We start from the raw sequence: 512,951 nt of genomic DNA, 5'->3' as shown, positions 1-512,951 counted from the left end.
GTCATACATTGCTAGTAGAAATGTAAAATGGTACAGATACTCTAGAAAACAGTTTAGCAGTTTCTTATAAAACTAAACAAACAACTACTATAAGACCAGCAATTGCACTCTTGGGTACATATCCCAGAAATAAGGAAAGCTTATGTTCACACAAAACCCTATACATGGATGTTCATAACAGTTCTATTCCTAATAGCCAGAAAGGGAAACAACCCAGATGTCCTTTAATGGGCAAATGATTAAACAAGCTGTGGTACCTCCACACGACAAAATAATACTTTGCAATAAAAAGTAACAAACTATTGATTTGGCAACAAAATATCCAGGGAATTATGTTGACTAAAAAGAGCCATCCCAAAATGTTTCATACTGTATGATTCCATTTATAGAACTTTCTTGAAATGGCAAAATTATAGAAATAGAGAACAGGTTGCCAGGAAGGAGGGGGAAAATTGTGCCTATAAAAGAGCAACACAAGAAATCCTGTGGTGATGGAACTGTTCTGTACCTTGACTGCATTGATGTCAACATACTGGTTTTGATATTAGATTCTAGTTTCGCACAGTGGTCCCATTATGTAAAAATGGGTAAAAGTGATTATGGGATCTGTTTTATTTTTTACAACTGTGTGTGAATCTATAATCATTTTTTAAATAAGAAGTTTAATTTTTTTTAAAAGTTACATATCTACAATTTAGTATAATTCGTCCCAATACCTAAAACCAAGTTGGGCCAGGATTCAACATAGATCTGTGCCTTCATGGCTACACTCAACCGTGTCATGACTCCCGGCTCACTGTAGGAAGCCAAGGAACATCTGGTAGGTGTTGGGGAGGACTTCAAAAGGCGACAGGAGCACAGAGACCCAGGTCGGTGAGTGAAGGCTAAATTAACGCTCCTGCTTGGTATGAGCCCTTAGTGGTCTAGAGAAATGACACTCTAAAAGTAACAATAGGACAGTCCTATTTTATTCTTTCTCTAATCCAGAAGAATCGGAAGATTTGAAATAAGGAAGGAAAAGTGGAAGCGACCGGGAAGAGGGTAGAAATTGAGAGTATCCTCGCTCTCTCTATCAGCAATAAGCTGACTTTTCTTCTCTACGAACCTTTATTCTCCATGACATCCAGACTAAAGTCTGAAGAAATAGGCCCTAGAACAAATGATCTAATTAACAATGCTGCTCAGAAATAGTGGCCACATGCCACCAACTAATACCCTAGACTAAGGTTGCCCTCTGCTCCTAGGGGCTTCCTACCTGGCCTTGGGGTTAGGACACCTGGAATCTAGTCCTGGTTACCCAAATGATCTATAAAATATTGGTTATATCCCTTATCCTCCTAGCTTACTATTTTCATCATCACCACCACCCTCATTCCCTCTAGTATAGGAGATTTAACCAGAGGATCTAAAAGTTTCCTTCTGGGATCTGCCACCATCCTTCCCTGTATGTCCTGACTCTCACTAACTGGTTTTGGAATTTTGCTAAGTGATAGCAGCCCCAGTGGGCCTGGCTTAGAGACTCATCTTTTTCTTCCATTGCCCTTGCATGTCTAGTGGACTGAAGCAGCAACTTGGAGGGACCCACCCACTTGCTCACTGCTTGGATTTCACTGGCCAGGGCAGGCTGAGAGAGACATTCTTTGGCTTGCCCTTTTAGTCCAAACATCATGTGATTTCATGGCATCCTCCAGCTCAGAGCTGAAACCAGTCCAAAAGCCTCTGGCTCCCACAGTCACAGCTTGCTCCAGGCAGATCCAGTGGGGGAGCCTTCTCCACAGTCCCTGGGGTCCATGGGAAAAGAATGCAGCCTGAAAGCAGATCTTCTGAGTAGAAACCCCCAAGTGCCCTAAGGCACATTCATGAGCACTAGCAACATGGAATTTCTTTTCAAATGTCAAAAATGCAAAACAAGCCCACTTATTTGTACATCTGGATCACTGGGCATAGGAAACAAAACAAAACAAAACAAAACAAAAAGAAAATAAACCTTGAATTCCATTCCTGTCATTGTGTTTACAGAGCTAAGCCCAGAAATATGAAAATGACAGTCGTCAAAGTCAATGTGATGCAAGACTGGTGTGTGTGTGTGTGAAGGGGAGAAGGGGCTGGTAGAAAGAACCTAGGCTCTTCAGCTAGGCAGAATGTGAATCCTAGCTCTGCCACTTACCAACTTGCCCAGCTTCTCTAAGTCTCAGCTTCCCCATCTGTAAGATGGAGACAGCAAACAGCACCTACCTCAGAGGGTTGCACTGTTTTATTATTACATGTAATGGACCCAACAGGCAAAATAAATGGTAATTTATTATAATACTGTGTCCATTTAGAGAGTCAATGACAGATTTTAAAACAATGGCATCTTTTTTTTTTTTTGCAATGAATAAATGTTGTGTGTATGTATCTACAGAGAGAAATGGAAAGGTCTTGTTGCCCATCCTCCCTCACAGAAAGCTCCAGCATATCAATGAAACTGCCTAACCTAAAGGCATCTCAGGTGTCTTTGGAACCATTAGAATTAATGGTGGTGTTTCTCTTTACCCTAGTGGCAATGCTAATAGGACTATTATTAGTGTAGAAAACAAGGGCAGTCTCCACTTAAAACTTATTTTTCAAATCTAAAATTCTCCAAGTATACAGCATTATGATTATAGTCAAGATTTAAGGAGCAATACCTACATAAAGCCTCCCAACCATGACATTTTGGGACCTTGTGTGAGAGGAGGAGAAACTACTCGTGTAAAATGTTTTCAGGGTTTCTAAGAAATTAGTTTCAATTATCTTTTGCTGCATAACAAACCACCCCAAAACTTAATGGCTTAAAAGAACAATAATCATTTATTTTGCAATTTGGGCAGAGCTCAAAGGGGACAGCTCATTTCTGTTCCACATGATGTCATCTGGGGTTGTTCAGGGCTTGAAGGTCAGCTTCTCAGGTGGCTCACCCACATAGCTAACAAGATAGTGCTGGCTGTCAGCTGGGTGCTCAGCCAAGAGCCTCGATTTTTCTCCACATGGTTGCTTGGACTTCCTCACAAGACAGTGGCTGAGTTCCAAAAGGGAGGAAGCTGAAATTGCTGGGCTTCTCTCAAAGACTTGGCTGAAAAGTCTCCAGATGCCTTGGCACAAATGTTCCCAAAAAGTACTTCCTGCACATTCTATTAGTCAAATCAGTCACAGGCTCAGCTGTTCTAGACAGGAGCCATAAGCTCTAGCTCTTAATGGGAGGACCTGGCATGCCTGTACAAGGAGGGCAGAGGTATTTGAGGTCATCTTCAGGGACAAGCTAGCCTGGCCCCCACCTGCCAAAGAATAACCCCAACCAGCAGGTGAATGCCCAGGGTCTCCTAATTAGCAATCAGCTTACCCTCAGGAATGGGGTTCTGCAAGAGGCCCATGAAATGGGGAAATGGGCACAGATAGAGGTAATCATTCAAGGGCAAAACTATAATATCACAGATTAAAACCATAAGAAACCTTTTTTGAGCACCTTCAGTGCTCAAACTAAATCTTCTGTTTTTCTTTCCCACTGAGTAATATGAAAAGAGCACCAGGCTTGGACTCAAAGACCTGGACTGAGTCTAGTTTACTTGACATTTTAGTGCTCTTACAAAAGTCATGTAATTCGTCTGAGCCTCACTTTCATCATCTGTAAATTGAGGATAATATTTGCTTTATCCTGTTCATAACAGGGTAATTCCAATTATCCTGGAATGTGGAGATCCCATGAAAACATGTGTGAAAGTACTCTGTCTATAATAATCTACTAAGTCACTTTCAAGTGTTTTATTAACAAATGGTGCACTGACTTTCAGTATATCAGAACTTTAAAGGGAACAAAACCTCTGGACTTCACTTTCTGCCAGATCTGTGCCTGGATGAGGGTGGATTGAATCGATCATCTGAGATGCAGACTTTCATGGCAGATGGCGGGTGCAAAGATGGGGTGAGGTGGGAGGTTAAAAAGTAGAAAGTCCAGAATGGAGTTTGTGTGCCTACCTCGTGCAATAGAATGTTACTATAATGCATCTTGTTAGAGTACTAATTCAGCCCTTCAAAAATGCTGATTCATTTTTAAATTGACCTAAAAATATAAATGATGTCTACTAAGAGAGGTGTATGGCATGGCTATCAAAAGCAACGACTCTGGTACCACACTATCCTGCCTCTACAGTTTAGTGGCAGAGTGATGTTAGCAATGTGCACTAACATCTCTGCACTTCATTTCCTTATCCGTAAATGGAGATAATAGGGCCCACCTCCCAGGTATGTTGTGAGGACTGAGTTATTATATATAAACACTCAGAACTGCACCTGGCAATAAATAAGTGTGAGCTATTGTTTTGATAATACTCCATGCTGGGTACAGTGCTAAGAACTTTACAAACGTGACTTATTTATTTACAGAACTCTATAAGCATCAGCTAATCACCTACTGTATTTCAGATACTATTCTAGGCTTTTAGGATTCATAAGGAATGAATCAGATAATGATTCCTCTTCTATGGAGCTTACATTCTACTGGGGGATGGGAAAGACAGATAATAAACAATAGGCAAAATAAATAAGTAAGCTTTGAAGTTTGACCAAAGATATAAGTGTATGGATAAAAGAAAAAATAGAGCAGGGGGTAGGGGACTAGGAATGTTGGTTGGGGAAGGAGGAACAGGAGTGGGTTGCAGTTTTGGGGAGTTTTGTTTGTTTGTTTTTTAAATAGGCTCCACACCCAGCATGGAACCCCACATGGGGCCTGAACTCACAATCCTGAGATCAAGACCTGAGCTGAAATCAAGAGTCGAACACTTAAGGGACTGAGTCACCCAGGCACCCCAGGCTGCAGTTTTAAATAGAGTAATCATGGTAGACCTGGTTGAGAGAGAAAGTTTGAGCAAAGACCTGAAGGAGGAGAAAGAAGTCAACTAAGCAGGTATCTGAAGGAAGAGCATTCCAGGAAGAAGGAACAGAGGAGTAAAGGCCTTGCATTGGGACTGAGCCTGGTAGGTTTGAGGAAGAACAGGAGATAGGAGCAGATGGAGTGGAGAGAGCAAGGAAGGCTGCTGTAGAAGAGTAGGTTGGGAGCTGGCAGGTGTGGGGAATCGGGTAGTCTGGTTACTACTAGGTTATCACTTTCCCTCTTGAGTAAAATGGAGCAAATGGCCAATGACAGGAATGATTACTATTGTGTTCATTATTGAAGAAACTGGGGCAGAGAAGGTTTAAGTAACTACACACAGTTCTACAGCTAGGAAATGGATAGTTGGGATTCTTATCCTACAGATTCTTATCCTTTCTATGGGGCATAGATGGATGCTGCGAATGGGGCAGGGAGATCATGGCTTGCATGTCGTTCTCTGTAAGAGGAAGGGATTGAATCAATGATCTTGAAGGTCTAGACACAATGGTTTATTGTTCACTGGCCTCCAGAGAACAGATGGACTACAAGTCACAGAAGACGTAGGTATGACAGCCGTTATTCTTGCTTGGCCAGTTGACCCTGATCTTGTGTACCCATAAGACCTCATGCATAGCTCTGTGGCTCTTTCCATGTTGTATTGAAAAAAATGTGCTTGGGGGGCACCTGGGTGGCTCAGTCGTTAAGCGTCTGCCTTCGGCTCAGGTCGTGATCCCCGGGTCCCGGGATCGAGCCCCGCATCGGGCTCCCTGCTCCGCGGGAAGCCTGCTTCCCCCTCTCCCACTCCTCCTGCTTGTGTTCCCTCTCCCGCTGTGTCTCTCTCTGTCAAATAAATAAATGAAACTTAAAAAAAAAAAAGAAAGAAAGAAAGAAAAAAATATGCTTAAAGATCTGTCTTTCCTGCATAGACTAAGCTCCCTGTTTTTGCATCTGACAATTGCTTATTGTTTATGAGATTCTCTGCCCTCAGCACCAGACTTGGAAAGGAGGGCATTCTCAATAAAGATATATTAATTCTGGTTTCATTTTACATCAGAACGAAGGGATGACACTGGAGGGGAGTGGTGAGCATGATGAAGTCCTGAGAATAGCAGCCGTACAAAGTCACTACCTCTCGAGGCTGGAAGGGCAGGGCGGGAGAGATGTTACACGTATGCAGGGGCTGGGCTTACCGGGCAGAAGCCAGAATCGAAGTGATGCCTTGGATAAGAAACATCCTCTGCCAGAGATGATCAAGAAATGTTTTCTAACCTGTGACTTAATATGCAGCACAACCTAGTCCAGAAAACTCCCCATTTCCAAGGAGCTTTTCCAGAAATCCTCCTTCCCTATCTTCCCCATCATGTCTGGAGCTTAAGGGCAGTGGAGGAAGAGTGATCAAAGGAACAGAATGGATCACTTCTAGGTAACTCTGGGTGACTTGCTAGCCTCTCTGTGTCTTAGTTTTCTATAAAATTGGGAAAATAATATCTGTCTCAGGGGCTACTTTGAAGATAAAATGTGAAATTACCTTTATAAAGCATCTAGACTTGTCTGACATAAAGCATGTTTCAGAGTATGCTAATCCTCACCTTCCTCTTTTGAGTGGCACAAACATGCTGTAACAAAAGGTTTTTGTACTCGACTCTCTTCTGTTAGAGAAGAGCTTTTGTGTAGAGACTGGAAAATCTATCAAAGGGCAAAGGACCTTTGAAAATTTTTGCTCCATAGCTCAGAGTTTAAATGTATGTCTTAGTGGATGGGAAATGAAGTACGGGTTGAGTGGTTACCTACAGACTTGCAGTTGGGAAGCTCTCAACGTGGAGAAAGACAGGGCCATGGGAATGGTTGACAGGGCCTGAGGGAAGGTGATTTGGGGGTCCCCCCTTCTTTCTTCAATCTCCTTGTTAGAAGCCTTTTTGAAAATGACAACCCAGTTGTGTGAAAGTCTCCCTAAGAAAATGACATTAACTTTGAAACTTGCAGAATGACCAGTTGTCCAGGGGAAAAATATTTAAGGTATCGGAAACAAACACTAACATTCATGTCTTTCTATTTCTTTTATTTTTTTCAAGGTTCCTTTGAATGACATAAGAAAGAAAAATATAATAATATAATATAAAAAATATAATAAGAAAAAAGAAAAAAATTGTATCAAGTGTTAGGCCCACTGCAAAAAGAAGACTTTGTTAGAGCAACTTTAAAATGGGTGGTGATAGGGGCGCCTGGGTGGCTCAGTGGGTTGAGCATCCGAATCTTGACTTCTGCTCAGGTCATGATCTCAGGGTTGTGGGGCTGAGCACTGTGCAGAGACCTGCACCAAGTCCCACCCTCAGCAAGGAGTCGGCTTGTCCCTCTCCCTCCCACTCTGTCCCTCACCTTGCTCAGGCACGCACTTGCTCTCTTTCTCCCTCTAAAATAAATAAATTCTTAAAAATGGGTGGTGAAAGGTGAATGGGAATAAGGTGGGCTTCACTAGGGACTCAGCTGCCACTCATGGATAGCAGTGTCATCCGCTGGGCTTACAATCTTCACCTCTTCTGCTGGAGAGTGCCTTTGCAAGTTAGGATCTTGGCGTGATTCCTTCAGGAAAAGCCTGTATGCTTTTAAAGCTTAAAATGCGTACATGCTGCCTTTTTTTTGGTTGAAGTAAATTAAAGTTAAAATCGGAGTTCTTAACCCCACTCTATTGGCTGTGTGTTGTTGTTATCATATTAATTTACTTTTGTGCCAGATATGGCTGGTCCTCACCAATGCCCACACTTCCCTCCTTCCTGGGCAAGCAGGTAAACTACTTTCCCAGCCTAACTTGCAGTTGATCATGGCCATGTGATGAGTCTGGCTAAGGGAATGGGGGAGAAATGATCCACCACTTTGAGGCCTGGCCTCTGAAACCTTTTCAAGCTCTCTTCCTTCAAACATAGGCTGGTTGGAGTCAGAGGATCCAGTAGCTGACTTTGAAGTTCTGAATGTTGGTAGAGCTGCCATTTGGAGGCAGCCTGGGCTCCTGAACGAGTGCACGAAACAAATCCCTCCCCTTCTCCATCAGTCACATTGGCCTGCGATGGGAGCAAGAAGCACCTTTGCCATGTCCAGCCATTGAGACCTGCAGATGTTTGTTAGAGCAGTTAGAATCCCCTTACTAATGCACCTTTTACAGAGGCTGTACATACACAGAGAGAGAAACATCGGACTCCGAGGGGTATCCCTGGCAGCATGGTGCCAGGTGGATACTTCCAAGGGAAGATTAGCTGGAGCTGTAGATCAACATCTCCCAAAGGGGCCACAGAAAAACAAATAAGATTATTTGATGTAACCTCTGAAAACAAATTTCCCTGATTTACATTAGCTGGTTTATGTTTCCCTCTTTTATGAATAACTTCCTCTGCTTCTTACTATAACCTGTGGGTTGTTAATGATGATAGAGAAAACTGAACTGGGTGAATAGAGTGAAAGGTGTTGCAAAGTGGAGGAGGGTCCTGACAATATGAATATTCGAGAGAGCTTGTTTCTATGAGCTTGACTTAAAATGTTGGGTTGCCTTCTATGATACTAACATGCCTCCATGAATTCTTCCTTTCTTTAAACAACTACCTTGAACAGATACTGCAGTAGGCCCCCTGGACACAACGCTGAACCACTGAACAAGTATGGTTCTTTTACTCAAGAACTTTGCAGTCCAAAAGAGGAGAAAGACATTAAACAATCCATCACCCAAACAGATAATCATGTGAGTGGAACATGTGCTGGGAAAGAAAAGCCCAGCATACTAGCACTGCTAGAACGTATAATTGGGGGTGGGGGGAGTGATAATTAAAACTCACCAAGAGGGAGAGTCTCCCTAAGAAAATGAAATTAGCTTTGAAACTTGCAGAATGACCAGTTGTCCAGGGGAAAAATATTTAAGGTATCGGAAACAAACACTAACATAGGAAGACGACAGTTATGACTAGTAATAACCAACACTTCATCATATTTATTATGTGTCAGGTAGTGAGATAAACACTTTGCATATTCGTGCATTTAATCCTTCTAGCAACCTTATGAGTTAAGTACTATTATTATTTTCACTTTACAAATGAAGAAACTGGGCCACAGAAATGTTAATTCCTCGCTAATGAGTGGCAAAGGAAGGCTCTGAATTCCAGCTGTCTGGCTACAGAGTTTATACTCTTAATCACAGTGGTTACTGGGACTTGGTGCAGTCTAGGCAGGAACAGAGAAGACCTGGAATGGCTAAAGCTTGGTGAGAAATACAGAAGGTGGTACAAGGTGAAGTAGGAAAGATATGGATTTGGGACTCCTTTTATGGACCGGGTTGGGGGGAAGCTATGGCATGCACTAAGGAGTCAATAAAATATCCTAAAATTCCATAAGCCTTCCTGGTCTTTGTTTTTTCCACATGAATTTGGTGACCGTGAACTTTGGGAGTCATGACAACTGAGTGACTGGGGAAGTGGTCCTGTCCCGTTAGAAGCTCACACAGCCTTCTAGCCATGACTTCTTCCCTGAGGAGTTGCCCTCTGGCCGATCTGCTTGGGGGTACCTGGGCATGCTACTGATGGGATCAAAGTTCCTACTGCCCTGAGAAGTAAGTTTTCCTGATGCTGCCTCTGATCCCTCAACCAGCCCACCCAGGTGAGCCCAGGGTAAACAGACTGCATCTGTCAGCACAACTGTTATCCTGTGTGCCCTCCAGTTCACAAGGCTTGTGCCCTTCTTGCAGTCATGGGCAGAGATGCAAGGGAAATCAAAGCTTCTCGAGCTACATTGTCCAATACAGTATCACTAGATATATGTGACTATTTAAATTTAATTAATAAAATTAAATAACTTAAAAATCAGTTCCGATGTTGAACTAGCCATATTTCAAGTGCTCAATAGCCACATGTGGCTAGTGGCTACTGTAATGGACAAGGAGAGTTACAGAAAGTTCTATTGGATAGTGCTACTCCAGAAACATGCTTCGTGCCCATCAGGCTCATCTCAAGATCTCTAACCATGGCAGATGCTGTGTGTATTTTATTCTGAAGCCTATTCTTTTTTTTTTTTCCCCAGTACCTATTCCTATTACATTATGTTTCATGCCCATTTATGATGATTCTTTCTCATTCAGCTAATGTACACTGAACATTTACTATTGTTAAACTCTATGCTGGATATTCAAATAAGCTGAACTATTATTTTGCTAAGAAATTTTAATGATGAGAGCAAAAAGTGTTTGAAATATAGACATACTGGACTATCCCTTCTTTTGTGGGTTTGTGGGGTGGGCACTAAAATCTCAGGCAATTTACTTAACCTCTCTGAGCCTCATTGCACTGTTGTGAAGATTAAATGAGATCATGTGTGAAAAACAGTAAATAACAAATAGTAACCATTATTGTTCACATTATCATCATCATCATCCCAGTTGGCAGGGAACACAGTGGGAACTCAGCCCTATCCATAATGGGATACTTGTAACTGTTATAGGCCTTCCTTGTTTAGATTTCTCTTCATTTATAGCATTTAGTCACATGCCTTAGTTCTGTGTTGGGCTGCTCATCACAGCTCTTTGGTATCTGAAGAATCTGCACTCTTGTCCCCTCCCCACACCCAGCCCTTCACCTTCACACCCTCCTTCTCTTTCTATGCCCTTTTCAATCTCTGAATATTTTCTTCTTTCACAACATCTTTATAAAAAGTAGAGCCCAGAATTTTCCCAAGTATTTCAGATACTGCCCAAATACTGCATATTCAATGTCTACAAAGATACATGGCCATGAAAAGGGATCCATTAAAAATTTTTTTAAATATTTTTAAAGTGCATTAAAAAAACACTTATGGGGGCGCCTGGGTGGCTCAGTCATTAAGCATCTGCCTTCTGCTCAGGTCATGATCCCAAGGTCCTGGGATCCCTGCTTGGCGAGAAGCCTGCTTCTCCCTCTCCCTCTCCAACTCCCGCTGCTTTTGTTCCTACTCTCGCTATCTCTCTGTCAAATAAATAGATAAAATCTTTAAAAAAAAAACACACACTTATGAAGGTTTTACTTCTGCAACTAAATTTTGAAATGTAAATATAAGACTAAGTTCATATCTACTACACACATGCACATTTTTAACATAAATGGCATTATAATCTACATATTCATATTTTTCACTAATGTTATATCTGGAAATATTTCCAATGCTGAGTACAATGATATGCTGACCTCCATTAATCTGAACACAATACTACATTTCTATTATAGGAGCTAAGATTATTTCAGTTGTTTTTGGGGGAGTGGGAGATTTTTTAACACTAGGCTAGGGTAGAGTCTAGTGTAGAGTCATCTAAAATCTCACTTTTTTTTATAACAGTTGTGATCAAGCCAAGTTCCTCCAATTCTATACTTCTGCAAATGAATTTTTTTAAACTTAAATGTGGGACTTGGCATTCATTTCCATTAAATTGCATTTTACTGTTTTGATCTAGACTCAAGGTCTTTTGAAATCTTGATTCTTTTATCCAGACAGTGATCTCTCCCAGCTGTAAATGTAAATACGATTTTACTTCCACCTAAGTCACTGAAGCATCCAAGGCCAAGAAGAGAGGCCTGTGTATGATGAAAAAAGTGTGACCTTGCTCCACATACATGAATCTGCTTCCCCTTCCACCGATTTTTGCCAAGAGTCTCATTCTGGAACTACATGTTATATTGGATCCTGACCCTTTGCTCTTCCCCTTCCTTCATGTTAGGTCTCCCTGTTTAGACTGGACCCAAAAGACAGTCAAGCATGGTGAAAGAGAGAATGTACTAGTATACTTTACTACTCTCTGACAGCTTTGGTGACAAAACAAAATTCAATACAGGAGGAGTTTGAAACAGAGATAAAATAGGGTTTGGGGTCCACTGAAGAATCCAATTGAAAATGAAATATATATAGATCAGAAACTCATATGATGAATCTATCACTTATTAATCATAGCCCTGGCCTGGAGGAGATGAAAGAGAAGTGACACCCACTCTCTTTATAAAGAATCAGCAAGCAAGGAAGAAAAGGAAGAGTCTCTGTTGGCTCTTTTTTTTTTTTTTTTTTAAGTAGGCTCTATATCCAGAGTGGAGCCCAACACTCAGCTTAAACTCATGACCCTGAGACCAAGACCTGAGCTGAAATCAAGAGTTGAACGCTTAACCAACTGAGCCACCCAGGCACCCCAGGAGGAGCCTGTCTTGTACATGTCACTTTTTCCAAACCTCTAGTTTGGAGTTGTGCAGAGTCATTAATGGGGTTCACAAATGTCAAGCTCTGTCTCCTTCCAGGCACATGGTAGGGTTGAAGCTCCCCACATTCCACAGCCTTCCCCAGAGGCAACCACTGTTAACTATTCAACATATACCTTCCCAGACTTTCTTCTATATTTCCACATATGAATAAATACAAGTAAAAAATATCACAAGAAAATGTCTAGAAATATTAACCAAATTCCTTCCTTGCCATAACTCTCCAATTAACACCTTGGCTCTTTTGTGCTCACTGCCATGGTGAGAGAAGGAAGAGAAAAAACAAGTATATGAGTTGTGAGGGTCTTTCTCTGGCTTTGCTTTTTCAAAGGTCTAAAACCCTTGGAATGAGGATGAATCCCAATATATACAAAGCCTTTGGAAAAACATAATAAGAAAAGTAGATTTGAGGACAGAGGAATGGCCCACGAGTCACTCTCCCACCTTGGGTATTACTCCCCTGGGAGACTGAAAGAAAATGGTGACTATAGATATTAGAGGCTCCTGAAATGAAGGGCTCGATGACCTGTCTCTGAGGCAGTATCCTGAGAAGTTGCCTATAGACGGTTTCTCAGACGCTCCAGTGCCCTGGTAGGAAGCAAAAACAGCAAAATGAGTCCTGGGCCTGAAGAATGATTTCTGTGCCCATGGGCAGGGTGAAGTAGAAGGGAGACAGGACAGGAACACCTGTGTGAACTGGATGACCAAGCATCAGACAGGAAGATGAATAGCTCATCAGATGCCTGTGCTGACAAATGACCTCAAATACCAGATATGGACTGATTGCTCTCCCTTTGAAAGGAATGAGAAACTTCAAATTCACTGAGAGTGTATCTACAAAACTGATAAGGTGGGGATTCAAAACAGAAATTAGACTGAATTATACAATAAAAAAGGGTCTATTTCTCTCTCTCTCTCTCTTTTTAAAGATCTTATTTATTTGGGAGAGAGAGAGCATGAGTTGGGGAGGCAAGGAAGGGCAGAGGAAGAGGGAGAAGCAGCCTCCCCACTGAGGGATGAGCCTGACAAAGGACTTGATCCCAGGAAGAGCCTGGGAGCCTGGCAAGGGGCTTAATCCCAGGACCCCAGGATCATGACCTGAGCCAAAGGCAGATGCTTCACGGGCTGAGCCACGCAGGTGCCCCAAGAAGTTCTATTTCTTATACACCTGAGTTATGGACCTACTATCCACGACATGCACACACAGTATTTTTTACATACATGACATTGTAATTACATATTCATATTTTTCATTAACAATATATCTGAAGATTTTTCCAATGCCTAATAATCCATAAGGTATAGATTATGGTTTATTATTTATTAACCATATCCTTACTGTAAGATATGTAGGTTGTTTTCAGTTTTTGTTCTTCCAATCAAGACTTCAGTGGATATCCTTCATATATAACTTTGTGCACATATGTATTTCTATAGGATAGACTCCTTGAAATGAGATAATAGAGTCAACGGAATATGAATTTTTAATTTTGATACATCCTGGCAATTTGCCCTGCAAAATGGTTCTATCAGTTTATATATCTTGTGACAGCATATGAGTTTACCTTTACATTATAACCTCACAATCCTGAATCTTATTAGTATTTTTAATTTTGAGAGTTTGATAGTTAAAAATGGTTTACATTGTTCTCCTTATTTCTCTAAGTGAGAGGTTTAAACAACTTTCATATGTTTATTTACCATTTGTGTTTCTTTTGTGTATTATCTGTTCATACCTTTCACCCATTTTTCTATTGAGTTTCTCTCTTACTGATTTGTAGGAGCTCTTTATACATTAGGATACCAATATTCTCTCTGTTATACATACTGTAAAATTTTCCTCCACATTAGTCACTTTTCTTTTAATTCTTTAAGATTTATTTATTTATTTTAGAGAGAGGGAGAGAGCACATGAGTGGGAGGGGCAAGAGGGAGAAGGAGAGAAAATCCCAAGCAGGCTCCAAGCTGAGTGTGGAGCCCAACATGGGGCTTGATCTCACGGCTCTGAGATGACAACCTGAGCCAAAACCAAGAGTCAGATGCTTAAGTGACTGTGCCACCCAGGCATCCCTTCTTTTAGTTCTTTATTTTCCTGTACATAAAAACTAAGTCTTTATTATAGTCAAGGCTCTTGATGTTGTATTTTATAAATGTTAATTATGAATGGCTTTACACTTCAGTATTATAAAACTAAATCTTTTATATTTTCTCTTAATGCTATTACAGATTTAAATGGTTAGGTCAACTTAAAGGATACTTTTCAAAATTTCCAGTGGACTCTGTTTACCAACTTTTTCCCTCATATCAGTCCCTGTGGCAGGCTGGCCCCACCCTGCTTGAGTATTTGCTCAGAATGTGTGGTGTGATAAGGGCAAAAGTAGAAGTAAGTACAAAGTGGTACAGGAATATTCACAGGAGGAGTTTAGAGAAGTCTGCATGGACAAGGTGATGTGAGCTGGACCATGAAAGGTAAAGAAAAGTTTGACACCCAGAGAAGAGAAGAAAAAACATCTCGGGAGAGTGGAATAGCGTATACAAAGACACAGAAGCCCAAAAGAGCAAGGCATGTTTTAAGAATGATGTGGCCATATCTTAGTTTGAAATAGCTTGGGTATAGGGCTAATTGGGATGTGGCAAGAGACGCAACTGGAAAGTTAGTCAGGACCAGATTGCAAAGTGCCTTGAAAAATGTGCACTACTTCATGAAGTTCTGAGTCATCATTGAGCCTGGAATTCAACGAATTACCACAGATAATCTGAGAGTGGGGAAATGGGTGAGGATATAAATGAAGCAAGATTGCCCAAGAGTTAATGAGTGTTGAAGATGGATAGTAGTTACATGGGATGCACTGAACCATTCTCTCTCTTTGCCAATATATATGTTTGGAAATTTGAAACAAAAAAATTGTCATCCTACACAAGGTCATTTTTTGGCATAAAATAAGATTGGAGGGTTTTTGTTGTCATTGTCATTGTTAACAGCATTGCTGAGTTTAAAAAAAAATAAGTTATAGACTAGCAAACTGATTGCATTTACGATAAGTAGGGAGATACCCAGAAAACTGGGAACCAAGATATTAGTAGAGTTCACCCTCTAGGTGAAAGAATTAAGGGCACTATTTTTTATTTTTCTGTACTATGTGAATGTTATATATCAATTTGTATTGTTCATACATTAGAACAGATTTTCATTTAGCAAAAAAGTTAAAAATCCAATTATAGAAGAATAGATATGTCCACGTGAAGCTACTAAAAACAGTATTTAGGAAGAGAATACGTTAATATATGGAAATTCTTTCCCTATAATGCTAGGGCTATAAATCCATAATAATTATTATTATAACTATATGTAAGGAAAATATATACACAGGTGAAAAGAAATTGGAATGACATTAACCAAACTATCAACAATGGCTATACTTGGGCAAGGGGACTATTATTAATTTATACCCCACCCAATTTTTTCTTAGTAAGGACATATCATTTCTATAATTTTTTAAAATGTAAAAACAAAAGCAAAAACAAAACTTCACATACCTCTTTGAACTGTCTTTTTGACTCTAAAAAAATATATAACCAAGGAATAAACAGCAGAGCATAAAAAAGAATAATTTAGGATAATTGTAAAATCTGAAATTTTCTTCCTTTTTCCAGTTTTAGCTAACTGGTACATCCATCTTAGGAGTTTGAGAAGTACAGACTTCTAACAGACAAAAGTAATCAACCAAACTTGATTTCTAGTAGATCTAAAAAGTTATTAGATAATCTTATGTTAATATATTACAATGTAATCCTGATTAATGGTCTCATTTTTCTCAGACATAATACTTAATAAATATAATTAAACTTTTATAGTTGTTCATAACTTAAATGCAGATGTGCAATAACAGAAAACACCTTCTTTTCAAGTATTCATGGAAAGTCACAAAACTTGACAAAAAAGTTCAAAAGTTCCAAAAAGTAGAAATAATACCAAAAAAAACATTTTACCACAATGGAGTAATGCTAGAAATATCAAAATTTTAAGAATCAAAAGCCCTCTCACATAGAAATTTAAAAAGAAAAACTATGAAACAGCTTTTGTATAAAAGAACTACACAAAATGAAACTGAAGAATTTCTAAGGCTGTTAATAAAGAAAAAATGTTACAGTTGGGAATTTGTGATATATAATAATCACATGAAAATTCATAGCCTTAAATTCACATAAAAATGATACAATGAATATAAATTAATTAAATTCTCAACTCAAAAGGCTAGAAAAAGCCAAACTGACTCAAAAGAAAGCACAAAGAAGCAAATAATAAAGATAAAAACAGAAATCAACAGAATATAATATAGTCATGTAATTAAAACTTCTTAGGAAAAAATCAATGGAAAAGATATACCCAACTTCTGAAACAGGAAATTTAAGAATTTCTATTTAATGGAGAAACATGAGAGGCATTCCTTCTAAGGTCAGGAACAAGGTAAGGGTGCCATTGTCTCCACTACTATTTAACAGTGTGTTGAAAATATTAGCCAATTCAGTCAGGCAAGAGAAAACAATTAGAATTAAGAAGTGTAAAATGAGTAAAATTATGTGCAGATATTATATGCATAAGGCCCATTAGAATCAATGTTAAACAAAGAAATAATAAAAGAATTCCTTAACATAGTAGAATAAACTGGCATATAAAAATCAATAGCCAGCTGCCAGTCAGCCAACTGGTACCCATGGTCAAGATGATAAGGAGCTAGCACTAGACTGTAAATCAACTAGATCACCAAGCACACTATTTAACTGGCAATTCTTTACAAAGAAAAACATTCTAGCTTCTGAAGAACACAATGAATTGATTTACATGACACTGGGAGTAGCACCTGGATAAAGCTAATAACTAAATATGTTATTAATAAAAACCCAGATTTTCAGTGTAAGAAGAAAGATATAAAATAAGAGAGAGTATGGAAAAATTTTGTAATCCTTAAGTTTGAATTAGAACTAGTGGTATGAACATTTAACTTAAATGTATATTTAATATATATTTAATTTATATTAATTTAAACATTTTAATGTATGTTAAATGTTATATACATAAATATAAAAATATAATAAGTGTTAAATATGTTAAAACCATTTAAACATATATATGTTTCCTTTTTTTTTTAAGATTTTATTTATTTATTTGACAGAGAGAGACACAGCAAGAGAGGGAACACAAGCAGGGGGAGTGGGAGAGAGAGAAGCAGGCTTCCCGCTGCGCAGGGAGCCCAATGCGGGGCTCGATCCCAGGACCTTGGGATCATGACCTGAGCAGAAGGCAGACACTTAATGACTGAGCCACCCAGGCACCCCCATATATATGTTTTTTAACATGTCACCGCAATAACAATGAGCACACCTGGTGCTAAAATCTTAGTAGTTTTTGCAAAAGAATGAAACTGGATGACTTTTTAATACCATAAACAATAAATAAACTCATAATGGATTAAAGATCTAAATGTGAGACCTGAAACCATAAAACTCCTAGAAGAAAACATAGGCAGTAATTTCTTTTCATTGGCCATAGAAACATTTTTCTTTTTTCTTTTTTCCATAGAAACATTTTTCTAGGGTGCCTGGGTGGCTCAGTTGGTTAAGCATCTGCCTTCGGCTCAGGTCACGATATCAGGGTCCTGGGATCAAGCCCCACATCAGGCTCCCTGTAGGGAGCCTGCTTCTGCCTCTCCCTCTGCCACTCACCCTGCTTGTGCTCTCTCTCTGTCAAATAAATTAAAAAATCTAAAAAAAAAACCAAACAAACATTTTTCTAGATAGATCTCCTGAGGCAAGGGAAACAAAAGTGAAATCAAACTCTTGGGACTACGGGCACCTGGGTGGCTCAGTTGGTTAAGCGACTGCCTTCGGCTCAGGTCATGATCCCAGACTCCCGGGATCGAGTCCCGCATCAGGCTCCCTGCTCAGCGAGGAGCCTGCTTCTCCCTCTGACCCTCCCCCGCCCATGTACTCTCTCTCTCTCTCATTCTCGCTCTTTCAAATAAATACATATTTAAAAAAAAAAACAACTCTTGGGACTACACCAAAATAAAAAGCTTTTGAACAATGAAGAAACCTATCAACAAAACAAAAAGACTGAATGGGAGAAGATATTTGCAAATGATATATCTAATGAGGGGTTAATATCCAAAATATATAAAGAACTTACACAAATTAACAACAAAACCCCCTAAATAATCCAATTAAAAATAGGCAGAGGTCCTGAATAGACATTTTTCTAAAGAAAACAGAGTTTTCATGTTTTCACACACATGAAAAGATGCTCAATATCACTCATCAGGGAAATGCAAATCAAAACCACAAAGAGATATCACCTCACATCTCTCAGAATGGCTAAAATCAAAAACACAAGAAATAACAAGTGTTAGGATGTGGAGAAAAAGGAATCCTCGAGCACTGCTGGTGGGAATGCAAATTGGTGAAGCCACTGTGGAAATGGAGGTTCCTCAAAAAATTAAAAATGGAATTACCATATGATCCAGTAATTTTACTATTGGATATTTACCTGAGGAAAACAAAAACATTAATTTGAAACAATATGTGCACCCCTATGTTTATTGCAGCATTATTTACAATAGCCAACATATGGAAGCAATCCAAGTGTCCATCGATAGATTATTGATACACACACACACACACACACACACACACACAGGAATATTACTCAGTCATAAAAAAGAATAGATCTTGCCATTTCTTAGAGGGTATAATGCTAAGTGAAATAAGTCAGATGGAGAGAGACAGATACCATATGATTTCACTCATATGTGGAACTTAAGAAACAAACAAATGAACAAAGAAAAAAGAAACAAAAAACCCAGACTCTTAAATACAGAGAACAAACTGGTGGTTGCCAGAGAGGGGAGGTGGTTGGAGGCATGGGTGAAGTAGTAAAGGGGATTAAGAGTACACTTATTATAATGAGCACTAAGTAATGTACAGAACTGTTAAATCATTATATTGTACACTTACACTAATATAACACTATGTTAATTATACTTCAATATAAAAAATAATAAAAAATAAAAAGCAGAAAAAAAAATATATATATTTCTTAATCCTGTCTAATGTCACTAGAATAACAATGAGCACACTTGGTACCAAGATCTTTGTGGTTTCTAAATATCATACCCCACTAAAGAAACTAGAGCTCTGCGGAGAAATGGCTAATACCAGGTCTTAGAAGGGAAATTTCAAGATGTCTCTGAGATCTGATGTCAAAAATCAAGTAAGTGTTCAAACATTGATGGGGCCATATCAAAAAGAAATGAGGACAACTTGAAGACATCCTACTTGCCAAATTTGGGACAATTTGAGAATGAGAAAGAATAATTATTAGAGTTAAAAAAGAATTTCAGCAAGGTGTCAGGATACAAAATCAATATACAAAAATCAATTGTATATCTATACACTAGCAATGAACAATCTGAAAATATTAAGGAAACAATTCCATTTACAATTGCATCAAAAGAACAAAATACTGAGGAATAAAAATTTTAAAAAGTGTACAAGACTTACACAGTAAAAATCACAAAATATCAGGATGCCCGGGTGTCTTGGTCAGTTGAGCAACCCACTCTTGTTCTCAGCTCAGGTCATGATCTCAGAGTCACGAGATGGAGCCCTGCATCGGGCTCCACACTCAGCGGGGAGTCTGCTTGAGATTCTCTCTTTCCCTCTACCCCTCCCCTCACTCATGCTCTCTCTCTCGCTCCTCTCTCAAAATAATAAATAATCTTTCTTAAAAATCACAAAATATCACTGAAAGAAACTGAAGAAGAATTAAATAAATAAAAACACATCACATGTTCATGAATTGGAAGACTATATATTAAGATGGCAGTATTCCCCAAATGTATCTACACATCAAACCACAACCCCTATCAAAATCCCACCTGTCTTTTTTGCAGAAACGGACAAGGACAAGCTGATTCTAAAATACATATGGAGGGTGCCTGGGTGGCTCAGTTGGTTGAGCGTCCGACTCTTGATTTTGGCTCAGGTCATGATCTCAGAGTCCTGGGATAGAGCCCTAGGCCAGGCTTCATGCTGGGCGTGGAGCCTGCTTGAGATTCCCTCTCTTCCTCCCCCTCTGCCCCTCCCCCCATTCTCTCTCTCTTGCTCTCAAATAAATCTATAATAATAAATAAAATTAAATATAAAATACATATGGAAATGCAAGGAACCTAGAGAGTGAAAACATTCTTGAAAGAGAACAAATTTGAAGAACTCACATTTTCTATTTCAAAAGGTACGACAAAGCTATAGTAAACAAGACTGTGTAGTACTAGCATAAGGATAGATGTATAGATCTATGGGATAGAATTAAGAATCCAGAAATAAAACCATATATGTATGGCCAGTTGATTTTCAACCAAATAATGAAGACAATTCAATGGAGAAAGAATAGTCATTCCAACTAATGGTGCTGGGACATCTGTATATCATTCAAAAGAATTATTGGACCTCCTGCCTCACACCATATACAAAAATTAACTCAAATTAGATTAAAGACTTAAATGTAAGAACTATAAAATTCTTATAAGACAATATAGATGTAAATCTTTGTGACTATGGATTAAGTAATGGTTTCTTAAATGACACCAAAAATACAAAAGCAAAAGTAGGTAAGTTGGACTTCATCAAAATAAAAAAAATTGGGGGTACCTGGATGGATCAGTCAGTTAAGCATCTGACATCAGCTCAGGTAATGATCTCAGGGTCCTGGGATCGAACCCTGTGCTGGGCTCCCTGCTCAGCAGGAAGTCTGCTTCTCCTCTCCCTCTGCCCCTCTCCCTGCTCATACCCTCTCTCTCTAATAAATAAAATCTTTTAAAAAAAATTAAAATCTTTTGTGTTTCAAAGGACACTATCACAAAAGTGAAACACCCACATAATGGGAGAAAATATTGCAAATCTTAGATCTGAAAAGAGTCTAGTATACAGTATAAAGAATGCTTAAAACACAACAATAAAAAGATAACCCAATTTTAAAATGGACAAAGGATTTAAATAGATGTTTCTCCAAAAAAGATATACAAATGGCCAATAATGAATATGAAAAAATGCTTGACATCACTAGGAAAATATAAATCAAAATCATAATGGGATAGTACTTCACATCCACAAGGATGGCTATAATCAAAAGGACACCGTAGCAAGTGTTGACAAGGATGTGAAAAAACTGAAACTCACATTCATTGCTGATGGGAATGTAAAGTAGTACAACCACTTTGGAAAATAGTTTGGCTGTTCTTCAAAAAGTTAAACATAGGGTTACCAGATGACCCAGTAAGTTGACTCTTAGCTATATACTCAAAAGAATTAAGAACATATGTGCCCACAAAAACTTGTACACAAATGTTCATAGCAGCATTATTCATAATGGCCAAAAAGTGGGAAAAAACACAAGTGTTCATCAGTTGGTGAATGAATAAACAAAATGTTGTATATCCACACAATAGAATATTACTCAGCTACAAAAAGGAATGAAGTATTGATCTATGCTACAAAATGGATGAACCTTGAAAACATTATACTAAGTGAAAAAGCCAATCACAAAAGTCCACTTATATGATTCCATTTATATGAAATGTCCAGAATTGGCAAATCCATGGATAGAATGTATTTAAGTGGTTGCCAGAGGCTGGGGAAAGGAATTAAGAGAGAGATCAATAAATAGTCAATAATTGTTTAAACTTGAGATATTTCCCCCAACTTAGTATTTAGAAAAGTTTCTATCTACAGAAAAGTTAATACTACCCTTGGTCCCTTTCACCCAGAATCAGCAACTGTAAACATTTTTTGCCACATTTGCTTGATAATTGAAAATCAGCTTGGCTGGATATAATATCCTTAGTTCACACTTTCTTTCCTTGACAATGTGGCTCCATTGTTGTTTTGCTTTATATTTGAATCACTTGGTCTTTTTACCCAGAGGCAGAGAGGTATTTTCCTAGATACAGTAGAATGTCTTAAAGTTCACTATACTGAGTCAGTTCTCACAGTTCCACAGTGTACGTTTTTAATATGTAGATTCAGGGTTTCTTTATTTACCTTTTGCTAAGTTTTTACTAGATTATAGCTTTAAACATTGGTTTTCATTTATTGTTTTGTTTCTTCCTTAGGTAATTCAATTATAGGTGTGTTAGATCTTCTTTGTCTTCTATAACTATTATTTTCTTAGCTTTTCACTTTTTCTTATTTTAATTCTCTTGGAAATTTTCATTTCATGTTCCTGTGTCTCCTTTGTATGCTTGTTGAATCTTTTCTTCTTTGTGCACCTTGTAGTTTAGTCTTAATTTGGGGGATCATTGTCTTTTTCTTCACTCACTTTTTGTTCAGGCAATTCTTATTTCACAAATTTTTGTTTTGTGTCCACTTTTCTTCTGCATTTGTGAATTTCTGATTTGTGGTGTTTTTTCACATCTGTTATTGTTTGACCATATTTGACTCTTATTGGAGAGTTGTGGTACAGTTTCTTCTGCCTCAAGTTTGGGTCTTGAGTACTTTCATCTGCTGAAGAGTTTTTATTCTAATTTATTCCTTTTGAAAGTTACTTCGTGTGGATGTTGTCTGCCTTTTCATCTTCATTTTTAAGACTTTGGATTTTGCTGGATCAGGTATTTCTACAGATGGGGTTGAAGGATTTGAGTGGCTTACCAGTTTTCTTAGTTCAAGAGTGCCCTCTTCAGTTGGTACAGTGAAATGCAACTTTAATGAAGAGCATCTTTTTGGGGGTGGGGGACAGTGAGATGCAATTTCTTTAATGAAGAGCATCTTTTTGGGGGTGGGGGAGGAGCTCTCATGAAATTCTTATTTCTGTAGAACCCTTAATTTCCACCAACTTCTTTATTCTTCCCTCTTCATCACCAGATCTCTAAGAAGTGCCACCACCTCCTTTCAAGGTCCTTTGTTGTCTCCCAGAAGCTGTGCCCTCTCAATACTTTTCCCAAATATTTCCTGCCTACTTCTCCACTTCCACATGGGCTACACAGCTGGTGCTACTGATTTCGGATACGTATTTTCCCACTCAAATGAAATAGGACTTTGCAGTCTTCTATTTCCTGGCTATGTGGTAGATATAATTGTGTTGTGTGGTGAGTTAATTGTGATTTTATTTGCTGTCCTTGGTCTCTGTGGTTTTTGTAAGATGTGTAGAAAGATTAAGGTTTAGACATGCCATTTATCTTCAAAGAGTTTAGCTATCTAACCTCAATTGATAAATGCCGACATTTATAAATTTTTAGGTGAGACTTTCATATGAGCATTAGATTATTGCGCTGGTTTTTTGTTTTTTGGTTTTGTTGTTTTTTTGGCTTCAGATGGGAGAAATGCAGCAAAAGTTTTTATACAGATAACACATAGAAGATGGTTCATTCAAGTCTCTAAGCAATTTTAGCCTGCACTCCCTTCTCTCTGACCCTGTCACGCTGGTAAGTTTCCATAATGTGGTGGGTGCATATGATCAGTGTCCAGGATAGTTGATATGTCTGGTGGCCAACATGTCCAGAGTAATCTGATATGGTAAGTGCACCCAGGATGGTTGATGTATATGACATAGTGGATCTAGAGTGGTCAGTGTATGTGGGCCATTCCTGTGACAAGAGCGGCTGATCTGTCCTGATTTAGAGATGAACTATTCATTTTTGTATCACCAATTTTTCCTTGTCAGGAAACCTTTTTCTTTTCTCAGGGTACATGGCTCTGAAACGGGGGAATGAGAAGTGTCAGCTCCTGATGGACTATGAGATCTAATCTTTCCATGGGAGGCCTTCTAGGCTTGTTAAAGAACCCATAGGATTCTGGCTAGGAAAAAAGCTGGCCACTGGAGACCCAACACGGCTCAAGTCCTAGTCACCTCCATGTGGCAGGGCTCTCCACCCCGACTCCTGGAATTCCTGCCCAAAGCCAAAGGTGCCTTGGTCACAGAGTCCTTAATGTGGCCCCTCGGTGTCTTTGGGCAGTGAGAGTCAGAATGAGGAAGAACAGCTGAATAATCCCAAGTGAAGTGGAGTTGAAGTCTTCATTCTATCACTTACTGGGTGAGTGGTCTTGAGCAAATAACTTCATTTCTCTGAACCTCAGCTCCATTACTTGTAGCTGGTATACAATGCTTGACCTGTTGCCTGGCACCACAGAGCAAACCCTCAATAAATTTTAGCACCTTCTATTACATATGCATATATGTACACATATATATAATTCTATTACACACATGTATTATATATACACACATACACACACATTTAATTACTGGATGCTTAAACATTCACTGGCTGAAAGGAATAAGGGGAAAATCACACTCAGGGGAACTCTAGGGGTAAAAAAAACTCCAGTGATTCATTGGAATAGGTGGTGTCCTGACAAAGCAGAATTCTAGAAAACTACACAATTTTTTTGTTAATCAAAGGTAGAAAATCCTCACCTTCATAATCTTGCCTTTACCTACCTCCTTACTTCATAGACATCTATCCAGCCACTAAGATCGTCATTCCTAACCTCCTATGTGTCTCTAAGCCAGAAGTCCCAAATTGACTTAATATGCTGTTTGGCCTGTGGAATGTTGTTTTGTTTTGTTTTTTAATTTAAATGGTAAGCATTTAAAACATTTCACATGAAAACATTGATTTCTGGCTTCTCTTAACAAACTGAATGATTGGGTAGCACTGGGTCAGCAAGCCCAAGGTGGTGACAATTGGTCAGAGCTGAGCAGCAGCCACTCACCTTTGAGAAAAAGCAGTGCACTGCAGTCTTCACAGCATCCGCCACTCCTCATAGCCTTATACTCACCCACATTTCATTGTTATCCCCAACCCCTCCCCTGGAGATATTTAATTCTTCTTTACTCTTGTTACAATCCAGCTTCCCTTTTTGTAGAGCTCTACCATATCTTAGTTCAGACCTGTAGTACAATTTTATCATGTAAATGTGATGAGTCACTTTCTGGTATAGTCTACGGTCTACAGCAAAACAAAGTTAAGACCAGGTCAGTACAACTTCCCAATACAACTCAATCTTATCTTTATCTCCCCACTGCTGCCTCATACCTTTCTGGCCTCCACTTGGCATAGGTGCTTATACTTCGGCCCACATACCATTCCCTCAGCTTGGGTTCCCTCTTTCCGGCATCATTCAGCTCAAATATTCTCTCTTACTTGGTCTAGTTGGCCAGCCAAGAAAGTCACTACCCTCTGTATTCTTTCAGTTATAATCCAGTGATTAATTCTAACAGTTATGTGTAGTTATCTAAATATATTTCCATTTCCTCCAGGTGACCGAGGAAGTCAAGGGCAAAAACTGGGTCTTACTCATCTTTGCATCCCCAGAGCCTAATAGTGCTTGGTAAGAGATCAAAGGTATAACTAGATGACATGATATACTCGTCTTAGGCCCATTTTCTATCAGTCAGCTTGGACTAAATTATGTTGTACCAAACTCTACCCAAATCCCAGTGGATGATAAAAACAAAGGTTTCTTTTTCTTGTACACTACTAATCCATCATGGATTAATTCTGCTCCACATCCATTTTAGGATCCCAGCTGAAAGACAGCCCTAGGAGACTGACAGTCTCACTGGAGAGGGCAAGATTAGTGACCATGCTCTGGCTCCTAAGGCTTCTTTCTGCTCAGAAGCAGCACACTTCCTCTTTGCTCACATTTCACTGGCTAAAGCAAATCAGTATGCCCAAGCATAAAGCCAATGGGGCAGAAATGTAAAATTCTCCTAAAGGGTGAATGGCTTTAACTTTAATACAATCTACCACATTGCCATCATATCCAGTTTGCCTTCCAGGGGCATGGAACCCTGTGGAACACAGAGACAGGAGAATGTGAGGTTGGGAGAAGCCAAGGCTCCCCCAGTTGTAGGGAGTCTTCTGCAGAAGCTCTATTTCCTCCATGACTCCAGCTCCCACTAGCCAGGCCTGTGGACTTTTCTGTTTCTGCTGAGTGGCCCTGGACACTATGACCTTGAACTCACATACTCTGATCTGGTCTCCTGATCTGCAAAAATAGAGAGAGAATCAACTCACATTGCTCTGTTGTTTCAAGAACAAAACTAAAGAATGTTTATGAAAATATGTAAAGAATAAAGTGCTAGACAAATAAGGTGCTTGAGTATACACAGTGAGGCAACATGGTGTTGCAGAAAAGAAAATGAGACTGAGGATCAGAATGCTTATGTTCATGATCTTGCTCTGCCACCAACTGTCACCTCATCCAGGCGACACTGTGTTTTCTATTCTCTTCATCTGCAAATTGGAGATAACAGTTGATAATGAAGTGGTTGCAGAATGGCATAAATGAGAAGATCTATGAAGATGTATACTCTCAAGTGTAAAAAGCTACACAAATGTTAAATTAATTCACTAGTTATAAGCAGAAAAAAAACCTTTATTTCTACCAAATTAAAAAGTAGGAATCAATCTTCAAGCAAGATAATCAAAATAGTCAATAACACAATTAACAGTTAGGAGAGCATGTACAGATTAGACTACAGGTCTAGATACTTTGAATTAAGCACATACACCCAAATCAAGAGGGCTGACAACTTTCGCACTGAGGAGAAGCAATGACTCATCGTAAACACACAACTTCTGGGAAACTGGAGCTGACACTTCACAGGACAGTAAACCGAAGTGACAAGTTGTCATTGGCTTAGAGAACAGATTTGAGCTTAAGAGGAGTCACAGTGAAATGCCATTGTAATGCAACAATTTCCCGAGATCTGTTCATCTCAAAAACAGGAATATATAAAAATCAGTAGTACAAATTCTCATAAAACTAGAAAAGCCCTCTAAGCCCTAACACCTTGAAGCTTACATAAACACTGAGGTTTTTTTCTCCCCTTTACTCTTCTCTAAATTAAATACAAAACAGTTTGTTTTTATTTAGTACATTTCTGACTTTACAGCCAAAGCTTCAGAACGAAGAAAGGTTTCATGAAATGCAATTAGACACACGCCAACCCCCAGGAGAATCTCAAGGTGCGCTGCTCCTTGGCAAAGTTTTAAACAGGAAACCTTTATTTCCACAGAATGATGCTGTTTCCTGGAATAGCCTAATTATTACCAGGAAGGAATGCATACCCATCCCATTCAAGGGTTCTCATCCTTTTGGAGGTGTTTACCATCTCTCCCTCTCTCCCTACCTCTCCCTCCCCCACACACAGACCTACATAGACACACACACTGATCAAATGTGGGGAGGGGATTCCCTGAAGCACACAGATAATGGCATTTATTTTGGCAAGACTTGTGCAATTTGTTAAAAGACAGGTGTGGCGTGTATGAACAACTGTAATCATAGTGTGTCTCAACAGATGCAGGAAGCAGATTTTTCTTCATAGTTGAAATATGGCCTCATAGTTTCCCCACATCTGGGTCTTGCACACTTTTCATCTAGAAACCAAACTGGATCAGTTATAGGTGGAAAGGGATGGTAACTTATGACCAGACCACACTCCTGTTTTTAAAAAAAGTCTCCATTGCTAGGTTCTTCTTTTGAGACACTAAGTAAGACAAGGGAGTTACTAAAAATGCAGGGGAACTGAAAAGAAAGCAATTCAGACTAAGAACATGACTTGGCCTTACGAATTGCGTCTTTGGCAAAATTCACCGCAGCAAGAAAAAATACTTTTAAATAAAAGGTAATAAATGAAATTCATCAGGTAGATACGAATGTCTCCCGAGATCCTGCAACCCAGCAGAGTGCGGATGAGATGTATGCCCTCTGCATATACAGTGTGCAACTACCACCAGGACCCAATGAGCGCTCATTTCTTGCCTCAGCACCAGAGCGCCAAAAGCAAAGATTCCAGGTACAAATAACACTGTTCTACCCATTAATTAGAATGGGGAGCTCAAAGGAGAAAAGGGTACACAAAAGGCCCCTCTGAATTTCCTGATTCATCGCTATAGGTACATGAAAACACAAGTCTAAGTAAACAGGATGACTTCAGTTTTTACACAAAGAGGCAGGATAACTGAAATATGTTTTGTAGGGTAACTGTTGAGGATTTAATTAGACAATGCATATAACGTGCTTAGCATGAAGTACTAATCAACAATAACTACTAAGAATGCCTATGTCTTCACACATTTGGAAATTTGCGGTCTTTATGATTTATGCCAGACCTCCAGCAGAGGCTGATAAGCTGTTTATGCAAGCTAAACAGCTAAAGTCAAATACTGAAATCAGTTGACAGTTTTCTAAATCAGTTGAATTTTCTAAAAGTCCTATTTATGATCGTGCACAGGCATCCTTCCATCTACAACCATCCTGTCTCAACATTTTAAGTGGTGGGAGAAGCCACAGCAGTACCTCCTGCCAAGAATCCCCCTCACCCATGGCGCTTACCTTTTTCCTTCCCTACCAAAGAGAGCGGCACAGCCTGGGTAAGGCTGGAGCTCATATGAGCGTGGCCGCTGGTGGGTGGCAGGGAGGGCCCCTAGGGAAGGCAGGAAGCCAGTCTCCCCTGGTTATTGCCAGAATCGTGCACGCCAAGCAGAGCCAGCACAGCAGATGGCAGGCAAAGGTGTGAATTTGGCATTCAGCATCAGGTTGGTGAGTCATGTGACATAGGGAAGATGGTACAAAAATCAAGGGCTGCCCTGTGTTAGCGGCTCAGCCACCTCTGTTCCCCTGCCAGCACTTCAGGCAGTAACAGTTTATTATCAGGGCCTTACTTGGGGGTGCGAGTAAGGGAGTGATTTGTTCTGGTATCAGGGAAAGTGAGTAGCATCTGGAGAGCTTTCAGCAGCCCAGGTCTACAGAGAGCACGACAGCTGGGGGTGGCTCAACGGTAAAGGTCCCTTCCGGGGTACACCACCATGGACACCAAAAGGGTAGGTGAGGAACACGAACCTGACTCCTCCACAGATTAGCTTGGACCCAAGCCAAGCCTATTTCAACAGCCGTTCATAAAAATGAGTAGTTATAAAAAAGATCAAGGGCTCAGACCTTCCTCTAGCAGCTCCCTTTGCTTCAGCAAATGGAAAAAAAAAGGAACAGTCCCATACAGAGCTGAATGTCACTTTTGCTACTTTTGATATGAGGCCACTAGCAAAATCAAGCAGGCTCAGTACCGTGGGTTGGGTGGGATAGGGCACAGTAAACATCCAGGAGCCAACTCAGGCTTCAGAGTCGGGGAAGCCTGTGTGTGAGTCCTAGCTGCTCTAGTCATCGGCAGCAAGAGCCCAGGCAAGATGCTTCACATCTCTGACCCTTGCCTTCTTCATGCCTATCTCAAAGGACGCTTGAAAGATTAAATGTTTGCAAATGTCCTAAAACTGCACCTAGCACCCAAAAGGCCTTCAATAAATGGTACTTATTTTATGTCTGCCTTAGTGTTAAGAGGATATTAAACATGGCAATGTTTCCAAATTCTAAAGTTAAGTGGGAAGCCTGTTCAGATCATGGAAAGCAAAATGAATTCACAACTGACTACAATCACAGGCTATGATGACAGGTAGGAATCTGAGAGACACCCAGACTACATTCTTTGCGTAACTCTGAAGGAACCGTAGGGTGGCAGTAGAAGGAAAACCAAGGAAAGATGTCCCCTTTGCTTTTGTCAAAATATTTGCAAGAGGATGTAATTTTTTACAAAATTATTGGAGGAATAACTAGAGAGCCTGTTGAAGAAAATGAGAAATAGACTTTTTAGGCCACTAAGCATGAAATAAGTATCATCTTTCAAAGACCATGGAAAAGGTGTTTGTCTTTTTTTGGTCTCACCAAGCACAGGACCCTCAATTGCTGTGCTGCCTCAGAAACAGCAAATGCCACTGACACACTGAGGGGCTCCAATGCTGACTAGAACTATCTATTTTTCTGGAAGAGAGGAGGGAAGGATGGAGGACTAGAGCATGGCATCAGGGACCAGCGATTTCCCATTTCCCACATCTCTCTCGAAAACTCCAAAGGGAGTCTGTTAAACAAAAAGGGAATAAAGGAAGAGCTGAGAAGATGTGTCTGCTTCTAGAAGGGCGCACACTTTTCTTTCTTGAATTATCCACATAATAACCGTAACTCTCTACTTTTCCTAGTGTGTGGAAATGGTCTCCATGGCAGTACTAGTCTACATTGTGCAGTTTTCCTCATTTCAGACTTGCTTTCTCTATACCTGGTTCCCCCCGATACCTGAGCCTTACCCCACGTCTTTTCACCCCAATCCCACCAACTGGCATTCACACATGGATCTTCTAAAGCACTTAGAAGTCTGTATCATGCACTGATGTGTCACAGACCTGAACTGGGCATTTCCACTGCATAAACCTAAAAAGTAACACAGTGAGGTGATTTAGAGAATGAGGAGGAGACCAGTCTATGTTTCCACTAAGATAGTCAAAGAATACTCACATGAAGGAATAGAGGGAGAGGAACTGGCAAGAGTGGGGCAGTATTTGTAAGGAAGATGCAATCATTACCATACAGAACACATGCGCCAGGGAACAGACTAGAGATTTGCTGGGACATCTTCAGAAAATAAATAACATGTCGCAACACAAGTGGCATGCTGAAATAGGCTTTTTTTTCTTCTTCTCCAGTATGAAGAGCTAGACAGAAGTCACTTCCAGGAATAGCAAAGGACCTTCTTTAGGGACAACCACGATGCATGAAGAGGGGTATTTCTTTTTAAGGCAATAGGAATAAATTTCATTGCCCTTCCCAGAGAAGAGCAAAAATTACATTAGGTGGCCACCAAGTCTGGAAACCAGGCAAATCTTTAATAAATGGTTTACTGTACATTACAAAGAATGACAAAATTGTATTATCTTTATTTCTAGACTTAATGGCCACCCCAGAGAATGCATCTTTGGAATAGAAAAAAAGTTTTAAGAATTTGTTTTCCCATAATCATAAAGCTGTCATACTCAGTCTGGGCACAGCTGGTACAACATTTTCCTCAACCCACAGGCTCCAGTCCCTCTATCAACTATTTATAATATGCTTGGGTCACTCACAGGAGAAAAACACTGTCAGCATCAATATTTAGCAGCATTTCAAAATACATTTTTTTTTGTCTTGAATAAAAAGCTAAACTATATTTTAGTGCAGTAATTTCATATGGTCTTATGATTTCTATACACAAGATATGATCCTTTAACATTTATGTAGGTAAGTATCTCCCATTTTTTTGGAGACTCCCTAAGACTTTGAGGATTTTTTCACAATAAAAGAAAAGGGCAGTGTCAGCCCATGAAGAGTCAGCCCAGCAGCGTAAGAAGACCCTCTGCAGAGCCCAGTTCCTGGTGCAGGAAGCGATTTGACAGCCTCCCCTTGCTCTCAGTTCTTAGAAAGGGATCTGAGAGGGATCAAAGCAGTAACTATTGTATTACTTCATAGCCTAGGGAGGGAGAAAACAGATGTAAAAAAAGTACAGTCTAATAAAAACAGTGGAAGCCAAATCCGTTCATTCCAGGATGTCTGCAAAGGAGAGATTCTATGGAGCATGGATGCAGAAAAGGTTATCACTCCTAACACAAAAAAGAAATTGTGGACAGTCACTCACAGCGAGAGGAGCAACCACAAAGAGCAACTGGCTTCAATCGCATGGTCACCAGGAAGGGCACATACCAGAGAACTTGGGGCAAGGCCTCCCGGTGCTCTGATTCAACAGCCTTCAGGGGACGGAGGGGACCAGACACCAACACTGTCACATGTGAAAATGCTACTATGGCAACAACATGACGGTCAGCAATCAGCTAGAGTTTGGGTTAGACGCCGTTCAAAGTCCAGCCTGTACTTGTTTTCTTGGGAAGGGCTTGAGACATGCAGAGGCATCTTAGACAGGTGTAGGTGACCCTTCTTGTGAAAGGCAGAGAGGAGCCTCTTCAGGAATGCTTTCTACTCATTCGTTTTCATTTCAGTTCACCATTTAACTAGAAAAGATGCTGCAAGCTATCCCCACTAGCTTCTAACTTGGACACGGCACCAAAATACTACACATACAACTGAATGAACGACATTTTCCTGGTTCTTCCACTGGGCAGGCTCAGTATGCTTCTTTGGACTGAATAGGCGTGATCTTGTTCGAGAAAAGCGTGTAAACATAGGGCCAGATTTTGTTAGTCTCTGTCCCAGAAAATTGGTGAAGCACTCCTCGGCTCCTGAAAAACAAAATCCAACACATGAAGGCATTTTAGGCTTCCTTTTAACATGCTATTAGGGCGAGGGAAGATCCTGGGTATAAAACAAGCACAATCTCGTGGTCTATCACACACACTGCTAAGTGCCGACACCCACACTGGGTGTACCTAAATAAGACCGGCATGCTTGTCACGATGCCACCTGTTCGTCTCCTGTTTAAAACATATCAAAGAGGGGCGCCTGGGTGGCTCAGTCAGTTAAGCATCTGCCCTCAGCTCAGGTCATGATCCAGGAGTCCTGGGATCGAGCCCCGCACTCGGCTCCCTGCTCAATGAGGAGCCTGCTTCTCCCTCTCCCTCTGCTCTCCCCCAGTGTTTGTGCTCTCCTCTCGCTCTCTCTCAAATATATAAAATCTTTAAAAAGCTAAAAAATAAAACATACCAAATAACATTATATGGACAATCCCAAATCTACCTCAGTATACACTTTCAAAAAATAAATCACTGACAAACTTTGGTACCGTAAAACCCATATTACTTGCAACAGATCATGAAACACAGGATATATCATAATGACATGATCAGGAACTTCTAATCTAAAGGGCTGCTAAATTGGGTGCTAAAAGGTCAGAAATTGATTCCAGCAGTGGCTGTTAAGACAGCTGTCCTGAATGCAGTCTGCAAATGGGTTTTATTCAGTGTGCATGCTGTTAAGAATGTTATTTGTTGGGGCACCTGGGTGGCTCAGTCGTTAAGCGTCCGCCCAGGATCCTGGGATCGAGCCCTGCATCAGGCTCCCTGCTCAGTGGGAAGCCTGCCATTCCCCCTGCTTGTGTTCCCTCTCTCGCTGTCAATTAAATAAATAAAATCTTAAAAAAAAAAAAAGAACGTTATTTGTTGCCAATATAAAAATTGGGATTTTTTCCCCCACTCACAGACAGCCAGATTTCTGCTTCTCTTGAAAAGCAGGGATCACTGGCCACTCTGGGCCTGAGTGCCCCCGTGGAAATAACTGGCTGGAGCAACACAGAAGCTGTCACTCAACTGCCCAGATGAACACATCCCCCACCAGGTTTGACACTCATTTCCAACAGCTGCTTGGCTCCCGAAGCCATCTGTAGCTTATAGTTTTCACTCTTTTTGGTTAAATTCCCTCTAGACATAGCTAGGTGAAAGGTCCCTTCTAATCTTCTATCCAAAGGAGATATTTACATGTGGGAGTGTCAAAATACAAACCATTATTTCAGCTCCTTGAAAAGAAAGATGAAAATAACTCTAGACATACTTTTACAACCAGACAGAGAAGATCAGGTTTTGGTCCTTGTATTACAAGAATTTCAGCATAAAAGAACTGGACTCTATCTCCCACGTACAACCCCAGCATTTCACCTGACTCTCAGGGAGGTACTGGGCCTTTAGGGTTTGTCTAGCTTAAAGAAACACAATTCCACCTCAGCCTGATATCCTTCCCACTGGAAGCCACACGGTTCTAACTGACCATCTGCCATGAAAACGGTAAAGCACACTCACTTGTATAATTCAATGACTGGCTTTGCCACATCCTTGTACTGTCTTAGCCTGGCAGCCACGGCTTCGGGTTTATCATCCTCCTGCTGGACTAACGGTTCACCCGTGATGTCATCGATCCCCTACAAATACCAGAGAAACCAGTTAATATGGCCAACACCTGAGCCATTCCAAAGATTAGAAACTTTCCTGTGCAAAATCCGTGTATTCACCTTGGACTCCCACCGAATGACCAATTAGGCCTGAGTGACAATGGTAACAGTGAAAGTAATTGAAAAAGAAATAACACTCCTAACAGTCATGTTAGCCTTATTTCGTGAGAGCTGACATGGAATCCTTATTAAATTCTCAGATCTTTCCAAACACGTTTCAGTGCTATTGAGAAATGATACTTTCAATTTACAGTTTAAAACTCCATGCTGCCTCCCACAACAACAAACAACCTTTAGACAATGACACTCTGGTCCTCTATAAACATTCCTAAAACTGCCCTGCTTTCTAAAGTTTGAGTTGTTAATACGGAAAATAAATATGTCTAGGGGCGCCCGGGTGACTCAGTCGGTTAAGCATCCGACTCTTGATTTTGGCTCAGGTCATGATCTTAGGGTTGTGAGATGGAGCCCCACATCAGGCCCCGTGCTTGGTGGGGAGTCTGCTTCAGATTCTCTCTCTCCCTCTGCTCCTCCCCCTGCTTGAATGTTTTCTCTCTTTCTCTAAAATAAATAAACAAAATCTTAAAAAAAAAAAAAGAAAAGAAAAGAAAACGTCTCAAAGAACCAACTGGTTTTCCTTAGGAGAACACTGATCTAGGAGAAGGTATCTCGGTCCTGCCTTTGCTAGCTTTCAAATTCTTTCCTGAGATTTAATCTTACTCAGGTTATTTTCCTAGATCACATAATGACTTACTTAAAGGTAGATTAAAATAGGCATGGATTATATGCCTATGACAATCAGGAACAAACATTCTGAGAAAAAATGGCAATTTAGAAAACCTGATTTTTGATGTATTTTAACCTCCTTGGGAAACATACCTACTTACAAATAGCAACAGGGACATGAGGATCTTGCCTCCCATGTCCATGGCTATTACCTGCCAGGGGAGAGAGTCACAAGGAATAAATCCGTCAAAAGGCAGGCTAGAGCAGAACCGAGGCTCAGGCAACTCAACTGGATAATCAGAAACCAGCTATAAATTTGAAACACACTAAAATTCCGTTATAGCTCAGGGCCTTGGGTCCATAACCTGCACTTATGATTTATTGGTGAGCCCCATAATCATCACATGTGTATCCCATGGTTGTTAACCTGACACAACAGGCGAGATGGGGGTGGGAGACGGCTGTACATCACCTTTATTCTCTTCTCCTTTATTTTACTTAGACCTGCAAAGCTCCGAAGTCATTTCCAGGACCTCAGAGCACCAATAAATACAACAACTGCTTCTACAAGGAAGAGAGTGATGCTAGGGTGACAGCATTCCTCCTTCTGGGAGAGCTTGGCCACAGTGGCCACAGAAAGGTGGCCCAGACTAGCACCTTCCCTGCTGTCTTTGGAGGCAGCACTGTAACTGTGGGTGTTCGTTTAGGGTACCCAGTCTTTGGAAAGCAACTCAGTGTTAAAGGTTCTCCAACTTTATGAGAATCTTTGCTTCAGCAGGCCTAGGCAAAGCTAAAATGTGAAGCATCCGTGTTGGACATCAGGGCATATGCAGAATCCTCTTTTCCTCTCCAACCATTTTTTTTCCCTTATACCAGTTTCTTGAGAGGGAAAGGAGGAAGGGATTCCAGAATTACATTTTAAAAAGAAGATTTTGGGGCGCATCAAGCATCGCCGAGTTTAACCGAGTCGGTTAACCGAGTCGGTTAAGGATCTGCCTTCAGCTCAGGTCATGATCCCAGGAGCCTGGGGTCGGGCTCCCTGCTCAGCGGGGAGCCTGCTTCTCCCTCTCCCCTGCACTCTGCCTACTTGTGCTCTCTGTCAGATAAATAAATAAAATCTTTAAAAAAAATAAAAATTAAAAATAAATAAAAAGGAGACTTCAAAAGGCAACTAGTACTTTGTCCAAATGAACAAGACTCACTGGAACTTTACCAAATCTATGGCACTCAGGAGCTGGGAAGGCATCCTCACCCTCTTGAAGCTGGTGTTCTGTGGTTGATTATTGACTCCATCCATATTCAGATCTACCTATCCCATACACATTAATCCATTAAGATGCAACTGTCACCCCTTCCACATTTGGATGATTACAAGTAATTCTATCTAACATCCAATAACTAGAGGTAAGAATCACATTGAACTAATTCATGTCTTTACCAGAAAGAACAATAATTCTTTTGAATTTGTTAATTTAAAAAGGTTCTTTAAACATATACCTTTATATATGTTTATTTCATGTAAACACACGTTATTTTTGGACCTGTTTATTCCTCCAGTCCTCCCAGACCCGTCACACCCTCCCTGCCATCACTCCCATGACCCCAGCCACTCTGACCCCAAGTCTTTATTCAGTCCCAGCCCTAACCACTTATCCCTGTTCTTATGAAGCTAGAGAGCATATTTACACACACAAACAGATAATGTGTAAAGAAGGAGGGTCACTATTTTACAAAAATGGAATCATTGTGCTATTTGCTTTTGATATTCAACAATACCTAGAGGAAGTATTTCTTCAGGTCAAAGGCGATAGCACGAAGTCATTCTTTTTACTGAGTACATAATATTGCACGATGTACATAATTTCTAATTCATTTAGTCACCCCCTGGAAATGAACATTCATTTGTTTTCAGATTTTGTTTTTCTCTAAAATCAACACTGAAATAAGCATCACTGTGTACATGACCGTACCTGCTAGTGCTTTCATTTCCATAACCTATACTCCCAGCGGTGGGTTGAATGAAATATATATACTTTAAAATGTTAATGTACATTGCTAGGTTGCTTTTTAAAAACACTATTAATACTTCATATGCCTAATAAAGATGAGTACTATTTTTTTCAGATCCCCACCAGCAACAGATGTTATAAACTTTAATTTGCATTCCCTGACCACTAGTGAATGAGAAATTTCAAATACTTTTGGCCATGAAGATTTGCTCTTTTTTGAATAATCTATTCATATCCTTCCTACATTTTACAGCTGGAGTGTTTTGCCTCTTTCTTGTCAATCTGTAAAAATGCTTTGTATATTCTTACATGTACATGAGGTGGATTGAAGTCCAGGTTATATACCCTTCCACTATGGGGGTGAATCCAACGTCGGCTGAGACGATCTTTGAGTGTTTCAAATGGAATGTTCAAAGTGATCACTAGATCCAGCTCACAGATTTTGTCCAGGGCTTCAGCCTGAACTAATGTCCTAGGAAAACCTAAATGCCAAAAACAAAACATATCAAATGCAAGACATTTCCCAATTCCAATGAGTCAATGAAATACTTTCAGTTGACAGAATAATCAAATCTATACATATACCACTCAGAAAGAAACTTCTATCAGGAATTTATGTCTACCTCCAAAAATTTTAAAATTAGAAGAAAATATGTCACTTTATAACCCAGCTTTAGCATTTGGAATACTCAAAGATTAAGGAGTCACATGACCCAAGTAGAGAGTGCACTAAACTAAAAATCACTAGACTAGTCCTCACTTTGCTCTTAACTACTCATGTAACCTAAGCAAGTTATATCACCTCCATTTCCTCTTCTGTTCCTCTAAAATTGTATTTGTGTTCTTTTATAGCTTGAACAGCTGACGAGTATATTATTCTTAGGCTACCCCCCAAATTATATTTTTACCCGTACGCTACATCTTATAAAACTCAACATGTGGTCTGCAATCTAGCAGAGCAACAACAGAAATGAGAAAATGCAGTTAGGAATTTTATAGTAATTTCACAGTCATTTTAGCCTAGTGAATCTAAAATTTATGCTTGAATTTGTGTTTTTCTTTTAATTCTTCTTCTGGTAATTTGCTCTTAATTGTATTTGATAAAAGGGTTGCTCTGCAGTGGACTGGGGGAAAAAAAAGAAACGCAACTTCCACTACTGAGTTTGTTCTAGGCTTCCCTTGGAGCTTATTTTCTAATTTCTCCAATAAGGGAAATTATCCAGTGGCCCCCAAAGTATCTAACTGCTGTTGTTTATTACAGAAGGGATATAGATTAAGTTACATCTCTTCCCAAAAAGACACAAGAATGGAGAGAACCCAAGCTAGGGCATGTTTCAATTCTATTGTTATGACAGGGAAAGAAAAAGCAAGTTTAAACAGAGGTGAGGAAAAGCTGATCTTGCAGGGCAGATCTCAGATTCGTTGGCTATCATGTGCTGAACCCAAGGTACTCACATGTTCCCACTGGGCAAAAGGGTTACTCCAACATTGCAGGTAACACCATAAGAAATCTGTCATGGGCACGCTATGAAGGCACACGCATGAGCTATGTCCTTCCACAATGTCAGCCTTATGCAATCACAGAGCAAAGTTAAATCACGATGATAAAGCAGGTTCAGGATTCCCAAACTCAATGACAATTCACCATGTGATTAAACCTGGCTTCTGACACAGCACACAAAGGAAAGAAGACAAGCCATACAACAAATAAAGTAACAGAAGGGTGTAGGAAGTGAACGGACCCACACACGAAGTCAGTCTGTGGGCTCCGTTGGGTCCGGGTCCACTCTCGGCACTTACTGCTTCTTATGTTCAAGCAGGGAAGGATCTCGCTTCTGTTCGGAGATCCACTGGGCAGAGCGCCTTCAGAAGCAGCTGCCTTTTCTAAGTGGTCAGACGTAGAGGGGTCAGGTCTGAAGAGTCTGACAGTGTGCTGCCCAAATCCTTCCCTTTTGAAGGGATTTAATCGGTTTTGGGTCTCTAGAGACCTCCTCTGGTTCTACTCATTATCAGTTCTGTGGTGTCAGCTGACGCTGGTCTGGTGATATCTCCTAGCTGCAGTACCTTAACTGCTTGTGTCACTGCTTGACACAGGCCCCTGCTTGACATGAGAGACTCCATTTTGTTCTCTACAAAACTGCTTTCACATTCTTATATGCTGTTCTCTTGTGACCCATCATGCATTTGATATGGTTTTGGAATACAGATGAGGGCCAGTGGGATGAGGTCCAGAACCGACGACCAAGAAAGGATTCTTGAGATGTCTTTGGTGCAAAATGGTGGTTTATTAAAGCACTAGGAGACAGGGCCCGTGTGCAGAAAGAGCTGCTGCACCTGGATCTTGAGGAGTGGGGGATTATATGCTCTCAGGAATTGGGGGGAAAAAGGAAAAGGGAGGTTTCAAAACAACTTTCATATGCTAAAGAGGACCCACCTACAAGATACCAGAGGCCTTGCCATTGTCAAGTTAAGGTTGTTTTCCCCTCCAGCAAAGTATTAACATGAAGACAGTTGGGAGATTCCTGGAAGAATGTCACACATGTCCCACCCAGGAGTGGCAGGTGGGGAGGGGAGGTTGCAGGGTGTCAGCTTGTGCTTTGTCTTCAGCCAGCCCTCATCAAAGTGGGACTGGCTTCAACAGAGAAGGAGGTATTTCTGATGTCGCAGCCCAGGTGCTGCCTCCTGTACCAAGTCACCCACCTGTATGGTCTCCTTCCTCCCACAGGGACTCTCTGGCTAAGCATCCTCTTCACAAAAAAGGCACCCAAAGGTTGGGAAATTATGTGGGAAGTATATTCATGGTGGTTTTCTTTGCGGTGGGAAGATGGGTGACTCCTTTCTACTCTTCTAATTTCTAATAAACTGAGCATATAGTACTTTCGGAATGGAAAAAAAAATACTGCCCTTAAATAAAGAACTGCTGACTAGGTATTTTTCAAATCTCAACATAATTTGTTACATGAAGTTACGACTGCTTGACATTTAGGGAAGTGAAAGCTCAAGCTTTATCTGCCTAAGATCAAGTGCACTATGGACACTTGGCCTTAGCACTGGAAGACAGCAATGCCTGGCACACAGTGGGCAAACACTTACGTGTAATACTACAGTAGTTTTCTAGTCTTCCATTCAGTGGCCATACTTAGGTGACCAGCTGCCTATTTTTCCGAATTTAATTCTATGAAATTATAGGACTCTGTCAAGCCCTGTAAACTCAGTATGTCATTTTTTCTTTCTACTATGGAATGGTTTGACTGCTTGCATATTAATTTATTAAGCAACTTCTTTTTTGATTAAGTTCAAAAACAATTTTAGAACTGGGGCTTCACAGCACCTGGGTGTATCCCGGAGCTTCAAATACATGATAGCTAAGTAGGTAACAAAGTGATATTATCTGGGTCGCCAAGGAGCAAGATTTGGCCCCAGGTGGGACCTCATGACTCAATTCAATCTACGGCGCATAGGCTGGGTGATAAGCAAGGAGTTTCAAATTCCTTATTGAATACTAGACACACCCTCAACCAGGTCCTTTTCTCCACCTCCCTCCGCACAAAAACTCACCGTAGGTCAGACAGGGGAGGCTGTGGAGAAGTTCGGTGGCAAGTCCAGGACCTATGCTAAATCTATTAGTCAACTTTGGCCTAACTTCCCCTACACTGTGCACCACAGTGTGCTTTAGAAGATGAACTTCCTGAAATGGGATTTAAGACACACCTTACTCCCTGTTATCCTCTGGTACTGTGCCTGGCACATTCTACACTGAAATTCCAGCAGAGTGAGAGCAGTGAGCCTTTTACAGAAAGGCACTCTCCTTCGCTGACTGCCAGGTCCTGCTTTTTCCCTGTATAACCTACTCGTCACGAAGGTTTCAAATTGACAACTGGAGTTAGATGCCTGCAGCCAAAACAACCCCAAGATCAATCTCTATGCTCTTCCCCCAAATCCCTTTATAAAGAAAAACCATTTTCTAAAAAAACAGTGGCTTCCAGGGACGCCTGGGTGGCTCAGTCAGTTAAGCGTCTGCCTTGGGCTCGGGTCATGATCCCGGGTCCTGGGATTGAGTCCTGCATGGGGCTCCTTGCTCTTTTTAGCTTCTATTTTGGAGGGTACATTTTATAACGTATATATTAACAAAATCGGTAATTCACACATATCCATTATTTTGAAGATGTAATCAACATTTTTACTGCTAAGTGTGCACAAAGAATTTAAGGGTTCACTCCTCTAAAGACCCAAGTTCCCAGCCTCAGGCCCTGGCCTTGGGTTCTAGCATCACTAGCCACTACCTAGACAAGTAAACATTGTTCTTTATACTTTGGACAGAGGCTGGAAGGTGAATAAAGCACTAGGAAAGAATAGGAAGCTCTGAACAAGAATATAACAGTTCCTCCAACAAATAAAAGCTCAAAACTTATTGGCTGAAGTTTCCTAGTCTGACGGGTAGAAGCCCGTCTGCCCATCTGCTCAACAACCCCACAACTGTTTCTGAACTCTGGAGCCCTCTGGAGGAATGGGTGGAAAATGCAACTGTCTACAAAATAGGCTGAACTCAGAAGGAACAGATTTCAAAACTGTTGGGTAGTGTCTACCTTTGGGGCTCTCACATTCAGACCTGCTAATGACCAGAGAATAATTAATTCTGGTGGCTTAGAGGTCGTCTGTTAAGACAGTGGTTCTCATATCCTCCCAACCTCAAAACAGGCTAAAGTTGAAAGAACCAAGGAAAATACAGAAGCCTACGATGAAAGCTAAAATGAAGAGTTATGTTTTAAGATGTTTATGTTGCTGGAATGCAGCCATTTCAATGGTTTAGAAGAAGTACCAACAAGAGAAAGAAGTCATTCCTCAACTTCAAGGGTTCTCCAACTGATGGGGCACATCAACATGATCAGGGAAGACTTAAAGGGTGGGGGAAGGGAGAAGAGCTTATTAACCGCCCAGATTCCATACCATTCTTCCTAGAAGGAAACATCTAGGAGCAGGAGCAGGACTTAGGTGTTTTTTAAAAAGTTATCCAGGTGACTGTGGCTGGTTAAGAACCACCGAACTTCTCAGTGACAACAACACTGCCAAGGGCAATATTAACTATGTGTATCTATCCCATCGGGGAAAGGTTTAACAACACTTGTAAGCAGGTCCAAACCACTCTGAAGAAGAGTCTTCTTTACCTCGGTTTCATGGCAAGAGAACTGGGAAGGAAACTCCCAAACAGAAGCCAATCTTTCCAGATTCACTAAGCCCCTATCTCAAGCCACCTGTTTAATGCCATTCCTGGCCAGGATCTTACCTCTACAGAAAGTGGTATGGCAGGCAAGAAAGTATAGCAGGATAGTTAGAACTGTGGCCCAGTCAAAGATCCAGGTGCCAGCCACGTTTTCACAAGTGAGGAGAAGCCACGGTAAGCCAGGAACCTCAGGGCTCAGTGGAACGTGTCAGTTATGGGCACGAGCTCTGGAACCAGACACAACTGGGTTTCAATCCCAGCTCTACCCAGCCATGACTGCAAGAACTTCCACTAGCTTTGTAATCTCTCTCTGGTCCTTAGTTTTCAAGGAGATAAAACAAGGATGTATTAATTTGCTAGGGGCTACCATAACAAAGTACCAGAGAACAGGTGGCTCAAACAGAAATTTATTTTCTCAGAATCCTGGAGGCCAGAAGTCTTGAGATCGACGAGTCAGGACGGTTGGTCTCTTCTGAGGCCCCCTCTCCTTGGCTTGTGGACAGCTGCCTTCTTCCTGTGTCTTCCAGGTGTCTGTATCCAAATCCTCTTCTTGTAAGGACACTACAGTACTCGTAGTACATGAGGGCCCACCCTCAAGACCTCCTTTAACTTAATTACCTCTTTAGTGACCTTGTCGCCAAGAAAGAGCCCAACTGTGAGGTACTAGAGGTTAGGACTGGAACAGATGAATTGGGGAGGGGGGGGGGGACACACAACTCAGCCCATATCGAAAGGTAATGCCCACTGCATGGGACTGTTTTGAGGATTAAAAGAGGCAATCTTTGTAAAATGTTTAGGAGATAAAGTGTCAGGCACACAGTGAGCACTCAATGAACGGTGGCTGTCACTCTTGGTAGTGCTCTCCCGGGAGCCCTGCTGCTTCCCCAGTCAGTCACGAGGTGGCACGAGGGAAAGGCCCTCACCCCCAACCTGCCTCTATTTAATTCCTTTTCCGAGATTTGCTAGTCTGGGGAGTCCCTGGGGCCCTGTGCTCTCCACCACAATAACAGCTTAGCCCTTCCACTGACTGGCCACACAGACTGCACATTCCAGTCCCCACCCACTCAAAAGGAAGCTCGACCCAGGCCAGCTTCTGCCACAAGCTTCCCATTCTCCCGTTTGCCCCCCACCACACCCCATCGCCTACTCATGTGTGACAGTAAAGCACCGGAAGTCGGACTTCCCTGATCCCGTTCCATACCTTATCGTGACGAGCTTTACTCGGCGTCAAAACAGACTGGTCAGTTCAGCACAAAGGCTCAGCCTTAAGCTGCTGACAGTACAAGTGTACCTTGAGGCAGTCGCCGGAGGTATGTTCTGAGCAACGAACCCATGTGCAGGCTGCATTAACTGTCACACAGAATCCAAGTCAAGAAAGGGGACAGCCGTGCAGACTTTCCCATCAAGTGAGCACCTCCTTTTGGGAAACATTCCCAGACGAGGCAACTGTGCTTGGGGAGAACCTGGATTCAGTGGCTTCTCAGTGCACATCCCAACAGTAACTCCGCACACATAGCTTTGTGTTGCAGTCTACTGTTTACAAAGCATTTACAGACATGTATGTATCTCTTATTCTTGACATCAACCCCGTGAGGTGGGCAGAGCAGGAACAAGCACCCGCGGTGTAACCGACGAGGGAGCCTGCATTCAGCGAGGGTCAGCAGCAGAACAGGACTCAGGCCTCCGGTCTTGCCAAGTGCTCACTCTACTCGCTGCTCTTCCACGGGTATAAAAAAGAATTATTACGAGGATCCTAAAGGTCACTCCATCTACCTCGCTTCAACCAAAAGAGCAGAGCATCCTGGTAACATCCTCACCACCACAGTTTACATTTGCCGAGCATCCCTGATGTGCCAGATCTACTTTATTCTCACATCCATCAGCTGCCAAAGAAAAGCCAAAACTCTGCAGGGACCTAAAAGGCCTACTCTTGCTCCTGTCACCTGTCTCACCTCACATCCCCGTCCATCGCTCTGTGCCCGCCACGCTGACATCCTTGCTGTTCTCGAACCGGCAGGTCCGTTCCCACCTTGAACACTTAGTTTATGGTCTCCTGGCCTGACCCACTCTTGCTTCAGGTATCTACGCGTACCCTCAGCTCCTGCAAGTCTTGGCTCACAAGGTGCCTCGTCGGTGAGGACTTCTCTAACCATCCTGTTAAAAGTGTGCCTTCATCCCACCCAGGGCACCTGTATCCACCCTCCCTTCGGTTTCTTTTTTTTTCCTCTTCATAGATTTCAACATCATTTCCTGTATATGATTTACTTTATTTTGTTAGTGTTTCTATTCCCACCAGAACGTTAGCTAAATGAGGGCAGAACCTTTATAGTTGTTTCCTGCTAAATCCTTAGGGCCTGGAACAGTGCCTAGCACATAGTGATGATGAATAAATATTTGTTGAATGAGTCAATAAATATTATCTGAAAAGTCACAAGAATTCCACCAGGTGGGTATCATTCCCATTTTTAAAGTTATAAAAACTGAGGCTCAGAGAGGTTAAGTGACTTGCCCCAAACCACACATGGAAGAATCGAGAAACCTAGACTAGAACCAAGTGCTGACCCCCAGAATCGCACACCTGTACCACTTGATGCGGTCTTCCTTCCACGCAGAAAACCACAACCTCGGAGAAATGCCTGCTCAGTGACTGCAGTAGTCCGCGTACGAGGCAGCTTGAGAAATCCAACTCCTGCGCAGCGAGCGGGGCACTGCCCGGCCCGATGCCACAGGCACAGCCACACCTGATTCTCTCCGCACGTACACCAAATGAATGTGCGGCACCTGGCTTTTTTCTTTTAATGTATCTCAGAGGTTTCTTCCTACACAGTACATACTGCTCTCTCACTCTCCCTGAGAACTGCAGAATACTCCAGGGTGTGGATGTACCATCACTGAACCGACTGCTTACTGATGGGCATCTAAGCTGCACATGACTTGAGGCACACTAGGGGAAAACGAGCTGCTTTAGCAGAGAGGAATATAGGCTCCAGAGACAAACTGCCTGGGTTTGACCCACAGTTATGCCACCTACGCACGTTCTGACCCTGGTTACCCACTTCTCTGCACTATAAAATGAGCCTGGTAATGTCCAGTTCAGAAAGTTGTGAGGAATAAGCAAATTAGTGTATGTAAATCCCAGCACAGTGGCTGGCACGTGGTATAAACGGCTGGGGGGGAGGAGTGGTAAATGGGGCGAAGAGCCAACACTGGGGAAAAATGAGGCAATGTGGGACTGGAGGTTAAAGGACAGAAAGCAAGTTTGATAACAAGAAAGACATGAAGGATAAAGACAAGCCTGAGCTTTTATGAAAGGATGGAAGGAGCAGTGGGGAGACAGACTAGTCCCCTCACCATCGCCCAACACTCTGCGTTCACGTTGGGAGAACAGGACTCCTCTGTAACAGAAGGGACAAGAAGGTCGCATCCCTAAGGGAGACCCAGGTTTTCTTTAAGGCAGAAGGTAGAGAGAGTATTCTGCAAGGAGTCAGAGAAGTGTAGTGGGGAGGGTGGAGAAGGTTATAAGGAAAGAGGATCGCAGAGGGTACAGCGGAAAAGTAAAGAATTCGGGGGAAGGAAGAGGGGAATCAGTAACAGAGAAAGAGAAGAGGATAAAGAAGGAAAAAGGACACCGAGCGATGACTTACCTTTCCCTTGATAGCCGAGCATCACAGACACAAAAGGCACAGCTAGAAGTTACGAGCTTCAAATAGTGTAATTTCCAGGGCAGGTGTGGTGTCCTAGTCTCTGAAGGTGTCACAAAGACCTCCCAAAGGCCCCGGCAATGGGCTGGGGCTCTCACTGAAGTCTGGGGTGCAGAGTCCCAGGCCTGGGGGGAATCACAGGTACTGGAGAGGGGCTCTCTCCCACCCTGGTCAGGCATAAAGCAAAGGCTCCAGCTCTATCTACAAGACTCTCAAAATATGAACATGCTTCAGCCTACATACCCTAATTTAGGACTTCAGGGCATCCAATATGAAATGGTGTCCTAAAAGGCAGCATCCTTTGAAGTGATTTACAACAGCGTCTCAAGTTGGGCTGAGCAAATCAAAGTAATTCAGATGTAATTCTCACATCCATCAGCTGCCAAGAACAGACTGCCAGATAAGGTGCAGTCTGACCAGCACATTTTCAACCATTTTTAGCAGAGTGTCATTATCCAGCCACACATATTTTTTAAATGTCAAAGGAGCACAATATGAAGCCTAGTGGAAACTGATTATCAGCCAAGAATGTCCCTGTATCAGGGCATGAGATGTTCATTTTGACTCTGGTGAGGGAAAATGTGGGTATTTTGCTCTTTAATACATTTAGTTAACATTTGATACCCACTGATCTGCCTTCTCTTCTAAGATCTACTCACAGTATGAGATTCAATTCCTTGGTACCTCAAACTGCTAGGAGACTGGGATTTGAAAGGAAATAAATAATTAGCAGGTGTATGGAACTTAAAAGCATGATCCACGGAAATCTTGTAATGGAAGAGCTGTATCTTTTTTTTTTTTAAGAGAGAAAGCACGTGGGTGGGGGGTGGGGGGATCAGATAGAGAGGGAGAGAGAGATCGAATGTGGGGCTCAATCTCACAACCCTGAAATCATGAACTGAGCTGAAATCATGAGATCATGAGATCATGGCCTGAACCGAAATCAGGAGTCAGACGCTTAACCAACCGAGCCACCCAGGCGCCCTGAAAATCTGCATCTAAATAAGAATAGCCATTCTCAACATGAAAGTACTTAGATGACATACATATTTAAGTACATTCTGACTAAGTGATTTAGACTAGACAAGCTATGGTTACACTGGTGGGCCATTCTAGCTGTGGGTGTGTATTCCTCTTTAAACATGCTTGCTTGTAGCCCCTATTAAAAATTACGAGCTCCTTGAGGGCTGGGGCTGTGTTTATTCCCTAAGTGCCCCGGATACAGTCAGATTTCACGTGGATATGGTATTCCTGGTAGGCAGGGGTTACTGACCAAGTGGACTAGATGCACACTCAAGTTCTGTCAACAGGTGGCAGCATGAATGATTCTTCGATTTAGAGAGAGCTGCAGTAAATTTTTGGTCTGCTTTTATTTTTACTAAAAGTAATCCTCAAAGACATGCTTTCTAAATGACTAAAGTGGAATTCCAGCTTCCTTAGATAACCCAATCCAAGTGAATAGATTCCACTAATTGTTGAGGAAACCAGAAAATCCAATCAGTAAAGTAAAATAAAGAACCCACTTATGCACGGAGTTTGCTCTCCTCCCTTTAACTACACATGAGACTGCTCATCACACAGCTTCTCACCAGGAGTATAGAAAACCTACTTCGTGCTTCCAGACTAAGCTATCCCTCTCCCTCGTCTCTTAACCCAGCCTAGAAAAGCTGCTATGCCCTGCTGAATCAAATAGCCAATCCATGTTGAAAGCTTAAATTCTATGTAGTTAAATTTCTCCCAAAATTCGTCATGCTATATATTACTAATTATGGTGCCTACAGGTTATTTTTTAGACACCCCCCACCCCCATCCAAAAAAAGATTCACCATGCGCAGGAAGATGTCGCTAAATCCCTGACCCGGTACGTTCCCAGCAGTGCCGGCCACTGGGCCTTGGCACCTGCTCCTCTGAGCCATGCCAAGAGCCTGAGGGAGGGCAGCCGAAGCAGGAGGTGCCACAGCAACAAGGAAAGAAAGAACTGGGACACTTCTGTTTTTCTAATTTGGAGTGCCTTTACTCCAGAGGACGGGCGCAGAGCCAGAGTCCACCACCACATTCCCAGGAAGAAAAGCAAGCCCTCTCCGTGTGATGAAAATAAAAGGGCAGTTTTGCAGGGCAACTTCCAACATCCGCCTGGGATTGGCAGCTTGTGAAAAGGCCACCCAACACCAGGCCCCCTGCCTACATCTATTAAGATCTGGAGCCAACATGGTTGCTTCTGAGCACCCATCTCTTCCTGGTTGTTGGGAAAGCAAGAACCAAGTAACAAATATGCAAGCCATTGTCCATCACAATTAATCACTGGATGATTAAAGTTGAAAGCAGGCAGTTATTCTTCCATAGTCTTCCCTAACCCAGGGGCACTCAAACTATTCATACCACCAACCAGAAGCCTCAGTAGCAACTTAAAATTAGTCACCGTCGAAACCTTGTTTATGAAGGCCTTTTCTGTCTTACATCTTATAATTACCTTATCTGTTTGCACAATATTTGTACGTGTATCCAAGACCTCCATATTCCACTTCATCCAGTTTTTATTAACAGATGGTGAGAAGAATAAGACACAGCTGTGCTCCAGATGTTCGCAAACAGAGCTTAAGCTTCATCATATCACTTTGTGAGTCCCACATTTCCCACTGAGCTGAGAGCTTGGGACCTCCTGCCTGCTCACTGAAAACTTCCAGGGACACTTGGAACTCTTCTATTATATATCCTAGAGTTTATCCTAGATTGGCAATAAGTAGGTCCTGCTCTCCAGGAGTAGTAGATGATTTAAAAACCTAGATATGCTATCATCACTACTTAGGGATCCATTGATGGAAGATAGATACTACAGAAAATCTGGTTTTAAACCATAAATTGGGATCTTCAAAGTGGCTTAGTGAAATAAAAGATGAATTCTATTAGGTAGGGATTCTTGGGGAAATCTCCAAGTGGTGTTGAGATCCTCTGGCATCAGTGTAATGATTTTTCCTGTCTAAGGATATAGATGAAACTCATGGCTTATAACCTCTGTTCTTAAACAAATTATACTAGAACTATGGAGCCCTTTTCCCAGTAAAGGAAGATATATACTACCTTGCGGAAGAAGCAGTTCACTGTAAATCCTTTGCTTAAAGGCCCTTCTACTTAAGAATTCTGTTTACTACAATGGAATATTATGCAGCCATCAAAAGGAATGAGATCTTGCCATTTGCAATGACGTGGATGGAACTGGAGGGTGTTATGCTGAGTGAAATAAGTCAATCAGAGAAAGACATGTATCATATGACCTCACTGATATGAGGAATTCTTAATCTCAGGAAACAAACTGAGTGTTGCTGGAGTGGTGGGGGGTGGGAGGGATGGGGTGGCTGGGTGATAGACATTGGGGAGGGTATGTGCTATGGCGAGCGCTGTGAATTGTGCAAGACTTTTGAATCACAGATCTGTACTTCTGAAACAAATAATGCAACATATGTTAAGAAAAAAGAAAAAGAAGATGAAAAAAAAAAGAATTCTGTTTACTTGTTCTTTGAACCTAAGTCTCTATATAAATTAGGGGAAAACAGGCCCCACTATATCCCAATTGAGACAAAAGGAATTTGTAAACGATTGCACCATAGGCCCGTATTTTTACCCCAAATAAAAAAACGAGTCCCAGTATCCCCTATGGAGACTCAGCTACTGGCTGCAGGTGAGACCCCTCTATCATCAGACATGTATTTATAAGCTTTTTCTATGTGTCAAACACAACTGTGCATATAGGAAGGTACAAAATATCAAATATGCAGATAAATCCGTTAAGTCACATTATAAGGTAAGAAGAAAGAATGAAATGGGTAGACAGGATGGTAGAGCAAGGACCCAGCAAGGAAGTGATATCTGAGTAGAGATCTGAATGAAGCAATCCTCATGACAGTCTAGAGGCACAGCATTGCAGGCAGAGGGAACAGTAAGTGCAAAGGCCCTGCATCATTAGCACACCCAGCACATAAAAGTAAAGAGATTCTGAAGTGGTTATGAAATAGAAACACAGTTTGGCTCTCCCCTACCCTCAAGAAGAGAGATCTGAACATATATGGAGAAAGGAAACATAAAAGAACGAAAAATTTAAACAAAATATGATAAGGACAAAGACGATTCAATATAACATCTGATATAACTGGTGTTCTTGAAATAGAAAAACTGAGCTGAAGGACAAAAAAGATGTAACACAGGAGTACCTCCCTGAAAGGTAGGAACTGGGGATCAAAAGGACACACTACATACAGGAGGGAGGACGAAAGACAACACGGAGATACTCTATTTACTTCAAGTATGAGGAAACTATTTCTCAGGAAGTCTATACAGGAAGAAAAAAAAATCATCTTCAAAAAAGGGGAAAAGTCAGGGGCGCCTGGGTGGCTCAGTCGGTTAAGCATCTGCTTTCGGCTCAGGTCATGATCCCAGGGGTCCTGGGATGGAGCCCCGTGTCGGGCTCCCTGCTCCGCGGGAGCCTGCTTCTCCCTCTGCTCCCTGACTGTGCTCTCTCTAGCTATCTCTGTCACTATCTGTCTCTCTCTCAAATAAATAAATAAAATCTTAAAAAAAAAAGGGGGGGGGGGGACATCAGACTGGCCTTAGGGCTTTCCAGGGCAATAACCTGGGCCAGAAGAAGATGGAACAATGGCTGCAAGGTTCTGAAGGACACAGGACCGCCCGGGAATATCACGGCCAGCTGAGCTGCGGACAGAGGAGCAGACATTCTCACAGGAGAACTCAGGGAGCACAGCACCTCGCGAGCCTTCTGCTGTGAGGGAGGGAGAGGAGAGAGAGGGGACAATATCCAACAATCCAGCCAAGGTAATGACCAAGGGAAAAGCCGTGGTTAAAAGCAGTGCAGCTTTATTCAGATAAAATTCGCATGCCGAACAATTCACTCATTTAAAGTGTGTAATTTGATGGTTTCTAGTCTATTCAGAGATATAACCAAAAGATTAATCAAAATAAAAGGAACAGAGACGTGGCAATGGGTAACAAAATCAGAGCCCAGAATCCATTTACATCTTTTAGATGTATGACAAGAAAAAAAAAAAAGCAACAACAACAACTAGGAAATTCAAGTTACAGAAGAAAATTTATAATAGATTTTCCCAACAAAAACTGATGAAAATTGAGACAGAGGGAGGGGAGAAGAGGTGGGAGGAAGTATAAGTACATGAATCCTCTTACTGTTCACTGCAGAAAGACAGTATCTCTCTGTCTCAATCTGAAACATGAAATAAAAAAACAAATATGTCAATCTCTTAATGGCTTTCATAATCTTAAAGAGCTCCCAGAAGAATTAATATCCCTGGTGATGAAGAAAGATTTCTCAAATTCAGTACTAATTCCTTCAGGTTCACTTTAGCTTTGCTATTGTGAAATTTTGAGGAAAATTAAATACTTTTAAAAAGTACATGAAGTATGGTGCCATTCTTACACATTTCTAGGTGCATTATGTGCATGAGGTGGTCTCTAGAATGATGGGTTTTCACCTGTTAACCCTGATTAGTTCTGGCTAGGGGGATTTTAGGTGACTAGTTGCTTTTCTTCATATTTTTCCATATGGCTTGAATGTTTACAGTAATCATGTATCATTTTTATAAGGACAGTTTAAAAAGATAAAATTCCCTGTATTTTTCCACATCTTATTCTCCTTTTTACCCTAATCAACTTTTTCATCTTTCCAAAATCTGGGTTTCTCTTATTAGTGATAGGACAATTAATAGAGTTTTAGATGATGATCTTTACTTATTAAAATGACATTTTTAAGTTTCTCAGCCATTTATTAATGAAATTCTAAGTTCTATGTCAGTGTCGGTATGTGTTTGTATGTCTATACAACATCGATAATAACACATAACTACCATCTGACCACCTACTATGTTTCAGGATTCTGCTAAGAGTTTTACATTTGTTAGCCAATCCTCGCAAACCTACGCCATATGTACTATTTTACGGATGAGGAGAAAGAATCCAAAAAAGGTAAGTCTGCTTGCTCAAGACTACACAGTTAATAAATTACATAACAATATTCAGGTAGGAGTTTTAAGTCCGTGCTTTTTCTACCACATTACTGTTTTCTCAGTATGGTGCTTTGTGTATACTAAATGCCCAGTAATTGCTTCATTATTAAACTAGCAAAGTGTGCCTCAGACGCTTTGGATGAAGCTTTGCAATGAATATTCACGGTTCATCCAATTCCCAAGATACCTGTTTCATAAATTAGGGAAGCAGGCTCTCCTACCATCTAAAATTAGGAGACCGTTTCATCCCTGTGCCTTACTTTATAGACTTCTAATTAAGTGGCAATAGCAAATGGGCTAAGTGTACCTCAAAGTGTACGAGACATGCCCAAATGGAGAGAAATCCTAGTTTAATATCTAAAGTAGATCTAAATTTAAGGCAAATTAAATTTTACTAATTTAAGTAAAATCTACTTAATTTTAGGGGTGCCTGGGTGGCTCAGTCAGTAGCGCATTGACTCGATCTCAGGGTCATGAGTTCAAGCCCCCACACTGGGCGTAGAACCCCCTTAAAAACAAAGCAAAACAAACAAAAAACAAACAAAAGTCTAGCTAATTTTAAATTGTTGGTTAGAAAGTTAAAAAATAAGTTATTCTTTCAAACTTGAAGTTTTAAATTTTAAACTTCCTTCTAACTCATTTCTAATATTAACTTTGATGTTCATTCAATGCCCTCCTTTTGAATTTCGTGAAGTGTTTAACTTTTGCCCTCACCCACTTTTCTGATCTTGTATGCTATTTTCAAGCTCTAGGACTATCCAATTACCCGTGGTTTCCAGAACACATCCCGTTGTTTAAAGCCTCTATACCTTTTGCAGATGATGCTCCCTCCATCTAGAAGGTGCTTTTATTCTCACTTTCAAAATTTAGCTCTTGGTGTCACCTTCTCCAGGAAGCCTTCCTAACAGCTGCCCCCCTCACCCCTAAGATAGGGTCAGTTCCTTTCTCCTCGGTGCTACCTCTCACCTTTCACCCTCTCCACTGGGACTCCCAGGGTCCTAGACTGCAAGTGCTTATGCTGCATTTGCCCCTCCTGGACTGAGCTCAGAAAGTATGCCATCCCCGCCTCAGACAGACCAACGCCAAGCTCACAGGGACACACAAAAACTGTATACTCAATCTGTGTTTTGATCTCTGAACCATGTTCTTCTAGGGTGTGTTCAAATATCTGTATACATATGTTTTCCATATGGCCCTTATTAAAATCTAGTCATTCTCCAAAATCACAGAGCGAATAAACAAAGTCAGGGCTGCCTACTATATTAAAATTGTTCCCCATCCCAAAGCAGCAGTCAGATCAATCAGAAGAAAGCCACCAGAAATGGACACGGGGAAAGAGTCTCAGGAAAGAATCCAACCAAATGAACAAGAGAAGAGACCCAAGGCTTTACCATCTTCAGTCAGATCCTCTGAGCTCATACAGACACCAATGACACTGAATGTAGGAAAGTCATAGGATAAAAAACGAGGTTCTTTAAAGTTTGGATTTAAATCACAGAAATCAAAGACAATCCTCGCTGCCAGGGAAGTGAAGAGGCTGAATCACCACTAGATCCTCAATGCCACAGGGGCTGGTCCCACCCACTATGCCCCTTGCTCTACTGTGGTGTCTTGGTAGTGCCCAGCACAGAGATGGTGCTCAGTTATAGGAAAAATTATGAATACTTAGAACCAAAAGCAATTTGCACAATCGCCTGGGACCATTAACAAAGAGGATGCAGCAGCTTTAATGGAATCAATAGCTAGATATAAAGTCTGAACGGGCTCCACACTTTGGATAAGGTATATCACAAGATTAGAGTGTGCTCAGTTTCAAGTCAGGTGTTTCCAACATGACTCTTCATAACCTAACCCTGCTGGGCAATGGTCTTTTCCTCTGCAACTCAACCAATATTATTACTGTTTAGTTGTATTTAAAGCAGATACAGACACCGTTTCTTCTTTTTGCCTACCTTCCCCTGATGAAGTCATGTGCTCTCCCCCGGTACACTATTCAACCTGAAATTAATGGTATGACTACAAATCCTTTAAGAATATCTGAATATTTAATAAGCATGATAGAAAGTTTAGTCAAACATAGGTCTCAGGGATTATAATTCCTTCTTCCAAGGAGATGATAAAAAAGGTCAAGTTTGTCTTACAACAGAACCTTAGAGATGCTCATTTTGGAAAAGGTTATTAGGGCTACATGGCTACCACACATAGTTCGGTTTCCTAGCATCCACCTTTTACTTGCTTACCCAAGGCTCTGCGTAAGGACGTACCTTGGAAATAGCGCAGGTCTGAGATCATTTAACTCTCAGGGAAAACAAACACACACACAAATACTACACACATTCAAGCAGCTCTGACTTCTGCTAAAATACATACATACATACATACATAAAATATAAAAATCCCAGAATTATCTACAGAAAGCAGCAGTGTTCAACACTGTACCAAACCACAAATGGAACATACCACCATGGACCAAAGGATGACTCTCGTTCCAAAGGGATCTTTATTCCAATGAAAGGTTTAAATTATATCCACTCATAATGCCAACACTGAATGCTTCTTTTTATGAAACCAAACTCCGACAGCAAATTGAAATATTTTGATACCTCACCTAAAATCATATGGCAGACAACTCTGTTACATCTTGTTACCCGGAGATAAATTAGGACTGAGTTTGAGAACTTGCAGGTTTACTATTTAAATACACAGGTTGGCAGTCAAATTTAGAAATGAAAAACTCTATTACTAACACCTCTCCCCACTGGCCCCATCCAACTGCCTGTCCTTTTTTTAAAAGTGAAGAATTCATATTTGTTTTAAAGAGATGGTTACTGTTCCCTACCTACGATTTCACTTCAAGATCACCTAGTAAGCAGTAAAGACTCTCTTTATAGCAAACTAAAAACAAAAACAAAAACAAAAAACAAAAAAACCATGGTTTTATAATAAAATTAGAAGGCTTATAGTACATTCCATTCCTCTAGTGGAATATTTGTCTTAAAAATTAAAGTAAACTATTTTTTAAAACTGTTCTCACACGTTAAACTTCCAAGGAAATTAAAGAGGAAGAGAAAGAGAAAAAAAACCCATACACACACACACACACACACACACACACACACACACACACACACACACACACACACACACTCAACACATAAAACAGTGTTTCTTACCCAACTGGAAGGTGCACTGCAAAGGTAAGGTACTGCGGAACTATTTTTAGCAAGGATATAGCTGACCAAGCCACTGAGCACTCGGCCACCCCATCCACCAACCCCCCTTGGGCTTCCCTTGGCTTGCATCCACTCTGTTTGTTTCCACCCACCATTTGCAGTTGCCTCTCTACAGACATATGGACCAAGATGATGAGTCATCTGTCATCCAGAATTCTTTTCGTGACCTTTTCACATTCAATCACCTTTAGCACACTCAACAGGCAATGTCCTCCGCAGAGCATGTGGCCTGTAACATAAGGAGTTAAAGGCTGAACACAGACGAGGCATTCCTAACACTCCTCACTTTGCCAAGTGGATTTATTCCAGAGCTTTAAAGGAAAATCACAACTGAAAAAGTGACCAGATGGGTCTTCAAGGAGAAAGATACAAACGACATCAGCAAGGATACTGACGCACTTCACTAAAAACGGGCCTGTGATGTCAAAGAACTTCACTTATTCGCCCTGAGAAGGAAAGTTATGGAAAAAGCAAACACAGGAAGCATTCCATAACCACAACTGACTTCCAACTTCACATGGCTAAATATTTTTTAAACTATTTCTGAACTTAACACTTCATGTAGTCACCAAAAAAAAAAAAAAAAAAAAAAACCCACAGAACAAATAATAACAACAAAATATCCTATCTATAGAGCTCTTATTATATGGCAAGCATTCTTCTAAGGACATTACATTATATTCACTTACTTCATCCTTACAGACCCTTTTCTAACCACGGTTAGAAAATGAGGAATGAAATGCCCACAGAGGTAAGGTAATCTGCCCAAGCTCACAGATCGGCAGTAAATGGCAGAGCTGGGATTCCAGCGGGTATTCTGGCACCCAACTGGGCTTTGTGGTTCTTACACTTAACCACCTTTCCAAAGGAGTTTATCCTAGATGATCCTTTTTTAAAACAGATTTTTAAGTTTACTAAAACTACACAAAGTTTGCTTAACAAGGTGACAAGCTTTACAATGAAAGAATTTAAAACAGTCAAGTGGTGGCAACGTCAAAGCTTCTCCGTCATGGTAGATAACTACACAAGTATTACAAGGACTACCTTGCGTGAGTCAATGTGTGGCACCTAGAGAAATTAACGTGGCCTAGAGAAGTGCAGGGAAGGTGATGACAGCCAAGACACAAAAAGTTCAAAGCTCGGAAGGCAATAAAAGAAAACACCAGGGCTGCAGCAGCTAACCTCAATCATTACAGCTCCTGTCAGTTCTCGCCCTTTGATCCATTCTCTCCTTTCCATTCCACTGCCATGGCTCAAATTCAGGCTTTGAACCTCCCTTGGTCCAAATATTCCAACAGTCTCTTATTTGGCTTCTAGCCTCCAGCTCCTCTCTACCCCAGCACCTACTCCCTCCTCTGCTGCTAACAGAATAGCCTTTCATCAACTCTCAACAACTTTTCAATGGTCCCTTTAACCAACAGTGTCCAGTTCTACCATCTTTGTACTGAATCAAACACCATCCACTCGAGGACTTCCCCTGCTGGCCTCTGCTTATAGGGCCCAGGAAAATACTAAGCTATGTCATCCTTCTCTTCCCCAGTCCACCTGCCCCTCGGTGGAGAATATCGACCTTCCAAGCCCCATTCATCAACCTGGGGAACCTGTGGAACCTCTTCTACTTATTCTCCTTTTCCATAAATCCCTCCCCAACCACTAAAATATAATTTTCTTCTCTGTGTCTGCAGCCTACCACATATATATGCTTCTATTACGCCATCAGTAACTAATATTTTACACACCTGATATAAGCCCCTTAAGGAACAGGGACAGTGTTCTAGCATTTTATCAACAATTTCTGACACATAACAGGAGCTTCATTCATTACTGTCTAATGACAAAGAACACGCCCTCCATAAGCCGTAATAGCCTTTCTCTTCCGGTTCCCTCTAGTCCCATGAGAAAAAAGTTCCAAATTTCTAAATCCAAATTCTAGAAAGATATGATCCAATTTATATTCAACTATTCAGAACACCTATAAAGTGAGGAATATATGTTAAACAACAGTTCACAAAGAATGCTCCACAGAACAAATCCTGCAGGGTCTCAGTGGGTGTTGGGAATAAGGTGGGGGACTCCCAAGATCAAACAAATGCAGAAGACGTCTCATGACGTCTCCTTCTGTGAAGAGTTAAATTGCATTGTGAAGGGGCGCCTGGGTGGCTCAGTCGTTAAGCATCTGCCTTCAGCTCAGGTCATGATCCCGGGGTCCTGGGATCGAGCCCCGCAACGGGCTCCCTGCTCCGCGGGGAAGCCTGCTTCTCCCTCTCCCACTCCCCCTGCTTGTGTTCCCTCTCTCGCTGTGTCTCTCTCTGTCAAATAAATAAAATCTTAAAAAAAAAAAAATTGCATTGTGAAGAGCTAAATTGCTTTCTCATATTAAAGTTGAGAAAACTTGTTTAACTTTGACACTATCTTTGCACAGTTACCTAAAGCCTCTGTTTTCTCATCTATGAAATAGGGATAACGGTGTATACCTCATACGGTTATTGTAGGGATTGAATGAAATAATAAATATCAGGTGTTCAGAACAATGCTTGCACACGGTAAGTACTCAATAAATGCTAGCCATTTTTAATATTTAACTTGACACAAGGTCTGTTTCCTTGTCTAGCTATTACTAACACTGCACACTACATACTTTCAGAAACACTGATATAGAATAAAGACCCCACCATATTAGTCATTTTGGACATTCATGGCTCCAGACTTCAAGAGAAATAGAGGCGGGCGCCTGGGTGGCTCAGTTGGTTAAGCGACTGCCTTCGGCTCAGGTCATGATCCTGGAGTCCCGGGATCGAGTCCCGTATCGGGCTCCCTGCTCAGCAGGGAGTCTGCTTCTCCCTCTGACCCTCTTCCCTCTTGTGCTCTCTGTCTCTCATTCTCTCTCTCTCAAATAAATAAATAAAATCTTTAAAAAAAAAAAAAGAGAGAAATAGAGGCAATCCAATAGTTTAAAGGTAGGACAATGCCCCGGGCTTCTCTGTGGCTGGCAAACATCAAGGTTTCACCTGTCCCAAATTGCTGAAACTTCAGTTTCACCAAATTAAGATAGGATTGAGTGCCTTGTGTGGACTAAACACAGCTGCTCTGCAATGCAAAGAGGTTTCCGACAGACAAATCTCATTATCTGTCATTTTGTGATCCTAGAAAGTAGCATGTTCATCAAGTTTCTATTCTCATTATATCAAGGAATCTTGCTATTTAAGAATAAGACAAATAATCCACCCAGTCCATTTTTTTTTCCCCTTTAATAATGGGCACACTTAAAGTAGAAGATTCTTAATTTCAGCTTCGTGGAGAATAAAAATTGTGCAATATGTTATGTGTGAGCATCTGCATGCATTTCCTAGGTGAAATAGCACAACTGTCATCAAAGGGCCCACACGCCTAAAAAGTTTAGGAACCACTAACTGAGTCTTTAAATCAGGCCCAGGTATTACTTAAATACATATTAAAAAAATCAAACAGTATCAAAGGGTATAGCAGTTTTCTTTAATATCCTTTCAAAGAGAGGTTAGGCATGTATTTCTATGTGTATATAGTAATACCATACCATCCTTCCATGTTTACATAAATAAGAGTATATGACATATACTCTCCTGCAGCTAGCTTTCTTCATGTGACACTGTATCTTAGAGATCTATCCATGCCAACACAGAAGTAAACATTATTTGGTTAACAGACATACCAATGTTTAAGGCATCCCTATGACAGATACTTAGGTTGTTATCAGTGTCTTGCTATTTATAAATAATGCTGAAAAAAGACAACCTTGATGATGCATCTTTAGGAAGAAAGACGGCAGGAACTGCTGAGTCAAGAAGTATAAAGATTGCTCAACTGCCCTCCAAAGGTTGCCCGTTTTATACTCTCAACAGTATTTATTTCCTACACACTCAATAAAAGACTTTCAAATTTTCTTTGTTAACCTGACGAGTGAAAAATGGTAACTCATGGTTTTCATTTGTGTGGCCTATTATGAATGAAGGAACCTCGGATTTAAGGTGAGTTAATACTTATGACAACTTAGTCATGGAAACAGCACCATCGGAACTGGCACAATAACGGGAATTCAGTACGGTTTGCTTCAAGTCAATGGCTCCAGGAATGGCAGTCTGGAGACAGGGAAATGAAATGGCGTCACCACGGTGGGTTTCTGTCATGTTGCCAAATTGGAATATGCTTAAGTAAATGACTGAAAGTTGAGAAGAAAAAGTATTCTGCAATGTGTAAGAAGATAAGGGAGTGGGCATAACCAGCTATTCACAGAAGTCCAGCTTACCAGTGGGTTCAACTCACCATCTAGCAGCCAGGGCTCGCTGCGCCTGTTCTCCAGCTCCGACATCATGAGGCGTGTGATCACATGATCTGGAACCAAAAGACCTTTCTCTATGTACTGCTTTGCCATATCACCAACTCCTAGTAAAACAAAACAAAACAAAACAAAACAAAAAAACAGGAAAAAGAAACACTCAAAAAAGCTTTCAAAAAAAAAAAAAAAGCTTACAAACTCCTTTCTGACGGTTTTGCCTCCTCTCCCGTTCCTCCCTGTGGGAATGCAGGGAAAGTTACAGGTAGATGTTTTTGGGGTAATTTTTAAAATACTGGTTTCAAAAATAGTGGCCCTGGGGTGCCTGGGTGGCTCAGTCATTAAGGGTCTGCCTTCGGCTCAGGTCATGATCCTGGGGTCCTGGGATCGCGCCCCGCATTGGGCTCCCTGCTCCATGGGGAAGGCTGCTTCTCCCTCTCCCCCTCCCCCTGCTTGTGTTCCCTCTCTCGCTGTGTCTCTCTCTGTCAAATAAAGAAATAAAATCTTAAAAAAAAAAAATAGTGGCCCTGTCTCCCAAAGAATTATAAAAACACCTTTTGAAGATATACACAGACAGAAATAAAAATAAAAGAGTATAAATGGGGCAGAGAAGGGGTGCCTGGGTGGCTCAGTCGTTAAGCATCTGCCTTCAGCTCAGGTCATGGTCCCAGGGTCCTGGGATGGAGCCCCGCATCGGGCTCCCTGCTCAGCCAGGAAGCCTGCTTCTCTCTCTCCCACTCCCCCTGCTTGTGTTCCCTTTCTCGCTGTGTCTCTGTCAAATAAATAAATAAAATCTTTTTTAAAGAAAAAAAGAAAAAGAAAGAAAGAAAGAAAGAAAGAAAGAAAGAAAGAAAGAAAGAAAGAAAGAAAAGAAAGAAAGAAAGAAAGAAAGAAAGAAAGAAAGAAAGAAAGAAAGAAAGAAAGAAAGAAAGAAAAAGAAAGAAAGAAAGAAAGAAAGAAAGAAAGAAAGAAAGAAAGAAAGAAAGAAAGAAAGAAAGAAAGAAAGAAAGAAAGAAAGAAAGAAAAAGATAAAAGCAAGAAACAAAGAGTCCAGAAGGAGGGTGGTGCACAAAAAGCCGGGAGATCCTGGTACTTCCCAGAGGAAGGCCACAAAGTAGACACTGAGTCTCCCAACAGTTTCTGACAACAAGGAAATGTGATCAATGACATGGTTCATGGTTTACAGAAGACTAAAGGAAGCTGGGAAACACAACCATTCCTTACAGACCAAAGGAAAACATTTCCAGTGGTCTTCTAGAAAGAATGCTGGATAATATAAACAGGTTTACTTCTTTTCATGAACCTCAATATAAATAAATGGCACCTTGCTGACACGGTTGTAAAAGCAACTCATTGTTATTAGTGGAATGCCAAGTTCATAAAAGGATATGAATTTTAAAAACTTAAGAGAAAAAAATGCTTCTATCTTATTTTAAAATAACCATTTCTTATACGTGGAACTCTTGAGTCGGTTCAGGAGAACAATTTGTCAGTTGAAATTTGTTAAATTTCTAGGAACTGATTTTTTTTTTTTTAAACCAAGATGAAGTCCTCCACTCTCCAGAGAACTGGAGAGGAGAATGAACGACTAAGAACGACATTCTTATAAAAACATAAAGCAGAATTATGTTACTGGAAAAAAGCTCAAAAATCACTTCATCCCCACCTTCACTGTGAATTTAAGGTAGAACCTTTCCTTCCCCAGGCTGAGTCCACACTCCTAACTCCAACTTCAACACTGAAATATGCCCTGTGAAGCGCTTCATATCATTTGATGACTACTACTGGACAAGAAGCTCAAAGTTAGATCCAATGATGCTGATTCAGTTACATGCTGAAGGAAACAGCAAAAGGCAACTACACTGGCGAATGTGGCTAAACAGGCATATGAACAAAATACATCCATTCAACAAGTATTTATTGACTCTATATTGGGTAATAGGTAATAACCTACAAAGGGAGCAGTGAATAAAAGTTGCAGCTTACTGATAATTTAAGCAGTGTTACTTTCATGAAGAGTAACAGTAACAATCATTAACAAAGTAATACTATGTTAGCATCCTAGGTAAGGTACTATACCAGGCACTGTACTTTAAGCACTTTGTAAAGTGTTAGTGCATTGAATCCTCATTAAGATTCTCACCTTCAGATAGGAAGTAATACCCATAATTTTTATGACAGCTTTATTGAGATACAATTCACAAACCATAATACCATCTTAAAGTGTACAACTCAGTGATGTGTAATACATTCTCAATGTGCAAGCATCACCCCTACCTAATTTCAGAACATTTTTATCACCCCAGAAAGAAACCCTGTACCCATGAGCAGTCGCTCCCCATCCCCCTACCTAGCCCCTGCAGCTACTAATCTACTTTCTGCCTTCACAGATTTGCCTATTCTGCACATTTCATATAAATGGAATCATATAATACGTGGTATTTTGTGTCTGGTTTCTTTCACTTAGCATAATGTTCTCAAGGAGTACTTCATTTCCATGATTGAATATTATCATTCCATTGTATGGATATACCATATTTTGTTTATACACATTAGTTAATGGGCATCTGCATTATTCCCGCTTTTTGGTTAATATGCATAATGAACGCAACAAGAATGTTCATGTGCAGGTTTATGTGCGAACATATGTTTTCAGTTTTCTTGGTTATACCTATATGGTATGTATGTTTTATATCTGAAAAATCACTGTCAGTACACTTGGAGCAACTGGCAAGTTTGGTGCTGTCCTACTCTGCAATGGGCAGGCCAGCCCCAGAGCCCTGCTCTTAGTCCCATCTGCCAAACTTTAAGATAGATTTAAACAAAAAATATACATCTTCCGGGCACCTGAGTGGCTCAGTTGGTTAAGCAACTGCCCTTGGCTCAGGTCATGATCCTGGAGTCCTGGGATCGAGTCCCGCCCGCATTGGGCTCCCTGCTCAGCGGGGAGTCCGCTTCTCCCTCTCCCGCTCTCCCCTCTTATGTACTCTCTCTCTCATATTCTCTCTCTCAAATAAATAAAAATCTTAAAAAAAAAATATACATCTTCCAAGGTGAGAGACCAAGATGTGGACTGGGTCCAAACATCCCATGAGGAGACAGTGAAAGAGTAGGAAATGTCTTAATCGGAAAAGACTCAGAAGGACATAACACCAATTTACCCAAAATGTTCCCATCATCCTCTGGTCTCTTATTCTACCGTGCACCATTTTCTAGAACTCCAGATTGTATATATTATTAGATTATAGATTATAGGTTATTATTATTATAGATTGATGTATTTTTAAATTCACTTTCTATCTCCCCCAACCAGAATATTAGCTCATTCAGAAAAAATGAAATACTTTGTTCAATGCCATATCCTCAGTACTTAGTATATAGTTTGGCATGTATGAGATACTTCATAACAATTTGTTGCATGAATGAATGAATTAATGAATGAACGAACGAATAAATGAACACTTTGAAGATGACGGATACCCCCCTCAACACACACACATATAAATCAATCTTGTCTTTCTGTATATCTATTATGGAACCATGATCCCAAGATCAAATATGGCTGTACCCTGCCAAGTATCAATTTTTTCAAGGGAGATAGGAGACAAAGTATGATTCAGTACTACCTGAGGTGGCCATGTCAGGTTTCACAGTTCAGTCTTATTTCATCAGTATTTTAAACCATGTATAGCAATGAACCAGGTCAAGTAGGTGAAATGAGGAGAAGGAAATACCATGAGCCAATGATGCAGAAGCAAGGGGCTGCTTGGAACTTCAGCATACCACGAGAAAGAGAGAGCTAGACACATAGGATAAGGAGTATGGACTTTGAAAGATTTTTTTTTTTAACACATAGCTTCAGAAATGCCATTCCCACAGCCAATACCAGCTACTTCATTTACAGGGCCCAGTGCAAAATGAAAATATGGAGCCTCCCTGCTAAAGCATTTAAAATCTCTAAATGGCAACAGCAGAGCATTAAACTAAGTGCGAGTCCTTCTGTCAGTACACAGGTCACATGCCCACAACGGTGTGACATTTGGATTGGGTTGGCATGGTGAAAGCAAAGGAGCCTGTGACAACAATCCAAGCAGGAGACAAGGGACTGCACTAAAGCAGAAGTGATGTTCGAAGGCATTCTGGCCCTTGAGAGAGTACCTTAGAGATAGGGAAACTGAAGGGACCCCAGGAAGGACTGCTTTTTTGCTACCTCTATTCTTCCTAGGACCTCCAGAGACCCCTGCCTTACACATGCCTTAAGGTATGTCCTCCTTGTAAAGGTCGAGGAGTTAATTACTTCTTTGGAGTCATCCAGCACAACAGGTGACTGGGCAGGATTGTCATGAAGGCTCTCCAAGATCACTGACTCCAGAACCCTTGACACCAAGACTCCTGGCTCCAGGGCAAAAGCGACTTATAGAGGACACCTGAGCACTCATCCTTGTTTTATCCAGTTCCCGGATGCCCGAGAGGACATGTACACAACACCACCATCCTCAATAAAAACCCCAGGCCCCAAGCAAAAATGAGACTTATTCTCCTTTTCCTTTCTGAGTCTCCCAGACACTCTGTATCTGTACTCTCTATATCCTCAATAAACTCTGCTCTCACTTTCTACCAGCTCCCCTCTGATTTCTATCCTGCACAAAGCCAAAGACCCTCTTGGCTGTTCCTGCAGGACCCCCTTTGGGTCCTCAGACCCAACCTACCCACATCACCTTGAGTTAACCCAACATAGACAAGTTTAAAATAACTATGTGGGAAACTTCCAGAATCATCTTAATCCAATCTACTAAGTAAGAGAAAGATCTAAGTGCAACATACTTTTTCCAACTATTTTTGGCAACCTTGGATCTTTTCTGGAGCAGGACAGATAACATTTCATCTAATCTGATACAAAATCAAATTTCTACCCTATCCCCCTCAATCCCCATCTGAATGAAAACGTGGAAAGGTCAAAAGCCAGAGCAAAACAGACTTAACAGCATATCTGCATCTGAACGAAAACCTTACTAAAATAGCAAACTGAGATAAAACACTGGTCAGAAGGCAGGGGCCCATTCCAAAAACCAGGACCTTCATCTGCCCTTGTCAGTTTGCTTGGAAGAGAAAGTAGTATCATTAAATGCTAATGCTAGCTAACACACATACCCGCTCCAATTTCTCAAGTAGTGTTCCAAAGAAAGGCTGTGGGTACACATAGTCTTACAGAGCTTTTGAATCCTTACTGTGTATAAACACGTGCATGTGCACATGCGCACATGCACAAGTCATAAACCACCAGGAAGTTTTCCAAGAATAAACAATACATCTAGAGTGCCAAAAATAGGCCAAAAGCTTTGCATTTTTTAAGCTTCCTAACAACCAAAAAGAAAATCCATCATGTGTTTGTAAGACTGAAAAGAACACGAATAATTAAGTCCACACTTGGAAAAACTTTCCTCAGAAAGAAAAAGACGCGTCAGATTACAAAATGATACATATTACAAAATTATGTGTATATGTATAGATATATATTATCATCTATGTTAAATATATTAGAAAAAAAGCAATATTCCACCTATTGTACAACAATATAAATTTTGTGCATCTTAACCTATTTCATTCAATTACTACCAAAAATTAAAGTAAGATAATCTTGGTAACTTTGAGAAATATATATTTTCAATTTCTTTGTTTTTTAGATTTTATTTATTTATTTGAGAAAGAGAGCATGGGGGGAGGGGGCAGAGGCAGAGGGACAAGCAGACTCTGTGCTGAGTGGGAAGCCTGATGCGGGGCTCACTCCGAGATCATGACCTGAGCTAAAGGCAGACGCTTAACCCACTAAGCCACCCAGGCACCCCTGTATTTTCAATTTCTAACTAGATCAGATAATATACAAATTGTTAGAATTTAAGGCTAACTAGTAAGTTATCTATTTAATACCAAGCTTAAAAATTTATGATAATACAGAACTTAAGACTACCTGTTAAGTCAGTCATCTCTAAATTTTATGCTTCCAGGATACAGAAAAGTTATTTTTTATTGGCTTAATTTCTTTCACATTAAAGTTTACCACTTTCATATTAACTGCCTGACATAGATTATTGCTTTTGTTTGGGTTTTTTTTTTTTTTTAAAGATTTTATTGTATTCAGGGCAGTAAATATGACAAAACATTGTCAGCCGCTCAATGGGGAGGATGTTAGACTCATATTATGAATTAAGACTGGTTAAAAAGAAAGTTATCTTTTTTCTAAATAACTAGGAGAGCCAGTTTGGCAAATGACATTTCTTTAGAAAAATCCACAAGAACACACACACATACACAGACACAGATATTTAGGTAGTACAAAATCCATTCATTAGTCCCTTACTCAGGACAGCTTAAACATTCCAGAAACTGAATGACCTCCAAACAACACAGGAAAAACAGATTACTGCCGTGAAAGAGGAGGAAAATTGGTCCACTGCTCACTGAGGGGGTTAACTTGAGAACATGAGGTCTGGTTGGTTTTGTAGTTCACATACTCTCTGAATCCACTATGTATTCATTCAGCTGATACTGATTAAGTATCTACTATACGGCAGGCCCTTTACCAACCTGATAGGAGCTTAGAGCCTAAACACCGGGATTGGGTGCGAATCCAATGAAAGCTTTCAACAGCCAAGTTTTATAGAATATCACTCGGTCGGGCAGAAAAAATTAAACAACAGGGGCACCTGAGTGGCTCAGTCAGTTGGGCACCTGCCTTCAGCTTGGGTCGTGATCCCAGGGTCCTAGGATCAAGCCCCGCGTTGGGCTCCCTGCTCAGTGGGGAGCCTGCTTCTCCCTTTCTCTCTGCTGCTCCCCCTGCTTGTTCTCTCTTGCTCTCTGTCAAATAAATAAAATCTTAAAAAAAAAAAGAAAAATTAAACAACAGTTATCACAATTAAGTTATACAACCTCTTACACTGCCAGTAAAGTTCCACATTAATATATTATGAAACAGAAATAGGTGTTTGGTCACAAACTACATGAACTTGGTAAAATGCTGAATCTGCCAGCTAATTCACCACTGACCACTGAAAAGTTATCCCTGAAAATACTAGTCCAGAATTGCAGAAAGTCAACTAGACTCCCTTAGTTCTGGACACTGGAGACAAAAAGATTTGTTTTAACAAAGGCAAGGATTAAAATTTCAAGATAATCAATTTTAGTCCAATAAAATCCACCACTGGAATGAAGCCTTATGGGACCAAACCTCAACTGCTATTACTACTTTAAGCAAAAGCAAATGAGGTCTTTTATTTCATTTGAAAACATCTTTTCTCTCTTTAGCACATACTTTTTTCAATAACCAACCCAGAAAGTGCCAGCATAAGGACAACTATGTCACATGTTTGGTGGCAAGGACATCCAATCAGCTGTGCAATGAGCCTGCCAGCATCCTGTAAGAGACCCCTCATTTTACCCCAAGTCCACCCTAGTCACTCTAATCACTCAGAACCACAAGCGAAGATTCTCTTCCTCAGGAACACACCCCTTATCAACCAAAATTTTCTGTGCACCTACTACATGCCAGGCACCACGTAAGGCACTACAGATACAGATAGAAGAATAACCTCAAGAAGCTTATTAATTCGGAGAGAAGTGGAACAGAATCATGGACAAATCATTATTTAAAAAGTGTGTGCACTGGTGTGCATGTAAGGAGGTTGGAAACAGCCACTCTGTCCTTACAGGAAGAAAAAGTTGAACAGACTGAGAAACAAACCAGTCTTCTTGCATCAGGATCAATGAGAGAAGGGAGGACACAGGGCAAACCACTGCCCCCCACATCAGAGGGACAGACAGGCAAGTACAGGGGTCACATGGTCACTGAGCAGAGACACAAATGGGAACCACCTAGGCAAAAAAACCTGAACTATAACAACTCCAGGACACCCAGGCGTAGGGCCCCTGCCCCGATATTGTGAAATTTGCTTCCAGGAGCTCGACCAGCGTCCCACAGTAATAAATACTGGAGAAAAATCCCCTCCAGCTTCCACAGCGGGAGGGGAAAAGGAACCATTCTGAAATAGCCAGCGCACTCTGTTCTTAGCAATCCCTGGTCCATGTGGAGATGGAAGGCAGAGGTTTAACCAAAGGACTCCACGTTTAACCTTGGAAAATAAAAAGCCACAAAGAAAGGGCTCGTAATTAGGCAACCGAAATTCTAAATGTCACTTTGCCTCTGGTATAAATCTCAAACTGATCTTATTTCCATACCTTTAAGGATAGGCTTTGATCAAAAGATATGATTTAATCATCAGTAGCTTCCTCCTAATACTACGTTCCCCCATATCCCACGACCTCATGCCATGGGTTTTCCACCCTGCAGCCAGAGTGGACCAACGTGCACATTTGATCATGTTGCATCCCTTCCTAGCTGGCATCAGTGGGGTTCCATCTACTGCCCGTTTGGTGGCTTCTAAGTCCTTCCAAGACCTGGCCCGTGCCTACATCTGTAGCCTGGTAGCTTTTCTCCCTTCACCCATGTGCTCCATCTCTACTCTCCAGCCCCAAGCCTCTCTTCCCTCTTCAACTTCTCCAAATGAGGGTAGGTTCCCTCCCCACCCCCCGCCGCCAAATCATATATAATTTCCTGTCCTCCCACTCTGCAGCACTCATCAGGTTTGTATTTCATTTCTCATGCCAGTCTTCCCCACCATACAATAGGGGGGATCATGTCTGTCTGGTATACCACTGTCTCTGCACACTGATTCAAAACAGACATTCATTCAATATGCACTTGAAGACTAACTGGTCCTTCCAACTCCATTCATCCCCCAGAGGGCCAGGGCTAACTCAATCTCTTGTAACAGAGGTAGCTACTCCTGACAGAACAATCAGATCTAGGTACAAATACTTCAACTACTTATCTGCATTCAAGATTAAGAATTTACACTGGAATCTTTCCCAGTGAGGACTTACACATTCAGTTCAGTTGCACAAAGAGGTATCAAAAACAACTACATGGAAGTTATCGTTAAGTGAAGTTCACTGACCTTGCTATTCTAAGTCAGCCATTCACTCAAAAATATTTAATGAAGCAACTATAGTCTGTGCCATGCTATAGCACATTTCCCTACCATGTCAGGGAAACAATGGGGCATCAGAAGTTATTTCTTGTATGCTTCTAATGGCTTGGCCAGGCATCAAACAGCTGACAACTTGGCCTATTTCAAAACAAAGTCAAGCTCTAGGAATGGTGTCCTATCTTTTACCGGCACAACCAGAAATAAAAATAAACAAAGTTTAATTTTCTTGCCTAAAGAATCTGCCCATTTTTATAAAAGTCTAAAACTCACAAAATTAAACTTGTGTATTCCCCAAAGTACTGCTGAGGGATACATGCATATATGGCAAAAAATATATGGTAAAGCAAACCAGTTGGGAGAATGGAGAAAGGGCATATGGGGGCATTCTTATCCCTCAGGCTGAGTGGTAGATACACAATTGTTATCCTTTGAAACATATACGCACTACATACCCTCTTTTTTTTTAAAGATTTTATTTATTTATTTGAGACAGAGAGAATGAGAGAGAGAGAGAGAGCACATGAGAGGGGGGAGGGTCAGAGGGAGAAGCAGACTCCCCACTGAGCAGGGAGCCCGATGTGGGACTTGATCCTGGAACTCCAGGATCATGACCTGAGCCGAAGGCAGTTGCTTAACCAACTGAGCCACCCAGGTGCCCACTACATACATACCCTCTTTTTGTTCTGCCTATAAAGTGAAGGCAAACTGGATACAGAGGACAAAGCTGGACAAACATCCACAAAGCAGCAAATTCCCAAGATGCCTGGCTAAAGCACCAGAACCAGATAACTACTCAATGTACTTTTAATTGTTCAAGCTAGAAAATGCTGACTGACAAGCCCCTGTAGGAGAGCTTGATTTCCTCATAATGCTACCTAGAACCAGTAGAAACCACTGCCCACTTCCAGTATCATCCCCTCTCCAAAACTTTTGTCACTGAGAATGCCAACACACACACACATCCCTAAAGGCATGGTCAGAAATAAACTGTAGTTTTGTGATTCTGCAAACTACAAGTTCTATAGTCCCCCTCCCCACCCCCACTCATAAGAACATTTTAGCACTCAAGTCGTTACAAAATGAAGAAAATCTTCATTCTATAAACTGTTTATCATTGATACCACTTTGATGACTCTCTTTGAGTAAGAAAACAAGCTTTACAAAAAATCATTGTTAATAGATATCAAAGTCCTTTAAAGGCAGAAATTATGGAAGAAAGGCATTTTGGCACCTGACTCAAGTGACTCATTTCAGATATCCGGTATCCACCCTTCAACTGGCCTTGTTCAAAGCCAGGCTTTCTTTTCCTTCACAACAAAAAAACATAGTTTTTTAATCACACTCTGACACATTATTGGTAGCTATGAAAAAACGTCTGAACCTCGCGTCATGGTCAAGAGCTTACACTTTAGAGCCAGACTGCCTAGGTTCAAATCCTGACACTGCCACTTCCAGGCTCTAAGCCTGGGTCTGTGCTCCACGCCCCGTGCACGTCACAGTCTGCACGACCAGATGTGGTTATTCTATCTACATTTCACTCTTCTTGTTAAGTGAGGTTATTTACAAATCCTCCACACCATATTATAATGCCTTTGAGGATAGAGACCATCTTACTTTTAAAAATAAGTACCACTTTACTTGAGATGACAATCTATCCCATCTTTAAACTCTCCATCCTCCAGTCTCCAAGGTCCTACAGATTATTAGATGAACTTTCATCTTACTACACCCCTGCCTTATCTTATCTGTATTATATTGTATAATCCCAGTAACCAGAGTCATGACTTCAAGGCATTAAGACTCAGAAAAACCTTCTCAATCACACAGTAAGAATTACAGGCAGCAATGTTTCCTTTAAATGTTATATTAATTCTTTGGCACTGAATAACTGCATAAAATAAATTACTAAATTAAGCAAAACATTGTTATCTGATTTAACTACATAAATGGACATTTCATCCCTTTTGTCAGTGGTTCTCACACCTATTGCTTCAGTCTATTCAAGCTGGTGCAGAAAGATCCTTACCACAGGGTGCACTTGGATCCCAAGCCTGACCTCTTAACAAGAAAGGATCTGTTCCTACAAGTGAATATTTGCTCCTCCTAAAGCTATCTGACATTCTTAAACACCCACAAAATGTGAATGAGTCAACTCTTACAGATTTCTGAGATGAAGACTCTAAGATATTCTCTAACAGAAGAGGCAGAAAGTTTGACATGAAGGAAACAACTTATTTTCACACTAACAGGTATGTACATGGAAGTCACCCCAAGTGAGAGGTTATACGAGGCTACACTGCCAAAAATCTGCTACCTCTTTTTGAGCTGAATCTTCTGGGTGTCTGTGTGACAAAGATAAGCTTTACCTAAAAAGCTTCTTGATAAATCACAAGACATTAAGGACTGTAAACTATTTCTAAAGAAGGTAACAAAGATAGCTTTATACTTCATTTTACATAAAATAATACAAAACTTTGAAACTATAAAGTAAGCCTTTCATCCTATTTGTACTTTGTTCCTTTAGACCAAGACCCCCCTACCCCCCAAGGGGATCAAGTCATTGACCACATGTCTCTCCTGAGGAGCAGTGACTTTACATGGAGCGCCTGCCCTTTGGCATTTAGCCTTAGGGTACAATATCTAGCTCATCATGGGGACAATTATTTTTGGTGTTTTAACCACAGCAAATTGTAGCTAACATTATCTGAATCTGTGAACTATATAATCAATCATTCCCTAAGTCAAAATAAGGGTTAATAGTAAAAAGATCTTTCTTTTAAATTCGAACTCAAATTTATGTAAAGTATAAATGTGTACCTCTTTACCTCTAATTGTGCAATTAGAAATGAAAAAATCTGTAATGTGATTTTTTTTTATTGAGATAAAATAGACATATATTAGTTTGAGTACAACATAATAACTTGGTATCTGTAGATACTACAGAATGATGACCACAGTAAGTCTAGTTAACTTCTGTCACGGGACACAGTTACAAACTTTCTTCCTCCTGATAACTTTTAAGATCTATTCTGTTAGCAACTTTCAAATATGCAGTACAGTATTAACTATAGTCACCATTTTGAACATTACACCTCTGTGACTTATATTTCATAACTTTTGACTGCATTCGCCCATTCTGCACCTCCTCCCCATCCCTACTTCTGGCACCCGCCAATTTGTTCTCTGTATCTATGAGCTCAGAATCATTTTGTTGTGTTTTGCTTTTATATTCCACATATATGTGAGATCATACAGTTGATTTTTTTTCTTGCTATCTACATTTTTATCACAGGACGATACCCTTTCAAACACACCGGAATGGCTCCAAAATGAGTCAAAGAGCCAAGATGATTCAAGGAATTACTAGCAGGCTGAAAATCAGGCGTCTTGGCTCTTAAGAGTTCTGCTTCCAAGTCACTTTCCACAGAACCGAACACATCAATATACCTCACTTATCATGGCCTCAAGTATCCTCACTTGCATGAAGGCACAGGACCCTTCCAGCTCTGTCATCTCCAATGTGGAATTTCAATTTCCTTTACCTGGTTTTGTGGCCATATGTGCGGGCCAGAGGACCAGCTTCCCCAGTATGTGTCGAACCCCACCAGTATGCTTCCAATCACCAAGATTCCACTGGAGTTGAGGAAAGGGACCTCAGAGACTAAGGAGCATCTCCCTGCTTTCAGGGGCAGCCACGGCATAGGTCCTCACATCCATTCTAGATGTGAGGAGTGCAGTCCCGAACCAGAAAGCAGGCCTGCACCATCTTAGTGCTCCATCACACTTTGCCTGCAAGACCTCCTGCAAATAAGGGTCAGTGCTTTGCTTGGCCTCTTTGCTCTTTTCTCTCTAGTCAGGCGGCATATACATACATTCACTTAGTCTAATTTTGTACCCTGGGTCCAGAGAGTGTGTTGCTATAATAGCCAAGATTAAAAATAAAAATATGTATGGACAAAAGCCATGACTTCATGTAGGGGAGGGGCTCACATTACTGAGAGAGAAGGTGATCCAATATCTAAGTACAAGGGAAATCCAGCAGATTCTTTATCTTTAAGCTTTCTGCCCACACCAGCAGATCAGTTATTATTTGACACTCCATACGGATTCAAATAAAATAGTGCAGTAACCTCATTTTAAGAATTTAAATAGATCATGAAAGAAAAAGATACTGGAGTCCTAGAAGCCAAAAAATTTTGGATGTCCTATGTCAGGAGCATTTTTTTGGCCCCAAATGGGAACACATGCATTTATAAACATACCATGAACATCTGGCCCAGTACCACATGCTGCCTTATATAAGCAGCAGAGGAAACAAAGCAGATTGGGGTGGAAGCAACAGAAGTTGGGCAAGGGAACAAATGGGAAAAGGCAAGTAATCTGAAAAGCTTGCCAAAATCATAAATGAGTTTTAGACCCACAGCATTTCACAGTCTCCTCAAGCTCCCGTTCTGCAAGACGGCCTCGGTTGCCAGCATACCAGGCACCTGCAGCCCTGAGGAGCAGGAGTGTCCTTCAAATTCTCCTGTGACCTCCCCTGTGACCTTCTCACAACTCCATTACTAGGCGCATTGGGAGGACAGGGAGGAATTCCACTTTTAAAGCTACATAAAAAGGAATTCCTTCGTCTTGCAAAAGGCCCAGGGTGTGGATCGCGCTGTGCCAGGCACCTTGTCAGCTGCCTCTCTGGGCAGGATCCTGGCGGTGGATCAGCATAAGGGAAGACGCTGTTTCCTCCGGTGCCATCTGCTCCAACAGGCTGGTGGCTAGTCCTGCCCATGACGGGTTCTTCCCTCCTTCCCTCCCTTTCTCCCTCTCCCCCACCCTCCACCCCCCTTCTATCTCGAGCCCCTGGCAATGCTCTGGAGAACTACAGCAAAACACCGAAGATGTGCCATGCTCAGCAGCCTCTGAGGGCGGACAGCACACAGTTGGACAAAGAGAGAGGGGAGGGGGAGCAACTCGATGCTCACACTCTCATTACGACAGGGCTCCCAGTGGGGTCCTAAGGGCCGCTGAGTGGGCTGACATGCAATCACTCTTCGGCACCCAGCGAGAACAGCACCGAGAGCAACAGAGGGCAGCTACTATGAAGGACAGTATGCAGGTTCCTCAATAAATTAAAAGTAGAATTACCACATAATCCAGCAATGTCACTTCTGGGTGTTTATCTGAAGAAAATGAAAACTAACTTAAAAAGGTATCTGCACCCCCATGTTCATTGCAGCATTGTCTACTATGGCCAAAATATGGAAACAATCTAGGTGTCCAGCACTGGATGAAGGGATAAAGAACACAGAGTATTAAAAATATATAATATATATGGTAACTGTATATATATATATATATGTATACACACACACACACACACACACACACATACACACACAGGAATATTACTCAGCCATAAAAAAGAATGAAATCTTGCCATTTACGACAACATGGATGGAGCTAGTACTACGCTAAGTGAAATTAAGTCAGTCAGAGAAAAACAAATACCATTATGATTTCACTCATAGGTGGAATTTAAAAAACAAAACAAATGAGCAAAAGAAAAAAAAAGAGACAAACCAAGAAAGAGACTCTACAGAGAGCAAAGGGACAGTTACCAGGGGGGAGGTGGCGGGGGATGGGGAAATTGGTGATGGGGACTAAGGAAAGCACTTGTATGGGAGTGCTCAATCACTATATTGTACACCTGAAACCACAGTATGCTAGCTAACTGGAATTTGAATAAAACCAATAAAACCAATGACTGACTGACTAACTAGAGTGTAACAAGAAAATAATACCTGAAGCATCAGCCATTAACACCTATGAAATACTGGAACAGTGGCTGCCAAACTGCTGTCAAGATCACCATTTTGTTATCTTGAAACTAAAAAAGTATTTTGTGGGGGCGCCTGGGTGGCTCAGTCGTTAAGCATCTGCCTTCGGCTCAGGTCATGGTCCCAGGGTCCTGGGATTGAGCCCCGCATCGGGCTCTCTGCTTGGCGGGAAGCCTGCTTCTCCCTCTCCCACTCCCCCTGCTTGTGTTCCCTCTCTCGTTGTGTCTCTCCCTGTCAAATAAATAAATAAATAAAGCTTGTTTATATAACCTAAATCGTCTTCCTTAATCATTTTTTTAAACAGTAGGAATTTGTTTAAGCTTGCAATTGAGTATACTTTTTTTTTATATATATATTTTAACACTACAAGTGGACAGTTTCCTTTCAGAGAACTACAAAATGAGGCAGAAGGGAGAAAGGTTTTATAGGGTAAAGGACAAAGAACAAGAAAAAATGGAAACTATCTGACTGAGTGGGGCCACAGAGTTGACCTTCTTTCCGGTGAGAAGCCCAGAGCTGGCCTGGCCTTTTTGGGGACTGGCTGACGGGATACACTGCCTTTCTGGTCACATGGAGCGTTTTTACAGGGGCACACAAGTTACCTAAGTTTCGGTTTGCTGACATAGCACACTGGGAAGGAGCGGTTCCATCTTGGGCCTAGAAAGTTACATCAACACTATTATGGTGCACATTTTTTTCTTTTTAAGATTTTACTTATTTAACAGAGAGAGAGTGCGCACAAGCGGGGGGAGGGGGAGAGGCAAGCAGAGGGAGAGGGAGAAGCAGACTCCCCAATGAGCAAGGAGTCCGACTCGGGGCTCCATCCCAGGACCTTGGGCTCGTGACCTGAGCTGAAGGCAGACGCTCAACCCACTGAGGCACCCAGGCGCCTAAGAGGCACATTTTTAAAAATTAAATATTGGACCAAACCTTATTCTAATCCCATATATGCATTATCTCATTTAATTCTTACAATATTCGGAGGCAGTACCATTATCATTCTTGGTTTGCAGTTGAAGAAATGGAGCTATAAAGTGATTGAGCCACTTGCGGGCTGGCTTCCCATGGAAGTGGGATCCCAGAGCCTGTACTCAACGCAGGTCCAATAAATGCGCGGCTTCCCACCCTTCCAAAGCCCACTTCCACTTCCTCAAGCAATTGGTCTCTTCCAATTCCTTCCACCCTTGAATCCTCTGTTCAACCACCTACCCTCCCCTTCTGACGGAGAACACCTCAAGGGCAGGTCTTGTTCAGCTGAGTGACTTAAACTAAGCCTCAGGGAGCAAAGGATTCCTTCAGTAGTTTTAAGTTGAATAAGTAAATAAAGATGGGATTTTTTAAAAAGAAAAAGAAGCAAAATAAAATGTAGCAAAAAAAAAAAAATATATATATATATAAACCCTGACTTGGGGGCCTGTCCCAGGCAAAGGGGAACTAAAGTCTTAGTAACACTTAGAGCTACTACAGGAAGAATAAGAAACTTCATCTAAAACTTAAATCGGATTTAAAAAAAACATTCACACTAAAGTTTTAAAGCATGCTTTGTTCCAGGTTCTTTGTTCAGGGAAAACAATTTAATGAGTTTTTAGCTCAACAAAGGTGGGACTGGGAATGATTTTGGGAGTTGATGGTGAAATGGTAAACTGTCCTGGATAAGAAAGTTCAGAGGACTGAAAGCTGGGAGATTAAAAAATAAATAAATAAGTAAAAAAAGCAAATTCTCCAGAAAGGAAAAGAGCAAGAAAGTAACTAATTAAACTAGAGGATGGGCAGGCAGAGCTAGGGGTGTGTGTGAAGACTGGCTGACAGGTTTTATGAGAGTTGCTTGTGCCTGTCTCCAATCATCATGCCCAAAACTTCAAAATGACCACCTCATGTGAGGGGTCCTTTGGGAGAGGAAAATACAGGTAGTGGCCAACAGGGGATGAAAGAATGTAGAAAAGGGTGGCCCTTACAAGACTGAAAAGCAGAAGTGAAGATCCCTAGAGAAGCATGAAATCTGAGAAAAAGGTAATAAGGGAGTGGCCAGCACTGTAAATGGTAGAGTGCCGTGTGCCCACCAAGTAGGTGGTGAGGGCCCAGGTCTTTCTGATTCAATGGATAATGCTGGAGGACCAGTCAAGCACCATGGACCATGCCCCAGTGTTACTGATCAGCCCCACAGCGAGAGAACGCCTGTCCCATGCAGTGCAGTCACTCCCATGTCACACATCGTGATGCAACACCAACAACCAGGATTTGTGGTTGACAAATCACTTTAAAACTGAGTGCAAGCTGGCCCAGAAGCAGAAAAGAAACAGTGAGGAGGAAGAGAAGAAAGCATTGCCCTTCATCTTGGGCCTAACTAATCCAAATATGAGCTGGTAATGAGACAGAGAACCTGAAGGGACCTCATGAAAAAATTTGCTCATTTTCCTGCTTCTATTCTTGCTAGGACCTGCACCCTCTCCCTACACACGGCTTATGGTACTGATGATAACGTATGTCCTCCTTATAAAGGTCAAAGAGTTAATAATTTCTTTGGAAACATCCAGCACAATAGATAACATCTAAGGGGCTATTATGAAGGTTTCCTAAGACCACGGCCTCCAGACCCCTTGACACCAAGACCCCTGGATCCACGGCACATCCCCTGGATGCCTGAGAGGGCACATACACCAGACCTCCGTCCTCAATAAAACCCCCAGGCCACACGCAAAGACAAGACTCTCTCTCCTTTCTGAGTCTCCCAGATGCTCTGTCTGTATCTGCCCTCTCTCTGTATCTTCAATAAACTCCGCTCTCACTTCCTCTTGGCTCGTGCTTGATTTCCATCCTGCGCAAAGTCAAAGGACCCTCAGACCCTGCCAGCCTGCATCAGTAAATTACCCAACAGGAAACATTAAACCCTGCCCATTAAACCAAGGGATCACTGTCAGCATAGGATGACTGACTCCCACAGCTGCCTCTATTCCAAGTATAAGTTCCTAGACATCTGAGGATGTTTGCCTCATAAATCAAATGGCCACCAATGTAGTGGCCGCTCGGATTCAACCCCTAAGTCTACTGTCAAGTCTCTACATCTTCTTCCACGCAGCATATACATGAAAGTGAACGCCCCACCAGACATACTAATTTTAGAACTCAATTTAAAACTTTCCCACTTTCTCCACCTGCCAAATGAAAAGGACAACAAAGCAGCTACCACAGCTGTTCTCTAAGAATTGGCACAAAGGTGACATACATTCTTTTGAGACAAGAATTTTCTAAGTCTTTTTTTTTTTTTTTTTTTTTTAATGCAAAGCCAGAAGATACCTGGCGTCTCTGAAAATGACCAGACTCCCGCGGCAGAACGGCTCCACCACAGCAAGGCAGCAATGTCTGGCTGGAAATAAAGTTTGAAACTCCATCCCCGACTCAAGTATATCACTGGATTCCACTGCTTTGCAAACTCAAATCAAAATGATAAAATCTTCAGGTAAATTTAAACTTAGCCAAAGCCAGGGGTAACTGCTATAGTGATAGTAATCAAAACTATTATTATCGTAATAATAAAAACTATTATTTAATTCCACATATTTTATGCAAAATATCGGCCAGATCCAGTTTATGCGACCTTTTAAGAGCAACTACTTCTACTCTGTGTAAAAAGCAACATGGGATGAATCTGTATCAAAAAGAAAAAAGACAGGGGCGCCTGGGTGGCTCAGTCGTTAAGCGTCTGCCTTCAGCTCAGGTCATGATCCTGGCGTCCTGGGATCGAGCCCCCCATTGGGCTCCCTGCTCTGCGGGAAGCCTGCTTCTCCCTCTCCCACTCCCCCTGCTTGTGTTCCTGCTCTCACTCTCTGTCAAATAAATAAATAAAATCTTAAAAAAAAAAGAAAAGACAAAAGAAAGGAAGGAAGATATGAAGTAAAAAACCAAGCAAGTAGGCAGGCACTTTAATAGGGATCATGTCCTAACATACAGCTGCCTTGCCTTGTGTAACACTTCAACTGTCAAGAACAAAGCTTTACAAATTGATCCTGCAACTTCTTTTTGCCTTTAATGGTCAATAACTATGAAACAGATTTCCAAAACATGTTTATAATCAGGTCTATATAACCAAAGGCAAATTAGAGCAGAACCAGGATTTCAGAAAGATTCTATCATCTTAATTTAACTTCTAGAAACACCACTTCCCACCCTGCAATGGGTTCCTGGCTTCTGCCACTTAGAACATCTCGCGCCGCCTAACAGCAGTTCCAGCTATGGCGCAGCCAGCCATCTGTGGCTGTCTTTCACAATCCTGGCCATTAAGGAAATGCAATGTTTCAATGCTGTTTGGCTTGGCTAGATTCCTCTAGACATAAGCTAAGTGCACGCATTTTTTATTCTCCAGAGTTTGAGCTCCAGCAGTGTTTGTAACATGACATTCAAAACCTAAACTGACCTTGACCGGGAGATTTGAACTGGCATTCTGAGACAACCTAACAGAATTATCTAAACTGGGGGGAAAAAAAATCCTTCCATAAGGCTCTTAAATGCATTTCCTCTACAAACTAACATCACTGCAATCAACTATTAACAACAAATATCACACACAGGCCTGCAACTAGGATCAGATGGGTGAGGCACTCACCTTGGGGAAAACAACTGAAGAGGGCAACAAAAAACCAAACTCTGGTAATCAAGATAACTAATATTTTAGTGCCATATTTTAAAGTATCAAAAGTAGTGCAAAAAAAAATCCACCATGAAAATCAATCCAACTCATTTATACAACTCACTCTCACCCATTTCAATCCTGCCTCAATCTGTCAGGTCTGGTCTTTATTTAAAAATTTTGTATTTTGTTTCTTTTATTGCATTAAACTACTACTTCTCTTACGTACTGAATTTTGGGGGGCATCCCCTTAAATTTTTTACTCGAGGACAGTGCTTCACTCACCTCACCATAGCTTCAGTCCTGCCAACACATATTAACTTAATACTCACGAGGAAATCCTGTGAGGTAGCCCCACCATTACTCTCATTTATAAATGAGCAAACACAAAAAGTTAGCTACTTTGTCCAAGATCGCGGAGCAAGGGTCGCCAAGTCAGATTCCAAACCCAGCCAGCTATGTAGCTCAGAGCCCACCCTCTTAAAGACAAACACCACCTCTCAGGGTTTTGCATCAACAAAGGCATTTGGCATAAAATCATATAGTCCTAGGATTTTAGGAAAGAAATAATATGTGAAAACTATTCAAATAAACTCTAATTAATGACAACCTGGGCAAAATTAGTCATGATTTGTTCATCACATTGATCGATGTCCTACAATATTTAGGCTAAGTGGTCATTCCACCACACACCCAGAATTTTTCTAATTTGTCCCTAATACCTTAAGCCCTCCTAATCCTCAGAATGAACCAAGGGGGAGACGGAAGATCAGACCCCTCACTCAAAGGACATGACTACAGATTTGAGTAGCCTAGAGTAGCTGGCGTCTATGCTTAGGTTCAGAGATAGCCTCACATACTGCAGGCTTTACAAGGCTAATTGAGCTACAGTGTGCATCGCAGGACGATGTCCAGAAATACTCCCGAATAATGTGTTCAGTTAATAAGAGAGTAGAATTTAGAAGGAAAGCCATGACAGTTAACAATGGTCCTACCGTGTTTGGCCAGTTATAGTGACGGAGGCCATCATGGTTTAAAAGGGTCACAATGAAACCAGGCTGAAAAGAAACTAGAAAAGTTATCATGGAAAGAACGGTTGAAGGAACCAGGGCTATTCTTTTGAGGGTGGTGAAAAAGACAACTTCAGTTAGGGAAGTGGCGCCTAGCAACTATTTTCAATTATCAGCAGAGTTAGTGGATTTAATATGTGTGACACCAAAAGACTGAAGTTGGACAAGTGGACGACAGTTTATGGATGGCAGTTTCAAGGACTGGCTTTCATCTCAGTATAAAGAAAAAAATCTTCCAACAATTAGACCTGTCCAGCAATGAAAAGGCTTGCCTCCAGAGGAGGTAAGTTGGCTGTCAGCTGCTGTAGAAGGGACCCAGCACCGAATGGCCAGTTGGACAGAAGGATTCAAATCCCTTCCAATTCTAAGACATTAAGAAATGGAACAAATAATTAAACTTAACACATTCATTGTTATGCATAGTGTTTAGTTCCTAAAAACCCTAGAAAACTAAAACAAAACTCTGAGCTCAATGGGAAGCAGGTGTTGCACTTTCATTGTATTCCAAGCTAGATTCTTGATTTTTTTTTAAAACTAAGCCACTGAAATAACTCAAGTTAAAAATCAATCTCCCTCATGGAAAAACTAAATTGTGTCCTGAGAAAGTATTTATAGTTACCATTTAAGAAAATTAGGAAGCTGTATTCATATATGCAATCAATATTTTATCATCCTCCCACAAACTACATCGGCTATTCTTACCAAGATCTACAGAAATCCTGCAGAAGAAAAAATACAGAAGCAGGTGAGTTAGAATTTAGGAAAACAAAGCAAACCAAAAGTTAAATCAAATGCATCAGCAGCCCAGAACATTAAAAGACTGAGCCACCCAGGTGTGCCCAATGATGACAGAATTTCTAAAAATCAATTTTGGGAGTCTTCCAAAAGTACACACGTAACTTTAATGTAAGTATTTTTGTTTGGGCAAGAATGGGAACAAGACAAGTTAAAAACAGGAGGAGGACACAATTAATAGTTTAAAAACAGTGAGTTTTGGGGGCACCTGGGTGGCTCAGTCAGCTGGGCATCTGCCTTTGGCTCGGGTCATGATCCCAGAGTCCCAGGATGGAGCCCCACATCAGGCTCCCTGCTCAGTGGGGAGTCTGCTTCTCCCTCTGCCCCTCACCCCACTTGTGCTCTCTCTCTCCCACTCTCTCAAGTAAATAAAACCTTTTAAATAAAATAAATAAAATAAAAACTGAGTCTTTTAAAAACTCACTGTAACTTCTTGTAGTTTCTGCTGCGTGGTTGAGTGGGTACACATACGCACACATACATGTGTACACACACACACACACACACACACACACACACACACACACACACACACACCCTATATATTGCCTAAACCCCACTGGATTATACTAGTGATTCCATTCAAAACACCACATTTACTGAGGAAGATTTTCAATGAAATCAAAGTATTATGACTCCAGGGAAGAAGGAAACAAACCAGAAAACCTTCCTACTTGCCAGACATTTTACACAGATGACCCCGTCTGATCCTCCCAATAGCCCTGTGAAGTGGGGGTTCTTACAAAGGAGGAAATCAAGTTAATTAACTTCCCCCAAAGTCGACCAAGCCAGTAAGAGGTGGAGCCCCAGGTATGACTGACTCCAAAGCCCAACTTTATTTCCTCCGCCTCACAGCCAACTGCTGGTGCCGGTCACTTACTACACCAAAACCCACTAGAGAACTTCCACCTGGAACTTCCTGCAGATATGTTAAACTTGTCATCATCCCCAACCCTGGACTGCCCTCCTTCGTTAACCCTTCGAAGGGTTGCCTTTGGCTCTGTCCTTCCTACCATTCGCACTTACAATCAATCCTATTAGGTGCTACTGTCACTACCTCAGCTTCTCCCAAATCCCCCCGTTTCCATTACTTTTACCCTATACCTGATCTAAACTGTTGTGACACCATCTTAGGTATGCTCCACTACCATCCACACCACCCTTCGATATGAAAAACAATAATCATGCCACTAAAGGATTTTGAGGAAGGCACCAACTCCCCACCACCTTCCTATTTATAAACTCAATCTGGAATTATATGTAAGCCCCAAAGGACAATTCTAATTCCCCCGCCTATATAATTCTTCCACCTCTAGGTTTCAATCAAAACACCCTTAATTTTAATCACCTCCTCCTAGAGATGATCCCTCCAACAACACCCTGCACCCACTTTTCTACCCGCCAGTACCTTCCCCATCCTTCAAGGCTCGGTTCTAATGCCATCTCTCCCTCAGCTTTCACTGATTTGTTTATCCAGAAGTATATCAAACAACTATTAAGCATTAACTGTATGTGAAACATTGGAGATACAAAAAGAATTCAGTAACTTCATAACAAGTAACTTCAGTGTTCCTATTTAAAAAAAAATTCATTCTTTTTTTAATAGCACTCAGTATAATCTGCCTTATAAAACAACTGGGTGTATGTTTTACCTTATCAATTCCTTAAAGGTAGAGACCACTTTTTATTCCTATTAACAGGATGCTATTGGAATACACTGATTTAACAAGTACTTACTGAAGTTAAGTCTGTTTTTCCTACTTTCACTCCAGAACCTTCCAATCCAGTTTCTTTTTTTCTTTTTTTTTTAAGATTTTATTTATTTGACAGAGAGAGACACAGTGAGAGAGGGAACACAAGCAGGGGGAGTGGGAGAGGGAGAAGCAGGCTTCCTGCGGAGCAGGGAGCCCAATGCGGGGCTCGATCCCAGGATCCTGGGATCATGACCTGAGCCGAAGGCAGACGCTTTACGATTGAGCCACCCAGGCACCCCTCCAATCCAGTTTCTGAATAGCCTGAATGATCTATTTAAATGTGAATCAGAGTGTCAGTCCCATATTTAAGAACAAGGGCTTTACCCTGGATGAGGCAATGACACCAAAAACCCCAAGCAACAAAGGGGGAAAAAAAAAAACAGATAAACTGGACTTCATCAAATTTAAAAACTTGTGTGCTTTTTATTTTTTTGAAGATTTTATTTATTTATTTGACAGAGAAAGACACAGCAAGAGAAGAAACACAAGCAGAGGGAGTGGAAGAAGCAGGCTCCCCACTGTGCAGAGAGCCTGATGCAGGGCTCGATCCCAGGACTCTGGGATCATGACCTGAGCCGTAGGTGGACGCTTAATGACTGAGCCACCCAGGCGCTCCAAAACTTGTGTGCTTCTAAGGATAACATCAAGAAAGGTAAAAAGACAACCCAGATAGTGGAAGAAAATGTCTGAAAATCATTATCTAATTAAGGAACCTGTATCTAGAATACATAAAGAACTCAACAATGAAGGAACAAATGAGCCCACCTGCAAATGGGCAAAAGATCTGAATAGACATTCTCCAAAGAAGATACACAAATGGTCAAGAGCACATGAGAACATGTTCACTATCGTTAGTCCTTAGGGAAATGTAAATCAAAATCACAATGAGATACCACTTCACGCCCAATAGGGTGGTGAAAATTGAAAAGACATAATGTAAAGACACGGGAACCCTCATTCATTGTTGGAATATAAAACGGTTGAGCTGCTTTGGACGACAGCTGGCAGTTCCTCGAGATGTGAGACATGGCGTTACCTTGTGATTCAGAAACTCCACTCCTAGGTATGTATCTATACCTGAGAAAGAGGAAAACATATGCACACAAAAACATTAAAAAGTTGTATACTTGGGGCACCTGGGTGGCTCAGTTGGTTGGACGACTGCCTTCAGCTCAGGTCATGATCCTGGAGTCCCAGGATCGAGTCCCACATCGGGCTCCCTGCTCGGCGGGGAGTCTGCTTCTCCCTCTGACCCTCCCCCCTCTCATGTGCTCGCTCGCTCTCTCAAATAAATAAAATCTGAAAAAAAAAAAAAACTTGTATACTAATGTTCATAGCAGTTAACAACCCAAGTGTCCATCAACTAATGAATGAAAAAACAAAATGTGGTATATCCATATAATAGGATATTATCTGGTGATAAAAAGGAATGAAGTACTGATACATAACAACACAGCTGAACAGTTTAATCTTGAAAACGTGCTTAGTGAAAGAAGCCAGATACAAAGTCACATCTTGGATGAGCCCATTTACATGGAATATCCAGAGTAGGCAAATCCATACAAAGAGAAAGTAAATTAGTGATTACCAGGGGCTGGGGGGGGGTGGGTAGAAGGGAGAGCAACTACTAATGGGTGCAGGGTTTCTTTCTGGGGTAATGAAAATGTTCTCCAATTAGACAGTGGTGATGTGATGACTGCAGGATTCTGTAAGTATATGAAAAACCACTGGTTTATATGCTTTATAAGGAGAGATGTTCCTGTATACAAGTTATGTCTCAGTAGAGCTGTTATACATAAAAACTAGTAACAGTAACAACAAAACCCCAGTCACTTCTCATCCAGTTGCCCCAGAAGCCCAAACTCCTGATCATGCCTCAAGGCCTATGCAACCCTTGCAATCTCCCTTCTACCATCTCCTCCTCACTCACAATGCTCCAGAAACACCTACCTCCTGTCCTCCATGAAAAAGTCTCACCCCTGCATGAGGTCTCTCCATGTGCCATTCCGTCTGCCCCCAAACCTTCACATACCTGGCTCCTACCCATTCTCAGGGCTCAGCTTAAATATCATCTCCTCAGAGAGGCCTTCTCCGACCTCACAGGCTAAAGTGGTCTTCCAACACAGTCACTCTCCATCACTGCACTACCCTAACTTTTCGGTAGTACTTATACAGGATATAAGGCACAACGTATATAAGGTTACCTTGATTATCTTTCCCTTGTTTATAGTACATCTTCCCTCCTGCCTTAATAGGCTATCAAAACATCTGTTGAGCTGAACTGACATAAAGGAGTTTACTATTCAGGTGCTGAGAGACTACAACTGATGTTACAAAATAGATCACCTGACAGGGAGGTGATAATGAATGCTGTATTAGAGGTACAGATGGGTATAAGAGAAATTTCAGGGAAGAAAACGATGTATAGCTGTAACAGCTGTGGAAGATCTTCATGGAAGCAATGAGATTGAAAACTGAGAGATTAAGGGAAGTGTGAAAGGCATTCCAGGAGAAAGGCACACCTGAACAATACCCTCCCCACCTTGTCCATGACCTCAACTCTTCACCCACACACACATCCCACCATGACTCATGGGAACATCATGTGAAACCTAGAACTTGAACCCAAGTCGGTAAGTGCCTCAAGGGTACTTCTGCAAGCCTCCTCATACTTAATGCAGGCATAGAAACATCTGCCAAGTGACTAATGAAATAGCAGGTTCAGGTATGATTCCAGAAGTCTTGACAATTACAATGAAAGGCAATTTCTACCTCCTCACAATTGCGTCAAGTTTCTATTTTAGACCTTTTGGAGTTCTTTTGGGGGGAGGGAGGAAGTCAGTGTTTCCTTATTTAGGTTTTAAATAAAAATGTTTGAGGAACAGAACAACAACAAACCACATACCTCTAGCCTCCCCTTAAAGAACCTTCTGAATCTCGGTGTACTTGTGGACAGCTATAGCTGCAATCCGCTGCCCCAGTGTGCTGTTTATAAGGCAGGAAGGGACTATTTCACTAGGTACTGGAGCACCTGCATGACCTAATGGGAACTTCAACCCTACCTATGGAGTCCCAAGTTTGAATACTAGCTTTTCTATTTAACTAGCTATTTGACCTAAGGCAAGTAAAGCAACCTCTCTGAGGCCATTTCTTCATTTGTAAAATGATGGAGTAACAAGTGCTCTGTGCATCTCTGTGTAAACTAGAGGACAATATAGTGGGCAAATCCATACAAAGAGAGCACATGCTTGACCCACTGCAAATGTTAGTTACGATGACCAAGTCATTGTAATCAAAATTACAAAGTGCCAAAGTCACAGGCTGCTGGTCAATAAGTGCTGAAGAACAGAAAATAATTAATTTCTAGCCTCTTGGGAATTTGATGAGCAGGAGTGACTCTGCATTATTTCAATACTATCAGCCTCTCCGGCTAAATAAGGGATGCTTGCTGCCAGGCCTGTCGTCTAACTAGGACAAGAACTCTTGGAACTTGGACATGAGACTGTTAAAATATAACATCAGCCACCTAATTGCTCTTCATGATCATGAAACTGTACAAATGAGACCTTTTGTACCATGTCTTAAAGGCCAACTTGAGAACTAAACACTAAAGTGAGGAGGGTGGGGTGGGGAGAGGCACGGAGTAATTCAAAGCCTCTACTACCTGCTCATGCTTTAAAAAACAACCTAGTTTGCTGAAAGACAGTACATGGTCAAGCTATCTGACCCATTGTAAAAGAATACTAAGAAAAACAATTTCCAAGTCCTTAAATCTTCTTACAACATGGATCACAGAGAGTGTTAAAGAGCACACTAGCCTAATACAATACCATTTAACAATTTACTTGGTAGATTTTAAGGGAACTAGGCAATTCAGTATGTCCGTTATAACAGATGGATTTGTAGTTAATAGTCTGGTACCCAATTTACTAGTTTCATGATCAGGTGCCATCACTTGAGTTCTATGAAGTTTGAGCCAGAAGTTTAAAAGTTTCATAAACTATGATGTGGCTACATGCGTGTGTATCTTAAAGGTAAGCCCAAGTAATGAAAGCTGGAAAAGGTAATATGGAGCAGGTATAAAAACCCTTTCCTTCGACAGGATAATAAGAGGTGAATAAAGACTAAAATGATACCATAAAAGATGTGATCAAGCCACAAAAGCAATGATCTCTTGTGGACCACAAACAAGCTCTAGAAGGCGTTCAGTTATGTGGTGGCAATGACCATCCCATCTCTTCACCGGGTAGTCGGACTCATCTGTCAAAGCTCAGCTCAGCAGTCATCTCTAGGAAGGCTTCCCTAATCCCACCACCTCTTCAGTGCTGGGTTGGCCACACTTCCCCATGTGCTACAGGACCTACACATGCACATCTTTCAGACTCCATTACTTTCTCCTGGTTTGCCTGCCTCTACCTATCAACTCAGAAGCTCCTTCAGGAAATAGACCTAGTCTCACTTCTTTGTATTCCACAAGCCAACACTGCTTAGCACTTAACACATCTGTTGAAAAGACCTATTTACTAGGATGTGCAGGGAAGCATGCTTTGTATACCAAAAGACCGTAAATAGGGGCACCTGGGTGGCTCAGATTGTTAAGCGTCTGCATTCAGCTCAGGTCATGATCCCAGGGTCCTGGAATCGAGCCCCACATCGGGCTCCTGAATCAGCGAGGAGCCTGCTTCTCCCTTCTCCCTCTACTGTTCCCCCTGCTTGTGCTCTCTCTCTCCATCAAATAAATAAATAAAATCTTTAAAAAAAAAACTGTAAATAACCTAAATACTATCAACAGAAGACTAGTTAAATCAGCAGTTCTCTAAGTGTGGTCCAAGGACCCCAAGGGTCCACACCCTTTCAGGGGTGAGTTCCCTCTTTCTCTAACTACACATCTGTGTGAAGCCAAATATTCTTTCAATACTTTAACTGAAACAACATAGCATATGAACTGAATTAAGAAGCAGATATAAGAATCCAGCTTTCAGAACACCTGGGCGGCTCAGTCAATTGAGCAACCGACTCTTGGTTTCAGCTCGGGTCGTGATCTCAGGGTTTTGAGATCGAGCGCCATGTGGGGGCTCACGCTCAACGGGGAGTCTGCTTGAGATTTTCTCCCTCCCCCTCGCTCACACTCTCTCTCTGTCTCTCAAAATAAAGCTTAAAAAAAAAAATCCAGCTTTCTTTTACAAAGCAAGACACTGAAGAGATTTCTGAATATGTGAAAACATTACTCTTCTCAGATTTTGTTTTAGAAAAGTTATTTTTCATACAAATATGCTAATAAGTAATGGGCTTATTATTGTAATTTTCAATGAATTCATAAATATTTTTTAAATTTCTCAGTTTTAACTTCTAATATAGTTAGTATCTATAAGTATAACCCATATCAAAGGCTCTATGGAGTTCTCAATGAGTTTTAAATGTGAGACCAAAATGACTAGAGAATAGCTGTTTAGAAAAACTATGGTACAGCTGTACAATAAGAGTATGTGGCAATTTTCCAAAAGAGTGAGGTACACTGACACCTGCTAGTAGAAACTAACATCTAAGCTATACTGCTAAGTTTAAACAAAGACGTGAAAAACAAAGTATAAATTTGTACCTTTTAAAAAAGAGGCTACTGCTATGCCTATATATACTATATATATGTATGCAAATTCTCTGGATGAACATCCAGGAAAAGTAACTAGTAGGTATCCCTGTACAGAGTAACTGGGGAAAGAGGATCAAGGAAGGGGAAGAAACTTTCCACACCATTCCTAGTGTATTAATTTGAGAATTTTACCCTCGGGGTGCCTGGATGACTCAGTCAGTTAAGCGTCTGACTCTCGATCTCAGCTCAGGTCATGATCTCAGGGTCTTGGGATCCAGCCCCATGTTGGACTCAATGTTCAACGGGACGTCTGCTTGAGGATTCTCTCCCTCCCCCTATATTCCTTCCCCCTCCCCGAGCTTGTGTGTGTGCGCTCTCTCAAATAAATAAATCTTTAGAAAAAAAGAAAATTTTACCATTTACATGTATTACCTTCTTGAAAAATCAAAGATGGGTAAAAATTATACTGAAATGGCACCAGGGCATTAAACTCACATTAAAGAACAGACTGTAATGGCACTGGAAAATATCAAATGATATGTTGTAAAAGTAAAGCAAGCAATTTTCAAAACAGTAATACACAGTTATCTTTTTTTTTTTTGAGACAGAGAGAGTAGAGGAGATGGGGGGGGAAGGAAGAGAGAAAATCTTAAGCAGGCTGCACTCTCTCTCAGTGCAGAGCCAACACGGGGCTCAATCTCATGACCCTGAGATCATGACCTGAACCAAATCAAGAGTCAGGCGCTTAACCGACTGAGCCACCCAGGCGCCCCATTAGTATATCCTTGAAAATCGGCCTGGGAGGATATACTGTATATAAAAGTATTAACAGTATTTTTTCCTTCCAGTTAGTGGAATTACAAGTGTTTGTCTTATTTATTTTTCTTGGTTTTCTAAACATCTGATAACTTACCTATGATATTTTTATAATCAGAAAAACAAGGAAAAGAATTTAAATACATATGTATCAATGTACGCATATCTGTCTATACTTAGACATAAAACATTTAGTAAGCAAAAAAGTACATGAACAAATTAGAATCTATTATCAACTTTTATACCAAGACTTTGGATATTCGTAAGCTAAGTTTAAAATTCCCTTCTTCTTCTACAGTTTAAAAACTACTCTGGCCCAGTCGTTTTATTTCTAGTAACCTATGCCATGTAAAGTATTATTTGCCCCATGATTTACCTACAGTGACAGTCATAAGATCATTACTAAACAACAAGTAACCCAATGTTTCACACCAGACTGGTTAGGCATGCTCCAGAGTTCAACCCTTAAGGCACATTCACCTAAGGGGCTCAGGCCAAAATCCTAGGACTGATTCTCTCCATCACCCCTCACAACCAACACATTCTGTCCAGTCGACTTGGCCTTCATACGCATCCTAAAGCCCTTCATTTCTCTACCTTCGCCACTACTGCCCAACCCAAGCCATGGTCCACTCTCCTCATCTATATTGGTCTTACTGGTACCACTCTTGCTTAACTGGAGTCACTTCACACAGCATCCCAAAGGTCAACTTTTAGAATGTAAATCCATTCATGTCAGTATCCTAATTAAAACCTTCAATAGCTTTCCAGTGCCCTTTGGATAAAATCCAATCCAATTCACATTTTCCAAATTTTCTACAAGGCAAGACTCCAATCTAGGCTAGAAAAAGCTCCTTTTAAAAAAAATGACCACACTGGGGGCACCCGGGTGGCTTAGTTGGTTAAGTTCTGGGATCAAGCCCTGGTGCTTCTCCTTCTCCCCCACCCCCCGTTATGCTCCTGCACTCTCTCCTCTCAAATAATCTTAAAAAAAAAAAAAAAGACCACACTGGAAGAATGCTCAGATTCAGCTGTGCATGTGGCCAAAGCAGACATACTGTTAGGGGACACCTTATTCAAGTCACAAATAGTTCCTGGGGCGCCTGGGTGGCTCAGCTGGTTAAGCGGCTGCCTTCGGCTCAGGTTCCAATCCCAGGGTCCTAGGATGGAGCCCCCAAGTCCAGTCGGGCTCCCTGCCCAGCGGGAGTCTGTTTCTCCCTCTGCCCCTCTTCCCTGCTCATGCTCTCAAATAAAAAAAAAAGTCAAATAGTTCTCTTCCAACACCCATGAAAACCCTCAGACAAAGAAACCAGAAAAAGTAAAATGTTGTAGAGTAGACCTGTGGAATCGAGAGATGCCCCAAACTGGTCAGACAGAGCCTTTGATGTGGTTTTGGAATGTAAGTGAGGTTTGGGAGGCGGGGGTAAGGTCTGGAGCTGAAGACCAAGAAAGGAGTCGTCTTTGGTGCAAAATGGTGGTTTATTAAAGCACTGGGAGACAGGGCCCGTGCGCAGAAAGAGCTGCTACACCTGGATCTTGAGGAGTGAGGATTATATACTCTCAGGAGTTGGGGGAAGTAAGGAAAAGGGAGGTTTCAAAAGAACTTTCATATGCTAAAGAGGACCCACCTACAAGACACCTACAAGATACCAGAGGCCATGCCATTGTCAAGTTAAGGTTGTTTTCCCCTCTAGCAAGGTATTAACATGAAGACAGCTGGGAGATTCCTGGAAGAATGTCACACATGTCCCACCCAGGAGTGGGGGTATGTGGGGGAGGTTGCAGGGTGTCAGGTTATGCTTTGTCTTCAGCCAGCCTTCCGCTCCCTCATCACCTTGACCTGGGCTATACCCAGAGTCTTACCAAGCTAGGAAAAAAACAAAAAAAACAGAATATTCTAGAAATCCTATAATAAGCCAAGACTCTCTATGATCTACACAAAGGTTAACTATTAAAAGTTGTTTTAGATACCTTGTTCAACTCTGTCAAGTCTCTCAAATACAACCTTTCTATCCTCCAAGGCTCAGAAGTTTTCACTCTTACATAAGACACACATTTATACTTAAAGAATACAAAAACAAAAGCCTGAGCCCTCTGAACTAGGTCATCTTTTCAGAGAAAAGAGGCTCAAGCCATAGTCTAATTTGAAATGCTGGTCCCATCTGCAAACCCCAAAAAGAGCTGCAGTTAATATTAATTAAGAGCAGAAACAGGTTTGTTCTTGAACATGGTTTCTCCCAATCAAGTCCAGGATGCCAATTTTCCTGCACTTGAGATCCAGTACAGAATAATGCGATTTTTTTTTAATTCCACTATTTGTCCAACCCTTAAAGCAGGATTCTCACATCCTTTCAGAAGGAGGTTTCAGTCACCATCACTCCACAGAAGAGATAAGGAGTTTTAATAGGACTCACTACTAAGTGCCAGCCATGTATGTGCGTGCACAGGCTTATACACATGTATGCAAACACACAGAAAAGCTAATAGTCCTTATGACGGAGTGTAGGACCCCCTCCCGGCAATCTATGAGAACTCTCCCTTCTATTTACTCATGCAAAGTACTAAAGAAAACCAAAGAGAACCAAAGATTCGGTTTCTGATTTGGTCTTCATTTTTTTTTTTAAAGATTTATTTGAGAGAGAGCAAGCAAGCACAGAGGGAGAGTGAAGGGGAGAAGCAGACTCCCCGCTGAGCAGGGAGCCCAATGTGGGGCTTGATCGCCAAAGGTAGACACTTAACGGACTGAGCCACCCAGACGCCTGGGTGTGGGTCTTCATATAAAGTCTTTGATTAAGTCTCAGCCTGCACTGCTCCAGGCTGATGAGGCAGTGCCAATGGGTGACAGCTATCTTGAGGCTAATCTGGTCCATAGTAAACACAAATTTTTACCATAAATCGAAGCTAATTAAACAGAATGGACTCAATTACTGGAGGTTATCTGACTTCTGAGTAGCAGACAGAATTCGTGACCCATGCCTCCAAAACAGACTTGAATTCTTTTTATGCACAAGGTATTTCACCATTAATATCCCTTACCCTGAAGTCTCTTCATCGAGAACTGGAACATGGTGAAGGTAGAAGGCACAAGGAGCACATGACTATCTTAAATAGTGCTACAGCCCCCAGTACCTTGAACACTGTCTGACACATAACAGGTACTCGGTAAGTATCTACCAGATGAATCAGACATTTGCTGCACTGCATGTGACAGCATCAGCAAGTTATGTGCAGAGTAAAGAAATGAATTCTGCCAGGGCAGATGAGGGAAGGCTTCCTTAGAAGCAGTGAGGAGCCCTTCCCAGGACGAGCAGCTTTTCAGCAGGCAGTGACTGCAGGAAAGCCATGTGGACAGGAGTATGCCGGAAGCAAGGCTGGAGCAGATGGCCTGAGATACTTTCCAACTCAAACTCCCACCAACATTTTATGTCCTGGGGTTTTGTCATGCTTCATCATCTCCTTCAAACCTTCAACTTTAATAAAGCAGATACATACAGAGGGGCTGCTGTGTTTCTCTACCAGAAAATTAGCTAAAAGCAAACAGCAGGTAACAGAAAAATAAATACTGTGGAATGTTTTCTTATTTACCAGGCACTGAGCCTGTAAGGCTCTTAGAACCTTCTGTGAGAAAATCTGAGAACACCCTCCAAGTCCACCAGAAACAAGCCACTCTGAAAACAAATCGCTGCCCTCCATTTTTCTTCTCTTTCGCTGATAAACAGTTTTTAAATTGGTTTATGCAAAAACTACTTGGTTCCCAAGAGAAAAAGAAAATCTAAACACTTCATAGTCACAGTCTTACAGCAGAGAGAAACTCTGGGAGAAAATGAAGGCACGCGAAAGAGAACAGAAACTAAAATCCAAAATCCAAGGAAAGTTAAAAAGTGAGAGTAAGGGAAAACAGCAACTGGAAAGTTTTCAAAACCTCTATGAAAGTTCAGAAGTAAGCTACTTCCCATCACATTCTCTTTAAAAATGGAAAGGGCACTAATCCAGTCTGGGATGGACAGGGTGCAGTCCCTCATGCCAGAATGAAACCAGCCCCCGAGTTAGGAATAGAGAATGCTAAGAAATGGGCTCAAAGCCACCGCACCCTTTCCTCCCCTCACCAAGCCTCCTGGCTCCCTACCTAAGAGAAACCAGAGCCAATTACAGTCCCTCTCACACAGCTATTCCCCCAAACTGCATTCCAAAACAGAAAGACTAAAATGCAGCTAAATGTGGTATTAAAATGAAAAGACTGAACTGAGGTGAGAGAAAATTCAAGGTGCAACCGGATACACAGAACTTTTCCTTATGAGAGATGGGGGGTGGGGGGGAAGGAGGCCGAGTCTTTTTGAGAATCAAAATAAAAGCTTGCTTTTCCAATAGCTGAAGAGATGAATAAACTCTGTCTTGGAGATGTTTCTTAATTCCTAGCTTTTACGCTGTTTTTCAACACGGTACTCCGCCCACCTATTCAAACTGATCTGTGCTTCTGTAATGAAGATCTCCGGATAATTAGCCCACCTATGGGCAAATAACCACCCTGGACACCGCTGAGGGCAGCAGCGAAGGTAAAGCACCCCGTTTGCAATAATGACAAGTTTTCATGAAGGAGTTGCTAATTATGAGCATATATACGCATCCCAGAAGGGTGATGTACCAGCAGCGCAAACTGCCACCTCGCGCCTTTCAATGCCAATTCATCGGGAACTGGGGTGGACGCGGAGCGGAAGGAGAGGGGTGAAGGGCCCTACTGAAAGACTAAGAGATCAGGCGGGCGATCTGCATCCCCAAATCCACGACGCCAGCCAAGGGAGGCTTTCTCAAGAAGCCATTTCCAGGGAAGCTAGATTTAAAATGTAATTTATCAGATCGAGTCTCCTACTACGTAGTCTCCTAACGGCCAGGCCCCGGCTTGGGAAAGAGGGCCTGGGAAGGAGGGGGAGTTCGTGGTGAGTTTACCTTAGAAGGCGGCCGCGGACAGACAGGCCTTTCAAAGCCACCCGGGCTCTGCCCGAAGGCCCGGGGCGGCGCGGAGGGGCAGGAATAGCGCGCGGCTGCGAGCCCTGGGGAGCCACAGGTTCCCCAGCGCTCAGCGGGACCCGACTCCCACAGGTGGGGGGCGAGAGCAGGGGGCGCCCCAGTTCCCCGGGGGTGCGGGGGAGGTGTGGGCAGAGAGGGCTTTGCCTTAAAGAACCAGGGCGAGAGGGAAGCTCGGGGTTTTTCTAGGCTGTCTGGGTGGTTACCCTTAGCTGGATGGTTACCGGCTCTTCCCCAAGACAGGAGGAGCCCGGGCGGGGAGAGAAGCCCCATGCACCTCCCACCCTCCTCCCTGCGAGCCTCGGCCTCCTCCAGGGGCGCGGTTAAGCCGCACGGCCGCGGGCCACCGTTTGCATGCTCCCAGGCACGTAGGAGCCTGCACAACCGCACGCGGGCGGGGGAAGGGCGCCCGGGGGCCGAGGAGACCCGACCCAACCCGATCCCGCTACGGCTCACCCCCGCACCCCGCACCCCTCACCGGTGTTGGCTTTGATGTTCTCCCGCAAGAAGTGGCCGCTGGAGAGATGCTGGAGGCCAAAGCTCTGAGCGATCCTCTGGCACACGGTGCCCTTGCCCGAGCCGGGCGGCCCAAGGATGACCGCGCGCAGGAGTTTGGAAGCCATTGCCTTCGCCAGGCAGGGAAGGGGCGGCCAAACAGGCAACCCGGACAGCAGGCTCGGAGAAGCCCCGGGAACTTTGTTGCTGCTGCTTCTGCCTCTGACACTCTCCGCTCGCGCGGGGACTCGCCGGGCGCCCCTGCAGGGGGAAGGAGTGACTTTTGAGACAACCCCTCCCTTCAGCCCCGCGCCGGGGCCGGCTCGAAGGCGGAGAAAGGCGCCACGCTACCCATCCCCGCCCTCGTCGCCCCCACGCCGCGATTCAGTACGAGTCCCGAATCCCCTGGTCGACCTCGGGGGCTCTGAGGGCCGCCCGGCCAGGCCCACCTCGGTCCCTTCCTCTTTCGCTCCCCACGGCGTTCGAGGAAGGGGCCAGGCTCCACCGAGGGGGAAGCCGGGAGGGGCGGCGACTCCACGCGCGCACCCAGTCGCCCCACGCACCCGGCTGCCTGGGGGCTGAGCTCCTGCCCCCGCCCTCGCACGTGGGCAGCGCTGAGTCTGCGCCGCGGCCCCTCCCCAGCGGCTGTCAATCCCCTGGAGTCACCGCCGCCCGCCGCCCGCCGCCCGCGCGGACCGCCCAGCGCCCACCTCCGCCGAGGGTGAACCAATGCGCTCCCCGGCGCAGGGAGCCCGAGTCCGGTCGCTTCTCCACCCCAAGCAGTCAAGTAAACACACACCTCGGTTGGGACGCGGCGCTCCGCGAGGCTTCCAACCCGGATCCCGCTGGGCGGCACCGCCTCCGCCCGCCCCCACTCCGAGCCCCAGCCGGCCGCGCGGGACTCGCGCCTTACGTAAGCCTGGGAGACCGGCTCCGCGCGAGTCGCCGGCCGGCGCCCCCTCCGCTTCCCACCGCTCAGCTCCCACCCCACCCTCCCGGCCCACGTGCTCCCCACCACCCAGCGGGAGCTGTGGGGGCGCAGGGACACACCCTTCTCTTTGCCGTCGCCTGGGGACCCCGTCTACTGTTGAGGGGAAGGAAAAATACAACTTGTTGATCGCCTACTGTGCGTCAAGTTCAGGGCTAGGCGATTTCCTTACGCAACTGTTCCAGATAGAGTATTCACAGATAAGGAAAGGAGGCTTGGCGTATCGCCATTCATTCAGCAGATGTTTATTGAGCTTATACCATGTTCCAGACACTGTTTTAGGCGCTTGGCATATAGCTGTGAACCAAAGTGATGGATGGAGGTTTGAACCCTCAGCTGCCTGACTCCAAAGCCCAGGCTCCTTAGGGAAGAGGGAAGAAGGGGATGATCTCCCACCTGTGCTCAGGTTCTTAGAGCGAACTGATTTCAGGACTTCAGGGCCCAGGATGTTGGCACACCAGTTACAACCTACCAAGTCCAAAAGGTGCTATCTCCTCCCTCCCCTCCCCTGCGTATCCCCCTCCATATTCTCTTAAATCTGTCCCTACCCACCCAGCCACCGCCCCCCCCCACAGCCTTCATTTCCCACTCGCGCTAGTGTGATAACTGCCAGCCCTTAAGTCTCTAGCTTCCGCCGGTCCATCCTCAGTGCAGTCGCCAGAGAAGTTGCTAACATGCAAATCAATTTCTGTTATTTCCCCACAGATAAAAATCGTCCCTTCAGGAGAAGAGCCTCCTCTAGAGTCTTGGCTGCACTGTTGGAGGGCGGGGGGCGGCGAGTAAGTAAGAGCCTGGCAGAGTATTTCTTTCTCTCTGCCCCTGACACCCCCAGCCCCTCTCCTCCAGTACCTCCTCCAAAGACAGACAGCCAGACAACGCCTAGTCTCCATCTGCCTGAGAGCACATCCAGGCCACCAACCTCAGCTCAGCATTTGTTCAATAGGCTCCTTCCCTTGTCTAAAATATCTCGGAGTTTGCTGTAGACATCAGGAGGTTGTTACACTGAGCCCCTTCAGCCCTTCAACTGGGAACAAAGAGGAGAGCTTCCGGGAATGTGGGGGTGACTTAAATCTCCCCTCCCTTTCCCTCCATATGCTGTATAATATATAGTGGATACTTTGCAGTCCTCCTCAGACCTGAGCATGCATCAGAATAACTCAGAGGGCTTGTTAAAAAAGATTTGCTGAGCCTCTCCCCAACAGTTTCTGAATCTGTGGGTCTGAGGTGGGCATTTTTTTTTTTTAAGATTTTTTTTTTCCCCACAAAGAGAGATAGCGAGAGAGGGAACACAAGCAGGGAGAGTGTGAGAGGGTGATCCCAGGACCCCAGGATCATGACCTGAGCCGAAGGCAGACACTTAACGACTGAGCCACCCAGGCACCCCGAGGTGGGCATTTCTAACAAGTTCCCAGGTAATGCTGAGGCTGCCAATCTGGAAATCAGCCCTTGAAAAGTGTGGTTTCCACACTCTGAAAACCTGCAGCTCTGCTGCATTGAGCACTGAGACATGGGAGATGTGTGGCCTTATGGTTCCTCTGCCTGCTCTGGGAACTTTGGCCCTTAACCTCTTCTTTTTCTAAAATGAGGACATTGGATTTAGGACTCCCAAAGGTCCCTTTGTATCCATCAAGCATTGATTCTGTGAGTTCCCACAGGAAATAGTTCCTAGCCCTCACAAACTAGACGAACTATATCCCATCTTCCCTATCACCCAGTTCTTTTGCCTGCTTTTTGGAAATGTGTTTACCAACATCACCTTATAATTTCTTGGAGCAGCATTAGCCACTCATGCGGTCGTAGGACTTAGTGCTTTAGGAGTTTAGGAGCTTATATTATGAAACGAAGAGTTGTGACATAGGTAAACTCAATAAAGAAACCCAGCCGAGATTGGAAGGAACCCTCCATGAACCTTCGCCATGCACAGCTCAGGCTTCTACAGTCCAGCAGCTGATTGGAAGCAGTAGAACTGGAAGAAATGGGTTTTGGAGTCTAACACCCCTGGGATTAAATTGCAACAGCACCATTCACCACCTCTGCAAGTCTCTTCATCTCTGTGAGCCTTGGTTTGCTGATCTGTAAAAGGGAGCTAATACTTATTGCTTAGACTAGTAGGGAGGCTTAAATGAGCTGAGGTACATATTGGATTCAGCACAGTGCTGGGCATATAATAAGTACTCAGTGGTGAACATCATCACTATTATTAACCATGGGACAATTATTTAGTTTCTCTGATCTAACTTCCCTAATTGTGAGGAATAAATGAGCTAATGTGACAAATTATTTCGCTGACTCCCTGGCCCTTGGAAGATACTCCACAAATGGTAGCTATTTTTATCACACATACACTCATATAATCAACGTCTTCCTATTTCCTTTGCCTGGGGTTTTATTTTTTTTAAGATTGTATTTATTTATTTGACAGAGAGAGAGACAGTAAGAGAGGTAACACAAGAAGGGGGGGGTGGGAGAGGGAGAAGCAGGCTCCTCGCTGAGCAGGGAGCCCAATGTGGGGCTCGATCCCAGGACTCTGGGATCATGACCTGAGCTGAAGGCAGACGCTTAATGACTGAGCCACCCAGGCACCCCTGCCTGGGGTTTTAAATCTGTTTATAATATTTATCACAGTGTACAAAGTAATATATATCAATGTGTTTGTCTCCCCTAGAGACAAACTGTAAACTCACTCTAAGAGGAGGGGCCAAGTTTTATTCATCTTTCTGTCCTCAAAAATATACAGCACTTTGCAGTAATAAGTGCGCTGTTAGTGTTGGCTATTCTTCCTCCCCCTCCTACCACATTTGACATCAAGCCCTGGCATCTCTGGGCAACTTCACTGGATGGTAATGCAAAGTCTACATTTGATCTCACTTTACACATCCCTTACATCAGATTCTCTTAGCTGGACTGCAGTGCTCCTGTTTAGTAAGCATTTGTCATCTCCGTATTACTGTCACAGTTTTGCCATAACCTTGTACCACCTTGGTTCTTATCCACTTATCATGTTTCTTGAAATATTGACTCAGTTTGTTTAAATAATTTATTTAAAAACTGAATGTAACTCACCATAAATAAGAGGACACACTAAAATAAATATGAGAAAAATAAAAAAAGGTTACCAAATTCTAGCTGGAATCTACTAAAGTCACTCATGTGCAGACCAGGTTGTCTCCCTCAACAGCCAGATACCTATGAAAGGCTCTTCCCACTAGGACTTACCTCAGGAATCTCCACAGGTTTTAACTTAGAGCTTCCCTTCCTGAACCTGCCAGTTCATCTGTCGGTATCCTGCTGCCAACCAACAGCCACATCATTGCTGTGTCCCAGGGTTTGGTCTTGCCGGCAGACCCATTTGATCTGACACTTGGCTCGCTGTTGATCTGGCTCCCAAATGGCATTCCCTCTGTTCTTCACCATGGCCACAGGCCAACCTGCCAACTCTAGGGTCAAGTTCCAACTGTCCTCACCTGCCACCACCACCTCTTTACCACAAACGTGGCTAGTCCCAAACTGGCAAGTCCCAAACGTGGCTCTCAGATCCCCAACCCAGATCATAGGCCCCACTTGTCTGAGAGGTCACCAGGGACAAATCATTCTAAGGAACAAACCAGAAAGGTAGAAAGGGAGTATCATTTAAAAGATGTGTCTTGTAGGAGAGCTGTACAGAAGACCCAGAGGAGAAACAAAGGTCAGAAATGCGCTCACCAGTTTAAGAGAAACTGATTCAGCAAAATCCTAAGCAAGGAAGGGTAAGTTAGCAAAAGGGTTAAGAGGATGGACCCTAGAGACAGATTGACAAGTTCAGTCTTCAGCTCAACCGCTTACCAGACGTGTGACATGTTCCTTAATCTGTGCTTCAATTTTCCACCTGAAAAATGGGAATAGGAGCAGTTTCAATCTCATAGGGTTGTTGTGCCTGCATGAATTAGTATATGCAAAGGCTTGGAACAACGCTTGGTGTGTGGTACGCATTATATAAGTGTAAGTTTCATTATTATTGGTTCTTCAACCCCCACAAAGCGCAACGTGTTTCATGGCACTAGAGGCAGGTTCTTGGAAGAATTAAGCCTTGCCAAATTTATTCTACTACCAGGGCTACCCTCATGTATTTTGTGTGTGTAATTTGTTTTCTCATAGACTTTTATATATTAAAAAACAGCTGTCTTGGGGCACCTGGGTGGCTCAGTCGGTTAAGCATCTGCCTTTGGCTCAGGTCATGATCTCTGGGTCCTGGGATCCAGCCCCGTGTTGGGCTCCCAGCTTGGCAGGGAGTCTTCTTCTCTGTCTCACACACACACACACACACTCTCTCTCTCTCTCTCTCTCGCAAATGAATAAATAAAATCTTTTAAAAAAATTAAAAAAAACAGCTGTCTTGTCCTATCTGAAGCTTCTCTCTTTTTTTATTTATTTTTTAAGATTTTATTTTATTTTTTATCTCTTTGACAGAGAGAGACACAGCGAGAAAGGGAACACAAGCAGGGGGAGTGGGAGAGGGAGAAGCAGGCTCCCCGCCGAGCAGGGATCCCAATGTGGGGCAGGGAGCCCAACGTGGGGCTCGATCCCAGGACCCTGGGACCATGACCTGAGCTGAAGGCAGACACTTAATGACTGAGACACCCAGGTGCTCCCCCTTTTTTTAGCTTCTCTCTTTTTTTTAAAGAGTTTTTTTAAGTTTATTTATTTAAGCGATCTCTACACCCAACGTGGGACTCGAACTCATGATCCTGAGATCAAGAGCCACATGCTCTACTGGCTGAGCCAGCCAGGCACCCGGAAGCTTCTCGCTAAATATTCTGAATTACTCAGCCATTCCTTAAGTAATGTGGTATCCTGCTAGAAACTAGCACACCAGTGTGTCTTTTGCTGTTTAAGTAAGAAATACCAGAAAGCTCTCCTGTTCAGTCTCAAAAGATTTATAGATAGGTAACATATGGAAGGAATTTTACCTTCTTAATGGAATATAATAATAATAATAGCTAATATGTATTGAATATTACTGTGCCATCTACTAGATCTCATTTTGTACTATGCAAATTCCTGGGAGTTAGATGAGCCACAGAGGATCCCCAAAGAGGATGACACGGGACTTTCCACATAGTAGACTCTATTTCTGTCCTTGAAATGTTCTGATTTCCCTTCATGAAACAGCGCCCCCCCAATCCTATTATCTCAGGAGTGGCCACGTGACTTACTTTTGCAAATGAGAGCAGAAACTTTAAGAGCTGGGGTTCCCATTGTCCCCTTTTTCTTTGCACAATGGCCAGCAAAATGGCTTAGGTCCCACAGTAAGGATGACCTCACCTCCCTACAAAAGACTGAACCATAATGGACGTGTAATGTGAGCAAAAAATAAATTTTCATTGTTGTAAGCCACCAAGATTTTTGAGGTCAGTTATTATCCCAGCATAAGTTAGCCTATCTTGACTCTTACATTCTCAGTCTTCGATGCTGAATGTTGTACAGAAGTCTTATTGATTATATTCATATAATATGATTCAGAATCCCTTCCCACACTGGTTATTCTTTGGATGAATATGTTCCTTCTAAGGAGCCATACACAGCAACACCTAAAGCATTCCAGATGTAGTCTGATAAGCAGTCTCTTCTTCTGGACACTATTTCTTCTGTAACAGGATAGTATATATATATTTTTTTCTTTTAGCTTTATTGAGGTATAACAGACATATAGCACTATGTAAGTGTAAGGTATATACAGAGCATATTGACTTGACTTACATATATTGTAAAATGATTACCACAGTAAGTTTAGCTGACATCCATCATTTCATACAGGTGCAAAAAATGTATTTTTCCTTGTGATGAGAACTTTTAGGATCTACTGCTTTGACAACTTTCAAATATACTACATGGCAGTGTTAGTTAATAGAGCAAGATAATATTTTCCCATATTTCAACCCATGATCCTTCTCCCTCTTCATGGAATAGCTAAGGAATTTTATGTCCATCACCTTAGAAAGAAATAATGCAGCAGAAGAGAGAAACCAAGCTTTGAGTTTTGGCCTAAGCCCCCAGAAATGGAAAAAATGCTTGTGCTTGTATAATACAATTGATTTGGGAGCCTGCAAATGGTTGAAGTCTTCCTACTCTCCATACCCTGGACTAGGAAAAATCTCCTAGGGGTGCAGCTGGGTGGCTCCGTTGGTTAAGGGTCTGACTCTTGGTTCCACCTTGGGTCACGATCTCAGGGTCGTGGAATTGAGCCCCATGTTCAGCGCAGAGGCTGCTTGGGATTCTTTCCCTCTTCCTCTCCCATCCCCTCTTCCCCTCCTCCCCCTGCCCCCACCCCACACTCCTGTGCTCACCTGTGCTCATGCTCTCACTCTCTCTGAGAAAGAAAGAAGGGAAGGGAAGGAAAGGGAAGGCAAGGGAAGGGGAAGGGAAGGGGAAGGGGGGGAAAGGAAGGGAAGGGGGGGAAAGGAAGGGAAGGGAATCTACTGTCCTGGAGAGAGGGGAGAGTCAGAGGAGAATTTATTTATTTTTTATTTTTTAAAGATTGTATTTATTTGTCAGAAAGTGAGTGCACAAGCAGGGGGAGCGGCAGGCAGAGGGAGAAGCAGGCTCCCCACTGAGCAAGGAGCCCAATGTAGGACTCAATCCGAGAACCCTGGGATCATGACCTGAGTTGAAGGCAGATGCTTAACTGACTAAGCCACCCAGGTGCCTTCAGAGGAGAATTTAAGTGGAAATGATTCCTTGGAAAAAAAGGACATGCACACCTGTTTACTTCCCAGGACTGAGCCCCAGCATGGAGAATAAAAGCAGATAGGCTGGGAAGATCCAAATCCAGAGGTTTGTATCCCCTTTCCCAGGCAGGACCTAGAGAAGGGGCAAGACTCCAGAGCGAAGTGTATCACGTAATGAATCTGGTCTACAAGCAGGTCTTGTTTGGCAAGCACAGAATTTTTAAACAATTTGGTTTTGAATGACTTTGAAGAACTCTCCAGGTTCTTCCATCCTTACTCCCTGTTATCTGACACCTGGTCCACTATACCGACTTGCCTCTAAAGGCATTTGAGTTTAAAATCCCAGATGGACATGAAAAAAATCTCACATGATGCCCCACGTGCCTCAGCAGAGTAATTCCATTTACTCAAGAGGGTGGCATGAGAAGGAGAGAGAGAGGGACAGGTCTCCTGTGACTCAAAACCGGATGTAAACAATGGTGTCTCAGTGAATGCTGATGAGGATGGGTGACAACCAGACCAGGACGCTTCCTCAAAGTTATGCACTTCCAAAATCCCAGTCTCCACCAAAACTGGGGCAAAACATAGAGACACAGATGTGACCGAAATGAAGTTTTTACCATCTGCCAAAACTTTTGAGTTTGACATTGTGGTTGGCTCCTCAGCATCTCTTCCTTTTCTCTCACTGAGTACCAGCAATGAAGCTTGAGGAACTGACCTTGACTCCAGTGATGTACCTGATTAGTCCAAGAGAATTTCAATTACCACTTGCTATGAATTATAATTCGGGAATGGATAAGTGACCCATATCTGAGCATTTCTGAGGAAGCAATTGCGTGGAACTTTCTGGGAAGGTTCACAGTAACCAATGGGAATCAGTCGTTTGTTCTTTCAAACAAGATGTCTTTGTAGCCCAATTGTTTTTGACAGCCACCCTATAGTCATGAGGGGGACTAGCATTAGTTTGAGGTCAACAGTGTGGATGGCAGAACAGAAAGATGAAAAGAACTTGGTCCTTGATGACATAATTTAGCCTCTATACTAACCCTGAATTCTTCCCTACTTTTTTGACTTCCTCTTACATTAGCAAATAAATTCTTTATTATTTAAGCCAGAATGAGTTGGATTTTCTATTGCCTGCAGTTAAGGCATCCTGACATAGGCTCATAATAAATATTAATTTTAGTCATAGAAAAATTTTAAGACCAGTCTTATTTTTTAAAAAGATTTATTTATTTATTTATTTGAGAAAGAAAGTGTGCACACATACACATGCATGGGGGGATGCAGAGGGAAAGAATCTCAAGCAGACTCCCCATTGAGTGCAGAGCCCATTGTGGGGCTCCATCTTACAATCATGACCTGAGCTGAAATCAAGACTCAGAAGCTTAACAGACTGAGCCACCCAGGCACCCCAGTCACAGAAAAATTTTAAAGTTACAATTTTTCACATTGTGGTTGAAAGACCATGATTCTTTTTGCTAAAATTTCCTATAATCTAAAATTGAAATTGTTGCTTTTTTTGGCAAACCCAGTAAGAATTACTTCCTACTGACATAAAACTCTGAAGATATTTTTCATAATTGTTTATGGATAATCACAGGAAACTAGACAGTTCCTACTCTCTAATTCTGCCTTATTCATTCATGTAACAGTATTTATTGAGTGCCTACTGCATGCCAGGCACTGAATAAGCTCTGATAACACAATGGTACTTAAAAGAATCCCTATTTTCATTGATTTATAGAGTATCAGATACAAGGAATTCAGATTCAGAAGGTTTAAATGCTTCTGTCAGGAACCATTTATTTTTTTTAAAGATTTTATTTATTTATTTGACAGAGAGCAAGCACAAGTGGGGGTGGGTGGCAGAGGGAGAGGGAGAAGCAGGCTTCCCGCTGAGCAGGGAGCCCAATGCAGGGCTCAATCCTAGGACCCCTGGATCATGACCCAAGCCGAAGGCAGACGCTTAAGGACTGAGCCACCCAGGCACCCTGTCAGGAACCATTTAAATGAAAGAAAGAGATTGGGTTATATTCTCAGATGAAGGAGAATTGTGAGAAAAGGAATTCGATGCAAGTCGTTTCTTTGAGGGGTGATTCTCAAAAGCATGGTGAGGGAGAGGAAAAGTGAAAAAGGAAAGGATGGAAAGCCAACAGAGTATATATGGATGAGTGGGTCACCTCTATGGGCAAATGACGCTCATTCTGAATGACTGCGTGGAACACACCTCAGAATTGTCCTGGAACATTAGTCCACCAACTTGTTTTTCACTGTTAGAAGGTTGCTCTGGAGGCGGAAAGACACGGAGCTATCTGCACACATAGGGATTGTCTGCAGGTGATCTCACAGAAGGGTTAAGGGGCTATGGGTGAGGAACCAACAGCTCTGCTACACTAGCAGAGGGCCAGGCATGTGGTAAACACTGGATAGATACATAAAAGAAAAGAAAGGGGGAAATCATTAAGTCTTGTCTAAGAGAGACAAGGGAACCTATCCAGAGAGACTAATAATTCATCTTTTTATTAAAGATTTTTATTTATTTGGGGCTCCTGGGTGGCTCAGTCATTGAGCGTCTGCCTTCGGCTCAGGTCATGACCCCAGGGTACTGGGATCGAGTCCCGCATTGGGCTCCCTGCTCAGCGGGAAGCCTGCTTCTCCCTCTCCCACTCCCCCTGCTTGTGTTCCCTCTCTCGCTGTGTCTCTCTCTGTCAAATAAATAAATAAAAATCTTAAAGAAAAAAAAATGTTTTCAAATTTGTAGGAAGGAAAGCACATCCTGGGTGTGTGAAGAGATAAATGTAGAGCCAGGAATAACGGTTAAGAAAGTAGGCAAATGGGGCGCCTGGGTGTCTCAGTCGGTTAAGCGTCTTGCCTTCGGCTCAGGTCATGGTCCCAGGGTCCTGGGATCGAGCCCCGCATCGGGCTCCCTGCTCCGCGGGAAGCCTGCTTCTCCCTCTCCCACTCCCCCTGCTTGTGTTCCCTCTCTCGCTGTCTCTCTCTCCGTCAAATAAATAAATAAATAAATTTTTTTTTAAAAAGATGAATTAGAGAGACTAATAATTTATCTTTTTTTAAGATTTTTATTTATTTAAGAGAGAGAGCATGAGCAGGGCTGGGGGGGGAGAGAAGGCTCCCCACTGAGCGTGGGGCCTGAGGTGGGGCTCGACCCCAGGACCCTGAGATTATAACCTGAGCTGAAGTCAGATGCTTAGCCACCTGAGCCACCCAGGTGCCCTGAGGCTTATAATTCTTGAGGTTAGGTTTGGAGGATGCACCATCTAAGAGAACAAAAGCACACAAGTATCCTAGGCAAAGAGGATGACATCAAGGGTATGAGATATAGAGGGAGAAGACCCAGAATCACTACAGGTTAGGGAATGAAGGCGTAAGGATAGAAAAGGCAAGAAAGGTGGCAGGAGTCAGATCACAGAAGATTTCCATATGGCCCTAAGGAGTTACATTTTATTTTAAGGGAATGGAAAGCCGCTGAGTTATACAAGAGTGACATAATTGATTTTGAATTTTAGTAAGATAAATTTGTCCTGCTTGCAGACACCCTGGTAGAATGGATTGAGTCTAATGTCAGGCAAACTAATTAAGAAGATGTTAACAATATTCTAGGAGAGACAGTGGCAGGGGAGATAGAAGAGATGAGTCTGAGAATTATCTAAGAAATAGCATAAATTGTTCAGATGTAAGGGAAGAGAGAAAAGTAAGGATGCTACTCAGGTTTCTGGCTTTTATGACCAAGGGAAAGTGGCACCCCCCCCACCAGGCCAGGAAACAGGAGGAAGAGGAACGGGTGAGGGGTGAGGGATTCTTTTCACATATATCAAGGGCCCTTGAACCTTTGTGCCCCAATATCTCCTAAAATAAATTTGAAACATGTAATCCTAATACACTTTGACACCGACTATTAAAATTGTACATCATAAATGCAGAAGCGGTAAGGGGTGTCATTTCCAGCCATATTATAAAAATACTGAAATTTTAAAATAAAACATATCATTCTTTTAAGTATATTGGAATTTAAATACCATAGCAAATCAGTAACCACCATCATCCTCTTGAAAATTCCATGAACAAGCTCTTCTACTCAGTCAAATTTTTACATCAGTTCTTTTGCACCTTGAACCAACATCCCCATCCCACTTTCCCTCCATTTTATTGTAAGGTGATATATTTTCATTTTTGGAAGTCTTTTCTCGATTACCGTAATATATTTGGCAACAAAAAATATACAGATGGAATTTAATTTTGATAATTTCCTGTGATTTCAAACTCTTTTTTAAAGAACTCGATTATAATAAAATCTTTAAAAAAATAAAGAACTAAATTATAGGAATTAAGTTATCATTATAATTAGTCATATACCACTAATAATTTTGATCAAAATTGCGAAATAAAAATTTTATTATAAATGTCTCTTTTACTAAGATGAGCTATAATTTAAAAAAGTAGTTCATATAAATATTATTGCTAGACTGAAGTGGTATTCAGCCTTAATTTCGCTTGTTTTCCATTTTTATAGATGTTAAGCATTGAGAAAACTTGTTCACAAAAATCGGAGGATGAGAATTGAAGGAGTTTTGCTGCAGCAACATCTTTCATTTATTTGAACTCCTTCCAAGTTATATTCCAAAAACCACAGAGTGATCTATCATTAAAATGCATTTTTTAGTCACCTGTTAGTTGAAACTTGATTTTTCCCTCAATTCTGTTGTAAGCAAAGAATTAGAAAGCACCTGACTTGCAAAAGTGTTATCCCGGACATGACACCCATTCACTTTCTGGATTTCTGAAGTCTATCAAAAAGGCTTTCTCAAGAATTATCAAATGATTATTAAAATCATACCTATTACTTTTCCATCTAGAGGCATTTTAATTAACCTGACATGTACAGAAAGGATTAGAAGATGAAGATACTATTAATTTCAAAATACCTTGAGTAATAAAAATTTTGACAAGGAATTCTTCTGTCTTAAATCATGTGATTTATATATATTTTATTCAAAAACCTTGGTGCAGTATTTTTAGCTCATTCGATTTATGGAAAATACCCATCTATCATCTAACTAGCAAAGTCACCCTTCACTGTCAAACCAACCGGCCAAATCAGATTTTTTCTCTGTCACAAAAGATCTAACTACATGTTTTCTATTCAAATAAACATGTTAAGACACATCCCCATGACAACCAGCTCATTTCTGAATTCAAAGAGTGAGAGAGAAGAACCTTGTTGAGAATTTGTTCCTGAATGAAATAAAGTGCCATTCGGTTTGATACTTTTTTTTTTTTATCAACATGCCCCCTTCTTTTGTTTGTTTGTTCTCACAAGACTCTCAGTCAGAAGTGGTAGATTCTTTGACAGTCGTCAGAGGATGGAAAGGCTTAGGTGGTTAAAGTGAAAATTGTCATCATGCCCTACTTATTCTGCAGTGGAATTAGATTCAAAACATCCCAACAGGGGCCAAAAGAGTCCACCCCAAATGCCACCTTTCATTCTTCATAGGATGTGGCTAAGTCAAGGAAAAACACGAGCCCTGCTTTGGGAGCACACTGGATTAGAAGAGTCTAGCCTACCCCAGTACTTTGAAAGTTCTCGTGGGGGCCGGGGCGGGGGGGATTACACCCAGTATGAGGTATGTAAGATGGGGCAAGTGTATCTTTTTAGTTCATCAAAGGAGTTAAGGAGGATTATGAAAGGGAGTTGAGAAAGGAAAACTAGCGTAACACCTCAACACTCAGCATTTCCTCAGAGAAATCCCTTCTAGCAGAATCACATAAGGAAATCAAGATCCAGAAACTGGTTCCCTTAAAATTATCTCAGCCACCATATCTCTTGGAAAGTCTCTGTATCTGCCTTTGAAAACCATTTGATTTATACCATTTATACCATTTGATCCTCACAACAGCTCTGTGAGTTTGGTACTTAAAATCGCTGTTCATGTGACTTATTTAACAATGAGGAATCTAAGGTGTAGAGACATCACACCAATTACCCAAGGTCACTTGAACCCAATTGAACCGACATCCTGGGCTCTTCCAGCAGAGCCCTCTGCTTCTGTTTCAGCCAAGAAGACCAACACACCCACCCGGCACCATTTCCTTTACTACCTGCAAGGCCTCGGCTTCTCTTCTCTGCCTCCTCATAGAATGCTGGACTAACGACGCTCAGGTTTCTAACAATTTCTCATTGAGCCTCAATTAGCATGCTTTATCTCTGGCTCAAGTGAATTTTTTTCAACATTTTATTAAGAAAAAAATTGAAATGTATCTAAATTGAAAAAAAAGTTTTATACCCACCTACATACCCATCACCTAGATTCTACTATTAATTTTACCATACCTGCCAAGGCTTTTTTTTTTTTAATCTTTGGCAGCCTACATTTCTCCCTTCTATAAAACAGGAAAGTACCATAGCACCTTCATCCAAGCTGCTTTCAAAGAGTATGGCTTCTGACCCACAGAAAACTATACATTTTCTCATCAGGTCATTCATTTAGTACGGTGGTACCAAACCTGGAAGCACATTAGAATCTTGTGAAGAGTTTTTGTTTTGGGTTTTTGTTTGTTTGTTTTTTAGAGAGAGAAAGGAGGAGGAAGAGAGGGAAAGGGACAAGCCGACCCCACCCTGAGTGCAGAGCCCAATGCGGGGCTCCATCCCACAACCCTGAGGTCATGACCTGCGTGGAAACCAAGGGTCAGATGCTTAACCAACTGAGCCACACAGGCGCCCCAGCTGAGGCTTTTTTGAAACCTACCAGGGCACGGGCCTTTCCCAGATCAACTGAGTCAGAATCTCTCGGAGTAGATAACAGGATTTTAGCATTCAGTTAGCCAACAAGTAATTAATGAGTACCGCTAAGTGTCGGGCACCTTTTTAGGCATCAGAGTGGATAAGGGAAGTCCCTGCCCTCACGGAGCTCCACCCTCTCGCCTCACCACAGAATCCTTCCTGAACAGTGTGTTCCAGACTTTTCCCTCTCAGACTTCCAGAACCCGGCCCAGGCCCCAGGCGTATTCTCACCTGGCCCTTCTAGTCAGTTAATGGCTTCCTTCTGAGCAGTCCTACTGCTGGTTTTTCTCCTCCTCCTCATCGCACCTTGTGCTAGGGTTTCTGGTTTCCTGTGTGGGACTCCACTAACTGAAGGGTCAGAAACTGTTGTATTTGACCTGGTATCCTCATCATGCAGGAAAGTGTCTGGAACGTGGCACCATTTCAAAATGTAAACCAAACAAACGGCCTGCTGATATTATATTGAATATAAGACCATCACCACCTCTATGCAATGTGTTTCCTGAGTCTCCTTCTGAGTTCCTTCCAGATGACTTGTTGGATGGATTGAGGGATGCTCTTTTTTACCCAAAGGGACTGAAGCTAGGCTTTGCAGCCAATGGACCCAAAATAATGAAGGGCTTGGGAGGCTTATAACTTATGTTCTTGGATTTTTCTAAGTCCTCTAATTGGAAACTCAAATTCCTTCCCCCACCAGTAGAATTTTGTAGCAGGGAATGTCCTAGAGAAGACACATCATGAAAGAGTCCGCCAGGCTTGACAGAAATTGTGTAGGCTTTGAAGTCAAATGGAACAGAGGACGAAGTCTCACCTCCACCCCGACTGTCTATTTGACTTAGATGGTTTACTTAACCTTTCTGAACCTCAGTGTTTTACCTGCAAAATACAGACATTCTCCCCCCCTTCTCCACATCAGACCCCGAGCTTCATGAAGAATGACATTACTAGCTAACATTTACTGAGGGCTTACCATGTGCCAGGCACATTCCTAACTCCTTTACAATTCAATACGTGGGCCCTTCAAGGTACTATTATCCCTGTTTTACAGATCATGAAACAGAGACACATTAAGTAAGTTGTCAATGATCAGACAGCTAGCAAAGGTCAGATTCAAATCCAGACCATCTGGCTCCGAGAGCTCACTCTTATCCATGTCCTAGAGCTCTTGTTTGCCTTATTCACCCTGTATCTCCAGGTCCTAGAATAGTAACTGATCCATGGGTGCTAAAAATAACTTTTGAATGAATCAATCAATACCTTCTTGCAGCACTGATGTGAGGAACAGAGAAGTAATCTTTATTGAGTACCTACCTGCCATGTGTCAGGCTCTTTTATGTGTCTTATCTGGCTTAATCCTCCCTGGGATTATTAGTTAATATTATAAATATTAATAAATGATTAATTATTAAATCCATTTTATTGACAGCCTGCACAGAGGAGGAAACCGAACTAAGAGAGAGAAAGTCACTTGCCCAAGGACACACACCTGACATTCCCAAAGCCCGCAGTCTTTCCTCTCTACCTGTGGTCTTTCAAAGTGTTTGCTCACCTTGTAACTTTTATGTCGACAGCTAGAACTTTTTATTTTTAGTTTAAGTAATTGCAAAGGCTATAATTTCCCAGGTATTATAAATACTGACATCTTAAACAGATGGCATCATCTTTGGGGAGAGGTTACTTAAAAATTCCTTAATTTTTTATTCCTCTATGATTAGCACAATTTACAAGTAAGGGCACTATGCATGATGCAATTTAAAAAATAGGAAAATCTACGACATATAAAAAAAAACTCAGGAAGATACATCTAATTGACTGATAGCATGTTAATCATTAATTGTACTTTTTTGCAAACTGTGGCTATGACCGACCCAATAAAAAGCTTCTTATTTAAGCTGCTATTAAGTTTAAGTTTCCTATCTAAGTAACTTCTGGCTATGGGTGGTCATCCTTCCTTTCATGGCAGATTTTTGTAGTTCCCCTAAAGCATCTGGGACAACTGACTCAAAGTAACCTGGAACTTTCCTGACAGCTCCTCATCCTTTCTCTTGCTAAGCACTGTAGCCCTTTTCGGCAGAGTTTTTAGAACCTTACTACCATATGCACCACTCCTACCACCATATCCATAACCACCACCCTGGCGACTGCTTGAGCTTCCTCACCAACTGCCCCCCTTTGCTGGCCCACACTTTAATAGCTGTTGTCCACTGTAATTTCCAAAACCATTATAGTTCCCACCACCCCCATGGTTATCGCTGCCAAAATTTTCTCCTTCACCATGGCCATTATATCCTCCACCACTGCCACCGTATCCTTGACCTTGGTTTGCACAACCTGGTTCATCACCCCCTCGGCTACTATAACCAGGACCCCATCTGCCATCATTGCCACCCTCACCTCCAAATCCACTATATCCACCTCTATGCCATCCATAATTACCTCTGCTACCATCACCTCCAGCACCATAGACCCCTCTTCCACGGAAGTTACCACCAGGGGCAAATTGCCCTCCACCATGGCAGACGTTCCCCATGACACATAAAGTTGCCAGATCTCCCCCATGACCTCCTTGTGATCCAGCGGACTGCACTTGTTATTTCGAAAGAGACTTTTTCAGTGACTAGAAAAGTCATGGGAACTGCTTGAGTCTTCATGGAGGGCATGTGAGTCTTCACCTCACAATTAGGCCCATGTATAATGTAATCTTTATGAACAACAATTTTATCAACTATATAATCAAAAATTGCAAAAGCAAATCCTCCTTTCCTTCCACTCTGCTTGTCTTCCATAACTTCTGTGGTTTCAATCTTACCAAACTTTTCAAAGTAGTCCCTCAAATTATAGTCTTCCGTATCTTCTTTCATACCACCAATACAAATTTTTCATCACCGTTAGATGGGCACCAGCCTCTAGGGAGTCCTCTCTAAAAACAATCTCTTTGGCTCCACTACTTGCCCATCAACCTGGTCTAGATACTGTAGCATTCATCTCTTTAAGAGAAGAGTGAGTCACAAAACCAGAGCCCTGAACATTTTGGTTGCATATCTCATCACACAATGTGTGTGCCTCATCACTCTAAATGTTCTCTCAAACTATCAGCTGTAGTTTCAAACTTCATACCACCAACAGAGAGTTTTCACAGCTGCTCTGGTTCCTTGTGCTCCGGTGGCAACTGGAGTCTGGCTGGGGGCCAGCAGGTAGAGGTTTTACCTCCATTTTGAGACCAGACGAGCATCTAATCACTTCAATCTGGGTTCGATCTGGGACTGAAAAAAAGACCTGCATCACTTTTTAAGATGTATCCAGTGGAATTTAAAATTAAAACTGAGTGTATATCTATGTTATCTACTTTAAAAACACATGAACAGGTCTGTAATGGATGGAACTTTTACCTTTTCTTTTTGGACTCCTATTTCTCTTTCATTTCTTTCTCAAAATTGTTTTCTACTGTGATTTGTTTTATGCATGAAAGTCATCTGTTGATCATCCTTGCACATACCTCTTTTAAAAATACATATATTGAAATTGTGATAAATAATTATTACATATTAAAAGCAAATTTTCTTGGAACTCCATTTTTCAATGAACTGCTTGTTTTGTTTTTGTGTTCTGTTTTCGTCTTTCTTTCTTTCTTTTTTTTTTTTTTTGCTTTTTCAATTAGTTCATGAATCCATGGATCAGTATAAACTACTGTTAGAATGGAGAAGATTGCATTTCAATCCTATTCCTATTTTTTTGTTTTTATGGAAGTAAGACTGAGAAACCTGTTTATATAATTAAGTAGATGGGAAAGGACACTTTCTTATAGCAGTGTCACTCAGTTCTTTGAACTACTTCTGAGTGGTATGTCAAAACACACAGTTACATGTCATCAAAAATAATTTTAGTGATCTATTAACTATCAACTTGATTAGGTTTTCCTTCAGTTTTCTTAAAAACAAAAAATCAGAAGCCATCTGACTGGAAAAAGGAATTGATATCCAGTCATTAGAGTCATTCAGTTCCCAGTACTATCACCAATATTTTGAATTGCCTCTTTGTTTGGATATTTTTACAAATATTCTGAGAGTAATGCACCAAAAAATTTGAGATGAGTTGGATGCACACCTTTATTTTCTTGAAGTGGGAAGAGGACTGACTGAGAAAAGCGGTATGGGAAAAGAGGACGTGTACCTTTTCCAGGTCACTTTCTCAGGCAGATTAATTTGAGACCAGCATGTGGAAGCTCAGGATCTGAAAATTGATTTCTTTAAAACTATACGTGCCTATGTCCCCCTTGGAAGTCTTTCTGATTTGTAGGGTACACATACCCCAGTTGGAAGATCATTGTCTCTCTATACTCTACCTGGAGTTGTCCTGATTAGAAATAATAGAGGTTTAGTGCATAAAGTAGACACACTATAAAATCAAGCTATTATTATTTTCAAAAATAATCTAATTTATTCAGAGCAGTGAGGAGTTGGAAGCTGGAACTAGATCCATCCAGTGGGGAGGACCACACCTTGGGGGAATTAGTGCAAATGCAGATTCAGAAGGAAGAATTGAGGTCTGAACATAAAGATGGTGTCCACAAGAATGAAAAAAAGTAGGGACACAGTCAAAACTAGATAAAAAAAAAAAAAATCTCAGGACAAAAAGGCAGATGTCCCAATGGGTGAGAAGGGAATAAAGAAGACGACTCTGGAGTGATGGTAGTTAACTTTGGAAAGGTTTACCAAAGGCATGGTGAACATGAAATAAAATCTTAACCAGAAGACTGCCGTTTGAGGGGCGCCTGGGGGGCTCAGTCGGTTAAGCATCTGCCTTCAGCTCAGGTCATGATCCCAGAGTCCTGGGATCAAGTTCCACATCGGGTTCCCAGCTCAGTGGGGAGCCTGCTTCTCCCTCTTCCTTTGCCCCTCCCCCCACTCATGCACACTCTCTCTCTCTCTCTCTCTCTTTCTCTCAAATAAATAAAATCTTTTTTTTTTTTTTAAGAAAAGAAAGAGAGGATGAGAGAGAGAGCAGGAGCAGGGGAGAGAGGCAGAGGGAGAGAGAGAAGCAGGGAGACCAATGAGGGACTTGATCCCAGGACCCTGGGATCGTGACCTAAGCTGAAGGCAGATGCTTAACCAACTGAGCCACCCAGGTGCCCTACCTAACTAAAATCTTAAAGAAGAAGAAGAAGAAGACTGCAATTTGAGTCACATCTCTGCAACATACTTACTGACTGCATAAACTGATTCCTCACCCCCAGTTTTCTGGAAGGTAAAATGGCAATCTTGCATAGCTGTAGTTTGGGTTAAATAAGATGGCAGCAAAGTGCCTGACATATAAGTGATCAATAAATGGTCGCCATTTGAATAGGAAATTCCAGAACTACCCATGTCTCCCACACTCACCTTTGTATCATTCTTCCTCTTCTTGCTGGAAGAGAAGTCCCTCCACCCACACAAAATGAACTGGTCCACCACTGCTCTGAATCTCATCCTCTCACAATCTCCTCTTTTGTATGTTCCACTTCTCTCTCATTACCATTTTCCCATTCTCATTATTTATGCCAGCTCAAGTCTTTCATATCTTGAGCTCTCTCTCCTTCCCTTCTAGAAAGAATTGTGTTCACTCCATGGTTCCTTTTCCTTATCTGTCATTCATGCCTTCGCCTATTACAGTCTGACTTCTGCCCAACCACCCACTGAAATTCTTATCAAGACAACCATTCAGTCCCTCAGCTCTCCGAACCATATCTGTTGAAGGCCTGCTCTGTGCCAGACACTGGGAATGCAGCCATAAACAAAACAAAATCCCTGTACTTAGACTTTCCATTCTAGTAGGGATGACAGACAATTAAATAAAAAATACAATGTCAAGTGGAGATAGGCACCATGATGAGAAATTCTCCTGGATAAAGGGCTAGAAAGAGATTGGGGAGCTATTTCACATAAAGTGGTCAAGGAAGTCCTCTTTGAGAAGATGGCATTTGAGCAGAGATTTGACCAAAATTAGGGTGTAAGACATGCAACTATCTGGGGGGGCGGGTAAGAGGAATTTAAGAAGAGGGAACAGCAAGTACAAAGATCTTAAGGCAAATAGCCAAATGAGAAGGGAGAATGGACTCCTTTAATCCAACCAAAGGCCACTTAATCTGTATTAACTTACAATATTTCCCAGCTGTTGACTACTTCCACCATCTTGAAAATTCTCTCTATTGTTTTTACCATGTCATTCTCCTCTAGTGTTTCCTGCTTTTTTTCTGCCCGTCCCACCTCACTTTTGTTCTTCAGCTCCTCATCCTCTACCTAATTCTTTTTTTCAACTTTATTGAGGAATAGCTGACAAATATAGTTATATATATTTAAAATGTATAAAGTGTGGGGCGCCTGGGTGGCTCAGTCGTTAAGCGTCTGCCTTCGGCTCAGGTCATGATCCCCGGGTCCTGGGATCGAGCCCCACATCGGGCTCCCTGCTCCGCAGGAAGCCTGCTTCTCCCTCTCCCCCTCCCCCTGCTTGTGTTCCCTCTCTCGCTGTGTCTCTCTCTGTCAAATAAATAAATAAAATCTTTAAAAAAATAATAATAATAAATAAAATGTATAAAGTGATTACCAAGATCAAGATAATTAATACAATCATCACCTCACATAGTTAACTTTTTTTGTGGTAAGAATCCTTAAAGTCTACTCTTGGCAACTTTCAAGTATTATTAACTATAGTTACCATGCTGTACGTTCGATACTCAGAACTTCTTCTTCTTCTTTTTAAGACTTTATTAAATCTTAAAGGGAGAAGCAGGCTTCCCGCGGAGCAGGGAGCCCGATGCAGGGCTCGATCCCAGGACCCTTGCACCATGACCTGAGCCCAAGGCAGACGCCTAATAACTGAGCCACCCAGGCGCCCCACTTATTCTTCTTATAACTGAAAATTTGTACCCTTTGACCCACATCATCCCATTTCCCCCTCCGCCTAGCCTCTGGCAACCACCATTCTATTCTTTGTTTCTATGAAATCTGCCTTTTTTTTTTTTAAGATTCCACATATAAGTGATACCATACATTATTTATCTTTTTCTGTCTGGCTTATTTCACTTAGTATAATGCCCTCCAGTTTCATCCTGTTATAGCAAATGGCACCTAATTCTTAAACAGGGGCATTATTTTCCTACGGCTTTATCTCTGATCTGCTTTTCAAGTCACTCTCTATTCTTTCATTAAGGGATTTCAGCCCTGATTTTGGCTTTAGCAACCACTCACATGTTGATGAAGCCAAGGTTCATATTTCTAACCCATACTTCTTTTCTGAACTCTGGACTCATGTATCCAACCGTTATGCACACCTCTACCAGGATATATCCTAGGAACCTCAAACTCAGTATGTCCACAGATGAGCTCATCACCTTTCCACTTAAAGAATCTTCTTGTATAGTATTCCCTAACTAAATTGGTGGGAAGTGCCATCCACCTAGTTGCCTCAGCCAGAAACCTAAATGTCTCCAAAATTTGTCCTACTTCCTTTCCCTCCATTTTTGAAGAGTCATAGGACCAGTCTATTCTATCTACTATCAAGCTCTCCATGCCCAGTGCCACTGCCGAATGCAGATCCTCCCCCATTTCTTGCCATTTCTTACCCGCTTGCCAGCTCCCCAAATGGTCCCCTTGCTTCCACTCTCTTAATCCCTGACCTTATTTTCTGCACTGGCTGTAGAATGATCTTTATGAAATGTATATCCAGTCTTGTCACTTCTACACTTAAAATTCTCCTCATTTCCATTAGAATAAAACCCACACTTCTTAGCCAGGAACATACGGTCCTTCAAGATTAGGCCCTCCCTACCTCCCCAACCTCATAGTCCATTACTCCACGCGTGCATAGTATATTTCTGCTACTCTAAATCACAATCACAACTTTAATCTGTCATGGTCTCACCAATCTCTATGCCTTTGTATATGCTTCACATTCTGTATGGTCAATGCTGGCAAAATTCTAGTCAGTCTTAAAGTCACAGCTTAAACTTACCAACCTCTTCTCACTACCCATACCCCCAGCTGCAGCTATGTCAGGTGTTCGTTCTCTGTGTTTCATGTTGCCTTAATACTTGCATGCATCTTGGTCATTCCCTTGTAATTTTATTTATTTTGTTTTATGTTATTTTATTTATTTTAGAGAGGGAGAAAGAGAGAAGAGGAGGAGAGGAGCAGGAGAAGAGAAAGAAAAAAATTTTTTAAGATTTTATTTATTTATTTGACAGAGAGATAGAGAGCACAAGTAGGCAGAGCGGCAGGCAGAGAGAGAGGGAGAAGCAGGCTCTCTGCTGAGCAGGGAGCCCGATGTGGGGCTTGATCCCAGGACCCTGGGATCAGAACCTGAGCTGAAGGCAGATGCTTAACCGACTGAGCCACCCAGGTGCCCCAAGAGAGACAATCCTTTTTTTTTTTTTTAGGATTTTATTTATTTATTTGACAGAGAGATAGAGAGCACAAGTAGGCAGAGCTCTGCAGCAGGCAGAGAGAGAGGGAGAAGCAGCCTCTCTGCTGAGCAGGGAGCCCGATGTGGGGCTCGATTCTGGGACTATGGGATCATGACTGAGCTGAAGGCAGATGCTTAACCGACTGAGCCACCCAGGCGCCCCAAGAGAGAGACAATCTTAAATAGGTTTCATGCCCAGCATGGAGCCCGACGGGGGGCTCGATCTCACAACCTTGAGATCATGACTGGAGCTGAAATCAAGAGTCAGAGGCTTAACCGACTGAGCCACCCAGGGCCCCCTCCCTTGTAATTTGAAGTCTACTGATTTTTCTTCCCCTTATTTGTAAGCTCTTTGAAGCCAGGATCTGTGTCTTTCCTCTTTGTCCCCAGAGTCTACCTTGGGATCTTACAATAAATGTTCTCTTGAAGGCAAAGAGGGCAGAAAGAAATAACCAAATGCAAGTGTGTTAAGGAAGAATGCAGGAACGAGGAGGAGGAGGAGGCCGGACACAATGGCGAAAATAGACCAGATGTCCTAGGGCCCCTTCCAAACTTGAACTCTGATTAGTCTCTAGGATGAGGAAACTGAAAATTAATAATGAAAGAAGACTTATGTTGTGATTCATCTCATTCATTTTGCTCCCTCTTTTCTCTGTTCTACAAAGAGAAGGAAGATATATTCAGAGCCTGTAAGCCAATGGTGTTAGATGTGCCATCATTTAATTATTTGCCTATTAAAGCCCAGCAATGCCCGCTTCGTCCTTCTGTGCATCTCTTCCCTGTTACCTGCCTTCTCACGAAGGGGTGAGGGGGAAGAAAAGACGCACTGGAGGAATATGTGTTTGTTTCATTTGGGCCTCTCTTGTATCCTCTAATAACCCAGCAAACTGGTAATTCTTATTCCTTGCTGAATTACAAAGGATATATTATCCCTGCCCATTCTACTGCCGGAGAATAATGGTTTGGGGAAGGAAGAGAAAAGAACATTATTTTTCCAGGCCTCTTTTCCAACAAAGAGGAAAAAGCTATCACCAAAGGGCTATGTGTTTTGCTAGGCACGGATTCTTTCTCTTTGGCAATATCTAAAATCCCCAGGTGAACCCAGAAATTCAACTTTTAGAAATATCTTCTACTGAACAAAAAGTATGAATAAATGAGAACATCGATATGTGACACTTTTATGCAATATTATTTGAAGGGGAAAAAGACGAAAACACCAGAAACCGCTTGGATACGTATTATAGGGGAATATGGAAATAAAATATGGCATATCCTAAACTATGGATATTATGCATAAAAATAATCAGTTAAATATAGATATATTTACCCAGAGAAATGTTAATGAAATATAGGTGAAAAACAGCAAGTTAGTTTATGAGTTTATACAGTTTCATGTCAAAAGAGCATGACAAGGGGCACCTGGGTGGTTCAGTCTATTAAGCATCTGTCTTCGGCTCGGGTCACGATCCCAGGGTCCTGCTCAGCGGGAAGCCTGCTTCTCCCTCTCCCACTCCCCCTGCTTGTGTTCCCTCTCTCACTTTGTCTCTCTCTGTCAAATAAATAAATAAAATCTTTAGGGACACCTGGGTGGCTCAGTCGGTTAAGCAGCTGCCTTCGGCCTGGGTCATGATCCCAGGGTCCTGGGATCGAGTCCCACATTGGGCTCCTTGCTCAGCAGGGAGCCTGCTTCTCCCTCTCTCTCCCTCTGCTTGTGCTCTCTCTGTCAAATCAATAAAATCTTAAAAATAAATAAATAAAAAGTAAAATCTTTTAAAAAAGAGTATGACAAAAATCTCTAAATATGTGAAAATATATATATGTGTACCTATATCTGGTGTATGTGTACTAGATATATTTAAACACACACACAGAGATAAGGTTGTGAAAAGATATAAAAAGATATAGAGAAATGTTCACATTTGTTAGGGTGGGGGGTGGCAGATTAAGTAGAAGAGAATATTGTTGACTGTGTCACACAATGGTACTGTTTGGTTTGTTGCCTCAAGCTAGCATTACATTTGTACTTCAAAGTAAAATCCCCAATTTAAAAGTGCACACACACACACACACACACACACACACACACACTTGAAAGGATAAAAGTCTTCACCTGATGCTTTCAGTCTAAAAACCATTCTAATAAGGAGAAATCCTTTCACTCCTCTGAGAGGCTCCCTGGGTTCACTTGTTACAGCAATAGACCTGGAAAAAGAAGGGAGACCCAGAGGCTAACACCCTCAGGCCGGACTGCATAATCTTCCCTTAAATTGACCAACCTGTGGAGTAACAGCCTGGAGGGCTGGGGAAGCCCAGACTCCGGAATGGTCCATCAGAACTCGGTGCTCTCAGGGAAGGATAAAAGTAGAGAAAAGGCTGCCTGATTGCCTCTTGGCTCTTCCCCAAAGGAGTTGCTCATGGTGGGAGTGGGGTTTTTCCATGGCAGAGGAAGAGGAAAAATCAGATCACATTTCCTACAGGCAGAGCCCTATTTATTCAGGGAGATCTTGGGGCCCTTGCTGCTCATAACAGGAGCATGCTCCCTGGGTCCTGGCCTTGATGTACACCGTGAGAAATCTTTTCTCTCTTTCCTCCTCTCCTTTCTTTCTTTCTTTGCTTTTTTTTTCCCCCCTGGTCTTAAGTTTGTAGGTGTTGCTCCCTAAAATGCAAAGGTTCTAGAGAAGTGCCATGTGTGGCCATTATTAGACCAAGTGCAAAATGTGTTCTGTCATTTCATATAATCCTCATGACATCCCTAGGAAAGATTTACTGGCTGCATCACCTTTGATCAATCACTTAGCCCCTCTGAACCTCCATTTTCAGCCTCTGGAAAATGGGGATAACAACACCTCTTTCACAGAAGGTTTTTTTTTTTAAGATTTTATTTATTTATTTATTTGACACAAAGAAAGAGAGAACACAGGCAGGGGGAGCAGCAGGGGGAGAGGGAGAAGCAGTCTCCCCCCTGAGCTCATGGAAGATTTGTGAGGATTAAATGAGATGAGGGATGCAAAGTATATAGCACACAACAAATGCTTGATAAATTGTTAATTTACTCAAAATACATTTCTATCTTAAGTCCTTACACTATATATGCAGCTTAACCACACAAGGATATTGCATTCCATCTGAAAATCCGTGACAAAGAAGAATCTATGAAACTCCTGGTGCTTATATGAAGAAAACAAGACCCAGGAACTAAAATAACTGGAGAAGATCAAGGCTGCTCTGCAGAAGACCACTGAGCCAGATATCTCCCTGGCACAGCGCCAGGCCCGGAACCAGCAACACACAGCCAGTGGTCATGAAACTTTGATGAGACAGCCAGCCATCCGGTAGTGCAGGTGATGCCTCCAGAGCAGGCTTCCACAGCATCAGAAAGATAAATCCAAAGCACCAGCAGTCAGGAAAGAACGAGGGTGGGTTTTGAGCATTTAATCCATTCCCTTATTCAATAAACATTATAGAACACTTAGCATGTAACAGATGCGGCGCTCAGCCACTGCCCATAGAGAAAAGAGGAAGACATGATCACTGCCCAGCGGCAGCTCGCAGTCCAGCAGGGAAGACAAGAACAAGTCTTTGCAGGACAGTGGGGTGGGTGCGCAGATGGTGCGGGCCAGGTTTAGTGGAGGCACAAAGGACCAGAGAAGACGTCAGAAAATGACCCTCTTGTTTCTCAAATCGTACACTTGAGCAAGGCGCAAGATGTTCTGTTTAAAAAGGACTGGGCTGAGACTCAGGCTACAGCCTTTCTAAACCCTTCCTGCTTCTCTTCGGCTTTACACAAATATTTTCAACTCTCTGGGCCTTCATGTCTCAACTGAACTACATGTTTCTTAAGGTTTAGGCAGTGATCTAAGCTCTCTGTACATCTAAGCTTCCTTATCTGTAAAATGGGGATAGTAACAATACTTCCCTCCGAGGATGAAATGGCTTCGTATTGGTAAAAGTATCCAGAACAATGCCTGAGTCACATAAGCTTAAATAAAACAAATGTAACTATCCTAATGGTGGGTCACCAGGTCCGTATTGTAAACTTCTTAGCGAAAGTCTCTTCTCTTAGGAGACACTTCCAGGACCCTTACAAGCCCCAGCGGTGGGTCTTGTATCATCAGACCATGCAGCCCACCACCCTCCTTGTTGCTACCATCTACCAACCCTTGGGCCCCTGTAGTAGCTTCTGCTCATAGGGGACTATGCCCATCACAATCCCTGTGATCTCTTCAGCCACCAGTCTTCCAGGATCCTGCTCTCTCTTCATCCACTGACTTGTCATATTCTCTATCCTACCTGGGGAGCTCCTGCCCATGGGTCACACTCTCAACGCTGCCATTTTGACTTTTGACAATACGGTTTATTTTTACGTTTACTTGGAGCGTTCCCATTCATCCCTAGTTTGTACAGAGCTCTGTATAAAACATAGAGTGTTAAAGAGGTCTCTAGTTTTTCTGATGAAGGGACTAAATGAGTCATAAAGTAATGGGCTGGAATAATACTGTTAATGGCAAATTAAGTAAATCAATCCCATTCCTAAAACAGACAGATTTTTATTTTAGACATTTCTTAGTCGAAAGTCATAGTCCTAGGAGATGGAACAGGTAGTCTCTAACATTCAATAAATGGATGGAGTTGGGGAGAGCCTTTGTATTGAGTCGTTCAGAAAAAAAAGAATCTATGTATGTCAAGATTTTATTACTGCAAGAGACAGAAAATCTGTTAAAATTTAAGTAAGTCCCTGTCTTCGTTTCTAAAATATTCTAAATAAATTCTATTCTAATTTTTTTCTGAATAAAATATTCCTCTACTCCCTCTTCCTGTCTTCACCAGCCTTCCTTACTCTTCATCGTGGGCTTCTTCTCCCGTGGGTATCACCTGGAGAGGACAGAAGGGACTCCTCTATCTTCGGCCTTCGCTTTATGGGATTGGGCTCCTCCCTGAATCAGCTAGGAGCCTTGGGACCCTGCTGCAGCCCACCCTCAGATTCCAGCCTTCCAGAATCCTGATCTACTGACCCAGCCTCTACAAATGCATGAGGACTCCAAATTTCTCATTTATACTTGAATTCCTCACTGCGACTGAGAGCTCTTCTCTGAACCTCCGTCTATCTATTTGGGTCTTCACGCCCTGCTTACCCCTTGCTGGAGTCCCAGCTGTCACTAGTTGTGAGACCTGGGACAAGTAACCCTAGCTTTCTGAATCTCCATCTTATTCTTTTTTTTTTTAGTTCAATATATTTTATTCATTTTCAAGTACTTACGATTTATGTTTCTCTTTCTCTGTGATCAAAGGCATAAATTGAGATGCCAAAACCATATTTTTCTGTGTGGCTTTCAACAGAGATAGAACCTGTAACCTATGCCACATTGAAAGAATGCTACCATAGTGAACTAACCAACTTAAAAAAAAAAAAAAAAAGGAAGGAGGGAGGGACAGAAGGAAAGAGGGAAGGAAGGCCGGAAGGACGGAAGGAAAAAGGATCTCTATTTTCTGCACCTCTTCAGAGCTGTTGAGAGGATATGATGTAGCGTGATGGGTAGACACCGGTGTGGATATAGATTAGGATATAAATAGAGATACCTAAATATTTAAGAAACATTAGTTCTCTTCTCTGCCTGCCGTTCACTCATCTCTGCCATGTCCATTGCTTCAAGCTTCCTTGAGTCTCCATAAAAACCTGGGTTTCCCATTCTTCAAAGACAGTCCTATGTGTCTTCCAGGCCCTCTCCCTTCATCTTCCTTCCCAGGCTGCACCACAGAGGCCCATAACAGGATTGCTGGGTGATTCCTGAGTGCACTGCAGTTTGAAAAGCACTTCACTAGATTATTCGTTGGGCTTCAACGCAAAGTCGTCACCTCTCTGCAAGTGCCACTCATCGTTCTATCCAACTTGTCCACTTACTTGCATCTGCGCACTGTTATTTACTTTCTCCTGGCTTCTGTCTACCCAGCCACCCACCCATCCATCCATCCATGCCTCCACCCACCCATGCCTCCATCCATCCTTGAATCTGCAAGCACAGTGAGGACTTATTATGGCAAGATACTCTCCTTCCTGATGAAGATAAAAAGACAAATCAACCCCACACATTCCTTTCCCTCGGAGAGCTCCAGTCTTGTGGAGAAGGTAGCTAGTTCATAGACAATTACAAGATAATGATGCATGCTATTTGTTCAGCAGTCACAAACATTTACTTCTTGCTAGGATAACAGTTTGGACAGGAAGCTAGGGAGCACAAAGTGGGGGGGCACCCCACTCAGCCAAGGAGATCAGCATTGACATCCAAGCTGCACTAACCCTTTAAGTCTCAGCCTACACATTCCTCCTCCAGGAAGCCTTCTCTGATAACCCCTTATCAGGTGCTCTATGCTCTATCCCACAGGAATCAGCCTGCCAAAATGCCAAGGAGATACAGCCCCAGTCTTGGAACAGCATGTGCAAAAGTCTGCAGGCCAATAAGATCATGGAGCATGTGGTATGTATATTAATATATCCCCTACATTGCCATGATTTCTGTACATATCTGTCTCCCCTACTCATCTGTGAGTTCCATAAGCACAGGAGCTATGACTTGTTGACCTCTATATTTCCAGCACCTACCATAGTGCCTGGCATATAGTAGGTGCTCAATAAATATATGGACAGGACAACAACAGGAAGATAGGTTTGGAGACGAATTTCTTCTGGAGTTAGTTCGTTGTTCATCATCTTGGACTCCCTTCTAGAGCAGTAGGATAAGATCACACAGAGAAAATTGGTTTTGGTTTAAAATTAAAAAAACAGATTTTTTTAATCAAAGGGGAAAATTATGAATTATAGCAGGTATCTGAGTCCTCTGTGAGCTAAAATTATCATTTAAAAAAAAATCTATCTCATTTATTGGTAACAGTCAAAAGGGTGGAGAGGATAAAGTTCAAGTGTGGCCAAATAGTAAAACATGAGCATATATTTTTGGTTTCATTGCCTCTCCAGTTTCAAGTCCAAGGGCACATATGTTCTTCACTAGAGACTCATATACATGACTGAGTCACAGCCCCTGTGTTACATTTCTTCTGTAGATAGCACAGAGTAGGGTGCCTCTTCTGCTCATTGCTGAGAAGGGAGCCTGAGGTCGGCTGGTTTGTTCTGGTTAGGTGAGCTAAATTTGAGAGGCCTTAACTCCCACTCCCTTTTAAAAATTCTACCAGGATTATGAACTTTAGAGTCAAACAGACATTACAAATCTTCTAGCTCACCAGTTTCCAACTTGCAGTCCTTGGCTCCCTTAGAGTTATTGCAAGAGGTCCATGAATCTATATGGGCACCCCGCACTGGGTGTAGACTGAATTATGGTTACACCTTGCCCAAATAGGTTATATTTTACAAATCATTGTATAGTGGTTTAGAACACTGACTCTGGAGCCAGACTGCCTGGGTTGGAATCTCAGCTCTACCATTACAAGCCCATGTGCCTTCAGGCAAGACATGTTTTGTGCCTCAGTTTTCCCATCTGTAAAATGGGTGTAATAACCATACCTCTCTCATAAGATTAAATGAGCTAATATTTATACAATGCTTAGCATAGCATCTGGAACATAACAAGCACTATATAAATGTTTGTTTAATTAAAGCAAAAAATTAAACTGGTTGTGGCATATTATAGCTGTAATAATAATTGTTTGTACACATACTTAAAATTGTCTATAAGGACATAGGAAAGCCATGTTGGCCTTTTTCTTAACGACATTGACAGTGCTGGGACAGCACCTAGGACAGGGTACTTGATGGACACTATTATGTGGGGTAGGCTCTCCACCTCTTTCCTCACTGCATCCCTCTGCTCAAGAAGCTATTATGGCTCCCTGTTGCTTACTGCACCAAATCCAGGAGCTTCACAGCCTCAGCAACCTGTCCACATTTGCCCTCTCTGTCCCATGCATTCTCAACAAGGGCAATATCGCCCCCAAGGGAGCAAATATTGGTTCTTTGTTGGGGATTGAAAAAAAATCTTCCTCTTTTTATGTCTATAGCACACAAACAGATCCACAGTACATAACTGATATACAATGTATCTGCGGTATTAAGATTTCACTCGAGAGAAGTAATTAAGAAAAAATTCTAAAAAGGTTTCTGGGCAATAATGAATAAAACTTTAAGAAACACTGATCTAGACTTATTTCCCTCAACAGAAAGAACACTCACAGCATAAAGAGTTGAGGAAATCATTTTGTCTTGTCTTCGGTTCTAGGCTTCCAGAGGAGTAAAGGAAAGGAGATTGACCCCTGACCTCTGAGGCCATTTTCAGCCCTGACAGTAGATGCCCCCAAGAATCAGGTGTTCACAAGGTGACTTACATACCCAGAGACTTTGCCCCTGCACAGGTGAATTTCCTTCCCACCCACTGGCCTTTATTTACTCTTGTCGTTCCCCTCCCCTACATTCCCAGAACTTCTGTCTTCTCCTCCTCCCCTTTTGAGGCCACACCTCCTCTAGGCACCGCCTCCTGTTATAACAGTGCTGGCAGGGCTGTGTGAGCTGGGATTTGAGTGATGGATGGTTTCTGAAAGCCCTAGGAAATGAGATTTCTCACTGCCCCCCAGCACGGTGCTCGGCATGAAATAGACAATAAGTATTTACTGAGTGAAAAATGTATGAATGCATGAGTGAATGAATTATATTTCTGCATCTTTCTCTTTTCTCCTCCCCATCCTTATGCATAATGTTCAAAGCGGCAAAAAACCAAAACAAAATGAAACAACACACACACACACACACACACACACCCCAAAACCACTGGACAGGGAAGGTTGCTGTAGTTTGGGTTTCTCCAGAGGCAAACCATGAGACAAGAATCTGACTGTGAATGGTGTATTTGGGAGGTGATTCTGGGAAACACTGGTAGAGGAGTGGAGAAGTGAGATCAGGAAGGAACAGATACCAAAAAAAAGTTGTGATATTAAGCAAGTCACCACTATAGACAGCCAGAGCTTAATTTGACTGGAGAATTCTGGGAAGCAATGTAGTTACCCTCACAAGAGAGGAAGGGGTACTGATCCACCAAGTTCCATTAAACAATGTTTGAGAGCTGTGCCCAGGGGGCACTAACTCCCTGGTAGTTCCAGCCTACAGCAGTTGAGGGCATATGGTCACTGGCATCTAGAGAATGCCCTCTAGCAAAGAGACCTGGGCACTGAGAGTTCTCTTCAGGCCAGAGACCAAGGAAACAATTAAGGCCCAGGGATATGGGGGGACCTTCAGCATCTGCTACAGGGGTACAGTGAGGAGGGAGAGAGAAGGTCTGCTTGAAACTTTCCTTTCTCCCCTTCTCCAGGTCTTAAGCACAATCCATCCCAAACTGATAGACTCTCTTACTTACATAAGACACCTTGCATTTTTAAATTTTTCTTTCACTTTTCTGAGGCATCAACCCAAAGAGGATACCCCTGCAATGTTGCACAGCTCCAGAAGGGGGCGCAATGTCCATCCCTGGATAGGGTTCCTGGAATTAGGAGGTGTCCTGCATGAGAGGCAGGGAGGGCCCCAGTGCTGGTTGTGGAGGCGTATTACTCTGTCTCCATTTGACAGCTAAAGACCTGTAGCACCCTGTAATCAGGGACAGAATGGGTGAGGAGATAAGCACTTCCGCAGAGGCCTGAACTCTTTTCCAGGAGGTGCTGTGTTTAGGATGTTGTGGTCTTGTTATGCGTGGGGCTCTATTCCTCCAGGTCCTTCCTGTCCAGTAGGACCCACCAAACCTAAGCCACTCCTGCCCCCATACTGCCCCCTGTGCAGCTCTGAGCAAGGTCAGAGGCAAAGAAACACAGCCCCCGACACTCGATCCCACGCAGAATTGGGCAGGAAAGGCCCTGAGCGTTAGACACTAACTTCCTGTAAGGCTGCGGACAAACCATGTAGCTTCTCGACCCTCATTTGCCTCGTGTATGGAATGGTTCAACCCTCCTGCTGACACTGACAGATAAGGCACAAGAAGGTGTTTTGTCAGACTGTAAAGGGCTATACAAAATATTATCACTTGTCGTGACTAACCTCTCCTTCCTGTAGCCCCTGGTGTGCTTGTGTCAGAGCCACACAACAGCACTTCCGCTTTCTCCATCACTGCTTTTCAGATGCCTCGCCCACGGTGGGCGCCATGTTCTCTCCCGTCTCCGCGCCTGCCGGCGAGCTAGTCCTCCGCTCTGTCTCTGTCCTCCTAGTTCCTCCCTACTCAACTCTCAGGACTCCTCCCATGACACTGCTTCAAGGCGTTCTTCTTTTAAGTAGGCTGCACATCCACCGCGGAGCCCAACGCGGGTCTTGAACTCATGCCCCTAAGATCAAGACCTGAGCTGAGGTCGAGAATCAGACCGTTAACCGACTGGGCCACCCAGGCGCCCCTGGGCGTTCTTTCCTGACGCCGTCCTCTTCCGTGGGAGTCGGATGTCCCACCTCTGCGTGCCCAATGTTCCCTGAACTCCCCTTTGTTGTTTGTTGCCTTCTTTGTCTCCTCCACCAAAATGGAAACTCCTGCAAAGCAACAGGACCCGATTAGTCTGCTAGGGCTGCTGTAACAAAATACCACAGACCGGTGGGCTTAAACAACAGAAATGTATTTTCTCACAGTTCTGGAGGCTGGAAGCCCAAGATCAAAGGTGTCAGCGGGGCTGGTTTCTCTGAGGCTTCTCTCCTTGGCTTGCAGATGGCTGCCTTCTGGCTGGGTCCTCATACGGTCCCGCCTTTGTGCAGGCCCTTGCTATCTCTTGGTGCATCCAAATTTCCTCTTCTAATGAGGACACAAGTCAGATTGGATTATAGCCCACTCTGTTGGCCTATTTTAACTTAATCACTTCTTTCAAGGCCTTATTTCCAATTATAGTCACATTCTGAGATACTAGGGGCTAGGGCTTCAATAGATTTGGGAGGATATAATATGGCCCATAACAATGTGTGCACATGTTCTCTTTTCAGCAACCTCAGCCAACAACTAAGCAGGGTGGGGGTACTAGGGCCTCACTGTTTTTGCCCAATGGGGGACTCTTCTAATGGGCAATCTTTGTTCCAAAGATTCCCTGTAGGTTGTCCCAGACTTTCTCAGATCTAAATCATGGCCTGAGCCTCTCCTAGCACAAGCCTGCTCTTCCCTCCTTGTGTCTTCTACAGGCATTATCCCCAGCAAACCTCTTGCACCAGTAACTCTGGTTCAGTGGACCTTACTGACAGAGTTTTACACACACACACACACACACACACACACACACACACACACACACAGGTAACGAACCCATGGGTATGACTAACACCTAAGCCCTCCATGCAGCATGGAAAGACCTACTCAGTTAGCTAACTAACAGAGGCTAAGCGCCTACTCTGTGCAGGAACATTGTTCCTCTCCCTCAGCAAAGCCCTGTGTAATGAGGAAGACAGAGAGGAAAATAAGCCAGCAAAATACAGTGTGATATCTTTGTGTATACATGCATGCTTCTAATTGTTTAAGTAAATAGAAACTTCTAATGAGTTCCCAATGTTCTCATCCTACTGTTTTCTTTAGTTGGGTGAACATCCTCCTGCAATCTTGTTCTTGTTTATTATTTTGCTTTGCAAAGTCTTCTACTTCTGACACAACAAATTTAAACTTGAATGCACATCCAGTTGGGGAATTCTGATAAATTCTAAGTTGGGGATTTGAATTAATGAGTTCCTGAATAACAGAGTTGATTATATTGTCCATAGTGTTCCAGTTGCTGGTGTTTTGCTGGTTTTGGCCCTGGAATGACTGATAAGCAGCAGATCTAATGATGACAGTAATGACTGAGGTCCAGAAATAATAAGACTTAAGCCATAGTCATATTAAAGCCAATAACAATAATAAGCATCTACCCATACATTAAGGCCTTAGCTCACTAATTTGTACCTGTAACCTAAGAAACCACAGCAAGAGACTGCTGAGAGAAGAACAAAGAACACCACAGAGAAGCCAATATTCTGTAGCATCACAGTTGGATTTTAGAGCTCTGTTCTAAAAAACTCTAGAAGGATTTGTTGCCACACTTGGGGAGTTCACAGCAAGGTAGAAGTTGAGCCACGTATTAGGTGTCTGAATCACTTATGAAAGGGCCTGAATTGTATCTTTGACACAGAAGTATCTATGTATGCCAGAGCTCCTGGCATTTTATGTACATTTGCATATTATATTATACATTATAGTTTTATATATTATCTGTTATGTATCACCTACTGTGAATATAGATATCCACTTGTAAAAAATCTGGGTCCCTGTTCTCAGGCCTGTGTGAGAAGTCCAGCACCTCCCTGAGACTTCTGGGGGCTTGCTCTGCCTAAGAGGATGGCTGGAAGTCTCCTTCTATAGCTCACTTGGCCTCCCTGACACTTGCTTGATTCCTCTTGTCCATCCTGCACACCATCAAGCCTCAGCGGTTGTTGTCCCTTCTGACCCTTTGCATCCCTGCATCCCCATATTCTTTTTCCCCTTCACTCTTCGTAGCAGTACCAACACTTCCTGACTGTATAAGAATAACCAAAGCAGGTAAAGGGCAGCCTAAGTCAACTAAAGAATTCCTCTAAATCAACAATAAAAGGCAACCAGTTTTTTTTAAAAGTGGAGAAAAGAACCAGCCCAGAAATGAGAGTGAAGACTTCACTTACTAAATCTCTCCGAAAGAAATGGAAAAAAGGCTCAAAGTGAAATGGTTTACCCAAGGCCACAGAAAGGGTTGATGGCAGAGGAAGGAGAATTACTCAAGCTTTCCTAATTCCTGCTTGAGCCCTTCACCCTATCCCCCACCCCAACCACCAAATACCTGCCCAAGTCAGGTTGCTTCAGGACCACTAAGCCTTCCAGAATTTCCACACTGATTAGTCAACAGTGGAAAATCTGAAGAGATGCAAGTAAGAAAAAGAAACTAAACCAGGCCAGAAGAGCAATGCAACATGCATGGTGGGGGTCAAGTCCTCCTATTCCATCTTCATTTCCTGTGACAGGAAACACAGTCCCTGACATCCAGGCAGACTCTGAGCCTGTGAGCATGAGGAAGCTGGCCAAAGACATGGGTCAGCTGGCACTCGAGGGGGCAGAAGGACAGGCAGAGGTAGGCACCCCAGACAGGGAAGCTAGCAACCAGCCCGAGGGCAACGATGGGGCCCCCTCGTCTTGAGTCTGACCATGCCCACGGAGGGTTATTAAAGAGACCTGCTGTCCCCACCTGGTCAGGGAGCCCTGGCACCGGTCCAGCAGCCTCTTCTCCAAGCCCCTGTCCCAGGCAGGCCAGGCCAGAGTGAAAAGGCACCCCCAGAGGCCCGTGTGGTCCCCTACCCTGGGAAAGCTCTCCAACTGGACCCTCAGGCTCCACTCGCCCACCACCTCCTCACCTTGCCCTGGGTACACTTTCAAGACCCTGTAGCTGCAGGATGTTATTGATTCAGAGGGCACCTGGGTGAACAGCCTCCACAAGAATGCGCCTCCCCCAGTGGCCTGGGCAGGAACCACATCCCAGCTCTGCCCTGACTTCTCCCTAAGCCCAACCTTCTGGGTCAAAAACTTGTATCCCCCTTTAAAAAACAAAACAAAACAAAACAAAACAAAACAAAAACACACTTCTAACCTTTTTAAAAACTTTAAACCTTTTATCAGCAGAGAGGGAGGGAACTGATTTTTTTTTTTTTTTTGGAAGGCATTGTAAACTAACCTGACCATCTATGCAGCTCTGCATTTTCCTCATGCAGCTCCACAGACCCACTTCTAGGGAAGGGGTTTTGTGCTCAAAACTGTCTGATCAACTTTCAGTCCTTTCCAGCAAGATAAGTGACACCTAGGACCCAGGAAATAAGTGCTGATGATTTGTGGGGGAAAAAATAAGTAAAAATAAAAATGGAGAAGACTTGACTTCAAAATAGACATTTCAAAAAAGAGGACATACCAATCTCTAGTAAGCACATGAAACAGTATCCATAGGTGTTCATGTAAATACCCTGTAAATTTCTTTGGCTACCTCATCATTCATCAGGGAAACACAAAACCAAAGAAGATGTGATATATATACACAATAGAATATTACTCAGCCATCAGAAAGGATGAAATCTTACCATTTACACTGATGTGGATGGAACTGGAGGGTATTATGCTGGGTGAAATAAGTCAATCAGAAAAAGGCAATTATCATATGGTTTCACCCATATGAGGAACATAAGAAACCAGGGGAGGGAGGGAAAAACGGAATAGGAAGAAATCAGAGAGGGAGACAAACCATGAGAGACTCTTGGCTATGGGAAAGAAACTGAGTGTTGCTGGAGGGGAGGTGGGTGGGGGGATGGGGTAGCTGGGTGATGGGCATTAAGGAGGGCACATGTTGTGATGAGCACTGGGTGTTATATGCAACTGATGAAAGACTGAACTCTACATCTGAAACTAATGATGGTCTATGTGTTGGCTAATTGAATTTAAATTAAAAAAAAAATCAAACCAGGGGAGGTGCCTGGCTGGCTCAGTCAGTAGGCCATGTGACTCTTGATCTCAGGGTGGTGAGTTCAAGCTCCATGTTGGGTGTAGAGATTACTTAAAATAAATCAATAAAATTAACGACAATAACAACAACAAACATGGGATGCCATTTCAAAGCAACCAGAATGGCTAAATTTTAAAGGGATGACAAAATAGCAAGTGTTAGCAATGATGCAGAGCACCTAGAACTTGCATACGTTGCTAGTGGGAGTATATGATGGTACAGTCCGTTTGATAAACTGTCTGGCAGTTTACTGTAAAGAAATATACGCACACTAAACCCCAGGAATTCCAGTTCTAAGCATACCCGAGAGAGAGAAAATGTATGTCCACAGAAGACTTGTGCAAGAACATTCATAGCATCTTTATTCCTAACAGTGAAACCTGTAAACAAACCAAATGTCAGTCCAGAGGAGAATGGTTAAGCCAATTATGGTATTTTTGTACATTGAAACATAATGAGAAGAAGAAGAACTACTGATATACATATGGACATTGATGAATCTCAAAAATATTATATTGAGCAAGACACAGATGAGTACATACTGTTTGATTCCATTTGCAAATTTCCATGTGAAATTCAAAAACAGAACTAATCTATGCTGACAGAAATCAGAATATCTGTTACCTAGGGTGGAGGTGGGACAAAGTGACAAGAAAGGGACACTTTCTGGGTAATGGGCAAGTTCTCCATCTTAATTAGGATGGTGGTTAAAAGAGGATAAACAGGGGCGCCTGGGTGGCTCAGCCGTTAAGCGTCTGCCTTCAGCTCAGGTCATGATCCCAGGGTCCTGGGACCGAGCCCCACATCAAGCCCCGCATCGGGCTCCCTGCTCCACGGGAAGCCTGCTTCTCCCTCCCCCTGCTTGTGTTCCCTCTCTCGCTGTGTCTCTCTCTGTCAAATAAATAAATAAAATCTTAAAAAAAAAAGAAGATAAACAATTGTCAAAACTGATTGAACAGTACACCTAAGATCTGTGCAATTTATGGCATTAATTTATACTTTAAAAATCCTCATGCCTAGGCTACATCCTGGTCTAATTAATCAGAGTTTCTGGGGACAGAATGTAGGCGCCAGTATTTTTTAAAATCTTCCCCAACAAGGGCCTCACCTTCCATGACTGAAAATTCCACCATGGCATTTCCATTAAAAAACAAAATAAAACACTCTCGGGGCACCTGAGTGGCTCAGATGGTTAAGCGTCTGCCTTCCGCTCAGGTCATGATCCCAGGGTCCTGGGATGGAGCCCCGCATTGGGATTCCTGCTCAGCAGGGAGCCTGCTTCTATCCCTCCCTCTGCTTCTCCCCCTGCTCATGTTCTCTCTCTCTCTGTATCTCTGTGTCTCGAATGAATAAATAAAGAAATCTTAAAAAAAAAATAAAATAAGATAAAACACTCTCTTTGTATTTTTTAAAGGAGCCAAGTCAAACCAGAACCAAGTTAAAAAAATACTTTTTTTTCCCCTATTCCATTCATATTTTTTAATGGATCACCACCGAGAATGAAAAGGAAAGGAACTAACACTTACTGAGCATCTACCATGTGCCAGGCACTGTACTCTGTGCTTTATACTCATCATCTAATCTTTGGAACAATCCTTTTGGTAATTATTACCTACATTTTGGAAAAGAAATCCTGAGAGTCCATAAAGATAGGTAATGTGCCCAAAATTTAAAAAAAGGGGGGGGGGGCAGGGCACCTGGGTGGCTTAGTCAGTTAAGTGTCTGCTCTTGATTTCAGCTCAGGTCATGATCTCAGGGTCATGGGATTGAGCATTAAGGAGGGCATGTGACATAATGAGCACTGGGTATTATATAAGACTGATGAATCACTGAACTCCACCTCTGAAACTAATAATACACCGTATGTTAATTAATGGAATTTAAAATAAAGAAATAAAGAATTTTAGAGGGTTTTTTTCTTTTTTCTTTTTTTTTCAATTTTTTTTTTCATTTAGAGGGGTTTTAAAAGACGATTTAAATGAGCCATACTCTGTAAACTAGTCACTTAATTTCCAAATAGTTTGATCAGGGGAATGCTATAGACATAATGTGTCTGAGTGTCTTCAAGCTTTTAGAGACATCTTGGTAGGAGGTTAGAGGGAGATTGTCTAAGATGAATGTCAATAAGAAACATTGCAACAAATATTTATTGAGTGTCATGCACTGCATTAAACACTCTATGTTACTTCATTAATCCTTCAGCTTTATAAAAAAGGCACAGTTCTCACAACTATTTTACGATGAGGAAATTGAGCTTCAGAGAAGTTAAATAATGTCTAGGGATGCACAGCTAGGAAATGACAAGATGAAGATAAAGACCAAGCTGTTGACTATAAAACCCTGGCCTCTGCAAGGAGAATGGCTCACCTTCTTGAGCATATATACTATGTGGGCACTGTTCTAAGCATATTGCAAGTGTTTAATCATTTGATCCTTGCAATAGTCCTATGAGTTGGGTACTAAAATTATCCTCATTTTATAGCAGAGGAAAAGGAAGCACAGATTAATCACCACGTAACTAGTTGAGCAACCATTCCTAAAGAGTGCTAATTGCTGACTGCAAGAAAGTAGGGGGAAGAGCTCCAAGGCCACAGTGAACTGTCCCCACTCTGACCTTTTCATTCAAAATTTACTCGGATAAAGACCGTGATCTACTGCCCAAATACGGGAAAGCATGAATGTGGTGGGGTAAGTTATACCGGATGGCAGAAAAATCCGGATGCAAAAAGATCTCAGTGGTCTGCAATAATGACCTCAATCTAACAAGATGTAACTGTGAGAGAATTAATCAAGTCCTAAACAGGTCCAAAAAATAGATCAATCAGAGGCAAAATGAATAAATAGTGATACACGTAAAAGAATTGTGTAGAGTTTAGGTGACTGAAAGTGTGGCTTGAGTAATGGATGATAGCCAAAAGCTACCACTAGGTATCCATTCCCACCCCTGTGCGTGTGCACACACACACAGCATTTGGAAATTAAAAATAAGAACACCCTTTCAGAGTTACTACAAAATAACTAATAGATCAGGGCAGACAAAGACAGCATCACTAGAGAGGCTTTACTTTAATCTGGTTAAATGTATTATCATATCTGGGAAGAAGATTAGGGACACCAGTAGGGGGTTTGGTCAACAGTTGGAGCGAAGATATAGGCAAATCACATGAGCAAAGGGGAAAAGAATCCTAGATTCGTGAACACAAGCACTTAGTTCTTGCGACAGGTTTATCTTTGTAGAGTGCATGAATGTGGAATATTACTACAGATGAGGGGCAACACAACTGTTAGGACAACATTCTGGTCTTGAGAAGGAATTTAAGGACACTCTACCCTACCCTCATCGGAGGAATGTGTGACATTATCAAGAGTAAGGGTATTTTAGGACTATGGTGTTGGGTGTTAGAGGAAGTGAGAGGGTTGACTGAGATGCAGTGAGCAAAGAATTTAAGAGCTATTGTGATCCTCAAGCAACATGATCATGTATATAAAAAGTTACAAAAGGAACTTTTGTACACTGTTAGTGGGAATGTAAACTGGTATAGCCATTATGGAAAACAGTACATTATACAACTGTATAATTTAATTTCTTGCCTCGGGGTGCCTGGGTGGCTCAGTTGGTTAAGCGACTGCCTTCAGCTCGCGTCATGATCCTGGAGTCCTGGGATCGAGTCCCGCATCGGGCTCCCTGCTCAGCAGGGAGTCCACTTCTCCCTCTGACCCTCTTCCCTCTCGCGCTATCTCTCATTCTCTCTCTCTCAAATAAATAAATAAAATCTTTAAAAAAAATTTAATTTCTTGCCTCAAGAAATTAAAAATAGAACCACCATATCCAGAGACAAGAAAATCTCTATTTCAAAGAGAGATTTCTACTCCCATGTTCACTGCAGCATTATTCACAATAGCTAAGACATGGAAACAACCTGTTTGTCAATGATGACTGGATAAAGAAAATGTGAGATAGGGGTGCCTGGGTGGCTCAGTCGGTTAAGCGTCTGCCTTTGGCTCAGGTCAAGATCCCAGGGTCCTTGGATCGAGCCCCACATTGGGCTCCTTGCTCAGCGGAGAGCCTGCTTCTCCTTCTCCCTCTGCCTCCCTCTTCCTGCGGCTCCCCCTGCTTGTGCTCTCTCTCTCTGTCAAATAAATAAATAAAATCTTTAAAAAAGAAAAAAAGAAAATGTGAGATATACACACATACACACACACACACAAAGTGGAATATTACTCCACCTTAAAAAGGGAGGAAGTCCTGCTTTGTGATAACATGGATGAAACTGGAGAGCATTAGGCTAAGTGAAATAAACCAGGCAGAGAAAGACAAATAATGCATGGTATCATTTATATCTGGAACTTTAAAATAAAATGTGAAACAGAGGGCACAATGGCGGTTCCAGGGCTAGAGGATGGGGGAAATTAGGGAGATGCTGATAAAGGGGTACGAACTTTCAGTTATAAGAGGAACAAGGGGTGAGGATTTAATTTATAGCATGGTGACTACTATTGAAAATATTGTAATGTATAATTGAAATGTGCTGAGACAATAAAACTGAAGTGTTCTTACCAAAAAAAAGGAAGAAAAAAGGTATATTTATGCAAGGTGATGGGTGTGTTAGTTAACTCATTGGCAGGAATTCTTTCATAATGTATATGTATATCAAATCATCACATTGTATATTTTAAATATTAGAGTTGATTTTAATTAACTTATTTGTTAATTTACTAAATATTGTTTAATTAATATTAAGTAACAAAATATATTAAATTTTTCTTTATTATACTTCAACATGGCTAAAAGTTTTTTTAATTGCAAAGAATCTACAAAAAAACTAGAACTAAAAAGTGTGTTTAACAAAGTTGTAGGACACAAGATCAATATACAGAAACCAATTATATTTCTATAAACTACCAGTAAGCAATTTTAAAATGAATTAATTCCATTTATAATAGCACTACAGGAATATAGTACCTAGAGATAAATTTAACAAGAGAAGCACAAATCTGTGTATTGAAAACTACACACCATTGCTAAGTGAAATTAAAGAGGACATAAAAATGGGGAGATATATAAAATCCATGAGTTGGAAATTCAATATTGGTAAGATGGCAATTTTCCCAAATTGCTATATAGATTCAATGTAATACCTATCAAAATCCCAGTAGGTTTTTTTTTTTTTTTTGGTGGATGCTGAAAAGCTGTTTCTAAAATTTATATAAAAGTGCAAAGAACCTAGAATAGTAAGACAATTTTGAAAAAGAAATACAAAGTCAGAGGACTTTATTTGGTTCTGAAACTTACTACAAAGCTATGATAATGAAGAAACAATAAACATTTAGGTGGATGGAAGAGAATGGAGAATCTAGGAACAGATCTTCATGTATATGGTCAATTGATTTTTGAGAAAGATGCCAAGTAAATAAATGGGAAAGGATAGTTCTTTCAACAATAGATGCTGGGACCATCAGACAAACATCTGTAAAAAAATGAAACTCAACCTTTACCTTACACCATACATAACGACTTAAAAGAAAACACAGGATGAAATCTTCACAGCCTTGAATTAGGCAAAGAGTTCTTTATATATAACACAAATAAAAACAATCAAAGACAAAATCCAACCAATTGGGCTTTATCAAAATGCAAATTTTTGCTCTTCAAAAGACACAAGAAAATGGAAATATTTGCAAAACATATATCTGATAAAGGACTTGAATCCAGAATATATAAAGAACTCTTATAATTCAGCAGCAAGAGGACAAACAACCCAATAAGAAATGAACAAAATATTTGAATAATCACCTCACCAAAGAAGATATATAAATGGCAGGTGGGTACGTGAAAAGATATTTAACATCATTAGTTATCAGAGAAATGCAAGTTAAAACCAAAATGATGTACCACACCACACCTACTAGAACGGATAAAACAAAAAAGACTAACCGAGTGTTTGTGAAGATGCGGAGAAACACATTCATTGCTAGTGGGAACATAAAATGAGACAGCCACTTTGGCAAAACTTCAGCACTTTTTAAAAATCCAAACATACCCTTATCAATTGACTTAGCAACCCAACTCCTAGGTATCTAGCCAAAAGAAATGAAAATGTATGTCCACACAAAAACCTGTACACAAATATTCACTGCAGTATTATTCATAATAGTCCCCAAACTGCAAACAGCATCTTTTAACTGGTAAATTGATAGACAAAATGTTGTATGTCTATAGAGGGGAATATTATTCACAATGAAAGCATTATACTAAATGGAACGAGGCAGGCACAAAAGGCTACATATTATATGATTCCATTTATATGAAAATTTTAGAAAAGGCAAAATTGTAGACAGATCGGTGGTTGCCTAGGGCTGGGGTGGGAGCAGAGATGGATTGCAAACAGGCACAAGGGAACTTTTTGTGGTCATGAAAGTGCTCTAAAACTGAATTGTGGTGATGGCTGCCTAATTGTATAAACTCACTAAAATTCAATGAAGTGTACACTTAAGATGGGTGATTTTTATGGTATCTAAATTAAACCTCAATAAGGATGTTTTAAACAAAACAGAAAGCTATTGTGACTTCATAGCACCCTTTCTGGCTCACCTTAGAAATATCTGGTGCCTGTATAACTCTGGTAAAATTGTCCTTGAACTTTCCTTTCCATACCCTCTGAAGACCTGACATGGATGGTTTAGCAAGCAGCTCTAACCCTGGTGGACAGATTTTCTTTCTCTTGGAGGAGGTTAGGAGAAAACCGAGAAAATCTTGACTGTATTTCCCAGGAGCACGTAAAGAAGAGCATGATTAGGATGGAAAAGACCTTACAAATCATACCGTAGTCTCTATCATTCTTCTATCAAATACCTTTTGGAGTTTTCCTGTTCAGATAAGTGCTGTGTCTATAAAATAGTGAACAATATGGACAAGGTCCTTGTCCTCCCAGAGCTTATCTTCTAGTAGTTGTGAAATTGAGGAGGGATGGATAGACAGGCAAAGTAAAAGGAAAGTACCTTAAGTACTCAGGAGAGAGTTAAAACCATGATATTAGAAAATGACTGGACCACAAGAGGGAGCCAGTCTTGCAAAGATGAGAAGGAGGAGCATTTTAGGCACTTTTTTTTTTTTTTTAGTGTACTTTGTCCCTTGAGGCTGTCTATTCCCTCTTTGCTCAGATTAAAATTCAGAGTCAGTAAATATAATCACTCCCTCAACTTCCTTAATCACATTAATTTCTCACACTGGTTGGCAAAATCACAACACTGTTAAAAATCCAACTGTCCACCTAGACTGGTCTCACCTCAAACTTGTCACCAGGAACTTAAGAAGGCCCTTGCCGTTTCCCAGCTAACGTCCCACATCTGCTTCATCCAGTCACTTTCCTACATTCTACATTACTACAGTCACTTTCTGCTTTTCTCTCCTCTCCCCCATTCTCACTCCCAGTTGATGACTGTGCTACTTACCTCATTGAGAAAACTGAACAGTCAGAAGACAATTTCCACGGATTCTTACCACATCTACATGTCCATATGGGTGTATCCCCTTAGACCCTGCCTTATCTGCTATCAGTCAGGATGCACTCTCAGGGCTCCCATATAAAACCTCATGCACTAGTGCATGAGATGCCATCCTCTTGTAGACTTAGGAACACCAAGCCAGCAAACCCTCCCACTCTATTCTACATCATGAATTTTTCCTCTACTGGATCATCTCCATTGGTAGACAAACAAATCATTTCAAGCATATTAAAGACAAACAAATAAAAATCTCCCCTTGACTGTATTTCCCTCATTTGGTTACCATCTTATTTCTCTGTAATCTTTTGTAGCAGAACAATTGTCTATACTGTATTAGCTGCCTCTAATTCCTTTTCTCCTGTTCTCGTTTAAATTCTCTCCAGTCCAGATTTTGTGCCACCATTGTTCTGAAACTGGTCTTTTCAAGGCCAAGAAAACAAATGCAATTAAAACCCTACCATAAAGAAAAATGAATGAAGCAGCTCTGAGTGAGAGAGGAATGTAGGGAGTGTGTGTGTGTGTGTGTGTGTGTGTGTGTGTGTGTGTGTGAAGATCCTGAATTATAGCAGCTGGGTTGACCACCTGTATCATAAAAATTATTTAGATAATTAGTCTTCTTTCCACTCCATTTGAGCCATATTTCCTTTCCATATATTTCCCTGACTGTCTTTGGAATCTACTGTTGCCCAGCTTCTTCAAGCAGTCTAAATATTAGATGAACCTGCTCACCATTCAGGGAGAAGAGAGTAAAACAAAATCATAGCAGTGAATGAGAGAGTCTTCATTTATGTTTTGTATCTGAAATTAATGTGAAACCTCAGAAACCTAAAAGTCTCTTTAACCTAACCAGGAATAATTTTAAAATTCTGAGAAAGATGGGGCGTGTGGGTGGTGCAGTCAGTTAAGCTTCTGACTCTGGGTTTGGCTCAGGTCATAATCTTGCAGTTGTGGGCTCCAGCCCTGCATTGGGCTCCGTGCTCAGTGCAGAGTCTGCTTGAGATTCTCACTCCTTCCCCCTCTGCTCTTCCACCTCTCTCTCTCTCTCAAATAAATAAATAAAATCTTAAAAGAAAAAAGTCTAAGAATTGCTCCCAAACAATATCCCTCTATGCTAAGATAAATGTAGTTGCCAGGTGTGATGATTTTGCAGCTCTCCATCTCTGTAAATGGCCTCGCCAGGAATTATATATACTAACCTCAGGCAGCTTAGAAAGTCTGGCTGCAGTACTTGGCTTGCTGATGTTATCAGCAGGAACAACTGTGACTTACTTCAGTGAGGTGGCCTCAACTCCTTTTGTGGACAAGGTGGTTCCTACTGGAGACAGCACCAAATGAGGTAGACTTTTCACAACTGTGCTGGTCAGTTGGTTAATACAGAAATAGCAAGTGGATAGTGCAGATCAGTGTTTAGCAAAATGCAAGTCACAATCCATTATCAGATTATGAAATTAACTTGGTGGGTTGCCCAATTTTTAAAAGGTGAAATCAAATAGAAAATATCAGAGTTCATTACACATACTCAGGGCATGACATAGTTCATGAGACTCTGGTTGGAGTTGTGAAGAAGTGTGTCCTGGATCATAAAATTAAAATTTAAAAAATTAAAGCCACCAGTCTAAATCCATTCCTAATAAAATAGCCAGTGTAGTTCAACACACGAATCCAAATTAGAGGAACTTTGGAAAAAATATCCCCATCATTCTCAGCATCATATATCACTAAGCATGAGCAGAAACAAGGGAAATCCAGAGCACCTTAAAGAGGGGCTTTCATACACATGACTAGGTGAAGAGCTTGAAATTAGTCTCTAAAAACTAAATTGCCATCGCGGAGGCTTTATAGTTTACAAACCACACTCACAAACTTGATCTCATTTGAGTATCTTGTCTATCTTTTCTAGTAAGTAAGACAGGAAGGCAGTGGCATCTGAGGCAGGTTTCAGTGATCCGTGCAGTTTAGGTCAGGAGCCCAACCAGCAGCTGGGAGAAAGGATCTATCCCCACAAGCCTCAGGGAGAAAGTTGGCAAGGGTAAAGAACTGTGTGTGGGTCCCAGCCAAATTAACTAGGGTTCAGGGCAGAACTCCAGTTCCAGGAGGGAGAAAGGGAAGGATGAACAGGAACTGGGGCAGAAGCCCAGATATTAAACAAAGCACACAGATAGCCAGGTCCATCTCCAGCACGTGGGATTCCATGCTCACACCTGCAGGCTTCCAGAAGCCCATGACTGGCTTTTGAAGAAGAAACAGAAACACACCATGTGGATGAGGGGGCAGAATGGAGAGGTTATCAAGCACTTACAAAGACATGAAGAGACTAGTGGGGAATGGCAAGTTAATCAATCAGACTAGCATGAGTAGAGTTGCCAGATAAAATGGAGGATGCTTATTTAAATTTGGAATTCAGATAAATAATGAAAGCCTTTTAGTGTAAGTATGTTCCATGCAATATTGGGGACACATTTATACCAAAAAATGTTGCTTATCTGAAATTTAAATGTAACTGGGCATCCTGTATTTTTATTTACAGAATCTGACAACCCTTACCTGTGGGTGTTATGAAGGATGAGGTGGGAAGGCTTTGGCAGAGCAAGATCAGAAACGATCTTGTGCGCCATGCTTGGCAGATAATGGGGAGCCATGAAAGTTTTTAAGCAGGAGCATAATATAATCAGATTTGCATTTTAGAATCAACTTTTGGAGAACAAAACAAGAGTTGAGAAAGTCAGGAACTGAGACCAGAAAGCTGTTTCAATAGCCTAGACTCTAGGAGTATTGAATTTAATTTCTTTCACTTCACAATTCGGCCGAGTGCTAGGGAGATTCCAAGGTTCAATCAAGCTGAAGAGACCAATCTTTTCCTTTTTCAAGAGCTGTTCTTTGTTTTGAGGAACAAAGAATGTTCTGAAGGTGGGGTATATTTTTTGCCTTGCCCAAACCCTGTGTCAATCAAATCCTTCTTGAGGGTGCTGTAAAGATAAGGTGTGTATATCAATCCCCTGCTAGTAAGCTCAATGTCTTTTTCACCATTGCATCCCCAGTAGGTAATCAATAAACATTTGTTGAATGAGTCCCTTAAGGACAAAGTCTACGTCTTCCTCATCTTTGTTTCTTTAGCACCTGACCCAGGGCTGGGAATAAGTTTCTCAGAAAATAGTTCTTGATTAAAGTGGTCTAATTAATTAACAACCAGAAGTGCTTCCTATTAACTACACTTCTCCAACATTATTTCAAAGGTACAATCCAGCATAGTTTTCACTCGAATGCAAAAGAAGCCTGCCTCTTACATTGGACCAGAAAACTGTTTTCAAAAGCTGCAGAATCATAGATTGGATGGAGTTTTAAGGGTAATCTTCCTTGTGTATGTGAAAATGTGAGGGTTTAGGATTGTGTGTGTGTGTGTGTGTGTGCGTGCGTGCGCGCGTGTGTGTGGCATTTTCCTAATTGCTTCCAGAAGCTTTGTCTTTGCTTGGGTATTAGTGAAGCTAGATCTTAAGTAAATGCTTCTCAGGTAGATCATCATAAAGTGGTATGAATTAAGTGTTTGTCTTCCATCTACCAGTATCAGTACAGTTACTTCTGCATGTATTTTTCCAAGGCTGAAGTGTGAACTTCTTGAAGGCAGGACTTCATAGTCACAGAACTTTCACTAATACTAGGTTTGTTGAATTTTCAAGAGCAGGAAGCCAAAAGGGAAAGAATAATTCTAGGAAGCACATGGGATTAATAAAAATACAATTAAAAAATTATTACAGTCCTCCATTAGTGGAGATTATATTCCAAGCATCATACCAGGGTGGGGGCTTTACATGTATTTTTAAAATTCTGATGAAATTTCAATCCTAAAACCTTCTCTTTGAGGTAGGTGACATTATGCTTGTTTTCTATTTCTTTATACAGAATCAGAACTGATAAGAAACTTGCCCAGCTAATAGATTAGCAGGGCTGAGATCAGAACCTAATTCCAAAGTCCAGGCTCTCACACATCGGGAGTTGTCATTGTTTTAAGTGTGTATGGGAGAGATGAAGAATATTGTTAGAGTGCCTATAAGAGCTCTACTTTAATCAGCAACCATGTAGTACTCCAGAGGACTAAAGTTTGATCTTCTTTGTAATGATGTGTGAGTATACATGTGTGGAAGAAATATGGAAGTATTTTTTGTATTTTTTATTTATGTTCCTTTTTTCTCTGTTCACCTTTGTACTTAAGGGAGCACATGCTTTTAAATATAATTAGGCGGCATCTCCATCTTGTTGGAAGGTGATATGGTTACATTTAAAATTATTACCACACTCTTACTATCCAGGATGAAACATATGGACTTTAGATGTTACCATCAGTAATAACAACTTCATTTGCCCCATCCAAAGGAATACTTGTAGTTCATGTTCATATATGTGATCGAACCTCATTGATCCAGATGTGTATGAACTCATCTGTGGGACAATCCAGACCCTCCGCTGAGCTGTCAATATGATTGCATGCATCAGTTATTCTCCAGTCTTTTAAAGCTGAGAATGTGCACTCTTTGTCCAGATGCTGAGATCTTTTCAGCAACCCTCTTCATACTGCTCAACTGCCTGTGTTCCTCGCTGAGGAGGGTTAGTTAAATCGAAGTTTAAACTTTGCCAACCTTTTGGAGCCTAAGAAAGCAAAAGTCAAAAGGCAAGCAATGGCATAACTAATCACACGAATTAGAAGGAATTTGAAGAGGAACCAAACAAGGTAAAAAGAGGGGAGAAAGCAGTTGGTTACAAAAACAACAACAACAATGGAATAAACAAATTATGTTTTGCTTGGCCTCTGTAAAGTAGAAGGCTGCCAAAAATGGTCTGCAAAGGTGTAAGAATTGAAAAGCATCTTCAGTGTTCTGCCTTCACCAGAAATATGGAAGGAATTTCCTAGAGATGGTTAGGAAGGAATTTCGGGGGAAGAAAAATCCTCATCAGGCCTTAATTTGCTTATTCATTGCCAAGCAGGGTGGGAGATACAAAATGAATATGGCATGGCCCTGCCCTCCAAGCTTACCCTCCAGTTCAGGGAGATACATCAACTGTTACATATGCTGAAGTGTGAAAGGCACCATGAAATAAATATAAAAAGGAAACAGTAGGTGGACAAACGGGCAGTGATCTACTCTGTGAGTCTAATAAAAACAATTCATTACAATCATATAGGGCTGTTCAGTGAGATGACCAACTCTCATTGGGAAGAGTGAAATGGAATCTGAATTAACAGGTATAGTTGAGTCAAAAACACAAGAAAGGGGGTTTTGAAGAAGCAATCAATTCACACCAGTCCCAAGAAGGTAATGATCTGGTAAGTGTTCTCCATCTTTAATTTCTAGGATATCAATCTTACAAAGCAGAGTTGCTGCCAGACGTTACCATCCCCCACCCTCCATCTCCACCCCTCCAGCAGAGCTATCAGGTGAGCTGCGCTCAATCCAAGCTCCGCCCTAATTAAATGTGTGACCTGGAGCAACTTGCATCACTACTCACGGTCTCGTTTTCTGCGCCTGTAAATCGAGGAACCCTGGTCGATTGTAAAGTCCATTTCGGCAGTGAATTGTGAAATTGAGACAAGAACCCAAAAAGGAAACTCAAGAGAAACAAAAGTGAAAGTGCCCAAAGGAAATGCAGTAGTAAACAAAAGTACAAAATTTTATATCTCACTGAAAAACGTGGCAGAGTTCCCAAATACTTTGTTTTCTTCAGCAACCGTGAACACGAGACTTGGGAAAGAATGAAATGTCTATCACGCCCTCCAAATATGAATACGATCAGTGTAACGCGAATCCACCTTGCTGCATGCAACTGTCTTCTTAAACAATGCACCCTGGCCCTGAACCACCACTTATTAAAGACTTCTTACAAAGTAAATCAAGCTATGATGAATGGTCCGTCGCCACATAACCCCCCCCCCCCGGAACACCACACAAGGGTGTGTCTCGCTTTGGGAAGAGAGAGAAAAGGGTATAGAGAAAGGAAGAATTCGAACCAAGATTCTGCCTAGCGTTGCCACGCGGTTGTCATAAACAACAGCATGGAAACAAACTATCTTAAAACACAGGAAATTCGGTAGCCTTTGAACTTTATTATTTCCTCCGTTTATGGTGAGACTTCCCTGAACGTAACCCAGAACCTTACACCCGCTTAAGAGCGAGGGTGCGAACTCCGGGGTGAAGAGCAAGTGGAGGGGCCAGAAGGGACCAAGCTGACAGCTTCGCGGAGCGTTTGCAGCCAGTGTGGGACCAGGACGGGCGACGCCAAGGCTAGAAGAGGGGGCGTCCACTGGGCTCTCTGGATGGGAGGATGCTCCCTGTCCGCTGTGGGAGCCTCCCTTCTTGGAGCCGAGGCGGGAGGGGGAAGCGCGTGCGCGCGCGCGTGCACACACACACGCACACATCCTTCCCCTGGAGTTGTGTCTCGTCTCCCTTTTGTTTTTCTCCCTTCCCGGTCATGAGACCCGGAAGTTTTTTTTTTTTTTAAACCTGTCTCTCTCCCTTTTCCAACACCCCCCCCCAATCTATCACATGGCAGAGATAGAATAAAAACAGAAAAATGGCGACGGTCACGTTGTGGCGAGCCTTGCTGCGTCATTAGATAATCCTCATGCAAATAGCGGGAAGAACAAAGGAAGGGGGGGCCAGGACCCCCCGGGGGCGCAGGTGGGCGTGGGGGCGGCGGGCCGGGCGCGGGGGCGGCCGGGCGCGCGCGGGACCGGGAGCCTGCGGGCGGCGAGCGGCCGCGCGGGGCTTCGTGCCGCCGAGTGTCTGTTTGTGTGCGCGCCCGTGCGCCGCCGCGGAGCAGTGGCCGCGGCGCTCCTGGCACGGTGTGGCGGCGCGCCGGAGCCGGCCGGGGGCGCGGGAAGCGGCGGGGGCGACGAGAGCCGTTCCGGCGAGGCTGGTCGCGGCGCGCGCGCACACGCACACGCAGCCGCGGGGCTCGGCCGCCTGGGCGCCCGCGCGGGGGGCGGGCCGAGGGCGGGCCGGGTGGCGGCGGGGGCCGAGGGCGCGCCGCTGTCCGGCGCTGGGCGCCTGCCCTCAGCCGCCTCCCCGAACCGCAAGCAGTTCGCCGCCGCGGGATAGGCAGCGGGCGCTGGGGCGGTGGCACGGGGCGGGCCTGGGGCTCCGCACTCCCTCACGGACTTCGAGCGTGTGTTACCCGGCTGGGTTTGTTGTGGAGGTGTGTGTGTTTTTCCGGTGGGGTGGGGGGGGGCGGCCTCGCCCGGGGCATCTCCGCGGTTGCCCTCGGGCCCTCGCCAGGGTGTGAGGAGCGGCGCAGTTTGGACCAGGGCGCGGGTGGCCCTCGGCGCCCGGCTCCGGCCCCTTGGAGGGGGAGCGGCGCGGAGGGGCGGGGTGCGTGTGTAAATGTTGCGCACTCGCTTTTCCCCCCACCCCCGCCTTCTTCCAGGGTGCTGGCGTGGGTCCCTCGCCGTCCGGCGGCGACTGTAAATAGAGCCTGGATGTTGTTTACATGAAGGATCCGGCGGGAGGAGTCTGCGAGGAGGAGGCGGAGGAGGAGGGAGGGAGGAGAGAGGAAGAGCGGAGTCCCCGCGGCGGCGGCGGTCCGGGGTGAGGGGGAGCCCCGCGCGGCGTCCGGGGACCGGGAGCTACCACGAGGCCGGGACGCTGGACCCTGGGGTAGGAGGGAGAATGGGCGGAGGGGGGGGGGGGGTCTGTCAGTGTGGCATTTTTAGCTTGCAACCTGCCACACGCACATTCTGTGGGGCTCTCGGAGGGGAGGGGGTGTGCGGGGAGGGCGAGGAAGCCTCGATTTCTCTGTACGTTCTTTCTCCCGTCCCCAATCTTTTCCCGCTTTACAACGGGCTCACCTGTTTATTTCCATCATCCCGAGTGTGCAGTTTTTTATGTAGGCATGAGAGGCTGTTTCTTTTATTAGAAACATTATTGGGGGGGGGGGTGCGTTGTTGTAATTTCTGCCGGTCCTGTTCGGTTTTCAAGAAGGGGGAAGGGACTTGGCGGAGATCGCCTGCTCCTGGTCGCAGCTGAACCCGCGGCTTCTTCCTGCCTTCCCGGGCCAAGGAATCTTTTCACTCACTCAGCCACCCGCGCGCGAGCTGCCACCTTCTTGGAGAAGGACCACACCTGTGCTTATTCTCGCTTTGGAGGAGAGGTAAGCTGAAAAACCAGAGAATCTTGTGTTCCCCAGGGTTCTTAGCTAATCCCCCATCCCAGAATTGACCAGAAAGTGTTGCTTTCACCTGCCAATTGCACCAGGCACATCCATCCCGGATCCAGGCAAGTTGTGGTCTACAGATGTGCTGGGATTTTCTCTTCCCTCTGGACCTGCACCCTGCCAACCAGCAACTAACTGCTGGATTTAGATTGAGAGAGGTGATCTCTTTAGGTCAGTGCCGTTATTTGTTCCTTACCAGGTATTCTAATGGAATTGTCTGCTGTCTCCTGACAGCCCCCTTTTTTTCTTTCCCTAAGAGCTTAGCCCAGAACCCGGCCTAAAGCAGCCTGTCTCTGGCTCTCTTTTCCTGGGCCCCACCCTGGCCCCTCTTGGTTCTACAGAGCCAAACACGTCTCCCAAGCAGAAGACACACCCAGCCCCAAATCCAACCATTCCAAAAGGGAGGAGAAAACAGTGGACCCAAGGGTCCCCTTTCTGTCCTTAATATCCCCAACAGCATTTTCCTCTTCAAACCTAGATTTATAATCCCTTGATTCTTCTCACCAGCTGTCCTTCTTACCTTTTTGTCCATAGACCTTTGATAGATATTTGGGAAGGTGGGGACGAAGAGTGGAGAAGGAGGTTGTCACCTTTCTTCCCTAGAGTGAGGCATTTTCCATCTTCTCAGTCTTTGCGTTTTTGAGTAAAATACGTTTGCATGCTTATTTGAACTTGTTTTCTTGCTGGTTAAATAATAGCTGGGACTCACAAGGAAGGGAAGGGAAAGGAAAGAGATGAAAAATGAACATCACCCCCCTCTCGGGTTCCACCATATGAGCATCCCCAGAGTTGCTGAAGACCCTTCTGTAAAAGCCAACAGCCTGTCTTTCATGACATCACCACCTAAACCTTTCCAACTTTAGCTTCAGAACAGGAAGAACGCTCAAAATAGAACTATCTTAGGAATCCAGCTCCTTTAGAAGATCAACTTTTAAATCAGCTGCAGGAGAAACACTGAACTTTGACATAGGGAAAACTGAAGTGTTTGTTATTGGTTCCTTTGGGGAGGAGTAGAGGGGATACTTTCCATGCATGTTCAGAAAAGCTTTTCTCAAGGTAACTTGGGTACCTAGACCAATGAATGATTAATAGGATGGTTGGGGATTCATTTATTGAATTATTCATATGTTTCGGTATGTCAACAATAACCAGCATTTTTCAGAATGAAGAGGGGCTCCTGGAATCTGCTCTAAAGAGTATAAAGGAGGTTGTGGAGGGAGGCTGGGAGGGAGCGCTTGAGGAAGGTGAAGAATCAGGATGCAGGGACAGCTGCTGTGAGTGTGAAGTTCAGAGGCTCATCATAAACAATGTGGGTAAGTTTTGCGGGGTGACTAAGATCCTGGACAAAGAAGTAACGATGTCAGGATTTTCCACCTTTACTTTGGAACCGAACTGCGTATCTGAATTTCAGTGTCTCCATTCTTTTCTTGAGTTGAGGTGTACCTTTCTCTCTGAGCAAAAAGCATTGTTCAGTCTCTGGGAAGGGCTGCTTAATTAGTGATCATCACTAAAGTATTGACAACTTAAGGATTAGCAGTGGGGCAGAAAATACTTGGCATCATTTGTGCACCTGGTGGGTGTTGTAGAAGGACTTGCTGGTTGAAGAGGGTAATATCTTTCAGTCTGGTTCAGGTTTAAAAGAATCCAGGTGACAGGATTGTCTGTAACCTCATTAATACGGTAGCCTACGTGTTGCTGTCAAGCACCTGAAATCTGGCTACGATAATGAGCTGAATTTCAAATTTTAGTAAATTCTTAAAATTGATATTTGATGCAGTTATTGGAAAACTTAAATATGTTTGGAAACAATTTGGACATATGCATCTACTTTTTAAACTGTAAAACGGGTGAAATCTAAATATAGGTTAAGTATTTCTGATGAAAATCTAGAGTTTGAATTGAGTGAGATGTGTTGTAAGTATAAATTATACCCCAGTTTTCAAAGATTTGGTATAAAGAAAGTAAAATATCCCGAGTTATTTTTATATTGATTACATGTTCAGATGATACTATTTTAGGTATATGGACCTAAATGAAAATATGTTAAGGTTGATTTAATCTGTTTTAAATTTCTTTTTAAATATGGCTGCTAAAGTATTTAAAAACATATGCATGGCTTGCATTTTACTTCTCTTGGACAGCACTGGCCTGTAACATCGCTCCTTTTGGTCGATGGATTAATTTCAGAAGAGGTGACTGTGTAAAATCTCTGCTTTCCTTTGCTGTTTTTCATGTGGAAGTTTGGGGATCCCAAGAGTCATTATTTTAGAACATGAGACCTAATAGTGAATGCTTTGCATATTTCTCTGTGAGAGGCATGCCGTACTCAGGAAGGTCGATAAAAGTTTGTAGGGAACTAGAAAGGTTAGTAGGGGTGTCATGGGAAAACTTAAGATACCCACACATCTAGCTGTAGCTGCTTTTGTAAAAGGCTCCTGGGCATGCCAAGCTCTATCAGAGAACAGTAGGTGACACAGTAACTATTGTGACACCTGGTGGCATATTAGTGATACCACTCATGTTTGTTTTCTCTTACTCCATTTACTTTCTCTTCTCCACCCCCCCATGCCCCCACCCCCACATCATAGCTCCACTGGTGGTAATTGGGCCCCCAAGGCTGCTGACCCCTTGTCTCCAAAAAAAAAAAAAAGGAAATGCTGACCTGAATGGAGATAGTGCCATCTTTGGGGTTTGGTTTTGTCTAATGAGATTGACTAATGGCACTGGAAGGGACTTAGGGGTCATTTAAATACAATATCCTCATTTTATAGATGACAGACTGTCATATATGTTGCTTAAGACCAAACAGACAGAGGCTGGAATTAAACGTACACTTTGGTTGATAACCTATTTAGAGAAGCCATAGGAAATGACAAGGTTTGTCAGTTAATCAAATACCTGTTGAGCTTGCACGTTGTGGAAAGGACTGTGATTAGTGAGGTGAAGTGCCGTGAAGAAAACAGTCTCTGACTTTAGGAACAATACTGCTGATTTGAAGAAGTAATTATTAGCAGTGTCAAATTACAGTACAGTACAGGCATACCTTGTTTTATGGTGCTTCACAAATATGGTGGTTTTTGTTTTTGTGTGTTTTTTTTACACATTGAAGGTTTGTGGCAACTTTGTGTTGGGCAAGTCCATTGGCACCATTTTTCCAACAGCATTTGCTCACTTTGTGTCTTTGTGTCACTTTTTGGTAATTCTCAGAATACTTCAAACTTTTCATTATTATACTTGTTTTGGTGATCTGTAGTCAGTGAATATGATTTGCTAAAAGCTCAGATGATAAGCATTTTTTGGGTAAGGTATTTTTTTTAAAGATTTTATTTTTTTAATTAAAGTATGTACATTGTTTCTTTTTTGAGAGAGAGAGCCTGGGCAGAGGGAGAGAGAGACAGACTCTTAAGCAGGCTCCGTGTACCTGAGCCAAAAACAAGAGTCGGAAGCTTAACCAACTGAGCCACCCAGGTGCCCCTCTACATTGTTTTTTTTTTTTTTTAAAGATTTTATTTATTTATTTGAGAGAGTGAGAGAGAGAGCACATGAGAGGGGGGAGGGTCAGAGGGAGAGGCAGACTCCCCGCCGAGCAGGGAGCCCGATGCGGGACCCGATCCCGGGACTCCAGGACCATGACCTGAGCCGAAGGCAGTCGCCCAACCAACTGAGCCACCCAGGCGCCCTACATTGTTTCTTTAGACATAATACCATTGCACGCTTAATAGGCTATGGTGTAGTATGAACATAACTTACATATGCACTGGGAAACCAAAAAATCTTTTGACTGGTTTTATCGTGATACTTTATTGCAGTGGTCTAGAACTGGACCCACAATAGCTCTGAGGTATGCCTGTATAAGAAATAGCACCTAATAATGAGTGCACTACCGCTGTAGCATATGGTACAAATAGAAGTGTGTTTATTTTACAGATGTAGGAATAAAAGCTCTGAGAATGGTGGACTCTGCGGAAAAGAGGAGTTTGTTTCTGGAGCAGCTCATGGCTCTAGAACTTGAGGATGGTGAGAATCTTTGGTGTTGCCCTCTTCAGTTGTCCATGCAGGGCATCGGAGAATCTAAGACCCAGAATCTTTAAATGGCAGTGCTGCAATAATGAGGAAGTCATAGATTAATTAGAGACCGTTAGGGTGTTTAGAGGTGGTTAGCCAGGGGTAGATCATTTTGACTAGTTATCTTAAAAGGTTTAATACAGAGGTGAAATCAGAATAAAACTGACTTGTGAGTAGACTTATAAAATCCAAAATCTGGGGGGAAATGGAGCCTAGAACAAAATCAGAAAGCAAAATAACTGTGGAACAGACAGCTGGACTACAATACGTATGCTGAGTGTGTGTATATAAGAGGAAAAGGTTAATAATAGAATTTATGGGCTGACCCATTTATTTGTAAATTTTTAGTCTTCTGTAGCCTTTTTGGACTAAAATCCCTGTTAGCATAAGGAGAATGCTTGTTCTTTCTCCCTCTACTTTATTGTGTCCATATTTTTTTTGATAGGGCTTTTCCTCGAGATGGATCTGTTAGGGATATGCAGTAGGAGATGACTTAGGGGCCACTGCTGGGAGTGGGTAAAACATGATACTCCTTTCTAATTACTCCCAGTTAATGCTTCACGAGAATTGGGGTGGACGGTGCACAGGGCAGCGGTCCTTGGCTTCTCCTTGCCTTTTGAGCCAGTTTTTTCTTAAGAAAAAAATACGTGTAACCCCCCCACACTCCAGGTCTCCTAATAATCTCTGGCACAAGTTAGTTTTTAAAAACTCTTAATGTAGCAGAGCTTTGCAACAATATGCAAAGCAGTAATTGATACTTGAGCATCTTTTGTGGAAGTACATTTTTATAGCTTCCCAATTTGGTCAGATATGCACATTTTATAGTATCAGTGAATTGGATTACAGTTTTGATTTGGAAAAAATCACACTTTAGTAAAAGGCTGGTAGGTTGAAATTTAGTATATGTGCTGCTGAAGCGAGCACAGGTGGGTTGAAATTTAGACCTAGTTAAACTATTTTAGTTTAAAAGTACTTTTTAAATACTTTGCATTGCTTATTTTCAGTGGCTCCAGTGACTGACTCAGGTATTTAGACGTTCAAAATCATTGTATTTTCATTTTTAGTCCAGAGATAAGAGGAATGGGACATCTTCTTTGTGCATTTGTACTCCACAAGATTTAAAAGCAAGTTCTTTAGTATACCAGTTTGCCACAGGTACTTGACTTATTGGTAATATTTGGTGCCTGCATCATGAAGAAATTGTTCTCAGTTTGTATCGTTTTTATCATAGGAGAACTTTAAAATCAATTTGCTCTCTGGAGGAAAGCATTTTACATCACTATTTTTTTTTCTTCTCCTTTAACTGTGCAGTATATTTTGATAGTGTAGCATGAGTACCTGCAGTCCCTTGTTTTAATATTAAAAAAATTCAATTTTTATAAAAAATCTTTTGAGAAAGAAATGTCTCTTATTCGCGGAATAATGACAGTTTGCTTTTTATCACTTGGTCTCTGCGTTGATTTATTTTTTAAATCCCAGTTTAGATAGGAAAAAAATGAAGTGTGAGAGAAATAAGGAAAGATCCTTTATTTGCTGTAGCAGAAATGTTTAGTTGTATGGGTTTTGGTCATGGCTAAATAAGGTGAATTTCAACTTTGCAGTACATGACAGACAGGAAGTTCATCTTTGTATACTTCGTATTTAGACATTCAGTTACATTAATGCTCAGTCTTAGTGAGGAACAGTCTAATAACTCCTAAGAACATCAGGGTTACTTAGTTGTGCCCATACTTGTCCACTCTTCAGTGTCTCCGAGGAAGTATTCATCTTTTCCAGAGCTGATGGAATCTGTGGCCAGAAAAAATGTTAGGTGGTGATCTTTTTATTCTTTTTGACAGATCAGCTATCTAAAATTTTATTCTCAAGTAATCACGGTATCTTTCTTTTCATGTAACAGATGTTTATAATTTGAATGAAAATGTGCAGCTGTTTCCAGGAACCTTGGGTTATGGGATCCAACTTTTTTTTTAAATCTTCGTTGCCCTCTCGTGTTTCAACGCTGTATTACATCAGTTGGCTAAGACCTAGCCATTGTGACCTCCTTAAGTATTAGATATTTTTACATGTTAGAGAATGTTGTTTTAATTTGTATGGAGGTGGATTATTTCACTGGATGTTACTTTTCTGAAGATTAGGTCAGTTTCATAGTGCAGAAAGTCACTGTATTGCTGTGTTCTGACTTCTGATCTAAAGAATTGACTCATCTATCTCTCTGTCTTATTTGAAGTACAGTGCTAATATTTAATTTGCATATAATGAATCATTGAAACTGAGAAAATGCCTAATTGAAAACATAATTATTTTTCAAATATCTGTCAAGTTCCATTCATATTGAAATAACTTGAGATCTTATGACTGACATGGAAAAAAACCGAGTGAATCATGGTTTTAATAAGTTGATATTCTGAAGCCTGAATTCCAATTTCAGAATCGTTTTATACTTCTTATTAAAACTAAGAATCATCCCTGAAATGACTTCAGGGTGTATCTCAAAGGTACAGATAATTTCAAAGCAAGTGATTTTTTTTTTTTTTTAAGGCATTCCAAAGGTCAGAGGTTCTTGCCCCACTGTAACTGTAGAATTGACATTAACTGTAGTGGAAAATACCATGCAGGTATGCTTAAATATGTAATTATCATCAGTATCATCAATTTGAGTACATCCTTAGCACTCAGAGCAAGAACAATAAAAGTCTCTCTTTTTTTTTTTTTTTGCTAATGTGTGTATCTCCTTAAAGCATAAAATCCCCACTAGTTTCTGCTTCATGATCGGAGATACTGAGAAAACTAAAAATCTTAAGCCAAAATTAAATATTTTCAGAAATCCTTTTGTTTGTATAAATTGTGTATCCAGTTGATGAGTCGAATGGCCAGGTTGGGGTAGAGAAAAAAAGCACTGGGCTTGATCATTGAATGTGGATTTGAGCCCAGGTTTACCATAACTTAGGGCATGATCTCAGGTAAATCACCTAACCTCTTAGATTTTTATTTTCTATCTGTAAAATGGGCTAATGATATCTAATCTATTTCTAGAATCCTTTGGTGATAAATTAATGAATAATTCATGGACAGCCCCATATGGGTTCTTGTGAAAACCAAATGAGAATGCACACGGGAAATTGTTTAATGTTAGGCACACACGTGAAGTAGTATGGCTATATGGTTATGTTTGTGAGCACTTTGAGGGTGAAGGGCCATGTCTTAGCTTCATTGGCTGAACATCTAGAAGAGAACTTGAAACAGAGTAGTTCCTCAATAAGTATTTATTGCATGGGTGATTGAGGTCAGGGAGATAAAGTCAGTGAATCCATGCATGGAGGAAGTATCACTGTAACAGCTGGGAAGCTTACTGCATATTTGATCAGAGTGAAAGCTTAATCACATGGTTGCTCGTCATTAACATGCATTCATCTTCTGTCCATTTTTCATTTTAATATGATTCAACTGGGCCTTTATTGTTTCAGTCTCAACACTTGCTGGGCCACGACCTTACTTTTTCTTCGCTTCCCCACATCTCGAACCAGAAGGGGATCTTTTAGTTCTTCACTCCATGAGGAGCCTTCGGAGGGAGTTGTGCAACCACCCAGAAAGGATGGTGCTGGCCGACAGCGTGACTGACAGGCTGCCCTGGCTCAGTTATCACAGTGCTGATGCTGTCCATTCTAAAGGTACAGTACTGTGATAACTGAAGGATGGCAGCCATCTTGCCTTCCATCAAAGGAGTCCTATCATGCCCAGAAAGGAAGACTGAAGATGAAGCGGGCATGTGAAACAGTGGTGGGGACCCAGAAACCCACTTGCCTTGTTCCTGTATTGTACCTCTCCTGGAACATAGGGTATGTTATTCCCTCAATCTTTGTCTTGTTTTGTAACATGGTGGGGCTAAGGAGGAGTTGGGTAGTTGCTTGCATGGCAGGGTGAAGATGGTTGCACTGAGTGGACATGTATTAAGATCTTTAGAACTTTTGGGCGCCTGGGTGGCTCAGTTGGTTAAGCAACTGCCTTCAGCTGAGGTCATGATCCTGGAGTCCTGGGATCGAGTCCCACATCGGGCTCCCTGCTCAGCAGGGAGTCTGCTTCTCCCTCTGACCCTCTTCCCTCTCGTGCTCTCTGGCTCTCATTCTCTCTCTCTCAAATAGATAAATAAAATCTTTAAAAAAAAAAGATCTTTAGAACTTTTAAGATTCTGGTGCTAGATAAGTGCTAAGTGTGAATCAGTATTTCTGAAGAGGTATTCAGAGAAATCTGTGCCCTTTTTTTTTTTTAATTTTATGTTTGAGTCATCTCTAAACCCAATGTGGGGCTTGAGCTCAACCCTGAGATCAAGAGTCACATGCCTCACCCACTAAACCAGCCAGGTGCCCCCCTCTCCTTTTTTTTTTCCCCCTTTTAGGGTAAAAAGGTGTTTTTATTAAAGTACAGGGGCAGGAAGAGCTGCATGGGGACTGTGAGGAGCAGTTGATTTGCCGTTTTTATAAATAAGGGGTAACGTGATTAGCTAGATACTTGTCAACATTAGATGTGCAAAATGAAATTTGACTTAAACAGGGAGGGAAAAAAGCCCTACATGTTGAACAACATTGATGATATTGCATGAGTAAAATTATATCTTTGTGCTTAAGGAATGGATAGGACACATCATGTTTCAGGAATATAAAAAATAATTTAGAATCTAGTCTAATTCAAAAAATATTTGCTGAATGCCCATGTTATCGTTGCTGTCATCTTTACATGAAAATAAAATGTAAATAATTTTATTTCTATCAAGAATTGAGGACCACTCTGAAGTAACATCTAAAACAAATTGATTTCAGGGAGATAAATCTATGAATACCAATCCAGCATCAGGTTTGCCTAAAAGACTAGGAAATTTAACAGCGTGCATCTTTAGCCTGCATCCCACACTAGAGAGTACTGTTGGTTTGGGGTGGGGTTCTAAAAGAACCCAGGGTTTCCCATATCCTTCCAAGACCCCTAGGGAAGCTGTATACATGGATCAGCAGCAGACAAGAATCAAAGTACATGAACTTAACTACGTGTTAGCTCACAGTCTGCTGCAAAGCTCACATAATCTTATATAGCTTAGGCTCAGTGCATTAAACAGAGATCTCTTACCTCTTCCCAGATTCATGTCAATATTTGGGAATTTGACTATCCTCTGGATAGATGACTGGTGTAGGAACCCAAAGCAATGACCCATATTCTTGGGCTAAGAGATGACAGAGCTGCTGAGGTCAGGTGTGCCTACCACAGGGTGAGAGGATCCAGGGAAGGAAAAGCCATATGTGTGACCTTTTAGTGTACAGAGACCTTACCTGCTAATCAGTGCAGCCCAGTTAATATCTTGGACTTGGGGCAAGTGTATTATCACGTCCTTCACTGAGACAGAATGAGGGAAAAGGGGAACCAGAGGTGTGAACAGAGAGGCGAAGCTTTGCCTTCCCATTCAGAGAGGGTCAGTTTCACCCTTCATTGTGTGATCCTCAGACATTCCTGGTCATTGCATTCCTTTGCCTGTTCACATAATTCTCTTTAACCCCCCTTCTCTCCTGAACAGGGACCATTCCCCTTGAGCCATACCTGCTTGGTCTTGAATTGTTTTTCACATGGCATTGACCACATTATGGCCCAGTACTTTCACATGTCATCATACATTCAGAGTTTCTCTAAACGTCGGGCTAGATGATGTTTTTGATTACTTATAGGGAGCTGTATATTACACTATCGGTCCTGAAATTCCTTGGGAGTTTTCTGCCTTAAACAGAACGGGAATTTCTGACAGAAACCCTGGAAGAACTTCTAAGAAAGGAAAGTTCTGGGATTGGTGAATTTTCAAGTAACTTGAAGCATTCCTAATTTTAGTGTTATAGCAGGTGGAAAAAAGTGCCTCAGGGAGCGATGTGTTGTGCAATCATTGGCCTTGGTGAGGATTTCACCACCACCTTTGATCTTCCTGTTTTTCCCGTACTAGTTTTATAAAAATTCAGGTTTCATACACCAAATTCTGATGCCAGGATCCCACAGCGAGCCTGTGGGATGCTGTAGAGCAAATGTTGGGTGTAGTTTGGAATCACCCCGGCACTTCTGCAGATGGAGCTATACTGGGTCCTGTTTCCTGTCAACAGGAAAGCCCGAGGCTTGGTCTGTGGCAAGAGCTCTGGAAGGCTTGCCTAGGCCTGGAGGTCTTTGGCATCTTCAAGGCAGTTCATAGATGTAAGGTGTTCCAACAGGTTAAGTGAGAAGTGATGCAAGGAAAAATCTGATGGGGTTTTTCCACTGCTTTGATTAAAACAAACACAATGTGTCTGGTTGGTGTATTCATTGCATTCTTCATTTAGGTATGTAAGAATGGAATTAAACATAGAAATACTCTATGATCCAGCATCCCATTCCACTTCCAGTTATATACCCAAACGAAGGGATTCAAACAGATATTTGTACACCCAGTTCACAGCAGCATTATTCCACTGTAGTCCAAAGGTAGAAGCAATGATGGACAAATGGATAAATAGAAGGTGTATGGATACAATGGAATATTACTCAGCTTTAAAAAAGAAAATGCAGACACGTGCTACAACATGGATGGATGGACCTTGATGATAGCTAAGTGAAATGAGCTAGACACAAAAAGATAACTATTGTGTGACTCCTCTGGTATGAGGTTCCTAGAGTAGTCAAATTCCTAATGCCAGAAAGTAGAATGGTTGTTGCCCAGGACTGGTGGTGGGGGGGGGGGGGGAGCAGTTCATGTTGATGGGGACAGAGTTATTGGGGAAGATGAAAAATTGAAATGGATGGTGCCGGTTGCACAACAGTGTGAATACTTCATGCCACAGAACTACACACTTAAGAATAGTTAAAATATACATTTTATGTATATTTTACACAATTAAAAAAAAGCGCCTTTAGGTAAAAGCACTGTTGCAGCCCCACAACAGGAGTGAGTGGATTGCTTTCTTCCTTAGTCTTTAGTGTGAAGATAACAGTTTCAAATAAGAATTTAAAATGTTAAAATGTAATTTTCATGTCTTTTTGCATTTAAACTTTTCTAGTCTGTAGAGTATTTCCAGGGTTTCTGACATAACATAGTTATAAAATTTTGTAAAATATAAGAAACTGAAGCCTACAGTGAGTACTAAAAAAATGGGGAAAAGGGCCTCAACAGGTAGTGAGGTGATGGGGCACTTCTTGCTTTACGCTGTATCTCTTGAAATCAAGGTGCTCACTGGGTCTCTCCACGCTCTAGTTGCCTCATTTTGCCCACTTCTTTGGAACTGTGGTAAAGATGAAATTGTATTATCTCGTATATATATGCACATGTACTATGTATCATGAATTATATCTACACACAGCTAGCTCTGTGTACATATGTGACCATTTTATGACTAAAGGAAATTCAAGTGTGGCATATTCTCAAATGTAGAAATAACAATGTCTGAAAAGAATAGCTCCAGTATCTCTTAAATAAATCAAACTTTTTTATTTTTTTATTAAAGATTTTATTTATTTATTTGACAGAGACATAGCGAGAGCAGGAACACAAGCAGGGGAGTGGAGAGAGAGGAGAAGCAGGCTTCCCACAGAGCAGGGAGCCTGATGTCGGGCTCGATCCAGGATCTGGGATCATGACCTGAGCTGAAGGCAGACGTTTAACGATTGAGCCACCTAGGCGCCCAATAAATCAAACTTTTAGACGTCCCTAATTGGACTTGTAACTCAAATAGGACCAGCCTCATTAGAAGGAGTGTTCTAGGGCTTGCTGTTGATCATTGAAAGAGTTCTATTTGTTACTTCATGTCTACATTTGAAAATAAGTAAAATCATAGAGACAAGAAATAGGCAGCAATAATCTTCTCTCGGGGATCATGTTTTATTAGCCATGAGTAAAAAGCATTTGTAGACCCTATCTACTTCATCACAAAGCTCTTACTTGGGGCCATGCTTTGGAAATCAGATTGTAGTTGTAGGAACTGCCCCCACCCAGATCCCATGCAGTATTCTGCCTTGATCATACCATGCAAAGTTGGAGCCAGGGTGGTGAGCTCTTGACCCAGCCACACCAGTTTCAATATTTTGCTAACCTCCTTCTGAATAACAGGCAATTATAAATGTGTCATTATTAAATGGATTTATTTTTTCCAGATCAATTGATTTTTGAGACAGCAAGTCTCCCTTTGTGTTTCTGTGCTTCTGATTTTTCCTCCTAGAAATTGCTTCCTTAAAACTCTACATTCATATTTACATACTTATCCTGTCATACAGTTCATTTTCACATTACCTGTTCAGTTAATCTTGTACCACACAAAATCTCATTAAGCATGAGCAAAAGTAAGGGAGACACCTCCAAAACATGATGATTGTGAAGATTCCATTGACAGTGCGAAGTATGAGAATGTGCCTGGAACATTCCCAGCTGGAGTTCTTTAAATTGTTTGAAAGGGTTTGGGATTGTAATACATGCTTCTGATGTGATATATGTTAAGACAGTTCATGTAATAGAAATGGAGTGGAGTAAGCTGATTATATTTTTATGCATTTGGACTACTACTGTACTTTGTTTTCCATGAGATTATGAGAAGATGGGTGGTGCTGTTAAGAAAATGGGAAGATGTGGAGAACAGTTCCAATTTAGTGGGAAACTCGTTTTCATTTTCTGCTCTTTGTAAATCGAATTCCAGTTATATTACCTATATTAGACTCCCATTGCTTCATTTTTTTTTCCACTTTGAAAATGAGTACCTTCAGACTGGGAATATTTTTGGGTCAGTGGGGGTAGCTGCCTAGAGCACTTCGTTGAGACTCCTGAGGCTACATCTGGTCCACAGGAAGGAGTGCTGTACCCACCCATCCATGTCTTACCAGTGTCTGCCGTGGGCATCAGATTGAGAAGTGGTGGTACCTTTGCTCAGCCCTTTGTAGATAACATACTATTTTTACTGTAGAGGTTTAGATCCTCTGGGAAGATGGAAATTCTCAAAGTCACATTGATGAAGACTAGATTTCTGGGAAGCTATGTCATTGGGAATATAGACACCCTTTTTTTTATGGGGAAGATGTCAGGAGTTTAAAATGTTGCCAATAAAATGTCAGACATAATCTACGTTTTAGTAGCACTGATATCTGTTAAAAAAATTCTTGACTCACCTAGCAAGTCTTAAATTATTCTAATATCCAATCCTAATACCATAAAATGTGCCACTCTTTAGTAAATGCATTTTGGACAATCTCTTGTGTAATTTACAGAATTTTGTTTAAGCAGTTGGATCAAATAGAAGACACCTTCCTTTTTACCTTTTTTGCTTAAGATGAATCCATGTTTGTTGAGCACCCAGGTGCTCATTTCACTCTAATGCAAATCTTCTAAGTGAGGAACCTGAGGAGGCTCGGCTCATGGTGGTCCCTAAGCCACACAGCTAGCCAAGTGGTAAGAGGGAGGGTCGGAGTCCAGAACAGGAAAAGTATAGGAAATTAAGTTAATACTGATGGCTTTCTTTACTGATGGCTTTCTTTACTCTGGGGACCAAGACTATTGTCCTTAACGTACCTGGAGGTCCTGGGCAGCTGGCTCTCACCTACCTCTCTGATTTCATCTTTTGCACCCAGTTGACTCGCTCACCCTTTGGGGAATGAAGTCTCTTGCCTTAGGTGCATTTTCTTCTGCCTGGGATACCCTTGCTGTTCACTCCATCTGGTTGTTTCTTAGCCTCTGGTTAAATAGTAATTTCTCAGAGACTCGACACCAACTATGTCCAGTCTTGTGGCACTCTGCTTTTTCTTCAGAGAGCTTGTCACAATTAATGGATGTGTGTGGGGTTATGTGTATTTGATGTCTCCTTAGACTGGGAGTTCCTTGAGGACAAGGACCATGTTTCTATCCATTGCTGTTCACAGAGCCTGCAGTGTGGCTTGCAGTAGAAATCTAAGGCAGTGTGAGGTGCTGAGTGGAGTCTTCCCTGTTTTCTAAGAAGAGGTGAGAAGAGCTCACAGCTAAAAACAAGGTCTTGAAAATCCTCACTTTTGACATTTAGGTACTTAATCCATTTTGATTTTGTGTGTATGGTGTTAGAAAGTGGTCCACTTTCATTCTTTTACTTGTCCACTTTTCCAACTCATGTAACAATGTGTAACTACACTAAAACAAAAAAATAAAATAAAATAAAATCAGGCTTAAAAAAAAACCCCCACTTTTCTTGGTCAGAGGCCTGCAGCTCTGTGGCCAGCATTTTCCTGCAGACCTTTTTCAAAAGGTTATTTCAGTAGAACCAATTCTTTAATTGCATTCATCCCTCACACAACAAGTAAAAGGGCTGGAAGAGGGAGAGATATCAACTTTGGGGGGAACCTCCCTCAGAGAAGGGTGCATTCAACTTGGAGATCATCTTTTGTCTGAAAAATCGGTGAGCATTATCCCAGAAAGAGCTCTCACGCCCAGATTCTGCAAAGCTCAGAGGAGTGGAGAGAGGAGAGTGAGGGCGAATTGAGTGGGGCACAGATGGGAGGTTTCTTTGGACACTGGTCTGAAGTGAATCCATAGAAATGGCTGGGGCCTTAAGCTTTCCGGCTAGTGCCCAACAGGAGAGCACTCCGCACGACCCCTGCAGGGAACCCTGGCTATGCCTCTCAGCAAAGAGGTCACAGAGGTGCCCTCCCAGGAGTGGGCCAGGATATGGAGGGTATCCCAAAGTGCAGGCCTCTAGCCAGGCAGAAAACGCCCCCACCAAGGGTTGGGGCAGGGCGGGGCTGGGGCATCTCCGGATTCTCTTCTGAACCTCACGAAGAGGCAAGCCAGCATTCTGATGGAGCTTTTTTGAAAGCTGTCATTTCCTCAGAACCAGCTCTCACATTCACTGAGGACAGTCATGAAGCAACCAAAGAATCAGCTCATGGAGAAGGTGAGGTGTGCAGGTGGGAGAGAAACCACCTCCCTCCTCCACCCCATACCCCTAGAGCATCAAGACCTGCCTCAGCTGGAGAGAGCTACAGAGCCTACTGAATCTCGTAAGGGTAAAGTTACCAAACAAAACACATAGCTGCTTGGGTCGGGAGGCCGGTTGGAGATGTTCTTACTACTCAAGAGGAAAGGGGAGGTTATACAGAGCCCAAAAGAGGTCATTGGAAATAATTTCATGTTGTATTCTTCAACAGAGTTGCAATTCACAAGATAAAATGATTCATTAAAAGAACAAAAGGACTATAAAATCCCCTCTTGCACGGAAGGCTGCCTGTCAGTACTCCTTTCCTACAGAGTCCCTCACCTGCTGCTGCTAGCATGTGAAGGAGTGGAAATACCGGTGCGGTCCAACCACTTTCAGCGGCCTGTGGGCTCCCACTGCTGCTCCTTCTCCCTTCTCCAGAATTTAGCCAGACAGCAAAATCCAGTAAGGAAATTTGTTCACAATCATCTGTCACATTTGCCTGAAGGAAACTTGCGGGAGGGCAGATAGGAGTTTTCCAGGGCTGCCTCTAGGTTACCTTTCAGGGGTGTGAGTCCAAGACCAATAGATTCACTAAGAATATCCCAGTGTAGGTTGGGGGTGGGGGGGGTTGGGTGAAATAGATAAAGGGGATTAAGTACACATATCTTGACAAACACTTAAGAAATGTATGGAGTGGTTGAATCATTATGTTGTAAACCTGAAGCTAATATAAATGTAATTATATTTGAATTAAAAAAAAATCTTTTAAAGAGTATCCCAATGTAGAATCAGCTGGCTTCAACAAAAGCAACAAAAACTTTTCCATGCACCTGACTTTAATGTCTGCTCTCTGGAAATCAAGTTGTAAATGACTGACCAACCTACTTGTTAGCCCTATCATTGAGGAGAGGAACTGTAGAGATCATTCTCTCTAGCATTTTTCAAGCTGTGGGTTTGAAATCAAATATGTCTTGAGCAGCATTTTTTAAAAAATAGAAAATAATCAGAATGCATAGCATGTGGTAAGGATAATACTACTTCATGAAACTTTGCAGTTGCCTGCTTGAGTATATGTTGGTGGGTTGGTGTACTGGGACATAATGCATTAAATTCACAAGTCACTGATTTAGATGGTAGATTCTAGATCTCATTGTGTATTTTACATTTTGGAACTAATGCTCCGCATGGTGAAGACACTTGTCCGAGGTCAGTAGCAACAGGGTAGGAACTCATCCGTCTCAGTCTCCTGGTTAATGTGTCCCTTCATCTCACTGGCCTGGGGAGAAGAGCAGTAGCTCATATTCAGTGAGTGATTACTAGTGTCAACCACTGCACTTAAATTATTTTGTAGGGCAAGGGGGTAAGTTGGCTTTGTGTTTTCATTTCAAGTGAAGTGTGCATGGCTCACTGGTGACCAATCAGTGCTGCAGTCCACAGCTAGATAAAATACAGAAGTTGTGAATAAACATTGAAAATTTTCACAATGTGACAAGAGTAATTTTATGACTGTTGAATCTAGTAATAAAACATTGGCTTGCACTTCATGTCTTTAAATTTTTTCCTAGCAGTTAATTTTTATTGTATTTTGTGAAAATTATCAGTCTGTGATGGATTGGAAATAACACACTGGTCTTTCACCACAGATTATTTGAGAAGCACTGACTTAGACCCAGCAAAGCCCACACCTTTGTCCCTCTTTATTCTATGACTGTTGAATCTAGTAATAAAACATTGGCTTGCACTTCATGTCTTTAAATTTTTTCCTAGCAGTTAATTTTTATTGTATTTTGTGAAAATTATCAGTCTGTGATGGATTGGAAATAACACACTGGTCTTTCACCACAGATTATTTGAGAAGCACTGACTTAGACCCAGCAAAGCCCACACCTTTGTCCCTCTTTATTCCTTTTGAATTGTCAGAGGGTCACAGCAACCCCTGGAAGGGGCAGATTGCTGGATGCAAGGCTCCCATAAGCAGAGAAGGGTTACTGTGCTATCTAGGAGTGAGTGCAGGACTTCGATTCTAGAAATAGCCTTCTCATCTTGGGGATGACTAGTAGAAAAGGCGTTAACACCAATAAACACTTCAAAGCTTTCCTTTACGTCAGAACTTGTGGAAGTGGGACTGATAGGGGAAAACAGAAAGAGCTCCTTCCTTGTAAAGTGCCCATGAGAAAAAGTTCAACACAGAACAAATTAAATTCTCATTTCCCAAGACTCTCAATCAGAGTGGTAAGAAGCAGAGGGAGGATGCTACAGAGATCTCTGGGAAAATAGGGCTGATTAAAGGGAGCCTGTGTGTCCTTGACTTGCAGGCTCTGCAGAGGGAGGCACACTTCATAAATCCTTTTGGACTGCTTTTTGGCTAAATCCTCAGATTTGTATGAAGAACTGTTTTGAGTGAATCAGTGTGTCTTTTGTTTGCATCTTCTGGAATTCTGAAGACTGCAGCCAAGGAGTTAGCAAGGCTGAGAACTGGACTGAACATTTAATCAGTTGAACGCTTCCTTATGTTTTCCTGGTTTATTCTCGTAACAAGTGACCTTAGGCCAATTCCTAGCAACACGTGATTGTGGGATGTTGCCTCCTGAGGAGTATAGCCTTGTTTTTCTCATTCTGAACACAGTGAAAATCTGAAAATTCAGATGAGTTTGGACAATGGTAATGTAAGCTAACTGTACCTGCTGTGTGCCCAGCACTTCACCTATGTGTTTACTAAATGTTAACAATAGCCCTGGTCAGATCTCGGGGAAAAACTAAAGCTTAGAAAAGGTCACTCACCTGATGTAATTGCATTCAAGCCCCAGTTTTTGCATTCCTATATTTCCTAGAGATTCTTAACAGCACTCTTGCATAAATGAGGCAATGCCAGAACTCCAGAGTCATGACATTTTCATTGATTTTTCACTGAAAACAATATTGGGATTCCACTCCCCTTTTGGTTTTGATTTTGAATACATATCACCTGTTCAGTGATTCAGGCCAGGATGATGCATTTAACTGTAGGTCCTGCAAGCTCCGAAGTCTCCATGGTAATAATAGCTAACACTGAACCTATCCCCGCAGTAACTTTCATTGCATTAGCTTACTGAATCCTTTCTTAGAAACTGCCGCCATCTCTGCCCTGTCCCTATCCCTGCTTAATTTTCTCATAGCACTTTTGCATAGTATGTTCATACTAATAGACTCTAGTTTACTTACTGTGTGTATTGCCATCTCCCCCAACCAGAATGTAAGCTCCGCAAGGGCTGTATGTCTTGTTAGCTCAGTGGTGTAAGTTCCCAGCAGGTGGAATCAGGCCTGGTCCATAATTCGTGCTCAAATATCTGTTGAATGAATGAATGAACGAACGGTCCTTGGAGGTAAATATCACTATCATCCCCATTTTACGTGTATGCAAACTGAAGTTCGCAGTATTAACTAATGTGCTCAAATACAAAGCCGTTATTTCTTTACTTTGAAGTCCATTTTTAAACGTTAGTGGTTATAGTTTCCTTTCTCCACTGTATTGTTTCTGGAATGAGAAATTGAACATGAGAAAGAGGTTGGTTTGGCACTTCAGGTACCCTCCTGAGAGGTGATAAGCATTATGTGTTTGTGAAATACATAGATTGGGCCTTTCATGTAGCGTAGAAACTATAGCTAGTGTTGAGGTAAATAAGATGTCTTTCCCCTATATCCTCTTGCAGTGCCCCCAAGATTTATAATACACTGAAGGAACTGGGTTATATAAATGACTTGCTAATTCAAGGCTGCTTCTGTTGGAGCCGTCATGGGCCTCTCCTGAGATAGACTTGCAAGTTGTGAAGGACCTGGGGGATGTCCATTCCAGCTTACCCACCTCTGCCCCAGGAGCCTGGCTCTGGGACTCAGTCCTTCCTTCGCTGGCCAGCCCACTCCACTGCTAGACAGCTGCCTTGTCAGAAAAGTCTTTGAATTGTATCCCCAAGTAACTTCGACCCAGTGGTCTGAGTTGTGCTCTCCAGGGAATGACAGAATAAATGAAGTCATCCTTTGACCTGTCAGTTCTTCAAACATTGGTTTGGTTGTACCCACTCTTCAGTTTTTCTTGTCCCTGTCCCGCAGACATTTCTCACGTGGCATCTTTCCAGCCACTTTCCTGTCCTGCTTCCTCCCTTTGGCATGCTCTCCAGTTCATTCATGTCCAAGGTAAATGTGTCATGCAGTAGTCCAGGTGTGGCATGAGGGTTCCATCCGTCCTTTCTTGGCAGCCACACTGCCCCGTTGGCTCATCCGCGCTCCGGAAGGTCTTTAGTGTGAACTATTGTGGATCTCAAGTGGGAAGAACATACTGCACAGATGGAACCAAGGATTAGTGATGATTAAGAAAAATAATAGTGATGTCTGTGGACATTCTGTCCTTCACTTCTCTGTGCATACCTGCTGCCACACCCAAGGTAGTTATGAGGAGAGGCATTGACTGCACTCAGACTATGTGTAAGACGATGTCTCAAGACATTTTACATTTACTACCTGTTTAATTTTCTGAACAGCCATATTCATAGCTATTATTGAACTCTGTGTTACACTGAGGAGACAGATTAGGAGAGATTAGTTAACACGCTTAAGATCACATAGCTTGTAGCTGGTGGAACAGGAATATGAATCTATGTTTGCCTCCAAATCCCATGTTTGATAAGGTGCATTCTCAGGAGCTACAAAGAGGATAAGCTTAGCTAGCCAAGGCTCCTGTTTTCATTATCTCTGAAAAACATGGAAAAGAAGGTATTTTAAAGGAGTTATGGTATCTTCCTATCCTTCAAAGAAAGAAAGGATCGAATTACTGTGTTTCTACTCTGCACCAGCTATGCTGTATCTGTTTATCTCATTTAGTCTTCAGGACAATTCTGTGAGGAGAGCACTATTATCATGACCATTTTATAGGTGAGAAAACCATGACTCAGAGGAGATGAAGCTAGGCCTTTGTCACACAGCTACTTGCATTTAGAGCCAACACGCTTTATGCCCCATTATGCCACTTCTCAAAGAGGGTTTTCAACTCAACCTGAAGTGCCTTCCTCCCACAGGGTCTCTGGCTAGACTGTTACCCACCATGATAATCTCCCCTCTCCTGTGCAGCATTTCCCAAAGCAGTGATTTCCCAAATTACATAAGTAGAAACGAAAAGAACCCTCACCAAATTAGATGAGCGTCCATTCATTACTAAAGGCTTTCTATATGCATAGCTTTGGACCAAGGATCTGCTATGGAAGTATGGTAGGAAGCTGGCTGAAGTTACTAGAGCTCAGCTCAGATGGAGCCCGTCATGCTCCCTTGCTCTCCCATGGTATATGACCCCATCCATGAATTAATGGGAAGTGCAGTGGCTGCTGTCAAGACCTGATCATTTAGTGATGTTCACCTGAGGGCCACAGACCCATCAGCCTTCAGGTGGAATTGGTTTACTTGCCAAATCATAGGTCCAGAAACTTAGAGACCACCAGTAGGAATCTTGCCAAATCACATTACTATTCTTTGCATTTGCAAAGAATGTAAGTGTTCATAGAATATTTATTGCTTACATTATTCCATTTGTTCATCCCAACCAACTGGTAATATAGACCAGCAAGGGTTCATTGCTCTGTTTTGCAAATAAGGAATCAGAAACAGACTGAGACTCGCTCATAGCCTCTCAGTCTCTAAGAGGCAGAACCCACATACAGTCTCTTCAAGCTGCAAATTCTCTACATGTCCTCTGCTGTCTCTTTTCTTGTCACTCTTCTCTTGCACTGTCTGCCAGACTGCGTGTACATCTTTGCCCTTGCTGTTGACCCCGTTGGCTGTGAGCAGTCAAAAGCTCAGAAAGAACTGAGCTGTACCTAGCTGGAATTGCTCTTTTCTCAGGCTTCACTTCCCAAGCCATCTGGTCACCCTGCCTTTCCACAAACCTGATGCAACGGTTTGTAGGTTGTCATCAATCTTCATTGTCACCTGCAAGTCCAGTTGACCCTGCAAAACTAAGCTGCTGTAGACATTCTTTTTCCCCAGGCAAGTACCTGTGTATCAATCTTAATGTCACACTAACCATTCAAAAAACTTACAACTTGGCTTAATTTCTCTGGGGTAGACAGTGAGTTGAGAAGTTGCTCTGGAAGCCAGGCCTTTCCTGTGGGTTGGCTCATTGAAGAACATCTGATCTAAAACTCGCTCTACTTTGGCCCTGGGTAGAAGGAACAATGTCCACACCACCCAGCTAAGAGTCAAAGTCTGTTGACCACCACCCCCACCCCTGTCCCCATCTCTCCCTGGCAACCACTTATCTAGCCTCCTTGTCTAAAGTGTCATCATTTCAAAAATGTTATATGAATGGCATCATATAGTATGTAACCTTTTGGAATTGGCTTTTTTTCTACTCAGCATAATTCCCCAGAGATTCATCCAAGTTGTGTCACAGGTTTTTGTTTTTATTATCTAAAAACATACATTAAAATTTTTTTATTTAGTTTTAATTTTTTAAAACTTTCAGTTAAGTTTTTTTGTTTTGTTTTGTTTTTAGTTAACTAAAATCTGTAGCCAGAGTTTCAGAGGCTAGCTGTCCCACTTCCTAGCCAGGGGACTTGTGGATTGCTTAATCTTCCGGCGATTTCATGTCCTTACCTTTACAATGAACATAATAATTAGAACTTTATATTTGATTTTTGAAAGTTTCAAAGAGGAGAAGCATCCAAATTCCCTTCATTAATAGAGTTGTATTACATTGATGTGAGGCAATGTCCTCTTTAGCCACAGTAACTCCCAAGTCCCAGTACTTCAAGGATTGGGATAAACAGAAGGCCTCATGCATTATTTGGAAGGGAAAGACATTAGATTCAGTGGCCTACCTTTTCTGTGATTCCCTGTCATTCATATTGTCCAAGAGAAAGGATCTGATTGGGTTGGTTGGCCATTTCCAATACAGAAAAACTGTAATGGGCTCACACCAAACCCCATGAAGGTGTCCTTTCTCGCGGGCCCTCTTATAGATGCACTAGGAGCATCTATAGGAAGGGGAAGGCCCTGGAATCCAGGTCGCATGAGGAGCTAGGGGTGTGGATGTGGGTGAGTGTATGTGGTGTGTAGACATGGACAAAAATGTCCCTAAACTATAAACTTCTCTCTCTGCCCATCAGTCGGAAACAACCAAAGATGGAGATTGTCTTAAGAGGTGATGACCATGTCACTAGAGGTATTCAGGTTGAAGCTGATGGCCTTAGAGCAGATATGGGACTATAAGCAGAGAATAAAACTGATTTCTGGTTTAGTCCTTTGTAGATGAAGGGCAGAATTTATTTTATACAACTTAGTGAAAAAATGGGAAGTCCCCATTTAGTCAGCGTTCTCACAGGGGACTATGGCTTTGAAAGATTCTTAGGGCTTAATGGACCCCCATCGAGGACACTTTCATAAGGTGGTTATGAGGAGCAAGAGTCAACGGCCGAGAACATCTTTGGCCAACTATAAAGCCTTATACAAATACTGGGGATTTCACAGTCACCTGACATAACATGAGTCCAAAGTAGCTTTTTGGTTTGGGAAGGAAATTGTGTGTGTGTGTGTGTGTGTGTGTGTGTGTGTGTGTGTGTTAAATAAGAGAGCCTGGTTTGTCATAGCCAGGAAAATTAAATATGAAAGTGAAAAAAATATAGATAGATAGATAGATGCACTTGTGTTTCTGAAAGGAGACAGTAGAGTTCAGTGCTGAGCTGTAAATAAGGCCCTCGCTTGGTTCCTGTGAGATGTCTGTGGGCACGAGCTAGAGACTCAGATGATAGCCTCTGGGTTTCTTAATGATAAGAGTAGGAACAAAGGTCAGTCATCAGGCACATCCAGGAAACTGGGCTATGATAGATATCTGAAACAAACATAAATTCGTTGAAAGCTTACAAGTCCTATCACCTTCCTCAGACTCCACATTTCAGACTCAGAGAGGAACTAAACTACCTCTTGGTGTATTTAACAATGTCTTCCCTTTTCAGCTTTCAAAATAAGACCTTCTTTTAGGTCAGGTCCAGACTGGGGAAATGGGAGGACCAGCCATCAGGGATGAGTCTGTCCCTTGTGAACACTATAAAAGCTTGTTCCACTGGGCAGTGATCCTCCTCACCTCGGTAATGAGTAACTCCTGGCTGCCACTGAGCCCGCGCTGAAGGGAGGCCTTCGGGAGCTCAGAGGGAGACTTAAGTGTTCCTCTGCTTCCCAGTCTGTGAGCAGCCTGGCTCTGCCTGGCAGCGCTGGGCACGGATACTTTAGGGATGCCAGAGACCAGGTCACAGATCCTTATGTTCCATGGTGAATTCTACTGTCTTGATTTTGTGGGTCTAGGACAGGAATAGTCGCATAGCCCCAAGCCCAAGTCCTAAGTGCCCCTTCCTCTCCTGTGCTCCCTTCCATCCCAGGATTTGCCATATTTTCTTGTCTTTTCATGATTTTTCTGTCAGCTTCACCAAAACGCGAGCTCCTTCAGGACAGGGACTATGTCTTCTTTCTTGGTATCTCCTGCCTTTAGCCGAAGGCCTAGCTCATAATAGGTGGCTTATACATGTTTATTGGCTGAACACAGAAGAAACAGAATGCATCCATAGAAGATGAGCAGCATCTGTAGGAAGGGGAAGGCCCTGGAATCCAGGGCCCATGAGGAGCTAGGGGTGTGGGTGTGTGCGAGTGTATGTGGTGTGTAGACACGGACAAAAATGTCCCCGTCCTAATTCCTAGAAACTGTGAGTATATTATGTTACGTGCCAAGAGGAAATCCTAGATTAGGGTTTTTAATCTGCTGACTTTAAAACAGGGAGACTATTGTAGATTTTCCAGGTAGTCCATGCCATCACAGGGTTCTTATGAGAGGGAGGCAGAAGGGTCAGAGTCCGAGAAGCAGACATGACAGAAGCAGAGGTTGGAGTGCCATGGCCACAAGCCGAGGGATGCAGGCAGCCTCCAGAATTTGGAAAAGGCAAAGAATGGACTACCCCCCAGAGCCTCCAGAAGGACAGGGCCTCTGCGGACACCTTCACTGAGCCCTGTGAGGCCCATTCCAGCCGTCTGACCTCCAAAACTGTGAGATAATAAATTTGTTGTTTAAAGCCACTAAATTTGTGGTAATTTGTTACAGCAGCAATTAGAAACCAATATAGAGACTACGCTTGGGAGGGCACCTCAGAAAAGAGCCTAACAGAGAGCATGAACCTGGAATAGGAAATGGCCATGTGTGAGTAGCCCAGTCAACCCCCACAGAGCGGGCAGCGGAATCACCCTAGATGCAAATTAGCTGACAGAGATCAGAATTGGTAACAGCTCCATATGGGCAGCATCCAGCCTCCCAAAGAGTCAGTGCCTCTATAACTGTGATAACTTGGGAGAAACCATAGTAGAGCGTAGTGTGGAAGGGTCCTTTGGTCAGGCCTGGGTTGGAGTTTTCTGCCGCCTATGGCTACAATCTGAGGCAAGTTGTGTAACCTCTCTAAGCCACAGTTTTCTCATCTGAAAACTGGGAATCTGTTTCTTAACTAGGAGGGTTGTGCTGGGGTGCCTGGGTGGCTCAGTCAGTTAAGTGTCTGCCTTCAACTCAGGTCATGATCCCAGAATCCTGGGATGAGTTCCATGTGGGCTCCTTGCTCAGTGGGGAGTCTCCTCCGTTTGCCTGCCACTCCCCCTGCTTGTGTGTCGCTCTCTCTCTCTCTCTATCTCTCTGTTAAATAAATAAAAAATCTTAAAAAACAAAAACAAAAAACTAGGAGGGTTGTGGTGAGGTCAGTAACACATGTAGCATGCTTAACATAATGCCTGTCATATAGTAAACAGTAATTGCTTTCTATTACCGCAAATACACACACAATCTTAGGAGCCTCTGTAATAGCAGTGTTTGAGGTATCCCTGTAATCCATACTCAATCATATATAGAGTCTGTGGGGAGTTCTGGGAACTAAAGTCAGAGAAGAACAACCAGGGTTAAAAGACCCTAAATCAGGTCATATTAAAAAGAATGTCCAGATGAATGCAGAGTTTTGATATGAAGCTATTCAAAATATTGTCAGGAGAGGTTACATAATTTGTGGGATCCGAGGCAAAATGAAAGCATGGCCCCCCTGGTTCCAAAGATGATTAAGAATTTCATTCAGGGCGCCTGGGTGGCTCAGTGGGTTAAGCAGCCAACTCTTGATTTTGGCTTAGGTCATGATCTCACAGTCGTGGGATCGAGCCCCGTGTCAGGCTCCGTGCTCAGTTCAGAGTCTGCTTCAGATTCTCTTTCTCTCTCCTTGCCCCTCCCCACCTGTGCTTGCTCTCTCTTGTCTCTCTCTCTCAAATAAATAAAATCTTAAAAAAAAAATTTCAAAATGATGACAGCAGAGCTTTAAACCAAGTGTGGGAACCTTCTGAGTACAGGGCCCCATTGCATAGTGCACACGCCCACAAAGCTGTCCCTGAATATTCTCATGTAACAAGTGATAGACTCGGGGCGCCTGGGTGGCTCAGTCGGTTGGGCGTCTGCCTTCGGCTCAGGTCATGATCCCAAGGTCCTGGGATTGAGCCCCGCATCAGGCTCCCTGCTCAGCGGGAAGCCTGCTACTCCCTCTCCCACTCCCCCTGCTTGTGTTCCCTCTCTTGCTGTGTCTCTCTCTGTCAAATAAATAAATAAAATCTTAAAAAAAAAAAAAAGAACAAGTGATAGACTCACTTTGGGAAGCAGGGGTGACCGTGGCAGTGAGGAAGCTTGAGGCCTCGAAAGATGATAAGGGTGGGGACCCTGAGCAGAATGAAGAGCACGTCGGAAGATGGTGAGAAGGAGAAACGGAATGAAACAGGAGCCAGTGCAGTGGCAAGAGGAAGGCTGTTGTCTTTGGACCAGCAGAGCATCCCCACAGCACACTGTGTGGTGCCCAGGAGAACCACCACCATCCCACCCGCTCCCAGAACTGCGAACAGAACATCTAACAGACGGGCACCTCTGACTCTGTGGAACAGTCTGGAAGGTTTTACAGCCTCCACGTGGTACCTCCCTGGAATCTGACAGGCCACAGTGGCTTCCTTCTCTTCAAAGAAGGAATGAAGCCGTTGTGGGAAGATGATGCAAACAAAAATGGTGGCAAGTGGGTTATTTGGCTGTGGAAGGGCTCGGCATCCTGTTGCTGGGAGAATCTCATCTTGGCCATGTTGAGGCAACAGTACCTGGTGGGAAGGAAATCGGCGGGCCTGGGGTCTGTGTGGTGTCAGGAGCGTATTATTTCACTATAGAATATGACTGGCAGAGACCTAGCACCCACAGCCCGAATGTGGACGGCCGTGTGTTTGTCTGAAATGGACGGGAGTTCTCCAGCCCGTCCTTCCCTCTGCTCACTGAAGGGACGTCCCTCGGCTGCGTGGTCCCCCTTTGCACCCTCCCCTGGGGGACTGATTCTGCTAGATGCCCTCCGGCATCTCTGACTTTATAAAGCAGAAAAATGGACCATGTGACTTAGTAATAGACCAATGGTGTGTGTGTATTTTTAATATTTTATTTATTTATTTGACAGAGACCCAGCGAGAGAGGGAACACAAGCAGGGGGAGTGGGAGAGGGAGAAGCAGGCTTCCTGCTGAGCAGGGAGCCCGATGTGGGGCTCAATCCCAGGAGCCTGGGATCATGACCCGAGCTGAAGGCAAATGCTTAATGACTGAGCCATCCAGGCACCCCAGCCATTGGTGTGTTTTAATGGAGTTTTGTGGAGGGGTGTCAGCTTCTCGTTTAGCTGTGCACTGTCCAGATGCCTCTTGAACTTTCTGGTATGCTCTCCTCATGCTGTGTGAAAGGCATCGTGACCGTGTGTACAAGTCAGAGCTGTCGCCTGAGAGCTATGTCAGTATTAGGAAGGACAGTGCATCCAGGAAAAGCTTTCTGTTGGAGAGTCCTGGAATAGCTCTAAGTGCTGTCTTCCAGCCTTGCCATTAAATTATTGGGACATTTTGTTTCTTTCTCTTCCCTCTTCCCCCAAGCTCCCACCTTCTGAGAATGTGTTACTGATTTTGTGTAGTCTCCTGCCTCGTGCTCTGTACTTCCCTCCTATGGCAGGCACTCTCCTTTTTGGGCACTGCCACATGTCGAACGAATTTTAATCCAGTGGGTCCACACAGGTGTCACTGGGGTAGCTTAGAAGGGATGCCTGGTAATTTAAGCTGTAGCAGAACCCAGTCTGATTAAGAGCTGGATTATAATACAGGTTCTAAGTGCAGGATTTGGAGCGGAGGGCAACGACTGTAATCGTTTTCCCAGATGCGCACTTGTCAAGCCTAGTCTGGTGGGTTCTTAACACGTCCTTTTATTGAGGAAGGAAAGTGGAATGCTGGGTGTTGTCAGGTGTTAAAATTGGTAAATTCTGAAACTGGGGCATCTGAAGAAAAAGTGACCTTGATGAATGTCCTCATTTGCATGGCTCTGCTTGTCTGCAGTGGTTGGAAAAACCTACTTTCAGTCCTCATCCCTTGGTATGTGCGTTAGCAAACGTGTGCTGACCCACGATGCCCAGATAGAAACCTCTCGAAGGCTGATGCTTTCAAATGCTTTAAAAATGACCCGTTACTCATCAGTAAGTAAGTTCTACAGCCATCCCTGAGTAGCACTGTCTTTTTTCACTCTTGTGAGCAAAGATTGCGGTACCTTGAATTACAGTCTCTTTAATACATACCCTTGAAAGCTAGAAGGATCCTTAGCCCCCAGTCTCAGAGAAATCATATGAGAGTAACAGGCATTTCGTTATTGTGTTTATATTATTCTCTTCTTACTTTCCACCTTCTGAACATCTTTTAATTACTGCTGTTTGGAGATGCTTTATTCCTAAAAGCACAGGAGCCCAAAAGAGGTACTTACATTACAGGGAAAGTTAGATCGGATAGGAAGATCTAGTGGTGATTTAAATTTCAGGAATAAGAAGAATGAATTCTGGTGCCCAATTATGAAGGGCTCAGACAAATATAGGAGCAGCATTGGCTAAAATGGGGAGAAATGGCTGCCTCCTAAGATTCAGATCCAGAGAGGTCTTCACTTTTGCCTAAACTCAGATTTGCCATGAAAATTCCAAAGAGAGCAAACATTTGGATTTATCCTCTTATGATGTATGTGGGGATGGGTACATATGTGTAAAATGTGTTCATGACTGAGGGTCTCCTCAAGCTGGGTGGCTAGGTATATTATATGTCCGTATTTTTGCTTTTTTGTCTTTTGTCTAATTTTTTCCAAGACTTTTGAATATCTTATGTTTCCTAGAGTGCTCCTGTGTCCCCTTCCTCTTTGTCATTGCAGTAGCTGAAAGTTATCTTTTCCTATCCAAAATATGCTGATGATGCTGGTTAGAACAAAGGGTTATGCCTGTGGGGCAGCATCTTACCCCAGCGTTCTCCCAGATATCCTGCTAACAGCTTTACATGGCAGATTGACTAGTCAGTTTATCCAAACCACCCATTTTTTTCCGAACTAGTTTAAGCAGTCCTATGGTTATGGTATCACCTGTTCCAGAGACAGAAAGAAAAAAGATCTGCTGGGGGATGGAGGGTCCATCTCCACTTCGCACAGTCAGGGCTGTTTTCCCATGACCCTTTGCTGGGTTTTCCATTTGCAGTTGGCTCCTACTCTCTTCTGGTGCTCTTCTCTTTTCATCCTTCTGTTCATGTATGCACAGCACACGCACGTGCATGGGTGTCTGCTTTTTCCCTGTGACACTGGTCATCATTTTCTGCCCACAGAGAAGCTTGTGGTCCAAGATGCTCCAAGAATGAATTTTCAAATATTTTTCCAGTGGAGAGGGAGCTGTGATGAGTGATTGTCTTTTCAAAGCAATTGTCTGTTGCAGCGATAAATGGAAATATCAGGGGGGAAGACGGGACAGACTTCACCCCAAGAGGACTAGAATGAAAGGGGGAAAACTACAGAAAAAACGTGAGGGAACAAACTGATGGTTGCCAGAGAGGAGAGCGTTGGAGGAGGGGCAAAATGGGTGAAGGGCAATGGGAGATACAGGCTTCCAGTTATGGAATGAACACGTCATGGGAATAAAAGGCACAGCATGAGGAATATAGTCAATGATATTGTAGTAACATGGTAAGGTGACAGGTGGTAGCTACGCTTGTGAACATAGCATAATGTATACACTTGTCAAATCACTGTGTTATACACCTGAAACTAACGTACAGTTGTGTGGCAACTAAAGCAAACAAACAAACATGAGGGAGAACTTTGTAATAAGTCAACCCAAGACACTTCGGCACTTCTGTTCCCAGAGGTGTTCAAGCAAGAGTGCGGGCAGCCACTTTGCAGTTCCTTTATACTGGAGGGCAGAGAGCTCCTTGTCACTAAAAGTGTTTAGAAGGTGAGAAATGAAAAATTATACTAAATGACCTCTAAAATTACTTCCAGTTCGGGAACTAGATTATTCTATCAAATATTTTAAGAGGGGGGATTTTTAAGAGCCCTCCAACTTTTCTCAACAATTGAATGTGATTTTTGTGCCTAGGGCTTCAGGGAGTAGGGGAGCTGGAGAAAAATGGGGAATGACTAATAATGGGTAGGGGATTTCTTTGGGGGATGATAAAAATGTTCTAAAATTGACTGTGGTGGTAGCTGAACAATTCTGTGTATATACTGAAAACCGTTGAGTTGTATGCTTTAAATGGGTGAATGGGATGGTATGTAAATCCTAGCAATAAAGTTCTTATTTAAAAAAAAAAAGCGAGAAAATGGAAAGCAAAGTTTTAGGACAGGCAACAAGAGGAACTGGGAAAGAGTGGGAAAGAGAGCAGGTATGAGACAAAGAAGCTGGACTTTATGGATTGTGGCTTGGTGAGCAGAATGCAGTATCTGAGATTGGTGGAGTGAATGGCTGAGCGGTTCATCCTTAAGTCTACCCAGATTTGATGGATATTGGAAGATGGTGCTTGAAAGCATCATTAGGGAGCAGAAGGAACAGTAAATCAACTGGTGACTACTGTGACTAACTGTCACATCCCCTGGCTTTCTGAATGCCTGATTGCACAGAGAGGGAAGAAACCCCAATGATTATGAAAATTAAATGTTATGGGAGTGAGATCTCAGTGTAGACTAAATATGATTTAGAGGAATACTGAAATGAAGCTGGCTGAAGAGGGGGAAATTTTTATTTTTTTAACAATATAGAACACACACATACACTTAGACACGCACACACAACATATTTTTTTCCTACCATCACAGCTTTCAATATATTTTCCCAATTTTTTAAAAAAGATTTTATTTATTTGAGAGAGAGAAAGACAGAGATAGTGAAGAGAGCATGAGCAGGGAGGAGAGGGAGAAGCAGGCTCCCCACTGAGCAGGGAGCCCAAAGCAGGGCTTGATCCCAGAACTCTGGGATCATGACCTGAGTCGAAGGCAGACAGATGTTTAACTGACTGAGCCACCAAGGTGGCTATATTTTTTTTCCCTATTATAATCATTCCACTCATATACAGTTTTCTGTTTGTGCATTTTCATGATTACATAATATTCCATTGACTGGCCATTGTGTGATTTATTATTTCCTAGCTGTTGGGTGGCTCAGTTCTTTCCAATGTTTAATTATTATAAAAGCAATGCTGTAGTTATTTTTGCATACATAGCTTTTCTTTACTCTTGAAATACTTTATTAGAAAAATTAGAACTCATTTAGTTGCAAATTATGTAGCTCCTTGGAGCAGCCTAAGTCAAAGAAGATTTACTGATAAACATATAGATGCAAAATGCCAGGCATATGTAGGAATTGGAAAGTTATCCAGAACTCCTCATCTTCCCCCTCTGGTCTCTTGTTTTCTTTAGATTGCCTTTCCCTGCCTACTCCTGGTTTCCCTATAGCTTTGACTCACACAGGACTTTGACTTGCCTTGGAGCCAGAGATGCCAGGTCTCTGTCAGAAGAGTCCAGAGCCAGCCATTATCTGGTCAAAATTTTTGTATCTCTTTTATCAAATTCCTAAGCAAGAATATGATTAGCTAGGCTCCCCTGACTTCGTGATTTGTGCTTTCCTCTGATTGGTGGAGAGGGTGGAGGAAAGGCTCTGACATCTGCCTAGATTCAAATCAAACCCTACCCCCATACTAGCCATGTAGCCTTGGGTCCATTCCTTGGCTTCCCTGTGTCTCTCTTTGCCCGTCTGTGTGTAACAGTGGCACCTACTGCATGAGGTTATTGGGAAGATGAAATAAAATATCCCTTGTCAAGGAATATAAGAAGTCCTCAATATGTGTTGGCTCTTAGTTTTTTTTTTTAATTTTGTATTATGGAAAAATATGCATAACATAAAATTTACCATTTTAAAACCATTTTTAAGGGTACAATTCAGTGGCATTAAGTATATTCACACTGTTGTGTCACCATAACCACTATCCATCCTTAGAGCTTTTTCATCATCCCAAACTGTGGCTCCTGTTTTTTTTAAATTAGCATCATGATGATTATTTCAAATATGGCTTCCTGGGTTCACCTGTGGAAGGGCATGATGGGGACTCTTCCCAAAGAAAGGAACATGGTGGATAGGCACTCTAAGTTCCTACTGAAACCATCACACATTTGCAATTCTTTAAGAATTAAGAGCATGTTCAGGCATTATTTTATGTAGTTCTCCTAAGGAAGGAATTCTTGAAGTACGAAAGGGCTGTAAACTTATGTTATAGGAGAGGACCCTGAGGGTCAGGAAATCTGACTTGCCCAATATCTCCCATCTTGCCTGCAGAGTCAGGACTCAAAGTCAAGTCTTTTTACTCTAAGGTCACGCTTTTTTGCATGACAGCAGAGATGTGATTACTCAAGCCAAGCTTCCTACCCATTTGTTTATAGTTCCTATTATCTACTCTAGTTCAGACTCTGAGAAGGAAGAGAAGACTTCTCAAATTGGGACTTGTGGGTGGGCTCTCTTTGGGAAGTACAGGCCTGTAAGAATCTGACAATTGGTGTAGTTTACCAGTTTGTATCTGTAACATCTAGGAAAAGCCACAGTCATTTGGTGATTCTGTGAAAACCAAAGAGTGGAGGGATTGGTTAATGGACCTCTTAACTTTTACCTTGAGAAAGTTCAGAAATATTTGCCAGAAACAAATGGCATTACTAAGCAGATTTTTCAAATGGGATAGAGAAAAAGATACCATTAAAATCAAAATGGGCAAGTTTCTGCTGGTGCTTTATGGTTTGCACAAGGAAACATTTTGTCTGCTTGGCCTGCTTAATTTTTTTTTTAGTGAAAACCACCTTTGTCAAATGCCAAAAGTTCATTTTATATAAAAACCACAGGAAGAAAGCTGTGTGGCTGTGTGGACTCAACAGCACCTTTCTAACAACTAGATTAATGTTTGCTATTAGGCAATCTTTCCATTAAATTAATGGCTACTTTTTTGGATTAGACATTCACCTTCCATTTGGCACTCTGACTCATTTCCTTGTCGCTTGTTCTGAAAGAAAATCACTTAAGATAACTGAACGCCTTAGTGCAGCGGGCTTTTATTATGTCTGTTCTGATCACTCCTTTTGTATAAAATTGATGGATTCTCCTGTGCTCTTTCATATCAACACACACATCTCTTTGGCTTTTCACCTGATCCCAGCCCCTCTCTGTTACCCTAGTCCCACCCTATCTGTGCTGCTCTATTTTCCTCAACTCTACAGTATCAGTTATATTGATCGCCTTGTAACTCTCAACTGTGCTCTCTTCAGCCAATGCCCATATCTTCACGTATGCTTCACCTTGCCTTTCCCTTTATCCATGTGGAACACCTTTCCCTTTCAGCCACTCTGAACATTTCCATCCTTCACTGCCAGTAAAATCCCACTTATTCTCTAAGGCTTTCCTGACAATTTCAGTGCATATAGATTTCATCCTTCTGTGAGGTTGTCTACGTTTTAAATTTACGACCATCATTTTTTGAGAACCTATTAAGTGCCAGGCCCATTATCTCTACTGCTCATTACAACTATACAAGGTAATTATTGTCATCCTCACTTTTTAAAGAGGAAACCAAGGCTTAGAAAGGGTAGATAATTTGCCCCAGGTGACACGCCCTAAATCGCCAAGCAGAGGACTGAACTACTGGAGTAAATGATTCTAAAGCTCTTCCTTTTTCTGCCTATGCTGACTCCTGACGATACCACCTAGAGGTGTTCTCCACGTGCTCTGGGTGCACTAGTCTTCTCTTCTCATTTAGCTCTTGAAATCAGGGATTATATCATTTAAGAATTGCATTCAGGTGCTACAGAGATCCAGTGCCATGATGGCTTCAATAAGGTAGAAGCTGATTTTTCTCTCACTTAAAAGGAGTCTGAGAAAGCAGGCCAGGTGATAATGTGGACCCTGAGAGTCTCATGGTCCTAGCCTCATTTAGCTCTTCCCTTCGCCACCCCCCCACAGTGTGGGCCTTACTGTTGTGTTCACAAGATGACTTCTCAAAGTCCAGTCGTCATATTTGTGTTCCAGGCAAGATGGTGGAAGGGGGTGAGGGGAAAGCGTTGTCCTCCCAGTCAAATTCTTCAAACCTTTTCCAGAAGCCTTACCTTATAACTTCTGTTTATGGCTCGTTGGCCACCACATCTACAAGGAAGGCTGGGAAATATTTTATAGCTGAGGACACTGATTCACCCAACAATAAAGGTAATTTATTAGAGAAAGAAATGGATGTTGAACAGGCAACTAGCAGTCTCTGCCACCGAGACCCAGGTCCCAGCCTTCTTTTGTATTTTAACACCTAGAAGGTGCCCAATAAACACTGGTGGACAGCCTAATGTGGAGAAATAGTGGAAAAGGTAATTTAGAAAACTGATAAATGAAGAAACTGAAGAAACAGTAGCCTCGTGTGATGTCTAATTTATAAATACTTTATAAGAAAATAAATACTTTCTTTTCCCTAAACAATCCTGCTGTCACTCAGCTTCCTGTACAGAATGCTTATAAAATGAACGTCAAGATTAAGAAAATGAGGCCAAATCCCCTTTTGAAATTATTTTGAGTAGATTCATTGTTTCTTTCAGCCTTTATTGTTTGCATACATTTTGTTTCCATTTACGAAATTGGATTCATAAAATGTTCTGTTTTCAAAAGGACTCATTGCAAACAACCACTTCTGACAAAATGATCAGTACTCAGGCAATGTCTGATGAGCACTTAGAGAAAAAGAGTAGATTACATTTCCAATAGAAATTAGCGTTATGCATTTCTGGAACTCTCCTGAGTTTCTTATTTTGATTTGCAAAATAATTCAAACGCTTGAAAGAAGAATCTATGGTAATTACCTGAAGTGTTTCCCCAGCCCCCAAATTAACATCTAGAGAAGGTCTTTGTTTGAGATTAAAAGCACACTTTTGTAACTTTTAGTTTTGAAATGATTTCGTATTTAGAAGAAATTTGTAAGAATAATATAAGGAATCCTGTATGCCCTTTACACAGCATCACCAACTGTTTACAGTTAGGCCCCTTTGCTTTATCATTCTCTCTCTCTCTGTATGGTATATGTGTACGACTTCTTTTTTTTTTGAAACTTTTGAGAGTAAATTGGAGATGTCATGTGCTAGGAGACCCCCTAAACACTTCAGAATACTGGCTGAGAAAAAGATATTCTCTTATATAACCCAGCAAAATGATCAAAACCAAGAAATTTGCCATTGATATGATACTATTATCCAATTCATGGTTCATGTGTAAATTCCATTAATTGCCCCAATGATGTCCTTTATAGCTATTTTCTTTTCCCAAGCCAGAATCCAGTTTCAGATCATGCATCCATGTAGTTGTCATGTCTCTTTAATCTGGAACAGTTTCTCAGCCTTTCTTTGATTTTCTCTAATTTGACATTAAAAAAAAAAAACACAAGACAGTTATTTGGTAGAATGTCCTTCAACTTGGATTTGTCTGACTTGCCTCATGATTACATTCAGGTTATATGTTTTTTGGCAATAATTTCACAGAACTGGTATTGTGCCCTTTCAGTGTGTCAAACCAAACATTATTGGTTTGTCTTGGGTCGCTTGGGTGGCTCAGTCAGTTAAGCGTCTGCCTTAAGCTCAGGTCATGATCCCGGGATCCTGGGATCAAGACCCACGGCTGACTCCCTGCTCAGTGGGAAGCCTGCTTCTTCCTCTGCCTGCCCCTCTTGTGCTCTTTTGCACATGCTCTCTCTCTCAAATAAATAAAATCTTAAAATCTTATAAAATACTGGTTTGTCTCAATGCTGGTGATGCCGATTTGAATCACTGAGGAGGCTGGCATCTGCCAGATTTCTCCACTGTCAAAATACTGTTTTCTTTGTAAATAATAAATGATTTATAGGAAGATTTTTTTGAACTATGTAAATATTCTTTTCCTCATCCAATATTAATCTACTAGATTTAGCATCGACTGAAGGTTTTCATATTCCGTCAGTCTTTCTATTTTTACTAAGCAGCATTCTGCTGTAAAGAACAGCTTTTCCTTCTAAGGGAGTGTTTCTGATGCTATGTGGCTATGTGTTTCTGAGACTTGATCTTGTTCTGCTAGTGCTGCTAGAATAAGATACCATGGACTGGGGGGCTTCAACAACAGAGATTTATTTCTCACGGTTCTGGAGGCTGAAAGTCCGAGATCAAATAACAAGCCAGTTCAGCTCCTGGTGAGAGGTCTCCTTCTGGCTTGCACATGGCCACCTTCTTGCTGTCTCCTCACATGGCTCAGGGAGCTGGTGCACTGATCATTCTTACACTTTTTCTAAGAGTATTAATCCAATCGTGGGGCTCTACCTTCCCTACTTCATCCAAACCTAATTAACTCCCAAAGGCTCTACTTCCTAATACCATTACACTGGGGGTTAGGGCTTCAACATACACATTTTCTGGGGACACAAACATTCAGTCTATTAACAGTCTATAAAGGAAAAACAAACCCAATATAAGAAGATGGTATGTCCCTTGGACTAACTGTGATACTGAGCATTGAAGCTCATGCATAGTAAAAGTAACTGTCCTCTTTAATAGCACTCTTTAATTTTACTCTTATTTTTACTAGCAACTTTGAGGGAATTTGGCCACTTTCCCCTCACTTATTTTTTTTAAAGATTATTTATTTGAGAGAGAGTGCACGTGAGCGGGGGGCGGGAGGGGGCAGAGGGAGAGGATCTCAGGCAGACCTCACACTGAGTGCAGAGCCCGATAGAGGGCTCGATCTCAGGACCCTGAGATCATGACCACAGCCCTGAGATCGTGCATGACCTGAGCCGAAATCAAGAGTTGGACACTAAACTGACTGAGTTACCCAAGCACCTAGGCCACTTTCCTCTCATTTAGCATTAAAATCTGTTTTTTGTTTGTTGCTATCAGGCATATCTGGATTTAAATTCCACACTTCCAGTTGTGTATGCGATGTTGGGCACTTTCTTTGGACTTTAGTCTCCTTGCCCATAAAGTAGGGATGAGAACCCCTATTTCAAAAACAGTATTGGGAGAAGTAAATGAAATAATGTATGTGAAAGCATGTAACATGGTACCAATCGAAGAAAGTAGTTAATGTGTTTTTTCTTCTTCCTTTATAGTTCCAAATTTTAATGATACAGTTTTGCAAGTGTCTCGACTTGCAAGAAGTTAGATGCTTGACCTTCATTGAAATGTTAAGTGATCTTAGATATGAAACCTGCATCAGAAAGAGAAAGGTTTAGTGGTATCTACCAACTTTTAGATGATTTGTGTGGTTACATCAGTTTTATTCCTTCCTTCTTTTTCTTTCTTTCTTTCTTTCTTTCTTTCTTTCTTTCTTTCTTTCTTTCTTTCTTTCTTTCTTTCTTTCTTTCTTTCTTTCTTTCTTTCTTCTTTATTTCCTTTATTTCCTTTCTTTCTCTCCTTTCTTTCTTTCTTTCTTCTTTTCCTTTGATATACACTTAATGGCATTTGCTAGGTGCCGGTCATTGTTGTAGGCACTAGCGATAGAGCAGCAGACAAAATTTCCTGACTTGACATCAATTATATTCTGATCAAAGAAGACAGGTGATATAGAAACAAACTTTTTTAGTCTTATGGGGCAAGTGCTAGGGGGAAAAATCAAGCCAGGAGGAGGAATGAGGCTTGCAAGGGGGTTGCTGTTGTAATTAGAGAAGAACTGAGGTGTCACTAAGGTCACCTGTGAGCAGAGAGACCCGAGAGAGACAAGGGAGCAAGTCGTCAGAGTGTCTAAAGGAAAAGCATTCCAGGCAGAGGAAATATGTCAAAGAGAAGAAATCTAAAGGATAGAATGACTAAGAGTTCACCTAAGGGAATCATAAAGGAAGCCAAGCATTTCTGTGGAGCACAATAGCACTTGACCTCCCCTTCTGTGAGTATGATTCTAGGCATGAGCAGAATGGCCAGATGGATGTCAGGGCTTGTGGCCTCATAGGGTGTGTCACTCACACTTCTTTTCAAGAAAGAACCTGCTTCAAGGAGTGCAGAGAGCTGAGAGTTTCCAGCTGGAGCACCTTCTGGATCCACCCCAGCATCTGAGGTATAAGCATTTTCTCCCAGGCAGTCCTCAGCCAAAGACTGAGCAAGGCAGAGATACTTGAGTATGACCGCTGTTATACGACATGGGTCTCCTTTTTGTTGTTGTTGTTCTTTAAGTTTTTATTTTAATCACCCCATTTTCATGACAACAAGTGCACTCCTTAATCCCCATCACCTATTTCCCTCATCCCTCCACCCACCTCCGCTCTGGTAACCATCAGCTTGTTCTCTATAGTTAAGAGTCTGTTTCTTGGTTTCCTCTCTCTCTTTTCCCCTTTGCTCATTTGTTTCTTAAATTCCACATATGAGTGAAATCATATGCTATTTGTCTTTCTCTGACTGACTTATTTCACTTAGCATTATACCCTCTAGATCTATCCATCTTGTTACAAATGGCAAGATTTCATTCTTTTTATGGCTGAATAATATTCGATTATATATATATATATATATATATATATATATATATATATATATATGGCACCTTTTCTTTATCCATTCATCAATCAGTGAACACTTGGGCTGCTTCCATAGTTTGGCTATTGTATATCATGTTGCTATAAACATAGGGGTTCATGTATCCCTTTGATTTAGTGTTTTTGTATTATTTGGGTAAATACCCAATGGTGTGATTGCTGGATCATATGATAGTTCTATTTTTAACTTTTTGAGAAACCTCCATACTGTTTTCCAGAGTGGCTAGGCCAGTTTGCTTTCCCACCAGCAGTACAAGATGGCTCCTCTGTCTTTACATCCTCACCAACACCTGTTGTTTCTTGTGTTTTTGATTTAAGCCATTCTGACAGGTGCGAGGTGATATCTCATTGTAGTTTTGATTTGCATTTCCCTGAGGATGAGTGATGATGAGCATCTTTTCATGTGTCTGTTGGCCTTTGGCATGTCTTCTTTGGAGAAATGTCTGTTCATGCCTTCTGCCCATTTTTAATTGGATTATTTGTTTTTTGGGTATTGAGTTTTATTCTTTAATGTATTTTGGATACTAACCCTTTATTGGATATGTCATTTGCAAACATCTTCTCCCATTCTGTAGGTTGCCTTTTAGTTTTGTTGATTGTTTCCTTTGCTGTTTGGAAGCTTTTTGTTTTGATGTAGTCTCAGTAGTTTATTTTTATTTTTGTTTCCCTTAACAAGGGTTAATGGGGACTTACCTAGAAAAAAGTTGCTGTGGCTGATGTCAGAGAAATTACTGCCTGAGCTCTTTTCTAGGATTTTTATGGTTTCAGGTCTGATATTTAGGTCTTTCGTCCATTTTGAGTTTATTTTTGTGTATGGTGTGCAAAAGTGGTCCAGTATTCATTCTTTTGCATATTGCTGTCCAGTTTTCCTAGTGGCACTTGTTGAAGAGACTTTTTCCCATTGGATATTCTTTCCTGCTTTGTCAAAGATTAATTGACCATATTAATTGTGGGTTTATTTCTGGATTCTCTATTCTTTTTTTTTTAAATTAAGATTTATTCATTTATTTTAGAGAGAGAGCGCACATGAGCATGAGTTGGGGGAGAGGCAAAGGGAGAGGGAGAGAGAGAATCCTCAAGCAGACTCCCTGCTGAGCACAGAGGCTGATGTGGGGCTCAATCCCAGGACCCTGAGATTATGACCTGAGCCTAAATCAAGAGTCAGCCTGCTTGATTGACTGAGCCACCCAGGCGCCCCTAGATTCTCTATTCTGTTCCATTGATCTATGTGTCTATTTTTTTGTGTTTTGATTACTACAGCTTTGGAATATAATGTGAAGTCCAGAATTATGATGCCTCCAGCTTTGCTTTTCTTTTCAAGATTGCTTTGGCTATTTGGGGTCTTTTGTGGTTCCATACAAATTTTAGGAATATTTGTTGAGTCTGTGTCTGGCTCACCGTACCACAATGGCATTCCAACCAGAAATCATTCTTAGAGTTGAGAGAATCACACTCTAATCACATAGCTGAGGGTACAGTTTGGGGGTCAATAAGGCAATGGATCCAAAGATTTTCTGGAGAAATCTCTCAGGTCCCATCAGGAAAGCAAACACCGGCTGGGAAGGAAGTTGCTCTGGGGTGGGGACACATGGAAGACAAAAGGTTATGACCCGGGATTTCAGAATAAGTACCCTTTATGTGTCAGGCATTTTCATGTATTTATATTTCTAAAGCCACCCTATGATGCCGGAATTATACTTTAAGGTAATCCCTTTTTTATGGCCTAGAAAAATCTGGTTTAGAAGGTTAAGTGATTTTTCCAAGGTCATAGTGTTAGCAAACAGCAAAGCTAGGGCTTTAGACAAGGTCTTCTAACTCCAAATGTAGTCATTTTCTTCATAATTTCACTGCTGGCTAATTTTATCAATATGCCTATGATGACGATAATAATAATAATATTTTATGCAGTAGCCATACCTGGCTTAGTTGCTTAGATCAAATCATGTCAACTTTTAGTCAAACCATGATTGGAAAGCACTGTAGTAAACATGTGCTAGTTTTTGACATCTCAACATTTATTTTCCTCTTCTTTTGGTAAACATATTCTAATTTCTCTCTGGAGAACTCCCTCCTCCCCGCTTGCAATCCAGAGTTTTAGGTGGGCTCTAACCCTGGCTTCAGGAATGCGGCCCGTGTCTCCCCCTAAATCAATCAATGTCTGCATTTCCCGGGCACTGCAATTTGGAATCGTCTATAATCAGCCAGGACCCATTAGCCTTTGGCCAAAGCTGCTGGGAGAAAAGCAGTGCTCTTCCTAGTTCACCTGAACTTGGGAGAATGTAGGTTGGAGCTGCTAAAGCTATCTTGCTGCTTTGATTGGAGAATGTGTCCAAGAAGGGTGCTTACACAGCATAAACAGAGCCAGGAGATGAATAGGGAGAAACCAGGTCCTGTTGTCTTTTTTTTTTTTTTTTTTTTTTGGCTTGGATCAGGCCACTCTTGAGGCCAAAACTATCCCCAAGAACTTCCAGTTCTGTGATACAACAAATTCCATTTATACTTAAGCTAGTACAGGTTGTATTTTCTGTTATTTTCAAATGAAGGAGGTTTGCTTGATATAATAGACTTCCTCATTTCAAGTCAACCAATGTTAAAAAATCAATTAGGACTCAACAATAAAAAGACAACCCAGATAAAAGTGGGCCTAAGGTCCTAGCAGATGCTATAGACTGAATATTTGTGTCCCTCTAAAATTCATATGTGGAAACCTCTTCCCCCAATGTGATGGTATGAGGAGGTGGGGACTTTGAGAAGTGATTAGGTCAGGAGAGGAGAGCCTCAAAGAATGGGATTAGGGTCTGTAGAAAGACTGGAGAGCGCTCCCTTGTCCCTTCTGCCATGTGAGGATGCAGTGAAAATGTTGCCATCTATGAACCAGGAAGGAATCTTTCTCCAGATGCTGAATCTCCCAGTGCCTTGATCATGAACTCCCCAATTTCCAGAACTATTAGAAATAAATTTCTGTTGTTTATGAACCCCCAGCCTATGGTATTCTGTTATAGTAGCTCAGATAGACTAAGCTAATAGACATTTCTCCAAAGTAGATATAAAATGGCCAATAAGCTCTTGAAAAGACGCTCAATATCATTAGTCATTAGGGAAATGCAAACCAAAACTACAGTGAGATAGAACTTCACATCCCCAGGATGGCTTTAATAAAAAAAATACGAAAAATAACCAGTATTGGCAAGGATATGGAAATATTGGAACCTGTGCACATTGTTGGTGGGAATGTAAAATGATGCAGCTGCTTTGGAAAACAGTCTGGCAGTTTCTCAAATGATTAAATGTAGAGTTGCCATGTGACCATCAGTTCTGTTCCTAAGTATATACCCAAGAGAAATGAAATAATATGTCCCCCAAAAGGCTTATATAAGATGCTCATAGCTGTTGTATTCATAATAGCTAAAAATGAAAAATAATACAAATGTCCATCAACAAGAAATGGATAAACAAATTGTGATATATTCATACAGAGAAATACAGAGAAATTCCTATTTAGTCATAAAAGGAATGAACTACTGATATATGCAAAATCATGAATGAATCTAGACACATGTTGACTGAAAGAAACCAGACACAAAATAATATATATGGTATGACACCATTTATATGAAGTCCAAGAATAGGAAACTGATTGATGGTAACAGAAATCAGAAAGTGGTTGCCTTGGTGAGAAGGAAGGGTGTTTAATTAGAAGAGGACAAGAGGGTGAGGGAACTTCCTGGAACTTTAGGTTCTAGTTGCATGGGTGGTACAACTGTCAAAACTTATGAAATTGAACCATAAGATTAGTGTACTTCACTTAAAAAATGAATACTGTTTTTTCAACGGTGACTGTTTTTTCATCTCTGATGAGGAAAAAAGGCATCCACTGAACTTATATGCTCTGATATGTGTGAAAAATTGTCCTATCCATAAACATCTTTCCCCACCAACTTAAGAATGGACTTCATTCCTCTCCACCAGTTAGTTTCCACTACTTTTTTTAAAAGATTTATTTATTATTTATTTATTTATTTAAGAGAGGGAGAGAGAGAGAGAGAGAACACAAGCAGGGGGACCTGGCAGAGGGAGAGGGAGAAACAGACTCCCTGCTGAGCAGGGAGCCCAATGTGGGGCTCGATCCCAGGACGCTGAGATCATGACCTGAGGCTGAAAACAGATGCTTAATGGACTGAGCCACCCAGAGGCCCAGTTTCTCCTTTAATATAAAGCATTGAAAGCCCTAACTAAAATGATGTATTACATATTCCTGATGACTAAATCTTGCACTGATTTATAACACTGATTGATTGATTGATTGATTGCAGGAAGCTTCTTAGCAAAGCATGCCAACCCACCATTGACTAATGTGACCAAGTTATTTAAAGCCCCATCACTGATCTTATAATGGAGTGTGTTTATAAACCACTTATTTCCAACCTCTACTCTTTTGTTTTAAACAAAGTTTTGTAACAAAGTTCTTCATTCCATCTAACTTAGCTTGAGAGACAACGTGAATTCTATCTTAAAACCCAGAAATTAAAAAGATCATGAAAACAATAAAACAGTGATTGCCATTTTCAAGTCACTAAGTTGAAGAGACACCGACTCTTACAAACCAAGTTTCCACTTTGGGTAATTCATTCTCATTTCTTCAATTATGGACCAGTTTAATTAGTCCCAGAAAGGCTATAGAAATCCTAAAATGCAGAATCACTTATGAACTTCCCTAGCATGATTCATGAAATCTCTATGGGTTCACTAGAATATCCGTTTTGATGGTGTTTTATAGATTAGCAATAGCCTTATTGCTTCACTAAGTAGACTTCTCTGTGACTAAAAAACAAAACAACAAAAACAAACAAAAACAATGTGAACTCCTCCATTGGGGGAATGGAGAGGAGACATTACAAAAAAAAATGGTATTTTTTCCAATACCAAGGAAATTCATTAGCAAACACATTAAAATGCACTTGAGTAGTCATCACAATGCAGTGTTTTGGAAAAGGCCCTACTTTGGAAAAACACAGGGCAAAAACATCAATTCTGTAGCTTGGCACAATGAGACAGCAAGATGACAAATGTCTTATTATTCCCCATGGTGCCTTAATATTTAGAGGACATCTGCTACTATGTGTTTCTCCCTCCCCTGAGTCACCTTTATCAGAGTCTAGCATTATGTTACTGCTACTTTCCATGTCCTCCTGGCAGAGTGATAAGACACAGATGTGGTCCTTCAGTGTGTGGGGAACAAATTAGTCTTAAAGTCAGGAGGCTGAGCTTTTACTCTCTGCTCTTATACTAACTATGCAGCCTTAGGTAAATATCTCATATTCTCTTGGCTTCAGTGTCCTCATATGAAAAATTTGAAGCATAATAGACATGGTTCCAATGTAATGTAAGTTGACTTTCTCCTGTTCATTAGGGGTTCCTCAGGCCATAGAACCAATATATAGAGAAGGGGTGATGATATATCCTTCTCAGCAGTAATTACCTTGCTGCTGCATGATGGGGAGCGGGTAGGGAGGGTTCTATTTAGAACTCAGGGATTCAATGCATAACCTCTTAGCACTCTGGCGCAATGGCCAAGTCTGCTCACTGGAAGAGTGCATTCGCCTAATACAGACAAGACTATCAATGCCTCTTATCCCTCATGCATGAAGTTCAGGTTTCTCTGAACCTACTTTAGAAAAGCAGGCAAAAGCATCTTTCTTCTTGCAGCCTGGCACACGGAGAGAGGTAAAAAAAAAAAATTAGCCAATGTGCTGATAGAAGAGAAAAACAGAAATGGCAGATAGAAGGTAGCCTTGAGTACCTGCTTAAACCTTGTGGCCTCCCCCAGAAGCAGGGATCATGCAAGCTGTGTGTTATGTACTTCGTCGTTTTTCCATCTCCCATGCCTGCTACTTTACAAGGAAAACAAGGGAGGTGGTTGACATTTTAGGTTCTGGGGACATATGACCAACTTCTCATCATTCCAGGTCTACCTTCTACCCTTCTTTCTGCTGTGTTCCTGGGAGGTTGACATAAATGCACAGCACCAATAGGTTTTCTTGCCCTCTGGTTTCCTGATGGGTTTGACAAGAGGGAGCAAAGACAGAGGAAAGAAAGAAGAGTAAGGTCAGAGTATTTATGCCCTTCTAAAAAATCACTGTACTGTGAGCTGGCTGCATCCTTCCACTAGAGGTCGGAGCTCCTGTTAAGCAGTGGTCTTCACAAAGCCCTATCTCCTGGTTCTAGTAATGGCTTTCTTTCCTTGCCCCTTCAAGCCTGTGACTGGTAATGGTATTCCTAAGTTACTAATACTTGGGCATTTTATTATCACTTTTGGGTTCCTTACACCCAGCCCACACTTTTGTAAATAGTCCCTTTATTAAACTCTCCTCAAATTACCAAGTTTGCACAAACTCTTTTCTGGGCGGGAAGGTCTGACTAATATACACGGGTGTTGTGTCTTTGTTTGTTTGTTTGTTTTTTATAGGAACCACAGGGGTGATTGTAAGGTGAAATGACATTTAAAATGTGTGTGAAATTTCTTTGAAGGATGTGATAACTTTGTAGAAGTTCAAATGTAGAAGTTCTATATATATAATACATATAGAAAAAATACATTAAAACATATATGTAGAGTTTAAAGAATAATTCTGAATGAACACCTATAGGACCAGTACTATGATCCAGATACAGAGCCTTGCAGACTCCTCAGAAGCACCATCTTCCCAGCCTATTCTACCCCGCCAGCTTAAAGACATTTTTATTCTGACTTTTATAACAATTGTTCATTGCTTTTCTGCATTTACCAATGAATGTATATTTTATCAGCTATGTAAGCATCCCTTAAATCTAAAGTTTTATTTTACCTATTATAGAACTTATATAAATGGGATCATACTATAGATATTTTTTCTCTTGCTTCTTTTGCTCAATATTATGTTAGATTTATCCATGTTGTTGAGTATAAGTAAGTATCCATGTCTTGTAGGATACTTTGCTCACTTTTGCCACTGTATACTGTTCCATTGTAACAATATTCAACACTTAATTTATGTATTGTAGTGTTGATGACTATTTGAATTGTTTCCAGTTCCAGCCTATTTAGAATAATGCTACTAAGAAAATTCTTATGCTTACTTCTAGTGCACAATGCAAGAGTTTCTCTAGGACAGTGGTTCTTGAATGTTTTGGTCTCAAAATCCCTTTACACTCTTAATACAGTGAGGACCCCATAGAGCTTTTGTTTATATGGGTGATATTTATCAATAATTACTACATTAGAAATTAAAACAGGAATTTATAAATATTTATTAATTTATTTTTAATAATAAACCCGTTACATGTTAACATAAATAATGTGTTTTTAATTAAAAAACTATAAGGTTTAGGAAGATAATACAGAAGAATTTTTTACAACTTTGGGATAGAGAAAGAATTCTTAAATAGTACAAAAAGCAAAACCATAAAAAATTGGTAAATTAGACTATATTAAAGAACTTCTAGGGGTGCCTGGGTGGCTCAGTTGTTAAATGTCTGCCTTTGGCTCAGGTCATGGTCCCAGAGTCCTGGGATCAAGCCCCACATTGGGCTCCCTGCTCGGCAGGAAGCCTTCTTCTCCCTCTCCCACTCGCCCTGCTTGTGTTCCTCTCTTGCTGTCAAAAAAAAAAATAAAATCTTAAAAAAAAATAAGGAGTTTCTATTCCTGAAATGATACCTAAGAGAGTGAAAACCCAAGCCACAGCACAAGAGAAGGTATTAACTACGGATACAGCCAACAAAGGACTTGCATCTAAAACATAAAAACTGATACAAGTCCTCTTTGATTTCTTGGCTGACTCATTCATTCCTTAGTAGCATGTTATTTAGCCTCCCTGTATTTGTGTTCTTTCTAGATTTTTTTCTTGTGATTAATTTCTAGTTTTATACCCTTGTGGTCAGAAAAGATGCATGATATGGGCGCTTGGGTGGCTCAGTCGGTTAAGAGTCCGACTCTTGATTTCAGCTCAGGTCACAGTCTCGGGGTTGTGAGATCAAGCCCTGCATCAGGCCTGCACTCAGCGGGGAGTTTGCTTGGGATTCCCTCACTCTTCTTCTGCCCCTCCTCCTGTGCACTCTATCTCTCTAAAATAAATAAATAAATCTTAAAAAAAGATGCATGATACTATTTCAGTCTTTTTAAATGTATTGAGACTTGTTTGGTGGCCTAATGTGATCTATTCTGGAGAATATTCCATGTGTACTTGAAAAGGATGTTTATTTTGCTATTTTGGGGTGGAATGTTCTGAATATATCTGTTATATCCAACTGGTCCAATGTGTCATTTAAAGCCACTGTTTCCTTGTTGGTTTTCTGTCTGGATGATCTATCCATTGATGTAAGTGGGGGTGTTAAAGTCCCCTACTATTATTATATTACTGTCAATTGCTTCCTTTATGTCTGTTAATATTACTTTATGTATTTAGGTGCTTCCATGTTGGGTGCATGGAAGAAATCCAACAAGATTTTTCCCTTTATCATTATGTAGTGTCCTTCTTTGTCTCTTGTTATGGTCTTTGTTTTAAAGTCTATTTTGTCTGATATAAGTAGTGCTATCCTAGCTTTATTTTCACTTCCATTTGCATTGTAAATGTTTTTTCCATCTCTTCATTTTCTTTTCTTTTTTTATCTTTTTTAAAATCTTGAAGATTTATTATTTATTATTATTATATTATTAATTATTATTTAAGATTTTATGTATGTATGTATGTATTTATTTATTTTAGAGAGAGAGTGAGAGAGCAGAAGGGGAGGGGAGGAGGGGGAGAAAGAATCTCAAACATATTCCCTGCTGAGTGCAGAGCCCAATGCAGAGCTTGATCTTACTGCCCTGAGATCAAGACCTGAGCCAAAACCAAGAGTCGAATGCTTAACCATCTAAGCTACCCAGGCGCCCCTCCATCTCTTCACTTCCAATTTGCATGTGTCTTTAGGTCTGAAGTGAGTCTCTTGTAGGCAGCATATAGATGGGTCTTGCTTTTTTATCCATTTGGTCACCTTATGTCTTTTGATTAGAGCATTTAGTCAATTTACATTTAAAGTCATTATTGCTGGGTATGTACTTATTGCCATTTTGTTACTCACTTTATGGTTATTTTTGTAGTCCTTCTCTGTTTCTTTCTCCTTCTCTTGCTCTCTTCCCATGTGGTTTGAAGGCTTTCTTTAGTGATATGCTTGGATTCCTTTCTCCCTATTTTTTGTGTATCTATTATAGGTTTTTGATTTGTGGTTACCTTTAGGTTCATATGTAACATCTCATGAATATAGCAGTCTCTGTTAAGTTGATGGTCACTTTAATTTGAACCCATTCTAAAATCATTAAATTTTAACCCCCCATCACATTTTCTGTATATGATGTCATACTTTACATCCTTTTATTTTGTGAACCTCTTGACTATTTTTTTAAGGGTTTTATTTATTTATTGGTCAGAGAGAGAGAGACAGAGAGAGCGAGCATGCACAAGCAGGGTGAGTGGCAGGCAGAGGGAGAGGGAGAAGCAGGCTCCCCACAGAGGGATCATGACCTGAGCTGAAGGCAGACACTTAACCGACTGGGCCACCCAGGCGCCCACCCTTGACTAATTTTTATAGATATAAATGATGTAACTGCTTTTATGCTTTAATCTCCATGCTGGTTTTATAGTAATTAATCTACTACTTTTATTAATGTTTGCACTTACCTATAAAATTTTTTCCTTTCATAATTTTCTTACTCCTGATTATGGCCTTTTCTTTTCACTCAAAAGAATTTCCTTCCATCTTTTTTGTAAGCCTGGTTTAATGGTAATGAACACCTTTAACTTTTATTTGTCTGGGAAACTCTTTAATTGTCCTTCTATTCTGAGTGATAACCTTGCCAGGTTGAGTATTGTTGGTTGCAGATTTTTTTCCTTTCAGCACTTTGAATATATCATGCCACTCTCTTCTGGCCTGCCAAGTTTCTGCTGAACAATCAGCCTTATGCGGTAGAACTCTTTTCCTTTCTCTTGCTGCTTTTAAAATTCTCTCTTTATTACTACTTTTTGCCATTTTAATTATTATGTTTTGTGGTGTGGACCTCTGAGGGTTAATTTTGTTGGGGGCTCTCTGTGCTTCCTGGACCTGGATGTCTCTTTCCTTTCCCAAATTTGGGAAATTTTCAGCTATTATTTCTTCAAATACATTTTCTTCACATTCTCTCTTTCTTATCCTTCTGGGATCCCTATAATGCAAATGTTATCACACTTGATGTCACTGAGTTCCTTTAACTTATTCTCATTTTTTATTATTCATTTGGCCGGTCAGTTTGGTTCCTTTCCATTACCCTGTCTTCCAGATCACTGATCCATTCTTCTGAATCCTCTAATCTGCTGTTGATTTCCTCTAATGTGTTTTGTTTTGTTTTGTTTTGTTTTAATTTCAGTTATTGAGTTCTTCATCTCTGGTTGGTTCTTTTTTTATATTTTTAATCTCTTTGTTGAAGGTTTCACTGAGCTCCTCCACTTCTGTTTTCAAGTTCAGTCAGTATGTTATGACCATTACTTTGATTTCTTTATCAGGCATATTGCTTATCTCCATTTCATTTGGCTTTTCTGCTGTGGCTTTGTTCTGTTCTTTCATTTGGGGCATATTCCTTTGTCTCCTTGTTTGTCTAACTCTCTGTGTTTCTTTCTGTGTATTAGGAAAGTCAGCAACATTTCCTGATCCTGAAAGTAGTGGCTTAATGAAGAAGAGGTCCTGTGGTGCCCTGTAGTACAGTGCCCCCTGTTCACCAGAACCAGGTCCTTCAGGGGTATCTTCTATGTGGGTTATATATGCCCTACCGAGCCACATTTGCCTTCAGTCCAGTCCACTGCAATAGCTCACTTTGCCTGTTGTAAGCTCACTAGGCAGGGTTTAATCCCTGTGCTGTTAAGGAGCCAGTCTGGGGCTGCTGTGGGCTTATAGTTGGGTGGTGTCAGTAGTCAGACCAGATGCCTGCCCCCAGCCTGTCTGCCAGGGCTGCAGTCACACCAAACTGAAAGGCACCTTCCCTCCATTGTCCTCTGAGAGGCTTTCATTGATGGGCAGGGCCTACAGTCAGACCAGAGGCCTGCCCCCAGTCTATCCATTGGGGTTGCAGTTGCAATGACCTACAGGATACTCTTCCTGCCTTATCCCTGAGAGGTTTTCATTGGTGGGTAGGGCTGGCAGTCAGACAATACAGTCAAAAAATACATGAAGAGAAATGAAAATGAAAACACAATGGTCCAAAATCCTTAGGATACAGTAAAAGCTGTTCTAAGAGGGAAGATTATAGAAATACAAGCCTACCTCAAGAAACAAGAAAAATCTCAAATTAAGAACCTAAGTTTATACCTAAGGGAGCTAGAAAAAGAACAAACAAGGCCCAAAGCCAGTAGAAGGAAAGAAATGATAAAGATTAGAGCAGAAGTAAACAAAATAGACTTCAAAACAATAGAATAAATCAATGAAACTAGGAGCTGGTTCTTTGAAAGATAAACAAAATTGAAGCACCATTAGCCAGACTCATTAAGAAAAAACCAGAGAGGATTTAAATAAATAAATTCAGAAATGAAGGAGAAATAACAACCAACAGCACAGAAATATGAAGGATTATAAGAGAATATTATGGAAAAATGTATGCCAACAAATTTGACAACCTAGAAGAAATGTATAAATTCCCAGGAACATATTACCTTCTAAACTGAATCAGGAAGAAATAGAAAATTTCAACATACTGATTACTAACAATGACATTAAATCAATAATCAAAAACTCTCAGCAAACAAAAGTCTAAGACCAGATGGCTTCACAGGTGAATTCTATCAAGCATTTAAAGAAGAGTTAGTAGTACCTGGGTGGCTTAGTCAGTTGAGTGTCCAACTCTTGATTTTGGCTCAGGTCATGATCTTGGGGTCATGAGATTGAGCCCCACACTGGGCTCTGTGCTGAGCATGGATCCTGCTTAAGATTCTATCTCTCCCTTTCCCACCCCCGCCCCCCCACTCAATCTCTCCCTATATAAAATAAAATAGAGTTGATACCTATGCTTCTCAAACTATTCCAAAAAATAGAATAGGAAGGAAAGCTTTCAAATTCATTCTACAAGGCCAGAATTACCCTGACACTCAAATCATATAAAAATACTGCAAAAAGGGCAAACAACAGGTCAATATCTCTGATGAACATAAATGCAAAAATCTTCAACAAAGTATTAGCAAACCAAATCTAACAATACATGTAAAAAGTCATTCATCATAATCAAGTGGGATTTATTTCAAGAATGCAAGTATGGTTCAATATTCACAAATCAATCAAGGTGATATGTCACATTAATAAGAGAAAGGATAAAAGCCATATGATCATCTCAGTAGATGCAGAAAAATCACGTACAACATACATTCATTACTATATTGTTATTGTATTCTTCAATACCACTTAGCAAAAAAATTCCACTTTCACTTAATCTTTTTTTTTTAAAGATTTATTTATTTTGAGAGAGAAAGGGTGTGCAAGTGGGGGGAGGGGCAGAGGGAGAGAGAGAGAGAATCTCAAGCAGACTCCCTGCCAAGTGCAGAGTCCAATGCTGGGCTCAATCCCTCAACCCTGAGATCATGACTTGAGTTGACACCAAGAGTCAGATGCTCAACCGACTGAGCCATCCAGGTGCCCCACACTTAAGAATATTTTTAAAGCAGTAAAAATTAATGTTATTAAGTCATAAGTAATTGCACCTTAAGTACATCTTTTTCTGATGAGATTAATGGCAATATTAACAAATGTGAAATTTTTGATATTATATAAGGGAATGCATTAATATTTGGAAAATTTGTGTAACTCAATGAACCAATATTTACCAAACGACCAATGCTTGATATTAAAAAAATATTTCATTCAGAGTTAGAGACCAGGAGATTTAAATGAACGGAGTATATAGTTCACTGATGTGATTTCAGATTCTACATTGCAACTAATGTTTAAGAAACTATCAGTGTAATGCTGAATAGAAAGGATGATGGTAAGCATCTTTTTATTTTTCCTTATTTCAGAGAGAAAGCTTTCAGTGCCTCACTACTTAGAATGATATTGGCTGTAGATTTTCTATAGATAACTTTTAATGGATTTTAAATTCCCTTTTATTTCAAGTCTGACAAATCTTAAAATTAAGAGTACATATCGATTTTTTTTTTTACTATTTGCTTCTTCTGAATATATTGAGGTAATCATATGGTTTTTCACATTTACTAGTATGACAAATTACAATGATTTATTTTTTAATGTTAAACAAATTTTGTATTCTAGGATAAATACAGTTTGGTTATATATATTATCCTTTTGTATTGCTGGATTCAGTTTGCTAATATTTTGCTTCAGATTTTTCAATTAATGTCCATAGATCAAATTAGCCTGTAATTATATTTTGTCATAATGTCCATGATGAGTTTTAGTATCTTATTATGAATTTGAGAGTTGTTCTCTTATTTTATGTTTATATAGTATTAGAATACCTTGTTCCTTAAAATATTGGTAGAACTCACATTAAAGCCTCCGGGTCCTGGAGTTTTCTTTCTGGATTTTTTTTTTTTTTTTAGATTTTATTTATTTATTTGACAGAGAGAGACACAGCGAGAGAGGGAACACAAACAGAGGGAGTGGGAGAGGGAGAAGCAGGCTTCCCACTGAGCAGGGAGCCTCATGTGGGGCTCAATCCCAGGACTCTGGGATCATAACCTGAGCTGAAGGCAGATGCTTAACCACTGAGCCACCCAGGCACCGCCTGGATTTTCTATGAATGATTCAACTTTTTAATGGTTATAGGATTATTCAGGTTTTTTATACTATTACAGGTTTTATTAGTTTTTCCCCTAGAAAATTAGTCCATATAGCTTATCACATTTTCTTTTCTTTTTTAAAATTTATTTTTAGAGATGTGGGGGAGGGGCAGAGAGGGAGGGAGAGAAAGAATCCCAAGCAGAGAGCACAGAGCCCTGACACTGGCCTCGATGTGGGCTCAATTCCATGACACTGAGATCACCACCCTGAGCTGATATCAAGAATCAGACACTCAATAGACTGAACCACCCAGGCACCCCTACATATAATTTATTACATTTTCAAATGTATCGGTATTAAGCCATTCATTGTATTCTTTGCGATTTTTTTCAATGTCTGCAATATCTGGAGTAGAATGCTCCTTTTCATTCTTGATAGTTTTTGTATGTGTATATATTTATTCTGTCTCTGTCTCTCTTTCTCTTATAGTATCACTAAAGATTTGACAACTTTATCAGTCTTCTCAAAGAACCAACTATTGGCTTTATTGTTCCTACTAAGTATTTTTTCTATTTCATATATTTCTGTTCTTATTATTTCCTTTCTACTACTTTCTTTCTGTTTATTTTACTGTTTGTTTCTTAATATCCTGAGGTGGTTGTTTATCCCATAGAGTTTTAGCCTTTTTTCTTTTCTAATATATAACATTTATGGCTATAAATCAGCCCTCTTAAGTTCTTTTTAGCTGTATCCTACATATTTTTGATAGGTATGACTTTATTACTCAATTAAAAACAATTTTTAAAATTTCCACTATGAGTAATTTTACAATTACATAGGGATGTTCTGTTTATCTTTTTTTTTTTTAAAGATTTATTTATTTATTTATTTGACAGAGAGACACAGCGAGAGAGGGAACACAAGCGGGGGGCAGGGGGGAGAGGGAGAAGCAAGCTTCCTGCTAAGCAGGGAGCCCGATGTGGGGCTCGATCCCAGGACCCCAGGATCATGACCTGAGCTGAAGGCAGACACTTAACGACTGAGCCACCCAGGCACCCCTATCTTTTTATTATTTATTTGTAGTTTGATCACACCGTGATCAGAAAACATTCTGATCTGAATGAACAAACGATGTTATCTCAGTCCTTTAAAATTTGTTGAGGCTTGCTTTAATGATCTCATATGAGTCCATTTTGAAATAGTGTGTGTGGACTTTAAAGTATTTGTTCTGCAGTTGTTGAATGTAATATATATATATCTCAATTAGGTTAACTTTATTAATCATCATTATTTGAATCATCTATTAGGTAATTTTTCTTGTCTTCTGATTTTATCTATTATTAACAGATGTTTGTTTCAATTTCCTGTGTAATTGTGGATTTGTCTCTTTCTCCTTATAGCTCTTCTGATTTTCTCTTACATAGTTTGAGGCTGTTAGTATGTATGTATAAATTTAAAAAATAAGTGCAAATTGAAATTGTATTGTTAAGAAGTGGTTATCTTAGTCAGTTTTTATTGTGGTAAAATATATATAACATCAAATCTGCCATTTTAACTGTTTCTAAGTGTACAATTCAGTGGCATTAATTATATTCACCATGTTGTGCAACCATAACCGCTATATAGTTACAAAATGTTTCCATTACCCCAAATAGAAACTCTGTAACCATTAGGCAAAAATTCCCCATGCTCCCCTCCTCCCAGCCCCTGACAAATCTACTTTCTGTATTTATGAATTTGCCTATTGTAGATATTTCATATAAGTGAAATCATGTAATATTTATTGTTTTGTGTCTGGTTTATTTCACTTAGCATATGTTTTCAAGGTTCATCCATATAATCTAATATATATGCCCTATATTAGAACTTCATTCCTTTTTATGGCTGAATGATATTTCATTACAGGTATATACTGCACTTTGTTTCACCATTGATTTTTTGGGTTGTTTCCATCTTCTGGCTGATGTGAACAATGCTGCAGTAACATGGTAGAAAAGTATCTTTTGAGTCCTTGTTTTCAATTTTTTTTAGCTATATACCTAGGAGTGGAATTGCTGGGTCACATAGTAATTCTGTGTTTAGCATTTCAAGTAACAACCAAATTGTTTTCAATGTGCTTTGCCTTAAAATTTGTTTAGAGTACTAGTAATATAAGAATGCTGGCTCCTTTCTGTTTATATTTGCAGAGTATATGTATTTCCCATTTCATCTGTTTGAATATTTTTATAGTTTTATTCAGTCTGAGAACCTTTGTTTTTTAACTGATGCATTTATTCCATTTATGTTTTATTGCATTAATTAGTATTAATAACTAATATATTTTAAATTACCACAGTTTTGCTTTCTATGTTCTATTATTCCTTTTTTCTTCTTTCTTTTCTTTTGAATTGATTTTTTAATCATTCCATTCTCCACCCCTTACCCATTTATAAGCTAACATTCTCTGTATCCTTTTAGCAGTTAGCTAATATATATACACACACACACACATAACCTATCAATTCAAAAGATAGTCAATAATGCTGTTTTTGTGCTAGATACTACAAAGACTTTGAACACTAACTCCATTTACTCTCTTCCTGGTTTGCATGCTTTTACTTTTGTGAATTTAACTTATTTTTTAATCTCATAAGATATTATTAATGTTGTATTATGCACATTACATTGTATAGATTTATCCATATATTTACCACTTTCTTTGCTCTTCATTCTTTGTAGCATCTCAGAGCTTCCATCTGATATCACATTCTTTCTTCCAAAATGACATCCTTCAGGATTCTCTTCTACAAGGATCTGAACAGTAGTAAACTAACTCTTTATGTTCTAATAGTTTTTTTAATGTTTATATTGTGCTCTCATTCTTGAAAGATGTTTTCACTAGGAATAAAATAATAGGTTAACAGGTATTTTCCTTCACCCCACGGAGGATATCATTATACCGTCATCTGCTTTCCATTGATTCTGTTGAGAAATCAGTTGTCAGTGTAGTTGTTCCTTTGACAGTGATCTCCACCCATACCCCACCCCAGTCTCTCCCCCGACCTCTGGCTGTCCATTAGTTTTATGATGAGGAATCTAGGTTTGAAGTTTGCTCAATAGTTAGCTCATTCTTTCCTCCCTGCTTTCCTCCCTCCTCCTTCCTGCCTGCCTTCCTTCTTTCCTTCCCTCCCTTCTATTCCCTTCCCTTTCTTCTTTCTTTCCTTCCCTTCCCTTCCCTTTCCTTTTTCCTGTATAGGATTTGTTTGGCTTTTTTTTTTTTCTTTTTTTTGAGTGTGTGAATTGATACCGTTTTTTTTTTTTTAAGATTTTATTTATTTATTTGACAGAGAGACACAGCGAGAGAGGGAACACAAGCAAGGGGAGTGGGAGAGGGAGAAGCAAACTTCCCACTGAGCAGGGAGCCCGATGTGGGGCTCAATCCCAGGACCCTGAGATCATGACCTGAGCCGAAGGCAGACGCTTAACGACTGAGCCACCCAGGTGCCCCATGAATTGATACCGTTTGTTGACTCTGAAAAAGTACAGGTTATTATTTCTTCAAATATTATCTCTGCCATGTCATCTCTTTCCTCTCCTTCTAGAATTACTTAAATGTACACTAGACTTCCTCACTCTCTTTTCCAGCAATCTTAATCTCTTTTTCATATATTCCATTACTTTGAATCTCTGTGCTGCCTTCCATAAAGTCTCATGACCTAAACTTCCTGTTCTTTAATTCTCTTTTCATTTATGTCTAATATGGTGTTAAACCACTGGTTTTTGTTTTGTTTTTAATTTCAGTAACTGTGATTTTCATTTCTCGAAGTTTTATTTGGTTCTTTCTAAAAGTTTCTTGGTCACCCTTTTATAGTTTCCAGTATCCTGAAGATATTTTCAAATGTGACTTTTATATCTTCAATAGTGGTGGATACAATTGTTTTTTAATCTATGTCTGATAATTCCAGTATCTGACATCTTTTTTTGGCCCTGTTTCTACTATTGTTTCTTCTAGCTCTTATACATAGTGCTTATTTCTTTACGTGTGCTTAGTTGTTTTTCACTGCGGGCTGCTCAGTGACCTTGAAAAATTATTTTTGTAAATACATTGAGGCCTAGGAGGAAGATGACTTCTCAGGATGGGTTTGTATTTGTCACATTTAGTCCCTATGGGCTTTGCCAGTATTCTGCACCAATTTAAATTTACTGCTTGAATTTTTTTGGACCATCAAGAGGTTTTAATTGCAGTAACTCCAGGATATTCCCTTCCCTTCCCTTTCTTCTTTCTTTCCTTCCCTTCCCTTTTCAAGGATGAAATTGTTTCCCCATTGTATTGTTTAGCAGCCTCCTATGGGTGGAGATTTGGGGAAAATAGCCTGTGAATTCCTAGTTTTGCTGGTAGATTTCCTTTTGTACTTTACTCCTTAGGAAGACAGAGTCTCAAATTGGCTGGATTAGTAAATGCCCTCAGGGCAAAAGCAGTTTCGGTACTCAGTATACCTTAGATTTGAACAAACTGAGGGTTGCTGGAGGGGAGGTGGGGCTAAATGGGTAATGGGTATTAAGGAAGGCACTAGTTGTGATGAGTACTGGGTGTTATATGTTAAGTGATTAATTACTAAATTCTACTCCTGAAACTCATAGTATACTATATGTTAACTAACTAGAATTTAAATAAAAACTTGAAACATTAAAAAAAAAAGATTTTGGAATACCTGGGTGGCTTACTCTGTTAAGTGTCTGACTCTTAATCTCAGCTCAGGTCTTGATCTTGGGGTTGTGAGTTCAAGCCTCATGTTGGGCTCCATGCTGGGTATGAGCCTACATTTAAAAAAAATAGATTTTATTGGTCACATGAGTGTTCTGATATTTTTAATATAGTTGTATTTTTTTTTAAGATTTATTTATTTAGGACACCTGGGTGGCTCAGTTGTTTAGGCATCTGCCTTTGGCTCAAGTCATGATCCCATGACTTGAGCCTTGTGCTGGGTTCCTTGCTCAGTAGGGAGCCTGCTTCTCCCTCTGTCTGCTGCTCCCCCTGCTTGTGCTCTCCCTCTCTCTCTGATAAATAAAATCTTTAAATATTTATTTATTTATTAGAGAGAGAGAGCACGAATGACATGAGCGGGAGGGAGAGAGAATCTCAAGCAGACTCCACACTGAGCACAGAGCCCTACATGGAGCTCAATTTCACAACCCTGAGATCGCGACCTGAGCTGAAACCAAGAGTGAGACACTCAACCAACTGTACCACCCAGGTGCCCCTAGTTGTGTTTTTACATAACTTTAATACTTCAATAACATTTTATATTATTTTATATTTTATATATAAATTTTTAACATACCATATTTATATATTATCTTTATAGTCAATCCAACATTCTTAGTTGTCAGTTTCTGTAGGCAAGTGTCTGAAGTAAGCTGCTCCTGAGACTAGCCCCTGGACTTGTGTCCACTGAGGTCTCACAGTTGTATCTCTGGTTTTCTGCTCTTCTCTGTTGCCCAAGTCAAAAGTGGAATATTTGATAGGATGGTCGTTTTTCCCCACTTGGTCAGGAGCAGGTGGTATACCTCAGCTGACACTGGTCCACCATGGTTCTCATCAGCACCAGCACCACAGACTTCTTTAATTCTCTGCCACATCCTCTATGCATTGTCTTCATCTCTACTTCTACTGGGGGTCATCTTGACCACCCTCATGACAGAGTTATTATCTCTCAACTGAGCCAAGTTCTGTTTCCCTTTACAGGAGATGCAGGAAGACCTGTCCCTTCCTCACCACACAGGAGCTAATGGGGCTCAATTTGGGCCTTCTTTGTACCCTCTATTCTGCTCTCTTTCCTCCTCTGGGCCCACTCCATGTGCTGCTGACTCACCTTAATCAGTGATTTCCTTCTTGAATCCCAAGTAGGAAGCACAGGAGAAGCTCTCTGGTCCTTAGCCTTCCGCTCAACCAGTGTCACACCCCTTTCCTCTCTGGGACTTACTCCTGGGATCAAGAAAACTTCTCACTAACTTTCCTAACTCCAACTCCAACTTCTGCCCACAATCCATTGGCACAGGAAGAAGGCTGAAGCAGCCCACTTCTTCAACATCATATCCTTGTTCTGTCCAAGGGCAGCAAGCTCAATGGTCTAGCCATTAGAGGTGGACACAGTTGTCTCATTGTGCTAAAAAAGAAACTCCATGATCTAGTCTACCAGGTTTAACCCTGGTTATGTCAATGGTTAGGAAAAGGAATGTGGAAAATTTCTTCTCTCTCACCTTTTTTTCTGGCTTCCTAAATAACTATTTTGATCAAAAATCCTATTTTTGATGTTAGAAGCTGATTTTTAACCCTTCCTTTACTAATTCCTATTTTAAGAATCCTAATCCCACCCTCCACATAGCACTCTCAGGCAAATATGCGTCAGGCCAACTAAGGAAAAGCTCATATGCATGAAAATGTAAAAGAAGAAGCATATTTGGGGTGCCTGAGTGGCTCGGTCAGTTGAGCATCCAACTCATGATTTCAGCTCAGGTCCTTATCTCATGGGTCATGGGATCGAGCCCTGTGTTGGGCTCCCCGCTCAGTCTGGGATTCTCTTACTCTCCCTCTGCCTCTTCCCCCACTCACACACTCTCCCTCTCTCTCTTAACTAAATCTTAAAAAAAGAAAAAGTATATTAATATATTCCATAAATATCCAAGTTTCACATATATACATATATTATTTTTAATCAAAAGCATGTGTATTATTTATTGCTGTGTAGTAAGTTATGCCAATATTTCGTGGCTTAAGATAATGAACACTTACTATTTCATAGTTTCTATAGGTCATAAAATTTGGAAGTGGCTTAGTTTGGTGATTTTGGCTCAGGCTCTCCTAGGATGTTACAGACCAGATGAGAGAGAGGGCTACAATCTCCTGAAGGCTTGACTGAGGCTGAACTTTCAAGTTTACTCCCATGGCTATTAGCGGGATGCTTCAGCATCTCATGACATGGCAACTGGCTTCCCTCAGAACAACTAATCTGAGAGACAAGAGAAGGAGGGGGAAGCCATCATGTCTATTATGTCCTAATCTCTGAAGTCACACACTGCCGCTTTTGCTTCATTCTAGTCATTAAAAATGGGCCATTAAGTCCAGCTCATACTCAAGGGTAGGAGAATTAGGCTCAACCTCTTAAAGGTGGTGTCAAAGAATTTGTGGACATTTTAAGCCACCACAGTATTCAAAATCATGTATTACCCCCTTCTTATGTGCCAGTGTGTAAAAATCAACAACAAACTGAGATTCCTGCATGGTAGAGCTTGGAGTCTAGTGGGTACATGAACATGAAAACAGGCAATTACAGTACACTGAGGTATGGGTCCTCGTTTTCTCCCATGTAATATGGGGGACAATATATGTGAAAATGCTTTTGTATAAGTGTCATTTAGCCAAAGTGACCAGGAGCTGAGATTCAAGAGGGAAAATACCTGCATTCAAATCTCAGCTCTGCCATTTACTGGCTATGTGAGCCTGGGTCACTAACTCATCTCTGTGCCTCACCTTCCTCATCAGTAAGATGGAAGAATAACAGTATTGAACTTGCAGGGTCCTTGTGAGGATTAAATGAGTTAGCATATGGAAAGGTTTAAAAGATACCTGGAACATAGCAAGGGCTAGTTATCACAGCTGTCAACTGCAAGCTGCTTCAGAAATGAAAGGTAATATTATTCTAATTTCTGAGTCTAAGTACATATCCTTATGCCTGTCTTATTGAAAATGAAGTTAACTTTAAAAAATGTTTAATGATGTATTTGTACTTTTATCTTTTTAAGCATATGACACATGTAGTAAAGTGAATGTCACTCTTCATCTCTACCCACCCACTCATTCATCCCACTTCCTTCCCCAGAGGAAACCACTTTAACAGTTTCATGAATGTTCTTTCAGAAATTTTTCTATCTTTTTAAAAGCTAGGTATTTTTAAAATACTTTCCTGTAAATGGAATCATATTATACATCTCTGCTACTTTACTTGCTTTTTCTGTTAATAATTTTACTCTTAATAGTTAACAGGGCTTTTCATGTTAATGATCACAGCTTTACATCATTCCTTTTAATGACCAGAGGAAATTTTGTAGGATAGATACACTGTCAATTCTGTAAGCATTCTTCTACTGATGGCCATCCATGTTGATTCCAACTTTTTATTATTATAAACAATTGTGTAATAAACATAAACATTTAAATGGACTTTCTAACCTTCAAAGACTTCATGAATATATATGTTTTTGATTAAGACCTGTTATACTCATTGAACTTATAAAAGTCTCATGAAAAAGTCTATAGAGGGGTACCTGGGTGGCTCAGTTGGTTAAATGTCCAACTCTTGATTTCAGCTCAGGTCTTGATCTCCGGTCATGAGTTTGAGGTCCACATTGGTCTCCATGCTGGGTTTAAATTTTTGAGTCTACAGAAATTTAAACCTTTTAGCTTGACATCCAGGAATTTCTCCAATGTGAACTCAAACTATTTCTCCAATTTTGTTGCTTAGTGCTTTGGCACAAACTCCATACCCAGACAAATTGTCTTACACAATATTACTAGAACACACCATACACATTTTTGCCTTCAGGCCCTTGACTAGGAAAGGTCTTCCTAATCCCCTCGGCATTTCTGTCCTACCCTTCTGCAGTGGGTAACAGTGGGGTGGTCTGTCCATCCCATAGAAGTGGGCCCTTGGTTTCCTACTTGATCACAATTGTTTGGACCACTAGACTCAAGCTGTGCAAATCAGTCTCTTTGTGGAACTTGGAATTGGGACTAAAAATGAGCATCTCTTTAGGTGGCCGGACTTGGGTCACCATGGGAGCTGTGGGATGGTTATCTGATCCATGGAGGCAAGAAATGCAGCCAAAGCTGGCTGGTAGAGATAGAAGAATGAGATGGAATTATAGAGAGGAGATGAGACACAGTCTGGGTGTTTTCCCAAAATAACACCTGGATCTTCTTCTATCCAAGGACCCAATAACACTTCTGTCTTGGATTCTGTCAAAACTGGGTTTACGAAAGCTGGTTTTAACTATTTACATTCATAAAAATGGATATCATTGTATCTTCCTGGAATGTTGAGCCCCCGTTGCTCTGATCTGTGAGGGCCTGAACTTGCATGCACTAGTGGAACTTGGAACTTAAACGATTCATTTTGGCCACTTCGTTTCAAAATCAGGACTATCCAACATTACTGTGCAAAGAGGAATTCTAGATGAGGAAGATAAAGATCAACACTTTTTATTTTTTAAACTTTTAACCATCTCGGATGGACCTTTTTAAGGCAGATGGCAAAAATTACCTAGCTTATTAAATCAAGTGCATGACTAGTCATCTCTGGATGATTCAAACTACACATTATGAAGATCAAACATTTTATACACAAGGCATAATTCAGTGAGTCTCTAGGTTCATCTAACATAATAAGCACCTGCCACGAAAGCAGAATAAAATAAGCCCCCTTTTTCAAGAGGAAAATGAGACATCAGATATGAGTCCCCCTTTAAGAATAGAAACGTTGTGATTCAAGAAAAACTGTGAAGCAAACCACCTAGACCTAAAGATAATTTCAAATTCAGATGCTAGACTGTAAGATATTTCGGTCTTTGCAGAACGGAAAGCTAAGTTTATGATTTTGTGAGCTACTCATGGAGCTTAATGATTCATTATTTATGTTACCAAATAAGATTTAATTTTACCATGTTCAAGTTTCTCCATGGGAAGAAACAGATTTTTCTCTGTTGCTTCCTCACACTTGTGTGCAGAGATAAAATCTCTCTTGCCATCAAGCCCATATTCATTGTTTACCTCTATGTTAGTGCCGACTCAAGGTTGGTGAAACAGATTTAGTTGTGGGAATGTTCTAAAATGGGTGTAGCTGGTGTCCAATCAAAAGAGTTTATAAATTATATTTACTACTAAACTTATGATGATCTTATTTTGTTGTTTGGTTTAGAACGAAGCCCCTTGTTTCCACCTACAAAACCTCCAGTGTAATTTTTTATTTGTTTTGTTTTTAATTGAATAGTTTTTGTTTTAATCATGCTCACATAAGAACGTATAAGACATAAGTGTACATTCTGAAGAATAAGAATAAAGTAAGCATTTTGTCTAGCTCCCCAAAGTTAATAAAATAACATTTTCCTTGCCAAAGAAACTTCCTGTGTGGGCCTCCTCAATTGCTTTCCCCTCCCTACACTGCTGAGGTAATCAATGTTCTGATTTTTAGGATAATTATCCCCTTAGTTTCTTTAGTTCTAAGCTCATCCCTACACAAGAGTGTTCAGTTTTGTCTGTTTTGAACTTAGTATAAACAGAATCATATTGTATATTTTCTTCAGGGGTTTGCTTCTTTCAACCTCGTGTTTGCATTATCTATGTTGGTGTGTGTAGCTGTTCATTATTTTCATTGCTGTATAGTAGTCCCTTTTATGAATGTACAATAATTAATTATATATTCAACCCTTGGTGGACATTTGGATTGCTTCCAGTTTGTTATTATTGTGAACAATGCTGCTATAAACATCCATGTATATATTTCCTAGTGCCAGAGTTTCTAGTTGAAGGTATATAATAACTGGGAGAATTGTAACATCATAGGATACTAACATGTTCAGTCTTAAAAGGTAATGCGAAGTTGTTTCTTTAAGTGCTTATGCAAATTTGTGCTTTTTTTAAAGATTTATTTCTTTGAGAGAGAGAGTAGGGGGGAGGGGCAGAAGGAGAGGGAGAGAATCTCAAGCAGACTCCCCACTGAGCATGGAGCCCAAGGCAGGGTACTATCCCACAACCCTGAGATATGACATGAACTGAAACAAGAGTTGGACACTTAACCAACTGAGCTACCCAGGCACCCCACAAATTTATGCTCTTATCTGTAATGTATAAGAGTTCCCATTGTTCCATAGTATTTTCTACATTTGGAATGGCCAAACTTAATTTCATCAATCTGATGGATACATAAAAATATTTCAGTGTGGTTTTACTTTGCATTTTACACCTTACTGCTAACATTGAGCATCTTTTCATATGTTTGATGGCTATTTGAGTTTCTCCTTTTGTGAGGTATCTATCTTTTGTCCATTTTCCTATTTTGTGTTTGTTACTAATTTGTAAGTATTCTTTGTATCTGTTTTTTTTTTTTAAGATTTATTTATTTATTTGAGAGAGAGAGAAGGGCAGTGGGAGAGAGACAGAATCTAAAGCAGACTCCCGACTGAGTGCAGAGCCTGATGCAGGGTTCCATCCCATGACCCTGAGATCATGACCTGAGCTGAAATCAAGAGTCAGATACTTAACTAACTGAGCCACCCAATGCCCCTCTTTGTGTATTTTGGATACTACTCTTTTATCACTTAAATTTGTTGCAAATATGCATCTTCTCCCAGTGGATGGTAGGTATTTTATGAAGTTTTTGATGAATAAATGTTCTCAATTTTAATGTAGTCTAATTTACCAATCTTTCCTCTTATATTTATACATTTTATGTCTTAAGAAAAGTTTCCCTAGCCCAGGGAAAAATTTTTATGGTTTACCTTCTACATTAGATTTTTAATTCACTTGGAGATTATTTATATGTATGGTATGAAGTGAGGATTGAATTTTATTTTTATAACTATAAATACCCAGACATCCCAGCACTATTTGTTGTAAGCTCCATCATTTCTCCTTTATTCTTCAGTGCCCCTTTGTCTATATATTTGTGGATCCAGGTCTGCCCTCTCTCTTCAAATTCATTGATTTATCCTTCTATGCTTGAACCATTACCATATTATCTTCATTATAATGACTTTATAAATTTTAATATCTTGAAGGCAAGCCCTACCTTCTTCTTCAAGAATGTCTTGGCTATTTTTGGCCTTTTGACTTGCATATATATTTTAGAATCAAGTTGTCGAGTTCCACCAAAAAAAAGTCTGTTGGGATTTTAATTGGAATTGTAACTAAATCTATAGATCAGTTTGGGGAAGAATGCATATCTTTAAATGTTAAATCTTCAAGTCCATGAACATAGCATATCTCCATTTATCTAGGTCCTTTTTAACAACATTCAATAAAGTTTTATGATTTTCTTGCATATATTTTGTTAGATTTATTCCTGGGTAATTTTTTTAACATATAAATTTGGATGCTACCACAAATATCCTAGGTGTTAACCTTCTTTGCTTTCATTTGTGAACTGGTATTTAGAAATCAATTACTTTGTAACTGTATTATTCCAAGGCTGCTGTAACAAGTTGCCACAAACTTAGTGGTATAAAACAACAGAAATTTATTATCGCACTGTTCTGTAGTTCAGAAGTCCAAAATCGGTTTCACTGGGCTTAAAATCAAGATGTTGGAAGGGTTTTGCTGCTTTCTGGAGGCTCTAGGGGAGAATCTTTGTCCTTGCCCTTTCCAGTTTCTAGAGCTGCCCACATGCCTTGGCTTGTAGCCCCCTTTCTCCATCTTCAAAGCCAGCAACAACAGGTTGACTGACTTATGACACACTTTTTCAGTTATAAGGACTCTTGTGATTACATTTGGCTCACCCAGATAATCTAGAATAATTTGATCATCTTAATTTAATCACATCTACAAAGTCATTTTTGACTTGTAAGGCAAAAATCACGGGTTTCGGGGATTAAGATCTGGACATCTTTGTAGGGGAGATGGACTTCATTCTGCCTACAATGGTAATCCTGATTTTGAATCCTACAATCTTGCTAAGCTCTTATACATTCTTATCATTTATCTTTAAATTCTTTTAGGGTTTCTGCATATACAATCAAATCATTTACAAATTATGAGTTTTGTTTTGTCCTTTACAGTGTGTGTGTGTGTGTGTGTGTGTGTGTGTGTGTGTGTGTGTGTGTGTGTGTGTATTTTTCCTACCTTTAATGCCAAGGTAAAACAAAAAGAATGGGGAAAAAATTTTAAAAACCAAAAATACTGACTGGGACTTCTAATATAATGTAAAATTCGAGTGATTATGTCAGGCAGTCCTGTTTTATTTCAAATCTCTAATGGAATACTTTCAGCATTTCACCATTAAGCAGAATATTTGATGTAGGCTTTTTTCTCCTGAAATTGAGATGATCATATGATTTTTCTCCTCTAATCTGTTAATCACATTAATTACATTAATTGATTTTCTAATGTTAAACCAACCTCCCTTTCTGAGAAAAACCAGACTTGGTCATGCATTTTAGTAGTTATCCTAATGAGTGATTATGGGCCTTTTATTTTCCTTTCTTGTATGCATTATCCTAATTAGGTTATTGTAGTTAGGTTATAACAGCCTCATAAAATTAGTCATGGAGGGTACCTACTTTTTCTATTCTCTGAAGTAGTTTGTGTAAGATTGGTATTATTGGTTATTGCATTGGTTTTAATAAAATTGCTGAGTTTCTAAACCTAAGCTACATTGTGAAGCTTTGTACATTCTTCAACATGTCTGTGTCAAGTGCTTTAATATATAATTACTCAATCCAGGGAGATTTGAGGTATTATCTCTCTCTCTTTTTTTTCTGATAGGGAAACTGGAGCTAAACAGATTACATATATGCCTAAAGATCATATAGTTACTAATTGGCCTACCAGAACTTGAATTGAGACTTCTTGGCTCTGAATCCATTGTTCAACCCTACATTCTCATTGATACTCTCCAGAAGTATTGATATCTTGGCTGCCATGAGTTTACATTTTTTCAAAAATTTGTTTATGGTGTCTCTATCTCTTCCTTTGATGGTATTTCTTGCCATCACTTTTCTCCTTTCTTTCTCTTTGCCCCACTATTTCCTTATTTCTTATATGCTGTGCTCCCAGAGACAAAAATAGGTTACTCTTTTGTAACAGTAGATAGCCTCTGAGCCTCTGAGGGACATTCTTAGAAGTAAGGAGCGTGAGCTTTGTAACATCCATTTCCAAACAGGCTCAGAAGATTTTATTATTCTTTTTGTTTCTCTTAGGTTGCTAGACTGTTAATTATCTTTATATTTATATGTCCTACACTTTGCTACTCAAAGTGTAGTCTGTGGACCAGCAGAAATGGCATCTCCTTGGAACCTGTTAGTGGCAGAGCAGGTCCCATCCCAGAACCAATAACAGAGGCTGCATTTAGCAAGCTTGCGAGGTGATTCCTGTGGACATTAAAGTTTGAGAAACATTGGCCTACATTACCAATTAGACTATAAAATCTTTGAGAACTCCTTATACCTTTTCCTATCCCCAGTTCCAAGCACCATGCCTCACGTGGAACCACACACTCATGAAATGAAGTCTCTGGTGATGATTTTATAAAACACATGGCAAATCAGAATCCTCAGTTCGGGTTTTGACTGTGTCAGGAACTCCATCTATTGTTTAATTTCAACAGCCTTCAGTTTCTCATCTATATAATGAAGGAGTATAATTACATTTTTTTCTAATGACCCCCCAAATTCCAAAATGCTACACCATGACTGATAAATCTCTCAGAGTTAAACTAATAAATGCTAACAATTGAGATTGTCCTGAGGTATTTTCTTTGCAAAAATTCGAGACGAATTATACAATGGTGTTGAATGAAATATGTAATATATGAAAAAGTATCACTTGCATCCAAAGAGGTTGTTATTCTTAAGATCTCAGTTGGAAAAGATGACTTTTGTTTGATCAGATGCCTTTTTTCAAGCAGTAAAGCAGTGTAATAATAGGAGCCAACATTTTGTGTTTCTAAAGTTCAGGTTCAGTAGTCTGGTATAATGGCCAACTGAAAATTGCAGTGTGGGAAAACATAGGAGGTGCTGCTTTGATTTCATGAACATTGTGTATGATTATCAAACCAAAATTGACATATTCTACCTTAGCTGCCTAGAATTTCAAACTTTTCTAGCAATTCTGTATTCATTCTCACCTTCAAGATATTAGAGGTAGAGACAGGGTAGAGACAGCAGTTAAAATAAGATTGCCCCAGTTCAGGGTGTATCTGGCTGACCTACAAAATGAGACATTTCATGATTTGATCTGCTGTTCTATTACTGGAACCCCTCTTCCCCATCTTCTTGGAGAAGAATTTGTATTTGGAGGTTATTGTTATAACTGTATCATAATCATCATTGTGGAAACCATTGTTGACAGCCCACAAAAGAATGAAGTTGTACTCATGATTGCCACTTACAGTTTTGATTCCTTCGCCCTTAACATCTACTTGTTTGGCAACTCTGTTCCCTAAATTAGACATTTGGTAAACTTGGTCAGCCTTGAAACTTCAAAGACAACAAGCTGTCCAGCCATCTGCATGACTGTCATTGAAGTCCCTTGTGTTCTCACAGATTGCAGCTTGTCTATTCTGAAAGATGAGCTACAAATCTATTCTGAGCCTGAACAAAATATCTGACCAGTCTCAGAGCAACCCTGACAGTTACTCATAAGTCTAGCAGTTCCCATGCAAAACACCAAACACTGTACTTAACAAAAAGTAAGGCTAGGGGCAAATGGCATCTTCCCTACCATTTTGGAGAAGCATTGTTGTTTCTTTCTTTCTTCTTCTTATTAGTCTTTTTTTTTTTATTAACTTAGGGGGATAAGACAAGAAATGCCTTGCAAACATCTCTCTTTGGCATTGCCAAATTCAGCCTATTCCATGCATGTACTGTGTTTGGGAGTTGTTGCTTTGTTCTGTTTTAGGTAGGAAGATGGTAGACTGAAGATCTGCAGAGCTTACTGCAGAAGGCATTTTATTTTCCTATAGAGGGAAAAGTACACCCATCTCATAAATACGAAGTATTTCCAATTGAAATGAGAGGCAAATTATATTCCTGCTTTCCATATTAATTAGCTAGGTAACCCTGGGCAAGTCAACCTCTAAATTTCATCTGCATATTGAAAGCTTTGGTCTACACACAGCCATTTAAACCCCTCCTTCAATTGTTCATTCAGTCCCTACCAATATATTCAGTACCTGCTGTGCACCATCAACAATACTGATTCTTGGAGAGCTCAACATTGTGTCTCCACGCCTTTAAGCAATTCACTCCTTATCCTCCTTTAAAACCGGAAATCTTCCCCAAAAAGACTGAAACACTTTTTCTGTCTGAAAACATACAGGGGGAAAAGAAAGGTGTCCGTTGCAGTCAACCTAGAGCGGACGTACCGGCAGGCTAGTAGCTGTTCTTTCTTTGGAAAGGGCACGCTCTGCATGGTAAAGGGCTACCCAGTCACCCGGAGAAATACAGTTTCAAGGGCGCCTGGGGTCAGTGTGGGATACCCAGCCACTTCATTCTCGGCGGAGGCAACCTGGGAAACATTTTTGGGCTCCGTCCGAGTCACGCGGCAATTCCACGGCAGGAATTGTGCAATGGGGCGAGTCGGGCGGGCGGCCGGGGTGGAAAGAAGCGGGGGAGGCTGCCACAGTGCCAACTTTTTTTTTCCTCCCTAGGGAACCGTGAGGCGCGACGGCGCGGCCAGGACGGCGAGGATCCGGACGGCCTCAAGGCCGGGCCAAGAAAGCCTCGCTTCGCTGCAGAGGCCGCGAGTACAGAATCGCGTGGGGGCCGTCCCCGCTCCGCGCCAGAGACCGCCCCCGCGCGCTTCCCGGGACTCCGCCGGGGGCCGCGGGTCGAGGGGGCGGGAGCGAGAGCGGGAACGGCGACCCCGGGGGAGGGGGGAGGGGGTGAACGGGCCGCAGGCTCGCCACCGCGACCGCGGCGGGGAAGTCCGGGCCCGTACTTTCGGCTAGAACACCCGGGCTTCCAGCGGCGCCACGCCCCCGCCCGCCGGCTCGCGCTTTCGGACGGTGACGCAGCCGTCCGGGTACGCAGAAATCTGCGCGGAAGCCGGGAACCTCCCGGGCCGCCGGCGTCTCCCCGCCGCCCCCGCGCTGCCCGCAGCCCGCGCCTGCCCCGGGGCCTCAGCGGGGGTCGCCCGGGGAGCCCAAGGCGGGACGTGCTCTCTGGGCTCAGGCTCGCTGATAAATCTTCGGTCGGGTTCATCACTCATGTCACTGTTTTAGTGACGTGCGTACTATTATTAGCGTCACTTAGAGGTGAGGAAACAGGCTCAAAAAATATCAAGTTACGTGCTTGAAGTCAAACAGAAGGCAGAGCTGCGAAGCAAATCCAGGTTTGTCTTGACACAGCTGTATGTTCTACTTCTCTTGGCTCAGCCTCTTCCCGGCTTTCGTTCCAGTGAGGAGCAAACAGGTGACAGGTGGGACAGGTACACTGAGAGGTGGAGCCCCTCTTTATGGGGCAGCGGGGCAGTTTGCTTCTGGCTGGTGCCCACTTTTGCTCAAGTGTGCAGTAAAAATATTGTTGTTCACGAAGTGGACAAGGTTGGAAAGCATTTCGCAGAACTTCTGCCACACTATATAGTGGGATCTACTGGAGGATTAAAGAAGACAGTGTTTACATGGGTGCTAGCGCTTCAAAGATCCTCAATACATAATAATTCTCTTTTCTTTTTGCAGCGCTCCCGGGGACATCTGGGCACTCACCCTTCTAACACTGGAGAGGGGATGCAGTCATGTTAGGTCAGTACCCTCTTTGACAGATGAAAGATTTAATTCACTCCATGGGAAAATCACCTACCCCCATCTCCATCTAACTAGTGACAGACGGCGAACTAGGGGCCCTGTCTCCTGGAAGCATGCAAGGGCTCTTGCCACCTCACCTCCCTTTTCCTCCCAGAAGCTTCAGAACAGCTCTGAGGCCAGAACGTGACTTTCTCAGAGACCTGATGACGGTGATGTGGGCGGAGACCTCCGGGAAGGAGGAGGAAGTCAAGTCACCGGGTTCGGCAGCTGGCCTGTCTGCCGTGCCCTAGAGAGGGACCCAGCACCTCAGGCGTGGAGCCAGCCCTACCAGCCTGGGCCTCTTTGCTGGCTGGGTCCCCTTTTGGAAGAGCGGCAGCCCAGTGAAAGATAGAGAGAGAGAGAGAGAGAGAGAGAGAGAGAGAGTGTGTGTGTGTGTGTGTGTGTGTGTGTGTGTAGGGGGAGTGGCTTCTGGCTGTGGAATGTGCAAGTACATGTGGATTAGGATAGGAAGGAATACGCTGGCTTTTGAATTTTCTCCTAGATGGGACAGAGTCCTTCCATGGCAAATGATTTCAGGGTCAGCACAGAATTTTGAGAGGAGTTTATCTTGGAAAGTGAAGGATGCTAATGCAAGTTTTCTAACATTGCCAAATTTGGGGAACTGTTTGGGTTTTAAAATCACTGAGCCCTGGAGCAGCTGTTTTTTCCTTACAAGCCTCTATTTTGTGAAATGAGGCTAAAATACCTGGGCAGCCCTTTTCCCTTGGGCACCCTGGAATGCTGAGACTATGAATGGCATCTCAGAAGAGTTGGAGCTCCAAAGGGAAGTCGGACCACGAAAGGACAGGACTCTCTCCTTTGAAAACAAAGTTCTCCGTTTTTCAATCACAAAAGTAATTACTACTCATTGTACACAAGTTAGATTTTTTTTTTTTTGGAATCAGAAAGAAGATAAAAAAAATTGAAATCCGACATCCAGGAAACCACTGTTGATAATTCGATGTATAGCATTAATGTAAGCAGAGTGAACACACTCCTTTTTTCCTTGAACAGCCTTTTTTCCTTGAATAAAATATCATGACATGCCACTAAATATTTTCCATGTATGTTTCTATTTTTTTCCATACATGTTTTAAATGGGTATTTAGTATTCCATTGTGCATTTATTTAGCTAAAGTCCAACTGAAGGATTAAAATTGTGTCCAGGATTTTGCTATTGAAACAGCAAAGAAGTGTGAGCCTTGCACCTAAATCTTTGAACACATTCTCAATTATTTGTATAGTTAATTTCCTAGATGTGGTGTTTCTGGGTCCAGGGATAAAGATTGCTCTACATGACCTTTTAAGCTTGATTCCCTCTACCCCATCCCCACCCCAGTGGTTTCCCAGACTTTCTGTACCATTTATTCACCAAGAATTTATTGAACAACCATCACATGCCAGACCCGCCTGGATACAGAGATGGATTCTTTGTAGCACTAGGTGCCATAAATGTCAGAGAAAGCTTTGGGTAGTCAGATGTCCAGTTTGAGGAGGGTCATAAAAAACCATTTGAGTTTTTTAAAAATTCAATTTAATTAACATATAGTATATTATTAGTTTCAGAGGTAGAATTTAGCGATTCATCAGTTGCATATAACACCCAGTGCTCATTACATCAAGTGCCCTCCTTAACGCCCATCACCCAGGTACCCCAGCCCCTCCCCTCCAACAACCCTCAGTTTGTTTCCTATAGTTAAAAGTCTCTCATGGTTTGTCTCCCTCTCTGTTTTTATCTTATTTTATTTTTTTCTTCCCTTTCCCTATGTTCCTCTGTTTTGTTTCTTAAATTCCACATATGAGTGAAGTCATATGATGTTTGTCCTTCTCTGACTGACTGATTTTGTTTAGCATAATACTCTCTAGTTCCAACCACGTTGTTGCGAATGGCAAGATTTCATTCTTTTTGATGGCCGAGTAATATTCCATTGTATATATAGACCACACCTTCTTTGTCCATTTATCTGTTGATGGACATTTGGGCTCTTTCTATAGTTTGGCTATTGTGGACATTGCTGCTATAAACACTGGGGTGCATGTGCCCCTTTGAATCACTATATTTGTATCCTTTGGATAAATACCTAGTAGTGCAATTGCTGGGTCATAGGGTAGCTCATTTTTACCTTTCTAAGGAACCTCCACACTGTTTTCCAGAGTGGATACAACCAGTTTGCATTCCCACCAACAGTGTAAAAGGGTTCCCCTTTCTCTGTATCCTCGCCAACATCTGTCGTTTCCTGAGTTGTTAATTTTTGCCATTCTGAGTGGTGTGAGGTGGTATCTCATTGTGGTTTTGATTTGTATTTCCCTGATGCCGAGTGATGTTCAGCATTTTTTCATGTCTGTTGGCCATTTGTATGTCTTCTTTGGAGAAATGTCTGTTCATGTCTTCTGTCCATTTCTTGAAAAACCAGTTGAGTTTTTTGAGACCAGTGGATTTTAGGTAGCAGGAGGTTAGTGAGGAGCATTGAAAAAGGAAGGGAGGAACAATGAAAGGGTCAAGGGAGTTTTCTGTACACAAGCATGGTGGCCTAAGAGCCTGGTATGTGTTCATATATTTGGGAAAAATTTGAGTTGTCTTGTGTGCTTGTACTGAGAGTAGACTTGGGAAGGAGAATAGTGACAGAATGCAAAATAAAAACCCAAAAAACCTGTTATGTCATGCTAAGAAGGTTCTGACCTTATTCACATAGTAAATAAAGTTACTTATGGAGCCTCCAAGATCATGATGAAATTGGATCTTACCTCTACCTACTGAAGAGCACTGCCTTCAATAGACCCTCAAAATCATTCCTGGGGGAAAAAAAACAAAATATAGGAAAATTTGCAAAGCAAATATCCCAAAAGAATGTTGAAGTGGAAACTGCAGAGAATCAGCTAAATTCAGCAGTAACTACCATGTCCATCACATTGAAGAGTGTGCTGTAGTAATCATTAGTAAATCTGGTCATGAGTAACTTTCTCTTCTCTGCTTTAAAGAGAATGGCCTTGGGGTGCCTGGGTGGCTCAGTCGTTAAGCGTCTGCCTTCAGCTCAGGTCAGGATCCCAGCGTCCTGGAATTGAGCCCCGCATCAGGCTCCCTGCTCAGTAGAGAGTCTGCTTCTCCCTCTCCCACTCCCCCTGCTTGTGTTTCCTCTCTTGCTGTGTCTGCATTTGGATAGCTTTTTAGGATCTGACTTCTAGTTCACTAATTCTTCAGTTGTGTCCCATCTCCTTTTGCACTTGAGTTTTTAATTTCTATCCTTTTTTTCTTTCTTAGAAGTTCTGTTGGGCAATTCTGTATAGTCTCTTGTTTCTTGCTCATATCTACCAGCTTTCATTTCTTGAAACAAAGGTTCAAAGGTAAACCAATCTGTTCTCTGGTCTCTAGGCCTCCATCAGCAGGAAAAGAGAGGGATCTCTCTTGTAACCTGGGCTTCAAATAAGATCATTCCTTCCCTACCCCTCACGTGAACATTGGCAGGGGTGAAGAGGGACGCCTAGGACTCTGTATGCTCTTGAGAAGAGACTCCACCCCCCATAAGGGTCTTACTGCCACTATCTGGCATTGCAATCCTATTTTGCCTATGTCCCTGTTTCTGTCAAGAAGCCCAGAACTCTCAGATCATCCCTCATACCCAAAGCTAATCCTCACGTGGTTCTAAGGACAGTGAGATACCCTCTACTATAGTATTTTGTATCTCTCTCCTAGCTTTTTTCCCTACCCCCTGCCATACTACATATTTTACTAGTCTCTCTCCTCTAAAATGTAACCTCCTTAAGAGCCGGGGTATTTGTTTTGTTAGCTGCTTTGTCCTCAGAGCTTAGAATATTACCTGGCAAATCGAAGGTATTCAAAAAAAAAATCTTTGTTGGGTGAATTAATATTAAACCTTCTTATTTTATATTCAGTATCTTGCCATTCCATATCCAAAGATTTTGCAAGTCTGATTTTTGTCAGCTGTTGCTGCTAGCTTTTATTTACTTTGCCTTGTTTACTTGTGTGTTCTGTGGATTTTTACTCTAAGCTCATATTCCTTGGGTTTTATCTGTAGAAATTCTTTGAGGCATAGATTGAAATTCATTCATTGAGAGATCATTTGTATTTACTTTTACCAGCTGTCTGGGGTAACTGTTTACTCAGGACCAAATGAATATCCCCCTTGTTTTTGTTTTTGTTTCTGTTTTCTTTTTTAACTACAAAAGTAGGGTGAATTGGGTTGTGAACCCATGTGTATGGATATAAATTATCAAAAGACAAATACTTTCTTCAAACAAAACACAACAATGTTATGAAAATGAAAGATTTTTACTTTTAAATAGGCTTACCTGCTGAAAACAGGTCCCTGCTGTACAGATTTTGTGTAGACAATTTAGTTCTTGTAGCCCATCCAAAAAATTAAATATTTTTTTGAAGGCCAGGTACAGGCTTTTTGGTTAAGACCTCATTTCTAAAATTGCCTTAAGCATAAATATAGTAAGCTTGGAGTGTCTTCAGTTCGTCATTTGGGTTGCCATAGAAGAAATCAGATTCATTTCCTCAGTCTTTCCCCGTGCCTTAATACTTGTAGTTCATGTTTGCCTTGTCTCACTCAAAGGTTTCTAATGTCAGATAGGTACTGTTGCGCATGTTGAGTGCTGTGTTGGTCTCCCTTCCCGAGGTATGTTGGAGTAGATTTCAAGGGATACAAAGCTGCAGTCAGTCTCTGTTTGCAAGTCATTGCATTTAGAAATAGTTTGGTGACTTTGCCTCAGATTTCCTGGATAATGCAGCAGATGAGAAAATTTTTCTGTTATTTTATTTATTTATGTATTTATTTTAAAGATTTTATTCATTAGAGAGACAGAGTGCACACACACGTGGGTGAACACAGGTGCGGGGAGGGGCAAAGGGAGAAGGAGAAGCAGACTCCCCGCTGAGCAGGGAGCCCCATGTGGGGCTGGATCTCAGGACCCTGATATCATGACCTGAGCCAAAGGCAGATGCTTAACGACTGAGCCACCCAGGTGCCCCTCTATGTTACTTTAAATTAGAGTGAAAGACAATTTTCTGCCCACCCAGAATTAGAAGGTAGCTTCTAGAACCTCTTTTCTGTTCACTTTCCGAGTTCAACTTCAGTTTTATTTGAATGAAACTTTCCCCAAAGATTCCCCATATCACTGGGGATTAGTTATGAAAACCTTGAAGATTAATGATTAAATGGCACTGGCCCAGTGAGAGGGGCTGTCAGTCTATCCCAGCAACTTCAGTGTTTGATAGGAAGTGTCTGATGCAAATTTGAAAATTTCAGACCTGAAACTGCTCCTTTTTTCTTTCTGCATTTTTGAACCGGCTGGCTCCTCATGTGTCCAGCTCCAGAGAGGTAAATAAAATTCAAAATGGCTTAGTAGCTAGGGGCCACAGCTTTGCAGCATGAATTATGATGGTGCCTGGAAGTTTCAGCATTCCCCTAGACTTTCCTATCCCACTTAGAGGCCAAGAGGCCAAAGTCCCTTCTGTGCTTTGACTTCTATTCTACTGTGGCTTCACACTGCTCTTCACTGAGATTTATATGCAAGTTAGAAAAATATCTGGCTTAAACAGGTGCGGTCTTAACTCTGTTTTCTTTCTTTAATCCCATAGTATTTTATTTCTATATGATTCCGTTATTATTTACAAATCTTCTCTTGAGAATATTTTCTGTTTACTAGAAATTTAGAGATCAGATTTGCACAGGTTGGATGCTGCCAGCAAAGGCAGAGTGACCTTTGAGGGTTACTTTTACCTTGAAGAGGTCATGGGGGTCTGAGTCTCAGCTCTTCAGTCTCAAATTTTTGTCAGTACTGAAAATGGGCCCATTTCGGAAATGAACTCACATTGTCCAAGCTTATCATATGCATAAAATTATATATAAATCTAGAAGGCTGATATAGTATGTATGTGATCTTAGTGAGTTCCACTGGAAAATAAGTTCCACAAAAGATAGTCAATTCTCTGCTATATCCCCACTGATAGTTCAGTGTGCCCTATGTTAGGTGCTCAGCAAATATTTGAATGCACTATTTAATCCCTAATTGTCAATTTTCTCTCTGTAAATAAAGTACCATATATCTCATTGATTGTTTTGAGAATTCTGAGAACTAATTTATAAGCATGTAGCATGGTATGTGCCACAAAGCAAGTACTCTGTAAATTTCTCATCAAAGATTAGTTATCTATTAAGTTTTTATTTTATTTTTTTGCTACTTTACTTGAAATGAAGCAACAATTACAGTTGCTACAAATACTTGTTTTACTCCTCATCCATGTTGGGGGAAATTAGTTTGGAAATATAAAAATAAAAACTCCCTGTGTGGGTTACAAACACAGTGTGCCATATAGAAACTTTTACTCCAATGAAGGAGGTAGATTTACAAAATGACTATATATAATACAAGGCTGCTTATGGAGCGATAGAAAAAGGCACAGCATAGGGCTGGGGCATCCTGCGAGAGGGGGCAATCCAGCTGGCAGGAGGGTATAATGTCTTGTTTGCTATTAAACTGATGCTTACAATGAGCAGGAAAGCAGTAGGAATTATATTCCTGACACATAAAAGAAAAGTGACGGTTTAAAAGATGGTATAATTTTTAAAAGGTTATGGTTAATGTAAATTTTGTTTTCATTGTCTCATATTCTAATTCTTCCAATATTTATAATGTATATAGAGTGTTGCATGGCAACTCAGAATTAATCAGTGTTTAATCAGTTGGAATATTCTGTTTTTCTTTTCTTTTTTTTTTTTAAGATTTTACTTATTTATTTGAGAGAGAGAGAGTGAGAGAGGGAGAGCCCAAGAGGGGGTAGGGTCAGAGGGAGAAGCAGACTCCCTGCTCAGCAGGGAGTCTGATGTGGGACTTGATCCCGGGACTCCGGGATCATGACCTGAGCCGAAGGCAGTCGCTTAACCAAGTGAGCCACCCAGGCGCCCGGCATATTCTGTTTTTCAAACTATATTAGACAAACACATCTTGAACTGTGTTCTACCAAGAATGATGCAGTTCTACCAAGTGACATCCTTTCATTGTATAAAAATAAAACTAAAAATTAAAATATATATATAAATATTTATTTTTTGGTAATTTATAATTTGGTAGGTGTAGGTGTCAAGGTCGAGACACACAAGTTTCCTTGTTGCCTCTGTGCAGCAACTTTCTTTCCTGTTCCTCATTACACTGGAAGTATGGCCCCCTTTGGGTTTCCAGTTTTATTAGATTTCCCCATTTTGGGTGGACTTTATCTCGAGCTGATTTCTAATGACTCAGTCTTCTTAGATCTTCAGATTTTTCAAGAGTAGCTTGATTTTTATTTGAAATCAGCAATTTTTAAATGTTGGCAAGCAATTGAAACTTATTTGTTTTTAAAGTGCTGAACAAGAACCACAAAAAATCACCAAGAGCCATATATAGGCTTCATTTTATCAGTTTATAATCTCTGTTCTAAGCAGGCTAAGCAATCAACCCGTATTTATTTTATATGTACAATGTAGAATACATTTTGCTAGAATGCATCTGTTAGATAATAATATCCCCAGATTTGGAGAGAAAAGTCCAATTTCAGATTTCTTTTTATTTTTCTTTATAAATGTACATGTGTCTAGACTTTTTTTGTTCAGGAAATATGGTTACTGTATCTACAATATAAGGAAATGTAGGGCACAGTCCCTGCCCTCACAGATTTTTTACATTCTGTGCAGTAATAGAATGTGAAATGGACTGAAGTATCAAGAGATTTAAAGAAAGATGAACACCATGAATTTACTAGCTCAGTCTGGGTCTGCTTTAAAGGAGCTGTAGTTTGGGGTGTCTGGGTAGCTCAGTTGGTTAAGAGTCCGACTCTTGATTTCTTTCGGCTTAGGTCGTGATCCCAGGGACATGATCTCAGGGTGGGGAGATGGAGCCCGTGTTAGGCTCTGTGCTCAGTGGGGAGTCTGCTTGAGATTCTCTCTCTCCTTCTGCCCCTCCCCCTGCTCATTCTCACTCTCCTCTCTCTCTCTAAATAAATAAATAAATAAAGGAGCTGCAGGTAGGGTGGGTGTGATGGCACTAGAAGGAAATGGGCAGATATCTGACATTTAGAGGAAGTTGTAACAGGAGTTGATAACTGAATGAACGTAGTATAAGAATAAGGGAGAAATAGTATTTGTGCTTCTGTAATTGGGAAAATTCTAACCAAGCACAGTGTTGCATGACTCTCCAGTGATGATTTTGAAGGAAATAAAAGTGCTCAATGTCCTTTTCCTTTTGGTTTGTTCATTTCTTATAAACCAAAGGCAATGTGAAAGATTTTCTAATTTCTCATCGTGTGCTCACATGGCAGAAACAGGGCTCCACACTCGTGACCTAATCACCTCCCCAAAGTCTCCTCTCTGATTCCTTCATATTGGGGGTTAAGATTTCAACATATGAGGTGCGCCTGGGTGGCTCAGTCGTTAAGCATCTGCCTTCGGCTCGGGTCATGATCCCAGGGTCCTGGGATCGAGCCCCGCATCAGGCTCCCTGCTCAGTGGGAAGCCTGCTTCTCCCTCTCCTACTCCCCCTGCTTCTGTTCCCTCTCTCGCTGTCTCTGTCTCTGTCAAATAAATAAATAAAATCTTTAAAAAAAAAGATTTCAACATATGAATTAGGTGGCGGGGGGGTGGGAGACACAGACATTCCATTTAAGGCAGTGGGCCAACTATTACACGCTGCAGAGACCGATGATCAGAGTTGCCCTCAAGTTTCTTATCCAGTATCGCAAAGCTTGCACACATGAAAACCAGGACTAGCACCTAAATCTTACGGCAACAAGTCCAGTGCTTTTTGCAGGGCCCCAGACTGCTTTTCAGTCTTTCAGTTTCACAAGCGTTTCTTCAGAGCCCATTTCATCAGGTTCTAAGGATGGCAAGAGCGCAGAACACAGCTACCTCCTCTCAGAGGACTTAGAGTTTATTCTTTTTTAAATTTTTTATTATTTTTTTAAGATTTTATTTATTTGAGAGAGTGAGTGAGCATGTGAGAGAGAGAGAGATCACGAGCAGGGCGAGTGGGAGAGGGAGAGGCAGGCTTCCCACGGAGCAGGAAGCCCAATGCGGGGGCTCGATCCCAGGACCCCGAGACCATGACCTGAGCCGAAAGCAGACGCTCAATGACTGAGCCACCCAGGCGACCGATTTAGACCAAAGTTTGGGTACATGGCTACAGCATCGATTGTATTTTCATCAAGTGTTTTTGGAATGTAGAGAAAGGAGAGATTGGGGCCTGTTCATTGGGGAAAATTTCATGGAGGAGGCCTGTGGGCTTCCATGGATGTTCTACAACAAATAAACTGAGGAGTTAACCCTTTTGAGCACCGAGTCTGTATTGGCAGCTTGTGTGAGGTTACCGCTCAGACCTTCCTTCATGTAGACCTCACCATAATTCTCTGAGGTAGGTGTCATTACCCTCCACTGGGCAGATGAGAAAATCACTGCTCACAGGGGTGGAAGGCATAGTTGTCCAAGGCACACAGTAGGGGAAGAGCCAGTGTTGAACATCTGAGGACTCCAGTGCCTCAACTCTTAACCACCATTGTACATGATTTTATACTCAGTAGATTTAAAAACCTGACTTTTTACAAATGTACATAAAAGATGCATCTAGACCTCTAAAGCAAAAAATCAACTGGAGTTCCCCCTTTCCCTTGACCTGATGGGAGACTTGTGGCGTAGAACAGAGACAAGGGATCTGTTATGTTCCAAGCTCTCACTTTTATAAAACAAAGTTCTGGCCCACAGAAGAATACCCTGAAGCTTCAAGATAGCTGTGAAAGGGCCAAGTAGTCAAGCAGACATTTTGCCAAACTTAGCAAAAACAAAACAAGAGAATATAAGTACAGAGGGCATTAAAGGATTAGCACAATAAGGGCTGGTCTAAATCTTTTAAAGAGATCCAGTCTTTGTGGCCTACTACTTGGGGGACGATCTGCCTCAGGAGGTTTAGATGCCACAGCTTTGTTCTCCAAACCACTGAGGGACGTGATCCAGGAAAAAGCTCATCTCCCTGCAGAAGCTATCAAATGTGGTTTACCTGTGCTTTCTAGAACTTTTATTCAGTGTACTTTTTATACATACAGCTTTACAATACCAACATATTTTTGTACTCCTTTTAAAGTTCTTTCCCTAATGCCCTATATTCTACATCAGCAGTTTCTCTCAGGGCGGTGGTGGTTGGCCAGCACAGAGTGCTGGTTGGTGCATGCTTCTCCACAGGTGTTGCCAAGTATTCAACATGGAGGAAAAAGGCTTCAAGCAATTGGGAGAGAAGTAGGCAACATTAGGTCACTGGGCTCAACGGAGGGGGGTAGGAAGATGCTGGAAAATTCAGTGGAGGGTTGACAAGAACAGTTTAGTTTTTTTTTATTGTGGTGAAAAATATATAACACAAAAGATGCCATTTTAACCATTTTTTAAGTGTACAAGTCAGTGGCATTAGTTATTGAAAATGTTGTGTAACCACCATGATCTATTTCCAAAACTTTTCCTTCACCCCAAACAGAAACTTTGTACCCATCAAGCCCAAATTTCCTATTCCCCTGTCCTCCAGCCCCTGATAAACACCAATGCACTTTCTGTCTCTATGAATTTGCCTATTCTAGGTATTGCATATATTCCTATATTTCATACAATATGTGTCCCTTTGTGTCTGACTTCTTTCGGGGGTTTGTCCACATTGTAACCATGTATCAGAACTTCATTCCTTTTTATGGCTGAGTATCCCATTGTATGTATCTAACCACATTTTGTTTATCCATTCATCTGTAGATGGACACTTGGATTGTTTCTACCTTCTGGCTATTGTGAATAAAGCTGCAATGAACACTGGCTTACAAATGCCTGTTTGAGTCCTTTTCAATTCTTTTGAGTATATACCAGGAGTGGAATTGCTCAGTCATAGGGTAATTCTATGTTTAACTTTTTGAGGAACTGCCAAACTATTTTCCACAGGGACAGCACCGTTTTACATTCCCACCAGCAGGGGATGAGGGTTCCAATCTCTCCATATCCTTGCCAACACTTGTTATTTCCATTTTCTTTTTATAGCCATCCTTGTAGGTACGAAGCGGTATCTCTCTGTGGTTTTGAGTTGTATTTCCTAATGACTAATGATATTGAACATTTTTAAAGCACTTACTGGCCATTTGTTTATCTTCTTTGGATAAATGTCTATTCAAGTACTTTACTCATTTTTTAATTGTTTGTTTTAGGCTGAGCTATAGGTATTCTTACATATTTTGGATAGTAAACCCTTATCGGATACATGATTCGCAAGTATTTTTTCCCATTCTGTGGGTTGTCTTTTCCCTTTTTTTTAAAATATTAGCAAAATTTTACTTCAACTTCTTATTCTGCTTATAAAAAATCTTCTGACAAAGCTGATACATAAAAGGCTAACAGCTATTGTCTAAAGGCAATGTGGAACCCACAGAGAACGTCTCTCAGACAAGAGGCACTGCCCCAAATCTCCCCCACACTGGGGGCCAAGCAAGAGGAGGGGGTAGAACTCTGCCATTAGGGTTGGTGGTCCCAACCAGGAGCCCAGGTTCCCCCTCCCCTGTCCAAATTCCCTTTTTTTTTGTGGTAAACAGGACTCTGCCAAGCTGACAGTTTGGAACTCCCATGTTGCCTGGATGTTTGGGTGTGTTAGGGGAAAATGCTGTGGTTTCAAGATGGCCCACGTGCCAGCCCTCAGAGCCCTCAGCCAGCACCCTCTTCCCACTTCAGAGAGCCAAACTCCTGGCTGGCTGGGGCCTGACTGGGGCCTGGGATGGGAGGCAGCCTTTCACCCTCAGCATCCCTCCCTCTAATCACACCCCCAAGCCCTGGAAGTTTTGTTGTTATGGGCCTCATGTAGTGTCAGGTGCTGCTGAAGTCTAGCTGTAGCTCTGAGTCAGATGGTGAGGGGTGGCAGGCAAAGGCCCAGGACTATGGCTGGGGTGGCCCCTGGCCCCTGCAGCTCTGGGCTGCCTGTACCTTTATGTTTATTTCCAGACTGTGGTCCACTGAAGGGAGAGGTGGGTGGAGCGAGGTGCTGGCAGCCTCAGCCCTGTAGGATGTGTATAAGGCAGAGGGAAAGGAGGACAGAAGGAGGGACAAGGAGTCATGAGGACAGGGACAGGGCTGAGTGAGAGCCAGGTAGGAACTTGTCCTGAAGGTGGCCAGCTGTGGCCCATCTGAAACAGAACTCTGCTCCCTAGGGGGGCCCCTCGGGTCAGGCCAGCTGGGCAACCACCCAGGGCATGAGTAGGCCAGGCTGAGCTTGCACCACAGTGTTAAAGAATGATTGTGGGCAGTACTGAATACAGACAGGGCGTGGTGATGTCTCGGCTCTGCATGCTGCCAGGGCCTGGCCAACAGAAGGTGAAGCAGCACTCTTTGGGTGGCCCACGGGGTCCAGGTTGGACAGGCAGGCATACTGGCTCAGGGCAGGAGCCGCAGTGGTGACACTTTCGGTGGTGGCAGCTGGTCCCAGATCATCTCTTATTCACGAAGCCCGAGCTGTAGTCCAAGGCTTCAGGGGTTCTTTCCACCATGTACCAGAGCTTGAAGCAAGTGGAATGTTCTTTCCTTAGTTCCTCTAGCTTTGGCTGCAGCAGGCTGTCCTTCTTGGTCCAACTGGCAAAGAGCAGTTGGCACATGGGGTGCTCATCCAGGTCCTTCATGATGTCATGGGTCACCAGCATCTGAATGATGGCCGTTCCTCCCATGGTCACACTAACAGACTTCACCATCTTGATGACAGGGTTGGATTTCTTGTCTGGACAGGTGGCAAACTTCCCTTTGCCCGGATGGACTAGCAGCCCATTTGAGCCTTGGAATTCACTCAATGATGTCTCTAACCTTCTTGTTTTCCAGGTACTGGGACAACTTTCCCTCTAGTGGAAAACTTGGGATGGATGCCTTTGAAGAAAACCTTGATGACCAAATCCACTAAGCCCTTGTGGTTGTGGCCAGAGATGAGTATATAAGGGCAAATGACTAGGTTTTGGTGGATTTGAATCAACAGGTAGATATGCTGGCCAATGGGGAAGCCTAGAATGTGATGAGGCCAGAGCAGGATGAAGCAGAACCACTGGGTATTATGGCTTGTGTTCTCCTTGTTGATGAGCCACAGTGGGTACTTGATATTCAGGCTTTTAAAGGTGATGGCTGGGGCCCAGTACTGGCTAGCTGGGCAGGCTGTAGAGGAACCAGATTGGGGAGAGCACCACATGCCCCAGATGCTTAGCTGGGCCCTGTGGTGGTGTCTGCTGCCCAAGCCAAGACAGTTGGGCTGCCTCTTTTCACTTTCTTAATAATATCCTTTGATGCGCAGAAGTTTTTAATTTTGATGAAGTTTAATTTATCTATTTTTTTTTCTTTTGTTGCTCATACTTTTGGTGTCATATTTAAGAATCCATTGCCAAATCTAGGATCACCAAGATTTACTCCTATATTTTCTTCTAAGAGTTCTGTGGTTCCATTTTGAGCTAATTTTCATATATGATGTGAAGTAGGGGTCCAACTTCATTCTTTTGCATGTGGAAATCCAGTTGTGCCAATATTTTCTGCTAAAAAGACTAATCTTTCCCTCATTGAATGAACTTGATGCCTCTGTGGAAAATCAATTGGCCATAAATGTATGGGTTTATATCTGTATTCTCAATTCTATTCCATTGGTCTATATGTCTATCCTTATGCCAATATCACACTGTTTTGATTACTGCAGCTTTGCAGTAAGTTTTGAAATCAGGAGGTGTGAGTCCTCCAACTTTGAACTTTTTAAAGATTGTTTTATGTATTCTGGGCCCCTTGCAATCCCATACGAATTTGAGAATAGGTTTTTCCATTTCTGCAAAAAAAGCTGTTGGAATTTTGATAGAGATTGTGTTGAATCTCTAAATCACTTTGGGGAGTATCGCCATCTTAACAATATTAAGTCTTCCAATCCATGAGGATGGATGTCTTACCATTTATAGCTGTACCTTAGAAATATTGTGGGTTTGGTTTCATACCACTGCAATAAAGCGAATATCACAATAAAGCAAGTCAAATGAATTTTTTGGTTTCCCAGTGCATATAAAAGTTATGTTTACACTATACTGTAATCTATTAAGTGTGCAATAGCATGTTTAAAAAATACCGATGTAGGGGCACCTGGGTGGCTCAGTCGGTTAAGTGTCTTCCTTCAGCTCAGGTCATGATCCCAGGGTCCTGGGATCGAGCCCCACGTTGGGCTCCCTGCTCAGTGGGAAGCCTGCCTCTCCCTCTGTGATGCTCTCTCTCTCTCTCTCTCCGTCTCTCTCTCTCTGAAAAATAAATAAAATCTTAAAAAAACTTACCTAAAAACACCTATGTGTTTTTAGGTAGTATATACCTAAATTAAGAAAATACTTTTTTGCTAAAAAATGCTAACCATCACCTGAACTTTCAGTGAGTTGTAATCTTTTTGCTGATAAGGGGTCATGTCTTGATGTTGATGCTTATTGACTGATCAAGGTGGTGGTTGCTGAAGGGTGGGTGGCAGGGACAATTTCTTAAAATAAGACAACAATGAAGTTTGCTGCATCAATCAACTCTTCATTTGATGAACGATTTCTCTTTAGCACGTGATGCTATTTGATAGCATTTTATCCAAAGAGCTTTTTTCAAAATTGGAGTCAATCCTCTCAAACCCTGCCACTGCTTTATCAATTCTTAGGGGGGAAAGCTTTCAGTCTTTTATTACTGTGGGTTTTTCATAAATGCCCTTCATTATGTTAGAAAAGTTCCCTTTTACTCCGAGTTTTCTGGGTGTTTTTATAATGAAAGAGTGTTGGATGTTGTCAAATGCCTTTTTTTTTGCGACAACTGAGATGATCATGGTTTTTTGTTTTTGTTCTTGTTTTTTTTTTACCTTTGTTCTTTAATGTAGTTTATTACATTGATTTTCTTATGTTGAACTACTCTTGCATTCCTGAGATAAATCCCACCTGGTCATGGTGTCCATAAACCTTTTAATATGCTGTTGGATTTGATTTCCAAGTATTTTGTTGAAGATTTTTGCATCCATAGGCGTTATTGACCTGTAATTTTCTTTCCTTGTAATGTCTTTATTTGCCTTTTGTATCAGGGTGATGCTGGTCTCATAAAATGAATTAGGAAGTGTTCTCTCCATCATGATTAAGTTCATCAACTTTGGAGGCAGATGGTGTGAATTTGAATCCTGCCTCTGCTACCACAAAGTTTGTAGTAAGTTGTTATTTACCCTGTCTAAATTTAATTTTCTACTCTGTAAAATGGGAATGTTAGAATTAATTGGGTTCTTTCATTGTAAACCAGTGGTGTGCCGGTAAATGTGTAACAAACAGCTCTCAGAGAATGTGGAAGTGGGAAGCCCTGATTTGTAGTGTTTGCCAATTTCCATGGTGTAACTATTGCAGTGACTGATTTTAAGGCACTAGTGTGAAATCATCTAACATGGAGTTGAGGAGACATGCACACAATCTGTTCTCATGTGCCAGTGAGAGCTGACACCAGCACATCACTTTTTTTAAAACAAGTGTGAAGTACATAATAAGTGATCAATCAATAAATATCATTTTCAGTTGCCTTTAACAACAAGAAAAAAATAAAGTGAAAATAGGATGATTCCTGAAAAGTCAAGATGTATAATCTCCCTCTATATTGCCTTATGTTCTAAAATATTTTATATTCCAGGTACTTTGAAATGTTATCCTCAGATGGTCTGTCCTCTGTGGGAACCACATCTCATACCCACTTTCTATCTTTAGATCTTGCATCATTGTTTACAGTGAACATAATCACAGGGACGATGGTCCTTGCCAACTATTTGCCCCACTGGCAGCTGACCACACCTGGAAGGGCTCGTTGCTCCTAACTGCTTAACATACTAACCTTGAAGATGGCAGGAGAACTTAGAGGAATCATCTTGCCTTGGCTCCCTGGTTGCTAAAGTGTTCTGCTTGATATTGGCCCTGCCAGGAGCCACCAGCCAGTCTTGCTTCCCTAAAAGACACACACAGATTGCCCAACCACCCCCATCAGGCAAATGATTCTGCAAATGTCATGTCCTCTACACTTGTGCTCAGACCTGGGCTTAAGAAAATCTATGGAGCAAACAAGGACTCTCTTACCCTGTATCCAGGGCACCTGGTCTTAATCCCTTGACCAAGTCACTATGTTGTCCCATGTTCCTTATCCATCCATCTATCCATCCATCCATCCATCCATCCATCCATCCATCCATCCATCCAAGACTTACAGAATGGATGCAAATACAAAGGTGATATATGGTCCTAGAGTCCATAAATTCATAGCCTGGGATGTGGTTGGGTAGAGTGGAGATAGATAGACAAACGAATAGTGGGAATAAGATGCGATAAGAAAAAGTACAAAAATATATGCGAAGTACTCTGTGAAACCAAAGGATGGATCCTGCTTGCCTCAGGGAGCTAAGGAGGTTTTTGCAGAGTGTGTACAGGTAACCAAAGGGTAAAGCAGAGGTTTGGGGCCCAGATGATGACAGACTTTGTATGCTCTACTGTGACATTGAACTTGATCCTCCAGCAACAGGGAGCCTTTCCTTTCCTCTTCTACTGCCCTGCATCTTAGGACTTCAAGGCCCTGATCCCTGCTAATAAAATAGTAACCAACTTTTTTAGGGCTTACAATGTGCCAGATACTGTACTAAGTGCTTTAAATTCATTATGTCCCTTAGTCTTCACAACAACCTTAGAAGACAGAAAATATCATCATCCCCATTTTATGATGAGAAAACAGATTTAAAACTCAAAGTCTCACGACTAGGAATAGGCAGAGCTAAGACCCAGTTCTGATTCACAGCCAAGACTGTGCTCCTAGAAACATGAGCCAGTAGGACTTGGTGTAGTTGAGTGACTGGGAAGAGTGGATCCATCTCCCCAACCAACCTTCAAAACTTCCCCACATTTTATAATGCTCATACCTTAAAGCCTCTTACCTCCTACCTGGGCTGATAGCAACAATCTGAAAACACCTTGTTTAGGAGACAGTCATAGTTATTGTGGAGGAGGGCTTCCTATGAAGTTGATGGCAGTGTCAACTTACCTCCAAGGACTGTGTTTGCTTCTGGGTGATGTTGAATTAATGATTAATCTCCTCATGTATAAGTCAGCTAATGCCCCTCCCAAATAATGTAATGTGTTAACCCAATTAAAAACACCTGCCCAACTAAATGGACTGTCAGACCTGTCAACTCCCATTTTACATTCTGTAAAAGGAAGCAGGAGTTCTACTGACCCTTCTTGACAGACTGTGTTTGATTTAGATATATATTAAATAGGTATACATATAATTTAATTTAGTGTTGATGTCAACTCTGTAAAACTGTGTGTACAAATGAGTAACCCGAAGCTCAGAAAGGTGAAACCACTTGTTCAAGATCATAGAGTCAATTTTCTTTCTACAATTCCAGGACTCTAACATTCGGATGGTCTTTTGTTTGTATCCTATCAAATAACTGCCCGTCTTTTTAATAATGAGAATTTGAACATCCCTAAAGGAGCATTATTATTTTAGAGATGTGGTGTAGTGCAAAGAGCAGGAGCTTTGAAGCCAGATATTCCTGCGTTAAGATTCTAGTGCCTGCTTTGAAGTGGTGTGACCTTTGGCAAATCACCTCATCTCACCTGAAAAGATGATTGTGAGAACAGCAGTAGATGGCTGGCCCCTGGGTTATTCCTTTCTGGCTCCTCCTCGGTGTAACACGAATGGACATCTCCAGCCATCTCAAGAAAATTGATTACATACTCAATGCATCCTTAGAGGTATGTCAATTTTCTATAATTGAAACAAATTCCTGCTATATGATATTTTGGGGGAAAATCTGGGGAAAGTATTGTGAAATTAGGCAAATTATACAGCTCCCGCAAGGGGGACCTCCCAGACCAATCAGGGAGGTCCATGACTCATGCGAGTTTGGGGGAGGAAACAGGAAAGTTGCTGTGTTGGCGCCAAATCAGTTGGAGAGCTTGAGGCGGAATGTTGGGACCTGAGGACCCGGATGTTACAGGAGGGGCCAATTGCTGTGGGTACGACAGGGAGAATGTGCAATTCTTGGGGGCGATCTGGGATGGAGAACGTGAGGGAAGGAGAGGAAGGAGGGCAGAGGGAAAAAGGAGAGTGCAGCTGGCTGCCTAGCCGACTGGTGATTCCTCCCTCTCATTCCCTACATCTCTAGCAATGACCATTAAAGCCAGGCACCTTTGTGTGAGTGCCTCTGAAGGGAAAACCGGGAAGGGGCAGAGTTTCATTTCAACATTGTGCAGAACAGATTAGATGTGAGAAGGTGGAAGTGTCCCTTTGGATGTCATCCAGCTCTAGAAAGGGCTGTAGACTTCCACAGGTTAAAGATTGGGGGTTCAAACCAAGTTTACCCAGATCTTTGAGAGGCAAAGAGGACTCCACTGAGTTATATCCGAGTTATATTCCGAGTTATATCTCTGATTTCTTTCTCTTTCCTTCTTTACCTTTCCCTCCCCTCCAAAGCTTACCCGGTACAGTACTTGACATACAGTAGGCACCCTGTAAATATCTGTTGTGCTGAATCATATACATATTATGTGTGGTTTCTGATGTCGTGGTACCTAAAACTGGGTAAAGACAACACACACATATATTTCACACCTAAAAATAAACCTAATCCTAAAAATTCTGGGAAGGATATGAATACCATGTAAATAGGCTTACCACTTTCCCACCTCTTTGTTTTTTGGTATCCTTCAAGTTTCAACTCATATCTCCCCCTCCAGGAAGTCTACCTGGATTTTCAGGGATGTTTCCTGTCTCTGAAATCTTATGCCATTTCCCTTCTGTGTCAGCCATTTGTCACTTGATCATTTATTTTTCAGAAGGCTGTTTTGCCCTTCTTCTATATACCACAGTCTCTGAGGACCACCCTTACTAAGGGCTGAGGGTCCTATACACATAGTTGTCAGTTGATTGGTACTGATCGTATGTATCTTGCATCATATTCTCAGAAACTTAAGAATTTAATATGTGCATGGCATATACTGGTACTGAATAAATGTCGTTGAATTGAGCTGAATTGTTGGGTGCCACAGACCTCTGAGAATCTATGAGTCCTAGATATTACTCTCCTGCCAGAATAACAGAAAATTAGAACGTGGGGAGAAATAAAATCTAATTCTTGTTAAGCTATAACTTATTTTCCTATTGCTCTTAGGCATGTAATTTAGGCTTTCCACTCCAAATGCAAATATGATTTATTGGCCAATCACTTTTACATGAATACTATGAGGTAAAAAAATAAAGATGCACAGAATTTTGATGCTTACAGACGTCATAAAATCATGTGTTCTAACCCAGGAGAAGTACGAGCTTAGAGAGGTTAAACAGACTGCCTGTTTCCTTGGTTGGTTACAGAGCTCACTGAGCATTCAGGTCCCATGCTTTCTGGTCCAGTGGACTTTCCAGGCTCTAAGCTTGGCTGCCAGAATAGTGTTTTCATTATTAATGCAATATACTAAATCCCTGGGGTAGAATAAGCCTCATTATTAGAGCTGGTAAGTCAGTCCAAAGCAATCTGATATTCCTGTAAAATTGAATAGATTTTGAAGTAAAGAATCCTTGGGTTCACTGCCTTCCAACGGGGCCATCATCTCATTTATCCTACGTATATATAATATTTTATAAATGTATACCCCATTAATGAACACTTCTGTATGAACACTCATTATAACAGTTTTATTGATTCTGTTATGGTGCTGTTAATTACATGAACCACAAACACCTTCAGTTAGATTAAGCTATAATAAATAAGATTAGTAATACTCTGCTCTGTATAGTGAGTGCTTTTATAATAAACGGGTGTTCATCTTTCAGAAATTACTACATTGATGTCTTATATCAGATATTTGAACTTTTTTAGTAAAAAACTTTTAGAGTGTCTTCTAATAACTAATGATATTAACTATGATTATTCATCCTCATGATAACCCTATCAAGTGGACATTGTGATTTTCCTCACTTACAAGTGAAGAAATAAAATCTTATAGAAATTTGGTACCTTGCCCAAGATCCCGCAGTAGGGGAGGCCAAGATCGAATGAGATAATATATATGTACTTAGCACAGTGCTGGGCAGATAGTGTGTTGAATAAATGCAATTGAAAGAGTCAGTATGAAGTGAGAAGAAAGGTGAAGCTGTTTCAAAGATGGTACATAAGGCATATAATTCCTGTATATAAAACATGTATGACTAGGGGCACCTGGGTGGCTTACCTGGTTAGACGTCCAACTCTTGGTTTTGGCTCAGGTCATGATGAGCCCTGCATCTAGCTCCACACTGAGCCCAGAGTCTGCTTGAGATTCTCTCTGTCTCCCCCTCTGCCCCTCCCCCTGCTCCATGTGTGTTCTCTCTCTCAAATAAATAAATAAATCATAAAAAAAACCAAACATGTATGACTAAAATTTGATTCTGAGCTTCCTGACAATCAACAGGAGAAATGCAATCAGTTATATAAGTGGTAAGTAACTTTGCCCAAGAGAAGTATTAGTATCTGGAGCTCAGACCTATGGGTCTTTCTTCAAGATACAGCGTTTAACGCCCTAGCAAGGACCTGAGAGGATGAGGCAAACTCACCGTGGAATACATGGGGTGGCTGTTAGAAGCCTGGAACAAGTGATGGCCGAACCTGGGTGAAGTGGAGAGGCCCGAGTTGCCCTGGCAGAAGGAAGAGGAAGGATTAAGAAGTTGAGGGAAGGGGCATGTAGTAGAGTGGAAATGGTATGTAAGGCTAGAAGCCCCATGAGAGCTCCCATGTTTTATGGGAGGCCCAAAGGACACACCATTCCCCAAGACCATTAGGAATGTACTAGAGAGAGAGGTATCAGTGTCACTAAGAAGTCACTTCTGAAGGTCTGGGCTTAAAGTAGGAGACTGTGTCCCAGAGCTGGGCTTCTTAATAGTCATGGGCATGATGGGCTCCTAAAGAACAGAGACCAATCAGAAGTGCTCAACTACCAGAAGCCATGAGGCCACAATACCATAATAACCTGTAGAGACAGAGGGGCAGCCACAGGGGCTTGATCTGCAGGAATTACAGAGAGGGTTAACAGCTCATGGTGTCCCAAGGGGCAATTGTGTAGACGACAAAGGTACATAAAATCTAAAAACAAGAGAGGGCCTTTGATCATGTGGTCCTCCGGTCATACGTATCACACGCGACACCATCTAGAGCAGCAGACCTCACAGAATGCTGGGAGGCCTTGGAAAGGCACATCCGAAGTGACAGATCAGAAGCAACCCTCTGAGAGACCGGGTTGTCTTTCTATAGGATATGGTTTAAATCAGAGACCTCTGTATGACAGACAGTGTGTCCACACTTAGGGACCAAGGAATCAGAGCAGGACTGGTGCCGTTTACCATCACTCCTAATGACTCACTGGGGAGCTTTGTCCACATTCTGGTCTCTTCAAGTGTTAGAGGTCCTGGGCCCTGGCCAGGGGATGTAACAAGAGTCTTATGGGTTTATGAATTATAGCTGTCACCAAGGCCTTTTGGATTCCTTGTCTCCAGAGACCAGCAGGGGAAAAGAGTCACCATTCATGGCAGGGAGAATCCATTCTCATCAGCAGGAGGTAGAGTTCCTTTTATACATGCAGCTAGGGAGGAACATGGGTGGAACCCAGGAGAACACAGGGGCCTCTCCTGGCACTCAGCTGCCCCATTGGAACTATGACTGGAAGTCTATAGCATGCCTGGCCTGAGAAGGGTGTGACTGCAAAGGGCTCAGACCCTCTGCGAAGGAAGATTTGGGTCACTTCACCAGGTAAGCTACCAGGACCTGCCAAAGTAATAATAGCTAAGCAAGAGAGGAATTTAGAATGGACAGAAGAGAAAACAAACAAACAAAGCAGACAGAAGAGGCAGAGGATATGAACCAGCTGTGGCTATGAGACCAATGGCAGTGACCTGGCCATAATTTGCCTCATTAACAGTCTTTTCTAAATCTCCCTGCAGAAAGACAGGTCCACAGACCTGTGGAGGTCCTGCTCCCTGAACATGCTGTAGAAGTGGACCTGAGCAGTGCTATGGGTAGAATGTAGCTGCCATGAAAGTGCATGGCTCAGATCTCCTCCTGCAGGGAGCATGACTGATGGAGAGTTCTGGCTATTTCCTCTGTGCATCCATTATCATGTTTGTGTGGGGACTGGATTCGCATGCCAATGACTGAGCATGGCAAGCATACTAAGGCAGGCCAGTTCCAGTGAGCGGTGGTCACTTTGGCTTGAGGACTCCCAAGTGGCTTCCCTGAGGTTTTTTTGGAAATGTGCTTTCTATCCCTTCCTCCCGTTCCCCTACTTTTCTTCCACAGATATTGGAGTTGCAACATGGTCTGGAGGCTTCCCTCACCTTCTCTTGCTTTCTCCCCCTTTACAGGAATTTCCCCAATAAATCTCTTGCTTATCTATCTGTCTTACTGGCTTCTTGAAGGACCTAAACTAATGTATGCTCCCCAGTTAGTGACTAGCTAATTAAGTGCAGTCCATGCACCATAATGTAGTTGAAACAGTGAGTTTGTATATACCTTCTTTTTTTTTTAAGATTTTATTTATTTATTTGACAGAGACACAGCAAGAGAGGGAACACAAGCAGGGAGAGCAGGAAAGGAGAAGCCCGATGCCGGGCTCGATCCCAGGACCCTGGGATCATGACCTGAGGTGAAGGCAGACGTTTAACGAATGAGCCACCCAGGCGTCCCTTGTATATAACCTTCTTACTCCATCTTCATAATCATTGAATAATACTACTTATTCCAATTTTACATATGAGGAAGCTGAGGATTAATTTAGGAATTTGCCTGGGGGGTATACAGCTGCTAAGTGGCAGAGCTGCGCTGAAATTCAAACTTAGATCTGTATTACTCCAGCATCACCTTTATTACTCAGCTATGGGACAGTTGGGCTAAGGGCAGAGTTGATATCTTAAGAGAGTTGAAGTCTCTAAGGAAGATGAACCTCATGTCTTAACAGGAGTGAGCTGAGGAAGTTCTCCAAATCAACATCAAGGTGTACCTCAAGCAATAATTTTAGGGCAGTACTGATACTCTCATCAAATGCATGATAGAAGCACCAAAGTTCTGGACAGTATTCCCTCAGGAATTTTAGTCCAGAAAGGTTTTAAAGTGGGCATTCACAATTATACATATGTGATTCAATTGCTTTCATCTTTTTTCTTTCTCTGAATTATACTTTTAGCAAATATCTACTGAACTTTTACTATATGTCATGCATGATTCCTTCTAGGCAAAAAATTATATACATTCCTTTTGCTTCCCCATTACATTTAACCAGACTCTTTCTTCTTACTTTCAGTCTGTCATTATCAGTATTATTGATGGCCTACTGTTTTCATGGTACTAGGCAATGGGAAAGGATTTCTTTCCTTTAAGTGTAATAATTTCCCCACCTTAGAAGGAGACTAATTCTTTTTTTTTTCTTTTTAATAAATTTTATTGGAACATTGGTTATCCATGTACTAAAAAATCAGAGATTATACCAAAATTTTTTAAATGTGAAGTGAATTATAGAACTTAAAGTGAGAACTAAAGATATGAAATTCCTAGAAGAAAATGAGTGAGCCTGGATTAGGCAAGGATTTCCTAAATGTGACACAAAAAGCATACATCAAAAGCTTTTAAAAATTGATTGACAAATAGGATAATAAAAATTAAGACTTTTGTTGTTTGAAATGCACTCAATTTATTAAAACAAAAAAGCACACTCTTCACATTACTATCTATAAAACATATCAACAATAAAAGACATATATCCAGAATATAATTCATTCTTAAAGTGATATAATAAGAAGATAAAATACTGATTTTAAAAAAGGGGAAATGACTAGACACTTCAAAAATAGAAGATACTCATTCACATGGTAAAGAAGCACATGAAAAATTCTCATCATCATTCATTATTCATTGGGACAACACAAACTATCATTTCAAGTCCACTGGAATTGCTAGAATTACAAAAAGACTGGTAATACTAAGTATGGTGAAGATATGGAGCCACTGACAGTCAACAAAACCAAAAGACAACCAAAAGAATGGGAGAAGATATGTGCAAATGACATTTCAGCTAAAGGGCTAGTATCCAAAATCTATAAAGAACTTAATCAAACTCAACACCCAAAGAACAAATAATCCGATCAAGAAATGGGCAGAAGACACGAACAGACATTTTTCCAAAGAAGACATCCAAATGGTCAACAGACACATGGAAAAGTGCACAACATCACTCGGCATCAGGGAAATCCAAGACCTCAATGAGATACCACCTCACACCAGTCAGAATGGCTAAAATTTACAATTCAGGAAATGACAGATGTTGGCGAGGATGTGGAGAAAGGGGAACCCTCCCACACTGTTGGTGGGAATGCAAGCTGGTGTAGCCACTCTGGAAAACAGTATGGAGGTTCCCCCAAAAGTTGAAAATAGAGCTACCCTATGACCCAGCAATTGGACTACTGGGTATTTACCCCAAAGATACAAACACAGTGATCCGAAGGGGTACATGTGCCCCAATGTTTATAGCAGCAATGTCCACAATAGCCAAACTTTGGAAAGAGCCAAGATATCCATTGACAGATGAATGGATAAAGAAGATGTGGTGTATATATATATATATATATATATATATATATATATATACACACACAATGGAATATTATGCAGCCATCAAAAAACACAAAATCTTGCTATTTGCAACAATGTGGATGGAACTAGAGGATATTATGCTAAGCGAAATGTCAATCAGAGAAAGACAAGTATCATATGATCTCACTGATATGAGGAATTCTTAATCTCAGGCAACAAACTGAGGGTTGCTGGAGTGGTGGGGGGTGGGAGGGATTGGGTGGTTGGGTGATAGACATTGGGGAGGGTATGTGCTATGGTGAGTGCTGTAAATTGTGTAAGACTGATGAATCATAGACCAGTACCTCTGAAAGAAATAATACATTATATGTTTAAAAAAAAAAAGATAGTAGGAAGGGAAAAATGAGGGAGGGGGGAATTGGAAGGGGAGATAAACCATGAGAGACTATGGACTCTGAGAAACAAACTGAGGGTTCTAGAGGGGAGGGGGGTGGGGGGATGGATTAGCCCGGTGATGGGTGTTAAGGAGGGCACATATTGAATGGAGCACTGGGTGTTATTCGCAAACAATGAATCATGGAACACTACATCAAAAACTAACGATATAATGTATGGTGACTAACATAACATAATAAAATAAAATTAAAAAAAGAGTAAACAAAAGATATGGAGCCACTGAAAATTTTATATATCACTGGTGGGCATATAGTAAGAGACTGCTCCTTTGGAAAGCCATTGATCTGTTTCTTATAAAGTTAAGTACACAATTATCATATAACCTACAAGTGAAGGAGACTAAATCAATGGATTAGAGGCCACATAGGTAATTGTCCAGTTACTGTCTAAGTTTAGTTTAGAGGTAAAAGACCTAACATTTTATATTACTTTTCAATTTTCTTTGGAGGGTGGGATAAGGGAAAGGGATTGTTAAATAAAGAACATTTATTGAATACTATATTTTCAATATAAATGACAGTCTTGATTTAAAAAAAATAGCACTTCAAACATTTTGGAGCATCCATTAAAAATTCAGTGGTTTAAATATTGGATATTTAAAGCATTGAGCTGTATAAAACCCAGAGTAATGAAGAATAAACATTTATGTCATCCTCCCTCATTCAGTCTCTTAAATCTTTTTCCCCCCTTAATATATATCACTGTCTGACATTATTCTAATTATTGACTCATTTGCTTGTTTTCAGCTATCTTCTCCAACTAGGTAACCTCCCTGTCTTGTTTCACTGCCATATTTACAGTGCAGAGTAGTGCCTGGCACATAATTTGGTCCTCAACAAATATTCGTTGTATTCATTTGTCTAACCTAAGGAGAGAGGATGACTTCCTAAAGAATCACAAAGGAAACCACAATGCAAACAAACAATAAACAAAAACCCGACAACAGTCAACATACTTGACTATAAGAAAATGGAAATTTTTTTTTTTAGATTTTTATTTATTTATTTGAGAGAGAGAATGAGATAGAGAGAGAGAGCATGAGGGGGGGAGGGTCAGAGGGAGAAGCAGACTCCCTGCTGAGCAGGGAGCCTGATGCGGGACTCGATCCTGGGACTCCAGGATCATGACCTGAGCCAAAGGCAGTCGCCCAACCAACTGAGCCACCCAGGCGCCCTGGAAATTTTTTTTAATTAAAGATTTTATTTATTTATTTGAGAGAGAGAGACAGAGATAGAGCATGAACAGGGAGGAGAGGGAGAAGCACACTCCCCGCTGAGCTGGGAGCCCAACGTGGGGCCCTGGGATCATGACCTGAGCCAAAGGCAGCCACTTAACCGACTGAGCCACCCAGGTGCCCCGGAAAATGGAAAATTTTTATGAACATAATTTTTTAGAGCAAATAGTATGTTGGAAAAATACAGATCAGAAGTAAGACAGAAAAAATATATTCTATCTTTATTAAAGATATTGTTACTACAAACTGCTAGAAGATACTATGATCCCAGTAGGTAGCAGGCAAAGAATGAAAACAGCATTTTCCCTACCTATTCCATGGACACACATTGATAAATTAAAAGAAAAATGAAAAATAAAAATTAGTGAGAAAGCACATGGAATTATTAATCTCTTTAATAATCATGGAAATTCAAAATTAAAGCAAAAAATATGTTTTAAAAACATTAAAGATATGAATTATTTTATTTTAATTAAGTAATTTTTAAATTTTTATTTATTTGTTTTTAATTTTTTAAAAATTTTATTATGTTATGTTAATCACCATACATTACATCATTAGTTTTTGATGTAGTGTTCCATGACTCATTGTTTGCATATAACACCCAGTGCTCCATTCAATACGTGCCCTCTTTAATACCCATCACCAGGCTAACCCATCCCCCCACCCTATTTATTTATTTTAAATATTTCATTTATTTATTTGACAGAGAGAGAGTACAACCAGGGGGAGCAGCAGGTAGAGAGAGAGGGAGAAGCAGTCTCCCCACCTAGCAGGGAGCCCAGTGTGTGGCTCAATCCCAGTACCCTGAGATTATGACCTGAGCCAAAGGCGGACACTTAACCTACTGATCCACCCAGGTGCCCCTTTAAATTTTAAGTAGGCTCTACATGCAATGTGGGGTTCAAACTCACAACCCCAAGATCAAGAGTTGCATGCTCTACCATCTGAGCCAGCCAGGTGCCCCAAAGATGTAAACCATTATAAAATGATAATGTTTGGGGGGCCTGGGTAGCTCAGCTGATTAAGTGTCTGCCTTTGGCTCAGGTCATGACCCTGGGGTTCTGGGATTGAATCCCGAGGCAGGCTCCCTCTCCCTTGTCCCACTTGTGCTCTCTCTCGCTCACTCTCTCAAATAAATAAAATCTTAAAAAAAAATGATAATGTTCATTGTTGCAGAACCTGACATTGTGTACATTTTTCAGAGCGGTGTAAATTTTTGGGAACTTCCTGGAAAGTGACTTGCCAATATGAATCTATGAATCAGGAATCTAAAAATATGCAGTCCAGTTAACTCAATAGTTCCATTTCTGTGAATCTCTCCTAAGATAATTGCTTAAATAGTATATATTTAATTATTATTTATTTGCATGAAGAAATTTATTAGTTATAAAGACTTTTGTAGTAACATGGAAAAATGCTCATAAAATAGATTTAAGGAACAACTTATAAAATTACAGGCACACCATGATTATACTTAAATTAAAAATATGCCTAGTGAAAAAGAACTGGAAGAAAATATATAATATGGTAAACATTTAGATTAGGGTTACAAAATTACAGTGATTTTTATCTCTCTTCTCTAGTTTCCAAGTCTTTGTAATTGAATTTCATGATCTGTACAATGGTATTTTAGTTTTGTTCAGTACAACTTTTTAAGGCAAACTTTATTGTTTGAATCTATTTCCCCATTGTAATCTAATCTTTTCCAGAGAAATAGACTGGTGAGCAAATACTTTTTTGTTGAAGATTTATGTGGGAAACCCATGTGTATGATTGCTGGTTGGATGGGGTTGTTTTTTGAGAATTTCCCTGATAAGAGGTTTCTGCTTCATTGTATTTGGTTTAGTTCAATTTAGGTGAATATTTGTAGCAGGCTTGCAGGTTTTATGCTACATGTTATGTATTAGAAGGAGATATGTGTAGTCCTCCTTTTATACTGTTCTCTCTCTCATTATGTTCCTTATAGGGTGACTCTCCAATTTTTTTTCTATTCTCAAACGTAAAATTGAATTCCTTATTCAGTTTAGTTGGTGTTGTTCTTAGTCAACTAATTTGGAAAATTTTGGTCAGGTAAGGCTCTTCCTTCTACCTCAACGCCCACATCTGAATCAGTTACCATGCAGTCTGTTCTACCTCTTCAGGCTTTGACACTTTCATGTTTATCCCTTCCTAGTCCACTGCTTTAAATATTGATCTATCATTTGTAGCCTGCAGCTCTACAATGCTATGGACATTAATTTTGTCCTCTGATCCATCGTCCACCTTATTTTTACATTAGTGGTTCTCAACAGGGGTGGTTTTTGTCCCCCAGGGACATTTGGCAATGTCTGAGGACATTTTTGGTTGTCATAACTGTGCCAGGAGGTGAGTGAGGGGCTGGGAGGCATGGAGGAGAAGCGAGGGGTATTGCTATTGGCATCTAGTGGTTAGAGGACAGAGATGCTGCTAAACATCCTGCAATACACAGGAAGCATCCCATAACAAAGAATTTTCTGGCCCCAAATGTCAATAGTACTGGGGTTGAGAATGTCTGCCCTAGGGTGATTCTTGTAAAATAAAAACCTGCTTAAATACCTCAAGAACACACAATGTCGGGGTGCCTGGGTGGCTCAGTCGTTAAGTGTCTACCTTCGGCTCAGGTCATGATCTCAGGGTCCTGGGATCGAGCCCTGCACCGGGCTCCCCGCTCTGTGGGAAGCCTGCTTCTCCCTCTCCCACTCCCCCTGCTTGTGTTCCCTCTCTTGCTGTGTCTCTCTCTGTCAAATAAATAAATAAAATCTTAAAAAAAAAAAAAAGAACACACAATGTCTTTCAGGCAAGATTTGTGCGTAACTCTCATCTTATTCCCCAGCCACACCGCATATATGTATTACTGCCTGAATATGCCATGATCCCTGCCTGGGCTCCTGTGATTTATCTGCTGCTTGTAGTTTCTTCTTTTCTTCCTAATTTGTTCAGGCTAGGTTGGGTAATTCTCCTCTGTGACCAGTTTTAGCAGAGCATGAATCACACTGAACACTCACCTGTTATCCCACTCCAGTGTGAGCACCAGAGGTCATTAATTGGGTCTTTTTTCCCAGAATCTTCAGCACTTAATGCAATGCCCAATATAGGGAAATACACTCAACCAAGGCCCTTTCTCCTTATTCCATTTATATAGCAGTCAGATTCATTCTTGAGTACAATGGGGGTCATTGCTCCTGTCCTGAATTTCCTTGATCTTTATTCTTTGCCTTCCCTGAAATGTGGCTGTTTCATGTTTCTGTCTCCATTCATTCACTCCCAACTTGTTCTTTAAGGCCCAGCTCAATAAAATGATTTACCAAACCCACCACGTGTGTCAGGCCTGCATTATCTTTGTTCACCTTCAGCATAATCCCCATAAGGAAGGTATTATCCCAATTTAACAGGTGAAGAATATGATGGAACAGCCCTGAGAAGCAGGTGAGGTAGCACATGCACACAAACACCCACAAGTGGAGGCAACTGGGCCACGACCCTTCCTGCTTGATTCTCCTGTCTTCTCTGAATTCTTCTACATCCTTCCAGAAGGCACTTTGGAGATCTTTTAGGCTGTCCCTCAACTTTTATGAATAAGCCCCAAGTTGTTTAGGGTATCTCAGGTGGTGAATGGTGGGAGTCAGACCTAATATCCACAACTCTAGAATCAAATACTCTCTTCACTCACTAGGTACCACACCGGCACTTCTTGCTCAATATGAGGTAAGTCACAGTAACCCTCCAAGTTACCGTGAGCCCTCCAGCAGGATTTGCGAAATCAGGGCAGCTGGGGCAGCTTCAGTCCACAGTGACCTGAACAGCAGAAGCCTGACCATGTCCAGGAGCTACACAGCTCACCTCTTATTCTATCCCGACAAAGGGCAGAGGACTGTGATAAAGGCATCGTGGTTCACGTACATGTGGTGGAGGGCACCCCAAACTTAGGAGGGATCAACCTATAGCCAAAACCGGACAATTTTACTGTCTGCTCTGGCAGACCTCTCGTTCCTAGACTGGTGTTTCCAGAAGACGCGGTAAAGAAGCGAATAAAGGGTGGGGGGCATGAGCGAAGCCAGATAGGGACCGGGCGGGAAGACTGAAGGCGCTGCACTGCGGCAGAGCCCACGCCTCCATCGCGGCCTCCGCCCCCTCTTTCCTGGGCTGCCGTTCATGACGTAACGAGGAGGCAGAACCGGCTTCGGCCTGGGAGGCGGAGCCAGCTGCGGGGCGGGGCGGGAGCGTCGAGGAGCGCAGGCCGCGGCGGCGGGGGAGTAGCTGGCAGCCGCAGACAGCGCGGGCCTGCGCCCCAGCCCTGGTCGCCTGTCCCGCGCCCCCTCCTCAGCCCCGGGCGCGCGCACGCCGGGGCTCTGCGGGGCTGGCTGCTGAGCGAGTAGGCAGCAGGACCTGCGCCGCGACCCGGAGCACCCCGTCGGCCCAGGCGCACACGGAAGTGGTGAGTGTCGCGGAGGGGAGGTGGAGAAGACTGTGGCGGCCGCGGACGGCCGGGCGAGGGGCGCGGAGCCTAGCGCTGGCGGGCTCCGCGGCCGCTGCTCTCTGTCCTCGCGAGCCGCGCACCCCCGGCCCCTCAGCGAGCGCGGCGCTGGACCGGGGACCCGGGCGGGCTGGGGGCGTGTGGGCGCGGGCGGGGAAGCGGGGGATTTCCAGCCAAGCAGAGCCGGCTGGTGGCTGGGAGGTTGGGGGACGGGGGCCCCACGCCGGAATAGGGGGGAAGGTTAAGGCTCGCCGCCCCCTCCCCCAGAGCACACACCAAGTTTTCATAAACAAGCCTGGATCGCGCTGACATCCTGTTTATACCACCCTGAGATACAGGCGCGGGCTTGAGGTCTGACGTCCCTCGCTCTTGCACCGAGAACTTGACCGCCAGCTGTCTGGCAGAACTGTCGTTGGAGGGGCGGGAGGAGGTTTTCTTTCGCCTCAGGACGGAGGCCGAGGGTCTTCGTCGCTTTCCTCCTTTGCCATCTCAGCGAAGGAAAGTTTCTGGGGTTTGGGGCATGTTTGGGGCTAGAAGGGGGGCGTCTGTGGACTCAGGAAACGCCCACTCCCCTTTTATGTTCTTTTGGGACCCTGGCCCTAGGCAGCCAGCGAGAAGGGTGAAAGACGCATCCTGGGCGAGAGGGCCCTGGAAGAGGAACAGTGAGAGAGAGCCACCGGGGGAAGTGTGAATCCTACTGTAATGGGACTGATTAGCTGAAACTGGGGCTGATCTCTGGCCTTCTGTCTTACTCGTCAGACCCCATCCACGCGTGGTCGCCAAGCATCAAAGGGAGACGTCGCTTTAGCAGGGCTAGTAAACACCCCTCTCAAGTCACATCCCAAGGTTCCAGGGATGTAGGCTCCTTGGATGTCTGTTTACCAAGGAACTTCTTTAGGGAGACTAGATAAAAGGTGTGATTATTGGCAGGTGGTTGCATTTTAAAAAAAACTATATTCTCTGTGAATTCCTGTGTGTCCGTTGGGAAGAGGACCCTGCCACTTCTTTTAATACGTGGCTGTGAGCTTCTGCCCCTGGCTGAATACATGCTGTTAACTTTTTTTTTTCTTTTTACGAGTCATAGGGTTTTACTCTCACAGCAGGAGTTCACAGCTGCGTAAAATTGTCATTGCTTTCAGGGAGGAACGCATTAAAAACCTTGTATAGTTAAGTGATGAGTAGAATGCAGAAAGAACTAGATGTTATCGTGGAGTCTTTTGGCAAATTCAAATCATGGGCATATACACAGTGCAAACATTTTTTTAAGATGAGCATTTTATATTGATTAAATCTTTGTTCCTCCCTTTCCAAAACCCCATTTTGTGCTGTTTCTCGCTTTTGCTTTTGGTGGCTCTGATGTTTTCTAAGACCAGGGAGTCCTTTTCACTGAAGGATCAGTGTGTTCTTTTGTACTTTGTGGTGAAGGTTAATGGAGACCATGAGGGTACCAGTCATTTGGGGTCCAATATACTGTGTATTATGGAGAAAAATGGCTCCTGTTTATAGGTCCAGATCATATTTAAAGGGGTAAGTAATCATATTGAGCGATTGTGGATATTATGAATAGGAATAATCACCTCTTCTTAAGTCTGCATATCATATTAACTAGGCACTTTCACTGTATCTTAATTTCTCTAAATAGCTGCAAAAATGTGTTTTTAAATCTGAGGATTTCAGTGTGACACATTCCACATTGATTCCTGATTCCACAATATACTAATTATAACCATTGGGAAATGATAGAAGGTAAATAAATTATACACATATAGATAAAATAATTCAAACATTTCCCAAAATATAACTTATATAATTACATTTCAATTTGCTATAATTTAAGCAGTCTTGTATCAGTTTGGTTAATGCTATACTTGTGATTATCTTTCTGCTCATTTGTTATTCATCCTTTACAGATTAAGGTAGTAAGGTGAATTAGGTTGCAGAATTTTTTCAATTCAGGCATTTATTAAAAAGCTGGTAAAAATAAGGAATTTTGAGGGTGGAGTTGCTTTTGCAGGAACAGAGACTCGGATTAAATGGCATGAAGAAACTTAAACTGTGTGCTTTTAAATCAGATTGTTAGGTCTGCCAGTTTAGATTCTGGGTTCAGAAACACTATTGGTTTCAACTGCAGACCACAAATTGTAGTAATCTTTCAGAGTTATCACTCAGTTTCTTCTGGATAGCTTTAGGTCATACATTATATTTGGACAGAAACCCAGCTGAAGCAAGTATTGAGGACGTGTAGGTTTATATTCACTTTCATAGTGGGAACACTAATGTATAACTGAGTTAATAAGGTTTATTAGCAAAGACCAAGATCTGTGTTTTCTAACTCCTCTGGTGTTTTTTTCCCTAAATACACACATATTTTATATATTTTTAGTATGTATTTCCTTATTGTGTTATAATGAGATAGTATGCTTTTAGAAAACTTAGCATCTGAGATGTGAATATTTGTACAAGGAAATTTTTCTTGTTCATTTCCACATTTTAAAAAATTGTTTGAAGTGAAGGGGAAATTGGTTAACTCAATGTCCCTGAGCGAGCAGCATCTGATGCTTTGTGATTTCTTGTGGCTCAGTGACATATGGAGCCTTGTCATAGAGTAGAGGTGCCATAAAGAACCTCTTGGATTCTTTTAGACCAGTATTTCTCAACTGAGTATGATTTTGTGTCCAAAGAGATATTTGCAGTTTCTGGAGACATTTTTGGTTGTTATAACTTAGGGGGTTGGTGGCGGGGGAGGAGGCAGGGTTACTGGCTTCCAGTGGGTAGAGGCCAAGGATGTTGCTAAACATCCTATAATGCATGGGGCAGCCCCATACAACAAAGAATAACCTGGCTCAAAAGTCAGTAGCACTGGGGTTGAAAAATTCTGTTTCGGAATGCCAGGTGGGGAACAAGAAGATAAGGGCTTCTGTCATAGCAAATAGCTTCCCCTCAGTTCCCAATTTTCCTCCTCTGTAGCATGGAAATCAAAGTATTCACCATTTCAGAAAGTTGTTGGGGAAAATCAGTTAAATAACACATGGTACCTGAAGTGCCCCACAAATTATAATTGTTATGAAAACACATTTTAAATAAATAAGTTGTTAGATATACCAGTAGTTGAGCAAAGAGGTTAAGGTTATTGAGTGAAAAGATTGGATGGTTTGGTATTATTGAATTCTTTGTTATTAATTTTTTTGGGTAAAGGACTTTTTTAATATAGTTTTCTTATTACAACATAAACTTTTCAGCTCTGCTGTGTCTTTGAACATAAGGATTATTTTCTCAGTCTAACAAGAGGGAACACTCACTGTAGAAAAATCAGAAAATTGAGGAAAGTAAAGGAGAAAAGTCATCCATGATTTACTCCCTTTCCTGTTTAAAGACAATCAAGTCCTTTCCAATTTCTTTTCTATAAGAGTCCTTAAAATTGGAAGAATGGATGGACAAAGGGGGAGCAGCTGGTGACCAGAGAAGGTACTATCTCTTTCTATGCCTTTCATTTTCTCTCTCTTTTTTTTTTTTTTTTTGGATAATTACCATGTACAGGTAAATTACATTATAGGAGACATTAGAGAAATTGGTTCATTGTTTTTATACTCTGTGGGCTAACCTCCAGGCCGTGTTCTCATTCAGCATGTTGTTTCCTCTCTGTGTCTTGCTCTCCTCTGTACTCGGCTAGGTGTGCCACTATGGCTTCCTGTCTCAAAAACCCAATGGTGACATGGAGTTTGAAACAGCTGCCATGTTGACGTGACCGGGTTTCAGGGGCAGGAAACTATCCCTGTGACTATTCTTCCCTCTGAAGTACACCAGTTTTTTTGGCAACAAGAGCATGAAACGTTAAGTTCATTTCCATGATATATTTACTTCTAAGGTCTTATGATCTGTGATTCTTCGCAGCTGACAGCAGGCACACATTTTTCCTTGGTGCTCTGTGAATACATTGCCCAGTCCTGAGGCAAGGCCTGCTTTAGGAGAAAAAGGAACATTTCTTTAAGTCTAGCCAAAAGACAGAGCTGGTCTTCGTTGGGATATTTTTAATCTGTGGTAACCAAGTTTACTTTACAGTAATATTCACTCAACACTTTGTTCATTTCTTTATTCATTCAGTAAATACTTATTGAGCCCCTGCTATGAATCTCAGGGCGTGAATAAACAGAACAAAACATGCAAAAATCCTTGGCCTTCAGAGTTTATAGTCTAGTGGAAGGACCTTGGAGCTGTTCATTCAGGGTTTCTCAGTTGTAGATTTTACACATGCAAAAAAGTAAGTCCTACTTTCTGAATGTAGATGTTTCCTAGGAACTATCATGGCACTCCTTTAAAGTCTGAGGGCTAAGAACTAGCTTCCTCCCTTTCCCCCATTTTTTATTGTTATAGATTAATTGGCTCTGTATAAGCAAACATCTCTTCAGTACCTACTAATTTCTGGCAGATGGGTAAGACAGTTTATATTTGTGTGTAACTGTAACACAGTGTGGGTGATACTGTAGTAGAGATTGGAATTAAGAGTGCTGGGAGCCTTGAGGAAAGCTAAACCTTGCTCGAAGCCCTGTCCACTGCTGTTTTGAAGAGGTTTCACTAGAGTTGGGCCTTGAGGAGTAAGTAGAGTTCTCTTTCTAGGGGTGGGAAGGGAATCTAGGAAGAGATAGAGCATGAGCAAAGGCACAAAGGTGGGCAGGTACGTGGTGTGGGTGACAGACTTGGGGCAGCCATGTGATTAGAGCAGAATACTGGGAGGCAGCAGAAGGAGGTGAGGCTGGACATGCAGGATGGGGCCAGATTATGAAGACTGAGACTGTCTGCAAGTCTGTGAGCAGTGTGAGGTCAGGGGCTGTAGCTTGTGTTGAATAAATGGGGAACCATTCATAGTTCTTGAGCTCAAGTATATAACATCATTAACAAATGGAACAACTGGAAACACTGAAAGGGTCAGCTTCAATCGACCGTTATCTTTTCCTCCTCCCTATCACAGAAAATATTTCTTACTTATCCACCACTTATCAACTATCCAGAAGACTGCTAGGAGGCAGGAAATGTTTCGAGCCACAAGAGATGTCATGGAATCCATATGTGCTTTCCTTATAGTGGAGGAAAACCTACTTTGACTTGCTGATAATTTATAAAGGGTTTGTTGACAGTCCATCTAACTGGTTTTCAAGTCAGCAGGAGATTAACTACAAACATAAGAGACAGGAGTTATTAAGAGGATGAATCCAAGAAGGCACATTCTCTGAGACAGGCAGTGTTAATTTTTATCTTGGAAGTGAGTGAGAAGCAGAATGAAAAGCAGAACCATAACTCAAAAAGTGAAACAGCCTGGGTGGTGCCATTTAGTGGAGGGGCACATGCCATTGTAAATACCCTAGCGAGTTGGAGTTGTCACCGTCACAACACAGGATGGTAATTGGTGTTGCTAATGATGACGAAGCCATTAAGAAGAGGCCAAGTTGTGGAGGATACTGGAAAAGGGCAGGGGAGACAGGTCTGTCTCTAGCAGAAAAGGGCACCTCTAGGGGTTGGGCTGTTGGGAGGTGTGCAGGTGGTGGGTGGGGGTGGAGTAAGAAGCTGCTGTCAGGATTGCAGCAGGACAAGCTCAAAGAAGAGGTTTTCTTCAGAATGAGAAGCCAGTGAGGAATCTGCTCGCAGGAGGTGCTTTAATTCTTCAGGGAAAGAGTTACTCTTAGGAGTGATCTGTGAGAGGAGGCTGCCTCTGCAGGCTAGAAGGAAGAGCTGTGGCTATCTGTGCAAAAGGCCAGAATAACTTGAATCCAGCTGGGAAAGACTAAATCAGGTCAATTTATCGCACCTCGAGATAGAAAACTGAGTTATTATGTTTTAGCCTTGTTTTTCATAATCTGTGTTTTTGGTGGCTCAGGAGCCAGGCTGCTTGTTTTGATCCTAGCGGTGGTAATGTGGGCAACTTAAGCTTGTTTCCTTATCAATAAAATGAAAGTAAACATGGTTCCTACCTGTAAGATTGTTTTGAGGATTGAATGACTATCCCTGAGGATTTTGGAATGGTGCCAGGCACATGGTATAAACTAAACATTTGTTAACTTTATTTTTTTATTTTTATTTTTTTATTGGTGAATATACTTTGGAGCTCAAATTGTATTCAGAATTATTTAAGGTGGTAGGAAGTGTGACCCATTAAATGCAAAACAGAGTAGCTGATACATTCATACATACAAAGGCTTCACTTAGAAATGGTTAAATCAAAAAAGTTTAGACACTTAAAGTAGGTAGTTTCTCAAATCTAGAGGAGTTTATTATGTAGACAGCATCAAAGGTGATAATACATTAGGTTCTGCCATATTTTTAAGGAAAAATGAGAAACAAAGGTGCCTTTAATTTAACTTTAAAGGTCATGCAAGGTATATAATTTGGTAGGAATGTATTAGACTTTCTGGGAAAGTCAATATAAAGGTTCTGTGTTGCTCTCACTGATTCAGTTTACTTAGGAAGTGGCAGAAACACAGGCATACCCGTTTGTAAAATGGTGTCTTCAGAGTTGTGTGGACGTTAAAAATCTTATAAGTCAGATGATGTGTTAGGGAGTTTTGCTGTTTAAGCAATTATAAGAGTTTAAAGGAACTCTAAAATATATATTGAGTTTCTCCTGAATGCTGTTTTATCAGTTTCTATTTCCATATATGTGCTTTCCAAAAGCAGGGTTTACCCAAAATATAAATTATACAAAAAGTTGGCCCTTCCTCCTAATCATATTTTAAAATCAAATTTTAGTATGCCTTTAGTTCTTCTCAGTGATGTTTATGTTGCATTTATATTCTCAAGAACAACAGTTGCCAGGTGGTTGGAAAAGAGTTTGATCTTTTCATCCCATGTTTTTTGATAGCACAGAAGTTAGCTGTATCTTTTCCTTGTCTTCCCATTTGAGAAGGATAAAGACAGTAAAGCTCCCTACTTTGTATTTGTGGAAGGGAAGCCCATCTCAAATGATGAATAGGTTGACCTGTAGGTATTTAAAAAATAAATTTAGGTTTATCATTTTCAGGTATATTGGGTAACTAAGACAAGTTTGAATGTATATATAAGGCAGAAATAGGTAAGAACAATTTGTAATTAATGCAACTCTTGTTTTTAATAGTGATTTAAAGGGCTTACAGCTATTAGAACTGACAGCCATTCATTCAATTAAACACAATTATGTCTGCAGAGTTATTTGCACAGTTAATTTGCTCAAGCTGTAGCAAGGCTGTAATTCATAGCGATTTTTTTTTTCAATTAGTAGAATTTAAAATCTTTTATTTATGGTAAGAGAAAAGACACAGTAAAAAAATGAGAAAACAATCTGCCAAATGTATATTTTCCTAGTAAAAAATTCTGTTATGAAACAAGATTGCACAGGGAGGCAGACAGGTGTGATTTATATAATAAAGAGATGCAGTGGATCTTTTACTGTATACCTGCAAACCCATTTTAGGGCTGATTCACAAAACAGACTTAAAGAAGTTAGATGCATAATACCTAAATTTAATATTCTGGTTGTTTTTTTTGTTTTTGTTTTTTTTTTTTTGGTTAAAGCCATTCTGTACAACTAGGTAGGTCTGCTAATAACTGTATATTAGTTTTCTAATTGGAAAAATCATTTGATATATGGTGGTATCTCCAAAGAATCCCATCATTTTACTTGGTTAGAATGACATTTCACTCAGGTTGGTTAAAAGTGGGAGGGGGAGGTCAGAGAAAGCCAACCGGCTAGAATGTAAATTGTAAGCCCACTTGATGTGGATTTAGGAAGTAGGCCACTAGAGATGCACAAACTGGCTGAGATAAAAATGCTTTCAGGTTTTCATGTTTATTCCTTTATTTAACAATTACTTGTAAATTATGTATTATGTGAAAGCAAGACCTGATTCCTGCCCTCAGGAAGCTTCCTTTCTAGTGGAAAACACAATAATCCAACAATTATCCAGCTATTTGTTATAATTATGCTAAGTACCAAGAGAGATGTCTTAGTTTGCTATAGAGGTTGAAGGCAGTACGAAGAGGGGGGTCTCTGTGATATATATATTTTTAAACATTGAAATCTGAAGGGTGAGAGCTAGCCAGGCTAAGAGGAAGATGAGGTTTTTCCAGCCAAAGGAAATAGTATGTGCAAAGGACCTGGGGTCCTTTGGGGTGGAACCAGCACTGCGGCTGGAGCAGAGGACAAAGATGCAGGCTGGGGAGGCAGGCAGGAAACTGATCAGGTAGGGCCTTATGGGCCATATTACTTTGGGCCTTATAATATAAAAGGGGAAATTGAAGGCTTTAAAACAGGGCAGTGACATTTTGGGACTTGAAAACAAAAAAGAAGGACCCTCCCCCACCCCTTGCTACTCTTTTGATGCTCTTAAACACGTCCTTCCTAAAGGATGCCCCACAGGCCCACTGCTGTCTGGCTTCTGAAACACAATACCTCTTTCCTTCCTTTCTGTGTCTTCCTCTCTTCTCTTCCTCTCATCTCTCCTTTTCCCCTAGTGAAGACTTTTCCCTAAGCTGCTGCAAATGGCAAGTCTCATTTTGTTCCTAAAACCGTGCAGATGACTTGCTTTCACTTGAACTCCAGTTGTCGAGCAGCTTTAGGCATGATTCAAGGTACTGGGGATACTTTAGGAAACAAGAGGCAAGGCCTCTCCTTAAAGAGCCAGCCTTTTAAGATGTTACACCTTGTCCATAAAAAAGATTAATTTTGGGTGGTGGTAAGTGCAATAAAGAAAATAAGGTAATGGGTAGAGAATGCTTAAATGGATGGGAGAGGGGCTTCCTCCGGGACAGTGACATTGGAGTTCAGGCCTGAATAATGAGTAGGAGCCAGGCAATGTGGTGATCTGGAGGAAGAGTGTACCAGGCAGGGGAAGTAGCAGATGCCCAGGCCCCATGGGGGGATGGTCCTTCCATTTCCTGCTGGGCTTCCTTACCTGGCTTTTTTATTGATACCTCCCGTTTAACTGCTTCAAAATTGGTATCTCTCTGACCCCACCATACCAATGGAAGATTTCTCTGTTCCTCTTAATACCATCCCTGTTCACCACCCTCAAAACCTCTTAGATGAGTGGTCAGAAAACTTTTTCCGTGAAGGAAAAGACAGTAAATATTTTCAGCATTGAGGGCCAGGCCGCCTTTGTCATAACTACACAATTCTTTTTTAGATCTAAAGCAAATGTAGACAGTATATAAACCAATGAATGTGGCTGTGTTCCAATAAAATTTTATGTATGGACCCTGAAATTTGAATTTTCACTTGTCACAAAATACTATTTTTTTCCCAACCACTTAAAAATGTAAAAATTTGTACAGCTTCTTAGCTGTACAAAATAGAAGACAGGCTGGATTTGGTGCGTAGGCCAAAGTTTGCCGACTCCTGCCTTAGACTCATCTTGACTTCTGCCCTTTCGTTTTTCCCCAGCCCGCAGATCCCACCCCCGTAGTCCACCCAGCGCTCTCAGTACTTCCTCCCAGTATTTGCACCTTTGCCTGCTCACCACTCCCTGCCTCTGACCTAGCTTTCTTCTACCAGGGTGATCCCAGCAATCTCTAATGTACTCTCCCTGCCTCCAGCCCTTTCCCTCCAGTCTGTCCTCCACACAGACATTTAATCATCTTGCAGCTGGATTCAGGTCATAGAATCGTCCTGACCATAAGCCTTCGTCAGTCCCTATTGTGTACAGAAAACAGTCTAAACTCCACCTTAGTGTGGCATTCAGGGCTCCTCATGGTAAGACCTCAACTTTTCAGCTGCTTCTCCCATTTCTCCCCATCTGCATTGTGCCAAATTAGATTTTTTACTGTTTTGCATTCAGGCCTTAAACATTTCTTCTGTTTTTTTTTTTTTTTTTTTTTGCACTCTTCTTCTTTTCTAATGCACTTTGCCATGGCTAGTGCTCTCCATCTGCCAAAATTCTGTACCTTTCAAGGCCCTTTCACATGTCCCTGATCCTTACCCCTCCTACCCAACAAGAGGTACATATACATGTAGTGCTCCGGTGGTATGCAGTCCTCTTTTCTAGGGCATCGTGTTCTGCCTTATGCCTCAATTCTTTCGTAAGCTGGCTCCCACTGTACTGTCCCAAGGTCCTTGAGGCCAGGAATGGTCTCATTCACTGTCATACCGCCTTTCACTGTAGGCACTTGGGTCTTTATTGGGTAAATGCTAAGTCCTGTGTAGATATATACAATTTGTAGACATTGTAAATGGGAATGTTTTGCTGATGGAAATTTGCTCAGATTAAATCCTTGAGTCTTATATAAAGAGGTATAGTTTCGTGAAAGATCCGGTATTTTGGAAGACTTTGGTTGTATTCTTGGTCCTATCAATTCCTTAGATAAATAAATTCAGGCAAATTACTGATATTCCTCTTCAGGAATTGCTATGTTTCCTTTTATAAAAAAAAGAAAAGAGTGCTTTTTAATTTGTAACATTGCCTTGCCAGAAAGTTCAGGGCCAAGTTATTTGCTTGCTTTAGGTTGCTATCCATTTTTCTTACAATAGTCTCCCTGCCTCAGTATCCCACCAGATCACATGTCACATGTATTAAGTCCTTGCTTTAATGAATGGTTCTGTTGTATGTGTCTTTTATATTTATATAGGTAGCCTCAACTTTTTTGGCGATAGGAGTATAAATAATAAATACTAGCCCCTTAGTGTATGCATCCTGAGGGGGCATCAAGATGGTAGCTGGGGGCCGGGTGTGTGTCCCAGGCTTGTGGTGTGTAGCACATCTTTGCAAATAGGAAGGAGGGGGGCAAGAGGATGAGACTCAAGAGTAGGAAACTTCTGTGTGTCAGCTTTTATATGTGCTCTGCGTTTGGTACTTCATCTTTTAACAGCCAGAGAGTTGGATCTTAACGGCATCATTTTCCAGATGAGCAAACGAAGCTAATAAATGGCAGAGCTGAAATTCACATCTGAAGCTCTCTTGCATTAAAAACAAAAACAAAAACAAACGTCCTATCTCCTCTTTCTCCACTACCCCCAGCTTTACCAAGGTGTAACTGGAAAACCCTTCTCTGAAAGCACCCTTTTTACCGTCTTGTCTCTTGCCTCTTTGTTTTTTCTGACTTAGGCATTTAAAGCTATGGAACTTGTTTCTCTTCTGTCTTACAGCATAATCCTTCTGAAGCAATTTTGGTTCTCAGAGAAGTGCCTCGTGCACCTGTATTGTTGTATCTGGTGTTGTTAGATGGCTAGGTAATAAAGAGGATCTGAAAGGATTGGTTTTTGTGAGGGCAAAGGGGTAAAACAGGTGACTGGGTTCATTTAGCTGTCCTAAACAGAGTTCAGTACTTGTGAAACATTTTTGACAGTATAAATCAAACGTGGTTTACTGTTACTTTTTATTACCTGGTTATTAGATAACATGTCCCATGTTTACAGTGTTTGGATCTGAGTATACCAGATGTGTTGTGAAAAGCAGCCTGGACTTGGAACCAGGAAGGACTGGGTCTGAGGCTGTCCTCTGCCACTTGCTGGCTCTGTGGCTTTGGGCTCATAATTGGTCCTCAGGTTTTCTCAGCTGTAAGATGGATTTAATAGTGCCTATCGCAGAGGTGGTTTTGTGACGGTTAAATGAGGTAGAATATATGGAATAGCTTCAGATGGTGCCTGGGATTCAGCAGGATTCAGCAGCATTCAATAAATGTTAGTTACCCGCTCCCACCGCAGGGAGTGGGAAAATTCATTGCCAGGGAATCTGTAAATGATTCTGTAATGTTTAGATATTTTTAAGTGGGAACTTTATTGATAGCTATTACTGAAGTTATGAACTTCTGATGCAGGAAACCCCCTTATGCAAATGGCTGACTTCCCACTGCTACAAAAGCATCAGTATAACATAGTGGCTCAGACTTCCAGATCTGGAACTAGAGTCTGTGGGTTTGAATTCTGCTTTATTGTACTGGCTGAGTGATCCTGGGCAAGTTCTTCAGTCTCTTTTGTCTTGGTTTCCTCCTCTGTAAAATGGAGGATAATAATATGTACTTTTTAGGTTGTGAGGATTACATGAGCACACATGCACATGCATGCACGTGTGTACATGTATACCAGCACCCCATCAGGGCTTGCCACTATTATTTATGATCCCTCCTGTCTTCCCCTCATTGTGTAGACAGCCCCTAAGTCCCTGGAAATTCCTTGGAATTCCCTCTCATATCTTCTCTTACCAGGAGGACTCTGATATGTCCTGTACATTACACATTTGTCTTTTCCCCCTATCTTCTGTCCCTTCTTAGTGACTTAGTTTTAATTCAGGCTCTCCTGTCCTCATATACTCTCAGTCCTCTTCCTTGTACATTTCTTGTCTAGACATTTAAAAAATCTGTTTTTTTAAAGATCTTATTTATTTGAGAGAGAGAGAGAAAGAGAGAGACTGAGAACATGAGGCGGGGAAGGTCAGAGGGAGAAGCAGACTCCCCGCTGAGCAGGGAGCCCGATGTGGGGCTCGATTCCGGGACTCCAGGATCATGACCTGAGCCAAACAAAGGCAGTCGCTTAACCAACTGAGCCACCCAGGTGCCCCAATCTGGTTTTGTTTTATGTGGAAACTGAACATTTTCTGACAATGAATGATACACCCAGCTATGTGTTAAAGGTACTTTAAAGCCAAAGAAGATGAAAGCTATATAGTCTCAAGCAAATAAAAAAATGTATAAACTACTTTATTGTGTATTGACATTCAGATTGGTACACTGAGGCTAAGAATGACTGAATAACATGTTTGAAGGCACCCAGTTTTTAAGTGGGGGAACCTGGATTTGATCGAAGTGAGGTCTACCTGGCCCTTGGTCTCAAAATTCCTGAGATTAGTTGCCTTAAAGCTGACAGGCGCCTCCTTACCACTCCATCTGCACCCCTTATTAACCTCCACTCTGCTTACCCTTAAGTTCCAGCTTTCAAGATGACAGGATCACTCACAGTTCTCTTTGGCTGCACTAATGTTTTCTGCGCTCTTTGCAGGGCAGATGTATGTTGTTTCATATACTTTATGTATTGGTCTTTTGTGTGTTGGCTTGGAAACCTAACCACATTTATAGCAGTGTGTGTTGGGGGAGAATGTGCTTTAAATTTCAGACACCCAACTGGGAATGAATTTTAAAAAGGCAAAACCTTTCATAAACCAGAGAGTACCAGTGTATTTGTTTGTGTTACCTGCATTGATACACTTGAAAGGCTTATATGTCACTCCTGAACTAGGCACATTCTGGAATTTATGCACATTATTGCACTTACTTGTTTAGCTGTCTCTTCTCATCTGTGGCTGACCTTTGTATTCCCAACACGACCATTGTGTTTGGCAAATACTCGGAACCCTATGAAGAGACCTATTTAGTCCTCTTAAAAAAAAATCAGTGTTTTTTTATACTTTTATACTTGTGTATGCTCGATATAGTTCAGTAAAAAAAAAAATGCAATAAGGGTCAGGCAACCTTGAAAGAGGAATATTGCCACACAGTTACCAATCAGATGAAAATACTGCTTATGCTAGGCTGAATTGAGACATATAAAGGTATTTGGGAGCCAGACAAGAGAATATTGCTTTGATAATTGGGAGGCAAGGAAAGCAGTCAAACAAGTTCTTTCTTGGCTTGGAGTCTTGTTTACTTTTCTCAGGTTAGAAGTGATAGCTCTAATGGTTTTAAGGAATCGTGGAGACAGGTCTGCCATGAATCCCAGCATATTGGGTTCTAAGTTTATAGACATTTTCTAGTTGGTGTTGTTTAAAGGTTTGCAGCACACAATGATCAGAAAATCTTATAATAATTGTAAGAGTTGGAAGAAATAGGAATCACCCAGGGATACTTCCCCGGTTTTATAACAGAGAAAACTAAGGATCAGAGCATTCACATGACTTGCCCAAGACCTCTGCGGGCCACCATTTTAATGTATTTTTTAAAAATACAGCCTCGGGGCACGTGGGTGGCACAGTCGGTTAAGCGTCCGACTCTTGATCTCAGCTCAGGTCTCCATCTCAGGGTCATGAGGTCAAGCCCCGCACTGGACTCCATGCAGAGCATGGAACGTACTTAAGAAAAAAATATACAGCCTCATGCTGGAGTTGTGATTGAGTGATAAAATTATACAGAAGGTATTGACATGTAGAATTTAGGAAACTAAATGCCCATTTGTTGAAATAGTTGTGGGAAGTTTAAGATGTATTTGTGGGTAGAAGATTTAGAGATTATTTAAGAGAAATTGGGATTCTGTAGGATCCACCCATTGGACATTGGACATTGTGAAGAGCAGTGCTTTGTGGGAGAAGAGAGATAAAGCTGCTCTCTTTGGCTCTTGCCTTACTGGAAGTTCCAGAGGTTAGGGACCAAGTCCCTCTTGATTATCCTTAGTCCTAGTTCAGGGCTGTGCCTGCGGTCGAGCAGATGGTTAGTAAGTATTATTGAACACATAAATGCTAATCATAAGATGCTGACTATGAGTTTGTGTTGTGAAAGGCCAATTTGATATTTTGACTGGCATTTCTTTTTTATGTTGTTCCTTTTATGAGAAGAAAAGACACTTTACAAAACACCCCAGCCTGTTAGACCTTAATGGAGGTAACGGTTAATATTAGAACAGCAAAAAACAAAGTGTTAAGAGCTCATTACAGATAAAAAGGAGCTCTCCTGTATAACTTTCATTTGAGACTTAAGGCAGCTAAGATTCAGAGAGGTGAAGTGATTGTGAGCTAGACCCAAGCCCTGGATTCTCCCATTGGGCCCCAGGGCTGCACTTGACTGTTCTTGACTGGTCTGAGGGAACAGCACAGCCTGTAATGCCTCCCCGCTATTGCATTCTGCTCAAGTCCAGCAGCTCCCTGGCTCTTGTGTTGCCACCTGGCTCCACAGAGCCTCCTAGAGGCTTGGTCTGTATGCCTCCTGCCTTCTGGTCACAGTCAAGGCCTTGATCACATAACTGGGTCAGAATGACCTGTCCTTGTCTTGTTCTTGCCGTGAGGCCAGCTCTCACCATATTTTTACTGTGGGAGTGAATGAAGCCTCAGGAAATAATTGAGTCAAGGTGTTTATGGCTGAAACCTGGTGCCTCAAAGTAAGATAGTCTGCTCACCTTGACATGGGCCTCTGAGGAGAGAAAAATTTTTAAACCTCTTCAGAACTTTTTCTTAAGTCATTAAAAAGCTACAGCCTGCAAATTCAAAATAATTGTAACCATTTGATTTTATACGAGAAAGATATATATTCTATGGAGTCTTTACTGATCCATATTATGTTTAGTTTCTATAGACACTAGGCACTTGGATTTTTAGTTGTTTCTCTAAAGAGTTATTTTGGCATTTCAGATAATTTATCCAGTCTATGTTCAACAAGTATAGTTTCATACAGAATACTTTTAGCCATTCTTTTATTTACTTTCAGAGAAGTCAGGATGTAAGCCTAATATTGGCGCTTCCAAGGCAATCATTTGAAACTTGCTGTGGCTTCTGGATTCTTCTTTTAAAATTTTATTTAGCATTTTAAAAAAGTTAAATACTGTACTTGAATTTTAGAAAAATTAAGAAATAAAAATTCCAAGACCTATCACTCAGAGAAACATTTTTGTTAATATTTTAGTGTTTATGATTTCAGACATTGTTTCATGAATAATGGACCTATAAATTAAAAAAATTTCAAGTAGATCATAAAACATAATGCTGTTTTGTAATCTGTTTTTTGTTTTTTTTTTTAACCAAGTGATTCCTCATAGTTTTATCCCCATGTGGTAATGAATTTTGGTTGGAGTGACATAACTTTTTATAGTATATAGTTTTTCATAGTATGGATGAATGAAAGTTCATTTATTTAACTCTCTAAAGAAGAACATACATTGTTTGTTTTTCCTACTGTAAATAATCCTGTTGAAAACATCTTTGTGTCTCCATTTTTGTGTAATTTTCTGATTACTTCCTTAGGAGACTGCAAATGATATTGTTTTCTGAATTTTTTTTCACATTTTAAGATTTTGGATACTTATTTATGCCATGATTTAAAAAGCATATGCTATAGTCTAATGGAAACATCTTACATCTGCCCAGTTGGGTGTTCTAGAACAGCGAGTTCTGTAGGTTCTTTGTTTGAATATATGGTTCTGGGGACTTTGGATGCCTGAGCAGTGTTTCAATGGTTAGATTTCCCCCATAGTACTGTAAGCATTCTGGGCTGCCACATTCCAAGATTTACTTTGAAGGTGTGAGGTGGAAGCCACCTTAAATAACTGGAAGATAATCTTGTGGAAGAGAGAGGCTTTATCGTTTTGTGTTTACCAGGTGTGTTGTGGTAAATCTTGAAAACTCTTCCAAGTAAAATAGGGTCTTCTCCCCCCGCCCACCCCGCCACCCCCCATGATTAAACTACTGGCTGCTAATCTTTCATGACAAAGATAGATACCCAAAAGCAATTTCAGAGGATGGAGCTTTTACTGATTAGTGGTTATAAAGATTTCACATGGATAGTATTCTCAGTGTTCTGAAGTTATTTTATTGGTCAGGTAGGCTTCAGTGAAATCAGCAAGGCTAGTTTATTTCTGCAGAGACTTGTGACAACAACCTTTTAACTGCATTCCCTGGGGAGCATAGTACGCTTTCAGGATCTTTGCTTCAGGCACTTCTGTGCAGCCTTATGCTGTAGGCCTTTCAGATTCTACATGGGAAGCTGGTTTGATATTAACTCCTAGCATGACAGCTTTTTAGATAGCCTCTTTGCTTAAGTCAGAGTCTGCCGAGCTAGCACCATGCTCGCCATATTAATTTCTTTTCTCTTTATTTGCTCCTTTCTTCATGCCTCCTGGTTCTTATAAGAGAGCCATTATCTAGCCAAAATCATTTTTTATTAGATTTGTGTTTGATAAAATTAAACTGTGTCAATAATTAGTGAAAACCAAACCAAGGGAACCTGTAGTTAATGGAGCATTCAGTTGACGACTTGGTAAAGGGTTAAGTTCTTTAAGTTCTTTAGGCAAGATGAGAGATTTTATCTGTTTATTACTTTCCTGTTCTTTGACACCAGTGTTAGTGTGTTCCATCAAAAGCCTCCGGTTCAGGTCATAATATTGGCACTCTTTTCTATGCTATACCTCAGGTAATTTAGAAACATTTATACTTCTAAATTCGTCTATTTCTATATAAACCTTTTATGCTTTGTGTGTTTCTCCTGTATATAATTTAGTGTAGATTTGATGATTTTTTTAAATTATTTTTTTCTTCATAAATGTAATAGCATTCTGGCCTAACATAGTGATATATTTACCAACTGGAAAGATTATGTTAAATTTGAAATTGTACTCACAAAATCATGGAATTGTGTACTGCTGTTCTACTAAAGTTATGTGATACTGCAGATAAAATTCCAAAATGAGCTATGGAGAGAAAATTCTTATTCAAGGACTTATAGCTCAGCGTGATTACTTTTCTTTTGGATTTCTGTCTTCTCTCCTGGTGACTTAAACAAAAAAACAAGATATTGGGGTTTATTGGCCCATGTACCTAGAGCCTCTTAGGAGGAGGGGTAGAATCCGTGAACTTCATTGATAATCAAGGTATGATCCCTTCATTAGGAGTCCTGTTTCTCTCATTGGTCTCATTTCTTGCCATAGTAAGGTTTTCTCCAAGTAGCTTGAAAGAGAACAACTGGCTGCCTCAAGATGATATTCTTTCGGCTTCCATTCATCAGATCTCCTTGAATGTCTCTTGAGTCGCCCTTTGATCCCAGAGGCAGATAGTGGTTGGTCAGGCCTGGGTCATGGATGGGGGTCAGGCAGGACACTGAACTAGTCTTAACAGAACCAAATGGGATGAGAGGTTTCTAGACAGATATGTCTACCATAACATCCTGAACTGGCATTTTAAAAAAAATTTTTGTTTTTAATTATGGTGAAATACACAACATAAAATTTATCATCTTAGCCATTTTTAAGTTACAGTTCAATAGTATCAAGTACATTCACGTTGTTGTGCAACTTGTCTCCAGAACTCTCTTCATCTTGCAAAATGGAAAATACATTTCCAATTAAATGTACACCACCCCCCCCATTCTCCCCTTCTTCCAGCCCCTGGCCACCACCATTCTACTTTCTGTCTCTATGAATATGACTACTCTGGGTACCTGATCTGAGTGGAATCCTGCTGTAGAGGTGGAAAATTTTTCCTTTCTTGTAGGTTCTTTGGCTGGTCTAATAATTAAATTGACATCAGCTAGATCAACAGGAGAAAAACAAATTTAATTTATACATATGGGAACTCATAAAAATATGAGACTCAAAGAAGTGACCAAAGCAGGCAGCTTTTCATACCTTAAACAATGAATTTGTGAAGAATTGACAAGTCAAAAAATCGGGGCTTGGGGTAGCAAATTAATGAAGAAGTAACAAGTTACGTTTCTATAGCCTTCTCCACCCTGAATTTCCTATTTTTAGCAGTAAGGATGCTTTCTGTCCTGTAGGTGCAAAGGGGGGGGTGTACCCTTCACATGGGGAATGTATTTCCTGTTGCCAGGGGGACAGAGGAGGGTCAGAGTGTCCATCTTGTACTGGCCATTTCTTAAGTAACTTTAAATCAGAATAATCACTATGCCAGAGTGGTACATTTCAGGGCAGCCTGCCTGGAACTCCTTCAGTACAGTCTTTATCCTTTTGTAATTGACTTATTTCACTCAGCCTAATGTCAAGATTCATCCCTGTTGTAGCATGTGTCAGAATTTCCTACCTTTTTAAAACTGAATTAGTATTCCATTGAATGTATCTACCACATTTTATTTATCCATTCATCTGTCGACGGACACTAGGGTTGCCTTACACCTTTTGGCTGTTGTAAATAATGCTATAAACTTGGAAGTACAAATCTCTCTTTGAGACCCTGGTTTCAATTGCTTTGTGACCTGGTGGTTTTTAGACAACTCTGACTCAAGCAGGACCAAAACTAAGTTCATCTTTTCCTTTAGAAACTGCCCTTTATCTTAACCTTTGTCTCCTGTCACCTTCACTGGTTCCCTAAGCCCGATCCTGGGGCTTTTTTGACTCCTCTCTCATGGACTGTTAGTCACCAAGCTTGACCAGTTTTTAACTTTTAGACATCCTTTAGTCCAGGGCTTCCCTGAGTATGTTTGTCCTGAAGGGGTCCTATGAATAAAGGATTTCACACTCAGGGAAAGTTTGGGAATTGGCGTGTTGCTTAGTTTATCCCTCTCTTAACACTTGCTGATAGGGGCTCGAGTAAGAAGCGCAGCTCTCCTCTCTTGCCTTTCCGTTTTATTTCTGCCTTGGACTGGAGCCCAAACCTCTGAAATCAGGGCTTATAAACCTTTTTTTAAATCTCTTCGATCCATTTGGCAGTCAGTTGAAGCCTCCTTCTCTTGGAATAAGAGAACATAGACAATTAAATAGATAGGATTATAAATCATTCACTGATCTGCTAGGGAAGGCTGTCCCCGGGTTCATCTGCAGTGGCAGACTGGAAATGCTGTACGGGGAGAGTATTATGTGGTGGGGAATCGTGTGGGCAGTAGAGTTAGGACAGTCTCTGTGGGCAAGTTATTTAACTCTTCTGTCTCAGTTTACTCATGTGGAAAACTAAGATAATAATAGTACCTACTTCATAGGGTTGCTTTGAGAATTAAGTGAGTCCTAAATTCAAACACTTAGAATGCTGACCAGTATATGTAAGTGCCCAATAGCTGTTAGTTGTTCTTTCTTTCCTCCCTCCCTCCATCCCTCCCTCCCTCCGTGGTAAGCATTATTTTGGTCATATTGCAAAAGATGATCTGTGGTTCCTCCGAGGTTCATTATTTGGAGATTTTGCACGCATTTCCATCGTTCATCCCCAGTGAAGGAAAAATGCATCTGATGACATTATCTGTAATTAACTTTTTTGGTGCTCAGTAAGTGGAAAATATAGACCATCCTTTTGTTAGTGTAGAATGTTTGCTTTATTTACCAAACACTTATTCACAAAACCTAGAAAGCAGAATATTAGAGGAAAAACTGTAGAAGGGAGTATGGTTATGGGTGAATGGCTGACTTAGAGGATTTTTATTTTTACTGAGACTTAAATATTTTCCTTTGAGAGTTTCAGCAGGTAAGAGCATGAATTCCAGTCATAGCCCTGTGACTTTGGGCAAGTTACCTAATGCCTTGCCATTTACTTATTTACCACCATTTGCTTGTTTGCAGAAATGAACCTGGTCATACCTATGAGGGTTAATTTGAATATTAAACGAGATAACATATTCAGAAAACACAGCCTGTGTAGGTGGTGTGTAAATGGTTTCCTCTCTCCTTCCAGGGAAGTAGAAGAGAATCCCTGTGTGACAGATTACTCAGCTCCAGGGATCCTCACTCTGTGGGTGGCAAACCTCCCTCTTACCCAGGCTTTTTTGGCAAGCCTTTTAAACACTATTATTATTATTGTTGTTATTGTTATTGGTGGTAGTGTTGATATTTTGTTTGGCATGGGTGCTATGTTTACATGGTTCTCAAAGCCAACCAATATAACAAGGTACAAATTAAAAAGGCTTGCTCCCGTCCTTGTCACCCTCCTTCTCTGCCTACTTAAGTATCCTGCTTTTATTAATTTCTTGTGTGCAGATACAATTAATACAAGTATATATTTTTCTTCTCTGTTTTTGTACAAAGGGTAGCATACTCTGTATACTGCTCTGCATTTTGCTTTTTTCATTTTACAGTATATCCTCCTCACTTTCCTAATTAGGGCATAGAGTATTTCCTTATTTATATGCATGCATGCAAGTGTGTGTGTGTATGTATGTATGTATATATATATTAGAGCCTCAGGGTTTTCCACTGTGAATGTACTATGTTTACTTAACCAGTCCCCATATTCATGGACATTTTTTTTGTCTCCACATTTTTGCTATTGTAAACAGTGCTTCTTCATATGTACAAGGTTGGACAAATTCCCAGATGGTATTGTTGGATTAAAAGATAAATGTATTTATAATTTGTATTAATATGGTAGATTGCTCTCCATGGGGTTTGTACTATTTTGCATACATTGGCATACATTTACTTTTATTTTTATGTTTGCATTGCAGATAGTTCTTACTCTTCCCTCCATACCTTTTTTGAGCTGCCATCTTGCTAATGTGGAGAGGGTTGTGCAAGTGAAGAGATCCCTTCTCATTTTTCCTACATGGCCCTGGGCTGTTCAAATCCAGTGTTTTCCAAGCCAGATGCTAGGGCACAGGGCTATCATGGGGTGTGAGACTAGGCATTCTGTCCATCCTTATCTGTTCTTGTCCCTGTCTTGGGATATGAGGATGGAATGATTGGGTGTATTGTGTGCCTGGGGAGATAGTCATTTGCTCTGCACATAAAATATTGGCTACTGTCTCCCTTCCTTGGAAGTTATTTATTTTTTTAAGGGGTTATGTTCATTGCTTTTGTAAAAGTTTATTGAAGATTTAGAATTAAGAGAAAATAAAAAACACTTGGAATGTCATAACCATTGTTAATATTTTAATGAATATCTTCTCAATTTTATGTGTGTATCCTCATCGTAAGTGGTCATCATATACTGCATGATATTTTATAACCTTTCTTTCATTTATTAGTGCATTATGAATATCATTCCATCTTCCAGTAATCATACACACACATATGTACATGTATGTATATGTATGTGTTTGTATAGAATTCTGTTGGATGGCTTCACCAAGATTCTATGTTCCTTAGATGAACATTTAGAGATTGTTTTGTGAGTCATTTTTATTTTATTTTATTTTTTAGATTTCATTTATTTATTTGAGAGAGAGAGAGAGCGCGCTAGCAGGGGGATGGGCAGAAGGAGAGGGAAAAGCAGATTCCCCACTGAGCCGGGAGCCCAATGTGGAGCTTGATCCCAAAACGCTGGAATCATGACCTGAGCCGAAGGCAGATGCTTAACCAACTAAGCTACTCAGGCGCCCCTTTTTAGTCATTTTAAACAGCCTTATAATGAAGATCCTTGTAGCTGAATCTTGTATATCATTGTTATTTGCTTAGAAGAAATCCTAGAAGTAGAACTGCTGGGTCAAAGTACATGTGCAGTTATTCTCCAAAGCTGACATACTGTTTATATTTCTAAATGAGAGTACTTGTTTCATCACATCTAATCAATTTGTGGATATGCAATCTTTTCGAATTTGTCAATCTGTTAGTAAAAAATGGTTAATCTATATTTTACTCTCTAGATTTTTTTTTTCATACTTGAGAATTCATATTTTCTATGTGGATTGCCGTGTCATGCCCTTTGCTCATTTTATTATTGGTGTGTGTGTTTCTTTTGATTTTTTAAAAAACTGTAAATGTACAGGATAGTAACTTTTTGTCACATATGGTACAAATATTTTTCTTCAGCTTCTTTGCCTATATATTTAGGGTCTTTTGATATAGAAGTTTTATATTTTCATGTACTCACATCTATCAGACATTTTATCTATTTATTTATTTTTTATAAATAAGATTTATTTTTTTTAAATAAGATTTTATTTATTTGACAGAGACACAGCAAGAGAGGGAACACAAGCAGGGGGAGTGGGAGAGGGAGAAGCAGGCTTCCCGCTGAGTAGGGAGCCCGATGAGGGGCTCAATCCCCTGACCCCGGGACCATGACCCAAGCTGAAGGCAGACACTTAATGACTGAGCCACCCAGGAGCCCTCTTTTTCTTTTTTATTTTATTTATTTATTTGAGTGAGAGAGTGAGGGAGCGTGAGCGGGGAGGAACAGAGGGAGAGGGACAAGCAGACTCTGCGCTGAGCGTGGAGCCCAACACAGGGCTCAGTCCCACGACCCTGAGATCATGACCTGAGCTGAAACCAAGAGTCGGATGCTCAACCGCCTGAGTCCCAGGTGCCCCTCTATCAGACATTTCTACTTTTGATGTCATATTGGAGAGACCTTTTGACTCCCCTGATTGCATAAATATTTATCTGTTTAGACTAAGTAATTGGTATATCTGGTGTTTTTAAATGATGGGGCATTTATTTTACTGTATGGTATAAGATGAATGCTGACTTAATATTTTCTGACTGGGCTGTCAAGTTGTCCCACTGCACACACACAAAATTACCATTCTTCCCTCTGATTTGAAATCCATGTGTTTAAAAATTGTTCTCTTTTAAAAAACACACTTGAAAAGTTATACTAAAGCTCTGTAGAGAGGGCGTTAGAGCACTAGGCTGTTTTCAGGCAGTTGGTGTCAGGGTAATATTGAGCAGGTAGCTTAACCTCTCTTTGACTAGATTTCTTTCATGTAATCACATCTGACCAGCCACCAGAGTTGTTAATGAGGATCTGATAAGATAATGGATATCAATAATAAAATTCTATATAGAGAGTGTTTATAATGCTATTAAGTAGGAGGGGCCAGGCATTCCTGAGAAAGTATAGCCGTAGTTAGAACTAGTAAGACAACATAAGCAAAGGTTACATTTTGAATTTTGGAGGAATTAGGAAAAAAAACCCCAACAGAATAGCTTCTCTGGCTTTAGAGTAATTTCCTATTAGCCAAATAGAAGACAATCACTAAACTAAAAATAAGCATCTTATAACTATTTTAAAAATCTTTATAGGAATTAAATACAGTATTTAATTTCCTTAATGATTAAAAATAGAAAGCAAGTGTAATGTTGCATTTAACTTTTCACATGATATTCCTCATTTGGTCTTTTTCTTTCTTTTTAAAAAATTAAGACAGTTATCTTATTTTGTATAAGCAACTGAAAATATGCCTCACAGTAAGAGACGTTCTTCCCCCGTTGTGCAGCATACCCCAACATATGATTTTGGGAGGAAAAATAGCATATTTGGTTAATTATGTTATTTACTGTAACTCCTTTTTCTAAGGCAGGCATGACATTTTTTTTTTTTAAAGATTTTATTTATTTATTTGAGAGAGAGAGAGAATGAGAGATAGAAAGCACGAGAGGGAAGAGGGTCAGAGGGAGAAGCAGACTCCCCGCTGAGCAGGAAGCCCGATGTGGGACTCGATCCCGGGACTCCAGGATCATGACCTGAGCTGAAGGAAGTCGTTTAACCAACTGAGCCACCCAGGCGCCCGGCATGGCATTTTTGATATCTGGCTTAAAGTCTAAGAATCATGCCCAGGTAGAGCATGCTAAGTAGTTACATTTTGGGAGATTAAACTTTAATTTAGGTTAAAGTTGAATGCATGTACTAACACAGGGCTACTGAACTACTATTCTTGATTTAACTAAAGAAAGCAAACGTAACTTGTCCATATTTTTGCAGTTTCTTTCATATAAAAATCAATTTTATTGTTTCTTTCACTTGAAAATATTCTGATGAAATAGTCTTGCAAAGGAAAGATAACCTAGCTTTGAGTATACAATAAAAAAGCAAAGAGTAATGTTTAATTTTCTGTTCAGTTATATTTAGGACCTTTACAAATAACATATTAATTTCTAGAGAACACCACTATGCTGCCCATGCCAAAAATTTCATGTTCTCTCCTTGAGCATCAAGATGGTCCATACTGGTTCTCCAGCAAACAGCCAGAGATAAGAACATAATTCTTTTCATCCAGTATGAAGCAGTGATAAAGTCCTGCAAGAAGTGTTAGCGTGTCTTTTTTTTTCCATGAAAATCTGGATCCACTGTCCTCTTTATTGCTGATATCAAAATCTCCACTCCCATCTAAGATATATCAAATTTCATCATCCAGATGTTCCTCATAAAACATCTTAATTCTTTCTTCTAATGTGGTAGTTTATCTTCACCTATAGTTATTATGTTCATCTGGGAGTGGTTTTTCTCTTTTTGGATTTTATCTAGTTCTGGATTGTTCTCATGTTTATCACAACCTATTACTAGTAACAGATACCAAGCTGACGCATTTGAGGCAGGCTGACTGGACTTCAGTCAGTAGGGGTTCCTCTGGCCCATATACCACACTTCCACCACCTCCCCTGCCTCACCTGAGAATTAAATCAAATCCTGGGGGACACTGATGGGACACGGCTGACCTCAGGCTCTTCATTTGGTCTTTAGATTTAGACATTGCCACTAACCTTACCCAGTCAGGTACCTGGACTTGTGTTGGGATCTGATAGTAACTGACTTTCATACCATAGTTAAGTCATTTCATACTTCTGAGCTTTGGTTTCTTCATCTATAAAATGAAGCTCCTTTGTTGGTGTTTGAACGTAATGTCCCAGCTCCGAGGGTCCCCTTTGCAGCCCCAGTTTCTCTGCTAGGAGGAGCAGAGGACTCTGAAAGGGGGCCAGTTTTTTACATTCTAACCATGGGAAATTTGAAATAGTTGCTGACTTCACTTAATTTTTTTGTCCCTAAAATACAAATGATCTTTGTTTTACCTTTCATTCCTGATCATTGTCAGGGTAATAAGCAGATAAGCCTTGAAGCCCCCAGTCCAGTAATATTGTTGCAGTCTGTACCTAAAAATGTTTCCATAGAGTTAAGGAATGAATTTTTTTTTCATGTGTGGATGTAGGTTACAGTGCAAGTTACTTGCAATGTGCATGCAAGTTAAATTCTTGATTCTTTTCAAACCCGTAGGGATGAATCATTTTGGGATAGCCAAGTTTTCTAGATTGATGAGAGTTTATTCTTATAATCACCATGTTTTAAAAACTTTACTTTGATGAAAAAGTTTAAAAACAGCTTTGTTATGTCTTTGCACTGAGGTAATGGAGTACAATTTATTTTTCTCTGTTAATCTGGTTCAGTTAAAAACATACATTGTTACGCGCTTATAGGGGCCTAGCATGGTTTGGAGTAAAAATACCTGGGTTTAAATTTCCGTTTTACCACTTGTTGGCTCTGTTGCCTTGGAACGGCAAATCCCTTCTAACCTGACTTTCCTCAACTTTTAAGAAATTGAGATTGAAAAACTTTGTATATAGTAGATCTTCTGTAAATGATATCTTATTATTATGATAGGGATGCCCTCCATGTCTATTGAGTTGTGTATGTACACAATACACATATATTCTCTCATACAATGTATTTGTTTTTTTCTTTTTGTTTTTAAGATTTTATTTGAGAGAGAGAGAGAGAGAGAGAGCATGAACAGCAGGGAGCAGCAGAGGGAGAGGGAGAAGCCAAGTCCCTGCTAAACAGGGAACCCGATGCGGGGCTCTATCCCAGGACCCTGAGATCATGACCTGAGCCAAAGGCAGACGCTTAACCAACCGACTTAGCCACCCAGGCGCCCCAATGTATTTGTTTCATACTAACCAGTTTTAGACTAGAATTCTTGGGCTTTCTGTAGTTTTTCTATCAACTTCTCTGTTTTCACTTCTTGAAGTGATCAGTGTGCCTGTGTATAAAGCCTTATCCCATAGGATTTACAGGCTTATTAGCATCTAGTTGCTCTTGTTTTATGTACAACTCTACGTGAAAAGGCCTGGGAACTTGTAATGTTCATGAATATTTTTCTGAAATTTCTGCAGCATTTCCTTTGGTGAACTCATATTTTATGTGTGTTCCAAAACAAGCTTAGCATCATTCAAACGTAAGAGTGTATTTGCACACTGGTCTTTATTTACAAAAGAATAGTATTGAGGCACCCAGTAGGGAGACACAGAATCTAAGTGGTTCTTTTATTTCCTCTCCCCTTTTCATTGGCTATGTGGCACACATAACGCTAGTGGTATAATACACCTGAGTTTCAAAGCACAGATGAAACCATGTGGTTTTCTTTTTTTAAGTTTTGTATGGGGATTATGTCTATGACCTTGACCTTCTATATTACACATCTAAGTGCCCAACCTTTGTGCACTGGGTGATATCCCTATTTAAAGATGAGGAAACAAAGATTTGGAGAAATTGAGTACCTTATTCATTTTATAAATGAATAACTCATGTCTGACTTCAAAGTTCATGCTTTTTACCACAAAACCATGCTATATGTTAGTTCCAAACTGAAGCTTTTGTGAACTTGGGTGGGTGTATTGGAGTTGGGGTGGGGCAGATATCTATACTTTTTCCTTTGTCCTGTATAATGAGCAGTAGGCTGCCATCTGCTATTCTCAGGTGCATGGTTGCTTTTAGAGGTGTGTGTTGTGCTCATATGTATACATTCATGCAAAGATCTGCTTACAGAACTATCTGGCATCTTCCTGCCTCTAGAAAAGAGGGCTGGTGGCAGCTAGAACAGTGTGCCATGGCAAAGAGATCTTTAGGGGAAAATTTGTTACCAGCTTTCAGATAGCAGTGCTCTAAACACATATGAGCCAACAGATTCTCTGTGAAAAGAATGCTAGATGGATCTTCGGTTTTGTTCAATTAATTTCTTTAATTATTAAACATTAAGTGAATTATAGCATCGGATGAGAATGCCGGGGGAGGGCAAATGACCACAATTCTGTTCTGGGGCCCTAGGAAGCGTCTACTGAGACTGATGCTATCATCTGCCTCTGCCCCCATCATATCCTTGTATAGACATGAAATATTAAGATGAGGGACTCCACGAGGAAACACTAGTTTTTCAGTTTCTTTTGCAGTAAACTCTTAATTTTAGCTGAGAAACATGGACTTACATGGTCTGGTATTGATAAAAGAGTTTTGCTACATGCTAGTTTCATGTAGAGCTAATAATGTTTTGGGCTTTATAAATGGTTCTGGTGTTGAGAGAAGGGGAAAAGATAAATAGTTCTGGTGTTGAGGGAAGGAGAGCAATAAAATCAAGCTGAAACATGGTCATTAAGCCCAAACTAATCAGATCATTTGTGTGTCTTCATGTAAGGCTGAATCAAGGATTCAGACAAATATAGGTGCTTCTGGGTTTTTTTTTCTAACTAGGCTTAGTTTATAGGCCAGAGGAAGATTCTGTTGCTATTCCATTATTACTGAGCCAGTAGTTGAAAAGAGTCTTTCTGTCCTTAATGGAAAAAATGGCAAAATCATACAGTGCATCTAAAATTTTTGATTAAAGTTGTTCTTTATTAAAGTCTCATTAGTTGTATATCTCATATCTCATGTCTTTGTATAATTGAACTTAAAACATTTAAAAAATTTTTATTTTGTAATAATTACAGATTGGCAGGAAGTTGCAAAGATAGTAGAGAGGGCCTATGTTGTTTAACTGAACTTTAGCATAAGTGATACGCTGTTCTCCCTAGTTTTTAAAAAATTTTTTAAACTTATGGAAAAACCTAAGATAAAAGATGCTTGACAGTCCTTTTGAACTAGTTTTCTGAATGACTCCAGGTACAAATGGAATAATGGCTGAAATCCAGGTGGCGCTGGTCAAGACTGTGACTGTGTCCTAAACATGATGTGGTTTCCCTGGAGGCCAGAAGCACCATTAGAAGGGGGAGAATGCTGTGGAGCTCTCTGGTCGCTACAGGTTGGGGCTCTTGAGCCTCTGAGCTTCCTATAGGTGCCCAGGGTTTTGCAAATGGTCCTAGTAGCCCAGAAGCTGCAGTTGTCAAAGTAACAGGTGGTAGCTGGAAGCCAGCTTGGCAGCCGTTCAGCTCTGCAAATAGCCAAGGTCCTGCAGACCAAACTGGGGTGGGAAGATCAGCCCCACACAGATATTTGATGCTTTGTTTTTTTTTTTTTTAACAATCAGTCAGTTGAAGTCACCCGCTTTGTGTTCTCTTTCATACCTATTTGATTTAACCATATGAACTTGCCATTTTTGTATGTAAAAAAAAAAGTCAAATGTTGGAAGTTTGATATGGTTCAGTCTAATGTTTTCTCCTATCATGTTGAAAATTGTTATGAACGTGAAGTAACATTTTCAAGGAGACATTGGCTCTGCCTCTTTCTTTATGGAGGAAATTTAGCACTCACCATTTTAAATAGATTAACTTAATCTTCTTAACAATCATGAATTAGGTGCTCCTAGTTTCCCTCTTCTTAAGATCATAGGTAGTGAGTGGTGGAGCTGGGTTCACACCCAGGCAGTGTAGTCTTGGAGCTGCACTTCTCAGCACTTCTCGTTGGCCCCACCTCTCCAGTCATGCTTATGAAAGGCCTGGGTGTCTGGGCAGCTGATGGGCAATGATGTAGGTGTTTCTTTTTGACTTCATGGAAAAAAGAACTTAATTTTCGCCTAAAAATGAATTAATTCTTCTACATGTAAGAGTTTTGGAGACTTAACAAGGATACTCTTGCAGTCTTTGCGCCTCTAGAATTGAGGGTAAGAAGAGAGACTTGTTGTCCCTAATATTGAAAGTAAGATGGTTATTGCCTTAGAAGAGAAGGGTGAGTGTTTATTCGTCCATTCATTCCAACCATGTAATCCTGTGGTTCTCTAATAAACCTCTGCCTTTCTGTGTCGCTTAATCTGTCCAATCTTGAACATGGAAGGAAAGGAAGTGCAGCAGTGATGAGGGAGTTTTATTTGGAAATTGCTCATTGGCCTCTTGCTTGCCAAGTCTCTTATTGATATTGGTGGAGTAAGGCAGGGGGCTAGGAGACTAGGCTCCCTGGGAGCTTTGTGAACTGGGAAAGGAGCAGTTTGTCCTTGGGTCATCTGTTTCTGGGGCAGCGTCCTAGGTATTGAGACACACACATCTGTTCTATGACAGTCCTACTGGATCCTGTCACATCACACTCCAGCCTTTCTTGATTTATTTGTACATCAGTTATGACTCTGACATCCATTGGACAGAATATAGTGCCCTTCCAGGGACTTTCCCTCTTCCTCTCCCTTAGCATCAGAGATACACCATCATGGTTGTGGGCGATTCTGTCATCAGCATCTCAGATACTCTCACAGCAGGAAAGGCTGGACAAACAGCGAGTGACTGCCAGAGACCCAGATGACTTCCCATTCAGGTTGAGTAGCAGGAAAGGACAGGTTTTTGGAGACTTGGTTTAAAGTGAAATATGATCAGTCTTCTTGGTTGTATCCTCTCATGGGCAGAGGAAGGAAGAGGTCAGAAAACTAACTTGTAAATATTTTTCAACACCTTCCAAGTCTGGTACTTTAGTTGGTCACAGTGGATGTGAAGTTGAAAACCAGTTTGATTTGTTTGGTGGGGTCATCCCCAAAGAAGTCAGCTGCATCTGCATTACCATTTCTAGAGGGCAATCAAGGGAAAAGCTCCCTCATTCCTGTGTTAGAGAAAGTAAGGAGGGAGTGCTGCATGTCCCCATGGCTAGGATTGGATTGGTCTGCAAGTAAGTTGCTTTCATAAGTTGAACATGAATCTTCCTGCAGAATGCTATGGCCTGGGGAATTCTGGATGGTCCTGCTGGTGGATATTCGTTCATCCATTTAGTACCTACGATGTTACAAGCCCTGACTATGAGAAACAAAAATAAATAAAGCATAGCCTCAGACCTTGGTATGGTCAGGTGGGTGATATTTACAAAGCAAAGCAAGCTCAGCTTGTAATTTCTGTGTTTAACAAAGTGCTGTGGGGGCACAGAGAAGAGACTGACTGCATTTGTCTGGGGAAGTCAGGAAGACTTCATGGGGAGGAGGAGGCATTTGAGCTGGACTTTTAGAGCATGAGATAGACTTCTTCAGGTCCAATAGATGGGAAAACTTTCAGAAAAATCTTAGGACAGGGCCTTGAGAACGGTCAGTTGAGGGAGCACTCGTATAGGTCCATGACCTGAGGTCCCTAACCATCTTGTTTTGTTACTGGAATGCCAGACTCTCCCTTTAACGTGTTTTTCTTAAATTTTCTGTGGATTCGTCATGATGAGTCACTCTAGCTTCTGTTGCAGTGATGCCAGGTACTGCTGCGGAGGGCCGAGCTCTTCACTGCCTGAACCCTGGTTGTGGCCGCCCCCGCCCTTCACACTCCCTTTCTCAGAAACAGCCTCTTACGTTGTGCCTTTGTGCCATTTATGTCATTTGTTGAACATGTTTCTCAGGAGCAGACTGGAGGACATTTGATTGATGCCTTTTGGGATCTCACTGAAACGCTTCCTCACTGATCTCAGTTGGTAACCAGAACCCAGGCTGCTTTTGGTCCTTGCCCTTTTCTCCATGTGTTTTCTGACTTCCTGAGACACCTCTGTCTTTCCTGGGTTTGGGTCGGCACTTACCTTTCCTCCTGTGTAGGACTCCTAGTAGTATCTGCGTCACTTTGTGTCAACGCCCCATTCCAGAAGTGGACCTGAGTTAGTCCCTTGGCCGTATGTCTTGTTTAGTGTACTTGCATTGCTTGAGAGTCTTCCATATTTATACAGTAATCATATACTCCGTAGTGCCTGAAAATCCTAAAGGCCCAGGCCGGCTTGAATGATTCAGAGTTAGTCACTTCATTCAAAGAATGAAGCAAAGGGAGTCTAAGGCAAACCAAGAATTCTTTGAAAGCAAAAACTTTGTTTATAGTAGCATGTTTGATGAAGCAAATAGATTGATTTTTGTGGTGCCACTAGTACACTATGCTTTTTTTATACTCTCCATCTTGCTGTGTGGTCAGAGACATGACGATCCTTTGGTGTGAATTCTGGCCACACAGTTTTGTGGAGATCGTCACTGTGACAGTGTAGCACGAGAACAAAGGCTGTCCAGTGAGCCTGGAATTCGTGGAATTCGTGTTGAAGAGTGAGAGTCACTCAGCATGTTGCCTGCATGGATAGTGAGGGGAGGAGGCAAGTCGGAGGTGGGGACCTTGCTGGGACACTGTGAAGATACATGTGAAGAGCCTTTTGGAATCTGCTTGTAGGCAGTGTTGTGCAAGTCCCTCAGAAGTTTCCTCATTTCCCCTGGGAACATGTGCAGAGTGATACATCACTCTATGAAGACTACTCAGGGCCCGAAAAATGCTGCACTCGCAAACAGTTTTGCTGAGCTGGAGATTGGTCAGTTCTGATGTTTGGATGATAGCCATGGTTATTAAAAATAGCTTCCCAAGTCCGGGAATCTAGGAATTTACAAGTTCAAAGCAGACTGGTGGGAGCCCTATGTTCTCCCTCTTCCCAGGCAAAGGAAGTGTTTTACTAGCTGCAGAACTTTCAGTAGAACTGAACTTCTTTGCACGTGGGTTTACTCGTCTGTAAAGTGGGCATAATAGTGGTACCCACCTTCTGGTATGGTTCAGGATTAAATGAATAAGTCTAGGTAAAAGGCTTGGCATGATGCCTGATACGTATAGCTAACGTGTTTACTTTATTTATTTTCCTTGTCTTTCTTTTGTTTTTTTAAAGATTTATTTATTTTAGAGAGTGCGTGAGTGGGGGGAGGGGCAGAGGGAGAGCATCTCAAGCAGACTCGCAGCTGAGCGTGGAGCCCGATGTGGGGCTCAATCCCATGACCCTGATATCATGACCTGAGCTGAAATTAAGAGTCAGCCATGTAAGAATAAGGTGTCCCCTTATTCTTTCTTATTTGAGATTTCCCTGAGATTCTGTACTCATTTAAAAAACATAAATTTTTCTGTGGTTTTAGGATCCATCAGCAGGTGCTTAAAATTTCTTCTTGGGAGGGAGAACTTTGGTTTGTGGTAGTTTTCTTCATTCCTTTCCCTTGCCCTGGGGGTGGTACAGGGTAGAGGGTGGCACAGAGTCAGAAGTCAGTGGGGAGCAGAGGTGTGTGGTTGCCGAGCTGCCCCCCCCCCGCCCCGGCCAGAGCTACTTCCTGCCTCATAGTTGGGCTGTTGGGATTATTTGATGATGGAATCAATGATTTTTCCATTTTGCCAATAAAAAAAAAAAAGCCATAGCATTAATGTTAGGAGAAGCTGAACAAAGGCATACAGGACTCTCTAGACTGTCTTTGCAGGTCTTCTGTAAATCTAAAATTAATCCAAAACAAAATGTTTTTCCAGCATCAAGGGAGATGAGTTGCTCATGGTTATAGAGTTTCAGTCATGGGAGATGAAAACAGCAGTGTGCATATAGTGAACAAAACCATAATGTACCCTTAAAAATTGTTACAAGGGTAAATTTATGTTAGGTGTTTTTACCACAGTAAGAAAAAGAAAAAAGTTTTTAAAAAAAAATTAAAAAGAAAAGCTCTGGTGACAAAGCTGGCAAGTAGCACCATGCTGGCACATTAGTAGATGCTTAAATGCTTTTGTTGGATACAAGAGTGAGTGAGTGAGCTAGGTTTGAACTTGACCCTGACACTTACTAGATAGGTAGCCTTCGACTAAATTATTTCTTTTATGAATCTCCTTATTTATAAAGTGCAGTAATATCTACCTCAAAGAGTTGGTGTGAGCATTAAATAGGATTAAAGAACCTTGTCAGAGGATCCAGTGTATAGTAAGTGCTCTAAAATGTGGATATTATTATAATTATTGGTAGAATTGATATATTCTTGAATGTTGGTGCATGAAGGGGATTTTGATGGTATCTAGTATGGTGGTTTTTGACTCTTTAGAAGCCAGGGAACTCTATTTCAAATTTAATCCCACATTAAACCTCAGTGTACTGAAGACACTAATTTTATAAATTCAGACATACAATATCATAACTTACCAGTATTATAACAGTTATGCTAAAGTTAAGAGAACAGTGAATCTGATTATGGTTACTGAATTTTGAGTTGAGTTTAGAGTGGCAGTCCCAATCATCTTCCAGTTTTATTACCTAATTTACTTCTGAATTTAGTTTTGGTTGCAGTATGGAAAAATCTGATTCACATGAATAAATAATTGCAGATAGTTTACTAATAACTTATCTTGCAGTTTCAGGATACTCTGCAATTAAATTGATCCAGAAGCCTGAAAGAAGAATAGGGGGATCTTTTATCACAAAGTAGAATCATGACTGTTTAACAAATGTTTTCATTCTTTACAAAATAGTGCAAGACTGATGATAATGTGTGCTCATTCTTTTTATTCCAATGCAACCTGTTATGAATTCATTTGTTATTGTATAACTGACTATTTCTCTGTGAGCGTAAGCAAGCCCAGCAGATGTGCCTGAGATTTGTCTGGCATTCGATTGAGTATGCTGCGAGTATGCTATAGTAGTATACTTGCTTGAGCAATTTTAAGGGAGCAGACAAGTATAGGTCTGAGTTTAAAGAATAGAGCTCCGGGGGGCACCTGGGTGGCTCGCTCAGTTGGTTTAGTGACCGACTCTTGATTTCGGCTCAGGTCATGATCTTGGGGTCATGAGACCGAGCCCTGCATTGGGCTCTGTCCTCAGTGCAGAGTGTGCTTGGGGTTCTCTCTTCCCCTCTCCCCTCTGTCTCCCTCCACCACTCAAAATCTCTCTCTTTAAATATATTTATAAGATGTTCAAATATAAGCTCAGGATTGATAAGACAGTCTTTATTCTGAGGTCTGCAGAATATCACGTTGGTGATCTTTAGTGGGTTAAAATTTGCTATAAAATTGAATTTGTGTGGGTTTACTGTAATTTTAAAAATTGTTAAAATATAGTTGAAAAGTGAAATTTGAATATATTCCCCCCCCCCAGAATTTTATAGCACTCAGAATATTTGGGTTACTTAGAACATAGCTTCAAAATTCTTGTCTGTAATACAGTAGTACAGTCTCACTCATTTGTAAAATGATGAAACTGAGGCCTAAAGAGGGAAAGTGACTTTCCAAAGGTCACTCTGCAAGTTACTGGGAAAGCTGAGAAGAGGGATCCTCCAGTCTCTAGATGCTTCTCAATGTGGTTTTTCTCTGCTGAACAGTTAGGACGTCCTGACGGGGCAGGAAGCCAGGAAACTGAAATGGCCTCCTCCCCCTTGTGTTGCACCTGTGTGTAGGCCCGTGCATGCATTCCCGTGTGCCCACTCACATACTAGACACCATGAGAGCTAGCTTCAGGTCAGAGGGTGAAGTGTGCGAAGTGTGGAGTCTCCAGACTGAGCTCACCCTTCCTGGCAGTATTCCTTGTTGTGACTCTTTCTCACCACCTTTTGCTGTATGAAAGCTTCATCTCAGCACTCCACTTTCAGGCTTCTCTGCTCTGACAAGTTAACAGTAGCTAATCTGATCAACTTGTCTGACTTAAAAGGTGGGAGTGAACTGACTGGCTGCCCCTTCCTGTTTTTGTTTTCTCGTAAGCATCTCATGGAATACAATGCTTTCACCCTAACAGGCTGTTTCAGGGGGCACTGGGAGGGTGTTCTTAATAGTGTCTTGTGTGCCTTTAAAATCCCATGGTGCAGAGACCCAGCCTTAAGAACAAAGACTGGCCCTCCCCAGGGCTGCTGCTGATCTGTTGCCTTTGTGAGAAGAAAATAGCCCTGCACTGGCAGTGTGGCCTGGCCACTAGAAAGAAGGCAGTGGGATTTCAGCCATCACTCTCTCCTCTCAGTTGGGCACTCTTGGCAGGATTGCAGTCCAGATCCTGCCTTTAGTCTTCCAGCCAAATACAGTGACTTTGTTGTTTTGCCTTCTGCAGAGAACATACAGATTTGCTCATTGTGGGTGCTTAATAGATGTTTTGGGTGACTGATAATTCAGAGTTGACAAATACAGAAAATTGCCCCTTGCAGACTGCCATCGTAGCAGCAGTGACCATCCAGCATTAACTTAAGGATTCCATAGTTCGTCATTTATTAGTTCAGCAGATGCTACTTGAACACTTAACTGTGTAGAAGCAGGCAAGGTACCAGCAAATATTTATTTAGCATGCATTATATACCAGGTTCTGGCTGGATGAAGAAGATATAATACTGAGAAAGACAGACATGGGTCTTTCCCTCATCTCTAGTCAGGGCAGTGGACCCCAAACAAATACACAGACCAGGTTACCATAAGTGACAGAATTCTAGGTTGTGTTAAGTGCTCTAAGGAAAATAAACAAGCGTATGGTAAGGGGCAGACAGGAGTGAGGGAAGGGAGAGGAGGGCACTGGAGGCAGGGCCTAGATGATCAGGATCATCTTGAACTGGGTTGTCAGGGAATCTCTCTCTGAGAGAGACAAGCACATCATCAGACCCAAAGAATGGTAGGAGCTGGTGTGCAAAGAGCAGTCAAGGCAGCTTGGACAAAGGTGGCTAATAGTTTGGTATATTTGAGGCCCTCAAAGTATGGACTTGGAGCATAGTATGAGACAAGGTTGGAGGCAGCACCGATAATAACAGTAGAGAATACTTCGTCTATATACTGTGTGCCAGGCATGGGCTGAGTGTTTCCCATATGTTAACTCTTTAAATGCTGAGAACAATCCTATGAAGTATGTATTATTATCCTTGTTTTACAGATGAAGAACTGAGGCACAGAGGTTACATAACTTACCCAAGATGTCACAGCTGGAAAATGGTAGAGCAGGGATTCAAACATAGGCAGTCTGAGTCCACACTGTGCTGGTATCCACTCTGGTGTAATGCCAGGGGAAGCTGAATAATGCCAGGTCTCCGTTTCCTCATCAGTGAAATTGGAACTAATATGTAGATTAAAGGAGATAATGTCTGTAAGAGTGACTGGCACATCAGTAGGCACTCATTGGGTGGACTTCGCATGCTGCAGCCGTGGTGGTGGTGGTGGTGGTGGTGGTGGTGGTGTTGGTATTGAGGGTGGGGTGGGGCAGGAAATAAGGAACTAAAGCTCCAGGGAAGGAACAAGTATGCTGCCTGCTGTGATGCAGGAGAGTGCTGTGAAGGCTCTGAAGTGGGGTCACTGTAGACCTTGAAAGATGGGCAGGACTCATATGCAGAACAGGTGGGGGGGCATCTCCTCCAAGCTACTGGATGAGCAAAGATCTAGCATTTGCTTAGAGGCTTGGAAAGTCAGCCATGGGGCAACAGCACTGGCCCTCCCCAGGAGAGAGACAGGATCCAGCTATAGGCCGAGTGATGACAGGTTGGAGCCAACACAGCAGGGCTTGATGCCATCCTGAAGGTTTGGGTCTTTATATATCAGGGAATGTGGTCTCCTGGTGCCCAAACCTTGGTTTAAAGATCTAGTTTGGGACTACTTCCAAGTCTCAGATTGGCCTCTGGCTGAGTCAATGAGAAAGGGATTTTTTGATTTGGCTTTTGACATGCTGTCTGGCTGTCTGCCTAGAGGGGCTGCCCACCGCCTGGGTCCACGCAGAGAAGTACCACTCTAGTAGGAAGCTTTATCACCCCCCGCCTCAGACAGGTTTTATAGGTAGTTGCAGACAGATAACTGGCACAGGCTTTGGAGCTGGATAGCTGGGCTGGAACTTGGGCTTTGATTCTAGCTTTTGATCTTGGACTTTGTGTTTGGGCCTCATTTATTTTTCTGTGAAGTAGAGATTTATACCAACTCATATTGTTGAATGAGGGTCAAATAAGCATTTAGTACTAGGTACCTGAAGCACATTGTAAGTACACAGATGATTGTAGTGGAAGTTACTAGATTGCGTGGTGTGGAAGGCTCTAAATACCCACAGGAAGTTTTTTTGAGGCTACTAATTGCCTTCTCCCATATTTCTGAGGTTAGGAAACCTAAACAGTTGGCAGGACTCATTGGAGCCATGTTGAGATGGATCTTAAAGCCATTCCCAGGCTCAGTGGGACATCACGCCCCAATGTGTATTTGCTGTCCTAGTCTTAGGCTGTCATTTTGGGGCAGGAACAATAGCCTCCTTTAAAGTGTTTCTGATTGGGGCGCCTGGGTGGTTCAGATGGTTAAGTGTCTGCCTTCGGCTCAGGTCATGATCCCAGGGTCCTGGGATCGAGCCCCGCATCAGGTTCCCTGCTCGGTGGGAAGCCTGCTTCTCCCTCTGCCTCTCCCACTCTCCCTGCTTGTGTTCCCTCTCTTGCTGTGTCTCTCTCTCTCAAATAAATAAAATCTTAAAAAAATAAAATATGCTATGGTGAGCGCTGTGAATTGTGCAAGACTGTTGAATCACAGATCTGTACTTCTGAAACAAATAATGCAACATATTTTAAGAAAAAAGAAAAAGAAGAAGATAGCAGGAGAGGAAGAATGAAGGGGAGTAAGTCAGAGGGGGAGACGAACCATGAGAGAGGATGGACTCTGAAAAACAAGCAGGGTTCTAGAGGGGAGGGGGGTGGGGGGATGGGTTAGCCTGGTGATGGGTATTAAAGAGGGCACATTCTGCGTGGAGCACTGGGTGTTATGCACAAACAATGAATCATGGAACACTACATCAAAAACTAATGGTATAATATATCGTGATTAACATAACAATAAAAATAAAATAAAAAAATAGTGTTTCTGATTATGAGTGAAATGTCAGCAGTTTTACATTTCCAGTCCAGTAGATGCCATCTTCATATTGACTGAAAATATTGACTCTGCTTTTCTGCTACCTAAGAATGAATTTTAGAAGAAATACCACTCAATTCCTCAGACTGACTGAGCACCTGCTTAGGAGCCAAGCGTAGTTCTAAGGTCCGTACAGGAAAGACAAAGATGGTTAAGATGCCACTTGGCTCAGAGCAGCACCCTTCACCACAGCTGGTTCAGTGACTTTCTGTGAGATTTTGTTGGTTTTTGGTGGGGTGGGTACCTTTGGCATTTAGAGGGAATGGCCAGGAATAATGATTTTCCTTTAATGTGCATAGGGACAGTGCTGTGCAAAGAAGAATTTTTCAATAGCCTACATGACTTTCAAATGTCTCTCCAGACATTCTTATGGGGGGAGAAACCTGCTTATAATTTTATGAGCCTAGAATCTAATTTTATTTTACATAAAGTAATTTTTGCATTATTTTGATATAACCTGAATTTTCTAGGAATGCAACTGCTTTATAAATTGATACATTGTCAATGAATCATGGAACAGTACATCAAAAACTAATGAAGTACTGTATGGTAACTAACATAACATAATAAAAAAAGAAAAAAATAAATTTTATATATTTTACTATAGAAAGATACTGTTTTATTTTGTTTGGAACTTTACCAAAAGCTGTTCACCATTTTTATAAATCATGTTACCGATGTGGGGGTGCTTGTATTTATGTCACCAAGAAGAACCTGCTGGTATTGTCCGTATTTGTAGTTACTACATTCATGGCTATTCTGCTGTTGGTGCAAATATTAGACTACTTCATTATGTCTTCTAGTGGACATATGACAGGAATTAACATGTTTGAAATACAGATTCTTATAAATTTCTTTAAGTTCTCCTTTATAGTTTGGACATCATATTGATTCTTTTGAAATTTTGCATGTGAATAGTTTATATTTTTGATTTTCACTTCAGGGTAGTAAAGGGAATAATACAAAATATATGTTTAGAAAAAGGTGAAGGAGGGGTGCCTGAGTGGCTCAGTCGGTTAAGCATTTGCCTTCGGCTCAGGTCATAGTCCCAGGGTCCTGGAATCAAGCCCTGCATCAGGCTCCCTGCTCAGTGGGGAGCCTTCTTCTCCCTCTCCTGCTTCCCCTGCTTGTGTGCTCGCTCGCGCTCTCTCTGTCAAATAAATAAATTAAAAAAGGTGAAGGAGAATGTCTGGTGCACTGGTTTCCTATCAATTCATATTAATTATACCTGATAATGTGCAGAGAAGTCTCTAGGGAGCGTTCAACCTCCAGTTTAAGTCATAGTATGTGTAACCTTGATTCCAAACTCATTTACATAAAGAGTTGTTTTTAGCTGTTGGTTTTGCAGGCCTAGCAAATGGGTGTATCTGAGTGGATGTGAGGTGGTTACAGTGGTTTCGTCCCCAGCACCCTGTGCCTGAGAATCTTAGCTGGAGGGATTCTAACTTGTGTTCTAGTCACCGCAGCCAGCAAATGGGAGGGTCTCGGTGTGAGCTGAACCAAAGTGGTTTTAGAGAGGGGTCAGAATGCTTATTTCAAATGTTAATGTTATCTCTTAGTGTTCAAGAGTGATTTTGACATTTAGAAGCTTTCATAATTCTCATTAAATGGCATTGTGTAATCGCTGTGGTCTCAGTGTAGTTTATAATCAGCGAGAATAATGAAAGGGTAACGAGACTGGAAGTTACAGAAACAGAACTCTTTCCCTGAAGGTCTTAAATGGGTAGGTGTTGAGACTAGCCTAGTAGCAATCCTGGAAAAATAATAAAATGTTTAATTAAGTGCTGATTATGTTATGTGCCCGTCATTGTAGGCTGGAGTTGATGGAGATAGGTGGTGGAGGAGGAGGGTGCTGGATCAGGGTGGACCCTGAAGGGAGGAGAGTCGAGTATAAAAAAAGCTGTAATTGTTTTCTGCCCTGGATTTCCATGCTATTATTACCCCAGCAATCACATTGGCTTGCATTCTGAATTTACATGTAGGAATTAATGGATATCTTTTATTTAGTACCTAATGTATGATTTCCTTTGTGCTTGGGTTTTGGCAACAGTTAGATGAGAGGGACTTGGTATTACAGATGCAGAAACCTGAGCTCAGAAACTCAAGTGCCCACGACCATATAACTCATAAGTGGCAGGGCCAGGATTGAAACTCCGGTTTGAGTGATGCCAGGAACTGCTCCTTAAGGCTTTTACTTATCTTTGCTATGGAGATGGTGATCATGATTAGCTTGTTTACTCACCATTTTCTACCCAGATTATAAGGCAGATCTCATTTGGCCCAAGTATGGAGATTTGTTTTAGGTTTTTGACATGTAATCTGTGATTGTATTTAAATTAGGTATGGTTAGAAAGTTCCAGCCCAGTTAGTAATTTAGCAACTTAAAGCATTTGACTAGCATGGTTAACCAAAAACCTAAATCATACTAAATGTTTGAAGTGGCGAAGGGTAAGGGAGATTTTTTTTTATATTGTTAGTAGTCTGCTTTTTAAAAAGTGTTTGTAAACAGAGAAGCCTAGGTGATCAGTATTTATATAGTGATGTTAGATGGGCTTTGGAAATTCCCTCATTGTGACTTCTTAAAAACTTGGCTGAATAAACTGATAGGGGATTCCAGCTCTTGTAAAATTAAAGGTGAGAATACAGAGTGCATTTCTGTGTCCCCCACTCATGAAGTTAGGTCTAACTGCCAATGAAACTGTCAGGTCAATGAAACAAATCTTGTTTTTAAATGAGGATGGTCTGGTTAGCTGTTCTTCACTAGGGAGGACATGTAATACTGTTTTGTTGTTGTTTTTGTTTTTTTTTCTTAAAGACAATCTAATGAGGAACCTAACAACACCTTTGGCTGCTTAAGGAATTTTTGTCACTGAAAGTACTACGGGAAGCTTTGTTTCTTGGGAAGGATTACCATGTGTCTAAATGCCTGCGTGTGAGAGAAGGTTGAAGGCCCCGTGCTGCTTGGTGATTTGAGGCCAGTTACTTAATTCCTCCTTGCCTCCATTGACTGAAGCCATGCTATAACCAGCAGTTTTATTCTGAAACTTGATCTCCAGGATTGTCTTCTCAGTTGGGAATGGAAGAGGGGGCACATCAGGGTCCAGTCCCAACGGGTAGGCTGACTCAGTTCCTATCCTAACTGGGCCCTTTCCCCACCTCTGGAATTTCTTCCCTAGCCTCCCCTTCCCCTGCCCTTCTGAACTTCTCAGACTGTCCTGCCCCACTTTGTGAGGGACAAGAAACAAAGGTGATGGGGATGAACTGGGGTGGACTTAGCCATGGAACTGTCACTAGGCCTGCTTCTCATTTGGGCTCCATCACTTCTTTGCTCTTTTGGGAAGTAGACAGAATTCACTCACTGGTGATGTTGGGGGTTGGGACAAGTGAGGGGTAGTAGCTTTTTTATATATCGGCTTTTTCTAGCTGACCCTTTTGTAGAGGTGATAACTCTCGCAACCCACAGTGCAAGGGGACTAAAGAAAGGGAGAAGGAAGTTTAAGAGTCATTTTTTTGGTCTACACTGTTTACGAAAGATTGAACTACTCTCATAAGTAAAGTTTACAAAAGATTGAACTATTTCCATAAGTAAAATCACAAGAGTTTCCAACAGGTTTCATTTCAATCCATTGTTTTCTTGTCCCCAATCACAAAGCAGTTTGGTGAGAAAAGCCCAAATTTTGGTTTTGGATGACCTGCATGCACGTCCCAGCTCCATCACTTGCTAGCTGGATACCCTTGGGCAAGTCACTTAAATTCTTTGGACGCCTCTTTCTTCATCTGTTACAATGGGTGCAGTTAACGTCTGCCGTAAGCACTCTAGTGGGTCACTGGGAATCAGCTAAGTTAATAGACGTGGAAGTTCTGTGTAAACTTAAAAGGGCCATATAAGCTTAAAGGATAATTGTTGTTACTGTTTCAAGTATCAAAAGTGGCCATGCATAGAGAAGTGAGGGAAGTCATGCCCAGTTTGGGCATCTGACTGGGGGTCCCGTATTCCAAAGCCCAGAAATCCTCACTGGAGTTTTTCCCTAATGCAGCAATCCTGTGGTAGTTTTTGGAGTATGGCCAGAAGCACATGCTATACTTATTAAAGGGTTTTGGCACTCTGTAATGTGGGATTACTGGCACCGGAAGATAAAATGATAAAGGAACATCACAATATATTCAGCTGTGTGAGTCATACACATTTATGAGTTACTTTAAAAAATGGAATCGTAATAGAGATGGGCATGGGTTCAACTTATATTATTTTCCTTGGCTTTAGCAGTTTTCAGGTTAATAGTCAGTGCATTTAACTGTCTTAAAGCATAGCATTTATAAAAAACTTTTAGAGCTTAAACTCTGTGTGAAAACACCTGAATTTGAAACTTGTGGGATATTAGAGTCAGATTTGCATTGTACATGCCTCCGTGTACTGCTCTGACTCAGTGAATCAGAGAACAGAAAGCAGGAATATATGATTCCTACAACCCTGTTGGCTTTCAGAGAGCTTCATGGACATGTATTCTGCCCACTTGTTTTGCAGTGGGAAAAGCTGAGGCCCAGAGGGGTTACCTGACTTAGTCTAAGACCCAGAGGTAAATTATGGCAGAGGCAGGATTAGAACTCACTCCGTGCACCTGACACTGCCAGCCAGGAGATGGACTCCCGGAAGATTTAGTCACTGTGTTGGGTAAGAAGACCCCCTTCACCACCGCCCCCAGTTTAATCCATTTAAAACTCATGGTTTGTTTAGTTTAACCCATTTGCCTCTGGTTTAGTTCTTTTCAGAACTGGAAATAATTTTCAAGGATTATCCTTTATATTATACGACCTCTTTATGCTTAAGATTTTTGTTTGCTTCATTTAACCAGGAATGATTACCATGACTTTTCCCTTTCCATATGGGGCTACTTTTCAGTTTAGTCATATTTGTCACCTTTCTCAGAACTTTATTCTTCGGATTTCATTTATCATCAACAGATATTTGAGCTCTTTTTTTTTTTAAGATTTTATTTATTAGAGAATGAGAGATAGCACGAGAGGGAAGAGGGTCAGAGGGAGAAGCAGACTCCCTGCTGAGCAACGAGCCCGATGTGGGACTTGATCCCGGGACTCCAGGATCATGACCTGAGCCGAAGGCAGTCGCTTAACCAACTGAGCCACCCAGGCACCCAATATTTGAGTTCTTACTCTGTGCCAGGCCCTGTGCTAGGTAGGTGTTATGAGTAGGAAGGCATTGAGTCATAGAAGGAAGGACCTCATCTAAGAACTTGACTTTCTTCCGAGGATCTAGTGTGCCAAAGAATGCCCATTTGACTCAGGGCCACCATTGTGTTTTATCGTGGAGGATGGAAGGCTGAAAGAAACAATCGTTAGCACAAATAATGATTTTTTAAAAAAAATAAATTCTCAACCTAGATAAGGAGACATACATTGCCAGTAAATAATGACACAAACTGGCAATAAAAGTCAAGAGGATTATTGCATAGTCAGGGCTTCAGAAGGTTGTTGCCATTCAAGATGGTCTTTAAAAAAGCTCAGGATTTGGATGACTGTAGAGGATAAGGTAGGTAATTGATAATTAATGAGTACCTAATAAAGATCTCTCATTGTATTAGGAGCTTTAAATATATAGGCTCATTTAATCCTTTGGGGAGGGATTTTTTTTTTTTTTTTTAAGATTTTTTTGTCAGAGAGAGAGCACAAGCAGGGGGAGCAGCAGAGGGAGAGGGAGAAGCAGGCTCCCGGCTGAGCAAGGAGCCCGATGTGGGGTTCGATCCCAGGACCCCAGGATCATGACCTGAGCTGAAGGCAGACACTTAACCGACTGAGCCACTCAGGCGTCCAGGGGAGGGAATTTTTTAAATTGAAAAATGTATTAAACATATGGAAGAGTATGTGAAACGTATGTGTAGTCAGAGAAAAATACCAATGTATTCACCATTCAGTTAAGAAGAACATTATCAGTATTTTTGAATTCTCCAGGTAACCCCTCCTCATTGCAGTCCTCTCTGAAGTATCAACCAGCCCAGCCTCTGTGTTAATTAGTCCCTTTCTTCAGTGTAGATGTCCCTTAAGCAAGCACAAACCCAGGTGTATAAGGAAAGGACAGTGTCGCCATCATTCTCAAGAGGAGAGCTTAATGGTCCAAGTTTGAATTCTTAATCCCCTGAATTGGAACAAAAGCTCTGTGTCAAGTGTGGCTTTGGAGTTGAGAGATTGCAGGGACTTTTGGAAAAGTCGCTGGGAAGGTTGTGAGAGAGTTTGTGGGACATGGGATGTCGGGAGGACTGCAATGGGTCCAGCTGTTGGGAGCCTGAAAGTAGTGGGCTGTTCCATATTTTATTTTCACTTCTAAGATCACCCTGGCTTATGCCTAGCTCTCAGGTGCAGGCCACAGCAGGAGACTTCTCTGTGGTGAAATGGTCTACTGATTCAGAGATGAGGGAAGAACAGGAACTTTATCAGGGCATGATTAAGAAAAGCCAAATTTAGTTAGGAATCTGGTATTCTGTCCCTTGATGTGGTCTGTGAGGATCTTGATGATGACAGCCCTAAACATATCCATCTCTTGCATCTCACTACCCAGGTGTGGATGGATTGTCCTCAAAGACTCGCTACAGCTCTCATCTTGAGATCTCTGTTCTGTCCTCCTAGGAATTCCCTTTGCGTCCTCTGTGTTTAATCTTTATTTCTTGTTTTGGAGCTTCTCCTCTATTCGCTCTTTGAAGGTGCATAGCCGGTAAAATTTTTAAGATCTTGAATACCTAAATATGCCTTTATTTCGCCTTTAGACTTTATTGATAATTTGGCGGGTTATAGATTTTTAGGTTGGTATGGTTTCCCTTCAGAATTTTTAAGGCATTTGTCACTTGTTTCCTTGCTTCATGCAGCTGTTATAAAGCTACCCAATTATTAAAAAAAAAATCAGTTTTTGATCTTTTGAATTTGGCTTGTTATATTCTCTTTTGGATGCTTATAGAACCTTCTGTTTTTCTAGTGTTCCCAGTAATACTCGCAGCAGTTCTTCTCATCCGTTGTATTTTGGGGCCTTTTCAGTATGACAGCTGGTAGCCTTCAGTCCTGGAAAATCTTTCTTAAATGATCTTGCTGATGGTTTTCTTTCTCCATTCTCTGTCTTTCCCTTAGGAACTCCTTGTGTGATTTTCTGATTGGTCGTCCTAATTTTCTTATGTTTTCTCTCTCATTTTCAAACTATTTGCTAAGCAGTTTCCCAAATTTTATCCTCAAACCCTTCTATTGAGATTTAAAAAAATAAAAGTATGGTCTACACACAGTAAAGTGCACAATTGTAAATGTTTATTTCACTTAGTTTTGGCAATTGTATACACTTATGTAACCACCACCCAAAACAAAGTATAGAACATTTCCATCAACCTAGAAAGTTCCGGATGGCCCTTTTCCAGTCCTGTTTTTGATTTCTGCGGTCATCTCATCCTTTTTTTTTTTTTTTAAGTTCAGCGTGGGGCTTGCCCTCATGACACTGAGATTAAGACCTGGGCTGAGATCAAGAGTCAGATGCTTAACTGACTGAGCCACCCAGGCGCCCCAATTCTGCAGTCATCTTTTTAATAATCAAGAGCTCTTTTTTCTTTGAAATGTTACTTTAAAAAGAATCTTATTCATGTCTTGTAGATTAAAATGTTTATCAATCTGAGGACATTAATTACTTTTTAAGGTTTTTTTTCCTCTCTGTAAGTAATCTTTGTTTATTCTGCGTTGCTTTTGTTCCTGTCTACGCTAGAGGCTCTCCTCAGACATTGGTTTATCTTGGCTGGCTGTTTATGGTTAAACATGAGGAGAAGGCTGAGCATGCGTGTGGGACCTGTGAACTTTGAACTTCACTAAAGAGTGACTTGAATGGGCCATTAATTGGGGAGCCCCCAGTGTTAGTATCTTTAGGTGTGTTCTCTTGGGATAGTAACATTCTTCAGAAAACCATATTTCACTCTTGACCTGGAAGGTCAGAGAGTGGCCGCCAGCGTGTCTGGAGCCATGTGGGGAAGAGGGTGGAAGTTGCAGCATCCAAGCCCTAAGCATTCGATGTGTGTGCACAGTGCGTGTGTGCTGAAGGTCCTCTGGGCTTTGCCTGACCGCTCTAGTCCCAGGATCCTCTGTCTTATCCTCTCCAGAAAATAAACCTCTTGACCTGTGCAGCCCTAAAATGCAGTAGCCACTAACCACATGTTGCCATTTAAATTTAAATTAATAAACATTATATAAAATTAAGAAGTCAGTTCCTCATTTGCCCTGGTCGCATTTGAAGCTCTCAATAGCCTCATGTGAATAGGGGCTACCATACTGGGCAGAGCAGAGAGAACATTTCCATTTTTGCAGAGAATTTTATTGGACAGTGCTAGTCTAGACTTCTGCTGGGTGGAGTAGGCAAGAGAATTGTTTCTCAGACATCTCTCCCCAGCCTTCCTCTTCTACCCCAGGTGCTGCTGCTTCCAATTCCTGTGACTTGAGGCTTCTGTGATACACATTTATTTGGTTCTCAGCTTTTCCACTGTCTGCGTGGGATTAAATTCTCATGGGTTATCGAAGTTATGTTGCTACACATCTGTCTAATTACCAGCTTCCAAAAGTCATTTGCACATTTCTCCTCTCCTCTTCCCCTCCCTTATTTGTGGTTTTGGTCTTAAAGCAAAAAAAGGCTTTCCTATACCTGCTGTTTTACACACACACACACACACACACACACACACACACACACACATTTTAGTTGGGTTTCAAGAGGGGATGAAATTGGACACTTGTGTTCAGTCAGACGTTTTCACGAGGAATCATAATTCATGCACTCTTCACAAACCTATACGGTATAGGCGTAGGTATTCTCATTTTACAGTGAAGAGAGGCAGGTAATATAATTGGCTCAAGGTCACATAGCCAATTAGTGGGTTTTGAACTTGGATCAGGTTTAGAAATCTGATATCTCTTTCATGGAATAGTATTATGCGTCATCTTGTACTCAGGAAAGACTCCTTCCCCCCTCCAACATACCCCAAGTTGCAATACTTTATAGTTGTGTTTTAAATATATTATTCCAGATATTTCTCCGTTATCCTTAAACCTATTTAAGAAAAGAGGTCAGTCCTGAGTAATGCCGTCTCAGAAAGGTTTTCTCTCCCCAGCTGTTCATTTCTACTTTGTTCCAAGACTTCATGACTTTGAAACTTTGTGTTGGCATTCTCTTCAGCAGTTCTTGAAGTGTTTAGAGTCAAAAAACATTCTGTTGTTTAACTTAAGCCTTTTATTCAAACTATCTGTGGTCAGTCTCCTATATCATTGTCCCTATATTTGTCTTCGGTTGGACCCCACTTTCCATAAGGCAGTGAGTAATCCTGTTTATCTCTGAATCTCTTATCTGAGGTACAGGATTCCTAAATGTTTGTCGCTCTTTGGCTCAACATCATTTCTTATTTGGACCATTGCATTGCCTCCCAACTGCAGGTCTTTCTGCCCTCTAACTCCCTTTTGCCCAAGATGACCTATACAGATTGGTCTTTCTCAAATGCAATAGTCATTGACTTCCTCTAACCTTCACTGTAAACTCCTTTCTCCTCAACATGGCATTGAGGGTCGACCTTTCCCACCACTTTAGCCCCACCGCTGGCCCCACTGCCACACAAGTACTATACCACCCTGCCTTTCGTGGAAGGGTCTCTGCATGCTCTTGAATCTGTGCCCTTTACACATGCTTTTAGTTCTGCCTGAGTTGTGCTGTCTCTCTTTCCACCCGTTTCTTCTCCTGTTTCGTACCTATTATTTTCCTGCAAATCTCCACTCCAGGATACTCTCCCCTGTGAAACCGTGCCTGATCCACTCTTTTTTTTTTTTTTTTAAAGATTTTATTTATTTATTTGAGAGAGAGAGAGAGAGAGAGAGAATGAGAGATAGAGAGCACGAGAGGGAAGAGGGTCAGAGGGAGAAGCAGACTCTCCACTGAGCGGGGAGCCCGATGCGGGACTCGAGCCCGATGCGGGACTCGATCCCGGGACTCCAGGATCATGACCTGAGCCGAAGGCAGTCGCTTAACCAACTGAGCCACCCAGGCGCCCCTGATCCACTCTTAAATGGAGTTAGAGGAGTCTGCTTTTTGCTCCCACAGCACCACATTTCAATATACTTCATCCACCCATCCATGTATCCATCCGTCCATCCTTGCATCCATCCATCCATCCATCCATCCAGATGGGATCCTGTCATACATACTGTTCTGCGGCTGGCTTTTTCATGTTGTAACTGTTGACTGGTCAGTTCTCCCTTCTGGTTTGGAGGGATTTGGTTTTCATATACTAGCTTTTAGCATAGAAGCTGGCACATAGTAGGCACATGGATTATTATTTATTGAATCAAACTGAGCCCTAGTATTCAGTGAGTTTATGGCAATTGATTTCTTCTTTGTTGTCTTTGAATTCTGCCATCAATGTGGTGACCATAAATTCCACTTATGTCTATTTTCCCAGGATAATTATGAATAGCACCCCACTTTCACTCTTAAAAGTCTTTCAGTTTCGACACTAAACTGTATGGTCACCCACCAGTCATACACATCCAGGTGGAAACCCATTTTTTCTTTATTTTTCTTTAGTGGAGCAACTTAAAGAAATAGTTGGGATTGAGATTGCGTTTGGAATATTGAATTCTGTTTCTCTCCAACCAGCTAGAGAGGAAAGCCCCAAATTACACAATGGAAGAATCACCTTTGATGTACCTTCAAAGTCTAAATGTTTCATTTTCCAGAAGGACTGCTGATTCCTTCCAGAAGTACTTTTATAAGGAGCAGTTTACATTTCAGAAATGGATCTTTGCTTCCCTTTTCCTGATGCTAATGTTTAGATTTCAGTTGGTCTACTAGAAAATCCAAGAGCTTTTTGGATTCTTTTCCCATTGAGACCCCAGTGAGGTCCTGGATTGTGATGTACAGCCTGAATGGAAGCCAGCTGTCCTGAAGGCAAAGGGGACTCAATAGCTTTAGGTTAGTTGGTGGGTGTATTGAGAAGAGCTTGGGATTTAGGTTTGAGTCCTTGCTCTGCCACTTCCTAGCAGTATCACCTTGGGAAAGCTGTTTTAACCTCTTCAATAATGTGATGTGGGGATGGAAGTAATCCCATTTTAAAGGGTTTATGTGGAGATTGAGATCATGCATGCAGAGCAATTAGCACAACTAGTGGCATGATGGGTGCTTCGCAAATGTCAGTTTTTATTGTTATGATTATGACAATTATCTTTCCATAGGCTAATTCGGAAGATGTTTATGAGGGTGTTGGGGGAAGACTGAATAGGATTGGCTTTACAGCTTCCTGTTTGCACTGTGCAGGTCCTTAGCTGCTTGTCAGTACTATATTGCAGAGTGGAAAAAAGAAAATCAATAGAAAGAAATCATGTGGGTTGCCAAAGAGCGAAGAATGACAGATGTGTAGTTGCGGGTGGGTGGAGTATTATCCGCCTTGGAAGTCTACCTTGGAAGTCTTGGGTTGGATTGGGATTAGAAGGGCTGGATCTCAGAATCACCTGAAGAGTTTAAAATTTTTTCTTCTCTGGATTCCTGATCCAGTAGGTCCAGGGTATAGTATGGAAGAGTATATTTTTAAAAAGCTGCCGGGTGATTCTGATGTACAGCCGGGTTTGAGAATAACTAGATTAGGTGACTGTTTATTACCCAATCATTTCATAAAACATTTTCTAATAATCTGTTAATGTAGGGCAGGTGATGGCACAGTAATACTCATTTTAGGGTCAGAGAACAGAGACAGATTATTGTTAATGTAGTAAAATGGAGAGCCTGAATTCACTGAGTTAACTGAATTAAATTTTATGACACTTTTGAATTTAAGGTTGTCATGCATCTGTGTTGTTTTCATCCAGGGTCTTTGCCTATGTTTAGATTACTTGAAATGAAGTAACAAGGAAATTGTGATATCAAGAACAGTTAAAAAAAAATCCTCTTAGAACTACAAAATACTCAAACCCAGGTATGTTTGCATTTCAAGCATAAAGGAAGGTATTTTTTCCCCTATATTTGAAAATGTCTTCAATTTTTATCACTGATACTGGAAAAGAGAAAGAACTTAGATAGGTCCACATCACTGATATCTGGCTGTTCCAGGTCATTACTTAGTGGAAAGGTATTAAGGGTCAGTAAACCCTGGTGGAGTGTTTGCTCTGATATTTCTCTTTATAAACTTGAATTAGTTACTTATCTAATCTCTTGGGCATGTGCTTTCTTTATCTATAAAAGGGGGTATTATTGGCCTTCTCTGTCCTTTATGTATCATTGTGGGGTATAATGAGGAAATTTATTCAATAGGAATGTAAAGCCCTGATGAGCTCACAGAGTGACCATATGTTCCTGTTTAGCTGGGATGTCCCTGGTTTATGCCTGTTATCAGGTGTCATGATTAATGGCACCTTCTTTAACTCTCAGGTGTCCCAGTTGGGATGATAAATTATTTGGTCACCCTGTCCTCATAACACCCAGCCATTGTTGACTCTTAGTCTGCACAGTGGGAGGGTTTTTGGCCATATTACTGTAGCCCCCATATCCCTCACCAAATAATCTAGCATTTCTCCTGGTAATTTTCTTCACTTTTAGGTCAATCTCATCTCTCTGACTAGATTGATCAGTGGATAAAAATGGTTTCTTTGTTTCTCCACTCTTGAATTATTTTCGAGATTTTTCATGTTTTAGCATTTTAGACACTTTAATTGCCCACTTCTGATGTGTCCTAAGGAAGTAATATCTAAGTGTAAGGAGAAGATAGAGGAATCAGAGGGGGAAATGGCTTTGTGGAAAAATACTAAAAAACAAAGAGAAATACAGTTTTTAGGCTAGTGTCCTGATTTGATTTTTTGGAATATAAATGTCCTATGTTGATATTCCCAAGTGCAGCATAAATCTCTAAATAATTGGGAGAACTACAGAAGCTTCTGGAGATCAAATTTCAAATGCTCCCTCCCTCCTCAGGAGAATTTTGTTTTAGAGCTAAGACCAGAAAAGAATTTCCATTTCTTAAGTAACTGGTGCATTTTCTTTGCCCCTTTTGACAATGAAAATAATGTATTTCGTTGTTTCCCTTTTCTTTTTGACCCTTAGGAAACTAGGAGCCAAATCCATGGCTCATCTGTTTAGAAAGCTGCGGTTTGCAAATAACTTTCACTTCATCTTGACTTTTTATTCCATATTATAATATTATAACATATTATTTCAAATAACATAGTGTTTCCTTGGGCCTGGGTTTTTATTTTTATTTTATTTATTTTTAAAGATTTTATTTATTTTAGAGAGACAGTGCAAGCAGGGAGAGAGGCAAAGGGGGAGGGAAAAGGAGAGGGAGAGAATTTCAAGCAGACTCTGCACTGAGTGCAGAGATTGACGTGGGACTCGATCCCACAGCCCCAAGATCATGACTCTGAGACAAACCAAGCGTCAGACAGTTAACTGACTGAGCCACCCAGGTGCCCTTATTTTTATTTTTGATATATTTTTGTCTTATTAAATACTTATAAACTGCCTTGGAATCTTGTGGGTTAAGTCAGAGGTTAAATAACAAATGTAAAGACAGCATATAGTTTCAACATTATTTTCATGGAACTGTTGAGAGTTGAGAAGGCCAAAGCTTTTGTGGCAAAGACCTGTATTACCTCTGAGTAATAACGAGTATACATTGATGCACCATCCTACCAAAGAAGCCATCTCCCTCCCACAAGAATAACGGCTAAATAAAATACATCACCTTTTATATGTTAGCCCTTGGACAAAGAATCAAAACTGGTATAGCACAGCATTAACTGAGGATAGATAAAGACTGAATCTTCAGAATACAACCTGGATGAGGATGTGCTTTTCATGATAGTGTCTCTCCTCATCTCTCCCTCTGTATCTTTTAGTTTCTCTTTCAGTTTTCTCAACTTCATTGTTCCTATCCACTGTTCCTTCCTGGTCTTGTCTTCTCCCTCCCTTTCAATCCTAAAACCTTTAGGTTTTTTGTATTTGATCACCAGCCACTTTCCCTTCTGCATTGTCTTCTCCCCTCTGTGAAGCACTGTACCCGCATCTGCTTTCAACCTTTTTGCCTCTGGGACCCCCTCTTCCTCATCACCTCAGACCAAGCGGTATGCATGTGCCATCTTGCTTATCAGGCAGCTCCCATGTGAAGTAGCCCCCTGCTAACCAGCTACCAGCTACCCTCAAACCAGGAAAAGAAAAAGACCATCAAATACCAAGATGTAACTTGGAGAAAAACAAATTAAAACATTAAATTTGATCGGAATACCTTACACTGCACTTCAGTAGTTTAATAATAGGAAGGAGAAAGAAAAACACGGCAGTAGCTAGCATAATGCTAGACAGCAGTAAAGCTCAGTTCTTGTGTCCTTTGTTCATTTATTCATTGGCTCAGTCATTCATTTGTTCACTCAGCAACCACTTATTCGTGTCTCCTATGTCACCAGTCATGATTCAGTGGTCTGGGCTTTTGATGAATAGAGCTTGGTGAAACCTGTAACCTCATCAGGGAATTTAATACTTGCTTGATTTTCGATCTGAAGAATTACACAACTTCACCTATACATAGAGGTTTACCTTAGTCCACTGGACTGCTGTGACAAAATACCAGAGACTTAAGGGGTTTATAAACAACAGAAATGTATTTCTCATAGTTCTGTAGATTGGAAGTCCAAGATCTCAGAGCGCCAGCACAGTCAGATGGGGGACCTCTTCAGGGTCACATGTTTCTCATTGTATCCTCACATTGCAGAAAGGGCTAGGGAGCTCTGGGGTATCTCTTTTATGAGAGCAGTAATACTAATCATAAGGGCTCCATCCTCATGGCCTGATCACCCCAAAGACCCCACCTCCTGACACCATCACATTAGGTGTTAGTATTCCAATGTGACTTTTGGGGGGACACAAACATTCGGAACTAACAAGTTTATATTTACACTGAATGTTTATTTAAACAAGATGTGTATGTATGCCATGAACATACAGTATATTGTATTTCTGAAGACTTTTGGCATATGCTTCCATTTTAGCAAGCTTGGAATGAAGTGCAGCAATTTGAATGTCTGACTAAGATTATTTAAATGGAATTTTGCTAGTAAAAGGAGTAAAAACATTAATACTGGGAAAGATAGGAGCCTTAGCTACCTGCTTCTACTCTAAGGTCTTTGGGACCTTTTCCCTAATGCACTAATTTAAGCAAACATAATTAATATTTTCTTCTTCCACCTGCATAGTAAAACTTCTAATTGGACCAACTGGGAGGAATACTTGCCTGGATACGTTGAAAGCTTGAATAGGGGAATATATACAAAGGAATATAGAGGACGTGCAAGTGGTAGCTCAGTAGAAAGATCCTTATCATGTTAAAATTAATAAGGATACAGCCCAGTATACATGTCTTTTTGAGAGGATCACTACCATGAAAGTAAGGACCAAAAAAACTAGCCTTAATAAGGCTAAACTGGGCTTAATAGAAGTTCTATGTTTAAGGATTTGATAAAAAATTATTTGTGATTACAGTGAAGAATGTTTTAACCTGAGCCGTGCTGACTTGACCTCACTTTGCATTACCAATACTATTTAGAGATAAATGGACATTTTTAAAGAAATCTTCTGTTAAAGAGGTCAGTAGTCTCCCTTACTTCATCATTATTCTTTTTCTTTAGTTTCATTTTGGACAGATGGTGCAATGCTAAATACTTTTGAACATGTCTCCAGACCTAACCTGGGAAAATCTCATTTAGATGGGTTTAGGCTGATGGGAATAGCGTAGTAAGGATCCTGATACATTTCAGTCAGCGGATACACTTTGGTATGAGCTGAGGCTTCCTAGCTTTTTTGTGGGCTTACTGTCTGGTAGTAAAGGAATGTGTGCATTTCACTAGCATGTTTTTTTGCATTTGGAGGTAGCTCCTGTGTCTTCTCAGGGGCTCAATTTCATAAAATAGGGGAATCCTGGCATGTTAGGGCTGTGAGTACACTCCTAACATATTTGTATGGTTGGTTTTTTTTTAAAGATTTTATTTATTTATTTGACAGAGAGAGACACAGCTAGAGAGGGAACACAAGCAGGGGCAGTGGGAGAGGGAGAAGCAGGCTTCCCGCGGAGCAGGGAGCCCGATGCGGGGCTCGATGTGGGGCTCGATCCCAGGACCCTGGGACCATGACCTGAGCCAAAGGCAGATGCCCAACGACTGAGCCACCCAGGCGCCCGTTTGTATGCTTTTGTTGCACCTGAGGAACCTGAGGCTCAGAGAGGTAAAGAGATTTATTGTAGCAGAACCTGTAATGGGGCTGGCCCTCTTTATAAATAATTCTCCTTTGCTGCAGGTCTGACGAAGGCCCAGGGAGGTTTATTATGCTAGAAAAGTGTTATTCTTTTCCTTCAGAGCCCAGCCTTTTCATTTTCTAATAGCTATTCTTTAAGGACATCAGGAGGAATATGTCAGTGCATTTAGAGAGATATATGTATTATATCACTTAATTTCATAGAGGTACCCCCACGCCGGACCTCTGTCCTGATATTTTCAGTTCAGAATTGGGGTTAGGCTACAGCAGCCTCTGAACTGGTTCCATCCCCCATCATCACTTTTACTCTCTCAAACTGTTTACACTGCTTTACCACACAGACTCAATTTTAAAGGAATAACTGGAAAGTTTACTGTACTTTGGATCCCCACACATGCCTCTCCTTTGTATGCATTTCCCACTGCTTAGAGTAGAGGTTTGTTGGAAAGGCAGTTTTGAGTACATGCATTTGAGAAAGAAAGGTGAAAGGGAAAAGAAAAACACATACAAGGATGAAAGATATCCTACGAATGTGGATCCCTGACTTTTGTCATTAACTTACTCTGTGAGTCCTGTCACCTCTCTGAGCCAATATTCATTTACTCATTAACTCTGGAGCATGTATTGTGTGTCAGAACATGGCAGGTACAACATAGAAAAAAGCTGACACAGCCTCTGCCTTCTTGATTGTTTGTGTTAAGGAGGTGGTCGCTGAGTAGTAAAGGTGGTGAGAAGTTGTTGGATGTGTGAATTACTTTGAAGCTAACACAGAATTGGTAATGGTTTGGATGTGGGATGTGAGAGAAAGAGCTATGTCAAGGCTTACCTCTGGGTTTTCTTGCTTGAACGACGTGTTGAGTAGTGGTGGCATTTACTGAGATGTTGAACACTGAGGAGGAGAAGGGGAGTGGTTTGTGGTGTTTCAGGAATCAAGTGTCATTTTTTATATGGGCTTTAAATGCTTATTAAACTCCTAATTAGAGAGGTTGAAGAAGTAATTGAGTATTTGAGATGGAAGTTGAGAGGTAAGTTTGGAGATGGTCAGCATGTAAGTCATGCAGCTGGGGGTGATTGCTGTGTTTGTGAGTGTGGTGAGAGAAAAGGTGTGAAGATAAGGTCTGAGACCTGGGGCCCACCCACAGTTTGGAGACAGGGAAATGGAGGAGGTGCCACCCTCTGAAAATGAGGGTGCTAGAACCTGACCTCTCTCTCTCTCTCAAAATTGTTATAGAGATTGTGTAAGATACTATACATGAACACACACTGAAAATGTACTGCTTAATTGCATGAATAAACATAGGAGTAGGGGAAGTTACGTAGGGAAATCATTTTCCTACTTGACTTTTCTTCTGAAAATCTATTTGTTATGGGATTGGGTGAGGTGTGTGTGATTTTGGTATATAGCAGAGGATCGCAGTGTGTAGGTTACGTAACTGAGGGAAGAGGGGGGTGGGTATGGGGACGACGTTTGGAAGACTTTACAAGAGGTCTGTAACATGATTTATGCTTTAAATATGGTTATTTCTGTTTTTATAAGTTCAAGAAAATAAATTCACAGCCAAGGGATCATGAACTATTACCCTTAACAGGGTTATAATAGTAAAAAATATTTAACACTGATATCGACAGATGTAGAGGTATACTCATGCATAAAAATCATGTGTGTATACTCCATACGAACTGGATACAGCTGGAGTTGTCTGTTTTTGTGAACAGATATCTGCCTGAGTTCTCAGATCTTAGTAGGCTGTTTGAGCTTGGCATCATCTTGCTCTCTGCCTGCCCCCACCCCCTTCTCTATCATTTTCCCTTCAGTGGGAATGAGGCAGGGTTTCCTGAAAAGTGGGCTCTCTTCTGGGAAGACTCTGTGGCACGTTGCCAGTGTGTCGTATAACTTATACAGTCACATGGTGAAAGAGAAGACTTGCAAAAAAATGGGGGATAAAAACAGGAAAATCAAGTGGGTCAGAGGAGAAAGAAGCAAGGCCGAGGCAAATAAAGGCAGAGGTTCGTTTGGGGCAGATTTGGGGATAGGCACCTCCACCGTTCACTCAGTTATTGTTTGTTTTTTTGTTTTGTTTTGTTTTGTTTTGTTTTCCCCTTTCTCCTTGGGTTATTTTCTTTGTGCCCACCTGCTAAATCGGAATCACAAGGACCTTCCCCAGGTATTTGGGTTATTGAGTAATAGGGAAGTGTAACTTTTCCCAGGGGTTACCTTCCAGAATGCCTGCTGGAGATGACATTGCAAAAATGCCCCATTCCCCCTCACTTTTATGAGTGCCTTTTTTGTCTGACCTGATTAAATTGAAATCCTAGATTTTATTCCTATGCTTGTGTCTCTCCAGTTTTAGAACATGAGAGAGGACATGTGTGAAGAGAGACAGAGGGACAGAGAATATGAATATAAGGGGTTGATGGATGGATGGATGAATGAATGAGTGCCTTTTCTGAAGAATCTGGTATATTAAATTATCTGCCTAGGAAAGAAGGATGGATTTCTGAGATGGATACTCTTAGATAAACTTGTAGAATTTGGTAAGTGAAAGAGAGCATGGAGATCATCTGATTCAGATTTTTCCAAATGTATAGTCCATTAAAAAAGAAGTCCCTGGGTCAAATAATTTTGCAAAAGTTGGAGACTCATTACACTTATTAATGTATAAGACCAAGCGTTCTTGCTGTTAAAGATCCTGTTTAACTTTGCTTAGCTGGTGTTTCCCCAACTATTTCACTATGGGCCTCCACTTCTCCTTGCTTTCTGGGCAGTATGTGTATAAAACAATTACTATCATTGCACAGAAATACAAGGTTTCAGAAAACAGTTTGGGTAGATGATTTAGTGTAATCCTTACATTTATTTTGAGCTTGCTGCTTAACTTCTCTTGGTCTTCGTCCACATTTATAATATAAGTAAGAGTAGGTTGAATGAATTAATAACTGATAGCATTCCTGGCTGTGACACTTTCTGGTTCAGGTAGATTCATTGACAAAACCAGCATTTAAAAAAATTATATCTGTTTCTGTATTAAAGAAATTTGTCTTTCTTGTTCTTCACTATAACCATAGCATCTAGTACAGTGCCTGACACATTGTAGCATCTCAGCATATATTATTTGTGTCAGCACACTCTGCCAGTTATGCCTTGGTGCTTTTGAGAAGAGATCTTATTCTTGCCCTCCAGGAACTTGTAGTCAAGTTGGTGACTTTCTAAGAGCATGGGATGTGAGAGGAGAGAGAGAGAACCTAAGTTAGATTTTGATTGTGATGATCTGTAGGATGTAGATATATTGGACGTGATTTCTGACCCTGAGTCAGTTGTGTGGACTAGAACATAAGTAGATCGTGTTACCATAACTTCCATGACAAAAGGTGTCATTTAGAGCTGTGGTCATGGTAGCAACTCCATAGTCCTTTTATCCCTCACAAGGACTTAATGATACTAGCAGCAGTAGGAGATAGGAGCTATTTATTTTTGAATTCTTGCAAACTTTTATTGTCATTTTCCACATTTTTTTCTTTACATTTCTAACGTGTTGCTTATACTTCCAGTCTCAGGTCGACAGAGATTGTTCATTCATTCATCTGTTTATTCCTTTATTTATTTAGGTATAATCGGCATATTTGTTTTAGGCGTACAGCATAATGATTTGAGATCTGTGTGTGTGTGTGTGTGTATAGTGAAATGATCACCACAATAGGTTAACATCCACCACCACACAGTTAAAAACTTTTTCTTAAAATGAGAACTTAAAATGAGATTTATTCTCTTAGCAACTTTAAATATACAGTATTGTTAACTGTAGTCACCATGCTGTATATTACATCCACAGTACTTATAACTGGAAATCTGTACCTTTTGACCACCTTCACTCATTTCGCCTACCCCCCCCCGCCTCCAACAACCACCAAAACCATCAGTCTGTTCTTTGTATTTTTGAGTACAGTTTTTGTTGTTGTTGTTGTTGTTCTTAGATTCCATGTATAAGTGAGATCATACAGTATTTATCTTTCTCTGACGTTTTTCACTTAACGTAATTCCCTCTGGAAACATTCATGTTGTCACAAAGGCATTCATTTCCCTCTTTCTTATGGCTGAATAATATTCCACTATATGCGTGTTTGAATATATATGTATATATCACATTTTCTTTATCCATTCATTAGTCAATAGACACTTATATCTTGGCTATTGTAAATAATGCTGCTATGAACATGTGGGGTGAAGATGCCTTTTTGAGTTAGTGTTTTTGTTTCCTTCTGATAAAAACCCAGAAGTGGAATTGCTGGATCATATGGTAGTTTTATTTTTAATTTTTTGAGGAACCTCCAAACTGTCTTCTATAGTGGCTATGCCACTTTATATTCCCACCAACAGTATACAAGGGTTTGCCTTTAGTCCACATCCTCGTCAACACATACTTCTCATCCTTTTGATAATAGCTCTCCTAACAGATGAGATAAGGTGATATCCCATTGTGGTTTTGATTTGCATTTCTCTGTTGAGTGATATTTAGTACCTTTTCACGTACCTTTTGGCCATCTGTATGTCTTCTTTGGAAAAATGTCTATTCAGAGCCTCTGTCCACTTCATAATTGGATTGGTTGGTATTTTGTTTTTTGTTTTTGTCTTTTGGGTTTTTTTGTTTTGTTTTTGTTTTTTGTTTGCTATTGAGTTGTATGAGTTTTGTTTATATTTTGGATATTAATCTCTTATCAGATACATGATTTGCAGATATTTCCTTCCATTCAGTAGGTTGCCTTTTCATTTTGTTGATGGTTTCCACTGCTATGCAGAAGCCTTTTAGTTTGATGCAGTCCCACTTGTTTGGTTTTGTTTTTGTTGCCTTTGCTTTTGGTGTCAAATCCAAAAAACTCATCTCCCAGACTAATGTCACGGAGCTTACTGCCTATGTTTTCTTCTAGGAGTTTTATAGTTTCAGGTCTTATGTTTAAGTCTTTAATCCATTTTGAGTTGTTTTTTATGTGTGGTGTTAAGTGTGGTCCAGTTTCATTCTTTTACATGTGGTGGGGCAATGTAATTGTAAGTTAACAGAATATTTTAAAACTTTGTCTGTAGTTTTGGTTTACAATTTGTCATTCTTCTGTAACAGAAATCAACATTTGGTCCATACCTACTGTGACCTTGAGTTTTTCCACTTGTTGGTCCAATTGAATTGATTTGATGTACCCTATTTGACTTTATCATTTCCATCCTAGGCAACTCCCAGCACACTGAGAAATCTCAGAGTATATTTTTCCTTATGAGAAAGAAGAATTAGCTGTGAGCTCCTTCATGGGTACCATGGTGAGGGGAAGATTAAAAAATACAAAGTTGAATTGTTTTTCACAATTCAGTTAGGCATATAACTACACATTTAATGTTACAAAAGTTTAAAATGCAGACTGATATATTGTGTTCACAGACTAGGTGAGTACTTCTGGAGGGAAGTGAGGATGGTCAGGGAAGGCATCCTAGAAAAGGAAATGTTTAAGGATTCCTTCCACAAGTAATTATTGACTGTCTGCTATACACTAGGTACCGTTGTTTGGTGCTACACCTAGCCTGATAACAGCTACAGTCCCTGCTCTCAGGGAGCTCACAGACAGTGGAGAAGACACGATTCTCTAGACAGTTACAGAACAGGATTATAAATGCTGCTGTAAAGGTAAGCATAGGATGCTGTGATGATGCCTTGACCTGACAGATGGGTCCAGTCAGGGAAGCCTGCCTGCATAACTTCAGCACAGCTGGAGTCCAGGTACAAATGGTGGTAAGCCATAGAAGGTTAGATCACAAGTGGCCTCGAAGGCTATCTTTCCTAAGAGAGTAGGAAAGAGGAAGCATAAGGTTTTTAGATTTGCAGTTTAGAAATATGACTGGCTACATTATGGAGACAGGAATAGAGGAAATGAGAAGGACGGTGGGAACTTTTCAGGAGACTGTTGCCCTAATTTGAGGAAGAAATCATAGAATGATGGAGAGAAGTGGAGGAAGACAAAGCAGTTAACAATGAGTGGGGCTTACCAGTTGGACGTGTAAGCAGCCTGTGAGTCCCAGGACCTCTGTCCGCCGCACTGCTATCCCATCCATCTCAGTCTGACCTCAGCCTACACCTCAGTCTTGTCTCCTGCCTCTGCGTGAACGTGGATGAGTCTTCTGCCAACTGCCCCCAGTGGAGGCTTGCTGATTTTCTGCCTGCTGCCTGGGATCACACCTTTATCTTCACCTGGAATGGAGCACACTTCTCTTTACCTGTCCAGATCTCTGACTTATGAGGCCTGTGGAATCATTCTGTGCTAGAATGATCTCTTTCTCCTCTGAAATCATAGTATTTAGTATCTCTGTCACTCATTAGCAAATAATTACATTTTGCCTTGTCACATCTCTTAATTGCTTTTGGTCATTAGTAACCTCTGAACTGTTTTAAAATTACAGCAGGCAGAGTGACGTATTTTTGATGGCCTAAATAGTGGACTAGGAATCAGCTCTCCTGATCCGAGTCCCAACCCCCAACTCCCTGTGTAACCTGAGGGAATTATTTCCACCCCCCACCCCTGATTTGAGTAGTAACACATAGTTGTCATAGAATACTTGGAAAATGTTAAAAAGCGTGCAAAATGAACTAATCCTAAATCCACAAGCACCTGAAATAATCACTGTTAACACAAGTAATTTTTTTTCCCATGCTCTTACCTGCTTTTATTTATTTATTTATTTTCATTATTATGTTCTTATTGTGTCCTTCCCGTCCTCCATCTTTTTTCTCTCTCTAGGAATGTATGCATGTGTCTATGCAACATAGCTGGGCCTATCCTCTACATGCTATGTGTAACCTGCTTTTTTCATTAATATATTGTGGGGTTGCTGAATCAAAACATGAGGATTTTTAAATACAGATTGACATGTGGGGCCAAATTGTCCTCAAGGAAGGTTGCACCAAGAACTGAATAGTGGTTATCTCTGGGAAATAGAGGGAGGAACTTTTGCTTTTCAGTGATATCTGTCTGTATCGTTGAATGTATATTTTTATTAACATGAGTCCAAATAACTTTTATAGTTTGAACATGACAGTAATTTATATATCTATTTAATCCAGGCTTGAATTTGCATTTAAAAACAACTACATGACCTTTACTGATTAGATGGATAAAAAATGGCATCCTGTTATTTTAATTTGACTATTGGTAAAATATGACCCTTTCACCATGATCATTTGTCATTTTTTCTTTAGACCTTTCACGAGTCACTTAGTATCTGTAGGCCTTAGTTTGCTTATGAGTAAAATAAGAGGAATGATATTTAAACTTATTGTGAGGATTAATGGACATCATGTATGGAAGATACTTTGTAAGCTGTAAAAAGTATATAATTATATTTATTGATTGTGTGTTTATTGACTTTGTATTGATTTTGATTAGTTAATGGTTATGAACAGTTAGGCCAACTTTGCTTTTTATGCATTCGTTGGGAGAAAGGCTAAAAAGGCAGAGGTTCCTTCACTGATATTTATTTTCATGCCATGTAGGATTCATGAGATTTGGCATCTCAGGACCAGGTTTGTGCTACATTTCTACTACTTATTAGCTATGTGTACAGGTGTAATAATGCATTGGACAAACACATTTCTTTTGGCCAAGGCCAGAAATGTTCAGGGAACACCTGGCTGGACACACATCATCTGTGAGCTGATAAAACATTCATGCAAGCTCATGAAGACTATCTGTTTAAATGGATGATAGTACAAGGAACCTGGTTTATGCAAATTCCACTAACAGGATTCCCCCCGCCCCATTCCACCCCTCATAGTTTTGTGAAATGAAAATTGGTCAAAATCATGATTCTGAGGCCTAAGAAGGTCTGATATGGTCTTCTGAATTATCAAAGGCAGATTAATTTCCATTTGACATGGTTTTTGTGAATTCTATATTTAGCTCTCTGGAAACATGGGTACGTTGTTTGTCATTATCAAAAACACTGAATTCTGGGTAATAGGGAAACAGGTCTGCGTAAACAACTCCACTGAGTAATAGATGACCTCCCGGCCTCGTATTTCTGACACTGTGTTCCCTTTCATCCAAGGACAAGATGTTACAAAAATAATTCAGAGTGACTCCCAAGGGTAGTGCTATGAACTCCTCCCTTGGACTGTACCCTGGAGGAGGGTGAATCACCACAGCAGAATGTTGATTCCCCCAGTGCTGTTAGTAAATGTCCCAGCCAGGCACTTCAGCCGTGAGGACACAAGCAATGGGAAAGTTTTTTTCTGACTCATTCACAATGTAATTCGCAGAAGAAAACCTCTAGCTTCTTTTTTTTTTTTTAAAGTTGTGTGCGTGTGCCCGTAGTAAGATGAGGTAGAGCATGAATCTCCCAAATGAATATTCAAACTAGCTCTTACCAGTAACAGTGTTTGGGACTATTTTGTCTGCTAGTTTTTATTGTCCTGGATGTTCAAACTAAGGGAAGAGGGATGGGGAGTCTCAGTGTCCAGTCCTATACATCCATGAAGGACTGGTTGATTTATTTCAAGTAGTTTAAAATAAGGATATTACTTTTCCACAATGAATTTCAGGTGTCCGTGTGCCCTTTTTCATCACTTCTTGTGTCTGAGACACTCCTCCCTGCCCAACACAGAACACATTCACATACCAGGGGACTTTCTTGCTTCAGAGGAATTCATCTGAATCTGGGGATTTGAGTTCTTCTTGGGCATCCTCTCCTCATAGGAAAGTCCAGACTCTTTAGTTGGCATTTGTGGTCCACTGTAAATCAACCTCAGCTTTCTTCCTTTCCTCATTTCTTTCTGTTCTACACGGACTTTCTGTTTAGTCTCCCAAGAAAGACTCCCCCCTTTCCTTCTTTTGCTGTTTCTTCATGTTTCTGTTATTTGGAATGTTCCCCTCAGTCAGCTCCTATTCTTTTTTTATTTTTTTTTTATTTTTAAAGCAGAACTTTTATTTATTTAGTTAATATATAATGTATTATTTGTTTCAGGGGTACAGGTCTGTGATTCCTCAGTCTTACATGATTCACAGCGCTCACCATAGCACATACCCTCCCCAAAGTCCATCACCCAGCCACCGCATCCCTCCAGCCCCCTCCACTCCAGCAACCCTCAGTTTGCTTCCTGAAATTAAGACTCTCTTACTGTTTGTTTCCTTCTCTGGTTTTGTCTTGTTTCATTTTTCCCTCCCTTCCCCTATGATCCTCTGCCTTATTTCTCAAATTCCTCATATCAGTGAGATCATATGATACTTGTCTTTCTCTGATTGACTTGTTTCACTTAGCATAATACCCTCTAGTTCCATCCACGTCGTTGCAAAAGGCAAGATTTTGGGGTTTTTTGGTGGCTGCATAATATTCCATTGTGTATATATACCACATCTTCTTTATCCATTCATCTGTCGATGGACATCTTGGCTCTTTCCATAGTTTGGCTATTGTAGACATTGCTGCTATAAACATTAGGGTGCACGTGCCCCTTGGATCCCTACATTTGTATCTTTGGGGTAAATACCCAGTAGTGTAACTGCTAGTTCGTAGGGTAGCTCTATTTTCAACTTTTTGAGGAACCGCCATACTTTTTTCCAGAGTGGTTGCACCAGCTTGCACTCCCACCAACAGTGTAGGAGGGTTCCCCTTTCTCCACATCCTCGCCAACATCTGTCGTTTCCTGACTTGTTCATTTTAGCCATTCTGACTGGTGTGAGGTGGTATCTCATTGAGGTTTTGATTTGGATTTCCCTGATGCCAAGTGATGTTGAGCCCTTTTTCATGTGTCTATTGGCCGTTTGGATGTCTTCTTTGCAGAAATGTCTGTTCATGTCTTCTGCCCATTTCTTGATTGGATTATTTGTTCTCTGGGTGTTGAGTTTGATAAGTTCTTTATAGATTTTGGTTACTAGCCCTTTATCTGATATGTCAAATATCTTCTCCCATTCCTTCGGTTGTCTTTGGTTTTGTTGACTGTTTCCTTTGCTGTGCAAAAGATTTTTATCTTGATGAAGTCCCAGTAGTTCATTTTTGCTCTTCCCTTGCCTTGGATGATGTGTCTAGGAAGAAGTTGCTGCCGCTGAGGTCGAAGAGGTTGCTGCCTGTGTTCTCCTCAAGAATTTTGATGGTTTCCTGTCTCACATTGAGGTCTTTCATCCTTTTGAGTCTATTTTTGTGTGTGGTGTAAGGTCCTGTTCTCATCCTATTTGTATCTCCCCATCCTGAAAGGCCCAGTTCAAATGCCACCTTCTCCATAATCATCATACTATTACATGTCTACTGTGGGCCAGTTGTTCACAAGACCTATATGTATTATTTCTCACAGACTTCATTATTTATTTTTTAAAGATTTTATTTATTTGAGAGAGAGAGAGATCACAGAGGCAGAGGGAGAGGGAGAGGGAGAAGCAGACTCACTGCTCAGCAGAGAGCCCGATGCGGGGCTCGATCCCAGGACCCTGAGATCATGACCTGAATTGAAGGCAGACGCTTAACCAGCTGAGTCACCCAGGTACCCCTCTCACAGAGTTTAAAACAGTCCTGAAAAATAATTACTCTTATCCTTATTTTCAAATGAGAAAACAATCACAGAAAATTAAAAAGTAACTTGAACCCAGCTACTAAGTGGCAGAGCCACTGTTCTGGTTCTAGTCTTCTTGACCTAAATGTTTGACTCCACATGCTAGTTTTCCACAAAGCCTTCTGGATTGGACTAACTACACCAGCCCCCTTCACACCTTCTGTGAACGTGCTCTTTTGCCTTGGTTGGGTATGTCTTGTGTTTGGCAATTAATCATGTGTTATTACCTTGTCACATTCTTCTTTGATGATATATCTTTTTTTTTTAATTTTTTAAAGTTTTTTTTTTCTTAAAGATTTTGTTTATTTGACAGAGAGACAGCAAGAGAGGGAACACAAGCAGGGGGAGTGGGAGAGGGAGAAGCAGGCTTCCCACCGAGTAGGGAGCCCGACGCAGGGCTCGATCCCAGGACCCTGGAATCATGACCTGAGCCAAAGGCAGATGCTTAACGACTAAACCACCCAAGCGCCCCAGTGATAAATCTTTTCTTGCACTCTTTTCTTTCCACACACCTGTATATCATAGGCTTTTCATGATGAGTTTTGTTTGTTTATAATGACTACATGAATGATGTCTAGGAGTGGGTTATTTCTCATAGTTGTTATTATGTTTGTATTTTTCTGTTTAGTCCAATTAGTCATCAACATCCTATCATAATATTTGTCTCTATAATAGTTTTAGCAGGTTATCCTCCCCTCTCTACATATTTATTCCCTTGAAAGGAGAGATACAAGAAGCTCCATAGTTGGAGTCTGTACTGCTCTCCCCCTGCTTTCCAGCAGGAAAATTAAATGAAATGAATGGGGGTGCCTGGGTGACTCAGTTAGGCATCTGACTCTTGGTTTCAGCTGGGGTCATGATCTCAGGGTTGTGGGGTCAAGACCCCTGTCAGGCACTGGGCTCAATGGGGAGTCTGTTGGGGATTCTTTCCCTCTGCCTCTCCCCATGCCCATGCTCTGTGTCTCTCTCTCAAGTAAATAAATCTTTTAAATTATTATTTTTTTTAAGATTCTATTTATTAGAGAGAGAGAGCACGAGCACAAGCAGGGGGAGGGGTAGAGGGAGAAGCAGATTCCCTGCTGAGCAGGGAACCTGACACAGCACCTGATCCCAGGACCCCGTGGGATCATGACTCGAGCCAAAGGCAGATGCCCAACCAACTGAACCACCCAGGCATCCCAATAAAGAGATCTTTAAAAAAAAAAAATAATAAATAAATGTAATGAATGATGACCAGGCATTGCCACTAAATAGTTTGCATTGAGATGGATGACAGTTTGGTTAAATTCAAGTGTTGTCTGTAAGACAAAGGCTATTTGATAAAAGAATTATGAATAGAGTCATGCTGTGGATGTGTTTGGGACAGGGTGCAAAAAACGTTTCATTGAGTTTTGCAGAATATAAAGTGAGCATTTATCTTAAGAAAAGGCAGCTGTATCTGTTTACCTTTTTCAGTTTATGTAGGGAAATATAATTAAAGTTGATACAAAGGACTCCTAATCAAATCCATGGTATATACCACCTATCATCTAAACCTTCAAGACCTGTGTTAACTCCCACTCCCCAAAAATTCCCATTGGTGGCCATACACTGAACTCTTCTGTCCATTCATAATGGTTGTCTACATGAAATATATGGAAAATTTTGCATAGATGAGAAATAAACAGAGTGGATTTTGAGCTCTTTCGGTTCCTGCAAAGCATAAACTTTACTGTGATTGTAAAGTTAGAAACTGGGGATTATGAGAATAAATCAGGGTTTTTAAGAATAGTGGTTATTGGCAAAATTTAAAGCATGGATCCTTCTGTGCTCTGTGGATATATTTTCTGTGTTTTCTCAATCTCTGGCATCATTTATATAGGTTTTGAAGGTAACCAACTGAAGAGCTTTCTGGGAGAAGAAACTATATTGTGAAACAAAGACTATGAGTGTGGCATTGTACAGTGGATCTCAGTGTGGCTGTTTGGGATATGCTAACAGTGTGGGAAAAGAGGAATGATCTTCTGGGAGTCAGAAATTTCAGATGAAATACATTTCAGTGTTTTATGTTCAACTGGGGAAGGTATACACATTGAATATAAACTCTTGATTTTTTTTTAAGAGACTTTTTTTTTTTTAAAGATTTTATTTATTTATTTGAGAGAGAGAATGAGAGATAGAAAGCACGAGAGAGAAGAGGGTCAGAGGGAGAAGCAGACTCCCTGCTGAGAAGGAAGCCCGATGTGGGACTCGATCCCGGGACTCCAGGATCATGACCTGAGCCGAAGGCAGTCGCTTAACTAACTGAGCCACCCAGGCGCCCTAAACTCTTGATTTTGACTCAGGTCATGATCTTGGGGTCAAGGGATCGAGCCCCACATTGGGCTCCACACTTAGTGGGGAGTCTGCTTGATGATTGATTCTCTCCCTCTCCCTCTGCCCCTCCCCACCTTTGTGTGTGCTCTCTCACTCTCTTGCTCTCAAATCTTTTTATTTTTTTTAAAAGTTTTATTTATTTATCTGACAGAAAGACAGCGGGAGAGGGATCACAAGCAGGGGGAATGGGAGAGGGAGAAGCAGGCTTCTCACCAAGCAGGGAGCCCAAGGTGGGGCTCGATCCCAGGACCCTGGGATTATGACCTGAACTGAAGGCAGATGCTTAATGACTGAGCCACCCAGGTGCCCCTCAAATAAATCTTTTTAAAAAAGACAATATAAACAGTGAATATAAAGTAAGTATTGTTGGTAATCTTGTAGAGTCCTTTAAACCAGTGTTTTTCAAATTGGTTTGTTATTCATTAGTGGACTCAAATCTGTTTTGAGGGTCTTGTTTAGCATTTTAAAAATGTATTAAATAGAAGAAAATAGTGAATAGAAAATAGAATGAATTGTGTTTAGTAAGGCTATCTTTCTGTGAAACTAATTTTTTGTCACACACACATATATACACAAATATGCTATAAAATACATTTTTTTACTGTGGATCATAGTCAAAAAGGTTTGGAAAGATGTTGTAAAGCATGGCTGTCAGCACATGTTCCTAGGATATCAGATAGTGATGTGTAACCCTTACTAGATTCTCAGCTGAACTGGGACAGACCAGGCAGGTGAATAAGGGGTGGCTCAGTGCTCTGGAGTGTTGACCTAGTGATCAAGTCTGCTGCCTTGATGAGGACAAAGTGTATTTATTACTCATTGTACACATATGGTCCACTGAAGAGCTCTGCCTGCAGTTTAACATTGGAGACTTGGTTGGCAGACTAAAAACCAATTATAGTTTCTAGGTTGAGGAGTTGAGGAGAGGTGTAGGGGACCTTTTTTTTTTTGGGAGATTTCTAATTTTTCTCCCCTAACTTCACCTATCTTTTGAGGTAATAGCTCACGTTCTTTGAGAGTATAGACTGGACTGGACATTTGCCATTTGGAGGATTGTCTAGCTTTGAACTCCCTTCATTTCTAGAGTGATCATGTGTTGTTGCTGTGGAAGTTGAAGGAAATTGCAGACACATGACTGGATGAACTCGATGCAGCCTCTTGGATCCCTGTGTCACAGGAGTTTGAATCTGGAGGGAATGGTGCAAACACGTGGGGGTGGGATGGGGCTTGAGATCATTCATGGAAGCAGCAGAGCCAGGAGTCCAGTTGTGGTAATGGCTAGTGATCAGTGGTAGCCCTGCTAGAATGGTGTCCTGATAAGACTGTTCCTGTGTTCTTTATCTTTCTCTTAATTCATTTTTATCCTAAGGTATGTGGAACTGGTTTCTGTTGTTTGCACCCAAGAACTCTGAGTGGTTAAAGAATTATAGGAAAAATGTTAGATGGGTTTTTGCCCTAAAAGAGCTTAGTACATAACAGAGAGAGGGGGTAGGTTAATATGCAATAGACACACAAATAAGTTAGTGAAAGTTAGCAAGGGGTGGGAGGAGTCAGGTTGTTTCCTGTATATTCTATTAAATTATGGTTACCCTCATACTTTGTCAGATGCAGCGTCAGCAAGAGGTTGTTGAAGCATGTCATCTTGGAAATACAAATTGATGAAAAATTAGCTGTGTTAGGGTGTGGCATAATATGGTTTCAAACCTCCTATTCTTTAAGGAACATTGGAGGTCATCTAGTGTTTTTTTTTATTAGACAGTATTTCAGCTCAGAAAGCTTTAGAGGCTTGCTTAAGACCAGGCAGGTCCTGGCAGAACCGGGCTGGAACCAGGGCTCCTTCTATGGGTGGTTTCTCCTGTTGCCCACAGGAGGAAGCTGGCACACACAGACCCTGTCCTCAGTCAGACCCTCCCTCACCTTTCCACACTGTTTCCCTCTTTCCTACATGGTCCCTCCTTCTTACACATCCATCCCTGTGATTTTCTTTGCACCTGGCTCTTTTCCACTGCACCCTTCTTTTTTGTCTTTTAAAATTTCTGTCTTCCTCAAAGCTGGGAACAGGTTCCACTCTCCCTGATCACTTCACAGCCCTCTCTTCTTGACTCTTGCTGTTCCTACTGCCCACCTCTCTGCACCCCTCCACATTGCGTCTGGGGGTCCCCCATGTACCTGTTGACCTTGTCAGCTGTTAGTAGACGGTATGGTTTTTGGTGGGCTCAGATTTTAACTGGGGTGCTTCCTTGGAGTCTAGCAAAGCCCCGTGCCTTGACCAAGGAAATGTGGCAAAGTGAGAAAGGGCAGCGAATCTGGAGGCCGAGAAATGGGTTTGAGCCCCGTCTTGCCCCTCACTGGCTATTTGACTGTGGGAATGTCTGAACCTGAATCTTCTCATCTGTGAAAGGGGCTGTGAGACTTAAATGTGGTTATAGATGTGAAAGCCCTTTTTAAGCTATAAAGTACCGTACAAGTGCAAGGTTTTATTGCGATGGTACAGGTGCTTAATATGTATTTTAGGGATGAATGATTGAAAAGCACATAAGGTGAAGACAAGCCATTCTCCCTACCATGTTTGGAGTGTCTCCTGCCACCATATTCTTGACCCCTATATTCTATGTTTTCTAATAACATTATAGATGTATTAGTGGTAAAAGAAGAAAAGAAAAGGGGGCGCCTGGGTGGCTCAGTCTTTAAGCGTCTGCCTTCGGCTCAGGTCGTGATCCCAGGGTCCTGGGATCGAGCCCCGCATCGGGCTCCCTGCTCAGCAGGAAGTCTGCTTCTCCCTCTCCCACTCCCCCTTGCTTGTGTTCCTTCTCTCGCTGTGTCTTTCTCTGTCAGACAAATAAATAAAATCTTTAAAAAAAAAAAAAAAGAAAAGAAAAGTAGCAGAGCATCTTCATACGATGTGGCTTTTAGGAAAATACTTATTGACTTTAATTAGGCAGAGTACTATATTTGCTTTGATCAGAAATTGTCTCTCAGGGTAAGCAGGCTCATTGGGAGCAGTGCAGAGAGCCCTGACCCATCGAGTTGGCATTGATTGTTTGAGCATCCCTAGAAGTTTATTGTAAATGAAGCAGCACTTACGGTTCTCTGGTATTCCTGGAATTGCTGCTATAGTTAGAAGTGAGTTATTCTGTGTGGCAGGACTGGCATATAGAAAAGCCATAATTCTGACTTGCTGACAGGAAAAAATAGCAGATTTTGTACTTATATTATGTCGTCCTTTTGGCTGGAATCCATCAGCTCTGCACAGTATCTTGTGATGCTTTCACTAGAGCACTTAGTTTCAGCAAGGCAGGGGGTACTGGGAGCAACTGATACAAGTCACTTCCAAAGTTCCTGTGGGTGCCAAGTCCCTAGTGATGAGACTGGAAGGGAAGCAGAGATGCTTTTCCTGGCTTGGTGTGTGTCTTAGGCCTCAAGGAGGTTCAGTGTGTGCGTGGGTTGGGCCTGGGCGCTTCAATGATTTTTTTTTTTTTTTAATGACAGTTCTTTCAGTCTCTGGAGGGAAAGCCTTGGAATGAGTTTAGTTTCCTAGGTGGATGTTAGGCTGTGAGAAATACTAAAAAAGTCAGAGAAGACAGTGATGTGAGTGATGGGGGCATTTTAAAGCAGGTTTTACCCGCTGTGGAAGGGGCGGGGTCCTTGGAATCAGGAGTCCTGTGTTTGACTTCCGGCACTCCCACTGATTGGCCTCAGACCTCCCTGCTTTTTTATGAGAATTAAGTGCAAAGTACCCAGCTCCTCACATGAGATGTTGCAGATGCTCTGTATAGACTGGAGTTCCCTCTCCTTGAGTGGAACTGTGTTCCATCAAGATGTGATCAGTTTAACAGAAGTTATGGGCAGAATATGAATGCTTGCTGCCTGCTAAACTCTGCATCAGGCACTTTATGTGCATTAACTCACTTAACCCTTAACAGCTTTGTGAGATAAATGCCATTTTTACCCCCCTCCCCTTTATAACTGAGAACATTGAGGTTTAAGGATGTTAAGTAGCTTCCCTAAAATTATAATAGCTAGTAGGTGGGGAAGGTAGGATTCACACCCAAGTCAGGATGACTCCAGCTCACTCTCTTCACTGCTCTGCTAGATTTATGAAATGGAACTCGATTTATGGCCAGACTTTTTTTCCGAATCTCTCTGTATTCTTCTCTTTTTTTTTTTTTTAAAGATTTTATTTATTTGAGAGAGAGAGAATGACAGATAGAGAGCACGAGAGGGAAGAGGGTCAGAGGGAGAAGCAGACTCCCTGCTGAGCAGGGAGCCCGATGCGGGACTCGATCCCGGGACTCCGGGATCATGACCCGAGCCGAAGGCAGTCGCTTAACCAACTGAGCCACCCAGGCGCCCTGTATTCTTCTCTTTAAACAAGTTCACAGCCCACTTAAGTCCTTTGTCATAAAGCCTACAATATATTGCTTTAGCACTTAACACCTTTCTGAGCACTTTCACATCAACAACCCCATTTGAAAAAGGCATTGTAGGAGCTTGAAGACTTTTTGAAAGATCTTTCTGATTCTTTAGGCAGGATGTTTCCTCTTAGGTTAAGGGATGAGGAAACAGTCTCAGATTAAAATGATTTGCTCAGGGTCACACTTGCTAGTTGTGTATTGAGTCAGTAATGTTGCTTTCTTTGTTACCTTCATCTTTCCTTTAACAACTACAGTTGATCCTTAAACAACACAAGTTTGAATTGCATGGTCCACTTATACACTTTTTTTTTTAATACAGTACAGTGCTGTAAATGTATTTTCTTTCCCTTATGATTTTCTTAATAACATTTTCTTTAGTTGACTTTATTATAGGAATACAGTATGTGATATATATAACATACAAATATGTGTTTATTGACTATTTGTGTCAACAGTAGGCTATTAATTAAATTGGGGGGGAATCAAAAGTTATATGCTGATTTTTGACGGCGCGGGTGCTAGTACCCTCAACCTTCGTGTTGTTCAAGATTCAACTACATTTAACTACTTGTTGATGACCTAACACATGCTGGTGATTAGCACTAAACAAAAGAGACAAAAGTCCTTGCCCTCGTGGAACTTGTAATTGTTACATTAGGTTTCCTCGCCCACCTTAGGACTTGCCTGCTGAAATAATTTTTTAAGGTCTAAATTTAGTCTTAAAATTTTTAAGCAGCTGATTTCAGGAAATATTTCTAAATTACATATTTTTCTTTTCAATTGTTCTGGGTTCTTTAACTTACCAACATTTTGTATTTTCTACTTCAGAAATGAGAAGCTTTGATTCCTTTAAGGTGTACATAAAGTAACTCACTGTGTGTGTGTGATAGTTTCTTTAGTAAAAAGAACCAGATATCCCAAGTGTTGTAGTCTGACTCTTGTCATTGATTTTTTTTTAAAGGTTTTATTATTTAGTTATTTGACAGAGAGAGACACAGCGAGAGAGGGAACACAAGCAGGGGGAATGGGAGAGGGAGAAGCAGGGTTCCCGCCGAGCAGGGAGCCCAATGTAGGGGTTGATCCCAGGACCCTGGGACCATGACCTGAGCCGAAGGCAGATGCTTAACGACTGACCACCCAGGCGCCCCCTTGTCATTGATTTTAACCATCATCCAGTCTGTTCTTATCATGTAAATCCGACAGACAGTGGCCTTTGGCCAAAAGCCGTCCTATTCTGATCATACTTAGGAATATTAACATGGTCTCTTCACTATTCAAAGTTTGTCTATTCTTCCCTTTTATAGATACCTGTATTTCAGAAGATGTCCTTGACAATGTTAGAGGGCTTCCACATCTTCAGACAGTAGATTTCTAGGAGTTTAACATCTTGGAAAATAGTTGTGATATTCCTCTGTTGCAGCTAGGCTCTGTTCAGACCCACAGAGTTGTGTTTTGTTTCTGTTACTTCTCCCTCATTCAGGAAGTATCAGATATACTTGTCTCCTATATGAGACTTTGTAAACCAGTGAATTATGAGACTCTATAAGATTTCCCTGATTTTTTTTTAATGAAAAGTAGCATCTACAAGATTGAGCCACGAAAGCTGTCCTCTTCTCATTGAAACAAAGGCAGTTTTTTTTTTCAAAAACTTGAAATTTTGTAAGTAAGTTAGTTTGGAAGAATTCACTGCTATCATCAAAAAGCTTTTGATTACTCACTTTTATTCTTCCCATTTTCTGAGCTTCTTTGTATTCATTTGCGTTGGGAATGGGTCCCAGTGAATCATATTATTTTTAAAGGGTATTGTGCAATTCCTACTGGTCAATTTTTTGAGCATTAAAGATTTTCTTTTTGTATCTGTAACAAGAAAATTGAATTGATTTCTTGGAATTATCCAGAGTATTTGTAAACTGATCTTGCTCTTTTCCTACCTGTTCTTAAAATAGAGAGCATCTTGCTTGGTATATATGGAAAGGAATGTTATTTGAATGAAGCTTTTGCACAAAGTTTCTAACAGCAAAAACTCTTCTCATCCTGAATGAGGACAGATGTCATTTCATATAAAGTGGATCAGCGATCCTAGATTTAAGTACTTAGAACAGTATCTAGCATGTCTTTTAAGTGCTTTATGGGTGTTTTTACATTTTTTTTGTTTTTACATTTTTAATCATTAGAGTGTCAGTTTTTTGAGAGCAGAGATTTTGTTACTGAATCGGCATATAAAAACATCATAGTAAATGCATATTGTCTAGAAATTCTGTTACTGATCTGTTTTTCCAAAGAGTTTAACCTCTAGGCTAGCACCACAAATCAATACCATTTTATTGTCCTGTCCAGTAACACTGGAAGTCAGTTTGAAAATTAGGTATGCTGTGATTTTAACATAGTGTGGCTTGAAGTAGAGAAGGATTAATGGAAAAACCAAGCTCTCCTTTGCTACAGGTTTTCATAGAATCCTAGTTCTAGAAAAACCTTGGTAATTTTCGGCTGATCCTCAAATCTTAGATGAGGCTCAGTAACCCTGTGACTCCTGAGTTCAAGTAATAATATGTGATCTGATGGTGCATTTTAAAATCCTTTGTGAGTTCTAAAAGGATTTATGCTGTAGTCTTTGTTAAAGAGCTTGGGGCTGCTGGAACCTACAGCTCTCTCCTGATCTGAAAAGCTTTGAGTATGTGTCCCTTTCCTGATTTGGGGCAGGCTCCTTAATGCTCTAAAGCATTGAGTCCATCTGGTCAATTTTCATTCCTCCTTGGCAGTAGCATATAATGGCATGCTTCTAGGAAAACTCAGAGAGGCCCCAGACATGTTGTTAGCAAATACTGCTGATGAACCGACTAGTGCTGTTCTTTGCCCAGGTATAAAGGAATATTGGAGAGATTTCCCCATTTATGAAGCTGGAGAGATGAGACTAGCCCCTTCCCTCTGCAGGGCCTGTGCACATGCTAATCCTTTACCCAGACTGCTTTCTCCCCACCTCAGATGTCCATTACATCTCAGCTCAGTATTACTTCCCTCCTGAGTCCCACACTAGATCACATTCTTCTTATTGTATCTCTCTCTTTTTCCTTCATTGCATTTTAAGCTCTTCATGATTACCTCTTTATGTGCTTCTTTGATTCCACTGTAGACTGTAAGCTCCATGTAAGCAGGGGCCATATTGTTCATGTTCTTTATTGTGGCCTCCCAGTATAGGTTAGTTTCTGGCAATGAAGAACTGCTTGAAAATAATGAATTTCCTGAATGTGACATTTGAAACTCTGTTTCTGAGCCGAAGCAAGGCGTTAATTAGCATGTAGGTAATTTCACATTGCTCTTTTGACGCAGGGCAGGATATCTGTTCACATAATTAAAACAATTGATCATATTAAAATTTTAAAAGCTGGGAGTACAATGATTTGTTCTTTGAATCTTGTTAAAATCGTCCATGTCGAAATAGCCAAGTCGAAGTTGTCATATCAAAATTCATACATGTATCCTCTGGCCTCCAGAAGATGACATTGTGACACAATTGATTTTAGATTGATTTTATGTTTTCATTTGTGCCATATCCTACTTGGACCGTAAGGTCCTGTGGGAATGCTGGCCTGCAGACTCGGAGGTAACCCATCCTCATCTCCTTTTCCCCATTCCCTTTGTACTTCTGCCATGTACTGCTTGGGTCTGTGCACTTCCTGAAGTCGAATTCTGATAAAATGTATTGAATGACCAACAGAAAACAGACAGTAATCTGTATTAACTCGGAAACCACTTTCATACCACTAAGGGTGTTTGCTCCTTGGTTGCAAGAATTATTTGATTCTACTGTTAAAAAAGAATTTGTGAGAGGCACCTGGAACGTTGTTAAAACAATACAGAGCTCTGTATGTGTTTTGGGGGCAGGGTGGTGGTGGTGGTGGTGATTGGTGGTGGGTGATGAAGATGATGGGATCAGGTGCTTTAATTCTACAGAATCAAGCTGGTATTTTTATGTTGCTACCTAAGTTTTCAAGTAAGAATGGCTCAAAAAATCTTTGGTGAACTAAAAGCATTTTTCATTAGGTTTATTCCTAGGCCTTCCCCCTTTCACCGTATCATATGATATTGCACCATTAAAATGAGGCCAAGGACAGAATGGGTTGGGAGGAGGGTAATTCTTTTTTTTTTTTAAGATTTTATTTATTTATTTGACAGAAAGAGACACAGCGAGAGCAGGAACACAAGCAGGGGGAGTGGGAGAGGGAGAAGCAGGCTTCCTGCTGAGCAGGGAGCCCGATGTGGGACTCGATCCCAGGACCCTGGGATCATGACCTGAGCCAAAGGCAGACGCTTAACTTAACGACTGAGCCACCCAGGCGCCCGGGAGGAGGGTAATTCTAAAGGAAATGGAAATGGGAAGTAAAAGTGCATATCTTTGGGTGTCCTAAACTATTGTTCACAGCCTCAGGAGAGAGGTTGTTGACGGAAAAGGCCCATGGTCCTCACTTACACTAGACAGGGCGCTCTATGCCAGGAAGCAGAAGTCCCTGGTTTCCTTTCTTGAAGCAGTGAAAATATCATCTTCTCAGATGCCTCTCTGTCCTCTCAGTGTCCTCATCAATTTTTTTTTCCTTCTTCCTCCCAAATGCTTTTTCCTGCCCACTTATGGTTTGGGCTGCTTCCTTAATAAAAGTGTCCTCTTATTTTCTGATGCAATTACCTCTGCAGCTGATTTATTTCTTTATCCTTGTCTTTAGCCCAGCTCTAAACAGACTTTGGAAAGTAGAGAAGAAAATCCAGTCTGCTTTTTGGAGGACATTGGACAGCCAAATAAATGCAGGTATGTACATTTGCATATTTTTAAAAAAGGTCCAAAAGGAAAATATCTTTTAAAAAGAATAATGAAACTGATCTTGAACTTATCGGGCTACCTGCCCTTATATCCTTTACTTTTAAAATATCGGTATTTTTGTTCATTTCCAAAAGTTGAGTGGCTGGTTTAAAAATCCCAAGAGTATGAAAGTATAGGAAGTCCAAAGTAAAAGGTAAAGTTCCCTTATAGTCCTTCCTAGATATTCAGTACTTTAACAGTTTATTGTATGTTTTTCCATATTATGCATGTGCATGACCAAAAGGATCATAATACGGATATTACGCCTTTTTTTCACTTTGCAGTATGTCCTATATATCTTTCATTGTGGGTTCATGTAGCTTTATGTCACCTTTTTTAACAGCTGCATAGTGTTCTTCTGTCTTGATAGTTCTTGTTTTGTTTCATCTCCTGTTGGACGTTGTCAGTTGTTTTTAAGTGGTGCCACACCTTGTACATATATAATTATGTGTACTTACCTGATTATTTTCTTAGGGCGAAAGGGTATAACACCATCTCTGAGTTCTTTCCGTGCCACGCCTGTATAGGGTCTCAAGGACAAAGGTTTATCTTACATTGTAAAGCAGACTGCAGCTGCTTTGTTTTCCGTTTGTTTTTCATTGTGGGGTGGAGTTGGCTCAGTGTTGGGTTTGAAAACTTTATTGCTTGACAGTTGATATGAACCCTCAAGGTAAGTTATGAGCCTAGTCTTTCAGCCTGTGTTCTGGAAGATTCTGGTTTTCAGGTTTATATTGGAGATGAAACAAGTAAAATTGAGTGCCTCTCAGTTTGTAGCATTGAGGCATACCTGGTTGGTGTCTCTCCTGTAAGTATCTTGTCCACCAGGGCAGCTGATAAACAAGCACATGAGTTTGGTGAAAAGACCTGTGGCTGTTGTCCACACTCTGACTTGTCTTATTTGGAGGAGCTTCCTTGGGCCATTCTGCAAGCACCTATTAAATGTAAGGCTCTGTGCTAGGTACTGGGGATACAAAGATGAGTGACATGGTCCTTGCCCTTAAGGAACAGCATATATGATTGAGAGAGACAGACCAGTGCATAAGATGGCCATAACCCAGTGTGGTTAGTGCAGCGAAATGATCTTGGGAGAGGGCATCTAACTTAGGGGGATGGGGATGGAGGTTCATAGGTGCTTCTTGGAGGAGGTAATGTCCAAGCTGAGTTATAAAGAAAATTACAGTTTGCCATGAAGAGGATGAAGTGGGAAGGTGTTCCTGGTAGAGAAATCAGGATGACCAAAGGCAGGAAGGTGTGGAAAAACAGGATGGGGAGGGAGCTGGGGTGACAAGAACAATGACTGGCAGCTTTGTGGGTTTCAGGCATGAAGTCAGAGGCTAAGAGTGATGAAAGATGAGGCTGGGGGTTAGCTGGCAGGTCATAGAGGACCTCTATGAGGAGTTTGAGATTGCACTTGTAGATTAATGGGGAACGTTTGGAGGATCCGATACATGTTACTGAGACATTACTTTGAGGGCTAAGTGAAGGTTGGCTTGGCAGGCAGAAGGAAAATAGGAACCTGGGGTCAGGGAAATTAGTTTGTAGGTGATTAGTATCGAGTGAGGGGAAGAAAAAAATGTGTCGGGCTTTCCCTTGTTCCCCCTCCTTTCTGTCTTGTCTAAGGCTAAGTTGCTGAAGCTGGCTCTTTGATCCTAGTTGCCCTCCCTTTAGAGGGAGCTCAGGTGAATGACTTACTTGCAAGTTCTGACTTCTTCAGAGCAAGGCTTCCAGCCCTCATTCTGCTGCCATAAAGTGCTGCCCATCCTCCTACCTGCCCGTGAAGTGACAGGGACTTGGCTCTGTTCATTAATTTTCGAGACCCTTCCATATGGCTCATGAACCTGAATCGGGAGTCCTTTTATATGTACCTTCTCAGAGCCAGCTCTGGGCTAGGCTCTGGAGGCATGAAGATAGATAAGACATGGTTCATGCCCTCGCTGAGCTTCCAGGTTAGTGGGAGATAGACAAAGTTAAAAGATGATGTGATCTATGCCATCGGTCAATTCAGAAGTGAAATGATTCCAATAGAGGTAGCAGCATTAGTAACATTAACATCAGTGGTTCCAGAATGAGCCACATTTTTCAACTACCACTTGTGTACAGAGAGAACAAATTTAGGCTGTGTCTAAAATTATTCGGATTTTTGGGAACATGGTCTGATCATAATTAGAATGCATAATTGATTATGTTCGTAATTACAGTGGATGGTTTCACCTTTCATAAGTTCTGATGCATTCGATTTTCAGAGAGGGAAGGTACAGGGGGAGGTACTTACCTGCTTGAGGGGTATTTCTGCCTGCTTACATTACCTTCCTAACATTCACTTGCACCACTTGAACTTTTAGCACATAGAATGACCACACGGTCTTGTTTTCCTTCCACTGTAGTATCTAAATATAAAAGAGGACTGCAATGCCATGGCTTTCTGTGCTAAAATGAGGAGCTCCAAGAAGACTGAGGTGAATCTGGAGGCCCCTGAGCCAGGGGTGGAAGTGCTCTTCTATCTTGCTGATAGGGAGCCCCTCCGACTGGGCAACGGAGAGTACACGGCGGAGGAGCTGTGCATCAGGGCCGCACAGGAATGCCGTGAGTACGGGCGGCTGCCCAGGGCACATTTTTGGGGGACACCGTCCCGCAGGCAGATCCCGGTGTGTCTGCCCCCGGGAGCCCCACTGAGTGGAAAGAGGCGTGGGCTCCGTGAGGCAGGGGTTCTGCCCTGCCTCTGCCGCTTACTTGCATTTGACCTTAGGCCGGTGATTTTAATTCTGGGAGTTTGACTTTTCACTTTCTTCGTCATAAAGTAGCTTGTTCCTGCTCTGTCACTCATGAGCTTGCGATACGGAGGAATGATGCTTGCCTTCTGTGGAGGCTCAGGTTTTATTTCCCCTACCTCTAGGAAATGGGAATAACATCAGCACTAAACAAGTAAAAACAACTGGTACAAAGTCACAACCTCAGTAATGGCATCTCTCAATATCTGAATGATTATTCAGAACTTCTTTTGAAAAGTATGATCCATGCTTCTGCCACTATAATCTGCTCCCCCCTCATGCTGACTTGAAGTGAGAAGTTGTCACTTTGTGGCTTGGTCAGAATGCCAGGTTGTAAAAAGGGCAGTGAGGCTGTGAACAATATGGTCTCCCCCACCCCCCCGCCCCGCCCCAAGTGAGCCTTGTCTTACTTAAGTTTGCCTGTTGCCCTCAGAAGGTGAGAAACCAAACTGAATAACAAAATGAAGCCTGAAGCCCCCTTTGTTATCCTTTGAACTTGGGATCAGTGACAGTTTTTGTCTACCTACTTGTATAGGACTAATAAAATTAAATCATAGAAACTTAAATGAAGATCTGATCCACTGGGATTGTGGTGATGGTTGTATAACTGTAAATATACTAAAATTCACTGAATTTTACACTTAAAATGGGTAGGCTTTATGATATGTAAATTATATCTTAAAAAGCTGTTCAAAAAAAAATCATTTTATCATGATGATATGACCAGCGATAATGGCAGACAGTCTGATCCATGCTTCCTTTATATCAACTATGTTGGGGTAGTATAGACATTTCAAGAAATACCTACCTAGTTTGTGATACAGCTTGCCTAGAAACCCAGTTTTCTTTCTGATATATATCTCTCTGTCTCACACGCTTTAAAAACCAGAGTTCCAATAAAAGGGGAGAGGTTGGTGCTGCAGGAAAGAGTGTAGTAGGCCGTTAACTAACTAAACACGACACTAGATAAAATTGGCTGAGCTATGGAGATTATGAGGGGGGAAATGTATTAATCTTTTAAAGTTATTTTGACTAGATAGCAAAGTATATAAGGAACCAGCTTTAGACGACAGCTTTGAAAGTATTTGTAATTAGCAAAACAACTAGATGTAAAGTGGTGCTTCTAATGTATTTTTTTTTAGATGTTGTGTGTTTTTCTCCTTTCCCTTGAGGTTTGGTTTATAGTGTTTATTCTGTTAGCCCAGCCGTGGTGTTTGGACGGAATTGCTGGACTCAGTTAATGAGAGAGCAAGGGGCCGCTGCTAGGGGAGACTAGGGGAGAGAGCCTGAGTCCGCAGGCGGACGCAGCCACTGAGTCTGCTGTAGCTCTGGGCTCAGGGCCAGTCAGCGTGGGGCACCAGCTTCGAAGCCCAGTCTGGAGAGAATGAGTGGGCTCTTTGATAACGGACTCGGGAATGTTGCCAACATTTATTAATTTTAAAGGTATATGAGTAAAGAATGCCACATATTCTTATAGCTCTGGTTATTATTACAGTAAGTGGTATTTGGAGGCAGTATTGTTTTCTTCCCTGTTGTCCACTGAATATCTGGTCAGTTTTTGTTCTTTCAGCTTTCATTATTTTACTTCCTCAGTAGCTCTGTCTTGGTTTGAATCTTAAGTCTGCATTTTATTAGCCGAGTAGCCTTGAATCAGGCTAAATCTCGGGAGGCCACAGTTTCTTCACCTGTAAAATGGCAGGAACATTAATTACCTCATTAAGTGTTAGGAGGATTATAATCAATGTAGAGTGTGTTAGCCTGATGCCTGACACTTAACCCTCAGGAAATGTTAAAGTGTTGTTACCATTATTCAGTACTTTTTTGTATAAAAAGCTATCTTTGATCTTCCTATTTATAAGTACGAATATTGTTGAGTCAGACCTGTGGTAGAATACAAATTGATGATTACAAATAAATTATGCTTCAATATGTACGTGTCGGTGGCACATTCAAATCTGCGTACATATGAAGAGAGGCTGGGTTTCCAGGCCAGTCCAGAAAGGCCAATTCATGAATGAAAAACTATAGTATACTTAAAACATAGTCTTAACAATACTGAATCTAAAACTCATTTGCTTTTGTTCCCAAGGAAAAATGCTCTTTGAAGTTTACCCCCATCTTCTCTGTTATAAGGGGGAGCAACTTCTGAGGGGTTCACCCAGATACCTTGAGAGGAAAGAATTGAGGACTTCCAGCAAGAGGGCATCAGGATGCCAAGGCATCTGTCGCATCTTCACGCAGTGTGTGCATTGGAGAGAGTTGGTGCCTAAACAGACAGGCAGGGCTGACGAGGGTCCCTGTCAGTGTCAGTCTCGTTTCAGAGGTCTGATTTGGGAAATGCTGATTACCTTATATTTCCATATATTTTTCGGTTAAGTTGACTGTATCTTAGCTTGAGGCCTGGCCATGCATAGATATATCAGTCATAATTGATTATGTGCAGTCACCTTCTTCCCTTCCTCCCATGCTTTTAGATTGTAGGTCTGTGTAATTTTTTTTTTTTTAAGATTTTATTTATTTATTTGACAGAGAGAGACACAGCGAGAGAGGGAACACAAGCAGGGGGAGTGGGAGAGGGAGAAGCAGGCTTCCTGCCGAGCAGGGAGCCTGATGCGGGGCTCGATCCCAGGACCCTGGGATCATGGCCTGAGCCAAAGGCAGACACTTAACGACTGAGCCACCCAGGCGCCCCTCTAGGTCTGTGTAATTTTAATCATGGGCTCAGAAGTAAGTGGAAAGGTGCCTTCCTGGCTTCATAGTCTCCTTTATCTTTCTAATCGTTCTTGTATCAAAGGAGGCTGTTGGTTGGGGGGTGCGGGGGGAGGCAAGGGAGCACTATTGGACCACTTTTGTTAAGCAGATATCTTCTTGTTAGTTGGCTACTAATAAAAAATATTTATGATAACTATACAGAGTACTTAAGAAGTGTATTTGTTATTAATGGTGATAGATTTTTATAACTGACAAAAATCACTTTGGTTATGTATTCTAACACATGATTTCATGTGCTACTGCCAGGAACTTCTTTGCATGTTTAATGCATAATCAGAGTGTGTTAGAATTGTTAAAACATTTCTGTAGGAGACAGATTGGGGATTTCCCAAACTCCCAAGAATGTTTCTGAGATTAGCAAGGTGCACATCAGGTGGGATCTGGGAACCTGTGGGCTGGCATATTTTTTCTTTTAGGCAGGATTTGTTAAGACTGTCATAGGCACCGTGATGAGAAATATCATTAGACTTTTATTTTAAAATAGGTTTAATCTGGTTTGCCAGGAGCTACAGTACATATTCCTGGGGAGCCATGGTTCTTAATTATCATGATTAAAAGTGTTTGATTGAACATGGTTGGAAGTCAGATTTGCCCTAAGAGGATAAAAATGTGACCTAGATTCTTGGGATAAGAGAATTCCTTGTCTTTGCTTATGTTGTGCTTTGGGAACTGATGGCCTAATGTATCTATCTTTAATTTTCAGATATGTTCTTTACTTTTCCCCCAGGTATCTCTCCTCTGTGTCACAACCTCTTTGCCCTGTATGATGAGAACACCAAGCTCTGGTATGCCCCGAATCGCACCATCACTGTTGATGACAAGACATCGCTCCGGCTCCACTACCGGATGAGGTATGGGTGCCTGCCTGGCTTCCTCTTGCGGGGGTATGACAGTTAGCCTGGTGCCCTGAGTCACTTACTAAGAAGATTTGTAGTCATTTTGTTATTGGTAAGTTTTGTATTTGCTTGGTATGAGAAAGGACTTTTTCAGTATTTGAAATACAATTCAAGATGAATCTGATCACCTTCTGCCACATTTTAGAAAAGACATCGTTATGATGCAGAGGGTATTTTGAATAGAATTAGTATCCTACAGCAGAGTTTTTCAAGCAGTGAGTCATGGTTATGAATTTAATGAGTTGTGACCAGAATATGTTAAAAAAAAAAAAAACAGGCAAGAATAGGTAATATCAGGATATGTATACACATATCCTAAGAATATTATTTTTTCACAACTTGTCTTTGAGATATGCAAGTGTATGTACCAGGTCATGATACAATAAACTATTTCTTCGTAAAAGTTCCAGCTAAAAAGTTTGAGAAACACCACTTGAAGTGGTTCCCTAGAAATTCTAGGTTGGTCTTGCTCTCAAGGGGTAGATGTTGTGATCCACTCCCTGAGGACTTTTGTCTAGTGGGTGGGACTCTTAATTTTTCTTCTGATGGGTCCTTGCCTCCTCTTCTATACTGTAGACTTTCTTAAATATCACATAGTCTCCCAAGGTGGCATAGACATTGAGTACTTCACTGTAGGCTCTTGAGTTTATAAGCCCATTTGCTCTGTACCCAGAATTGAAAATAGGTCTGTTAGATGCTAGTTAAGCATGAGTGAATGTGTAGTTAGCAAAAGACCTTATAAACAGGGTGAATACTTTTTGAAAAGCATCTTAATTTACACAGATGAGATGAAATCAGTAGATTTGCTCAGGTGCTAATGGAATGTAGGGACCCACTGGAAAAGCCCTCGGGGACCTCAGAGGCTCTGCCCAGTATCTTAGCTGCTGTTTCCTTTGGGAAGTTGGTAGAGTTGTTAACATTCCAGAATGGCCTGGATGCTTTTCTCATTGGCAGTTGAACAAGATTTCTCTTTGATAATCATCATAGGACTGACTTTTTTTTTCTTTCTGTACTCACCCAAGGTCTCACCTTAAGGGGGGAGGTGTGTAGCATGTGAGATTTCACGCCCCAGATTTAGGGAAACATTCACCCCACCCAGCTGAGCCTTCTAACTATATTTGGATTTGTTTTTCAAAGTGTAATCTTGTTTTCTGTGGCCTGGGGCTTGGCTCTGTGATCCAACATTGAAACGTGGAAGTCTAGGAAGGGGGCATTTCACTGTAGGTCTCTCCACTTGGCTCAGAATCTGGAATGGTGGAATTGGGGGCTTGGATGAGATCTGAGTTTACCTAATTCAACTATTGCAATTGTTCAGGGGGGGTTCTGATGTCCCAAATTGAGAAGTGAATTACCCAGAGTCACACACCTAGTGAATCCTGTTGTCTTCCCCAGGGCCTTCTTTGAGACTTTGGTCTTTGTTGACTGTGTGGGTCCCTCGCTCACCATTAAAAGCTGTCTTTGCCTCCTCCCTGTTCTGTTAGCTGCCAGGAAGTGCTGGGCTACTCGGTTTTTTTGGCACCTTGACTTTGTACCTGACGTTGTGCTTCAATAGGATATTGCTTTGTTACCACAGGCTCTTTGAACTTGGAAAAAAAAGATCCCACCCTAAGCTAAAACATTTGCATTACAACAAACTACAAAAACTTTGAAACCTCATAATCTCACCACTAAAGAAGGTGTAATATGAAAACAAATGTTAGTGACTATTTCAGTGGAATCCCAGCTCTATTTTGGGAAATACTGTGTGCTTCGATTTTAATTTTCTGTTTTTAGATAATGCTTTTAATAGTTGGTTTTTATTAAGATATCATAATATAAGATAAGCCTATGTTTTATTCCTTTTTAAGAAAAAATTTTTCTTTTTCATTCAAATGAATTTCACTGTCCACTAGTAAAGTTCTGTAGAAACCTAAGGAGAATTTGTTGTGCATAATATCTATATGTAAACTTAGAATATGCAGTCATCTGTAATATAGTTTTCTCAAAAACTTGCAAGGAAGGCATATCTCCTTGATAGGTCTATCTGTTTATCTGTCTCTCCCTCCCTCTTCCTTCCTGTGTTGTCCCTCCCCGCCATTCTGAAAAGGAATCTACGCAGCTGTTATACTACATGTATTTATGCCATTCTTTATTTTTTTCCATTAGCATGTTCTCATACTAGCATCTGTTATATGCTAGGGGATTCTGTGCTGAGCAAGACAGCTGAGGCCTCTGCCCCCACAGAGCTCACAGCATTGTCCAGACTATTGCCATAGGCATCTGCTTGTCTTTCAGCCTCTCTCACTTCAGTCCATCTCCCACGGGGCTTTCTTCTGGGGGATCCTGCCTCACATGAGCCAGCCTCGCTGTCTCCTCAGCCAGCGGTGTACGGTCCTGGCTCTAAAGCCTGGCATTTCTTTATTCCGGTCCTGGCTTCCCTTCCCAGCCCTTTCCCCCTTCCCTGCCACCTCCCCGGGCAGTGGAGGGCAGTTTCTCCCTCCTTTGGCACCTCATCAAAGACTGTCTTCTGTCCAGGGACAACTTATCTATTAGGCACAGTGCCTAGGGCTCATAATATTATTAAGGACTCACAAAAGTGCTTTAGTTTCTTTTAAAATCAGAAAAAATGAATATAATCCAGCCTGGATTGTATTAATCTTTATATCAACACAGATGTGAAATATAACTTTAATATTTTTTTTTATGAAGGAAGGAAAAACTGTGGGCTCCATGAAAGTTGCAGTGTCGTCCTACTTATGAGACGTGCCCCTTGTATGTTACTTTATTGCCTATTGTTGGCTTTGACCGATAGCCATATACATATATAGATAAGGAACTCCAGAGCACCAGGGACCTTTGAATCCCAGCCTGGCACAGGGCCTGGCGTGTGTAGGCTTTGCAAATACAGCTCAGTGACAGATGTCTGAGTTTAGTGGTAGCACTTTTTTGGGAGGAAATTTTATTTGTTGCTTCTTCATGCCATAGTTGTTTTTTTGTCAACACATGGGCATGGCAAGGGAGAAAGACCTGGGTACCAGCTGAGTCTATGGCCTGGAGATGGGCTGGACCAGCTTGGCTTGGTCACTTTCACACATCCCAGAACTCACTGTGTTTCTCTTACAGGTGGCAGAGGCAACTAGTAGTTAAGAGAACAGGCTTGTGGTCAGGTCACCTAGCCTGTTGGAACCTCAGTTTTCCTTGTCTATAGAACCTACCTTGTGTAGTTGCTCTAAGGATGAAATGGCATAAAGTGCTTATTAATTTCACATCCCTGGAAGCTGATGCTTGTAGCAGTGCTCATATATTTCTTCGACTTTAACTCCATTTATTATAAAATAAACTATCAATTTAATAACAGTGGTCTGGGAAATAGGAAACACTGCCATATTAACTGTACATCTTGATTATACAAGGAAACTAAAAATTGAACAGAAATGTTGAAATGTGCATAAAATAGGTCTTGGATTCTAGGCAGGATGGCATTATTAAAGGTGAAGGGAGTGGCTGGGCCAGCTCTGGTTCTAGTCAGCTGTATTCTCCTATTTAGGAAGATGTAGTGGAAAGTCACTTTATCTCCCTGAGTCATAGACAGGTTCTGGCAGGACACTCTTCACAGAGCACTTAATAAGAGTGAAAAGAAAAAAGGACTTTATAACCATTGAAGTGCTCCACAGCTGAAAGGTCGATCTGTTTGCTTGCTTTTCGGGCAAGTTTAAACTCCAGCACTGAGCACTCTGGGTACAAGCAGGACACTTCTCCCACGTGTTCAGAGGTCCCCTTTCCCAAAACTGACATTTATTTTCGTGCCTTCCAGGTTTTATTTCACCAACTGGCACGGGACCAATGATAATGAGCAGTCTGTATGGCGACATTCTCCAAAGAAGCAGAAAAATGGCTATGAGAAAAAAAAAGTCCCAGATGCAACCCCTCTCCTTGACGCCAGCTCTCTGGAATATCTGTTTGCTCAGGTGAGAAGTTTGGGCCCAGGAGAACCTGGAGTTCCCGGGATGGGTGAGGCATCACAGGGTTCAGATTCCCTTGGGCAGCTGAACTTGTTGGTAGCTAGGATGTTTGTTGGCCTGCTCTCTGGGCAGTCCTTACCACCCTTGGATGAGGAGGAGAAAAGCAGCAATTCAGTGTCCCAGGGGGCTGGTTGTCCCACTTGTGGGTTTTTGAGGCTTCAGTTCTTCCCTATTCCTCTCTCCCCGCCACATCTCCTATCATTTTACTTCTCATCTGCAGTGCCTCCTGTGGAAGAGCAGAGGGAAGCTGCAAGTGAGGGAGGGTGTAGTTCAGTGGGGTGAATGGGGACATCTCAGCAGTCAGAGTAACGTTCGGGGCGGAAGGAGGTGGCTGCTCTGAGTCACAGCAGTAGTAGGGGAGGAAGATTAGATGCTAGACAAAAGCCAGAAGAGAAGTTGGAGTCACCTAAATTATATTACCCTGAGATAACCCAACATTTTTGGTGCTATGCTTCCTGATTTTGCCCTGCAGGTATATATTATGAACTGTGTAGTTTTTAGAAAATATCGGATCATTTTATAAACTGCCTTTTTATCTGTCCTATTGATGATATTTCAGATGTCAATTAAAAATATAGCTCTTTGTTGTTTTAATGGCTTCATAATAATTCACTCATTCAACATAAATACTGAGCGTCTCTGTACTCTCTGCTGTGTGCTACAGGTAGTGTGGTGAACAGACAGACATGGTCTCTGCCAGCATCAGGCACAAAATCAAGTTGGACAAACAGAAAACAAATAAGCAAATAAAGTGATACATAGGAAATACATATGAATTGTGAGAGGTGCCATGAAGGAAAAGGCTCTTGTGATAGGGAATATGGGGAGAGGGTTGGATTGGGAAGATCTAAATATCAGAAAAGGTCTCTAAGGAGGTGACACTTGTACTGAATCTGGAAGAACAAGGAGTCTGCAGTTCTGAGGAGAGAGTAGGGAAAGTATTTCTGCTCTGTAGTGCAGTTTTCCAGCAGCAGCACTGTTGACATTTTTTTGCTCTGAGGGACTGCCCTATGCATTGTAGGATATTTACCCACACCCCTGGCCTCCACTCATTAGATGCCATCCCCCCACTTGTGACAATCAAAAATGTCTCCAGATGCTGCCAGATAGCCCCTGCAGGGCAAAATCTCCTGGTTGAAAATGTCTGATAGGGAGGGAACAGAATGTGGGAAGGCTCTGAGGCAGGCAGGAGCTGAGAGGAGAGTCAGTGTGGCTGGAGGAGAGGAGGGTGATGAGTGAGACTGGGAATGCCGACGAGGAGCAGGTTATGTGCTTTGGTCCTGGTGAGAGAAGATGCTGGTTTGGCCTAGTGAAGTGGCAGGAGAGTTGGAGAAAAAAGGGTGGATCTACAATTAATTCTGGAGATAGAATTGATAGGACTTGCTGATGGGTTGGCTGTGGAAAGGGAGAGAATCTGAAGTATCAAAGATGATTTTGGGCAATGTTTGATAGATAATCAAGTCCTTCCCTACATGGGGAAGGCAGAGAACAGCAGGTTGGAGAAGGGGTGAGAATTAGGCCTTCTCTTTTGGAGACGCCTGTGGAGATTTCAGGTAGGAAGTGAGTATGAGGCTGTAATCCAGAGGGAAAGCCCTCATTTATTTAACTCCTCTCCTCTTTGTGGACATTTTTGGTTTTTCTTAAGTTTTCCCTATTATGCTATCACCGTTCCAGTAATAGGTTGTCGTGGGCAACCTCCACGTGTATTTATGTGTGTGTTGTATTATTTCTTTAAGCTATACTTTCACATGTGAATTTTATGTCCCAGTTATATTCCATTGTACAGCTTTAGTTTCTGGCTGCATTTGATGCCCATTCCATGCATACCTGAGGATTGGTCTTAGAGACAACAGAAATGTACAGCCTGGGCAGATAGTGTGTGGAAAAAATTAAACAAACTGGCCATTTTCAGACGGAGCATCTTTTGTTCAACCTCCCAGTTTCATATTTTCAAAGGGAAGAGCGTGCTGTACTTCCAAGAATAAGTGTTTCATTAGAATGCAGTGACCTCCTGACCTTTGAGAGGTTCAGGAATGAGTTAGTTGAGGTAGTTCTACAGTGGTGTTTACAGAAAATCACAGCCAAGCAAAATAGTTTCAGATTTTGTTCTGCTCTTCACACGTTGCTGGCAGAGATGATTGTTGCTGGTCCTCAGGAGTTTATGGAAGTGAATAGTGTCCTTTTCTTCCCTGAGAGAAACAAGCAGTCCTATCTTGGAAAGAAGAGGAACTGCAGCAGTGAGAAGCCTCCATCCAGAAACCACTAAACTGAAGTCCCTTCAGGGAAAGCGAGTGTCTCACTTATGTAGAAACACCGCCCCCAGACTTCACGTCTGTCTCTGTTCCAGCTAGAGAAAGGCCAAAGAATTCCATGCACTTGGTGTTGGTAAGGATCGAGCGTGGCTGTAGCACAGTGTTTAAGAACCAGAGCCCTGGAGTCACATCTAGGTTCGACTCTCCCCCACCACTTCCTGGGTCCTTGGCTCCCACAGCACTCTGTCTTTCCACTTCACTTTGTCTCTTATAGCTACTTGATGTTCTCTATTTCTGTTTGTTTATTCTTTCTTCTCAGCATGGAATCTCCCTGAGGTCAGGAATGCAGTCTGGCTTACTACTGTGTATCTCCCTGGTACCTAGAATGACATCTGTCCCATAATTGGTTCTCAGTAATCAGTAATTACCGAATGAGTGAGTGAAGTGATTTAACCCTTGGGTGCCTTAGATTCTTCTTCCGTTAGGTAGAGGTGATGATGTTAGCTTGCACCTCATAGGGCTGTGGCGGAGATTAAGTGAAACAGTAAGTAAAAGGAACCTAGCACAGTGCCGAGCCCTGAGGGTAGGGTTCAAGGAAGGAGAGCTATCGTTGACCTCATCATCATTTCTCTGTACAAGACATCTAGGTTGGAAGGTACTGATTTTTAGTTTTCTTTTTTGTTTTTGAAGCCCTCACTGGCTCTTGGGATGCTGTGCACCTCCAGTAGGAAGGGGGGCATATTTTGGTGACACATTTCACTACTAGAAACTTAAACAACAGATGTTGATAAACTTCTGTGTGTTAATGATGCACTGTAGAATGTGGATTCCTTCCCCTTTCTCTAAATCTACTTCAGAGCAGGGTGTGGTGCCCTGTCAGTCATACACCCAATTCCCAGGCTAGAATATCTCTGCATATGTTTGTGGGATCAGCGAGCCAACCCCAGCCAGCTGTCACCCTCCCTTGCCCAGGTGTTGTCCGAGCCTAGTACGCGCTGCTGGTTGCCATCACTTCTAGATAAGCCCTGAGAAGGGGCTTCACATGTTTATGCTATTCATCAGCAGCTAACACACTACTCAATAAATATTTGTTAAATAAACGAATTAACCTGGGGAGAACATTTCCTGAGCCCCTTCATACCCAATTGTTGAGAAAGAGCTTTGGTGCCGGAGAAACTATAAATCTTGTCAGTCTCATTGCTGTGCTGCTTTTCCGGGTGGCACCTCCCTGTGTGGGGGAACCTTCCTCTCAAAATTAGAGACGGGTAGACTCTTGAAACTTAAGTGGTGGTTCATTTCTTCTCACCTCTGCTCCAAAGGGACAATATGATTTGGTCAAATGCCTGGCTCCCATTCGAGACCCCAAGACCGAGCAGGATGGGCACGATATCGAGAACGAGTGTCTGGGAATGGCTGTCCTGGCCATCTCCCACTACGCCATGATGAAGAAGATGCAGTTGCCAGAACTGCCCAAGGACATCAGGTAAATCTTCCTGCTGCCTAAAGAATTGATCATGGGGACGGTGCTATTTTTATATGTCCTCACACGTCTCAGTGTAACCACTGCCAGTTTTTGGCTTGACCTTTGCTCTCTGCAGAGCCCAAATCTTGTTTAGAACATTTATAAAAGATAGCACAGTTATAATGATAATATAATGAATGTTGGCTGATGACCTCAGAAATTTGTAATTGGGTGAAAGTTCTGGGCTAGGGATGCCAATCAGATGGGTGGCCTACGCGCCCACCCCTTGCGCCTCTGCCCACGGTGGGCATTGCCTTCTATCACTACACTTTTTCCTTTTGTGCAAGACTCGTCTTAAAATCCTTCTCAGTATTGTTCTACAGGCAGCCACCGTCATCCATAGCCTGAACTGGCTTTCACCAGAGAGCTGTGAATTTCATGCAAAGGATGTTACCTCAAGAAAATTGTATTTACTTAAAAATGTCATTCATGATCAAATCTTTGTGAAGGAATATTCAATCTTTGTAATTTCTACCCATCTATAAAATATCTGTGTATTTACCAAGGAGTTCTTATGAATGTCTCATTGTGAAGAGCAAGTTATTTAGAGCTCTATTGTTTGGGGTAGGCAGCATGCACCTTCTCAAAAGGTTCCTCCCTGTATCTCTTGCCCTGGAGCAGAGTCTGTGGGCTACTCCGTGGTGATGCAGGACTGGATACCTGCTCTGCTGCTGCTTTCTCATTTTTCTGTGGCTTTTGCTCTGGGCACCTCCTCTTTCCTTTGTCATGAGACTAAGGTGAAAAATGACACCTCTTCTCTGATCTTCCTATTACATTAGTCGAAAATGTTACAGTATTTGTGGGGGCTAAATTCCAAACTTTACAGTTTTCCACTGTCATGAAGCCATTCGTTTCGCAGCAGGGATTACCCAGTGCCAGATGCTGTCTCAGGCCTGGCAGTGATAGACCGGTCTCCCCACTTGTCTGGTCCCCCATTTGTTCTTTCCTTCATGGGTGTTCATACTCTTCTTAAAACTGGCTCCTTCTAGCAGTGTATCAGTTTGTTGAGACTGTTAGTCATAGATACTCTCCCATCAGCACCAGCGTAAGTAACTGATCTTTCAGCTTCCTTGTCAATCCATTTACTACATCTGGGACACTTTGATGTGGCAGACACAAAGTCTTTTGTATTTAATTAGATTTTGTGTTTTTTTCCCATTTCTTACAAAAGCAACATGGGATCTTTATAGAGAAATTAGAAAACAGACCTAAAAGTAGAATATACAAAGCATCTGTAATCACTCTTGACACCTTTCAAACCACTTTCTAACTGATGCTGAATCTTAATAACAGTGTATGTGAGTACCACCGTGCACAGGAACAGTGACACCAGCGAGCAAACACAAAGAGAAGTCAATTTTGTCGCCTGCCTTTGTGACCCAGAAAATTGGATGATACTTGCAGGAATTCCCATTTCAGTAAAATCTGTGGAACATGTGTTTTCCCTCTCTTTCAGTCCCTATTCACCTTCATCTCCTTGTGATTATCATCTCCCAGTTCTTACTCCATCTAAGACCCCAGTGGGAGTAGCTCTTCCTTTCTCATGGGGCAACACATGGAAGGGAGATTTATAGACTTGGGTTTCTTTCTGTACTATTCTCTGCCGACCTGAACATGAAAGAGAGACATATTTTTCTATTTTGTTTTAGCTACAAGCGATATATTCCAGAAACATTGAATAAGTCCATCAGACAGAGGAACCTTCTCACCAGGATGCGGATAAATAACGTTTTCAAGGATTTCCTGAAGGAATTTAACAACAAGACTATTTGTGACAGCAGCGTATCTACTCATGACCTAAAGGTGAAATACCTAGCCACCTTGGAAACTTTGACAAAACATTATGGCGCTGAAATATTTGAGACTTCCATGTTACTGATTTCATCAGAAAATGAGATGAATTGGTTTCATCCGAATGACAGTGGAAATGTTCTCTACTATGAAGTGATGGTAACTGGAAATCTTGGAATCCAGTGGAGACAGAAACCAAATGTAAGTGGTGGTAGGTGGCTGATCCGAACAGACCCTCATGCATCAGAACAGACCTGTTCTGTTTATACTGTTGGGATTACCTGTTTGCATGTCCATCACCCCTACCCACTGAGTGTATTCAGGTTAGAGACCATGTATCATTTATCTTTTATTGTGTTCATGCAGCAGTAGAGCTAAATATTTCCTTCTGTAGGGAAATAGAGAAATAGAACAATAGCCTATATAATATGTAATAAGAATAACAGACATTTACTGAGCACCTACCATGTACCAGGTACTTTTCTAAGCATTTTACATGTATTACTCATTTATTCCTAAAAAAAAAAAAGCCCTGCGGGGAGTACTACCATTATTCCTATTTTATAGATGAACACAAAGAGGCACAGAGAAGTTAAGAAACTTGGCCAAGGTCATAACTAACTAATAAGCAATTGTGCCAAGAATTGAACTTAGGCTTTTGGCTCCATGAAATAGGATAATTGATTTTGCAATTTAAAGCCACCTTTTTGAAGTATTTGTTGGATGAGGCAATGGAGCAGAGTGGTTTCAAAGCATGGGTTTTAAACCTAAATGGACCTGGTTCAGATCCTGGCTCCACTATTTATAGTTCTCTAGCTTTGGGGGGTTGCTTTCCCTGTATCAGCTGCATATTATTCATCTGTAAAATGGAAATACTTACTGTATCTGCCTTGTGGAGTTGTTGCGAGAAAATGGCAGCACAGTGCCCAGCATATAAATGTTCAAAAATTATTATAGCTGCTGTTATCATCATTATGGTTATCAATAATATTGAAGTAATGGTGAGATTTATTTTCTCCTCTTTTATTCATGCTAAGAAAACAATGCCTAACACTTACCGAGTGCTTTTTTTCTATAGAATAGGTATATTGTTAATGAGAACTTATCTAATCCTCAAAGAACCTTGTGAAATGTAAGCTCTGTTTTATGGACAGGGAAATGGAGGCTCAGACTGATGACCCAACTAGTTAATAACTAAAAGATTCTTCAAGCATGGGATTCTTATCTCCTTTTGAAAGTTTCAACTTGATTTTCCTATCTATTTATTTATTTTGATGTAGTGTTCCATGATTCATTGTTTGCATATAACACCCAGTGCTCTATTCAGTACGTGCTCTCTTTAATACCCATCACCAGGCTAACCCACCCTCCACCCCCCTCCCCTCTAGAACCTTCAGTTTGTTTCTCAGAGTCCATAGTCTCTCATGGTTCGTCTCCCCCTCTGATTTCCTCCTGGAAAAAAAAAAAAAAGGGTTCATTGAAGATTTTAAAAGTTAGTATATGTAAAACAGTCAAATCAGTGCCTGGCAGATAATACTCTGTGTTGGCATCTCTAGCAATGGCATGGCTCTATATTTCTTAGCTCACAGCCCTATAGCCACACTGAGAACACTGCCCTGTACATAATACACTCTTGATTAACTTGTTTTTTTTGAAACTTAATGGATACTTGACCTTTATTAAAGTTGCCAGTACTTAACATTGGAAAAAAAAAAAGTTTCAACTTGAATGTTGTTAGGAAGTAAGCTAATCAGTGGTAGGTTCTAGAAAGAGAAAGCTCGTGTTCTGTCCAGCCACATTTGGGAAGACATGTTCTCTGCCTGGGTTGAAACATGTATCAGTCCGGAAGTGAGAGGACCTGAGGGTAGGTGCCTGTCTAGTGGGCAGTTATCTCCCTCTCTGAGTTTACTTGTACATTACAGATTACGTGAAGCATTTAGTCACTGTGCTTGGTAAGGTCCCTCCTAGGTATGAAATCCCAGGATTCCCTGATGGCCCTGAAACTGCGATCCTAAGCCCACATGTGCCCCCTCCCCCAATTCCTCTGGTAAATCCAGGCAGGCTGGCTGTCTTCTCAAATGTAGGCCCCGGCTTTAGTTTTCAAGAAGCATTAACCTTTTTCACCAATAGAAAATGAGAAAGCCAACTTAACTCTGGCACCCTTATGCATCTTATCAGGTTGTTCCTGTTGAAAAGGAAAAAAACAAACTGAAACGGAAAAAACTGGAAAATAAACACAAGAAGGATGAGGAGAAAAACAAAATCCGGGAAGAATGGAACAATTTTTCTTACTTCCCTGAAATCACCCACATTGTAATAAAGGAGTCTGTGGTCAGCATCAATAAGCAGGACAACAAAAAAATGGTGAGTTTGCTCTGGAAGCAATTCTGTCTGGATCTGGTGACGAGAGGGAGACTTCGTGGAGGACAGTGGTGCGGCACTTGCTTTGCAGAGTTCCTGTCCCAAAGAGAAAATCTGATGACTGTCTCTCCTCCTTAAGCCAGAAATCCCTCTTGCTGATGCTGACATTATCAGTGCTGGTTTTTGAGCTACACTGGGGTGTTCCAGTGCCTCTCTTTGGTCTTGCAAATGTGTCTCTACTTCAGGGTTTGCTGCCCTCCCAAAGACATTTCAGCGTAAATACTTAATTCACAAAAGTGAGTGGATTTGAAGGAAAGGGAGATCGGTGAGTGTTAGCTTTTGCCCCCAAGGTTTCCTTTGGTCTCTCTGCCGAGTTGAGTGTTTCCTCTGGGATGAGGTCGGTGGGAAGCCCCACTTTACACTTCAGCAGACTGGTCAGGCTGGTGGCTGTGGCCACAGTGGCTGTCCTCGTTGTGATGTTGGGCACACCCAAGTGACTCTCAGACAGAGGAAGGGGTGTTGAATCTCACTTCCTCTTTTTTGGTCTCACTTAAGGACATAATCTAGACAGGCAGGCAAGTTTTGGCAGGGGACGTGGGAACATTGCCAAAACAAACATGTTTGTGTTGGGGAAGTCATGGCTGACGGCATGTGGAGAGGGTGGGCAGCCGAGGCGGGGCACTCACAGACTAAAAGTAGTCAGCACTGGGGAACACGACCGTGTTTTGCCCTGGATTTGGCAAAGACTGTGTCAAAGGGATAACACTCAGTGGTGGGAACGAATCTGGTGATCTGGTTTAGAACAGATGACTGCCCTGTTCATCTAGAGTAACTTGCCTTTTTATACCTTTTAGAAAGCAGTTTGGCAGCACGTACTTAAAACCTTGAAAATATTTATGTATCCCTCCATTTGGGAACTTAGGGCTGTTTTCCAGAAACAATGAGAGATGAAGCCAGTGGCCTATGAATGAGTATGTTTGTCCCAGTGGAATTTACAGTGTAAAAATACTGAAAATTACCTAAGTATACAATAATAGGAGAATGGTAGAATAGTCTATCCGAGTAATAGAATATTATATAAACAATTTGCTAAATTTTTTTAATAATCTGGAAAAATGCTTAATATATGGAAAAAAGCAGAATATAAAACTCTATAGAACAGTACCAATTTTGTTCAAAACATTTTTAAAAGATATGCATACACGCTCTTAGAAAAATCAAATATTAACAGCTGTTCTTTATGGTGGGATTATTAATGATCTAAATTTCTTTTATTCTCCTAACCTTTTAACAAAAAACATGTTAATTTCATCAGGGAACTATAGTGAAAAGTAAAGTGAAAAGAGAAGTAGAAGAGTCCAGATAGATGTTAGTGGGAAGATGGAGAACAGAGGGAGGGATATTAAGCATATTACAGAGGTAAGGCCGGATTATATACTATGTCCGCAGGATCTTCTTTAGTCCTTACAAGAATCTTAGATGCAGGCATTTTGGCTTTATTCCCATTGGGGAAATGGGAGGCCACGGACAGGTGTAGACACTCGTATAGGATGACAGAGTGAGAAAGTGGCAGCTCCAGCTCCAAGGCTTTCTCTTCCCCAGAGACTGCAGTGAGGAGGAGCTTGGCACCTCCGTAATCTGGCTCTGCACCACGGTCAAACCCTGAAGACGTGTAGCCAAGGACGAAAAGCAGTAGTCAGCTGGTACAGTGTGTGTGAGCCTGCCCCTATGCTGTCCTGGCTGGCGGAGCCCGGCCTGGCGCCCGGGTGGCACCCCTGTCACCTCAGTCAGAGCCCAGCTGCAGTGCAGTGTAGGGAGGAGGAGGAAGGCGGGGAGAAATAGCTCCATGATCTCCCCGTGACTTCGTTTTTCTTGACAAACACTAACTCCTACTACATGCCAGGTACTTCCCATTCCAAATGCTTTACAAATGTAAACTCTTTCCATTTTCATTGGCCTTAGAGGTAGGTGTATTATCTTCATTTTACAGAGAGGAAACTGAGGCACAAAAAGCTTAGGTAACTTGCCCATGGTCACACAGTTCTTAGGTTAAACCATTTGAAAGGGCCAATATTTGACACTTTGTGACCTGTAAAAATGATGGTTACATATGCTTAACCATAATAGCAAGTGGAGATCCTGCGATTTGAGCCCACAGAAACGGACTCCAGAACCTGTGGTTAACGCTGTGATGCTTTCTCTTCTTTATCTCAGTCCCCTGTCCCTTCCCGGCCATGGAATTTCCAAGCCCTTTGATCAGGCAGTACTTTGGCCACAGGTCTTTCAGGAAAGCATGATGGTAGCATGTTATCAAATTAAATCTTGATTTATTTTGCCTCTCTGCGTCTTCTTGACATCTTCCATTTCCATTTAGACCTCTGTTCTAGAGAACTTAAGTGTTTACGTGGTCTTACTTTTTTCATGTGACTGGGTGAAGGGCTGCCCAGGCCAGACTACCCTGCGTTTGCTCTTTGGGGAGCTGCAAGTGGATGAAAGGAGGCACACTTAGTCCAGAGTGTCCTGACTGAACAGCTGTCCCTGTGGTGGCCTTGGCCTCCTTGGCTCACAAGTCCACAGCGGACCCTTCCTTTGGCAAGATAGCTGTTATTAACTCCACTTACTTCCATCCTTTCTAGTGGCTTCTATCCACCCCTTTCCCTTTTTCTCATCTGTTTTTCTCTGCCACCAGTCTGTCCTTTCTCCAGTGCTATGGACAGAGTCTTATTCTCACATGTCATTTTGCGCTGAGAAGGCTCCGGTGCTTTTTAATGTTCTTGTGAGTTAAAGCTCTAAATGGCTTTCCATACCCTCCTTCTCCAGGAGATAGATGTTCCTGGTTGAGCCCATGGCTTCTCTCACATGGGCAGTTCTTGTTCAGGGCTCTATGACCAAGACCAAAAACAAACTCAAAAAAAAAACAAAAACAAACAAACAAAAATACCTGTCTTCACCTCCAGGTGTTTTTTGAAAACCTTCCTTCTGTGGAAGTTCCCTCTCTCATCTTCTCCATTTTTGTCTTTGCTCTCCCACTTTGAGTAAGACTGTTTGCCTCCTCCAGACCCTCTGAGGTCTCTGGACTTAATCTAGCAACCTCATCATTGTCTGGGACCATTCCTGGATTAAAATCTGGGCGTTTCACTTTCTAGACCAACTCTATATGAGAGGAAGCCCCTGTGCCTCTGTTTTCTTTTCTGTAAAATGGGAGCGAGCGATGCTACCGAGTCAGTCATTGCTCTGTGCCAAGACCAGGGTACTATTGCACACGCTCTGCTCCTACTCCCTCCACTTTTCTTTCTCTCTTTTTTTTGTTTATTTCACTTTTATACCACCGTGCCCCTGATGCAGGCTTGCTCCTCCCCTCTGGACCCGGGCAGTAACCTCTCCGTAGGTCTCTTGCCTGCCACAGCTGCCCGTTCTGCCCTTCCTCCCACACAGATAGGCCATACCTCATCTGATAGTTTGGAGATAATAGACAAGAACGTATGAGTAACAGTCAAAATCCTGTATAAGTGCAAGGGGTACAGTTAGTTTTGAGGTCATGTGTTCTGCATTTTGTTTTAAATACCTTCTCGCTCTGTGCCTCCTCATAAAGTCAGCTGCCTGAGGTGGTAGGCATGTGATGTAACCATGGGCATGTCTTCTGTCTCACCAGGAACTGAAGCTCTCGTCCCACGAAGAGGCCTTATCCTTTGTGTCGCTGGTCGACGGCTACTTCCGGCTCACGGCAGATGCCCATCATTACCTCTGCACCGATGTGGCTCCCCCACTGATCGTCCACAACATACAGAATGGTTGTCACGGTCCAATCTGGTTGGTTCTGGCACTTTTTCAGTTGCCCTTGGTGTGAAAAGAACCTCATTTTAGTGGTGGGGCGTGTGGCCTCCTCAGACACAGATGTCATCGTTTGTTTAGGTGGGGGCTGGTTGAGCATGTTTGGGACTTACTTGGTGCCTTTCCATCCCTGCTGTCCCCTGGTCAGGCCTTCCTGTCATCTCTTACCTTGGTTCATGCCACAAACCCTTCTTCCCCCTTGGGTTTCCTCATAGTTAAACCCCCTCACTTCTCCAAGCTGACCAAGAGATGCGACACTTCTAACCGCTTGCTGGGCCGGACACAGATAGGACACGGGTCCCAGTTTCACTGTAGTAAGCAATGGCATCCTGAGTCAACTTGTCCTAAAGTGCCGGATAAATGGTGGGAACAGTGGGGTGACCAAGCCTTAGAGCCAGAAGGGGCTTTGGAGGACATCTTGTCCCGCCTGCATCTCAGACCTAGAAGCCCTTACTCAGATACCTCTGGTGATGGGGTACTCAGTAGTGCAGGAGGCAGCCAGTAGATTATAGCTCTGACAGTTGGAGACAAACGTACCTTTCTGCTAGGGAGTTGAAGTTCGCCTCTCTTTAACTTCTTCCTACTCCTTTGACTTCTGTCATTTGAAGCAACAGGGATTCAGTGTACTTCCTTTTACATAGGACTGTTCTTTAGATGAAAACAGCTGCTGTATTTTTTCTGAGTCTCTCGTCCCAAACCAAAATATATCTGGGGAAGCATCTCTTCAGCTACCTTCCTCAGGATAGGGTCCCACTGTCTTCCCTCTGCCAGTTACTTGTGGACAGCGAGTTCATTAGTGGGTGATCCCCGGCTTCCAGAGGCTCACAGACTCATGGGGAGGTAGACACACAAAGAAATGCAGAACAGGCTGCCAAGCATTATAATAAAGCCTCTCCCTCAAATATCCCAGCCACAGTTAGGCTTCGGGGCCCTGGCCCTTGCTCTTCCCTTGGCCTAGAATCTTCTTCCTCTGGAATGTATACAGCTACCACTTCCTTCAGATGTCGCTCAGATAGCACCTTATCGGTGAAGTCTTCCTTGACCACCTTCTATGAAGTAACAACACCTCTTCCTCCCCCGCACCCCACACTTCCTGGCTCCTTCACTCTGCTTTAGTTTTCTTCAGTGGCTTTTATTACCTCCTGACTCGCTTTATTTATTTCCATGTCCCTTTGTTTTTTGTCTGTCTGGCCTTGCTGCCCAGAATATGAGCTGCATAGAGGCAGAGGGCATTGTGTGCTTTGCTCACTGTTTTTCCTCAGCACCCGTGGCAGGGCCTGGCACATACCAGAGGCACTCCATAAGTGTTTGCTGAATCGGTGAACGTTTTGTGTTCTGTGGGAGTTTGAAACTCACTGCCTCCTCTGGGGAGGCAGCATTCAGATCAGATTAAACATTGAAGAATCAGTGAAGGTTGACAGGTCTTAAAGAGGGAAAGGGCCTCCCAGGTGAGGGATCATCATGTGCAAAGGCATGAAGTTGTTCCAGATCATGGAGCAGCTGGTGTCTGCCTTTCTTACACACGTTGACCATGTCGGTCCTCTTTCGCCAACTTCGTGAGCACCACTCATGAGATAATGTGCTGACTTCACCTGTAGGTTTATTTAGCGACTGTTCACTGCCTTCTGTGTGCAGTACTGATTGACCCTGGGGGTACAAAGGAATGTAAGATGGGCATATTATATTCCCTATTAATATTGTTCTCTTTTTTTCTTTTTTTATTTGGTGTTAATTAATCAGTTACTTATTTACCGAGTAGCTACTATGAGCCAAGTGTGCTCTGGTTACTGGGGATACAGCAGTGAACAGAATAACCCCAAATTTGTGCTCTCCTGAGGCTCATGTTCTAGTTGGACTGCCTAGGGATGGTGGGAAGGGACCCCACTCTATGGCGGGCACTCTGTAATGGGCAGCTCCGCATCACCTCTGTGGGGACATCTCCTGCCGCGAGCTGGAGACCACACATGGGGGGAAGTCAGGGACAAGCAGAGCTCAGTGTCTTGGGCAGCAGGCTAGTCCTCTTCTAGACCTTGGAGACTTGATGTGTTTTGAGGCTCCTTGGCATCTCGGCTTTCCCCATGTGTCCTCTCAGACGTCAGGACCCAGGATGTGTAATGCAATGGAGCTGTAGGACTTGAGCCAGCTCAGAGATGTGGATATCCCGTGGGCTGTAGAGTGTTCACATTGGTATGAGCTCTTTCTCCCTTTCCCTTTCTCTCCCTCTAGCACAGAATATGCCATCAATAAGTTGCGGCAAGAAGGAAGCGAGGAGGGGATGTATGTGCTGAGGTGGAGCTGTACCGACTTTGACAATATCCTCATGACTGTCACCTGCTTTGAAAAATCTGAGGTCAGTCAGGAAAAATCTTGGTCATTCAGGCCAAGTCATATCGCCACAGGGTGTTCGGTGCAGCCAGCCCAGGAGCTGCTCCAGAGAGGACCACCCTGGGGTATGGGGGTAGAAAAGCCTGGGTTTCTGAGAAAATTCCTGGCAGTTCTGACCAGGACAATCCTAGTCTTCAAAAGGAGACTTCCCTAGCAGCCAGACCCTGAACGTTTCCCCTCATGGCCCTTTCTTCCCTCAAGGGACCCATGGCAGGGGTCCATGGTCACTGTGGAAAGTAGAGTGTGGCCGGAAAACCAGTTCACACCAAACATTTGTCAAGTTTAATGCACTTATTGGGAGTGGTTGATTTTACACTCAGGGACAAAATCACAGACCCAGAGCCGTGTCTGATCTGTGGCACTCACTGGTACGTACCAGTGCCAAGATGGCCGGCTCAGCAACCTGGCCTACCACAGATTTCCCCAGATGGGAGCTTCAGACATTTTAACAGACGACTTGCTGTTCCGTGTTTGACAAGTGGAGATGGCTTTATTTAGTGACTCTAGTGTAGCTAGACGCCAGGAATGGTGTGAGAGACACCTGAAAACAAAGATAGAAGCCAGAATTGTTGACCTTACCTCACTGGACTGCAATACTGCCTTTGTCATTCAGGTGATTTTTTTTAAATACGGGAAATGGAATATTTTAAAAGACAATGAGTTTTACAGAATTAGTCCAGATAAATACACTAGTGTTGACTGGGTTAGTGTGAACTGGGAGAACTGGGGTGGCAGGGGGAGGTGGGGTAGCTTCAAGGTGGAAGTCTGCACACGAGCTTGCCATAGACCTCAGACGGTAGAAGAAAAAGTACTGGGGATCCCCTGGGGACTAGACTCCATCAGGAGTGGGAAGAGGAAATGGCAGAAGGAACCCAGCGCTGCCAACTGTCCTGGGCAAAGTGTCTAGGTGCCACTGCCTGCCTGGGGGTGTTCCTGCACACCAAGGCCTCACGGCTGGTATGGACGCAGCAGGTCATGTCAGGTTTGTTCCTGGGCAGCATGCCTGTCTTCTGCTTTCATCAGTCTTGAAGGAAGTTTAATGTTTTGAACATGGACGGGCGCACGAGACAGCCCAACTGCTTTCTTAGGTGGAATGGGCTTATGCTGTACCGGGAATGTCAGTGACTCAGTAGCATGGCCCACCTGGGGTCAGATTACCTGGGGAAACAGGATCATAGCCATGATTACTCCTGCTGTTCATTGTAGCTCACCAGATGCTATGCTGAACGCTTTACCTGCATGTCCTCATTTAAACCTTAGGCTGACCTTGTGAGATAGGTGGTATTATCCCCAGTGTACAGATGAATAAACCAAGGCATCGAGATCTTAAATATCTTGTCCTGGTCTACACCATAAGTAGATCTTTCTGACGCTCATCCTTAATCACTAGAAGATTTGTCTCTGTACAAAAAGTGCCCGTGAAGGAAAACCTCTCTTATACTTCCTCTCTGTGGTGCCATAGAACCCTGAAAATAGATTAGACTGCCGACCATCACCTCCCAGGGTGGTTCTCCTCAAATGGATGCACAGCCCGGAAGGGCTCAGTTAGAGAGGCTTCCTGGATAAATGTTGTTATAGTAATTATTATTTCATGCATAATAATATTTGCAAATCTTTATGAAGTGCTTACTAAGTTTCTTACTATGTCATGTAATCATAGCAGTCCTGTGAGGTTGGTTTTTCAATGAACTTCATCTTACACATTTAAAACGAGGTGATGCTGTTGTAGAAGTCACTGTTCGGTTATGCTTTCTCCATAATGTTAACTCCCTTTGATCAGTGTCTTCTTCTGGATTTATTTATTTCTTTGTTTGTTTACTTGTTTTTAATACATTTTTACTTTTGAATAATTATAGATTTACACAAATGGTTCAGAGATCGTACAGAGTTCTAGATATCTTTTATCCAGCTTCTCGTGTTGTTAACAAATTACATACCCATGGTACATTTGCTTGACCTGTTTAAAACAATTGGTTTCTGGTCATTTTCCTGAATGGCAGGTGCTGGGTGGCCAAAAACAGTTCAAGAACTTTCAGATCGAGGTGCAGAAGGGCCGCTATAGCCTGCACGGCTCAGACCGCAGCTTCCCCAGCCTGGGGGACCTGATGAGCCACCTCAAGAAGCAGATCCTGCGCACGGACAACATCAGCTTCGTGCTGAAGCGCTGCTGCCAGCCCAAGCCCCGAGGTCGGTTTCCCTGGGCCGGAGCTCGGCCCTGTCCCCTCAGGGTCCCCCTGTGCCCTGTGGCGATGCTCCAAGACACCTGGTAACCAAAAGAGACTGGTTGGTTGGAAGAAAGTGGCCCCTCCCCACAGTTTCTAGGTGGCTTTCATTTCGTCTAATTACAAGTCTGTGCCCACCTCCAATCCTGGTCCTCAAGTGTCAGCGTTTTCTATAGTATAAAACATACACCTTTCCTTAGCAGCTCAGGCTTCAGGAAGAGCCACGATTAGGATTAGTAAACAGAAGCTTACTACTTTCCTCTTTAAGGTAAAATGTCTTAAGAGTTCCCCTGTGAGTGGTTTATTATCTGGGAAACGTTCCCTGGCACATCTTCTGTGGGCCAAGAACTATGGTGAATGCAGAGCATCAGAAATGCCTGGCACCCAGTCCCTACTCTCCAAGGGTTTCCAGTCTCACGCAGAAAATGTCCTAGGGAAACGAGGCCACTGCATATGTGATGCTGTTTCATCAACACCTATACGTCACACCTCAGGCTCACAGAGACGGGGATGGTCAAACATCCCTGGGCCATGGCATGGAAGACTGCCCGGAGGAGGGAGGCAGATCTTGGATAGTGGGGGGGGGGGGGGCGGGGGGGCTTGCCTGTTAGTTGAGGGCATTTCCTGCTGAGTGTGTGCAGGGGCAACATGGCAGGCCACAGCAGGGGCTGCAGAGAAGCAGGGGCTGAAGGGCTAATGTGTCTGGCGAAGCTGGTGAAGTTAGAAAGAAGGGGCAGGTGATGTTGGGAGAGGAAGATTTGGGTCAGAGGAGGCCTTGGGTGCCATGCCAGGGAGCTGCAGTACCAAACCATGGGAGGGTCAGGTTGTAAAATGAATGGGAGAGGTGAGGAACCTGGCTTTTGTTTTTGAAGCCCCGTGGATAGTGTCACTGATGTCCTGGAGGTGGATTCATCACCTCTTAGAATGTGAGAACTGGAAAGGAGGTTAGGCATCACCTGATCAAATGTCGCATCTTACAGATGAGAAGATTGAGTCCTGGAGAAGTGAATTGGGTCTCAACTGAGGGTCAGGGTCCAAGGGGTTTGAGTGCCACTCCACCCCAAATGACATTTTGACATTCCCCTACTGCATGGTGCTGCCTGCGTGGGTGAGATCCTTCCCTGAGAAGAGGTCAGGCCTCAAAGAAAGTGTAGATAGCACAGTCGTCCTGAGGCCCTAGTAAGTATGGTGGAAGATGCTCTAAGGAGTGTCTTCATCCGAGACGCCTCTGGTTCTTTTAAGGGAATTTGTGAGCCTTTATATCAGGGGTGGGCAGAGGAAGCAACACCAGGACAAAAAGGGGCCTGGGTTCTTGATGTTTGAATCATTTTTTGGCCTCCCAGCGAGGGGCTGCCACCGCACTCGGTGAAAGAGGAAGGACTTACGTTCTTGTTGATCAGATAGGGTTTCCTGCCAGCTCTGGGGGTAACTGCAGCCTTTGTTTTCATGCCTGAAGATGTTCCGCAAGGGTAAAAACACATCTGCCACTTGGTCCTGAGACCTCAGAGTGAGGTAAAACCTTAAAGCCCAACGACCCTATTTACTCACATAATCTCTCCTAACAGATATTAGGAGCGGTTTTTACTTTCCTTGGGATTTGTGGTCTCTGGGTAAGGTTGAGGAGATGGAGAGCAGTGGCCACAGGTAGCGAGGACTGGTGGCAGGTGGGAGACCGGGACATGATTTCTTCCCTGGAATTAGCTGGAGAGGTCTCTGGTGTCGATGCCACTGTACTGGTCCAGATCTGGGGGCCAGTAGCGGTAGCAGGAGACACACAGGAACAAATTGAAGCCGTCTCTCCCACTTGAGTATGAACTCTTAAGACAGGATTTGGATCTGTCTTAGCACCCCATGACTCATGGGGTACACCACACCCAGCACGGAGTCCACGCTCACTGATGTCTGTCAGGGGAATAGTTAGAGTGGTAGCTACCATATTGGTGGGTACCTACTAATGCCAAGCACTTTACATGCATATTTGCATTTGCTCCATCTGACAGTAGCTCTTTGTAGCTATTACAGAGATGCAGAAATGGAGGCTCAGAGATGTTTGGTGCCTTGCCGCTGGTGACAGCAGTAGTTACAATAATAGGAGCAACAAGTAGTGATGATGATGATGATGATGATGATGGCTCCTGGGCTTACAGGCCCCACATGAGGGTCTTCCGTCTTCTGAGTCATTTAATCTTCAGAACAAGCCAGAGTGTGTTGTAATCCCTGTTAATTTGCCTAGGTAGTTAGAGGATGACTGGGGACGTGAACTCAAGTCTTCTGACTCCAGCTCTGGTGATCTTTCCTGTACATCCCATCATACTCTGCGAAGGTGCAGGGGCAGCCATCAGCCCAGAGCTCTGGGGCGAGGGCAGTTCTCCTGACCTGGAGGAGGGAAGGGCCTGGCGGTGAGGAGAGGAGGAATGAGCCCTGTGTATGAGGCTTGCTTCTCTGGGCCGTCAGAAACCCTCTGTCTTCCCTCCACCACCTGCAAATTAGAGAAGTGGTAAAATTATGAAAATTAAGGAGAAGGTCATTTTGGGTTCCTCAGTGCTTCTGCCCTCCTAACTGCAAGGCTCTGATGGCCACACTTCAACCTGGGTTTCCCACTTGAAAATGCAACTGAGAAACTCCTCATGGAATAAAGGAAACGCAGGTGGCGACTCAGAGTGGATGTGACGACAAAACAAGTTCACATCTCTGTGTGTTGTCCAGCCCCACTGCCCCTCTCCAAGTCTGAGGGTGACTGTGGCAAGAAGGGGATAGCGACCCAGCAGGACTCACTGGCCCAGTCATCACTGACCCTCCCATGTCCTCATCTGTGCTGTGGAGCCAGGGGCTTGATTTCAGCCCCCTTTGGCTCTGACACTGAGAACTTCTGACTCTTGCCAGCCAGCTGGTACAAGGATGATGGCGCTGACCAAGATGTAGTACTGGTCTTAACCACAATGGCTACCAGTTTTGGAGCACTCCCTGTACACCAGGCACTGAAGTAAGCCCTTCATATGCATTATCTCGTATGCACCCTGCAGAGGGGCATGACTGTGTCTCCCATTTTTCTAGTGAGAAAACGGGTTTAACAGGGCCCCCCACTCACACAGTTGACGTCAGTGCCATGCTCCCTGAAGCAGCCAGGCAAATCATCGCCCATAAATGGCGCCTGTTTTCATCCTCCTCTCTCATTTTCAAAACAGCTCCACTGCCCCAACCCTTTGCTGGGGACACCATTCAGGTGGCTCTTTCTTTGTCTTTTCTCCATTAGGGCAGTCCTGAGTTGCCTGTTTGAATCTGATTGTATCCAGGTTACAGAGTGGAGTCAGGATAACAGAATGGAGGAGAACAGACTGGAGAAAGGGTATCCAGGATATGGTTGGTAATAAGGGGAGCCTGTGCCTGAACCCAGTGTCTGGCTCCCAGATTTGTGCCTCCCACTAGGGCCAGGTTTGCTATAAGAAGGTATGAGGCTGGAGCCATCCGTGACTGAAGTATGAGCGTCCAGGGCTTACTAGCTGCCTGACCTTGGGCTAGTCACCCTGAATCTCTGTTTTCTGACCTATAGAATAAAAAGGATAAAAATACTGTGTACCTCATAGAATTGTCATAAGGACAAAGGGATTACTGTGAGGAAAGCTCTTAGGGGCAGTGGCTGGCAAAGAGGAAGCAATCAGAAAATGTGAGCTGAAAAAAAAACAATAAAAAGGAAAATAAGCCCTGCCCTGCAGGGAAGTGAGGATTTGAGAGACCACGTCTAATTACTCGGCCTACTGCAGGCACCTGATCCTCAGCAGCTAGATGGGGTTCTGGGGTTCCAGAATCCTCTCACTGCAGTCTGAATCTGGAAGGGGCACTCTCCCTCCACCCCCAGTGACATAGCTCGAAGTAGCTCCATGGTGGGAAGGCACCTTCTGTGGATTGTAAATTCCTTGAGCCGCTTGTGCTCGTCGTGGCCCGGCAGATTTTGTAAAGTGTTCAGTTTGCCGTTTGAATCCATAGAATCTGGGGCTGGTCTGCTCATAACCTATACATTGAGTTAGTGCCTCCTTGGAGTCAGGCACTGCTGGGAGCCCAGAGAGGTTCAGGCACGACCTTCTCTCTGGGTTATCCTGTTCTTTTGCATAAGACCAGTGTTGTTTTACTCTCCTGCCTTGGTTCCCATTACCCGCTACACCCAAGGGACTGCTTCTTCCTCTCCACTCAGCTCTTGTCCTTCAGCTCACATCCTGATTATTCATTCACACGGTGAACAGATACTTCCTGAGTACCTACTACGTACCAGGCTGTGGAGGTAGAGCAGGAAATAAGATAGACACCATCCCTGCCGGTGGGGAGTTTCTCTTCTCAGATTTTAAAATTTCATTTCCGTAGGCAGACCTTCCCTAACTTCTGCTACCAGAACAGATCCTGCTGTGTCAACCCCCCAGCCCCTGGGCCTGGCTTGGAGAGTAGCTGCACAAATTGGAGCTTTCCTTTTGATGGGTTGATTATTTGATTAGGCTCTGTTATTAGCCTGCAAGCTCCTGGAGGGCCTAAAACAACTACTTAATAAACATTTACTGAATGACTGAACCAGCACATGTACAAATATGTGTTTAGCAAGCCCCATGATTTGGCAAGCATTGCCTGACTGGGATCTTGAACCTTCACTACCCTGCTCAGACTTCTTCATTCTCTTCCACAGAGATCTCCAATCTGCTGGTGGCTACTAAGAAAGCCCAGGAGTGGCAGCCTGTCTACCCTATGAGCCAGCTGAGTTTTGACCGGATCCTCAAGAAAGATATTGTGCAAGTGAGTCTTTGCTAAGGTTCCTGAGCTCACCTTGGTCCTGCATCTCCACAGCGAGTAGTCTGAGGATTTGGGGGGGAGTGAAGTCTGGGTTTGGGGAAATCCTATCGGGAAAAAAATAAGGAGCTTTCCTTTCATAGTTAAAGCTGTTCAGCCACTGCCCTGCCATTGTACTCAGCCTTGCCAATATTCCCCAGAGATACTTTCTCTTTGAAGGGAAATGGATTTGTCATGCTTTGTGGGGTTATCTAGGGTTATAGGACCTTCTGTTGTGGGTCTTCTTCGGATAGAAGGAGTTGGAGAACTTGGTGGGAATGCTGACAGGGCCGCAGGAATCGGGTGTCCGTGGGGGCGTCTGAGCTGATGACCTGCATTAACCCACCACATGCTGTGTGACAAAGCACTACTAAAGTTCAGTTCCTAGGCTTCCTGATGATGCTTCCAGAGGGAGCAAAGCTGGGGGGTACAGAATGCAGTAAGAGAGCAGGGGATGTACAATGTCGGCCTGCAGGAGAACTGTCTTGGGAAAGAGATCCCTTGGACCAGTGTTCCAGCTTGGGAGGCCTTTCGCCCAGAGTCTGCAGCCGTAGGCAGGCCCACCTTCCCTTGTAGCTAGCTGCCCTTGGGCCTTGGCTAGGGGTGTGAGGCCCCGGGGGAAATCCCCCTTTCTGTTCCATGCCCCCACCCCAGTCCTTGTACACAGCCACACACCAGGGAGGTAAGGAGACAGCATGCCAGCAGCCTTGGAGGGAAGGCACTGGTGACTGCCTGGGAGAGATTGCAACACTTGGCAGGTGTTGCAGAGCGAATTGTGCGCTCACATCTGTTAGGGAGCCTGGTGGGAGGTAGTAGGCATGGGGTTGGGTTCCTGGTTTACGTTTTTAAGTTAATCTCTAAAATTGTTGGGTGGGGTGTTCAGAGAGTAGGAGCCCGCCGCTGCAACCGCCTCTCACTTTTTCTTTGGAGACATTTTTCACTGAAGGCCAGTATTTATTGTTTTCTGTCCCTCTGATGGTGTTAGAGCTGTGGCCAGAGATTAAAATCACCAGAGCAGCGGTACCCTGGCCTTTTTTCTGTGTAAACTTGGCACTGTCCTTGGGCCCTTCCTTCTCTCCTTGCCCTCAAGCCTCTCGGAGGGTTCCAGGCATCTGCCGTGCCCCCGGTGCTCACCTAGGCCCTGCCCCCCCGGCACTCATCTGCCCCCCCCCCCCCCCCCCCGGTGCTCACCTAGTCCCCAGCAACAGTCCTTGCATGTGCAGCGGTGATTGCCACCCTCGGCAGGCCCGTGGCTGGTGGAGCCAGCTCTCGTCTCTTAAGTAGAGACGTAAGTCCTAGGTAGGGAGCTACAGCAGGATGTGGCACTGGCAGAGAGGACCGTGCTGCCTCGCCTGGGGAGGGCAGAGCTGGCTTCCTGGGGAAAGGGGCACGGAAGCAGAGTTGCAGAGGGCGCACAGCCCACGCCTAGCGAAGGCAGAGGGAGTGGCACGGAAGGAGGCCAGTGGGGAACATGCAGGGCCTCTGTGGGTTGCTGCAGAATCCTGCTGCCATGACTTGGCTACTGGAATAAGCAGCCCTTCTGGGGAAGAGTAATTATTCTGAAAGCATATGGCTTTTACGGGATGTTCTGGGAACACAACTTCCCTAACTTTGATGAATTGCTTCGTTACAGATGCGGCTTTAATGAATAGTCACAGGACCTTGCCAGGATATGGGAGACAGGGCAGATGCATCGACATTCTGCCATGCCAGATGACAAATGGTGGCATTTGTGCACATTGATATACCCAATTAACAATTGTATATGTTCTTGTAGGGGGCAGGGCCGATTCCAAGGGAATCCATTTCCTGCATTTACAGAGAAGGTCCTGGGATAATAGAATAACAGCACCTCAACTTAAAGATTTCGTGAGATTAATGTCAGTAGCTTGAGAATGCCTGAGTTTTATGAATCACATTTTGATTTCCCAATATTAAGAATGTTTAAATCAGAATTATTAAAGCTTGAATTGGAAGGGTCCTTAGAGACAGATGATTATGTGTGATAATTTCACTTAGTGCTCATACCACTTACTTGGTGGTGTTCTCCCCTTTCATACGTGAGGAAACTGAGGGCCCACCTTCCAGTCTCTGCCTCTGTTTTCACACCCCTTCCCCACTTTGGGATTGCTCCAGCAAGTCCACATGTAAATGAGTCACAGATTTTAAAGCTTAGCATGCATGCACGTATATACACACACGCCGGGTAGATGGTTGGAAGATGAACAAGTACCTGGTCTAGAGGGCAATCAAACAGAACACATCAGCCCAGCATATGATTTCTACCCACGATGTGCCGGGGTCTGGACCGAGGAGCCTTTATTCCTTCCTCTTCACTTGGTTCTAGAACAGCCCTGGGAGGTGGGTGCCATGGTTATCCCTCTTTACAGAAAGCATCTCTGAGTTAGTTGGCCAGCGAGCAGTCGAGCCAGCACTAACAAGCCCTTCTCTTTGTAGCCCAGCCTCTAGTAGAGCCCCACTGGGGTCCTCTCTGAGTCCTCTTTGGACGCCAAGGGTGGGCCGCTGTTGCTGGAGGCTGGTGGTGGTGCTGCTGGAAGTTTTATGATTGGCCAGGATTATGTTTTAGCCACAGGTTGCTTCTGAAGGTAGAAGGCAAGGAATGGTTTGGGAATTAAATGTCTCCTGGGACTCAGGAAGTGTCACATTTGTGTTTGGCTGAGTAGCTTTATGTTTTTTCTGGAGGCCTGACCAGACCAAGGCCCGAGAGGTTGTGAGCTGTGGAGGCTCTTTTGTCCTTGCCCCACCCCTTCTGGTGTGTTCCCATTAAGGCCTCAGTGCCAGACTCGGGTGTCACTGCAGCCCCAGAGAGAAGTACCCCCAACCTCCTGCTTCCTCCTTCAGGGCGAGCACCTTGGGAGAGGCACACGGACACACATCTACTCCGGTACCCTGGTGGATTACAAGGATGACGAAGGAACTTCCGAAGAGAAGAGAATAAAAGTGATCCTCAAAGTCTTAGACCCCAGCCACAGGGACATTTCTCTGGCAAGTGTCTTCCTCATAACCCTATCCTCTCCCTTCCCCAACTTCTGGAGCCAGTGGAGCACAATGAGCTAGGAAGAAACTTTGTCTTTGTTTCGGTCTGGTGTTTTTCAAACTTGTCATTCAGTCTGAATTCCTTTCTTCAAATACAATATTAGATGAAGCAGGTATGTAAAGTAAGTGAGGGAAGATGGAAGATGAAGTGCATTGAGCAGCCTGTCCCCTCCCTGCCCCTCTCACTCTCCTCCCATAGAGGTCCTTGTGGTGGTTCTGTGGAGCCCCAGGACTCTAGCTGAATCTTCTCGAAGTCCCTGATGTAGTCCAGGACTATCACTTTGCGGTCTAGAAAATTAAAGCCCATGGGAGTAAAAGGACTTACCCAAGATCCCACACACTGTTAGAAAGCGATAAAGCCAAGTCTCGACAGAGATCTGGTTTTTCACTTATTATTTTTTTATTTTTTTTATTGTTACGTTAATCACCATACATTACATCATTAGTTTTTGATGTAGTGTTCCATGATTCATTGTTTATGCATAACACCCAGTGCTCCATGCAGAATGTGCCCTCTTTAATACCCATCACCAGGCTAACCCATCCCCCACCCCCCTCCCCTCTAGAACCCTCAGTTTGTTTTTCAGAGTCCATTGTCTCTCACGGTTCATCTCCCCCTCCGACTTACTCCCCTTCGTTCTTCCCCTCCTGCTATCTTCTTCTTTTTCTTTTTTTTCTTAACATATGTTGCATTATTTGTTTCAGAAGTACAGATCTATGGTTTTTCACTTATTCTACTACAGTGCCAAATGTTGTTATTTCCCAAAGTTTAAAGGAAGAGAAAGTGGTGGATATGAGTATCCAATGGGGAAATTGTCACCTAGCCTCTGCCGCCAGCCTGGCTCTGTATCCTGTTAGGTTTTCTAAATAGATTCCATATACCAGCCAGATTGGCCCCTAGGTAAAGGCTTGGCAATGCCCCTGGGCAGTCAAGGCCAGGGGAACTATTTCAGGGCCTGGGATGATGACAGTGTTGAGTGTTCCTGGGACCCATTGACTTCCCTCTCAGCAGAGCTCCTTCGGCATCAGAGCCGTGGCATCTGGCCCTTGACATTCCCTTGTGCTATCCTCCCACAGGCCTTCTTTGAAGCAGCCAGCATGATGAGGCAGGTCTCCCACAAACACATCGTGTACCTCTATGGCGTCTGTGTCCGAGACGTGGAGAGTAAGTGTATTCGCTTTGGAAGGGGAGGTTGGCCTGCCTGGGGAGCATGGGTGCTGTGATGATGATTCGGGGCCGAAGCCACCTTCACATTTCACATTGCTTGGGCTTTTTGTCTCTTCTTGCAGTCGAGGAACTTGAGGTACCGAGCAGGTCTTGTGCTTAATAGTGGGCATGGAATGAAGTCCCGTTTGTTTTTCACTCATTCCTTGAACGTTACTTGTTGCCAGCTCTGGCTGCACACTGGTCTGGACCTGGGAGGGTGGGGTGGGCAAGCTGAGAGTCAGAATGGAAGGCGCTCTGGGCAGGGGTGGAGGCACTCTGATGTTTGCACCTCACAAGAATGTTGCCATCCTCCTGAGCTGAGTACCAGCCACTAAAGTGGGCTCTCCTCAGAGGATGAGGGAAGATACTGTCTCAGATGTACAGAAGGTTCCAGATGTGGCTACTTTTGTGTTTGTAGATATCATGGTGGAGGAGTTTGTGGAGGGTGGGCCCCTGGATCTCTTCATGCACCGGAAAAGCGATGTCCTCACCACACCATGGAAGTTCAAAGTTGCCAAACAGCTGGCCAGCGCCCTGAGTTATTTGGTAAGTGTGTTCTGATGTCCGTGGTGGTCTCCACCAGGAACCAGAATGCCCTGTAGGGTGGCAGGAAGGAGTCTAGCCAGGCAGGCTGCAGGGGCCTGGGCTCTGTGGTTAAACACAGGTGTGCCTGGTGCTTGCTGAAAACAGTCATTTGGGGCTGTTCGTGTGCTTGGGTATGAATTCTGTTTTGAGGGAGGTTTTATCACATCAGAGGACTGACTTCTGGAATGCATCATAGGTTAGAGTGGAAATAGCGCAATACTTGTCAAATGAATGAGTGAAATTGCGTGCATCAGTAGCACTTCCCATGGCTCAGCTGTTGGGGCGTTACACAGGTTCTCATGAGTGTCATTCTCACAAGCCCTAGGAGGCCTGCTCCACCATTATCCCCGTTTCACTGGTGAGGGAACTGGGGCAGAAGGCCACGATTTAATGTGCCCGAGTGACACATAACTGGGGGAGAGCTGGGCTGCCTGGGCATTGCTGTCGCTGGGGAATATGGAGAGATGACTTGAGGGGCTGGGCTTGGAAACAGGGAGTGAGGGAAGGAGGGAAGACAGGCAGCCCCACGGGCAACTTGACTGATTTCACCCTTTTCACTCTGCAGGAGGATAAAGACCTGGTCCACGGAAACGTGTGCACAAAAAACCTTCTCCTGGCCCGTGAGGGCATTGACAGCGAGTGCGGCCCGTTCATCAAGCTCAGTGACCCTGGCATCCCCATCACCGTGCTGTCCAGGCAAGGTGTGTCTCCCTTACCCTCCCACCCTAGTTCCCATCCCCGCCCTTCACCCTTCCACCCTCCCTGCCCCCGCCCTAATTAGGGGAGAAGAGGGCTAGGGCTCAGGTGTGCTTCCTTTTGAGAAGGACACTTTGGCAGACAGGCTTGGTGCTGCTGTGTCCTGGGGGCCAGGGGAGATGTGGAGGTGAGGGAGGGCCAGTCCCTGCCCTCAGGGAGCTGAGTGGTCGGAAAAACACAGCTCACCCAAGGCACATCTTTGTTCTCAGTGCTGGGGTAGCACAGAGGGAGGCTGCCGGGCCTGGGGATGGTCAGAGGGGTGTCAGGAGGAGCTGGGTCTCCTTGGTCTTCAACTGTAGTTGGTGAGCAGTTTGGGGAGGCACCCGAGTGATTGCTGCGGTCCTGTGTGCTTTGAATGAGGCTGTCGTGAGTTCGGGGGCTCCACAGGAAGGGACAGGCCTGGGAGCTGAGACACTGAAACCAGCGCTGCACAAGTTGGGCCAGTAGGCCATATTTGGGATATCAGCGTGCCCCTGGGCCTGAGGCCCTGGCCTCTGCTGGCCGGCAGTTTCCAGCACCAAGCACAGTGCCTGGCACTTGGACCAGGATGAAAACAAGCCTTACAAATAAGACCTAAAATATCCACTCCTTAGAAGGGGAATGGGAAGCATCCTTTAGTGCCTGTGTCGTGCTTCTCACCTGCCCAACTTCCCACAATCTGTGCAGATTCAGTCCAGGGTCTCTCAAGGGTCCTGTCCTCAGCAAGCATCTGAGACACAGACCCAGGAGAGCTCAGAGCAAGTAGAGAAGCCTGGGTACCCCACAAGAGAGGCCAGTAAAGTGCTGTGTGCATTCAGAGAGAAAGGGACATCATCTAGCTGGGGACAGAGCATGGTTCAGGGAGGTGCTGCGGTTTCGTGCAGGCCTTGTAGGTCAGTGAGGTGGGCTTGACCGGGAGTGCCCTGCTCAGGAATGGCCCGCCTGCCTCTCTCTCTCCCACAGGGGCCGAGAGGCCGCAAGCACTTGTTAAGGGGCATTTCCCTGGATACAGCAGGGGTGTCTGTTCCGATCACTGGTCTTGGCAGGAAGCCCAAACAGGGCTGCATAAGTAGCCAGGGTCAAGCGATGTAGGACAGCTTCACCTCAGTCTTGTTCCCTTATCCTTTCCCACCTAAAGCAAGCATGGTGTTGCAGGGGGATTGTGCAGAGTGCATGAGATTAGCCTAGGCCTACTCTGTGTGGGTGGGCCTCTCTTCCTGTCTTTCCTTTCTTAAGCCTTGGTTCTCCTTCCCCAGGGTGTTGGCCTCCATCTCTGGGGTGCTTTGCTCTTTCTGAGGTCAGAGCTTCGGAAGACTGGCCCTGCATGACCCTTCTGGGGGGCATGTGGTAAACAGACACATCTGGCCCCGACGAAGACTGGTGCATCTGCAGTGCCAGGGGTGAGGGGCCTGGAAGGCAGCACCTTTCACAAGCTCCCCACGGGACCAAGGCAGCCATGGTCTATGTTTGGAAACATTGCTTAAAATGGTTTCTTCGTTAGTTCACGGTTCCTGCTGCAATGACAGTGATTTACTCCCCAGGTGATTCCAGAAACTGATCTGGAAACATCTCCTGTCTTTTTCCAGAGTGCATAGAACGAATCCCATGGATTGCTCCCGAGTGTGTTGAAGACTCCAAGAACCTGAGTGTGGCTGCTGACAAATGGAGCTTTGGAACCACACTTTGGGAGATCTGCTACAATGGCGAGATCCCTCTGAAAGACAAGACCCTGATTGAGGTGAGCAGTTGCTGTCCAGGGTGCGAGCCGAGTGAGGACTCCTTGAGCACTCAGGGATGTCTCGGGAGTTGTCAGGAAGCTTCATGTTGTAGGAAGAGGTGGATGTCTGTTTGAATCTCCTCCACAGGCTTACTGGCTGTGTGACCTCGAAAGTGTCACTAAACTTCCCTGAGCCTCAGTTCATCATCTGTAAAATGGGGATAAATAACACCTACATTGCGGGGCTGTTGTGAAGATTAATAATGCATGTAGAGTGCCAGGCAAATATTTGTTGGTAGAACATTATAATACTGTTTAGCTCAGATTTTAAGTGCCCATTAGTCAGCAAAATTAACACAGATATTTGTTGAGTTTCTTTATCCCAGATATAGATATACAGGCTGTATTTCTTAATATCACAAGTTCTTAGGCAGTTAAGTGTGTCTTAAAATTTTACAAATTTAATGTAGGAGTTGTTTCATTAAGCTCAAATTTACTTAACTAATTTTATATTTGGCATTTAGGTGGTTTTTAAATTTGTAATGTTCTATCTAATTCTGCAGGGAATATCTTTGAACATAAATCTTTGTTTATGTCTGACTTATTTCTGAGTCTTTCGATAGTTGGAATTAATGAGTCAAAGGATTTGAAGACTCTGAAGGTTGTTACACATATTGCCAAGTTGTATTCCAGGAAGGCTGAGTGACTTCCCTGGAACGCAGCTTACTCGGGACTGGGGTATACTGCCCATCTTCCTTGAATGTGGATTTTTGTGTGGGGACTAAGATTTCCCTAAACCACAATGAGGCAACAGTAACACACATATTTATGAAATCTACCTTGAAGCACAGCTGTTGGGAATTAAATTAGGGATGGTAACTGGGGCTAAAAGGTTAGTGACTGGTTCCTTTGGTTTCTTCCATGTGGTTTTCTTCTTTACAGAAAGAGAGATTCTACGAAAGCCGGTGCCGGCCAGTGACACCGTCTTGCAAGGAGCTGGCTGACCTTATGACCCGCTGCATGAACTATGACCCCAACCAGAGACCCTTCTTCCGAGCCATCATGAGAGACATCAATAAACTGGAAGAGCAGAGTAAGACAGTCTTACCCTGTGGCTGAGAACAGCCAGTGGCCCAGGGGAGCGGGTGAATAAAGAGCCGGTGAATGGCAGTCACTCCTTTTTAACGTGGTTTCTTTTCTCCTCTGTTAGATCCAGACATTGTTTCCGAAAGAAAGCCGGCAACCGAAGTAGACCCCACACATTTTGAAAAGCGATTCTTGAAGAGGATCCGTGACTTGGGAGAGGCAAGTTAGGCTGGAGTTCCCTGCTGACCATGTCACCTCTCTCTGCGTCCAAAGCCGCTCTCCATTCTCTGTCATTTCGGGCCAAGGTTTATGAGAGAAAGCATCTCACTGTGTTTCCTCTGGGCCAGTTGAATCACAAGGGATTCTCCATTTGACACAGGGTGACAGTGCGCATATACCTGCCTGTCCAGAGGGCTGGATGTGCACACAGGATGTTGGTCTGCTCCCTCCAGACTTGACTCTTCTCTGAGGGATGGAAGAGAATGGGAAGGGAGAGATCTGGGGGAATAGGTATAGATGGGGTAGAAATAGAAAAATCCCTGTCTCAGACTTTCCTGGGTATCTGTATCCTGCGAGGCTGCTTAAATGAGGGATGATTTACTACACATGCCAGATAGAGTATCAGCTTTTCCCTTGGATCTTGAATGGGAATTTCCGAACAGCTAATGTGACCAGAAAAGCTACAGTGATTTGCGTCTTTGTCCAGATTTCCTGTAGTTCAGTTAAGTGAACATAGACTGCGTCCCGCACTGAGTACCTCCTGTGAGCCAAGGCTGTGTGCTGGCACTTTACAGGCGCGGCGTCCTTCATTCCTCACGCCATCCCCGAGAGGCTGCCACTGCTGTGGGCGTGGAGCCCCTCCGGAGCCAGCTCGGAAGATGGGGTGACTGGGCCCACATCACTGCCTAGTGGCCTGGTCAGGATCTGATCCCACGGCTGGTAAACACGCTTCATGCAGTGCTCTTTTCAGCTGCATGGTGGTGCCCGTCCTTCAGCCTGGGCCCATGGCTCTCAGAGAACACCACGGTTGTCCTGCAGGACCAGAAACCACTTTCATTTCCTTTTGGGTTACATTTTCATGGAAAATGGGATTGATGTGTCGGTTCACCAGTCCCCTGATACCTCTTTTTCTTAGCCCCGTCACGGAGGGGATAGCACGTGAGACCAAGAGAGGAAGGGCCCAGGTAGGAGCTTGCTGCCCCTAAGGTCAGACTGTGCCGCTTGCCCCTGGCCTTCATGGGAGCGGCACAAGGAGCAAGGCTCGTGTAAGTGTCCCTGCTGGCCCCGCGTGGGGCTCCTCTCATCAAGTGCATGGGTCTTTCCTTCTAGGGCCACTTTGGGAAGGTTGAGCTCTGCAGGTATGACCCTGAGGGGGACAATACCGGGGAGCAGGTGGCGGTCAAATCCCTGAAGCCCGAGAGTGGAGGCAACCACATAGCTGACCTGAAGAAGGAAATTGAAATCCTAAGGAACCTCTATCATGAGAACATTGTGAAGTACAAAGGCATCTGTACAGAAGATGGTATGTTGGGCACAGTGGGGTTGGTTTGAAAACGAAGGGACTGTCTGGGGTTAAAAGGCCAGTGTGAGCAGGCAGTGCCCTCAGCTGTACCTGGGCCACCTGGACACACTTGCCGGTGGTTCCTGGGAGCTCTGCGGCTTCACCATCGAATGCACAGTCATGTCCCTCAGCGCAGAGCTGCCAGGGAAGCCACCCAGCTTCCCCTGCCACCAGGGATGATCCCAGCGTTCTCTCTCCAGTACTGGAGATTGGGCTTCACTCATCCTGATATTCACACTTAGGCCCTATGAAACTGACACCCATTGTCTGTTTTTCCTATTCTGATCCAGCCCTAGCCAGGATCTTTCATTTTCTAGTTGTCTATATCAAGATGGCAAGCGGTATTTATTCATAAGTATATCTTTTTTTACCAACCAATATAATACATAACTGTATTCTAAAACTGGTAATGAAATGATGTGGCTCGTAATTTTTAAAAATCAGTCATCCTCAGTGGTTTGCAGAGCACTTAGCTCAGTGGGTGCTGATGACTGGGCTTTGTTATGTACACGAGTGTAACTATCTCCGTTCTTTGAGGATCCCAAGGTTCTGGAGCTTAAGAGGTTCAGTAGTGATTCAGGGGTGACACTGAAATCAGCTCAGGGCCTGCATCTCCAGATCTGGTACCCTCTACTCTCCCACAGTTCCTTCATCTGGTGACATCGTCCTGATGGGTGTTTTTTTCTAAACAGGAGGAAATGGTATTAAGCTCATCATGGAATTTCTGCCTTCAGGAAGCCTTAAGGAATATCTTCCAAAGAATAAGAACAAAATTAACCTCAAACAGCAATTAAAATATGCCGTTCAGATTTGTAAGGTAAAAAAAAAAACCATGTCAAAGATCAAAAAATCAGGCACTCTGTCCTGGGTAATTGGGTTGTAATTAGACTGCAAGTGGGAAGCTTTCCAGTAATTGTACCTGTACCATTTTGCTCTTCATGATTTGGATGAAAATTAGCCAGTACTAAGAAAACTGATTGGTTAATATGGCTGATTTAATGTGTATTTCTTTGAATTGGGTTAGTCTTACTATTCTTGCATTAAGAACAAACAAAAAAAAAACGAGTGATAGGTAAATGAAATGACATTGGTGCTTTTTCATGAAGCAGTGATGGATACAAAACAGAACCTGAACTGACCTTTATCAAATGCACTCTCCCTTCACCTCTCTTTCTCAGGGGATGGACTATTTGGGTTCTCGGCAGTACGTTCACCGGGACTTGGCAGCAAGGAATGTCCTCGTTGAGAGTGAGCACCAAGTGAAAATTGGAGACTTTGGTTTGACCAAAGCAATTGAAACTGACAAGGAGTACTACACAGTCAAGGATGATCGGGACAGCCCTGTGTTTTGGTAACAATCTAATGTTATGTTAATGTCTTTTGTTCTTCCTGCCCAAGTCAAGGCTAGAAAGAACTTAGCACATTTGGAATTGATTGATCTCTCCCCTCAAGAAACACCTTTTAGGCTGTGTCACTAGAAAGCAGCCCACACAGAAATGCCTGAGGTTCATATGACACCATCTTCCAAGGAGTGGAGGATGCTAACCACCCGGTGGCTGAGCATTTCCAGCTTCCCAGGAGAGGGCATTCATCTGACACAGTCCTTAAAACTGTTAGTAGTGGCAGGGGTCACATGCATGCACAGGAGGCCTAGAGGGCAGGTAGGAGGAAGGGGTGGGAACAAGGTGAGGAAGTAGGCACTGACAGATTCAGGGAGATCCCAGACAGAGCAGAGCGGAGCACAGTCCACAGGGAACTTGGCCGTCTGCTCATGGATCACTGCAGTGTCTTGGTCAGAAGGCTGCACCCTGACTGTGACCCCTTGCAGCCTGGAACGCCATCCAAGGGAGAAGCTGTTTAAGCCTCTACTCTACTGCTCCTGTAGAACAAATCAACACCTCCGAGGTGCGTCCCGCGTAGACACAAACCTAGATCTCTCCCACCCATGGAGCCTAAGCCTTCATTCAGTCATTAATATATGTAGCAGGGCCCTACTTTGTGCTGGGTACTAGAGATCCGTGGTGAACAAGCAGACTGAGTGTAGAATTTAATGGATTGGGCAGCCAATTTCATGGTGGTTTAAGCATGGAAGGGTTTAGGTTTGATTTTCTGGAAGTCCTGTTAAGACTTTAAAAGATCCATGGGGGTTTGTAAGGATGGTAGAAGAAGGCATGTGTGACTAGCAAGAATGAGATGAGAGCAGGGAATATCCCAGGACCTGAATCTGAATCAGCTTGGTGGGACTGGATCACGACGGAAGTGGGAGGTCTCAAGGACTTGCTAAGGCGGAGCACCGGAGGCCGAGTCACAGAGCTGGCGCTCTACCTTCGAGCTTTGGGACATACCACTGGAGGGTTTAAGAATGGTGGCTTTTGCTTTAAAAAGATCACTGTGAATGGGAGGGGAGCAAGATTGGAGCTAAGGAAGTGTGATTCAACCAGAGCCAGTGAGGGTGTGAACTAGGGACAGTGGTTAGGACAGTGACAGTGGGGCTTAAGAGAAGTGAGTAGGTTTGAGAAGTATAGGAACCTGGATATGGGGGTGCCTACGTTTCTGGCTTGGGCAGTTAGTTGTCATCCAACGGAACAGTTGACCTTGGAAGAAGGCTGCACAGTGAGGTCACTGCTGACTAATTGTGAACTTGCAAAGAACACTTGGGGTGTGTCATCCTATGCCTCCTCCACATGGACAGCCCATGGAATGAAGAGCACAAACTAATACTTTAAAGCAAATACGTTCTACGGAGAGCCTGTGACGGTATTGTTGTTCAAAGCAGATATGTGCTTTAGCAGATGTGTGATTAATACATTAAACACTGAGAAAAGCCGAAGAAGTGATTTTTTTTGGAGATACTCTGTGATTGTAATGTGTTGGAATATCCTTCCCAGGAAATGAAGTTTCATGGTCTGCTTGCTTTCAGGTATGCTCCCGAATGTTTAATTCAGTGTAAATTTTATATCGCCTCTGACGTCTGGTCGTTTGGAGTGACTCTGCATGAGCTGCTTACTTACTGTGACTCAGATTACAGCCCCATGGCGGTAAGTCTTCCTTGTCCCTTCATCCAAATCCAGCACCCATTGAAAATGTGTAAATTTTGTTCTTAAAGGGAATCCAGTTAGTATGTTACAGTGGGAAGTGTCACTTTTCCATTTAACATTGTCACTTGACACTTATTTGTGGCTCTCTCAAGTCCTCATTTCACAAGGAGCCCAAGTTCTAGAAAATGGTGCTGACTTTCAAGGATCTTACCTGTGTGAGGATTCCAGGGACAGTTTCCTGGGAGAATGAGGGAGCAGTGGGGAGGGCCTTGTTTGAGCTTCAGGAATTCATAAATGAGATCATTTTCACTGAGACAGGCTCTTCAGCCAGGGGAAGGGATGGTTGGTAAAGTCTGAGGAAGTGATTACAGACTAATCATTGAGAGCTAATCAAGATTTTGGGCTTTCATTTAAAATTACTGAGGGGCGCCTGGGTGGCTTAGTCGGTTAAGTGTCTGCCTTCGGCTCAGGTCATGATCCCAGGGTCCTGGGATCCAGCCCCACGTTGGGCTCCCTGCTCAGTGGGGAGTCTGCTTCTCCCTCTGCTGCTCCCCGCTCTCTGTCAAATAAAATCTTTAAGAAAAATAAAGTTACTGAGGAAAAAGCCTTTTTATTATCTTAATTTAGTTAATCCTAGAAATTTTAACTTAATCTGCTGTTGATATAAATATGTGCTAAAATATTTGGTTTGATTTTACATAGTTGTTCCTGAAAATGATAGGCCCAACTCATGGCCAAATGACAGTCACAAGACTTGTGAATACATTAAAAGAAGGAAAACGTTTGCCTTGTCCACGTCACTGTCCAGATGAGGTATTTGTGGGCTATTTTACAGTGATAAACTCAGTTTGTGTTACGTTTTCAGGGCTTGAGTTACCTGGCAAGGGTTTGGGTGGGAAGAAGTAGAAAAGCCATTTTTAAGATAATTTCCTGAAGCTGAATTTCAGATCAGACATCTGTAAAACCTTCTTTGGGGCAGATGACAGCCACAAGTTAGGTTTAAAGTAAGGATTCCCTCCAACAGTAGGCCCATCTCAGCGAGCACCCTGAAGCCGCACATTCTAGTGTCGCCCGATTGTGACAAGTACATATAGCGTTGGCCCTTGACCCACATGGGATTAGGGGTGCTGACCTACACCGTTGGAAAGCTGAATGTGGCTTTTGATTACCCAAAACTTAAGTCTACTGTTGACCAGGAGCCTTACTGATAATAATAAGAGAAAAAAATGGTTAAGAGAAAATACATTTATAGCACTAGATCATATTTAATGAAAAAACTGTATATAACTGGACCTGTACAGTTCAAATCCGTGTTTGCAGGTTGTTAGTAGCATTTATGACATTTATTCAGTTTTCTGTATTCTAAAGTGATTTGAGCCTTTAAGGCCAACTCTTAATACTATTTGAGATGTACTGGAGAGTTTGTATGAATCAAAGAACCACCAGGGAGGAAATTTAGAGTCGAGTCTGCACTGAGATGTAATGACCTGGATTTTTTGGAAGGTCAATTCATGAGCTTCTCAAGATAGATTGTTCATCAATAATACTTTTGAGTAATCCATTTCCAAGAATTTTTTTTAACTCGATTTCCTCCCCTTCTTACAGGTTTATCAACTTATGAGAAAATGCTGGGAATTCCAACCATCCAATCGGACAACTTTTCAGAACCTTATTGAAGGATTTGAAGCACTTTTAAAATAAGAAGCATTGATAACATTTAAACTCCCGTGTATCAAGTCCTCCTTCCCCAACCAGTACCCAAGCCATTTAAAATTTTTAATGGAAAAAATTTGTATTTGGGTATGTAAGGCACACTGTGGTGCTTATTATGTGTAAGTACTTCCCTCTTGAAATTTGACACCTGTAACAGATAATGACGCCCGAAACAATAGAAAGCACTTAAGCACTCCTCCTTTTGGAAAAGAATGGAAAGCACCGTTATGTTTGGCTAGCGTACTGTCCCAGTTGCATCCCAGAAAGGGAGAGGAGCCTACAGAAGCCCGTGTTCCCATTTGCCTGTTGATCGGAAATGCTTTCCCGGCAGAGATTGATGGACTTAGGTAATACTCTAACATGCCCTCAGATTGCAATCTCTCTCCAGTGATAGACCAAGCATTCTTGAAATATTAGATACCCGTTAGTAGACTATTGTTTCTGTACCAAGATGAGTGTATTCCTGTCACCAGTAGGACTTAAACTTTGAGTTGTCTCTTCAGTGGCTTTGCTCCTGTCCCCGTGGGTGACCAGCTAATACTGAGTTTTGAGAAAACTGGTCAGAGCCAGGGGGACAGCTGTGGACTAGATACTCTATTGCCTGTTAATTCTTGAGAACCAAGCCTGTGCTTTCCTAAAAAGTATACCATACCTTTAATCAGAAGGGACTCTAAGACCCCGGGTACTGTCATACATGCTTTTCAGAAATGTTAATGTATATCCTTTTCTAACTCTACCACTCTGGGGCAAGCTGTTGCAGCATTGGTTCTGGATGCTGTGTGCAACCAGTGTTTTCGTACTTAACCATCCATCTACAAGAGTTCAGGAGCTACTAGACAGTTTTCAGTTTGCTTGGAGGTAGCTGGGTAATCAAAAATGTCTAATCTCTGATTCAATGTGAACTGTAAGAACTTGATGACCAAGAGTCTGAAAAACTTTTTGTTAATGCTGTCTAGCATTTGTTTGATATCCTTTTTTCCCCTTTTGAGCCTAAAGAGTTCTGGATTGATTCAATGGCAACAATAAACTTGCCATTTAAATTTATTCAATATCCCTACATCCCCAAGGTCTCTGTCTGTGTCAAACCTGTGGTCACTCTATATGCACTTTGTTTACTCTTTATACAAATAAATATACTAGAGACTTCACATGCATATGCCTTTTAATATTAAGATTTCATTTTCAAAGCATTCAAACAATTTGTCTACATAGAAAAATAACAGACTTTGTGGGGGGGGGCGGAGTTTGGTAATGGTCCTTATTACAACAAACACCACTTGCTTGGTACTTATCTGTTCTATCCAATGATACACAGAGGGCAGATCCATATAGCTTAGTTCTTTTCAACCTCTTCCTGCTTTCATTTTGCAGCTCTGCCTTAAAATTCACCATCTTCTGTTTGTATTAGAGAGGTGTGACTAAGCATTGAAGATGCTTAATGCAATAGGAAATGGGAAGGAGAAGCGCAGAACATGGAGAAACCATTATTCATCTGCTGAGTCATAACCGATGCCAATCCTTAACTTTCTAGCTGTCATTTTCAAATAGAATGAAATAAATTACAAATCAGATGTACCACTTTTTAAACTTGATAATTAGAATAGGGTACCTTATTACAAGACCTTTAATCTGATTTCAAAAAGACAAGGAACAAACTTGGAAATTTCTAGATGGCAAAGGTTTTCTCATCTGTTTAATACCAAAGTCTTCAGGAAATGGTGATGTCAAAAGTTATATGCAATAATCACAATTCTTGCCGAAGTAAATTGAGTTAAATAGCTGATAATAAAAGAATAAGAGACAAAGCAGAAAGTGAGGTATAACTTACTAGCTCAAAATTGTTATACTGTTACTCCACAGTGCTCCTTCAGTATTGAGGGTTGAACTATGCTGTGGAAATAGGGCATTTGAGGATCAAAACAGGCCTTGTTCTAGCAATTAGATCATCACTAGTTTATGCCATGAAATCAGACACAGAAACCTACATCGCTTGCCACTTACAAGTCTGTTGCACAAGTGAGAGGATTAGGGAATTAGTGCCATTAGACCAGAAGTCAGCGCACTCTCCCCCATAAAGGCCCAGATGACAAATATTTTAGGCTTTGCAGACCATATGGTCTCTGTCACAGCTACTCAGCACTGCCACTAGGGCACACAAGTAGCCCTAGACAATATGTAAATGAATGAGCATGTTTGTGTTCCAGTAAAATTTTATATATGGACACTGAAATTTGAATTTCATAGAACTTAATTCAAATCTGTTCTACTTCATTTAAAAATGTAAACCTCATTCTTAGCTTGCAGACAGTATAAAAACAGGTGGAGGACTAAACTTGACCCCAGGGTATAGCCTGCCAACCCCTGAAATTATTTCACCAAAGCTACTTTTTTTTTCCCCAAAAATAGCTTATTTTTCACAAAAGGTATAAATGGTAAATAACATTAAAAGTAAAGCATCTATAGTTGTGTAGAACTTGGACCTTACTATCACTCTGGGTTTTATATTGTGGGGCTGATTTGGGGGTATTTAGTTTGCATGTAGAGCATCTTTATAACATTACCACCACTGCATTTTGCAGTTGCACTCTTGTAGTTCTAGGAAAAGTTCTAAAAATCTATAAATGAGATTACTTCTAGGGAAAGTAGATTGAAATGCACATTGGCATATAAGAAACTCATTCTTCTAAGGCTCAGGAAACAAGACCGTTTCCCATTTATTGCTTCATACTTTTATATATGGTGTCAAAATTATTCCCAGTCCTAAACAAGGAATATTGGAACATTGTTAATTTCTCCAGTGGACTATAATTTAATACCAATTAAGATGCATCTACTTGTAATGGAAAATGTCCTGTATTATCTTATTGCTACTTATTTTTTATTTGGCAATTCTGCTTGCTGCACAATACAGTTCCTTCTGGGAAATTAGAAACCCGTATTTAAAGGATATGGCTAGTCTGAATGTAGTTAAGGCAGCAATGAACAGCAGAGATACTGCAAAAAACCTTATGAGCTTATAAGGAGAGAACTTAACTCAATATACGCGCTTCTTTTTTAAGTAGGTTTCCATGTAATAAGCTCCTGTGCCCTGAGAATGCTGGTCAACAAATTCCACAGAACCACCTTCTGGGGCAGAGATGAGATATGATGAGCCTCGCTTTTCATTTCTTAAAGAGGATACCTATGAGAAAAAGCACAATGCTGATATCTAAATTAAAAATTGGTTTATTCATTAAAGATGTTTATAAGAAAAGCAATTCTTCTGATTTGCTCTAAAAACAAAATAGGATAAATAGCAAATTGATCAAATTAAAACATTAAGATTTCTATATCAAAGTCACTTGTGGAACTTTTAAAAAATACAAACCAGCCTCTGAGTGCCCTCTCTCCTCCACCCCCAGTATTTGGGGGAAAGGAAAAAAAAAAGCAATTGCATTGCTTCTGCTGTCCCCACCTGGTTAAACCCCACTGCGTCAGAATACCTATACGAGATGTCAGTATTCCTCTGAGAAAGGTGAGTGGCTAAGAAGTTGAACTGCATAGCAGATTAGATGGTGGGTCTGTCTAGTAACAAAAGAAGTGGCAACGTACTAGTAGGTCTAAAAACACAAATGGTTCCAGACCCAAGTGGAACACAGGTGTGCATGGGGAATTCAAGACCATTTCCAGAGCTCAGAGGAAGATGGCAGAATAGGAAGATCCTGAGCTTACCTCATCCCATAGGGGCAACAAGGACATCTATGCAACTAATTCTGAAGATGACCTGAAGACTGACAGATCTTCTGCAGCCAATAGAAGGGTACACGGAAAAGGGTAGGAGGAGCAGAAATGCAATATGGAACCAAACCCCAGCACAACTCCCCGTAAACAGGAGGGACATCATAAGCACAGAGGAGCAAGGGGATCAGAGCCCACACCAAACACCCTGCACTAGGAAGGTGAGTATCCATATCTCTGGCTTTCAAAATCAGTGAGGCTTACCTCCAGGAGAGCTAGAGGGTGTAAGAAATTGAGTCTCCACCCTTAAAGAGCCAACAAGCCAAATAACAGCCCAAGACACAGCACGAAAGAGTTTGAAAAGTACCTGGGCTATACATGGAAATTTATTGACTAATTTTAGGACATGTGCCAGTGGGGCAGGCGGTTTTCTGCAGGAGTTTTCTCTGGAAATAAAAGTGCTGGCAGGTGCCATTTTTCTTGCCTTTCCCCAGCCTAGATAGCCAGAGGCTTCCAGGAGTCCGTTCTAGCACACTTCATCTGCCTTGCTAGCACTACGTGCCCCATCATGTCATTCCTTTGTGGACCTGCCCGGGGCAGGGGAGGGATGCAAACCCTCTCCACCAGTACACATGCAGCAGTCAAAGTGGCTCATTACTATACAGATAGCTGGGCTGAGTGCCAACCCTGCCCACCAGTGAGCTTATGGTGGCTGCAGTCAGGCCTCTAAGCCAGCAGCACAGAAAGCAAACCCTACCCACCAGTGCACCCACAGTAGCTGCAACCAGCCCTCACAGGGAACAAGCCCTGCATCCCGGCCACTTGCAACAGTCATAGCTCAGCCACAACAGGAGGGCACATGTAGCCCACACAGGGAACACCCTTGGAGTACTTGGTTCTAGTGACTAGGAACAGCTTACAACAGGGCCCCTTCTACACAAAGCCACTTTCCTGTAGTGATCTCCTGATCTACTTTCAAGATCAGGAGACAGCTGACTGGCTTAATACGTAGACAAACAAGGAGTTAGACAAAATGACACAAAGGAATATGTCCCAAATGAAAGATGACAAAAATCACAGAAAAAGAGCTAAATAAAACAGATAAGCAATATGCCTGATAAAAAGTTCAAAGTCATGGTCATAAAGATACTCACCAGACTTGAGAGAAGAGTGGATGACCTCAGAACTTCAACAGAGAGATAGAAAATATAAAAACCAATCAGGGGTGAAGAGTATGATAGCTGATGTGAGCAATACATTAGTGGGAATCAACAGATGAGAGGATGCTGAAGAATGGGTCAGGGATCTGGAAGACAGGGTAACAGGAAGCAACCAGGCTGAACAGCAAAAAGAATAAATAATGACAGGTTAAGAGACCTCTGCAACATCATCAGCATAATAACATTCACGTTATAAGAACCCAGAAGGAGAAGAGAGACACAAGGCAGCAGAACTTACTTGAAGAAATAACATCTGAAAACTTTCCTAATCTGGGGAAAACAGACATTCAGGTCCAGGAAACACAGAGAGCCCCAAACAAGATGAGCCCAAGGATGTCCATACCGAGAGTCATAATAATTAAAATGGCAAAAATTAAAGATGAAGAGGCAATCTTAAAAACAAGAGATAAGTAAACAGTTACATACAAGGGAAACCCCATAAGGGTATCATCTGATTTTTCAGTCCAGAGGAGTGGCATGCTGTATGCAAGGTGCTGAAAGAATAAAACTGACAACCAAGAACACTATATTCAGTCTTTCAAGAAATGTTAAAGAGAATTCTTTAAGTGGAAAAAAGACCATAACTAGAAGAAAATTATGAAAGGAAGAACTTTTGCTAGTAAAAGTACACATAGTAAAGGTAGTAGATCAATCACAAAGCTAGTAAAGAGATTAAAACACAAAAGTAGTAAAATTATATATTCAAAAATTAGTCAAGGGGTACACAAGATATAGAATAAGACATCATAGACATAAAACGTAGAAGGAGTAAAAATTTCATGCTTTTAAAATGTGCTTGAGCTTAAGTGACCATCAAACTCAATGTAGACTGCTGTATACACATAGGATGTTATATACGAACCCAGTGGTAACCAAAACCCTCTAATAGATAAAGAGAAAGGAATCTAAGCATAACACTCAAGAAAGCCATCACCACAAGGAGGAGAGCAAAAGAAAGGAACAAAACAAAAAAGTTAACAAAATGACAATGAACACATCAATACTTACTTTAAATGTAAATGGACTAAATGGTCCAATCAAAAGACACAGAATGGATAAAAAGAGTTAAAACCCAAAGACCCATCTATATGCTACCTGCAAAAAACTCACTTTAGACCTAAAGACATATATAGACTAAAATGAAGATACAGAAAAAAGTTATTCCATGTATATGGAAGCCAAAAAAACCCCCAAAAATCAAAAAACAAACCCCACAGCTGGGGTACCAATACTCAGATAAAATAGACTTTAAAAGAAAGACTGTCACAAAAGAAAAAAAGGTCATTACATCTTGATAAAGGGATCAATCCAAGAAGATATAACAATTGTAAATATTTGCACACCCAATTTAGGAACACCTAACTATATAAAAAAAATATTAACAGACATAAGGAAGAAACTGGCAGTAATACAATAAAAGTAGGGGATGTTAACACACTACTTACATCAATGTATAGGTCATCCAGACAGAAAAATGAATAAGGAAACAATGGCTTTGAATAAAATTTTAGACCAGAGGGACCTAACAATATATACAGAACATTCCACTCCAAAAGAACAGAATACATATTCAAGGGCATGTGGGACATTCTCTTGGATAGGCCACAAAACAAATCTCAATATGTTTAAGAAAACATCATATCAAGTATCTTTTCTGATCAGAGCAGTTAGAAATCAATTAGAAGGAAAAAACTGGAAGGAAAAAAACTGGAAGAAACAGAAGCACATGTAGGCTAAATAACATGTTACTAAACAACCAATCAGCCAATGAAGAAATCAAAGAGCATATCAGAAAAATATCTGGACACAAATGAAAATGGAGATGCTACAGTTCAAAATCTTTAGGATGCAGCTAAAGCAGTTCCAAGAGGGGAAGTTCACGGCAATACAGGCCTACCTCAAGAAACAAGAAAAACTTCAACCATCTAACCTTATGCTTAAAGGAACTAGAATAAGAACAAAAGCCAAAGTTAGAAGAAGGAAATACTAAAAATCAGAATGGAAATAAATGAAATAAATCCTTAAAAAAACAATAGGAATAATCAATGAGACTTAAGAACTAGTTCTCTGAAAATTGATACACCATTATCCAACTGATCAATAAAAAAAAAAGAAAACCCAATATTGGAAATGAAAGTTACAATGGATACCTCAGAAATACAAAAAATTATAATTACTACAGAAAATCATATGCCAACAAATTGGACAAACTAGAAGAAATAAATTCCTAGAAACATAAAATCTTCCAAGACTGAATCAGAAAGAAACAGAAAACCTGAATAGACCAATTACTATTAAGAAAATTGAATCAGTAGGCAAAAAAATTCCCAACAAGCCTAAGACCAGATGGCTTTACAGGTGAATTTTACCAAATATTTAAAGAAGTGTTAACTCCTCAAACTATTCAAAAAAATAGAAGAGGAAGGAACACTTCCAAATTCATTCTACATGGCCAGCATTACCCTGATACCAAAACCAGACAAAGATACAACCAAAAAACAAAATTACAAGCCAATATCCTTCATGAACATAGTTGCAAAAATCTTCAAAAAATATTAGCAAACTAAATTCAAAAATACTTAAAAAGACCATACACCACTGTCAAGTGGGATTTATTCCAGGGATGCAAGGATGGCACAATATACACCAATCAATGTGATACACCACGTTTACACAGGGAAGGATCAAAGTCATATGATTATCTCAATAGATGCAGAAAAAGCATTTGACAAAATTCAACATGAATTCATGATAAAAACTCAACAGAGTGGGTATGAAGGGATCATAACATAATAAAGGCCATCTATGACAACCCATAGCTAACATACTCAATGATGAACAACAGAGCTTTTCCTCTAAGATCAGGAACAAGACAAGGATGTCCACTCTTGCCACTTTTATTCAATGTACTATTGGAAGTCCTAGCAATTGCAATCAGACAAGAAGAAGAAAAGGCATCCAAACTGATAAGAAGTTAAACTGTCAATATTTGCAGAGAACAGGATACTATATGTAGAAAACCCTAAAGACTCCACCAAAACCTGTTAGAATTTATAAATGAGTTCATGGTGGCTCAGTCAGTTAAGCATCTGACTCTTGATTTTGACTCAGATCATGATCACAGGGTCATGAGATCGAGCCTCACATGAGGCCTGCGATGGGTGTGAAGCCTACTTAAGATTCTCTCTTGCCCTCTCCTTCTGCCCTTCTCCTCTGCACACTTTCTCTAAAATAAAGAAATCTTGAAAAATAAAAATAAAAATAAATGGATTCAGGCAAGTTGTGTAATACAAAATCAATATACAGAAAAATGTTGCATTTCTATACATTAATAATGAAATAACAGAAAGGGAAATGAAGAAAAAAATACCCATTTACAACTGCATCAAAAGAATCAAATATTTAGGAATAAATTTAACCAAGGAGGTAAAAGATCTATCTTCTGAAAACCATAGGACACTGATGACAGAACTCAATGATGACACAAATACATGGAAAAATATACCATGCTCATGAACTGGAAGAATATATTCTTAAAACGTCCATAATACCCAAAGCAATCTACCAATTTAATGCAATCTCTATCAAAATACTACAATATTTTTTCAGAACTATAGCCAAAAAAAAAAAAAAAAATCCAAAAATTTGTCTGGAACCACAAAAGCCCCTAAATAGCCAAAGCAATCTTGAAAAAGAAGAACAAAGCTGAAGGTATCACAATCCCAGATTTCAAATTATATTACAAAGCTGTAGTAATTAAAACAGCATGGTGTCATCACAAAAATAGATACATAGATCAATGGAACAGAATCGAGAGCCCATGTTTATGTGGTCAATTAATAACAACAAAGAAGGGAAAAATACACAATTGAGCAAAGATCGTCTCTTCAATAAATGGTACTGAGAAAACTGGACAACTATATGCAATGAAACTGAATCACCTTACACAGTAAACAAAATAAATTCAAAATAGATTAAAGACCTAAATGTGAGACCTAAAACCATAAAACTCATATAAGAAAACATAGACAGTAATCTCTTGGACATCAAACTTTTCTGGATATGTCTCCTCCAAGGAAAGCAAAAGCAAAAAAAAACCCAAACCAACAAACAAAAATCAAAATTGGGCTTATATCAAACTAAAAAAGATTTCGCACAGTGAAGGAAACCATCAACAAAACAAAAACCAAACCCATCTGCTCCTTCCAGCCCACTTCAAGTCATCAGTGTCTCTCTAGAAGGAGTTGTTACACATGCCTGTGCCCCAGCTTTTATGGCTGCCACTCAAGGGATGGTCTCTATATAGCCTGACTCCGATAGCCAACAGAACTTATATTCATGAGTCCCACAGTACTGTAGGAAACAAAAAATTCTTAATGGATGCAGGGACATCCTCGCTACCCCCAACCTATGACTATATACCTGGGCCAAGCACAGAGGGAACAGGCAAAAACTTCCTTTTCTATCTATCCCTGGAAGAGGTTTAACTACATACTTCCCCAGCTGCTGCCTGAGTGTCCAGGTTCTAATCAGCCTGCATCTAGGTGCTAACTGCAACCCATCCTTTTAGCACACTGACAAGTCTTTAGTGCACCCTCAACTACTAAAAGTCACTAAGAACAAAGGAGGAGGCTTGGATAATCACAAACGTTTGAGGGACACTAAGAGCTCAGGCCAGGTTCATCCCCTATACAACACCATTCTGTCAAGACTGGGAGAGGTGGCTATTTTATCTAATGTGCAGAAACCAACACAGAGAGTCAAAGAAAATGAAGAAACAGGGAAATGTGTTGCAAACAAAAGGACAAGGTAAATATCCAGAAGCAGATTGCAATTAAACAGAGATAAGTGATTTACCTGAGAGGAGTTTGAAATAACAGTCAAAGTTCAGGAAAATAATGCATGAACAAAGTGAGAATTTCAACAGAGACAGAAAATCTCTTAAAAGTACCAAACAGAAAACTCAGAGCTGAAGAATACAACTCAACTGAAAAAAAAATTCAACAGAAAGGTTCAGCAGCAGACTAGATCAACCAGAAGAAAGAGCGAATGAACTTGAAGACAGGCCAGTGGAATTCATCCAATCGGGGTTGTAAAAAAAAAGAATAAAGATACCTTAAGGGACTTATGGATCACCATCAGACAAATCAATATATACATTATAGAGGTCCCAGAAGGAAAGGAGAAAGAAAAAGGGGCAGAAAGCTTTTTCAAAGAATTAATGGATGAAAATTTCCCTACCCTGAGGGAAGAAACAGACATCCAGATCCATAAAGTCCAACAAGCACCAAACAAGATGAATTCAAAGAGACCTATATGGAGACACATAATTAAATTATTAGATATTAAAGATAAGGAGAGACTCTTTAAAAAAAAAGATTTTATTTATTTATTTGACAGAGAGATAGAGAGCACAAGTAGGCAGAGTGGCAGGCAGAGGGAGAGGGTGAAGCATGTTCTCTGCTGAGCAGGGAGCTGGAAGTGGGGCTCAATCCCAGGACCCCAGGATCATGACCTGAGCCGAAGGCAGACGCTTAACCGACTGAGCCACCCAGGTGCCCTGATAAGGAGAGACTCTTAAAAGCAGCAAGAGAAAAGCAAGTTGTTATGCAAGGGAACCCCCTTAAGACTATAAGCAGATTTTTTAGCAAACCTAAAACCATAAAATTCCTAGAAGAAAACATAGGTGGTAAGCTCCTTGGCATCAGTCTTGGTGATGATTTTTTGGGTTTAACACCAAAAGTTAAAGGAAACAAAAGCAAAAAAACAAAGCAGGGGGGAGCACAAGAAACTGAAAAGTTTCTGCACAGCACAGAATACCATCAACAAAATGAAAAAGCAACCTACTAAAGGAGAAAATACTGGCAAATCATATATCTGATAAGGGGTTAATGTCCGAAATAGATAAACCACTCATGCAACTCAATAGCAAAAAACCAAACTGCTATTATAAAATGGACAGAGGATCTGAATAGACAACTGTCCAAAATGTAGAGATAGTCAATAGGTACATGAAAAGATGTTCAATAGCACTAATGATCAGGGAAATGCAGATCAAAACCACGGAGAGCAGGAATGCAGAAGCCTGTGATGAGACACGGAAGAGAGTAGTGGCAAATGAAGTTGGAAAGACATGCTGGCCTCAGTCACGGAGGGGGGTGAGAATGAGATATCACCTCATACCTAGTAGAATGGCTATTATCAAAAACAAAAGATGTTAACTATACTGGAATTAAAATTAAAAACTTAATAAAAAAGATGAGATAACAAGTGTTGGTGAGGATGTGCAGAAAGGGGAACTTTTATGCACTACTGGTGGGAATGTAAGTTGGTGCAGCCACTATGAACAAGAGTAGAGGGGTTCCTCAAAAATTAAAAAATAGAACTACCATTAGATCTAGCAATTCCAGTTTTGGGTATTTGTCTGAAGGAAACAAAAACACTAACTCATTAGTGATATCTGGGCTCCCATGTTCACTGCAGCATTATGAAAGCAACCTAAGCGTCTATCAATGGATGAATGGATACAGAGAATCTCTCTCTCTCTCATGCACACACAGTGAGAGAGAGAGAGAGAGAGAGAGAGAGAGAGATTATTTAGCCATAAAAGGAGAAAATTTGTGACAACATAGATGGAGCTTGAGGGCATTATGGTCAATAAGTCAGTTAGAGAAAGACAAACACCATAGGATTTCATAGGTGGAATCTAAAAAATCTAAAAAACAAAGAAAAGAAAGCAAATGAAACTATAGATACAGAACACAGATCGGTGGTTGCCAGAGATGGTGGGGAGTGGGGTGGGTGAAATGGGTGAAGGTGGTTAAAAGATACAAACTTCCATTAATAGATTAGTAAGTCTTAGGGATGTAATGCACAGCATGGTAACTATAATAATACTGTGTTGTATATTTAGAAGTTGCTACAAGAGGGGCACCTGGGTGGCTCAGTCAGTTAAGCATCTGCCTTCAGCTCAGGTCAGTCCTGGGGTCGAGTCCTGCATTGGGTTCCCTGTTCGGCAGGGAGTCTGCTTCTCCCTCTGCCTCTGCCTTGCTCATGCTCTCTCTCTCACGCTCTCTAATAAATAAAATCTTTTTTAAAAAGTTGCTGTAAGAGTAAATCTTAAAAGTTCTCATCAAAAGAAAACAATCTGTAACCCTGTGGTGGTGATGGATGTTAAACTAGACTTCCTGTAACAATCATTTCACAATATGTGCAAATATTGATTATGTTGGAGACTTGAAACTATTATGTTATATACCAACTATATCTCCATTAAAAAAAGAAATTCCACCCTAGGTTAAGATTGCCTGCAACAAAATTGCATACGAAGACCCTAATTCCTCCACTATCGAGCCTCTAATTATTCTCTTCAGCTGCCTTTTTCATTTGACCCCCTTTGTTGGTCCGGTGGTCTTACTGCGTGTTAGACTGTGGCCACTAACACTGTCAGACTCTTTCTTCTTCTTATTTTTTAAATTTTATTTTATTATGTTATGTCAGTCACCATACAGTACATCATTAGATTTTGATGTAGTGATCCACGATTCATTGTTTGCGTATCACACCCAGTGCTCCATGCAGTACGTGCCCTCCTTAATACCCGTCACCAGGCTAACCCATGAACTTTTTCTTATTAGTGTTCTTCCTCTAATAAATGATCAGTCCATTAAATTAAATTTTGAAAAGCTACTTGTTTGATAACCCAATCCATTTTTCAAATGTAACAGGGAACAGGGAAAGAAATAATACCTAACTCCAGGATCTGGAAATTGCACACTTTCAATTCCCTTCCCTTGATTCTTCCTGCTTTGTGGTAATCCATATTTCCTGTCTTAGTATAAAGCAAATCAATAATCTGAATTTTCTTTTCTTTCTATACTATCTTTATTCTCAGAAGGCAGGGAGGAAATTTGTTAGGTGCTTTCACTGGAAGGACTTGCCAGTTGTGCTACACCATCCACAGGAAGAATCAAGTGAGATGCAGGAGATCTGCAAAACCCTTCACTGAGCAGAAGGGGGAAGATCAGTAAGAGGAAAGGACAACGGAGGTCATTCTCACCCATACGGTACTGGGGGAGAGACGATTTTTCTGCTATGCCCTATCTAACATATCTAATTGTTAGTGCAAGGACTGCTGGGGACAATGGGAAGTGATGACAGTTGATTACAATTTTTGAAACAAAGCTCAGTGTTCTCGGAGAAATAAATCTGGATCAAACATCGGGAAAAGGGAAAACCACAAAAGACGAGGAGAGCATAGCAGGCAAACACTCTTCCTTCTAGTTCATATTTGCAGGATACAGACATTCATTCCTTCATAGACTAACTACTGAGGGCACCGGGCTGTGTGCTATGGGGTTACCTAGGTAAATGAAGCTTGTAGTGGGCCCTCCAAATGCTCATATCCTAGGAGGGGAAGTAAGAAAAGCACAAAACTAATTTCTAAAAGGAGAACGCCACCGTGCCAAATGAGACATAGAGGTGAAGTGCTCAAGCTTTTCATAGAAGGGAAAATGGGAGAGGAGAGTTTGAGAAATATGGACAAAATTTTCATGGATGAGAAGGCATCTGGATGGACTGGGAGAGGATGTCAGATGTGGACATGAAGAGAGTGGGAATGGCCCTTCTGGCCGAGAGGTGATGCCTGAGCAAAGGCAGGTGGCAGGAAGACACGGGCCTGGGAGGGCACGTAGTGGCCGATCCATGGAAAAGAGTGCAGCAAATGAGGTTGGGAAGGCAGGCTGGCCTCAGTCATGGAGGGGCTGGAATGCCAGGCTAAGGATTATCAGTGGAATCATAAATCAGATCTTGAATCTGGAAAATGTAATAAGCAGCTCTATAAAAAATGTGGTAATGGAAGAGATAGGCATTAGATACATACATGTGGGCAAACACAGAGATTATATGTGATTTAAAACTTTGGTTAAAATTTTACATGGGATAAATGAGAAAGTGGTACACCTTGAAAATCTGAAAAAAAAAATTCAACGGGCATTTATCCTTGGAGAGACTAAAGAAAGACACTGAGGACAATGTCTACTATTCAGGTGTAAACCAAATTAGCAAGATATCCAAACCATAATACATTTGAGAGAGAAACTGACAAAACTGAATGGTGATGCTATTCTACACCATATCGCTGACACCTGCCCTGTGCAGTAGCAGAAAAGGAACTATCTGCATTGCATAGATGTGAAAACAAAAGCTCAGATATCTTAGGTGACCTGGCTGAAATCACAAGGTTATCAAATATTAGAGCCATGAATCCAACCCATTTCTTTGTCACTCTGGTATCCTTTTCATTAATCCAAACCGCCTTATTTCAAAAAATACATTTTGTGTACACAGGATGAAGCCCACTCCGTAACTATGCAGTTGCTATTTTATTTTTGGATTTAAAGAAAGAAATCTCATTTTCTTCCTTTAATTAAAGCAAATATTTTTATCTTCATGTAAATGTGGATTCATTTCCTTTTGTTCCCATGTGAATTTAGAAAAGAGAACGTTGCGGTTTCATTTTTGGAGTGTGTCTTAAGCTTGATATTTAAGCTCACTTCCATAATTGAACTGAAGGCTAGTTTTATTTTTTTTTCTTAAAAAAAGATTTTATTTATTTGAGAAGGAGAATGAGAGCGAGCGAGCACGAGAGGGAGGAGGGTCAGAGGGAGAAGCAGACTCCCCGTGGAGCAGGGAGCCCGATGCGGGGCTCGATCCCGGGACTCCAGGATCATGACCTGAGCCGAAGGCAGCCTTTTAACACTTTTTATTTTTTTTTAAATATTTATTTATTTGAAAGAGAGAATGAGATAGAGCATGAGAGGGGGGAGGGTCAGAGGGAGAAGCAGACTCTCTGCTCAGCAGGGAGCCCAATGCGGGACTCGATCCCACGACTCCAGGATCATGACCTGAGCCGAAGGCAGTCGCCCAACCAACCGAGCCACCCAGGCACCCTGAAGGCTAGTTTTAAAAGGCTGATAAGAATTCACAAAAACGGGATTGTGACTATCCCCCCGGGAGATTCTTTTAGGATAGATTCATGCTGATCGTGAACTGGGTTCAGCTCCTCTACTACTGGTCCGAAGTCACGCTAGTATTCAGTCCTGCTCTTCGGACGGGACTGGAACCGTGGGGTGTATAGTCTTCGAAATACAAAATCAAATTGGTTTTTTGAAAATTCTGCCTCTACTTAGGACTCCTCAGCCTCACTTTTTTTTTTTTTTTAATGAATTACAGGCCTGGCCTCTTTTTTTTTTTAAGATTTTATTTATTTATTTTAGAGAGAGGGAACACACGAGTGGTGAGGAGAGGGAGAGGGAGCGAGAGAATCCTGAGCAGACACCGTGCTGAGCACGGAGCCTGATGTGGGGCTCAATCTCACGACCCTGAGATCATGACCTGAGTGGAAATCAGGAGCTGGACACTTAACTGATTCAGCCACCCAGGTGCCCCTCCTCAGCCTCCCTTTTACCTTTAGCCCCACCTTTACCTTCTCTACGTCTTTTGTCTAATTAGTGGAGTTAGATTAGATGGAGAACCTAAAATGAACAACTGCACTAGTTCTTCTAGAATCTGTATCGATCCCTTAATATTCTTTTCTTATGGCTTCAAGTCCAACTTTTGGACTTTATACCTAGAGAAACATGAATTAATTTATCTTCTCTGCATTAAGCATAGTTCACTTCTAAAATTTTATTTAAATACAATTCTTCTCTTGGAGCGCCTGGATGGCTCAGACGGTTAAGCGTCTGCCTTCGGCTCAGGCCATGGTCCCAAGGTCCTAGGATCGAGCCCCGCACCCGCTTCTCCCACTCCCTCTGCTGCTCCCCTTGTTTGTGTTCCTTCTCTGTCTCTCTGTCAAATAAATAAAATCTTTTTTAAAAAATACGATTTTTCACTCTTCCCCATTTAAAAATGTCTTAAAACCAAATTTCCTTTATTTTGCGACATTAATGACATAACAGTAAAATGTCTCTTCCTCATATATATGCATAGACATTTTCAATTTTCACATTAATTTTTCCTTCTCAGCTACTTGCCTTTCCTCATGAATAATGTGAAGTTTTAACTTTGAATTTAAGGACTGATCCTCCGAAAGTACTGGAGCACATTCCAAAAAATAAAATTTGAGTGCCTCACCAGTTTGTGTGCCAAGTTATACAAATTCTATATCTTAGGTTTAAGTATTTTTTTAAAAGATTTTATTTATTTGAGAGAGAGAATGAGAGAGAGAGAGCACACGAGAGGGAAGAGGGTCAGAGGGAGAGGCAGACTCCCCGCTGAGCAGGGAGCCCCGATGCAGGACTCGATCCTGGGACTCCAGGATCATGACCTGAGCCGAAGGCAGTCGCTGAACCAACTGAGCCACCCAGGTGCCCTAAGTATGTTTAATAAGGACTCTTAGAGTGCCTGAGTGGCAAAGTCAGTTAAGTGACCAACTCTTGGTTTCGGCTCAGGTCATGATCTCAGAGTCGTGAGATAAGAGCCCCACGTCAGGCTCCATGCTTAGCATAGAGTCTGCTTAAGACTCTCTCTCCCTCTGCCCCTCCCCCTCCCCCTGTCTCTCAAATAAATAATCTTTTATTTTTTAAGGACTCTTACACATTAAAATCCTTTGAAAAATTTAGACTAACGTGCGAGTAGCAATTCAAAACTATCTTTAGATTTAAGTATACTGTACACTATTCTTTTATTAAATTTTAAATAAATTAACATTTAAAAAACTGATTTCGTTTATAAACAAAGATTTTAAAGTAATGAGGGTAACTAAATTCCAAGTGGTTTTCCTTAATTCCAATTTTTAGCAAAAATCATTTTTTAAAGCATTTTCCAAATTATTGGCTAGGGTTAATATAATCTATGGTTCCATAATTATTGTTTAAAGTACCATTAGGTTGTTAAAAATATTTTATACAGTTGGTGTTTTGTCACAAGGTTCTCATCTACCACAGTCCACACAAAAATCTTTTTGGCCGGTCTCTGCACTTTTTCCCCACTAGGTGGCAGCATTAGGCTCTATATGAAAGGACTGAACACCACCAACCAGGCTTTTTTGTTCATTTTTCAGTTTCCTATTTCCTCATCAGAGTCTTATTACACATTCTGTGGTTGATTCCCTGAAACAGGCAATCAGCTTCCTTGCAGGAAAGACTCCTGTAACCAAGGGCAACACAAGAGTACAACAGGCAGGTAGATAGTATTCCCCTAACATACCACATACCAGACAGCTAACCAGTTTGGCAAGTGTCAAACGAAAACCCTAAACCACAATTTAAACAGTCCTACAAAACAGCTGAAATAATTCCTACATTATTCTTTACATTATTACACTCATGACTATGTCAAACTGAAAAGTTGCCTAATGGAAATCGTGACCTATTTTACATTTTACCAAAAAGGGGGGAGGAAGGAAATGTCTTGTTTTTGACAGATCTATAATTAGATGTTAGGTGTAGGCATTTAATAAAAACTAAATTGGCTCAAAGCCTTTTCCCTTAAGGCGGGCTTCTCCCAACCATCTGACATAGATGTACCCATTTATCGCTACCTAGAACCTGACATTTCAAACTCCATTTATACAAACTAACAGGATTATGGGGTGCCTGGCTGGCTCAGTGGGTGGAGCATGGGACTCGATCTCAGGGATCTCAGGGTTGTGAGTTCGAGCCCCACATTGAACCAACTGGGTATAGAGATTAAAAATAAAATTAAAAAAAAAACAACCACACACACAAATTAATGGGATTATATAGCCGACTCTAATGCTACTATCATCGCTCGAGTGTTACTGTAAATTTTTAACTACATCTATTTTTAACTTTTCTCAATAAGAGAATATTTAAGAAATGCACTTTTTGAGAAAATAACTATGGCTCAATGGCACTACCCCATTATTATAATCAACTAAAGAAACAGGATGCGTAGACCATTTTAAATTGTTTTTTGATTAGAACTAGATCTGTAATTAATTTAACTTGTTTTCCTATCATTATATACTTTCAGGATCTCTAAAACACTGAGGGAAAATGCTACCCTCTATTTAGTACAGTTAGGCTTTTGTTTTTTTAATTAGAGTCCAACATTTGCTGATACTCACAAGGTTGCACAACCATCACCACAATCTAATTCCAGAATATTTTCATCACTCCAAAAGAAGCCCTGTACCTGTTAACAGTTACTCCACAACTCCTACTTCCCTGACCCCCAGTAACTGTTCATGTTCTCTATGAATTTGTCTATTCTGGACATTTCATATAAATGGGATCATATAATATGTGACCTTTCATGTCTGGCTTATTTCACTTAGCATAATGATTTCAAGTTTCATCCATGCTGTGACAAAGATTAGTATTCCATTCCTTTTATAGAACATAACGTTGCATTGTATGGATATGCCATAGCTTCTTTATTCATTCATCAACTGATTGACATGCGGGTCATTTCCCTTTTGGCTACGATGAATAATGCTGCTATGAAAATTAATGCCCAACTTTGTGTATAGACCTACATTTTCAGTTCTCTTGGGTCCATATGTAGGAGTGAAATTCCTAGGTCCTATGGTAACTGTGTGTTTAACATTTTGAGGAACTGCCAAATTTTTCCAAAGCAGCTGCACCATTTTAATTCCCTCCCAGCAATGTATGAGGGTACCGATTTTAGAGCATGGTTTGAGGCAAAAGTCAGCTTCATGTTTTCCAATATGGATAATCAGTTGTTCTAACAACATTTCTGTTCTTTGCCTATTTAATTGTTTAGGCATTTTGGTCAAAAATCAGTTTATCATTTATGTACGGGCCTATATTTGGACTCTGTTCTGTTCTAGTGATCTATATGCCTATCATTATGCCCACACAGTACTGCCGGATGGTTATGACTTTATAGTACCTCTTGAAGCATTATAGAGGAAGTCCTCGAGCTGTGTTCCTCATAAGATTTTAGCTTCCTTTGCATTTTAATACAAACTTTAAAAATCACCTTGTCAATTTCTATTTGAGAAAATGGCTACTGAGAAACTGGTTGGGATAACACAATCTATAGATCAGTTTGGAGAGAACCAATATATTACCAATATTAAGTCTTCCAATTCACTGACATGGGATAGCTCTCCATTCATAGGCATCTTTCATTTCTCACGGCAATGTCTTGTAGTTTTCATTGTCCCTATAAATCTGCTTATTGCTACATATTTCATGTTTGACGCTGTTGTAAATTAAAAAAATTTTTTTTCCAATTGTTTGCTGCTTGACACAGAAACTATTGATTTTTGCATATTGCCCTCTATCTTGTGACTTTGCAAAGTTTGTTTATTAGTTTTAATGATTGCTTTTTAGGGGGATTTTTCATGTAAACACTCATACAAAGAGAGACATTTTTACTTTTCCTTCCCATTTTATGCCCTTTTTTAATTTAATTTTTTGAGAGACAGTGTGCAAACAGGAGGTGGAGAGGAGAGGGAGAGGGAGAATCTTAAGCAGGCTCCACATCCAGCACAGAGCCCAACAGGAGCCCGATGCAGGGACTCGATCTCATGACCCTGAGATCATGACCCAAGCCAAAAATCAAGAGTCAGATGCTTAACAGACTGTGCCACCTAAGTGCCCCATTATACCCTTTTTAAAAACCCTAGCTGCACTAAATCCTCCCATAAAATGTTGAATAGAAGAGGTATATTTTCAAGCCTTATCCTGACAATCTCTTTGTTTTAATTGGAGCATGCACTCCATTTTTATTTAACTATTATCATTCAATTTAGATTTCCTGCCTAGTTATTTGTTTTCTATTCATCCTGTGTTTTTTTTTCCTTTCCTGACATTTTTTGGCTTAATCAAATGTTCTTAGAATTCCATCATAACTAAACTATTGACATTTTAGGTGTACTGTTTTGTATTTTGTTTTAAAATGGTAGCTCTATGGAGGACAATGTTTTCCATAACTTATCACAGACAACTCAGGGTTACTGTTCTACTTCATGTAAAATGTAATGTAAAATTTTACATAAAATGTACATTTGAATAACCCCACAACCGTACTTTCATTCACCTTATACTATTATCAAATATGTTGTATCTATGAACATTATAAACCCCACACTACAATGTTATAATTTTGCTTTTAAATAAATTAAGAGAAAATATATAGTATTTTATTTACCCACATATTTACCAGTTGTTTTAACACTGTAGTTCTCAATGAGGATCAATCTATTGGGTAGAGGACAAAGATCCTGCTAAATATGTTAAAATGCACAGGGCAGCTTCTCCTACAGACAATTACCCAGCCCACAAGGCCAACAGAGCCAAGGCTGAGAAACTCTACCTTAAGAATAATGAACATTTTTATCTGGTTGCTTTCAAGATACCCTCTTTAGAATTATATTAACTGATGTGTCTAGGTAAAATGTTCTTTTTATTTATCCTGCTTTGTAGGGGATGTGTCGGAGCCTGTTAGATCTGGAGGTTTTTTAAACCAAATTTAGGAAATTTTTTACCATTATTTTTTCAAAATATTTCATGTCACATTATCTTTTCCCTTTCCTCCTGGGACTACAATTACACACATTTTAGACTGCTTGGTATCATCCCTCAGGTCTTTGGGATCTGTCCACTGATTTTCTGTCACTTCTGTTCTCCATATTGAATTATTTTTATCTTCACATTAATTGAAACTTTTTTTCCTGTTTTCTCCAGTCTCGCTAAGCCCAACCATTGTTTTTATTTTTTTCCCCCAGATACTACACTTTTCATTTGGATAGTTTCTATACTTCTTTTTTAGTTTACATTTCTTGCTGAAAATCCCTATCTGTTCGTTATGACTGTATTTTCCTTAGGTTCTTGAACAGATAACAGCTGCTTTAAATAAATCCTTGTCTACTAAGACCAACATCTGGGTCATCTTGGGGTCCGTTTCTGTATATGACTTTACTTCTTAATTGTGGTTCCCATTTCTTGTTTCTTCAACTATCTAGGAGTTTCATTTACTGATTATAGATGATATATCATAAAAACCATAGATACATAACCTTCCTCTAAAGACTGTTGATTTTTGTTGTAAGAAGGAGATAACTTTGCTGAATTCAAACTCAAACTTCTGTGCAGGGGAGGAACTGAATCCTTTCCCAGTTCGTTCAGGATTGAAATCTCCCTCACAAACATGGTTCAAAGGTCAGACAAGTGTATTTCAGCTGAGTTTACACAGAGATTTTGAGGCTCCTTCCTAAGCCACCCCCTTTCTCAGGGAGTTCGTGCTTGCTTTTCATCCTTGCTAGGGGTTCTCAACTCTGCTCTGACTCCCGCAGCCAGCAAGAACATTGACTACGGGTGGTATTAGGCAAAAGGACAAATCTCATCCAGGGCAGTTTCCTCCTTCAAGGACTAACTCCCTCCTTTAGCTTCCGCCTACTTTTGATCACACCCCAGGGCCTTCAAATAGTTGTTTCTCTCTATTTAGTCCAGTTTTAATAATGGTTATCTGCAGGGGGAATAATCTGATATAAGCAACTTCGCCAATGTTGGAATACCAGGTAGGATATTTAAATGTAATAGTTTTTCTGGAAATAAGGATTATATCCATCTATACCTTGATACATTCATTTCCTAATCCTTATGCACAGGGCTGACACAAAAGAAATAAAGAAACGGTTTCTATGAAACACTACTTCCATGCCTGAAGAAACTTCTCCATGGCATAATGAAAATCATGCAGACTTTGTTATCATAGAAATTGTTTGCTGACTGCATAAACTTACAAAGATGATTAAATTCTCTATGATTTTCTACTTGTATTATGGAGGTAGTCTCACAGGGTTGTTAGAAAGGTCAAATGTTTATATTGCAAAGCACAGAGCACACGTTAAAACTAAAACAAAAAATGTTGGTTTCTTTTCCTTAGACCTCTTCCTCCATTCCAACATAGAATAGAAGGAATGGAAGGAATTTCTAAAACATGACCACTTTTTTTTCTAGTTACTTTATTCCATTAGTAACATCTAGTTAAGTTCACTTCCCAAGGAGGAAAGAACACAAGACTGAGAACAAATCTCACTTGATGAACACACACAACGTAGAAGCAGGGACTGTCCCAGAGGATGATAAATCCAGGGAAGATTCACACCTCCACAGTGTCTCTGGGTCAGCAAGGATAGAGGCAGAAGGAAGACTGGCAAGTAAAAGGCATCTTTATCACAGAATTTCTCCACGTGTAAATAGAAAAGGGTCTTTCTGTGGATAAGTATACAATAAACAACAGTAATCTAATAAGCAAATCTGTTAATGAGAAAAGCAGAACAAATTTCAAAAGTGAAATAAATGAGATGGTAAGGGAAATATTAACTTTAAAAAATTAAATCATACAGGTTGGCTGGGTAGATGGCAGAGTAGGAGGACCCTAAAGTTCACCTTGTCCCATGGATACAAATACATAACACCTTTATCAGTGTAAATAACCTGGGAAATAAGCTGATGACTGGCAGAACTCCACAACTCAAGGCAGGAAGAGCCCACAATGAAGAAGGAAGAAGGGCGAAGACATGGCTCTGGAGTGAGAGGGACTGTGGCCATCCACAGCGGGGAAGGAGCCAGGGGTGCAGAGAAAGGCAGAACAAAGACTTTCACAGTGGGGAGCTCACAAAGGGGGAGGATGAATCTCCATAGTATTTGCCTCTTGCAATTGAGAGGGCCAAATTTCGTGAGTTCTGAAAACCAGCAGGACTTAAAGCCTGGAATTTTAAAAGTCAGCAGGCTCTTGGAGAGCCTGGATGGTGTTAGGAAGCCAAGCCCTCCCCTTAAAAAGACAGGATGACAAACTGCCCATGCAGACACAGTGTAGAACCAGCAGTTTGAAAACTTTGGGGGCAGACAGGAAGGACAGTGATTTCTCATCTCAGAGCATGGCCTGGAGAGACAGGGAGCATGAGACCCATCCAGGAACAAAGGAGGTGGCAGGCATCATTCCCTCCCTTTCCCCCAGCATAAACAAGGGCTATCTGCAGGAACCAGTGCGGTAGGAACACTCCTTACCTGACTTGCTTACACCAAACCCTTCCCTCCACCACCACTCCCCCACCCCACCCTTCAGTGGATCCACCCTTCCCAGTCATACACGCCTCATTCCTGGCACTGTGGGCCTCTTCCCCAGAAGACCAGGGAAAACTCTGCCAACACCACATCTCCAGACCTGTGTGTTTTGTGGGACCTAGTTCCGGCAGTGGCATGTCTCATTTAGCAAGCAAACCACCGCACACCTTGCTGCCTACAATAGGCAAAGAGAGCCTCTGCAGAGAACTGAACTGAAGGAAAAAGAGGCCAAGACTCAACAGCATAGCACACGCAACACACGTAGGAGATACTCCCTAAAGGGCCAGGTCAAGGGGAACAGGGAACATGGCATTGAGGGCACTACAGGATCTATTCTTCATAAAGCTATTATTGTTAAGAGCAAAAGAAGTAGCTGACTTTCCTAACACAGAGAAACAGACAAAGTCAAACAAAATGAGGAGACAGTGAAAAATCTCCCATATGAAACCAAACCACAGTAAGAGACCAAAGTGAAACATATATAAATAATGTGCCTGATAGAGAATATAAAGTAATAATCACAAAGATACTCCCTGGACTGGAGAAAAGAGGACATCAATGAGACCCTTAACACAGAGATTGAAAAAGAACCAATCAGAGATCAAGAACACAATAAATGAAATTAAAAATCCACTTGATGGAATAAATAGCAGGCTAGATGAAGCAGAGGAATGAATTAATGACATGCAACACAGAGTAATGGAAAGTAACCAAATTGAGCAAAGGAGAGGAAAGAAAATTATGCAAATTGAGAATTGTTGTAGGGAACTCAGTGATTCCATCAAGCATAATAACATTTGTATTACAGAGATCTCAGAAGGAGAGAGATAAGGTGGCAGAAAACTTATTTGAAGAAATACTAGCTGAAAACTTCCCTAATCTAGGGGAGGGAACAGATATCCAGATTCAGGAGGCACAAAGAGCCTCCCCCAAAATTCAACCCAAGGAGGTCCACACCAAGACACAAAGTAATTAAAATGGCAAAAAGTAACAATAAAGAAAAAGTCTTAAAAGCAACAAGAGAAAAGAAGACAGTTACATACAAGGGAAACTCCATAACATTATCAGGATTTTTCAATAGAAACTCTGCAGGACAGAAGAGAGTGGTATGATATATTTAAAGTGCTGAAAGAAAAAAAAAGTGCAACCAAGAATACTCTATCCAGCAAGGCTATCATTCTGAATAGAAAAAGAGTAAAGAGTTTCTCATACAAACAAAACTAAAGGAGTTCATGACCATTAAATGAGTCCTACAAGAATATTAAAGAAGACTCTTTGAATGGAAAGGAAAACCATAGAGAATGAAGAGTAAAAAACACAAAAGCATTAAAAATAAATATATCTGTAAAAATTGGTCAAGGGATTCCTAAAATAAAAGGATGTAAAATATGACACCATATACCTAAAATGTGGGGGGCTGGGGGTAGGGAGAGGAGTAAAGAATGGGTTTAAACTTAAGTGACCATCAACTTCATATAGATTGCTATATGCAGAAGATGTTATATACAAACCTAATGGTAATCACAATCAAAACCCAGTAATAGATATGCAAAAATAAAGAGAAAGAAATCCAAATATATCACTAAAGAAAGCCAATAAACCATGAGAGGGTGCAAGAGAAGGATTGGAGAAAATCTATTTAAAAAACAACCACAAAACAAATAATAAAATGGCAATAAATACATGTCTATCAATAATTACTTTGAATGTAAATGGACTAAGTGCTCCAATCCAAAGACATAGGGTGTCAGAATGGATTAAAAAAACAAGATCCATCTCTCTGCTGCCTACAAGAGAGTCATTTCAAACCAAAAGACATCTGCAGATTTAAAGTGAGGGGATGGAGAAATATTTATCATGTAAAACAAAGTCAGGGTAGCAATGCTTATATCAGAAAAATAGACTTTAAAACAAAGACTGTAACAAGAGACAAAAAAGGACATTGTATAAGAATAAAGGGGACAATCCAAGAAGAGGATATAACAATTGTAAATATATATGCACCCAACATGGGAGAACCCAAATGCATAAAACTGTTAATAACAAACATAAAGGAAAAATTAATAGTAATACAGTAATGGTAGGGGACCTTAACACCCTATTTACATTGATGGACAGATCAACCAAACAGAAAATCAATAAGGAAACAATCATTTTGAATGACTCATTGGACCAGATAGATTTAACAGACATATTCAGAACACTCCATCCTAAAACAGGATACACATTCTTTTCAAGCACACATGGAACATTCTCCAGAATAGATCACATGTTAGGCCACAAAACAAGCCTCAACAAATTCAAAAGATCAAAGTCATACCATGCATCTTTTCTGACCATAATGCTATGAAACTAGAAATCAATCACAAGAAAAAATCTGGGAAGGGCACAAATACATGCAGGTTAAATAACATGCTACTAAACAATGAGTGGGTCAACCAGAAATCAAAGAAAAAAATCAATAATTACATGAAAACAAATGAAAATGAAAACACAATGGTCCAAAATCTTTGGGATGCAGCAAAAGCTGTTCTAAGAGGAAGTTTATAGCAACACAGCCCTACTTCAAGAAGCAAAATCACAAACAACCTCACCTTACACCTAAAGAAGCTAGAAAAAGAAGAACAAACCCCAAACCCAGCAAAAGGAATGAAATAATAAAGATCAGAGCAGAAATAAATGATACAGAAACTAAAAAAAAAGAGTTCAATGAAATCAGGAGCTGTTTCTTTCAGAAGATCAACAAAATTGATAAACTCTTAGCAAGACCCATTAGAAAGAGAGACAGAAAGACCAAATAAACAAAATTACTAATGAAAGAGGAGAAATAACAACCAATACCACAGAAATACAAACAATTCTAACAGAATATTACAAAAGCCTATATGCCAAACAGATTGGGCAACTTAGAAGAAATGGATAAATTCTGAACAGACCAGGTACTGATAAGGAAATTGAACCAGTAATCAAAAAACTCCCAAGAAAACAACAGTCCAGGACCAGACAGCTTCACAGGTGAATTCTACCAAACATTTAAAAAAGAGTTAATGCCGATTCCTACCAAATGATTCCAAAAAATAGAAGAGGAAGGAAAACTTCTAAGTTCTTTTTATGAGGCCAGTATCACCCTGTTACCAAAATCAGATAAAGACACCACAAACAATAAAAATTACGAGAGAGAGAGAGAGAACACAATAGGCCAATATCTCTCATGAATATAGATGCAAAAATCCTCAACAAAATATAAGAAAACTGAATCCAAAAATATATTTAAAAAAATCATGTATCATGATCAAGTGGAATTTATTCCCAGATGAAAGGGTGGTTTAATATTCACAAAACAATCACTGTGACATGTCACATCTAGGAAGGATAAAAAAAACATATGATCATTTCAATAGATGCAGAAAAAGCATTTGACAAAGTACAACATTCATTCATAATAAAAATACTCTCTGCAAAGTAGGTCTAGAGGGAACATATGTTTACATAATAAAGGCCTTATTTGAAAAACCCACAGCAAACATCATACTTAATGGGGAAAAACTGAGAGCTTTTCCCCTAAGATCAGGAAAAAGACAAGCATGTCCACTCTCATCATTTTTATTCAACATAGTACTGCAAATCCTAGCCACAGCATTAAGACAACATAAAGAAATAAAAGGTATTTAAATTGGTAAGGAAGAAGTAAAACCTTCACTATTTGCAGATGACATGATACTATACACAGAAAACCTTAAAGACTCCACCAAAAAACTACTAGAACTGATAAATGAATTCAGTAAATTTGCAAGGTACAAAATCAATGTACAGAAATCTGTTGCATTCCTATACACTAATAATGAAGCAGCAGAAATTGAAAATAAAAACAAACAATCCTATTGGGCGCCTGGGTGGCTCAGTCGTTAAGCGTCTGCCTTCAGCTCAGGTCATGATCCCAGGGTCCTGGGATCGAGTCCCACCTCAGGCTCCCTGCTCCGTGGGAAGCCTGCTTCTCCCTCTCCCACTCCCCCTGCTTGTGTTCCTGCTCTCGCTGTCTCTCTCTGTCAAATAAATAAAATCTTAAAAACAAAAACAAAAACAAAACAAACAAACAAAAAATCCTATTTACAATTGCACCAAATACATTAAATATCTAGGAATAAAGCTAACCAAAGACAGACCTGAATTCTGAAAGCTATAAAATACCAATGAAAGAAATTTAAGACAAGGCAAAGAAATGGAAAGACATTCCACGCTCACGGATTGGAAGAACCAATACTGTTAAAATGTCCATACTACCCAAAGCAATCTACAGATTTAATGCAATCCCTATTAAATACCAAGAGCATTTTTCACAGAACTAGAACAATCCTGAAATTTGTATGGAACCACAAAGGACCTCAAATAGTCAAAGCAGTCTTGAAAAGGAAAACAAACCTGAAGGTATCAAAATTCCAGATTTCAAGTTATATTATAAAGCGGTAGTGATTAAAACAGTATGGTATTGGCATAAAAACAGACACACAGATCAACAGAATAGAAGAGAAAGCCCAGAAATAAACCCACAATTATGCCAGACAATTATATGGTCAATTAATCTTCAACAGAGGAAGAATTAATATACAATGGGAAAAGACAGTCTCTTCAACAAATAGTGTTGGGGGAAAACCACAGCAACAGGCAAAAGAATGAAACTGGACCACTTTATTTCACCAGACACAAAAATAAACTCCAAATGGATTAAAGACCGAAATGTGAGGCCTGAAACCATAAAAATCATTGAAGAGAACACAGGCAGTAATCTCTCTGACATCGGCCACATCAACACTGTTCTAAATGTCTCTTGAGGCAAGAGAAATAAAAGCAAAAATAAACTACTCAGACTACATCAAAATAAAAAGCTTCTGCACAGCAAAGGAAGCAATCAACAAAACTAAAAGGCAGCCTACTGAATGGGAGAAGATATTTGCAAATGACATATCTGATAAAGGGTTAGTATCCAAAATATACAAAGAACTGATACAACTCAACACACATACAAAAAAACAAATAATCCATTTAAGAAATGGGCAGAAGACATGAACAGACATTTTTCCAAAGAAGACATACAGATGGCTAACAGACACGTGAAAAGATGTTCAACATCACTTATCACAGGGAAATGCAAATCAAAACTACAATGAGGTATCACCTCACACCTGTCACAATGGCTAAAATGAAAAACAAGTATTAGCAAGGATATGAAGAAAAAGGAACCCGCATGCCCTGCTGGTGGGAATGCAAACTGGTGCAATCTGGAAAACAGTATTTTTGAGATTCCTCAAAATATTAAAAATAGAACCCGTATAATCCAGGAATTGCACCCGTTAGGTATTTACCCCCAAAATACAAAAGCACTAATTAAAGGGATACGTGCAACCCTATGTTTACTGCAGCATTACTTACAGTAGCCAAACTATGGAAACAGTGAAGTGTCCACTGATAGATGAACAGATAAAGAAGATGTGGTATATATATGCAATGGAATATTATTCAGCCATAAAAAGAATGAAATCTTGCCATTTGCAACAACATGGGTAGAGCTAGCATGTATAAAGCTAAGCAATAGAAGTCAAAGAAAGACAAATACCATATGATCTCACTCATTCCCTATGTGGAATTTAAGAAACAAAACAAACGAGCAAAGGGAAAAAGAGAGACAAAGAAACAGACTCTTAACTATAGAGAATAAACTGGTTATCAGAGGGGAGGTGGGTGGGGGAAATGGGGGATGGGGTTAAAGCATATGCTTATCATGATAAAATAAAGTGATAAAAAAATTAAAAAGTTATTAAATCATACATATTTAAAAAATTTTTTTAAGTTTATTGTGCTTCCTCCTGTTTATAAAAGTAAATTTTGCTCCTTGTAAAGGAACAAAAAATTAGAATTGTACAGGACTATAATTTATAAATTTTTTTAAATTAACAAATTATGAAACATTTACCATGAGTTTACATAGTGTTTTACCTGATCTTTAATATTTGCATTGTATTTATGGAATAAATATGACATAATTTGTTTACTTAGTCTTATAAATTGTTGGAAATTTAGGCTGTTTCTAATTTACAGAACTATATATTATTTATAAATGATTTTACACATCTGATAATTTCTTTGGATTTTGTCACCTGTAAAAACAAGTAGCAGACAATGTCCTTACCTTGATTAAATTGTTAACTAATAAAAGAATAAAAATGGAGTCTTATGAAAAGTCTATATGAGGGAATGTTTTCCAGGTTGTATTTGTATTAATTCATGATTACCATTCCTTGGATATAGGTCTGCTGGCACCTAATTACATCATTTTCCAACCTGTATTTCTCCATCTTTTCCACAGTTATGTAAGAGACTTCATTACATATAATTCTAATATCCAGCTGTATCATTTTTACAGAATCTATTTCACCTGTGTTTCTAGTATCCTATCATAAAAGCATAAGGAGGCATCAATTGTTGCAACCGAATTCACACAGGTTTTCTTTTCTAAAGGTTATTAGAGACAGATGAGGCAAACACAGGTGCTCCAAGGAAATCAGAGTGGAAGCATTGCTCCCACAGATAGGGCAGAGCTGAGAAGCTGATGTGCTGAGAAATAAGAAAGAATCCATATCAGAATAGTAATTATAAGACTCCCACAATTTTATCATCATATACTGCTACCATAATATATACTCTCAGCTTAAGCCACTGAGAATAACCTGAGGGATAAAAGGCCAAAGTAAAATTGACATATTTAAGTATGGCACAATATATCTTTGGAATATAATACTTTTTACGTTAGTGACTGATTGGTTTAAATGTTAGCCTAACAGCGCCTATAATTACGGTCGTGTGTCTGTAATCAATAAACAGTGGTGAAGAATAGAGGCATTTCCTTGAGTTCCTTAGTCAGGTGTACATTGGTATAGACCACAAGTCCGCAGTTTTTCTGTAGAGAGCCAGATGGCAAATATTTAATCTTGTGGGTCACATAGTCTTCACTGCAGCTATTCAGTGCTACCATTGTGGTACAACAGCACCATAGACAATATGTAAATGAATGGGTGTGGCTGTATTCCAGTAAAACTTCTTTTACAAAACAGGCAGTGGGCTGGATTTGGTCTATAGTTTGTTGACCACTAGTGTAAACACCGAGAGGTAAATATCTAGCGCAAAACGATACATGTCTTGAACATGTCCTAAAATCCCAAATGAGCAAGGGATATTGTGTAGATGAGCGCAACTGTACTTACCTATGATATTACAGGAATCACAATTTCATATTCAGTGAACTCAATATATAGTTGAACCAATTTTTCTAGATATCATCAAAACCCGAGAATCATTTATTTACCTGTGCATAATCACCAAAAGGTTGAGAATAAGAAATGCACTTTTCCAATGTGTGCTGTGATTCATTTCCCTGAGAGATTGCATCCAGAATATTGCTTGCAATTCCAGTCTTCTGTAGGGTGGTTTTACTTGCAGGGGCTAAAGGCAAACATCAATAATATTTTTAGCTAAAAGTTGTTTTGTTATAAACAAAATACAAAACTCATTAATTCAACATATTCCCAAACAGAACACAGATTTTCATTTGCCAGTATGTATCTATATTTCTTATCCCCAGGAGAAGAATATATAGTATATGATGTTGTCTTGTTCATTTAAAGCAACTGAAAATGGAAGTTTGCCTTATGGATAAATAATTTTGATGGAAATATTTTTAAGATATGTGTCTAATCTCTAAAAGAGGCAAACAAAATGTAAACTAATCATTCTTGTTAATGCAATAGTTGTAACCATCAGTTTTTATTTTTTTATTTTTTTTTAAAGATTTTATTTATTTATTTGACAGAGAGAGACACAGCGAGAGAGGGAACACAAGCAGGGGGGACGGGAGAGGGAGAAGCAGGCTTCCCGCAGAGCAGGGAGCCCCATGTGGGGCTCGATCCCAGGACCCCGGGATCATGACCTGAGCCGAAGGCAGACGCTTAACGACTGAGCCACTCAGGCGCCCCGTAACCATCAATTTTTAGACCAGATAAAAATGTAGTAGGTATAGGAGAAGCATATTAAATTTTTTTCTGGCTCTTTTAAAAAATTACAAATTAATGTCTAGGTTCAAGAGGATACTTTATAAAACATAGAGAATATATATTAAAATCTTTCATTTCTTTTCTTTCAATTCTATTTTCCTAGAGGTAACAGTTTAGAATTTATTTTCCCAGATTTACTGCGTGTATTTACACATTAAATATATACACATAAGGATATATAGCTTTAAACAAACGTAAATGGAATCATTTTATGCACACATTTGCTTTTTCCATTTAATTTGCTTTAGAGGTAATTTCATATTGGTACATGTAACTCTCCCTCAACTATAACAAAGAGTTGTATTGTATTCCATTTTATGATGAATTATTTTTTATTTAACCATTCCCCTATTGATGAACTTTAAGGCACTTTTCAGTTACACTACTGACAACCAACATTGTAGTGAATATCCTAGTGCCTAGAGCATACCACATTTGCGATTTTCCCTTAAAACTATATTTGATAATTAATTTACCTTAATTAAAGGCCTGAGAAGGTCTTCCAAAAAAGTAAGTAAGAGTTCAATTTCTGCCAATTATCATTAGCTCACATATTTTGGGGGCACTTTGCAAATATTCTGGATATATGAGATATGCAGAGGTTTAAACCTCTATTTTAGAAATAGATTTAGAATAGAAATTATTCTCTATAGAGTAAAACATAGTATTGCCATTAATTCCCTTACCCGATTATTTTCTATTATTATTCAATAATAAATTGATTATATTCTTAATAAAATGTTACAAAAGATTTTTCCTTAAATAATTTGAATGCATTTTAAGTGTCTTAACTTTAGTTATTCTTTAAAGACTGGGGTCATAATTTAGGCATTCATGGCCAATAAGCATTATTTACTTCCATTCAATTAAAGTAAAACTGATTATGGAAAGTATTTAATATAACTCCAAAATATTAATACTGAGCTCTCACTTACATGATAAGCACACACTGGGCAACACACTTGCCAAGTTCAAGTATGGATTTTTACTGAGCCGTATTTCTTTTGGTGGTTCTCCCAACAGTGAAGTCTGATTCTTAGAGGCAATCTATTTATCAAAAACAAAACAGTAGGTGTTTAATCAGAGCTAGAGGAAAATAAAAATGCAGAAAGAGTAGAGATTTATTTATTCTTCAATAAATCTAGTTTAGTGTAATAAAATTTGTGGAACTTAATGTTTGAACATATGAAGTTATGGAATATTTCTGGATATTGATTAAAATGATCACATTCCACTTGCTATTACTTTTTCAATTAGTTTTTTTCAAAGCTATTCCAGAACCATAGAACTTTAGAAATGAAAGAATTAAAGGCCTTCTTGTAAATCCTTCTCATTTGAACTAGGAGATAATTCAACTTCACAAGAAAAAATGAATCCCATATCTTATTTCCAGAAATACTGTTATCTACATTTTCTTATTAAGATTTTTATTTTATAGTATATGGCTATAGCCAAATGATAAAGGAAAGCTTACTTATCTCTGGTTCTAAAAATAATACCAAACAAAATAAATGGATTTAATAAAATCCAAATCCACAATTTACAAGATAACCCTAGAAATTCACATTTCTTGAAAATATATCAGTAAATTTTATATAACTAGCTGTAAGAGTTCTAGTATTTCTTTTACAGAAGAAAAGGCTGATTCTTCAGATCATTTTTTTAAAGATTTTATTTATTCATTTGAGACAGAGAGATAGAGAGAGAGAGAGAGAGCACAAGCAAGGGGATAGGGGCAGAGGGAGAGGGAGAAGCAGACTCCCCGCTGAGGTGGGAGCCCGATGTGGGGTTCCATCTCAGGACCCCAGGATCATGACCTGAGCCAAAGGCAGATGCTTAACCATCTGAGTCACCTAGGCTCCCCTCATTTCATTTTGTTCTGAGACAATTTTTTACTTTTCACTTTCTGTTGGTAAAAAATTTTTAAATAAGACAATTCAGATTACTATAATTAAAGCTAGCAGCTAAGTTTTCATTTCAAATTAATTTTTATTTTGTACCCTGAACAGAATGAAGGAAGTGTAATCTCAAGGGCTTATTTCTATATTTGAGAGCCACAACTCCTTTTATTTCTTCCTTATCTGGCCAATATTATTGTATTTGGATTGAGAAATCTGTCTTGTACATCTTCATAAGCCCCACAGAAGTCCAGATTTGCTTGTGATATGTATATAAATGTATTTATCTATTCAAATATGCTTACTCAACGTCTACCATGCTCCAGGCACTGTGGTAAGCATTGATAATATTAAAGTGAGTAAGACAGGAATACTACCATTAAGGAATTCACAGTCAAGTAGATATGATAGCTCAAAAGAAGTCTAAGATGGAACCATAAGATTCTAGGTGGGAGCTAAAACCATTACATATTTGCCAAAGGAAAGTGTATAGCATGAGGAAAGACAGTGCCTAGAGAGAATTCAGTGTGACCGAGTAAAGATAGCCAGCAAAGTACTCTCAGATTTTGTTTCTAAGGTACTTAGATTGCCAAGGTAATCAGATTCTATCCTATCAGGGGTTCTCAACTCTAGCTATGAAAGAGAATCACTTATAAAATTTAAAAAAATACAGTGTGCCCCCCCCCCCCAAAAGCCCATGGCTTCACTGGGTATTTCAACAAAACATTTATTTTTATTTATTTTTATTTTTTAACTTAAAATCAATTAATTAACATACAATGCATTATTAGTTTCAGAGGTAGAGTTTAGTGATTCATCAGTTGCATATAACACCCACGGCTGATTCCATCAAGTGCCCTCCTTAATGCCCGTCACCCAGTTACCCCATCTCCCACCCACCTACCCTCCAGCAACACTCAGTTTGCTTCCTGGAGTTAAGAGTCTCTTATGGGTTCTCCCTCTCTGATTTTCTTACTTTATTTTTCCTTCCTTCTCCTATGTTCATCTGTTTTGTCTCTTAAATTTAACATATGAGTGAAATCCTATGATATTTATCTTTCTCTGACTTATTTCACTTAGCATAATACCCTCTAGTTCCATCCACCTCATTGCAAATGGCAAGATTTCATTTTGATGGCTCAGTAATATTCCATTGTACGTATGTATGTATGTATGTGTAGACACACACACACACCACATCTTCTTTATCCATTCATCTGTTGATGGACATCTGGGCTCTTTCCAGAGTTTGGCTATTGTGGACATTGCTGCTATAAACATTGGGGTACATGTGCTCCTTCACCTCACTATTCAACAAAACATTTAAAGAGGAATTAACTCCAATTCTTCTCAAACTCTTCCACAAAACTGATGGAGAATACTTCCAGCATTGTCCTAGTACCAAAGCCAGACAGACACCACAAAAAAGAAAGAGAACTATAGACTAATATCCCTTATAAATATTGGTGCCAAAACCACCAACAAAACACTAGCAAACCAAATTCAGTAGGTTATTAAAAGGATTATACACCATAACCAACTGGGATTTATTCCTAGAATGCAAGGACGATTCAATATAAAAAAGTCATTCAACATAATACACTACATGAACAGAATGGAGGAAAAAAAAACACATAATCACCTCAGCTGATGCAGAAAAAGCATTTGACAAAATTCAACATGCTTTCGTGATTAAAATTCAAAACACTTGGGGCACCTGGGTGGCTCAGTAGGTTAAGCATCTGCCTTCAGCTCAAGTCATGATCTCAGGGTCCTGGGATTGAGCCTTGCGTCAGGCTCTCTGCTCATCAGGGAGCCTGCCTCTCCCTCTCCCTTTGCTGCTCCCCTGCTTTTGCTCTCTTTCTCACTCAAATAAATAAATAAAATCTTTAAAACAATAAAATTCATCACACTCAGCAAAGTTGGAATAAAAGGAAGCTACCTGAATGTATCTGAAGTTATATATGAAAAGTGAGCAACATACTCAATGGTGAAAGACTGAAATCTTCCCTCTAACAACAAGAACAAGACAAAGCTGTCTGCTTTCACCACGTCTGTTCAACATAATATGGGAATTTTAGCTAGACCAATTAAGTAGGAAAAAGAAATAAAAGACATCGAAACCAGAGTGGAAGAAGTAAAGTGATTTCTGCTTTCGGATGCATGAAAACCCTAAATGTTACACATACACAGACACAAACTATTAGAATAAATGAATTCAGCAAAGTTGCAGGGTATAAAATCAACATACAGAAATCAGTTACATTTCTACACACTAACAATGAACAATCCAAAAAGAAAATTAATAATTCCATTTACAACAGAATCAAAAAGAATACTTAAGAATTAACTGAACCACCCCCCCAAAAAAGGAATAACTGAGCCAAGGAAGAAAAATACTTACTTAAAACTACAAAACATGGCTGAAAGTGATATTTAAGCAGAAATCCCAATAAAGTGAGGGATTAAGCCATGAAAATATCCAAGACTGCACTGTCCAATATGATAGCTACTAGATACACATGACTACTGAGCATAAGAAATGTGGATAGTTTAAACTGAGATGTATGTGGAATGTAAAATATATACTAAATCTCAAATAGTACCAAAGAATGTAAAATATCTTAATAGCTCAGTACATATTACATTTTGAACTAATATTCTGAATATACTGTATTAAGTATTAAAAATGTTAAAAACAGGGGCACCTGGGTGGCTCGGTTGAGTGTCCAGCTCTTAGTTTCAGCTCAGGTCATGATCTTGGGGTCCTGGGATCAAGCCCTATGTGTGGTTCTGTCCTCAGTGTGGAGTCTGCTTGAGATTCTCTCACTCTCCCTCTGCCCCTCCCCTTGCTCTCTCTCTCTCTCTCTCTCTCTTTAAAATAAAGAAATCTTAAAAAAAAATTGTAAAACATTGCTGGATAAAAAAATTGCTGGATTAAAAGACATAAATAAAAACTTTGTCAAATAAATAAAATCTTTAAAAAAAACCTGTCAAATAAATAAATCTTTAAAAAAAAAACCTCTCTGTCAAATAAATAAAATCTTTAAAAAAAAAAAAGACAAATAAAAGGAAAGGCATCCCATGTTCATGGATTAGAAGATGCACTGTTAAAAATGTCAGTATTAACCAGAGTGACCTACAGATTCAATATAGGCCCTATCAAAATTCCAACTTTTTTTTTTTTGCAGAAAACGAAAAACCCACCCTAAAATTCATATGGAATTTCAAGAAACCCCAAGTAGTCAAAACAATGTTGAAAAAAGTGAAAAATAGGAACAAGAATACAAGAATGGAAGGCTCATACTCTGTGATTTCAAACTTTCTACAAAGCTTCAGTAATCTAAAAAAAACGGGGGGGGGACAGTAATCTCAACAGTGTAGTACCGGCATAAAGACAGACATACAGACAAATGGAATAGAATAGAAAACCCAGAAGTAAGTCCCCGCATATATGGCTAAATGATTTTTGTCAAGAGTGTCAAGATTATTCAATGGGGAAAGGACGGTCTTTTCAACAAAAGTGCTGGGAAATCTGGATATCGCATGGATATCTGGATATCTGTGAAAGGATAAAGTAGATTCTCACCTTACACCATATACAAAAATTAACTCAAAGATCAAAGACCTAAATGCAAGAGCTAAAATTATAAAACTCTTAAAGGCTTAGGTAGAATGCTTCATGATATGGAATTTGCCAATGGTTTTTTTGGGTCTGACAACAAAAGCAGAAGCAGAAAGTGAGAAAGAGAGAGAGAAAGAAAAAGAATAAATAGATCATATGTTGGGCCACAAAATAAGGCTGAACAAATTTAAGAATACTGAAATCATATCAAGTATTGTTCTGACAATGGTATGAAACTAGAAATCAATAACTGGAGGGAAACTGGAGAATTCACAGATACACAAAATTAAACACTCTCCTGAACAACCAACAGGTCAAAGAAGAAATCAAAAGAGAAGTAAAAAAATATCTTGAGACCAATGAAAATTGAAATAGAGCATACGAAAACTTATGGAATACAGCAAAAGCAGTTCTAAGAAGGAAGTTTATAGCAATGCCTATAAGAAGAAAAAAGAAAGATTTCAAACAACCTAACATTACACATCAAGGAACTAGAAAAAGAAGAACAAACTAAGCCCACAATTAGCAGAAAGGAGAAAATAAAAAGGTTAGAACAGAAATAAAAGAGACTAGAAAGATCCGTGAAACTAAGTGTTGGGGTTTTGAAGAGATAAACAAATAGAGAAACCTTTAACTAGACTAACGAAGAGAAAAAGAGAGGACTCAGATAGTTACAAATGAAAGAGGAGATATTCAAACTGATACCACAGAAATATAAAGGATCGTAAGAGACTATTACTAAGAAATACATGCCAACAAACTGGATAACCCAGAAAAAAAAAAAATGGATAAATTCCTAGAAACTTTCAACCTACCACGACCAAATCATAAAGAAATAGAAAATCTTATCAGACCAATAGTGAAATAAGAAGTAATCAAAAACCTCCCAACAATGAAAATATCAGGGCCAGATGGCTTCACTGGTGAATTCTACCAGACATTTAAGGAAAAATTAATGCCATTTCTTCTAAAACTCTTCTAAAAATTTGAAGAGGAGGGAACACTTCCTAATTTATTTAATGAGGTCAGCATCACCTTCAGACCAAAGCCAGACAAGGACACTACAAGAAAATAAAATTGCAGACCAATATCCCTGATGAACATAGATTGCAAAAATCCTCAAAATACTAGCAGTCCAAATTCAACAATACATTGAAAGACTGTATACCATGATCAAATGAGATAGCGCAGACATAAACACACACACATGTACTCAATCAATCTTTGACAAGGGAGTCAAGAATTCACAATGGGAAAGGACAGTTTCTCTAATAAGTGGTGTTGGGAAAATTGGATGTCTACACACTAAAGAATGAGATTGGACCAGGAACTTACCCCGTACGTAAGAATTCACTCAAATTGGATTAAAGACTTAAAGATAAGACCTGAAGCCATAAAACTCCTAGAAGAAAATATCGGGGAAAATTTCCTTGACATTAGTCTTGGCAATGATTTTTTCGACATGACACCAAAAGTATAGGCGACAACAGCAGAAGAAACAAGTGTGACTACTTGTTTCTGTACAGCAAAGGAAACCATCAACACAATGAAAAGACAATCTACTGAATGGGAGAAAACTGATACAGCCATAATGGAAAGCAGTATGGAAGTTCCTAAAACAATAAAAAATAGAACTACCATATGATTCAGTAATCCCATTTCTGGGTATATATTCACAGGAAATGAAATCACCGAGATAGAGTACTCCCATGTTCACTGCAGCATTATTCCCAACAGCCAGGATACGAAAACAACATCAGTGCTCTTTGATGGATGAATTCAGCCTTAAATAAGAAGGAAATCTTGCTATTTGTGATAACATGGGATGGACCTTGAGGGCATTATGCTAAGTGAAAAAAGTCAAATAGAGAAAAACAAATACCATATGATCTCACTTATATGCAGAATAAAAAAAAAACAACAAAAAACAAGCTCACGGATACAGAAGAGAGATTGGTGGTTGTCAGAGGCAGTGTGGGCAAAACAGTCAGAAGGAACAAATTGCCAGTTATGAAATAAATAAATCATGGGGATGTAATGTACAGCATGGCAATGATATTTAATAATACCATGCTTTATATTTGAAATTTGCTAAGAGAGTAGATCTTAAAAGTTCTCACAAGAAAAAAAATTATAACCATGTATGGTAATGGATGTTAACTAGACTTTTTGTGATGATCATTTTGTAATACAGGCAAATGTCAAATTATGTTATATACCTCAAACTAATATAATGCTATATGTCAATTATACTTCATAAAAAATTTTCTTTAAAATGCAGGTCTAAAAACCTAAAGCCAAGTTAAGCCAATTATGTTTAGCAGTCAAATATCTTGTTACATTCTTGGAAAACCTACTCTGAGATTACCTGGTTCAAACCCTGGCTATCAGAAAGAGGAATCACTTCTACAACAATCTGCACCCATGCTCACGTGGTGTCTGCTTAATTGTTTTCAGCTTTTTGTTTGTTTGAAAGCTTCAACTGTCCTTTGTTGTATTACGCCTAAATTTGCTTTATTGTATGTAATACTTATTGGACTAGGTCTGCCTACTGGTGAAACACAAAATACCATGTGACTAGTCTGAGAGTATATCTTTTTAATGTATATCCAGCTGGTCCTCCCTTTCCGAGTTACATGTATCCATTTCCCTCAATTCTTTCCCCAGAACCTGTTTTCCAGGCCCTGGGCCACTCATAGACTCTGCCCATTATGTGAATCACCTCAAATCAAACTTTTCTGAAGATCTGGTGCTTTCTGTCCAAAAAGATACAACATATTCATATATGAGTTCTATTTGTTTAGTTTCCCTCAATAACCCAAGAAATTAATACTGCAGATAAATTTTTTAAATTTATTCTAGAAGAACTGCCTTAGCTTTCTCAATGAACAATTGCAGAGCATTCTTTCCATACCTGCTGCTATGACTAGTTGACAATAAAACCTCCTCCAAATTCAATATTATTATTTTGACATTTGAAAATAGCCAACTAAATGAATTTTTTTTCCTCACATGCTGCTTATAGCCTGAGTTTTATACTACTTACAAACCAAAGGGTGTTTCAGGGTATGAATAAAAATTAAACTTACAAATGTCACTGGCCTAAGAACCAATAAAATAACTGGGTAAAAACTTCTAGAATTAAAACAGAGGTTAGATTCTTTTGAGCAGACCCGAGTTTCATAAATGACTTTGACATTTTTCAGATAAAATAAAATTGGTTTTGCCTTCAAATATTAATACCCTAATTAGCTATAGAGAATACATTTAAAGTAGAAAACAAACATATTTTGAAAGCATTACCTTAGAAAGCATCATAAATAATATGTAGTTGGATAAGTATCAATGACACTCAAACTTTTCCAAACTCTAAAATTTTGAACTCAGTTTATATTTCATTTCTAAAATATCAAGCATTTTTGAGTATCTCAAACTTTTTAGAAAAGCAAATATCTATAATAAAGATTCCATACCTAAATTATTTTACAATAACAGACTTAAACTCATTTTACTCAGATTACTTTATTTACAGACAAACTGGTAAGTAACGAAGCACAGTCCCCAAACATTAGCTGACATCACTGACCAAAAGATGGATTTTTGTTTGCTTATAATAACAGGGTTTTTTTTTTTTAAGAGTGCAATATTTTCTTCTGAGATGTAAATGCACACTATGAAAAAATCATGTCATTGACATATCAATTATCTAGTTTGTAATCCATATTTACATACTTTAAGTCTATTAACTTTCTTTGAAATTTAAAAATGGTTAAGATGCTTTATACTTCCTAAATTATACTACCTGTAAAGTAACCCCAATTTGGAATCTTCTAAAATTAGAATTTAAGATATAATTTTAAAAGAATATACATACATATATATATTCCTGCATAGTATCTACATGTAGTATACATGTGTACACGTGTGTCTATGTGTCTGTGCATGTGTGAGTGTGAGCGTGTGTGTGTGTGTGTGTGTGCGCACAAACACAGTTTTCTTACCCCTGAACTTATCTCCGTGCCTCTTGGCTGACTTTGCTGTTGCTTGTGGTGTCCCGTCAGCAAGCCTCCAGCAGTACGGTTTGGGAAGCTCTGAAGACAGGCCTGTGACCCTGAGAAATTTCCTTCTGCCTTCCCCACCGAGGCTGGTTGTTTCTCCTGAGCATTCCCGTGCCCTGGCCCAGCCTGCCCAGCAATGTGCTGATTTGGAAAGAATGGTAATATGCCCATTCCAGCTGTTAGAGTTGTTTGAGTTGGAATCAGATTAGATGCTGTAGTGAACGACAAATGAACCACAAATGCAAGAAGGTTTTGGTTAGACGAGAATTATTCACAACAGTCCTTTGATTTTGTTAACTTACAGGGGAAATATATCTATTAGAGAACAGTTACACTCAGAAGGTGAAGTTAGTGCTTGTAAAGTAGCAGGTTCCTATATGGAAAAACAAAAACCTCTAAGAGTAATCACGCTTTTCTTATTTTCAACAATTTCCAGGATAATATCAAGGATATTTTTTTAATTCCAAGTTTTAATTGTATATTTTAGAATTTGAGAGCAAAACGTATGTATTTTTTGGCACTTAAGTTATATCAGGTGCCTTCTTTTTTATGCTCGATCACTGTAATTTGCCGGCTTCCAGATTTGAAGGGAATAAAAAACTCTCTGACACTTAAAAATTAATACAGTTAAATCCAATAATAAATTTGATCAGCTGAATTGTACCAGTTCATAATAGCTGACTGTGCATATCTTTTCCCAGCTCCTGAATTCGATGTCTTCCCATAGGTAGTGGGCAACTGGCAATGAGTTGTAGTGTTTACATAGGAACTCCACAAATGCTACAGAAAAATCAAGACTTTTTTTTTTTTTAAGCCTAGAGAGCTGGTTTTGAAACATCAGCACACCACTGCTTTAAGAAAACATCAATATTTGTGAATAGATAGGCACCAAATATAACACAAAGTTTTACATTTTTATTTACAGGAAATAACAAGAAATTCTGGAAGAAATGAAAGTTTTAGTAGGAAAATTCTGAACCATTTCACTTTTTTAAAAATCTGTAGTTCAAAATCAAGAGAAAAGAGCTAATTTTGGTAACTAAGTCAAATTTATATTTTATAAATTCACTACACAAATTTCTTTAATTATTTCTAGTACTAAATATTTAGAGGTGGATACTTAAGTTCTTTTGGCAATGTATTTATTTGGACACTGAATTTTCAATGTTCTTAAAGCAGTGCATGCTAAAGCAAATGGTCTTTTATTTAATTCAACACAAATAATAAACACTTGCATAAGCTTTTCGTGATACAAAATTTAATTTTTAGAACAGGCCTCATCATACCATAAAATTTCTACACCTGTCTGTATCCTAGTTCAACTTTTGCCCAGTCAATTCCAACAGTCAGAACTGATTGACTCATTTAATCATTTGACTCATTGGTTTTATGTAGAGGCTAAATATGCTACCCAAATTTAACTTTTTTTTTTTTTTTTTTTTTTTTACTGGTGGCCCTTCTCTATTCCCAGCATAATCACTTCAAACAAATTTCAATTACACTTCAAACTGAAAGTGCCTTTCAAAATCGCATTCAAATAAGAAATCTTGATATAATCTACCACACGCTCTTGTTTTACTAAAAAATAATAGTTTTGTTTAATTTGTCATCTTTTCAGAAGCCCAACGTACACGTGTCGTTATTTTTCTTCTACTACTAGTTTGGAGATCACATTTAAAAAAATATTATAATCAAGTAAATCATCAAAGTTTAAATCAGAGGGCCGCATATTTCCTTAAAAGCTGAGGGTTTCTTATTCAGGCAAAAATTAAATGGATACCTATGTAATATGTTGTCAGCCCAGCGGGCAGCATGTCAATCTCAAAGGGATCTATGTCTTTGCCTCAGGCTGCATGAACCTTCATCAAATATTAAAACATATCCAACAGGGAAAGTGTGATCTTGGCATGCCAGCAAGTCCATCAATAACTTATCAATAGTTCCCTAATATTAAAAATAGAAAAGCCAAGAGGGCTCTTAAAATTTTAAAGGACTGAATAAAACTCAACTTTGGCCTTTCTGTGAATAAAAGCAAGATATAGGCAAACCATCTTTAAATCTCTAATGTGACTGTTTATGGACTTCTCAGTAAATGCATATCATTTACTTTTATGTGCTTCTCCATGATGACCCAGATCTGTTTTCAAAGGAAGTGCTGACCCTATCCCTACTGCAGTTTGAAGTACCATGGCTGGGGGATCTCCAAGTAAGCCTGGTTTCTGCAAGAGAAGAAAAGAAAGTTAGACTTCTGCCCATGGCAGCAGGGTATCATGTCATGAAAAGGCTACACATGGGAAAATTCATCAACAATCTGACCAGCAGATTGTAGACTCAGCAGATTTCTGAGTCTAGAAAGGGAATGAATTCAATTCAAAGGAAAAAATAATTCCATACTTACATTATTAGTATGAATATTCTCAAACTTCAGTAATTGTTGCTGTGCCCGTGGTACATGAGAAAGATTCTGAAGGAATAAATTGGAAGTATTACCCATAACTGTGCTCTGTGAAAACGATAAAGCATTCTGTTAGTTTAACTTTGGAAAGCTATTTGTCATAGAACCCAATTCATTTTAAAGGTCAATTCTCCAGATCTGAGCAAAAGCAACGGCTTCTTAATATGCCACTCTCCCACTTTAGGCAACGTAATTAATTCTTTTAATAACATACAAGATGTGACCACGTAGTCATGAAACTAACTCCACATCCTTTTTTCTTTTCTTTCATCCTTCTTCCTCCCCTCACCCCTTTTCGGCTTTCACGTCAGTGTCATTCAATCATTTATTTCTTCACTTAATCATCCCACAAATATTTATTGAGCAGTTTGTGTGTGCCAGGTACTGTGTTACATAGTGAGAAATGCAAAATACGACCTGCCCTCACGGCTCTTAGAGGCTCCTGGGGAAGGGAGACATTCATTAATTATAAAAACATTAAATTACAAATGGTGATGATCATACGAAGGAAACACACAGGAGCTATGAGAATAGCTGGGGATTTGATTTAGATTGGTAAATTCAAGGAAGGTTTCCCTGAAGAACTAACTCTTGTGCAGAGATCTGAAGGTTGTGGAGAAGTAACTAGGTGAGGTCTGGGGGACTTAGGTGCTGTTGGGGTGGGGAGCATTCCAGGCAGAAGGAACAGCAGGGGAGCAAAGACCTAAGGAGAAGAGATCAAGGCCCTCTGAGGACCAAAAGCAGGCCACTGCTGTGGGGATAGGAGAGGCCTGCTTGGACAGGCCTTCTGGGTAAAATTAAACGTTCTAGTCTTAATTCTAAAATAAAGAGAGTTTTGTCAGTACTCTGAACTGCCCTCCCATGTCACTCTTCACACCTTATTGTAATTCACATTTGTTTTCTGTATTTGTTGAAATTCTCTAAGAACAAGGACTAGGAATATTTTTGTTCTCTGCTGTAGCTCAGTGACTGGCAGAGTGTCCAGTAGAGGTCAGATTCCCAATAAAATCTGTGGAGTAATGGAATGAATAAATACCCTGTAATGTACAAGGTCCTATGTTAGAGTCTAAGAATGAAAACTAAATAAGAGATAAACCTTTTCCTTAAAAAGCTGCATTTAGGACTAGATGCTCAATCACTCAATCTGCATCAATCATCACGTATGCATTAGGTTGGATTTGTAATTAGGCTCCTATTCAGATACAGCCTTCAGCAGTACCTGAAAGTAATGAGTACGACTCATCTCCAATATTTTGTTTATGTATACAAACACATTTTAAAATACTAATCTGAAAAAGGTATGAAAAATATTTTTTATTCTAATAAGAATTATTTTTATATAGATTACATTTTAAGAATTAAGAGCTCATGTTCATTTATTTTTTTCTTTCTGTAAATACTTTGAGTTAAGACCACCTAAGACTTGTTTATAACCACTTATTTCTAGAAAAATATACCACAAAATACACCTCCTTCCCTTCTTAATGCCCTATAAGCAGAAATCAATAGATAGAACTATACTGCTTTGATCAGCTGAATTTGATCTCATGTACTCATTCTGTTTTCAGGTAGCTATAGTTATTACTGAGGATTTGTTAAAAAACAAAATACTTGTTTAACTTCATGAGAATTTTAAACTTTAAGAACAAACAAATGAGTCACTCCAAGGTTTCGTACTGCAGTACTCAATGCTATTTATATACCTGCTGTGCTTTATTCAAATGCAAAAACGCAGGGGAGATGGGTGGGTTCATCAGATGGGGCAAGCTGTGAGGTGTTCCGAGAACTGCTTTAAGAAAATAAAAGTAAAAATTAAACTTTATGATATGATAAAAACAAACTCCAGAAAGGGCAAATAAATATTTTTTTTTTACTTAAATTCATCCAAAGTTCAATGATATACTGACCTTGTCATTGCACAAAAAGTGGCAAGCTCCCTTCCCTGTGATTCAAACCTAGAATTTTATTTAAAATTCCAACACCTTCTATCATAATAAAACACCAAACCTAGCCCTTCTTTTCTCTAGTGCTTAGAGCAACGAAACTAATTCCATCTTTTAGTGAGTATAATACTAACTGAACCCATGTTACTTGCTCAGTATTTTTGTTAGGTGTTTGGGGCATCTTGTCAGGGAATGGGCAGTGGAGGAGGGAAGGACAAGATACAGACTTTTCCTTTGAAAAGCCTAAAATCCATTTAAGATTATATGTACAGAAAAATGTTTACATAATAAAAACAAAAGAAACAGTACTGTACATATTTGATAAAAAGAATAAATGGTAACCACACTTTTTATCAAGTTTGCCTGAGTACAAAAACCAGAGTATGTATCAAAAGAGATGTTTTCAGAACAGGGGCGCCTGGGTGGCTCAGTCAGTTAAGTGTCTGACTCTTGGTTTCGGCTCAGTTTCGACTCCTGGATTCAGCTCAGGTTGTGATCTCAGGGTCCTGAGATCGAGCCGCATCCAGCTCTGCTCAATGTGGAGTCTGCTTAGAGTTTCTTTCTCCCTCTGGCCTTCTCCATGTGCGCACACACTCTCTCTCTCTCAGATAAATAAATCAATCTTTTTAAAAAGGAGGGGGATGTTTTCAGAATAAATAGTATATAGACAAAAAGGACCATGAGATAGAAAATACATGAAGTCATTGCATCTAAATATTATAAAGCAACTGGAAATGGTCAGGAATAGAAAGCACTTCAAAAAGCATTTAATTTCGGGATGCCTGGCTGGCTCAGTTGGTAGAACGTGTGACTCATACAGCAACTCTTGATCTCCCGGTTGTGAGTTCAAGCCCCACGGTGGGTATAGAGCTTACTTAAAAAAAAAAAAAAAAAAAAAAAAAAAAAGAGTTGTGTTGTTTTAAGAAAAAAAGGGGGGGTAAAATATAAGTGTCTTTAAAAAAATCATTTAATCCAATGATCAAAAATATTTGGATATTGGGGCACCCGGGTGGCTCAGTCATTAAGCGTCTGCCTTCGGCTCAGGTCACGATCCCAGGGTCCTGGGATTGAGCCCCATATCAGGCTCCCTGCTCGGTGGGAAGCCTGCTTCTCCCTCTCCCACTCCCCCTGCTTATATTCCCTCTCTCGCTGTGTCTCTCTGTCAAATAAATAAATAAAATCTTTAAAAAAAATTGGATATTATATATATAATATATAACATCTCTACAAGTTTATCCCATGTTTTCAAAAGTACATTTCAAGTTTTATTACTTGCTAAATCAGTCCATTTCATCTTTGGAAAAATGCCCATTAGAAAGTGTTTTCTATAGAATGAGTCCATTTCACAATCGGTGGTAGGAAGATTAGGTCATTAGCCTGAGTTGTTTATAAAGACAGACTGTTTATTAGGAAAGAGGGATAAAGATGGGCATTTCCTAATGATAAAGGGGTCAATTTATCAAGAGGATACAACAATCTTAAATGTGCCTCAAATAACAAAGCTTCAAAATATATAAGGCAAAAATTTCTAGAACTGAAAAAGTATACAAATCCACAATTATGGTTAGACATTTCAACACCACCTCCTTTTTTCAGTTAGTCACTGTATTTTGTTACAAAACAATATTTTTTCCCCAGCTTTTAATGAACACTGTATTTCCCAGTTTAAAACAACAACCATTGGAATCAAAACACTCTGAAAACGTCTACAGTCTCACATCTAACTGCCCTTATTCTTGGCTCTTGGCTAGATCTCCTATTTGCCCCATCCTCCCCTCCTCAAGAATGCTTGAACAACACTATCAATCAACAATATATACAAAGGACTATAATATGTCATGATGAAATGAGGTTTATCGTAGGAATGAAAGGTTGGTTTAACACTGAAAAATCAATGTAATTCATCATGCTAGCAGACCAAACAAAAACAAAAAACACATATGATCATCTCAGTTAATGGAGAAAATCACTGGGTACATTCCAGCAATTATCATGACAAAATTTCTCTGCAATATAGAAATAGAAGGCAAATTTCCCAGCCTGAAAAAGAAAATCTGTGAAAAAGCTATAGCTGACATAATAAAAGAATGAATGCTCTCTCCTTTAAGGTCAGAAACAAAGCAAAGATGTCCACTCTCACAAATTATGCTGGAATTTCTGTCTATTGCAGTAAGGCAAAAAAAAAAGAAGTAAAAGGCATACATATTGGAAAGGAAGAAATAAAATTGTGTTTATCTGTGGATTATATGATTGTCTATATAGAAAATCCTAAGAACAAAAACCTACAAGAAATAAGCTAGGTTTGCAAGATACAATATATACAAAATCAATTGTACTTGTATATGCTAGCAATATGAAATTCAAAATTGAAATTTAAAAAGCAAAATTATTTAAAATCCTGGGCGCCTGGGTGGCTCAGATGGTTAAGCGTCTGCCTTCGGCTCAGGTCATGATCCCAGGGTCCTGGGATCGAGTCCCGCATCGGGCTCCCTGCTCCTTGGGAGCCTGCTTCTCCCTCTGCCTCTCTCTCTGTGTCTCTCATGAATAAATAAATAAAAATCTTTAAAAAAATTATTTAAAATCCTATCAAGAAATGTAGAATACTATGGATAAATCTGACAAAATATGTGTAAGATTTATACCCTGAAAACTAAAAACTGCTGCAACAAATTAAACAAGACCTAAATAGAGAAGTATTCCATATATATGGCCCAACCTCAAAACTGTCAATTCTGCCCAAATTAGTATATAGATTCAACACAATCCCAGCCCAACTATTGACATTTTTCATAGAAATTGACAGGCTGGTTCTAAAATTTCTATACAAATACAAAGGACATAGAATAGGTAAAACAAATTGAAAAAAGAATAAAGTTGGAGGGCTTACACTAATTGACTTCAGGGCTTAGTATAAAGCTACATTTATCAAAACAATGTCGTACTGGGATAAAGATAGACATTTAGATCAATGTAATAGAATAGAGAGTCCATAGATAGAGCCATGCATACACAGTGAACTTTAATGGAAGTTCAGTGGAAAAAGGGTAATCTTTTTTAACAAATGATGCTGGAACATCCATTAAAAAAATTAACCTAGAACTTTACTTCACATCATAAATAAAAATTAACTTAAAAAGAACCATAGATTTAAATATAAAAGGTCAAATTATAAAACTTCTCAAATATGAGAGAACATCTTAATGACTTTAAATTTGGCAAAGATTTCTTAAATCTGACAAAAGATGTACAAATTATAACTAATAATAAATTGGACTTCACCAAAATAATAAGTTTTATTCTTCAAAAGACATTGTTAATAAAGGACATCTTACGGAGTGAAAAAATATTTCCAAACCCATATATACAACAGCAGACTTGCATCTAGAATAAAGAACATTTGTAACCTAATAAGAAAAAGATATCTCAATTTTAAAATGTGCAAAATATTTAAAAAGATATAACAAAAAGATATAAAGATGGCTAATTAGCATATTAAAAGATGTTCAAAATCATCGGTCAAAAGGAATACTCAAAATCACAGTGAGATAGCACTACATCCCCAACAGAAAGGCTAAAATTAAAGCACTAACATATCAAGTGTTGGTGAGAAGACTGAGCACACTGGTGTCCTAGACAGTGATGGGTGAGAATGCAAAGTGGTTTAACCACCCTGGAAAACAGTTGGCAGAGTTTCCTATAACTTAAACATACATCTACCATATGCCCCAGCCATTCCATGACTAATTTACTGGCGAGAAATTGAAGCATAAGCCTACATAAACACTAGTACAGAAATGTTCACAGAAATTTTATTTGTAATAGTCCCAAACTAGAAATAACCTAAATGTTTATCAGCAAGTCAATGAATATGCAAATTATGGAATGGAATACTACTCCTCATTAAAAAGAAAAAAAATGATTGATACATGCAGCAACATAAATGAATCTCAGGAAGCTGAGTGAAAAGAAGCCACACAGTACATACTGTGTGATTCCATTTATAGAAATTTCTAGAAAATACAAGCTAGAGTGACAGAAATCAAATCAGTAGTTTCCTGGGGACAGAGGAGAGGAAGATTACAAAAGGCCAGAGGAAACTTTTGAGAGTAATAAGTATGTTCATTATTTTGATTATGGTGATATACATATGTCAAAATTTATCTACACTTACAATTTTATACATGTCAAAATATCATTTTTTACACTCTATGTGCCAATTAATATGCAATTATGCCTCAATAAATCTGTTAAAAATATAATTTATAAGACTACAACAAATCGCACACTATGTAAAATTTAAAATGGACACACACACAAAGAAAGAAGTCTAGAACATTTACACTGTATTGTATTTTTGAAGGTGGTTAAATGGTCTGGATTGAAGAGACAAGACTCGTATGGTCAGAGTAACATAACCAAATTGGGCCTGGGAGGAAAGTCAGTCTGACAGAGCGTACAGATTAGACAGAAAAGACAGACAAGAGTAGTCAGGAACTTACAGACCAGACCACATGTGAGTAACCAGGTATGTGTGAGTTGTGGAACAGAGATGTAGAGGAAGGGGATTCATCTGTAAATAAATAATTAAGTCCCTTTCATTATAAAAAACAGTGCTGTTTTAGGTGCATGAGATGAACAAGACATAAATCTTTGCAATTATGGAACTTACATTCTAGTGGGAGAGCAAACTATAAACAAGTAAATATGTGTGAGTTATGTGAAAAATAAAACAAGGGTATAAACATAAGCATATTATATATACTGCATTTAATATAAACATAAGGAATTATAATTCTTAGCTTGCTCAGAGCCCTCGGTGAGTAGCTCAAAGTATAGTAAGGGATAGAGTTAAGACAGAAAGGACATAGTGTTCGGGCGCTGGGGTGGCTCAGTTGTTAAGCGTCTGCCTTTGGCTCAGGTCATGGGATCGAGCCCCGCATCGGGCTCCCTGCTCAGCGGGAAGCCTGCTTCTCCCTCTCCCCCTGCTTGTGTTCCCTCTCTCGCTGTGTCTCTCTCTGGCAAATAAAATCTTAAAAAAAAAAAAAAAAAGACACAGTGAAAGAAATTCAGATGGAACTTACTGACTAACAAGACACTTTGTCTTTCCTGAACACCAAGAAACTTTCCTCTAGAAGCTTTGCATGTGTTCCAGTGAGGTAGATTTCATCCTCCTCCCTTGCCACACCACACAAACAAAAAGCCATACTTGGTGAAATAATGTCTCCATCAGTGTAAGAGTAGAATATCTTATTTAAAATTGTGAAACTAGGGGTGCCGTGGTGGCTCAGTTGGTTAAGTGTCTGCCTTCGGCTCAGGTCATGATCCCAGAATCCCGGGATCCAGCCGCACACTGCACATCTGGCTCCCTGCTCAGCGGTAAGTCTGCCTCTCCCTCTGCCCTTCACCCCACTCATGCTCTCTCTCTCTCCCCTGCCTCAAATAACAAAATCTTTTTTAAAAATTGTGAAACTTGCGCTAAAATAAGCATAATATCTAATGCCATACATCAATCTGAGTAGAAAGGCAATCTAGAGAATATATATTCTCTACTATATGAAAAGAAAAAAACAACAAAACAAAACAAAAAAACCAATACTGGAGAGGAGTTAAGAGAGCCTAGAGTCCAAAGGTGTGGCCAATACTTTCTAAAAGACCCAAGAGCCTGATATACTGCCTGTAAACTCTAACACAATCTTGGACTGTATTAACAGAAATATAATGATCATAGGAAAGAAATCTCACCACATTCTGTGATCAAAACCCATATGTTCATGTCTGTGTTCACCATATTTCTGGACAGCCCAGAGAACCTAGGCTAATATCTACAAGAGGACAGTTAGTTGGGGAAACTAGAGAGATTTTCTTAGGACATGTTATAGAAAGTCAAATATAGACCTGTAATCTCCAAAGAAACTTATGAGGTGTAGAAAAAATTACTAGAACTCTTGTTCATATTTACTTTCATCTTTAAATAAAAATATTAAGCTTTATCATTTCTTAATATATGGGTTAACAAGGGTACATTTATATAACTGACATATAATTGATACATACAGTATATCTTTGGAGCTCTGCTCAAAATTCACTGATAGCACTGCATAGTCAAAAAGAAATTTTTTTTTAAAGATTTTGTTTATTTATTTGACAGAGAGAGACACAGCAAGAGAGGGAACACAAGCAGGGGAAGTGGGAGACGGAGAAGCAGGCTTCCCGCTGAGCAGGGAGCCCGATGCGGGGCTCGATCCCAGGACCCTGGGACCATGACCTGAGCTGAAGGCAGACGCTTAACAACTGAGCCACCCAGGCACCACCAAAAAATAAATAAATTTCAAAAAGACCATTGACCTGGAGAATAAAAGACAGGGAAAACAAGAAAATGACTAAGGTTTCATGATAGTGGTCTTCAAATATTACTAGAAGTCCTTTCTTAGGGAAGAAGCAATAGACTTATTCTGTGTTTCTTCAGAGGAAGAACTAGAATAAATCACTAAAATTATAGGGTTTACCATCTAATATAAAAAAAAAAACCAAACCTCATTATTAACTTTGTCCAACTAGGGAATGGGCTGCCTTGGGAAATAATGAGCCTCTTACGCTTTGGGTGGTCAAGACATAAACACATATCTCTATACCATTAAAACTGTAGAAAAGATATCTGATTATGTAATAGGCTGAGCCAGAAAACCTTTAACCGCTGCTTCTTACATACAAATAGTTGATGATTATAGGATATACTTACTACGAATATTGTTGTATAATAAAAAATTTAACTGGTCTTTGTCTCTGGTTCCTGGAAGGAAAACTCTAAATACTTAGAAGTTTCTGAGTGATAGGAGTGTCTTTGTTAGGCTAATGAGGTGACTCAAGGTGGACCCTGCCACGGGGCTGGTCAATGCCAGAAACACCAACCATGTGATTAGAGGGCTGGGGCGTTGGGTCCCGTGGTGTCAGCCTGACCTCCTGACCTCCAGAGAGTGGAGGGAAACTGGAGGTTCAGTTCACTAACAGCCGATCAGGTCTACCTAATGAAACTCCAGTAAAACTCTGGACGTCAAATTTAATTCAGTGGAGATCCCTGGTTGATGAATACACAGATGTGCTGGGAGGGTAGTATGCCCTGATTCCAGGGGAAAAGAGCATAAAAGCTCTGCATTCGGGGCCCTCCTAGACCTAGCTGTAAGAGTATCTTCACTTGGCCATTTCTGAGTTCTGTCCTTTATAATACAACTATAATCACAAGTACAGTGCTTTCCTTAGTTCTATGAGTTGTTCTAGCAAATCATCAAACCTGAACCCCCCAAAATCTGTGGCCAGTTGGTCAGAAACACAGGTGGTTTGGGGGACCCCCTGAGCTTGCAGCTGGTGCGTGAAGTAGGAGCAGACCTGTGGATGACTAAGCCCTTAACTTGTGGGGTCTGTGCTAACCCTGGGTAGTTAGTGCTAGAACCGAATTGCAGTCCAGTAGTTGGTGTTAGACCAGTTGGGGTTGAAACAATAAGTATATTTAAACATTTTTTATGCTAAACTTTAGTGCTGAATATAAAAATTCACTTCATAAGGCTAAAATATACATTTTATGTATATATAGTTGTGCATTTCAAGAGGTGGGCTCTTACCAGAGGAAGAATACTAAATAGGTAGATATTTAGTATATACCAATATTATAAAGATTTCCATAGTATTTTTTGTCATTTTCTACAGAGTGAAACATCTTTTCGACAGAAAAGAGGAAAGAGGAAACATACCTTTAACACGTTTGAACAAAGTAATTCTGCTAAAAATATTACATGGAAAAGTAGCATATCCTTTGTTGATACAATCCACAACAACACAATGTGTTAATTATCTGGTCTCTAAATTCCTGTCAACAAAGAGCTAAGCTGGTTTTAATATTTAACATTTACTAAAAAGAAATTAGGAAACACATAAGCAGCCTATATCTACCAAAAATAGTGAAAACATATTATCAGCCCAGATCATTAATTAAAATTCACTGACAAGTCCTAGAAAAATATTTTTGGACTAATTTAATGTGTTTTTCATGCAAAACGGCACAAATTGGCTTCATGCCAACATTCTATGTTTACTCTGTATCCATGTGCTTACCTGGTTTAACAGCTCGCCCGCAGAGCTGGGGTTGTAGAAGAACTTGTAACATGGCGGGATTGTTTAAACTTTTCATAATTTGTACAGGATTTGGCTCTGGAAGTAAGCCTTTTTGATTACTGTGCATCTTCAATAAATATAGAAACAGGAAACATTAGAACAAGGATAGGTGTGAAAGATGCAGTTTTAAAGGCTTTCTTCCAGAAATTCTCACTCCCCTGATCTTTATGATAAATGCACATTGCTCTACATGATACATTCTTGTATATATTCTATCACAATTCTCAATTATAATGCCAAGATATTCCACTGTACATCATATATTGAAATCCTCATAAAATGTCTCCATGAAATACAAATTGGCTTTAAGAGGACTAACAATTTAGTAAGATAAATCTCTTCATACAAGTGGAAAAATTTCAAGGGAATCTGAATTTATTAATGGGGAGATAATTTGTTGACACAGTATGAATACTTCATACCACAGAAGAGCCGTACTATAATGTTTATCTAAAGCATAATAATGTGGGTTGCCTTACAAACAAAATTTTTTTTAAAAGATTTTATTTATTTATTTGACAGAGAGAGACACAGCGAGAGAGGGAACAGAAGCAGGGGGAGTGGGAGAGGGAGAAGCAGGCTTCCCGCCGAGCAGGGAGCCCGATGTGGGGCTCGATCCCAGGACCCCGGGATCATGACCTGAGCCGAAAGCAGACGCCTAATGGCTGAGCCACCCAGGCGTTCCCAAAATTTTTCTTATAATAAAAGTCTTAACTTCATCTTCTGAGACAAAGCTGAACTGGACTCACATACATGTGATTAGGTAGCTTCCTAAAAATATGAAATTGTTTTCAGTTTCAAAAACCAACCTGATAGATGAGAATATTAATATATGGTTATAAAATACTATAAACTTCTAGTCATAACAAAATGGAGAACTAATAATACGAGTGGAATCCCTCTCTAACTAAACCCAGATACTGTGAACATGAGAGGGAAAGGGTGACAGATCTGAGAACCACACACAAAATCTGTGAGAACTCCCTTGGAGAGATAGAAGGTGGCGGGTCTCAATGTGGAGGGAGAGACTTCTGCAGGGAGCATGAGAGCGCCTGGGTCTACAGCCAGTTTGGGATGGGCTTTTGACTGTGCGACTGTAATGAGGGCTTTCCTGGCCAGCACACGGAGGGGAACCAGCAGCATTAACCTAGTGACAGTCACAGGACCACTGAATTAAGAGTTTCTCCAAGGTGCAGGGTTGTCTGGTTGGGGTGGGAAAAGGGCTGCGGTCAAGGACAGACAGTAAAGGAGAGGTTCTCAGCCCTAGCTCCTCATCTGCATTTGCTAAACCCTAGCTAAAATGAACAGGCTTTCGCTCTCACCTGTCCATCCTCCACTCCCTCGACTTCTAAACACCCACATACAAGGAAACTGAAACCCTCCCAGGGAAATATGTATTCACAGACCACAGCTAGACATCTGGAGAATGTAGCCATTAAAAATTATAAGTAACAAACTGAACCACCTGTAATAGACAAACCAGAATTAATGGATACGAAATGATAAGAACACTACATAGTAATAGAGATAATCGATACACTTAAAAATTTTTCATTAGTAACGTGAATCAAGGACAAGCAGTTACAAAGAATAACTAATTAGAAATACTGGGTATGAAAAACATAAATGTTAAAAAAAGAAAAAAAGCAGCCCTCACTGCATACTTGACATCGTTCTATGCACTTGACATGGATTATATCATGTAGTCCTCCTAAACAACTCTACAGCATGGTACTATTATCACTATTCTATAGACAAGGAAACCGAAGAAACTCATACAGAGCATTATTCTTAACCTCTATCCTGTGCATGAACAGATAAACATAATATGTGTGGTTGAAAAACCAAAGAGTGCCTTGAAAGATCAGTTCAAAAGAAAGCTCTAAGATGACACAGGCAAAGGATAAAGCGGAAAATGCAAATAAACAAAACAAAACATGGAAATAAGAAACACAAGCAAAAGAGAAAAAGGAAGGCAATAAAGAGGCTGGAAATGTCAACCTGTATAAAATAGGAGTCCCTGAAGGAGAAGAAAGAAGAAGGGGATCTTTGAAGAAATAATGGCTGAGAATTTCTTGTTATTAAAGAAAAATTAAAGAACGTGGAATGAAAGGAGTTACGGCATTCCAAAGATGATGTATAAGGAAAAAACACACGTAGTCACATTTTTGGGTTTGAAACTTAAGAACATCAAAGCTAAAGAAAAAATGCGAGAAGCTTCTACTGAGAAAGAACGTATTTCCAAAGGAACAAGAAATGAATTAATACCATCTTCTTCCTCAAAGCATCAACAGTGGATTTAAGAAGACAACAAATTAGTATTTCCAAAGTGCCAAAGGAAGAACTTTGAATCTACATTTTTAATATTTTTATATTCAGCTAAGTTATTATTTAAATATGTGAAAGAAATAAAAATATTCCCAACTACACAAATTCTCAAAAGTTTTTACATTAATACCTTCTCTGAAAATGAGACGAGATGCAGTAAATGCAAGACCATATTACATGATATGTGCAAACGAAGGTATGTAATAGCATAGTTGATTTCACTCTTGCATATAAAATCCAGTACCATGGGAAAAAAATACTTTAGGCAATCCTAAAATTAAAATGTAGACACCAATATGGTGGTAGGTGGGATAAGGAAGGAGGAAGTCAGATGGAGGTAAGATTGACTTAAGTGGGAAGAAAGGGATACCGACAAGTCTAGGGGGGTAAATAAGTTAGGGGCAATCACCAATAGGATAAAGACAGAACACATTATTCTCAAATGTGAAGAAGAAATTTCTTTTTCCTCTTTTTTTAGTAGTTATTTCCTATGGCTTTTTTTTCTCATCTACAAAACCTTAGCCCTCCAACTGCTTCTTGATCTTAGGGGCCTCAGATAATCTAAAAACCTCATTTAACAAACATCTGGTGTCTAGTGTAAAAGAGTATGATTGATGCTGAGGAGGAATACCAAGATACAGGACACAGGTCCCTGCCTTTCTAGAGAAGAATTTGTACGGAATGGACCAGCCAAGAATCCAACTGTCAGTCGATACAACCTCTCCCTTGTTGACCACTGCTCCAACAGAGGTATGCACTCAACCAGTTTAATTCTCAAACTGCCATCCTCAGGTGGAAAATGCAGAATTCCATTTAATTTTCACTTTTAAAGGGGTGACATTAAGGAAGGCACATTCGGGTTTGCTGTCTGAGGGGTTTCCTTTTTCCTGTCTCAGAGATGCTTACCTATTCCCACCTGCTCCCCAGGACAACCCACACTCAAAGAAAATTCTTATTTATCCAATAGTAGATGGAAAATGAAAATGGAAGAACAAAGTATAGTTAAAAGGAAACATGATATAAGAGAATGAGCATCACTACATATTTAAGTAGGCTAAATGTACCAATTAAAGACAGATTTTTTTAATTTGATTTTTTAAAACATGTTTTTAGAGCAACATGTTACCTATAAGACACATACCTAAAATAAAATGTACAGAAAGCTTGGTAATAAAGGGATGGCAAATATAAACCAAAAGAAAGTTGAAGTAGCAACTAACTCTAACATCAGAAAAACACACAGAGGGGTAAAATAATCAATATGACCAGAAACAAATGTGTACCTGATAATAATACCTATACCTATCTATATGGAGAAAGAACTAATAGAATAAGGAGAAAAAGAAAACTCAACAATTATACATGGTAATTTCTAATACATTCCTCTCAGACACTGACAGATCAAACAGAAAAAAATAAGCAAAGATATAGAAGACTTGAGTCACAATTAATAAGCTCAAACTATTACTTATACACACATATATGCACATATAACTTTGTAACCCACAAACATAGACTGGATTGTTTTTGAGCATACAGGACACATTCACAGAAAGTAACCATGCACCAAAACAAAATGCAGCCACAATATCCCCTCCCCCCAAATCAATGTGAGAGACTAGATTCTCTGACCACAATGCAATAAATTACAAATCTATGTCAGAAGAATAGTTTTTTAAAATTCCTAAGTGGATATAAACTGAAAAACAAAAGTAATTAAGCTTTACGTTGAAAAGGAAATCATAGAACAATTTGAAACACTTATAATCTAAAATTTATGACACGTTGTATAGAGTTGTGGAATCACTATATTGTACACCTGAAATTAATATAACACTGTATGTTAACTAGAAATGAAAGAAAAATTTAAAAAGCCAAAATAAAATAAAATTTAGGATACATAAGTATAGCATTAGTTAAAAAGAAACTTGATTTAAATACATTAATCAGAAAACAATACAGACAATACAGATTGAAAACAAAGGTGCTAAGTGTTAATATCAATAAAGACAGAGGAGAAAGAGTAAACCCAAAGAAGAAAAAAAAAAACCAAGGATATTATAAAGATAAGGCCACTGTGGAAAACAGTATGGAGGTTACTCAAGAAATTAAAAATAGTATTACTGTATGATCCAGTAATTCCTCTACTGGGTATTTACTCAAAGAATACAAAAATACTAATTTGAAAAAATACATACACCCCTAGGTTTACTGAAGTATTATTTATAATAGCCAGGATATGGATGCAGCCCAAGTGTCCACTGATAGATGAATGGATAAAGAAAAGGTGAGATACACACACACACACACACACACACACACACAGAGGAATATTACTCAGCCAAAAAAAGATTGAAATCTTGCCATTTGCAACAACGTGAATGGATCTAAAAAGTATAATGCTAAGTGAAATAGATCAGAGAAAGACAAATACCCCATGACTTCATTCTTATGTGCAATTTATGACACTAACAAAGAAAACAAAAAGACAAACTAAGAAACAGACTCTTCACTATAGTGAACAAACAGATGGTTCCCAGGGGGGGAGGTAGGTGGGGGTGGGTGAAAGAGGTGATGGGGATTAAGACTACACTTATCATGAGGAGCAATGAGTAATGTATAGAATTGTTGAATCAATATATTGTACACCTGAAACTAATAAAACACTGTATGTTATCTATGCTGGAATTAAAATTAAAAAAGGGCAGAAATAAGCAAAAGATAGAAATAACAGAACAAAAGGTGTTTCTTTGAAAAGACAAAACAGGGAAATCTTTTTTAAGACTGATCAAAGAAGGGGTGTCTGGGTGGCTCAGTCGGTTAAGTGTCAACTCTTGATTTCAGCTCAGGTCATGATCTCAGGGTCATGGGATCGATTGAGCCCTGCTTTAGCAGGCTCTGCGCTCAGTGTGGAGTCTGCTTGGGATTCGCTCTCTCACTCTTTCTGCCCCCGGCCCAACTCGTCTCTCAAAAAAAAAAAAAAAAAAAAAAAAAAAGGCAAATAAAATACACAACAAAAATTAGAACAAAACAATTTTATTTTTTTTAAAGGTTTTATTTATTTGAAAGAGTGAGTGAGAGAGAGAACAGAAGTGGGGTGAGGGGCAGAGGGAGAGGAAGAGGTAGGCTCCCAGCCAAGCAGGGAGCCTGATGTGGGGTTCGATCCCAGGACTTCAGGAGCCTGAAGACAGAACAAATCTTAAAAATAATATTATAAATGAGTATGTGCCAATAAATTTGAAAACATAGACAACATGGATGAATCTATAGAATATAATCAAATGCCAATAAGCCATAGAGAGAAAAATAAAACTAAAATTTCTAAATATCTGTAGAAGAAACTTAAGTGGTAACCAATGGTTTCTCTCTGTATGAGGCTCCAGGACTAGGTCTACATGATTTCATGCATGAGACTTCACAAACTTTCAAAGAACAGGTAAGCCCTATTTTACATGCGTTGATCCATGAAATAGAAAGAAAAGGGGGAGACGGAGAAAAAAATAGTTAAGTCATTTAATAAGGTCAGTATTTCCTTGATTGCAAAATAAATGATGGTACACAAGATTTTAAGCATTTTTCACTTATGAGCACATGTGCACATAACAAAATATTAACCAATCAAATCAAATAATGCATTGGAAAAAATGTTATCAATTAGAGTTTATAATGGAAGGATGGTTTAACATTAGGAAATCTATCAGTGTGATTCAGCACATGAATGGATTAAGAAATCACATGATTGTCTGAATAGTTATAGAAATACTTGGATAAATTTCAGTACCTATTTATGATTTTTTTTAATCTCAGAAAACCAAGAATCTGTCGAAAGCATCAGTGCAAAGGCATTACTTCTAAGATTGAGAAACATTTAAGATTTCTCATCGTCACTGATACTCAATCATGAAGGGCCCTGCAGGCCATGCAAAGGAACCTGAACTTACGCAGGCAAGTTAATATTAAATTAATATTAAAGAATATTAAATTCTTAATATTAGAGAATATTAAGCAAGCAAATGACACAATCTGATTTGAGGATGGAAAAGATCAGTCTTGAGGCGCTGTGGAAGACGAATGATAGTGGTGAATACACAGGCGATTATTTTCATCATCTAGCTGAGAAAAGAGGAGATCCTGAGTGAAGTAATGAAGATGCTGACAAGCCTCAAGGATTGAAGAGATGTTAGGATGTGCAACTGAAAGGATTTGCTAATATTTTCAACATCTAGATTTGGGGAGCAGGTGAAAGAGACCCATCATGATTAACTGAGTTGCTGATTCAGATAATTTTAGTTTGGGGGAATGGGTGCCATACACAGAACACAGAATTATACGTGTATGTCACACATGTGTAGTGGCATCAAGCCATGTAGGTGTTTGTTCTTCTCCAAGGGAGCACAGTGCCCTGGTGCAGAGGCAGGCGACTGGATGGATTCAGAATTGCAAACTCAGCAAGTCCAGCCCAACATCACAGAACACAGACAAGCAAGTTCCAGAGAAAAGATAGTTTTCTTTTGGGAATGTTGAAATTGAACTACTTATAGAACATGAAGGTGGGATGCTTAATAATTATTTGGAAATACAGATTTTGTGCTGAGGGCAAATGGGTCCAAAAATAGGCACTTGCAAGTCATTGCTGATAGGCAGTAACTGGGACTGTTGGAGTACACAAGAAGAAAGTGAGAAAGCCAAATACACACGTCTACTCATACCAGCCCTTAGGGAAAAAGAAGGGGAAGGAACGGTTAGGGAGAAGAATGGTGGGGTAGAATTCTAGAGTGGAGACTTTTAAAGAGACCAAGCAATAAAAGACTAAATAGCACACCTATTCAACCTGAATATGGAGAAATCTCTATTAACCTTAATGAGAACAGGTTCATGTGAATAGCGGAGGCAGAAGCCACAGTGCATCAGGCTGACAGGGAAATGAAGAAATGATGAGAGGAAGTGGAGCCTAATTGTTCAAGAAGCTCCAGGGGTGAAGGAAGAGTAATATAAAGGCCAGTATGTAGAGAGCATTTTTTAAAGGAAAGGATCCGAACATGTTTATAAGCAGATGGGATGCAGCTAGGGGAGCGAGCAAGGAATGATAATAAGTAGAAAGGTAAGGATCAAGATCCTTAATCTTGGTCATGAGGCCCAGCACCGCAAGGATGAGGCATGGCTCTTCCTCCAAGGAGGGGATCTTTGTCCATTTTGTTCACTGATGAATCATAAACATCTCTAACAGTGCCTACCATGTAGTGGGTGTCCAGTACGTATCTGTGGAATGAATGCTACTGAAGAGAAAAGGAAGTAAAAATGGGGACACAGGAGCACCTGGGTGGCACGGTAGATTAAGGGTTCGACTCTTGGTTTCGGCTCAGGTCGTGATCTCAGGGTCATGAGATGGAGCCCCACATTGGGCTCCATGCTCAGCTCAGAGTCTGCTTGAGTTTCTCCCTCTCCCTCCCCCTCTGCTCCTCCCCACCCACCCATCCCTGCCATGCACACTCACACTCTTTCCCTCTTAAATAAATAAATAAATAAATAAATAAATCTTTTTTAAAATATGGGGACACATTTCCTGGGGCAATATGGGAAGAGTTGAATGAACGATCCAGCACATGACCTTTGTATTCCTAAACAGTAGGAGCCATGATCAGCTGATAGAAAGGACAAAGGCAGAAACAGAGTGAAGGTTCAAGATAGTTGCTGTAGAAAATGGAAGAGCAGCTGATGAGAGATGATGAGCTGAAGTTTTGCTGGGACCAGCCATTAACGTATATTACAGATATGTAGTAGCACCAAGCCTTGTAGGTATTTGTTTCTCTTCGAGAGGACACAGTGCCCTGGTGCAGAAGTAGGCGACTGCATGGATTCAGAATTCTAAACTCAGTGATTCTGGTCCAGCAGAGGCAACTTAACCAGAGGCACGATGTTGTCAGTCGAAGAAGAGCTGAAGTTGTGACTTATGCAAGCAAGGGCAGGAGAATGACAGAACTGGAGAGAGGAAGGACAAACTACGAAAGAAGGGAGGAGGGATCCAGGGCCAGATGTAAGGTTAAAGAACAGGAAGAGAAGGGCAAGAGATATGAGACCAAGAGCAATCTCCTCTCTTTTCCTCCCTCCTCAGTTCATCTATGAACCACTTTCAGACCAATGTCTTGATGGCTTAACTCTGATCCCATCACTACCTTGTTTATATACCTCAAAAGCTCCCCTCTGCTTACCAAATTCAATCTCCATTCCCCCAGTGCTCAATGCTCCTCTCGGATTGGCATCAACCTACCATTTCACCATGCAGCCCTTCCTACACTCCTCCACCTGCACCACTCACCCCCCTTGACACATGCGAATTTGCCTCATTCTACTGCTTGAAAGCCTTTGTTCAACTCACTCTACAGTTGTCAGATTTAGCAAGTAAAAATACAGGCTGCCCAGTTAAACTTGGGTTTCAGATAAAGAATAATTTTTTCAATATACTGTCTCATGCAAAATTTGTGTTTAACTAGCACTCCTATCCTCTACTCCCAATACATTTCAAAAATCACACTTTAATGTCACACACTCAAATGCCCTCCATCATGAAGTCTTCTTCCCTCATCCCTCAAAAGTGTATTCCTTTCGGGGCACCTGGGTGGCTCAGTCGGTTAAGCACCTGCCTTTGGCTCAGGTCATGATCCCAGGGTCCTGGGATCGAGCCCTGCATCGGGCTCCCTGCTCCGCGGGAAGCCTGCTTCTCCCTCTCCCATTCCCCCTGCTTGTGTTCCTGCTCTCGCTCTCTGTCAAATAAATAAAATCTTTAAAAAAAAAAGCGTATTCCTTCCTTAGTTCAGTCAACGAGCATTTACCATGCTAAGTGCCTCGAGTCAAAACCGAACAAGGAATAGTCCCTATCTCACATGAGAGAGGCCCAGAGAGGAATAAGCAGATAGTTAACAATAGAGAAGTAGTAACAATGGGCCATGTGAGCAAAAACAAAGCACACGCCTTCCTGTATTTGCACTATGGATACTTATGAACACTTTGAAAAAAGAGACACGACACTCAAAATTTGGAATAGAACATTCCTTCAAAAAATTTATTTGGACAAACTTTACCAAATGCCATTTCTTCTTTTGTAATGACTCCTGGCTTGACATGACAGAGATACCATTTAGCCAATTTTTTCAAAGGAAGAATGTCTTTGTGTAATGGAAATATAATGAGAGTCCAATGAATGGTCAACTGGTTTGGATAGATTAAAATAGTATTAGAATTTTTCTACATCCTAATAAAGATCGAAAGACTTACCACACGTTGAGCTGCTATCAATGCTGCTAACGTACTTCGCCCTGGTGCTCCGGGGGCACAGAAGGAAACTTGGACTTTGCTTCCCTTGATGGTCATACCATCAGCTGCTTGCTGAACCTCTTCAGCATGCTCCGCAGTGTTATATTCAACCACTGCAAAGCCACCAACATAACTACCTTCATCCTGTGCAAGCTGATTTAATACATTTTATTAAAAGGAGAATTCTAATATTCAGTTAGAAATATTTATTTTCAGTATATAATTTTCAGATTCAAAAACAAATGTATCAGAGCATGACACTGGTGAAAATAATATATTCTTTCTCCCTAAAATTAAAAGTTTCCTAGTTGTGGGATGCCTGGCTGGCTCAGTTGGGAGAGCATGTGACTCTCGATCTCAGGGTCATGAGTTTGAGCCCCGAGTTGGGTGTAGAAATTACTTTTTAAATGAATAAACAAATAAATAAAAATAAAAGTTCACTAGCTGCTTCGATACAGTCCTTCCTGAAGATAGGATGATAAACAAGATTCTGTCAAGTTTCTTTTTAATTCTTTGATTTTTCTATTTTAAAAGCCAAAGCTCAAATGATAATATTCCCTCTATATTAAGAAAGATGTATAACTGATAATTTAGACACAGAAAAATACGGAAACACAATAACTAAAACTTTCTTTAAAATAAATTTACCAGATACATGGACAATGAAAGATACTGAACAATTATTTGACCACATATCTATGTAAATTAAAGTTTGTATTATCAAGAAAAGAAATGTAGGAGGAACCACATTCAACTTTTAACTCAGTAATTTGGGAAGATCTTAGGAATTTGGTCAAGTTTTCCAAAGCAAACCTTATTTGGGAAAACTGTGCCCCAGGTTTGTTAAAATGCCATATGCAACACACAAGCTTTATTTCTGGATGTGCCCTAAATAAACTCCTGCAGTGTAGAACTCGATTTATTTCCAGTCACCCACCTGTAAGTGTAAAGGAAGTGTAAGAGTGTAAAGGAAGATACTAAAGTCCTGAATCTGTAAAGACTGGTACAAAGAGCAAAAATAAGAACAAAATAAGGCACTAAAAAGTTCTAAGTTTTGAATAGTCTGAATTATCTTAAACACATTCACACAATAAACTGGTAAATGTGATAAAAGCATGTTATGTCTTTGAGAAGACACATCAACAACACCTGTTTGGATTTCACATCTCATAAGTTAATATATTACAATTAAATAATTTCTGTCTTTTTTAATTTCTGTCTTATTTCTGAAGCTTTACTTTCTTGTATTGTTAGACCAAATTTCTATTTTTCCTTCACATTCTTCCTTTTAAAACTGTCCTCAAACGTCTTTTCTTCCACAAAACTGTTTCCAATCACATGACAGAAAGGGAAAACATCTACTGCCTCCAAACATTTCTCCTCAACCCCATTCCTCTTATAATCCAAGCCAGATATTACGACCAGATTTGTAAAAGCCATCAGTCTTTGGTGTCCCTTGATCACAAGGTAAGAGACTATCTTCAATATAGTCCATGTCAACCTCCCAAGCAAAAGAGCCTGAATGTCATAGATCCACTGATAAAGGCATCATAAAGTTGTTTCATTAATCTTTTGAGAACTTTTGAAACACTTATTATTATTCCTGGTTCATTATGGTAGCCTTTCATGCCTATATAAATTATAATACCATTTTAATTCTTTCAAAAGACAAAATCATCTAAGTCCACAGCATCAGTAGTTTTAAAGAGGAATATTTCAATTCAGTAGGAAAGCCATTCAAATATGTAATGGTCTGACTTCAGATCTAGTTAATTTTCCATTATTTTGAAACATTTTAATAGAAGCTAAATGGTCACTCGCAAATAATGTAACAAACATTTTTCTACCCCTGGCAACCTAGATTAGAGAACCTCTCATGTACCTTCCAACTCTGGGATTCATAACTCAAATACAAGTTGTGATAAATAGGTTTTCCCCTCACATTTCCTTCAAAGGCCTCAACTACAGCTACAAAGAATTTTGTTTGACCACAGAACATCACTGTATAATTTTAGTATCCAAGAAAAGGATATGGATTAGACATCACCATCTATCAGCTTTCAATAACTAACTGGGCAAAGATTTGATAAAAGATCTGTCACAAAATTTTCTAATTTTATGATGCTCTTAGATGGTTACTTTGATGCATATATTGGGATTGGAGGGGTAGAAATATAAGAAAAAGATGGTAGCATTAATCTATTATTAATATAGTTATATGTATTAAATATAGTTATATAGTTAGTTATGTATAATATATATTTCTATATTATAAAATATATTTATACAAACATGATATATAATACATTATAATTATATATAGTTATATATTATATATGTGGTTGTGTGTGTGTGTGTGTGTGTGTGTGTAGATTTATATATATATAAAACTATAACAACTCTAAACTTTCTACTGTAATAGTAGAGACTCAACAAATGTATGATGAAAGAAAAATGGTGGGGTGGTGGGGGCAGGGAACAGGTGGTAAGAAGAAAAGGAGCATGGGAGGAGAGAAGAGAGGGAAGGAAGAAGTTAAGGGAAGCAAGAGAGAAAAGAGTTCATCAGTTGCTGCCGAACACCTACAAGGGAAGGAGTGTTATACAGTAATTATTTTTGTTTATTTAGAATATATTTAATTTTACTGATCAAGTACATGAAAATTCTTACCAGTGTTGTCAGTTTTCAGGATCTTCTCTAAATGTCTCACCATAATCCCATTAACACAGAATTATACATTCTTTTTAAACCTCGTAATACTTTCCTATCTTCCATTACATTATCTTTATACAGGATTTATAATTATTTGCTTGTCAGTACCTTCTACAAAATTGTAAGGTATTGAGATAGTACATTTCCATTCTCTGTATTTCTAACTTTTAGTAATATAGTGTCTGGCATAGAGAAGATAATAAGTAAAACTTGGAAGGATGAATGGATCAGTGGATGAAGGGCTCAACAAATGGATGGAATGAGGTGAATGAGTAAGTGACGGGTTTGCTAAGACATAGTTAACTATATAATAATATAAGTTGACTCATCCACAAAAGGAATTGACTTAACATTTAGAGTGACCTCAAAGTCTTCATCACAGACTAAAGAAGACTCAGATTATCCATTGTGATATTCACATAGGTATAATAAATTTGTGAGTGCATGCAGAATACATAGGCAGAAATTTTCAAATATTTCAAATGATACCTTAAGAATACATACCTGGCAAAACACAGGTTTATGTATATTGGAAAAAAATTGCAACAGCTCCTCTGAATCCCTGTAGTCACTAGGGAGTTTATCTATACAAAGGCACTTAGAATGAATGAGCTCTGCGGCCAATAGATTAACATCCATCCATTGTGCAAAGAGAGCTGATGCTCCCAATTGTTTACCCAATAACTCCAATCTAGCCTTTGCAGCAAAGTCCTTTTTCATGTATTCCACAAATCCATAGCCTTTGGAATGGCCAGTAACTTCACTGTAGACTAGAAAACATCTCTCGATATTTCCATAAGCACGAACAAGTTCTTCAAACTCTTCTAATGTAAAAGAAGTGGGCAAGTTGGTAATACACAGCAAAGCATCTGTTGGCTGGAGCTGAACAATTAAGTCCTTTCCTCGAAAAGAATACTGATGAAACATCTGAATTGCATTCTGGGCTTGCTCCCCATTCAGTAAGGTAACAAAAGCTAGAAGACAACAAAATGAAATAAAGAATTTTCTAAGCCAGTGTTTTCAAACTTTTTTAACTATGATCCACAGTAAGGAACATATTTTTCGTCTGTGACTTGGTACACACATACACATTTCCAAAACAAAAGTATCAAGAACTAATACTCCTACCACATGCAAAGCACGCTCATATTTCTATTCTATTTCATGGTGCTTTTTAATACTGACGCTACCCTCTTAACCAATTTCACGACCAGTGGCTCAAATTAAAGTATAGGAATTATATTAGGGGTTCCACAGGGTGCCTGGATGGCTCAGTTGGTTGGATGTCTGCCTTCCGCTTGGTTTGTGATCCTGCAGTTCTGGGATCAAGCCCTGCATCAGGCTCCCTGCTCAGAGAGCAGTCTGCTTCTCCCTCTGCCCTTCACCCCACTCGTGCTCTCTCTCTCAAATAAATAAAATTAGAAAAAAAAAAGTTCCACTATAACATCTACTACAATGTTCTGTTTTGTTTTTTATTTTTACAATATTTTCAAACTGCATATTTTCCCCAACTACATGTAATGCAAAATTTTGTGAAGTCTTAAAAATTTTCTTTCATACTGAAGCACCTAAATACATAAAGTAAATATTAACAGACACAAAGCAAGAAACTGACAGTAATACAGTAACAGTAAGGGACTTTAAAACCTCACTTACATCAATAGATAGATCATCCAGGCAGAAAATCAATAAGGAAACAATGTCTTTGAATGACACATTAGAGCAGATGGACTTAACAGATACGTACAGAACATTCCATCCACAACCAACAGAGTATACATTCTTTCCAAGTTCACAGGGAACATTCTCCAGAATAAATCAAGTTTCAATAAATTCAAGAAAATTGAAATCCTATCACATATATGTTCTGATTACATTGTTATAAAACAAGAAATCAATCACAAGAAAAAAAATGCAAAAAAAACCCCCACAAACATGGAAGCTAAATAACATGTTACTAAACAGCCAATGGGTGAATAAAGAAATCTAAAAGGAAATTTAAAAATACATGAAAACAAATGAAAATAAAAACACAATGGTCCAAAATCTTTGGGACACAGCAAAAGCAGTTCCAGGAGGAAAATGTATAGGGACACAGACCTACCTTAAGAAACAAGAAAAATCTCAAGCCATCTAACCTAATACCTAAAGGTACTAGAAAAGGAAGAAAAAACAAAGCCCAGAGCCAGCCTTCTTTCCAGAAGGAAGAAAATATTAAGATTAGAGCAGAAATAAATTAGGGACTAAAAGAACAATAGAAAAGATCAATGAAAACAAGAGCTGGTTCTTTGAAAATTGTTAAACCTTTAACCAGATTCATCAAGAAAAAAAAGAGAAGATACAAATAAATAGAATCAGAAATGAAAGGGAAATTAACAACCAACACCACAGAAGTATGAAAGATTATAAGAGAATACTACAAAAAATTATATGCCAACGAATTGGACAACCTAGAAGAAATGGATACATTTCTAGAAACGTATCATCTTCTAAAATTCAATCAGGAAGAAATAGAAAATCTGAACAGACCAATTACTAATAACAGAGTTGAGTTGGTAATCAAAAACTTCCAACAAAGAGAGGTCCAGGACCAGACTGCTTTACAGGTTTATTCTACTTTTCATTTAAGCAAGAATACCGATTGTCCTCAAACTATTTAAAAAAAAAAAATAGAAGAGGAAGGAAAGCTTCCAATACATTCTACGAGGCCAGTATTATCCTGATACAGAAGCCAGCCAGAGATGCTATGAAAAAATAAAATTACAGACCAATATTCCTGATGAATATAGATGCAAAAATCCTCAACAAAATATTAGCAAGTGTATTCAGCAATACACTGAAAGGATCATTCACCTTGATCAAGTGGGATTGATTCCAGGGATGCAGGGAGGTTTAGTATTCACAAATCAATCAATGTGATAAACCACATTAACAAAACAAAGAATAAAAATCATACAATCATCTCAATAGATGCAGAAAAAGTATTTGACAAAATTCAACATCTGTTCATGATAAAAGCTGTCAACCAAGTGTGTTTAGGGGACACCTTAAGCTAAATAAAGGTCATTCATGAAGAACCCACAGCTAACATCGTACTCAATGGTAAAACACTGAAAGTTTTTTTCTCTAAGATTAGAAACAAGACAATGATGTCCACTCTTTTTATTCAACATACTACTGCAAGTCCTAGCCACAACAAATAGACAAGAAATAAAATTCATCCAAATTGGTAAGGGAGAAGTTAAACTGTCACTATTTGCAGATGACCTAAAGATTCCACCAAAAACTATTAGAATAAATGAATTCAGTAAAGCTGCAGGATTCAAAATTAATACACAGAAAACAATTGCCTTTCTGTACACTAATAATGAAGTAACAGGAAAGAGAAAGAAAACAATCCATTTATAATTGCACCAAAAAGAATAAAATGCCTAGGAATAAATTTAACCAGGCAGGTAAAAGACCTGTACTCTGAACACTATGACAATGATGAAATTGAAGATGGCACAGACAAATGGAAAGATATCCCATGCTCCTGGACTGGAAGAACCAATACTGTCAAAAATGCCCATACTACCCAAAGCAATCTACAGATTTAAAGCGATCTCTAACAAAATACAAACAATGTTTTTCACAGAACTAGAACAAATAATCCTAAAATTTATATGGAACCTCAAAGGACCTCAAAAAGCCAAAGCTATCTTGAGAAAGAGGCACAAAGCTGGAGGTATCACAATCCCAGATTTCAAGATCTACTACAAAGCTGTAGTAACAAAACAGTTTGGTACTGGCACAAAAACAGACACATAGACCAATGAAACAGAGAGCCCCCAAATAAACCTATACCTATATGGTCAACTAATCTATAACAAAGGAGGGAAGAATATACAATAGGGAAGAAAGTCTTTTCAATACATGGTGCTGAGAAAACTAGACAGCAACATGCAGAAGAATGAAACTGGATCAGTTTCTTACACCATACACAAAATACACTCAAAATGAACTAAAGACCTAGATGTGAGACCTGAACCCATAAAACTCCTAGTGGTTAAAAAAAAAAAAAGGCAATTATCTCTTGGACATCACCCTTAGCAACGTATTTATGGATACGTCTCCTTAGGCAAGGGAAACAAAAGCAAAAATAAACTACTGAGTCTACACAAAAATAATTTGCCCAGCAAAGGAGATCATCAACAAAACAAAAAGACAACCTAATGAACGGGGGGAAGAGATTTGAAAATGATATATCTGATAAAGTGTTGATACCCCAAACACATAAACTTACACAACTCAGCACCAAAAAAAAAAAAAAAACCAAAAAACCCCACAAAAACAAAAACAAAAAAAACAAACCAATCTGATTAAAAAATAGGCAGAGGACCTGAATAGACATTTTTCCAAAGACATACAGATGCCAACAGATACATGAAAAGATGCTCAACATCACTCATCATTAGGGAAATGCACATCAAAACCACAATGAGATATCACCTCACACCTGTCAGAATGGCTAGTATCAAAAAGACAAGAAATAACAAGTGTTGATGAGGATGAGGAGAAAAGGGGACTCTCATGGGAATGTAAATTAGTGCAGCCGCTGTGGAAAACAGTATGGAAGTTCCTCAAAAACTTAAAATTAGTGGGCGCCTGGGTGGCTCAGTTGGTTGAGCGACTGCCTTCAGCTCAGGTCATGATCCTGGAGTCCTGGGATCGAGTCCTGCATCGGGCTCCCTGCTCAGTGGGGAGTCCGCTTCTCCCTCTGACCCTCTTCCCTCTCGTGCTCTCTGTCTCTCACTCTCTCTCAGATAAATAAATAAAATCTTTAAAAAAATAAAATAAAAAAAATAAAATTAGTAATAGTAATACCACTATTGGGTATTTAATAAAAAAATGAAAACATTAATTTGAAAAGATATATGCACCCCTGTTTACTGCAGCATTATTTACAACAATTAAGGTATGGAAGCAACCCAAGTGTCCATTAATGGATGAATGGATAAAGAAGATATGGTGTACATATACACAACAGAATATTACTTGGCCATAAAAAAGAATGAGATCTTCATTTGCAATCACATGGACAGACCCAGAAGGTATAATGCTAAGTAAAATAAGTCAGACAGAGGGAGACAAATACTATATGATTTCACTAATATGTGGAATCTAAAAAACAAATGAATAAACAAAAACAAAGAACAGGTACCTGGCTGGCTCAGTCAGTAGAGTATGTGACTCTTGATCTAGGGGTCATGAGTTTGACCCCCATGTTGGGCATCGACTTTACTTAAAAAAACAAAAACAAACAAATACAGAGAGCAAACTGGTTGCCTGAGGGGATGTGGGGGAGATGGATGAAATATATAAAGGAAATTCAGAGGTACAAACTTCCAGCTATGAAATAAGTGATGGAGATGAAAAGTACAGCATAGGGAAATAACAGTCCATGACACTGTAATGCTGTACGGTGACAGATGGTGACTACATTTATTGTGGTGAGCACTGGGTAAGGTATAGAATTGTGGAATCAATATACTGTACACCTAAAAAAAAGTTATACACCTGAAATATAACACCGTATCTTAAATATACTCCAATGAAAAACCTGAAGGATACCAAGCCTATAAAAATTTATAACATCATAACATATATTAGATAATTCTGTATAAAAATGTGTCTAGTGACATACATATTAATTATGTGATTATAATTTAGGATACTAATGTTATCTTCAGAAAATACATCGTGAGTAGCATTTATATGATTTAATGCTTAAGAATTACAGAGATTATCTTATGAATGAAAAGACAGTAAACTTTTTTGTTTAATAATGCACACATTTAGAATCAAAATGAAACCAGATGCTTAAAATTGCAATCTTACCTGTTCGCTTATTTCTGTCCACATAACAATACTTTAACTCATAGTCTTGTAATAAATCGTGAACTTCCTGAAAGAGACAAAAGATGAATTCAAATAAACACACAAATGTTTGGATTTGTGTGGATAATCCAGACGTACTAGCCAACCACTACCACCACCATCTGCCATGTGAAAAACCTTTCATGGATCTCTAATATTTGTTTAAGCTTAAAGGCATTCCAGACCCACCAAATATGACATCAACCTACCTTCCCAAGTATATTTCCCAGTACAGAACCTGCATATAGATCATGTTTCTGCTCAGTGGGCATTCACTGTTTCACCAGGATGCCATGCACAATCCTCACTCTGAATCTCTACTCACGCTGATACCTTCCTTGATCTTGCATGGTGCAAAGATACCACACTAAAGCTCCTAAACTTCACCTGAAATCGCATGCATCCTTTGAAATCCAGCTCAGATATTCTTTCATGAAGTTTTTTCCAATTTTATTTATTCATTTATTTACTTACTTAATTATGACTGAGAGTGAGAGCACAAGCAGTTGGGGGGGTGGGTTCTGGCACAGAGAGAGGGGGAGAGAGAGAATCCCAAGCAGGCACCATGCTCAGCATGGAGCCCAACATGGCACTCAATCTCATGACCCTGAGATCATGACCTGAGCTGAAATCAAGAGTCAGACACCCAACTGACTGAGCCACCCAGGCACCCCAAGTTTTTTCCAGTTCTTTTCTGCGGAATAAGACCTCTACCACCTCTATGCTAACAATGGTCATACTTTATTTATGCCTGTCTTACAGAAATAATATTAAACATTTCTCTTCGTATACAACACATACTGAGTTTTAAACAAGTAATACACTTGTAGATGCTGGAGTACCAGCAAAGAGAATTAATACAGGTAGACTGCAAACCTAGAGATCCCTGGGTATAAAAACAATAACCACCACCAAGGTATGTATGTAATTCAATTTATTTCCCCTTGGCTCCCCAAGATGTTGAAACTGGCTTTCTTGTTCATTCTGCTTCCGTTATTAATCCAGTCTGAACTCGTTTCTTCTGGTTTTTTCCCACCTGGGGTCCTAAAAAAAGCAGATTTCTATTCCTAATCCTTCCTGTTAAATTGATAATACTTGAGTACAGGAACCATCTCATATATCTGTATATAATCTCTATTGCTCTGCAAATGCTAGGCTCGCAAATATACACTAAAGTGAATCAGATTTTGTCACTGAATTGATACTTGGACTTGAAAAATTTACTCATAATATACAACAGATGGAATTATTATTTTCTAAAGGAACTGGACTATCACATAGGTAGACTTTCTGATCCTAGATTGGAAAGTTATAGCCAACTTGTTCTATCTTGCATATGAATAAATTAAACATACACAAGTGTGTATGTTAAGTTCACAACAGAAACTCACTCAATAAGAATTCTTATTATTGCCGTTATTACAGTTAACTTTCATTTAGCTTTTATTAAGTACCAGAGCACTGAACTCACCCTTTTTTATTAAAAATCGGGAAATCGGGCCTGACACTGACAGGGCTACCTGACAGAAAAGTGCATGCTCTTGACTCTTGGTCTTGGGGTCGTGAGTTCAAGCCCCATATTGGGTGTAGAGATTACTTAAATAAACTTTAAAAAAGGGTGGGGGCACCTGGGTGGCTCAGTAAAGAGCATGTGACCCTTGATCTCAGGGTTGTAAGGTTGAGCCTCACGCTGGGTGTAGAGATTACTTAAAAATAAAATCTTAAAAAAAAAACACACACAACTTTATAGAAAATAAATAAATAAATAAAAATCAGAAAACCACAGCAGAGCAAAATCCAGTAACTTGCTGAGTGGAGATTCACCAGTCTGGCACCCTTAACCCCTATACCATACTACCATATATTCCCTCCAGAATTAACTAAAAATAGTATACTACCACTAATAGTTACAAACACAATATCATTAGTGCCCTAATATGTGATCACAAAATAGAAAATAATAAGTGGACAGTTACAAATTGGGACATATTTTCCCTTTTAACACAATGCAAGGGGGGAAAGAATGATATAATAGGCAAAGTATAAAAACATAATGCTGGGTGGAAAAAAAGATAATCACCTATGAAAAGAAATTATAGAAAGGTAAAGTTGATAATTTAGTATTCTCTATTAGTAAGTCAATATTAGATATGTTTTAAAACATATATACTATCAATTTCATAAAATAGGGTTTGATGAATTATACAGAAATATGATCAATATACAGATTAGTTTACATCTTACTATGGTAGTTTTTAATCTTGTAAGCTTTAGTGTTTCTTTGGACTTAAAGCATATGGTGTACTCATTAAGAAGATATAACTCTCTCAATAGCATAGCATATACATCTTGCCAATCGGCTAATTTAATCCTTAATATAGAAGGTGGCACAGTTTTGTTTGAAGGGATCCAGTGCATGCTTTTAGTGGCACAGACTCTAATCTCTCATTTCACTAGTTAACAGCTGTCAAATGCCAGATAAAGAAAACATGACACTGCTCTTCACATTATCAAGTATCTGTAAACAAATGACATGTTATGTTACTCATTCAGCTGAGAGAATTACCAGAGATCTTATGTATGCAAAGATGCATTTTGCAACTTAAAAATTTTATTTCCAAAATACCCCTATTTCAAATTGTAGCTTTTCTATGCATTAGTTGTGGGATACAGAATTTGCCAGCTGGGAAACCTTACAAAGCTTTTTGCAAAGAGAAAAACAAAAACAAAAACAATTGTTTTCCTCCATATCCTGGTTGTTTTGACCCAGGCAAAAGTGGGTCACCCCTCAATTTGAGCCTCGGTAAGTTGGCCAAATTAAAAACCTAAAACCTGAAAGAGAGCCCTAACAACCATTTGCCAGAATTCGACTATGCTCCATCACACAGAACCCAAACAACTAAAATTCTCTCTATTCTAATTGAGTTTTATGACATTTCTATTAACTTACAAGTCAATTTTAAGGAATAAAATAGCACCTTCTGACCAGGAATATCAGTTACAAATTTCTTACAGTAAGATGAGTTCATCAAAACTGATGGTATTAGACAGCTTTAGCAACCTATTTCCAGACCATGTTCTTTATTACTCCCTGGAATTAAATGAAAAGTTTTGCATATACGAAATATTTCCTAGGGAGAGAATCAACAGCCACAATGAAACCCAGCCTTAGTTTTAAGCCCGAATCACACTGTCTTCTAAGCCCTTTTCCTTAAAAAAAAAAAAAAAATTATTTATTTATTTATTTATTTGACAGAGAGATACATAGCAAGAGAGGGAACACAAGCAGGGGGAGTGGGAGAGGGAGAAGCAGGCCTCCCATGGAGCAGGGAGCCTGATGCGGGGCTCTATCCCAGGACTCTGGGATCATGACCTGAGCTGAAGGCAGATGCTTAACTGACTGAGCTACCCAGGCACCCCTAAGCCCTTTTCCAACTTACTTTTATTTCTTTTTCCTAAGAAAGGCTTTCACAGATTAAAGAACTCTGCTTTCAAATTCCATTTTAGAAAAAAAAATATTTTTGCTCCTTGTCCTTTAAAATTTTAGGTGATTTGATAATACGAAAAGATTAGTCTGTAACATATTAAGTTATGAGGCATAATAATAAAATAAGCACCTGGGAACTCACTACCAAACCTAAAGACTAGAATATCAGCAACACTGTTCCATTGACTTCTGCATTCCTTTGCTAGCCCATCCTGCCACTTTCCCCCATGTGTGGGCTGCACACACTTTTGTAAGAAAGTGCCAACTTGTTTGCTGGAATGGTTGTAGCGGCTTACGTACCCATGAAGAGTATATGAGAGTCCCACTGATACATAACCGTACAATGCTTGGTGTTACCAGATACTTAAGGTTTGTCAATTTAGTTGGTATAAAATTGTACCTCACTGTGATCTTAATTTGCATTCGCTTGAATGCAAATTAGTAAAGGTAGGGCATTGTGATGATTAGTTTTGTGTCAACTTGGCTATAGTATCCAGTTATTTAATTAAACATTAATCTAAGTGTCGCTGTGAAGGATTCTAGATGTGGTGAGTATCTACAATCAGTTTACTTTATGTAAAGGAGACAACCTTACATAACGTGAGGTGGCCCTCATCTAATCAGCTGAAGGCTGTAAGAGCAAAAACTGAGAAACTGAAGTTTCCTGGAGAAGAAATCCTGCCTCAAGATGGTAGCATCAACACATTGACTTTCTAGCCTGCTGGTATACCTGACAGATTCTGGACTTACTAGTTCCCACAATCAATCAATAGCTCTATGTATATCTGTATATAATATAAATAGATGTTAATATAAATATTATATATAATCTCTTTCTTTGAAGAACTCTCATATAGGCATCTTTTCAGGTTTATTTGCCATTTATTTCCCTTTCTGGAAAACACTCATCTTGATGGCCATTTTTCTATTGTATTTGTCTTTTACTGATTTGTAGTTTCTTTTTTTTTTTTTAAGATTTTATTTATTTACTTGACAGCAAGAGAGAGAGAGAAAGAGAAGGAATACAAGCAGGGGGAGTGGGAGAGGGAGAAGCATGCTTCCAATGGAGCAGGGAGCCCGATGCGGGGCTTGATCACATGACCCTGGGATCATGACCTGAGCCAAAGGCAGACGCTTAATGACTGAGCCACCCAGGTGCCCCTGATTTGTAGTTTTTTAAAAAATATATTCTGCATACTAATTCTTTGTTGGAAACTATATTATAAATGTGTTCCCCTACTATGTGTTCTGTCATTTTATTTGTGAGTTTTCCTGGTGAAGAGAAATTTGTCATTTTAATGAAGCCAAATTTATAAATCTTTCCTTTACCATTTGTGTTTTATGTGCCTTAAGAAATCCTTTCCTACCCAAATCATAAAGACATTTTGTGTTCCAATGGTTTTTAAATTTTCCTTCTACTAATCAGTTTTGGGTCAGTTAGCCATATTATGCTAGTTACAATTCCCAGTACAATCTTCAGTGGAAGTGATGCCGGCATTGTTCCTAATCTCAGAGGTAAAGTTTTCACTATTTCACCACGGAATACGATTGCTTTGGTTTTTCTAGTAATCTTCAAATTTGAGGAAGTTCTTTTCTATTTCTGCTTGCTAAGAGTTTTTATCAGGAATGGGTGTTAAATTTTATCAAGTGTTTTTTCTGCATCAGTTGAGATGCCTTCAGTCCCATCTTCATGCCAGGGATCTCCAAATTCTTACTTCCACCTTCAAACCTCTCTTCTAAGCTCCAGACCTACATGTGCTATTGCTTGCTTGGAACTGCATTTGCATGTTCCACACCAGGTAATACCTTTTCTTCTATTTTTTTTAATTAATTTATTTATTTGAGAGAGAGAGAGACACAGTGAGAGAGGGAACACAAGCAGGGGGAGAGGGAGAGGGAGAAGCAGGCCTCCGGTGGAGCAGGGAGCCCGACGTGGGGCTCAATCCCACGACCCTGGGATCACTACCTGAGCCAAAGGCAGATGCCCAACGACTGAGCCACCCAGGCGCCCCCTCCCTTTTTTTTTGCCCAATGCAGGGGCTATCATATAATATCTTTTGTGATATTAGCTGAGTAAATGTGATGTCAATTTTAACTTGGGTAAATTTTTAACAGCTTTCAATGAAACTGCTTTGTTGGGAAGTTCATTTGAATACAAACTTTTTGCCAGAGGAACATTCTAATTTTGCCTAAAAACAAAGAAAAAAGATTAATAAACTACCAGCTTTATTAGCAGAATAATAATTATTACTTACTGAGTGTTCACTTTATCCCAGCCACTGTATAGACATTATCTCCAATCCTATTTAGCCCAAATTAGATGAATTTCATTACCCAAATTCTATTTATTTATTTATTTATTTATTTATTTATTTATTTATTTGAATGGGAAATATTGGGAGGGGGAAGGGAGAGAGAATCTTAAGCAGGTTCCATGCCCAGCATGGAGCCTAATGCATGGCTTGATCTCACAACCCTGAGGTCATGATCTGAGATGAAATCAGGAGTTGGATGCTTAACCAACTGAGCCACCCACGTACTCTATTATCCAGATTTTAAAGATGAGGACACTGAGGCCTAGGAATGTATAGTTACTTGCAGTATAGATAGTATGTGATGGATCTGGTATTCAAACCCAAGTTAACAGACTCCAGAGCAAACACAGTGAACTACTATACTGTATTGTATCTTAAGTGTCAGCACTACAAAAATAAAGTCTATGAAACATTCATTCCCGTCACCTTCCTAAAGCTTACTGAATCATCAACCTCCTAACCTTGGAATGAGGATCAGGCCAAGAACAAGGTTTGAAAGGGAGAAGGCAAACCAACACAGTTTTACTTTTTGATAGCTAGAAATCAGATTGCATGGCTCCCTTGTTTAAATATTTCAATGTATCTTCATTTCCCTTAAAATAAAATCTAAACTCCCTGACATGGTTTATAAACTTTTAATCATCCTCACATGGCATTTCTTTAGTGCTTGCATATTTAGGACAGGGAAGGGGAGGCACATGCAGACAGCAAGCTATCTGGTGTCTTATGAGGGTACTTCTTAAAAAAATTTAAATTCGATTAGCCAACTTATAGTACATCATTAGTTTCAGATGTAGTGTTCAATAATTTATCAGTTGGGTATAACACCCAGTGCCCATCACATCACACGCCCTCCTTAATGCCCATCACCCAATTACCCCATCCCCTCACCCACCTCCCCTCCAGCAACCCTCAGTTTGATTCCTATAGGTAAGGGTCTCTAATGGTTTTTCTCCCTCTCTGATGACTTCCCATTCTTTTATTCCTCCCTCCCCCTACAGTCCTCTGCCCTGTTTACATGAGTAGAACCATATAATTGTCTTTCTCTGACTTATTTCCCTCAGCATAATACCCTTCAGGTCGATATAAATGGTAAGTATTCATCCTTTCTGATGGCTGAGTAATATTCCATTGTATATATATATACACCACATCTTCTTTATCCATTCGTCTGTCGATGGACATCTCAGCTCTTCCCACAGTTTGGCTATTGTGGACATTGCTGCTATAAACATTGGGGTGCAGGTGCCCCTAGATCACTACATTTGTATCTTTCAATACATTAAAAGGATTATTCACCACGACCAAGTGGAATTTATTCCTAGACTGCAAGGATGGTTCAACATTCACAAATCAATCAACGTGATACATCACATTAATTAAAGAAAGGACAAGAACCATATGATCCTCTCAAGAGATGGAGAAAAAGCATGTGACAAAATATAGCATCCTTTCTTGATTAAAACTCTCCAAAGTGTAGGGATAGAGGGAACATGCCTCAATATCATAAAAGTCATCTATGAAAAGCCCACAACGAATATCATTCTCAATGGGGAAAGACTGACAGCTTTTCCCCTAAGGTCAGGAACATGACAGGGATGCCCACTCCCACCACTGCTGTTCAACATGGTACTAGAAGTCCTAGCCTCAGCAATCAGACAACAAAAAGAAATAGAAGGCATTCAACTTGGCAAAGAAGAAGTCAAACTCCCACTCTTTGCAGGTGACATGATACTTTATGTGGAAAACCCAAAAGACCCCACCCCAAAATTGCTAGAACTCATACAGGAATTCAGCAATGTGTAAGGATATAAAATCAATACACAGAAATCAGTTGCATTTCTATACACTAACAATGAGACAGAAGAAAGAGAAATTAAGGAATTGATCCCATGTACAATTGCACCCAAACCGTAAGATACCTAGGAATAAACCTAACCAAAGAGGTAAAGGATCTGTGCTCCAAAAACTACAGAATGCTTATGAAGGATATTGAGGAAGACACAAAGAAATGGAAAAACATTCCATGCTCCTGGATTGGCAGAACAACTACTGTGAAAATGTCAGTGCTACCTAGAGCAATCTACACATTTAACTCAATCCCTATCAAAATACCATCAACTTTTTTCAAAGAAATGTAACAAATAATCCTAAAATTTGTATGGAACCAGAAAAGACCCCAAATAGCCAGAGGAATGTTGAAAAAGAAAAGAAAAGCTTGTGGCATTACAAAGCTGTGATCAAGATAATGTGGTACTGGCACAAAAACAGACACATAGTTCAATGGAACAGAATAGAGATCCCAGAAATGGACACTCAACTCTATGGTCAACTCATCTTTGAGGGTACTTCACCTCTGTGGAATTCATTCATTCATTCATTCATTCATTCATTCATTTATTTATGAGAGAGAGAGAGAGAGAGACAGCCAGAGAGGGAACACAAGCAGGCGGAGTGGGAGAGGGAGAAGCAGGCTTCCCTCAGAGCAGGAAGCCCAATGCGGGGCTCGATCCCAGGACCCTGGGATCATGACCCGAGCTGAAGGCAGACGCTTAACGACTGAGCCACCCTGGCACCCACCTTTGTGGAATTCTTACCAAAATTCCATAACCCTAATCTCTCACGAGAAAAACATCATACAAACCCAAATTGAGGGGCGTTTTAAAAGATATCGGACCAAAACTGAAGGTCATATAAAACAAGGAAAGACTATAGCACCTGGGTGGCTCAGTCGGTTAAGTGTCTGACTCTTGATTTCCGTTCAGGTCATGATCTCAGGGTTGTGAGATCAAGCTTCGAGTCGGGCTTCACACACAGCAAAGAGTCTACTTGTCCTTCTCCCCTCTGCTCCTTCCCCCGTGCTCACACACTGTCACTGTCTCTCTCTCTCTCTCAAATGAATAAATAAATAAATAAATAGAATCTTACAAAAAAGAACAAGAAAAGACTGAGAAACTGGTACAGAAGAGAGACTAATGGGACATAACAACTGAGTGCCATGTAGCACCCTGAATTGGATCTTTGAACACAAAAAGGACATAAGTGAGAAAACTAATGAAATACAAATTCTGACGTTCAGTTAATAATAATGTACCAATGTTAATGTCTTAGTCCTGACTAACATACCTTGAGTATTTAAGACGTAGTATGAATGGAAACTGGGTAAAGAATATAGAGGAACTCTATGTGCTATCTTTGCAGTTTTTTCTTTAAATCTAAAATTACTGCAAAATAAAAGATTTTGAAAGAGGACATGGGGGCCACCTTGAAGAAGCTCCCACTGCCCAAGTCCAAAACAATTTAAGCATGAAAATAAGTAATCACATTAATGAAGTGTAACTCACTGAGCAACAAAGGAACCCATGAGCCTATTTTTAATATAACTTAGTAAATAAACTGAACACTTGAAAGGGAATAGAATATTTACACAGTCTTAATTAAAGTATGCCCCCTTTAAAATCATTATTAGTACAAAGGGAAAAACTTTTCATGAAGAAGCCTGGCAGATACCACTTTAATTAAAAAAATCAAAATGATCAAAATTAACTTTATCAACAATGGACCAAAATCTAAAACATGCACCACCCTGTTATATTCTTGCCAAGAATACTTAACTTGAATCTAATCACCGAGAAACATCCGACAACCCCACATTAAAGGACATTCTACAATATAAAGGGCCTAAGGGAGGAACAAGATGGTGGAGGAGTAGGAGACCTAAATTTCGTCTGGTCCCAGGAATTCAGCTAGATAGCTATCAAACCATTATGAACACCTACAAACTCAACAGGAGATTGAAGAAAACAATAGCAGTGACCACTTCCTGGAAGGTAGGATGTGTGGAGAAGTGAATCCAAGGCGATATTTGGAAAGACAGACCATGGGGGAAGGGAGGCTCCGTCAGCCAGCTACCGGGAAGGGATTGAGAAGCAGAGCACAAAATCGGAACTTTGAGAAGTCAGCTCCACTGAGGGACATCGCTCCAGTGGCTAAGCGGGGGGTGGAACCCTCGTGGGACAGTGTGGTCTCAGGACCCTCAGGGTCACAGAAAGACTGGGGGTGCCTGAGTGCAGCAGAGCTCCCAGGTATAGGAGTGGGGAAGCTGGCTGCAGGAGTGGGGAAGCTGGCTGCAGAGATGGAGCCGAGGAGTGGTCTCTCAACTCAGGGTTCCCATAAACCATGATCCGCGGCACAGTCAGGCCACTGCTCCTCCAGCAGGGACCCAACAAGCAGCAGATCTGGGGAGACTCCTCTTCCTCCCCCGGGAGGAGTGGCACAGGAACACACCGCAGGGATCTGCTAGGCTTGGAGACTCCACACGGGGTCAGGTGCCAGAGATAGAAACACTCGGTCACAGGCTGGGTGAGCACAGAGTGCGGCCGGAGACCAGGGAGACAGGAGTGACTGACTGCTTTTCTCTGGGGGCTTACTGAGGAGCGGGGCCCCAAGTTCTCGGCTCCTCCAGGGCAGAGATTGGGAGGCCGCCATTTTCACTCTCGTCTTCCAAAGCTCTACGGAAAGCTTGCAGGGAACAAAAGCTCCTGAGAGCAAACCCAACCAGATTACTTAACCCGGGCCCCAGTAAGGGTGGGGCAATTCCGCCTCCGGCAAAGACATTTGGGAACCACCGCAACAGGCCCCTCCCCTAGAAGATCAGCAAGAATAGCCAGCCAAGACCAAGTTTACCGTGCAATGAGAACGGCAGAACTCCAGCTCTAGGGGAACAGAGCACATAGAATTCATGGCTTTTTCCCCATGATTCTTTAGTCTTTCAAAGTTAATTTTTAAAATTTTTTTAATTTTTTCTTATTCTATTATTTTTTAAATTTTTCTTTCCTTTTTCAACCATCTTATCAATTCCTTTTTAAAAATCTTTTTTAATTTTCATTTTTACAGTTATATTCTATCCCTTCATTGTATTTAACCGTGTGTGTGTGTGTGTGTGTGTGTGTGTGTTTCTTTAAAATTTTGGGATACAGTTTCTTCTAACAGACCAAAATATGCCCTAAATCTAGTGTATGGCTTTGTTCTAGTCTCCTGCCTGATCACATTCTTTTTTTTTTTTTTTAATTTTTCTTCTTTCTGTTTTCAACCAACTTATCTGATCAATTCCGTTTTTTTAAAAATCTTTTTGAATTTTCATCTTTATAGTCATATTCCAACCCTTCATCGTATTTACCCTTATTTTTGTATATATATGCTTTTCTTTCTTTAAAATTTTGGGAGGCAGTTTCGTCTAACAGACCAAAATACACCCAAAATCTAGTGTGTGGCTCTGTTCTATTCACCAGCCTGATCATATTCTTTTTTTTTTTCTTTTCCCCCTGGTTTTGGGTCTCTTCTGATTTGTTTAGCGTACATTTTTCTGGGGTCATTGTTACCCTTTTAGCATTTTGTTCTCTCATTCATCTATTTTTCTCTGGACAAAATGACAAGATGGAAAAACTCACCTCAAAAAGAAGAACAAGAGGCAGTAACCACTGCCAGGGACCTAATCAATACGGACATTAGTAAGATGTCGGAACTAGAGTTCGGAATGGCAATTATAAAGATACTAGCTGGGCTTGAAAAAAACATAGAAGATATCAGAGAATCCCCTTCTGAAGAAATAAAGGAACTAAAATCTAACCAAGTTGAAATCAAAAAGGCTATTAATGAGGTGCAATAAAAAATGGAGGCTCTAACTGCTAGGATAAATGAGGCAGAAGAAAGAATTAGTGATGTAGAAGACCAAACTATGGAAAATAAAGAAGCTGAGAAAAAGAGAGATAACCACTGGATCATAAGGGGAGAATTTGAGAGATAAATGATACCATAAGATGGAACAGTATTAGAATAATTGGGATCCCAGAAGAGAGAGGGGCAGAAGGTATATTGGAGCAAATTATAGTGGAGAACTTCCCTAATGTGGGGAAGGAAACAGGCACCATATCCAGGAAGCACAGAGAACCCCTCTCAAAATCAATAAATATAGGTCAACATTCTGACATCTAATAGTAAAACTTACAAGTCTCAGAGACAAAGAGACAATGCTGAAAGCAGCTCGGGACAAGAGGTCTGTAACCCACAACAGTAGAAACATTAGACTGGCAGCAGACCTATCCACAGAGACCTGGCAGGCCAGAAAGGACTGGCATGATATATTCAGGACACTAAATGAGAAAAATATGCAGCCAAGAATACTATATCCAGCTTGGCAGTCATTGAAAATAGAAGCAGAGATAAACAAGCTTCCAGGACAAACAAAAACTGAAAGAATTTGTGAACACCAAAGAGCCCTATAGGAAATATTTAAAGGGGTCCTCTAAGCAAAGAGAGAGCCTAAAAGTAACAGAACAGAAAGGAACAGAGGCAATACAATGGCACTAAATTCATATCTTTCAATATTTACCTTGAATGGAAATGGGCTAAATGCCCCAATCAAAAGACATAGGGTATCAGATTGGATAGAAAAACAAGACCCAACGATATGCTTTCTGCAAGAGACTCATTTTAGACCCAAAGACACCCCCAGATTGAAAGTGAGGGGGTAGAAAACCATTTACCATGCTAATGGACATCAAAAGGAAGCTGGGGTGGCAATCCTTGTATCAGACAAATTAAATTTTAAACCAAAGACTATAATAAGAGAGGAAGAAGGACACTATATCATACTTAAAGGGTCTATCCAACAAGAAGATCTAACAATTGTAAATATCTATGCCCCTAACAGGGGAGCAGCCAATTATATAAGCCAATTAATATCAAAATCAAAGAAACACATGGACAATAATACAATAGTAGGGGACTTTAACACCCCCCTCACTGAAATGGTCGGATCATCTAAGCAAAAGATCAACGAGGAAATAAAGACTTTAAATGACACAGTAGACCAGATGGACTTCACAGATATATTCAGAACATTCCATTCCAAAGCAACAGAATACACATGCTTCTCTAGTGCTCATGGAACACTGCCCAGAATAGATAACATCCTAGGTCACAAATCAGGTCTCAACTGGTACCAAAAGATTGGGATCATTCCCTGCACATTTTTGGACCACAATGCTTTGAAACAAGAACTCATTCACAAGAGGAATGTTGGAAAGAACTCAAATACATGGAGGCTAAAGAGCATCCTAGTAAAGAATGAACAGGTCAACCAGGAATTAAAGAAGAATTTTAAAAATCTCATGGAAACTAATGAAAATGAAAACACAACTGTTCAAAATCTTTGGGATGCAGCAAAGGCAGTCCTAAGAGGAAAGTATATAGCAATACAAGCCTTTCTCATGAAACAATAAAGGTCTCAACCTAACGCTACACCTAAAGGAGCTGGAGAAAGAACAGCAAATAAAGCCTAAACCCAGCAGGAGAAGAGAAATAAAGATCAGAGCAGAAATCAATGGAATAGAAACCAAAGAACAGTAGAACAAATCAATGAAACTAGGAGCTGGTTCTTTGAAAGAATTAGTAAGATTGATAAACCCTGGCCAGACTTATCAAAAAGAAAAGAGAAAGGACCCAAATAAATAAAATCATGAATGAAAGAGGAGAGCTCACAACCAACACCAAGGAAATACAAACAATTATAAGAACATATTATGAGCAACTATATGCCAGTAAATTAGACAATCTGGAAGAAATGGATGCATTCCCAGAGATGTATCAACTATCCAAACTGAAGCAGGAAGAAAGAGAAAACCTGAACAGACCCATAACCAACCAGTAAGGAAATTGAAGCAGTCATCAAAAATCTCCCAACAAACAAGAGCCCAGGGCCAGATGGCTTCCCAGGGGAATTCTACCAACATTTAAAGAAGATTTAATACTTATTCTTCTGAAACTGTTCCAGAAAATAGAAATCGAAGGAAAACTTCCAAACTCATTTTATGAGGCTAGCATTACCTTGATCCCAAAACCAGACGAAGACCCCATCAAAAAGGAGAATTACAGACCAACATCCGTGATGAACGTGGATGCAAAAATTCTCACCAAAATACTAGCCAGTAGGATCCAACAGTACATTAAAAGGATTATTCACCATGACCACGTGGGATTTATTCCTGGGCTGCAAGTTTGGTTCAACATCTGCAAATCAATGTGATATAATACATTAATAAAAGAAAGAACAAGAACCATATGATCCTCTCAATAGATGCAGAAAAAGCATTTGACAAAGTATAGCATTCTTCCTTTGTTTTTTTTTTTAAGATTTTATTTATTTATTTGAGAGAGAGAATGAGAGATAGAGAGCACGAGAGGGAAGAGGGTCAGAAGGAGAAGCAAACTCCCTGCCGAGCAGGGAGCCCGATGTGGGACTTGATCCCGGGACTCCAGGATCATGACCTGAGCCGAAGGCAGTCACTTAAACCGACTGAGCCACTCAGGCGCCCGTACAGCATTCTTTCTTGATTAAAACTCTTCACAGTGTAGGGATAGAAGGTACACACCTCAATATCATAAAAGCCATCTATGAAAAAACCACAGAGAATGTAATCCTCAATGAGGAATAATTGAGAGCTTTTCGCCTAAGGTCAGGAACATGGCAGGGATGTCCACTATCACCACTGCTATTCAACATAGTACTACAAGTCCTAGCCTCAGCAATCACACAAGAAAAAGAAACAAAAGGCATTCAAATCGGCAAAGAAGAAGTCAAACTCCCACTCTTTGCAGATGATATGATACTTTATGTGGAAAACCCAAAAGACCCCACCCAAAAACTGCTAGAACTCATACAGGAATTCAGTAAAGTGGCAGGATATAAAACCAATGCACAGAAATCAGTGGCATTTCTATACACGAACAACGAGACAGAAGAAAGAGAAATTAAGGAGTTGATCCCATTTACAATTGTACCCAAAATCATAAGATACCTAGGAATAAATCTACCCAAAGAGGCAAAGAATCTGTACTCAGAAAACTATAGAACACTCATGAAAGAAATTGAGGAAGACACAAAGAAATAGAAAAACGTTCCATGCTCATGGATTGGCAGAACAAATATTGTGAAAATGTCAATGCTACCTAGAGCAATCTACACATTTAACACAATCCCTATCAAAATACCATCAACTTTTTTCAAAGAAATGGAACAAATAATCCTAAAATTTGTATGGAAACAGAAAAGACCCCAAATAGCCAGAGGAATGTTGAAAAAGAAAAGCAAAGCTGGCGGCATCACAATTCTGGACTTCCAGTTCTATTACAAAGCTGTAATCATGAAGACACTATGGTGCTGGCACAAAAACAGGCACATAGATCAATGGAACAGAATAGAGAGCCCAGAAATGGACCCTCAACTCTATGGTCAATAATCTTTGACAAAGCAGGAAAGAATGTCCAATGGAAAAAAGTCTCTTCAACAAACGGTGTTAGGAAAATTGGACAGCCACATGCAGAAGAATGAAACTGGACCATTTCCTTACACCACACACAAAAATAGACTCAAAATGGATGAAAGACCTAAATGTGAGATAGGAATCCATCAAAATCCTTGAGGAGAACACAGGCAGCAACCTTTTTGACCTCAGCCGCAGCAACTTCCTCCTAGACACATCGCCAAATGCAAGGGAAGAAAGAGCAAAAATGAACTATTGGGACTTCATCAAGATAAAAATCTTCTGCACAGCAAAGGAAACAGTCAAGAAAACCAAAAGATGACTGACAGAATGGGAGAAGATATTTGCAAATGAGATATCAGATAAAGGGCTAGTATCCAAAATCTATAAAGAACTTATCAAACTCAACACCCAGAGAACAAATAATCCAATCAAGAAATGGGCAGAAGACATGAACAGACATTTCTGCAAAGAAGACATCCAAACGGCCAATAGACACATGAAAAAGGGCTCAACATCACTTGGATCAGGGACGTCCAAATCAAAACCTCAATGAGATACCACCTCACACCAGTCAGAATGGCTAAAATTTACAATTCAGGAAATGACAGATGTTGGCGAGGATGCAGAGAAAGGGGAACTCTCCTACACTGTTGGTGGGAATGCAAGCTGGTGCAGCCACTCTGGAGAACAGTATGGAGGTTCCTCAAAAAGTTGAAAATAGAGCTACCCTATGACCCAGCAATTGCACTATTGGGTATTTACCCCAAAGATACAGATGCAGGGATCCGAAGGGGCACGTGCACCCCAATGTTTATAGCGGCAATGTCCACAATAGCCAAACTATAGAAAGAGCCAAGATGTCCATCAACAGATGAATGGATAAAGAAGATGTGGTATATATACACAAGGGAATATTATGCAGCCTTCAAAAAACCCCAAAAAACAACAACAAAAAAACCCCACGAAATCTTGCCATTTGCAATGACATGGATGGAACTAGAGGGTATTATGCTAAGCGAAATAAGTCAATCAGAGAAAGACAATTATCATATGATTTCACTGATATGAGGAATTTGAGAAATAAGACAGAGGATCATAGGGGAAGGGAGGGGGAAATGGAACAAGACGAAACCAGAGAGGGAGACAAACCATAAGAGACTCTCAATCTCAGGAAACAACCTGAGGGTTGCTGGAGTGGTAGGGGGTGGGAGGGATGGGGTGGCTGGGTGATGGACATTGGGGAGGGTATGTGCTATGGTGAGTGCTGTGAATTGTCTAAGACTGATGAATCACAGACCTGTACCCTGAACAAATAATACATTATATGTTAATAAAAAGCAAACAAACAAAAACCCAAAATAACTGGCTTATCATCTTCAAAGGGGTCAAGGTCATAAAAGTCAAGCCAAGACTGAAGACTTATTCCAGACTAAAGAATATTAAAAAGACACAACTATATGCAATACATAATTCTGAACTGGATCTTTTCAGTATGAAAGACATTCGTGGGACAACTAGCAAAACTTACATGTGATCCAAGGATTAGGTGGCAGTTATTCTGACTTTGATGGTAGTGATGTGGCTATGCTGGACAATGTCCAATTTTGTACAATAAAGTACTCAGGGTGGTAAAGCGGCATGTCAGTATTCACTCTCAAACAGTTCAGAGGGGGAAAAAGTTCTTTGTATTGTACTTTTCTGTAAGTTTCAGATTATCTTAAAATTTAAAACTTCACAGATTCACATGTTCTTGTTTACTGCCATTACCTTTACTCTAGATCAGGCTGTAAAAAGTGCACAGGGTTGAACGTCAGAGTCATGGAGACTAATCTGGAATCAAAAGCAAGCAGTTAAACTTGTGGGTGATAGAAAATACAAAGTCCAGGAAATAAAAGCAAGCTGGGAGCTAAGAGCAGATAATCACAGTAGTGGGTTGAGGGGGAAAGATATAAAACCCAATTGGCTGGGGCAAAAAGGGTCTGATGGGGTAGGGCAAGGTAGTAGGATGAGAGGCAAAGTTTACACACACAAATACAGGCACAAACAGATTCAATGAAATCTAATGCTATTTTGGCATTCAGGTGGTAACAAACATTTAACAGAAAGCTTCAAACACAAAGAAAATGTACAAGCGTAGGGAAGTGAGGACTAAGTTCACACACCTAAAGATAATGATAGTAAATAAGCACAAAATTAAGCATGAAATGCATAAAAAATAAGTTTAGGGGCTCACAACCAGTTAGGGACTCAGAAATCTAACAAAAGAGAGAAACTTGTTCCTTATCAATAAATACTTATTGTGAAGAACACTGAACAGCACATCAGTCTTCCCACGTTTTAAAGAGAGACATTCTTTAAAGAGAAACCATCTTTGACATTTAATAAACATTAGGGGGAAAAGAATACACTGCAATCCCTTGTAAACCTCTGTGCCAGGCACAGTGCCTATAAACATCAATTGGTACTGCTGGGTCACCAGAGAACAATGAGCTTTTACATCAAACGGTTGACTTTTTTTAAGAAAGAAAATTAAGGAGCCTGATTTATATTCTTGCCCAGGTGAAGGAGCCCCCCACCTTTGCATAAATAAGGCTCCCAACAGTTTCTGATGAAAACTCTTCAAGAAGCACCTCTGGATCTGCTCAAGTGATCTCTACTCAGGTGAAGTCCCACAAACATGATCAAATTACATTCGCCTGGAAGCACTTCTCAACCTGGGTCTGAATTCTCCAGTGAGATCAGGCATAAGTTACAAGAGATCCATAATCCCTTGAAATTGCATGCAAAATGTTGTGTCTATGAATATCAGCACTTTCCTGGAGAGAGGGTTTATGGCTTACAACCTACTCATAAGTCATAAATAGTTGACTGAATTATGATAAGTGGGGTAACATCACTGCCAAAAAAGCCAGCACAATCTTACAATGCAAAATTTGTTCATTTTATAAATCAATCCTGAGGGCTTCAGTGTGTCAGACATATTAATAGAAATCTAACATTTTAGAACAAAGTAGGTGGGTAGTCCCTTCTGCTTTAAATTTCCCTTGGAACAGTGTGTCAGGTTCTAGGTGAAATATCTGTGATACAAAGGTAAGTATTACACAATCCCTGTCGTTTGAAACACATTACAATGTGTGCAAAGGGGGAATTACAATTATAATACAGAGTAGGATAAGAATATGAGCTTTGGAATCAAACAGACATTAGTCTTTTCCAAACTCTACTGCTAATTAGTTGAATGACCTTGGGCAAACTTCTTGGCATTAATTTTGTATCTGTTTCCCTATCAATGAAATGGGAATGAGAAATTCTGATCTAACAGTCTTGAAATGAGGATTAAGTACAATGTAAACAAAATACAATGTACAGTGTCTGGCAATAATAGGTACTCAATAAACAAAATGTGTTATTGTTGTTATAGATATCCAGAGGAAAGAGAAATTTGTTCTGGCAGAGGGATTATAGGAAGATCTCAATTAGACAACCATGCTCCTGTTTTAAGGGATACAATGACAAAGTGGCAATGGTGTGTTTCCAGGGGAAAACAAGACTGTGAGGAAATTTGGACTCATATCCTAAAAACTAGTGGTTTGAAGGAGTTGAAGTTGGACTTATATCCTAAAAACTAGTGGTTTGAAGGAACTGAAGCTATAAGTTAAAAATGAATACCATAAATTCTCTGTATTATGGGAGGAGAGAAGTTGGATTTCAGGGAAATTAATTTTATATATTCAGTATAAATAAGGCATTTATAACAAAGCTGTCTGAAGATGGAGTAGAATAACTTACCAAGCAGTGATGTCTTTAAAAGTAAAGGCGTTAAAAGTGTGCAAGAATTCATGTGTCAAGAACTCTAAATTAGATTTACATAGTAAGCAGAAGTTAGATAAAATGTTTTCTACCATCCTTTCCAATACTGAGATTTTACGCTTTTTTTTTTAAATCAAAATTCTGTATTAGGATACTATTGGTTGGTAGTAACATGAGACCCAACTTGAAATCCATGAAATAAAAAGAACTTAGTGGCTTGTATAACTATGAAATCCAGAGGTAAGTTTCAGATATAGTTTGATCAGGGCTCCAGTCCAGTTTCTCTACTTTTTTTCCCTTTGGGTCAGTCCTCCATTGGATGTCTGCTCTGTCCTCAGACTGCCAGCTGAAATCAGGGCAATATGTCTCTGCACTCATATCCAGTGGGAGGAAAGAGAATCCACTACCTTAACAAGCAAACAAAAGTCCTAAGCTTCTTATTATATTGGGTTGAAACAATCACTATGGCCAAGGGACTGTGACATACTGACTGGCTTAGGGCCAGGTTACTGCCCATACTTCAACCAATTCTAATGCCAAAAGGGAAGAATGCTGTTTGTTGTTTTATGTCACCCAAACAGATGGGGGTAATCTCTATCAAATCGACCCAAACCATATAAGTTAGTAAATAACAAGGGAAGAGTAGAGCCTCAAAGGAAAATCTGGGTGCTATTAGGAAAGACAAGAGAAAGAAAGGAGACTGTGTAGGTGAGAGAATCAGGTTCTCAGCAAGAAACATATGGCATACTCAAAAACTAAATAACTGGAGAGATTTTTTAAAGAGACTACCTACAAAGGCTTAAAAAAAGCCTACGGTTAGCAACAGTCCCCTATAACCCCTAAACCTAAGGAGGCAAGGACAATGATTACAAAAGCCCTGAGATCGTTAATTGCATGGAGAGCACCATCGGAAAGAACCATGACCTCTGAAAGAGGAAAGAGCCAACTCAAGGTATCCCAGCAGAAAGGGAATGGGGTGAATAAATTCTCCAATCTATCTCTCCGTCACCCTTTGATCTCCCACTGGTGGCTCTGGCCAAATGCAACCTAGAAACCAGAGGAGGAGAGAGCCTTTTTAATGTAATCCACAGTAAGATAAGCCTCCCAGGACACAGAGCAGCTAAGAAGGATGGAGACAGATCTGGAGGAACATATGAAAGATATTCAGCACAGCAGCCAAGGACAATCCTCTGCAGATAAGTAAAAGCCAAAATAATCAGACTAGTGTTCTGACTTTCCCACTTCTCACTTCTTACCCCTCTCAATGCACAGAGTAAGGCAATTACCTCCCTAAGCCAACAAAATACAAACAGAGCCAAGGTTTCAGATAAGCATTTATAGAATATTTAAATTTATCGATAATTTTGTTTTATCTACATTTTAACATTCCTGGGGCACCTGGGTGGCTCAGTCAGTTAAGCATCTGCCTTCAGTTCAGGTCATGATACCGCAGGCCCAGGATCAAGCCCCACATCTGCTTCTCCCTTTGCCCCTCACCCTGCTCCAGCTCACTCTCACTCCCCTCTCCCGAGCCCTCGCTCTCTTGATCTCAAATAAATAAAATCTTAAAAAAAAATAACATTCCTTTACTTGCCTGTTTCAGCTAGTCTAAGTAGACCTAAGCATAAAACTTTCTGCCCACAAATAAGAAATGGGCTCTGGTAGCTCCTAAGGACAGCCGGCTCTAAGGTAGGGAAGGTAAATGCAAATAGTAGTAAGAGACAAAACTCAGAGGGTCAGAGGGATCCCTTTCAGCAACAGCCTTCCAATCAGAGATGATTTATTGCTTCCCCGATGTTCAGAATCTTGTTTATTTAAAGAACAATTGCCTTAAATACAGCTTTTTCTCGCATGCTGACATAAGGCACAGGTGTACCCGTCAATGATTTGAAGCTGGGAGTGTCTCTGTTCCTGCACAAAGCTCTTTAGAAGTTATGGTACTATTTAGAGTAATCTTAAACTTCAGAAGCACCGTAGCTTAAATCATTGTTAAAAGGCTAACCAACAGCACCAAATACCATCTGCCATATTCTCCTATGGGAAAATGTGGTACAACTCCAAAAAATACTTTATAAGCATAACCTACTCATTAATTAGGAAATGGCCTATAAATCACCTGAGACTTCTTTGGGCTGCTTGTTAACACGCAGCATTGTGATGCTGACCACAAAGTACTGCTCTTTGCAAGTATCTTTTCAGATCAGAGAATAAGCATTGCTGAAACACTTTTCAAGAATTCCTGCCAAGACAAGAAACTTACCGAGCCAGCGGCGACCCAGAAATCTAGAAGATGTTCCTCTAGCAGCTTTCGGTGCCCTTGTTACATTGGGAGAAGCATAATAAAACATGCAGAAAAGGGGTACAACTTATCATGAAATTCTGATTACATTAGAAAATGATAACTTTTAAGTCATGTAAACTACACTACGAAAAGTAACCTTTGGAAGTAAGCAAAATGGCATTCTTGATAAGGAAAATAATTTCAAAATACAAAAATATCCCAGTATTATCAGGAGAAAGTGAACAAGAGCCCAATACAATAAGAGGCAGGAATTACTGAATATAGTATTAGGGAAAACAAATAATGTATATTTTAAAATCTCTGTTAAAAAACAAACTGTATGTGAGAAAATTCTATTGGTTTTTGACCAATATGAAAGAAGAACAAGAATAAATAGCTTTTATTTTACTTTTTAAGATTTATTTATTTATTTAGAGAGAGTGAGAATGAGAGAGAGAGAGTACATGAGAGGGGGGAGGGTTAGAGGGAGAAGTAGGCTCCTCGCTGAGCAGGGAGCCTGATGTGGGACTCGATCCTGGGACTCCAGGATCATGACCTGAGCCAAAGACAGTCGCTTAACCAACTGAGCCACCCAGGCGGCCAGAATAAGTAGCTTTTAAAAAGAAAAACAACTGGAGTTTTCTACATTAGGTGGTTTGTTATTCTAAAAAGTACTTAGTAAATAATACTATGCTTTCACACAGACCTCTGTGAATTAACCATCAAGCTTCTCAATTAACCATTATAATAGAGTACTTTGAAATGAAAGCCCAGAGTGAGACAATAGAATGTTTCTTCTATTACGGATCCTGGCTGTTAGCCCTAAGCACTTCACATTTTCTCTCAATTACACAAGAAAATCGCATTCAGATTCTAAAATCAACACAACAAGAACAAAACACCTGTACACATACCCAACGTGTTAGAAAAAAAAGTGAATTCAAACAACATAGGGAGTAAATGCCACTGTCTTCTCCATTTTGAAACCCCAGAATTAACAGTTCTTTGAAATAGAACCAGGCTAACCAACAAATATAAACAATGTATAGGAAGGGCAATAAAAAACACGTATTAGGACATTACCTTAAGTCAAAATTCTAAGTTCAGAGCTGCAAAAGACTATTCACACACACACATTCACAATGGCTATTCTGAGTAAGAACCAGTGTTCTCAACATTGTTATTATTCATGTAATTATAATTATTACAAATGTTATTCATGATAAATTACTACAATTACATTCCAAAACATAAACATTCAAAGACATTACTATAAATATCCAAATCACAGTGGCCTGAAGTACTTGGGAGTCTAAGTAGCTTGAGAAAACTAGAGTAGAATCCAATGTAGGACTAAGAAGAAATGAGACTGCAATATAGGCAGGGGCCAAGTCACAAAACGCCTAGAGTCTTAGATTTCTATCCTATTATGTTGTGCTTTCAAACCAAGGTGTGAGCACTCCATGGTATGGAAAATCAGAGGATAAATATGTGCATCTTCCATAAGTGTCAAGTTTATGAAAAAAAAATTGGAGGACAGTGAAACAAGTTTAAGTCACTGTGTTTACATTAAATCCAAGTTTACTAGTAGAACATAAAATTAATATGAATTTTTCAGGGAGAACATGAAGCTTCAAAGCAATTTCATTCTTGGGGTAGGCTAACTGAGCTTCACTATTCCTTACAATTTGAGGAAAGGAGACATGTTGAGGGCCATTGGAGGAAGAGTTTGAGAAGCAGTGCTGGGAATGTAGAGCCCAGTCTTTCTTTTCATTTTTTTTTTTTTTTTTTTTTGCAGGAGAGTGACATGACTGGATTTGTGCCTTGGAGGGGGTTCTCTCAGGGGAAGCAGTAAGCAGGATGCGCTGAAACACAGACAATAATGAGGGTAGATGATAAACAGAAAAGTTGTAATAGTCTGGGCAAGAGATGAAAAGGGACATGAACCAGATCTGAGACTATGAAAACACAGAGGGCTAGGAGGATTCGAGAAAGCGTAGGCGGCCAACCAGACAGCCGTGACGGATGGCACAGTAACTTAAATGAGGCAGCTTTTGAGAACTGTTTTTACCAAAAACGATAATTTGAGTAAGATTACTAAAAATCATGTTTAATAAAGGAAACACTCATGTTTTAAAAATGTTAAAACAGTATTATTGGGCTCCTACTAATCAGTTACCAATGGAACTTTTCTAGAGACATCACTATACAGTTTGAGAACTACAGTTAGGAATGGCCTCGATCCTTAATGTAATATTCTAGTATAAATGAATGAATGAACGAACCTGTAGAGTCCTCTAGAAAAGAACAGGAATTTGATATTTAAAATACCTGATTACTTAATAACTGAACAAAAAGTAGCTTTTTCTTAAACCATGTTAGTTATTTCACAAGGAATAGTTTAGCCAAGCAATAAATGCTAAAAGGCTCAACATAAAATTCAAGTTAAATCCTCACTTCTAAGTCGAGTAAAATGCAGCCACTAAGACATTAGAATTAGACATTAGAATTGTGAAGGGAAATAAAAGATAAAATATAAAAAAATCCTTGCAAAATATATTTATGAAAATATTAGAACTTTATTAAGTATATGTTCATTTTATTCAGCCGATAAAAATAGCAATGCTCAGTCTAATTAAAGACTGTCTTTTAATTGCTTTTAAAAACTAGCATACTTTGGTCTATTCTACTTATTTAACACAGACCACATAGTTATGATTTTGAGGAGAAAACTAGCAAAGATACAAGTACAGAAGATGACAGAAAAAACACTACTCAAACACTGATATGTTTAGATTTTAAAACTACACATCAGAAATATTAAAAACAATGTTTTATAATATAAATCATCATAGGAAAAAATGCTAGAACAAGTCTGGAAACTAATCTCTAGATCCTAACTTTTTTTTTTTTTTTGCTTAGCTGAAATTCTTCAATTCTCAAAAAAACATAGCATAAGAATTTAAACATAAAAATTTAAGATACTTGGCAGTAAAAGACTCATCTAGACATGTAGATCTTATACCAATTTTATTCAATAGTTTATGCTTGGTACCTTACAGAAAATCCTAAGATTCAGGCCAAACATAAATTCATAACAGAGAAAGGATATCTCAAAAAATAGAAATCAGTATAATTCTCATAAAATCTCCATCCATCATTAATGCCAAGTAATTAAAACTGTTCCTTTTTCTAGACCCTTTGATTTGTTCATGTCTCTTAATAAGGGAAATGAGGAAGATACAAAGAGCAAAACAAGGCTAGAGCCAACTGTCCAGAATGTTGTATCTAAATATTTTTAGAATGCAAGGAAATATAAAAATAGGTGACACTCTACAAAAATAATAAGACACTTCTCCATCTCTTTTTTCCTAGATTATCTATACACAGAGCTGCTGTTCCTTCAGTTTTTTTCTTTTCAATGCCACCTGCCTCTTCCAGGCATCACTCTTCCTGAGCCCCGTTGCTGTCTTCTATTTGCATGGGTAGGGGAAATTTGCTTCTATGAAATCAGTCCATTGCAGGTGTTCTTATAGTTAGCGTCATAAATTATTACCTGACAGATGGGAAGTGGACAATAATGGAAAGAGCTGAAAGAGGGATGAGATACATTGTATTGACAGAGACTTCTTTACGTTGCTTAAACAAAATGGCCCCTCATGTATATAGATTATAAGGTCATATGCTCTCATTTATTGTAAGGTATAATTACATAATAATGAGGCATTGCTCTCATTATTTTATGGGTCTTATGAAAGAACTGCCGTGCAATTATCAATAGCCAGCCCACTCGCAATTCCCTGTATCCTGTTACAGGAGAAACTACACAAATCGGCCCAGATCTGCCACTAGCAGGACAGCCCACCCTCCCCCATCCACACGAATTCAAGCTATATATGAAATATACATAAACATCTAGACAATTAAGAAACCCTGAAGTACAAAGACATGGTGTCTCTCCTTTTTTTTTTCTTGTGGTGAAACAAAAATACTTATGTATACACAGGCACAGGAAAAGGGAGAAGGATAATATCTCATGTTAACAATGGCTGTCTTTAAGTATCAGAGATACAGAAATATTTCCTTGCCATTGGTGACAACATGGATTATGCTAAGTGAAATAAGTCAGACTGCAAACGACAAAAGCCATATGATTTCACTTATACATGGTATCTAAAAAACAAAAGAACAAAACAGACTCATAGAACTGGTGGTTGCCAGAAGGGAGAAGGATGGGGGGATGGGCGAAACAGGTGAAGGAGATTAAGAGGCATAAACTTCCAGTTATAAAATAATAATGGGCATGCGAAGTACACCATTGGGAAACTAGTCAACAACATTGTAATAACTTTGTATGGTGACAGATGGTAACATCGTACTGAGCAATGCCTAACGTATGGAATTGTCCACTATGTTGTACACCTGAAACTAATATAACAGTGTGCGTCAACTACACTTCAAGTAGAGAAAAAAAACAGGTGATTTCTATTCTTCTCCTTTGTGTTTCTCTGTATTTTCTCGCTTTTCTACAAGGAGCATGTAGACTTTGGCACTAAAGTTAAATAGATGCAAAGTTTCTAATCTTGAAGCAACAGTTACCAGTTAATCGGGATCAAAGACTCAAAGTAGCCTATCTTTAAGCCTCCTTGAGTCACTGAGTAACAAATCCTCCGGTACTTGGCATGGCAGAGGTGGCCGCAAGGTTCCCCAAAGCTCAGCGATAACCTCTCCATTCTGGGGCTTTGGTAACCTGGGGGGGGCGGGGGGGTGACAGAGTTCTTCCATACAAACTTGGGCAAGTGCTTCTGCAACAGCAAAACTCACTTCCAGGTCTCCCGTGACCCCGTCCCCCACGGCACACCCAAGTCCGGAGGACCCCGGAGGGACCCTCCATCCCCTGAAAACTTGACCCCCCAAAACCGTGCTGCATGGCTCACCTCCACTCTCCTTCACCTACATTTCCCCTACTACTCCGCGACCCCTTCTCCTCGCCCCACACACGCAAGGGCCACAGGGGAAAGAAAAGAGCGGGGCGGGCTAAGGACAGCCTCCCCGGATTCCCGTGACCTTGGACCAGCCGCTTCGCCTCTCAGAGCCTCAGTTTCCCAATCTGCCACCCTCGCAGGGGAACCGCAGGCTCAGAAACCGGGGGGCTTTGCAAAAGCGACAGAGGGTTCTAACTCCGCACCGCCCCCCCCTCCTCCCCTCGACCGTTCCAAGGCTCCGGGCACCAGCCTGGACGCCTCCGGGCAGCTTCCCACTGGAGCCCTGCTCCGATGCCCCCGGGACGGGTCGCCTCCCAGCACTATCCTCGTACCTGGCAGTTGCTGTCCTGGGGCAGGTTTTTCACCAGGATTTTCCTGCGGTTGCTCAGCTCCCGGTGCATCCGCTGCAGCCGCGCGGCGACCTCTTCGGGGTGCAGCGCGCTGGGCGCGGGGCACCGGGCGTCCTCGCTCGCGCCGCCGGAGGGGCCCCGCCCGCGCGGCCCCGACCCCGACCCCGGCCCCGCCGCGCCGCCCAGGCCCGCGCCCCCCTCGCCGCAGCCGCCTCCAGCCGCCGCCGCCATCTTCCCCGGGGCCCCGCGGCTGCGGGCTCCTCCGGAGGCTCGAGGGGAAGCGGAGAGAGAAAGCGGGAGGAGGCCCGGGCGGGGGCGAGGCGGGCAGAGGCCGCAGAGTGGGCCCGGCCGTAGGGGGGAGGGAGGCGGCGCCGCAGCCAGCAGCCAGCCGGCGGGAGAGGAAACCTGAGCGCCGAGGAGGAGCCCGAGAACCACCTCGCGGGAACCTCCCTCTTGGGCCCCGGCCCCCGCGCACGGGCGGCGCCCATCCCTGCCGCCCGCCCAGCGGGTGGGGGCCGGGGCGCCGCCACCCGGACACCTGTGCGGCCGCGGGCCGGTCGGCTCGCCTCCCCGCAAGGCCTTAGACGAACGCCCAGGCCTGGGCTCCGGGGGTGCGGCCCCTTGGCGGCAGCTTCCCCGGGGGGGGAACCCCGAACCCCAGGCGCCTGTCCCCGCGCGGCCCCCCACGTGACACCCAGCTGTCCCCGGGCTCTCCTCGAAACTCCCGCGCTGGGGCGGCTCGGGGGCTGCCGACGCCAATTCGGGCTCCCCTAAACCCGGGGAGGTGCCCTGCGGGCTCCGGACCTTAACCTTCTGTGCTCAAGATGTGCATATTTGGCAAAGAAGTTTGAGTTTACAATGAAAAATAAAGTTTGAGATTTTCTAGGGAGTACAAAGATTTTCTGGAGGAAATTTTATATATTTGGAAAAATCTGATGGCAAAATATTTTCCTTGCTGTGTACTAGAAAGCCTGTGCTCTTCACCCGTCCCTGTCGTAAATTTACTAAAATGTAATGGTTGCATGTGCAACATTATATAAAGCGATGCTGAAGCCAAGACTGACATGGAAGAGGAGCTATGGCAAGGGGCTGGAGAATACCTTACTTGAAGCATTTTAATTGAAACCTAGAGAGTTACATTGTAGAACCATGCTCAAAGTGATGTTATCAGATCAAACCGTGAGCAACCTTTGGCGTCAGTCCAGATGACTATCAGAGAGGACTAAGCATCTTAAGTGTGTAGCATGCAAACACACATATATATGCACACACACACACACATATATGCACTCTCACACACACAAGCACTAGAATACAGAAATAGTAAAATAAGGTTTCTGTGTGATAGGGATTCAGTCTCATTGGGAGAAAATTATATGATAATTATAATTAAATGTGATAAACAGGCAAACAAACTTCAGGAGTAGCCCTAGAAAATAGTGCTCTAAGTTTAGTGATGTTGCTTTTGCTAAAAATATTTTTCAAACTGCTTTTTTGGTATTGACTTCAGAATCTATGGCAAATTTTTTGGCATAGTTTCTGTGGTAGTGAATATGCATCTCTCAGATGGGCTTGACTTTGGAAGTAATTAAATGTTATTTGAGCCAAGTCTGGTAAATGAATCAGGTGTTGATTATGCTTTTGGAATTATGATTATGTAATTAGGGTTTGGGGCCCCAAGAGGGGCGTGATTACAATGTTATCAAGTTATTAAAGCAATTTTATTAAGTGGGTACTTGGATGTGATCCCACTCCTGGAACAATATTGCTGTGTCCTATAGGGTGGTGGCTTTCAAATGACTTCCCAGTCCAGTGAGAGATGTATACTATAGTGGGAAATACATTCTACATCACAACCCAGTAAACCCACACACATATAGCTGTAACAAAGATTTTACAAACAACATACTCTTACCTGATGCAGCACATTCTAGTGTTTTCTATTCTATTCCCTTTTTTAAAAAATTGCTGGGTTGATACGCTAATGAGTCATTACTCACATTTTGATAAACATCGCTCTAGTTTGCTAATCAATGATTTTCCTCATTACTCTTGCTGCGCTGTTTCCAAGGAATTCAGGGAAACAATAGAACTTACTGATTTTGAATTATTTAACTGAATTGATTATTATTGCCACATGAGAGAAATGGATGGAAACTGCAAAGACTTGGACATGTTACTATAATTCCAAAGAGTTCCTCTCATTCCCGGTTTTAGCCTGACTCTTTAAATAGCAGCTCCCATGGCAAATTAGAGGAACATTCTAATCTGAACCTGAAGTGGCGTACAATTACCAAGCTGCAACGTATTTACCAATAACCACAGGTAATTATCATGATCTGTATAATTACCTTGTTCTTAAAACATGAGCAGTGCTCAGTTGTGCCTTTTATTTTTTAAAAATTTTGGTGGTTGTTTTTATGTATTTTTAAAGCTCTGCAACTGGGGGAAAATGTTGGAGAAGTTTAATAAGTCCCAGTTGATAATAATAGAGCCTCTTGTATCCAAACAATCTTATGCTTGTATATTATGCAAATGTGATGAAAACAGGTTAAGCATGTGAAGAGTCCTGTCAACTCTCAGAATCTTTTAAGTATCTTTATTCATTCAGTGATGTATAGTAATTGCCTGCAATGTACCAGGTACTGTACAACACACACCAAATTTGATTGATTTTTATTTGGAAATGGTCTTTTCCCTGAGGAAAATAATTGCAATTCAGTAACTGCAGATTTGGCATGATTAAGTACTATGAATAAAGTACTCTTAATAGCACAGGGGAGTGTTTGATATTGATGTAAGGGAAGGTATCATGAGGAACTGGGTCTTGAAGACAAGCAGGAGTTTTCTAGATGACAAAGGGTAAATACTAAAACAGGAAACAGAAAAAGACCCAAAAGCATCAAAGGGACTGGCATGTCCATGAAATAGTAAGTTTGGTGTTAAAGAAGGCTGTGCTACTTTTGAGAGATTAGCAGAAAAATAAATGAGAAAGATGGCCGGTGCCATTGCATTTTAAGAAGTTGGTTCCACTTTAAGTCAGTGCTTTAGTATGGCACAAAAGGCAAACTCATAGGGAAAAGCAATATTAGAGGCTTTTAGCAAATGACATGATCAGATATAGCTTTACAAAAAATAATTCTGATGACAACTGAGAGAATGATCTTAGCAGGTCTTATGTTAGGGAGACCAGTTAGAAATCTTTTGATACGCAGTAAAAACATTTGAGGGCTTATACTGAAGCAGAATACTTTAGTAACACAGGTATTAAGTGTCATGTAACCTATTGTGTATTAAGGGTATAGAGCTTTACGTAGGTCACCTATGCTTTTATTCTTTATTTTTTCTTTATATTATTTAATTTTAAACCCTATAATCAACGTGTAATGTAGATAGTACCTACTTCTTTAACCAATGAGGAATCAAAGGCAGAGAAGGTAACCTGTTCAAAGTCACAGAGCAGGCAGGGGCCCCAGGATTCCTATGCAAATCCATCGGGTTTTGGAGCTCAGGTATGTGAACTTGTGTAACTGTAGCTGAAGGAGGGGCTGGATTTGTGAGACTTGAGAGAAACACAGTAGAAGCAGAACATAGTGATGGAGAAAGCAGGATCTGGAGTTAAAATACCTGGATCCAATTCTGTGTAACGGGAGCAAGCTATTTAAAACATAAGAGAATAATTCAAATATGCCGAGCCTCAGACTTTTCATCTCTAGACAGAGATAATAACAGCACCCACAGGCCATTATTAAAGGCTATTATGAGGATTAGATGAGGTACTGTATAGAAAGGGCTTAGGAGACTGCTTAGCTCAAGGGCTAGATAAAAAGGCAGCCACAGTAGTGGGAGTAGAAGTAAGAGTAGTAGTAAGTTCTCATTAATTATTTTTAGAAGTCTTGGCAACTTACTGGATGTCAGCAAAGAGAAAGAAGCAAAGAACGGCATTGTGGTTTCTAATATGAGAGACTGGATGGGGGTGATGCCACGAACGAAGGAGGGAACAGTTTAAGAAGATATGAAGCTCAAGGTAGGCATCTGAGCTTCAAATACTGCAGGACACCTAGATACATATGCCCATAAACTGTAAGAAAACCAGGTGGTTAAAATGAGATTGCATGAGACTATCCAGGCTGAGTGTGTATTGAAAAAGAAGCCCAAGAAATAGGACTTTAGGGAACAACATTTAAAAGCCCGAAAGGAAAGAAAGAGGATGGTAACTTGGCAGTGCTGTTAGACGCTGCCTGTAAAAATAGCACCAGGCTAAAAATGAAAAGGATGTCCAGCAAACATAGTTCTATCACATCAGGTATTTCTCCCATTACCTTAGTGGTGATCTCTAGCTCCTGATTCTTGGCTCCAGCTCTCTGTGACAGCCTCTGGCACCTCCCCTCCTTGGCTTCTGTGTCTTCACAGTATTGGTCTTGGTTGCTTTCGTGGCTTGCTTCTTGAGTCATGAGCTGAACCGACTCACCGCTGCTTTTTGCTACTGACCTTGCATTCCATGATATGCCAGCTAGAAAAGAAACCCGAAATCAGAAAGGAAAAAAAAAAAAAAAAAAAAAAAAAAACTGGAAGTGAGCTAGAAAGTGTGGCTTCAGAGAAGCCAAGAAAGCAAAGTGTTTCAAGAAGGAGAATAGTCAACGTGTAAATGCAGCAGAGAGGGCAAAGAGAATGAGAACTGAAGTGGAGGTAACTGGATTTGGCAGCTAGGAAGCTGCTGGTGCCTTCGAATAGGAACAACTCCCCCTAAAGAGGGGCGCCTGGGTGGCTCAGTCATTAAGCGTCTGCCTTCGGCTCAGGTCATGATCCCAGGGTTCTGGGATCGAGCCCCGTGCTCAGCAGGGGAGTCTGCTTCTCCCTCTCCCTCTCCCTCTGCCCCTACTTGTGCTCTCACTCTCTCTCAAATAAATAAATAAAATTTAAAAAAGAAAGAAAGAAAGTAGTAAAGGGACTAGAGACTAATCTATGAAAAAGAACTGGTGAGATTAACTTTGTACCCTCTAATGTTCTCCATGAAGCAGAAAGAAGATCATCCTTTGATAGTGAGGAGATTTGGCAGGAAAATAGAAATTGTATCCACATAGGTGATTTCCATGTATAGAATTCTCATGACCACCCTTGCAGTTGGTATTATTACCCCCATGTTATGTGTTAGCAGCTGACATAATGAAGTGAAGTCATGCAGCTAGTGTGAGCAATTTTAGAACTCAAACCCAGGTCTGTTGCCAAATTCCCTGTGTTTTTTTTTTTTTTTTTATTATTGCATTTTGCCATCAAGGGGAATGTGGAAGTATTGATGGAGTAATAATAGGTATACTGTTATGAATATCATTACTTCTATATTAGTATAGAATAGTGGTAAGAAGGATGAATAGGATGAATCAGGTGATGGTGGTGCTCATGGTAACAGAGAGAGAAATGTTTTGGTTGCTTAAAATTTAATGACAACGTCTAACTTTAGGCCATAAAGCACAGTGCCCAGGAGTACCTACAACTAAAGGATGTTACTTAATACAAATGACTTTTCTGAGTTTCATTTCAGTCACCACAAAGCATCGTTTATAGACTTTGCTTTTGTCATAATCTAAGCATGTCTTTAAAATATTTATAAGCTCTAACTTTATGTTTACTTTTATTTCCAAGGTTATGAAATATATTTTGAAAATTGTAAATATGTGAACTGCAAACATTTCCCTCGAGCTTTGAATTGTATTAAATAATATAAAAAGAAGTTTACATTTTGCCACTGTTTGAATTCTTTTCACACCCTGAATTACAGAAGTCTATCTATCACTTTCTAATACACTTTCTATCAAAAATGTAATTTTTTAAAATGGTAGCTATAAGGTTATAGAAAAAGCAACAAAACAGGTGGCATGAATATTTGAAAAATAATAAAGTATAACACAGGGAAATCAATCTTTTTAAATTGTAAAGTTTTGGGGTAGACTGGAGGGAGTTACCATTTAAGCAAGTGACATTTAAAAAATCATTCTGCTAAAAATCTTTTTAAAGTGCATATATAAGGGAGTATATATTTACTTCACAGGACAGATAATACTCAACCTGACTATCTTTTTTGTGATGGTTCCAATAATAGAGTGATTGTTCTCTGGGTATATTGAGGATTATAGGATGATTTTTTCCTACATTAAATGGCTCCATAAAGCTATGCCTTCTTAATTCTTGTGTCTGATTGTTATAGATGTTTTTTGCCTCATTTCTTACTGCAGGCCCATTTATTCACAGACTCATTCATGCCTGTTGTAACATTAAACTAGTCCATCCAACCCATACACATGTAAATAAAGGTAAAATTTGCACAATGCCATGCTTATCCACAATGCTTGGCTGGCTCCCATTCCATTTTCCAGCTGGCCTCCCGGTTGTGGCCTTTTTCCTTCCTGCTCTTACCACTTTGACTTGATTGTGTCGCTCTTCCACTCAGCTCTTCCTTCAAGCAGTGTATGAAGTAGAGTTGGCCAACCACCTCCAGCTAGCTGCTATATCTCCAGGCCTGCAGCATTCATACTGAGGCCATTCTCCCTTCAGGAGGCTCCCAGTCAGTTACTAAACATAGTGGGGCCCTATAGCTGGGCCATTTCTGCCTCACCTAAGATTTCTCCGGTGGGCAATCTTTGTTTGGGGACTCCTCAGTTGCCTGGCCAGACTTTCTCCAAGCTGCGCTGTGGCCTGGGGCTCTTCCTACCTGATCTTGTCTCCTTTAACAGGTGTCAGGCCTGCCTTGTGGTTTGAAGGCTCTCCCCACCTACTCTTGCTCCCCTCCTCTTTATCCTTTGCAGATGTTTTCTCAATACATCTTTTGCACATCTAATTTTGGTTTGGTGTCTGCTCCCCAGAAGACCCAACTGACACAGTTGGTAAAAAAAAAAAAAAAAAAAAAAAAAAAAAGTCCAAGAAAGCAGACAGCAAAATTAAGTTTAGGGATTGTTCACTCACGCTTGGCTGGCAAGTAGGACCTCATCCTGAGTGGAATGTGGGGAACAGAAAGTTCCTGGCACAAGGAAGCCCCAGGATTGCTGAAGATTTCACTGTTGGGGACTTGGGAATGCATCTCTGTAGAGGGGAACAGTTTTGCCAGTAGGATGACTTAGACACTTGAAAGATATGGGGAGAATAATGCCTACAGGTATAGTGGTGTGGACTGGTTATTTCAAAGTTCTACTGATGACTTGCAGAGGAATAATGAGAAACTGAGGAAGCATGAAAGAGTAAAAGGCACAGTTGTGAGAGACAGAGAGCCTGTTTGAGCACTTTCTTGGAAAGTGGGATTTAATACCATTGCAAGGACTACCCTCCACCTCAGAGGATGGGGCAAACCTACCGTAGGGTGGCTCTTTGAAACCTAGAAAAGGTGATAACTCAGGCTGAAGTTGAAATGCCCGAGTTGCCATGACAGACGGTAGAGGAAGAAATAAAAGGGCTGTAGGAAGGAGTATGTTATAATGGCTTCATAATGTGAGACCAGAGAACCCACCAGAAGATCATGTTCCATAGCAGGGCCTGGAGAACACACTGCTCTCCAAGGCCATTCCCAGTGCACTGGTGAGAGGGGCACCAGCATCATTAAGAAGTCTAGTGGTAGCACTCCTTACAGGCCAGAGATAAAGCTGTCACAGATTTAAGCTCATTCATACCAACAGCGATGATAGCACTTGAAAATAATAGAAGCCACATAACAAAACTTAACTGCCAGAAGCCAGGGGGGGCCACCATTACTATAACTACCAGCAAAATTGGAATAGCTGTCAAGGGAGCATGACCCATAGAAAGCTATGGGAATGGTTAAGAGAATCTGACGTCCTTAGTTGCAAATGAGAGTGCCATTTAACCTCTATAATCAGAAACAGGCAAGAACAGAGAAGCAGGAAGATAGGGGTAAGTGCCCCAATAAAAATTCATGCTCAGTTTTTGAACCCGAGACAAATTTAAAAGAATTAATTAGCATAATTTATTAATGGATATAATTTTGGACATAACTATGGATATAATTTTTTTAATCTCTTGAGGTGACCACAAGGTGTCTCCCCTTTTTTTAATTCAACATTTTTCCAGTTTTATTGGGAAATAATTGACATATATCACTGAATAAGTTTAAGGCATACAGCGTGGTGGTTTGACTTATGTATATGATGAAATGTCTGCCACAATAGGTTCAGCTAACACCCAACTTATTATATAGATAAAAAAAAAAGAAAGAAAAAAGAAAAAATTTTTTGTGATTTTGTGATGAGAACTCTTAGGATTTACTCTCTGAATAACTTTCATATATATCCTATAGCAATTTTAGCTATGATCATCATGTTGCACATTACATCCCTAGTGCTCATTTTATCTTGTAACTGAAAGTTTGTACATTTTGACCACCTTCCTACCCCCTGCCCTGCACCTCTGGTACCCACAAGTCTGATCTCTTTTTCTATGAGTTTGGGTTTTTTTTTTTTTCTTTTTCAATTCCACATATAAGTCAGATTATATTTCACTTTGCATGATGTCTTCCAGGTCAATTGATGTTGTCACAAATGGTAGGACTTCCTTGTTTTTTATGGCTGATTCCATTGTATATCTGTATACGTATAATACCACAACTTCTTTATCCATTTATCTATCAATGGACACTTAGGTCATTTCCCTGTCTTGGCTATTGTAAATAATGTTGCTATGAACATGGGGGTGCAGATATTTTTTCAAGTTAGTGTTTTCATCTCCTTTGGATATATTCCCAGAGTGCAATTGCTGGATCATATAGTAGTTCTATGTTTAATTTTTTGAGGATCCTCCATATTGTTTTCATAGTGGCTGCACCAATTCTGAGACGATTTTCAGACCAAGAATGCAGTGACTGAAAGATGGTTGTGTCCCAAGGGGGAGGAACCCTACAAAACCAGGTCAAGTATTAACTGTAATAATTTCCCCAGTCCTGCCCCAAAGGGACCTTCAGCCATTTCCGCAGGTGACTATGCACTGGACAAAGGAGGATGACTGCACATATTGAGGACTTCTGGACACACTTTCAGAGCTGACATTGATAACTGAAAACCTTCAGTGTCGTCATGACCATCGAGGGTTTTGAGACCCAGTTAATAAATGTAGTCTGGGTCTACTGGGTTCATGACCCTAGCTGGTGGTCATTTCATTCATCCTTGGTGAAAAATTAGGATTAACATTCATGACAGTTTCACTCATTTTTAGGTCCCTGGCCAGTAGGGTAGGAACCGTCACACTGGGGAAGGCCAAGAGGAACCTTCTGAAGCTACCACTTCCCCAAGTCATGATAATAAATGAAAAATAATATTGCATCCCAAAAATGATGGCAGTTCTATTGTGATAATTAACTTTATGTGTCAACTTGGCTAGGCCACAATGCCTAGATATTTGGTTAAACATTATTTTTGATATTTCTAGGAGAGTATTTTTGGATGAAATTTCCATTTAAACTGGTAGACTTAAGTAAAGCATACGGTCGTGGGCTTCACCCAATCAGTTGAAAACCTGAATAGAACAAAAAACTGATCTCCCCTGAATAAGAGGGAATTATGCCTCAGACTTCAACTGTAACATCTGCTCTTCCTGGTTCGCCAGCAGACTGCCTTTGGATTCGAATTATAACTCTTCCTGAATCTCCAGCCTGCTGGTCTCCCTCATCAGATTTTGGACTTGCCAATCCTCCACAATCACATGAGCCAAATAAATATCTTTTAAAAAATGCTTTTTAAAAAAAAATAAATTTATTTACTAAAACACATATACCCTCTATCGGTTCTCTTAGTATGGAGAATCCTGACTAATACAACCACTACTGAAGATTTAAAGGATGCATGTAGAGGTCCCTCTCTTATTTCCATTTAATTCACCAATCAGATACCTTTAAAACCACATGGATCCTGCGAAATGATTATAGATTTCTGCAAGCTCCACCAGGTAGTAGCTCCATTGCAGTTGCTATGCCAAGCAGGATGGTTGATGGTAAACAGATCACCAAGGCCTCAGCTATGTAGTATGCAAACATTGAATTGATGATTATATTCTTTTCCATACCAATCAGAAAAGAGGAACGGGGAAAAAAAAAGGAAAAGAAAAGAGGATCAGGAATAGTTCACACTGACAAGGACTGGATAACAAGATTCATTTATAGTTTCACCCCAGGTCTCTGTTAACTCTCCACACTCTGTCATAATATAGTTCAAAGAGTGCATCATCACATCAATCCAAATGCTAGTGATAGAATGCTGATCTGGCAGGACAAGGAAGAGTTGGTTTGTATGCTGGAGGTCTTGGCACATGAACTTCAGAAGGTGGAAGATAAAACCTATGTAGCTTCAAGGACCTACCACTTCAAGAAAGTTTTTAGGAGTTCATTGACCAGGGGCAGGTCAGGACATCTCCTCTAAAGTAAAAGACAAATTGCTACATCTTATATTTCCTGCTACAAACAAAGAAGCACAACACCTGGTGAACTTCTTTGGGTTCTGGAGGCAACCAAATCTATACCTAAGAGTGGAACAATCTTCCAGCCTATTGACCTGGTGACATGGAAACCTGCCAGCTCTGAGTAGAAGGTGGAGCAGAAAAGAGCCTGGCAGGAGGTGTAGCTCAAACTCTAGCTCAAACAGTCGTACCACTGGAAGATGAGAGATGAGGAAGTCTGCAGTGGAAACATGTGGATGGACATACGGAAGTGGACGTGAAGTGTGAAGACTTTTGTATTACATATTAATGCCCACCAAAAAGCACCTACACTGGAAAAGGCACTGAAAAAACAATTAGCCAAAATTACTTGGCTTGTCAATGTTAGCCAGCCTTCATCATTGGTCATCCCAGAATCAATTCACAAGGGGCACATAAATGAAATGGCTGTGGTGTCAAAGATGGCATCTATGTATGGGCTCCACAGCATGAATACCTACTTACAGAGACCAGTCTAACTACTGCTGCCTCAGAATATCCAACCTACCAGCAGTAGAGACCAACACTGAGGCCTGGTATGGCACTATTCCTCATGGAGCTCAATACCCAGTTGGTGGTCATTGAGCTCTTCAGTCCTGGAAGGGCCCGCAGTTCATCCTCACAGTGATAGATACCTATTCTAGGTCTGTATTTTCCTTTTCTGCCTGAAGAGCTTCAGTTAGCATCACTATCCAGGAGTTTATACAATGCTTGATTCATGGACATGGAATTCCATATTGCATAGCATCTGACCAGGAACGCCACATTACAGTGAAAGAGATCCAAGATTGGGTCCTTGACCACATAATCCAGTGATCCCTCACCATCCTAAAATAGCCAGCCTAATAGAATGTTGGAACAGCATACTAAAGCACAGCTGAAATACCATCTTGGAGGCAATACTCTGTAAACATAGGATGACCTCATTTGGGATACGGTATAGGCATTGAATCAAAGACTCTATATAGCACTGGATCTCCAAATGAAAGAATAGCTGTACACAGAAACTCAAGGGTAGAAGCAGTTATGGCCCACTTACCATCACTACCAATGATCCACTGGAGGACATTTTGCTTCTTATCCCTACAACTCTGAGCTCAGAGTGGGTGAAGTTCTTATCCCCACAAGGAGTACACTCTTGCCAGGGTGACAGCAAAGCTTCCATTTAACTTAAGCTAGGGCTGCTGCTTAAGCATTTTGGACTCCTTGTATCCATAGCCAGCAGGCAGGGAGAGAAGTCACCACCTTTCCTGGGGTAACAGACCCAGAACAGCAGGAGGAGATAAGGTTGCATTTCCACAGGGTGATCCATTTGGGAGCCTCTTAGTACTTCCTTAACCAATTATAATCATGAATGGACACATGTAGCAATGTTAGCCTGAGAAGGATGATTACCAAGGAGTTAGGTCCCTCAGGAATGAAGGTTTGGGTCATTCCGCCAGGTAAGTCAACAGGTAAAACAGAGGTGATAGTTAAGGATAAGGGGACTTTAGAAAGGACAGTGCAGGAAGGAAACAATGAATACCAACCACTTACAGTTCTGAGACCAACTATAGCCTCTGGAGATGTAGTTTTTTTCCCCATTAACCTCTCTCTTTGAAGTTTTCTGTCAGGAAGAGAGGCTCACAGGAACTGTGGAAGAGCTGCTCCCTAGACGTGTGTGGAGAAGGGTATCTGTGGCATAAAAGGTGGACTGTAGCAGCCATACAGGTATGCCACTCAGATTTCCCTTCCAAAGAATTTGCTGTGAGGCGTATAGTGGGCTGACCATCTCCTGCTGCTGCCTTTTGTGAACCAGCACATCATTCATTACTGAGGCCAGGCTGTCCCCATGCTGCTTCCAGCTAAGGACTGAGCACAGTGGTATTCTCAGAGCTGGGCCATTTCTCCCCGGAGCGTAGCTGGTCCGGTGGGCAATCTTTCCTAGGGCACCTGCCACTGACCTTGCTGCCATGCAGTCTACAGGGTTCCCCTTCCTTTCCTCTCTCTTTTCACAGAGGTCAGACCTCTACTGTGGCCTGAGAGCCCACCTCAACCACTTCTGCTTCCTTTATCCTTCATTGGCATTTCCCACAGTGAATTTCTTGCCTGTCTCACTCTATCGTGGTATCTTGCTTCTTAGAGGACCCAAAGTGAGACAAGTTGTTTTTTGAATTTTGATATTTAGAATTCCCTACAGGCTTTGACATATGTTCATTGTTTAGTTTAGTCTTCTGCCATTTTACATAATACCCTCAGTTTCATCCCTTTAGTTTCCAGGCCCTGGCATATTTCCATGTTATGCTTGTCAAACCTTACCAGAATCTGGCGTTCGAGCACATTTTAAAGACCATATCTAATTAGCACAGTCCTGACAACAGTCTTATCACTAATTAGTAGTGGATTGCAGTCCTTGGACAATTATTGCTTCTGAAGCCAAACTAACAGGTGCTTCACATCATCAATGCATAAATTATCTGATCTCATTTAGTAGATAGTTAAAAAAAAAAAAAACCACATTAAATTTCCCTTCACAGATTCTACATTCCTACGTCTCCTCTGAGCCAACTGAGGTATGGGTTTTCAAGTTAATTCCCCTCGTTCCTTCCCAAATATATTGCTGAATCTAAATTCCTAGGATTCTCTAGTTAAAGGCTAAATTTCTTGTAGAATCATTAGCATTTGAACTGCCCACTCAAAAGGAGCATTCCTACAACTGCCTCTGTTTTCAGCTAAATTTACATCCCTCCATTTTGCTGTATTCCAATTCTCTTGCCAAGGCTTCCATTTCTTTTTTGGTTGTAATATTCCATTACCCCTTCTGCTTTTGCACTCAGTTGTCCATTTACGGGCAGCATTTTGCTTTTCTTCATCCAGTAACAGAAACCCAACCTTTGAAGTTGTACTATTCTAGAATAGTTTTCACATGAGCACAGATCTTTTTCCTAATGTACTTTGCAGCTGGTGAACTTATTCCTTACACAGAAAGATTCCAAGATAAGGCAATGATAAAGAAAACCTTAGTAAAGAAGGTTAGTGCTAACTTTGTATATACTGTTGAAAGTTTCCCAGGTATCCATAATTACAGGAACCTATATCTTTGATGCACATTTAATGCAGTGATAAATATTTCACTTATAGAATGTCTGTTCACAGAGCTCATCAAGTTGCACTGAATTGAGTCTGCAATAGTACAAGCATGTCTATGCCTGCTTCATACTGACCACCTTGGAGAGTCATATGTCTAAAGGAGTTTTACGTATCAGCTCTGCTGCACTTGGGCAGAATTGTATATAAACAACCCAGATAGGATGAAAAACTCCCAAGAAAGTTAATAACCAGTTAGCTCTAGTTTAACAATAAGCACAGTCAGGAGTTTTTTCTTTGAATATAGAAATCTCTCTGTTATGGCTTAAATCCATTTTTAAAAAAATATTTATTATTTTTTTTTAGAGAGAGAGTGCAAGTCGGGGAAGGGGCAGAGGGAGAGAGAGAGAGAGAAACAGGCTCCCAGCTGAGCATGACCTGAACTGAAATCAAGAGCTGGGCACAATCGACTGAGCCACCCATGTGCCCCCATTTTTTAAATTATATCTTACATAGAGGTTAAAAAACTCACATGATTTTTTTTTTTTACAGAATGAGTAATATATACCCCAAGTTGTAATCATTTATTTCCTGTAGTAAACATTTAAATGTAAATGACCACTTTCTATTTGAATCAAAGTGATTCTATTTGAATCATTCATTCAATAAATAAATATTTATTAATCCCAAATCATCCTTTTGGCAATATTTTAAGTCACTTCTGTCCTTTGAAAATTACCATGGACTCAGGGTTCCTTTAATGGACTCATCTTCCAATTACTCTGATCATTTTTAATATCAAATTTGTCACCTCTTGTCCAGTGACTACTCTCTCCTGTCAGGACAGTTTCTAACATTTATTGAGGTATTTATAAAAACATCTTTAGTTTTTGGGAGGTACCTGGCGAGCTCAGTTGGAAGAGCATGTGGCTCTTAATCTTGGGGTTGTGAGTTCAAGGAGAGATTACTAAAAATGAATTTAAAAAAATCTTTAGTTTTTGACAACAACAAGATGTCTCAGCTCTTCTTGATCTCTCCTTCCCTCAGATCTAGTACAATATACTTTCCAAGGAGCCCTCCTTCCTTTACTGAGGGCTTTTGTAAGGAGAGAAACTATGAATACTAGGGGTTCACATTCTATTTTTCCTCATTACTAATGAGAGTAGTTTGAGCTAAGACCTGTAGGATAAGTAGGAGTTCGCCAGAGGAAGTGGTATGGTATAGGCAGCAAGGGGAGATCTACTAAGGCAAGACAACAATTAAACAAGGAGTAAAATAATGTATACTAGTTGAAATGAAAAAGGATGTAAAGGCACCACGGAAGCATATCAAACCAACAGCTTACCTGGAAGTGGCAAGTGTTATTAAGGAAAAGCTTTCTGAACAAAGCAACTTTGATTTAGGTAGTAGACATTACCAATATCCAATTCTCCTTTCCTTCCTGGGCATATGAAAAGCTTCACTTCCTGGATCTCCTTTAAATAATATAGGCCATCTAGCTAGGATAAGCTAATACAGTGTGAGCAGAAGTAATGTGTGTCACTTCCTGGCTGAGGCAGCTGGAAGTTTCTCCACTAGCTCACTCTTCCCATGACAAGTTGGCCAACAATATTCTAGATGGTGGAATCCCCACTACTTGGGTCCTTGAATGACTACGTGGAGCAGAACACCTCTTTATCAGCCTACAACAGCCTTGGTGTGAGCAACAAATAACCTTTTAAGTATTGAGCCCCTGAAATTTGGAGGCTGTATTATGACAAATGCAACCTCATATCTTCCTTACTCCCCTTGGGGAAACTTGATCCTTCTTGGGTTGGCACCAGCAGAGAGAGCAGTCAGGCATCAAGATATCAATTTACAAGAGAAGCTACTTCACAAAGCAATCAGGAAAGCAGGGTTTTCTGTGTCCTAATCCAAGGTTCCTTCCAGGAAGTGATGCTGCCAGGCAAAACAGTAGGTGTGAAAAACACCTAGTCTGTTCACACTAACTGTGATCCAATCTGTGGGAGATAAAACAGGTCTTCAATCCCCAGAAAGTTCTGGAGATAACTCCACTCTAATTATAGTTTAACTCAGTTGAATGTGGCTCTTCTCACTATGATATCATTAATATGGGGGATGGGGGGGAAATAGGAGGACTGTAACAGAAGCAAATGGAAATGGTCCCAAGGCAACTGAGCTTCAGCAGACTTCTTGTTCCACACTGTCAAATTCCCACTCTTAGTTTGTCTCCCTTGTGTGGTTGCAAAAACGCGAACAATTTATAATCTATTTATCTTGTCTGGCCCGAACATAGTCTCCTAAACCCACTAAACTAATATATTATAATTCTCTTAATGTAACACACACATCACATACAGAAAAAGTTCCAAGCATACTTAACTACCTAATTACAGCTTTTAAAATTCTTTGTTGACCACTGTTATAGATCATTTTGTTCATTCAACATTTACCTTCCTCCCATTAAAGTATAAACTCCACAAGGCAAGGACTCTGACTGTGTTGGGCTCTGCTGTTATCCCCAGGGACTAGCACCAGGTCCTGGCACATGATAGGCAGGCAATACATAATTGTTGAATGAATGCCTTATTTTATAAGGATCATTTGTAGCTATGATGAAAATAATAGATTGGAATTCAATGAGACTAGAAGCAAAGAGTCCAGATGGAGGCCACTGGAGTTCTCCAAATGAGAGATGAAGATGATTCAGAGTGATGCAGTCTCAGTGGGGGATGGGGAGGAACGGAAAGAAATTGAACAGATCTGAGACATATTTAGAAGACAGAGTAGACAGGACTTGGTGACTGATTGGCTATTGGGAGCTGTTTAGGGGCAAAAGCCAAGATTTTCACCATAGGCATGAAATGATCAATGTCACCCTGAGGAGGAATGGGTTAGGAGGGCATAAGGTGGATGACAATGAGTCCAGTTAGTATGGATTCTTATAAGCTATCTGAGTATCAGTGCCTAGTAAGCCATCATGTCTATCAATTCTACAGTTCAGGAGAGTGGCTTGTATCTGAAAAATAGGTTTGGGAAAAAGCAAAGCCATAGAATTTTTCAGTCGTGTATATTTTTGAAAGTAGAGTGTGAGAACAGGACTTAGAATAAAACCCTGAGGATTACCCACATTTAAGATTTTTTTTTAAAGGAAACAGAACATGTTTATTGAATTGGTTGAACTTGGTAAAATGCACTCAGCTTCATTTTTTTTTTTTCCCATTGCTGCTTTTAAACCATTCCACCCTAGACAATATCTTGGGCATTTTCCATATGCTAAAATGTTCAGACCAATCTAAATTATAACTTCCATCTAGAAGTTTCCACCAGTCCGAGCTTGCCTTTCTTCCAGCTCTAGCGTGACTTGGGTTCCCAGTCATGGAGTGGAAGAAGGGTGTGGTCTGTTCTTTTCTTTTTTTGTGCCGTATCTTCTTTATTCCTTCTGTGGCTCTTGGTCCCTTCTAGGTTACTGGAAGAAGGTGGAATAAGAAAAAAAGTGACAAAAGTATTTCTTTTGTAGTTGGCTGTCAAATGCCCTCTCCCATGACAGATGTTAAAATGTTCTTCATGCTGCAGGGAGCTTTGTGAACTCTCTAAAGGCACTTATTTATCCCTCATTCCCCCAAACATTTGGGAACCTCTACAGAGTACTATTCCTTGACTCGGAAAATCCATTATCCAACTAATCTCTCACAATTCCCCTCAATGTTCATCTTTCTTTCTGCTGGGTTAACCAACCCTCTACTTCTTGAGTTGGATCCTTGCAAGGTCATGCAGCCTTCTGGTTTTAGTCAAAATAGGTAGGTTATGCGACAGGAGCTACTAAATCTCAGTGGAAATGTACTTTCACTCATGGTATGTGTCCATTGTGGGTTAGTAGGGGCCCTGCTTATTATAGTCATTCAGGAACACAGAGTGATAAAGACTCCCTCCTGATTCATGCTTCCATGATCACCATGGCAAGAGGAAAAAACCGTGGTAAATCCTGTGCAGACTCTTCAAGCTTCCACCCAGAAGTGACACCTCTCTTCTGCCCATATTTCTTGGGCCAAAGCTGGGCATATACCCAAGTCTAGCTTGAAGGAGAATGAGGATGTACAATCCACGTGCCCAGATGAAGAGAACTGGAACATTTTTAAACAGCACTAATGATTACCACATCCTCACAAGGTCCAGTTGGCTTGGAGGAAATATTCCAAACCCTGGTAGTGTAGGCTGCTTCCACCATCTCTCCCCATCCTTTCCACCCCTGTTGACAGAGCCTTTCTGCTAGCCAGCTCCTGTTTATCATGTAAATTCTCAGTCTTCGAAGCCTATGTCAGGGTCTCAAACCAAATCAAACCAAACCAAAACAAAACAAACCAAAACAAAACAAAAAAACAAAACCCAAAAAAATGGTGCTTGGCTCTGGTATAAGCCTGGAAGTGGAACCAGGAGTTTTTGCATTTCAGTGAGAGCATCCAGTGGAGAGTATGAGACCATTGTTCATTTCGGGAAAGCATGCACCCTAAATTTCTCTGAGTGCTCACTTACTGCCTCACTTGGCTTGAGATGAGGTAGCATGCCCCTCACCTCCTTCACGGGAGGAGAAAAAATTGTTGCAGCCCTCTCTGCTTGGCCAGCAACTCTCCTCCAAGAAATCATCTTCCTCTAGGGATTCCCTAGATGAGTTAAGGGGCACAGAACAATGTCTGTCCACTCTTAGCAAGTTACAATACTTGTCTGTTGAATAAGGGCCACATGTCATTTATTTTCAGCTTTGGGTTTCAGTTGAAATTTGAGACATCAGGGAAAGTCTCATTTAGCACCTTATTCCATCTGTAAGTGGACTAGAGACAAACCACCAAAGAGATAGGAAGAAAACCGGGGGAATGTATGGTTTTGGTAGCCAAAGATTATTTCAAGAAAAAGTGCTCAAAGTTTGGAATCTGTTGAGAAGGCAAGATAAATAAGGACACAAAAATGTCCATTGGATTTGGGAGGAAATGTGATGACCTCACCAACGATGGTTTGAGGAGAAGGGTAGGAAGGAGTCACCTAATAGTAACTGAGGAGTGAGAGGGAGGTAGGGAGGTGGGGAGGTGGGGAGTACACATCAAGAAGTGTGACTGTGAAGGGAAGTGAAGGGTAAGGTGGTGCTTGGGGAAAACATGCGCATAGGGTGAAGGTTTATTTTTTAAAATGAAAGACTTGATCAAGTTTAAGTGCTAATAAAAAGGGAATTAGGGGTACCTGGGTGGCTTAGTTGGTTAAGCATCTGGCCTTCAGCTCAAGTCATGATCTCAGGGTCCTGGGGTAGAGCCCCGTGTTGGGCTCCTGCTCAGTGGGGAGCCTGCTTCTCCCTCTGACCCTCCCCCTGCTCATGCTCTCTCTCTCTCTTACTCTCTCTCTCAAATAAACAAAAATTTAAAAAATAAAAATAAAAAATAAAAAGGGAACCAGTTGGGAATGGAGAATGAGAGATTAAGTGGATGATGAATTGGTTTTCAATCAGTGATTTTGCATCTTCAAAGGAAAATAAATCTGCATTGTGGATGTCAAAATTCACTGCAGAGATGCTGACATGCTGTGGGATGCTGTTCTATGCATTGGTGGTGGTGGTGGCCGAGAACGACAAGAAGAAATGAAATGCTTTTTCTGGGTGAACAATAATGGTTCTTGGGCAGCTGTAGCTTTTTACTCAACAGAATAGGTATGTTCATAGGGCTCTAAAATGTTATAAACTTCTTTGCAACCTCAAATACATACTTTTATGTCCTTGGTGGTGAACAAGAATCTTAACTTGTTCCCCTGGTGTTGTTTACACAGCTTATTAAAGTAAATTTTTATTTATTTCATTGTTTATAATAGGAAAACCCCTAAAGGTACCAGTTAGTATTTGTAAGGAAATAATTTGCTAAGTGCTTTTATGTCTTCCAGCGCCCACTCAAGTACTTTGCTACAGCGACAACCATCTCTCCCTTCTGGTTGTGTAAACCTTTTGATTTCTACACATTTTAAATTATTTAATTTGGGATGATTAAGAAAAAAAAACCAACAACTTCCTATGGTATGTGTAAAAAAAGAAGTGTTTCCACAGCTCTATTTCAAACTTATTTCCCAATTTAGTTATGTGGATTGCTAAGTTTTATTTGGAAGTGTTCAGAGGTCATAATTAAAAACCAGGTCATTACTGCCATCACAGCCCCTGATATGCTTGCACCACAACCATCTAGTACCTTGCCTAGAAACAGTAGGAGCTCAATCAGCGTCAGACTAAAGAACAAATGAAAATATGGGTGGAGGAATGGATGAAAGAGTAAATGAATATTATATGTGCCACAGATCATATGGAATATCTCACTTGATTCCATTCCAACCCCGCTGGAAAGTGTCTTGATGAGCAGTTGAGGCTGGAAAGCTCAAAGCTACATGTTCCAGTCTTCCTCACAGCCCATTTTCCATACATAACCTCACTTTCACCGAGTTGATACATCTGTGTAAAAAATCAGGAGATGGAAGTGACCACCGTGCAATGGAAAGCATGTGCCTGCCAATTCTCTCTGGAGGCTTTTAACTTTTCTACGGCAATGGAATTGGGGTTCTAGTCCTTGGTCCTTAGCTCTGAGGGTATTTGGAAGTTAAGGATGTGCATGGAAAGTCTAAGATAGGGAGTGTTTCAAAAAGAGTCCGACTGAGGCAGTGTGGTCCTAGAGTTCACTCTCATGGCTACAGCCTCCCAATCTTGGCAGAGGCAACAGCCCTCATGACTGGTCAGTTCTGAGGGTTTTTCTGAGAGTCATTTGTGGAAGCTCAACCTAGATTCCCCTCCCCCAGTCCTTTCAATGATTGGTCAATTAAGGAAGTCATTTGTGTTGTTCACCAGCTACGTTTCTGGTTTTCTGCTTTCTGGGCGTATCGTATGACTGTTGTACCCCACCCTCTTGGAGTTGGGTTTGGCTGCGTAACTTGCTTGAGCTAAGGCAATGAGAACAAATGCCACCTCTTTCTTCTACCGTGGCTAATAACAATGCTCAAGAAAGTGGTTCCTCCATTAGCTTGAAGTGAGGATGCCACAGAATGGAATCCCCAGTCAACCCATGATGTTCATATAGCAGGAGTGAGATAGAAACTTTTGTTTTATAAAAAAAGATTTGGGGGCTGTTGATTACTGAGACACAGCCCAGGCCATCCTGCTGATCCGGTAGGTCATCCCTTTCCTCTTAAACTACCTTTGGTGAATTCTGTTGTCTGTGATTGAACCCTGAGCAATTACTTTTAGGAATACGACACTGACATATGGTTTAAAAACTTAACATTGTTAAACTTATAAGATCACTATTACACCTCAAATAAGAGCAACCATCTCCTACGTCTTTTATTTCCCCATAGTATGTGGAGCCTAGCAGTAGGACCAACCCCCTCCGGGGGCACTAATCACAGTGTAGTTGTGCCCTGAACTACACTGTGAGTGACAGGCCCAGATTTGGTCTATACCAAGGCCCAGCCAAGCAGAGTGCTAGAGGCATAGCAGAAAAATTATCTTATCTGGTTTGTTTCATAAGAAGGAAGTTAGGAAATATACAAAACCAATAACCATGCCACGTTTCACTAAATTGTTAACTAAATTAATATATTTATAATGACAAAAAAAAAACCCTGAGAGGGAAGGCTGATTACTTGGGACCACCAAAACTTTTAGTAAAATGCTCAATACAATTCTAATTTCTTCTTCTGAGGTTTTAGGCCTCAAATCCATCATAGAAGAGAAGACAGATGGTGAATTGCTAGGATTAGGTCCAGTTTCCTATACCAGAAAAATCCCAAATAACATTGGCTTATGCAAGACAGAAATTTATTCCTCTTTTACACAAAAGTTCAGAAGGAAATAGTCCAATGTAGAGCAGCTTCATGAAACTGTCAGAGGCCTGGGCTCTTACCATCCTCAACCTGTGTCCTCCATGTTAGAGTCCAAAATGGCTGCTCTAGTCAAGTCACCATGTCTACATTCCAGGAAGCAAGAGGGAGAAACAGGGGAGAAGAATACGTTCCTTTGCTTTAAATTCACACCATACCTCTGATTACAAATCTTATTGGCCAGAATTTAGTCACAAGATCAGATTCAGCTATGAGACTAGGAAATGAAGACTTTGTTCTGGACAGCCCTGTGTCTAACTAAAATTTGAAGTTTATGTTACTAACGAAGAAAGAAAGAACAGATTTGGGGATGTTTAGCAATCTATATCATAAATGGTTAGTGTAGTGGGTTGAACAGTAGTCCTCCAAAATTGACGTCAGAACATCAGAATAAGACTTTCTGTGGAAATATAGTCTCTACAAGTTTAATTAGTTAAGGACCTTAGAATGAAATCATCCTGAATTTAGGATGGGCCCTAAATCCAATGACTGGTGGCTTTGGAAGAGGGAAGCACCTAGAGACACACAGCAGAAGGCCATGTAAGATGGAAGCAGAGAATGGAGTTGTGCTGCCACAAGCCAAGGAACACCAGGAGCCACAAAAATCTCAAGGAAGCTCACCAAATGCAAGGAAGGGTCCTCCCCTAGTGCTTTCAGAGTTTGAGTGGCCCTGCCAACACCCTCATTTCAAACGTCCGGCCTCCAGAACTGTGAGAGAATTTCTGTTGTTTCAAGACACGAAGCTTTTGGTAATTTGTTATGGCAGCCCTAGGAAACTAATATTAAATGTTGCTTGTAGCTGTTACTGAGGTCAAGGGCTAACATGGCATAGCTGTAATAATAATGGTAGTATATGTCGTTCTGACTGGCTTTTGCTTTGGCCAACTGTCCATGGTTTGAGACCAGTAAGTGGTCTCTCAATAATCACATCACAGAACCATGATTTTTAGCCCCACACAGAAGAAAACAGAGATTTAGCACCTTCCCTGTAGCAAGCACTTAACATACATTTTTCTCATTTAATCCTTACAAATAACCCTAGACGATTAGTATTATACTTATTTAATAAGCACATGGTGTACATATAAATAGATATAGGTATAGAGTCAAGGCAGACCTGGGTACTGATTCTCAAGTGCAAGCTCTTTCCCAAAGCGGTGATTAGGCTGGGGAACATCTGACTCACCTGCCTAACAGAAGGTTTTGTGCCAAAGTCCGATTCATTTGCAGAGATGAAGCTTTCCAGTGACTTTGTGTTCACTTTCAGGCATGACTTCCCGCATCAAAGCAACTCAACTCAAATAAGCTCAACAAACCTTATGTGCTAGGCACTGAAGGAGATATTATGATGGGTGAGACAATCTTTTGTCTCAGGTGCCTACAATTTTAGCAGGGGCTAAGGACTGGAAGTCTATAATAGAACCATATGAATGTCTTCGTGCACTGACTTTTATATATAGTTAAACATCAGAAGCAGTTGGGCATACTTTTAGAAATCCAGATTCCCAGGCCCCACCCTAGCCTATGGACTCACAGTATTTGAAGGTGGGCCCTAGAACCCTGCATTTTTTAAAAAAAAATTTATTTATTCATTTGCCATACAGAGAGAGAGCACAAGCAAGGGGAGTGGCAGGCAGAGGGAGAGGGAGAAACAGACTCCCTGCTGAGCAGGGAGCCCGATGTGGGACTCAATCCCAGGACCCCGGGATCATGACCTGAGCCGAAGGCAGACGCTCAACCGACTGAGCCACCCAGGTGGGTGCCCAGAAACCTGCATTTAAAAAAAAGCTCTCTGGGCAATTCTTATCTAGCCGGTCCAGTACCCGTTTTAGGTATAAATACTTTCCTTATATCGTGGCTTAAATATCAGTGATAAAAACACCAGCTACATGTAAATATATATTATAATTTTCTCAGTAGTAATTGCATGCTCCTTATATATCTGAGGAGTCTAATAGAGGAACACTATTTAGACAATTCCTAAGTATATGTATAGTACCTCTCTGAGGAAGGAATGTTGTTTCTCATTTCTTCGATAAATATAAAGATAGATGTCAGGTTGTATGATCTGATTTACACGCCATCAGAAGCATCGAGCAATAACCTAGCCCCGTGACATCTAGATATCTCTCATGGACCAAGCCCTGCGGTAAGGGAGTTTTTCATGTTAAGCCCGCCCGTGGTGAATTCAGAATTTGGAGAGGCACAAAGATCGGTACATCAACTGCTCTCTCAGTCGGATTCTCCACAGCTAAAGAAATTTGAATCACAAAGTTATAATTAGACTTGAAGCTCTTGCCCACCGCCATCATATCTATTCACAATGACTCCATTATGTCTTAACTTTCACTTGAATACGGATAACCTCTTTACTCCCCAGGAGGGGAGGTTAGTTTTCTTTAAAATTCTTTCCACTTAGCAGTGAATGGAATGCTCTAAAGATGCACTCTATTTAATAGGCACAACAGCTGCCAAACAGGGCTACTGGCAAACTTATCTAAATTTTTAATCATTGTGGAAGAGGAACACAGAGGGAAAGAATGATATAAATTCTCCCACTAGTGTAGCGATGAAAATATCCGAACGGCACTGCAAAGACCAATCTCCATTTTGTGGAAATAAGTTTTGCTGGGCACATGGTACCACTTTTTTCCTCATAGTCAAAAAATACTTCCAAGGCATATATATTCCATTAGGTATTACAGGATATATATTCAACTGGGTTTTCTTATTAACAAAAATGTCCATTTTCTTCTAAAAGCCATGTTCTCATGAATGCAAAAACTGTTAAACTAAAGCAAGAATCTGATTTGAAAAAATAATATACTGAAGGAAATATGTGGATAATAGATAGATGCTGAAAAAAAATAGTTCCCCCATCACTAAGAAAAAGCAAGGACTTGTGAAAGCATTGAAATAAATCTTTACTAACTTGATCTTTTACAATTTCACAAATGGGAAAAAAACTCTGGCTAATCTCTTAATATTTGGGGGATGTTCTCAAGAGGAGGCCATTTCCACCTTCAGCAAATATTGGTCATGCTACACCTAGCATCTTTAGATCATAGATCTAAAGATCTATGATCTTTAAATAGATCATCTACGGGCTCTCTTCCCCAAATGCATGTGCTTTTGAGAGATGTCGAGAAGAGGTATGAGGACCACACACTGTGGTTCTGGATTGTTTGGGTTCAAATGCTGACTCTGTCTCTCAGAAGCGTGTGACACTAAACAACATCCTGAACCCTCACTGCCTCAGCTTCCTCCTCTATGATGATAGCATCCCCCCTATTGGGTTATTGTGAGAATCAAATGATCTACTGCCCATGGTGCCCTTAGAACAGTGTCTCGCCCAGAGTGAGCACTCAGGAAGTCTTAACTGCTACTATTATCCTAACTTATTTGAGGGTTAGTTTCTCTTTCCTAGTGTACCAGAACAGGGATCAGCATGTCATTGATGGGTTGCTAAGGGGTGTGTAAAAAATGCACCCTATCGTAATGAGGTAATTCAACAATAAAAATTTACTACATGTTAGCGCCGTTCTAGGCACCTGGAATATATCAGTGAACAAAAGTAAAAATCTCTGCCTTCATGGAGCTTACATCCCAATAGGGGCAGATAGAAAAGAAATACTAAATATGGTAAACGAAGAAATTAGATAGTATGTTATAAGATGACAAATGTTTGGTAAGAAAAAATAGAGCAGGACACAGGGAATTAAGAGTTCAGGAAGAGGGGACCAGGTACATTGAGAAAGTGACCTTTGAGCAGACATGAAGTGGATAAACAGAGTTGACATTGCCGGGTATCAGAAGGAAATGTGTTCTGCAGAGGGACCAGCCACTGTTGAGACCCTGAGGTAGAACACGGAACATGCCTGGCACGTTCAAGCCACAGCGAGGCCAGTATGGCTAGAGGAGAGTGAGTGAGACAGGGAATCCCTGGCCACGAATGATGTCAAAGACTCTCCTGGGGGATAGGGTGGTAGTGCATGTGTGGCGAAATAGATTGTGTAAGGTCACACAGACGTGTCCGGACTTTGTCTTTCACTCAGTGTGATGTGAGTTCACACAGGGTTTGAAGGGTTTGTAGCTGAAGAGTGCCCTCCTCAGAGTCATTTTACACACACTGGCTGCCACACAGGAGATCAATGGGGAAACAAGGAGACCAGTGAGTAGTTTGTTTGAGTAACCCAGAGAAGGGATGATGGTGACTTTGACTAGAGAGAGGGGAAGTGATGAGAAGTGATCACATCTGGATATGTTCTGAAAGCAGAGCCAAAAGGATTTCCTGATGGATTGGAAATGGAATGTGAGAGAAAGAGAAAGCAAAAGTGGCTTCCATATTTTTGGCCAGAAGATTAAGAACACTTGAAAATGAGGAATGACTCCTGGAGTTCTAGGTAGCAGATGATTAGAAGTTCTGCATAATGATTTCATGGTTTTGCTAGGCAAGATTTCCCACCAATAGTTCACTTTCAAAGAAAGACACATGCTTGATTTCATCCAACAATCCACGATTACTGAATTACTGACAAATGATCTGTAAACACACTAAATTAACCCATAGGTATCTTAGTTTATTGAAAAAATTGTTTAAAAATATGGTCGCTGTAGAAAGGTAACATTTTTATTACTTCTGAAAATGAGAGAAACTGATTTTCAAAAAAAACTTTCCCCCTGATTATAAAGATAATGTATATTCACTACAAAAAATTTAGAAAATATAATAAATTAGGAAGTAGGGAGAAGTAACCTGCAGTTTTGCCATCTAGAGAAAACTGCTGTTAACCATTTTATATGGGGGCGCCTGGGGGGCTCAGTCGGTTGAGTGTCTGCCTTCGGCTCAGGTCTTGATCCTAGGGTCCTGGGATCGAGCCCCGCATGTCTGGCTCCCTGCTCAGCGGGGAGTCTGCTTGTCCCTCTCCCACTCTCACTGCTCATTCTCTCTCTCAAATAAATAAATAAAATCTTAAAAAAGAAGACAAAACAGTTTTGTATGGCTTTTCCCTCTCTCTGCCTCATAAATTCATCCACATAGTTATCACTAAGTGCATTATCTACACGCATATTACAGCAATGGAGTCATATTTACATACAATTTTATATACTGCTTTGTTCCCATGCCAATAAATATTTTTCTATATTCTGTGGGCTCTCAACAATTTTAGAATTCTTCATCCTATCTCTTCACATGGATACCCATGATTTCCTTATATTGATCACTTAATTTTCATCACGAATGAAGATTCTGCTCCCCAGGACTGAGTCTTCCATCATTTCTTCTTCATCTTCCATTACTCTTAACCACTCTCATGACTTTGTCTATGTGCTGACCACTCTCCAATTTATATTACCAACAGAAGCCTCTCTCTCTTCTCCATACTGTACACCCAATGTCTCATTATCACAGTCTTTTTTCATCTTGGTTGATGGCAACCCATCCTTCTAGTTGCTCATGCCAACATGTTGACATCATCCTATACTCTTCCCTTTTACGCTTCACATCCAATTGGTCAAGAAATTCTGTTGACTCGACCTTTCAAATATATCCAAACTCCGGTCACCTCTCACCATCTTCACTGCCACCATCTCAGTATGAGTGGCCATCATCTTTGCTTGGATTATTAAGTAGCTGTCCCAATGGCTCCTTTCTTCTACCCTTGTACTCTTTTGTGTGTCTTCAGCATGGATCCAGGGTTATCCTTTAAAATCCCAACTAAGGTCATGTTACTCCTCTGCTCAGAACCCTCTAGTGGCTCTCCATTTCACTCACAATAAAAGCCAAAGTCCTTGAAATAAGGCCCAACAAAGTCTGCCCTTCCACCACCTCCTACTTCTTACTTCTCTGTCCTTGTCACTCCCCTACCCTTGTCAGTCTTTCCCGTCCATTCACGAGTTTCAGCTGCACTGTTCCAGCCTTGCTCTTTCTTGAACAGCCACACAAGATCTTATCCTAAGGCCCTTCACTGGCTGGACCTCTGCCTGGAAGGCTCTTCCCTCAGATAACCACATGACCCTCATCTCCTTCAAGTCTTAGATCAAACCTCACCTTCTCAATGAACTCCACTGGACCAACCCATTCCTGCAAATTTTTTTTCCTTTACACTATGTTTTTATATCTATCTACATCCTTATTTTTTAAAAAAAGAATTTCACTCTTCCCCACTAGAATATAAGCTCTATAGGACTGAGATCTTTGTTCTGTTCACAGTTGTATCCAAGTACCTCGCACAGTGCCTGGTACAAGGCGTATTCAACAAATCTGTATGTTCAATAAGTGAGTGCCATTCTATTATATGTGGCATTTTTAAAAGAAACTTTTTTTTTCGGTTTTGCATTTGAAATATTTTTAGTAATGCGTATACTAATATTTCTTGGGCAGTACTTATCCTGACAATATTTTTCAGTTTTGATCACTCTATGACAACATGTGAGTTAGGTACTGCTTTAGAATGTACTGGGGATTTTGTTTTTATTCAGGTGTGGTGAGGCCAACAGATCAAGAGATGACTGCCATTTCAAAGATAATTTGATGGATGTTTACTGAACTTATCATGGTAATCATTTTGCAATAGGTACATATATCAAATCATCACGTTGCCCACCTAAAGCTAATAACAATGTTATTGGTCAATTGTATCTCAATAAAATATGGCAGGGGTAGGGTGGGGTGGGGTGGGGAGATACTTTGTCACTCACAGTTCCCAAGAGAGCAGGGAATGCTATGCTGTGCAAGGCCACTTGGGGGAAACACCAGGGTGGGTGAGGAGGCCAAAAGAATGTGGAGAAGAAATGAGCATGAGCCTTTATTTTGGTTTCTGTGGAAAAGGCAAGGAAAGGCAGGGTAAGCAGATTTAGGATGGGCTAGTTTGAATATTTCAGCACTCACTGGGCCACAGGGGTAATCCCTAGTTGTACCTGGGCTTGGGGCTTATGCCAGGAGGATAGTGTCCTAGACTACAGGAACCTCATAAAAGGAGGTGGGTGGAGGTAAGGACTCAGGAATGGTTGGTTTACATATGAAAAGTCATGTTTGGGGATGCCTGGGTGGCTCCTTGGTGAAACGTCTGCCTTTGGCTCAGGTCATGATCCCAGGGGTCTGAGATCAAGCCCCACATCTGGCTCCCTGCTCGGTGGGGAGCCTGCCTCTCCCTCTCCTCCCTGCCTGTGCTCTCTCTCTGTTGCTATCTCTGTCTCTGTCTCTCTCTCTCTCAGATAAATACATAAATAAGATTTGGTAAAAAATAAATCATTAAAAAAAAAGAAAAGAAAAATCCCATTTGCAATCTCTAGGAATTGGCTAATCCTGGGGGTAGCAGTCTCTTCCTGGCTCCTCAAAGCCTCAAGATACCAAAGCATCTACAGAAAATACAGAAAATAAAATACAGAAATACAGAAAATAAAATACAGAAATATGGAAAATAAATACAGAAAATAAAAACTAAGATTAATACAGGTAAATTTTTTTTTAAAAAGATTTTATTTCTAAGGAATCTCTACACCCAACATGGGGCTCGAACTTACAACCCTGAGACCAAGAGTCGCCTGCTCTACAGACTAAGCCAGCCAGGAGCCCCAACACAGGTACGTATCGTATTTCAAACTACAACTCAAGAAGTTTTGGGTTTCATTTGGGCCTTCTAATGCGCTCTTCCCTTGTCTGGAACACCGGCCCTTTCCTTGGTCACATGACCATGACTCACCCTTCAGATCTGAACTTGAAGGTCATTTGTCAGGTGGGACAGATGCGAGAAGAACTTGTTCTTTTCCTTCACCACTGTATCCCCAGGGCTCAGCACAGTGCCTGGCATGTGGCAGAGGCTCCTTGAACATCTTCATGATTCGAGAGAGGAATTTAACACAAGTATTAACCTTCAACATGTAAGCCTCTTGAGTAAAAATCACAAGTCTATTTTCCAAAGAGTCAAAGACAAGGCATTTCAAATATTTGGATGGCTGGGATTCAGTTCCCTTTCTTTGCTATTGACCCTACCAACTTTTCCCTTCCAGGTTACAGGCCTGTAGAAGCCATAGATGTGGGGCAAGAGTCTTAAATTGGCAATTGACTATGTCAATGAGCAGTCTGACATTGCAATTTGAAGGTAGAGCATTATACAATTTCCAGAACTTTTTAAACTTTTTAAACCTCCTATTTAAATTTAGTAGGTCAGACAACTTCTTAAAGACTTCACACTGTTAACAACATTCAGTAGTGCTATTAATGCAAGTGCTTCCTCAGCTTTGAAACATATGCTCTTATTTCCAAAGTAAGATTTTTGGAGTTGTTGGAAACTTTAGAGATTTGACCTGGTTTCATGATTTCAAAAAACCCAAAACTTTTACAAGTTACGCTATTTATATACCATACATATTTTGTCCTATTGCCTTGGGGGAAAAAAGACTCAATTCAAATGATTCTGCACTTTCTCCCTCTAACTCTCCATAATGTTTAAAAGAGAGAATGGCCTGGAAGTTGCACACTATGGCTGCTCCTAAATGTCTGACCAAGGAATAATAAATTGTGAGATGTGCCATTGGATGACATTGTACATCAACCTGCATTCTTTTCCTTTGATGAGGAACTTCCTGTTTTTTCCAAATGAAGCTCCTTGCCCCTAAGCAATTAAGAAGAGGTTTTCACCTATGCCTAGCCTTTACTTAAAAGTGAATTTGAACGCCAATGGAATTATCATGGAATTTAATAAAAGCTGACATTTCCCATGCTACATATATTTAGTATTTTTCCTATAGGAGAGAGGGGAGGTGACTCAGAAATGTCCTTTTCATGACCCCAGATATACATTTTTTGCTGATTATTAAATAGGAATGTAGAGCAAGCGATAGTAAAGGCACAGCTCTCCATCATTCATTCATTGCCAGTCAGGAAGCATGGGTCAAGCACCAGCCAAGTGCCTGGCGGGCTCAGTGATGGAAGCCTGAGTTGAGAAATGCAGTCTTGTCCTCACAGAAGAGCATCATTACGTAGCTCTCTTAGTGGGATTGCCTTCTTGCCCAATGCTCTCAAAGATCTTTGTTATTAGACAGACCTCCAGATTCCAAGAAACAACAGCCAAGTTGATTCAGATTCAGCAAAAAAGGAAAAATTCTTACAACGCATATAGATATCTCATGGCATTGAAGGTCCTGAGGACCTCAGGAAGGATGGAGAGTAGGACCAGCTGGGTGCTCAACATGGCTCGGCATCAGGGAAATCCAAATCAAAACCTCAGTGAGATAGCACCTCACACCAGTCAGAATGGCTAAAATTAACAAGTCAGGAAATGACAGATGTTGGCGGGGATGCGGAGAAAGGGGAACCCTCCTACACTGTTAGTGGGAATGCAAGCTGGTGCACCCAATCTGGAAAACAGTTTGGAGGTTCCTCAAAAAGTTGAAAATAGAACCATACGACCCAGCAATTGCACTACTGGGTACTTACCCCAAAGATACAAATGTAGGGATCCGAAGGGGTACGTGCACCCCGATGTTTATAGCAGCAATGTCCACAATAGCCAAACTGTGGAAAGAGCCAAGATGTCCATCAACAGATGAATGGATAAAGAAGATGTGGTATATATACACAATGGAATATTATGTAGCCATCAAAAGTAATGAAATCTTGCCATTTGCAATGATGTGGATGGAACCAGAGGGTATTATGCTAAGCGAAATAAGTCAATCAGAGAAAGACAAGTATCATATGATCTCACTGATATGAGGAATTCTTAATCTCAGGAAGCAAACTGAGAGTTGCTGGAGTGGTGGGGGGTGGGAGGGATGGGGTGGCTGGGTGATAGACATTGGGGAGGGTATGTGCTATGGTGAGCGATGTGAATTGTGTAAGACTGTTGAATCACAGACCTTACCTCTGAAACAAGTAATACATTATATGTTAAAAAAAGAAGAAGAAGAAGAAGAAGAAGAAGAAGAAGAAGAAGAAGAAGAAGAAGAAGAAGAAGAAGAAGAAGAAGAAAACAGGAAGGGAAAAATGAAGGGGGGGAATCGGAGAGGGAGATGAACCATGAGAGACGATGGACTCTGAGAAACAAACTGAGGGTTCTAGAGGGGAGGGGGTGGGGGGATGGGTTAGCCCGGTGATGGGTATTAAAGAGGGCACGTTCTGCATGGAGCACTGGGTGTTATGCACAATGAATCATGGAACACTACATCAAAAACTAATGATGTGATGTATGGTGATTAACACAACATAATAAAATAAAATAAATAAATAAATAAAATTTAAAAAACGAGATAATACGATAGTATATATCCTTGTAAATAAATCCTGATGCACTTCTGTAGTTAGTACTCTAGTCACTAAAAGGGAGACAATAACATAAGGTTTTAAAGATATCTGTAGCTTAAGGGAAGTGTAGTAAAATGTTAATTGAACAACGAGGCTCATCACCACTCCTGAACAGCATCCATTCTAATATAGATAAGAGGAGGGTAGAATTGTGGAGTAATAATCACCATCTACACAACTACCCCCTTTTTCATCTTTCACTGGTAAACTATTCCTAGTTTTTTCTATCACTTGACCTTCCCCCGAGCCCCTCAACACTCCCCACCTGTGCACTTGCATTATACTTGCACTGAGCACCAACCTTCCGATAACAGTTATAACATTTATTATAGTTACAAGCTTGACATATTATTGACTTGAGCTTGTGAGTTCCTGGAAGGCAAAGGCTGTGGATTCCTGTTCTCTGTATATCCAATATCTAGCACAGAGCCTGGTACACAATATCTAGTCAATGTATTTGTGAATCAATAAGTCAATGAATGAATAAGTAAATAAGTAACTTGACTGTCAATTTCCTATTGAACACAAGAATTTTTTCTATAGGCTTTTCTTGACTACCTCCAGTGTTCAAGCCTATGGAGAAAATGTGGTGGAGTGAATTCATGATGTATTTACTCACTAATCCAATAAAAAAGCTATCCAGTGTCTATTCCATGCTACTAGGGACTCATATTTCTCTGGTGGTTCTTACACCGCACACCTGGATTTCTGGAGGTACAGAGGTCTGAATAATGACTATGGCCTCCAAACATATTTTTTACCATATAATGTTGAATATTAAGACATTTCACATCCAAATTTAAATCTAAATCTAAAAACTGGCTATCTATATGGAAATAATGTTAAAGTCGGCTGCTCTGGTTTGTTTGCTTATTTATTTATTTATGAGAGAGAGCGAGTTCGTATGCATGTGTGAGTGGGAGGTAGGGGCGGGGCAGAAGAAGAGAGACAATCTTAAGCAGGATCCTCTCTCAGCAGGGAGCCCCAGGTGGGGATCCATCTCACCACCCTGGGATAATGACCTGAGCTGAAATGAGGAGTCAGACACTTAACCGAATGAGCCACCCAGGCACCTGGGCTGTTCTAGTTTAGCTGGGAAGATTTATTAACCTCTTCACGTTGTCAGATTTATTAATTCCCTTATCCAAGAAACACCTCTTGAATGTCTATCTTGAGCCTATAGGTTCTGGCAGGTATTTGACATTATGACCTCTGCAATAGACTCATTAATCTGGGTAGCTAGAAGCAGTGGAAGCAGAATAAGTAAGGTATATGGTAGAAACACCTCCCTGGGGACTGAGCTCTTGACTGGGAATCAAGAAACTGGATCAGCCTTGCCATCATCTAGTTTTGTGGCCTTGAATAAAACCTTTTATGAACATTGATTTCCTGATCTATACAAATGAAGTGATTGGAGATTATGTCTAATCTAGACTTCTAGCCCTAATATTCAATTATAAAAACATCATTTATCAAGTCAGGGGAGGTAAAAGGTACCCACATATTGGGCTGATGGAACGTTTTGGAAACAGATCATGGTGATGTTTGCACAACACTGTAGATGTACTTCAAGCCACTGAATTCTACACTTACTGCGCTTAAAACGGCAAATTTCGTATGTATTTTATCTGAATAAAAATACTTTTTAAAGATTTAAAAAAAATTGATTTGAGAGAGAGAGCATAAGCATGAGTGGAGGGAGGGGCAGAGGTAGAGGGAGAAGCAGACTCCCCACTGAGCAAGGATCCCGATGTGGGGCTCGATTCCAGGACCCTGGGATCATGCCCTGAGCCAAAGGTAGATGCTTAACCCACTAAGCCACCCAGGTGCCCCTAAAAATGTTTTTTACATATAATTTGGACCCAGTCCTCCAACATGGAAGATCAGCCCGTCCAACCATTAATGTATGAGATTTAGGAGACCTTGAGGAGTGGGGGAGAAGAACCCATAGTTCAGCTTTGGCCTAAAACTTGGATGGTTGTGGTGCAAAGGTGCTTTGGCCTCCATGCTTCCCTCAGCCTCTTGTCTTGATGCTATTTGACCATCTGCCCCAGCCTCCCTCACATCAGGGACTGGTTGAGTCTCCAGGCTGGCCACACCTCCGTCTCTAACCCAAAGGAGGAAACTACCACATCCCCTATCAATCTGGACCAACTTGTAAAAATGTTCTATTTTCTCTCTTTGCTTTTTCTTCCAACCGAGATAGGTTGAAGTTCTTAAAACTAAAATTAACTGAGACATATTTGCAAAAAGCCAAAATAGTCTGAATTTCAGTTTGTTTCATGTTATTACTGCTGTAGCTGCTGCCATTCCTTCTAGATAACATGTATGCCTGCTATTTAACGCCAGGTATTTTTCCCAGTGCAATCATTCATTAAATCCTCAACACAACCCCAACGTATTTAACCTTTTAAATCTTTCCTTCATTCATTTGGTGGGAAGTACGTCTTCCTTGTTAGGAATACCAGTCACCAGCCCCGCCCCCCCTTTCCAGCCTAGCTCCCATCTTTGCTGAAATTCCACATATGGGTGCCCCTCCCTGTACGATCTGAAGAGAAGGTCCTTTGGAGGCCAGCAGAGAACCACCACTCTCAGGCCACATTTTTCTCTCTCAAGAGCACATGCCCATTTGCTTTGTTTCTTTCCCCTTTCCAACTTTTCCATAATTAAAAAGCTGAACTGGTATCCTTTTCCTCCTCATCTATTCTGCTTCCCATCTGTGTAAACTGACTCCTGAACACGGAACATACTGATCAGGTAGCACAGTAGATGCCTCACGATTGCCGTCCGCTGTCCCCTTCGTGGGGCTGGCCACGCTGTCCCCACAACGCACATTCTCCACAAACAAAACACCTGCCCACCAGCCACATTTAACAAATGGGACACACTCCCCTCCTCCTCAAACGGTGCTGTGTGTGGCCAGGGTCACCTGGCCATCCTCTTGCGGAGTGTGAGCTGGGCTTCATGACGTCACCAAGGGGAGGACGGCAGAGATGGGAAAGCGAGGTTGAGTGTGTTTCAGGAAGAATGCATCAGGTCAACTTGGGGTAAAATGAAAATTTCAAACATTGTATCATGACAGACACAAAGCTAGACAATTTTATTCATTTCATTTCTTTTTTTTTAAAGATTTTATTTATTTATTTGACACAGAGAGAGGCAGCGAGAGAGGGAACACAAGCAAGGGGAGTGGGAGAGGGAGAAGCAGGCTTCCTGCCGCCCGATGCGGGGCTCGATCCCAGGACCCTGAGATCATGACCTGAGCCGACGGCAGACGCTTAACGACTGAGCCACCCAGGCGCCCCCATTTCATTTCTTGAGGTCAACTTACAGACATTGAAATGCACTGATCCCAACTGTCCAATTTTCACAATGGATTCATCCACAGGAGCCCCATCTTTCCATCACCCTAGTGCCCTTCACTGGTTTGTCTCCACCATGCTCAGAAGAACCATAGCTTTGGTTTTTGTTCCCACTACAGAATAGTTTTGCTTGTTCCTCATCTTCATGGATTTCACCCATGCACAACTTCATCTCCGTGGATTTACTTGGAAAGCACTCTTTAGTGTCTGGCTTCTTCTGCTTAGTATATCACTAGTTCCTCTCTTCTTATTGCCCTAGAGTGTCTTCCTGTCATGCATTTAATTGCAAATTACTGTAAAATACAAACAGTATGCAGTTACATTTGCCTTGCAAAAATTTGGAATGTTATACGTAAGAAGTCTAATGTCCTTTGGTCAATGTCATGCCTTTCTTCCTCCACCTGGTGATAATTTGTTGGAATCTGTTGTGTTTTTTAAATATATATTTTTAAAATTTATTTGAGAGAGTGAGCATGAGCAGGGGGTGAAGCAGAGGCAGAGAGAGGAGCAGACTCTCAGCTGAGCAAGGAGCCCGATTCTGGACTCGATCCCAGGACCCTGGGATCATGACCTGAGCTGAAGGCAGATGCCTAACGACTGAGCCACCTAGGCGCCCTCTGTTGTGTTTTGTAAAGAGCAGGTATAACATTATATGTACATCTCTGCGACTTGCTTTCTTTTACTTAACTATATATCTTGTCGATACAATCCTGTTCGTGCACGGAGATCCACCTTATTTTTTAAAACAACTGCATAGTATTTCATAATACACACATTCTACTCTTGAGTCATTAGTGAGATGTTTTCCAATTCTTTCCATTTCAACAAATGCTTCTGTAAACATATTTGTCACGTTTCCTTGTGCACATGTGTTTCTATAGGATACATGTGGGGAAGTGAAATCAAAGGGTGTGTGCATTTAAATGTCAATAGATTTGCCAAAGTAGCTATACCAATGTACATGCTCCCACCAATGCTTAGAGTGTTACACAACTTTGGAAGTTTTGCAATTTATGGGTGAAAAACCTTTACCTCATTTTAATTTGTATTTTATTAATTCTAGAAACACTGAACATTTCTTCCTATGATTACTGGCTATTTGTATTATCTTCTTTTTGCTGAAGAGGAACTGGCTTAAGTTTGTATTGGGTAATTTCTTCTTTGCTTCATAGTTTAATTACGTTATTCGTTCTTATTAATACATTAGTTTTAATACATATTACTGTCAGTGCCAAGCCTTTGTTCTATTTTAGCAATTAAGGTTTTTTTTTTTTGGTTATTTTTATAGTACAGAGATTTTTAAATTATACCAACCTCTGAGTTAGGACTTTTGCTTTTTCAGTGGGCCTTGTCTAAGAAAGTCTTCCTTATGCCAAGGTCAAGAACACAAGGTTTTACTTCCTTCTGATATTTTTATAGTTGACAGGTTGCTTTTGAAGTGCTTATGGGACATTCTGATAAGGCAATCCCAACCTCTTCCAACCTTCTAGCAAATAAACTTATTCCTATAATTTTAGGCATCTGGAATTTTCCAATTATCTTTTTCGCTCTATTTCCAGTGAAGGGGAGGGAAATAAAAAACATGAAATTACCCCATTTTAGTATCTTTTGTTCCTTTCCTAACCCACCTCAAATTCTGGTTAGAAATAAGTTTATTCACTCAGCAAATATCTTTATGCGCCTGCTGGAGAGGGGCACCGGGATGCAGCATGCAGACAGACACCCCTGACTGCCCCACGCTTAGCCTGGTGGGAAGGCAGACATAAAACAAATAACTCTGTGGGATGACAGCAAAGGAGGAGATGTGTCACATGAGCTGCTGTGAAATACCCACATGTGGCTGAGCCCCAACTGTGCTGGGGATTGAAATAAAAGTGGCTTGGAGCTTTTATCCCGCGCCCTGTAGTCAATGCAGTGCCTTCCCAAGACACCGGTGGATTCCAGAGCTTCTGCGGCCTCCAGCTCTGAGGTTTCTTTCGTTCGCTGAGCTGTGTCACTGGGTCTAACTCCGCAGCACTGCAGTCTTCTTCTCCTAGCCAATCGCCCTTGGTTCATTCCCCTTGATTTCCTCTGAAGTCATTCACTCAGGACTCTTGTCCGTGCGTCTTCAGTGAAGGCCAGGGGAGGTGCAGGTGCACGCGAAACAGCCAAACCCACATCCGCCACTCCTTTAGCCTCCTTGCCACCTGGCAGCCGGCGCTGCTCTCCCTGGTCACCTTTCCCTGTGGGTGCTGGGCCTTTAATGTCTGGTGTCTTCCTCCGGCCTCAAGGCTCCCCACGTGTCCCCCGCTTCTTGCTTTCCAAGCCCCTTCAGAAGCACCCTCTACCCCAGCTTCTGATGCAGACCGATTTCACAGGATGAAGAGTCTCATCCTTTTGCAGCGCAGCAAACCTGGCAGGGGACTCAGAGTTATTCGTCTGTAAGCCTAAGGGCCTGTGTAAAGATGGGTTTTCCCAGGAAGGATCACGCCACCCTCTCTGTTAGCAGGCAGAAGCAGCCAAGCCAGTTTTGGGCTTAAATCACATTTTCCCTGCAACCGTGGAAGCTAAATGCCGGTGGGTAGTCTCGGAGGAAGCGGCCTTGAGGCTGAGATCTGGAGGAGAAAGAGGAGTCACCCAGGGCAGCGATGGGGCTGGGAGGGATGGGCTGCGAGAGGAAGGGTTCCGGGCAGAGTGAGCAGAGCAGGGACAGTCCCTGAGGTGGACTCGGGCAAGGCGTATTTGGGAACTGAAGAGAAGACAGCGGGAATGAAGAGACTGGGGGTAAGATGGAGTTAGGCTGACTTTATCCTAAGGGCAGAAGGAAGGTGGGGGAATGGGAAAAGGTGAAAGTGGGTTAGGCAAGTAGCAGGTTTTAATTTTACATTAAAAATGAGATTGCTCTGCTACAATGAGATAATACTTCAGACCCACTGGGATGACTATATTTTTTTTTTTTGAAAAAGGAAAATAAGTGTTGGCAAGGAAGCAGAGAAATTGGAACTGTTGTACATTGCTGGTGGGAATGTAAAATGGCACACCTGCTCTAGAAAACAGTCTGGCAGTTCTTCAGAATGTTTAACATAGAATCACCATGTGACCATGCAATCCAATTCCTAGGGATTTATCCAAAAGAATTAAAAATTAGTATTCAAACAAGCACTCATATACAAACATTCAGAGCAGTGCTATATGCAATTGTCAAAAGGTGGAAAAAACCCAAACGTCCATCAAATGATGAATGGATAAACAAAAGGTGGTATATCGATATAATGGAATAGCACTCAGCCACAAAAAGGGATCAAATACAGATACATGCTACATTATGGAAGAACCTCAAAAGCATCATGCTAAGAAGCCAGACACACAAGGTCACCTATTGTATTTATATGAAATGTCCAGATTAGGGGCACCTGGATGGCTCAGTCCATTATGCCTCTGCCTTCAGTTTGGAGCCTGATCTCAGGGTCCTGGAATCAAGCCCCATGTCGGGCTCTCTGCTCAGTGGGGAGTCTAGGCTTCTCCCTCTGTCTTTCCCTCTGTGCGCATTCTCTCTCTCTTGCTCTCTCTCAAAGAAATAAAATCTTAAAAAAAAGAGAAAAGTCCAGATTAGGTAAATCCACAGAAATCTACAGAAAGTTGATCGGTGGTTCTAAGGGCAAAGGAAAAGGGGGAATGGGGAGTGACTGCTTCATGGGTATAAGGTTTCCCTCTGTGGTGGCAAAAATACGTCGGAACTAGATGGAGGTGATGGTTGCATAATATTTTGAATGTGCCAAATGCCACTGAATTGTATACTTCAAAATGGCTAATTTTACGGTACATGGAATTTCCCTGGAAACTAAGATTAGGTGGACGTCCGCCTCGGGAATGAACTGGATTGGGCAGAAGGGAGCAGGGAGAATAGCGGGGAAGCCGCTGCGATAGCCCAGGTGAGAAAGGACAGCAACTGGGAGCAGGGCAGGGCTGGTGGGATGCCCGTTGTTGCAACTGCCGGCGAAGCACCCACCGGGCACATCTCACAGGCAACTGGACAGGGGATCGAGGTTTGGGGAAAAAAGACATGGCGCATGGAGGCTCAGGGCAGCCTGGGGAGGAGGGTGCCTCTGCAGCTTCTGGCTGAAGTCCCAGCAAAGAAGGAGCCGGCGGGGGGCGGGGGGGCGGGGGGCGGGGGGGGGTGGGGGGTGGGGGGTGGGGTGGTGCGGGGGAGTGGGGTTTGCATCTGCGGCTCAGCAGGAGAGGCTGGCCAGGGCTTGGGGGAACACTGCAACTTCGTGACTGCAGCCCAGAGAGGCAGGTGGGAGCATCTCGCCATCCTCCGAGGGCGAGCAAGGTGAAGGAAGCTTTGTACTTGTAGGTGAGGGGATGAGGGCGTGTTTTAGGAGCACCGACTGGGCAAGTGGAGCTGAGGATGTGCATTTGTGATGCAAGTTGGGCTGGCAAATCCGGGAAGGAGTTGGAACATTCCTTCCTCTGAGAACAGAGATGGTGACGTCTGAGAGCCATTTTGACGTGGAAGGTGTAAAAGTTGTGGGATTTCTACCCAAATGTCAGCGCAGAATGAAGGCAGCTGTAGAGAGGCTGTGGCAGGGCAGAGCACAGGGCAGGGGGGTGAGGAGACGTTCTGGAACAGAACTGGAGGAGAATGTACTAGAGAATAAACTGGGTCTGGACAAAGGATTGCCAAGGAGCCTTGAAAGTCAGGGACATAATTTTGCAGGGGAGCCAAGCTTCTTGTTATGTAATTTTCTTTTTCCAAAAGCACTAGACCAAAGTAGGAACTAAGGCAGTAATCCTGGTGGGTATATTGTTACATAAAACACTTTAATCAAGCAGCACCCAGAAATAGAACGAGAGTGGTGTGAAACAAACACAAGAAGTCAGAGGAGAAGATTTGAAGCACTTCCATATTAACGTGACTCCTTCAAAATCAATGCCATTTAAAACTATTGGATAACTATACATTTAAATTACACGACAGGAATTATTTTTGCACTTAGATGTAGGTACACGTCACATAAACTATTAAAATTTAGGTAGAATTTAAAAGCATATATACCAAAACTGTCTCAGGAAGTTGATTTTTATATCAGAGATAACATTAAACAACTGCTAAACATGGGACATTGTACTACTTCTTAGTGCAATGTACTAAAAAATTGTTGCACAAAAAGCCAAAACAAAGTTCACAGTTATGGAGAACAGACTGGTGGTTGTCTGAGTCTGAGGAGGGTGGCAGGGTGGGCAAATTCAAGGTGGTCGAAAGGCACAAATCTGCAGTTATAAGTCATGGGAATATAATGTACTGTGTGGTGACTATAGTTAATAATATTGTATTGTATATTTGAAAGTAGCTAGGAGAGTAGATCTTGAAATTTCTCATCATGAGAAACCTTAAAAATGTACTAATTGTTTTTAAAAATTTTTTATTGTTATGTTAATCACCATACATTACATCATTAGTTCTTGATGTAGTGTTCCATGATTCATTGTTTGTGCATAACACCCAGTGCTCCACGCAGAATATGCCCTCTTTAATACCCATCACCAGGCTAACCCATCCCCCCACCCCCTCCCCTCTAGAACCCTCAGTTTGTTTTTCAGAGTCCATCGTCTCTCATGGTTCGTCTCCCCCTCCGACTTACTCCCCTTCATTCTTCCCCTCTTGCTATCTTCTTCTTTTTCTTTTTTCTTAACATATGTTGCATTATTTGTTTCAGAAGTACAGATCCGTGATTCATCAGTCTTGCAAAATTCACAGCGCTCACCATAGCACATACCCTCCCCAATGTCTTTCGCACAGGCACCCCATCCCTCCCACCCCCCAGCACTCCAGCAACACTCAGTTTGTTTCCTGAGATTAAGAATTCCTCATATCAGTGAGGTGATATGATACATGTCTTTCTCTGATTGACTTGTTTCACTCAGCATAACACCTTCCAGTTCCATCCACGTCGTTGCAAATGGCAAGATCTCATTCTTTCTGATGGCTGCATAATATTCCATTGTGTATATATACCACTTCTTTATCCATTCATCTGTCGATGGACATCTTGGCTCTTTCCACAGTTTGGCTATTGTGGACATTGCTGCTATAAACATCGGGGTGCACGTACCCCTTCAGATCCCTACATTTGTATCTTTGTGGTAAATACCCAGTAGTGCAATTGCTGGATCGTATGGTAGCTCTATTTTCAACTGTTTGAGGAACCTCCATACTGTTTTCCAGAGGGGTTGCACCAGCTTACATTCCCACCAACAGTGTAGGAGGGTTCCCCTTTCTCCACATCCCCGCCAACATCTGTCGTTTCCTGACTTGTTCATTTTAGCCATTCTGACTGGTGTGAGGTGCTATCTCATTGAGGTGTTGATTTGGATTTCCCTGATGCCGAGCGATGTTGAGCACTTTTTCATGTGTCTGTTGGCCATTTGGATGTCTTCTTTGGAAAAATGTCTGTTCATGTCTTCTGCCCATTTCTTGATTGGATTATTTGTTCCTTGGGTGTTGAGTTTGATACGTTCTTTATAGATTTTGGATACTAGCCCTTTATCTGATATGTCATTTGCAAATATTTTCTCCCATTCTGTTGGTTGTCTTTTGGTTTTGTGGACTGTTTCTTTTGCTGTGCAAAAGCTTTTTATCTTGATGAAATCCCAATAGTTCATTTTTGCCCTTGCTTCCCTTGCCTTTGGCGATGTTTCTAGGAAGAAGTTGCTGCGGCTGAGGTTGAAGAGGTTGCTACCTGTGTTCTCCTTTAGGATTTTGATGGACTCCTGTCTCACGTTTAGGTCTTTCAACCATTTGGAGTCTATTTTTGTGTGTGGTGTAAGGAAATGGTCCAGTTTCATTCTTCTGCATGTGGCTGTCCAATTTTCCCAACACCATTTGTGGAAGAGACTGTCTTTTTACCATTGGACATTCTTTCCTGCTTTGTCAAAGACGGGTTGACCATGGAGTTGAGGGTCCATTTCTGGGCTCTGTATTCTGTTCCATTGATCTATGTGTCTGTTTTTGTGCCAGTACCATACTGTCTTGATGATGACGGCTTTGTAATAGAGTGGGAAGTCCGGAATTGTGATTCCGGACTTCCAGCTTTGCTTTTCTTTTTCAATATTCCTCTGGCTAATCGGGGTCTCTTCTGGTTCCATACAAATTTTAGGATTATTTGTTCCATTTCTTTGAAAAAAGTGGATGTTATTTTGATGGGGATTGCATTGAATGTGTAGATTGCTCTAGGAAGCATTGACATCTTCACAATGTTTGTTCTTCCAATCCGTGAGCATGGAACGTTTTTCCATTTCTTTGTGTCTTCCTCAATTTCTTTCATGAGTATTTTATAGTTTTCTGAGTACAGATCCTTTGCCTCTTTGGTTAAATTTATTCCTAGGTATCTTATGGTTTTGGGTGCAATTGTAAATGGGATTGACTCCTTGATTTGTCTCTCTTCTGTCTTGTTGTTGGTGTATAGGAATGCCACTGATTTCTGTGCATTGATTTTATATCCTGCCACTTTACTGAATTCCTGTATGAGTTCTAGCAGTTTTGGGGTGGAGTCTTTTGGGTTTTCCACATACAGTATCATACCATCTGCAAAGAGTGAGAGTTTCACTTCCTCTTTGCCGATTTGGATGCCTTTGATTTCTTTTTGTTGTCTGATTGCTGTGGCTAGGACTTCTAATACTATGTTGAATAGCAGTGGTGATAGTGGACATCCCTGCCGCGTTCCTGACCTAGGGGAAAAGCTCTCAGCTTTTCCCCATTGAGAATGATATTTGCTGTAGGTTTTTCATAGATGGCTTTTATGATATTGAGGTATGTACCCTCTATCCCTATACTGTGAAGAGTTTTGATCAAGAAAGGATGCTGTACTTTGTCAAATGCTCTTTCTGCATCTATTGAGAGGATCATATGATTCTTGTTCTTTCTTTTGTTAATGTATTGTATCACGTTGACTGATTTGCGGATGTTGAACCAGCCTTGCAGCCCAGGGATAAAGCCCACTTGGTCATGGTGAATAATCCTTTTAATGTACTGTTGGATCCTATTGGCTAGTATTTTGGTGAGAATTTTTGTATCCATGTTCATCAAGGATATTGGTCTGTAATTCTCCTTTTTGATGGGGTCTTTGTCTGGTTTGGGGATCAAGGTAATGGTGGCCTCGTAAAACGAGTTTGGAAGTTTTTCTTCCATTTTTATTTTTTGGAACAGTTTCAGGAGAATAGGTATTAATTCTTCTTTAAATGTCTGATAGAATTCCCCTGGGAAGCCATCTGGCCCTGGGCTTTTGTTTTTTGGGAGATTTTTGATGACTGCTTCAATTTCCTTAGTGGTTATAGGTCTGTTCAGGTTTTCTATTTCTTCCTGGTTCAATTTTGGTAGTTGATACATCTCTAGGAATGCACCCATTTCTTCCAGGTTATCTAATTTGCTGGCATAGGGCTGCTCATAATATGTTCTTATAATTGTTTGTATTTCTTTGGTGTTGGTTGTGATCTCTCCTCTTTCATTCATGATTTTGTTGATTTCTCTTTTCTTTTGGATAATCTGGCCAGGGGTTTATCAATCTTGTTAATTCTTTCAAAGAACCAGCTCCTAGTTTCGTTGATCTGTTCTACTGTTCTTTTGGTTTCTATTTCATTGATTTCTGCTCTGATCCTTATTATTTCTCTTCTCCTGCTGGGTTTAGGCTTTATTTGCTGTTCTTTCTCCAGCTCCTTTAGGTGTAGGGTTAGGTTATGTATCTGAGGCCTTTCTTGTTTCTTGAGAAAGGCTTGTATTGCTATATACTTTCCTCTCAGGACTGCCTTTGCTGCATCCCAAAGATTTTGAACAGTTGTGTTTTCATTTTCATTGGTTTCCATGAATTTTTTTAATTCTTCTTTAATTTCCTGGTTGACCCATTCATTCTTTAGTAGAATGCTCTTTAGCCTCCATGTATTTGAGTTCTTTCCGACTTTCCTCTTGTGATTGAGTTCTAGTTTCAAAGCATTGTGGTCTGAAAATATGCGGGGAATAATCCCAATCTTTTGGTACCGGTTGAGACCTGATTTGTGACCTAGGATGTGATCAATTCTGGAGAATGTTCCATGGGCACTAGAGAAGAATGTGTATTCCGTTGCTTTGGGATGGAATGTTCTGAATATGTCTGTGAAGTCCATTTGGTCCAGTGTGTCATTTAAAGTCTTTATTTCCTTGTTGATCTTTTGCTTAGATGATCTGTCCATTTCAGTCAGGAGGGTGTTAAAGTCCCCCACTATTATTGTATTGTTGTCAATGTGTTTCTTTGCTTTTGTTATTAATTGCCTTACATAATTGGCTGCTCCCATGTTAGGGGCATAGATATTTACAGTTGTTAGATCTTCTTGTTGGATAGACCCTTTAAATAGGATATAGTGTCCTTCCTCATCTCTTATTACAGTCTTTGTTTTAAAATCTAATTTGTCTGATATAAGGATTACCACCCCAGCTTTCTTTTGGTGTCCATTAGCATGGTAAATGGTTTTCCGCCCCCTCACTTTCAATCTGGGCGTGTCTTTGAGTCTAAAATGAGTCTCTTGCAGACAGCA

The 512,951-nt window shown here is 41.0% G+C and overlaps 4 protein-coding genes, 1 long non-coding RNA gene and 3 pseudogenes across 17 annotated transcripts; 5 read left to right on the top strand and 3 right to left on the bottom strand.

Moving 5' to 3' along the window:
* Positions 1–26,547: 26,547 nt before the first annotated feature.
* On the bottom strand, positions 26,548–144,719 carry AK4 (adenylate kinase 4). Of its 8 annotated transcripts, none has more exons than XM_027611008.2 (6): positions 94,659–94,789; positions 94,193–94,470; positions 59,162–59,281; positions 36,988–37,160; positions 33,795–33,913; positions 26,548–32,285 (listed from the first exon to the last, which is right to left on the bottom strand). In XM_027611008.2, the coding sequence occupies exons 2-6, from the start codon at positions 94,335–94,337 to the stop codon at positions 32,171–32,173; spliced, it is 672 nt and encodes a 223-aa protein (XP_027466809.1). In that variant the 5' UTR covers positions 94,338–94,470; positions 94,659–94,789; the 3' UTR covers positions 26,548–32,170. The 8 variants fall into 8 exon arrangements, with proteins under 8 accessions (XP_027466809.1, XP_027466858.1, XP_027466817.1 ...); XM_027611016.2 differs by lacking the exon at positions 94,659–94,789 and adding an exon at positions 95,009–95,376 and having other exon boundaries at positions 30,934–32,285; XM_027611024.2 differs by lacking the exon at positions 94,659–94,789 and adding an exon at positions 94,920–94,975 and having other exon boundaries at positions 30,934–32,285.
* On the top strand, positions 130,066–130,285 carry LOC113932255 (annotated as a pseudogene).
* Positions 144,720–146,161: 1,442 nt separating the features above from the next.
* Positions 146,162–150,717, top strand: LOC113925002. Its single transcript, XR_003520890.2, has 4 exons — positions 146,162–146,323; positions 146,552–146,781; positions 147,103–147,274; positions 147,379–150,717. It is a non-coding gene; the product is annotated as an uncharacterized LOC113925002 (long non-coding RNA).
* A 20,478-nt stretch (positions 150,718–171,195) lies between these two features.
* LOC113926668 lies at positions 171,196–173,864 on the top strand (annotated as a pseudogene).
* Positions 173,865–180,758: 6,894 nt separating this feature from the next.
* Positions 180,759–217,593, top strand: LOC113926674 (collagen alpha-1(I) chain-like). The gene is made up of 3 exons (XM_027601926.2): positions 180,759–180,927; positions 215,164–216,021; positions 216,445–217,593. The coding sequence occupies exons 1-3, from the start codon at positions 180,759–180,761 to the stop codon at positions 216,477–216,479; spliced, it is 1,062 nt and encodes a 353-aa protein (XP_027457727.1). The 3' UTR covers positions 216,480–217,593.
* Positions 217,594–228,774: 11,181 nt separating this feature from the next.
* LOC113926680 lies at positions 228,775–234,310 on the bottom strand (annotated as a pseudogene).
* Positions 234,311–247,124: 12,814 nt separating this feature from the next.
* On the top strand, positions 247,125–371,379 carry JAK1 (Janus kinase 1). 2 transcript variants are annotated; one of them, XM_027569823.2, is made up of 25 exons: positions 247,125–247,352; positions 323,789–323,871; positions 326,307–326,505; positions 330,190–330,313; positions 334,152–334,305; positions 337,931–338,094; positions 339,783–340,125; positions 342,103–342,288; positions 345,938–346,095; positions 348,343–348,466; positions 350,502–350,688; positions 355,393–355,499; positions 358,395–358,538; positions 359,667–359,754; positions 360,215–360,342; positions 360,947–361,082; positions 362,703–362,854; positions 363,776–363,926; positions 364,044–364,138; positions 365,249–365,441; positions 366,173–366,297; positions 366,659–366,831; positions 368,401–368,518; positions 369,221–369,331; positions 370,124–371,379. In XM_027569823.2, exons 2-25 carry the CDS (start codon positions 323,866–323,868, stop codon positions 370,217–370,219), a joined length of 3,462 nt encoding a protein of 1,153 aa, XP_027425624.1. In that variant the 5' UTR covers positions 247,125–247,352; positions 323,789–323,865; the 3' UTR covers positions 370,220–371,379. The 2 variants fall into 2 exon arrangements, with proteins under 2 accessions (XP_027425624.1, XP_027425700.1); XM_027569899.1 differs by lacking the exon at positions 247,125–247,352 and adding an exon at positions 323,403–323,422.
* A 136-nt stretch (positions 371,380–371,515) lies between these two features.
* On the bottom strand, positions 371,516–472,885 carry RAVER2 (ribonucleoprotein, PTB binding 2). 5 transcript variants are annotated; one of them, XM_027570329.2, is made up of 12 exons: positions 472,628–472,885; positions 441,713–441,779; positions 436,337–436,806; positions 433,084–433,275; positions 423,424–423,550; positions 415,078–415,163; positions 413,318–413,422; positions 413,027–413,138; positions 410,863–411,131; positions 402,274–402,385; positions 400,594–400,730; positions 371,516–373,412 (listed from the first exon to the last, which is right to left on the bottom strand). In XM_027570329.2, exons 1-12 carry the CDS (start codon positions 472,757–472,759, stop codon positions 373,266–373,268), a joined length of 1,956 nt encoding a protein of 651 aa, XP_027426130.1. In that variant the 5' UTR covers positions 472,760–472,885; the 3' UTR covers positions 371,516–373,265. The 5 variants fall into 5 exon arrangements, with proteins under 5 accessions (XP_027426130.1, XP_027425925.1, XP_027426100.1 ...); XM_027570124.1 differs by lacking the exon at positions 472,628–472,885 and adding an exon at positions 468,288–468,890 and having other exon boundaries at positions 415,078–415,160; XM_027570299.1 differs by lacking the exon at positions 472,628–472,885 and adding an exon at positions 468,288–468,890 and having other exon boundaries at positions 413,318–413,383; positions 415,078–415,160.
* Positions 472,886–512,951: the final 40,066 nt, after the last annotated feature.

Source organism: Zalophus californianus, chromosome 4 (assembly GCF_009762305.2).
Source record: "Zalophus californianus isolate mZalCal1 chromosome 4, mZalCal1.pri.v2, whole genome shotgun sequence".
Taxonomy (NCBI): Eukaryota; Metazoa; Chordata; class Mammalia; order Carnivora; family Otariidae; genus Zalophus; species Zalophus californianus.
The sequence above is the reverse complement of the archived record's forward strand: the minus strand, read 5'-3'. Positions and strand labels throughout refer to the sequence as shown.

Coding starts and splice junctions, on each gene's coding strand:
- LOC113926674 (XM_027601926.2), top strand. CDS start 180,759: ATGGTGGAAGGGGGTGAGGGGAAAGCGTTGTCCTCCCAGTCAAATTCT. Junction 180,928..215,163: donor TGATTCACCCAACAATAAAG/GTAATTTATTAG, acceptor TTCTTTGGAAAG/GGCACGCTCTGCATGGTAAA. Junction 216,022..216,444: donor ATTATTAGCGTCACTTAGAG/GTGAGGAAACAG, acceptor TTCTTTTTGCAG/CGCTCCCGGGGACATCTGGG.
- AK4 (XM_027611016.2), bottom strand. CDS start 94,337: ATGGCTTCCAAACTCCTGCGCGCGGTCATCCTTGGGCCGCCCGGCTCG. Junction 59,282..94,192: donor GAACATCAAAGCCAACACCG/GTGAGGGGTGCG, acceptor TTGTTTTACTAG/GAGTTGGTGATATGGCAAAG. Junction 33,914..36,987: donor TCAATCCACCTCATGTACAT/GTAAGAATATAC, acceptor TGGTATTTGTAG/GGGATCGATGACATCACGGG.
- JAK1 (XM_027569823.2), top strand. Junction 334,306..337,930: donor TGGAATATCTGTTTGCTCAG/GTGAGAAGTTTG, acceptor TCTGCTCCAAAG/GGACAATATGATTTGGTCAA. Junction 369,332..370,123: donor CACGTCACTGTCCAGATGAG/GTATTTGTGGGC, acceptor CCCTTCTTACAG/GTTTATCAACTTATGAGAAA.
- RAVER2 (XM_027570032.1), bottom strand. CDS start 468,536: ATGGCGGCGGCGGCTGGAGGCGGCTGCGGCGAGGGGGGCGCGGGCCTG. Junction 433,276..436,336: donor ATAAACCTGTGTTTTGCCAG/GTATGTATTCTT, acceptor GTATTAAATCAG/CTTGCACAGGATGAAGGTAG. Junction 415,164..423,423: donor CGGGCGAGCTGTTAAACCAG/GTAAGCACATGG, acceptor ATTTTCTTAAAG/CAGTTCTCGGAACACCTCAC.